The 576,716-nt window shown below is 40.5% G+C and overlaps 3 protein-coding genes and 1 pseudogene across 6 annotated transcripts; 2 read left to right on the top strand and 2 right to left on the bottom strand.

Moving 5' to 3' along the window:
• Window positions 1-69,303: 69,303 nt before the first annotated feature.
• LOC140728655 (U1 spliceosomal RNA) lies at window positions 69,304-69,449 on the top strand (annotated as a pseudogene).
• Window positions 69,450-145,694: 76,245 nt separating this feature from the next.
• Window positions 145,695-295,774, top strand: itga4 (integrin alpha 4). Its single transcript, XM_073047085.1, has 28 exons — window positions 145,695-145,956; window positions 146,235-146,356; window positions 156,374-156,474; window positions 156,577-156,703; window positions 161,081-161,145; window positions 161,233-161,362; window positions 168,605-168,690; window positions 171,061-171,123; window positions 171,212-171,349; window positions 171,426-171,531; window positions 174,890-174,984; window positions 176,382-176,472; window positions 181,648-181,693; window positions 192,558-192,712; window positions 214,872-215,014; window positions 228,594-228,746; window positions 229,400-229,476; window positions 241,563-241,713; window positions 257,347-257,442; window positions 261,018-261,094; window positions 261,433-261,522; window positions 272,204-272,315; window positions 278,125-278,241; window positions 282,681-282,797; window positions 287,491-287,610; window positions 290,737-290,829; window positions 292,750-292,869; window positions 293,989-295,774. The coding sequence occupies exons 1-28, from the start codon at window positions 145,775-145,777 to the stop codon at window positions 294,079-294,081; spliced, it is 3,066 nt and encodes a 1,021-aa protein (XP_072903186.1). The 5' UTR covers window positions 145,695-145,774; the 3' UTR covers window positions 294,082-295,774.
• Window positions 295,775-295,928: 154 nt separating this feature from the next.
• On the bottom strand, window positions 295,929-479,938 carry cerkl (CERK like autophagy regulator). Of its 3 annotated transcripts, none has more exons than XM_073047086.1 (13): window positions 479,604-479,938; window positions 428,466-428,708; window positions 386,153-386,287; window positions 383,280-383,343; window positions 363,075-363,217; window positions 316,692-316,766; window positions 311,778-311,955; window positions 311,495-311,563; window positions 301,800-301,834; window positions 301,577-301,685; window positions 300,809-300,905; window positions 296,817-297,016; window positions 295,929-296,565 (listed from the first exon to the last, which is right to left on the bottom strand). In XM_073047086.1, exons 1-13 carry the CDS (start codon window positions 479,869-479,871, stop codon window positions 296,484-296,486), a joined length of 1,698 nt encoding a protein of 565 aa, XP_072903187.1. In that variant the 5' UTR covers window positions 479,872-479,938; the 3' UTR covers window positions 295,929-296,483. The 3 variants fall into 3 exon arrangements, with proteins under 3 accessions (XP_072903187.1, XP_072903188.1, XP_072903189.1); XM_073047087.1 differs by having other exon boundaries at window positions 311,778-311,886; XM_073047088.1 differs by lacking the exon at window positions 386,153-386,287.
• A 14,901-nt stretch (window positions 479,939-494,839) lies between these two features.
• neurod1 (neuronal differentiation 1) lies at window positions 494,840-498,873 on the bottom strand. 2 transcript variants are annotated; one of them, XM_073047083.1, is made up of 2 exons: window positions 498,755-498,873; window positions 494,840-497,309 (listed from the first exon to the last, which is right to left on the bottom strand). In XM_073047083.1, the coding sequence occupies exon 2, from the start codon at window positions 497,297-497,299 to the stop codon at window positions 496,229-496,231; it is 1,071 nt and encodes a 356-aa protein (XP_072903184.1). In that variant the 5' UTR covers window positions 497,300-497,309; window positions 498,755-498,873; the 3' UTR covers window positions 494,840-496,228. The 2 variants fall into 2 exon arrangements, with proteins under 2 accessions (XP_072903184.1, XP_072903185.1); XM_073047084.1 differs by lacking the exon at window positions 498,755-498,873 and adding an exon at window positions 497,902-498,071.
• Between the last annotated feature and the right edge of the window lie 77,843 nt (window positions 498,874-576,716).

The raw sequence follows: 576,716 nt of genomic DNA, 5'->3' as shown, positions 1-576,716 counted from the left end.
ACAAACTGACAGAGCATGAGTCTTTTAGTAGTATATAGATTTATGCAGAAATAGAAAAAATTCTACAGGGTTCACAAACTTCCTAGCACCACTATACTTAAAGAATTACTGCAACTGTTACAGGAGATGGGTTTGAGGGTTAACCCTAAAAAGGCTCAAATCATGAGGCACTTGGAAGTGGTCATAACCCCTGGGAGATGAGAGACTGATAAACAGAGTGTGGATGGCATGGCAAAACCTTTTCCCACTGATGCAAGGGAATTGAGATCATTTCTCAGTTTAGTGGCATATTATAGAGACCACACAGGTGGCTTTGCTACCAAAGCTTATGGAAATGGAAACCAGGACACACTAAAATAGTATCAAATCTTATAACTAGCCTTGCAGGAGCATCTGCTCTTAAGACTCCAAATCCTTCCCAGCCATTCTCTTTGGAGTACGTGGCCACCACAATATCAGCTTTGTTACTCCATGGTCAACTGGAGCCAATGTTGTATGCGTCTCCAATGCTCACTACAGTAAAGCAAAGATATATAATGTGAATGTCATCTATTAGCAGTGTATTTCACTTAAATTGTGGGTTTTAATCCACTAACCAATTTAACAGAGATAACTCCAATTCAGCTTGGTCGTATCAAGGATGGAACAGTCAGTCAACTCAACTAGTCCAATAGACGTTGTTAATGCACGGTCCTAATGTCACAGTTACAAGAGTTAACAGTACAACTCAGCCCGTAGACAATTTAACCTATTGGAGTGAACCTCATGAGTGTCAAGTGACAGTAGTACATGGACGAAGTTCATTCCCATCGTAAAATCAGTAAAGGCAACTAAAATCATGCAATTGGAAAGTTCACACATGCAATGAACGTGTTGTGCAAACAAAAATAAATCGACTGCACAGGGAAGAGAAAAAGATAAGAAGTCAAGATGCGGTTTCAAAAAGAGCACTAATCTGTATGCTGATGATGTAAACATTGATAATAATTGATGCACCATCAGTAACTCACTCTGAGACGTAAGAAGCGAGATATCGGCTTTTATTGACTGGAAGAATGAACAACACTACATCCTGGAGAATGAGGCCGGGCTCAGGCCTCAATCGCCTTTATACAGGGGTCTGTGGGAGGAGCCACAGGAGCAGTCCAGACAGGTATATGTAGTTCACCACAATAATGAAAGTGACACAGGACTGATAGCTTTGAGATTTGCAATGCGAAGACTAACAATTGACAAGCAATGTGGCTTACAGTAGAAGTGAATGGCAAATTAATCAAGGTTCAAGGCTCATTTTATTGTCAAAGTATGCATGCACAATTCAACTCCGATATTTGTTTTCTCCAGAGAGCCATAAAATACACATGAAAAAGTAAAAGGAACAAAACTTGCAGACCCCAGAATCCCTCACCCTGTCCCTGCTGCAAAAACAGCGACAATAGCATTAAATTTCCACATCCTCTCTGCAGAAAAATAACAGTGATAATATCAATCCCTGTCCCACTCCCCCACAGGAAAAATAGCAATAAAATCCCTGATCCCCACTGCCACAGAAACTCAGCAACAATAACAAACCCCAACACCCTCCCCCACAGAAAAAAGCAACGACAATAACAATCCCTGACCCCCTCCTCTGCTGAAAAAACAGCAACAATAATAATCTCTGACCCCCTTCCCCGCAGAAAAAATCAATAACAATCTCTGACCCCCTCCCCCACAGAAAAAACAGCAACAATAACATACCTGTCCCACTCCCCTGCAGGAATAAAACAGCAACAGTACGATCCTTGGCCCCCTCCCACACAGAAAAAAATCCCAGAAAATCGACAACACTTTGGCCTCCGTTGGGAGTGATCACTGACTGGGTCCAAACGTCTTCACCTTAATGCTTCAGTCTTCCTAGCCACTTTGAGATGGAGTAGTTCATGATGCTAATCCCATCTCTGTTTTTTTTCCACGAGTCAGTCTGTGTCCTCGGTCCTTTTCAGATTCCCGTCTCCGATCTCCACACGGCAGCTCTCTGGACCTAGCGCTGGATCCTGCGATCAAGATCTAAATCGCACATCACGGGCACCAACAGTTTCCATAACACAAACAATACAAAAGGAACAAGCAGAAGGCAAAGAAAACATGAAATAATTTAAAAGATTTGCTGCCTGACAGATGACACCCAAGGAATCGTTGTTTGCTGGCACCATCTTGACCAGAATTAAAATCAAACTGGACACTGGCGAGATTGTTTCAGTCATTCCACTAAATGAGTTTGAACAACATTTCAAAGATACTGAACTGAAGCCTGCTGATATCCAACTAAGAACTTATATTGGAGAAAAGAAAATTCCTGTGGGAATGACAATTGGAACAGTGAAATACAACAAACAAGTCTGATATTTGAAACTTCTTCACATTTAGGTAATAGTCTGCAATATTGTTCCTTTCACCAAAATGCATTGTCATACAGTTCCCAACATTTCCATCTGCCACTTTTTTACCTAGTCTTCCAATTTGTCTAAGTCCTGCTGCAATCGCATTGCTTCCTCAGCACTACCTACCCCTCCACCTATCTTTGTGTCATCTGTAAACTTTGCCACAAAGCCATCAATACTATTATCCAAATCACTGGCAATGTGAAACAATGTGAAAAGTAGGAGTCCCAATACTGTGCCCAGAGGAACACCACTAGTCATTGGCAGCCAACCAGAAAAGACCCCTTCTATTCCCACTCGCTGCCTCCTGCCTGTCAGCCAGTCCTCTGTCCATGCCAGTATCTTTCCTGTAACACCATAGGGTTTTATTTTGTTAAGCAGCCTCATGTGTGGCACCTTATCAAATACCTTTTGAAAATCCAAGTAAAGGACGTCCACTGCCTTTCCTTTGTCCACCCTGCTTGTCACTTCCTCTAAAAACCCTAATAGATTTGTCAGGTAGGATTTCCCTTGACAGAAACCATGCTGACTTTGACTTATTTTATCATTAGTCTCCAAGTACCCCTAAACCTCATCTTTAATAATAGACTTCAACATTTTTCCAACCACTGAGGTTAGGCTAACTGACCTATAATTTATTTTCTTTTGCCTCTCTCCCTTCTTAAAGAGTGGTGACATTTGCAATCTTTCAGTCCTCGGAGACCATGCCAGAATCAATTGATTCTTGAAAGACCAGACTGATGCATCCATTATTTCTTCAGCAACCTCTCTCAGGACTGTAGGATGTCGTTTATCTGGTCCAGGTGACTTATCCACCTTAAATCCTTTGAGTTTGCCTGGCACTTTTTCCTTTGTAATAGCAATGGCACTCACACCTGCCCCCGACACTAATGGACCTCTGGCATACTGTTAGTATCTTCCACAATGAAGACAGATGCAAAGTATGCATTAAATTAATCTGCCAATTCTTCGTCCCCCATTACTATCTCACCAGCATCATTTTCAAGTGGTCCAATATCAACTTTCATCTCCCTTTTACTCTCTATATAACTGAAAAGGCTTTTGGTATCCTGCTTTATTTTATTGGCCAATTTGCCCTCATATTTCATCCTTTCCCTTCTTATAGCTTTTTTAGTTGCCTTTTGTTGGATTTTAAAAGCTTCCCAATCATCCAACTTCCCAGTCACTTTTGCTACCTTATATGCACTTTCCTTGGCTTTTATGCAGTCCTTATCTTTCCTTGTCAGCCATGGCTGCCTTCCCCTGCCATTTGAGAACAATGTCTTCTGTGGGACATATCTATCCTGTGCCTTATGAACTATTCCCAGAAACTTCAGCTGTCTCTGCTCTGCTGTCATCCCTGCCAGAATCCTCTTCCGATCCACCTGCGTAAGCTCCTCTCTCATGCATCTGTAATTCCCTTTATTCCATTGTGATATTCATACATGTGACTTGTGCTTTACCCTCTAAAAGTCCACTAAAAGTGAATTAAAAAAGGTACTGGATGATGCCACAGCAATGTTCAAGTATGACATTGGAAAACTCATACATATCAAGGGTAAAATAGTGTTAAATGAAAATGCCACATCCAAGTTTTACAAATCCTTCCTGGTTCCTTACACCAACCGTGATAAAGTAGCCAGTGAACTAGATCGCATGGAGGCAGAAGGAATTCTTTCCAAGGTTGAGTGGAGCCTATAGGCATGCCAGTGTTCCCAGTAGCCAAGTAGAAAGGGTCTTTCAGGAACTGTGGTGAATTTAAGGTCACCATTAACCTATTACTAAAAGTGGATCAATACCCTCCGCCCAGGACAGAAGGTATCTTTGCAAACCTTTCTGGAGGAAAACACTTCAGCAAAGCGAACTTAGCCGCGACCTACTGCACCTACAGATGGAGATGGAAGAAGAGTCCAAGGTGTTTCTCACCATAAACACTCACAAAGGACTTTATCACAATAATAGGCTTAATTTTGGAGTAGCATCTGCACCTGCACTCTGGCAGAAAGCTATGGACCAGGCACTGCAATGTTGTCCTGGACCACCTAATTTTTACTGATAAGGATGACAAGGAACATCTCCAAAATCTCAAGACTAAGTTGAAAAGATTAGAAGACTATGGGCTCAGAGTGTGGCATGACAAGTGTGAATTCATTAAACCAAGGAGTACACAAGTGTGCTGAGAAAATTCAAGCAGTGGTGGAAACACCAAGGTGAAAGGATGTGTCAGAGTTGTGGTCCTTTCTTGAGGTTGTCAATTACTATGACAAGTTGCTGCCAAACCTGGCTACTGTGCTCCTCCCCTTGAACTCATTAATACAGAGCGGGAAGAAATGCAAATGGACAAAGCAGTGTGAGGTGGCTTTCAAATAGGTAAAGGAAGTGGTGATATCAGACACTGTACTCACACATTATGATCCAGTGAAGCTTGCCTCTACTGCTTTGCTTAATGCGATAGCTGTAGTCGTATCACATGTTATGAGCGATGGAAGTGAACGCCCAATAGCTTTTACATCATGTTCCCTTACTGCCGCAGAGAAAAACTATGCACAAGTTGACAGCAAGGCTTTGCGTCTGGTTTGGGGTGTAAAACATTTTAATCAGTACTTGTATGGGAGAGAGATTACCCTTGTTACTGATCCTCAACCACTCGTGTCCATTTTCAATCCACAGAAGGGCGTTGTACTAACAGCAGCAGCATGAATGCAAAGATGGGCTGTGTTTCCTGGAGGCACAATTACAAATCGAATTCAAGAGAATGATTAATCACGGAAATGCCAATGGACTGTCCCTTTTATCCATGGAAAAGGAAATACCTGAAGAATTTACAAACAAGGATACTCCTCTTGATGTATTCTCCCTAATACGAATTGGAAGTTTCCCTATAACCGCAGAAATGATCCAAAGGGAAATCAGAAACGACCCCGCACTCTTTCAGGCCTACAATGTCAGCAAAAATGGCTGGAATGTTCAGCAGAAGTCCCAGTTTCCCCATTTTTACCAGTGCTGGGATGAACGTGCCCTGGATGGGGGTTGCCTTATGTGGGGACTGGGAGTTGTTGTACCATCCAAGTTGAGAGCTAAAGTGTTGGTCATCTTCTAGGCATGATCAAAATGAAAGTGTTGTCTCAAGGATTTATCTGGTGGCCTGGAATAGATTGGCAGTACAAGGAACTTGCCCGTTCAGAATGCCTGCATGTCTGGAGGAAGAGTGTCCAGAGCTGTCAGAGCCACTTCCTGCAGTTACAGGGTCACCACCTGTGGCTACCACGAGCAAGGCTCCTTGACCTGACATAACTTTCACAGGCACAGGTCTTACCTGCCAGGGAGAGTGGCCTCCCTTGTCGGGGGAGATGGTGTCCCACAGAGGTATGATGTCCTCCATAGCGATTGAACCTTTGGGCCTGAATAGGATGGCCTGGAGTTTGTTATCTGTGTATGTCTGTGTGAGGTTGCATTCTATGGTATACTGTATATATTAATACTCTATTTGTAAGTTGAAATTTATTCTACATTGAGTTGGAGTTTGTAGCTAAACAGGGAGAAGTGTTGTGTATTTAATATTTCAGTAATACTTGAGTAATACTGTAAATATAGTGTTTGATTAAGCAGAATTTCTGGTTTACATAATGCATTGCAGGTCGTATGTGAATGCTATACAGTATCACATCACCATGTCATCTGGTCTCGCTAAAGTAAAAAGAAAACTAGACAGCTCCATGTTTTTATTTCAATTAGTTTTATGTTTTGGAGCTACAAAATTATACAGAGGAAGATGCTTAAGTGCAATTAAGAGGCTTTTGAATAGGCAGGTGAACGTGTGGAAATGCAGCACTATAGAACATGTATAGGCAGAAGGGTTCATTTTACCTTGGTGTAGCCAGCATGGACTGAAGGGTTCTGCCCTTGTGGTGTGCTGCTCCATGAGTTGTAACTGTGAAACCTCACACTTATAATAAAATGAGTATCTGTCAAACAACACCCACTGCCGAAACAAAATTTGTTGACTGTTATTTCAAAGGGTGTGTATATACAACAAGGGTATGTCAATTATCTATAAAGTGTTAACCTCTGAGGATATCTATTTCCTATTTAACTCAGTGAGAACGAAAACAACAAAATCTTTTGTCTTCACCTAAGGAGAAGAAAATTGGCAATGCTATGTTATTTTACATTTCCAAATTATTGAATGGAAGGAATTATACTTTATTTATACCTATAGGTATTTTCTTTTAGAGCCCCTTGTCAAGACAATTTACTACCATCACATCTTTGGATTATAGTAGGAGTTTAAGCAGGAGGTATGGCATTGTTACAATCTGTTCCTTTGCATTGCTAAGACAATGGTGCGGTAGAGATGTAGTGGCTCATTGAGAAATTAATCTGCTGTCCTCTCTTGGATAGGAAATACCTTAGTTTTCCTCAGCCAACTCTCTCTGTCATCCTTCTTTTTATATATTTGTAAAAATGAGTCAAAATTGTATAACTGCAAATAAATCAAAACAGCCAAATACCCAAAATCTTATAGCCAAATACCCAAAATCTCTGAGTCAGATTATGGGGTTAAAGCTATTGTTGTTGACTCTGCAACATAAAACTGTGGCTGACACACCAGGACATTTTCAGCAAGATGTTATTCCACTCTCCCAGGTTGACGTTAACTAAGGTACTTACTTGAAGGAGAAAGTGAACCGACCTTCATCAATATCACTAATGTGATGTTCCCACATTATTTTCAGGGTATTTTAGTTTATATTATGATGTTGATACATGCACTACATAAAGATTACATTTCAGTAGCCTGGGTTACGACTGCCATTCTCAGCATCAGGATGGCTTCTCTGTCTACTGTAATGGAAACTGTGCCTTTCATCACCAGATGCTGCATGATGCATGGGCCTGCTAAAATCCCATTGAAAAATATAGACCCTGAATTCCATCATTAGGTTTCGACATGTTTCTTGATGTTGTTGCCAAGATTTCCAGCAAATTGCTAACAAATTTAGCATTTCAGAAATTAGCAGAGGAAATCATTGGCTGTCAGTGACCAACATTGCTAGGGCGAAGAAAAGAGCTGAGAAAATGACTGCTGACTTGACCCACCTTAAGTCACCTATTCACCAAATTGCCGTCAGGAAGACACTTCAAGTCCATCGCCACTAGGACACCCCATCTCCAAAGCTTCTTTCCTATAGCTATCCAGCTTCTGGACAAAACTCTTTCAGGTGTAATACCCTAACAGTCCCTGCACAACATCTGTTAAATGGCCTTTCCTGCCCTGTTGATAAATATTGAGTCTATTCATACATTCACATTTCTTCAAGTCTGACTATTGTATCTAACCATTCTGCTGACGGCTGTTTGCACTATTGTCTTGTAAATTGTTGGTTGCTGTTGTGTTGTCTGTTATGGTAATGTCCTGAGTTCTATGCTTGGCACTGAGCCACAATCGGCTCTAATATGTTTCACATACAGGCAATAAATGACTGATTCCGATTCAGTCTGATTCAATCTGCAATCTGCATTCTTCCTTCCTCTTCTGCCTGGTGAGATTGAATTTTCTTTGGTATCAGAAAAAAAATCCATAAGGATAAGGTTGTGTTACTTTGAAATGTAAATTCAAGTCATTAAGTAGAATTAGAATTAGGGGAAAAAAATCGATAGTAACCTTGAATCTACTGGACTGTCATGAAAACCTTATATGGCCCACAAGATACTTTAGGGAAGGAAAGCTGCCATCCTACCTCACCTCCCAGAACTGAGTCCAAACTCAGAGATGTGGTTGACTTCTCAATTCAGGAGTACTTGGCAATAGACAAAAAGTGTTGGCATTCCCATTAATGTCTGCAACATGTGAATGCACACTAATAGCCAAGCAGATTGCTAGGCCACTTCAGCCATGTTGTTTTGCACATATCATAATTATCCTTCCACATTTCATTTTTAAAAGACGTGTGAATCAGCTGTCCTTCGGTGGCTTCAGTGCTAAAAAATTGAGTCTCAGTCACCATGGGCTCAACCAGCTGAAAGACAATTATGTGCTACAGTACTTCTTACTTAAAGCATATAGAAAATACCTCCCATAGATTTCAATGTAGCAATATTTAGAAGAGTCCTTGTGGCAAAATCGTGTTTCTAATTCTGGTCACCAACAGTTTTGCTCTATTTGAAACACAAGGGCCCGTCATTCCTGGTTCCTTTGACTTTTCCTTAACAGTTCCTTGTGGTAAAAGAAAACAATACATGATTTTGTGAATCTTATCATTTCCAACCCAGCTTGGATTTAACTGGTTATGTTGCGGTCGGCTGCTTCCCAAACTTTTCAAACTGAACTGGAAAGGGTGTCTCAAACATCTTGAGAATTTTAAATGGCCACGTTTGCTGATATGTTATGTTGTCCAAATAAACACAACATCGGTAGTGTGATAGCCAAGAGAAAATAACCTCCAGGATTCACCACAACACGACTGGTAGACTGCTAACCTGTTCATCCTGGGTGAATGCTGGTTAGAATTTCTGGAAAAGTATTGAGTTCTGATTTCTTTTATTGATTTCTGATTTTTTAATTATTATTTTGGCCAGCATAATGTTTGGCAATTATTCTCAAAGCCAGAATCTCCCTTCACTGGACCAAATAATATACTTAAGAATAGGGTTTCTCTTTCAGTTTGCAAATCCATGTTAAACAATTACGCTCCTTACACATTCTATTTGGCCACGTTCTTGTTTGTTCAGCAGGAAATCAGATCTCTATGGAGCTTGAGTAATGGAAAGACTGCCTTTAATTATCATGGTATAGATTAATCTTAAAACAAAGAGCTTCACTCTGAGTTTTTTTCCTAGTTATGTCAAATATATCTTCATACCATCACAGCAATTGTTTCTATCCACATCATCCCTACACCTGCCCTTCTGTTCCACCAAATCTAAGCATCCTTCATGCAGCATTCCTCCTGGCACACTGTCGCATCGTCTTAAACTTGCTGAAAATCTCTTCCATGTCGCCTACTTTCCAAAAGCTTTCTCTAATCCTGCACACCAACATCATTTTGCCAACTATGTCTGTTTTCTTCTTTTGCCTATTTATGGCTCATGGTCTGTGAAACTTCTCTGTATGGGACGTATGTTGCTGCAGAAAGTATTGCACCCCAGGTGCTTGTGATAAATAAGCTAACAAACACATCTCAACTTCATTTCCCTTACTTGTGGTCAAACAATAATTTTGCCACTGGGAGGAAATGTGAACTTTATCTTTTAATTTGCTGCAGTAAACAGCACTAGCACTTTTCAGCAATGTTTCGTTTCATTTCCACTGTGAGAACAATGAAATAGAAGGACTTTCATTACTTCTGAAACTCATCATTCAGTACAACGTTTTGATCTTTTGATTTTGACATGATTGCACTGTCGTTATATTGAAAAAGTTTATTATTTATCCAGTTACTAATTTCCACTATTTTGTCAGAGAAAGGCCCACTTCAGGGATGTAGAATGCACAGAAAATACCATTACATGCATGGCAAATGGACAGTCCAACTTCTAGCTTCTCAGTACAAAGGCTTCCAAATATATCATGACAACCATCTTTAATTGTCAAACTAGCTTAACACTCTAGCGCAGGTAAAGCAACTTAATATTCCAATGGGTTGTAAAGAAAACACTTTTGCATAGACATTGGACCCCTTTGCTCATGTGCATAAAAAACATTTTATCCATGGAGTCAGAGAGTCGTGCAGCAAACAATCAGGCTCTTCAGTTCTGCAGCAAACAAGCACCAATTTACACCAATCCTACACCAATTCCATTTTATTTTCCCCCGATTCCTTTTGACTTCTCCCAGATACTAATACTAATCATCCACTCACTGAAGGGAAAATTACGGTGCTGAAGTAACTTATGAACGGACACGTCTTTGGGATGTGCGAGGAAGCTGGAGCTCACAGAAGAAACACACCTGGTCACAGCGAGAAGCTCCATGCATACAGCATCTGAACCCAGTTTGATGGAGTTGTGTTTGCAGCAGCATGACTATCTGCACTTTGCTACCCGTAAGCAATTTCTAGGAACCACTCCCAGGTCAATTAGTGACCTTTGGAAAATTCAAAGTGCATTTATTATCAATGAATGTATAAATTATACAACCTGGAGATTTGTTTGCTTAACAGGCAGTCGCAAAGCAAGGAACCCAAAAGAACCCAATTTAAAAAAATAAAACCAATGCCCCAGTGCCCACAGAGAAAGAGAGAGAAAAAAACCCAAAACAAATCATGCAAACAATAGAGGCGAGCAACAATAACAGCATTCCAAACCAAAATGAGTCCTTGGATCTAAATTCCCGGAACAGCTCGGAGTAGGCCTAAAGAGTATCCAGTTCATCATATTAGCGGGCAAATCGCTGCAAATTTCACAGACATGAAGCACAGCAGTCGGGGCCAGTCTCACAGCTTTAGCACTGTGGAGAGAGGTGGCCCTAGACTATTTGGGCCAGCATTTAAATTGTCCCAACCTCACACTAGGAACTGGGCCCCACCATGATGAATCATTCTGGGCCTAGATTTTGCTGTTGGAGAAGCCGTTTTCAAGCTCTCCAGTGTGGGTTGGTGCTTATAGTGATCCAGCCTCACCCAACTCTCGACACCCTGCCTTTCCAGTTTATCTGGGGCATTGTCCAAACGGTGTATTGTACCTCGCATTAGGACTGGGGCCTCACCGCAGTGAATCACTCCAGGTCTAGAATTCGCCACCCAGCGATTTGCTTCGGACCTAGGTTTCACTACCGTAGAGGATGTTACCAACCTCAGCAAGTCGGCTCAGCGCTTAGAGCGATCCACCCTTGCATCTGGATAAGTTCGACTGGCATCAGAATTTCTCCGTCCTGCCTTCTCCCCTCCGAATCGTCCACTCCAACCAGCACGGCTCCAACTCCAAATGTGTCAATTTTGCAGCACACCAGCAGGGCAATCTCTCCAGTTTGCTTTGTCATGACTCGCCCCTCTATTGTTTGCAGTGATAGTTTACCATAATTTACTTTAAAAAATGTTATAATGTTCTAAATCAAATTCCTTTGGTTTTGAATCACAGGTAGATTGGCCCAGCATTTAAGTTTGAAACACATTTTAGCCATCTGAGGTCTTTCTAGCATCAAAGAACAGAATACTGGAAGAATTCAGCTAGTCAAGCAGTATCTGTGGAAGCAAAAAAATTGTATGCTGAGATTTTGGGTCTCGGCAATGCAATAGTACCAAGATGGAAGAGGAAAGATTGCCATTACAGAGCAGCACAAGGTAGAAGTAGGTCAGAGGCTGGTAGATGATAGGTGGAACTGGATGGGGAGGGAATAATATACAGATGCAACCAAGTGGAGGAAGAGCACGGGAGAACAAAGGGAGAAGGAAACAGATGAGTGTGTGGGAGGAACACTAATAGTGATCATTACCTGAAACTGGAAAATTCAATGTTTTTAACCATTAAGTTGTAAGCTACCTGTTGGGAGTATTCTGGAATTATGTGAATATAGCAGATATTAATTCAAGCGAGAATCAGTCTACAATTTTTATTGTAAATTGCAAGCAGTAAATTGAAGTTAAAAGTGTAGGGTGGCCCACTGACTAAGAGATTACGTTATCATCAGCCAAACATTTAGACAATGGGGTTGTGTTAATTGCCCTGCATCTATCCAGTCAACTATGGGTATAAGGAATTTGCACCACAGTAAATAAGCTCATGGAAGTGTCCCAGCAAAGGAATTTGAACATTAAGAGATGTCTCCCACTGTAAGTATGCAATTCATAGGAAGCATTGTCAATGCTTCCTATGTCATTGTCAAGTATTGAAGGAAATGATGTCATTGTATGTAGCTACTGAAACTACATCGAATCATCTATTGATCTTGGAGGTATAAAATGTGATGTGCTTTTGAGTTTGGGAGACTCTACCAAGAGGGTTTCCAGAAGAATGACTGTTTGTTTCGATGAATAGAGACTTCTGTATCCCCAGCTTCAGTGTCTCTCTGGAGACTTTGATCGCAGTCACAGCATTTGGGGCTTGTCCAGGATAAGTTTGTGTCTCACCATGCCAGTGACTTAAGCAGTGTAAGAGGTGAGTGTTCTTCAGAGTAGCTCCGCACGCTTAGATCTGTTCAGGTCGATGACCATGGGATCACCAAGTATCAAAGAGCACAGTGGAGAGTTGAACTGGTAGATCTGAAAGTGTGTTATGTGTGTGTTTGTGATTTGTGTTTTTGTAAAGGGCTAGCTATCAGACAGTGTTAATCAGCTTGATGAGACAGGGCCACCAGTTGGGAGAGGTGGATACTGACCATTCAGGATGCCAGAGGGGTTCACGTATACTTGTTTGGGAGACTGGTTAGTAGTATATTTGCTTGTGAGTGTGTTTGTGTGTCTTAAGTTTGAAAGTTTTAAGGTCACAGACTTATATGAAAGCAAATACAACAGGCAACATGAGTTCAGTGACACATAAATGGAAGGTTGCAGAGTACATACTCTGTGGTTTTAAGAAGATACATGGAACATAGAAATTTACAGCACGTTACAGGCCCTTCGGCCCAAAATGTTGTGCCGACCATACAACCTACGCTATTTTTCTAAGGTCCATGTACCTATCTAAGAGGCTCTTAAAAGACCCCATTGTATCCACCTCCACCACTGTCGCTGGCAGTGCATTCCACGCACCCACCACTCTGTGTGAAAAACTTAACCCTGACATCCCCTCAGTACCTATTTCCAAGCACCTTAAAACTATACCTCCTCGTGTTAGCCCTAGGAAAGATCCTCTGGCTATCCACATGATCCGTGCCCCTCGTCATCTTATACACCTCTACCAGGTCACCTCTCATTCTCTGTCGCTCCAAGGCGAAAAGGCCAAGTATGCTCAACCTATTCTCATAGGGCATGCCCTCCAATCCAGGCAACATCCTTGTAAATTTCCTCTACATTCTCTCTACAGTATCCACATCCTTCCTGTGGTGAGGTGACCAGAACTGAACACAATACTCTAAGTGGGTTCTGACCAAGGTCTTATATAACTGTTACAATAGGTACTGTTTCATTGTTATCCATCCTTTATTTTTTGCTTAGTATGGGAATTAGTGTGGAAATATAACTGGGGAGATGTTATACCCAAGTATATCTGTCAGGGTGGCACCTACTGAGGTCGACAACAGCAGGTCGAGAAACCTGATGACCCCAGCCAGCCCTTGACACTGATTACTATCATCCATAGAACCTTCACCCCCAGGGAGAAGCTAGGTATTTTGTTTGAGCTGCCCTCACTTGAAGTTGCTTGTCGGAATTCAAAATTCTGACATAAGCGTGAAGAAATGATTGAAATTCACCAGAATATTCCTAACGAATATCTAGGTGTTGGTAAATGCGAAATGCCCGAGGAATATGTACGACAATATAGCCCATGGAGTGCGGGACACAGAGTGTGGGATGGCCCACGGAGTGCGGGACGGCCCACGGAGTGCGGGACACAGAGTGCGGGATGGCCTACGGAGTGCGGGACACAGAGTGTGGGATGGCCCACGGAGTGCGGGACGGCCCACGGAGTGCAGGACACAGAGTGCGGGACGGCCCACGGAGTGCGGGACGGCACATGGGCAATGATCGGAATGCCAGTAATGAAGAGAGATCTCACTGCTTTAAGAGGGAAGTGAGAGTAACTGGGGACTGATATTGTCAGCAGTTCAGAGAACCAATGAGCTTGCCTTGGATGATGCAGAATGTAAATATCAAGTGTATCAGGAATACTCAGGGTTGATAATCCAGAGGGATGATCCAGTCTTCCTGAAAATGCTGCTGGAAGGCCTGAGCTCAGCCTACCAGGAAATTTTAGATTTGGGGATCGACCTGCCTAGTGATAATATCATGAGTTGGTGAGATAGACAGGGCAGTGGGGGGTGGGGGTGGGGAAGGGAAGTGGCAAAATGGCTGTAGTGGACGTAGCTGCTGTGATATCACGGATAACTTGCTCTGTGTGCCAGCAACCAGGGCACCTAGCAAGGAAGAGCTGAAATAGACACAGAAGGGAAAAGGAGATGACTTGCTACAACTGTGGCCTCTTAGGATATAGTTGGAGGCAGTGTCCTGAAAAAAAGGTGTGAGAATCACTCACCAAACAGGCAGAAATGACAGATCCCTTTCTGATAGAGTTGACTGCCAGCCTGATCCTAGAATTGATGAGGACAGCATTGAGGTCTGACAAGTAGTGGTGGTCACTAACAGATATACACAGAAGGTTTACTCGGGGGCTGGCAATATGATATATTAGTGGACACGGTCATCAGTTTCGATAACCGATCTACCCTGATCTACCCACGACTGGAGAGGTGGCTTACATTGCGATTGCAGGCAATGAAACAATGACAGCAGTGAGAAGTGAGCCTCAGGCATTCGAGAGGGAGTGCAGCTTCCTGCGGACGAGGAGATTGTGCCGGGCATAGACACACCATGCAAGCCAGGTGCTATCATAGACTCTTTACAGAGAGAAATAACATGTGCAAGACAGAGACAGCAAACATGTACGTATAATCCACAGAGAGACAACAGTCCCAAGCAGGGACAGTGTATGTGAATCATGTAGGGTGGTTGCAAGTTAGGTGCCAAACACAGTCTAGAATTGTTAAAAGCAGTGCAGCTGCCCGCAATTAAAGTAAAGACACAGTAGGAAGGCGAGAGGAGGGAATGAGTGTGCAGATCATGGGGCAAAGTGAGAAGAGGAACATGAGTTGACAGAAGCTGAAAGTGCACAGGAAGGAATTACTCGAGCCAATTTAGGAAGATTATATGGAGATGTGAAGAATCACTGGAACCAGGTTAACATGTTGAGGGACAGAGTGAAATAGCGGCAACATATCGCAGACCAGCGAGCCAGAGGGAGAGAAGATAATCCTCACACAGCTGGGTGAACAAGTCCTGGTAAGGGAGCTGACGGAAAGGAAAGTGTTTGCTCCCAGGAAAGCCACGAACACCGTGTTAAAGTGGAATGGTAATGAAGCTGGTTCTGGAAGTTGGACGATTAGTTGTACAGATTAGAATAGAAAGGTATTGGGGAAAATAGATGGGAAAGGATCCAAGTTATGGCAGAGACATCAAGTTCCACAACCTTGATGGCAAGGCAGATCAAGAAAGAGAAGAGATAGAACACAGCAGCTGAAGTCAGCCACCCCCGCCTGGAATGGGAGTGCACACAAATGAGCAGAACCCTTTCAGTTGTTGGGCCAGGTATCTAAGGGTTAATCCTCCCACCAGGCTGATGTCCTTGCAGTCATTCAAATAGAGACCACCCCAAGCCCTCCTGTAGATCGATCAAAGGGACAAAGAGACTTGTCAGATTATTCACTGTCATGGCATGGAATATGAACTATTGCCGGTGAACCTGAAACAAAGTCATGTTGCTGTGCCCCTGCTCACACAGTAACAACTGTAAGCCATTGCTGACTTGTAACCATCAAATTTTGAAGGGTCAAAGATAAGGATATGTAAACTGAAATGGACCAGCAGGGAAGGATGGCAAAGTTACATTTTAAAAACAGTTGAAATCAAGAAGACAAAAGTATCCAAGAAGAATGTGATCAAATTTCAGTCATATTTTATTGCCATCTCTGCTGAGTCTTGTAGATAGTCAGTTCGGGATGATGATGTAGATGTAGATGCACATAGGGATGTGATAGATTAGTAATTGAGGAAGTTATCCAAAGTGACAGACAGTTTTGCTGCCCTACTTAATTAGATTCTTCTTAAGGTTTGGCCTTCCTGGGACATATTTGTGTCCAGGGGCCAGGAGAAGTGGGATATTAATTCAAGTGAGAACTGGTCTTCAGCTTTTTGCAAGCAGTAAGTTGAAGTTAAAAGTACAGGCTGGCCCACAGACTAAGAGATTACACATGCATCAGCCAAGGGTTAAGACAATGGGGTTCTGTTCATTACCCTGCATCTATCCAGGCAACTATGGGTTTAAGCAACACAAGCAAAATGCTGGAGGAACTCAGCAAGCCAGGCAGCATCTATGGAAAAGAGCAAACAGTCGACGTTTCAGGCCAAGACCCTTCATAGAACTGGAAAAAAGGATGAGAAGTCTGAGCAAGAAGGTGGGTGGAGTGGAGGAAGAAGTACTAGGTGGTGGGTGATAGGTGAACTGGGAGAGGAGGAGGGGTGAAGTAAAGAGCTGGAAAGTTGACTGGTGAAAGAGATAAAGGGCTGGAGAAGGAGAAATCTGATAGGAGAGGGTAGAAGATCATGGAAGAAGGGGGAGGACCACCAGAGGGAGGTGATGGGCAAGTAAGGAGATAAAGAGAGAGAGTGAAACAGAACTGGGGAATGGGGAATGGTGAAGGGAGGGGGACAATTTCTGGAAATTCAAGAAATCGATGTTCATGCCATCAGGTTGGAGGCTACCCAGATGGAATATAAGGTGTTGCTCCTCCAACCTGAGTGTGGCCTCATTGCAGCAGTACAGGAGGCCATGGACTGACATGTCAGAATTAGTAATTTGCACCAAGGTTCATACTGTACGTTCAGGGAAGTGGGCATTCAGAGATGTCTCCACTGTGGATATGCAATTCAAAAGAAAGCATTGTCAACCCAAAGAATTGAAGTAAATGATGTCATTGTCACTATTGAAACTGTATTGAAGCACCTATTGATCTTGGGAGTATGAAAATGTGATGTGCTTTTGAGTTTGCAAGACTCTGCCAAGAGAGTAGGCTGCTTTTTCAATGAAGAAAGACTTCTGTATCACCAGCTTCAGTGTCACAGCAGTGACTTCCATCACAATTACAACATTGAACGAAGGAGAAGAAAACAGATGAGTGTGTGGGAGGAAACACTAATGGTGTGGATTACCTGAAATTGGAAAATTCAATATTTTTACCATCTGGTTGTAAGCTACCCAAGCGGAATATAATAAACACGAGAAAATCTGCAGATGCTGGAAATCCAAAAGACTTAAACTTCTTCAGGGTAGGAATCCCTCAGTGATTCAGCAGTCATGAGGAAGGGTCTCGGCCTGAAATGTCGACTGTTTACTCTTTTCCATAGATGCTGCCAGGCCTGCTGAGTTCCTCCAGCATTTCATGTGTGTTGCAAGCGGATTATGAAATGCTTTTCTTCCAATTTGCACCTGTGGTCTCTGTAGCAAATAAAAAAGGCTGAAGACACTCAGGCCATGTCGAAATGCCAAGAGAAATATTAATAAAGGAGAGTTTAACAATTCTAGATGATGTGAGTTTTAGTGGAGTTCACATTTACAGAGTTTACATATGAAAGGTATAATTTAATGTCATTCATAACTCATTAAATATAGCAAACCCTGCAACAGAATGATAACAGACAACAGACATGATTTGAAGGGTTCCCACTATTCCATAATTGTATTCCTCCTTTAATATGTCAGCACTATTCATGAGCATCCTTCAAATATCATTTCAGAAATCCTGCTCAGAAACATGCTGTGATTTCTGCCAGCGTGCTGATACCAAACTCACCATGTGATGAGGTGACTCATGACACTGGACTTGATTTGTGTAGTTTGCAGAGGTGAATGTCTGGCTGTACATACAGGGGATGCCTGTCTCCTCACCTCCAGGGTAAGATTTCTCTAACTTCTCCAGAGCTGGCACAGTAAGAGCTTTAATAAAGCTCTGATGGTTATTCCCATTCGTAGTCCTAGCACGACGTACAATATCGCTTTTGCACACCAAAATTGGGAGAACTCAATTTTTAAGGAATCTAACATTGCTCATGTATGCAATAAAGGTTAGTAAATGCAACTGGGAGCTGGTGCCGTGGAGTGAAAGCCAGCCAATGGGAGAGAACTGCCGCATCCTTTATACGAGACTATCAGCGACTGGCACAGCAGAAGCGGATTTTGATCAGCTGGCAAATTAACCCTTCATGTTACATTCCACTCCTTGAAATAAACGACACCGTGATATTTGGCTAGTATATCAGGCTAGTATAACCCCTGTGAGTCCCCCAGTAAACTACCTATAAAACGCAAAACTACTATACCTGGTATTATAAGCCCAGTAGTCACCACTCTATGGCCACCAACCTCCTACCACTCCAAAAAGCCACCAGCTTCCCCCCCCCCCCCCACAAGAACATAATAGCTATGGAACTGGTCCCCCACTTCTTAAATCTTATCCACCAACTATTGATGTGATCAGTCAGGTGAGTGATGTTTCACGACTCACCAGGAATGTAGGTGCAGCGTTCTTGACCAATGACAGCACAAGTGCTACCTTTCTCTGCAAGCAGGTCGTCTAAGGCCATCTAGTTCTGCAAGGCAACTATTCAAGTAGCCATCGTTTCCGCTGATACTCAGGTCAGTGAATCCTCCATTGCTTGAACGCGAGAGATGTCTCATTAGCCAGGGTCTCCATCAGATAGGCCATTCATCTCAGTTCTTGGGGCAGTCTGGCTGTACCATGATGGGGAAAGGCTATATTCTAAAACTTTTCTGCCTCTTGTGAGAGCCCTTTTACTAGGCCGACCATTACGGTCCGGGTGCTCATCCAGGGCTCTGAAGTGGTTTATGTATGACACCACGTACCCTGAAGAGCAACAGCCGTGGCACCCCGTGGAGAGAGCTGTTCACCCAGTCAGTGTCCAGGGGCTGCCCACATTCACCGCATCCCGGGACACCCGGCCCTGCTCACACTTGCTCTGTCCCACTGACCGGTTGGATTTGTGGTTATCATACCACCTACACCAACGGTCCTTGTCAGCTGAGGTTTCATTCTCAGAGTTGGGACCTTTGGGTTAAACAAGTCATATGCAGGGGAATACCAGCCCTTAAAGCACTCACTTCATGCTGGGGGGTCACGATGCCTCAAGTTCTTTAAGGGCAAGGTTGGCTGGGGTGGATTACCGCCTCTCTGTTTCCCCCAAAACAGAATACCAAAATCAGTTTAGTTGCATAAACTCCACCTTTGGATTGGTATATATGGTATTCCTTCCAGAGCATGTGTGAGTCCTCATACATATCTAGCAATCTGGCATGTTGGTCCTCTTTGCATCTTCATACTCTCCATCCAACCAGATACACCGATTCCCCATTTACCTGTTGGGAGCATCTACCTGGTATATCAAGGCTCGGACCTTAACTCGATCCGTTTCCAATTAGCCCATTTGGTTGCCTGTCATTGCTGCACCTTTACAAGCCAACAAGCTACCTCCATGCCCTTGTCTTCTAGCTCTTTGGCCTGTATCTGTGCTGACTGGGTAGCTTTGCCATGGTGGTACAGCACCTCCACCTCAATCTTGAGACTTACGATCTCCTGCTCTTTCTGTGCCGTCGTCTTGTGCTGGTGATTTATGATGGCTGTCAGCTGTTTGTCTAGGAACCCTAACACAGACACAATGTGGTGTCCGATCTTGGGAGTTCAGCTTGTCTGACCAATCCATTGGTGTGCCGTGGCCTGCCAGTTGATTGGTGAGATTGCCAAATCCAGCACTGTTGTCGGTCCGCCCCAGGACTTGGCAATCTTCACTGAGGGGTTCCTGTGCTTGCTCTTACCCTTGAACATTTTAAACTCCTGTTGCAGTCACCAAATCCTGTCAACTACACCAAATATCACTCGGAAGCAGATTCGGTAAGTGGGATAGAAGATTGCAAGTAAGCATGTTAACTATTTATTTAGAAACAAATAGCTTCTAAGCCGAACAAATACTTACCTAAGCCTCTCTAAGTTACAAAACAACAACACTACACATTCAATAACATTTCTAACTCAAACAAATACTTGGTTAAGTCCTCCCATGTTACAGAACTAGAATACTAAATGTTCAACAAACAGGTACTTATCTAAGTGTGTGGACAGGCCCCCCTTTCAGCAGCACTCTTTCCCAAAGGTCCTTCAGACCTGGCCGTGACCCAGTCTGAAGAGGAGCCCCTACTGAGGCTCTCGTATGTGCTATTCTTATACTCTATGAATACATGTCTAGAGATTATAATTTGAATTTATAATATTTTATCATAAAAATATATTTTCAATTATTGACTCACAGCATGGTCTTAAAAATGTGCAATGTGTTACAAAGGATCTAACAGTGTATCTTTGACTCTCCACCAACGCTGCTTTTTAGTTAGATTACGTTTGTCAAAATGCAAAGACGTTGCCTCCAGGATGTGCCCTATATTTCAAAATGGTGTATTTGAAAATACATGTCACATTTGCCCTGATTTTCTCAATTGTCATCTTCCTAGAACAAAGAATTAAAAAGACTGAATGATCTTAATTTCCCTCAGCCAAAGTAATTAGCCTCTGATTGACCTCAGAATATACCAGGCATTTACAAACAGCTGTTAATGTAGAGACAGAAATTATCCTCTGCTGATCTGATGATGTGCTTATTTGTAACATGTCCCCACAGAGAATACACCTTGTGATCTTAAAAGGACAGTCAAGTCTAAGCACATCTGAGTAATGTTTCCTTTACACCTGTGAGGGAATTACCATGAAGATGTACAGTAAATATCATCCTGTGTTATTGTAACTATGTTTCTGTTGTAGAAGGACTGGATCTATCAGAGGTGGTGAATGGAGTAGTCAGGGATATTGACTCAGACCTGTAATTCTCAGATATAATTATGTCAGGCTGTTGTTTGATTGATCCACAGGACAGGCTCTCAATTCAGATATATCAATCCGGAGTTTCATCATAATGTGTCTGGGAGGTTGTCTGGGCTAAGTATATCTCTATGTGTGACTCTGATCAGTCAGGTTTTGGTGTGACTGAGTAGCTGTCATGGTCCCTGGCTATCTCAGGAATTGGGCCTCAATCACCTCGTTTAGTTCCAATCATTCCCAGGTCCCAGTAACGACAAACACCTGCTTTCCATCAGCAAAAGCAGTAGAAAAACCCTGTGAGCACAACAAGGAGCTGCCAGTTTGTTGGTTGACTCATGTATAAGTAACCTTGTTCCATGGTTTGTAGGACTATCAGTTCTAGGTCTAGCATCGTTCCTGAATTCTCTACTAAAACCAAGACTCTGGGTAAAGACTCCCTTGGCACCCATTCCACGCTCGCTACGACGGTAACGCCTCCCGACTTGGCCTCTGTGCCCGTGTTCAGCACTTGGGTTCGTTCCACCGCCACATCCTTGCAACAGTAGCTTGTGAGGCTATTTAATTGGGGAAAGAGTCTGCTATTGTGTTTTCTGGATTTGTATACTATATACTTGTATACACATAACTTTCCATGTAAAAAGTATCTGTGAATGAGATAAATTCTTAAAAAACAAGAATCCAGTGGTGTCATTATCACCATTACTTTTCATTCCAGATTATTTATTCCGGTTTCAGTTCAGCAAGAGCCTCTACGTTACTGTGCCCTGAGTAACTTGTGAGAGGATTCTGCAGCTGCAGTGAATGTGCTGTCATCGACTTGACTGATGGAGGATGATGAGAGGTGAGTGGTGGGCTGTGGCACATTGACCCATACCTGGGGCTTTGTGTGTGTGAGCCCATTGAACTTTCTGTGGTTCTTCATTCAGGTACTTGGGTTTTGATTCCTGGTATCAATCTGAGCTGTTCCCATCACTTTCTGAGTGTGTTTCTGAAGGACTTACTGCCACTCATGAATAATAGAGGCCACTTTCTGCTGAGCTGCAGTAACCTTTGGGATTTCCCAACTCTTGGGATGTTTGTCAACAACTGCTGAAGTCACAGTGGCACCTTTAATGAGATCAGCTTCAGCTGGAGCTAGCTCAAAATATTGGTTTGTACTGAAGCACCCAGCGAAAAGATGAGCTGAACAATCCTGTATGGATGCTGATATTACTATAATCAGCAGGTAGCTTGAAGTTGGCATGTTGCTTACACCCCACTGAACAAACATAGGCAAATCACACGTTACTGATCTGCACCTGTTTCCAGGAGCTAAAGAAGTTAGCTCCCATGTGAGTCTCCATTTTGTACGCTGTTTTCTTAAGCCTCCAATCTGTTGGGGGGGGAAAACTGTGAGATGGTTCCATGAGTTTATCCCTCTGAGATCACCTAACATTTTAGGATTGACAAGAATATGATTAAAGCTGTTGTCTACCACAAGCACAATAAATGCTTTTTCCAAACAAAACTGATTGAATTCTGCACCTTATTTCCCAACCCAATGCTGTTGATTTTCCCTTAACCCCTTACAAAATAAGGGGAAATAGAGTATTTTAAATAATTGTGGCTAAATAGAATTATTTTAAAGTGGGAGGGGGAATTCCTTTAACATGGGTCTAAAATATTAAAAATAATGTAGCTGCATGCAATTCCAGATACAATGCCCAATTCTGCCCATTCAGAGTTCCATTGTTTACTTTTAACCTTTCACAGCTTCACAGACAAATGACCACCTATCGATAGTCTATCTTTTGAATCTCCACTTTTTTTTGGCTGTGTTCTGCCTCATATTTATCACAATGGGTGGTAACAAACAGTCTTTCTGACAGTCTTCCCAGATGATGACATAGAAGTGAACTCAACATTTTGCACTCAAATGAGATTTGAACTGACAGTTTCTGAACCAAAGGCAAGATTATTGCTCACTGGGCTCCCCATATTATCAATCGAAAGATTTATGCTTAAAAAATTCACACTTAGTTGGTAGGGTTAAATGTCAGTGTTTTATATTCTTCCAAAATTCATTCCACTGACTTCAACTATATTGTGTATATCTTCTTCATCCTAAGACAGTCACTTGACTTTGAGGATGATTTGCTTTGACTCCAAATCTGTGGGTTATGAAGTTTTTTTAAATTAGTTTTTTTATACATTTTCTACATTGCTACAGATAAAAAAAACCCAGATCGAAATGAAGAACATTAATACAGTGCAAAAATAAACATACAATAATAATATAATACAAAAGAAGATAATTGAGAAAGCACCCAAATTGAAGATATGTAAAATTAGTATCCTCCCCAAGCCCCGCAACAAAAAAGAACTCCAGCCCAACCACAACACAATCTAGAGAGTATACATCAGGACATTCAAACCCCCAAAACTGTAAATACACTTAGCACCAGAAGTGGGTGGGGCAACATCCCTCCATCTAAGGAGGATTAAACGTCTAGCCAGGAGAGATGCAAAAGATAATATTCGACACTTAGTCGAACTCAGATGTAAATCTGTCTCACCCAAAAAACCGAACTAAGCAATTAAAGGGTTCGGTTCTAGGTGGTGATTCAGAATATAAGATAATGTTATGAAGACATCTTTCCAAAATTTCTCCAAGCTAGGACAAAACCAGTACATATGAATGAGAGAGGCCTCGCCCCTTTTGCATTTATCACAGAGAGGACTAATGTTAGGGTAAAATCGAGATAGTTTAGATTTAGACATATGGGCTCTATGAACAATCTTAAACTGTAAAAGGCAATGGCGAGCACAAAGAGAAGTTGAATTAACCGATTTGAGAATCGAGTCCCAAGTCTCATCAGATAAGGAGATATTTAAGTCATGCTCCCAAGCCATTCTAATTTTATCCACAGGGGCACACCGTAAGGATGCTAATTTATCGCGAATAAATGATATTAAACCTTTACCTAGTGGATTAATAGAAAGAAAGAAATCCATAACATTTTTCTCAGGTATTTCAGGGAAGTTAGGAATGAAAGGATTGATAAAGCGTCTAATTTGGAGATATCTAAAAAAATGAGCATTGGGCAGATTGAACTTAGCAGAGAGCTGTTGAAAAGATGCGGAGCGATTATCAATAAAAAGATCTTCAAAATGTCTAATGCCCTTCCTATACCAATCATGGAATGCTGAATCATACGTAGTAGGTAAAGGGCTATGAAGTTTCTAATAAAGCCGATGTTCTAACCACAATCTCTGCCACAGGTTGGGTAGGAGGAGTTTGGTGATGGGCGTATGCTTTGAAAGATGGTATATATCCTCTAGCATTCCTGCTGGGCTTCTGCATGCCCTGACACGTGGATGAGGCTTTCAGTGTTACCAAAAATTCTCCCAATGTTCACTGGCCAACAAATCCTGTGTATGGAATCATTATGTTTTTCGAGCATGCTTTGAATTTTGGGTCCTTTCCTCTATCTAGCCTGTTCTAGTCTATCTTCCCATTGCCACAATGGATTTTCTGAACAGAGTATCTATTGGAAGCCTGCTGTTGAGTTAGCTGCCCAGTAAAGTTGACTGAACTATTTTTAGTATCTATTAGGTTTCAGGATGGGGGTACTGTCACTGAAGTCAGCTACTTTTGTTCCATCACAAAATGCTGAGTGCCTTCTTCAACCTTTGCAGTCCTCCTGCTGAAGGTGCTGCCACAGTGAGTTCCTCAGTTTAGACCCACAACAACGAAGAGTCGGTGATGTATTTCTAAGTCATGAGTTCATAGGTTTGGGAGAAGCGGTGGGTATAGTTTGGGTGAGTAATCACAGTGCATTTTATTAACAAGAGAAAATCTGCAAATGCTGGAAATCTGAGCAACACTCACAAGCTGGTGGAACTCAGAAAGCCAGGCAGCATCTATGGGAAACATTACAGCTGAAATTACAGAAGCTCCAGGTGATAGCTGACACCTGGAGGGGGAGGGAGCTGGCAGTTGATTGATGAAAGAGACTGGCCATGGAAGAAAGAAAAAAGGGGGGCGAGGAGCACCAGAGGGAGGTGATGGGCCGGCAAGGAGATAAGGTGAGAGAGAGGAAAGGGGGTGGAGAATGGTGACAGGGGAGGGGTAGTGGGGTGGGGGGCAATACCAGAAGTCTGAGAAATCGCTGTTCATGTAATCAGGTTGGAGGCTAACCAAATGGAATATAAGGTGTTCCTCCTCCATCCGAAGTGTGGCCTCATCACAAGTGGAGGAGGCCGGACGGAGAAGGACATGTCGGAATGGGAAATGGAATTAAAATGGGTAGCCATTGGGAGATTCTGCTTGTTCTGGCAGACAGAGCGTAGATACCCAGTGAAGCAGTCTCCTGATCTACGTCAGGTCTTGCTGATATACAGGAGGCCACACCAGGAGCACCGAACACAGTAAATGACCCCAACAGACCCACAGGTGAAGGGTCGCCTCACCTGGAAGGACAGTTTAGGGGCCCTGAATAGTTGTGAGGGAGGAGGTGTAGAGGCAGGTGTAGCACTTGTTCCGTTTGCAAGGGTAAGTGCCAGATCAGTGGGGAGGGGAGTGCAAGGGGGTGGCGTAGGGAGCGATCCCTGCGGAAAGCAGAAAGTGGGGGAAGAAGGAAAAATGTGCTTGGTGGTGGGATCCCATTTGAGGTGGCAGAAGTTTCAGAGAATTATATGCTGGATGCAGAAGCTGGTGGGGTGGTAGCTGAGGACAAGAACCCTATCCCTGGTTGGGTGGTGGGAGAATAGGGTAAGAGCAGACATGTGAAATGGAAGAGATGCAGTGGAGGGCAGTGTTGATGGTGAAGGCAGGGAAACCCCTTTCTTTGAAAATGGAGGACACCTCCTTCTCCATTCCCAATCCCCACCTTCTTCATTTCCCATTCCCTTTCCCCACTCTAACCTACCTCCTTGCCTGCCCATCACCTCCTTCTGGTGCTCCTCCCTCCTTTTTCTTTCTTCCCCCATGGCCTTCTGTCTCTTTCAGTAATCAACTTCCCGGCTCTTCATCCCTCCCCCTGCAGGTTTCACCTGTCACCTGGTGTTTCTCTCTCCCCTCCCCCCACCTTTTAAATCTACTCCTCAGCTTTTTTTCTCCAGTCCTGCTGAAGGGTTTTGGCCTGAAACGTGAACTGTACTTCTTTCCACAGCTGCTGTCTGGCCTGCTGAATTTCTCCAGCATTTTGTGTGTGTTGCACAGTGAATTCTATAGAAGGTACATGGTGTAGCCACTTTGTTCTGGTGGAGGAAGGATTGAGTGCTTGGAGTGACTGCTTGTGGGCGGGAGGCATGTTAATATCGTCCCCTGAACCAACATCTTCAAGGCTTCACTATTCAGGATGTTGGCTTCGGGGCCAGTGCTGACCTTAGTTTGCCTGTCTTGTCAGACGATTTGGAGGATTTTGCAGAGACTGCATTGGTGGTATCTCTCTGATACTTTGAAGCAACTACTGTGTACACACATACAGAAGGGCAGTGATCATTACAGACTGGGAGATTATGAGCTTTGTGCTGCATTTGAGGTCTTGAGTTTCAAATGCTCTTTTCATCCAGTGACCAAATGATGTGGAGAATCTCTGAAGACAATGGTGGATTTTAACATCCGCATTTGCCTTCACTGAGATGTCACCCTCAGGGTGTGGAAAGGCAACATTGTCCGGAGCTTTCCATTGACCTTATGTCAGAATCAGATTTAATATCACTGGCATATCTTATGAAATTTGTTGTCTTGCGGCAGCAATAGAATGCCAGACATAATAATAATAATAAAACAATGAATTACAGAAATATATTTCAGAAATAAAATTAAATAAGTAGTGCAAGAAGAGTAAAAAAAATATTGAGGTAGTGTTCATAGATTCACTATCCAGTCAGAAATCTGATGGTGCAGGGGATATTGAATGTGTTATGATATGCACCCAACCGCGCCAACTTCTGGGGGGTTAAGATGCTCCAACTCTCGGGAATATGAATAGCTGGCGCCGTCCCTTTTCAGATTCAGGGCCGCCACGCTCATTAGCAGCCACGTTTTCGTGCCAGGATTTTCATACTTAAAGAACAACTGAATTGAGGTTCGGTGTTCAATTGTCAGCTCAACATTGGATTCTCGTCTAGCGTTTAGTTAAGAACCCTGTCTTCATTTCAGTTTTGTGTTGTGCCCCGATTCTAATCTTGGAAATTCCAGCACTTGGGTCCTAACCATCCTTGCCTAGGTTTCTCATCACAGAATCTGTGTCTTCAGGCTCTTTGATGGTAGCAATGAGAAGAAGGCATGTCCTGGGTAATGGGGGTCCTTCGTGAAGGATACTGTCTTTTTGAAGATGTCCTTGATACTGCGGAGGCTGGAGTCCATGATGGAGCTGGCTGAGTTTGCAACTTTCCACAGCTCCTCTGATCCTGTGCTGTGGTCCCTCCATACTAGATGGTGACAGAACCAGTTAGAATGCTCTCCACAGTACTTCTGTAGAATTTTGCCAGAACTTTTGGTGTCAAACTCCAGATGAAATATAGCTGCTGAGGTGCCTTCTTTGAAATTGCATTAATATGGATGATGGGGTGGTAAATTGGATTAGTAAGTATGCTGATGATACTAAGGTAGGAGGTGTTGTGGATAATGAGGTGGGTTTTCAAAGCTTGCAGGGAGATTTATGCCGGTTAGAAGAATGGGCTGAACGTTGGCAGATGGAGTTTAATGCTGAGAAGTGTGAGGTTCTACATTTTGGCAGGAATAATCCAAATAGAACATACAGGGTAAATGGTAGGGCATTGAGGAATGCAGTGGAACAGAGAGATCTAGGAATAACAGTGCATAGTTCCCTGAAGGTGGAGTCTCATGTAGATAGGGTGGTGAAGAAGGCTTTTGGAACGCTGGCCTTTATAAATCAGAGCATTGAGTACAGAAGTTGGGATGTAATGTTAAAATTGTACAAGGCATTGGTAAGGCCAAATTTGGAATATTGTGTACAGTTCTGGTCACCGAATTATAGGAAAGATATCAATAAATTAGAGAGAGTGCAGAGACGATTTACTAGGATGTTACCAGGGTTTCAGCACTTAAGTTACAGAGAAAGGTTGAACAAGTTAGGTCTCTATTCATTGGAGCGTAGAAGGTTGAGGGGGGATTTGATCGAGGTATTTAAAATGTTGAGAGGGATAGATAGAGTTGACGTGAATAGGCTGTTTCCATTGAGAGTAGGGGAGATTCAAACGAGAGGACATGATTTGAGAGTTAGGGGGCAAAAGTTTAAGGGAAACACGAGGGGGTATTTCTTTACTCAGAGAGTGATAGCTGTGTGGAATGAGCTTCCTGTAGAAGTAGTAGAGGCCAGATCAGTTGTGTCATTTAAGGTAAAATTGGATAGGTATATGGATAGGAAAGGAGTGGAGGGTTATGGGCTGAGTGCGGGTAGGTGGGACTAGGTGAGATTAAGAGTTCGGCACGGACTAGGAGGGCCGGAATGGCCTGTTTCCGTGCTGTGATTGTTATATGGTTATATGGTTATATGTTGGGCTCAGGATAGATCTTCAGAGATGTTGACATCCAGGAACTTGAAACTGCTCACCTATTCCACTGCTGATCCCTCAATGAGGACAGGCGTGTATTCCCTTGACTTCCCATTTCTGAAATCCACCATCAATTCCTCACTCTTACTGACGTTGAGTCAAGATTATTGTTGTGATACCACTCAACCAGATGATCTATCTCACTTCTGTATGACTCTTCATCACCATTTGAAATTATGCCAACGATCGTTGTGTAATCAGAAAATTTATAGATGGCATTTGAGGTGTGCTTAGCCACACTACTGTGGGTATGAAGAAAGCAGAACAGTGGCCTAAACATACATCCTTGAGGCGCACTGACAGTGGTCTCGATGTGGAATTCAAGGATCCAGTTGCAGCAGGAGGTACAGAGGCCCAGGTTTTGGAGGTTGTTGGTTAGTTTGGAGGGTCTGATGGTGTTAGATGCTGAGGTGTAGCACAAATAAAAATTCTCAGTTAAATTGATCAAAATCCCTGGTTGTAATACTCAATCCTATGTGAACAAAGGGATGGGGGCTGAACATAAACTGTATGTTACAAAACATTCAATTTCCCTTTCATAAACCCATATTCCAAATAAACATGCTTTCACAATAGCAGTCCATAACTAACTTCACAGTTCTAAAGGTCCAGTCTTTTGGTTAGCGCTCTGTTTCTTTCAGGGTAGTGGCTCTGGACCCGTGGATTGGTATCAGGTTTGGAAGGCGTCTTGTCCAAGACAATGTTCTCAGTTTCTGGTATCACATTGCTGACAGTGATGTCTTCAATGGTTGAGCATCCAGTATTTGGTTCTCATGACATCTCCACGTCTGATCTTCAACATCCACTGTGTACATCAGTGATCCAGTTCTTGTAGTTACCCTAATGAGTGTCCACTTGTCTTCTCAGTAATCACACACTAGGACTTCCTGTCCAATTGGGAAGCTCCTTGCTGCATCACTTGACAACTGGCTGAACAGTTTATTCTGTACATCCCTCCATTGATCTGGTTTCAGGAGGTCTGTGTGAGATCGCAGATTCCGGTTCATGAACAGCATTGCAGGTGTTTGATTTGTCATTGCATGAACAGAATTGTGATACACAAAGGAAGTTGTCCATCTTATGCTATAGAGAAATGCCCTCTTTGTCCAACACTTTAATGGACTTTCTGAAGGTTTGGATAAACCTTTCAGTTTACCCATTCATTGCTGGGTGGTGAGGAGCTGACTTGAAATGTCTCATGGCATTTTTCTTCATGAACAGTCGGAATTCTTCTGACATGTATTGTGGTCTGCTGTCACTCTTAATTTGTTCTGGTAAGCCATTTCTGGTGAAGATAGTCCTCAGAGCAGAGACAGTATTTGCTGATGTGGTTGGCTTCATTGGTATAACCTCCAGCCACTTTGAATGAGCATCCCCAGTAATCAGGAGCATGGAGTCCATGAATGGCCCAGCAATGTCAATGTGTACTCTTTGCCATGATGATGACGGCCACTCCCATGGGTGTAATGGTGTCTGTGCGGGTGCGTTTTGAACACTCTGGCATCCCAAACAGCTTTTGGCCAAGTCTTCAATCTACTTATCTATTCCCGGTCACCACACGTACTGTAGCTCCGGGTGAGACTCTTCATCCTGACTTTACCCAGGTGTCTTTCGTGCAGATTTTCTAACACTGTTAGTTAAGTTTTATTTCCACACCAGACTTAGACCCCGGTATTCAAGAGACTCTTTATTTTATGTGACACAGGGAGCCATCCCTTCTGAATGCAGTGACTGCCTTTAGTTACAGACAGTTCTTTTACATAACATATTGGACACGCAAGCAGTACGGTTGCACATTTTAACAAGAACCATCATTAGTGATCAAACAGGAACTTTGTCCCAGACATTGTTCAACTGAATACAAACGCATAATAATACTCAAGTCACACAGTGTTGTAATTTACGGCAGAGCCTTGTGACAGACACCAGTAGGCTAAAGGACAATTACCGATTTCTGCTGATCGATGAATCGCTCATCTGACAAAATTCCTCTACAGTCCCCTGCTTTTTGATCATTCTGATCAATCCTTTTCTTCAAAAAATGGGGTTTTCATTAAAAAAAAAAAATGGAAAAGGGTGCATGACCAGGCAGGCTCCTTTGTCATACTCAGGGTCGTTAGTTTCTCTTTTGTCCGGGGGTTCAGATCGTACAGTGGGAACATCGAGTGCTGGATAGCCATGTAAAGCAGGAGTCCAGGATAGATCCGGTACATTTTGATAAACCCATGACTACAATTATTGGGAGCAGTAGCAACCCATAAGGGGCAATCATTGCCCACCATCCTCCCAGGAGGTCATTAAAAGGCCACCACCCTCCTTTGTGATTGTAGTCATGGAGCTTCTGCTCCACCTTTCCGGTCTGATCGACATGTTGCTGAATATAGTTGGCCAAGTGGTAATGTTGTCAGACTCATCAGGAATGTAAGTGCAACACTCTTGCCCTATGATGACACAAGTTTCCCCCTTTTTCTGCCAGTATAAAAGCTAGAGCCATCCCGTTTTGTAAGGAACTGTTCTAATAGTGACTATTTCTGTGGTGAGTTCCCCCTATTTGCTGCTGTGACTCCTCTATAGCCAAGGCAGTAACATTGGCTATTTTTTCAAGGGCTGGGCCATCTTTACCAACTCTGTTGCTATTCTTCCCACCCTACACAAGGGGAACATAATCATCCAAAATCTTTCAGCCTGAGAAATGACTCTTTTGACCCACAAGTGGGGGAGAGTTCTGTCATCATGGTGTTCGTCATGTTCAAGGGTGGAGGCCAAACTTAAGTAGCGCACCACATATCCCAGGTAACAACATCCCTTTCATCCCCATGGGAGCCAGGGGTAGGCCCTGTTACCACACGTCCCATAGGTCAAGAGTATTGTGTAGCGCATTTGGATTGTCCTCTGCTCCTCGCTTCTCTTGTCCCTCCCCCGCCAGTCCCAGCAGAACAAGAAAAATAATTCATCTTTGCGAGGCGATGCTGGGTACAGTGGACGTATCAGTTTATACCTGCTGCTGGGAATCCAGTCGGACTTTCCTTCCAGTATGAGTGCTATGCTAGTGATGAACAGCACCAGGTACAGTCCTTTCCATCTAGGGAAAAGACAATCCTTCTTTAACATTTTTACATACCCCATGTCACCTGGCATAAAGGGGTGAGTGTTCCTGGCTAAGGTAGGGCTGTGTCTGCTTGTTTTCATTTTTGTGAATAGCCTTTCCTAAGACTTTTACTGCCTCAATGGTCTTTTCATCTCTCCAGATCAATGAGGTGCCATTTCCTCCCAGAGGGGGACAGGATCTGATAGGCATAGGGTGGCCCAAGGGGGGTTAATTCAGTAGTTCTATTAGCCTGAGTCAGGCAGAGATTTGGGCCATTTTAACCTAGTATCTTGACAGGTTTTAACCGACATATCATTTAAACTCTGTTTATCCATCCCACCAGCCTAGAGGATTAGATTGGTGATGCACCATAAATAACTCTGAGACGTGGGTTAAGGTAGGCTTTTATTGGCTGGAAGAAAGCACAAGCAGCAAGTGACCATTACACAACATCCTGGAGACTGAGGAAGGGTCTGTGCCTCCAATCGCCTTTATACCGGGATCCGTGGGAGGAGCCACAGGAGCAGTCAGCAGGGGGGGCGCGACCAGACAGGTATATGTAGTTCACCACAATTGGTAAGGGAGGTGGTATTCCCATCTGAAAACCAGAGCCTGACTCAATTCCTTAATCAATTTCCCAGTAATCTGGGTTCCTCTGTTACTACTGATTTGGTAAGGGACCCCAAAGCGGGGGATGATATTCCTCATAAGGGTCTTGACCACAATTCTGATATCATCTTTTTGGGTCAGAAATGCCTCCACCCACTTAGAAAACATATCAACTATCACCAATAAATATTTGACCCCTTCCCCCCTCCCTCAGCCGTCAGTCTATAGATTGGCGAAAGGGCCCTCTGCCAGGGGCCGATGATCAAACCTGGTGGGTGATTTCCTTCCGTTTGATGGATTTTGTAACTGTACAGTATACTGTTAAACCTGGTGCAAACAGTATAATTCCCCCTTTACCTACATGCCCCTTACCATGACTCAGGCGAACAAGGGCATGTAGGAAACTTTGGGGGAAAACTGGCCCCCATCGGGATGGTGCCATACTCTCGGGGGTCGGGGGCTCATTGAGCTTTGCTCCACCTAAGCTTTTTCTGCTGTGGAGCCAATCCCTGGGCCCCATGGGGGTAGGGAGCAGCTTTATGCACAGCCCGGATCAGCACCTGTAACACATCTCCCACAGCAGCCTGCTAAGCTGCCGGTTCTGCTGCAGTATCGCCCTTTGTTATGGGGTCTGTGGAGTCAGGGTGCACTTCGCATTTGATTATTGCTAAACTGCTTGGCAACTGTACTGCTTGTAACAGGTTAGTGATCAAATGGAAGTGTTCTGTAGGTTTTCCAGGCAAAGTAATAAAACCCGTTTCTCCGCATTGTCCCAAAGTCGCGCACTACCCCAAAGGCATAACGGGAATCAGAGTCGATATTAGCAATCTTCCCTGACGAAGGGTCTTGGCCCGAAACGTTGACTGCTTATTTCAATGGATGCTGCCCGACCTGCTGAGTTCGTCCAGCTTGTTTGTACGTGTTGAGCAATCTTCCCGACTGCAACATTGCATGCTCGCGTTAAAACAAACAGCTCAGCAGCCCAAGCCCATGTCCTGGGTGGAGGGTCACTTCTTCCAGTGTCTCGAAGGGTGTTACAGTGGTGTAGCCCGCCAGGGCGGTATGGTCATTAGGCTCTCAGGAGGAACTGTCGGTAAAAAGAATTAGATTGGGAGCGGTGGATTGGCTGGGTTGGGGTGAAGTAGCCATATTGACTACTTCTAGGCAGTCATGAGGGTCCAGAAGATCAGGAAGTGACACTAAATTCACAGGATTGAGGGGTGGTGCTGTTTAAAAAGCGAGGTTAGGTTTACTTTGGAGCATGACCTCAGCCTGTCCTGAGAGCTATTGCAAAACGCTGAGCAGCAGCAGCAGCAGCATTGTGTGGGAAGTCAGGATGGTTCAAGCATGACCCAAGACCAATGGGGTCGCCTCTTCTACCATTAGAGTGGTCGCAGCCACGGCATGGAGACAACTGGGCAACCCGCAGACTACAGCGGGTAATAGTAGGCCGCAGGTCTCCGGAGTCCACCATGCTTCTGAGTCAGGACAGCGCTAGCAAAGCCCTCGTTTTCATTCACATAGAGCTGGAAGAGCTTATTATAGTCCCGCAGCCTGAGTGCAGGAGCTTCCGTCAGGGCCTCTCTCAGGACGGTGAAGGCTTCCTCCATTTCCTTCGTCGGTGCTGTTTGTACCAAAGCCTCCCTAAGGGTCGCATCATATACTCAGGCACCCATTGCCGACAGTCGTAGGTCATGCCTAAAAAGGTCGTCATTTGCTTCTCAGGATTCCCCCTTGCAGTATGTACCCCAAGTTTGTAGCCGTTGCTTGGCTGGCAATACTGTAATTGGGTTAGAGAAGCTCGATGACCCTTAGCCACCAAATAGTTCGAAGGTGTGACACAGTCCTTTCTACAGGCAGTGAGAGTTTGAGAAGTGAGTAACAAGTCGTCAGTGAATTGTAATAGAGCACCCTCTTTGGAGAGGGGTATATCGGCCAGGTCTGCTCTGACTGTAGCGGCATAGACAGACGGGCTTTCTGGGTATCCCTGGAGAAGCCGAGTCCGTGTGTATTGTTGGCCATTGCAAGTGAAGGCAAATGGGTACTGGCTGCCTTTGTGCAGGGGAGTGGAAAAGGAGGCAGAGAATAAGTCGACTACAGTGTATCAGTGACTGTGGGAGGGAATGGAGGACAGTATGACATTGATGTCAGCACAACTGGCGAAATTGTGCATGATATGGTAAGAAATAGGTCCATACATTACAGTAGATGTGAAGCATGAATTGTGTTTCTGTTTGCACTGATGCTGCCTTACCTGCTCAATCTCATATTTCCAATATTTACAGTTTTCTTTATGTATATTTTGCATTTAACTGGCTAAAGCAAGCAGAAAGGCACGTTGATGGCAGGGGAATTACCTTGTCCTTCCTCTTTCCAGCATTGTTAAATAGCTAATGGCAAAGTTACCCAGTGCAAAATGCTGGCCTCTCTTTAAATATGCAAATCCGGTTCTGAAGATGTCACTGACACCCACCTTCCATTCTGATTGAGGCTGAATGAGTCTGAAAGGTGAGTTTAAAATGTTTTTAGCTCTTTATGGCTCTAGAAGAATAGAAAGGTCTCTGTCTAGTGTGCATTATAGTGGCAGAGTTGACATTTTACATCAAATTCCTGCCCTTTGTAGTTACCTCAGGCGTCAGAATGAGGTTGGGTGCTACATTAGGTAACATCAAGTGTTTTGTTCTGGACTCCTAGTACTACCTCCACTCCACCAACTTTCTCCAAGTGTTGTGATGGAAATAACTGGTTCTTTGAGTCTCAACAGTAGAGGCCTGGACACACACAGTTTTAATAATAAGGAGTTTATTTACAAGGGGACAATACAAGCAACTACAATACACAGAAAGCGGTGTGGGGACAGGGTACGGTTACACATACAAAGAACAAGGGAAAAGCACTACAACAGCTATCCCCCTTGACCTTGGATAGCTGTGGCTCCCTTACCAGGACAAACAATAGACCTTCCCAAGCATAAATCAATGCACTTACCTTCAATGAGGTGGTCTGTACGAGAGAGCGAGCCTGGCACATGTCTCATCTTTTATAGCATGGGGCTGGGTGAGATAATCCAATTAAGGTGACCAATAATTTAGGTGTGCATTGATTAGTTGGGAGGGACCAAATGTTGATTGGCATGTGGTGTGTCCTCTGACCAGCCAGGTGGCAGTGCGTCTGTCACGTGGCCGGTATCTCTGGATACACCAACTCAGGCATTTTATCCTTCATTGACTTGACAGAGTTCTTCCGTTGTTAAAAGACCTGTTTCTTTATATGAAACATTGAAATCTGTCATGGTTTGTACTTTTGGAGTGCCAACATACAGCTTTTTTTTGAAGTATTTGACAGACATACTTTATTGATCCTGAGGGAAATTGGGTTTCATTACAGCCGCACCAACCAAGAATAGTGAGGAAATATAGCAATATAAAACCATAAATAATTAAATAATAATAAGTTAATCATGCCAAGTGGAAATAAGTCCAGGACCAGCCTATTGGCTCAGGGTGTCTGCCACTCTGAGGGAGGAGTTGTAAAGTTTCAAACATTGAAACATTTAAACATTTTTCTGATAAAGCTTGACACGTTTGTGTTAAGAGGAACTGGGATGTTCTAAAAAGCTTCATGTGTGTTAAGTGAGGTTTCAGGGAAGTTTACTGAGGCATTTGCACCTTAAAGGCATTGTTGTTAATGGTAAGGAAAGTGCGAAATTTCAAAATGGTGGTGAAATCTTCATTGTTAGGTGAGTGTTGAGGAGGAATTTAGGTCAAGGAGATGAGGACAACCAAGATTTGGTCACAGGATGCGGTGAAAGGGCTACTGAATGCTTTAAGTTGGCAGACTGGGCCATGTTCAAGTCCTCGTCAGAGGACCTGAATGAGTATGCCACAGCTGTCACAGACTTTATAAAGACATATGTGGACGAGGGTATCTCCACAAAATCATGCAGAGTCTTCCCAAACCAGAAGCCCTGCCTAAACTAGGAGACTTAAAATCTGCTAAGGGCTAGGTCGGTGGCATTTAGAACTGCTGAAAGAAAATGCAAGAGGTCCAGGTATGATCTCCAGATAGTCATTTCATGTGAACAGTGGCCAATTCCGGAGTAAAGCTGAATTACAGATAAGCTCGACAGCATGGTAGGTCTTGAATGCCATCATCTCCTACAAAGCAAAACCAAGTAACATAAGTACCAACGAGGATTTGCTCCCAGATGAGGTCAATGCCTTTATACTTGGGTTGACTGACAGAACATGGAGACACTCTCACAGACCCCCACAACCCTTTGGTGACCCTGTGATCTCAGTCTCTGATGCATCCTTCAGGAGAATGAACACATGGAGAGCATCTGGCCCCTATGGTGTTCCAGGTCAACTACTGAGGACCTGTGCTCATCAACGGGTTGGAATGTTTACAGATGTCTCCAACCTATCACCTCAGCAGTCTGAGATACCCGTCTGTTCACAAAAGCTTCAGTCATACTGGTGTCCAAGAAAATTGTGGTAACCTGCCTCAATGACTATTGTCCAGCAGCACCTACATCCACTGTGATAACACACACAAAATACTGGTGGAACACAGCAGGCCAAGCAGCATCTATAGGAAGAAGCACTGTCGACGTTTCGGGCCGAGACCCTTCGTCAGGACTAACTGAAAGGAAAGATAGTAAGATATTTGAAAGTAGTGGGGGGAGGGGGAAATGTGAAATGTTAGGAGAAGACCGGAGGGGGTGGGATGAAGCCAAGAGCTGGAAAGGTGATTGGCGAAAGTGATACAGAGCTGGAGAAGGGAAAGGATCATGGGACGGGAGGCCTCAGGAGAAAGAAAGGTGGGGGGAGAAACACCAGAGGGAGATGGAGAACAGGCAAACAACTAAATATGTCAGTGGTAGGGTAAGAAGGGGACGAGGGGCATTAATGGAAGTTAGAGAAGTCAATGTTCATGCCGTCAGTTTGGAGGCTACTCAGCCGGTATATAAGGTGTTGTTCCTCCAACCTGAGTGTGGCTTCATCTTGACAGTAGAGGAGGCCATGGATGGACATATCAGAATGAGAATGGGATGTGGAATTAAAATGTGTTGCCACTTGGAGATCCTGCTTTCTCTGGCAGACCGAGCGTAGGTGTTCAGCGAAACGGTCTCCCAGTCTGTGTCAGGTCTCACCAATATATAAAAGGCCACACCGGGAGCACCGGACACAGTATACCACACCAGCCGACTCACAGGTGAAGTGTCGCCACACCTGGAAGGACTGTCTGGGGCCCTGAATGGTGGTGAGGGAGGAAGTGTAAGGGCAGGTGTAGCACTTGTTCCGCTTACAAGGATAAGTGCCAGGAGGGAGATCGGTGGGAAGGGATTGGGGGGGGTGGGGGGACGAGAGGACAAGGGAGTCGCGTAGGGAGCGATCCCTGTGGAAAGCAGAAAGGGGGGGGGAGGGAAAGGTGCGCTTGGTAGTGGGATCCCGTTGGAGGTGGCGGAAGTCAAGAATTATACGTTGGACCTGGAGGCTGGTGGGGTGGTAAGTGAGGACAAGGGGGACCCTATCCCAAGTGGGGTGGCAGGTGGATGGGGTGAGGGCAGATGTGCGGGAAATGGGAGAGATGCGTTTGAGAGCAGAGTTGATGGTGGAAGAAGGGAAGCCCCTTTGTTTAAAAAAGACATCTCCTTCGTCCTGGAATGAAAAGCCTCATCCTGAGAGCAGATGCGGTGGAGACGGAGGAATTGTGAGAAGGGGGATAGCATTTTTGCAAGAGACAGAGTGTGAAGAGGAATAGTCCAGGTAGCTGTGAGAGTCTGTAGGCTTATAGTAGATAGGCCATCTCCAGAGATGGAGACAGAAAGATCAAGAAAGGGGAGGGAGGTGTCAGAAATGGACCAGGTAAATTTGAAGTCAGGGTGAAAGTTGGAGGCAAAGTTAATGAAGTCAACGAGCTCAGCGGGTATTTTATTTTATCTAAATGCAGTGCTCAAAAAAGGAGTGTGGTAATTTTTGTGGCACATAAGTTGCTCAAGGATTAACTTTCATTTCCTTAAGTTGACATATTAAAAAAGTTGAGCTTGTACAGTTGTAATAAATAGTTCAGTGAATGCATTTTCTGTATTTTATTCAATACTGCCCATGTGCTGTATGTTCTAAGTAAATCCCTAAAAAGGACAGTGAGAACAGCTGAGAGGATAAAAAGGGGGGACATTGATCTGGAACACAGGGCCTTTAGTATTATTAAGGATCCTACCCATCCATCCAGCATCCTCTGACTTTCTACCATTAGGCAGGAGACTGATGCATTAAAAAATAAGGAATTGTCTGGATGGGAACAGTTTCTTCTCCCAGGCCATTAGGCTTCTGAACTCCCTGCCGCATTGTATTCGAAGTATCACTGTACCTTATTATATTTAATTTAATGTACTTTAGTTTGTTATTTGTGTGATTCCTCCATAGCTTTTATCCTTACTTTCACACATTATTGTGTTTTATGCGTACTACTGTGCTTTACACCATGGTTCGAAGAAACAATACATTCCTATATACATTATATAGCTGTATATGTTATGTACATGTATATAGTTAAATGGCAATAAACGTCTTAGTCTTGGACTTGGATATCAGAGGCAGATTGAAAATATGGCTGAATGGTGCCACAACAACTCCTCTCACTCAGTGTCAGCAAAACCAAGGGGCTGAGTATTGATGACAGGAGGAAGAATCTGAAGGTCCATAACTACCGGTAGTCCTCATCAAGAGAATAGAGGTGGAGAGGGTCAGTAATTTTATATTCCTTGGCATCAACACTTCAGGGGAACTGTTCCAGCAAATGAATGTCATCACAAGGAAGGTATGGCAGGGCCTCTACCACTTTAGAAGCTTATGTAGATTTGGCATGTCACCAAAAGCTTTGACAAACTTCTATAATGGACAGTGGAATGCATCCTAACCCATTGCATCACACCCTGGTATGGAAATACCAATGCCCAGGGATAGAAAAGGCTTCAGAAAGTGGAGGATTCAGCAAAGTCCTTCACAGGTAAAGCCAATCCCATCAATGAGTGTTTACATGGAGCATTGCCATAAGAGAGCAGAATCCATCATCAAAGATCCCCACACGTAGGCCATGCCCTCATCTTACTACCACCATTGGGCAGAAGATACAGAAACCTTAGGTCCCATACCACCAGGTTCAGGACCAGTTATCATCCTACAGCTATCAACCTCCTGAAACGGTGTTGCTAACTTCAATCACATTCAAGGACTCTTTACAACTCATGTTTTCAGCATTATTTTCTCTTCTTTTGCACATCGGTTGTTTGTCAGCCTTTGTTGCTTTATCAATCTTTTTATTAATTTAAAAAAAGTACATATAAGAGAATTATAAGTGCATATAAGTACATAAAAGAGAAATGTAAGAGAAGATAATTATCTCAAATATCTATCGATAACAATAAAAGGTAAAATAAACGTTATCAAGATCATACATGGTAGGTAGGCCTCCGTTAGTCTAGATAGACCATGGATTTGCACCTTTGAAAGTTTCCAGGGTGCAAGCCTGGGCAAGCTTTTTTTTTTAAAATGAAAGACCGGCAGTTGCCAAGCTGCAAGTCTCCCCTCTCCACACCACTGATGTTGTCTGAGGGAAGGGCATTAGGACCCATACAGCTTGGCACCGGTGTTGTAGCAGAGCAATGTGTGGTTAAGTGCCTTGCTCAAGGACAGACTCGCAGCCTCAGCCAAGGCTCGAACTAGCGACCTTCAGATCACTTGGCCACGTGTCAACACCATACATAGTATTAGTCTAATAGTATATCATAAAAAATAAGATAATCAATTCTCCTCTTATCATTCCATGAAAAGAAGAAAAAAGATAAAGAAACTTTCATAATTTTTATATACATAAAAAACCACTAAACAAACAATAAAAAGAGGAAAAAAAGGGACTGGGCAGCCCATACTGAGAGTAAAAGCAACAAAAAAAGAGACATTTTCTGATTAAATCCAAACTTACGAAAAGTAACTGGAAGAGCAATAAATCAAACTATTTGAAAATATTGGAAAAAAAGGTCACCAGGTTTCTTCAAATTTAAAGGATTTATCAAATGTCCGACTTCTTATTTTCTCTAAGCTTGGACAGGACATAATGGAGGTAAGCCAATAAAAACCAATAGGTGGATTAGAGTCCTTCCATTTAAGCAAAATGGCTCTCCTAGCCAATAAAGCTGTAAAAGCTATCATCCGTTGAGCGGAAACAGGAATATATCAAGGTAGTACATCAGGCACATATGTCATAAGATAAATTAGCCCGTATCTTTCCCAATATTAATCCTATTTGCGACAGATGTAATATTGAGGTGGCTACTTTAACTCATATGTTTTGGTCTTGTATTACGATAGACAATTTTTGGAAAGATGTCTTTAAAACTTTGTCAAAAGTCTTGAATTTGAACCTACAACCAAATTTATTTACTGCAGTTTTTGGGATCACTCCAGCCTTTGTCTGTTTATGTATAATTTTTGTCAAATTCTATTGTATTACTTTCTTATAAATGTCTGCATGAAAATGAATCTTAATGTTGTATGTAATAACATATATGTACTTTGATAATAAATCTCCTTTGATCTTTGAACACTTAAAGATGAAGATAAGAAATTTAAAAGTAGAAGACATAACTAATGCTGGAGATGCAGTGTGGTGAGGAACGGGTTAAGATATGGGTTACCATTCACTTTGCCCAGCCAAAATTTGGATGTTATTTTCGCTAAAGAGCTGTAGTTGTGGAGTTAGCATTGTTCTCCTGGATGAAAGGAAAGCTAAGAGGAGATTGGACAGAATGCACAAGGTCATAGCTTGTTTGGATAAGGTACATAGAAACAAGTTTTTGTTGCCATTATCAGATTTGTCAAGGGCAGCTTGAAAATTCTGGGCAACTTTAGCAATGCACTCAAAATGCTGGAAGAACTCAGCAGGTCAGACAGCATCCATGGAAATGAATAGAATGTCAACATTTCGGACCGAGAGCCTTCTACAAGAAAAGATACACTTTTCTTTAATCAGAGAGTGCTGTAATCTGATAGGAGTACTGGTGACAGAATCTATCAGAGATTTCAGGGTGGAATTGAATAGGTACTCATGAAAGAATAATTCGGAAGTACAATGGCAATTGAGATTGGTGGTATTGCTGTACTAGGAGCTGTCACAAACCGAATGAACATTACGGCACCTCTCTACTTTGATTCTGAGTTAAAGAAGTGGTTAGCTGATTGTGTATTGAAATAGTTAAAGAGAGATGGATAAATATTTTAAAGGAAAATGTGCAGGTATAGACCTCGTGAAGCCACAGATGTGGTAATACTTGGTCCTGTTTAAAAATATGATGATGTAGTCAGAAGTGTAGTACAGTGGCATGTGTGCACAGATAAATTGTGTTCGATGCAAGTAGGAACTGTGTGGCCTTTCAGTCAGATCTGAATGCAGCCTCGATTCTTGTGTTCCTGTTGATCGATGATAACCATTCACCCCCCACTGCTTACCTCTGCCTAAAATATACTGAAAGTCTCTAATTCCACTTTACAATGAGGAGGAGAGTTCCAAAGACTCATGGACCTTGAGCGAGAGAAATGTTTCTTCTCATAAATAGATGATGTTTTATTGAAATAAAACCGTGAGAAAAGTGCAGAAAATGCATTCACTGTACTATTATTACAACTGTACAAGCTCAACCTTTTTAATATGTCAACTTGAAGAAATGAAAGTAAATCCTTGAGCAACTTATGTGCCACAAAAAGTACCACACTCCTTTTTTGAGCACTGCATTTAGATAAAATAAGATCTTGAATACTTGCAAACAATGAAAAAACGAAGTTCCCATCCACCCCACCAAACTCAGTAGCCTTTAACTACTGATAATCTTCACCCTAGCAAGACACAAGATCACTTTAAAACATATCATTCAAGGGCAAGTTCAGACTGCTATGAAAACAATTACTTTTCAATTGATCACTTCTTGTTGGAAAATAGAAATGCTCTTCGATTCATTTCTGGAAAGCTATAGAGAAGCACAATCGTGTTTTTTTTAAAAAGGAAAGACTCTATCTCATTTCTGTTAGTGTCTGTTCGACTTGTAACTTCCCATTTCTGGTTTCTTATCCTCATTTCTCGAAAATGAGTTAAATGTTGCTATAAACACCTCCGGCTATTGCTCACCTCAAAATGTGGGCAGTTCATTTAATTTCTGTGGATCTGTTAGCTGAGAGACTAGATTGGTTAAGAATGCGAAACTTCCTTCCCAATGGTTCATCGAAACACACTTCTTGATGGCATGGTAGCTTCACAGTCCCCATTCCCAAAAATAATCAGGAATAGCTTGCCTATTTTGGAGTCTCTCCTGGCTGCTCCCTGCAATTCATAACACATGTAGCAAAAAGAAGCAACAAAGATTAGAAAAGCAATCATGCACGTATTAGACTGGCTAGAAACGTATAAAGAAGGCATCTGTACTCTTAAGTCAAATGCTCTCACTCTTGACCTTACAGTAGCAGAATGCTGAGCCTAACCATGATCCCACTCACCATATGCAGTACTGCCTGAGTTCCACTTAATGAAACCATGCAGTTCATATTTGGAACCCTGCATCCCACTGTTTATTTTGGTTCAAACATGAACCTGCAAAGGTCAGGCAGGAAGGCGTGTGTCACCGAACTTGGTAGGACATGGCTATTGATATCTGTCAGATTTCTTTCATCCTCTGATTAACATCCCACCATCTGGCTCTGCCCTTCTGCATAATTAATGAACTCTTTCCTCATTTTTCTTACTTTGTTGAGTTGCGATATGAATGAGTGTTCTTACACGGTTTCCATAACTGCACAACCAAGCAGGTCAAATGGGATGAAATGACAATCTTTGCACAAATGTACTATGATTCATCTGCTTCTCATACAGTCCAATATGTTCCCTCTCTTCAAGTCTGTGGCTGTGTCAATGCAACTAAATGTGTCTACTGCTGCATTTCCATAGCCTGGATGAGGCCAATGCACATGCTCTAGAAATGGTCCAGAATGAATTTGAAGTGGTCAGTTTCCATGGTGTAACTCATGCTTCCAGTTAATTAGTGCAGGTCTCAGGAGCATAACTACAGAGATCTTATCCCACAACTTTTTATTCTGCGCGTCACGTCCAGTAGGACATGACTGCCATTCTACTGCTACACTTGCACCCTAGTAATATATTTCTTCCTTGTTTTATGATGAGAAGTGACTTGATAGGGGTGTGCAAGATGAAAAGAAGTGGGGTGGATATCCAGAGACACTTTCTCAGGTGGAAATGACTAATAGGAGGGGGCATAATTTTCAGATGATTGAAGGAAAGTATCAAGGAAAGTCAAAAGTAAGTTCATTACACAGAGAGTGGTGGGTGCGTAGAACATGCTAGCAGATACATTAAGGGCATTTATGAGAATTTTATACATATATGACACATGAAAATTCATCATTTGTTCCCCATTTCTCAGTGGTGACATTGAGATATTTGTATTGAACTGCTGCGGTATGTGTAGGGAAGGTGTTCCCAACATGATATTATCCATAATTTCTAACCTAGGAAAAAGTACCAAGGAGAAAAAGTACAGTCAATGTTTCAGGCTAAGACCCTTTGGCAGGACTAAGCTGATTTACTTTTTTTCCATAGACGCTGCCTGGCCTGCTGAGTTCCTCCAGCATTTTGTGTGTGTTGCTTGGATTTTCAACATCCGCAGATTTTCTAATTTCCAAGGGATGTTCAGTGACTGGGAAATTTTCTTGTATCTGTCTCCTGACTTGTGCTTTTCAATAATCTTTTCACAGAGTTGCTCAGAGTGTTCATTTGTCTTTATGGTGTAGTTTTTGCCAGGATACTGACTCACCAGCAGTTGGACCTTTCAGATACTGATGTATTTTTACTACAATCAACTGAAACACCTTGACTGCACAGAGGTCTCCAAAAAGAGATTTCCATTTAACTAAAAGCCCAGTGATGATTTGGTGTGTCATATTAAAAGGTGGGGAGTGGGGGGGGGGGGGGGGGGGTGAATACTATGCAATCAATTGTTTTGTGTTTTATAATTGGAATTAATTTAGATCACTTTGTTAAATGTTGTCACTTTAACATGGAAGAGTCCTTTCCTGTTGATCATTTTCAAAAAAGCCAAATTAAATCCACTGTGATTCAATGTTGTAAACCAGTAAGACATGAAAACTTGCAAGTAGGGTGAATACTTTTTATAGGCACTGCTCTTCTCTGATGAGTGCTTTGCGTAATGAATCTTATCACTTTTTATCGTAAAACTGAAGAATACTCCTTGATCTTGTTTGTAGGGTTGTTCACCAAGCCTGGAGGTTATGTTGCAACTTTCATTTCACCAATCACATCATCAGCACGTAACTGAGCTTTGGTTCTGCCATGGGCTCGCATTTGTGTTGGTCCGATTCTTTGGCGCTGGCCACTAGTCTGTACCAATCAGAACAATTAAGTCAGACCAATCTAAGCATGAGCACTCAACAAAAACAACAGTTATGTGCTGATGATCTCACTTTGATGATGTGAGGAAACATTTGCGACCTAACGTTCAGGCTCAGCGAAAAGCCCTACAAACAAGCATCCAATCCAAGCTACTAATCTTCTCTTTCATTTCGCCCATTAACCTGATTTGTAGGCACATTATTAGTTTTGCAAGAAAGAAAGACAGGTTCAGGCAATTTTTAAGGTAGTGAAATACCTGCTTTACATTTCCTTTTTTCTCCACCATCTACTTGCTATCAATCTTCCACTCTTTCCAGACATGTGACTAAAAAGATACTGTTCAAATTGGCCTCCATTTGTCCTTAATGTTGTACTTAGTTGTGTTCACCATTGGTTAAATTGTCTTGAAAGTATGTACTGGTCCTCCAAGAGGACCACAACCTTATCATGGTTCGGAGACTTATGTGCCTCAGTGACCCAGAGAGCCATGATGGCTGGAGTCAGGGTTTTATGCTTTGGCCCTTGGTAGGGTCATCCATGTCAAACAGGTCAAAAGTTACAGGGTAGACTAAGAGTGGTCCACCAGATTCAGAGGTTCAGTTCAGGACCAACAACAATTGGTAAAACAAAATTGTTACAGAAACAGCAATAAAGAATCCTCCTTCTAGGTGCAACGTTATTCCTGAGGCTCCGCCCGGGACTTGCATGACTGACGGAAATGAAAATCAAGAGGAAGTTGCTGACACGATGAAGGAAGCCCTGAACACCAGCAGAGATGGAGGACCTTTGTTGCTGCCCTAAGCATCAGTGGCACAACAGGCAGGGAGTTAGTATGTACCGATAACATGGCAATTAAGGAAGAACATCTTCCCTTTCAACCTTCTTGACCAATTTGATTGGAAAGTTGTGAAGTTAACATTGGAAGGATGAAGGAAAAATTCCTTGCCAATCATGTTTAGAGAGTGAGAGATTGAATGATTAGGACATTTCACATTTCCAGACCTTCCAGAATTAACACCTGAATGACTGACACCTTGTCTATCCTAGCAAATTTTCTGTGTGAGGGAAGCTGTTTTTTGTCAACTAACATCTATCACGTTGATGGGAGTGTACTTTAAAGAAACCTGCAAGAATTTAATTTGGATCTACAATGCAAATACACAGCCCCTCCGCATTTGAATGTATTTTAATAGCGGGGCAGGCAGGAAGCACAGTTTACGTGAAGCTTACACTGAAGGGGCACGGCTTTCATATATCTTGAGATTAACCTCTTATTTCTTCTCTGGGCCCCTTGCCTGCAGCTGCTGTGACATTTCTGCATAAATAACGGGGATCATTGTTAGCCTTAATATTTTGGCACTCGTTCTGACCCAATAAATTTTTGATGGAAACTAATTTGCTCCAGATGCTGCAGTCAGAAATAGAATTGTGTATTGTGCCAGCATCCAGTTCTCAGCTTAAAAAGGTTACAGATAGATGCAATATAGTGACTTCACTGTCTCACAACCCTATTCTCACTGACTGAGATGCCTCCTGCTGTACTAGTGTGACATTCCTATTGCTCATATTCTTTAAACTTGCAGCCTCTCAGGAAGAAGATGCTTCCATACCATATGTTGTCACATTTGGGGAGCCTTAATCTAATTGAACACTATGATACGTTAGCAGAATGACAGCAGTATTTGAAATCGGCAAATGTGGAAAACAATTTTTCAATATTAAAAATAAGCCAATGGTACAATTGCATAACAAGTTTGCATATGTCTTTAAATAAGCTAACAAAATCTCTTCTAATAAAGGGCAGCATGTAATAAACATATTGGCTAAAAACAGGGGTTAATATATACATTAGAATATGCATTAGTAAAGTCTCCCATCAGTTTTACACTGACTGGAACTGACTCCTGGAATGGAGACTGTGGAAGCATGTTTTTATCTTTTACCTCACTGATATTTCTTTACATGGAATTGAATTTACTATTCATTTTAAATCCTGATGCAAAATCATGTGAATGTGAAGAACATTATCTAGGCTCGTGTTCAGCTTCACTATTGAGATCCTATTAAACTTGATAGCAAATACCATTTTCTGATTTAACTACCGGGTAGTCATATTTCACATTGTTGCTTCAATCAAAGTAGCTTGAATGTAACTTGTAAAAAAATTAAGATATTTAAAGTTATTACAGTATTGAAGTAGGGTTGCAGAAATATGCAAGCCACATTAGTTTATGGATTATCCATAAATGAAACAAAGTAAGTATAAAGTACATGTCCTGAAAAACCTTAAAATAAAGCTGACGAGAACTTAACCTCAGTTCCAGCCCTCATCCTCAACAATTATAGTCTTCCCTACGCAATTCACACAATATGCATGAATTAGTATTTGTTTCTCAGAAAGAAGTGCTTAAAACTGTGAATGCAAGCAATGCAATTCCTCTTAAAATATAGCATGTTCTTCAGAAATATGGCCTAATAACAAAACATGCTATGTGTTGTTTACATTTTCTGCCTTATTTCAGTTTCCCCAACAGTGAGCTTATTTCTGATAACCCGGTTGCCACATATCCTGGCAGTGCTGTTGAAATCTTTATTTTTATTGACTCTATAATTGAAAACTCACATTTAAATTAAATAATGTCGGGAAATGCTGCATATTTGGCATTGAACAGTGGACTACACATCTGCTTGACCTGAAGAGGTAAATGCATTTTTAAACAATGCAATCAGTCCTGAGTTGGTGGCAAGATGTAACTTCTGAGAGGAAAAAGTAACACACACAATCCCAAAAGTGGGACTTGAAACATATAATTTATACTGGCACGTGAATACAATATTGTGAGAATCCTGAAGTACTATTAAAAACACCCCACTGATTGACATTCCTGCAAATAGCACCAGGATATTTGATGATTTGGCATTTCTTATCCCTCAGCACCTTTGCAACTATATGTATATCTGGTCTGTTGATTTATTTTTTAGAAAATAAATACTAGGCACAGAAGTAAATGCATTCAGTCTGACAATAGACAATAGACAGTAGGCCATTTGGCACTTCTAGCCAGCACCGCCATTTACTGTGATCATGGCTGATCATACACAATCAGTACCCCGTTCCTGCCCTCTCCACATATCCCTTGACCCCGCTATCTATAAGAGCTCTATCTAACTCTCTCTTGAATGCATCCAGAGACTTGGCCTCCACAGCCTTCTGGGGCAGAGCATTCCACATATCCACCACTCTCTGGGTGAAAAAGTTTTTCCGCATCTCTGTTCGAAATGGCCTACCCCTTATTCTTAAACTGTGGCCTCTAGTTCTGGACTCACCCATCAGCGGGAACATGCTTCCTGCCTCCAGTGTGTCCAATCCCTTAATAATCTTATATGTTTCAATCAGATCCCCTCTCATCCTTCTAAATTCCAGTGTATACAAGCCCAGTCGCTCCAATCTTTCAACATATGACAGTCCCGCCATTTCGGGAATTAACCTTGTGAACCTACGCTGCACTCCCTCAATAGCAAGAATGTCCTTCCTCAAATTTGGAGACCAAAACTGCACACAATACTCCAGGTGGGGTCTCACCAGGGCCCTGTACAGCTGCAGAAGGACCTCTTTACTCCTATACTCAATTCCTCTTGTTATAAGGGCCAGCATGCCATTAGCTTTCTTCACTGCCTGCTGTACCTGCATGCATGCTTTCATTGACTGATGTACAAGAACACCTAGATCTCATTGTACTTCCCCTTTTCCTAACTTGACTCCATTTAGATAGTAATCTGCCTTCCTGTTCTTGCCACCAAAGTGGATAACCTCACATTTATCCACATTAAACTGCATCTGCCATACATTTGCCCACTCACCCAACCTGTCCAAGTGACTCTGCATTCTCATAACATCCTCCTGACATTTCACACTGCCACCCAGCTTTATGTCATCAGCAAATTTGCTAATGTTACTTTTAATCCCTTCACCTAAATCGTTAATGTATATTGTAAACAGCTGCGGTCCCAGCACCAAACCTTGTGGTACCCCATTGGTCACAGCCTGCCATTCCGAAAGGGACCCGTTAATCACTACTCTTTGTTTCCTGTCAGCCAGCCAATTTTCAATCCATGTCAGTACTCTGCCCCCAATAACATGTGCCCTAATTTTGCCCACTAATCTCCTATGTGGGACTTCATCAAAAGCTTTCTGAAAGTCCAGGTACACTACATCCACTGGCTCTCCCTCTCTGCTTCAATATTTAAAGAGTTCATGGCCAATCTTCTCAAGTAGTGAAGCAAGCTCAAACATTCAAAAATTTGCCAATGCTAATGGATGTTCAATTAGCTAAAGCTCTCAGAGGTGAAAGATTTCAAAGACCTGCATTAAAAAACATCTCCCCATCTTCAAAGTATTTCTACTAAGTAGTGGATTGTTCATTGAAGGGAAACAACTTTGCAGAATCTATTCCTCTCAGAATTTTTGCATGCCTATCCTAAATGACCTCAGTTTATTTTAACCTAAGATATTCCTGTGGTATTACAGTAATTGTAGTATATTGGTTCAGTGGTTGTGGAACACTTTAAGAATTAGGCTGCAGAAGAAGAAACACAAATAAACAGTTGCTTCTGGGAAAGGTAAGTGATCAGAATGTGTCTGGAAACCACTGAAACAAGAAATGTAGTGGAGTTTTTAACCAAGTGGTACTTGGGAGAGATGGATGAGCACCACGCATGTCTAATGATGAAAGGGGGACTGTAACTAGCTTGGGTCTGTTATCCACCTCCTTGAAATAGGCAGGCTCTGACAGATGAAAGCAGAATTTTGGGCTGTTGGAGGCTGCAGGCCAGCACTGTGATTGGCTTCTGAATAAGAAATGAACTCTGGGAAAGGGTTTCCAGAAGGTCTTACCAGACTGGAAGAGGATGATGCCAGGACATGAAGTCTATATTTTCCCATGGATCTATGCTCATTTCACGTGTCCATCTGCACTGGTTTCATCTGGTTGGTAATGATTAAATCTGTCCCTTGAAAGCAAGAAAAACGTAGAAAGGGAACAAAAATAATCTGTGCGCCTTCAATAAAGGAAGCTTGTCAAGGACAAAAAGGCAGTAAAAATATAACAAAATAATAAACCATGTCTTCTGAGTTTGTAGTAGGGAAAGTGAGAAACTGGATTCAGAACTATGCAAATTACAGAATTTGAGAGACAGTAAAAAGGAACTCGCAATCACTCTGTGATCTGACATTTCAAACTCCCAAGTGTGTGACCCGCAGTGCTGTCTGTTTACCACTGTTTAGCACCAGTCATAACACAGTGACTGAAGATCCCAGCTGCTGCTTCTGTGTCTGCCACAGATACAAGAGGCTACATTAGTGCCAGAATTGAGTAGCAAGAGTGCTGTGACCTCTTGAATTGCAAAGGGGCAGCCCTAATCGAAATAGCCTTTGCTTGGATGTACGTAGGTCTGAACTTCCGCAAATCAATACCCTCCTTTCAACAACCGCTCAGAACCTAGATACCTGTATGAACTAAAAAGGGAGGAGGGTAGTAACTGAACAAAGACTGGTGAAATGATTAGGTATATGTCAAATGAAAATTAATGCTGATAACTGAAGTGAAGCCTTTCAGTATGAAAAATGAAGATATGCAAGATGAATCTGTCATTTTAAGGGGTAGATGCAGGAATATAGAGACCGTGGGATTCAACTGGGTGCATTTTAAAGTAGATTGGTAACTTGATGCTTTTCTCAATACATGGAATTCTGGGCACCATAAATGGAGAAATGTAACACATGATCAAAGGAAGGTAAGCCAATTCTTTATAAATTAATGTCCAGGCTTCAGCTGGAACATGGTGTCCAATATGAGGCACTGCATAGCAGAAGTGAAGCCAAGACGTTGAAAAGAGTGCAGAGGGGATTTGTTGGAATTATACTAGGGATGAGGGGCTTCATCTGTGAAGCTGGATCTGTTTCCTCTGGAGCAGACATCACTAAAGTGCGATTTAGCAGAAATCTTCAAAGCTGTGCGGAGTGTTCAGACAGAAAATAGGAATCACTTCACACCGAATGAGTGTCAGTAACCAAAGATACTTTGGGTAGAATGTGAAAGGATGGATTTTTTTTTACACACAGTGTGTTGTTATGATCCAAAGTTATAGTAAAAGCTGAATCAAAAATATCTTTCAATAGGTATGAATACAGATGTATATGATTAAGAGCAGATTTTTTAGTTTGGATAGGATGGGCAGAATGAAGCCAATCAAAACCCTGCCACCAACCTTGAAATGGTTCCTGGACAGAAGTCGGGAAATCTTAAAAGATAAATAACCCCACATGTGGACACAGAAACTTTTCATTGTGGGGGGAAGAAATGGTGGCTGGTTGGCACTAGAACTGTGGTTAACCAATTACGACCTGAGGCAGGAAACAGAATGTGTTGGAAACCCTGTGTGTGTTAGCTGAATAAATGTATGTTCTTCTGTAGCGGGTGTACGTGATAAGGATTTCCTTAATAGTTACGGGATCTAAGTATTGCCCAACTGGCAAGTGGTGATCAAGTTTCACTGTCTGCTTTCTATGTGGTGTGCTGTGTTCAGGGGTTTCTGTTAAACCATAAACAATTTTTCAGTGCGATGACGCAAAACTTCTAAAAAAAAAATCCAAAGGAAATCAGAGCAAGTGAGTGCCAACAGCCTGTTGTAGCAGTCTTGAAGATCATGGTTGACGTTCCACATCAGTAGCCATTTGCCTGCAATGTTTCCTTTGATTTATTTAATCCTGAATGAACCCAACAACTGAGAATCCACAGCCCACCAGTGTTGGAATTCCAAAATGTTCATTGCCTTTCAAAATAACCTTATTTAAGTGCTAAGTGATCTACCCCTGCATTCTCACACTGTGCCTCCTCATCTAGGGAAATATCTTACCTGCATCCAGTCCCTTCATTTTTTAAAAAGTTTTGATGAGTTCTCCAATCATTCATCTAAACTCTACAGAATATAGTCACAGTTTACTTGATCTTTCCTTATACAGCAAACCCATCACCCCTGGAATCAGTCTGTAGAATCTTCATGGCATTTTTAAAATAGCAAGTACATCCTTTCTTCGGCATGGTAACTAAAACTGACCACCAAAACCTCATGTACATGACTTTCTTGTTCAAATTCTTGAAGATCATGCATATATTGACTAATACTTTATTCCCTTGGTTCACCAGTATGTTGGCTTCTATTCAGAAACAGTACAAGAGCATCAATAGTACTTCATCATTTAGCAAATAGTCAGCATTTCTGTTAAATGCATTAGACTGGATAGCAGCACATTTTTCCATGTTGTATTTTATCTATCTCATTCTAATCCGCTAGCACACACCTTGTCCATTTCTCCTTGGTATTTTATAACCTTCTCTGTAATTGTAATTGCATCTAGCTTAGTATTTGTATTTTCTCTCATCCATCCACTAAAAGCATGGATCATTGTAAAAGAGCGTGGAAACATGTCCATCATCCCAACTTGTTCATGTTGACCATCAAGCTCCTATCTACACTAATCCTATTTACCAGTACTTGGTCCAAAGCTTTTTATGCCTTGAACAGGTGTTCATCTAGACAATTCTTACATGTTATGAGAGTACCTGCTTCCTCCTCTCCAGATAAATTCCAAATTCCAACTATCTCCGGGTTTAAAAAGAAATCTCCTTGAATCCCCTCTGACTGTCTTGCCTGTTAACTTACAATAAACCCATGACCCCCCCCCCCAGCTTTAATATCTTGACTTACCCATTATATATTGTCCCTTATAATATTGTATACTTCAAGAATTCCCCCTTTAGCCTCTGCTCCAAGGAAACAAGTTGAGTCTACCAAGTTCTCTTCGCATAAAAGTCCAAGGAACATCCAAATGAGTCACCTCTACATCATCTTTAGTGCAATCACAATGCAGGCACCAGAAGTGCCCACAGCACACAGCTATCACCCAACCAATGTTTTATGAATTTGTTCCATAACATCTCTGCTTTTGTATTTTGTGCCCCAAGCAATGAGCCAGTTACCCCATGAGTCCTGCTGAAGGGTTGAGGCCTGAAACATCAACTGTACTCTTTTCCATGGATGCTGCCTGGCCTGCTGAGTTCCTCCGGCATTTTGTGTGTGTTGCTCAGATTTCCAGTATCTGCCGATTTTCTCTTGCTTGTAATTACCCATTTACCTCCTTTGCCACTTTATCAATATGCACTACACCTTTAGTAATCCTTTAATTTTGATGCTAATACTTCTCAGTGTTGTTTGGTGTCTATCCTTCATTATGTATGTTTTACCCTTATTAGTCCTCCGAAAGTGCATCACTTCATACCTACCAGGATTAAGTTCCACCTACTATGCCTCTGCCCATCTTACCAACTGATCAGTATCATCGAGTAGCCTCAGACTATCCTCCCCACAGCTATCTGTTAACTTACTAATTATACTGCCTATATTCATATCTAAATCATCAACGTATGTAATAAAAGGCAAAAGCAAATATGTTTTAGTGAATGGTCACAGGCTTCCAATCACAAAAACAACCCTTCACCATTAGAAACATAAAAAACCTACAGCACAATACAGGCCCTTTGGCCCACAAAGCTGTGCCGAACATGTCCTTACCTTAGAAATTACCTAGGGTTACACATAGCCCTCTATTTTTCTAAGCTCCATGTACCTATCCAGAAGTCTCTTAAAAGACCCTATCGTATCTGCCTCCACCACCGTTGCCGGCAGCCCATTCCATGCACTCACCACTCTCTGTGTAAAAAAAAAACACTTACTCCTGATATCTTCTCTGTACCTACTTCCAAGCACCTTAAAACTGTGCCCTCTCATGCTAGCCATTTCAGCCCTGGGAATAAAAGCCTCTGACTATCCACACAGTCAATGCTTCTCATCATCTTATACAGCTCTATCAGGTCACCTCTCATCCTCCGTCGCTCCAAGGAGAAAAGACCGAGTTCACTAAACCTATTCTCATAAGGCATGCTCCCCAATCCAGGCAACATCCTTGTAAATCTCCTCTGCACCCTTTCTATGGTTTCCACATCCTTCCAATAGTGAGGCAACCAGAAATGAGCACAGTACTCCAAGTACCTCTCGGTTTCTAAACTCAATCCCACAATTGATGAAGGCCAATGCACCGTATGCCTTCTTAACTACAGAGTCAACCTGCGCAGTAGATTTGAGTGTCCTATGGACTCAGACCCCAAGATCCCTTTGATCCTCTTCACTGCCAAGAGTCTTACCATTAATGCCATATTCTGCCATCATATTTGACCTACCAAAATGAACCACTTCACTCTTACCTGGCTTGAACTCCATCTGCCACTTCTCAACCCAGTTTTGCATCCTATCAATGTCCCGCTGTAACCTCTGACAGCCCTCCACTCTATCCACAACACCCCAAACCATTACTCTGAGTCTCCTCATTCCAAGCCAATTATAAATCCAATTTGCCAATGTGCATTAGATCCCATGGTAGTCTAGTTCCATCATTCACATATCAAAACCTTTTATTTGCCAAAAGATTTACATTAAAAATCCCACAATGGACCAATCATTGATGTGAAACCTATCTATGAGACCCTTCTATCAGGTGGGTACAACAGTATCAGTTTATTCAATGAATGATTAAAACAGTGACAATTGTATCATATTGTAGACATTTAGATTTTAATTCAGTATTTAATGCTTTAAATAAAAGCAACAAATACTAGAGCAAGAAAGACGCATCTTGGAGAAGTTAAAGCACAATGGGATTATTCACCTTGGGTTTTACTTCAAGTATTCGCAACTTGTGCATGTCTTCTATGTACTACAAAGGAATATCATCCCTAATTGTCAGTGCTGGGATTCCATTGGTTGCTTTGTATTTCTTGTGACAATGACAGCAATCCCATTGGCTGAAAATATGCTCTTTTTCCCCACTCTGCAGTTTTTCAACCAATACTATGTGAAGGAAAAGTCATGAGATTTTAAGCTCCAGGAGGTGAAAATTTGGAATGGCAAATGCAGAATATTTGACAGATGTGTTGTGCCTGACATTTTCTGACTGGGAAGTATCAAGGTCTCTGGAGGCTTCCAGCTTCAGAATGTGATGCGCTCCTTAAATAATACAAGATGGAAGAAGTTCACTTCGTGTCACTGGTTGTATTGAATTTGCCCAGAAATGCTATGGCACCTGGCAAGGTCTTCTTACTGTAGATATCCAAAGCATGATGTTAGTCGATTGATATTCTGTAAGCAGAATATGAATTTCATGGGATCGAGCCTAGTGGCCTTGAAGATAAGCTTTCGCTGCCTTCACTTGGTATTATTGTGGTTTGGTTCTTACATATGCAAGTACAAGTCAGTTCCAGCTCAGAGAGGCAGGACTGGATTCCTTCATGTATCTTGACATTGCACACAAGCACCATGCACATCAGACTTCTAGAGGCAGTTTCTTTGGAGCCCTCAGTCTGGGTATGGGCACCAGGGTGGGACCTTGCCCTGCCCCGATGACTCAACCTGTTCTAAAGTAATCTCTAAATTATGCATGGTGTCGGTATCTGAACTGGTGCCTGCGAATGTGAACTGAGAAATTACAGTCATGTAGCACTAAAACAGGCCCATCAGCTCATTACATCTGTGTTAACCTAATCATCTGTGCTAATCACATTTGACTACATCCCCCTATGCCTTGCCTATTTAAATGTTGTCCAGACACTAGAAATTGTTTGTTGCTCCAGATTCCAATATTTGCAATTTGCTGGAGTAACTCATCAGATTAAGCAGCATCTGGTCGGTGGGCGATAGGGGGTGTGCAGTGGGAAATTCAATAGACAATAGGTGCAGGAGTAGGCCATTCGGCCCTTTGAGCCAGCACCACCATTCAGCATCACCATTCATGGCTGATCACCCACAATGTACCCCGTTCCTGCCTTCTCCGCATATCCCTTGACGCCGCTATCTTTAAGAGCTCTATCTAACTCTTTCTTGAAAGCATCCAGAGAATTGGCCTCCACTGCCTTCTGAGGCAGAGCATTCCATAGATTGCTCTTGGAATTCCTTTTGGTTCCTCAAAAATTTCTTTTGGTTTGGAGAGTGGAGAGGAAAATATGTGTTATTAAGGGGAAAAAGGATGGAATGAGATAGGGGCCAAACAGATTATTGGTGAACTGAGGAGGGGTGAGGGATGATGGGCAAATGGAACAATTTTTTTGTAATATGAATACCATGAATATTCAAAATGAAAATTGAAATACTGACAATATAAATGTGTTGAATATTTGAAGGCTCTCTAGTCTTGGTCTGTAATTTTTATTATCCCCTTCTAGAATTTAGCTTTCCCTCCATTTTTTTGTGGAATGCCTTTTTCAATCCACTTACAGAATGGGGGCATTGTTAGTGAGGCAATCACTATGTGGCTGGCTGAGCAACATTGAATAAATATCTGTAAATACTAGAAAATTAAAGCAGAAACTGCTTTCATTCTTGTATTTCAAATATTCTGTTATTTGGAGCTTAGTAGCTGACTCTTCAAACTGAGACTAATGGGTTTGGTTTTAACAATTACTAACATTAATTTTATTAAGTTCATGTTCAAGTTTGTGTGTAGAGGTAGTAAACAACAATTAAGTTTCAAGGAAATAACTTTAAATGAGAATACGTCACATGTAGTTTACACAAGTTTTAAAGGCACCTAAGTTGCTATTGCATAAAATGAAAAGAAATATTCCAAAAAGAAGCTCCAATTCTTTACTACATATAAGATGATTATACCCTCTGTAAATACGAACATGGGTTTTCTTTCCATGTGAGATTTTAACATTTGTTAATGAGTTGCATTTTCATTTCCTTTTTTATTTATTCCATTGCATGTTTACTGGGAGAGTTGAAAGTAAGATAGATCACAAAGAAAGAAATAATTGTTAAGAAATAATTATCTGTTGGAAATCAAACTTATTACATCAAAAGAGTTGTTTGAAGATTTGCACCATATATGATTCTCTGCATACATTGCAATATTGTCAGATAAATCACCGATAACTATTCATCCTAACCTCATTTAAGAAATTCATATTTATTTTGTATTGGATCATAATGGTAGTATTCATGCAGTGGAAAGCAAAATGTATGGTACAATATTCTTCTAAATGTCTTCCAATCTTTAAGGTCAGTAGGCTCGTTGATTTCAAAATGTCATACTATCTAAAACATAGTCCCACACAGAGCATTTGAGATAGGAGGAGAATTAGTCCACCCAGCCCTCGCACTTACTCTACTCTTCATCCTAGTGCGCTATTTTAATATGTTTTGATTCCCTTAACATCTCAAAGTTCCTTGATTTCTGTTTTGAAAGAACTCTAACTGGGTTAGATAAACCCAATGATTCCCCATCCTTTGTTTAAAATTTATTCTGTTTGATCTGATGTAAATGGTTAGCTCTTAATGTGATACTGTGACCTCTAGTTCCAGACTGCTCAGGCAGGGAGAATATTCCCCATGCACTCAACCTTTAAGAATTCTGTAATTTTCAATGAGATCTACTCTCATTCTTCAATACTAGAGAATAAAGGCATTGCCCACTCAATTGTTCCTTGTTCAGCATACCCACCAACTCTGGACTGAATCTAGTGAATCTTTGCTATATTCTCTCTGAATACGATTAAAGATCTTCTCAAGATTAGCTTTACTTGTCACATGTATTCTACATTAAAACCTATGGTAAAATGGGTTGATGGCATCAATGATTGACACGGTCCCAGCTATGCTGGGAGGAGCACGCAAATGTTACAATGCTTCTAGTACCAACACAGCATGCCCACAAATTACTAACCCTAACCTGTACATCTTTGGAATGAGGGAGAAAACCAATGTAATCAAGGGGAAAACATTAAAATTTCCTAGAAGCCGAGGCAGGAATTGAACCTCAATCTTACAGCTGGAGCTGTAAAGTGTTACTAACTGATAAACTACCATCTCACCCTATGAAGTATATTCTTTATGAAGCAGACTTAAAATTACTTGTGATACTCCAGGTCTGTTCTCACTAAAGCCTTATATACTATAATTGCATTCAACCTGTTCTCCTCCTGTTTAAACTAAATCAGTACTTCTCAGTCCTGATCATTGTACAAAATTTGTAATTGTCTAATTTATTGCCCCAGCCCATTTCTTCTGAACAGAATTTTTAAGTTTTCCCTGGTTTTGAATGTTGTGCACAGAGTATATCAAGAAATTCCCCAAAGAGAGCAGCTGATAAATTATTTTAGAAACCAGTAATTACTGTTTTTTTCAGTCTTTTCCAAACTTTTCCTGAATGAACATATCTAGTTTCTATATTTTTGAATCTCGATGCAGAGACAGTACCTGTTAGTTAGACTATTTACAACATCTACATCAACCTCCAGGATAAAATAAGTCTGATTAGCATCTATCAGAAATTAAACTGTAACCCAAAAATGTTGGCAACTTGGAAAACGATCCGTAATACCATCACTTAATATGAACTCACCCTTAAATTCAACCATAACCAAGCTAGGGTTATAGTCAAAATTACCTTAAGTCTACAGAGGAAGCTGAGGCAAAATTTGGGGTATATTTTCTCTTGTGCAGACAACTGGCACAGCTATACCATGTACCTAAGTACTGTCAATTGATAAATCTAATAACTATCAGGAAAGCATATTTGTTACTGTCATGCCAATGCATGCTACTCTTCTGCAATTCACAATCCTCCAGTTCAGACTAATGCTTCTATTAATTTATCCTAACAATGCACTACTCTGCTTTGCTGTTGATGCTGCCATTCTGCAATTTTTCTCCTTTATATCAGCCCATCTCTTGCACCTGCTTAAAAGAATAGATGGGAAAAAGGATGATATGAAGGACAGAATTGCCAAGAGGTTGCATTACCCCAGTACAGCTCTCAATCAAACCTTCATATTCAGAACTCCAGAATTAAAATTGATTTTTTCTGACTTAGTCCTTGAGATGCTACCATTTTAATAAACTATTGGGGGTATTTATTACTTAAATGTTATGGGGGCGGGAGGGAGGAGTGAGACACCAAATTGACTCATAGAATTTAAAAGATTAGGATAATTGTGACAGAAATTAGGAACTCCGAAATAAAAGCAGAAGTATTTTGCACTCAAATCAAATAAACAGAAGTAGCCCGGGGTGAGATGAGGATGTATTCCAAAAGAAATTGCAGTTTGTATTTGTAGATATAAAAAAAAAGAGTTCCCATGCACTGTTTTTGTTAAGGAAAGGGCAGGAAATGAACTGTCCTTTTCTTGTTAGTTGATTGGTTGCCATTGGATTTCTAACTCCGGAAACTGTGTACAGCAAAAATTTGTACTACTTAGCTGCTTGCGATATAGCAGCACCGAATGCTCATAACAAGAATGTTATAATTAAAAGGAAACATTTCTGAGCCATTGAAAAAAGATACAGGGATCAAAAGCTTCATTAAATGGATTTAAAGGGTAAAGAGGTAATTTCAGAAGATAAAGCATCTGAAATGAAGTTTTCAACAATAAATGATATTTATATTTTGTGGTACAGATATTGCAAAGGTTAGTAGGCCTGGAGGAAGATCGTGTATAGCATGGGTTGAGGCATTAGGGAATTTGTTATGTGCTCACTGGATCTGACATCTAACATCATCTGGAGAGTTTCAAGAGGCTGGTAATGGCTCGCATCAACTCCAGCCTCCCAGGCAGTCTCAACCCACTCCAATTTGCCTGCCACGTGAATTGTGGACATCAGCCCTACATTCACTTCTGGATTATCAGGATAGTAAAGGCATCTGCGTCAGGCTACTCTTTACAAAATACAGCTCTGCCTTCAATAGCATAAGTCTAAGCAAACTCACGTCCGACTCCTTCAGCCTGGGTCTCAACACCTCTCTTTGCAAATGGACCCTTGACCTCCTGACCAACAAACCTCTATCAATAGGACAGGCAGCAGCAACTCTGCCACAATTACCTTCAACATTGGTGCTCTATACGGTTGCATCCTACTCTGCTCCTTATACACATGACTAAACGCCCAGATTCAGCTCCAGCTCCATCCACAAGTTCACAGATGGTATCGCCATAACGGGCGGAATCTCAAATAATGACAAGCTGGATAGTAAGCCTAGTGGCATGGTGACATGACAGCAACCTTTCTCTCAATAGCAGCAGAACAAAGCAGCTGATCATTGACTTTAGGGGGTGGGGGGCAGTGTACACCTGTTTACGTCAACAGGGCTGAGGTGGATATGGTTGACAGCTTCAGATTCCTGGGAGTGACCATATCTAATTGCCTGTTCTGGTCCAACAGTGAAAAAAACTGCAAGACAAGTTTTTCACTGTACCTTGGTACCCGTGACAATAATAAACCAATTTACGAATTTGTCATAGAACAAATGTGCATATATAATCTTGTATTTCTTCTAAATGAATTCTGGGAGCCTGCACCTGATTTTAATCCTTTCTCCAATAACCTCCAACCTGGCATACCACTGGCATGATGTGAATATGGTGAGGAAGTAATGGGAAGATATTTGCTGAAGGCTTCAGATCATACTTTCTCTGCTACTTCCCCCAGAAAATGTAGCCTGCACCAATCCTGTAGCTATTACTTCATAAGCCATACCACAATTGTCTCTTATTTGGATCAAAAGAGTGAAAGGGAAATAGTCAAATGGCAAAGCAACATGGTAAAGGTACACTTAGATATGTTTACAGCTGTAGGAAATCCACTCATTGTGCATTGATTGTTAATACTAACATTTTTGCTATAATTAATTCAGGAAAATCCACCAGTATGTGTCAACTGTTAGATGTAAACAATGAGTGGCTGCTGAACACTTTGGGAAGCAATGATTGAATTATTGTTGGTCAAAATGCAAATGTTCCTGATCAGAAGCTGCTAACATCCGTTTCGTACCATGTTACCATGAATGGGGTTCTCAGATATTTCGTGTGAGAAACAAATATGGATACTGGCTTGATCTGATTGTAAACCTATTAGGAGGTTTGGAAGAACATAAGGGCAAAAATCTCAGCCTAAAATTGAAATACAGGATAGCATTTGGAGGTAATTATTTCTGTGGCAGGAGGAGGATTTCTTAGTGACAGGATATATGATCATGTGAAAAGCAAGGACTGATTGTGGGTGTCAGTATGGTTTTCTGTGACATTATTTCTGCACCTCAGATCTAAAAATAAGGATTTGTATTTGAGTTGATGAAGACATGCGATGGATAGTCATTTCCTCGGCTGGGGCTCTCTTCTTTTTTGCCAAGCTTGGCTTTCTAAACACAACAGGACTGTTTTTGAATAAGATAAACTTCCAACTAATATTGTTTGTTTGGCTGCTGGTCATAAACGGGAGCCAGTACTCCGGTTTTATTATAATGAGGAAGCAACCAGTTTGAAGTTGAAACGACAGCTTTGCAAACAGATGCACTCTCTATAGAAAACAGGATGTTGGGTCACAGCACTTGCTCTGACTTCTCAAGAGGTGCATTATAAGACAATGGGTCTGTTAATTTGACTTGTTTCAAAACTAGAGAAGCTAGTTATTTAGTTCAAGGAAACTTGCAGACCAGATGGATAATATCACTTATTATATCAAATGGCTGAAGTGTTAATAACTAGGAAGGTTTATGTTCTCATGGAGTCAGCTTTGGCGCATTAATTGTGGGTAGCTGCGAATTGTCTCCAAGAAGCTTTTACACCATTTGTGTAAAAAGGGTATCTGAAGAAATGTCAAATCTGAGTGAAATTACTCAAGTGGCAGAAAGAATGTCTGTGTAGTTTGGACTTATTAGGAATGGTTAAAGAACAAGAGCATCAAGAAGAATGGCAGAAATATGAGATGAACTAGAATCCATTACTCTCGCTTTGATTTCTGTGATGGATGATTCATTTGTCTGCATAGTTGGTACGTCTTTTTAGCTTGCAGGAATTGTGCCTGTGTTTCAGAAGTTCATTGTGATTTAGAGATGATTAGTGATTTGGAAGTGCTTTGTAAGATAGAATTCCTCTGTGACTTTTAAATGTGTTTTGAGAAGGTTGTTTGGATTTAAACGTGCATCACTGAAAATAAGTGAATTGTGTTTAAACTACTTTGTTAGTTGGAAATACCTTCTCCTTGGTAGGGAGAGGGGACCCACCACTCAAATAGTGGGTATTGGCAGCTAAACTCGCCATGGAGAATAAACAGGGAAGAGAACTAGTCTTTGAAGACTGGGTAGTTACAGTAGAGCCTCCCTTTAGTGAGGATACTTGTAACTATCTATATCAGATAAGGCTTAAGGACTTTGTTTGAGTTTAGAACTCTTAGTCAGCAAACCCAGTACCATCACAATAAAACAGTGGCGGTGAGATACATAGACTTTTGCAAGTATTTTGACAAGGTCCTGCACAGAATGCAGGTCCAGAAAATTAGGGCACATGGGATCAAAGGTGTCTTGGTAAAACGGATTCAAAAATTTCTCGAGGATAGTCATGCAAGATTGGTCCATTAACTGGAAATCAAAAACTAGTGGCATTCAGCAGTAATTGGTCAGGGGCCCTTGTTGTTTGTCATTAACAGTGCTGTGCAAAAGCCTGAGGCACATATACTGTACCGTAGTAATTTTATGTATTGCAATGTATTGCTGCCACTGCTACAACAATAAACAAATTTCATGACATACGTGAGTGATGATAAACCTGATTCTGATGTGGGTCTCTATTGTGGGCTCAGAGTGAGAAGGGAGCAGAGAGAGGGGAAACATGATTGGGAAAAGGGGAAAGGAGAGCAGAGGGAGCAGGAAGCACCAGAGAGATATTCTGTAATGATCAATAAACCTGGTGTCTAAGGGCTGAGTGTGCCTGTACCCACTCCCCTGGCATTCATTCTCTGCCAGCTTCACCACACCCCTCCCATGGCACTCCACCATTGCCATTTCCAACATCCTTTGCTCCTGCTAGGTTTACAAACTTGCTCTCCACTCCACATTGACAAATGCAGCACTGTGCAACCATCTTAGACACCCTAGCTATATAAGGTATATGTATCTAAGTCTTTTGCACTGTACTGTATATTTATAACTTGGGTGAGAATGCCTGTGGTCTGATGAAGAAGTTAGCTGATGACATAAAAAAAGATTGGTGATGTTGTAGATAGCAAATATTTCTGCCTAAGGCCATCGAGAGATATAGATCAGCTTAAAAGTTGGTTGGAGTGGTACTACAAGGGTTTTAATACAGATAAGTGTGAAATAGTGAATTTGGGGTTTTTTAATGGTGGCCGAATTGTATAGTAAAGTTAAGAGACTGTAAATGTTGACTTACTGAGGGAGCTTGGAATGCAAGTTCATAGCTGCCTGAAAATGGTGACGTAGGTGGATAGCACAAGCGAAGAAGGTGGTTAGCTTGCTTGCCTTCATAAGGAGGGGCATCAACTATGAGAGCTGGGGCATCATCTTGCAATTGTGCAAGACATTGCTTAGGCCACACGTGGAAAATTATGTACAGTTCTGGTTGCCACACTATAGAAATGATGCAGTGGCATTAGAAAGAGTGCAGAAGAGATTAATCAGGATGTTGCCTAGAATGGAGGGCTTTAGGTACATGGCAAGTTTGGACAGGCTGGGATTGTTCTCACCGGACAGGAGCTTAAGGGGTTCCTTTTTAGAGGTTTATAAAATTGAGGGCCTTAGACAGATTAGATGCCACAGTCTTTAATCATAAGTAGGGGAGTTATAAACTAGAGGGCATTGGTTTAAGATGAGAGGGGAAGTATTGAAAGGAGATAAGAGAGGCAAGGTTTTTACACAGAAGGTGGTTTGCATATGAAATAAGTTGCTTGTGCATTTGGATAATGTTTGACTAGTGCTCAAAGACATGAATAAGAAAGGAATCGAAGTATATGAATGAAACGGAATTGGCGTAGATAAACATTTCAGTTGGGCCAAAGGACCAGTTTCCATGCAATTTCCCATTTTTGATAATGTTCTCTCGACTCTCTGTGTAAATGGTAACAGGCATAGAATGTATGAAACAGAAACAGGAGCAGGCTATTTTTCCAGATATTAAACACATTTATATTTCCTAGCTGTGCAGAATGACATGCAAGTACTTAAAAAAAAACTGCTAGACTGTTTAGTTGTGTGTGTTGGGGGCTGTGTTAAGAACCTTGCTGAAATTGCTGATGGTTGAAAACTGAGAAGGCAGACTTGTTATAACAAGGCACAACTCCAATGGGTATAGATGAATCGTGAATTTGACCTTGGGTGGGGATGGGTGAGCGAAGGAGGTGGTTAGTGATTCGGGGTAATATGATCAGAAATATTTCATAGTCCCACATGCTTCAAGCCCTCTGTTCTCTTGGCAACTATGCTTTTCTTCCCATTTATTTATTTCAAAAAGCAGCTAGACACAAATCTGAAGCCTGAGCATATTCATACTTATTGACAATACCATCAAACATTGTGTGTGTGAATTGGAGAATATCCAAGTTCTGGAAAAAAAAATACAGTAAATTCATCTATCCAGACAGTAATTCTGTCGACGGTAATGGTAATTCATTTTCTCCAGCTTTTCCTTTGCTTACTTTCATCTTTGTGTCTGCAACATATGTGGATATGGTGCACATTTACATTAAGCAGGCTTGGCATTCATCCTTCAAATGCGGACAAAAAAACTGCTTGGTATCAATGGTCTCCATAGCAGCTATAATCAGCATGATCATGTTGTTTATTAAGAAATTTATTTAAAGACAAAACTCTTCTGATAATACAGATACCTCTGCATGTTCTTTTAAATTCAAAGGAATAAATGTTAATAAACTACTTTTGTGCAGTTTTATTAAATAATACAACCAATGTGAAGTGCATTATTATGTAAATTGCATCCTCTGAACAGATTAGTTAATTGCAACTCATTTGCATAATTAATGAACTCTCAAATGAATAATGCCTTTGCAAATTTCTGCAGTATTGAAGAATAATACATACTTGTCACTGCACTATAAATCAGGAAGGTCAGTATTTCCTTTCTAACAAAAATTATATGAAAAATAATTCTAGTTATGAAATCCCCAGGGTGCAACTGTACTGGCATATGCTGATAAATGTTTAATCTACTTCTAGAGTATGATTATTGTGTTGTTATTAAAGTACCATTGAAAATGAATTTTGCTATTGTGTATGGGGTATTTGTAAGTAAATTGAGATTAATTCAGCATCTTTGTAACTGATCTCTAAAGTCCCAAAATATTTGATGCCATCAGAGTATGTGGAGCATATCACAGTGAATGTATTTATATCTGTCTCTGCAGGGTTTTCCCTGCTTTACCTGACCTTCCCCTAAATTATTGTATCATTAACTTGGTTACCTTATCATTATTTTAATTTTTCTTTGTCTGATGTGTAGTTTTGCAATGCCAACTACCAACAAACTCTGTTTCTCAAAATGGGGAAACTCCAATTTGGCTGCCAATTTCTTGAAGTTAAATGAAGCAAAGAAACGTGTACAGTTTGAATTTGCATAGTACCCTTAGGAATTGTACACACGTATTTTAAGATGAGGGCAGGGTGGAGGGGGCTGTCAATGCATGGCAATGGGAGGAGGGTGGGGATGATATGTGAAGATGCACCAAGTTGCCAACAGAAATGAGACCGGGAAAATGGAGAAAAGGAACCTGTGATTTACATTTTGGTGGTGCGTTTTGGGGGGCTATTGAGCAATCTGGTGCTCTGCTGTCTCCAAGGGAGTTCAGTGAGGTTTGAAGCAGAATGCGTGGCGTGGAGGTGGAGTGTAAGCACCCATGATCGACTCCATTGTTTCTCTTCAATTGAAGGTTGAAGTCGATGAGGATGAGGATGGACGACGGACTGGTGTTTGGCACCATTTGCATGTGCTTGGCTGGCCTTCCTCTCCTTCTCGCTAGCTGCATTGGCTCGTGGTATGGCACTGAACTGAACTAAACTGAATACTGCTGATTTGATGTTTGCTGTGCTTTTGTTTTTCACCGTTTGTGCAATTTGTTCTTTTTTTCGCACATTGGGTATTTAATGTTTTCTTGAACAGGTTCCATGGTGTTTCCTTGTTTCCTGTGCCCCTCCAGGAGGACAAATCTTGGAGTTGTATTCTGTATACGTACTTCAGTAATAAATATACTTTAAACCTTTGAGTTTAATGGTAAATCTGGTTCTCTAATCTCCCAGTAAGATGGCGGTGTGCTCGGGCACAGTGGCCTTTCTGTGTCCAACCAAAGATGTGCTGCTCGTCCTTTACATTTTTTTCATGATCACTAGACACAGCTGGATATTAAGTACTGCAGAACTCTCCTGCGAGCGAGTTGCTGAATAGCGGTGGAGCTGGACTCGACCAGGTTGCAGACTGTTTCAGCCACTCAGGAAAGAAGGCTTCCGTGGCAATGTGCGATCCAACAGACAGTGTGGGACGTTTTTGTTGCGATCATAAGCCCCTGTTGGACATTGATAATGTAGAATACCACACGTCCAATTCACTAGTGCATCGGCGACTCCAATGACACGGGAGCTGTGTGGCCTCAGTTGTGGCATGGGCCAGACCTCCTGTTGCCTCATTGCCTGTTGTGGCCGCTGAAGAAGGAGATGCCAGAGCTGGACTCTCCAGTCAGTGCTGCCCTCGAGTGTTCATTTGATGGGACACAAGCTGGATTGCCTTCGTCTGCAGCTGCACTGTGTGATATTAAGAACTGTTGCGACTGTTCATGCAGAAACATGGCTCCAGGACAACATCCATGCAGCATCAATCTACAGGCCATGACACTCAGGGACCTGGGTATACTTTTATTTTTTTAATTATCTTTGTAACTGTTTGTTTTTCTGCTATCATAATTATATGTGCTAGACGTGACTGTTGGGCCTGTGCTTTGCACCTTGGCCCCAGAGGAACGCCATTTTGTTTGGCTGTATTCATGTGTATGGCTGAATGACAATTAGAATTGAACCTGAATCTGAACATTGTATGGAATTTGACTCCAGCTCTGGGTTAAATAGACCTGTTCATTACTTTGTTCAGCCTGGAAAAGCTCTTAGAACTTTCGGCAGAGGCTACAATACTGATGCACCATCAATAACTCACTCTGAGACGCAAGAAGCGAGATATCGGCTTTTATTGACTGGAAGAATGAACAACACTACATCCTGGAGAATGAGGCCGGGCTCAGGCCTCAATCGCCTTTATTCAGGGGTCTGTGGGAGGAGCCACAGGAGCAGTCAGCAGGGGTCTGTGGGAGGAGCCACAGGAGCAGTCAGCAGGGGTCTGTGGGAGGAGCCACAGGAGCAGTCCAGACAGGTATATGTAGTTCACCACAAATACCTTCTGGTTTTCTTGAATCTCAGTTTGATGGAAATCTTTATTCACCTATAAATTGATGAATAGAAGTATTGTTGCAACTAAAGAATGATGGATGTCATTTGAGAAAATGTGAGTTGAGTATCAGCTGATGCATTTATTGCTGGAGATAGCTGGAAAAGACCCAAGCGCATTCCAAGGGAGCTGGTTAATGGAAGAGACCAACTGGAGGTTTGACCATATCATGGATATGAAGAAAGTAAATGAACAGGTAAAATTTCATGGGCAAGCAGGCACTGAGGATATTTTTTGGCCAGACAATTATGACATGATAGATGAAGTTGAGGATGACAAGAAGTAGATGGTGACAACAAATCATAAGAGATTGGATACAAATTCGAAGATGCTGTCAGAACAGAGACTCTTAAGATCTTGCGATAGTAAAGAAGGTCGACAATGAGAGATGGTTGCAACCATTTGGAGATCTCAGTAAAGCAAGTCATCTAGCAATGTTGGCTAATTTGGGATTAAGTTAGTTTGGATTGCCTTCCTCAAAACAAGAACTATTTTTCAGGACTTCTATGAAATCCACCATAGCATGCTACAATTGTACGTTTGAGAATGTGTTCAAACTTCAAAGCAAATTTATGAGCAAAGTACGTAAATGTCACCATGTACTTCCTTGAGATTCATCTTCTTCCAGGCATTCACTATAGAACAAGGGAATACAATAGAATCAATGAGAAGCTACACACAAAGAATGGCAAACTGCCAAAAGAAGACAAATTGGCAAATTAAAAAATTGATAGATAAAGGACAAACCCAAGAAATTTTGCATCTGCTGGAAATCTGAGGCAACAAACTCAAAATACGAAAGGAGCTCAGCAGGTCAGATAGCATCTATGGATGGGAATAAACAAGTGAAATTTTAGGCCGAGACCCTTCATCAGGACTTAGGTCCTCCAGCATTTTGTGCGTGCTGATGGATAAAGGAGCTGGGTGTCATGGAAAGGGTGAAAGGTATAAAAAGCAAATGGCAGAATAATAAAAGACTGCCACAATAGACAGTGCAAGCATTGGACACTGAGAATAAACAATACAGAGAATTTAGGCAATAAGATTGGAGATTGTATCTTTACTAATGTTGATTGAGCAATTAAACATTTCCCAAGACATTGATGGTAGCACTGTTGATGGTAAACCATTCCTTAAAATAGTGAAGTAGTACCTTTTATATCCACCTGAGATCGGATGGAATTTTGGTTAAATGTCTCATCCTGTAGTTCATAGATATGCTGAGTATAATTCATTATGGCAGTGGAGTGTCAGTCTAGAGTTCTGCACTTGAATCTCTGGAGTTAGACTTAAAATGTAGCTCTGCTGTAGAGGTAACACATTCTCAAACTTCAGCTCCTTGTGCAGACTGATTAGCTTTTTTTCATTCAGTACATGAGATGTGGGCATTGCTGGTTGGCATTTATTGCAGATTGCTAATTGTGAGTCGTACTCTTGAATTGCTGCACCTGATTTGTGGTTAAGCTACAAATTAAGTGGGGAATTCCAATCACTGTTCTTTCATTGCAACTGGCCCAATTTCCAAGTCAGGGTGGTGTGTAATTTTAGTTAATTAAAAGTAGTGACAACGTATATCTGCTGGCCTCATTTTCTTTCAGTAGCAGAGGTACCAGGTCTGAATGCAGTGTTGTTGACATGCTGCAGCTAATCCCAAGATGAATTAAACAGCTTGGTGCATTAGCTGTGTGTGCAGTGAGTGTTTAAAGAGGTGAGTGAGTTGCCAGTTTAGTTGTTTTGTATTGAATCGTGTCAGATTTGTTGAGTGATGGAGCTACTGCCTAGGCAAGTGAAATGTATCCCATTACATTCCAAATTGGCGCCCTACAGATTATGGTGGGGCTTTGAGTTAGAATATCGCAGTTTCTTTACTGGCAGCCACAGTATTTTTGTTGTTTGTCCAAGTAAGTTTCTGTCAATTCCATCACTGCCTTGGTTAATTTGGCAATAGTGACGCAACTGACTCCCGAGGAGAGGAGGTTAGACAGATTTGTTTAATGCAATAACCTAGTAGTATTTCTATGGCATAGTATTAATTGTCATTTTCAAATCTACACTTCAAGATTGTCTAGTTCTTGTTCCACTTCATTATCCGAGATGTTGCAAATTACAACTGCACACAGTGTTCATGATGTAAGAAAATGGAAAGTTATACTTACCTGGCAGGGGAGAGACCGTGATCATGAAGGCGGTTCTCCTAGGACGAGGCTATCCCACTGCACTTTGGGTGTGCTGACGCCTGCGATGTCCCCAAATGCGGGATACTCGACTGCAAAATTTGTGGCAGTGGGGGACTGTGTTAGCTAAAAAAGAAAAAAAAAAGAAAATGGAAAGTTGGTCAAAAGTTGTCATTCTGTGAGTATGAACTACATTGGGCCAATCCTGGAGTTGATTTGGGTACAAGTTTGGTGAAGCTATTGGAATGATTTAGGAGAAATCACTGTCTGAGATTTCTCCAAAAAAAATCTGTGTCTGCTGTGTTTAACTCCACTGATTAGAATGATTCTAAATGTTTGACCAGTAAATTATTATTACTGTTTACTTGTAATGGCTGAGTATATCTTACTTGGACATTTTGGTGCTGACTACAAGTTAACGTCATTGTTGCAGGTCTTGTTGCATTCTGGCCAGATTTGGTGAACAAGTTTTTGATTTACAGTGAACAAGTAAATCTTTTCTTTTAAGGGCACACGAGTTCAAATGTTAAGTCAAGTCTACTATACGAACATATGACTGTAGGAGTATATAACTGCTGAGTGATCTGTAACAAAACTCATTATATAAATAGTTAATGTGAGAAATAAGCAGTTATTCTGTCAAAATGAGCTACTTTTGTTCATGTGGTGAATGTGTGAACATTGATGGTTTTCTGCAGTTTTTAAATGCATGAGAAATGTAATTTAAGTAACTCCTAGAATTTTGACAGTGTTTCATGAAAATCTGTAATGTAATTGGGGCAGGTAAATGTTTGGCTAATCATCAGTGCCACCGTTTACCATAACCTTGATAGATTGCATATTTATGAATCTTAAGGCAGGTATTTTAATTACAGGGTCCCAGTCTGCACTCTTTATAAATTTACAATTCTCCTAATTAAATTCAATTGAAAATGTCACTTTTTCTGTCAGCTAGAGTAAATCTAGTCAGTAAGTAGAGGGTAAAACTAATTATTCAGGGATGACTACATGTAGTCAATAGACTTATTAACCCCTGCCAATAACTTTCAGAACATTGGATAACTGTGGTATTTCATAAACTGTTGGAATTAGAAATGTTGTTGAATTCATTTTGTTATATTCATATTTAAATGGAAATAATTATTTTGAATTTGAGGTTTTCAAAGATTTTTTTCCTAATTACTTTGATATAGTAAACTATTCTAAAATATACTCAACTCACTTTTCTTGATGCCTTTTAGCCCAGGGCTGAAATGGCTAGCACAAGAGGGCATAGTTTTAAGGTGCTTGGAAGTAGGTACAGAGGAGATGTCAGGGGTAAGGTTTTTTTTATGCAGAGAGTGGTGAGTGCGTGGAATGGGCTGGAGGTGGTGGAGGCAGAAATGATAGAGACTTTTAAAAGACTCCTGGATGGCTACATGGAGCTTAGAAAAATAGAGGGCTATGGGTAAAGCCAAGGTAGTTCTAAGGTAGGGACATGTTTGGCACAGTTTTGTGGGCCAAAGGGCCTGTATTGTGCTATATGTTTTCTATGTTTCTAAAACCAAATGGGAGTCTTTGCATGTAGAGACAAAAGGGTAATTATAGATTGAACAGACAATTATCTTGTATCCTTCAAAGTGGAATTCCTATAACTATTTTTCTGAAAAGTAATCAGAAGGCAAAACTCAATTGCCATTAATACTAGAGAAATAAATACAATCTAATATCTAGATAGTTGCACTTGCTATCTAATGTCTATTGGCAAAGTGGGTGAAATCATTTTGCTTTTTGGAATATCCAAAATGTTCTCATAATGGAAGATGTTAAAAGTGATGCTGCAATTGGTGAATGGTGAGATGGTGAAAATGCTATCGTCAGTAATGTAGCAAAAACATAAGAAATTGTAATGGTCTGAACTTTTCTCAAAGCAGCTTGCTGCTGTGAGCAAATCATAGTACTATTGCTGAAAACATTTGCAGTAGTCTAAGACCACAAGTCTTTAGCAAAATCCTATGTTCAAAATAGTTGTCAGCTCTGGGACTGATAATTTTCTGTAGTATATGGTGGCAAAGTACCTTGGTGAAGATGACCTGATCAGGGCATGGTTCTGCAGGTCAGCATTCAAATGTCCTTCTCTAAGGGTCACTGGTGGGAGTGGTCCTGAGCACTGAAAGGAACCAAAGACAAAATATGAAGCCAACCAAGAATATGGCCCAGCTCTAGGCACCCAATCACAGCCATCCCTTTAAAACAACTGAAGGAGGCCAACTTCATCTTGAAGGTGATGTGACCAAAGTTAAGTTGAGTATATCCTTGACCTCATGACTCTACCAACATACTGATGAATCAGTAACTGTTGCCTGGAATTCAAGGCTTGGTGGGGTTTGGAACAATCAAAATAGCTACTAATAACTTCATTACATCAAGGCCTCTACCACTACACTACATATAATACTCAAGAGTATTGCACTAAGGAGAGTCAAACACACTTAGAATTATCACTTAGTTTTGATCAACAAGCACTCTACCAAAAGAACTCAATGGGTCAAAAGGATTTGCAGGAGGAAAGGAATTGTTGATGCTCAGTCAAAACCCTGCATCGGGATACTCCAAATTCCAACATCTGTAATCTCGTCTCCTAATTATAAGGCTTTTCCCTTGTAATACAGTACACTTGGGAGTATAAGCATGGGGCAGATCAAGAAGGACAAATAATTGATGTCTGTCCTTCTGAGGGGGAAGTAGGAAAAATAGAAGAGTCCTCAGCAAGAGGTAGTTGAGGCAGTTGCCCCTCAAAGTGTTAAGGAAATAGTTCGACTGAAACTCAGCAAAGATCAACATGTGAGGTATTTGCATTCTAAGGATATTCTTGTGTTTCAAGTGGGCACGTCCAGTGTGGTAGTGTAGTGGGTAGTGCTTGTCACTCTCACTTTCAGCTTCCACCACTGGCTAGCAGTCTTGTGAAAAGGAGAGGTGAATGTGCAAGTCTCTCCCTGCCAGCACATCGCCCCTCCAACAGCAAGCCTCACGTAGTGTGCCTGCTTGTTGGCAACACATAGAAACTAAACTCCTTTCGGACTCGGGCTGAACCTCAGAGGACTGGGAGGAGATCTGGCCCCTGTACACGTAGCGTACCAGCCCAACGGTGTGTGGACACACCATGGTGCCCATGAACCAGAACCCCAACTATGGGTAAGTAGCCCCACTGCCTTGTAGGCAGCCTTGGGAGAGTCAATGGCTACAGGAGTAAACCCAAACAGGAAATCTGGAGCAGAGTCCCTAATGCAGCTATATTTCACTGAATATCCTTCCGGCAGCTTCTACAGCCAAGATGGTGACAAATATATTGCTTTATAAGCTTTCTTTTGGATTACACCGGTGAGGACGTGAGAGGGATCTTAACGACTGGGCATCCCAGGTCTCCATACCTACTGCCCAGGAGAGGTCACTCCAGTGCCAAAAAATACCCATTGCCCTTTGAGACAGACGGATGCCATCATCATCAAGGATCCCCTCTCGAGGTCTGTCAAATGTCCCGAAGAATGTTAAGATGACCATGGCAATGGACATGTATTTTTACACTTCTAGCTTGAGCTGTTTAACATATTTTGCCATCCACAGAGTGATGGAGATCACCAAACCCTTACTTAGCAAGAGAACTATTTCATTCCCTGTGCATGAATTCAGTAGGCGGATTGAACACATGGTGTCATGAGAATTGTTGGCTTCCATATGCGGGGTGTCAAAATCTTTAAGTGTCTCGTATTAATTTTCCCCTTTGCTGGAACCAAAAGGCTTTTAAAATTTTGTTTCCAGCATTTTCTGTATTTCTTCCAATCAGGAGCCTGGGCAGCAGTCAAGGAGAGTGAAACGGACACTCTTTCCAGTCAGACGAGAATGGATTAACATTTGTCTGCAGATGCCAAGAATTTTAGGTGTTAGCCACCTTGGTTATTATAATAATTGAAAAATTGTTGAACATTTTCCATAGCAAAGTTTATTATTGACATTTGCAGTGCTCCTGTTATCAGCATCGGCTACCTAAATAAATGTGAACTTGCTACATAAGTGCACAATGAGTTCAGTTGTTGTTGACTTACCCCTTTTTCTATAAATAACAAACAAGACAGATGCACAAAGCTGATCTTTTAAAAGATTAACAAAAAGGCGTAAACATTACAGTGAACATCTCCACAGTGCTTTATTATGGAAATAAAGTCAATCATTTTTTGGAGGTGGTTTTGCATTTCACCACTTTGTATTGAATATGCTGCACTACTGGGTTAGAGATGATTTGTTTCTTGGCTGTGTCTCAAATGCATTCAGAAATTCAAAATCTCTTGTCACAGCCATGCACAAGCAATGCAGAGATTTGTCAATTAGAAGGAAAACTGGATGTGAATTTATATCCTCTGATCTGAATTATCTTATATTCTTTAAAAAGTGTAGACTTCAGAATACAGCCGGGTATGAAATCTTCTGACCTTGGAAATGCAACCATTTTTAACTGTATCAGCTGGAGCTCCAAGATAAAGCAAAATCATTGGCATATTGCCAGTATTAGTTTTGTATAAGACCTTTTACAGGTGATGTGAATCAAAGATGAAAAATGCTCATTCAGTTTCACACATGAAACTGCATCGGGTCGAAGTAAGTTGCAGAAATTCGTAAAGCTAGTCAGCACCATCATGGGTACCAGCCTCTCTACTATCCAAGACTTCATGAAGGAGCGGTGCCTTGGCAAGGCGATGTCCATCATTGAGGACACCCAGCACCTAGGACAAGCCCTCTTTTCATTGTTACCATTGGGAGGGAGGTACAGAAGCCTAAAGGCACAAACTCAGCGATTCAGGAACAGCTTCTTCCCCTCTGCCATCCGATTTCTAAATGGACATTGAACCTTTGAACACTGTGTCACTAATGTTTCATTTCTGCTTTTTTTTTTAGCACCACTTATTTTAACTTGACTATTTAGTGTGTATGTATGCGTGTGTGTGTATATATGTGTGTGTGTGTACACATACTGTAATTCAATTTTTCTCTTTTTTCATATGTTTCATTGTGCTGCTGCCATACAGTAAACAAATTTCACAACATATTCTGGTGGTATTAAATCTGATTCTGAAATAATATTTCAAATCATCTTTGCAATCCCCCCAACTCAAGTTAACATCTTTCCTTTGCCTTTCTGTGATTTACGATATTTCTCATCATTGATGCTAATTTCATAGTTAGCAGGAAATAGAATTGTTACACAACTCACTAACGTCAATGGGACAGTAATAAAACAAAACATTTCTGTAATGTGGTACACAAATGGAAAAAGCTCTAATAGAAAATAGAGCTTTTTAAATAGGTCAAACTAATGAAACAGTCATTCAATATTCAGGAAATAAAGTTACTTTTAAATTTATACCATGAGCAGCACAATAAGATATAATTACTTTTTTAAAATTATGGTCACTATATTGTATGAATAAATATAAACACAAGCAATTTTTTGGGGGTGAACAAATAATCAGATGTTAGTTAGTTTTCGGGAAAAGCTTCCTATTTGATAGATGCCAGTGATGCCACAGTGGGTGTAGTTGTGGGGTTGCTGTTTCAGTGCTCCTGTTACCTGGGTCAAGTGCTGACTTTCTGTGATAGTGTTAGTACATTCTACCTTTGCATGATTTATATTCTGTTTCCTCTCATGTCCCATGGATGTGCTGGTTGCTACATTAATCTGCCCACTGTAAATTGCTGTGAGTATGCCGGTGAGTGGTGGAATCTGGTGGTGGGGGGAGGGGGGAGGGCTGGGGGCGGAAGGGAACAGCAGCTGATAGGAATGTGGGAGAGTACAATGGGATTAGTGCCAATGGGTGCTCAATGCTTGGCATGATTTAATGGCTGAAGAGCTTATTTCAGTGCGATGTGCCTGATTTTCTATTCCGTGTTTGCTCATATCTTAGACCATCTGTTGTTGAGTAAACTTGCCTAGATCAGTAGGAAAGGCAGAGAATGATGACCCATTGGACTCTTCTGGCAGGACTAATGACTGACAGAGCATTGCAAGCATCATCACTTTTTAAGGGGGAAAAATGAAATGGAACAGTTAGTAATTGTACCAGTGGCATTTGTGTCGCAATAATCGAGGTATAGCTGGCATTGACTGAGATTGCTGCAGTGGAGACGCATATTAAATTCCAACATAGGATTTACTTATTACCTTCAAAGTCAATTTTACTGATTTTTGGAGGTACTATAAATTCCTCTTGCCGTAACTTTTATTAGTTGCTATTTTAGGCGTACCTTAAATCCTTTGCAGACAGAATTTGCTTTATATTCTATTCAATATAACTCAAAGTGCAACAGCAGTATCTGTTCATGAGCTAAACTTGGAGTCTAAGGCAGGCAGTGGCATGGTTCCATTACAGAAAGCCTGTGGGTTAACTGTGTGGGTAGATGAAATCCAGACAGTGACTACGGCAAAAATGGGTGATGAATGTCCCTTTGTCTCCTTTCCCCCTTTAAAAAAGACAATTGCAAAATAACATCATTTCTAAATAGTATTGTTATTGTATTCTTACATTACATAAGAAATGTGAATATGAAATTATAAGCTTTGGTGCACATTCATAAAAAATCAAGGAAAGGAAAATAGACACATTTCACTCTCAGTGAGGCTTTTGCTGCTGCACTAACAATGACAAATACCTTGCTGTTTATCCAGCCTGTATTTGGTTATCTTGAGAGCAATGCACAGTGCTCTGGTTTCATCATCATATTCCTATAATTAGACTTGACCAAGATCATCATTGAAAAAAATGACTCGCATGAATATGTTGATGAAAATACTGTTAATATTGCCATTGTAAGATTTTACAGAAAGGCAAGATTTTCAAGAATGGAATTCTAGAGGTTAAGAACTTCATTTGATTTTATGCTTTGATTCTGTCACTGATCTCTTTCAAAAATATTTTAGTTCAGCTTTTAAGACACTGAATTTTTGCCTCCAAATTGAACTGCTTTGTAAATCAATCAATTGCATTTCAAAATGATCCAATTCAATCCAATGCAATGTTTCCAGATTAGTTTGCCTAACGTTATGCTGTCTGCATAATTTTGCAGTGTCATCAAGTTACCTGAACTTAGTGAATATTGAAGAAAGTTGTTCAGTAATTGAACCAATAATGCTTAAAATTGCACTTGAAGCCTCTAAATGTCTTTTCAGGAATTTCAAAATTTGTCTTTTTTTTAGGTTGGGAAATTTTTTTTAATGCCATTTTTGGCATTGCATTTAAATACTTCAATTTGATTTCAAAAACATTTATATTATCAAACATATCACGAGTTTTGCCAGATTCTTGAAATTTGGTGTTCAAGTCACTTACCTGTGTGGAGAAATCTGCAAAAAAAAAATCAATACACAGTATCGAATACAACAGTATACAGTACAGGATACAATATACAGTAAAAATCCAGGCATCACATAATGCTTGAAAAGAAAATATTTCATTCATCAAAAACAAAGTTAATTCAAACACTCAACAAACATTATTGTATGTAAGTAGTCCTGAATTTGTCAATTTTTTCAAAGATCAGGAAGAAATAAAATTAATTACCTTGGTTATTATTTTTTATCACTGTCAAATTGCTTAAGGCCAGTTTTTTTTGCATAAAGCCTCCTCAGGCTTTCTTTGTATAGTACATTTCAGTGGATGTCTAAAATATTTTGCAAACAGATTGACAAATCATAATGGGTGCTTCTTTACCAATCATACTGGGTGCTGTATACGGACACTATTCTTGTAAGGTTAACTTGTAAATCAGGTAATTCTTTTGCTTCCATCTTGTATATTCCAACACCTGTGGCATGTTTGGGTAACGTTACCAAGTCAACCAGTTCTTTCTTTTTAAAACTTTTCATCACCCCAACAAAATTGAACAATAATGGCTGGGCCAGCTGCTGATGTAAGTTCGGTGCACTCATCAAGACAAAAGTAAAGAAATTTGCATGAACTAATATCTTTTATTTGTTGTTCTGCTATGTTCTTTCCCACTGCAAATCCTAAATATGCTGATTTTTTTTCTTCTGGAAAACTATCAAAAAGGAAAGGAGCACACTCCAGCCATTATTCTGCAATGTGTTCCCTCCTTCAATAACTTCTTCTCATGTTGAGCAATAACCTTTGAAACCTGACAACTACTAGCATCTCAGCTGGAACTATCTGAAATAAATGATATCAAAATATTTGACTTCAATTTTTCGTTGCAAAATATTCTTTTTGTTCCTGCTTGCTTTAATCGCACAGCCATCTATGAACAGTTTCATAATGCTGCTTTACGGGGCAAGTCCTGCACTCTAATGTTTTAAAACATAAGATGGTTAATGCTTTATCACCCTTTTGAATCATGCCAAATCTTTCTCTGCACCACTCTTGGAAAATCTCTGCTACTTCTTCCATCATCTGAACGTTTTTGTTTCTCTGCAAGTTTATCTGACAGTCTGACCAAGCTGAAAAGGGTAAACACAATTTAAAAATCTCTCAATAACTTAAATAACAGTTTTAGTAATATAAATAAAATGTTTATTGTGAAAAGTAAATATTCATGGAGACATAGAACTACATAAAGTATTTACCATGATTATGAGATCATAAGACATAGGACTAGAATTAGACCATTCAGCCCATCAAGTTTGCTCATGGTTGATTTAATTATCCCTCTTAACTGCTTTCTTCTGCCTTTCCATAATCTTGAAATCTCTTACTAATCAAAAATCTATCAACTTCTCGTTCAAATGCACCCGTTGACTTGACTTCCACAGCCATCTGTGGCAATAAATTCCACAGATACACTACCCTCGGGCTAAAGAAATTTCTCCTCATCTCTATTTGAAAGGGCCATCTTTCATTCTGAGATTGTGCCCTCTGGTCCTAGACTCTCCCCCCCCCCCCCCCACCCACTACAAGAAACTTCCTCCCCATATCCACTCTATCTTGGCCTTTCAACACTTGATAGGTTTCAATGAGGTCCATTCTCACTCTTCTAAGCTCCAGTGAGATCACGTCAGAGCCATCAAATGATCCTCGTACGTTAATGCTTTCATGTCCAGGATCATTCTCATGAACCACCTCTGGACATTTTCCAATGCCAGCTCATCCTTTCTTACATAAGGGGTGCAAAACTGCTCACAATACTTCAAGTACAGTTTGACTAATGTCTTATAAAACCTCAGAATTACATGCTTCATGCTTGTTTTTGTATTACAGTTCTCTCAAAATGAATGCTAACATTGTATTTGCATTCCTTACCACCGACTCAACCTGCTCCTCTTTAGAACCCTGGGGTGTAGTCCATCTGGTCCAGGTGTCTTGTGTACCTTTAGGCCTTTCAGCTTCCCTAGAACCTTCTCCTTAGTAATTGCAACCATGCTCACTTCTGCTCCCTGATGCTCTTGAATTTCAGGCATATTGCTAGTGCTCTCCACAGTGAAGACTTTCAGAAGATACTTATTTAAGTTCCTCCGCCATTCCTTTGTCCCCCATTTCTATCTCTCCATCATCATTTCCCAGCAGTCCGATATCCACTCTCGCCTCTCTTTTACTCTTTATATATCTGAAAGAAACTATTTGTATCCTCCTTTTATAATATTCGCTAGCTTACCTTCATATTTGATCTTTTCTCTCCTTATTTCATTTTAGTTGCCTTTTGTTGGTTTTTAAAAGCTTTCCATTAATTATTGCTATGTTATATGGCCTCCCTGTCAATTTTATGCTGTCGTTGACTTCCCTTGTCAGCCTTAGTGCTTTATGATCACTGCCTCCAAAGTATTTCTTTACCTTGAGTTTACTAATCAAAACTAGATCATTACTCAATATCCACTCCAGAATTGCATTCCCCTCGTAAGCTCACCCACAAGCTGATCTAAAAAGTCATCTTGTAGGCATATGCAATTTTCCTCTCTTGGGATCCAGCACCAACCTAATTTTCCCGATCTACCTGCATTATAGAAATCCCCCAATACAATTGTAAGATTGCCCTCTTTACATGCCACTTCCATCTCTATATTTACCAACCAAATACTGACATGCAAGGACTTTCAAATGAGGCATCCAACATGTGTTCTCACAATTGTCTAGCTGTTGTGAGATGTTTCCTGTGAAAATATCTCACTGCTCATGCGTTGTAAAAATTCATTCACTGCTTATCTAATTGTAAACACAATATAATCATTATGTAGCTTTTTATTAGGGATGAGGATAAAAGAATTGAGGGTGGCACTATATGCTGAGTGCCATCAGTTTGCCACCCGTGCACCTGTCCGAGTTCTCTTAAATGTTTTAATTTTTCCTGTTTCAAGCATTTTCTCTGGCAACTCATTTCATAGGGTGACCACCACCTGGGTGAAACAGTTGTCTCTCAGTTTCCTGTTATCTTTTTCTGAAAGGTGACTGGTGAATTACCCCTGTTGTTGGAGGTTGCAAAATAACCAAAGAGGGCTTGATAGAAAATAAATTTAGAATTATGGGCAAATCAGAGGGGGAAATGAGATTGATACAATTGTTGTGCCAAGAGCCAGTGTGGATTCATTTGGCCAAATGGCCTCCATAAATATTATAATAAACATTTAGTTGGTTAATCCTTTAACTTGATCCTGACCTCAACCATCCTGCCCAACCACTTGCAGCTGATTGCAACACATTTGTTCTGCAAAATCTCTCTTTCACCCCCCCCCCCCACCCAACAACACCCAGCTGTACAGGTTGTGGGGACGAAGGAGACTGCCTTTCAAATGGTCTAATTAAATCTCTGCAAAGTCAGATTGAGAAAACAACTGGTAAGTTGAGGTCAAATTTTAATATTTAAATTGTTTCATTTACAGTAAGTTAGAGTAAGCTCACATAGCTCAATCAGGCCAACTCACAGTATAAAGATAAAGTAATGGGCTTGAATTGTATTGGTGGTGGTCTGTGTACTGTTATGGAGGTAGAAAGTACTGTCTCTTATGTATTTGTGGAGTTAAGTTGAGCATGTGTAAATTTTATTGAAGAATAAGGGTAGCTATCACATGCATGACATTATTATCTGAGATCCACATGATATTTGTATGTAAATACATCACTGCCTTCCCTTTGGGAATGTGTTTCATATAATGACAACAGTCACAAGTCTAGTCTGTTAAATTTAGTTCTTTAGTGATGGAATTAGTTGTTGATTTGAGGAATGTGTGATATCTTGATACATCTTGTTGGCCTCTTTAATAGTCAGTTCTATATCCACTCCTGGAATGAATGAGTCATCACTTATTCACTTACTTTAGTATAAGCAGTTGTCTAATCAAGAAAGAAAAGACAATCTGGGGTTTTATTTCTTGGAGTTCAGAAGAATGAGGAGTTCAGAACCTTACTAAAATATACAAGATCAGAAGGATAGCCACTGAGATGTCTCTGCCAGTGGGAGTGGCAGAGTTACAAACAATGGAACAGAGCGACTAAAAAGGACTGGGGTGCAAAAAATTTTTTCTAAGGGTAGTGAATTTCTGGGCTTCTCTTTCCCTGAGGGCAGTGGAGGCCAGATCATTGGATACATTTAGACTAGGCAAAGACAAGTTCAGTGGATTCCAGTTAATCAGGTCAGCTGCATATTTGTCACAATTTTTAATACAACAAAAATTAATCGAGAAAATAGCCAGGATTTCTTTCATTTATTTGGGACACTCTGCTGCGTAATTGGGACAGGGCACAGTTGCAGAACAGATTCTACCTAACTTCTGTCACTGATACTTCTGTGGCCGTTAGTCATTATGCTGTACTTGGAGTGAATAGTTTTTAAATAGAACAAGAGCACATGAGTTCAAAAAGCAGTGATTTTTTTTGTTACTAACAGTTATCAAAAAAATAAGCAGTAAGACAATTCAGATCTGTTTTGCTCAATACAGTTTCAAGCATTCAGGCTTAGAGATGTAACAAGAAAGCCAGAAATGATTATGAAACTTTAGCAGGTTAGCAACTATGAAGAATTTCAGTAGTAAGTGCTGCAGAAATTTCTGAAGAAATAAATTTAGTAGTAGAATCAGAATCAGGTTTATTATCACTGACATGTGTTGTGAAATTTGTTAACTTAGTAGCAACCTTTCAATGCAATTCATAATATAGAAGAAAAACAAAATAATAAAGAAATAGTCAATTACAGTATACATATATTGAACAGATTAAAAATCATGCAAAAAACAGAAATAATATATATTAAACAGTGAGTTAGTGTTCAAGGGTTCAATGTCCATTTAGGAATTGGATGGCAGATGGGAAGAAGCTGTTTCTGAATCACTGAGTGTGTCCCTTCAGGCTTCTGTACCTCCTACCTGATGGTAACAGTGAGAAAGGGGCATGCCCTGGGTGCTGGAGGTCCTTAATAATAGACACTGCCTTTCTGAGACGCTGTTCCTTGAAGATGTTGTGGGTACTTTGTAGACTAGTACCCAAAATGGAGCCAAATAAATTTATAACCCCCCCCCCCCATACTAGATAGTGATGCAGTCTGTCAGAATGCTGTCCACGGTACAACTATAGAAGCTTTTGAGTGTATTTATTGATGGGTAGTAAACTGTTGTCCAGTAGCACATACATCCACTGTGATGAAGTGTTTTGAGAGGTTGGTGATGAAACATGGAACTTCTCAGGCAGGAGTTAACTTATGTTCATTGCCAACCATCACAACAGGTCCGCAGCAGGTGCCATTTCATTGGCTCTTCACTCAACTCAGGAACATCTGGACTGTGAAGGTGCATACATCAGGATACTCTTAACTGGCAACAGCTCAGCATTCAATTCTATCATCTCCTCTAAGCTAATCAATAAACTTCAAGACCATGATCCCAATCCTTTCTGGTGAAATTGGATCCTCGATTTCCTCATTTGTAGACCCCAGTCGGTTCAGATTGGCATTGACATTCCCTCTGCAATCTCCATCAGCATAGGTGCACTGTGAAGCTCTGTGCTTACTCTCCTGCTCTACTCACTTTATGCTTATGAAAAATCTTACTTTTGTTTTTGTATCTGTAATTACTTGGGAGACGGGTACAGAGTCTATTGAAGTGAGGCAAAGCAACAGTAAGGACATACAGATGACAGCAAAGGAGAAGTTTGCTGCCTTGAGGCAAATTCGGGTGAATAGATTCCCAGGGCCTGACAAGGTGTTCCCTCAGACTCTGTGGGAGGCTAGTGTAGATATTCAAAGCATCCTTAGCCACACGTGAGGTGCTAGAAGATTGGAGGATAGCTAATGCTGTTCTGCTGTCCAGCAAAGGCTTAAAGAATAAACCAGGAAATTACAGGTCAGTAAGCCTGACATCAATAATGGGGAAAGTTATTGGAAGGTATTCTAAGGAACCAGATATATAAATATTTGGGTAGACATGGACTGATCAACGATCATCGGCACAGTAGGTCATGTCTAACCATTTTTATAGAGTCTTTTGATGACGTTACCAGGAAAGTTGATGAAGACAAGGCAGTGGATGTTATCTACATGGACCTTAGCAAAGTCTTAGACAAGGTCCCACATGGGAGGTTGGTCAGGAAGGTTCATTTGCTTGGCATCCAAGATGAGGTAGTAAATTGGATTAGACGTTGGCTCCGTGGGAGAAGCCAGTGAGCAGTAGGAGATGGTCGCCTCTCTGACTGGAGGCTGATGATTAGTGGTGCGTCACAGGGAGTGCTGCTGGGTCCGTTGTTGTTTGTCCTCTATATCAACAATCTGGATGATAATGTGCTTAATTGAATCGGCACATTTTTAGAATACAGAAAGATTGGGAGTGTAGTGGACAGCAAGGACGACTATAATGGCTTGCAGTGGTATCTGATGTAAGGTTGGTGTACTATGTGCAGTTTGTTCCACCTACTTACAGGAAAGATTTTACGATTGAAAGAGTGCAGAGAAAAAGATGCAACTTGAGAAGCTGAGTAACAGGGAAAGTTTGAATAGGTTAGGACTTTATTCCCTAGAGCGTAGAAGATTGAGGGGGAGATTTGATAGAGCTATATAAAATTATGAGCGGTTTAGATAGTATATATGTAAGCAGCCTTTTTCCACTGAGGTAGGGTGAGTCTACAATTAGACACAATGGGTTAAGACCAGAAGATATAGGAGCAGAATTAGGCCATTTGACCCTTTTCAGCATGACTGATCCATAACCCTCTCAACCACAATCTCCTGCCTTCTCCCTGTATCCCTTTATGCCCTGGGTTAGTAAATTTGCTGATGACACAAAGATTGGGGGTGTTGTGGATAGTGTGGAGGGCTGTCAGAGGTTACAGCAGGACATTGATAGGATGTAAAAATGGACTGAGAAGTGGCTGATGGTGTTCAGTCCAGTTAAGTGTGAGTTGGTTCATTTTGGTAGGTCAAATATGATGGCAGAATATAATATTAATGGTAAGACCCTTGGCAGTGTGGAGGATCAGAGGGATCTTGGGGTCTGAGTCCACAGGACACCTAAAGCTGCCGCGCAGGTTGACTCTGTGCTTAAGAAAGCATACAGTGCATTGGCCTTCATCAATTGTGGAATTGAGTTTAAGAGCCGAGAGGTAATGTTGCAGCTACATAGGACCCTGGTCAGACACCACTTGGAGTACTGTGCTCAGTTCTGGTTGCCTCACTACAGGAAGGATGTGGAAACCATAGAAAGGGTGCAGAGGAGGTTTACAAGGATGTTGCCTGTATTGGGGAGCATGCCTTATGAGAATAGGTTGAGTGAACTCAGCCTTTTTTCCTTGGAGCAATGGAGGATGAGAGGTGACCTGATAGAGTTGTATAAGATGATGAGAGGCATTGATCGTGTGGATAGTCAGAGGCTTTTTCCCAGGACTGAAATGGTTAGCACGAGAAGATACAGTTTTAAGGTGCTTGGAAGTAGGTACAGAGGAGATATCAGGAGTAAGTTTTTTTTTTACGCAGAGAGTGGTGAGTGCATGGAATGGGCTGCTGGCAACGGTGGTGGAGGCGGATACAATAGGGTCTTTAAAGAGACTTCTGGAAAGGTATATGGAGCCCAGAAAAATAGAGGGCTGTGGGTAACCCTGGGTAATTTCTCAGGTAAGGACATGTTCGGCACAGCTTTGTGGGCTGAAGGGCCTGTATTGTGCTGTGCGGTTTCTATGTTTCTATGACTAATCAGGAATTTATCAAAATCAGTCTTAAATATTCATGAGGACTTGTCCTCCACAGCAACCCATGGCAACAAATTCCACAGATTCACCTCTCTTTGGTGAAAGAAATTCCTCCTCATTTCCATTCTAAATGGACAACATTCTATTCTGGGGCTGTATCCTCTGATCTTAGACCCCTGCACATAGGAAACATCCTCTCCACATCTATTCTATTGAGACATTTCAACATTCAATAGGTTTCAATGACATTCCCCTCTCCAACCTTCATTCTTTTGAATTCCAGTGAGTACAGGCCCAAGAGCCATCAAACTCTCCTCATATGATAAGCCTTTCAATCTTTGGGATCATTTTCATGAACCTCCTTTGAATCTGCTCCAATGTCAGCATACCTTTCTTGATAAGGGGCACAAAACTGCTCACAGTGCTCCAAGTGAGGCCTCACCAGGCCTTATAAAGCCTCGATGTCGCATCCAAGAGAAAATCTGCAGATGCTGGAAATCCAAGCAACACACCCAAAATGCTGGAGGAACTCAGCAGGCCAGGCAGCATCTATGGAAAAGAGTACAGTCGACATTTTGATCTGAGACTCTTTGGCAGGACTGGCCTGAACGCTGACGGTATTCTTCTCCATCGATGATGCCTGATTTGTCGAGATCCTCCAGCATTTTGTATGTGTTGCTCAATATTACATCTTTGCTTTTTATATTCTAGTCCTCTTGAAATAAACGCTATATTTGCCTTCCTCACCACTGACACAACCTGCAAATTAACCTTGGGGGAATCCTGCATGAGGTTTCCCAATATCTCCTTCAGCTCCTCCCAATTCCTTCAAACAAAAGGTGTAGCCGTGGACACTTGTACGGGTCCCAGCTATGCCATGCCTTTTTGCTGGCTGTGTGGAACAGTCTACGTTCCAAGCTGACACTTATTCACTTCCCTACTTTTCCTATGTTACATTGATGACTGCATTGGTGCTGCTTCCTGCACCCATACAGAGCTTGTTGACTTCATCAACTTTGCCTCCAACTTCCACCCTGCCTTCAAATTTACCTAGTCCATTTCCAACACTTACTTCCCCTTTCTTGATCTCTCTGTCACTATCTCTGGAAATAGTTTATCTACTGTTGCCTTATAGAAACCCATTGACTCTCTCAGATACCTGGACTGTAACTCTTCACACTCTGTTACTTGTAAAAATGACACCCCCTTCTCTCAATTCCTCTGTCTCCACAGCATCTGCTCTCAGGATGAGGCTTTTCATTTCAGAATTAAGGAGATGTCCTTCTCCTTCAAAGAAAGGGTCCTCCCTTCCTCCGCCATCAACACTGCCCTCAACCTTATCTCTTCCATTTCGCTCATATCTGCCCTCATGCCAACCTCTCACTACCCCAAAAGGGACAGAGTTCCTCTTGCCCTTGCCTACTACCCCATCAGCCTTCACGTCAAGCACATAATTCTCCTTAACTTCAGCCAACTCCAACAGGATTCCACTACCAGGTATATCTTTCCCTCCCCCCACCCCTTTCTATTTTCCATGAGGATTGTTCCCAGGATGATTCCCTTGCTCAATTGTTCCTCCCCACTGATCTTTCTCTTGGTATTTATCCTTGTAAGTGGAACAAATGCTACACCTCCTCCCTATCTACCTTTCAGTCCCCAAACAGTCCTTCCAGGTGAGGCGACATTTCACCTGTGAGTCTGTTAGGGGACACCTACTGCATCCAGTGCTCCCGGTGTAGTCTCCAGTATATCGGAGAGACCAGATGTAGATTGGGAGACCGCTTCACCGAGCACCTTATGCTCCGTCTGCCAGAAAAAGTGGGATATCCCAGTGGCCACCCATTCTAATTCCACTTCCCATTCCCATTCTGACACGTCAATCCATGGCCTCCTCTACTGTTGTGATGAGGCCACAATCAGGTTGGAGGAGCAACACCTTATATTCCATCCAGGTAGCCTCCAACCTGATGGCAGGAACATTGATTTCTTGACCTTCCAGTAATGTTTCTCCCACCACCACCACTTCACCTTTCCCCATTCCCATTTCCTTCTCTCATCTTATCACCTTACCTGCGCATCACCTCTCTCTGGTGCTCCTCCCCCTTCCCTTTATTCCATGGCATTCTGTCCTCTCATCAGATTCCCCCTACTCGAACCCTTTATCCCTTTCACCAATCAACTTCCCAGCTCTTTACTTCACCCATCCTTCCCTTCACGGTTTCACCTATCACCTGGTAATTCTTCCTCCCTCCCCCCATCTTCTTACTCCGACCTCATCTTTATTTCCAGTCTTGATGAAGTGTCTCAGGCCAAAACATCGTTCATATACTCTTTTCCATGGATGCTGCCAGAGTCCCTCCAGCATTTTGTGTGTGTTGTAAGGACTTCCAAGTCCCTTTGCACCTCAGAGTTTGAATTTTCTCTCCATTTAGAAAATAGTCTATGCTTTTATTTCTTCTACTGAAGTGCACTTCCAGACACTATATTCCATCTGCCAGTTCTTTGCCCATTATCCTAATCTGACTAAGTCCTTCTGTAGCCTTTCTGCCTCCTCAACACTACCTGCCCCTCCACCTATCATCATATCATCTGCAAACCTGACCACAAAACTATCAATTTTGTCATCCAAATCATTGACCTATTGTTACATACCCACAGTTTGAACACAGGTGAGTGGGGTGATGTAATTGTCTCATGACCGTGGGGTGATGTTATGTCACATGATGGCATGTTCCAAACGATATTTAAACCAAGCCCCGGTTTGTGATGCAGTTCTCATTTTTATTTTTCAGCAACGTTGTTGTTGCTTGTCAGAGATGTGGTGGCTCCTCCGGTTTTGTTTGTTTTATTTTTCCCTCGCAGTCCAGTATCGGAAAGTGAAGGCATTACCAGAGTTATCCTAGTGCAAAGGATTGGAAAAAGTTAATGTCGTTCAGCGTTTTGGGGAATGGTTAACCTTTTTGAATCTTCATTCTGGAATTGTGGCAGGCACATTTGAGTTTAACCCCTGCAAAGTCGGGGAAGGTTTGTGCAGTGACCACCCTCCAGTCAAGAGGTCAGTTCCTTTTATTTCCTCGTGATTTCTTCGAGCAAGGCATCTCTCGGCTGGGGGTCAGCAGATCGTTGTTACTTCAGAGGAATCATTGTTTTGGGGAAGTCTCTCCTTAAAGACTGTATAAATCACATGGACTTTTGAATTTATCACTTTTAGTTTGTGCTTGGATGCGAACTCGTTAAGAGCAGTTTCTAAGTTTGACTGTTTGTTAGATATTGCCGCCTAACTGTTAACTTCCAGTTAAGGTAGTCATTTATTTACTTTTCTAAGTTTTGAGCAGAGGTTAATAATCTCTGGGTTTGTTTTAAACCCTGTCTCAGTTTCATATTCATTGCTGCTGCATTCGTAACACCTATAACGTAGAAAGACGTGGTCCCAACGGTAGCAGGCAACCAGGAAGGGCTCCCTTCATTCCCTCTCTTTGCCTCACAGCTATAACCTTCTTTTAGCCACCATTCAGTGATGCCCACAACGTCATACATTCCTATCTATGACTGTGCTACCAGTTCATCTACCATAATTCTGTACACTGTGTGCATTCAAATATAACATTTTTAGTACTGTATTTATTACCCTTTTTGATTTTGATGCCCTTTGATATTACAACTCATCCTGTTGACTGCAGTTTTGCAGTCTCACTACACATTGCCTCCATTTCTAAACCGACTATCTCATCCTTAGTCCTCTCACTCCAGTTCCCCTCCCCTTGACAAATTAGTTTGAACCTTCTCAAACAGCTCTTGCAAACCTACCCATGAGGATATTGCCTCCCACCTCAGGTTCAGGTGTAACCCATCCCTTTTGTACAGCTCATACCTTCCCTGGAAGAGATCCCAGTGATCTAGAAATCTGATCCCTTGCCCACTGTACCAGTTCCTTGGCCAAATTAAATTAATCGAAACTGGCGTGTGCCACAGGCAGCAATCCAGAGATTACTACCCTGGAGGTCCTGCTTTTCAGCTTTCTACATAGCTCTCTAAAATCTCTAAGGGTGGAAGGCAGAAGGTTTAAGCGGAACATGAGTGGGAACTTCATTCGGAGAGTGTGGAATGAGCTGCCAGTACACATGGTGGATGTGCATTTAATTTCAACATTGATGAGAAATTTGGATAGGTTCATTGATGGAAAGGGTTATGGAGGGCAATGGTGTGAGTGCAGGCCCAGGGAACTAGACGGAGTAATGATTTGGCATGGTTTAGATGAGCCCAAAGACTTGTTTCTGTGCTGTAGTGTACCATGACTATATTTCCATGAAACTCGGCTAATTAGGGCAGCTGATCATTTGGGCCAAAATGTTCTGGTTCCAGTGTGTCCCAATTAAAGGGAATCCCACTGTATTTGAAAGATAAAGGAATCTAGTACAGAAGAGCAGCTTGAAGCCAGCGCAGATCAACATTGATCATAGTGAACGGTGGACACACTTGAGGAGTTGAGTGTACTTGTGAATCTTCTGTTGTTAATTGTCCATACATCCACACTTGGCTGCTTATCTCAATTGTTGCAATCTTTTGAGAATTTTCTCAGGCTTATTTCAGCAATAACAATCTTATATTGGCAGCCTTGACAGGGCATTGGTTTGAAAAGTAAATGTATGTCAATGATTTGGACTATGGGATTAATGGATTTGTAGCTAAATTTGCCGATGATACAAAGATAGGTGGAGGAGTGGGTAGTGTTGAGGAAACAGAGAGCTTGCAGAGAGACTTAGATAGCTTAGGAGAATGGGCAAAGAAGTGACAGATGGAATACAGTGTTGGGAAGTCTATGGTCATGCATTTTGGTGGAACAAATAAACGGGCAGGCTATTATTTAGATGGGGAGAGAATTCAAAATGCAGAGATGCAAAGGGACGTGGGTATCCTTGTGCAGGATACCCTGAAGGTTAACCTCCAGGTTGAGTCAGTGGTGAAGAAGGCAAATGCAATGTTGGCATTCATTTCTAGAGGTATAGAATATAAGAGCAGGGATATGATGTTGAAGCTCTGTAAGGTACTCGTGAGACCACATGGAGTACTGTGTGCAGTTTTGGGCTCCTTATTTTAGAAAGGATATATTGACATTGGAGAGAGTTCAGAAAAGATTCATGAGAATGATTCCAAAATGAAAGGGTTACCATATGAGGGATGTCTGGCAGCTCTTGGTCTGTATTTCCTGGAGTTCAGGAGAATAAAGGGAACTCTCATTGAAACATTCTGAATGTTAAAAGGCCTGAACAGATTTGATATGGCAAAATTATTTCCCATGGTAGGGGAATCTAGGACAAGAGGGCATGACTTCAGGATTGAAGGATGCCCTTTTAGAACAGAGATGCAGAGAAATTACTTTAGTCAGAGTGTGGTAAATCTGTGGAATTTGTTGCCATGAGTGGCTGTGGAGGCCAAGTCATTGGGTGCATTTAAGGCAGAGATAGTTAGGTTCTTGATTAGCCAGGGCATCAAAGGCAATGGGGAGAAGGCAGGGGAGTGGGGATGACTGGAAGAATTGGATCAGCCCATGATTGAATGGCGAAGCAGACTTGATGGGCCAAATGGCCTACTTCTGCTCCTTTTTCTTATGGTTTTATCTGCTCAACTTGTGCTGCTGGACCTGCTGAGTTCCTCCAGCACTTAGTGTGTGTTGCTCAATTGACCTCCAATTTTCTTAATTAGTCTCTACCTTGTCATCAAAAGTTCAAAAACTGCACATGCTGGAAATCTGAAATTAAACAGAAAAATGGTGGAAATACTCAGCAGTTTGGGAGGCATGCATGGAAAGAGAAGCAGTTAATGTTTTGGATCCAATACCCTTCGCCAGAACTTGAAAAGTCAGAAAAGAAGTTAGTTTTAGGTTAGACATTGCATGGGAGTGGTATGGAGAATTAAAGTAACAAGCAAACGGAAGTTCAGGGTTACCCATGCAAACTTAATAGAGGTACTTTGAAAGTGGTCACCTAATCTGATTAAGGCTCTGATGTAGACAAGACTATGCTATGAACACTAATTGCAGTATTCTAGAGGTAATGTACCAGTAATTTGCTGCTTCACCTAGAAGAACTGTTTATGGTTAAGGTAAAACAGGAGCTATCTCAGCTTCTCCATTTGCATGGGAAAGTGTCATAAGAAACGGTGTTTGGTGGGTTTAGAAGATCAAACTGGGACTGCAAAAAGATTGGATCCTTTTGAACACTGAAATAAGATGATGGGGCAGTTGTGTCTGGTTGTGAAATCTTATTGAAGGTGGTAGAATTACAGAGAATGATTGAATGCTGAGGTTGGAGGGGCGAAAGCTGCGCAGGGAAACACTTTTACTTATTCTGTCCAGAAGAGGAGAGGGTGAGAGCAGAGGTCTGGGAAGTAGATATGCTGCTTAGAGCTCTGTAAGCTATGACAGAAGTGAAGCCTGGCAAGGAGAAAGGAAGAATCTGAGTCACTTGAGTGGAAAGTCTTATAATGCAGAGACAGAGGAATTGGAAGAATGAGAAAGAATGATTGCAAGATGCACAGAATGGTTGGAAGTATACATGATAGCTGTGGGAGCCTGGGGCTTGAAATGGATGTTTGTGATAGCTATCACCTGAGATAGAGATGGCAAGACCCAGAAAAGACAAAAAGGTATCAGAGCATAATTAGGCCATTCGGCTCATCGTGTTTGCCTTGTCTTTCGATTGTTGATTTATTTTCCCTCTCAAACCCATTCTCTTGCCTTCTCCCCATAATCTTTGACACCTTTTCATAACAGGAACCTATCAACCTCCTCTTTAAATATATCCAATGCCTTGGTCTCCGCAGTGGTATGTGGCAATGAATTCCACAGATTCACCACCCTCTAGCTAAAGAAATACCTCCTCGCCTCTTCTAAAGGGATGTCCTTCTGTTCTGAGGCTCCCTCCTCTGATCCTAGGCTCCCACTACTGGATGCACAATATCCACTCTATCTAGGCCTTTCATGATGAATCATGCAAAAGATTGTGTGAATATGCAGAAAAAGTAAAATTTTCAAGTGCTGTACAAGTATTGGAATATAGTTATCAATGTAGCAGGAAAAAGAACAATTCCCACCACTTAAATGGCCTTTTTGTTACGGTTTATTTCTGTGTGTTTTTATCAAGAGTGCAACATTTGCTATTTTCAGGTTCTTAGGCACCACACCTAAACCTATACTTATTTCCTGTTCTGAGTGCATTGATCTACATAGAATGACCTTTAGCATTATCTATTTTCATTTCAACCCACTGAGTGGAACACACAGTACTGTACCCCTTGATCTTGCTGCGTCCTGCCCTTTCCAGAATATGTCTAACATGATTTGACAATAGGGCATAGGAGCAGAATTAGTCCATTTGGCCCATCGAGTCTCCCCTGCCATTTCATCATGGCTGTTCCTTTCAGTCCCAATCACCTGTGTTCTCCTCATATCCTTTCATGCACTGACCAGTGAAGAATCCATCAACCTCTGCTTTAAATACACATAAAGACTGGCTCCACAGCTGCCTATGGCAAAGAATTCAACAGATTTACCACTCTCTGGCTAAACAAACTCCTCCTCATCTCCATTCTAAAAGGATGTCCCTCTATTCTGAGGCTGTGTCCTCTAGTCTTAGATTCTCCCATCATAAAAAAACATCTTTTCTACATCCACTCTATTAGGGCCTTCTGCCTTTCAATAGATTTCAATGAGGTCACTGCTCATTCTTCTGAATTCTAGTGAATACAGGCCCAGAGCCATCTAATGCTCTTCATATGACAAGCCATTCAATCCTGGAACCATTTTCATGAACTTCCTTTGAACCCTTTCCACTTCCATGCTTTCTAACATAAGGGGCCCAAAACTGCTCGCAATACTTCAAGTGATGCCTCATCGGTGCTTTATAAAGTCTCTTGCTTTCATATTCTAATTCTCTTGAAATGAATGCTAACATTGGATTTGCCTTCCTCACAGCAGACTCAACCTGGAAATGAACATTTAGGGAATCCTGAACAAGGACCCAAGGACCTCCCAAGTCCTTTTGTGCCTCCAGTATATTTTTTTGTACTTTCTTTAGAAAATAGTTACCCCTTCCATTTCTTCTCCCAAAGAGCATGACCTAGCACTTGCTGATAATGTATACCAAATGCATTTCTTTGCCCATTCTCCTAATCTAAGTCCTTCTGTAGCCTCTCTATTTCTTGCCCCTCCACCTATTTTCATATCTTCTGCAAACTTTGCAACAAAACCATTAATTCCATCATCCAAATCATTGACATATAACGTAAAAAGAATTGGTCCCAACACAAACCTTATGGAACACTAGTGGTCATTGGCAGCCTACCGGAAAAGACTCCCTCTATTCCCACTCTTTGCATCTTGTCATTCAGCCTCTGCTTTATCCATGCTAGAATCTTTCCTGTAATACTGTGGGCTCTTACCTTGTTCAGCTGTCTCATGTGTGGCACCTTGTCAAAGGCCTTCTGAAAATTAAAGTACACAACATCAACTGATTCTCCATTGTCCTTCCTGCTTATTTTTTTCTTCAAATAATTCCAACAGTTTTGTCAGGCAAGATTTTCCCTGAGGAAACCATGCTGACTACAGCCTATTTTATTATGCGCCTCCAAGTACTCTGAGACCTCCATCCTCAAAAATCAACTCTAAATTCTTCCTAGCCACAGAGATCATACTAACTGACCTATTGTTTCCTTTCTTCTACTTCCCTCCCTTCTTGAAGAGTGGAGTGACATTTACAATTTTGGATTCTTCCAGAACCATTCCAGAATTTAGTGATTCTTGAAAGATCATTACAAATGCCTCCACAATCTCTTCAGCCACCTCTTTCAGAACTCTGGGGTGTACACCATCTGATCCAGGTGACTTATCTACCTTCAGACCTTTCTGTTTCCCAAGAACCTTCTCTCTAGTAATGGTAACTTCACACACTTCATGACCCCTAAGACACCAAGAAATTCTACCATACTACAGTGAAGACTAATGCAAAGTACTCGCATTGTCTGCCATTTCCTGGTCCCCCATTACTTTTTCTCCAGCATCATTTTCCAGTGGTACATTATCCACTGACACCTCTTTTACACTTTATGAAGAAACTTTTGGTTTCCTCTTTAACATTAGTGGCTGGCTACCTTCGTATTCCATCTTTACCCTTTTAATGACTTCTTAGTTGCCTTCTGTGGGTTTTTAAAAGCTTCCCGATTGTCTAACTTCCCACTCATTTTTGTTCTGTTATAAGCTCTCTCTTTGGCTTTTATGTTGGCTTTGACTTTTCTTGTTAGCCGCAGTTGTGTCATCTTGCCTTTAGAATACTTCTTCCTCTGGGATGCACTGTACATATCCTGTGCTTTCCGAATTGCCTCCATAATTTCCAGCCATCATCTCTGCCAGTGTTCATTTCCAATCAATTCTGGCCAACTCCTCTCCCATGCCTCTGTAATTCCCTTCACTCCAGTGTAATACTAAGAGATCTGATTTCAGCTTCTCCTTCTAAAATTTCAGCATGAATTTGATCATATTATGATCACTTTCCCCTAAGGGATCTTTTACCTTAAGCACTTTAATCCATTCCAGTTCATTACACAACACCCAATCCAGAATAGCTGATCCCCTAGTGGGCTCAGCCACGAGCTGCACTAAACCTAATTTTCCTAATCTACCTGAATATTGAATTCCCCGATGACTATTGTAACATTGCCCTTTTGGCATGGATTTTATATAGGTCACATCCTTACCAGTATTTGTATACAACTCCCATCAAGGTTATTTTTTATCTTTTCAGTTTCTTAGCTCTATGCACAATGATTCAAGGCCTTCTGACCTGATGTCACCTCTTTCTAATGACTTGATTTCTTTTTTTTTAACCAACAGAGTCATGTCACCCCCTTCACCTACTTGCCTGTCCTTTTGATACAATGTGTATCCTTGGATGTTAAGCTCCAGGTTATAATCTTTCAGCCATGATTCAGTGATGCTCGTAACATCATACATGCCAATCTGCAACTGCCTTACAAGTTCATCTACCTTATTCTGTATACTGCATGCATTCAAATATATCATCTTCACTCCTGGATTCACCTGTTTCGATTTTGTCCACCTTTTACATTGCAACTCATCCTGTTGATTGCAATTTTGTCCTATCAACAGCCTTCTCTCACTATGCATTGCCTCTGTTTGTAAACCAGCTACTTCATCTTCAGCACTATCATCTGCCTCTCCTACGATACTGCTTGGATTGAAATATGGGCAGCACAGGACACTGGTTGCACCATGCTCAACCTTTTGATTCCTAGCTTTGACTGAGGTCCTAGCAACTTCTGTCTCCACAACTTCTCCATTGACTGTTCTGGCACTCTGGTTCCCATCCCCCTGCATCTCCAGTTTAAACCCCACCGTACAGCACTAACAAACCTTCTGGCCGCTTTCCCTATATATTTTGTTGAACAAATTCCATATCTGAAGGGGTTGCTCCAGTACTGATTAATTGATCGAGGTCTGGGGTTCCGTGCCGTTTCTATACAATTTCTCTTATGACTTGTAAAATGCATTGCTTCCTTAAAGGAACAGACCTGTGGTTTAAAGGCACACTTGGATCTGTAGCAAGCATTTTCATCACTTGTACCATTCTGAGGCTAATTGTGTTTCAGGAATGGCATTCTTGCTGCTGCCTTCTATATTTCAGCAAGTGACATTTTTTATTACTGGTAATGGGGAAAAAAAAACTCTTTGCAATGCATTTTCTGCTGCGTTTCCGAGAAGTATAATATTTTGCATGGGTTGTAAGCACGACTACGAGCTTCAAAATTCTGACTGAATATACTTGTTGTTTAAGCTGTATGCAAATTTCACTTGGACATGGTTTAAGATTTTTAATAACATGTTTTATTCTTTCAGTGTTTGAATATCATCCTGGATGTTTCCCTTGCTCTTTAATTTCTTGTACCAACCCTGAAACTTTCTGCATTTCTGTGAATTGAATTAACCCTTAAATTTCCACATTACTTGTCTGAATGCTCCACCTTTGTGAAACTTCTAGCTTAGTCACCATTCTGTTAGCCTCAGTCAATAGAGCCTCTTGCATGTTTATGGAAAGCATTCTCTGCCTGTTCATTTCCAATGTAATCCTCTCCTTCTAAAAAATCAGTAGCTGTTCAGGTTATTTTTGCCATTCTCTCCAGATCTGCTGAAAAGGTCTTGAATTAACATCTTCAAGCTAAGAGCCCCAGGGATGAAAGTAAATGTACCAAAGACTAAGATGATCAGCACCTGTGGGAATAAACACTGAATTTCTCTACACCACCTCTGTACTTGATGTGAGCACTTTCCTAGAACAGCATTCATATGCAGATCAGCCATGCCATTATTCAAGTCAAGACATGTCATTTCGATCATAAATTGCTGGTACAGTACACAGTAGAAACGAAACAATGTTCCTCCAGGACCATGGTGCTACATGAAACAACACAAAACTACACTAGACTACCTGAAACAACACAAAACTACTATGTGAGACAACTCAAGGCTGCACTAGACTACGTAAAACAACACAAAAACTACACAAGACTACAGACATACGCAGGACTACATAAAGTGCACAAAACAGTGCAGGGCAGTAGAATGATTAATAAATAAAAAAAAAACAAGACAGTAGGCATAGTAGAGGACATAATAAATGATGCAGATGTCAGTCTAGACTCTGGGTATTGAGGAGTCTGATGGCTTGGGGGAAGAAACTGTTGCACAGTCTGGTTGTGAGAGTCTGAATGCTTCAGTACCTTTTCCCAGACGGCAGGAGGGAGAGGAGTTTGTATGAGGGGTGCGTGGGGTCCTTCACAATGCTGTTAGTTTTGCAGGTGCAGCATGGGGTTTAAGTGTCTGTAATGACGGGAAGAGTGACCCTGGTGCAATTCCTAAACCAGGCAGTGATGCATCTGCTCAGGATGCTCTCGATTCATCCTCTGTAGAATGTGGTAAGGATGGAGCTCAGTGTTGAGGGACCAGGTGAGATTCTCCGCCAGGTGAACACCAAGAAATTTGGTGCTCTTAACGATCTCTACCGAGGAGCCATCGATGTTCAGCGGAGAGTGGTCGCTCCATGCTCTCCTGAAGTCAACAACCATCTCTTTTGTTTTGTTCACATTCAGAGACAGGTTGTTGGCTCTGCACCAATCCGTTAGCCGCTGCACCTCCTCCCTGTATGCTGACTCGTTGTTCTTGCTGATGAGACCCACCACAGTCGTGTCATCGGTGAACTTGATGATATGGTTCGAGCTGTGTGTTGCTGCACAGTTGTGGGTCAGCAGAGCAAACAGCAGTGGACTGAGCACGCAGCCCTGGGGAGCCCCCGTGCTCAGTGTGATGGTGCTGGAGATGCTGCTCCCGATCCGGACTGACTGAGGTCTCCCAGTCAGGAAGTCTAGGATCCATTTGCAGAGGGAGTTGTTCAGGCCCAATAGGCTCAGCTTTCCAATCAGTTTCTGAGGGATGATTGTGTTGAATGCTGAACTGAAGTCTATGAACAGCATTCGAGCGTACATGTTTTTATTGTCCAGGTGGGTTAGGGCCAGGTGGAGGGTGATGGCAATGGCGTCGTCTATTGACCAGTTGGGATGATACGCGAACTGCAGGGGGTCCAGTGAGGGGGGTAGCAATGTCTTGATGTGCCTCATGATGAGCCTCTCGAAACACTTCATGATGATGATGTAAGTGCAACAGAACGGGAGTCATTTAGGCAGGACACTGAAGACTTCTTTGGCACAGGGACGATGGTGGCGGCCATGAAGCACGTTGGAACGATGGCGCTGCTCAGGGAGATGTTGAAGATGTCAGTAAGAACATCTGCCAGCTGGTCTGCACGTCCTTTAAATACTCTATCAGGAATATTGTCTGGTCCAGCAGCCTTCTGTGGGTTGACCCTGCATAGAGTTTTCCTCACATCGGCCACGGTGAGACACAGCACCTGGTCATTGGGAGGAGGAGTGGTCTTCCTCGCCACCATGTCATCTTCCGCCTCGAAACGAGTGTAGAAGTTGTTCAGTGCATCTGGGAGGGAGGCATCAGCTGCACAGGCAGATGACGTTGTCCTGTAGTTGGTGATGTCCTGGATGCCCTTCCACATGTGCCACGTGTCACCACTGTCCTGGAAGTGGCTGTGGATTCGCTGGGCATCTGCATGGTTTGCCTCTCTGATGGCCTGGGACAGTTTGGCCCTTGCTGTTGTTAGGGCTGCCTTGTCCCCTGCTCTGAAGGCGGAATCTCGGGTCCTCAGCAGCACATGCACCTCCGCGGTCATCCATGGCTTATGGGTAGAGCGTGTAGTGATGGTCTTGGACACAGTGAAGTCATCAATGCACTTGCTGATGTAGCTAGTCACTGATGCCGTGTACTCCTCTAATTTGGTGCAGTTGTCATCGGTTGCAGCCTCCCTGAACATGTGCCAGTCAGTGTGCTCAAAGCAATCTTGAGGAGCAGAGATGGCTCCTGCTGGCCAGGTTTTCACCCACTTCAGAACTGGTCAGGAGCGCCTGACCAGTGGTCTGTATGCTGGGATTAGCATAACAGAGACGTGGTCTGAGTAACCGAGGTGGGGCCGAGGCTCCGCCCGGTACACGTCAGGGATGTTTGTGTAAACAAGGTCCAACAAGTTCACCCCTCTTGTTGCAAAGTCCACATACTGATGGAATTTGGGGAGCACTGACTTGAGGTTTGCGTGGTTAAAATCTCCAGCAACAATAAACAGTCCGTCAGGGTCTGATGACAAGAGATTGAAAAGGCACTAATGATAAAATCAAAAGGCCTCAGGAGCAGATGGTAACCTAGCTGGACCGTTAAAAGTTGGTGGTGAGCAGCTTCATTCATGAATCTGCAGCCTTGTTACATAAAACTGGGAAAAGGAGAACCTTGGGGATTGCACAATTGTGACTGTCCTTAAGAAAGGGGTTAAAACCTGCTGCAGTACTCAGGGGCCTCCCCGTAGTCTGCCATGAGGAAAATCATGGCTGAGCTCTCCTCCCAAGGGTAAGCCTGCTTCCTGAACTGCTCTTCGTCATGTGATAACTCCAGAAGGAATGCAGAGGTAACATCAGCCCCTCTACTTGGCCTCCCTCTCCACTCTGTAAGGCAGATCATGGATCAGCTTCCTCAAATTTGCCTTCCCACAGACAGGTGTCTCCATTTTACCTTTGCTTCATGATGCCCAGTGGTCCAACCAGTCTAGTGATTACCTCACCGCCTCAGAAACGTGGGTTCTATCTCAACCTTGGGTGTTGCCTGAGAAGATTTTTCCGTTTCCTCTCACATCCCAAAGGTGTGTGGATTGGTAGGTTAATTGGCCACTGCAGATTGCCCCTACGAGAACAGCGAGTGGCCAGATTCCATGCTATTGATGGATAGAATTCAAGTGGAGTCTAGAGTGAACCTCAAAATAAGCTTTCTCTATTACAAGGCAATATCAACAGGGGAGTTGCCCATCCTGGAATTATTCCTGCACTATCTCTGATCCACTGCTCCCCCAACCCACCATCACCTTATCTCTACCTTACATACAGAATGAAGTTACCATTTTGCAGTCTCAAGCTTCGGTGCCAAGTGTGCTACGTGAGCCGTGTGCCATGCTGTTATTGCCTTGTGAGCAGAGTGGTAAGCTCCCACCCTGGAGCTTATGGATTCCTGCATAGCCCGCTGTGCCAGTAACCAAACATGGGTTACCATCGTTCACTGTAGCCTTCAGCTTGTGGTTGTGGTCTGTTGGATTAGTTCCAACCAGCCCTGTCTACCTTTTGCCCTGTAGCCCCTCTCGTTATCGTCATGACTACCTTTCTTTGACTGTATGATGCAAGCTATCAAAGCAAGGCGTATGATCTCAATGTATATTTCAAACAAGATTGTGGTGTTGCTCTGTGACTTTCCTTGCTGCCACTATCGATAGTGCACAACGTTAAGCAATCCAGTGGAAGGCAGCTTGAGAGAACTGGTGAAATGAGAAAACAAGTCAGTCTTAAGTTGCATATGGTGGGAGGATGGACAGGACAAAATGAATACCCTTGATAGGATGGAGCAAGGGATGGTGTGGTGATTACCTGTTTATGAAGCTTCAGCACCTTGTTTTCACTTTCCATTTCAGATTAACATTTTTTGACCTAAAACATTTAACACTTTTAAAAAATTTCCGCAATTACTCGCTGTAACTACCTTCTGTCTGTGTCAGTGACCACTGAACAATTCAGGGCATCAAGCTAAAAAGTATTTGGTATCCTGGGTCGATAAGGTAAAATATTGCATTTTCCTCTCAATTAATTCTCCCCAGAATGGTGTGAAGACACTTCTCCCACTTTTTAAAAAAAAGACATCTATAATCGTAATCACACCATGTTCCAAGCCTTCCCTGCTTATACTCCCCAACCTTTTCTGTGCTACATTGATGACTACATTGGTGCTGTTTCCTGTGCCGAAGCTAAGCTCATTAATTTCATGAACTTTGCCCCTAACTTCCACCCTGCCCTTAAATACACTTAGTACATGCCTGACACCTCTCTCCCCTTTCTCGATCTCTGTCTGCATCTGGAGACAACTGTCTACCAGTTTCTTTTATAAACCTACCGATTCCCACAGCTAACTTGAATATACCTTTCCCCACCTTGCCTCATGTAAGAGTGACATTCCTGTTTCTTGGTTCCTTTGTCTCTGTCGCATCTGCTCCCAGGATGAGGCTTTACGTTCCAAGACATCAGAGGTGTCCACCTTCTTCAAAGAACAGGATTGATGCACCACTGATGCTGCCCTTACTGGCAACTCCTCCATTTCCTGGACATCTGCACTCACCCCATCTTCCCGCCACTTTAACAAGGATAGAGTTCCTCTTGTCCTCGCCTACAACCCCATGAGCCTCCACATCCAATACATTCTCTGCAACTTCTGCCATCTTCAACAGGACCTTACCACCAAAAAAATCTTTAACTCGCTCCCCTCCCACCACCAATTGTCTGCTTTCCACAGGGAGTGCACCCTTTGTGATTCCCTTGTCCTTTCATCACTCTGCACTCATCTCCTTCTTGCCACTTATCTGTGCAAGTGGAAGAAGCACTACACCCGTCAATTCACCTCTTCCCTCACTTCCATTCAAGGCCCCAAATAGTCCTTCCAGGTGGGGTAACTCTTGTGAATCTGGTGGGGTTGTCTAGTGTATCTGGTGCTCCTGATGCAGCCTCCTCTGTATTGGTGAGACCTGAAGTAGATTGTGATCGAACTCTTTTGAACTCCTTCATTCTATCCACAAAAAGATTTCTTGAGACCAACCATTTTAATTCCAAGCCCCATTCCCATTGTGACATGTTGGTCTATGGCCTCCACTTCTGCTGTGATGAAGCCACTTTCGGGTTAGAAGAGCAGCACTTCATATTTTGTTCCAACCTGATGGCATCAACATCAATTTCTCCAAATTCTGTTAATTATTTCCCCCTACCCCTTCCCTCTTCTTCAACTCCCCCTTCTGGCCTCTTGCCTCTTCTCACCTGCTTTTCATCTCTCCCTGGCCTTCTGGTGTCCCTCCTCCTTTCCTTTCTCCTATGGCCCACTCTCCTCACCTATCAGAATCCTCTTCTCCAGTTCTTTCACTCTTCCACCTATCAACTTTTTACTTCATTCCTCTTCCCCCCACCCCCACTCACATGACTTCACCTATCAGCTTCTAGTTAGTCCTCCTTCCCTTCCCCACCCCTCACTTTCTCATTCTAGCAATTTCCCCTTGTTGAAAGGGTCTGATGAAGGTTCTTGGCCTGAAAAGTCGACTGTGTGTTCATCTCCACGGATGCTGCCTGACCTCCTGAGTTTTTCCAGCATTTTATGTGTGTTGCTCTGGATTTCCAGCATCTGCAGAATCTCTTGTGTTTATTATAGTAATTACTTCCTTTATGGCTTTGAATAGTCCTATTACATAACTACTTTAAGATAACTTCTTCTATTCCCTGCGATATTTGTAATTTTTCACTGAAACTGTTACCAGCATAAGGAAAGATATCCGGCATCTAGTGCTGGCAATAGCTGAAACTGCAGCACAACACATTTGATGGAACAGAAGGTTTCCAGGAATGTGGGCAATGAATTGATTGCCCAAATCTTCAGGCCCCGAGAAGCTGATGCTGGTCCACCATTTTGAACTGTTTCAGTTTTTGTCATGGTGATAAATTTGTGATAATGCAAGGATTCAAAGATATATAAACTTATTGAGTCAAAGCTGATTAGGGTACTTAAAATAGTTTTGAAAAGGCAGAGGGAGCAATGATTTGAGAGAGGGTGTATGCTCTGATACTAACAATGGAATTAAATAGAATGAGGCAGGACTGGAGTGGGAACCACAGTGGGGTGCTGCTACTTCTAAATCCAGTGACCAAGGACCAATTCTGACCACAGGGCAATCTGTGTGGTATATGAACATTTCCTATTTGACCTCCTGGATCCCCTCCAGGAGTTCGGATCTCCTCCTGCATCCCAAAGATGCTCTGATTAATGGGTTAATTAGCTACAGTGTAGCATATCTCTGTGTATGTGGATGGTGGGACAATCAGTGGAGTTGATCCACTCATGTGATAGGATAACTTACAAGAAAATAAGTTGGGGGTTACGACTGATGAGGTGGGTCGGAGAGGGTTGAATGGTGTTCTGTGTCAGAAATATACAGATAGGAAAAGATGTTGGACGCTCAGTGGAGCTGAGTGAAGAGGATTGGGCTACATGAAAACAATGCAGGACTGAGGACAGATAATGGGCATGTACTTTATGAGAAACATAAGGTGGGCACCGCTGTCTGGGAAAATGTTCAAATTGGTGTAGCAATAACTAACAGCTTTATTTCCAGACAGTCTGTGTACTCTGCCAAAGAATAACAAAAGCACATTATAAAAGAATGTTGAAGTGTAATTCCTACAGTGCTAAAACTGATTGGACGGTGATCTGTGTTCATTTAGCTATATGCTAATATCACACATATCAATTTGCATAATCCATATGCGTTTTGTAGGTTGCCTGATGTGGCAGAAATCTCCCGGGGTGGCTGTATTAACCTTTATTTCTATGGGAAGTTGTGTCTCTGCTCCAGATGTTGTTCTGCAGGTCATTGTACAGCAGATGGTAACATTTTGTGACAGCCTGTCTTCTGAAGTGGAGGTGGTAATGACAGTTCTCCTCTGCCACACTCGTATGCATATGGAGAGGTCTATAAATGTAGGTCACAGGTTAATGATGGATGGAATTGAAACACCTTGAGTGTCACGGCACCTGTACTTGTTGTTCCTTCACAAAAATGTCGTCGTTTTCTGAGTCACATATGGCTATCTGAACCCTCAAAGGAATCCCCCCCCACCCCCACTGCAATGTTCTAATTTGCGATTTACATGGCAGCAGAAAGTTGAAAGAATGGAGCAGGGTATTTGCAGATTTTTTTAAAAAGCCAAAAAGTGCCAAAATGGTAGATTTCTAACTACAGACCATCTGCTGTATTACAAATGCTGATTTATGGACAGGTGTAGATGGGAGTGAGTTCAAAGTTCAAGGTTCATTGTATTGCCAAAGTGTGCATGTACAATACAACTCTTGATATTTGTCACATAACATTATTAAGAAGGCTGTTTATGTATATATGATCTTTAATGACAGAACTAGTTTTGCATTGCTCTTCATTTATAATAATTGTTTTAATTCAGCTTGTGTGTGTGTTTTTAATGCCATTCATTACAATATTGTGGTGGTATTTTTACGATATTGGCTGATTTTTATGTATTATCTTACTAATGTATAAAATTGACTAACGAATAGCTACAAAAAAAAGAACATAGATTCAGAGTTAAACAGCACAAAAGCAGACCTTTCAGCCCAATTTGCCCATCCTTACCCAAGATGTGTATGATAATCCTGTTTGCTTGTAGAGTTTAAGGTTAATGCAGCCCTCCCAGAGGATTTTGGCCACATCAAGTAGACTAAAGTATTCATTCATTACCTTAGGATAGCCTGTGTAAACAACTGAAGCATGTTAGAAAATAAATTTCTGCAGTGAGTTTTGCCATCAAATCTATTTATCAATACTGAAAAATAAAGGGATGACAACAAGTTAGGGGTGGGTGCAGGGTGTGGTTTCTGAGGAGCAGAGGAGAAAACACGTTTTTCCTGAAATGAATGGTACCCTTTGGGAACTTTCAAATATTATCGCAATATTTTTCTCAATTGCAATCCTTTCAATATTTATTGTTTATTTATTAAATAATAATTATTATTTCTTTTACTACTTTTGTATTTGCACAGTTTGTTGTCTTTTGCACATTGGTTGTTTTACTGTCCTGTAGGGCCTGGCCTTTCCTTGATTCTGTTCTCTTTCTTGGACTTACTGAGCAAGCCCACAAGAAAACAAACCTCAGGGTTTTATATGGTGATGTATATGTACTTTAATAATACATTTACTTTGAACTTTGACCTTTGACACAGGAGTTGACCCGCTCCCGAAATAGAATGATCTATTGCAAACTCTGTTTTTATTCAAACGCATTCTCCTTTTCTCTGGCTGAGAAGGGCTACAAAGAAATTCCTGCCCATTATATCACATGATATAGCATGCAATCTATTAACAATGCCAATAGTGAATGATAACTGAATAAATAGATTAATTGTGATTGCATGCAATTTTCGTACTTCCAATTCTGACTGGTTTATACTTGATGAGAAAATGTAAGCTATTGATTTGCTTGGCATTTTCCAGATGGTAAGAATGTTAATCGCTGCACACAAAATTACTGTAGATTAAAATCCTGAAAAAAAAAGTCCTTTCCACACACTAATAAAATGGAGTTCAGCTCCCAGCTACTCCTCAAGGAAATAAGTGATAGTAGATTTTAAAAAATACGCAAAACAATGCTACTTAATTACTGAGAATTTAATATTTTTATGAACCTAAATTTAAAAACTGGTCTCATCAAACAAAAAGCTCAATCCCTGGAAGTGCCTGTCAGAATGGTTTGGGAATATGGGTAGAGTGTGTGTGCTGTTTGTGGCTAAACGTGTTTGGGGTATATGATTAGCATGTTAGCATCTGCTGGCAAAGAATCTACATTGGCCATTCACATTTCCCTTAACGGTTACAGAAAAGGCAAAAATTTCCATAAGAACAAGAGCTCCCACCCACAGCATTCACTGGTTGAATTCTCTTCAAGTGCCAAAATGATGATACACAGAAGTACATGTATGCCAAGCAGGAGCAGCTGATCTCCATCACAACGGCGAGAATGCAACTTCCATATTTTTAATGCCTCTGGTGTAATACTTCCCAAGAGGATTATCAAAGCTTGGTCGGTGGAAAGTTTTAGAAGAAGAGACAGAAAATTCCTGAGTTTTGGACCTTGCAAGCTGAAGACATGCTGTTGAGGATGGAGCAAATAGAAGCAAAGGTAGCAAGAGGCTCTTGGATATGATGGGCTAGGGTGGAATTGAAAATTGGCGTGGTACGAAGAGGTTTGAAAATGTGGATGAGAATTTTAAATCTGAAGTATTGTATTCAAGATAGCTCAGTTAGTATAGGCTTCTTTGTGGCTTTTTGCAGCTCCTATATTCTTGTAGTTTATAGTAACACACACAAAATGCTGGAGGAACTCAGAAGGTCAGGAAGCATCCATGGAAATGAACAGACATCCAACGTTTCGGGCTGAGACTGGAAAGGAAGGAGGAAGATGCCAGAATAAAAAGGTGGGAGGAGGGGAAGGAGGATAGCGAGAAGGTGATAGGTGAAGCAGGTGGGTGTGAAAGGTCATGGGCTGGAGATGACGGAATCTGATAGGGGAGGAGAAAGGGAAGGAGGAGGGACATTGGGGGAGGTAATAAGCAGGTGAGAAGAGGTAATGGGCCAGAGTGGGGAATGGGAGAAGTGGGAAGGGGAGGGAATTTTTTTTTTACTGGAAGGAGGAATTGAGATTCATGCCATCAGGTTGGAGGCTACCCAGATGGAATATAAGGTGTTGCTCCTCCATCCTAAGTGGCACAAGAGGAGGCCAAGGGCTGACGTATCAGAACGGGAAACGGAAACAAAATGTTTGGCCATCAGGGAATTCCACTTTAGGCATATGGACCGGAGGTGTTTGATGAAGCAGTTCCCCAATTTACGGTGGGTCTCACCAATGTAGAGAAGGCTGCAACTGGTGCACCGGACACAATAGACGACCTCAGCAGATTCACTGTTGAAGTGTTGCCTATCCTGGGAGAACAGTTTGGGGCCCTAATTAGAGCTGAGTGCGGGGGTGTATGGGCGCATGTAGCACTTTGGCCACTTGCAGGGATAAGTGCTAGGAGGGGTTTTAGTGGGGAGGAATGAATGGAAAAGGGGATTGCAGAGGGGGGCGATCCCTGAAGAAAGAGTGGGTGGGGAATAAATATGTCTTTCCTGGTAGGATCCTTTTGGAGATGGTGGAAGTAGCGGAGAATGGCGTGTTGGATATGGAGACTCATGGGATGGTAAGTAAGGACAAGAGGAACTCTATCACTGTTATGGACTCAGAAAGATGGTGTGAGAGCTTTAAGGCCCCCTTGATGGGGGATTCTTGTAAGCTATGTTCTTTTATCTCTGTTCCCATTCTCTAACTACCCCCATTCACTCATGATCAGGAAATCTTGTTTTCAGCTTATCCCTTGGTCCATCTAGATATTACAGCATTGTATTTTACTGCAATTTAACAGGCTTGTTTTGTCTGCTATTAGCTTTGATTCAAGGTCTTTGTCCTGAAATTGGTTGATATTACCTGGTTGTTCAAACCACCTTGGTGGTCAAGAAAACACCGCAGCGTCTCCACTTCCTGAGGAGACTGAGGCGAGTGAGGCTCTATTTTAACCAGTTTTTACAGGAGCACCTTCAAGAGCATCCTGACCAGCTACATCACCGTTTGGAATGGGAATTGCCAAGCATTTGAGCGCTAGTCACTAAAAAGATTGCATGGAATGCTGAGATGCTGGGGTCTTTCTTCCACCCATTAGAGATATTAATCAGAAGGTTGCATAATTGTCATTAGGGCCCTTAACATTCTCAGTGATCCCTCCCAACCATTCAACAATCTTTTTGATCCCCTACCATCAGGCAGGGAATACTGTAGCATCAGGACTGGAAGTGTTAGTATGGGGAACAGCTTCTTCCCCCACGCCAAAAGACACTAAACTCGTTGCCACCACTTAGGTCTCATCACATACGAAGCTCCGATAGCATTACTGTTTACTTTTTAACTTGTGTCATATATGCACCTTATTATTTGTTAATTTATTTGTGTGTGTGTGTGTGTGTGTGTGTGTGTGTGTGTGTGTGTGTGTGTGTGTGTGTGTGTGTGTGTGTGTGTGTGTGTGTGTGTGTGTGTGTGTGTGTGTGTGTGTGTGTGTGTGTGTGTGTGTGTGTGTGTGTGTGTGTGCGTGCGCGTGTGCGTGCGTGTGTTATGTACTGTGTTGTGCACTTTGGTTCAGGAGAATGCTGTCATGTTTGGTAGTGCACATGTGTATGGTTGAATGACAATAAATCCACTTGAACTTGAAATGTTAGCTCAGTTTCTCTTCCCATAAATGCGACTGGGTATTTCCAACATTGTTCAAAGTTTAGATTTCCAGCATCTGCATTCCCTAAAATTTCTGTTGGCCAAGTAGATGTTATGCAAGTTAGGGCACTGCAGTAATGACTTAGATGCCTTCAAGTTGATGATAGGCCAGCTGAGGAATGAAGTCAAATCTTGAGGCTGCTGATGTGGGTAAACATTAACAAAGTCAGGTAATTGTAGACAGTAGGAAGTGGTAAAACTAAACGAGCCACAAGACTTCAGACGGTGGAATCTGCAGTAACTGCCGGAGGACCTCAGTGTGCTGGTAAATTGGTTTACTACTGTCATATGTACCAAGGTCCAGGAGCTGTCCAAGACCATCAAGTTGAGCCGCATTTGTGGAAGGATGGGAATTGATGATAATTCTTTTCCACTTCTCCTTCCTAATAACAGATACTAAGCTCGTCCAGCAGATTGCTTGTGGCTCCAAGTTGAGGGAGGAATAGGATGGCAGCCTCTAGCTTAAAACCATCAAATCCGCTGGAGAAACATGATGAAATTAGATGGATGTGGCTATTAGCTGGGCACGGCAATAGGAGTTGGAGGCTGTAAAGGAGAGAAGGTACTCATAGGGACAGTCATTATTATTGTGAGATGGGTATTAAAGAACGAGGATTTTAAAGGCGGGTTGGGATGGGTGGAGCAAAGTGAGACAATGAAATGTGGCACTGCCATAAGCGTAGAAGGGAAGACCAAAATTTGATCTGGTGATGAGAACCCTGCAGACACAACTGCAATGTGGCTCATCAAAATGGGGAAAATTTAGCAGAATGGGAAGTGGATCTAGATGAGATTCAATCCAATCTGCCACTTGTCAGATGGTTATGCCTGGGAATCTCCCTTCCCACCCGCTAGAACCCTCTGCAGGGCCCAACTGGGCATACGCAGGTCATGACTGGCCTCATTTCTATCCGTCGCAAATCATTAATATTCTGTGAAAAGCCAAAACATAAAACTCACTTCATTTGACTTTGTATTCTTAAGCTATTGGCATTCAACACAAATAATCATTAAAAAAAAACCTGAAGATTACAATTGATCAGAACATGTAAGAGGCGGACCTTAAAAGCTGTGTTGTGGTGTTATCTCACATTCTTACAATGCAGTAGCACAAATCATTGAAGTTCCTGGAGAATTTCACTCTCCATCTTTAATTATTCTGGTACATTTTCTTTGAACGGGGTGAAGAGTGCCCATTAAGCAATGCTGGCAGTGATATTTTCAAGAGCCATGTTAATCGGTTTATTGTTGTCACATGCACTGAGCCAACAGATGTTTTGCCTGCCATCCACACAGGTCATTTCACAACAGTACATTAAGGAGATAAGAAGGGAAAAGTGGTAACAGGATGTGATGTTACAGTTACAGAGAGAGTGCAATGCAAACAGACAATAAGGGGCAAGACAAGGTAGATTGTAAGCTCAAGCGTCTGTTATACAAGAGGTCTGTTCAATATTCCTGTAAAAGTGGGACAGAATCTGCCTCGGAGTCTGGTGTTAGTTTCATTTGCTTTTGTATCTTCTGCCTGATGGAAGGTGGGGGGTAGAAGTGTTATGCAGGCTGAGAGAGGCCTATGATTATGCTGGCTGCTTTTCTGAAGCATCAGAAAGTGTTGACCGAGTCCGTGGAAGGGAGGCCGGTTTTCACAATGTGCTGAGCTCTGTACACAACTCTCCATAGTTTCTTGCTGCCTATGTCAGAGCGGTTGCCCGACCAGGCTGTGATGCATCTAGATAGGATCTATTAAGCTTGCTGAGAGACAATGAGTTCATGTAGAATTTCCTGAACTTCCTGAGGGATAGAGGTGCTTTTGCACTTTCTTGACCATGGTGTCTATGTGGCTTGACCAGGACAAGCTTTTGGTGATGTTTGCCTCTAGGAACATGAAGCTCTGAACCATTCCCACTTCAGCATCATGTGCGCTCTCCTGCTCTCTGATGTTAGAAACCGTCTGTTTTGATTTGCTGACTTTGAGGGAAAGATTGCTGTTATCCATCACCTTCCTTTTCCTAGACTCATTGTTCCTTGAGATTCGGGCCATTATGGTGGTGTCATTTGCAAACTTGTAGAGTTTACCACACCGTGATGAGTGTATAAAGTGTAGAAGGCGGAGGACGTAGACTTATGAGGCACTCGTGTTGAGGATAATTGGGATGGCAGTATTGCTGCCTATTGTTACTGATTGGTCAAGAAGTCAAGGATCCATTTACAAAGGGAGAAGTTGAGTCCTAGGTTCAAGAGTTTGGTGGTGAGTTTGCTTGGAATGATAGTATTGAAGGTAGAATTGCAGGCAATAATCTATAGTGCAATGCAGGTGTCTTTACTGTCCAGATGCTTCAGAGATGAATGTAAGGCCAAGGAGGTGGTGTCTGCCACGGACCTATTTCAGCAGTAGGCAATCTGCAGTGGGTTAAGGACTTCTGGGAGGCTGGAGTTGATGTATGCTATGACAATCCTCGCAAAGTACTTCATGGTGATGGATATCAGATTCACCAAACAGTAGTCATAAATGCACGTTACCTTACTGTTCTTTGGGACTGGGAAAATAGTGGTCTTTTAAAGCAGGTGAGAACCTTGGATTGAACCAAGGTTTGATTAGAAATGTCTGCAAGTACCCTCAACAGCTGATTTGCGTAGGATCCAAGGACACAGCCAGGGACACCATGTCAACCAGAAACTTTTGGGATGTACTCTCTCTGGAAGACTGATCTGACATCTGCGACGGTGACTCTGGGTACTGGTACCTTGGAGGCTTTCGGGGCTGGTGGTGATATTTCAATTCTCTCTGTTCAAGAAATACATAGAATGCTTTAAGCACCTTGAGAAGGGATGTACTGTTGTCAGCAATACCTGCACAAAATGCTGGAGGAACTCAGCAGCCCAGGCAGCATCTATGGGAAAGAGTACAGTTGACATTTTGGGCCAGGACCCTTCATCAGGCCCAGAGGGAAAAAAGATGAGGATTCAGACTTTAAAAAAAAAAGTGGGGGGAGGAGAGGGAGAAACACAGGGTGATGGGTGAAAGTGGGAGGGAGGGAAGGGTGAAATAAAGAGCTGGGAAGTTGATAAGTGAAAGAGATGCAGGGCTGAAGAAGGGGGAATCTGATAGGTGGGGACAGAAGGCCACGGAAGAAAGAAAAGAGGGTGGAACATCAGTGTGAGGTGAAGATAAGGTGAGAGGGGGAAAATGGGAATGGGAAATGGTGAAGGGGAGCTGGGCAAGGGAGCATTACCGAAAATTCGAGAAATTGATGTCCATGTCATTGGGTTGGAGGCTACGCAGAAGGAATATAAGGTATTGCTCTTCCAACCTGAGTGTGGCCTCATCGCGACAATAGAGGAGGCCATGGACTGACATGTCAGAATGGGAATGAGAAGTGGAATTAAAAGGTGTGGCCACTGGGATATCCTGCTTTTTCTGGTGGATGGAGCGTAGGTACTCGGAGAAGCGGTCTCCCAATCTACGTCAGGTCTCACCGATATACAGGAGGCCACACCGGGAGCACAGGATACTGTAGATGACCACAACAGATTTGCAGGTGAAGTGTCGCCTCACCTGGAAGGACTGTCTGGGGCTCTGAACAGTAGTGAGGGAGGAGGTGTAGGGGCAGATGTAGCACTTGTTCTGCTTGCCAGGTTAAGTGCCAGGAGGGAGATCAGTGGAGAGGGACAAGTGGATAAGGGAGTCGCACAGGGAGTGATCCCCGCAGAAAGCGGGGGGAGGGAGCACATTTTCCTTCACCATTCCCCATTCCCATTTTTCCTCTCGTCTTATCTCCTTACCTGCCCATTACCTCCTGTTGGTGCTCCTCCCCCTTTCCTTTTTCTCTATGGCCTTTGGTCCTCTCCTATCAGATTCCCCCCTTCTCCAGCCGCGTATCTTTCACTTGTCAATTTCCCTGCTCTTTACTTCACCTCTCCCCCCTCCAGGTTTCACCTATCACCTTGTGCTTCTTCCTCCCCTCCCATCCCCCCCACCTTCTTGATCTGACACCTCATCTTTTTTCCTCCAGTCTTGAAGAAGGGTCTCGGACCGAAACGTCGTCTGTTTACTCTTTTCCGTAGACGCTGCCTAATCTGCTGAGTTCCTCCAGCGCTTTGTGTGTGTCGCTTGGATCTCCGGCATCTGCAGATTTTCTCTTGGCTGTGTCAGCAATGCCTCCTGACTTTGTTCTGTAGCACCTGCCACAACTGACAGCTGGTCTGGAGCTTGAAGTTGTCTATTGGCATCTCTGATGGCTTTACAAGGGTCGTACCTCGATTTCTTGTACAGGTCACGGACACCTGATTTGAATGCTGCAGACCCGGACTTCAGTAAGGAGCAAATCTCAAGGCTTTGATTTGGGAGCACCCAGATGGATGTCTTTGATACACAGTTCTCTACACACTTGCTGATATGACAGTGATGACATACTCATTAAGATTGGCTGCTAAGCCTAGACGTGAAAATGACTATCCAGCAGAGATAAAATGGCAGTAGAGTAAAGTTAACAGTGTATGTGATTGATTCAAGCTTTGTATTTCCTGAAGAAGGGTCTCAGCCTGGTACGTCAACTGTTTATTCATTTCCACAGATGCTGCTTGACCTGATGAATTCCTCCAGTATTTTGTTTGTGTGGCTTTGGATTTCCAGTGTCTAAGACTTTCTTGTGTTTAAGCTTTATGTATGCCTGGTTAAATATTGGGGGTCCTGGGGACCATTTTTGGATTGCTACAATAATCACAGGTACCAATAGCCCCACCTATTGTTGCCTTCAATAAACAAGAGTTGCTTTGCATTGTGTTTAACGAAGGAGGCCATTCAGTCAATTGGACCCATGCTGCTTAAGCTCAACCAAACTCATTGACCCTTCAGCCCTTCAACTTGTTCCCTGCCATGTGTCCATAAACTCCCTCTCACCAAAGGAGTAACAGAGACCAGCCAGTCAACCTGCTAGCGTGTGTCTTTGAGAGGAAACTGGAACCCAGCATTCAAGGTCTCTGATGCACTCTGCTACCTCCAATAGGTGACTAGCTGAAAATTGAGGAGGCAGTTTCATTCATTTACCTTCCATCCTCCCAAATACCTCAATCCTTTTCATGTTTAAACACCTCCTGAACGGGAAGTCCTCTCCTTCTCTGGACTCTCAATCAGTCGGTGATCCACGTCTACTGATAAATCTCAACCGACCCTGGCCAATGGATGTGATGGACACAGTTACTGTTACAGTCACAGTTACTGCCTCACAATTCCCAGAATCTGGATCTATTCTTTATTAAGACCATAAGATATAGGAGTAGAATTAGGCCATTTGGCCCATCGAGTCTGCCCTGCCATTTCATCATGACTGGTCCATTTCCCTCTCAGCCCCAATCTCCTGCTTTCTCCCCATATCCCTTCATGCCCTGATGAATCAAGAAACTTGACAGATCTGTGTGGAGTTAGCATTTTCTGCTGGGTGATCCAGTTTCCTTCTAATGATCCACTGTTGGGTTTCATCTCTTCTGTAAAGTACCCATTATTGTCGTTGAGGGACAATGGAATGAAGTTAATAGGTATGTGAGAGAGAATATGTTGTGGGGCTACAGAGAAGCAAGAAGGGAAATAGGACTGATCGTATTACTCTGTTAGAAACTAGCTGAATGGCTTTCTGTGTCACTGGCAGTGAAGGATGTCCCCTGATGCAAAGGCTGGAAGAGTGCGTGATTGGCTTTAATAATGAGCGGCTGGTTAGAGATTTGGCGGCCTTTCAACAGCTGCCAATCAGCAGGTCAAATGTCCTGGCCCATATTATCACTGTGTCAGCTAGTTTTCATTTGAGTCAGGATGACAATGCACAATAATCTCATGGAGTGAAATGTTTGCAACTGAATGTATGTTTTGGAAGGAGATGCAAAGGAGGGCAGTGACAGGTTTCTCATTGGCAAAGCCCAAGGGTCAACACTGGGTGAAATAAATTGGATGGGAATGAGATTGGCAAGTGTTTACTCCAGCTGGCACGTTGGATGAGAATGTGGTTGGGAGTGTAGGATGTACCAGTTGGTGTTGCAGTTGCAATGTCACATCCCTCGATGGGGCTGTCAGATGGATGCGGAAGGAAGCTATCAACATTTCTGGGCTGGGATCAAGCCTGGGACAGTGACTTGAGAGTAGGAAGTCTGAAGAATCCTGAAGAGATGGCTGTAGGATTTTATTGGCCTGGCAGCAGGAGAATGTCTTGGGGGAGGTAGAGATTGGAAGGCAAAATGAATTTAAAAACAAACTGGAAATGGAAGTTTTGGGATTAAATCCCATGAGGCAGTGAAAAGTTGCACACAAAAAGAAACTATTTACATTGGCCTGATTACATGGAGATTCAGATAAATGCTGTATATCCTTACAGTAATACCACGAGTGACCAGTGGTATTCCCTCGAAAGTTTTGCAGACAGACGTCTCTACCATTTCCATTAGAACACACACGATTCCCTCCAGCTGGCAAAACGTTGAAAATCTCCGTTAATTACAGTCCTTTTGAGAAAGCAAATTCTGGAGCAACTTCTTTCAATTGTGACACAGAACAGCAGTAAATTTAAAAACAATTGAAAATTTATCTTCTATCATTGCCACTTTTAATCTGCTTGTGAAGTTTACCACTAAAACCAATAGAGCTGCATTTTGAAAGTATCATTTACACACTCTGCTGAGTGCAAATGACTAAAAATAATCGAGAAATCAACACTGAGGTATGTTAATACATAACAGGCTGAAAGTGTTGTTTGGTATCATATATTAACCTTGGGATTAATTGAAGGCAATTTCTTGTTAAACGTTCATATGTAAGTGCCCCTATGACTTGCATAGCCCAACTGGGATGCTTTGGTAGGGATGAAGGAGTCGAGGCCAAGGGTTTGGAAGGTGCAATTGAAGAAGCATTGGATTCTGGTGCAATACATTTTGTAGATGATATATTCTGCACCCATGGTGCACTGATAGCGCAGAGACTGAATGTTTCAGATGGATGTTAACAAAGGAAACTACTTTTGTATTGGATAGTTTTGAGGCTCATGAGTGTTTTTGAAACTGATGCCCATTTCCAGCCACTTTGAAACAGTGACTCCACATTTGCTACCTAACCAGCCTGAATGTTTCCTACCATTTCAGATGTTCACACTGTGATGTTTTACTACATGAGTCTTTACAATATTTTTGCAGAGCATATTGAGATGAGATTACAAGGGCTTATTCACTCTCTTTTCATTTAGTTTTTTTTTTATCACTGCAGCAGTTGGTGGAGAATAAGAAATTTGTGCTCTGGAAATATAGGCACATGGCAGGAAGCTGCATTAACACATTGTGACAATGTATTACGTTATCCTCTCATTACCATATGTTCTATTTTATGCGGTTACTAAATATGCCTTTTTTCCAAAAGCCTTCCAGTGCAGTTATCTTGCTGTTTTGCATGTGTCATCAACTAAGCTCTGCCACCAGTTAAAAGTGCTTCTTCTTCACCTATTTTCACTATTGTCTACACACCAGACTGGTTTAATATTTCAATTTTATCGTCTCTTCATTGTGTGTGTGTATGGTCATGTTGAGAAGTAAAGCTAAGTATGAAGTAAAAGGAGTTAAATACTACAAAAAATAACATTACATTTTCCATTAGCTCTTAGACTTGCCTTTACCAGGATGTCTAAAGTTAAAACTGGATTGTTTAGTTCATTTTTCGAGAAATTAAATCCTGCTTCAATGTTTTGACCATGGGGAGAAATTGTATAGAACTCATTTAGTGACCGAGCCTACCTGTTTAAATCTTCCTTCTTGAGTTCATTAACTCTGTCCTTATCTTTCATCCTGAATTTGTCTATTTTCACTTCCTTGGCTTTGAGTCTTTCAATTCCTAGACTACTTGTCCCTTTGTTTTCAATGTCTGTATCTTTACAATATCACTCACTTCCTTTCATTGTTGCCTATTTTCTTTCACCTTTCTTTTCTCTAATATTTAAAAGAGCTACATTTTCCTTTCCAACAGTTATCCGCAGCCCAAAGAGCTTGTTACCATGGAGAACACTCAGAGCTGAGGAGAGCTGTGTAGCCAAGCAAAGAGATGGGGGAAATCAGTTTCCATCACATTCAATAGGAGGTGATGAGAGAGTCCTTAGGATTTGGGCAGTCTTCTAGCACATGGAACAGGTACTGCTGGTCTTCAGAAACGGTCTGAATTAACCACACTGGAAAAGCGAACAACTCTGAACCTCTCCCCATATCTCAGAACTGGAAAGTCAAACCACCTGCCCATCACACGCCCTCACCGGCTGCCTCTTCAGTTGTTCCACTTTCAAAAGGCATGCTAAGGTTAAGAAATCCAAAACCAGAATTGTTCCAGCCTCTCTCTAAGGTTCACAGCTTTGGAGGGTGGTTTGGCATCCATTTGCTAAACTTTCAATAATACAGACATTTGCTGTTAACTACAGATGTGTACATTTCAAAGAAGGGAAGATTTCTTTCTTTTACATCAATTAAATGGGTATACTCCAATGCAACAATGTTGATGATTAATACTTGATAATTTTCCAATCAGATCCTGGCTGCTAAGGGAAGATGAAGTCCTTTCATTCATAGAGGCCAGTTTTCCAGGTCACTGTTTGGAAATGAACTAGAAGATACAGTTCAGAAGAAGTAGAATATTGTTCAAAGGCAAGGCCTGAAGGTGCATAATTAAGCCTGAGGTATGGGCAATTATAGAGCCGGGATTCCCAACCTGGTGTCAATGGGCCCATCGGTTAATGGCAAGGCCCACTGCATTATATAAAGGGTTGGGAGCCCCTGATGTAGAGGTTAATGAATTGATATTTGGTTGGAATATCCAGATTATCCACTTCTCTGCTTGTAGCCAGGTTCTGATGAGCCAAAAATTCCAAGGTAGCTGTTTACATAATTGCTTCCTGTTATCTTGTTACTGTTGTTAGGTGAGTGATAATAAACTATTTTGTTATCTGGTCTTTGACTTACACACAGACCATTGCCTTGCAATGGTTTTTGATTTCCTGTTTTGAATTTCTTAACCTCCGCACACCTTTTGAAGATAGAGAAAAATATTTAAGACAGAAAGTTACGGCAGAAAATAATATGAAGGGTATTGACAAGGAAAGTCAAAATTGCAGATTAGGTGAGATGAGTGACTGTAACTGTAAAAATGGGAGCAATGTGTATTAATCTAACATAACACTTAAATTATGTAAAACAGTGGTGCTGAAGAATTTTGACACAGTAAGTGATATTTTAAAAAAACCTTTAAAACTTTGTAAAATACACCATAAGATCAAAGGCTCTGTAGATGTCTTTCAGCAGCTGACCAATGTTGGAGAATTGGTTCTTTTCCAGTGTGTTAGCAGCCTTGGCTAACCATGACTGTCATAATGTCCCACTCCTGTGAGCTACTTCCTGTGTAATTTATACATGGATTTTGCCACATTTGACAACTTTCAGTATATTAACATAAAATTAGACTGCAATGTTGAGCAAGAGGTGGCATTAAAATTAACTGCCACTGATCAAAGAGAACAGAGATGTCTCTTGGGTTTGAAAGAAAATGCTTAACAATTAGATAGAATACGAGAATAAGAAAACACGGAGCTTTTGAAAAGCCTTCAATACGTGGGAAATCATTTTAAATTCTTGATTATGATTACTATTTGCTTGCAAATTAGCACATCAGTTAATAAATTGCCTTTAATGGCAATGAAACTTACACTTGGAAAGTTACGCAGTGAAACGTGGATTTAAATTAGATCTGTAAGTTTGTCAGTGTCTGCTCCATACAGATAGCTCATTGAATGCCATTACAGGCTGCTTTGGAAATGATGTGCGCATTAATAAGCTGGGACATCTGGTTTCCAGGTTTTTTTCTGATTCATTAACTGACATTGTGGCTATGGCCAGAGGGGATCAGAGTAAACCCTGAGAGAATTCTGCTGCCCCAAGACAGACCCTGATGACTGTCTCAATCCTTTGACCTGACTAAACTTTCCAAATCTGTGCTAATGATTATTCTTGACATTCCCTCTTCTGAAATTTTATAATTTGCCACCTATCAGTATTTGTAATTGCGGCGCAGCCATGAAGCAGTTTTTAAACTTACCACATCTTGTGTGTCATTTAACATTTTCTTGCATCATTTCTGAGAATCATAATATCTTCAGCATTTTTCTGCAATGAATAGTTGCATCAAAGGGGGTCTGGTGCTTCAAGAGTTAAGGGAGAGCAGAAAATTATTAAAGGTTTAAGGAATTAATGATCTCTAAAGCTGGATCTGGCAAATGAAATCATCATGCAACCCCGTCAAGTGATGCTTTTGCACAGCTCAAACAAATGAAACAGTTCTAAATGCTCTAGAGAGAATGATTGAGCAAAAGAAATCTGACTTGATAGTACATGTTGAGGGATGAAATGGACAATGAAGTTTCCATATGTTGTTTTTACTCAGTAATTAGAAACTGTCACACACCGTTTCGTTTCTCAGTTTCCTTGAGCTTATTTGCATGTCAAGGCATCCTCAAAGTGGAAATCCGAGCAGCAAACTGGCACCCAGTTGGGATCTGAGCGAGTGACACATGCACTCCTTCCACCTCGCGGACAACTGGCCAACAGCAGGCACTGGCATCGTCCGGGCAACAAGCGAGTCACCCATGCTATACAGTAGGTCAGATGAACCGCCCTTCCCAGGTCCTAAAATGAGGTTTAGAATTATTTGTCCTCACCGTGAATCAGTCTAGACTGTAACTGCGTTCAACTCAGTTGATTGGCATTCAACTAATACTACAAAATGCAATTTCTTTTAGCATTAATTTGATAGCTAATGCTTGCTTTTTAAAAAAACTCTCGATGTTACAAAAATACAAAAAGCATTTCATACGTTAAATTTCTGGGGAAGAGCACAGAGAGAGGAGAAATATAAATAAGAGCTATCAACCTCTGGACTGAGTGGGTGTCCACAGGAGACAAAGCAGTGGGTTGTGGTGCTGGCAGGAATGTCATATTCACAGTGGCACAGCTGTTGGAAAAGGCTGTGTTGGTATCTGCAGCATGTTGAAGTGTGAAGAACAAAAATGAATCCTATTTCTCAGGAGAGTCCTGCATATGTCATGTATATTGTTCCATTAAGCCAATTCATTTATCAACCCACTGAATGCCAATTAAATTGCACAGGATGGTGCAGGTATATGGTGAGCTGTTGGTGCCAAACTTTATTACAGCTGAGGCATTCTGGCATAATATATTTTGCACATTTTTGAAGGTGATAGCTGAAGCTTAAAATAAAAAATAATTTGCTGCCAGTACAAATGGCCTTGGAATACAACTTGAAAGGACTGAGGTCCAAAAGTCAGAATGAACTTACAAATGCAGCACTATTACTGGTTAATACCACTGGAAGCTTTTGTAAGGTTTTTATTTCATTCAATTTATCCCAGATGAAGATGTCAGGGCACAAGTCCAAATGGTGCCAAATGTCCACACAGCGTGGAAATTAAATCAGTGTAATTTCATCAGGATGATTCCAGACTGCAGCTTTTTTTTTTGCTGGATTTACTGCTGTACTTCTGGCTCTGCTTGGCACAGCTGAGCCATTCCTCCCACTTCTCAGCAATACAGGACAAGAATTCACTGAATTCGCCATCTTTTCACAAGGCCACAGTTAACATGATACAAGTGTTATTATTTACAGACAGCATACCTTTATTCTCTGGGAACAAGAGGACCTGCATCTTTAGATGTGCTTTTCTATCACAAAGACAAGAAAATCTGCAGATGCTGGAAATCCAAAGCAGCACACACAAAATTCTGGAGTAACTCAGCAGGTCAGGCAGCATCTGTGGAATAGATCAGGTCAGGTCTGGCAGCACCTCAGTTCTGAAGAAGGGTCTTGGCCTGAAACGTTGACTGTTTACTCTTTTCCATAGGTACTGCCTGACTTACTTTTCTATTATTTTTGCATGTCCATGCCTGTGACTGACATTCTGAAAAATATAGAAAATATTAACTGTGGATCGCCTTTTACTTGGATGTTTTGAAAAGTGGATTTGTCGTAAGGTAGTCTGTATTACATGTGCCTGCTTTTGCAGCGTGGGTCATACTGACCACCATATTGAGAAGGGCAGTGATCGCAGGAAGTGACATCAGTGTATGATGCTTTTTTGATGTCAGTGCTGATCAACTGAATCTCAGCAATACAGCTTATGTAGTCTGTTCACCTGACACATAGACATCCCATTTAGTGACCATAACCATCCTTCACTCATAATTTCATCTGCACTCTGCAGAGGGGCCCTTGGTTGCTGTACGTTAGTTGCTGTTTGATTTGCACTGTTGTTTGAAATAGTGCTTTAGAGTTTTCCACATTTCAAATAAGCACAGAATAATCTGCAAATAATGCTATGGCAGTCATTTATGAATCCATGTAAAAGAAATGGTGGTAATCTGAATCCAGTCCTGAATGGTCTATGCTGACAAAATTTCTCCTGCCCAGTCCCAACATTGCAACTATATTCAAACAAGACATGGCACAACTCGTTTGGGAACTGGAAAATGCTGCACTTGTATGCTTTGCCTGTGGTTGTGGCTTATACGTGTTGTTGAGACAGATTGGAGGAGCTTGAATCTGTAGCTAACTATAGTGTGCTTGACCTGAGAATGATTGATGTTGACACTGGGTCCCAAAAAGGAAATGTGTTCCAAATCTGGCATTATAGCTCTTCCTTGGGTGAGCAAAAAGAAAAGAAAATGGTGTTTGCTCTTTTCAGGAAAAAAAATATAGTTTTCTCAAGTAACTACTAGCAACATACTGTTAGTGTGAGAGTATTGATTATACTTTTTGTGGTAAGGTTTATCTTGCTCTCTCTTGTCTGTGGACAGTTTTTTTCTCTCCTTTCCCTCTTTGTTGCTTCATTTCTTCTGCCTATTATATTATTTTACCTCTTTTGTCCAGATAAATTGTGATTAGAACAAGGTTCATCTATGCAAGAATATACATTCTGAGCTGCAATATAGATTATCAGTCTTGATCCAATTTTTTCCCAAAACTGAAGTTTAAAAGAAAAGCAGAAAATACTGGAGTTACTTAGGTCAGGCAGCAACTGCAGAGATAAGGTAAATAAATCCAGAATCAGCAGATTTTTTCTTTTGATTATTTTCCCTGATTTGTTTTGTATGTAAATATTGCAAAAAAGCTCAATGAAATACAGAGTTTAATTTTGCACAGTTCACATTTTGAATTTAGCATTTTTATAAACAAGGAAACTGACCAATCTTCGAGAAAACTAAAGAAATCTGTCTTATCTAAGTACATTTTTTAATGAAAATTTTTCGGCAGTTGATCAAGACTTTATGGTTTTTAAAAAAAAATTGTAGGTCACCATATGAACTTAAGAAATGAAAGAGATTAGATTAGCATTATTTGTAACACGTATACCAAAACATACAGTGAAATGCATTGTTTGTGTCAATGACCAACACAGCGCAGGATGTGCTGGGGGAGGCCTGCAAGTGTTTCCATGTTTCCAGCACCAACACAGCATGCCCACAACTTACAACCTTAACCCACGTGTCTTCAGAATATAGGAGGAAACGCGAGCACCTCGAGTAACCCCACACAGTCAGATGGAGAATTCTTCGAGTCAGTGGCAGGATAGTACCGTGATCTTCCAATCGCTGGTGCTGTGAAGTATTGTGCTAACCCTTGCACTACTGGTGTTGTTTTCTGCTGCATAAATTCAGTCAGCCAACTTAGGCTGATTCAAAAAAATACAGCTTAGTTCCTTCTAACTTACTCTTACGATTTGCTTCAGTGCATGAGCAATGAACAAGTAATGAACATTAACTGACAAATAAAAGAATAGCCAACCACCTTTTTTTAAAAGAAAAACGAACAGTTAAAAGGTTTATATATTATAGAGCAAAAATTATTAAGGTGACATTTTAAAAAAATAAAGTGCATGGCAGAAACTGAAAGAATAAAAACACAATTGATATCAAAGGAAATTGAATGTCAATTGATATTGCTAGAGTTATTTTTTCTATTTATTTAGATACAGCTTCTGGCCCTTCAGGCCATGCCATCCTAGCCATGACAAACCCGACTCACCCTTACTAATCACTGGACAATTTACAATTAACCTAATTGGTATGTCTTTGGACTGTGGAAGGAAACCAGAGGACCTGGAGTAAACCCACCCATTCCATGGGGAAGACTTAGAGACACTTTACAGAAGGTGCTGGAATTGAAATCCAGCCCTGACCGCTATGCTACCATGGCAAATTGATAGCTCCTCATCTGTTAATTCAATTGCTAAGCATTGAGCACTTTTTAAAGGTAATGATATATCCATTTGCACCTAAATAAGGTGTAAACAGCTTATAGTGATCTTGCATAACAAATGGAAGCTTCTTAAAGCGTGATTATAACCCAGAAAAGTAAATCACTAAATAAGCTCTATTAAAACACAAATTAAAAAAAAAATACAGATGTGAAATCTGGTTTCATGGTTTGCAACATTTTGCAGAACTTGCATTAAAATTTGAAGATGCAAAATAATATAAAGACACAAACATGAGGTAGTCTACCGATGCTGGAAATCCAAAGCACCACACACACAAAATGCTGGAAGAAATCAGCAGGTCAAGCAGCATCTATGGAAATAAATAGATCATTGACATTTTGGGCTGAGACTCTTCTTCAGGACTGAGAAGGAAGTGGGAAGATGCCAGAACAAAAAGATGAGGGGAGGGGGGAAATTAAACATGTTAGTACATATGAAGGAACAAATCAATGTCAGTTTGACAATCATAAAAGCTAAATGGCTGGATACTGAGGTGGGGACCATACCAGAAAACCTGATGGAAAGTCCCAATTCTATGATGCACCTAAAATGCTAAGCATATTCTAACACAAGTACAGAAATGTCGAACTGATTTTCTGAACTTCCATTTTTTTTTGTTTGGATGAAATGAGAATGTCCAGATTCTGATACAAAAACAATGCCCTGAGCACACCTGAAACTTATACGAACAGCTGATTTTGCATTTTCAACCAAGTTAATGTTTGTACAGGCTTTCCACAAAATCCATTTTTCAATTAGATAGATAGATAGATACTTTATTCATCCCCATGGGGAAATTCAACATTTTTTCCAATGTCCCATACACTTGTTGTAGCAAAACTAATTACATACAATACTTAACTCAGTAAAAATATGATATGCATCTAAATCACTCTCACAATTTAAAAAGTTCTTAAGTAGTTTACTTAAATACATTAAATACAATCAACCCCGGCACTTAACATATCTTACTCCTGGCGGTTGAATTGTAAAGCCTAATGGCATTGGGAGTATTGACCTCTTCATCCTGTCTGAGGAGCATTGCATCGATAGCAACCTGTCGCTGAAACTGCTTCTCTGTCTCTGGATGGTGCTATGTAGAGGATGTTCAGGGTTTTCCATAATTGACCGTAGCCTACTCAGCGCCCTTCGCTCAGCTACCGATGTTATACTCTCCAGTACTTTGCCCACGTCAGAGCCCGCCTTCCTTACCAGCTTATTAAGACGTGAGGCGTCCCTCTTCTTAATGCTGCCTCCCCAACAAGTCACCACAAAGAAGAGGACGCTCTCCACAACTGACCTATAGAACATCTTCAGCATCTCACTACAGACATTGAATGACGCCAACCTTCTAAGGAAGTACAGTCGACTCTGTGCCTTCCTGCACAAGGCATCTGTGTTGGCAGTCCAGTCTAGCTTCTCGTCTAACTGTACTCCCAGATACTTGTAGGTCTTAACCTGCTCCACACTTTCTCCATTAATGATCACTGGCTCCATATGAGGCCTAGATCTCCTAAAGTCCACCACCATCTCCTTGGTCTTGGTGATATTGAGACGCAGGTAGTTTGAGTTGCACCATATCACAAAGTCCTGTATCAGTTTCCTATACTCCTCCAACAGGTCTGAAGTCATTCAACTCCTTTGGTTGTGGTTTCTTCGGTACCGGGACAATACAGGATGTTTTCCACTGTCTGGGTACTCTTCTCTGCTCCAGGCTCATGTTGAAGATGCGCTGTAGTGGTTCTCCCACTACAAAGCCAAAGATAAGTTTGGATTTTTTTTTGTTTCAATGAAACGTGAAATGAAAGAGAGATAAAACTGGTAATGAGTGGGAGGTCAACATATTTCATGCACAGATGCCCATTCTGTTGCTGATAAGACCCCAAGACAGTGTGCTGAAAAAAGTAGGTTTTCCCAGAGAAAGAAGATCAAAGTGCATCTTTTTGATTTCTACTCCACTGCCTTGCAGTCAAGGTCATGATGAGAAGAGTGGTCTTGGGGACATGTCTGAGAGATGGTCCAATTGTGGTAACCTGAAGGCTATGTTTGGCACATTCATAACCTCAGAATCAGAATCTAGTTTAATATCACAATATATATTGTGAAATCTTAATTGTGAAATTAAGTAAGTTATGCAAAAACAGAAATTTTAAAAAAAGTATTGAGATATTGAATTGACTTTATTACATCCTTCATATACATGAGGAGTAAAAATCTTTACATTATTTCTCCGCCTAAATGTGCAATGTGCAATTTATAGTAAATTACAGTCAATATAACATAGAAATACAGTTGTGTCAGCAGGAATTGATCAGTCTGATGGCCTGGTAGAAGAATTCATGGTTTCAATGTCCATTTAGAAATCGAGGGAGGGGTAATTATATCTGAGGAAGAATGGACAACAATATGGAGGTATCAATGGAAGTGTACCAGTTCACAGAAATGGAAGGAGTTTGGATGGAAAAACTTGATAAGATATTTTATTACACCCTCTCAGAAATCCCATTATGATAGTAACCTTCCTGTTTGCTGGAGAAATTGTGGAAATCAAAATGCAAATCATTATCATATTTTTTGGGACTGCCCTGTTATCAAAAATATTGGAGGGGGATACACAATGCCCTACAAGTCATCTTTAAATGTGAAATACCCTTGGAGAGTAAGACCATATATTTTGGATATATACTTCAAGAATGGTTGAAAAGAGATAAATATTTAATGAATATACTGTTGGTGGCTGGTAAAAAGACTCTTACTAGGAAATGGTTATCACAGGAGAGCCCAACTTTAAATACATGGATGGAAATTACAATGGACATTTACAAAATGGAGAAGATAACAGCATCTGTTAATCATAAGCTGGAACAATTTGATTCATACTGGGAAAAATGGTTTAACTACATAATGCTTCATAGGCCTGATTCTATTCTCACAAATCAATGAATATGTTGTAAAAAAAAATCACTCCCTACTTGTACATAGTTCTTTCCTTTTGCTTGTTTTCTCTTGCCACTCTTTCTATAAGTGTATACCTCAGATAAATACTTTGTGGAGATTTGTGATATATATGATTATATGATACATATGTGCAATGTCTGAAATTCATCTTATGGAAATGTTTGATGAACTTCAATAAAAAAAATTACAAAAAAAAAGAAATTGAATGGCAGAGGGGAAGTGTGACAAGAGTCCTTGATGAGCAAGAATTAGTGGGAAGTTTGAAAACTGGGAGCTTTTATAAACCAACAGAAGGCAACTAAAGAGATATAAAGAAGGAAAAGATAGAATATGGTATCTAGCAAATAATGTTAAAGAGTATACCAAGAGTTTCTTCAGATATATAAAATGAAAAAGAGAGACAAGAATAGATATTAGACCACCAGAAAAGATGCTGGAGTGGTAGTAATGCGGACAAGGAAACTGAATAAATATTTTGCACATGATGAAATAGAATAGTACAGCACATTACAGGCCCTTCGGCCCACAATGTTGTGCTGACCCTCAAACCCTACCTCACATATAACCCCTCACCTTAAATTCCTCCATATACTTGTCTAATAGTCTCTTAAACTTCATTAGTGTGTCTGCCTCCACCACTGACTCAGGCAGTGCATTCCACGCACCAACCACTCTCTGAGTGAAAAACCTTCCTCTAATATCCCCCTTGAACTTCCCTCCCCTTACCTTAAAGCCATGTCCTCTTGTACTGAGCAGTGGTGCCCTGGGGAAGAGGCGCTGGCTGTCCACTCTGTCTATTCCTCTTAATATCTTGTACAGCTCTATCATGTCTCCTCTCATCCTCCTTCTCTCCAAAGAGTAAAGCCCTAGCTCCCTTAATCTCTGATCATAATCCATACTCTCTAAACCAGGCAGCATCCTGGTAAATCTCCTCTGTACCCTTTCCAATGCTTCCACATCCTTCCAATACTGAGGCAACCAGAACTGGACACAGTACTCCAAGTGTGGCCTAACTAGAGTTTTATAGAGCTGCATCGTTACATCGCGTCTCTTAAACTCTATCCCTCGACTTATGAAAGCTAACACCCCATAAGCTTTCTTAACTACCCTATCTACCTGTGAGACAACTTTCAGGGATCTGTGGACATGTACCCCCAGATCCTCCACACTACCAAGTATCCTGCCATTTACTCTGTACTCTGCCTTGGAGTTTGTCTTTCCAAAGTGTACCACCTCACACTTCTCCGGGTTGAACTCCATCTGCCACTGCTCAGCCCACTTCTGCATCCTATCAATGTCTCTCTGCAATCTTTGACAATCCTTTACACTATCTACAACACCACCAACCTTTGTGTCGTCTGCAAACTTGCCAACCCATCCTTCTACTCCCACATCCAGGTCGTTAATAAAAATCACGAAAAGTAGAGGTCCCAGAACAGATCCTTGTGGGACACCACTAGTCACAATCCTCCAATCTGAATGTACTCCATCCAACACAACCCTCTGCCTTCTGCAGGCAAGCCAATTCTGAATCCACCTGGCCAAACTTCCCTGGATCCCGTGCCTTCTGACTTTCTGAATAAGCCTACCATGTGGAACCTTGTCAAATGCCTTACTAAAATCCATGTAGATCACATCCACTGCACTGCCCTCATCTATATGCCTGGTCACCTCAAAGAACTCTATCAGGCTTGTTAGGCACAATCTGCCCTTCACAAAGCCATGCTGACTGTCCCTGATGAGAACATGATTCTCTAAATGCCATAGATTCTATCTCTAAGAATCTTTTCCAACAGCTTTCCCTCCACAGATGTAAGGCTCACTGGTCTATAATTACCCGGATCATCCCTATTACCTTTATTGAACAAGGGGACAACATTCGCCTCCCTCCAATCCTCCGGTACCATTTCTGTGGACAATGAGGACATAAAGATCCTAGCCAGAGGCTCAGCAATCTCTTCGCTCGCCTCGTGGAGCAACCTGGGGAATATTCCGTCAGGTCCCGGGGACTTATCTGTCCTAATGTATTTTAACAACTCCAACACCTCCTCAACCTTAATATCAACATGCTCCAGAACATCAACCTCACTCATATTGTCCTCACCGTCATCAAGTTCCCTCTCATTGGTGAATACCGAAGAGAAGTATTCATTGAGGACCTCGCTCACTTCCACAGCCTCCAGGCACATCTTCCCACTTTTATCTCTAATCGGTCCTACCTTTACTCCTGTCATAATTGAAGAATGCCTTGGGGTTTTCCTTTACCCTACTCGCCAAGGCCTTCTCATGCCCCCTTCTTGCTCTCCTCAGCCCCTTCTTAAGCTCTTTTCTTGCTACCCTATATTCCTCAATAGACCCATCTTATCCTTGCTTCCTAAGCCTCATGTATGCTGCCTTCTTCCACCTGACTAGATTTTCCACTTCACTTGTCACCCATGGTTCCTTCACCCTACCATTCTTTATCTTCCTCACCGGGACAAATTTATCCCTAACATCCTGCAAGATATCCCTAAAGATTGACCACATGTCCATAGTACATTTCCCTGCAAAAACATCATCCCAATCCACACCCGCAAGTTCTAGCCTTATAGCCTCATAATTTGCCCTTCCCCAATTAAAAATTTTCCTGTCCTCTCTGATTCTATCCTTTTCCATGATATTGCTAAAGGCCAGGAGCGGTGATCACTGTCCCCCAGATGCTCACCCACTGACAGATCTGTGACCTGACCAGGTTCGTTACCTAATACTAGATCTAGTATGGCATTCCCCCAGTTGGCCTGTCAACATACTGTGACAGGAATCCATCCTGGACACACTTAACAAACTCTGCCCCATTTAAACTCTTGGAACTAATCAAGTGCCAATCAATATTAGGGATGTTAAAGTCACCCATGATGATAACCCTGTTATTTTTGCACCTTTCCAAAATCTGCCTCCCAATCTGCTCCTCGGTATCTCTGCTGCTACCAGGGGGCCTATAGAATACCCCCAGTAGAGAAACTGCTCCCTTCCTGTTCCTGACTTCCACTCATACTGACTCAAAAGAGGATCCTGCTACATTACCCACCCTTTCTGCAGCTGTAATAGTATCCCTGACCAGTAATGCCACCCCTCCTCCCCTTTTCCCCCCCCTCTCTATCCCTTTTAAAGCACTGAAATCCAGGAATATTGAGAATCCATTCCTGCCCTGGTGCCAGCCAAGTCTCCGTAATGGCCACTACATTATAATTCCACGTATGTATCCAAGCTCTCAGTTCATCACCTTTGTTCCTGATGCTTCTTGCATTGAAGTACACACACTTTAGCCCTTCTACCTTACTACCTTTATACCCTTTATTCTGCTGCTCTTTCCTCAAAGCCTCTCGATATGTTAGATCTGGCTTTACTCCATGCACTTCTTTCACTGCTCTATCACTCCGGGTCCCATCCCCCTTGCAAATTAGTTTAAACCCTCCCGAACCATGCTAGCAAACATACCAGCAAGGATATTGCTCCCCCTCGAGTTCAGGTGCAACCCATCCAATCTGTATAGGTCCCACCTTCCCCAGAAGAGATCCCAATGGTCCAAAAATCTAAAACCCTGCTCCCTGCACCAACTCCTCAGCCACGTATTCAACTGCCATCTCCTCCAATTCTTACCATCACTATCATGTAGTACTGGCAGCAATCCTGAGAACGCCACCCTTGAGGTCCTGTTCTTCAGCCTTCTGCCTAGTTCCCGAAACTCACACTTCAGCACCTCATCTCTCTTCCTGCCAATGTCATTGCTCCCAACATGTATCACGACTTCTGGTTGCTTTCCCTCTCATACCAGGATGTCATGCACCCGGTCAGAGACATCCCGGACCCTGGCACCCGGGAGACAACCCGGGAGTTTCCTTCTCACGTCCACAAAATCTCCTGTCTGCTCCCCTGACTATAGAGTCTCCAATGATGATAGCTCTCCTCTTCTCTGTCCCATCTTTCTGCACCACAGGGTCAGACTCAGTGCCAGAGGCCCTGCCACCGTGGCTCACACCTGGTCAGTTGTCCTCACCAACAGCATCCAGGACGGTAAACTTATTATTCAGGGGAATGGCTACAGGGGTGCTCTGCACTACCTGTCTACTCTCCTTCACTTTCCCCCCTCGGACTGTCACCCAACGATCTGGTTCCGGCAGCCTAGGTGTGACTACCTCCCTGTAGCTCTCATCTATGGCTGCCTCATTCTCCATTATGAGTCGAAGGTCATCCAGTTGCTCCAGATTCCTCATGCGGTCTTCCAGATCGCCCAGCCGCAAGCACTTCTGGCAGATGTGACTCTGCGGGAGAGGGGAGTTCCCTCAACCATGCCACATCTCACAGGAGAGGCACGTCACCATCTCAGGAGGCATTGTAAAGACTAACTGGGAACAAGCTCGTCCCCCGCCTCTTCTCGTCGAAGCCTCTTGAGTCAAAACCTCAAATCTCCACTCCTTCACTGGCCCACTCACTCACTGGCTGCTTTCCACAAGAAAAAAAATAGGCCAAAGTCAGCATGGTTTCCTTATGGGAAAATCTTGTCTGAAAAATCTGTTGGAATTCTTTGTCTATTGCCTGTTATTTCTTCAAAGGAGAACTGGTGGATGTTGGGTACTTGGAATTTGACAATGAGCCACACATAAGGCTACTTATGTTGAGAGCCCATGGTATACTGGAAAGATACTACAATGGATAGAGCATTGGCTGATTGGCAGGAGACAAAGAGTGGGAAGAAAGGGAGCCTTTTCTGGTTGGCTGAATGTGACAAGTGGTGTTTCACAGGATTCTATATTGAGATTGCTTTTTACATTTTATGTCAATGATTTGGATGACAGAATTGATGGATTTGTGGCTAAGTTTGCAGATGATATGAAGTTAAGTGGAGGAGCAGATTGTGTTGAGAAAGCAGAAAGGTTACAGAAGGACTTGGATAGATCAGGAGAATGGACAAAGAAGTGGCAGATAGAATTCAGTGTCGGTAATGCATGGTCATGCACTTTGGGCATCTAATTGTAATTCAGAAGAATGAGGGGGGATCTCATTGAAACCTATCAAATGTTGAAAGGTCTTGATAGTGTGGAAGTGGACAGGATGTTTCCTATGGTGGGTGGTCAAAAACAAGAGGCCACATCTTAGAATAGAGTTATGTTCATTTAGAATAGATATGAGGAGAAATCTCTTTAGCTAGAGTGGACAGTAAATCTGTGGAGGCCAAGTCTTTGGATATATGTAAGGCAGAGGTTGATAGATTCTTGATTGGTCAGTGAATGAAGAGATACAGGGAGAAAGCAGGAGACAGGGGCTGAGAGAAAAATGGATCTCTCATGATGAAATGGCAGCGCAGACTCGATGGGCCAAATGACCTAATTCTGCTCCTGTATCTTATTGTCTTATAGTCTTTTCTTTGAAGGTCAAGTTTCATAAATTTCAGCCCTTGCTTCAGAGCTTTTTTCCCTTTCACACATCTATGAACACATCTTTCATTTCTTTCTCCCCACTATCCCCCAATCTCATGCTCTCTGCTGTTTTCTCCCTCCTTGTCTCTCTCTGAGTGTAGTGGACCTGCCGTTGGGTTACGAGCCTGGCCAAGTGACCAACCTTTCAGTGGTGAGCAGTTTGCAAACAATGACCAAAATTAAGTTTTATGGTGGCTATAGACAAGGATAAGTATGGACCTTGCGGGAGAGTATAAAATTGAGGTAGGACAAGTTATGAGAGCATTAGGCAGGAAGTAGGAAGAGTTAATTGGAAACCGTTGTTTTTGGGCAGGTCTCCATCTGACCTCCAAAAACAAGAGGCCACATCTTAGAATAGAGTTATGTTCATTTAGAATAGAAATGAGGAGAAATCTCTTTAGCTAGAGTGGACAGTAAATCTGTGGAGGCAGCTGTGGAGGCCAAGTCTTTGGATATATGCGGATGTGGAGGGTGTTTAAAGACCAACAGGACAGATGGAAGGACAAGGATGGCAAGGAAAGAGAGCCATAGATGTTGAGAGAAGAGATGATTTTAGTTGAGAGGATAAAGGAAATGTTTGTAAAGCTGAGCAACCTAGAACCAAACAGAGCCCTTGATGATTATAAAGAAGGCAGAAAATAGCTCAAAAACGGAATTAGGAAAGCCAGGAAATACCATGGAAAGTCCTTGGCAAAGAGGATTTAAGAGAATCCCAAGGCTCTCTATACATACTTCAAGAGCAATAGGTTGTGATTTGATCCTTCCACATATTGACTGGAACTCTCATACTGTAAAATGGCTGAATGGGAAAGAGTTAGTCAAATGTGTTCAGGAAATACATCGAATTCCCAACTAGAGAGTGTGTGTCAATAGATTTCCTGTTCCGGAATGAGACAGGGCAGTTTTTGTAGGGGAGATCTTTGCATCTAGTGATCATTATGCCATTAATTTCAGTGTTACTGTGGAAAAGGATAGGTCTGGTCTTTAGGTTGAGATTCTAAGTTGGAGAAAAGCCAATTTTGATGGTATCAGAATGGATCAGGCAGTATGGATTGGTACATGCTATTTTCTGGCAAATGTGGACTTGGTCGGTGAGAGGCCTTCAAGAGTGGAATTTTGAGACTGCAGAGTTTTTACACCATCTTCCTATCAGAATAAAAGGCAAGGATAACAGGTTTGGGGAACCTTAGTTTTCGAGAGATATTGAGGCCCCGGTTCAGAAAAAGTAGGAGGTGCATAGCAGGTATGGGCAGGTGCAAACAAATGAGGTAATTGAGGAGTTTAATATGTGCAAGAGAACTTTTAAGAAGGAAATGAGGAGGGATGAAAGAAATCGTTTGGATGATCAAAGTGGCAATATATGCATAAAAGAGGTGGGGGAGAACTTGAGTGGGTTTTTTGCATTGTATTTACTTTGGAGATGGACACAGAATCTGTATATGTGGGGCAATACAGCAGCAGGTAATGGACCCTATACAAATTACAGAACAGGAGGCATTTGCTGTCTTGAGGCAAATTAGGGTGGATAAACCCCTAGACCTCCAAGAAGACTACAACCTTGTCATCGGGTTTGGGAGCTTGTGTGCCTCAGTGATCCAGAGAGCTATGTTGGCTGGAGTCAGGGCCTTGTACTTTGGCTCTTGGTGGGGTCATCCACACCAAACTGGTCAAAGGGTAGAGGCCAGACTAAGAGTGGTCCACTGGTGCTCCAGGTTTGGAGGTTCAGCTCAGGACTAACACCCCTGGCTGGTCAAAAAACAATTGTTGCAGAAAAAACAATGAAGACAGAGGTGGAGGAACTTCATTGTTCCCCTAAACACCAGTAGTGTAATGGGCAATAATTAAGTTAGTAAATCCCCAGGGCCTGACACTAAACCCTCTGGGATGTTAGTGCAGAAATTTCAGGGGCCCTAGCAGAGATATTCACAAACATCCTTAGCTAACCTGAGGTGCTAGAGGATGGGAGGATAGCTACTGATGTTCCATTGTTTAAGAAAGTCTCTAAGAATAAGCCTATAATTTTTCAGGGAAGTTACCAAGAAAGTTGATGAAGGCGAGACAGTGGATGTTGCCTACATGGACTTTAGTAAGACCTTTGACAAGGTCCCATATGGGAGGCTGGTCAAGAAGGTTCACTCGCTTGGCATTCAAGATGAGGCAGTGAATTGGATTAGTCATTGGCCTTGCGCAAGAAGCCAGAGAGTTCTTGTAGATGACTGCCTCTCTGACTGGAAGCCTGTGACTGGTGAAGTATTGCAAGGATAAGTACTGGGGCTGTTGTGTCTGCAACCTATGTCAACGACCTGGATGATTTGTGGATGATACCAAGATTGGTGGTGTAGTGGACAGCGAGGAAGACTATCAAAGCTTGCAGCGGGACCTGGACCAGCTGGAAAATCGGCTGAAAATTGACAAATGGACTTCAGTGCAGATAAGTGTGAGGTGTTACACTTTGCAGTTTGGGAGGACCAGCCAGGATAGGTCTTACGCAGGGAGCAATAAGGCACTGAGGAGTCTGGTAGAACCGAGGGATCATGGAATATACTGTACTGGCATCACAGGTAGATAGTGTCGTAAAGAAAGCTTTTGGCACATTGGCCTTCATAAATCAATGTATTGAGTACAAGAGTTGGGATTCTATGTTGAAATTGTCTAAGACATTAGTGAAGTCTAATTTGGAGTACAAACAAGCTGGATGAACTCAGCAGGTCGGGCAGCATCCGTTGAAACGAGCAGTCAACGTTTTGGGCCGAGACCCTTCGTAAGGACTGAAGAAGGAGAGGGCAGGGGCCCTATAAAGAAGGTGGGGGGAGGGGGGAAGGGGCCAGGTGAAAAACCAATCAGAGGAAAGATCAAGGGGTGGGGGAGGGGAAGCAGGGAGGGGATAGGCAGGAAAGGTGAGGGAGGAATGTAAGGGGAAAGCACTATGGGTAGTAGAAGAAGGCAGAATCATGAAAGAGGTGATAGGCAGCTAGAAGAGGAGGCAGAGTGAAAGTGGGATGGGGGAAGCGAGAGGGAGGGAACTGCCGAAAGTTGGAGAATTCAATGTTCATACTAAGGGGCTGGAGACTACCCAGACGGTGTATGAGGTGTTGCTCCTCCAACCTGAGTTTGGCCTCATCAATGGCAGTAGAGGAGGCCATGTATGGACATATCCGAATGGGAATGTGAAGCAGAGTTGAAGTGGGTGGCAACCAGGAGGTCCTGTCTGTTGTGGCGGACGGAGTGGAGGTGCTCGACGAAGCGGTCTGCTTTGTGTTTTCTAATTTGGAGTATTGTGTCTAGTTTTGATCAGTTACCTTCAGGAAAGATATAAATAAGATTGAAAAAGTGCGGAGAAAATAAACAAGGATGTGGCAGTACTTGAGGACCTGAGTTATAGGGAAAGGTTCAATAGGTTCGAACTTCATTTTATGGAACATAGAAGATTGAGAGTAGGCTTGATAGAGGTATATAAAATTATAAGGGGTAGAGATAGGGTAATTGGAAGTAGGCTTTTTCCACTGAGGTTGAGTGAGATTACATGTATTAAGGATGTAAGGTTTAATATTTTTGAGGTGAACATGAGGGGGAACTTCTTCTCTCAGAGGGTGGTGAGTGTGGAACAAGTTGGCAGTGCAAGTGATGGATGCGGGGTCAATTTCAACACGAGAGAAATTCGGATAGGTAGATGGATGGTAAGGTTATGGAGAGCTATGTTCTGGATGCATTTTGATGGGACTAGGCAGATTAATGGTTCTGCACAGACTAAGTGGGCTGAATGGCCTATTTCTGTGCAGTAGTGTTCTATGATGCGATAATTCTATAACCAGGGAGAGGATAGTACCACTCAAGGATAAAGGGGGACATTTGCTTGAATGTGGAAGATGTGAGCGAGGTCCTTATAGAGTACTTTATATCAATGTTTACCAAGGGGAAAGATGTGGAAGATAGGCAGATCAGTGTTGTGTGTATTGATGTTTTGTGGTAAAGGAGGAGGTATTGTTGAATCTTTTAAAGAGCACTAAGATGGATGAGGCCTCAGGGTCTGATGGGATATACCTCATCTTATTGAGAGGGGCAATTGAAGCAATTGCTGGGCCTTGACCAATATCTGATTTGTGGTTTAAGATGGCACTGGTGAAGCACAGTGACAACTTCCTGGCAGCAACCAAAACTATTAATTATTTTATTAATTACACATGTTCTCAAAAACTATCTATGTAATCAATAGCCTGTAACTTCCCCTTTGGAGCTGAGCTTTTGAACGACCTGCAGCGACCTGGCATCTTTGTGATGTGAATTGAAGTCTCAAAGTTGCAGGACAGTTGTGGTGTGTATGGCCTGAATCGAGGTGGTGGGGCCCAGGCCCAAGAGCATGGAACGGCCAATGTTTGGCCGCTGCTGTTGTGGGCTTCGAGTAAATTTCAAGCAGCAGCAAGGTAGCAGGGCCTGGGCCGGAGAGCTCAGAACAAACGGATGGCTGAATGATTTAAGCACCGGGCTAGATTGGAAAGTTCGGGTTCCGGCCGAATCGAGCCAGCAGCTTCTTGGCCCAAGAACGAGGAACTACCTGCTGCTTGGCTGATTTAAGCGCTGGGCTAGATTGTAACGGTCAGGGTGTTGGGGCCGGAAGAGATGGACGAGCTGGTGTTCAGTTTGCTGCTCATAAGGTTTACTTGTCTCTGCATTGAACAGGGAAATGGAAGGATATTGACATCGTGTAGGTAGAAGAGATTAGTTTAGTTAGCCATTTATTGGTTCAGTATAACATAGTGGGCTGAAGGGCCTCTTCCTTTGCTGGGCCTTTCTGTGTTCTATGTTAAATTAATGACTTGAGCTGGAATCAATACCAGTGGTGCTGTAGGTCACAAGCACTGAACTTATAGACAATAGACAATAGGTGCAGAAGTAGACCATTCAGCCCTTCGAGCCTGCACCGCCATTTTGAGATCATGGCTGATCATCTACTATCAATACCTGGTTCCTGCCTTGTCCCCATATCCCTTGATTCCCCTATCCATAAGATACCTATCTAGCTCCTTCTTGAAAGCATCCAGAGAATTGGCCTCCACTGCCTTCCGAGGCAGTGCATTCCAGACCCCCACAACTCTCAGGGAGAAGAAGTTTTTCCTTAACTCTGTCCTAAATGACCTACCCCTTATTCTCAAACCATGCCCTCTGATACTGGACTCTCCCAGCATCTGGAACATATTTCCTGCCTCTATCTTGTCCAATCCCTTAATAATCTTATATGTTGCACTCAGATCCCCTCTCAAACTTCCAGCAACACAAGCAAAACTGAAGTATATACTTGTGCTGAAACTGTGCCTTTCATGACCTCATGACATTCCAAAGCCATTTTCAAGCCATGAAGGCCATTTGAGCTACAGCTGCTCATAATGTAGGAAGTCTGGCAAGGATACTTCAAAGAGCAATGTATTCATGATCTAAACATATATTTCAATAATGTTGGTTGAGGGATAAATATTGCTTATGGATAATTCTCCCTCCTATTTCAGTCCATAGGATCTTTTATGTCTACCTTTTTTAAGACAAAGGAGCAGAAGTCAGCCACTCGGCCCATCGAGTCTGTGCCGCCATTTTATCATGAGCTGATCCATTCTCCCATTTAGTCCCACTCCCCTGCCATCTCACCATAACTTTTGATGCCCTGACTACTCAGCTACCTATCAATCTCTGCCTTAAATATACCCAATGACTTGGCCTCCACTGCCACCCGTGGCAACAAATTCCACAGATTCACCACCCTCTGGCTTATGTTGGTTCTACTTTTAATGGATCCTTGGAAAAATGGCCAGGCTCCCTCAGCACTTCACTGGAGACCCATCCTTGGTCTTTGTGTGCAGTCGTAGGATTTGTCCTGACAATCATCTGACAGAGTTGAGAATTTGATCACTTTTGCAATAAAAAGAGAGATGCAAGAATTTGTCTGATCCATATGTCAATGCTTTATTGAGACCAATATGACAGCTGTGATTTTCTCATAGTCAAGGAGCTCAAAATTAACTTCTAATGTCTAATATAGTGCCAAAGAAGCTTAAATATTCACTTGTCATTCATTTCAAGTGTAAAACTAAATATACTTTGGCACGAATTTGACAATAACTTGTCAGCCTTATTTATAATGTCAGAAAAAAACAGTGTGAAGCAGATGCTCTTCTGATGTTCTTTGGGTGTATTTTAGGAACAATATAAAGAAAGCTTCATTGCACATTGGAAGTATTCATAGTTTCCAAACTTCAGAAGAGATTTTGACATTGCACCATTGATTCTACTTACAAGATATAGCCCAAAACACAGAGTATGTACTGTAGGTAATGCTTTACCTAAAAAACATAAGTTCCCTAGCACACTTGACCTACTTATTCTACTGTAAGATTTGTTTTCTGCTGGTATGGAAGATCAGTTTCAGTACGTTGTTTAATTTTATTTAGCAATGTCACATCATGATCTGAGTGAGTGAACTTTGTCAACTGTGAAGTTCAAAGGGGGAAAAATGTGGTTGTAAACGTAATTGCTTAAATTTGTGTGGTCTCTCAAAAGATACAAAAAACTTGCAGTATGCAAGGGCGTGGAGGAGGGTTGTAGTCAATATTTGCCTCCTGGGCTCCTCACAGAATATTCTGTTTTGTTTATGCCCACGGCATCATGTGCAATAGAATAAACTTTATACTGAAAATGTGTGCAGAGACTTCAGTACTAGGTGGGTTATGGATGTGGAGGGTTTTTGGTTGAGAGAGATCTCACCTGTGGTTTGGGTTATGGTTAGAGTGCTTGGGGTGAATCTAGAACTTATAGGCATTAGAAGAGGAGGTGATCAGACTCATTTGTGTGGGAGTATTCAGTGGAAAGATCCTGAAAAACATTTAGTTTCAGAGGGAGTATATGATAGTGGGTGGTTAAAGAGTTGCTGAATTAGGTAGAAACTAGGTCCTGTAATTTACCTTCTGGAGTTTGTACTGGGCTTTTCTGTGCTCACATTGCATCAGCTCGGGGCTCTGAGTTACATCTCAAATGTAATCTCACCTAATAATCTCTTGCTTCTGCAGGGCTTGCTATAGAGTGACTGTCTTTAGAACAGTGCTTGGCGTGTGAATGTCATAGCCTGTCTAACGGAGTTTCTTAAGTGTAATTAGGATGCCAATATTAAGAATATTCAGTTTTACCTATCAGGAGCTGGGACTTGGAGCAAGAATCAGGAGTTTTTAAAAGAGGTGAGTCTTCAGGTTTTCTGTTTTGAAGAGCCATTTCTTTACTCAGACGTTGGTGATATGGAATTCTTCACCCATGAAAACTAGAAGTCCTGCAGCAGGAGTTGTTTGGATTTCTATAAAACAAAAGACAGCATCGATTATGGGGTAAGAATGGGATTTGATATTCTCTTATTTCCTATGACAGAGAAATAGACCATTTTATTCATCAAAGCTCTTTCTTTTCCTGGGGGCAATCCCATTGTTCGTATTGTTTCCTGGTAACCTTTTCTCTCGCCCATCCGTTGCCTCTCACTGATTTCCTATGGCATGCCAACACTAGTCCTTAGTTACTTTGGCCATTGGCTACTTCAGGATCTGTGAGGAAAGCAGGGCACCTGGGGAAGCCTACGTGGTCAAAGGGAGAATGCACAGACTCTATACACACAACTCTGACAGTGAGGATTGACTGAGATTATTGGAGATGTGAGGCAACAGCAGAATCTGCCAAACCATGCAACTTTCTGTTGCTGGGATGGGGTCAAAACAAATGTCAAAACATCAAAAACAGATTTGTCATTAAGGAGGCCTTTGAAGTGTTCTTCCTAGTGGGTACTAAATACCTCTTGGTCCTTAATAAATCAACCCCATTCTTGGCTCTTGTTGAACACAACAAGGACATAACATTATTATTTCCCAGAGTATAATTATTTCAAACCCACAAAGGAAAGTCACAACACGTTTTCCTTCTTACCTGTCATTCTTGTTTCAGCAATCCTGTTTTTCTGTTGTTGTTTGTTTGAAAGTCCATGCTTTATAATAAGATTGCTGAATATTGAAGACACATATCAAAATATGTATTAATGCTATATTACAAGCAATTAGTGCTAATAATGGTTTCTTTTAAACCAGTTCAGAAAGCTGAGGAAAGAAGTGAGAATGGGAGTGTGAGAAGTTTAGTCACTCAACATTTTCTGTTTTAATTACTTGGCTATCGAAAGCCTTTCTGAAAAATGATCTGTGGCATTCTTTCTTGTTTATCCTCTTCATTCCAGAAACACCAACATAATTGACCCTGACCCCAAACGTCCCTTCAGTTGGCTTCTTATATGCTCCAGACAGGCATACTGCTTATAAGCTGCTCGATTGCAGATCATCACCATTTCAGGACAGTGATCATTGGGGAATAACTGCTGGATCTGCAAATACTAGGAACAATAACTTGTGGGAATAAAAGGCACTTAGTGACCACTTTATCAGGTACCTCTTGTACCTAATAAGGTAGCCACTGAGTGTATGTTTGCGGTCTTCTGCTGTTGTAGCCCATCAACTTCAAGGTTCGATGTATTGTGCATTCAGAGATGTTCTTCTGCACACCACTGTTGTATTACGTGGATATTTCAGTTACTGTCACCTTCCTGTCATCTTGAACCAGTTTTGCCATTTTCCTCTGACCTCGCTCCATAACAAAGCATTTTCACCCACAGAGCTTCAGCTGATTGGTTGTTTTCCACACCATTCTCTACAAACTCTGGAGACTGCCCTGCGTGAAAATCCTAGGAGATCATCAATTCCTGAGAAACTCAAACTACCATGTTTAGCACCAACAACAATTCCATGGTCATTTAGATTCCATTTCTTCCCCATTCTGATCTTTGGTCTGAACAACAACTGAACCTCTTGACCATGTTTTTACATGCTGCCTCATGATTGGCATTAATGAGCATGTGTACAGGCATGCCTGAGTGTACGTAGCTGCTTAAAATGCCCACAGCTACTTCCCCTGGGCAACCATAGAGACAATTGGATGCACAACAGCTGTAGCAGGGTTTGCTTGTCATTATGTCCAATAAGGCGAATCTAAACAGCATAAATAGCTGATGAATTCAACAACTTTTATACAAGCTTTGAAAAGGAGAATAACACTAGGTTTGTGCAAATCCCCCCCAAGGATCCAGTGAGCCTGTGATCTCTGTTTAGAAGCCACGCCAAAGCATCCTTCAAGAGGATGAACCCACACAAGGCGTTGGGCTTCTACAGTGTACTCGGCAGAGTATTGAAATCCTGTGCCGACTGACTGGCTGGAGAGTTCAAAGGTACCTTCCACCTCTGACTGCTGGAGTTGGAGGTTTGCCACTGTTTCAAAGGGGCAGCAATCATATCAGTGCACAAGAAGAACAGGATGATCACATTAGAAAAGCACTTTGAGAGTTGATCTGGCTAGAATTAACTCCTGCCTGAGCAAGGACCTGGACCTGCTACAATTTGCCAAATGCCACAACAAATCTACAGTAGGTGCCAACTCATTGGCCCTCCACTCAGCTTTGGAGCACCCTGACAACAGCAAAACATCCATCAGGTAGTTTATTAAATACAGCTCAGCACTCAATACTGTCATCCCTTTAGAAGTAATCAACAAGCTTCAAAAGTTGGGCCTCTGTACCTCCCTCTGCAACTGAACTGGATCCTTAACTTCCTCACTGGGAGACCACAGTCAGTGGAAATAACATCTCATCACTGACAATCAGCACTAGCATAACTCAGGGACTTGTGTGGTTAAACCCGAAGATGGGATTCTGAATACTAGGCCTTGAATGCCAATCGTGTGTGTCATGTGCCCAGGTGGTGACTGGTCCTCGTTCCTCCCTGTTCTGCTGGCATCCTACATGTCCATGTTACTCACCTTTGAATCTGGAGTGGAGGCTTAGATTTAGGCCTCTCCCTATTTCCCAACATCCCTGTCCCTGAACCTAAAACAACCTGAAAACAACTGAATCGGAGCTGCTTCTCAGTCTCTTAAATTCTAATGAATCAAGTCCCTATAGGTTAGTTGGCCACTGTAAATTGCCCCTGGTGTGTAAATGGATGGTAAATCTTAGGGGAAGATGTTAAAAATGTGAGAGCAATGGGTGCTTGGTGACTGTTATGGACAGTGGGCCCAATGGCCTTATCCTGTTTTCCTTGACTAGGTCATTGCTGAGTTGGCTCATGGATATCTGGGTTGATATCAGACAGCACTGACGTGGAGGAAAGAGAAAACAGTAGGTTTTCAGTCTGGAATGGAGGTTGTCTGTGGAGAAAAGCAGGAGTTTGGAGAGGAGCAAAGTTGGTCCAATAAGCCTGCTCAGTTCCTGGCTGGGGCTGGAAATTGTGCAGACATAGGCAGAGAAGAAGAGACTTCCATTTGTACAGTGCATTTCACAAGCTCCACACTCTGGTCAGCTGAGTTCCTGGCTGGGGCTGGAAATTGTGCAGACATAGGCAGAGAAGAAGGGACTTCCATTTGTACAGTGCATTTCACAAGCTCCACACTCTGGTCAGCTGAGTTCCTGGCTGGGGCCGGAAATTGTGCAGACATAGGCACAGAAGAAGGGACTTCCATTTGTACAGTGCATTTCACAAGCTCCACACTCTGGTCAGCTGAGTTCCTGGCTAGGGCTGGAAATTGTGCAGACATGGGCAGAGAAGAAGGGGCTTCCATTTGTACAGTGCATTTCACAAGCTCCACACTCTGGTCAGCTGAATTCCTGGCTGGGGCTGGAAATTGTGCAGACATAGGCACAGAAGAAAGCACTCTGGGTAATGTGGAATGAAAGCAAAAAGTAGTAAGGTGAAAAGTAAAAGTGGCAGGCAGGCAAATCCAGGGCAAAAAGCAAAAAGAGCCACTTTTCAACATAATTGTATAAGGGCTAAGAGTGTTGTAAAAACAAGCCTGAAGGCTTTGTGTGTCAATGCGAGGAGCATTCGTAACAAGGTGGATGAATTGAATGTGCAGATAGTTATTAATGAATATGATATAGTTGGGATCACAGAGACATGGCTCCAGGGTGACCAAGGATGGGAGCTCAACATCCAGAGATATTCAATATTCAGGAGGGATAGACAGGAAAGAAAAGGAGGTGGGGTAGCATTGCTGGTTAGAGAGGAGATTAACGCAATCGAAAGGAAGGACATTAGCCTGGAGGATGTGGAATCGATATGGGTAGAGCTGCATAACACTAAGGGGCAGAAAACGCTGGTGGGAGTTGTGTACAGGCCACCTAACAGTAGTAGTGAGGTTGGGGATGGCATTAAACAGGAAATTAGAAATGCGTGCAATAAAGGAACAGTAGTTATAATGGGTGACTTCAATCTACATATAGATTGGGTGAACCAAATTGGTAAGGGTGCTGAGGAAGAGGATTTCTTGGAATGTATGCAGGATGGTTTTCTGAACCAACATGTCGAGGAACCAACTAGAGAGCAGGCCATTCTAGATTGGGTATTGAGCAATGAGGAAGGGTTAGTTAGCAATCTTGTCGTGCGAGGCCCCTTGGGTAAGAGTGACCATAATATGGTGGAATTCTTCATTAAGATGGAGAGTGACATAGTTAATTCAGAAACAAAGGTTCTGGACTTAAAGAAGGGTAACTTTGAAGGTATGAGATGTGAATTCGCTAAGATAGACTGGCAAATGATACTTAAAGGGTTGACGGTGGATATGCAATGGCAGGCATTTAAAGATTGCATGGATGAACTACAAAAATTGTTCATCCCAGTTTAGCAAAAGAATAAACCAGGGAAGGTAGAGCACCAGTGGCTGACAGGGGAAATTAGGGATAGTATCAAGTCCAAAGAAGAAACATATAAATTAGCAAAAAAAAAAGTGGCACACCTGAGGACTGGGAGAAATTCAGAGACCAGCAGAGGAGGACAAAGGGCTTAATTAAGAAAGGGAAAAAAGATTATGAGAGAAAGCTGGCAGGGAACATAAAAACTGACTGTAAAAGCTTTTATAGATACGTGAAAAGAAAAAGATTGGTCAAGACAAATGTAGGTCCTTTACAGTCAGAAACAGGTGAATTGATCATAGGGAACAAAGACATGGCAGACCAATTGAATAACTACTTTGGTTCTGTCCTCACTAAGGAGGACATAAATAATCTTCCGGAAATATTAAGGGACTGAGGGTCTAGTGAGATGGAGGAACTGAGGGAAATACATGTTAGTAGGGAAGTGGTGTTAGGTAAATTGAAGGGATTAAAGGCAGATAAATCCCCAGGACCAGATGGTCTGCATCCCAGAGTGCTTAAGGAAGTAGCCCAAGAAATAGTGGATGCATTAGTGATAATTTTTCAAAACTCCTTAGATTCTGGATTAGTTCCTGAGGATTGGAGGGTGGCTAATGTAACTCCACTTTTTAAAAAAGGAGGGAGGAAGAAACCGGGGAATTATAGACCGGTTAGCCTGACATCAGTGGTGGGGAAAATGCTAGAGTCAGTTATCAAAGATGTGATAACAGCACATTTGGAAAGAGGTGAAATCATCGGACAAAGTCAACCTGGATTTGTGAAAGGAAAATCATGTCTGACGAATCTTATAGAATTTTTTGAAGATGTAACTAGTAGAGTGGATAGGGGAGAGCCAGTGGATGTGGTATATTCAGATTTTCAAAAGGCTTTTGACAAGGTCCCACACAGGAGATTAGTGTGCAAACTTAAAGCACACGGTATTGGGGGTATGGTATTGATGTGGATAGAGAATTGGTTGGCAGACAGGAAGCAAAGAATGGGAGTAAATGGGACCTTTTCAGAATGGCAGTCAGTGACTAGTGGGGTACCGCAAGGCTCAGTACTGGGACCCCAGTTGTTTACAATATATATTAATGATTTAGACGAGGGAATTAAATGCAGCATCTCCAAGTTTGCAGATAACACGAAGCTGGGTGGCGGTGTTAGCTGTGAGGAGGATGCTAAGAGGATGCAGGGTGACTTGGACAGGTTAGGTGAGTGGGTAAATTCATGGCAGATGCAATTTAATGTGGATAAATGTGAGGTTATCCACTTTGGTTGCAAGAACAGGAAAACAGATTATTATCTGAATGGTGGTCGATTAGGAAAAGGGGAGATGCAACGAGACCTGGGTGTCATTGTACACCAGTCATTGAAGGTGGGCATGCAGGTACAGCAGGCGGTGAAAAAGGCAAATGGTATTTTGGTATTCATAGCAAAAAGATTTGAGTACAGGAGCAGGGAGGTTCTACTGCAGTTGTACAAGGCCTTGGTGAGACCGCACCTAGAATATTGTGTGCAGTTTTGGTCCCCTAATCTGAGGAAAGACATTCTTGCCATAGAGGGAGTACAGAGAAGGTTCACCAGATTGATTCCTGGGATGGCAGGACTTTCTTATGAAGAAAGACTGGATCGACTAGGCTTATACTCACTGGAATTTAGAAGATTGAGGGGGGATCTTATTGAAACGTATAAAATTCTAAAGGGATTGGACAGGCTAGATGCAGGAAGATTGTTTCTGATGTTGGGGAGGTCCAGAACGAGGGGTCACAGTTTAAGGATAAAGGGGAAGCCTTTTAGGACCGAGATGAGGTAAAACTTCTTCACACAGAGAGTGGTGAATTTATGGAATTCTCTGCCACAGGAAACAGTTGAGGCCAGTTCATTGGCTATATTTAAAAGGAAGTTAGATATGGCCCTTGTGGCGAAAGGGATCGGGGGTATGGAGAGAAAGCAGGTACAGGGTTCTGAGTTGGATGATCAGCCATGATCATACTGAATGGCGGTGCAGGCTTGAAGAGCTGAATGGCCTACTCCTGCACCTATTTTCTATGTTTCTATGTTTCTAAACACAGCTTAAATGTCATTTGTAAGATGACAGAAAAACAGGTCAGCATGGATTACATGGGCCGAACAGCCTGCTTCTATGCTGTATGACTATAAATTGGCAGATGATACCACAGGTGTTGGTAAAATTTCAGACGGTAATGAGGGGGTGAACAGGAGTGAGATAGATCAGCTGGTTGAGTGAAGTTGTAACAACAGCCTTATACTCAACATCAGCAAGACTAAGGAACTGATCGTGCATTCCAGGAAGATGAAGTTAAAAGAACACACAAGAGACCTCACTGTGTCAGCAATGGAAAGGGCGAGCAGTTTTATCTTCCTCCATTTCAGCATCTTGGAGGATCTATTATGGGCCCAACACATTGATGCACTTGTGAAGGAGGCATGCCAGTGCCTCTAGTTCAGTTTCAGGAGGTTTGGTAATCACCGAAGACTTGTAAATTTCTGCAGGTATACAGCAGAGAGTATTCTGACTGTTTGCATCACCACCTGGTGTGGAGGCTCCAATGCACAAGATTGGAAGTAGCTGCAGAAGGTTGTAGATTCAGCCAGCTCTATCATGGGCACATTCTTTCCCACTATTGACAGTATCTTTAAGAGGCATTGCCTCAAGGCTGTCAAGAATGACCCTCAGTATCTGGGATATGCACTCTTCTCATTACTGCCATCAGTGAGGAGGTACAGAAGCCTGAAAATCCACACTTTAAGAATAGCTTCTTTTCCTCTGTCATCAGATTTCTGAACATTATCTCACTGTTCATTTTTGTTATTTATTGTACTTTTAATGAGTTGCATTATACTGTTGTTTCAAAAGACAACTTTCACAGCATAGTTCAGTGATAATAAACCTGATTCTAGTAACAATCCCAGCAGCATCTATAGTCAAGTAACCAAATCACATGCATATTTGTATTTTGAATTTATGACAAATGAACAAATGAAGCATATTGGATTGGGAACAGATTATGAGTTTACTATTCCTGTTTAGAAGTCAATTTACCAATTTCTGTTTAATTTTGGCATCTCCCCACTTCAATTTCAGTCCTGAAGAAGGGTCTTGGCCTGAAACATTTACTGTTTATTCATTCCATTGATGTTGTCTGACCAGCTGAGTTCCTCCAGTAGTGAGTGAGTGAGTGAGTGAGTGAGTGAGTGAGTGAGTGAGTGAGTGAGTGAGTGAGTGTGTGTGTGTGTGTGTGTGTGTGTGTGTGTGTGTGTGTGTGTGTGTGTGTGTGTGTGTGTGTGTTGTTTAATACATTCATTTTCTTAAAAAAAACTACTGAACTACAAATAAAGCTTAGCAACTATAGAAATTATACATTTCTGTGGCTTGTGAAGTGATTTTTGATTGCTAATGCAAATTTCTGTCTATCAAATACTTCATTAATTGATAAAGTCATTAATAGAGAAATCCTGATGCATGCTGGGTGAGCATTTCAAGAAATAGTATATCCCAAGCCTATGACTATCTTTTCTGCCGTTTTCGTAACTAAAAATTTTGCTTAGACGCTTGAAGGCAAATTAATATAAAGGCAAGAAACATGCAATTCTAGAAACTTTGGATTAACTTTAACGGGGGGAAGGGTAAATTTGGACCAGATTCTTATCACGCATGGGTGTCAAACCCTAAATCAATACTAGCAAATCTTTGTTATATTCTAAACATTATTCATCCCCTCCACAGCCTCTTCAATTCGTGGTGAAGGTCAGGAATTCCCCCTCAAAATATTGTATTCTTGTAATTTCTCACGCCCCTACACTTGCAGAGTCCTTCAATGAAGCACTCAAATTGTTACGAAAGAATTACAATAAAAGGGTATATGAGAAAATTGAGACTGTTCTTAGAAGAGTACAGATGTGTTTTGATCCCGAAGAGAGCACGGTAAGCAGACTGGAATCCGGAGGTCAGCGTGTGCCTGGACAGAAGGGACACCAGCGCCCCTTAGCGCGCATACTCGGCCAAAGTTGCCAATGCTGTTGAGAGGAGGAGGAGGGACGGGGCGGGGTCGGGGTCGGGGATGTGAACATTTTGTTATTAGTGTTATCTCGTGGTTTTAGACGCCTGGTTGAGCTCCAGAGTAAGTTTCAGGGAGCACGTATAGTTTTGACTCAATGAGCATTGAAATAAAATATGAGACTTGAAAAGTTTCCAATTGGCTGGAGAGACATCTGGGTAACGGTAGTGCTATATTATTTATTCAGAACGGTACACCTGTACAATCTGGATTTGAAAAATCCCATCCAGTTTAAAGGGACAGGAGGAACATATTTTGGTTATTCGGTAATATTGCACAGTAGTAAAGACAAAAAATGGTGAGTTTCAGTTTTGAAGTATGTTAAAATGAAGATTTTTAAAACAAGCCAAATTTGAGTAAATGTTGTGGAATTTATTATTGTAACTTTGAACAGTGTACTGCTCAAATTCATGCTGAATTTAGCAGAGAAAACATGATTTAGATAGTTTGCAGATTTAAAATATTCTACTTGGTAGAAAAGTTTTGGTAGCATTATTTTGCCAGTGCTTGGAAAGTTTGTAACTAATGGCTGTACGGATTTGTTTCCCCCCTTTACCTTACCATTTGCCACTGTAGGTTTGTGGTTGGGGCCCCAAAAGCAAATTCTTCCGTCGATAAAGTAACAGTAAATCCCGGAGTTATTTACAAATGTGCAATCGGCCAAAATCCTGACCAGGAGTGCGAAGAAATCGTTTTCGGTGAGTTACAATGGCATTATAGTTTTGTCTGTGATATTATGGTAAAGAGGAATGCTGAAACGCCAGTATGTAAATATCATATTCATGCTGAGTTGGATCCTTGTGTGGGAGAGCTCATCCGGGTGTTTTCCAGCGTTTTGCTGCCATTTTCATCTCCAACAAATAAGATTTTTTAAAAAAAAGCAGTTCCATGGGTGCTCTTTATTTGATAATGCCACTTGTGTGTAGATCATAACAATTTTGGATATGCAAGTGTAAAACATGCCCCAGATGCCATCACTTCCATTTCTTCTTATTAAAGAACATCCATGGGATATCTAGTTGAATTTCATCAGCCCCCATATGCCTCCCCCCAGCACTTCAACCTGAATCAGTCACTATGCAATCTTGATGCATTTGAAAGTGATGTTTGCTCAACTACATAATTAAACTGTTAACCATGAAGTATTGCAGAAGTATGGTTAAGTTGTGTGTCTCGCACAGTCATCGTGATGAAACTATCAGTAAAGGTAACAGCAAATTCAGTTTCCCCACATGTAAAATCTTGGAATCCTGAGGTTACAATCATCGGTTTGCATTCAACAGCAAACTGCAGTCCAATGAATTCCTGGTACAGTCCAGCCAGTGAACTGCATGCAACATAGGTAATATGAACAACACTTTAATTACAATAAATAAAAGTCAAACACTGAAGATGCTGGGAATCTGAAATCAAGACGTAAAGCACAGGAAATGCTCAGCAAATCGGACAGCATCTCTGGAAAGTTTAACAATTTATCGCCTCTCGGTCTTTTGGCTAAGATCAGGTGTAGTACCAATTTATGTTTCAGGTCAAACACTTCTCTGACAAAGCATCTTGATTCACTTTCTGTAGATGTTGTGTGGCTATTTAATGTTTCCAGTGTTTCCTGTTTCTAAGTTATCACCCTGCCACAGACACTGAGTGCTATGTTTTAAGAGACGTGGAGATTATTCTCCTGTTAACTTTAATGTGGAACAAAATGGTGCCAGTATAGTCGTTTTTTAAGAAAATGAGTATTTTAAACAAAAACTTGATGAATTGGTGTTGAATCACATTTTGGCTACATATCCAACACTAGTTCAAGGGACAGTCCTTTGTCATCCACCTGGGCACATTGCAGCTCTCAGGACCCTATGCTAATTTCAACAGTCAAAGAAAAATCAGCTTTTCCTGTTTACCTCTGACCTGGCTTTAAGTTTTTCAAGTGTGTTCTATTTTTATTGCAGATTTGCAGCATCTGCAGTTTTGTGATCGTGTGTTGTGCAGATGAAAATAACTTCTAATACTAGCCAGTAGAACACAAATGCAGCAACATGTTGTCATTAAGAGATAAAGTATACAGCTGTTGGCTACAAATTAGTACTAAAAGAGAACATTAGAAATCCCCAACAGATCAGGCATCATCTGTGGGGGGAGGGGGGAGAGAGAGTAAAATGAATTAATATTACAGGTGTATGACTTTGCCACACAAATGGCCAGATCAGGCCAGTGACAAATAGGCAAGGCTGATTTTTCTGGACTGTTGAAATTAGCATTGAGTCTTGTGGGTTGCAGGGTGCCCATGTAGATGACGAGGGTCTATCCCTTAAACTTGTATTGGACATGAAACCAAAGTCAGAAAGCTCACAGTGGGGTGGAGGATTAAAGCTTCAGGCAAATGGAAGCTCATGCTGACCATTGTGTACCAGATGACCAGCGGAACGTGTGGTAACATCTGCGAGCTGCCAGTTGTTGTCAGTGCAAGCTTGGCATTTCACTGCATGTTTCAAGTGATTAAAAAAATGAATCTGATCTGGAATCGTTCCGCAAAACTGGAAGCTCGTGTTCAACGTACGTTCCTTCTGATCTCCGACCGACTTCCAGCATTTAAAATGCACGTTTTCTCGCCTTTTCCAGTCTGAATGAAATGAGCTTTCTGTTTTTTTTTCACTAAGGCAGGGCTTCCCAACCTATTTTATCCCCTGGGGTTGGGAGCACTCCAAAGAGTATTTCCAGCATTTGTTACCTACTTTCCGTTTCTAGCATCTGCATTTCTTTTTGCTTATTGTTTGAAACTGATGGGGAGAACCACACCAGAGAGAGGATGTCAGTGAAGCTAACTTGCCAAGGTACAGAATTTGACTGAAGAAAAACAAGTGCATCATCAATGACACCGGAAGCAAGGAGCTGGAGAGGAAGTCGATTCCAATGTCCACGCAGCTCCTGAGCACCATAATTTGGACCTATTAACTTTGTAGTTTATCCTTATGCAGTTATGAGAGTGTGTGCCAAATAGCTAGTACAATTCTGGGATATCCAAAACATGAAAAAAATACTTCTCCATGTATTCTTACCTGTGTAAGTTAGAACTCAGATAGCTTGCACAATGGTTACAAATTTCAGGCCTACGTCAAATATTAATTTTGATCCAGCATTGTTGATAACTGTTGTTCGTGGACCCCATGTCTTGTGCACTGACAAACCCAAAGTAAGTGGTGCAAGATAGAGTTTTTGCTTTGCAGTTTGAGTTGGAAGCTAAGAGCAGACATTTCATAAAATATTCCAGCAGGTGTATAACTGCTGGGTTATGACAAGGTTGACTGAGGTTGCATCTTGCACTTCACTGCAGTGAATGAATTGAGTTGCTCGTGCACAGCTCATCTTCAGATGCAGCTTGCTTGTTGGTGGGCGTTGTGACAGTGAACAAAGTCACTGGAGAGAACTTGAAGCTGGTGATAGAGAAGTCTTTGTTCATCACCAAATGCAGGCACTTTCATGGAGACGCTCTTGGTAGAGGCTCATAAACCCAAAAGAATATAATATTTTCAATCCCCTTAACATCAAAGGGAACAGCAGTTGGTTCAATACTATTTGAATGGTTACAATGACGTCATTCACTTCAATATTGCGGGTTGACAGTACTTTCTTTTGAATTACGTATCTACAGTGGGAGATAATGTTCACAAAGAACATTGTGAATGATAACAAAATAACTCACTTTGCCACAAAGTAATTCACAAAAATAGTCTAAAAGTGTCTGATGACAGAACCAAGCAACCCAAAATTAATGCTGTCAGGGTTATCTGAGTATTCAAATATCCTGAGTACTGTACACAAAACACCATTGATTGCCTGCACCAGTGACCATGTTTGATATAAGACATAAAAGTAGAATTAAGGCCATTTGGCCCATCGAGTCTGCTCTGCCATTCAATCATGGCTGATTCCTTTTTTCCCTCCTCAGCCCCACTCCACAGCCTTCTCCCCATAACCTTTGATGCTCTGTCCAATCAAGAACGTATCAAGCTCTGACTTAAATACACCCAATGACTTAGCCTCCACAGCTGCCAGTGGTAATAAATTCCACAAATTCACCACCCTCTGGCTGAAGAAATTTCTCCACATCTCTATTTTAAATGGATGCCTCTCTATCCTGAGGCTGTGCCCTCTTGTCCTGGACTCCCTGCCATGGGAAACATCCTTTCTGTATCTACTCTGTCCAGGCCTTTCAACATTCAAAAGATTTCAATGAAATCCCCTTCATCCTTCTAAATTGAGTACAGACCCAGAGTGATCAAACATTCCTTCTGAACCTCTTTGCACCAATGCCAGCACTTCTTGGATGAGGAGCCCCAGAACTGTTCACAATACTCGAGGTGAGGCCTCAGCAGCGCCTTGTAAAGCCTCAGCATCACATCCCTGCTCTTGCATTCTAGACCTCTTGAAATGAATGCTAACATTGCATTTGCCTTCCTCACCACCTACTCTACCTGCAAGTTAGGGTGTTCTGCACAAGGACTCTCAAGTTCCATTGCATCTCAGATTTTTGGATTTTCTCCCCATTTAGAAAATAGTCCACAGGTTTATTTCTACTACCAAAATGCATGACCATGCATTTTCCAACATTATATTTTATTTACCATTTACTTGCCCATTCTCCTAATCTGTCTAAATAGTTCCATAGTCTTTCTGTTTCTTCAACACAACTTTCATATAATCGGTAAACTTGTCAACAAAGCCATCTATTCCATCATCTAAATCATTGATATAGAGCACAAAAAGGAATGGTCCCAACACTGACCCTTGCGGAACACCACTCGTCTCTGGCAGCCAACCAGAAAGAGCTCCTTTTATTCCCATTCGCTGCCTTCTATCAGTCAGCTAATGATCTAACCATGTTAAAAACTTCCCTGTAATACCATGGGCTCTTAATTTGATAAGCAATCTTACGTGTGTCACCTTGTCAAAGGCCTTCTGAAAGTCCAAATATACAACACCCACTGCTTCCCCTTTATTCTACTTGTAATCTCTTCAAGGAGTTCCAACAGCTTTGTCAGGCAGGATTTTCCCTGAAGGAAACCATACTGACTTTGTACTATTTTGTCCTGTGTAGCCAAGTACTCCATAACCTCATCCTTAACAATTGACTCCAACATCTTCAAACCACTGAGGTCTGGAAAACTGGTCTATAATTTCCTTTCTGCTGCCTTCCTCGTTTCATAAAGAGTGGAGTGACATTTGCATATGTTAAGTGACAACATCCTTCTGGTCTGCCAGCTTGAGTTCAAGTCACAATGATGCAAATAACATAACCCACAATGCCTGGTTTGATACAGGCCAATCAACACAACTGTCTTAGCCTCATGGTCACTATTTTGCAAACCATATTATTCAGTCTGTGAACCAGCTTGTTTATTTGTAAAGGTGTGTTTTTAAATTTAATTTACTGCTCTCAATTTACAATCCACATTAAGAACTGAAGACTAGTTCTTGTTTGAATTAATACCTGCTATAATCGCATAACTACAGAATACTTCCCTACATACCCTCCTCTTGATCCCTGGACAGAAATCTGTCCCAAGAAGGCCAAACTTAAATGGGAATCTAATTAAGTATGGCAGCAAAAATGCCCTTTACTTCAGATCTCTTCCCTGGTTACCAACCTATCATGTCCCTACGTGCATTTACTTTGACATCATTATCCCTAAATGGCTATATACAAGAGCAGAGACGGCAATCAAATGTTATTGAAAGTTGATTACACCCCCTTCTTGGCTACTTTTGTCTTCTCGATTTCAATAGTGTTTAAAATGTTGCTTTGTCATTCGTGTTCTTGTTGCCTCCTTCTCTGCTGGCCCTTTGCACTTTACATAGAAACATAGAAAATGTACAGCACAATACAGGCCCTTCAGCCCACAATGCTTTGCTGAACACGTATGTACTTTAGAAATTGCCAAGGGTTACCGAAAGCCCTCTATTTTTCTAAGCTCCATGTACCTATACAGGAGTCTCTTCAAAGATCCTATCGTATCTGCCTCCACCACTGTCGCCGGCAGCCCATTGCATGCACTTATCAATCTCTTTGTAAAAAAAAAACTTACCCCTGACATCTTCTCTGTACCTTCTTCCAAGCACCTTAAAACTGTGCCCTCTCGAGTTAGCCATTTGAGCCCTGGGAAAAAGCCTCTGACTATTCAGCAATCAATGCCTCTCATCACCTTAAACACCTCTATCAGGTCACCTCTCATCCTCCATCGCTCCAAGGAGAAAAGACCGAGTTCACTCAACCTATTCTTATAGGCATGCTCCCCAAACATACCTATGCAGAATGCCACGCAAATATCCCCTGAACATTTGCCACATTTCTGCTGTACATTTCCCTGAGAACATCTATTCTCAATTTATGCTTCCAAGTTCCTGCCTAATAGCTTCACATTTCCCCTTACTCCAATTAAACACTTCCCTAACTTGTCTGTTCCTATCCTCTCCAATGCTATGGTAAAGGAGATAGAATTGTGATTATTATCTCCAAAATGCTCTCCCACTGAGAGATCTGACACCTAAGCAGGTTCATTTCCCAATACCAGATCAAGTACAGCCTCTCCTCTTGTAGGCTTATCTACATATTGTGTCAGAAAAACTTCCTGAACACATCTAACAAACTCCATCCCATCTAAACCCTTTGCTCTAGGGAGATGCCAAACAATATTTGGGAAATTAAAATCTCATACCATGACAACCCCGTTATTATTACACCTTTCCAGAATCTGTCTCCCTAAATGCTCCTCGATGTCCCAGTCGAGTTATTGACCTCTTCCTGTTTCTAACTTCAATGACAAGAAACTCAGTAAACAATCCCTTCATGACTTCCTCCTTTTCTGCAACTGTGACACGATCTCTGATCAGCAGTGCCACTCCCGACCTCTTTATCCTCCCATCCTGTCCTTTCTGTAACATCTAAAGCCTGGCGCTCTTAAGTATCCATTCCTGCCCCTGAGCTAACAAGTCTCTGTAATGGCCACAATATCATAGCTCCAAGTACTGATGCATGCTTTAAGCTCATCTGCTTTGTTCATGATGCATCTTGCATTGAAATAGACACATCTCAAACCATCGGTGTGAGCAAGTCTCTTCTCTGTCACCTGCCTATCCTCCCTCTCGCACTGTCTCCAAGCTTTTTCTATTTGTGAGCCAACTGCCCCTTCCTCCATTTCTTCAGTTCAGTCCCCCCCCCCCCCCCAGCAATTCTAGTTTAAACTCTCACCAATAGCCTTAGCAAATCTCCCTGCCAGGATATTGGTCTCCCTCGGATTCAAATGCAACCCATCCTTTTTGTACAGGTCACGCCTGCCCCATAAAAGGTCCCAATGATCCAGAAATCTGAATCCCTGCCTCCTGCTCCAATCCCTCAGCCACGCATTCATCCTCCACCTTGCTCTATTCTTACCTATTCCTATACTCACTGTCACATGGCACAGGCAGTAATCCTGAGATTACTACCTTTTGAGGTCCTGCTTTTCAACTTCCTTTCTAACTTCCTGTAGTCTGTTTTCAGGCTCCCTTTTCCTACCTATGTCATCGGTACCAATATGTACCATGACCTCTGGCTGTTCACATTCCCACTTCAGGATATCATGGACGCGATCAGAAACATCCCGGGCCCTGGCACCTGGGAGGCAAACTACCATCAGTGTTTCTTTCCTGCATCCACAGAATCGCCTGTCTGACCCCCTGACTATAGACTCCCCTATCACTGCTGCCTTCCTCTTCCTTTCCTTACCCTTCTGAGCCACAGGGCCAGACTCTGCTGGAGGCGTGGCCACTATTGCTTCCCCCAGGTAGGCCATCCTCCCAACAGTACTCAAACAAGAGTACTTATTGCTAAGGGAAACAGCCACAGGGGTACTCTCTAGTATCTGACTCTTTCCCTTCCCTCTCCTGACTGTCACCCACTTAACTGTATCCTGAGGCCCCGGTGTGACTACCTGCCTATAGCTCCTCTCTATCACCTCCTCACTTTCCCTGACCAGATGAAGGTCATCGAGCTACATCTCCAGTTCCCTAAAGTGGTCCTTTAGGAACTGCAGCTCAACACACCTGGCGCAGTCTCCCGGACTTCCCTCATCTGATATCCTGTACAGAACACCAGTCTCACAGACATGCTTCCTGTTTCTATTCCTCACAGGTAACTTGACTCACCTCAACCCGATATCGCCGAAGCCCAAATGAGCCAAAGCCCTCCCACTCTGCCTCCGATCACTCCGTCGATGACAGCAGTATCTCCTTCTTATCCTTTTTAGTTGCATCCTTATCTTTGCCCCTTTTATTGTATGTTAGCTAAATTTCAGCAATGGCTATGAGTCGTCATAATGTGAGTAAGGGAACTGTATCAGGTTCACAGGCAATAGTTCACATTCACATTCTACACCATGACGATGGATTATCAGAGTAATCTGACAACAAGTGCTCCAGTTTCATTGATCGATGTACAGGAGGGTTTGGGGTGGTCTCTATTCAAGTAGCTGCAAGAAACTCAACCTAATTGCAGCACTTCCCACACTGTCCCTTTGATTACTGGCCCAAACACTGCTCATTTGTACCCACCCCCGTTTCAAGCTGGGCTGTCTGCCTTTAGATGCTGTGTGCAATTTCTTCTTTCTCAGTCTCCCTTGCCATCAAGATTATGGAAATTATTGTCTTCAGCATAACTTGGATCATTTCTCATCTATTTTCCCCAATATCTTTTTATTCTAATCTTATACAACTAGTCTAACTCCCAGAACCTAACTCTTCATTACCAAGTACCATTACTGTTTTACCGCAATGTGCTGTTGATGGCTCACTGATACACTGCCTCTGTGTCCTGTGCATTTGCATTCCTATTCTCTTTTATCTGCGCACCGTCTTCCATCGAGACAGGACAGATGTGATGCAACAGGCACTTAGCTTAGTTCACCATTTAGATTCTCTGTAATGACATTGATAGTGGGTAGAATTGTTCTGTCTGTGTGCGTGATATGAAGGTGAGTTGCACAGCTGAATGTGAGTCCAGTGTTTCCTCTGGCTGCCTCACTGGGTCTGCACACTAACACAAGTGTCAGTTATCAGAAGCACAAAAAGCTATTGATGTTTGATATGCTAAGTGACAACATTAGTCTGGTATGCCAACCTGAACTCAAGTCACAATGGTACAAATAACTTGGCCCATGTTGCCTGGTTTGATGCAGCCCAGTCAACACAAGTCCATTGTCTTCACATTTGCTGATGCACACACAAATGTCTCATGATTACCATTTTGCAAACTATATCTCTTATCTGTTTTTTTCAAAGGTGTACTTTTAACTTTACTGCTTGCACTTACCAATCCACATTAAGAACTGACAACCGTTTCTTGTCTCAATTTGTATCTGATATATTGACATACTGTAACTTCCGAATACTCCGTAACAGGCATAAAACTGGATTTATTGCCATAGCTTGATCAACAAATTTAAAGAGAGGAAACAAGAGAGTAGCAACCTCACACGAACTTCAGTGATTGCATTTTAATTTCTGTCATTAAAATAACTGTTGCCTTGCCCTTGTGTTCCACAAATCTAAGATCTAAATAGAATAATCGTAACAGGTGGATGCTGCAACTTTTTGGTTTCGCTTGAACAAATGGACCCAAACTCGGTAGTTCCTTCAAAACCCACTTTATTGTTAATACAGAGAAGAAAATACAGAGTTGCGAGAAATGTGTTGTACACTACCTACACCACTAATAGGTAGGGCTAACTTAAGCAAACCCCTATAGTCTACACTGCCGAATGCACTTAGCAACGTCTGCGTGGTGCCTGAAGCAGGCGATCGACCGTGGACTGGCTAGGGTGGAGGTCCTTGGGCCGGTTCAGCTGCTCGGCCCGAAGGTGGGACCCAGGTGAGTGGTCTGCCCAAGAAGGGACTTGCCCACCTTTATAGCACTTTCGCCACCTCCCAGTCCAGCTGGAAGGGGCCAGGCATCCAATTCGACACTTACATGGCCCCAGTTTAGCCAATCCAAGTCCCAGTCATGTGTTAAGCCAACATACATCCTCCATTCCTGCAAGTCCCACAACTGGGTGACCTTCAACAGTCGGCCTCTGCTTCTTCAGGGACAATGCATCCTATTAAGCTTACAATTTAAAAAACATTTTTAGAGACAAGGTAATTGATGGCTTTTATGCAAATCCACACTTTTGGCTTCTTCTTATCTGGTATACCAAGGTCATATATTGTCCTCCCATTATTTAGTATCAAGGGTCAATCTGCTCAACAACATAACAGGCCCAGAAGTTCCTAATTGTTAACCATTTCTTTACTGTATCTATTTTCATACCCACTCACTCTACCATACACTATACACTTATACACCTTGCTAAAACAAGTTGAACTATGATCCATCTTCTCCATGTGGTGAACTTTTAATGGAGAATGCAGGAGAGCTGAGGATGTTATTTGTTTACATTGAGGTGGATTAATTCCAAACGTTTCTTTTTCCATTATTTAGTTATGACATTAACATATGCCTGAATGAACACCTAAAGAATCCCTATGTTAAATTGTGACGTTTTTACTTAAATTGAGGTTATTATGTAATAAGTCAGGAAAGTAGGTCAAGCACAGTGTTACTTTTACTTAAGATGCATCTTTGTGTCTCTGTATTCATGAAAAAGTGTGAAATAATAGGGAAATGAATATTTGCTTTTTTTTTGCAGATAATGGGACCAAATGTGAGCCAGATTGTAAAGAAGAGAAAGATAACCAATGGCTTGGTGTTAGTTTGACAAGGCAACCAACTAAAGATGGTTACATACTGGTATATGAACATACTTAAGAATGCTTATGGAACAAATTCAATGAAATACTCAACTGCTCTGATACATTTTACATTAAGTGTTTTGTCTTAAATGTCTTAAAGGCTTGTGCACATCGCTGGAAAAATATATTCTACATACAAACTGAGAAAAGGCCACTTGGGTTGTGCTTTAAAATTGGAAATGACTTGCAGCCTTCTAAGGATTCACCACTGATACCATGTTTTAAAAGTAAAGTATTTTTTAAAATATTATTTCCTCTTAGTCATTCTTGAGAAAACAAGTCATAAGTCATTGTATAACTGGAATTATCCCGCATTCTTTGAACAACAACCAGATGGGGGATATCTTTGGATTTTTTACAGCTGAATGCAACTGGTAGTCTATATGTAACTACTGAAAGCAAAAAAAAACCCTTCTGGTATTGGAATTTGAAACAAAAACAGAAATGTTGAAGGAATTCAACCAGTCAAGCAGTGTATTTCCACAGTTGAGTTCTTCCAGAAGTTCTGCTTTCATTTATTAATGGAAAATCTGCTTAAAGCAAGTGGAAAGGTATCAGTTCTGTATCTCTGAGCTGACTATGTTTGGAACGGTTAATAAAAATAATGGTTGGACACAGTGGTGAATTTTTTTTTGAAGACATCAAGTTGTGTTGAGTTATCACAATGGAAAGAAAATTGTTAATGCAGCTGAAGGATATCCTGTGGCCAAGACTGAATTTGTACAGGAATAAAATGGTACAGCAGCAGTTGTTTGCTGAGAGCTATACCAGTCTTTGAAGTTGTGTGCTAATCTATGACTGTGTCTGTAGTGATCTATTGCTAGTGCATTGATTAGGGTGTCACAACCTCTGTAAGCCTTTTTCGTTCATTAAATAATCATTCAGCTTCTGATGCAGGGTCTCTGCCAGAAATGTTGATCATCTCTTTCTCCACACATGCTGCCTATCCCACTGACTTCTCTGGCAATTTGTTTTCTTTTTTGCTGCGGATTCATTGGTCTCCTTTGTTACAGTTAGATTGCTCCTTCTGCACACTGATGAGGGAGGCCTGATGCTCAGCTGCATCTTCACAGAAATGTGTTTTTGTGCGGTAGCGAAGATGATGATGCTTCAGCTTTTATTTGTTGCTCCACTTTGCACTGGAAGTCATGCTTGAAGGAGAAAATGGCCCAAGTATCCCTTAATGGAGACCAAACATCAGTAGTGTAGTGGTTAGCACAATGCTTTGTAGTACCAGTGACCCAGGTTCAATTCCTGCTGTGGTCTGGAAGGAGTTTGTATCTTCTCTCCATGGCTACATGGATCTCCTCCAGTGCTCCAGTTTCCTCTCATTGTCCAGAGACGTGCTGGTTGGTATGTTAGATGGTCATTGTAAATTGTCCTGCCATTAGGCTAGGTTTGAATTGTGGGATTGCTGGGCAGCTTGAAGGGCCGGATGGCCTGATTACATGCTGTATCTCAATAAATAAATGGTAAAAGAGGCCCATGAATCATAAATAAGCATCTTTCCATAGATGATCTACAGAACACTACCACAAAGAGTAATAGGATTGGATTCCAAGGAGGTCATTAAAAGGCTGCAGTTTTATCACTTTCTGAGAATAGAGTTTGAGGGGGAAGGTGATGAGCATCAGTCATGATGTAACAGCAGCTTCTAAGAAGTAGTCGATGATGCTCTTGGATTGTCATTGGCTCTGTTTGAAAGGGTTTTTTAAATCCTCCTTGTGTCACTGCACAGGTGAGAGAGAGAGTGAAGAAAAAAGAGAAAAAATGAACCTATGAATTAATTCTCAAGGGATTATGGTGCCTGTAAAATTTATACATATACACACGCACACACCTCCCCCCCCACCCCCGTAATTTTTCATGTTTTATTGTTTGACAACATTGAATCACAGTGGATTTAATTTGGCTTTTTTGACACTGATCAACACGTCAAAGTGCAAACAGATCTCTACAAAGTGATCTAAATTAGTTACAAACATAAAACACAAAATAATTGCATAAGTATTCACCCCCTTTAATATGGCACACCAAATCGTCACTGGTGCAGCCCATTGGTTTTAGAATCTGTGTAATTAGTTAAATGGAGATCACCTGTGTGCAGTCAAGGTGTTTCAGTTGATTGTAGTGAAAATACACCTGTTGGTGAGTCAGTATCCTGGCAAAAACTACACCATAAAGACAAAAGAACACTCTCAGCAACTCTGCAAAAAAGGTTGTTGTAAAGCACAAGCCAGGAGTTGGTTTCAAGAAAATTTTCAAGTCACTTGGAGTACAGTTAAGTCAAGCATCAAGAAAAGGAAAGAATGTGGCACAGCTGTTAGTCTGCCTAGAGCAGGTTGTCCTCAAAAACTGAGTGACCGTGCAAGAAGGGGACTTGTGAGGAAGGCCACTGAGACCTATGACAACCCTGGAGGAGTTAAAAGCCTGTGTGGATGAGATAGGAGAGACTGCACATGCAATAACTGTTACCTGGGTGCTTCACCAGCAGCCACTTTATGGGAGAGTGGCAAAGAGGAATCCACTGTTGAAAAAACTGACATGAAATCTTGACTAGAGTTTGCCAGAAGGTATGTTGGAGACTCTGAAGTCAGCTGGAAGAAGGTTCTATGGTCTGATGAAACCAAAATTGAGCTTTTTGGCTGGCAACTCAAAGCTATGTTTGGCTTAAACTAAACACCCCACATCAACAAAAAATACACCATCCCTACTGTGAATCATGGTGGTGGCTGCATCATGCTGAGGGGATGCTTCACTGCAGCATACCCTGGAAAGGTTGTGAAGGTAAAGCATAAAATGAATGCAGCAAAAGATAGGGAAATCCTGGAGGAAAACCTGATGTAGTCTGCAAGAGAACTGTGATTTGGGAGATTTGTTTTCCAGCAAGTCAATGATCGTAAATATAAAACCAAAGCTACACAGGAATGGCTTAAAAACAAGGTTAATATCCTGAAAGTGGCCAAGTCAGAGTGCAGACCTCAATCCAATTGGTAATTTGCAGCTGAACTTGAAAAGGGCTGTTCACTCACAATCCAACAGAGCTTGAGCAGTTTTGTAAAGAAGAATTGAGAAAAGTTGCAGTGTCCAGATTTGCAAAGCTAATAGAGACCTATCCACACATGCAAGGCTGTATTTGCTGCCTGGTGCATTTACTAAATACTGACTTGAAGGGGGTGAGTAATTATTTAGTGTTTAATAATTGTAATTAATTCTTGACCAATTTGTAAACATTTGTTTTCGTGTTGACTCAAGAGTCTTTTCTGTTGATCAGTGTGAAAAAAGCCAAATTAAATCCATTGTGATTCGATGGTGTAAGCCAATAAAACAGGAAAACTTCCAAGAGGATGAGTTTTTTACAGGTGTTGTGTATGAAGCGTTTTTGGCCATTTGTCCTTTCTATTCCTAAACAGTCCCTTTCTAGGAGATATTTGTATCCAGCCCTTTAATTAGATATTTCCTCTTCCTCCTGCCTGCTGCTACTGTTTCTTGTGCTGTATATGCTTCCTGGTGTGCCTCACAGAGTAAGTGCATCTGAACTTGTGTCTGACCGTGAGGCTTTCAGTTTTAGTGAAATGACCCAACTATTTACAGGCAAATCATTATGAGAGGTCCTGAGAGGAAGACAATGGTCATGTGACCAAGCCACTGATGGGCATCAAGAGTGTAGTGCCATTAACAAAATATGTTACTGGGAAGATGCTGCATTTTCAAGTCAAGTTTGTCTTTTGCACAAGTACATGTTTGCACAGATGCAAAGAAAAACTTAACTTGCACAGGATCCTCAAGTTGTTAATGAGAACACCTGCCAGTTATCAAATTATAAGTATTTTCCTGGCTGACATTTTTTTTTATTGCATTTTCCCTCAAATTGGAAGCTGCTGAGATCGATTTTGAATTTATTTTTCCCTGGGTCTGCTCCTCCTTCCCTTTCTCCCATGGTGCACTCTCCTCTCCTATCAGATTCCTTCCTCTCCAGCCCTTTTACCTTTCCCATCCGCCTGACTTCACTTATCACCTTCTAGTATCCTCCTTCCCCTCCCCTCATCCTTTTATTGGATATCTTCCCCCTTCCTTTTCAGCCCTGAAGAAGGTTTATTCATTTCAATAGATGCTGCCTGACCTGCTGAATTCCTCTAGCATTTTGTGTGTATTGCTTTGGATTTCTAGCACCTGCAGACTTTCTTGTGTTCATGATTGTGTTCACACAAGGATTAAAAATAGCCATTTTATCATTGTGAAGAACATTTCCGTATCCTATCATCTGGTCTTTGTTTCACTGGAATTGTTCTTTTGGTCTGATGATACTGAAAATGCATGTTTGGAGCTGCTGATGTGTGAGAAAGGAATGGCTATTGAGAATAACGATAGTGTTGTTGCAGTGTTTTGTAATGTTCCATGACTTGGATGAATTCTGTAATCTGGCATTCTGAAGAAGCACAGTGAAGTAATTGCAGGACTGTGACATCTAATGATGAAAACTCTATTTCCCATTGGAAGTGTGCAATCAGATGATGGAATATTTTCTGTTTGTTAGACTGGATTTTACGATTTCAGAATGCACATTGTTTGTAATTTGCAGACATTTTTTTTCCTTATCTCAGAACATCAACAGAACGCGAATTACGAAGCATTATGTCAGGCTGGAATATCCAGTTTAGTGACTGAGGTGAGTGGGAACTATTTCTTCAATAATATTTTTGGTTTTCTTGAAGCATTTATGTGCTATTTTAATGACACTGTTCACATGTTATAGGATTTGATTGTAATGGGAGCACCTGGATTTAATTTTTGGACTGGAACAATTTTCGTCAAAAACAAAGCGACGGATTCTTTCTTCTTTTTTAAAGATGATGATGCTGATGTTACTGGAGGAAGCTATCTTGGTATGTAACGCCTGACAGATAGTAAATTTGCTTTGTGGACTTGAGATCTGTAACACCATGGATTCTTCAAAAATACAGATTAGCTTAACATTTTTTTAAATAAAGGAATCTTCTGAGTGATGTATTTTTTGGTAGTATTCTCATATTGGTTGACACTGATTGGACCTTGCAAATTGAGAGGTGACTGTGTGCTTCCATCTACAAAAATCAAAAGCAGGCTAATGTACTGGAGGAGGTTGAAGTTAAGAAACAGGTAGTGTTGTAGCTTTTGGAAAAGATTAGTATGGATAAGTTCCTGGGGTCAGATGGGACATACCCCAGATTACTACAGGAAGGGAGGGAAGAGACTGCTGGGATTTTGACATTCTCACTGGGCATAGAAGCAATATCAAAGGGTTGGAGGGTAACAAATGTTGTTCCTTTGCTTAAGGAAGATAATAGAGATAACTAATGAGTCTTGTGTCAGTGGTGGGAAAACTAATGGAGAGTATTCTTCAGGACAGGAGTTTTGAGCATCTGTTGAAGCATGGTCTTATTAGGGGTAGACAGCATGGCTTTGAGAGTCGTAGTTCATGCTTCACATGCAGACTGAGGTTTTTCAAAGAAGAGGCAAAACAAGTTGATCCAGTTAAAACAGTGGATGTAGTGCAGATGGATGAAATACGTCCTTCATGACCTTTATTTTTCCCTGCGTCTCTGCTGCTGTGGCTGTGAGCATCGCTGAAGAAAGAGGAACATAATGGTTCACAAGCCATCAGGCACACGATTTCACTGCTTGCTCATGGGCATCAGAATGGGACAAAATGGTTTCTTCATCCAGCTTTGATTGTAGATCCTGGGAAATGCAGGATACTCATATTGGAAACATTGCCTTACATGTTACTGCTTTCAATATGACGGGAGAGGGGGGAAAGTTAATTAGTTTTTCAATTACATGCCACCTGGCTTACTAAGTTTTTGTTATCCTTGGGCTTATTAAAGCTGGCTGTGTATGAGGATGAGATCATGGGTTGAGCTTGGCAGCACTGGGCACCTTGAGCATTTATATCTTTCAGCTTGTTTGACCAGAGTTTGTTTTCTGTGCTTCCTTAAAACTTTTTTTTTACTGGAAAATGTCTTAAACTAATGTGTAATATGTGTGTCGCAGTAATGGAAGTAATGTCCAGTAGTCCCCAAAATCTGCCGGTCCAGCACCAAGAAAGTCACAAGGATGTTAGTTTATTAGAGTTTTACAGTTGGTCAACTTAACTGCAGAACTCTCTTCTCAATCAATACACAACTTATTTAGTGGCTGTTGGAAAGATTACAGAGATTGGTTCTTGGTTTCTTGATATTTGCTATAATTCATTTGCCTTTTATTGGACATCTACTTTTCCTTGTTGCAAGTCTGCTTTTTGATGCAACATCTTAAATCATAGTTTCTAACATTCCATACTAAAAGCCTGGCATCAAAAATGAGATTAGAATCTGGAAGTTGTTGATTCTGAAAGCAATGACTATGGAACTGATGAGGGTGTTGGGGCTTCTCTAATGAAGGACAAAGGAAGATGGTTGTAGCTGTTAGAGTCAGTCAGTGCCACCCCAGACATCAGGAGGAGAATCAGGTTTAATATCTCCAGCATATGTCGTGAAATTTGTTAACTTTATGCCAACAATACAATGCATTACGTGATAAATATAGAACAAAAGCCTGTGAATTACAGTAAGTATATGTAAAATAAGTAGTGCAAAAACATAAATAAAAAAATAGTGACCTAGTGTTCATGTGTTCAATGTCCATTCAGAAATTGGATGGCAGAGGGGAAGAAGCTGTTCCTGAGTCATTGTGTGTGTGCCTTCAGGCTTCTATACTTCCCTTGATGGAAGAGGGCATGTCCTGGGTAGCGGCAGCCCTTAATGATTGACGCTGACATTTTGAGCTGCCACTCCTTGAAGATGTTTTGAATACTATGGAGGCTAGTACCTATGATGGAGCTGACAAGTTTTATAACTCTCTGGAGCTTACTTCGATTCTGTGTAGTAGCCCCGCACCTCCCATAATAGACAGTGATATAGCCAATCAGTATGTTCTCCACGGTACATCTACAGAAATTTGGTAATATACCAAATCTCCTCAAATTCCTAATGGAAATATAGCTGCCATCTTGCCTTCTTTATAGCTGTAGTGATGAGTTGGGACCAGGTTAGCTTCTCAGAGATATTAACACCCAAGAACTTGAAATAGCTCACTTTCTCAACCTCTGATCCCTCTGAAGATTGGTGTGTCTCTGAAGACTTGCCTTGCCTGTTCTGAAGTCCACAACCAGCTCTTTGGTCTTACTGATGTTGAGTGCAAGGTTGGTGCTGTGATGCTGTCACTGTAGGGTATTATCCTGGGTCCATCATTTTCAGTTGCTTCATAAGTGACCTTCAATTATAATGTCAATATTGGAGATGTTTGTTCATGATTTCACAATGTTCAATTAAATTTGCAATTCTTAGTCAATGACATATGCAGCCAGAGCTGAGACAAAATAAAGGGACAAGTACCATTCATACAAGCAAACGACCATTTCCAAACACAGTTTAATCACCCACTCGTTACCTCAATGATATTTCTGTCACCGAGTTTTCCCACATTCCACATCTGGTGGGGGTAGGGACGATCACCATTGCTGGCCAATAGCTTGCTGACTCAGTCACAGAAACAACGTAGCTACAAGAATAGGTCAGAGGCTGGATAACCTTCCTGACTTGCCCCTTGATGCTCAAGTGTTTCCGACTTTGTGTTAAGTGGAACGTGAAGGAATATTCTGAAATGGCCTGGAGCAGTGCAGCTCCATAAAGCTCAATTATCCAAGACAATGCCATCCATTTGCCTGGCACCCCATTAGCTACTCAAAGTGTTCTCTTCACTGTTGGCGAACAGTGCCTCAGTGTGTGCCACCTGTAGTTACTCGCTTGATATAGTTACCTTCAGCGTGTGGACTCCTGGCCATTTTTGAAAGTACTGCTGAAGCCTATGTGAGAACCCCTGCTATGCATTACCTTCAAGTCGTGCACCATCCTGATTTGGAAGCAGAAACATCCAAAAGTTCACATGCTGAATGTCAAGGATGAAGGTAAATTTATCACGGACAAAAACCATAATCTCACATGGAGATTCACAAGCTATGTCCTTCTCATAATAACTGAATAAGGAATTTGCATCAATCTTCACTGTGGAAGACACTAGCAGTATGCCAGAAATTTGAATGTGTCAGCAGGCATAAGTGTGTAAAGTTGCCATTACCAGGGAGTAGGTTCTTGGGAAACTGAAAGGTCTGAAGGTAGATAAGTTACCTGGACCAGATGGTGTACGCCTAAGGGTTCTAAAATAGATAGCTGAAGAGATTGTGGAGGCATTAGTACTGAGCTTTCAAGAATCACTTGATTCTGGCATGGTTCCAGAGGACTGGAAAATTGCAAATGTCACTCTAAGAAGGGAGAGAGGCAGAAGAAAAGAAATTACAAGTCAATTAGTCTGACCTGAGTGGCTGGGAAGATGTTGGAGTCGATTGCTGAGGATGTGGTTTTGGCATACTTGATAAAATAGGCTGAAATCAGCATGATTTTCTTCAGGGAAAATCTTGCCTGACAAATCTATTGGAATTCTTAGAAGAAATAACAAGCAAGATAGACAAATGAGAATTGGTGAATGTTGTGTACTTAGATTTTCAGAAGGCCTTTGACAAGGTGCTACACATGAGGCTGCTTAACAAATTAAGAGACCGTGGTATTACAGGAAAGATACTAGTATGGATAAAATTCTGGCTGATTGGCAGGAGGCAAAGAGTGGGAATAAAAGGGACATTTTCTGTTTGGCTGCTGGTTACTACGGTGTTCCACAGGGGTCTCTGTTGGGACCACTTCCTTTCATATTACATATCAATGACTTGAATGATGGAATTGATGGCGTTGTGGCCAAGTTTGTGGATGACACAATGATAGGTGGAATGCCAGGTAGTTTTGAGGAAGTAGACAGGCTACCAAAGGGCTTGTACAGATTAGGAGAATGGTCAGAGAAGTGGCAGATGGAATACAGTGTTGGGAAGTGTATGGTCATACACTTTGGTAGAAGAAATAAAAGGGTAAATTTTCTAAATGGAGAGAAAATTCAAGAACCTGAGGTGGAAAGGGACTTGTGAATCCTTGTGCAGGATTCCCTAAAGGTTAATTTGCAGGTTGAATCTGTGGTGAGGAAGGCAAATGTGATGTTAGCATTCATTTCAAGAGGATTACAATATAAAAGTAAGGATGTAATGTTGAGGCTTTATAACGCACTGGTGAGGCCTCATTTGGAGCATGAAAAGCAGATTTAGGCCCTTTATCTAAGAAGGGATGTGCTGACATTGGAGAGGGTTCAAAGGAGGTTCACAAAAATGATTCTGGGATTGTAAAGTTTGTCGTATATTTGATTGCTCTGGGTCTCTACTCACTGGAATTTGGCAGAATGAGGGGTGACCTCATTAAAATCTGTCAAATGTTGAAAGGCTTCGATAAAGTAAATGTGGAAAGGATGTTTCCTAAGATTGAGGAGTCTAATAAGAGAGGGCCCAGCATCAGACTAGAGGGGCATCCCTTTAGAACAGAAATGAAGAGAGATTTCTTTGGCCAGAGAGTGGTGAATCTGTGGAATTCATTACCATAGTCAGCTGTGGAGGTCCAGTCTTTGGACATCTTTAAACTGAGGTTGATGGATTGTTGATTGGTCAGGGCATGAAGGGGTACGTGGAGAAAGCAGGAGATTGGAGCTGTGGAGGAAATTGAATGAGCCATGATGAAATGGCAGAGCAGACTCGATTGGCCAAATGGTCAAATTCTGCTCCTATATCTTATGGTCTTATAAGGAACATTTGATGTCCAAATCAACACTCTGTCTTGGCAAGAGGTTACCAGATGAATCGAGGAAATGAGTAAAGGATGTTATCAATTCTTATTTCCAAGACGATGTTGAGAATCCTTGGACCATGGTCATGCAAAATCGAGGAGAAGCTTTTGAGGTGGCACAAGAAACTCATCCACTCATTGGGTCCATACAGAAATACTGCATAAGCAGTTGAAGGAGTCGATCACTCCCTCATCTCTCTATCTAATTGTTTCATCAGGCACCTCTTCCCCATACTGTGGTAGACTCTGCAGATTTCACATTGTGACTCTTGCCCTTAGCAGAGCAGTCACAAACCAGGGGTGATGGATTTAAAGTAATTGGTCAAATGACTAGTGAAGAGAACTTTTACTTTTACTCAGAGACTGGGCAAATCTGGCACTCACTGCCTCAGGAATCTGCAGCGAATACAGGGATATAGTTGTAGTGTAAGTAGAAGGGATTAGTTTATTTCAGAATCGGGTTTATTATCACCGGCATGTGACATGAAGTTTATTAACTTAGTAGCAGCAGTTCAATGCAATACATAATCTAGCAGAGAGAAAAAATAATAATAAATAAAATAGAATAATAAATAAACAAATAAATCAATTACGTAAATTGAATAGATTTTTAAAAATGTACAAAAACAGAAATACTGTATATTTTAAAAAAGTGAAGTAGTGTTCAAAGCTTCAATGTCCAGTTAGGAATCAGATGGCCGAGGGGAAGAAGCTGTTCCTGAATCACTGAGTGTGTGCCTTCAGGCTTCTGTACCTTCTCCCTGATGGTAACAGTGAGAAAAGGGCATGCCCTGAGGGCTGGAGGTCCTTAATAATGGATGCTGCCTTTCTGAGACACTGCTCCTTGAAGATATCCTGGGTACTTTGTAGGCTAGTGCCTAAGATGGAGCTGACTGGGTTTACAACCCTCTGCAGCTTCTTTTGGTCCTGTGCAGTTGTCCCTCCATACCAGACAGTGATGCAGCCTGTCAGAATGGTACAATTATAGAAGTTATTGAGTGTATTTGTTGATATGCCAAGTCTCTTCAAACTCCTAATAAAGCATAGCTGCTGTCTTGCCTTCTTTATAACTACATCGATATGTTGGGACCAGGTTAGATCCTCAGAGATCTTGACACCCAGGAACTTGAAACTGCTCACTCTCTCCACTTCTGATCCCTCTATGAGGATTGGTATGTGTTCCTTCGTCTTGCCCTTCCTGAAGTCCACAATCAACTCTTTTGTCTTTCTGACATTGAGTGCCAGGTTGTTGATGCCGCACCATTCCACTAGTTGGCATATTTCACTCCCGTACGCCCTCTCGTCACCACCTGAGATTCTACCAACAATGGTTGTATCATCAGCAAATTTATAGATGGTATTTGAGCCATGCCTGGCCACACAGTCATGGGTACAGAGAGTAGAAGTGCGCCAGTGTTGATTGTCAGCGAGGAGGATATGTTATCACCAATCTACACAGATTGTTGTCTTCAATTGCAGAGGGAGGTACAGAGGCCCAGGTTCTGCAACTTCTCAATCAGAATAGTGGGAATGATTGTATTAAATGCTGAGCTGTAGTCAATGAACAGCAACCTGACGTAGGTGGTCTAAAGCTGTGTGGAGAGCCATTGAGATTGTGTCTGCCATTGACCTATTGTGGAGATAGGCAAATTGCAATTGGTCCAGGTCCTTGCTGAGGCAGGAGTTCAGTATAGTCATGACCAACCTCTCAAAGCATTTCATCACTGTCGGTGTGAGTGCTACTGGGTGATAGTAATTAAGGCAACCAACATTATTCTTCTTAGGCACTGGTATAATTGTTGCCTTTTTGAAGCAGGTGGGAGATTCTGCCCGTAGCAGAAAGAGGTTGAAAATGCCCTTGAATACTCCCCCTAGTTGGTTGGCACAGGTTTAGGCATATAATTACTAGTTTTATTAGTTTGGCACAGCATCATGGGGCAAATGATGTGATGGTGTGCTGTGCCATTCCGTGTAAACTCCCATTTAGACAGCACTTGGCTGTGTTTTAGAAGTAATATAGCCTGTTGAGTTTCAAACCTCATGCTGGGAAATGCAAACATGATGACCTGAATGGCCCAGTTGTGTGTTGTAAAATTTCCGTGATTCTCCAGAGGGTTTGGTTACTGAATGAGCGGTATGATACTTTGCTGTAAGAAACATCTGGAAAGATAGCTGAATATAGCAGGAGATTCCAGCATGAAAAGATGTATATTTAATTATGATCTTTTGTTTTGTGCTGCAATTTGATGCAAGATATAACCTATAGCAATGAAATCTGGTGTTCAAGCTGTGATGGAAGTGTTTTCAACTATAAATATTTTTTTTATTTCCCAGGTTATGCAGTTACTGCAGGACACTTTATTGATTCAACCAGCATGGAAATTGTAGGAGGGGCACCCCAACAAGAAATGATTGGCTATGTAAGAATTTTGCTTTTAAAAATGTTACTTTCTTTCCAATGTCTTCAATTGGGGAGATGGTTCAAAATGATATGGAAGGGCTGTTGTAACAGATTAGCAAAGTAACAACAGTGGATCTGATTAACTGGGCCACCAGTCAATTGGGGCAGCCGCTATTTGGGACAGATCTTAAAGAACAAAAACTTATCGAGAAAATAGTCAGGATTCCCTCTCTTTATTTGGGACACTATGCCTCTTAACTGGGGTTAAAATCTGTTGCTGAACAATTTCTAATTGGCGTCAGGTGCATGCAGTTGTGTGGCAATTTGACAACATATCAAGCTTGGAGCCAACAGTTTTTAAATAGCATCATTTGTATGTGTTTGTGTTCAAAAAGCAGTAATTTTTGTTTCTGATAGTTGGCAAGAACTAAGCAGTAAGTCAATTCGGAACTGTTTGACTTACTGCGTTTCAAGCATTCAGGCTTGAGTTGCCAGAAATGGCCAGGAGTGAAAATGAAACTATTTTAACAAATTAGGAACTGTGAAGAATTTGAAGGTATCAACAATCATCTTGAATGTTACAATGAAAATTTGGAGGATGTAATCACTGAGTGAGGGAAGTCCATTATCTGCACTAGGTGTTGGTGCTGATTTTGTTCATTTTGCAACCAAATCAAAAGAGCTCTTCCATGTAAACTGGGCAAATTCCTCCAACGTTAATTATTAGGAACTAATGCAGATTTATAGTACTGTAGTGGTATTGATAGTGTTCCAATTTGTTCTGTATTTCATTTAAATACATAATTTGTTAGTTAAATGGTAGTTTGTCTTTTTTAATATCTTTTTAGTTATTTCCACGAAAGTTTGGAATTGGTATCCCAGTTAACCCGAATCTCTTGTATTTCTGAGTATATGTAGCTGAGGCATCCAAGGCCAAAGTAATTTTATTATCAGAGTAAGTACCCTGTGAGTCATTTTCTTTCAGGCATTCACAGTAGAACAAAAAAAATTGGATCATAAGACCATAAGACAAAGGAACAGAAGTTGGCCATTTGGCCCATTGAGTCTGCTCCACTATTTTATCATGAGCTGATCCGTCCACACATTTAGTCCCACTCCCCAGCCTTCTCACCATAACCTTTGATTCCCTGGCTACTCAGATACCAATCAATCTCTGCCTTAAATACACTCAATGACTTGGCCTCCACTGCTGCCCGTGGCAACAAATTCCACAGATTCACCACTTTCTGGCTAAAAAATTTCTTCACATCTCTGTTCTGAATGGGCGCCCTTCAATCCTTAAGTCATGCCCTCCCGTACTAGACTCCCCCACCATGGGAAACAACTTTGCCACATCCACTCTGTCCATGCCTTTCAGCATTCGAAATGTTTCTGTGAGGTCCCCCATCATTCTTCTAAACTCCAAGGAGTACAGTCCAAGAGCGGTCAAACCGTCCTCATGTTAACCCTCTCATTCCCGGAATCATTCTAGTGAATCTTCTGTGAACCCGCTCCAACGTCAGCACATCCTTTCTTAAATAAGGAGCCCAAAACTGCACACAGTACTCCAAGTGAGGTCTTACCGGTGCCTCAGCATCAGTGAAAGTATACACAAAGACTGACAGGCAGCTAGTGCACAAAAGAAAACAAACTGTCAAATACAAAAAATAAAATAACAATAAATAATACTGAGAACATGAGTTTTAGAGTCCTTGAAAGTGCATATATAGGTTATGCAGCTTAAATAAGAAATAGAAACATGAGTAGGTCATTTGATTCCTCAATCCTGGCCTGCTATTCAATATTACCTTATTGGTTACTTAAATTCCTTATTCCTGATCTCTGCAGATCACTTTTAATACTATTAATGATTGCAAAACTATCGTGGCTATGAATATGCTTAAGGTTTCAGCCTCCCCGATTTTCTGCGGCAAATAATTGTGAAGATTTTTTGAACTTTTAAGAGAAGAACTTATTTATCTTGGTCATAAATGGACATTCTTTGGCCTCCCATCACATCCTGAGATTATATCATTTGGCCATCTTCAAAATCGTCAAAAAGATAGCTTCAAGAGATGATGCCTCAAGAAGCCCTCACCAGCTGGGACATGCCCTTCTCTCATTACTACCATTGGGGGGAGGAGGTATAGAAGTCTGAGGACCTACATTCAAAGTTTTAGGAGCAACTTCTTCCCCCTCCCCATCAGAACCATCTGAATGGTCCACAGACCCATAAGCACCGCCAAGTGCAAGAGTGGAATGAATAGCAAGGTAGTTTTCATGGGTTAGTGGATTCTTCAAAAATGTGTTCATCCATTGAAAATTGTCATCTTCAAAGTATGTGGAAAGTGTAATGGTATTTTTTAACCCAAGACCCTTTATTTGATAGGTTTACATCTTTAAACAAGATGGAAGGTCTTTGGAACCAATTTTCACGGCAAAGGGTAAACAGGTATGGCAATGGTTAGAGCTGGTCTTTAATTCTGAGATTCCAGAAGTTTTACAGTGCCTCATTTTGTTTTTGTTTCTTTGGCGTGTAGATTGCTACATACTTTGGCTCATCGCTTTGTGCGTTGGATCTCAATTCAGATGGCCTCTCGGATTTGTTAGTGGGAGCACCCTTGTTCAGTGATGTCAGAGAAGAAGGAAGGGTCTATGTTTATTTGAACAACGGATCAGTAAGTTTGTAGAATTTCTTTGAACTAATTTTCATTTTGCAATTATCACTATCTTATAAATTTTGTTCTTATAAAGGGCGAGATGGAGCTTCACACTGAGCTGGTTGGAGGAAATTCCTATGTGGCAAGATTTGGGGAAGCCATCGTGGATCTTGGAGACATGGATAATGATGGATATTCAGGTTTGGGATATTTAGGGTGTATGGCTTCTAAATTATTTCTTTCTGGAAGTGTCCAATTCATGCACTGTCTATTAGTGTGTTGGGATATTCTGTTAATTTATCACTGAAAGTTGCGGTTGTTGTAAGATGCTGTTGTATCAAAATATTAGCATCTCTTAGTGTGGAATTTCTATATTTTCCTGTACATACAGGGTGGGTAGGAGGAGGGTACAGGCTGGTAATTCCGTCTGAGGCAGGTGGTACAGCAACTCTGCAGAGCTGGTGGCAGAGGCATTTATTTTCTCCCATAGCTTTAGACTCAAATCACAAAGAATGCTTACTACAGATGTGAATTTCAGATAATGGAAAATTGAAGGCTATTTCCTATTACTAAAGGAACACACAATATCAGAACAGTTCAAGCTGACCAATGTCTAGCCCTCCTCTGTTGGTCTCACACAATCTATTTTCAGGGTCAGATCTATGTTGAGAAATGAGGCAAGATGCCACTACCAATTTGAGTTATTTGTTTGCAGCTGAGGTTATAAGAAGGGAAGGAAATTCATACAGTTCCTTGCTCCAGTGTAGATCATAAGACATAGCAGAATTAGGCCATTCAGCCCATCAAGTCTGCTCTGACATTCCATCATGGCTGATCCCGGATCCTACTCAGCTGCATACACCTGCCTTCTCGCCATGTCCTTTGATGTCCTGACCGATCAGGAAAAGATCAACTTTTGCCTTAAATATACCCATGGACTTTGCCTCCACGCAGTCTGTGACAGAGCAGCTATTAGATTAGCTATTTTCTGGTTAAAAAACATTCCTCCTTACCTCAGTTCTAAAGGGCTGCCCCTGAATTTTGAAACTGTGCCCTCTAGTTCTGGATACCCTACCACAGGAAACATCCTCTCTACATCCACCCTATCTAGTCCTTTTAACATTTGGTAGGTTTCAATGAGACACTCCTCCTCCCCCCCCCCCCCACATTCTTCTAAATTCCAGTGAGAACAGGCTTGAAGTTGCCAAACACTCTTTAAATGTTAACCCCTTAATTCCTGGAATCATCCTTGTGAACCTCCTCTGTACTCTCTCCAATGACAACACATTCTTTCTGAGATATGAGGCCCAAAACTATTTACAATACTCCATTTGATTTATAAGACTAGTGTCTTATAAATCCTCAACATTATCTCCTTGCTTTTATATTCTATTCCCCGTGAAATAAATGCCAACATTGCATTTGCCTTCTTTACCACAGACTTAACCTGTAAATTACAAAGTACACTGAAGATGCTGTTGTCGAATCAACACATACAAAAAAGCTGAATGAACTCAGCAGGTCGGGCAGCATCCATTGAAAGGAGCAGTCAATGGATGCTGCCCGACCTGCTGAGTTCATCCAGCTTGTTTGTACATGTTAACCTGTAAATTACCCTTCTGGGAGTCTTGCACAAGGACTCCTCAGTCACTCTGCACTTCTGATGTTTGAACCTTCTCCCCATTTAGATAATGGTCACCAAAATGCATTATCATACATTTCCCAACACTGTATTCCATCTGCCACTTTTTGGCCATTTTTCCAATTAGTCTAAGTCCTGCTGCAATCGCATTGCTTGAACACCACTAGTCACTGGCAGCCAACCAGAAACAGCCCTTTTTATTCCCAATCACTGCCTGCTGCCTGTCAACCATTCCTCTATCCATGCCAGTATCTTTCCTGTTAAGCAGCTTCATGTCTGGCACCTTATCAAATGCCTTCTGAAAATCCAAGTAACTGACATCCACGGCCTCTCCACTGCTTGTTACTTCTTCAAATTATTTGAGGGCAAGTCTGAGGGCCAGATTTGTCAGGCAAGATTTCCCTTTAAAGAAACATACTGACTTTGACTTATTTTTCTAATTAGTCTCCAAACCTCATCCTTAATGATAGACTCCAACACTTTCCCAGCCACTGAGCTTAGGCTAACTGGCTTATCATTTCCGTTCTTTTGCCTTCCTCCCTTCTTAAAGAGTGGAGTGTGGTGTGACACTTGCAATCTTCTAGTCCTCCAGGACTATTCCAGAACCAAGTGATTCTTGAAGGATCATGACCAATGCATCCATCATCTCTTCAGAAAACTTTCAAGTTGGCAGCAGAAACTGTGGTAACAGGTAGTCACTTCTGTGATTGGAACCCAAGCTGTATCTACCGAATCAGGCTTGTGATTGATCTTGAGCCTCTGATCCATTACCATGGACCACTGCCTATCACTATTTGCCTCAAGTCAAGTCACTTTTATTGCATTTCGACCATAACTGCTGGTACAGTACATAGTAAAAATGAGAACATTTTTCAGGACCATGGTGTTACATGACAGTACAAAAACAGGACTGAACTATGTAAAAAAACAACACAGGAAAAAAAAACTACATTAGACTACAGACCTACCCAGGACTGCATAAAGTGCACAAAACAGTGCAGGCATTACAGTAAATAATAAACAGGACAATAGGGCAAGGTGTCAGTCTAGGCTCTGGGTATTGAGGAGTCTGATAGCTTGGGGGAAGAAACTGTTACACAGTCTGGTCGTGAGAGCCCGAATGCTTTGGTGCCTTTTCCCAGACAGCAGGAGGGAGAAGAGTTTGTATGATGGTTTGTATGAGGAGTAAAGGAGATTTAACTTTCTGATGACTGAGTCAATAAATTTAATGGCGATGGGAAACAAATTGGCTAAAGCATCCAAACAGTATAAAACTGCTCATCTGACTTGTCATTAGATTACATTGATCATCTTGCATGGTTTTAAGCTTTGAAAGCAATAGTTTCTCTGAAGCAATCTGCCTAAATGATTTCTCACTAAATGAGGTGAGAAAACATATTGTAATTTTGCATATATTTTATTGATCCATGGTATTTTGTGAGGGTGCCTTCTGGAAGACTTTGTCACTAACTCCCTTTTATGCTATCATAGGAAATGGCATGCTGTTTGGAATGTATGCTCGTATGAAAGTAACAAATGCCACAATTGCTCAATACATTAATTCTGTAGCTTTTCCTGTGGGAAGTTTGAATTAACTGGGCATGGTGCAGACCCAGTGATAGATGATGTCATTGTTAGAGTGGACCTAACACAGTGCTACCACAAATAAAATTTCATTTCTAAAATGTGAAACAAAATTGTATGATGTGTTAAAATTGTTATAGCAGTTGCTTTTCCCATATTCTGGCCAGAGGAATATTAGTATATTTCAGTTCTTGGATGGTAAAGAAACTAGTTATGTTTTGAGCATAGTATATTTGTTGAAAGATAATAAAGGAGAAAATCAGCTGTGTACCACTGACCTTTAACAACACTGAACAAGAACGTACTAGATTCAGTATGTATTTCCATTACAGACGTAGCAATAGGTGCTCCCCTCGAGGATGATCAACGAGGAGCGATTTATATCTACAACGGCAGAGAGACAGGAATATCCATGACCTTTTCTCAAGTAAGGAATCGAAATTAAACATTATAAAATTTGACTTAATATGTATATTGTCTATGTAGTAAATAAATGAATCTTGTTACGGAGTCACTTCACGCATCTGGGACAAGAATGGACAATAACTACAGGGATGCAGTATTTCATGAACAGTTTAAAATACATGAAAGGATGTAACAAAAATAGAAAATAGTGGAGATGCTTAGCAGATCAACCAGCTTGTGAGGAAAGTCTAAATGTGGTAAAGTTTCAGGTCAGTGATTTTTTTCAGAAATTGAATGACAAAATGAAGCTGCTGGCTAAAGGAAGGTTGGCCATTAACAAAAGAAAATGTATAAATAGGAGAGGGGTGAAATCTTAAGAGAGAGGGGCAAAAGACTGGGTCTCCTGAAAATGAAGGTACAGAGCTGGAATGGATGATTATATGAAATAATTGAACATGGCGTTGTGTCCAGGATTGGATCAATTCTTAGCCAGTGGATGAGGTTCTCTTCCTGAATTGTACTTTGGACTTCGTGCAGGAGGCTGAAGAATGGGGTGTATTAATTAAATTAAATTAGAAGCCATCTGGAGGCTTGGGACCATGATCAAGAACTAAATGGCACATTCTGCAAAACAGTCACTCTGATCGGCTTTTCCAGTGTAGAAGTGACAACGTTGTGAGTACTAATGCTATATACAATGCAGGATAAAGAGCAAGGTAATTACTGCTTCAGTTAGGAATCTATTTAAAACCCTGGGAGGCGGGAAAGGAAGAGGTGAAAGTGTGGGAAGGTGGCATGACCAGCAGAGAGGCTATTGGTCGAGATGGAAGAACAAACATACAGTAAGTACATTCTTATGTAAATGTACAAAGGCCAGTGCAGAGGTGGATATGCCTGACGGTGGCACATTGAATATGATGCTGATGGGGTGGAAGGTGAGGTTGAACGATGTCTTTGTGTGATAGGCGGAAAGAAAATGAGAGCGATCGTGTGGAAAACTAAAATAACCTGGTTCAGAGCTCTACCATCTGTGGGGGGAAAACACATGATATCATAAGATGATATCATTAAAACAAATGCAATCGGAAAACTGAAGAATTGAATGGAGTTTTTCAGAATCATGGTTGGAAGAAGAGGTAGTCAGTGGTCTTGTGAAGACTACTACTTTGTCTTTTTGTCCATTAAGTACCATGAGAGTAGAGTGAAAAGAGATTGTTGAATGGAGTGACTTTTTTTTAATTTTCCAGTCATCTGGAACCATTCCAGAATCTAGTGATTCTTGAAAGATCCTTACTAATGCCTCCATAATCTCTTCAGCTATCTCTTAGGAATCCTTGAGTGTAGACCATAAGTTCTAGATGACTTAGTTACCTTCAGATGTTGAGGGATTCACTATTTTGTATTCGTTTTTTTTTACAGAGAATTCTTGGGCGACAGATAAGTAATGAATTACGTGCCTTTGGCCACTCTATATCTGGAGGCATTGATGTAGATGATAATGGTTACCCAGGTAATCTTCAGAATTTCTTGATTTCATTTATAAGTGAAAATAATGTTTATTTGAATTCAGCAATGTTATATTAAAGAAATTAAACAAAATTTATTGTATCAATTTAATGTAAGGAGCAAAGAAGCTTTTTGGCAATATATTACACATTTTTAAAATCAACTGAAGATCAATTGCATCTGGTAATGGAAACATCAAAAGCCAATTTTCTTTTGAGAAGTTGTTGGTTTCCAAGGGGAAAATCCATGTCACATGTCTTTTAGAAAGGAAGAATTAGCTGAATATAGTGCAGCAGTAGTTGTGAATACTCCTACCTTTGACAAGGTCCCGCATGGGAGGTTAGTTAGGAAGATTCAGTCGCTAGGTATACATGGAGAGGTAGTAAACTGGATTAGACATTGGCTCAATGGAAGAAGCCAGAGAGTGGTAGTGGAGGATTGCTACTCTGAGTGGAGGCCTGTGACTAGTGGTGTGCCACAGGGATCAGTGCTGGGTCCATTGTTATTTGTCATCTATATCAGTGATCTGGATGATAATGTGGCAAATTGGATCAGCAGATTTGCTGATGATACAAAGATTGGAGGTGTAGTGGACAGTGAGGAAGGTTTTCAAAGCTTGCAGAGGGATTTAGACCAGTTGGAGGAATGGGCTGAAAAATGGCGGATGGAGTTTAATGCGGACAAGTGTGAGGTATTGCACTTTGGAAGGTCAAACCAAGGTAGAACATACAAGGTAAATGGTGGGACACTGAGGAATGCAGTAGAACAGAGGGATCTGGGAGTACAGATACATAATTCCCTAAAAGTGATGTCACAAGTAGATAGGGTCGTAAAGAGAGCTTTTGGTACATTGGCCTTTATAAATCAAAATATTGAGTATAAGAGTTGGAATGTAATGGTGAGGTTGTATAAGACATTGGTGAGACCGAATTTGGAGTTTTGTGTGCAGTTTTGGTCACCTAGTTACAGGAAGGATATTAATAAGGTTGAAAGAGTGCAGAGAAGGTTTACAAGGATGTTGCCGGGACTTGAGAAACTGAGTTACAGAGAAAGGATGAATAGGTTAGACTTTATTCCCTGGAGCGGAGGAGAATGAGGGGTGATTTGATAGAGGTGTATAAAATTATGATGGATATAGATAGAGTGAATGCAAGCTGGCTTTTTCCACTGAGGCCAGGGGAGGAAAAAACCAGAGGTCATGGGTTAAGGGTGAAGGGGGAAAAGTTTAAAGGGAACATTAGGGGAGGGGGGGGCTTCTTCACGCAGAGAGTGGTGGGAGTGTGGAATGAGCTGCCAGATGAAGTGATGAATGCGGGCTCACTTTTGACACTTAAGAAAAACTTGGACAGGTATATGGATGAGAGGGGTTTGGAGGGATGTGGCCCAGGTGCAGGTCAGTGGGACTAGGCAGAAAAATGGTTCTGCACAGCCAAGAAGGGCCAAAAGGTCTATTTCTGTGCTGTAATGTTCTATGGTTCCTCTGTCCAGCCACAGGTAGGGGATGATTATGTATTATTACCACTACTTTTTATTGCCTCTCTCCAGTTCTGTATGTAATCTGTTAAACCACATTAATGAACACTTAATTTTCAACCATATTGCTGTTTCTAGAGTCACACTTAAGGTACATTCCATTAGGAATGGAAGATTTCATCTGCTGAAGAATATTCGTGATCCATATGCACTTTTATAGTCATCCCACCCTGCAAAAACTCATTTCAGGGAGGTAGCACCATCAATTTGCAGGAGACTCCCGGAACTTCCGGGAGAGGTGGGATGTCTGCAATAGAGAAGCTCTTTAGCAGCTAGCCAGCTAGTTTAAATAACGTTAGCTATGCTAATGAATGAATGGCACCTGTTAAACTCACCTCAACAGTGATTTAACCCACCGTGGGCCATAGAAAAGTCACTGTTGCAAACAGTGCAGTGATCAGCACTGTCATTATTTTTGATCCTTATTAGGCAGGGGTACACTTTAATGTAGTCTGGGGTGAAGTACGTTTTATATTTTCTTTTTTTGGAACACTCTGCCATGGCGCTCTTTCTTGCTCTCCCCCTCCTGCTCTGTCTTCCCCTCTCACTCTCTCTCAAAAAAATCAATTTCTGGGATATTGTATATAATTTGAAGGTGTCAGGGAGCCACTATCAATATGCGGGAGACTCCCGAACTTCCAGGAGAGGTGGGATGATTGCTTTTATACCAGTCATGGTACCTTATGAAAATGATATTCATCAGCTACTGTATTCAATGAAAGGGCTTTAAAATGTAATCCATAGTGATACCATGACATTTGTGGGGATCAAGCCATTGCTAAACCTGAGAGATCAGTCATTACTGCATTTCTCCTTGCTCTGTCCTGTCCAGCATTTTAATCATATTCACTTTTTTCACTTTAAAAAGAAAAATGGAAACACCAACTTTGTAACTGCATTATATTGACTTTTACTTTTGAGGCTGCATTCACAAATGTGCATACTTTAAAATAAAATTAAGCTTAAAGTTTAGCTGAGTCCTCCATACTTCAAAAAAAAAGCAGTAATTATAGTTACAAGATTGTGTTAGTCAGCATCCCTGAAAATGACCAGCAAATCTCCCAGATTCAATATTTTGAAATGAAGGCAGGTGATTAAACGTTAATGCCACAAACTCTTCCCAACCAGGAACAAAAGGATGGGCAAAGACTACATTTCTTTTTTTTTTTTTGGCAGCCCACTGTACAGATGCAGTGATTTCTTAATTGAGTTTGAACCTTATATTTGGAATGATGAAACACAGCACGTTTCAGTTTATAAAAAGCAGAGCATTGCAGGATGCTGTGTATGCCCATTGTCCACTTCAGTCCCACTGCTATTCCCAGCACTTGCTGGATGGGATGTGCTGGACACCTCCCTTTCATGGGATGCAGCAGCACTCAAAGGTGTCTTTCAGTTTGTTTGAATGTCTCTGAAGACCTTTTAAAGGCAGACAAAATAGCTTTTCATTTAATTAGTTAAATTAAAAATTAAACTATGATTTAATCAACAATTGAAATAATAAAAAGCAGACCACGTCTTTTTAATGTAGGCCATTCACGTTGGCAGTTGCTGGATGCTACATGAAGCTGAAGAACCAGGCACAAAGTGTATCTGAGCTCCTCAACCAATGCCCAGTTCTATCACTGGGCTCAAAGTTGAAGGAGATAGTGAATATTGCAGGGTTAATGCAATTTGTTCAAGCACGTAGCTTTCTGTAGATTTACTATTTTACTACTGGATTTGATTCAGTTATCTGATAATAAATTGTGATGGCTTGAGATTAGAGCCATTAAGCCATTCGGTACTGTCCATTGCATTGCAGTTGTGAGGGTCTTCCATCTCTGTGGTTTAGGGTCCTCATTTCTGCCTTTACTGTACGGCGCCAAGTCATCTTGTTCTCCCGCATTTCCTCTGCCCTTCAGGGGTTCAGTGAAGTGCTGTCTTGATCATGAAGTTGGCCTCTCTTCTCAACACATGGCCAATCCATCTCCAATGCGTCCTCGTGACGTTTGTGGCCATGTCCTGTACATGGCACCGAAGGAGTAAGGGGTTGGCTGGAAATCTTTCTTGACCAGAAGATGTGGAGGATACAATGGAGGCTCGAGGTGTGAAATGATGACAGCTTGGCAGAGTTGTTCACTGTCATGTGCCAGCACTCTGACCCATACAAGAACACAGCTCTGGTACAGCTTCACTTTGTCTTAGCTGCTGTACAGTTAAGCTGAGTGCTAAATCTGTATGGAAAAATAATGATATCTTATTGTAATTACAGTGGTGCTAGGAAGTTTGTGAACCCCGTAGAATTTTCTGTTTCTGTATAAATATGACCTAAAATGTGATCAGATCTTCACACAAGTCCTAAAACTAGATAAAGAGAACCTAATTAAATAACACCAAAAATGTTATTAACCTCATAACTAACATAACATTGCCCTTATTGACATGCTTTTTCTATATCCCACTGTAATTTGTAGACCACACCTTGGCTACTGTTCAGAGGCCTTTAAATGACTCCCATCGGTGTTTTTTTTTACCCTTGCAACTCTACCCACAATGATTCTATGCCTTCTGATCCTATTCCACCTCTTTTCAATGATTTGATTTCATGTTTTAACAACAGAGCCACCCTGTCCCCTTTGCCTACCTGTCCGTGTTTTCAATAGATTGTGTATCCTTGGATATTAAGCTCCCAGGTACAATCATCTTTTAGCCATGACTCCGTGAGACGCAATACATAATGCCTGACAATCTCTAACTGCACTACAATATCATCTACCTTATTTTATATACTGCATGCATTCAAATTTGACACTTTCAGTTCTGTATTTGTCACCTTTTTCCATTTTTGTCTCCCTTTTACACTGCAACCTATCCTGTTGGCTGCAATTTTGCCCTATCATCTGCCTGTCCTTTCTGACATTCTCATTATACACTACCTCTGCGTATAAATCAATGTCCCTATCCTCCAGTTCCCATCCCCTGACAAATTAGTTCAAACCCTCCCCGACAGCTCTAGCAAACCTGATACAGCTTATACATACGAACAAGTGTTTGAGAGATTAACAGTTTGGATTTGCAGGCTGCCGTAAAGCTGCGGACATCTTCTGCCCTGTGGGAACTTGGTTGCAATTTGTTCCCAGGAATGCCATAATCTGAGGATCAACTGTGTGCTGCTTATAGAGAGAGTGCTCTGGATATCCACTAGACTGGTTCTAGGGATGTCCATAAGAGTATGTTTGGAGGCTTACATTGCCTGAGTTTGAGTAGAATGAGAGGTGACCTCGCTGAAAAGACACAAAGCTCTTAAATGGCTTGCTAGGGTAGGTATGGTGAGGATCTGATCTCAAAATAGAAGTTCAATAGAAATTGCTTCACTTAAAGTAAAGTGAATCTTTGAAAATAATGACCCTAAGAGTCTGCAGAAGCTCTGTTATTGATTATATTCAAAGCTATGATCAATGGCGTTCTTGTTATTAGAAGAATTTGGGGATATGGGGATTAGGTCTGTGATGAAAGAGCAATATGCTCGCATTAAATGGTAGAGCTGGCATGAAAGGTCGCATGGCCTACTTTTGCCCTTGTTTCTTGTATTGTTAAAGGCAAACTGGCTTAAAAATTTGATTACTTAGAAATAATGATTTTATCAATTTGTTTTTCCTTGTAGATGTAGCAGTTGGTGCCTTTATGTCAGATACTGTGTTGTTGCTCAGGTGAGATTATTTCATTGCGTGTGGTCATTTTCAAAATGAAAAATAGTGGTACCTAATTAGCAAGTATAAAGCACTGATCTATATACTGTTTGGAGTTCAGAACTTAAACCCTTCTTCTTAGATGTACATAGTTTGCCGTAAGCAGTCAGTTGTATCACTGAGTTCATTTAACAATTATGTGAGTTTTAACACCTTTAAGAATATATCAATAAGCCTTTGTTTTTATTCCATTTGCAAAGTTTCCTAATGCTTTATTAATGCAAATTGTTCAGAACAGTTTCACAAAAAGTAGTCTTACCTGGCAAGTCATTTGTACTTTTTGAGAAAGTGAGAACTTAATTGGTTGGAGGGGAAACTGTAATAGAGCGTAAATGAGTGTAAATGTGAAAATACTCTAAAAAATCTTTCACGAAATGTCACCGCACCAGATTATAACGTAAGTAAAACTTGCAAGTATTGAAGGAATTATTGGATATATTCTTAACAAAGGCAAACAGGTAGTAGAAACATCAGCACATATTTATCTACAGTAAATGGCTCCAGCTCGACCTGAACGCATGTAACCAGCTCACCAATGTCACTTCTGATTCTGGGTGAACTGTTCGCATTGTACACTGGGAACGGAAGTTCTTTACGTACTCACATAATAACCCATCTTCCCCTTTTAAAGAAAAATAAACACAATAGTATGTTCACATCAACTAGGGGAGAAACAAATAATGCTTTCCAACAAAGATATTTACATGACTTCAATCCATCTCTGTGGTGGTTTAATAATCCTTCTTGGTCTGCTATTTGTTTCTGCAGATGCCTTGCTGCGTTAATATTAGTGCCATTTTGAGAACTCTGAACTACATGTTCATTTCTTTCACATCCTTATGCCAAGATCCTTTCTGTTCGTCTCCGTTCTTGTTCTTGCTGTGTGACCATAATTCGCTCCATGTACCTCATAATGGAACCCTGGACTACATCCATGTGATCAGTGAGTCCTTGCAGAAGTTCCAAATGATACTGTCTTAATTCACAGAGCTCCTTCTATTGGCTGTGTAGAAAGCAACTCTTCCTGTTAGCTTGTGTTGAACTGTTGCTTTTGTTCTGACCATTTGGGCCAGTGTGGTCTCCACATATTCCCTTTTTATTTTCCTCTTCAACTTCAGAGAAGATCATGGAGATATTTTTGATTTCCAGTCTTTAACTGGAAGACGATTAGAGATAGATTTTGAACCACAACTGCATGATGTGGAAGCAAGTCCGGTGACTTCTTCATCTTTATCATTCTGTTCAGCACTGGCATCCTGACTCATGCTGGTACAGCTGGTACAGATATCTATGCAAAGTGGAGTTCTTGTGCTTCTCTTGCATGGCCTCTCTGGAGCTCTCATCGATGCTGTTATGAGTTTCTTGAGTTTCATCAGGTAAGCATCCAATCCCCTCAAAGACATCTGCGTACAACCTCTGCATGCTCTTTGTTAAGTGTTGTATGGTCATCTTTGGAGTGTGAAGACTTAACGAAAACTCTTTCACCAGGTTGAGCTTTTCATATGCACTCAGACCTAAATTTGGTTGTAATCACTTTTCTATAATCAGTCATCTCTAAGTGCTCTCCGTTGTGCGTGGAGGTCATGATACAACTCCCTTTTACTGGAATGTTCTCTCCAGCATAGCCTGTCACTTTTAACTCCACTGGGTAAATCTTGCTCTTTACTTTGACAGTCTTGTAATTGTCAAAGAACAACAGATTCACCTAGCCTCTAGTGTCAAGTTTGAATGGAATTCATGTTTCATTCACAGTCACTAGAACAATCCATTCTGTCTTACCAGCACCAGTAATCTGTAGAGAATCTACAAAGATTTCCTCTGCAACTGCATGTTGGTAGCCCCCACTTTGCAAAGGTATTCTTCTTTCCACAATTATTGCAGTACTTTCCATATCTTTGGGATGTGTCTACATCCATATTTGCTGTTTGAGCCTACCACTTTGCTTTGCTGTTGCTTTTGGAAATGCCTTGATCTTTGCCCCTCTGATTTCACAGCTTGCCCTGTTGTTTCTGCCCTTGTGAGGACTAAACATGGAGAATAAATGTACCGCAATCAACTAAGAGACACCAGGTTCCACAATCTGGTTGTGATTGTGCCGCCTCCACTGCCCAACACGTATCCACAGCCTTTTCTGGCATCAAAGCTTTTTCATGGAGCAATCTTTCTCTGAACCCATTTACTTTAAGTTCTGTGAACTATGTTGTCTCTAACTGGTAAGTCTCTCAAATTTCCAAACTCACTGGATTTACTCAGTGTGTGAAGAACAACTAAGTATTGGTCAAAGCAAACACCTTGTTCCTGGTCATGGAGGGAAAAAGTATATCTTTCAAATGTGATGTTTTTACTTGGGGGGAAAAATATGCCTCAAGTTTTGTCATCAGTATGTCTAATGTAAACACTGCCTCATCATTCGAAAGGTGTTATGGATGTCTAACACAGCTTTGCCCATTACATGTAGAAAGTTAGACGTTTTCAGTTTTTCCCTTGCCCCTTCCGCTCTGCTCACTGCTAAATATATATTGAATCTCTGTTTAAGTGTTTCCAGTTATTAGTTAGATTGCTGGTAAACTGCATAGGTCAAAAAGATATCAAAAAATTCAGAAGTACATTTATTATCAAAGTATGTATAAATTATGCAACCTTGAGATTTGTCTGCTTCCTGGCAACCACAAAGCAAGAAACCCAAAAGAACCCAGTTTTATTTAAAAAAAAAGACCAACACCCATTGTGCAGCAAAAGAGGGGGAAAAAAAAACAAATCATGCAAACAATAGAAGCAAGCAACAGCATTCAGAACAAAATTGAGTCCATTGACCTGAATTCTCATGACAGGATTTTAGGTTCTCTCTCCTGAATCTTTCTTGGTGAATTTGGTGAACAGCAGCAGCTTCAGGAGACAACATGCTCTCTGGCCAGCAGCTTCTCTCCGTTGGAACCTGGTGTCTCTTAGTTGATTGCGGTACATTTATTCTTCGTGTTTAGTCCTCACACTGACTTCTGACATCATGTTACGTTTGTTCTTACTAAAGACAAACCGTGTGGGGGGGGGGAGGGGGAAACGCCAGCGCACATTTATTTACAGTAAATGGTTTCAGCGCAACCTGAGCGCATGCAACCAGCTCACCAATGTCACTTCTGGTTCCAGGTGAACTGCCCACATTGCACACTGGGAAATGAAGTTCTTTATTATGTGCACGCATATTAACAGTATTGAAAGGGAATTTGTTGAAGAGAGACATAGTTGATTTGTGGGATTTAGTTTTCAGTCTGAAGCTATTAAAGTCATCACTAGGGCTTGGGGATGGTGAAGCAGAAAACTCTAGAATCCAGTTGATAAACTCTTGAACCCCTGGTTAGTTTCTGGAGCTGTTAACTTGACTGTGCTTGTCATATGTGCAGACTGTATTTGCAGCATTTTGTCTGTGGCTATTTGCTGAGTCTGACATTTGAAGGTTAGGGAAACTTGTAAACCCTGGAGTTATTAACAAAGCTTAAAGTGCATTTTTTTTGGTTTTTGTTTTCACACTCCCTTGACCCGTTGTCACCAAGTCAAGTCAAGTTGCTTTTATTGTCAATTCAACCATAACTGCTGGTACAGTACACAGTAAAAACAAAACAACGTTCCTCCAGGACCATGGTGCTACATGAAACAACACAAAACTACATTAGACTTCAGACCTACACGGGACTACATGAAGTGCACAAAACAGTGCAAGACAATACAATAATTAATAAACAAGACAATAGGCACAGTAAAGGGCAAATTACAATATAATAAATGATGTAAATGTAAACAATGTTTTAGCAGGAATTAAGAAAGAAAAGAACAAAAATTGCAAAAGGAGTGGAGTGGTGTTCAGTTGAGTGAGTGTGTGTATGTGTATGTAGGTTGGTGTCAGACTAGACTCTGGGAATTGAGGAGTCTGATGGCTTGGGGGAAGAAACTGTTACACGGTCTGGTCGTAAGAGCCCAAATGCTTCGATACCTTTTACCAAGGAACAGTAAAAATTATTTGATCTTTTTTTCACACCTCCAACTCTTTGATGCACTTTGTTAGCTTCCTGTCACCTCCCTTTCTGAGAAAGATGGATGTGTTGGCATAAATTGCTTTTGTGCACTTCCTGTCTCTGTACATCTTGCCAGCAACCTGTACTGATCAACCAGTATCAATGGAACTTGAGGGTGTGGAAGAGAATAGACTGTGAATGATGCGTAAAATAAATTTTCTGTTGATGATTATTTTGAAGTAGAAAAGCATGATCACGATCCTGCCAGAGCGATGAAGGGATTACTGATGGGTGACACAGTTGCACAGTGAGTAAAGCTGTTGCCCACAGCTCCAGTGACCAATGTAGCTTCATTTCTTATTGTGTGTGGACTTGGCATGTTCTTCCTATGACTGTGAGGGTTTCTTCCCAAATAGTGTGACATGCAAGTAAACAGATTACCTGGCTCACCTAGCATGAGGATAGGTGGTGTTAGTTGAAGAGAAATGGAGAGGATAAAATGAGATTAGAGCAACTAGTGGGAGATGGTCAGTGGCCTGAGGGGTCTTTTTTCCATGCCCTACAGCTGTGCTGACCTTTGGAATGCAAATCCCTGTCACACGATGGCATTTCATCACAAGACTGTATGAAAACCCTGAACCATTCTGAGCAAAGTTGAATATCTCTAGGTGGTGAGCTGCCTATAAGTTTTGTTTTAAAAATCATGAAAGCTTTTTGGTAAGAGAAGCAGCCACTATTTCAGGAATTAAAGGAACTGTTTTACTTTTGAGATGTGGGGTTCAAAGCTACAGTCTTGGCTTTAGTAAAGAGGAGCATTGGAAATGGTAGCATATTTGAAAGCCATTGCTATTTTTGCACAGCCATTGAAAATTAGATATTTAGTTTACTAATCCTGACAAATTTTTGACTGCAGGTTTAAAATGTTCCTTCATTTTATGTTATTAATAAACAGTGCTGACTTACAAATTCTGCATGTGGTTTAATTATATATTCCCTTTCAGAGGGGTTGGGAGAATTACTATTTGTTTTAGCTGTTGGTAGCTATCAAACGTCCCAGTCACTGAGGCATTAAGATTGCTGTTCAAGGATAGCATTATGCCAGCATCATTCGGGGGACAAGGATGGATAAGGCTGCCAGGAATACAAATGGCACAAGAGACATGCTGTCTTAAGCTAGGCTTTGCATGCTGTTGTATCTAAATTCACTGGTGCAAGGGCTTGGCACTGGCAGTGGCGTGCTGCTTTTATTAGCTCAGGTTTAAAAAAGATGCAACAATGCAGCTACCTCAAGCAGGCATGCAGACAACATCATGTATTTAAAAAGCTGAACAATATCAGTTCAGTTCATATCATTTGACAAGCAATTAATACTTTTGGCATGCACTTGCAACTGCAATGTGGGGAAAAAGGCATTGCCAGCAAATTGTCTAGTTAAATTCCTCTTTTTTTTAAGACACTTTCTGGTCAAAATAGAGCAGCTATAGTACTCACAAGTACAATTTGATTGTCGATATAAAATTTAGCAGGACCACTAAAGTATTGTTATTCCTAGAAGCTGGAGATCAATATCTGTATTGCAATACCTATCCAGGCCTAAGAATATAAATGCAATAGAATGTAAAGCATAAGCCCAGACAACATGTCTCTTGTGCAACTCAGTGTTCCTTTCAGTTAACAGAGGTGTTGGGAGGATTACTATTTGTTTTAGCTGTTGGTAGCTATCAAACGTCCCAGTCACTGAAGCATAAAGACTGCTGTTCTCTGTTACTATTTATTTTTGTCCCCATTCTTATGCTGAAATTATGCCTCGTTACTACTGCAAGAACTATGATTCGGTGAGTGGGAAGTTTGATTCAATAATTAAGATAATTTTTCACAGGTACGTTTAATGTCAGGGTGATGTATACAATATACATTCTGAAATTCTTTTCTTTTTTGCAACCATTCATGAAAACAGAGGCGTGTCCCAAAGAATGAATGTTAGAACCCCAAAGCCCCCCATGAATAAGCAGCAGCAAAACAATGATCCCCCCCCTGCCTCCAGCAAAAAAGCATCGGCACCCTCCCCCCCCCCCCACCAAGCATTCAAGCGTGCAGCAAAGCATCAATAAAGACACAGATTTGCAGTACCCCAAAGACTACTTGTTCACTCAGGTCTCTGGGCACTCAGCCAGCGGCCAGCTCACTGCTTATGATCTTCCGTCTCCCATGACACATCAGTTTCCTGCGGAGGCGCCAACCACGAGTCCACCTGCCTACAGAGCCACGAAATCCCATAACCCTAAAGGCGCACTAGTCTTCTAGGCCGCGTCGTTGGTATATCAAATAGCAGCCAGTCGTGAGACCCCGAGAGCGGGTCCTGTTCCCGCAAAGAACCAAAGTCAGTGTGTAACTCCAGCGCATGCTCATATGGAAAATAAATGGTCAGGAAAAGACCAAGAAGTGTAATCAACCTGCCTCCTGCATCACAGTCAGACTCGTGTACCCAAGTTTGCATTGTCTGAGATCAGTCGTAATCATTTGGAGATGTAAAAAAAATCGACAAGTTCAATTCAGAATAAAGGAGTACAGCGAGATTTACCTCCAATTTCACTTGGTGGTTTTCAACTTGAGTGTAGTCATTGAGTTATTCAGGATAGGAGTGAGTCCCTCAGCCGAAATTGTTCATGCTGACCAAGGTGTCTTCCTAAACTAGTCCTATTTGCCTGTGCTTGGCCCTCTATACCTTTCCTATCCATATACAGTACTGTACCAAAAGTCTTTGGGACACGTATATAGCTAGGGTGCCAAAAACTCTTGCATAGTACTGTAATATTTTTATGGATCGCACAAAAAAAACTTGATTCTTATATGGGTGTCTATTGTGGACTGAGAGTGGAATCATGATTGGGAAGAGGGGAGGGAGCAGGAAGCACCAGAGAAACATTCTGTAATGATCATTAAACTAAGGAGGCACTCCTCTGTCTCCTGTCCCATGTCCTTTCTGTGGTACTCCAGCTTTGTCATTCCCAACATCTTTGCTCCCACCAGATTACAAACTCTTTGTCCTCTTCATGTTGACAAATGCAATACTATGCAAAGGTCTTGGGCACCTTTGCTATATATAAATACACACTCACACTCACACTCACACTCACACTCACACTCACACTCACACTCTCTCCCTCTCCCTCTCCCTCTCCCTCTCCCTCTCCCTCTCCCTCTCCCTCTCCCTCTCCCTCTCCCTCTCCCTCTCCCCCTCCCTCTCCCCCTCCCTCTCCCCCTCCCTCTCCCCCTCCCTCTCCCCCTCCCTCTCCCCCTCCCTCTCCCCCTCCCTCTCCCCCTCCCTCTCCCCCTCCCTCTCCCCCTCCCTCTCCCCCTCCCCCTCCCCCTCCCCCTCCCCCTCCCCCTCTCTCCATATATCCACCACCTTCTGTGTGTGGGGAAAAGTTGCATCTGGTCCCTTTTAAATCTTTCCCCTATCACCTGAAGCCTGTGTCCCTCCTACAGCAAAAAAAAAAGGCTGTAACAATCTGTTTTTAGCTCTGCCCTCATGATTTCATAAGCCTCTACTAGTTCAATCCTCAGACTTTTTCACTCTGGGGAAACAGTCCCAGCATCTCCAATCTCTTGTCTTAACTCAAGCCCTCCAGTCCCCGTGATATCCTTGTGATTTTGTTTTCCCCCCTGCACCCTGTCTAGCTTAACGACATCCTTCCTATAGAATGGTGACTAAAACTGCACACAGTATTCCAGGTGCAATGTCATGCACAACTGTAACATGATGTCCTAACTCTGGTACTCGGTGCTCTGTCCAGTGAAGGTAGGTGTTCCATATGCTAGCTTCATCATTCTGACCCATGTCACCACCTTTATGGAACCTTGTACTCACAGCCTTGGGTTTCTCTTTTCTCCAATACTACTCAGGACCCTGTCATTCACTGTACAGGGCTTAATTTCTCAAAACGCTTCACTTCACAATTGTCCAAGTTGAGTTCCATCTGCCTTCCCAGACTCATTTCTCCAGCTGGTTTAGATCCTTGGATGACCTTTCTCACTATTCACACCACCAAATTTGGTGTCATCTGTACACTTAACAGTAATGCCACCTAGACAAATAACAAATGATCCTGCACCAATTCTCGCAGTAAACTACTGGTCATTGGTCTCCAATCTGAGAAACAATGCTCTGTCTCCTTTTACCAAGCCAATTTTGTATCCAATTTTCCTGTTCACCCTGGATCCACGCAATCTAACAGAACGCAAAGACCATTTCCATGACATTAGCTCAAGATGATTTTACTGTGATCACAATAAGTGACTGTCAGCAAATGCATATTAATACCTATTTCCGTGTCATCTGCTGCAATGCCTTTCATTTAAAGGAATAGTTTATGCTGTCTCTATATTGAAGGGGTTGAAGAATGGAAAGCTAGATTTCTGGTTTATGCTTCCATTGCAAAACAAGTAGTTGTAACAAAATTTGTCAATGAGCTAACTATGGCCATTCGCAGGAATGTGTGGAGAGTTGCAGAGCAAGCCAATCTAGAATGTCCCGGATAATGCTGTCTGCTGTATTGTCCTTTCAATGTCCTGAAAGGAGGCTTCATCATACATGTTGCTGATGAATGGGGCAGAAAAGAACTTTATCAAGAGGATGGAGTGTTAGTCAGTAATTGGCACGTACCAATAATGTGGCAAGGTCAAAATGGCTATAAATGTGAGCCAGGGTATACGGTTGTATAAAGACTGAAACTATATCTGTGAATTAATTGTGCTCAGTCCTTAGGTCTGACATTCTCTTGACTATTGCAGTCTTCAATCTCATGTCTGTTATAATATAATCAACATAAAGAAATACTCTGCATAAAGCTCAAAGTGAATTGCCGGGCATTTGCGCTGTCTTGAATGAATGTTGACAGATTGAGTTGACATAATGTTGCCCCTAGATGCATGTATTTTGCTACTGATGTGTGACTCCTACCACACCACTCTCTCTAAGTAATGGCTTCATGGAAGGCCGGCGTATGAAAACAGCTGCAGGGTATACTAACAGGCTGCTGAGTTTCTAATGGCTTTGAACCTGCCTGTGTTGGGCAGTGCCAGGGGTCTGCAGGTAGGCCGCTCACATCTGAGACTGAAATGGCTGAGTGAAGTTGGCTGACTGAAGGTGACTGCCTCTTCGGCCTGGTAAACCAAGTGTTTCTGGGAAAGGAGCCATCTGTTCTTCAAAGTGTGGGCTGTTTCTCTCCAAGTTTCTGCAGAATGACTTTCACTCCCATGCCAAACAAATTGGCTTTTTCATCAGTAATGTCCAGATCTGCTGCAATGTGGTAAATGATCAATTAACTTTTGCTTTTAGCAGTACAATGTCAGGGGCTTACAAAGCTCTTGATTGCAACCCCCAGCGGATTTGGAGGCTTTCTTTGTCCAATCTGCTGGGCAGGCAGTATCCTTGCATCCCAGTTATGTTATCTAAAATAGTAAAGCATTGTGGCAAATCACAATGGGAAATCATTATGAAAATATTTCAGCAACAGTGTTGTAATCCACTGCCTTTATTAATTTATTCACTATTTTTAATAAATTGGGCAAGTTCAGTATTAATGGACAAAAATGTGACTTAGCAAAATAGGCTGGCAACAGCTACCTTTTAAGGTTAATAAATCTGCAAAGAATGGAAGGCATTTAACGATGAGACTTCAAAAGTTCAGTGTGATCATGTTCCCACGAAGAAGAGTGTGTGCCAAATCTAGAGACTGTTGGATAGCAAGAAGCATGGATGGTAAGATGAGACAAAAGTACAAGCCTATGCCAAATATAGAGCCTAGCACCTCAGAGTTTTGAAAGTATGGCAGAGGAATTTAAAAAAATGGAAACTGGACAAATAAAGGGAGGTTATGAAAAAATGCTAGCAAGTAAAAGAAAAGAAAATCTAAAATGGAATTTTAAAATTGGAATTTTAGAAAGAACAAGAAGACAACTGGGGAAATAGGCTTATTTGGGATCAACAAGACAACTGTTGTCCACTTTCAAAGATGTTGAATCTCTTGATACTTCCTTTCACAAACAAGAGAGAATCTGCAGGTGCTGGAAATCTAAGCAACACAAACAAAATGCTGGAGGAACTCAGCAGGCCAGGCAGCATTTATTTTTTTTAAAAGTACAATCGATGTTTCAGGCCAAACCATGTGTTTCTCTCTCCTGCCCCCCCACCTTTTAACTCTATTCCTCAGCTTTTTCTTTCTCCAGTCCTGCTGAAGGGTTTCAGCCCAAAATGTCAAGTGTACTTTCTTCTATGGGTGCTGCCTGGCCTTCTGAGCTCCTCCAGCATTTTGTGTGTGGTTCTCTTGATATTTCCTGTTCGGTTTATCTCAGCATATTTCTCTCTTTTGCTCCTTAATTGCAACTGCAGCATCATCTCCCTCCTGTGTGAATCCAAGCTTTTGGCAGTGTCCACAGGACTGGATAGTGTAAGAAGATGCAGGAGAGACTGACACCTTTGATCTGGAGAAGTTTGAGTGGAAAGAAAGGAAATTGTTGCTTGGTATTTTTATGATCGGAGGGCTGTCTGTCACTAGTGAGAACCCGCAGGGCCTGGTACTGAGAACTTGACTGAGAGAAACCCTACATAAATTATTTGGACTTTATATGGGGACCATGATAAAGATGATACAAAAATTGGCTTCTTGAACAGAAGCACGGCAGGGGGATGCATCTGGACAGAATAATGATGAATTAAATTTAATCTGGATACTATGAAGCATAAGAAGGGAGGGGAGCATGTGCTTGTGTTGATTCAGTATTTACTAATTTATTATATTCTCTGTGGATTACAGAAGTAGACCTGTGATGATTGTCGAAACCTTCCTCCAGTTGCCGCCTTCAATCAACCAGACACGGATGGACTGCTTGGAGGATTGGAAGCCTGTTGAGTGCATCAATGTTACTGTCTGCTTTCGTAATAAGGAAGAGAAGATTCGTGGTTATACAGGTAAGGAATCACACTTGCACACATGCAAGGTGGTTATTGAACTTGTTGGCAATGAATATTTCTTTGTTTCTGAGGCTCATTTGAAGGAAGTGCGTGAGATAGTTCCATATCCTGGGGACGGTTGTTGGGATTTGCTTATCAGATCATACAGCAGGGAAGTGCAGCCTTTGAAGTCGGTGCTTATTCTGATCCCATTTTATTCTCCCACGGTTTCAACAACTATTCTCAGATTCTTCCACTCACCTGCTCACTCAGGGCAAGTTACTGTGACCAGTTAGCCTGCAATTCATACACCTTTAAGGTGTCAGAGGAAACTGAAACAGCACTGGAAACTCGCTGAGCGAACATGCGAACTCCACACTGATGAGCACGTGGGATTAAACCTGCAAAGCAACAGGTCTAGCGCTCTGCCACTGTGCTGCCCTTGTTTTCGAAGGAGTTGTGATAAGAAGGCAGAAAATGGAGATCAGTTGGTTCCTGGATTCTGTTTAACCTGTAAATGGTATATTAAGGAACCATAAAGTCCTTGATTACTGATTACTGATAATGCTCCTAACTAAATAACAGAGATGCACTTCACTTCAGATCCATTGCTATTTGAAATCAATAACTTATTTTCATTTTACCATTCTGCTACATTTCCTGTAATTGTTTTGTAACATTAACAAATGCCAAGAAGCTATGATTCTGACAGGATAGAAACAGGCTCTCACCTACGTTAACCACAGAGTACCTAGCTATCCTATCCCATTTACCAGTATTTGGTCTGTGGCCCAGTTTTGTCTTGGCAATTCAATGCTTGTCCAGATGCTTATATTTTATGAGTGCACCTGACTTCACCACCCTGGAGAGTGCATTCCAGACTCGAACCACCCATGGCATGAAAGGATTCTTCCTTATTATCTCTTCTAAGCACCTTGCTTCTCTTGTTAACCCTATGCCTTCTGGTCTTGGCTACCCCTGCCATGGGGAGTAATGTCTTAGTACCTCAAGCAAAAAAACAAACAAACAGCTGGATGATTTCAACCAGTTGAAAGGCATCTGTTGGGGTGGGGTGAGGGAGGGGAGTGAACCATGCAAAAGAAGTGTAGCAAAGTGGTGTTCATGGATTCATACATTTGTTGGCAGAGGCGAAGAGCCTGTTCTCAAACACTGACTGCGTTTCAGGCTCATGTACCTTTTCCCCAATGATAGTAACACAAAGAAGGCATACGGGTGTCTTTAATGATAGATACTGTCACCTTCAGGTTCTACCCCTTGAAGATAACCTTGGTGGTGGTGAGTGTTGTGCTTGGTATTTATTTTAATTATCTTTTGCTGTATTTGAGTTAATCTTTCTGTTAAGTTGACCATACGGAGCGATGTGACTGTGTGGGCTAGAAATAAATGGATATAACAAATGTAAGTCTTGAATGCTTAATCTATAAGACCAAATAAGTTATTACAAGGAACAATGATTTGATAAATATCAACTTCACTGAATTCCCATGTAAGTCAGTGTTCAGGTGGAATATCCCAACTCATCAAATGGTAGATGCCTTGCATTTCTGAACCTGATACCTCTTGTGCACAACTGCTTGAGGTCATTGGCTTGTTAAGACCCCAGTAAGGGTGGTGTATCTGGTTCAGTATTAACTTTCCTGTAGTTTTGCTTTTAAAAAAAAAATGCACCATTTCTATAAGTACCTAGAAACTCCTTGATATAAATGCTTCTTAGTTTAAATTATTGAGCTTCTTTAAATAGACTTGCCAGACAAATTACTGTTATTGTGCTGTTTGGCAAGTTAACCCTGTTTGGTAAATTCTGCATGCTTTTCACGTTTTAAGTTAAGATCAGTCACACTTAAAGAAAAGTTGGGTGCTGCAGAATGTAAATTGTGGCTTAGAAAGATGTGATCCATTATAATATGAATCATAGCTAACGTACTGTACAATATGTTGAGTTGTAAGTTTGTTTGTGTTTGAACTCGTGGGATTAAAGTTCGGAAAGCATCATTAGTGCTCTTTCATTCTCTTTTCAATGGCCAAGAAAATAACCTAGTTCTTTACACAACTTTAGCAAAGTCCAAAGCACTTTAGAGTCAAATGCTCCAAATTGAAATTTGCAGCACCAAGCCAAGGAGACAAAATAATACAGGTAGTCCCTGAGTTACGAACGTTCGACTTACGGACAACTCGTACTTATGAACTGAGGAAGGAGGACACCGTCCGCCATCTTAAGTCGTTGCCGTTGACACTGTGTTGAGTGTTTAACTTTGTATTTGGCTTAAATTTTTCTTGGTAAGATTCACCCTGATCGCACCACTCTCCTCCCCCCGCCCCCCCCCCCCCCCCCCCGTTCCTGGTGGCTGGTGGTGCAATGAGATCGGTGCCGGGCTCGAGAACAGAGGTTTCCAAGTTTGATTTCATGACAGACCGCTCCTGTCTGGGTGGATGTCGATCCAGTGACTCCTGTACCATCCGTGCCAGGTTGATGTTGAGCTCGCAACTCGACCTCGTAAAAAAAAAAAAGAACCCTGTCACTTCCAGTTTAAATTCCCATGTGGAATATTGTGGAGGATCAAATACCCAAACCCAGCACAGCCCCCACTTGTCCCATTTAACTTGTCTCAGTGCGGTGGAGTTTAGGACCCGGGGAAATCAGTGCTATGGTCCTTAGGACCCAGTGGACCTTGGGAGCAGGCGGAGGTCGGGACCCGCCGCCCGCAGTGTTTCTGTTCCATTGATGGGAAGCGATCGTGATTGAAAATAAAGTGGAAATAATAAAAGTGTTTGGAAAGAGGTGAAACACCATCGGACATTGGAAAAGCGTTAGGCTACAGTCAGTCAACGATCGGAACAATTTTAAAGGATAACGGATAAAGTGAGAATAATGGAGCATGTGAAAGGCCCTGCCCCGATGAAAGCTACAATTATTACTAAGCAATGCAGGGGTTTAATTATTAGAATACATATGTTTCTTAAGTGTTTTATATGCATAGAAAGGTAAAATATATGCTATATACTAAGACAAACGTTTGACTGGCGCTAAATAATACCGGATGTACTTGTTCCGACTTATGTACAAATCCGACTTAAAGACGGACTCAAGAGCAGAACTCATACGTAACCCGGGGACTGCCTGTATAACTAATTGACTGTAAGCAGAGCCATTTGTTGAATTTTTATTTGTTTCATTTAATTGAATTCAGACTCATCATCATTATGCGCCATGTTGGTCCCATGATCGTGATTGTTCTTGGCAAATTTTTCTACAGAAGTGGTCTGACGTTGTCTTCTGGATGCAAGAGAGGTGACCCCAGCAATTACCAATACTCCTCAGAGATTGTCTTGTGTCAGTGGTTGCATAAACAGGGCTTGTGACCCACACCATTTGCTCATTTGATGGTCAACTTCTTGCCCCCTATGGTTTTACATGACCCTGATCGGTGGGCTAAGCGGGTGCTACACTTTAGTGGAGGGAAGGAGCACCTTACACCTCCTTTGCTAGAGATGTATCTCTACTCTGCCACCCGTGTACTCAGTCTAGCAGAGTTAATTCTATAATTTTAATCTTCTTTCTGATCACTTTCCTCACTTCTATCTACACGCACAAGATATCAGCATATGTGAAGGCAGGTCATGTGCTCCTCAGCGCATGTTGACAATGTACTGCATTCACCAAACAGACTGATTGCCCTACTCCCATTGGGAGGTGGGCAGGGCTAGTGAGGAAGCAGTACATGCCACTGCTATAAGTATGACCAAAGTTTTGTGAGGTTCAGCCCCGTGATCGTTTGGTAATTCTTGAGTTCAGAGAAAATGACATTGGATCTACTTGCAGATAGAAAATATTGAACAATATCTGAAACCCTGTTTTGCAAATTTGTGTACAATAAAAAAAGAGATCAAGTTATTCACACCTCTAAGCACATTTCTGAAAGTGACAGCTACTGGCTCAAACAAGGATAAAACCAAATATTGCTAATGAATACAACTGGTGGATATTTATTAAATTTCTTTGGACATCTAACTTAAAATATGATATTGTAACCCCCAGCTTGCCTCAGGCTCGCTCAGCTTGCTTCCGTCTGGGGGAGCAGCCTTCGGCCCCACCAAACTGGGTAATCAGCTTGTGTGGTTGCTGTGTGATGTCCCCACCTCGTCAAATAACACAGTACACCATATGCGATTAAATGATTACACTTTATAGAGATTACTAGAACTAAGTGATTAATAACGATACAGTATCTATGAAGGAAAAGAAAATAAAAGAAAGGCACTAAAACTTATCAAAGTCAACAGCCGTTCGTGCACAACCGTTGGAGCTCAATTAACAAAGTCTTCTGGCCACCATTCGATCCCCTCAAACCTCCTCAACTCGTAGCTCAGGACCACCCGAAGTGATCAACGAAGCACCCCCCGCACGTCTGTCTTCGTCTCCTCTCCTCTCCTCACTGAACCTCCTGGCCTCGGACCCCTGCTCGGGGTCCATTCCGTCGCCCAGCTTACAGCATCGCGTCCTCTCTCTCTCACCCCCTCGCACCGACTCCCCAAAAGCCCGCCAACGATAGCTTACAGACTCAGAAGAGAGAGAATAACATTAATCCCGATTGGTTAACAAATGAATACAATTCACGATCTCAGTAATTTTAATTTATTGAGGAAGAGACCTTTGGCTCTTCTCCCACTGAGTCAGGTGTAGTGGGGAGGGTTAGCTGTGGGCAGCAGGGGACTCAGAGTTGCAGTCGGGGCATGAGTGTGAGGTTGAGAGAGGAGTTGGCAAGTGGACCCGAGGTATTCCCAGTTGGGTCTGAGCCTGGAGGGTTTAGGTGAGGGGGTACGGAGGTCTCGGAGGTTTAGGGAACTCCCAGATAAGTAGACCTATGTAGCGCCTGGGGAACAGGGCGTGAGGTTTACTGTGTGGGGAGCCATGTCACTGTTTGTTCCTGGGTTAGAGTGTGTGTTGGCAGGAACGGAGGTGAGTTACTTAGTAGTCATGAGGACATGACTAAATTTAGTGGGGGGACAGTGTAAGGGAGTTTCTTATTTTGTGGGGGTTTTTGTGTCTTGGGCAGTGGTTCCCAACGTGGGGCGTACGCCCCACGGGGGTAATTTGATTTTTAAGGGGGGCAATTCGAGAATGAGTTATTAACAGTGAATTTTTTCTAGTAAGTCTGTGTGAGTATGAGTGTGTGTGCGAGTTAATACATATGTGTATATACAGTATGCATACATAAAAATACTTGTGTGTATGTACATGTGTAATTGCATATGTACTGTATACATAGTGTATCACCATCATTGCAACCATCAAATGGCTTTCATAATTAAATTAATGAATTGACTGATGTAGGAAGGAACGAATGAACAAGTCCAAACGCGTAAGAAACTCGTACGAGGTCGCGCCAATGCTGCTTTTTGCAGTAGCTTTCGGTTCTTGGTGGTGTGAAGGTGTGTACATTGTGTTATCTCTTTTAAACGGTGTATCTGTCTCTGTATGCTGTAGAAACGAATCGGCATTGTTTTATTTATTTATTATTATTATTTTAATATCAATTAAAGTTCTTTTTTTTTACAATTTCTTAGTAATTTCTTCCTCAGAACTTTAATAGTCCTTTGGTTCTTTTATTTTTCTCTTTCATGAATGCCATGTTCTTTGGAAGCTTGTTTAAACCAAGTTAATGGTCTTTCAGGCTTCCTCCAGGTGAATAGGAGTTCACTTTTTGAATAATATGAATTATATATCACCACAGGGGGCATCAGGATTTTAGAGGTGATTAGGTGGGGCATCAGGATTTTAGAGGTGATTAGGTGGGGCATCAGGATTTTAGAGGTGATTAGGTGGGGCATGGTCAAAAAAAGGTTGGGAACCACTGGTCCAGGGGGTTCTTTTGTTACTGCGTATGTTAATCAAAATGACTTCTTTGTTTTGTTAAAATTAGGAATGGTTCTTTGTTATGTTAAGTGCTTTCTGTAACCCCCCGGCTCGCCTCAGGCTCACTCAGCTCACTTCCATCTAGCGGGAGCAGCCTTCGGCCCCGCCAAACTGGGTAATCAGCTTGTGTGGATGCTGTGTGATGTCCCCACCTCGCCAAATAACACAGTACACCATATGCGATTAAATGATTACACTTTATAGAGAGTACTAGAACTAAGTGATTAATAATGATACAGTATCTATGAAGGAAAAGAAAATAAAAAGGCGCCAAAACTTATCAAAGTCCAAACCACTTTGTGCACAATCGTTGGAGCTCAATTAACAAAGTCTTCTCGCCACCATTCGATCCCCTCAAACCTCCTCGACTCGCAGCTCAGGACCACCTGAAGTGATTAATCAAGCACCCCCCCCCCCCTGCACGTCTGTCTTCGTCTCCTCTCCTCGCTGAACCTCCTGGCCTCAGACCCCTGCTCGGGGTCCATTCCATCGCCCAGCTTACTCCCCTCACGCCGACTCCCCAAAAGCCCGCCAACAATAGCTTACAGACTCAGAAGAGAGAGAATAACATTAATCCTGATTGGTTAACAAAATGAATACAATTCACGATATCAGTAATTTTAACCCAAACAAACTGCGAAGAGAAAGCACTTCTCATAACAAATAAGCATTCGTACTTTTAACAAAACAAAGAAGCCATTTTGATCAACATACGCAGTAACAAAAGAACCCCCTAGACACAAAAAAAACCACAAAAGAAGCAACCCCCTTACAGTATCAATTTCAATTCTGTGCAAAAGTCTTGGACACCCTAGATTATTTTATCTGGTTTCATATGGCATGGCCTCCATAAAGCCCAGATCTCAATAGCATTGATGCTGCCTGGCTGTCTCAGATTACCAAGAGAGACAGAAGCAAGCAAGATAGCTAAAGTTTGCAGAACTGTGGCAAGTTCTCCAAGATGCTTGGAATAACCTACCAGCCAAGTTTTCTTATAAAATTGCACTGCAGTGTACCTAAGTTTTAAAGGCAAAGGGAGGCCACACCAAATATTGATTTGATTGAGTTTTTTACTATTTTCTGCTGTTTATAATTTTTTTGATATTTAGAAACTTTATATTTCATTATTTTTGAAAGCGTCTTCGCTTTACAAGTTTTTTTTTACATGTGCCGAAGACTTTTGCACAGTACTGCACTTATGGAAAATGATTTAATTGGATGGTGAATAAAGGTAATCGGTTAAGAATTAGCTGTTTTGGATCAAGCAAGGTTAGTGAGGAGAGCATACTGTATTCTCGTTCATCAAGAAGATGAAGGCATATGTAAACTGTTTCATCACACAAACACACTCCATATCACATTGCACTTTGTTGTTTGAAGACACCTGGAAATGATGAGGAGAGCCAGCTACCAACATTGCAGGATGACATAGGTAGCTTAATTAAATGTACGAGCACAGTCAGATTGTGCTAAGAATGTAGTGGCAATCAGTACAGGCGAGATAATCTTACACAGACTGCTCGCGGCTATCCTGATTAAATTGCCCTGCCAGGTGCTCAGGTTTTTTTTTTATTGGAACACACAATCTTGGATTTGCAATACGCTAACTTGGCAAGAAAACTATCCTGTTATGATTGTTGTTTACTGACCCCGCCCCCCACCGCTGACGTTTATAATCTCATGAGCAGAAACTCATTGCAAAATAAACATTGCAATGTAGAATCCAAAAATTTACAGCACAATTGAATTCATCCATTGAGCTATACTTTGTGAATTTCAGAGCTTTCATTGGGATATTTACTTGATAGTTCTGACCTCTATTCCAAAACCTGGATTAGGTATTTCTACACATAGATATCGCACTAAGATTCATGCGGTAATGCTGTCTCAGCAAGAGTAACTAGGACACAGATTTAAGCAGCTTTATGGTGAAAATTCACTTCTCCAATGATTTCAAAATCATTTGTTCATGATAGCATTGATAGAAGTGGATGAAGACACTGTCAACCATCCAGATGAACAGTCTCGGCCTGAAACTGATTGGGGAGCATGCCTTATGAGAATAGGTTGAGTGAACTCGGCCTTTTTTCCTTGGAGCGATGGAGATTGAGAGGTGACCTGATAGAGGTGTACAAGATGATGAGAGGCATTGATTGTGTGGATAGTCAGAGGCTTTTTCCCAGGGCTGAAATGGTTGCCACAAGAGGACACAGGTTTAAGGTGCTGGGGAATAGATACAGAGGAGATGTCAGGGGTAAGTTTTTTACTCAGAGAGTGGTGAGTGCGTGGAATGGGCTACTAGCAATGGTGGTGGAGGTGGATACAATAGGGTCTTTTAAGAGACTTTTGGATAGGTACATGGAGCTTAGAAAAATAGAGGGCTATAGGTAAGCCTAGGAATTTCTGAGGTAGGGACATGTTCGGCACAACTTTGTGGACTGAAGGGCCTGTATTGAGCTGTAGGTTTACTATATTTCTATGAAATGTCAGCTATTTACTCATTTCCATAGATGCTGCCTGGCCTGCTGAGTTCCTCCGGTATTTTGTGTATATTACTTTGATTTCCAATTTCTGCATATTTTCTCTTGTTTGTGAAGATACTGTCCACCTCGCGTGACACCACACTTGTGCAAAATGGGTAAGACTAGGAAGAATAAATATGGTATCCCAACAGTGGGCACCTTAGAAGTAGGATTTTAACCTACTTGAAACCTGAAGTCCTGACGTATCATTCTGCCTTGAAGGTTAAGCCAGGTGATCAATCCTGATTTGATTACTAGTGTGGAGCATGGCAACTGAAATAGCAAACACTGCTTTCAATAGCTTGATAGTGGACCACCTGCCTGTGCATCAGATGACATTTTATCATGTGTGCAACACTTAGTCATCAATGATGGTGAGCAATCAGTTTACAATCAACAATTCTGGATCTGACACGTGAATCAAGAAGTGCTAAATGATGGAAAGTGGTATCGGGAGTGCTCTACACTCTCCACACCACATTTGTGTGGCTAGGCACAGCTCAAATGCAACCTATAAATTTGCTGATGATACAAGTATTTCTTTCTTTTCTTTTTCAATCTTTTTATTATTATTAATATCAACATAATAAGATTGATACATAGATAATGGGATTACAAACATACACATTTCAACAGAACATGAAAGAACACATAATCAATAGTTACAATATAAATGAGTCTTCCCAAATCATGGACGATACAAATAAACAAGGCAAGCCTAGGTATATCATAATATATATTAAAAAAAGGAAAAAGAAAAAAAAATTATGCAGGAAAAACTAATCTAACAATCTAATAACTAATAAGGAAAAAAAGGGAAAAAGAAAAAATGAAAAAAGGGCTGTTTATAATATCTAACAAAAATACAAAATCATCAGTGTCGTCAACTCCGATCCTCTCAACATATGTAAAATCGAAACTGGAAAAACAAATAGGCTTGGAACAGGGTCATATTACATCATATGAAAATATTGAATAAATGGTCTCCATATCTTTTCAAATTTAATAGAAGTATCAAATACAACACTTATAATTTTTTCTAAATTTAGACATAACATAGTTTGAGAAAACCAATGAAATACGGTAGGAGGATTAATTTCTTTCCAATTCAACAAAATAGATCTTCTAGCCATTAATGTAAGAAATGCAATCATTCGACAAGCAGAAGAGGATAAATGGACTGAGTCCATCATTGGTAAACCCGAAAATTACAGTAATAGGATGAGGTTGTAAATCAATGTTCAATACCGTGGAAATAATATCAAAAATGTCTTTCCAATATTTTTCAAAAGCGGACAAGACCAGAACATATGAGTTAAAGACGCTATCTCAGAATGACATCTGTCACAAATAGGATTTATATAGGAATAAAAATGAGCCAATTTATCCTTGGACATATGAGCCCTATGCACAACCTTAAACTGTATTAATGAATGTTTAGCACATATAGATGATGAATTAACTTATTGAAGAATAATTCTCAATAGGGATAGAAAGGTTAAGTTCTCTTTCCCAGTCCTTTTTAATCTTATAGAAGGGCTCTGAACGTATCTTCATAATTATATTGCAGAGTTTTGATATTAGCCCTTTCTGAAAAGGATTTAGTTCAAACAAATTCTCCAAAATACCTGAAGACACAAGATTTGGAAAGGTAGGAAGTACAGTATTTAAGAAATTCCTAATCTGTAAATATCTAAAAAAAAATTAAATCTAGGCAAATTATAATTATTAGATAATTGTTCAAAAGACATAAAACAATTATCCAAAAATAAATCAGAAAATCGTAGTAATCCTTTAGTCTTCCAAGCTGAATAAGCTTGGTCTATAACAGAAGGATAAAAAAAGCAATTGGATACAATAGGAAAATTTAAAACAAACTGAGTCAACCCAAAAAATTTCCAAAATTGAAACCATATACGTAAAGTATGTTTAACTATCGGATTGTCAGTTCGTTTCTGCAATTTAGAAAGAGCAAAGGGAAGAGAAGACCCTAAAATAGAACCCAGTGAAAATCCTTGTACAGATTTAATTTCCAGGTTCACACAATGAGGGCTTAACGATAAATCCCAATCCTTTAACCAACATATCAAATATCGGATATTGACTGCCAATAATAAAATCTAAAATTAGGCAATGCCAATCCACCTTCCTTCCTTGCCTTCTGTAAATATTTTTTACCTAATCTAGGATTTTTATTCTGCCATATATATGAGGAAAGTTTTGAATCAACATTAGCAAAAAAAGATTTCGGAATAAAAATTGGTACCGCTTGAAATAGATATAAAAACTTGGGTAAAATAACCATCTTAATAACATTAATCTGACCTATCAGAGATAAAGATACTGGTGACCATTTAGTAAACAAACATTTAATCTGATCGATTAGTGGTAAAAAATTAACCTTAAATAAATCCTTATAGTTTTTTGTGATTTTAATCCCTAAGTAAATAAGAGAGTCATTAACTAAATTAAAAGGTAAATTTCCATAAATTGGAACCTGTCTATTTGAAGGAAACAATTCACTCTTATTAAGATTTTATTTATACCCGGAAAAATTACTAAATTGAGCCAACAATGATATAACTGCAGGAATGGATTTCTCAGGATCAGAAATAAATAATAATAAATCATCTGCATATAATGAAAGCTTATGTATATCCGTCCCACAATTAATGCCAAAAATGTTTTGTGATTCTCTGATAGCAATTGCCAAGGGTTCTAAAGCAATATCAAATAATAATGGACTAAGAGGACAGCCTTGTCTAGTACCCTGAAATAAACGAAGAAAGGGAGATCTTTGATTGTTAGTAAGCACCGAGGCTACTGGAGTATGATATATCAGTTTAGTCCAAGAAATGAATGTCGGACTAAAATTAAACTTCTCAAGCACAGTAAATAAGTATTGCCATTCAACTCTATCAAATGCTTTCTCCGCATCTAATGAAATGACACATTCTGAAGTGCTATGTGAAGGAATATAAACAATATTCAATAATCTCCTAACATTGAAAAAAGAATAGCGATTTTTAATAAAACCAGTTTGACCTTCCGAGATAATTTGAGGTAATACCTTCTCCAGCCTGGATGCCAGTAACTTGGAAAAGATCTTGGAATCTACATTCAATAAAGATATTGGTCGATAGGATGTACAGTCAGTAGGGTCTTTATCTTTCTTCAATATTAAAGAAATGGAAGCTCTATAAAAAGATTGTGGCAGATTACCCAATCTAATTGCTTCTTCAAAAACCCTGCATAACCAAGGAGAAAGAGTAGCGGAAAAACATTTTAAAAATTCTACTGTATACCCATCTGGACCTGGTGCTTTCCCAGAATTCATAGAGGAAATAACCCCTTTAATTTCTGCATCCATAATAGGAGTTTCTAATATTGAAAGATCATCTGATGATAATTTTGGAAAATTCAATTTCCCAAGAAAATCACACATGGTATTATAATCATGAGCGAATTCAAAATGATACAGGGAGGTATAAAAATCTTGAAAAGATTTGTTTATCTCATCATGGTTAACTGTCAGATCCCCATTCTACTGACGAATCTTAGTAATTTGACGTTTAACCAAAGCATTCTTCAATTGACTAGCTAACAGTTTACCCAATTTATCACTATGTATATAAAAATCAGATCTGGTTTTCATTGATTTTCAATCGAAGATGTAAGTAATAAGCTATGTTCCATTTGAAGTTCAACCCTTTGTTTGTAAAGCTCCTTACTAGGAGTAGTTGAATATTTCTTGTCAATCTCTTTAATTTTATCAACCAATAAAAGAGTTTCCTTCTTAATGTGTTTTCTCAGACCAACGGAGTAGGAGATAATCTGTCCATGTATATATGCTTTAAAAGTGTCCCAAAGTGTTCTGCAAGAAATATCATCCATGGAATTAGTTGAAAAGAAGAAATCGATCTGTTCCTTCATAAATTTAATAAAATCCAGAACTTGCAGTAAGGTAGAATCAAATCACCATTGTCTAGCACTAGAAGCTGTATCTGTAAATTTAATAGAAAGTTTTAATGGAGCATGGTCAGAGATGGCTATAATATCATAATTATAACCAATTACTGATGGAATAAAACAAGAGTCAATAAAAAATAATCAATTCTCGAGTAAGAATGATAAACATGTGAGAAAAATGAAAACTCTTTGTCCTTAGAATGCAAAAATCTCCAAATATCAAAAATTCCATTATCAGTCAAAAAAGAGTTAATATAAGTGGCCGACTTATTAGGTAAAGTCTGAGTAGATATAGATCTGTCCAACAAAGGATTTAAACAACAATTAAAGTCACCACCCATTATTAACTTATATTCATTTAGATTAGGTAGAGAAGTAAATAAGGACTTAAAAAAATCGGGATAATCCACATTTGGAGCATAAACATTAACCATAGCAACCTTTTTGTTAAAAAGTAAGCCAGTAATTAACAAAAATCTACCATTCGGATCTGAAAAAATATCATGTTGGACAAATGCAATAGAGGAGTCAATAAAAATTGAAACTCCCTTTACTTTAGCATTCGAATTCGAATAGTACTGTTGATCCTTCCAAAACCTAAAAAAGCGATAACTATCCTCTTTCCTCACATGAGTTTCTTGTACAAAAATAATATGTGCATTCAGTCTTTGGAATACTTTGAAAATCTTTTTCCATTTAATCAGATGGTTTAAGCCATTAGTATTCCAAGAGACAAAATTAATGGTCTGAGCCATATTTCTAAAATCAACCCTTTGGTATATAAAGGGTTAACCAAATTATGAACTCATGCACCCGGAAGAGGAACAAAAATAAGGGGCAGACCCGGAAATGACGACATCGTGGACATTTTAGTAGTTTAAAATCAGCCCAAATAAAAAAACTAAAAAAAACTGATGTAAGGAATATAAGATTTAGAAAAAGACCCCCACCCCCCACCCAAGAGGAGCAAATTCCTCCCTAGCCAGGAAAAGGCTGGGAAGAAAGAGAAATGAAACTAAATCTACCCCCATATCAGCAGAAGGCAACTCCGTATATAAAGGTTAAAAAAGATCCACCCAAACTCTCAAGAAATAATAATCACTATACTAAAACCAAACTTCTTAATATAATTGCTAGTAAAAAAAAACCAAAAAGAATATAATCACTAGTAACTTATAAATCGGGTTAAAACCCAAGCAAACCAAAAAAATTTAAACTGTGATAAGAAATGCATTATAGGGAGAAGACAAGAGAAAAAAAATGGCAAAATAAAGAAAAGCCAAAAATATTTTAGAGAAGAAACCGCCATCTTAGTAAAAAAAAGTTTGCCTTCGAAGGATTAGTAATAATGACCAAAGATAAAGTACAGTGATTGAAGTAAGTAAAATAAAAAGATTAGTACATCAAAAAAAAACTTTAACTGGAGTATAAAATATAGAGTAAACCTACACCAATAGCCAGAAACAAAATCTGGTTTTGGAAACATAAACCATCTTGCAACGATCAAAATCACTCATTTATTAAAGATGAGAATCCGCAGCAGTAGGGAAGTTCTCATTCAGAAAGCTTCTAGCTTCAGATATAGAAAAGAAAACACGCCGAGATGCATTGGGAGGCGAAATTCTGAGCTTCGCAGGGTATAAGAGCGCAGGTTTTAGATATTTCTCATAACATTCGGACATCACAGGTTTAAAAAGAAGCCTTGCCTTCATTACTTCTGGACTGAAATCCTCCACTAATCGAAAATTGAATTCTTGGAATTTGACCATCCCTACACACCGAGCCACACGAATAAGTTGCTCTTTAACATGCACATAATGAAATCGGACAATTACAACAGGTGGTTTAGCTGAAGCACTTGGTGATCGATGCATAATTCTGTGAGCGCAATCGAGTAACGGAGGACTGGGAATACAGAAGGGAACGCATCCTTTAAAAGTTGAGCAAAATACTTCGAGGGATCCCTTTGTTCAATACCTTCCGGGAGACCAAGTATGCGTAAGTTCTGTCTTCTGGACCGATTCTCAAAGTTGATACTCTTGGCTTTAAGTGTTTCCACCTGTTTAATCGTCAAAGATAATTTCTGCTCCAGTTTTTCGATTATCAAGTCTCGCTTCCGAGCGTCCTCTTGCAAAGTTGCAATTAGAGCTTGCTGCTGGTTAACTACTGAATCAGTCTTATCCATATAATCCTGAAAGGCCTTTATATCTTGTTTGAAAATTTGTCATTGTTCTTCAAATTTTTCATTTCAAACCTCCAATAACATTTCATAAGTCAATTCAATGCGCTTAGGGTCGGTCTTTTTCTTCTTCCCGTTCCTGTTAGAATCTTTCCCAGATTCTCGCCCTTTAGATCTCAGAGCCATTTCTGTATTCATTTCTTCAAAATTCACAATAAACTCTTAAAGATAAGTCCAAAAAAGTAGCAAGAATCTTTTGGTGTAGGTAAAAGTAAGTTAAATAAGGGTGATCATAGGTTAAAAAAAGTAAAGGTTATGGAGCGAATCTGAAACAGTGCTCACTCCATGAGCGCCTCCTGCTGACCTCCGATGATACAAGTGTCATTGGCAGAATTTCAGAAGGTGACTCGGAGGCGTACAACAGTGAGGTAGATCAGCTGGTTGAGTGGTGTCGCAACAACAGCCTTTCACTCAATGTCAGTAAAACAAGGAACTGATTGTGGACTTCAGGAAGTGGAAGTCGAGGGAACACACACCAGTCCTTATCAAGGGATCAGAAGTGGAAAAGGTGAGCTGTTTTGAGTTCCTGGGCATCAACAGCTTTAAGAATCAATCCTGGCCCAATATATTGATGCAATTGCAAAGAAGGCACATCGGTGGCTATATTTTATTAGACTGAACTCCTGCCTCAGCAAGGACCTGGACCCAGTGCAATTTGCCTATCGCCACAATAAGTCAACGGCAGACACAATCTCAATGGCTCTCCACATGGCTTTAGACCACATAGACAACACACACACCTATGTCAGGATGCTGTTCATCGACTATAGCTCAGCATTTAATACCATTATTCCCACAATCCTGATTGAGAAGTTGCAGAACCTGGGCCATTGTACCTCCCTCTGCAATTGGATCCTCGACCTCCTAAATGGAAGACCACAATCTGTGTGGATTGGTGATAACATGTCCTCCTTGCTGATGATCAACACTGATCATCAAGGGTGTGTGCTTAGCCCACTGCTCTACTCTCTGTATACACGACTGTGTGGCTAGGCATAGCTCAAATACCATTTACAAATTTGCTGATGATACAACCATTGTTGGTAGAATCTCAGAGGTGACAAGAGGGCGTACAGGAGTGAGATATGCCAACCAGTGGAATGGTGTCACATCAACAACCTGGCACTTAATGTCAGTAGGACGAAAGATCTGATTGTGGACTTCAGGAAGGGTAAGACGAAGGAACTCATACCAATTCTCATAGAGGGATCAGAATTGAAGAGAGTGAGCAGCTTCAAGTTCCTGGGTGTCAAAATCTCTGAGGATCTAACTTGGTCCCAACATATCGATGTAGTCATAAAGAAGGCAAGACAGCGGCTATACTTTATTAGGAGTTTGAAGAGATTTGGCATGTCAACAAATACACTCAAAAACTTCTATAGATGTACTGTGGAGAGCATTCTGACAGGCTGCATCACTGTCTGGTATGGAGGGGTTACTGTACAGGACCAAAAGAAGATGCAGAAGGTTGTAAATCTAGTCAGTTCCATCTTCGGTACTAGCCTACAAAGTACGCAGGCCATCTTCAGGGAGTGGTGTCTCAAAAAGGCAGCGTCTATTATTAAGGACCTCCAGCACCCAGGGCATGCCCTTTTCACACTCAGCGATTCAGGAAGTTTCTACCCCTCTGCCATCTGATTCCTAAATGGACATTGAAGCTTTGGACACTCCCTCACTTTTTTTTTAATATACAGTATTTCTATTTTTGCACATTTAAAAAAAAACCTATGCAATATATATAATCGATTTACTTGTTTATTATTATGTTTTATTTCATTTATTATTATTTTTTCTCTCCTAGATTATATGTTATATTGAACTGCTGCTGCTAAATTAACAAATTTCACGTCACATTCCTGCGACAATAAACCTAATTCTGAGGATTGGTATATCACCAATCACAAATTTCTACAGATGTACTGTGGAAAGCATTTAACTGGTTGAATCATCGTCTGGTATGCCACTGCACAGGATCAGAAAAAGCTGCGGGAAGTTGTAATCTCAGCCAGCCCCATCGTGAGCACTAGTTTGTCCATCACGAAGGATCCCTATCGCCCAAGACATGTCTCTTCTCATTGCTACCATCAGCAAGGTGGTACAGGAGCCTGAAGTCACACACCTCAATGTTTCAGGAACAGCTTCTTCCCCTCCCCGTCAGATTTCTGAATGGACAATGATCCCATGAAGATGAACACTGCATACTGTGTATTCTCCCTTTCTTTGCACTACCTACTTAAAAAAAGAAAATTAAATTAAGTATATCTTATTTATAGTTATATATTGCAATGATGTACTGCTGCAAACCCAACAAATTTCACTACATATGCTAGTGATCCTGAAACATCAGTGGGGGAGCGTACATTCCAGCCCACAACAAAGAGTGCCTACAATGTTCAGCACATCAACACAGCAGCAACAAAAACAAAGCAAAACAAGCCCTTTTCTCTGTCACTCTTTTGACTCTTTCTCACTCTCTATACTCGCAGATATCAGGCCTCCAACTTGGGACTTCTTTGATCTGAGCATTGACCCCTGGACTCGCCAATCGCGGGTTTGATCTTCAGGCCTCGTCCCTCTGATACCAGTGACCTAGGAGAGTCACTGGCCTTCGTGACTCCTTCAGGCTTCTAAGTTCAGGCTCACCAACTTTGATCTTCGACCTCGGGCTTCTACGGCTGGAGTCACTGAGCTCCAGACTTGGCTGATGTCTGGATATAGAACCTTTGGGCCTCAACCCCAGGCCTCGCCAGTCACGGGATTAAGCTTCAGACCTTGACAGCCCTGGTGAGCTGGGGTGTTACTGTCCCTTGTGGGTCCCCAGGGCTCGCCAACTTGGGGATTACTGGTCTCCTCGGTGCTTGCCAACCTGGCATCCAAAATCGTTAACCTTCAATCACAGGTGCTCCAACCTGGACTCTGAATGCCAGCTTCTCCTAGACTCTCCATTTACTTCCCCTGACCTCTAACCCTCCCTCATTCCTGCCCCTGAATCCTGATCTGTCCTCTAACTCCGAGTGCTGTCCCCAAAGCCATCCCTACAAACCTAGAAAAGAACCCAACTGGGTCTGAGCCACATTAGCGGACTTCGACGTTCAGAGCCATGTAGCTACCTTCCTTTGACATTTAGTGGCATCACCATTGCAAATGACTTGGCCACATGCACTGGCTGCATGAGTCCACAATGACTGTATCTCAGTCCTGATAACCTTTCACCATTTGGAAGCTACCAGCAAAGAGCATGACAGCATGTTGTCAACGTGTCTGGCTGAGTGCATCTCCAACAGTGCATGTGAAGTTACACACATCAGGTCAAAGCAGCTCAGTTAATTGATTGCTCAAGTGTTCATTTGTTCCATCATTAACGTACAGTGTTTGATCTGCAAAACATAGTGTAATTACTAGGCTACTCGAGCAGCATCTCCCAAATAATACAAGGCTCTTAGCCACATAGGAACACAGTTCCCTTTAAGTCATACCTCACCCTGACTTGGAAATGTGCTCTGAGCGTCCATCATTAGGTACCTAGCAAAGTGGTCCGTGGTCTTCTGCTGTAGCCCACCGCTTCAAAGTTCAACATGTTGTCCATTCAGAGATGCTCTTCTGTGCACAACTGTAGTAATGCATGGATATTTGAGTTGCTGTTGCCTTCCTGTCAGCTTAAACCAGTCTGGCTGTTCTCCTCTGACCTCATTCATTAATAAGCCATTTCCTCCCACACAACTGTCACTCACTGGATGTTTTTTTCAAATTTTTTTTTTGCATGATTCGCTATAAACTTTAGAGACAGTTGTGCAGGAAAATCCCAGGAGTTCGGCAGTTTCTGAGATACTCAAACCATCCTGTCTGGCACCAGCAATTATTCCATAGTCAAAGTCAATTAGATCACATTTCTTCCCCATTCTGATGTTTGGTTTGAACAACAACTGAACCTCTTGACCATGTCTGTGGGCTTTTATGCACTGAGTTGCTGCCACTGATTGGCTGAATAGGTACTTACATTAATGAGGTATACTTTAAAAACAAAAGGAAGTGGACACTGAGTGTATCATTTATACTAGTTCAGATATTGAAGTTCCCTGCTCTATATTAAGCAGGAATACTGCAGCAATCCTGGAAGGCAGTTCATCTTCACCTTCTCAAGGGCAGTTATGGATGATTAATGCCAGCACCCTGATAAATTACTAAAATAAAAGGCAAAGACAGAAGGGAAGTAGGAAGTAAGACTGATTAGTTTGTGTTCAGAGTTGCAAAATTTAACGTGTAAGTTTTGTTTGAAATTTTGCTTTGTGGTTCTTTGAGTTGTGGCAAAGTAAATTCTATCATGGGTCTGTTTGGTGAGTGAGTTATTCAGTTTGTAAGGACTTTGCAATCTAAAGAGTTCTCTGTGGAACCTTCTGCTACATAGAAACACATCTCCCTTTAAATCATACATCACCCTAACTTGGAAATGTACATAACCTTCTGCTGTGCTCCTCATCTGCTTCTTGTCCTGCTCCTTGGTTGATCATCGTAAAGTGAATAGCAAAGCTAGGTAGCTTGCAAGAGATGCTTCAAAATTCAGCACCAAGTGCCTTATCACTGTACTGCTCATTATAGATAGCATTGTTTCAGCATGCTAATGGTTTGAACTATCCTATTTGATGTGGTAACATAGATTATTCTCCACACAGGCATTGTGGTTGTATGGTGGTATCATGTGGATAGCCAAACTTTCATAAACTGCAGTGGTGAAATGCAGATGTTACGCAGGTCCGTTGCTGAGTAAGGCCAAGCTGAATTCTGTCAGAATACTAGACATTGTGTTGCTGCTTTTTATTTGGCCATTGGTCTTGCATCAATTTGATTGTTAGAGAAAAGAGTTCCTCTTGGTTTCGTTAGAGGAAAGTTTATGTGGTACATAAACAAATTAATGCAAATACAGTTATTACTATTCTGGACCAGGAGGCACCATCTAAATCATCCATATTTGGGTACTCTCTCTGTCTGTTGCACTCTGGTAAGGAAATGTAGATGCCTTTGAATCTCATTGGCTTCTTTAATGAATTTCTAAATGTCAGGCTGCTTGATGTTTCAGTTCTCCAGCTCCAGCCTTCCAGCCTGGCAGCAGTCCTTAAATATAAGCTCATGGCTAAAGTCACCTTGACAGGCTGTCTCTGCATTGAGCTTGCATTAAGTGTTGGATTTCTGTGAGGTCAGCATTCCAGATGTACAGAGATTTTGCACTTTATCTCTTGCTGAGTTTGAGAACGAGATTGTTCCCCAAATGCTTTACCCTTCCCTTGCTGGTTGAAGGGAAAAAAATCTAGCAATTAGGGAAGCCATAATTGTCCCCATCTTCTCACACTACCAAATCTCTGATAACCTTTCTACAGTTATGTTAAACTCCAGATTAACCCATGACATAAGATAAAAACTCTATTGTTTTACAGGGCAACACCAAGATGGGCATTTCAGTCATACCACATTGATACAATCATGTTATGTTTCTGGACCAATGCTCTAGAAGACAGAGATAATTCATATCCCATTGTGCCATTAACTACATCATGAATCACCTTCATGGAATGCCCATAGTCAGAAACAGGGAGTCAATTGTAGTTGATAATCAGCACTTTGGCAATCTCACTCTTATTCCAAAAATGAATTGAAGTAATTACACAGCAAACTAACTAAACATATTGCAATTTGCTAAAATTAGCTAGGTAAGATGTCGAACAGTATGAAATATTATGCAGCAAGTGAACTGACAGGTTGCCTCACTTGCATCAGTGTTGTTATTTTGATTGTGCTTTTGTGGTTTCTTTAAATAACAATGGAGCTTTGATTTGGGAATGATTCTAATTCACAGGTTAATTATTGACAGGTTTTTTAAATTCAGGATTTTGCAGTGTTCTTCATTCAAGTTATTCTCCATAAATATTTGTAATTTGTTTGTGCTGGAGCATTTAAATCTACAAATTGATAGTGATTGTATGGAAACCAAGATTGCAATAGAATAATCTATATTTTGCGCATTTACACTACAGGGGTATGAAGTGGTATGAGAGAAAACATTGTTATTTGAAGAATTCCTATGTGTAAAATTGTATTTCTTGTGTTCGATTCATCTTGGTTGTTCTGGAAAGATAGTGTATGAATACTGATTTAAAATTAAAGAAACCGGCATACAGCGGTGGGATATCGTAGTTTGATTTTTCTTAGTTTGTTTTTAAGCTTGTAAATTGGGCCTTATTTTAGTCTACAAGCAATAAAGTAAAACTTAAAAGACTTAAACTGCAAAGTTATAATGAATATGTTCATTATTTCATGATTAGAATTACAGTAATATGAGACAGATGGTTATTTTGTCTGTTATGGAACAACAGTCCCGGAGTGGGCCTCTGAATTTATTCATCGTTAGGTCACATCTGGAATTTCCAGTTGGCGGACGATTTCCCTCCACGCCACTCTGTCCCGACACTTGTCCACAACATCCCTGGTCTTGTCCAGCTTGGTCCAATCCTTGATGTTACCCAGCCATGTCATTCTTCATCTTCCTCTTACTTTCTTTCCCTCCACCTTTCCGTGAAGCAAATCCGACAAGATGTCATCTCTCCGTGTAACGTGTCCACAATAAGTAACGTTTAACTTCATAATCTTCTCCAGCAATGTCCATGGTCTGTCCACTTTGGACAAAGCCCTCTCATTTGAAACTTTCTGTACCTCATTTATTATGAAACAAATAAATAAATTCCTCAGAAGAAGGTTTACCTTATGGTTTACAATGTTTTGCATATTTCAGAAAAAATAGGAAGTTAAAATGACCAAATGTATTATCTGTTTATGCCAAGATTGATGCTGACAGCTTTATATACTGTGCTGTAATTTTATAAATATGCAGCATCAACTTTGTCCATTATCCATGCACATAGAGAATTCTGGGATGGAGAGCATTCAGAGGATTTTCATCCAGAATGAATAATGAAATTCAAATCTGAACTATTATTTTCTGCAATGTCACCATGACACTCGGTGTAACATAAAGTTAACAGCATGTGCAAGTATTTTGATGTATTCTTCAGAATCTCCTGCCCTATTTTGTTGACAGTTTGTTTCATTTACTAAAGTGCAATCCTGTCAACATTTCTAGCGTAACATTTTGAGAACTTCAACTGTTAAAAGTATATAATTGAACTGATCAGAAATATGATGTGGTGACAGCGAAAGGAGCACAAGATCCTGAATGAGGGTAGTTTATTATTTTGCGCAGTTTATTTCTGGTGGTTAAGAGTCTGAGTCAACAAACTTCAACAGAATAAATTGTGCTGAAAAACCTGGGGATGCCAAAACCGGAGTTCAAGTTCCTGTTTCTTAATGAAGTGCCATCTTGTGGAAGTTGTTGTAACTCTTTTCTGAATGTCCTTGTTTAAACGCACTTCTTACTTTGGTGTTCAACTTAAATTAAAAGTTTAATTTAGGCCAAATTAAAATAACAGACTATTAACAAAAGTAATTTCTTTCTTTTCTTTTCAGTATTACTGTACAACATTAGTGCAGATGTCAGTAGAATGATTGGATTTCCTTCCAGATTTAACTTTCCACCTGACGGCAGTTCAGGGGAGATTATGCTTTATCATAATACTACTACGTGTAACACACATCAAGCATTTATGAGGGTAAGTGAATTATTTCTACTCAAACTTTTCTAGTAGTTATTTTATATGAATAAAGCATAACTGAAATTTAGAATTGCTTTTGCTCTTGTGCTTTGTATTGTATATTGCTTTATATTTACTTTCTATACAAGGAACTGAAAAGAAGCAGGGTTCAAGGCCATGGATAATTGTGCATTGTTGTGTTAAGTTATGATTTGCACTAAATATTTAATAATGAAGCTGACAACAAAATGGGAAACAGAGTTAAATAGAACACGGGAGTGGGAGAGCAGCCAGGAATTCCTGAACTGCTGCATCATTTTGATGAGCAAAAAAACAAATTGAAATGAGGAAGTAGAGTTGTGCTTAATTGGAAGTATTTCGGTATTAATCATAACTTGGGGTGGATTGCCTGGAGAGAGTTTTCTCTCTTCCTCTTTCCCATGGTTTTTGTTGAATATAAGTACACGTGCTCTGAGTCCTGCTGCTTGATGCTCCATCCATGAAGTTTCTGATTTAGATTATTCTCAATGCTGATTTTGTAGCTGTAAGTGCATGTTAAACTAAGCTAACTCTTCATTATTGTGCCTCAGTGCCTTCAAAGTTTTTATTGGCCTGGATTTTCCTGTGAAATAGTAGACGTTCTGTGTGAGACTATCATTGTTTCTCCATGTAATTGGCAAAAAAAGGCCTAGATTCCTGAGCAGACCTGCTTGGACACATAACTTCCAAACATCCTGAGAGATTTTCACCTGCCATTCCCTCTGTGCTCAGACATTCGCTCTTCATAGAATGCTGATGCAGATTTAGGAACACCATTCATTTCAATGTGGAGGAATAGTTGTGAGGCTGAGAACCATGTTTCAGACATTCCTTTAGGTTTACTCTGTTAACATTAATATATTTGATTTTCTTGTGTTTCTGATTGTTTCACTATTTTAAATTTTGAGTTGATAGTTGAGAGTATGATAAATATTTGGTGTTTTTTTAAGTATTTGTGTTGGGAATGTGACATACATGAATAGCAAATTGTTGTCAGTACTGACCGTCAATAAGCATGGGAGCAAGATGCAGCCTACTGCATGAAAATTATTGTGGGTTGGGCTTGCAATTTACCACCTGGGATTTCTGCACCTCCCAAACCCTTGCTTGCTCTTTAGCATTATCTTAATTATATACTTTCCTGCACAAAGGAAACAACATTCCAAGCAATGCTCCAAGCACATTGTCACCAAAACCATCCATGACTGTAACAGGGCATTCTTGATTGTGTAGTTGTATCATCTTACTGTGGAGATCAGCTGAACTTTTGCTGCTTAAACTGCTTCTTATACCTACACGATGCTTTCAGTGACTAGTACACACAAACATCCAAGTCTCTTTCTGCTCTAATACTTAGCTTTTTCTACTTGTGGATAACTTCATGTTTATTAACATTATTCGACACCTGCCAGTGTTGCTCATTCACTGATTGTTACCCTGAAGCCTCATTGCATCCTCCTCAATTTTGTGAGCTTTGTCAGTTTGGTGCTTTCAGCAGCAAACATCAAAACGTGACATCTCCTTATCTAAATCAATGATACATATTACACAAAGGCTCAGGAATTACTCATAAGGATGTAATTCATGAGTTACCTCATGCCCTCTCTAAGAAGAGTATTCTTTGATCTTTTTAATATATATTCCACACCAAAACATTACCCCTGTAGAACACTTTTCAGTTTTACGCTCTTGAATTGTGTGTGGGGGACTTCATCAAAAGGTTTTTCAAAATCAAGCACATCCTATCTATTGATTTACTCTCATCTCTTCTCTCTGTTACCTGGTCTCAAATATAAACCCTGCAGTAAGATTAAGCAACACACACAAAATGCTGGAGGAACTTTGAAGGCCAGGCAGCATCTATGGAGAAGAGTACAGTCAAAGTTTTGGGCCAAAACCCTTTGGCAGATTTCAGCCTGAAATGTTGACTGTACTCTTTTCCAAGATGCTGCCTGGCTTGCTGAGTTCCTCCAGCATTTTGTGTGTTGCTTGGATTTCCAGCCTCTGCAGATTTTCTCTTGTTTGTGATTGTACCTACAGTAAGTTTGTTTTCCCTTCTGGGGATCCACAATGACTTCTTCTGATCTACTCCAGATGCAAGTTATCAGTCCTTGTGGACTTATCAGCTTTTTTGGGATCACTGATTTTTCTTGCACTATTTTGTAATAAATTCTGAATTTCATTTAGTGTTTCACCCTCATGAGTTTCTTGGTCCCTAATGTTTCTTGGAAGTTCTTGTATCCTCATAAATGTAGATAAAATGATGTTTAATTGCTGTCATTTTTTTTTCTCTTTCTCATTATGAATTCTTTCTCTGATTGCAGGTATTCTACATTTGACTTCATTAATCTTTCCTTTTACTTAGTTGTAAAAGTGTTTACAGTCCACTTTTATGTTTTCTGCAAGTTTACCCTCATACTGCATTTAATCAATTACATTTTTTTTGGCTGAAACCTAAACTGCTCCCAATCCTCAGGTTTTCAACTTTATCGAGCAAATTTATGTGATAACTCTTGATGTAAAATTATCCTTCATTTCCTTGCTAGTCATGCTTGAGCTTTGTGTTTACATCAGGCAGAAAAGCATAGCTTATAGTTCTTGCATTCGGTCCCTAGAAGTTAGTAATTTCCTATTTGTATCTTGCCATTGCATGAAGCTTCTCAATCCTTTAATTTCCCCGTTCCTTCATTCTGATTTGGGATTCAAATACCTACTTAACCATCTTACTTTAATCTTAACGAATAATTTCATCTTCTGGTTGCTCTTTCCCAATGGACTTTACATAACATGATTTATAACAAACAATCTCTTTGCACAGTACCTAGACTACATAGTATTTTCCCTGATTGGCATCTCACCATCCTCAATCTGAACATAAGGCATTCTTCCTCCATAGTATAATTCGGTTTGGTTCATCGACATGTAGGTTAATGTAGTGCCCTTGTTGTATGCATGTTTAATTTCCTGTTTGATATGTCCTCTATATTACCACCATTGTTTGGGGAAAAACAGTTTATCCTGGACTATAATGCTTTGGGTAGGAAATTGTGGACTTGCTGGGTATCGTACTGCAAACTGAATGTTTGGTATTTGTTGGCATCGTATGTTGTAATGAATGTTTCTCTAAGTGCTGCTCTCATTGAAATCTTTTCTAACTTAATGTATGAATTCACAAAATGCAACATCTAGCTTTAAAAAGCTTTTTAAGAGCTGTGGCATCGAACATTCTCAATCCACATTATGGCCATGTACTTCATACTCCAAACAGAAATATACAAAGAGCACAGAAAATGTACAGAGAGCCGTGGTGTAATTATTTAATTGGCCACGCCTCCTCTAACCTAGTTCCATCATGAAAATACTGTACTTCTACATTACTGGGTAAACCCACTCTGTTGTGAGTGCATCGCTTTGGTGTATTCATACTGTGATATGTGCTTCTTACAGGCTAGGCTTTATACCAAGTTTATAAATAGTATTCCTTCCTCCCAGACCATCCACTTCCTGCATAACTCCTATGTTGAATAGAGCCTTACTGAAATTGTCTTGTAATTTAAAGAAAAATTGAACATTATAACTTTAACAATTCCTGCATTAAAACCGTTTGGATTACTCAGTAGTTTGATATCGTGGTGTGCTGCATTTCAACAATATGAACTGTGGGATCTCAAAGTGAAACAGTGACATTGTCAAATAATAATCGGTGGTATCAGTGCTTTGCATTAGTGCAAGATAGAAAGGGATCTACCTGTTGTCACTAAAATGAAACTTTGAGATGAATATTCACTAATCTCTCAAATAAAGTGATTACTCAAGTGCACTTAATTTATATTAATTCAGAACAATAATTAATTGGTGATTAGACATATTTAATATGTGGTAGTTATATAAGGGAACTTGAAAAGAATTAATTCAGATTAAATGACATTCAATTTAGACCAAGGCAAGCATCTAAGTATGAATGGATACACTGAGCAAGCGGAAGGACAATCATTGTATCTCTGGCACACAGACCTGGACAGTAATTTAATAAAGGCCAGTGTTGTAATAGTAACTGCTGAATGCTGCTAATACAGGTTTCCTCTGCTATCTGAAGGTAGAGCATTCCTATGAAATGGTTTGTAAGCCGGAATGTAGTAAAGTGAATAAGCAATTACCATTAATTTTTATGGGAAAAATTTGTGAGTGTTCCCAGACCCAAAAAATAACCTGCAAAATCATGCCAAATAACACCATAAAACCTAAAATAACAGAAACATATATTAAAAGCAGGAATGATCTGATAAATACACAGCCTATATAAAGCAGAAATATTTTTCTGCAATCATTGCAGCACTGTCCACCACAGCGAAAATCTCACGCAAGCACTCTCGGCAGAAGCACTCTCTCCAGTAACCTTTAAGCTATGAAGCTGCCAAATCATACCAAGTAACATATATAAAAATACACAGCCTATATAAAGTAGAAATAATGTATGTACAGTATACTTTCAGTTACCGAAACCGGGAAGACAGCGAGCACACTGATGATGGTGTGTTAGGATGAGTCGTCAGAGATTGGGGTTGTGGGAGGTAGAGGAGACTAGGGTGTCATCTCATCGTCGTCTGTTTCCATCAGGGCAGGCAGGTCATTAATGTCTTCTATGTCTGCCTGCCTCAATGTCGAAGGTAGAGGTTCATCGTCTGCTGTGGCTGATGTGGAAAGCTTGAAAAACGACAGTGTGCTTGACTGCTTAGCCTCACGCATTTTTCTATCATACAGTTCTTTGTAAGCACTCAAACCATCCTGCAAATATGCCCTAAACCTACGTACCCTTTAAAAATTAAAGTCATACTTTTCTGCAATCATTGCAGCATTGTCAATTGGAGCGAAAATCTCACGCAATTGCTTCAGATTCAGTTCCTGGACGACTTCAATTTCGGGCTGTCGCTACTGTGTTTGGCTTTGATTGTTAACCTTTCCTCTTGCAATTGTATCAGCTCTTCATCTATCAGTTCTTGGTCATGGGATGCCAAAACCTCTTCAACATCATCTTCATCAACTTCCACAAACCCAGCCTCCTTAGCCAAACTCACTTTGTCCTTACTTCGTTCACCACGATCGAAACGCTTAATTATGTCTAGTTTTACGCCAAGTGTAACACCCTTACCAGCTCTTTTATGCTTTTCCGATACCTTAGAACTCATCTTGTTAATGTATGCACAAAATAAATCGAGATAAAGCACAGATGCCCACAGGCATGTGTTTAAGCAATACCGGCTAGAATGCAGTTCCGGGGAGGTTCTGCCTTTTTTCGCGCGTTGCCTTTATTCGTAATAGTGAAAACACCTTCTGTTAGTGAAAGCATGTAACTGATGTAGGTCCTTCATAACAGCGAGGTGTCGTAAAGCGAACGTTCGAAAAGCAGGGGGCACCTGTATTACATAAAAAGCTGGGAATATTTTGCTCAGTCAATGGCTAGGAGTCATCTGAATTTCTTCTATTTGGTTTGGCTGCTTAAAAACAGTCCAGGTGAGATTTAGCAGTACAGGTGTCAGTTTACTTTGTGTATCTTCTACCATTGGTACATGAGCCTGAACAGTCAATTTTGACTACTTGTAGAGCTGTGGGTGGCATTGTCAGACCAGGATCACGTGAGGGTCTGGTATGAACTGACTGCTGGGCTGCCGCGGTGTACTGAAGGACAGGACTCACTGCAACTGGCTTCCCTGGGACGTTCACGTTGAATGTAATGCTCAGCCACTGCCTTGGGTGAGATTGATCTCTTGGAACAAGCTAAGAATTGAATCCATAGTTTTCTGGCTCTAGAAATTTAAAAATAGAAGGTCATCTTCCGGAAACTAAAAGGAAAAGTACAAAATCCATGAGAGAAAAGAAATCAGTCAGCAGATATAAACAGAAAGTCAGATCTAATGTTTTGTGTTTGGGGCTTTTACAATGTTTCTGATTTTCCTGTTCCCCTTGAATTTGATTCTAAACCAATGGTACTAAAATGATTTGAGGAAGATATACTCTGTTAATTATTGGAATCATTTGAGTTCATATCATTGCATGTTCTTTAATTCCAAATTTTACAATTCTGGCTTACTGGAACACTATACTATAATGAATGTGCTGACATTTTGTGATTAAAACATGCGATTAAAATTTATTGTCAGCAGTAGTGGCCATCATCTGATCTATTTCTTAAATGTTCTTTACCCTTTTCAGAGAAGTAGCACAATGGTTCAGCTGTTCCAGCTGCTGCTGCCTCACAGCCCCAGTGACCTGGGTTCACTTTCGACTTCCTCTGTTGTCTGAGATGTTCACGTGTTTTCCTTGTGGCTGTGTGGTTCCCCCCAGGTGCTCTCACTTCCTTCCATGTGTAAATAAGTGCGGATTTACTATCTCTTATTGTCAGTAGTGAGTAGTGAATGATAGAACTGGAGGTATGGGGGGGGGGGGGGAATTTTTGCTGGGAATGTGCAGAGAATATTAAAAAAATGAGATGACTGATGTAAATAAGTAATTTATAGTATGGATTTGGTGGGCTGAAGGGCCTGTTTCTGTGATGCATCTGTGATTTTTGTGACATTGAATTTCAATGTCTCGTTCAGCTTTAAGAGGTGTCACAGAGGATATTCCTTCCACAATCTTTCTCTCTACTGGGGTGACAAAGTGTTCCTCAAAAGATAAAATTGATTTCTTTCTCAGATGCCTATGCCTCCTACCTACACTACAAAGGTCGGTAGAGCCAATTAAAGTTTCTGGCTTCAAGTTGTACATTAACAAAATTCATATCTCCAATTGCTGTTCCATTCAAAAATTGTGCCTGAAGTTCCTCTGAGGATTTCAATATTAATTATGTTAACATCTGGAGAAATCTCATTGTCATGTTTTAAATAAGATTTTCTCTGTTAATTTGAATATTAAAATTCCACAATTCTGACTCTGCAGAGCAATTCCCAGACTCAAATACTCATAAAGTCTGTCCTTGTTGAAATGATTTTTAAACCAGTGTACCTGGTGTATCTGGGGGATAATGGTCAATGAAGAGTGGAGGGGCTAGATGTTTTTACAATGAATGCTGCACAGAAAGCAAAGCTATATTAGAATTCATATCAGCTGCAGACAGGACTTTTCCCTAGCAGAGGGAGAAAGAGGCATGGGTATATTAAGTCCAAAAGAGTGGTTAAGGAGCACATAGGCCACCTTGAAGTTTATCACGGCTCTCTGTGTGTGGATGTAAAAGAAATTAGAGGTCTTTGATAAATACTTCTCTCCTGTTTAAACTGTGGATTAAACAATGGAAGCTAAGGACATGAGGGGGAAAAAGTGCTGTTGTCTTGAATTACATGTGGATTAGGAGGGTGGAGGTGTAGAGGGAGGCCTTAAAGTGTATTACAGTGGATAAATTCCCAGGACCTGACTTGCAGTATTCTGGGATCTTCTGTGAAGCTAGAGAAGAAATTGCAGAGATTTTTGCCGGTGAAGTTCTAGGAGACTGGATAGTGGCTAATGCGGTACCACTGTTTAAAAAGGCAGCAAAAAAAAAAGCCAGCAAACTACATGCCAGTGAGTCTGACATCAGTGCTGGATAAATTGATGGAAAGGATTCTGAGGGACAGTATCTACAAACATCTGGAGAGAAGGGATCTGGTTCAGGACAGACAGATTTTTCTGTGGGAAGTTGTGTTTGAAAAATCTCTTGGAATTCTTCAAGGAGATGACCAAGAGGGTAGATGTTGTTGATATAGCAAGGTCTTTGACAAGTTCCCTCATGGCAGGCTACTGGGAAAGGTCCATGGGATTCAGGGAGGGATAACAGACTGGATTAACAATTAGCCTTGGGGTAAGAAGCAGAGGATGATCGTCAAGGGTCTTTTCTTGGACTGGAGACCTGTGTCTCGTATGACACAGAAGTCAGTACTGAGACCTTTGTTTGTAATTTATATTAAACAATTTGCATGTGAATGTGCAGAAGATGGTTAGTAAGTGTAGATGATACTGAAATAGGTGATGTTGTTGATAGTGTAGAAGTTTATGAAAAATTCCAGGATGATCTTGATCAGCTGTGGGCTGAGGAATGCAGATGCTTTTAATCCAAATAGATGTGTGGTATTGCATGTTGGGAGAACAAACCAGAGAACTCGTACAGTAAATGGTAGGTCTCTGGGAAGTGTTAATGGAACCCCGGGACCTGAGTGTAAATGCCTAGTTGCTGGAAGCAGGGTGGTGAAGATGGCACCTGGCACACTGCCCTTCATCAGACAGGGCATTGAGTATAGGATTTTGGAAGTTGGACTATAGTTATTGGTGAGATTGCGCTTGGAGTGTTATGTACAAATTGGGTCATCTAGGATTATAGGAAAGATTTATTAAACTGAAAGGATTACAGAAAAGATTTACCAGAAAGGGAGGTCTGAGTTACAAGGGGAAATTGTGCAGACTAGGACTATATTCCCTGGAACATAGGAGATTAAGTGTGGCCTGAGGAAGGTATTTAAGATTATGTGAGGCAAAGACAGGGTGAAAGCATAACTTTTCTTCCCCAGGGAGGGTTTGCTAAAAGCAAGGGGGCATAGATTTAAGATTAGAGACTAGAGATTGAAAAGGGACATCGGGGCAGCCTGTCCGTGTGGAGAGTGGTACATACTTGCAATAAACTGCCAGGGATGAGGTGGGCAGATTAGCCTCATTTAAAAGCCATCTAGACTTGTACATCGAAAGCAGAGGTTTAGAGGGTGTTGGGGTAAATGCAAGCAGATGGCCTTTGGTCACTGAACAGCAGAGTAAGCATGGACAAGTCGGGTTGAAGGACCTTTTCCCACGCTGGATAATTCTGAATTGTGAGTGAACAGCATTTGCTGTTTTACTTTTTCTAATCGACTGATATTCTTTGTTTCAAGATCCCCCCCCCACCCACTCAATTTACTCTTTCTAAATGCACTACCCACCACTTTACTGCTCATCGCTCCTCAACTTCCAGAAGCCTTGAGTCTTTATGATTGTGTTTCAACATTCCCTCAATCTTTTCCATCACTGTTGATACTTGCCTTGATCATAATGCAGTGGGTCACATCTGTCCATTGGATAAATACGTCATCATCAGTTTGTTGGCAGATTTGTCGTTGGGAGAAAGGGTTAAAGTACAAGGAAGGTGGTGAGCAACAACACGTAGTCCAGCCCCTGGAGAAGAGAACATCTTGTAGATTTGTGTTTCTCACAGTCAGAGGCAGAGAGGCAATGTTTTCAGCAGGCTGGTAATAAATAAGATGAATACTGACATATGCTGACTTTATCAGAAATTCAATTATGAGATATTACTATGACTGGGGTATCCCAGACATTTGTCTTTAAATGTTCTGCATGTAATATGTGTTGGAGTAAATGATTGGCATTGTTGTTTCTGCAAGCGTACAGCCACTGGGCTTACTGCCTTGCACTACAGCCAACGCCTTCGTTTTGGTGCTTCCACTTAGCAGCTTAGTAGCCACCTGCTCATTCACAGTCTGAGCAGGAGCTGGTACCAGTGGCGAGGAGTACTTGGGAGTCTTTGTAACGGGTACACAGCTGCTGAATTCTGAGGGCATGTGTAACAAAGAGAGAACATTCGGCAGCAAATAAGTCACATACTGCCTGGTTGGTCATTCATGTAATCTCCACAATTTAGAGCCCAATTTAGTTTTCAACCCTATCCTAAATGGCCAGCCCCATTCTTTGAATTCTTGGTGCTGAACACCTCTGCAATGGGAAACATTCAGCATTTATCCAGCAAGGTCTGGTAAGTATTTTGTATATTTCAATGGGACCATTTCTCATTCTTAAAGTCTACAGGGAATTGGCCTGTTCTTAATATCTTAAAGGATAAACCCACTATTGCAGTAATCAGTCTGGTGAACCTTTGTTGCTACTTCTTTCTTTAGGTAGGGAGACGGCAGTCTTACCTACCTATATAATTCCTGGAGGATGCCTTTGCTTTTTGCAGTCACTTTCATTTTCCCTCTGTAATGTGTCAATATACAGTTTGTATTTTAATTGCTTGTTGTGCAATGGGAGTTACCTTTTAATGATTCGTGTTTCAAATCACACAGGTCTTTCCATAGACCAACATCTTCCAATCTCTCTTCATCAAAAATCAACAGTTTTTCTGCCACTTCATATTTTAGCTCCATGTTCTTTCCAATGCATTGAACAAGTCTATGTCTCTGAAAGGCCTCTGTACATCCTCCTCCCAGCCTACATTGGCACTCAGCTTTGCATTATTAACCGACTCAGATATATTGCACTCAGTGGCATTATTGACATGATGAATGGTTCTGAGTCGCTGCCACCCGGCACTGTTCCTGTGGCACTCCACTTGTCAGAACCTCCAATGTGAAGAAAAGGATTAATTTATTCCTCTGGTTAATGTCCATTAACCACTCCTCAGTCCACATCACTACAGTATCCCATAATCCCATGTTGTCTTATCTCTTGTGTGGCATCTCCCTGAAGCTCTTCTGAGGGTCTAAATACTGTATATTCCTCGATCTATTCAGCTAAATAAAACCTTAAAAATTCCAGTAGATTTGCAAAGTATGATTTCCCCTTCATAAATTCATGTTGATTCTGCCCATTCATTTTATTATCGTCCAAGTGCCCTGCTGTCATTTCCTAAACAAAATCAACTGTCATTTTTCTACTACTAAAGTTGGATTAATTGGTCTGTAAGTACCCAATCCCTCTTTCTCACTCTTCTCTTAAATTGTGTGATTAAATTTGCTACCTCAAAGACAAAGACCCCTTGAAAGTGAGTTCATAGGTTGTGGGAACAATTCAGTGATGGGATGAGTGAAATTATAACCTCGGGTTCAAAAATTTTCTGTAGGAATTCCATGCGTAACCTGCATTTAATGGATGCTTTCAGTCTTCTACATCTTGACACCCTCGTTCAAGGCAACTCCCATTTGAATGTTATCATTTTGAACAGCTCCGAAGTTCAGAAAAGGCTTTATCAATATGAACAAAGGAACCAAGGTGCATTGGCTTTGCTTGAAATTGTAAGCCCAGTTAAATAAATGTTCAAGAATTGCCAATGCGCCTTAATTCTGAACTGAAGCTTGTTTTAGATTCAGTAACTCTGTTCAAGTTTCAGGAAACAGTGTTAGTGATGTTAAGTTTGTATGGAAGTAGCGTTTAATTGAGGGATATTGTATCAAATTTGACCCATAACTTATGGCCTGATTACAAAGTTAAAAGTAAACTTATTAACGAAGTACCATATTCAACCTTGCGATCTATTTTCTTGCGGACATGCACAACAAATGCACAAGAAACACAATGAAAAGACTGCCCCTGACTGGATGGACAAACAAGCAATGTGCAAAGGACAACATACTGTGCAAATGCAGAAAAAAAGTTTAAAAATAAGTAAATGAACAATAAATATCGAACATGAGACGAAGAGTCCTTGAAAGTGAGTCCATAGGTTGTGGGAGCAATTCAGTGATGGGATGAGTGAAATTATAACCTCGGGTTCAAAAACTTGATGGATGAGGAGTAATAACTGTCCCTGCCCTGTTGGTGTAGGACCTGAGGATCCTGTACCTACTTCCTGATGGCATCAGTGAGAAGAGAGCATGGCTTGGGTGGTGGGGGTCTCTGATGATGGATGCTGCTTTCCTGCAACAGTGCTCTTGTAGATGTGCTTAATAATGGGGAGGGCTTTACCAATGAAGGTCTGGCTGTATCCAGTATTTTTTTGTAGGATTTTTCCATTCAGGGGCATTGGTGTTTCTATACCAGGTTGTGATGCAACCAGTCAATATGCTCTCCACCACAAATCTATAGGGGTGTGTCAAACTTTTAGATGACATGCCGCAAATGTCTGAGAAACGGATGCGCTTTCTAACAATAATAAGGTCTCATTTGGAGGCACACTCCATGGTTGGTTCATTGCAACTGGCTGGCACTTGAGATCTCAGTTTAGCAATTTAACTTCCCACCAACCCTGAACCACCTGTTGGCTTTGCAATTCTCACAACCGTGGGCTGTTAACTTCACTTGCTGCTGTTGAAACCAAATCCCCACAGACACTCTATTGTGTGTAATGTAATAAATCTAACGCTTGGGTATAATTTGAGGAACACTTTCCCCCTGTTGCAGGGGTTCTCTAGATTCCTTCACCGATCACTGTATGAGCTCATTTCTGAATTTTGCAGCTAAAATTGAATTTTTTTGCATGCATTTTGCATCTAATATTATGATAAGGACATTCCATTTTCTGGCAACCTTGCATAATTCAATGAAAACTTGTAGTGTTCAGACATTTGTAATAGATCTTTTTGCTGATCAATTTGAATCCTTTGTTTTATGACTTGCTGCAAAAATAATTATTACTGTGTTTCATTTATTTACCAGGCCTAGATGCTTAGATTAGAAGGCATTTGCTGTAAGGAGAGGTTGGCTAAACTTGTGCTGTTTTCCTTAGAGCAACAGAGGCTGAGGGGAGATCTGAGGGAGGTTTTTATATCAAAATTAATCTCATTCATTATTTAAAAGAAGTTTTCAAGAATAAGCTATGCAATGGCTTTTCATTCTTGCATTCGCAGTCAATGTGTTAAGCAATGTTATGTTACATTACTTAAAACCATCAGAACTATTGTTACTCATTGGGGTGATAAACTACTGCAACAATTGGCTTCATCACTCAACCCAACACCTCCTTGTCCAGTAGCAAACCTACCCTATACTGTGGTCCTTCCCCACCGAGTCCCTGCAGTGCATCCCTCAGCATGTACTCTTGCTGCCAGGAATGTGGCAGCCAGCAGCATTCCTCCATGAATGTGCTCTCAATGTGCTGGCAGATCAACAAGTCTCGGGCAAATCAAAGGGCAAGCTGATGATCGTCCAGCTGCACCAGACAGAGATTTGATAGAGGTTTACTGTATTGAATGGCATAGATAGTCCAGACAGGTGTGATCTTCCCCAGGGTTGAAATGTCTGATACCAGAGGACATGCATTCAAGATGGAAGGGGTTAAATTCAAAGGAGATGAGCAGGGCAAGTTTTTTTTGCACAGAGGAGGGTGCCTAGAATATGCTGCATGGGGTGGCAGTGAAGTCAAATATAAAAGAGGCGTTGAAGACGCTGTTAGATAAGCCAATGAAAGTGCAGGAAGTGGAAGGATATGGATGTGATGGAGACCGAAGGGATTAGTTCAGTTGGGCATTTGACTAATAATTTGATTAGTTTAGTGCACCATTGTGGGCTGAAGTGCCTGTTTCTGTGCTCCACTGTCCTGTATTCTAATCTCTCTCTAGTATGAACATGTTATGGAAAATTAGTCGTCATTTAAACTTTTGTATATCTTGTTGACATCAGCTTGAATTTTCCAGGGAGTAATGAATAGAGAATGGGTCTTCCATTTCCCTCAAACTGTTAACTAGAATAAATTTTACAATTACTGTTGCATTTCCTGTAAAATTACCTGCAAATTTTGGTCGATAATTTATTCTCTAGAAATAATAAAACAATATGATTCAGACACTGTTTACAGATCGCTTTTTTTTAATGATGTGATTTCCTGTTTTAAAAGGAAAATATCCGAGATGTTATCACACCGGTGGAATTTGAGGTGACGTATTCCCTGGGTAATCACATTTTAAAGAATGAATCCACAGACACTTTCCCTCCACTTCAGCCTGTTTTGCAAAAGAATAAAAATGGAACTATTGGAGCCAAAAACAAGGTGTGAACATATATGTGTTTATATTTTATATTTCCTGTAGTGATAAAGTTTGAATCTTAAGTTTGCAGACTGATTTATTTGAGTATCTAGCTGGAAAATGTATGTTAGGGAGATCGTTGTGGACCCTATGCTTGATCTCCCTCCCTTCTCTTGGACATCTGCCAGGTACCAATTTGACAGGTGACTTCTGAGCTACGCTACTTAGGCTTAACATCTGTTTCAGGATTCCTGTGTTAAATTGAGCTAAAGCAGAATGAAGTGCACGCTGCCAGGTTTATGGCAACCTGACCAGTGTTCCTGCTGGAAACCACCAGAGAAGTTGGCTTACGAGCCTCTGTAGGGATCAAGGGGATCAGGAATGTTCCTCCTGTTCCACAGCATCCCATACTCCCATTCCTTTTCATCTCCAATCCCACCAACCGGCTTGAGGGCTGACCCATAACCCCTTCACTTAAATGCTAGGTCAGTATCGTAGGCACATGTCTGTGATTCCTTGTAATAGGAGATGCAGGTTACTCAAGAATTTATCTATCGAACAACCTCAGGAATATTGTGGCACTTGTAGCTTTGTGCTATGTTCTTTATCTGCTAAGATATACATTTTGTTTCTCTTTGGTTTTAATGCTTGCTTCTGGGTTTGCGTTTTTGGACAGACACATTTTGAACGGTTATGTGCTTTTAAAGACTGTGCTGCTGACCTGCAAGTGTCTGGAAAACTGATAATGGAAGGGTGAGTAACTTGTTCTACAGAGAGTGCATTCTGCCTTTAACCCACTAATCATTTGCTCAAAAGGTACCTGCATTAGCTAACTAAGCTAATGCTGTAAGCTAACAGGCAGGTACAGAGAGGCTTTATTGCAAGAAGATTCGCGTGCAAAAGTATAGATGTCTTATAGGGTCTTAATGACACTGAACCCTCAACATTGTCAGGCTTCTGTATCAATGGGAGGACACACCTGCCACGGGCAGGATTCTAGATATTAAAGAGGATTAGAGGGCTAGTGTAAGAAAGTAGCTCTGAAGTAAAAGATGAACTACAGGAAGGTCTGAATGTCACTCTTGTGCTTCTGTTGTGCTCTTATGATCACTTATTGAAAAGTATATCAAGTGAAGAAATGTATTACTGCATGAGGGACCAGGTGAGATTCTCTGCCAGGTGAACACCAAGAAATTTGGTGCTCTTAACGATCTCAATGGAGGAGCCGTCGACGTTCAGCGGAGAGTGGTCATTCCGTGCTCTCCTGTAGTCAACAACCATCTCTTTTGTTCACATTCAGAGACTTGTGATGCTCTACTGCCATCAAGTTTTCCACATAGTTATCACCTGGAAATGAAGCAGAGAGAGATTTGAATAATAGCTGTTCCAGCAGACCTGTAATACTGATGTCCATCTTCATTCTGAAAATTGATCTAATATACAGTATACATGAGGTGCCTTCATTTTATATTGAGCTAACTTTTACACCACTGTACTGTTAGGTTTTGTTCCTGTGCAGAGCTGATGACTATGTAGTTCGATGGCTTTCTTTCGGTACATCTCTGTTCTGATCCCTTCGTTGCTTTCAAGTATTTATATGAATTTATTTTGACCATAGGTCTTTGAGTTATCTGATTGTTATTCAAATTATTGTCTTTTGATTTATAACTTAAATATTTCTGAACTCTGAAGACGTTCTTTCCAAGTGGACTATTTACAATTTGTATGTTTTGCCTCAGTTGCCATGCCGACCGCACAGTTGCAGCGACCTCTCTGGGTCCAACCAAAGGTGCAACCGTTCATCCTTTATATCTGTATTACAATCGCAAGACCCCGCTGGTTATCAAGAACATCAGGTCTACTCATCAGTGAGTTTGTCAGTACAATGCAGCTATACTTGGTGTGGACTGTGTTACTGCCTGATACAGGAAGGTGTCAGAGTCTGCGCAGGAAAGTGGTGTACGGTCTAAAAAACGAAGCAAATGATTGTCCTGGACTATTTTGCTCTGAGCAAGACCCCGTTGACATTGGCAATGTGGAATACCGCAAATCCGGCTCACTTTTTTATTAGCAGGACCGATGCTAATTGCTTGGCCTCTGTTTTAGCTCAGACAAGGTGACGTGCCGAGGTGTCACCTGTTTTCAGCCCCTACTGGGAGAGGGGCATCATTCGGTGCCTGGAGGCAGTGTGGCACTGCTTCCATACTGGCATGGGTGCTGCTCTTCAGTGTTCACTCAGAGGAATGTGAGCTGGATTGCATCAAGCCATGTTGCAAGGGGCCGGGGAGAGATACTAAAAGTGGTGAGGGAGAAGGCAGAGGCACAGTGGGGGGCTGGAGTCTGTGCTGGCTCCTCCCGTTGGTGCTGCCCTCCAGTGTTCGTGCAGTGAAAGACAAGCTGGATTGTCTTTGTCTGTGGTCTGCTTTGGGCCTACTCTTGCTGATGATATCAATCTGCAGCACGTGACACTGAGAGACTTGGGCTACATTATAATTCTTTTGAGTGGCTATACTCGTACTGCTACTTTGTGCTATACAGTATGTGCCTTGCTTTCTGTATGACTATCGGTACTCTTAATCATAGGACTCTTCAGAGAGTTGTGTAGACAGAACAGCGCATCTGTAGTTGTGAAAAAGGGCCTGTAGGATCATTGGGGACTCAAGTCACCCCAACCACAATCTATTCCAGCTGCTGCCGTCCGGGAAGCAGTACCACAGCATAAAAACCAGGACCAACAGGCTCCAGGACAGCTTCCTCTACCAGGCCATCAGACTGATTAACTCACACTGACTTGACTGTGCTCTATATTACATTGACTGTTCTATTTATTATAAATTACTATGATTGCACATGGCACATTTAGATGGGAGATGTAATGTAAAGATTTTTACTCCTCATGTATCTTAAGGATGTAAGAAATAGTTAATTCAATTCAATTCATTGAGATATTATATGGAATAGGTCCATAGGTCCTGCTGACCCTATAAGCCATGGTGCCTGATGCACCATCAATAACTCTCTCTGAGACCTAAAGGCGAGATATCGGCTTTTATTGACTGGAAGAAAGAACAAGCAGTAGTTGACCACCATACTACATCCTGGAGACAGAGAGGCCGGGCTCAGGCCTCAATTGCCTTTATACAGGGGTCTGTGGGAGGAGCCACAGGAGCAGTCAGCAGGGGACGTGTCCAGACAGGTATATGTAGTTCACCACAGTGCCTAGCCTAATCTCAGGACAATTTATAATGACCACTTAACCTACTAACCAGTACGTTTGTTGGATTGTGGGAGGAAACCCATATAGTTCACAGAGGCCATGCAGATGACGTTGGAATTTAACTTCGAACTTCAATGTCCCAAACTGTAATAGTGTGTTGCTAACCGCTACGCTACTGTGGTGCCTGTTTTTCAACTTGGTCCCAGAGTAATGCCGTTTTGTTTGGTAGTATTCATGTATGGTTCAATGAGAATTAAACTCGACCTCGAGCATGTCTTAATTTTTCCCACTGGTAAAATCTATGCTTTTATTCTTTTAACCTCTACCTCGCATAGATTTTTCCTGCCACATATCCTTCAACTTTTCTTTGATCCTTCTGCTCTTACACAAAATCTAATTAGATTATGGATTGTTTCCCAAATACTCAGTCACCTTTAAATTGTTTATTTGCTCTGCATGATTACCTAGTTTTCTGGCTCATCGAATGGTGACACATTGACTGAGAAAACTCTCAGAACAATCTGTCTCTCCAACTACATCTTTCCCTTTTCATGGAGAAATAGTGCACATCTATTCAAACAAGATGTTAGCTTTACATAAAAATTCCTCCCTCCATTTCCCAACCACAGATTAGTGATCTACATTCCCAAAAAAATTGGCAAAATCTTTTTGTTCCTCGACAGAATCTTAAAGGATTTCCTTTGTAGCACGTATCTAGTGCTACTGTTGCGTAGTCCTCCCCTTCCATTAATACTGACAGCTAATTTGGTATTAGTACTTTACTTTTACACCATATGTTAATTGCCTGCTGCATTTTCTTCATTAATGTAAAGCCTCATTGGCTGTAAATCTCCTTGTGACATTGTTAATAAGTATGAGGGACATTACATGCATCTATTTCTGTCTAGTAATGGCATATAATCTTTTAATCTGATACAGGTCTTCAAATATAGTTCATGTGAAACAAATGCAAGTAATGTAGAAGCTTCAATTTCAATTTGATTTTAATTTTTTGTCGGATTGATGTGTATGAAGTTTTAATATTCACTCTGCTTGCTGGTGCTTCTTCTATCACTTTGTGTGATAAGAGCAGGTGGGAAAATTAGAAACTCCTGTCGTTTCTCAATGCTGCTGATGCCAGGTGAGACTCAGAGGAGCCTTGTTCTCGTTTCCGACTCCCAGTGGATGGCTGCTCTTCCCAAACCATAAACCCCACCACGTGGAAGCAGGGGCATTAGTTAAGCCGTGCTTGCAAAGCTGATCAATGATCATAATGGATAGCTAAATCACGGTCTGACCCACTCACCTGTCAGAAATGTGGCGGCAGAGATTGTCACACGTGGGACAGACTCAAATAAAATCCAAAATCATTGGTCAAGGACATGAAACGTTTGAACTAAAGCACGTAAAGATCACCTACAATATTGAAATAAACTCCAAAGATTACAAAAAAGATCTGGCAGACCATTCTCTCTGGAGCAGATCTGCATGCATTTGGTCTCACCTGGTGCAAGTTATTCAGTCCGGTTTGTCAGTGCCTATTTGTTGGCATTTACAGCACTTTTGGCGTAATCATTTGGCTCCATGTGGCAGAGTATAGTTGTGGATTCACCACTAGACAATGGGCAGGAGCTTGGGATTTGTGAATATTTGTGCTATAATCCAAACTTCCTGACAGCTACACAGAGAAAGGTAGGCAATTCCACACTGATCTTTTGAAATTTCCCTGCAAAACTGAACTTCCCAGGTATTTTACTTTTAGTCCATAAGTATGTTCTTTAAACAATTTAGTGGCTGTGTAAACTGTAGAGAACATTTCTAAAAGGGGGAAAAGGTGTATCTTGGGTCTGTGTCTTGGGCTGATTTGGAAGGTGGCTAAAATGCGTGTGAAATCCGAAGTGTTATAAATAACTGGAGAATTGGGCTCAGTCCATAGTGTGACACTTTAGGGAAGATGTGAAGGCTTTGGAGAAGGTGTATAAGAATTTTATTAAAATTGTTCCAAGAATGAGGGGCTTGAGGTATGGGAATTTATTGGCGAAGAAGAGATCACTCTCCTCAAAAGAGGATGTTACGAGAATATCTGTTGGAAGTACAAGATTTATATTCCCTAAGGGTATAGACAGTAATAGAAAAAAAAGTTCCCATTGGTGAAAGGCTCAGGAGCTGGGGGATACTAAATGAACATGAATGGCAGAAGATCCAGAAGTAACATAGGGATATATTTCATGCACCGAGTGATTAGACCAATGGTAATAGTGGAGGCACTACTAACTGCAGCATCTCGAAAGAGACCCAGTAAATGTCAAAAATGGAAGAATTTTCAGGGCTCTGGGGAAAGAGCCTAATTAGATTACTGGTGCATAACATTCATATAGGCTCTTGTCATGGAACAACTGCTTTCTATGCTGTAGTCTTTGTAGGAATGGAGTATGACGAACACTTTTATCTGTTCTGTCTGTTAAAGTAGATTGAATTTGTAATTCACCAGATATCTGTGCTCCCCTAATTGAATAACTTTTTTCACACTGTGTTACCCCTTTTACAGATGACAAATATTATTGTAAAAGATTTTTCCTCAAATTGCCAATCTGGGCCAAATGCACAATCTCAAGCTGACTGTTGTTGTTGTTCGTCCTTCGGAGTCGAAGATGACCACGACTGCTGTCAGGTGGAGGGTTTGTGACTGTGGGTCCAGAGGTGACTGGTGAGGCCAATCTGGGCCCTGAAAGCTCGCCCACATGTGGGACACTTGAGGGTAGGTGCTGCAGTGGAAGTGGAGGTAGCTCGAGCCTTGCGCGTGGCGCGTTTCCTCTGAGCCTCTGCAGTGCGTCTGATTTCTGCTGCATACGCTCCTTTAGTGGTCCTGCTCCACCAGGTTGGGCGGTCCAGAGCAAGCGGTTCCCAGCTACTGAGATTGACGTTGAGGTCTTTGAGGGACACTTTGAGGCAGTCTTTGAAACGTTTCTTCTGCCCTCCAATTGAGCGCTTGCCCTGGCTCAGCTCTCCATACAGCAGCTGTTTTGGTAGTCGACTGTCAGACATCCTGACGACACGGCCAGCCCATCTGGCTTAGGGTTTCTGTAGGAGAGTGTAGACGCTGTGGGTGCTAGCCCGCTCCAGGACCTCCGTGTCTGGGCCTTTGTCCTGCCATCATATGTGGAGAAGTCTGCGGAGGCAGCTCAAGTCGAAGTGGTTGAGCTGTTTAGCGGGTCTGCTGTAGACACTCCAGGTCTCGCTGGCATAGAGGAGGGTGGTGAGAACCACTGCTCGGTAGACCTTCAGCTTGGTGGTAAGGCTGAGTCCTCTCCGCTCCCATACATTCTCACGGAGTCTCCCAAAGGCGGCACTGGCTTTGGCAATTCTGTTGCTGATCTCTGCATCTATGTTCACCGCTCGTGATAGAGTACCGCCCAGATAAGTAAAGCTGTCGACTGCCAGTAGCTTCTGCCCCTTTACTGTGATTTGTGGTTCCTGGTAGGGCTTTCCGGGTGTGGGCTGTTACATAACTTTGGTCTTTTTGGTGCTGATTGTAAGTCCAAAGTTGTCACAGGCTCGTGAGAGGCAGTCCATTTCTCGCTGCATCTTCTGCTCTGTGCTGGCGTTGAGGGCGCAATCATCAGCGAATAAGAGGTCTCTGACGACGGTCTCCTTTACCTTTGTAACAGCCTGTAGATGCCGGAGGGTGAATAGCCCACCGCCAGTCCTGTATCTGACATGTATACCATCCTGACAATCGCGGAAGGCATCATTCAGCATAGCAGAGAAGACCATGCTAAAGAGTGTAGGGGCGAGAACGCATCCTTGCTTCACACCGTTCGTCACTGGGAAGGCTTCTGACTCGTCACCATCATCCAAAACTTTCACCATGCCATCGTGGAACTGCCAAACAATTGTGATGAACCTGCTAGGGCAGCCAAACTTCTCCATTATCTTCCATAAGCCATCTCTGCTGACCGTATCAAATGCCTTGGTCAGATCGATGAAGGTCATAAAGAGGTCGCTGTGCTGCTCTTGGCATTTTTCCTGGAGTTGGCATGCAGCAAATATCCTGTTGACAGTTCCACGCTCTGCACAGAAGCAACACTGGCTTTCTGGGAGGAGACCTTGCTCAAGGTGTTGGAGAAGGCGATTAAGCAGGACACGAGCTGAGATCTTCCCAGCTATGGACAGGAGGGAGATGCCTTGGTGATTGTTACAAGACTGGCGGTTGCCTTTCCTCTTGTAGGTGTGGACTATGCTGGCATCTTTCAACTGTTGCGGGACCTTTCCTTTGTTCCACATAGACTGGAAGAGCTCAGTCAGCTTCTGCATCATGAATGGGCCTCCTGCTTTGTAGACTTCAGCAGGGATTGCATCTGATCCTGGTGCTTTGCTACAAGAAAGTTGCCTGATGGCTTTTCTGACTTCTTCTGTGAGGAGGTTGTCAAGCTCCAGGTTGATCTCCACCTGAGGTAGGCAAGCAATGGCCTCATCATTGATTTCGGCAGAGCGGTTGAAGACCTGGTTGAAGTGTTCAGCCCATCTCTCCAAAATCTGCTTTTTCTCTGTCAGCAGCCGAGTCCCATCTGCACTGAGGAGGGGGGAAGGAGCCAGAGGACTGAGGTCCATACATAGCCTTCAAAGCGTTGTAGAAACGCTTGGTGTCGTGACTGTCTGCGTAGCCCTGGATCTCATCGGCCTTATTGCTGAACCAGACATCCTGCATCTCACAGAGTTTCTTCTGCACTTTCTGTCGTGCACTGGCAAAGGCATCTATCTTTGCTTGTGATGTAGAATCGTTCTCTGATAGTTGGTGCACTCTGAACAGTTGGTGTTTTTCTGACAACAGTGCCTGTATCTCCTCGTCGTTCTCAGTGAACCAGTCTTGATGTCTACGGATTGCTGTTCCGAGGTGTTTGAGAGCGGTAGAGTAGACTGCATCTCTGAAAGCCGTCCACTGCTCTTCAGTGCTGGTGTGGTCATCCTGGGGTGTGTCAAGCAGCCTGCTATCTAGGTCTTCATGAAATTCTTCTGCAACTACACTGCTCTTCAGCTTGGAGACATTGAGCCTCTTTGCAGTCTTCTGACCTTGGGGTCTTCTCACAGGCAGGATGCGAAGTTTAAACTTGGACACTATGAGTTGATGATCCGTCCAGCAGTCGGCACTGCACATGGCCTTTGTCACTCTCACGTCTTGCCAGTCCCTCTTTCTGGTGATGACATAGTCAATCAGATGCCAGTCCATAGAGCGTGGATGCATCCAAGGTGTCTTGTTATGGGTAGGGAGGTGGAATAGGGTGTTGGTGATGACAAGGTCATGTGTAGCGCATGTCTTGAGGAGCAGCAGGCCATTGCTGTTACACTTGCCAATACCATGTCTTCCAAGAATCCCTTCCCAGGTCTGGCGTTAAAGTCCCCAAGGCCAATAAGCTTCTCTGACTGTGGAACTGCTGCTATGAGGGCGTCAAGTTCTTCATAGAACTTATCTTTGATGTCATCTGGGTTAGTCATTGTTGGGGCATATGCGCTGATCAGCGTTGCACTCCTCTTATTGCCAAGTGGGAGCCGAAGCGTCATCAGGCGATCGTTGATGCCCTCTGGAAGCTTGGCAAGTTTACGAGCGAGGTGGGATCGGATGGCAAATCCAACGCCAGCCTCTCATCGTTCAGTGCTGCTGCGACCACTCCAGAAGAAGGTGTACCCACCACTACGTTCTGTAAGCTGGCCCTTGTCTGCTAGGCGTGTTTCGTTGAGTGCTGCAATGTCCATGCTATAGCGGGCTAGTTCTTTGGCGACCAGTGCTGTTCTTCTTTCTGGTCTGACAGCCTTGGTGGTGTCAAGCAGAGTTCGCATGTTCCACATGCTAAAGTTGAGCACCTTCACTTTCGACTTCTTTGTAGTTCGACCGCTGAGTGGGATCCCCGCCAGCCGCGGTGTGCTGGCCAGGGTAAGATGAAGCAGGCTATGTTTGAGGCATCTTTTCTAGCCCCTTCCTCCATGGAGGTGAGCAGAGCGATCCTAAAGAGGACTGCTCAGACACCCAGGGGGCTGCCGAGCTCCACTGCTGCTTCATTCCAGCGGAGAACGACCCAATGCCCTGGTCCGCCTGTGTGCAGGTTTGTGACTACAACTTCTAGTGTATCCACACCTGCTGCTTTGCCACTCGCCCATCGCCACAGGACTTGAAGTTTTTTAGCAGAATGGGTTTGGAGTCGTGACTTGCACTTGACTTGGATTAAAGTGAGGGAGAGTTGCGCAAATCATCAGCCTCACTCTCTTGTCCCGACCTATCTGTATCCAGTTGCAAGACGGAGTTGAGACGGCTGGAGATAAGTCGGGATGCAGTGGATGGCCAGCAGTGTCCTACGTGTCTCACTGTGCCCTGATTGCGCTCCACAACGCTTTGCTGGGTCCGCCTTTCTACTCGCTGGACCGCCAAGTGGTGGTCTCCTCCGCGTAGTCCGCCGAATTCAGTCTTCGCATGCGTAGGTAGACAAGCCCTTAACTCACCGAGGGTTTGAGGCCCATTGGCTACCCTCGCCAGGTTTTGCCGGCTAGTCGAAGCCGTTGGCCGGGGTGTGGCCGCTGTTGCATGCAAACTGACTGAATTGGTCAATGACTCCAAATGTAATGTCAATATTTATACATCCAGCTCTTTCTAACTATCTACTGTCATGGGTACAGAGTCAGTTTCTGATGGCCCCTTTGCATATTCATTCCTGGATGTTTTAACTGTATCATTTTTCCTTATTTTAGTTTATTATTTATTGAGATACAGTGCAGGTGAGGCACTTCTGGCTCTTTGAGTCACACTGCCCTGCATGTAATCACAGGACAATCTACAATGACCAATTAACCTACCAACGTAAAAACTCCTTACAGACAGTGGCAGGAATTGAACCTGGTTTGCCTGTACCATAAAGCATTGTTCTAAGCACTACTCTGCTGTGCTATTATCCTATCCTGTAGGGTCAGTTTGTTGGCTTCTGATGTGAACAGTTTGTCTTGAATGGCAAATTTATAAGTTCACTGTCTCCTCTGTATTATCAAGTCTTCAGTTATAGCACAAAACCAGACAGTACAAGGTTCTAGTATGGCTGTTTTACCCAACTGTATTTTTTTTTTACATTTTGCAAGGTTTTTCCTTCCTGTTTAGCTAATAAAGAGCCAGAAGGATACCTCACGCTTTCTTGATTCTGAGATAGCAATTTGATCTGTTTGAATCTATTGCATTTTGTCAATGGTCAATTTATTTCTGGTACTGTTAGATAAAAGATAAAGATTAGCTTTATTTGTCACATGTACATCAAAGCATACAGTGAAATGTGTTGTTTGTGTCAGTGAATATGTGTCGGATGTCCACAAGTGTTGCCACACTTCCAGCACCAACATAGCATGCTCACAACTTACTAACTATAACCTGCACATCTTTGGAATGTGGGAAGAAATGAGAAAACCTAGAGGAAACCAGTATGGTCATGATGAGAAAGTACAAATTCCTCACAAACATGCCACCAACAACCATATCTGATATAACGCTTACAATTGTTGACGTAGTGGTAAGTATAGCAACATGATGTTTGATGCATTACAGAAGAATGAAGTTAGACAGGACTGCGGTCAATGCCTTCCCAATATCTTGGTTTGGCTTATTTCGTAGAGTTAAATTAATTTATATTTGGAAGGCCAGAGCTGAGCGTATTTAAAACATTTAATGAGCTATTTGTTCTTGCTGAGTTAGGAATTGCTGCAGTGGTGCTGGATTATGTATTAAAAAATGAGGTTTAACATTTTCCTTAGCTGTAGTTTTAATTTGATTTTTCATATTTTGGTGGATGTATTATCCACACCAATTCATTTCTGGCAGGTTGGAGAGGTGCCAACAGAGTAGCCCGCTTCTGAATCCTTCCTCCTGGGTCATACTGATTACTGGCATAACAGAAGACATTTGATTCCAGAATGTCATGTTGCAGACGTGGCCTTCAGGTGATCGTATTTGTCTTAAATTAACCTGCATGAGAATTGACTCCTTACCTCTGTCATAAACTGAAGATGATGCATTAAGCGCAGTGGATTAAACTACTTGACTATCTGAATGGCTGTAGAACACAACAATTGGAAATTGTGAAAATAGACCTATTCGTGTAAATTGATGCAGTATGAAATTCTGATTTAGCTTAGGGTAAAGTGACTGCAACTACTGGATCGTTATTGATTCATTCACAAATGTCCGTCAGTGGAGGAATCAGAATTAGGATCAGATTTATTATCACTGGCAGATGTCGTAAAACTTGTTGTTGTGCAGCAGCAGTACATTACAACACATAATAAAAAATCTATAAATCACAATATATATGTATGTCCAGCCCAACAGTAACTTCAGCCCCAGGAAAGTGGTTAGCTATTAACTCCTCTCTGAAATGGCATGGAAAGCCACTCAGTTCAATCAGGAACGATTAGGGATGAGCAATAAATGCTGGTCTTGCCAGCAACATTCAAACCAAGTGAACTAATAACAAATAGGTTGCATTAAATTTCAGGGGTTTTATTTTTTTTTGGGGGGGGGCGGTTTGGGTTTCAATGAAAACCAGGAAATACTGTGATGATTATATTGAAATACTGGTTGTGGTATTTTGAAAGGGAGAAATAATTTATTATTTTGAATACAGTACTCTGCTTTGCCTTTTCTATGCAATTTGGAATTGCTGTAAATTATTTCAGCACATTTACTTGTTATTTTCAGTGCCAGTACTCTGCATTAGTGTCTGACTTTGTGTTATGCCAGACAATTTTATGGAGGGCAGAAAAAAGATTATTCATCAGCAGAAGTCTTTAGCGTACCTTTGTCACGCTCCTAGATGCGCACCTGGTGCTCTGCTGTACGCTCAGCACCAGGCTGGTGGGCATCTTATTGGCAGCACCATGGAAACCTCATCATGAGCCAGATAACACACTCTCAGGGATATAGTCAAAATGTTATTCGTTGCCAAAAAATATGCAAACATGTTGTTGAAAGTGCAAACTTGCCTTCCTATTCAGGTATAAGTATATTATTCGAATATACGATGTTTATCATTTGCCGTTACCCTAAAACCTAATAACCTGTGTTATTTTTTTTCACCTTCTGCTTCTTGTCTGTGTGCCAAATTTCTTCCCAAAGGTGTTCAATGACTAATGTGCTGGTTAAAAGCCAGAATATCTTATGAATGTCTTGTTTTTCTGCCACAAAAGAAGACAGTCAAGAGGCTGCAATCTATAAGCATGTAGAGAAATTAATGATTTTACTTTTACAACAATAAGATAAAGATTGAAGTACTGGAATTTAGATTATAAAAACATTACATCTGACTGCTTTTATGCAACTCGAATATCTGTTAATCTAGATGTGAATTGTTGGCACTTTGGGGACTGTAGATAGACTGAAAGACGTGACAAAGATAATAATTTGTGTTGTTCATCATTTCTCAACATTGTATAAAAATCTTTTGTAGCCAGCATATAAGGATAATTTTCCCACTTTATATTCCCAGCACGGACCCTTACTCGACAAGAGGTTGTATGCCTTGACCAGAATACTTACTGCAATATGATCCTCCTATAACAATGTAGTTTTAATGGGGATGATGCTTTTTTTTCCTAGGCACCATGCAAACAAATCTTACCTGGCAGTTAAGGAGGTGAAGAGAATCATTCTGAATATAGATCTGTTCAATGCAGGAGACAATGCATACTCAAGCACTCTTAACATTAAAATGCCCAAGGGTATAAGTTTTGTCAAAACAGTGGAAATGGTAAGTATAACATTCCAGTATGTGTATGCCATTTAATGTATCACTTTGCTTCATGGTGCCAGAAATAATATGGCATAATTTAATATGGCTCTTAATGGAGATCAAATGGTAATCAAGCAAAGCATAATTTGTATCATTGGAGATTGAAATACTTCTGTTTTTTTCCTGGAATCTGTCATCACAAATTAGTCATTTAAGGAAAAAAGCTATCGCAGTAATGTTCCATGTTTAGCTGCATCATGCCACAATGCATCGAATCCTAGAATTTACCGGGTACATATTAAAAGTGTTGTTTGGAATCAGTGGTAAAGTTGTAGTGTGTGGGATATTGCCTCACTTTGCTTTGAGACATAGATATGCCCAGCTGGTAGATTAGGTCTCGTATAAGAACACTCAAAGGCTTTTCAATGCAATACCCTTCCATTGTGAAGTGCATAGATTAAAGGAAATGTATTGGAGAACAGTTTGGAATGGAGATGGAAATAGGAGGAACCCTAGAAGTGAAGATCAAAGGTGGAAGAGATTTTGTGTATGCTGGAGGGTAGATTGGTGGGAAGATGGGTGATTGGGGTGATCTCTGTATGTGAATGGGTGGTGATTGGATGGGGGTTGGCTTGGCATTAGGAGGGAGAAGTATTTTATGAATGATGAAAATATAGATTAGAACATAACCTGCCAGAAGATGGATTGTCTGATTCCCAGTAAAAGTCAGGGGCTTTTATCTAATATCCACCTCCTTCCAGCTTTGTTTGAATCTAGGTTTTCACCATGAGTGAATGATTCCTCCCTGTTGATCTCATTGGATGGTCCTCAGTCATCCCAACCTTTGTTCAACCATCTCCTTGCCCCTCAAATGGAGCACATTTCATCTTCCCATCTAGTTGTGAGAAGCTTCATTGTTCTTGGTGTCTGCTTCTTAATGTCACCTCCTGCACCACTGATAAAGGAAAAGATTTAATTTGGCTTTTTTGACACTGATCAACAGAAAAAGATACGTAGCAAAGTGAAAGCAGATCTCTACAAAGTGACCTGCATTAATTACAAATATAAAACACAAAATAGTTGATTGCATTAGTATTCACTCCCTTCAAGTCAGTATTTAGTAGATGCACCTTTTACAGCAATTATAGCCTTGACTCTGTGGATAGAGACCTGAAATTTTCCCCAAATTCTTCTTTACAAAACTGCTCAAGCTCTGTCAGATTGCATGGGGATCATGAGTGAACAGTCATTTTCCAATACAGTCACAAATCCTCAATTGGATTCAGGTCTGGACTCTGACTTGGCCACTCCTGGACATTAGCTATTGTTATTTTTAAGCCATTTTGGTGTAGCTTGCTTGGATTGATTGTCTTGCTGGAAAACAAATCTTCTCCCAAGTCGCAGTCCTCTTGCAAGCTGCATCAGGTTTTCCTCCAGGATTTCCCTGTATTTTGCTGCATTCATTTTGCTCTTTACTTCCATAAGCCTTCCAGGAGACTGCACAGCAAGATGCAGCCACCACCATGCTTCACGTTAGGGATGGTGTGTTTTTGATGATGTGTGGTATTTAGCTTATGCTGAACATAGGGTTGAGTCTGATGGTCAAACAGCTCAGCTTGGTTTCATCAGAACATAGAATCTTCTTCCAGCTGACTTCAGAGTCTTCCTCATGACTTCTGGCATCTCTAGCCGAGATTTCATGTGTGTCTTTTTTTTTCCCTACAGTGGCCTTCTCTTTGCTGCTCTCCCATAAAGCCTTTATTTGAGAAACACCCAGGCAACAGTTGTTTGTATAGTCTCTCCCTTCTCTGTCACTGAAGCTTGTAACTCCTCCAAAGTTGTCATAGGTCTCTCACTTGTCCCCTTCTTGCACGGTCACTCAGTTTTTGAGGACAGCCTACTCTTGGCAGACTTACAGCTGTGCCACATTCTTTCCATTTCTTGATGATTGACTTAACTGTACTTCAAGGGATATTCAGTGACTTGGAAATTTTCTTGCATCCATCTCCTGACTTGTGCTTTTCAATAACCTTTTTACAGAGTAGCTTGGAGTGTTCTTTTGTCATCGTGGTTTAGGTTTTGCCAGGATACTGACTCACCAGCAGTTGGACCTTCCAGACGTAGGTGTATTTTTACTACAATCATTTGAAACACCTTGACTGCACACAGATCTCCAAAAACAGATCTCCATTTAACTAATTGTGTGACTTCTAAAACCAATTGACTGCACCAGTGATGATTTGGTGTGTCATATTAAAGGGGGTGAATACTTATGCAATCAGTTATTTAGTGTTTTATATTTGTAATTAATTTAGATTACTTTGTAGAGATCTGTTTTCACTCTGACATGAAAGAGTTTTTCTCTATTGATCACTGTCAAAAAAACCCTTAATTTTGTATACGTGTAGATCTTGTACAACATTTATTCTTGGAATGAGACATACAGTCCACAGTGAGGTAACAGTGGAATACAATTCACTTTTGAAAAGGCAACACGTTATTTAGGAGGCTTTTCCATTTTAATAACATTGATTTATGTAACAGTTTGAAGCTCTGGCAGAGATTTATGATAGCAAGTATTTTAAATTACTGACAGCCATTTAGGAACCTGGGCTCGTGATTTATCTTCCTACATCCACCTGGGCCATTTAAGTTTGGTTGATGAGTTGGGGAATAAAAGGCTGATACCAGTAAAGTTGACTGTGAAGCTAGTATAGAGCTAGAGCAAGAGCTTAGAGAAACTAACAATGTTATCACTTATTGAAAGGGGAATAACGTACAGAAATTGAGTGATTATAGTTCAATAATCAAGAGCATTGTTGAGACAGCATCTTGGAGACTGTGTACAATATTGATCTTACTTAAGAATGCTCATGCATCGAAATCACTTTAGAGAAGGTTTATAGGACCAACAATTGGAATGGAGAAGTTGCCTAAAGAGCAGAGCATGAGTGTGAGAACAGAGAGAAAACTTGACTAAAGCACATACATTATGATCCTGGGAGGTTGTACATTGTGGAGATAGAGCTGACATTTCCTCTAATGGAGGAATTTAGAACTAGGAATCACTGTTAAAAATAAGCACTTGCTTATTTAAGCCTGTGATAAAGATTTTTTTCTCTCTCTCTGAAGATTGACTCTCATTATCAAGTGGTAATATAACCAGCATATCTGAAGTTTTTTTTGAGCAAAAATAGGTAAATTCTTGGTTAGAAAAGGAGTCCACCGAGATGTAACACTGAGCGTCATAGGAAGTCATTCCTACCTGTGGCCATCAAACTTTACAACTCCTTCCTCGGAGTGTCAGACACCCTGAGCCAATAGGCTGGTCCTGGACTTATTTCCACTTGGCATGATTAACTTATTATTATTTAATTATTTATGGTTTTATATTGCTATATTTCTACACTATTCTTGGTTGGTGCAGCTGTAACGAAACCCAATTTCCCTTGGGATCAATAAAGTATGTCTGTCTGTCTGTTAATAATTGTTGGTATACAAAAATGCATAATTAAGGTTGGACAAACACGAGGAAATCTGCAGATGCTGGAAATTCAAGCAACACACACAAAATGCTGGTGGAACACAGCAGGCCAGGCAGCATCTATAGGGAGAAGCACTGTCGACATTTCGGGCAGAGACCCTTCGTCAGGACTAACTGAAAGGAAAGATAGTAAGAGATTTGAAAGTAGGGGGGGGGGAGAGGAAAATGCAAAATGATAGGAGAAGACCGGAGGGAGTGGGGTGAAGCTGAGAGCGGGAAAGGTGATTGGCAAAAGGGATACAGAGCTAGAGGAGGGAAAGGATCATGGGACAGGAGGCCTAGGGAGAAAGAAAGGGGGAGGGGAGCACCAGAGAGAGATGGAGAACAGGCAGAGTGATGGGCAGAGAGAGAAAGAAAAAAAGAGGGGGGAAAAACTAAATATATCAGGGATGGGGTAAGAAGGGGAGGAGGGGCATTAACGGAAGTTAGAGAAGTCAATGTTCATGCCATCAGGTTGGAGGCTACCCAGCCAATATATAAGGTGTTGTTCTTCCAATCTGAGTGTGGCTTCATCTTGACAATAGAGGAGGCCATGGATAGACATATTGGAATGGGAATGGGATGTGGAATTAAAATGTGTGGCCACTGGGACATCCTGGTTTGATTGAGGTTGGATTTGGGCTGATAATAATCTTGAATGTAATGGATGCGTTGTATAAGTCCAACTGATTCATTACATTTAGTGAAGGAAATTTGGCTTATTAGTGACTGCATAGCTGCATGGACATTGACTTTATATGGTAAGCCTGTTAAATAGCTTGGTTTTATTGAAAGACAGTTAGGTATTAAATGCTGACCTTGTCAGCATTGGCTGTATCCACAAGAGTCATGAGTTATAGAAAAGTACAAGGCAGAAACAAGCCCTTCAGACAATCTAGTCCATGCTGAACCATTTAAACTGCCTACTCCCATCGACCTGTATCTGGACCATAGCCCTTCATATCTTAACCATCCACATATCTATCAAAACTTCTCTTAAACATTGAAATCAAGCTCACATGTACCACTTGCGCTGGCAGCTCATTTCACACTCTCATGACCCTCTGAATGAAGAGTTTCCCCCTCATGTTCCCCTTAAACTTTTCACCTTTCTCCTGTAACCCATGACCTCTAGCTATAGTCCTACCCAACCTCTGGCAAAAGCCTGCTTGCATTTATGCTATCTATACCCCTCGTAATTTTATACACACTACCTGCGTCTCAATGTCACCAAGACCAAGGAGATGGTGGTGGACTTTAGGAGATCTAGGCCTCATATGGAGCCAGTGATCATTAATGGAGAATGTGTGGAGCAGGTTAAGACCTACAAGTATCTGGGAGTACAGTTGGACGAGAAGCTAGACTGGACTGCCAACACAGATGTCTTGTGCAGGAAGGCACAGAGTCGACTGTACTTCCTTAGAAGGTTGGCGTCATTCAATGTCTGCAGTGAGATGCTGATGATGTTCTATAGGTCAGTTGTTGAGAGCGCCCTCTTCTTTGTGGTGGCGTGTTGGGGAGGAAGCATTAAGAAGAAGGACGCCTCACGTCTTAATAAGCTGATAAGGAAGGCGGGCTCTGTCGTGGGCAAAGTACTGGAGAGTTTAACATCGGTAGCTGAGCGAAGGGCGCTGAGTAGGCTACGGTCAATTATGGAAAACCCTGAACATCCTCTACATAGCACCATCCAGAGACAGAGAAGCAGTTTCAGCGACAGGTTACTGTCGATGCAATGCTCCTCAGACAGGATGAAGAGGTCAATACTCCCCAATGCCATTAGGCTTTACAATTCAACTGCCAGGACTTAAGAACTTTTTTTTTTTTTAAAGCTATTATTAATGCTTTTTGAGTTAGTGATTTAGATGCATATCATATTATTACTGAGTTAAGTATTGTATGTAAGGAGTTTTTGCTACAACAAGTGTATGGGACATTGGAAAAAATGTTGAATTTCCCCATGGGGATGAATAAAGTATCTATCTATCTATCTATCTATCTATCTATCTTTCAACCTTACTTACATCTTTCCTGTAGGTAGGTGACCAAAACTGCACACGATACTCCAAATTGGGCCTCACCAACGTCTTCTCCAACTTCAACATATAACATCCTATCTTCTTTGATTCATGAAGGCTAATGTGCCAAAAGCTTTCTTTATGACCCTATCTACCTATGATGCCACTTTCAATGAATTATGGACCTGTATCCCCAGATAATTTTGTTCTACAAAACAACTCGGTAGCCGACGGTTCACTATGTAAGACTCTACCCTGCTTCGTTCTACTAAAGTGCAACACCTCATACTTGTCCTCATTAAATTCCAACTGCCATTTTTCAGCCCATTTTTCCAGCTAGTCCCAATCCTGCTGCAAGCCATAATAATCTTCCTTATTGTTCATTACACCCGCAATCTTGGTATCGTCTGCATACTTCCTGATCCTGTTAACCATCCAGATCATTGGTATTGAGGACAAACAATATTGGACCCAGCACCATTCCCTGCAGCACATTCAGTAATAGAGGGATTCAATTACTACCACTCTTTAGCCTTCCCACAAAGCCAATGTCTAATCCAATTTACTACTCCAACTTGAATGCCACGCGACTGAATCACCTTGATCAACCTCCCATGTGAGACCTTGTCAAATGCCTTGCTGATGAACAACATTCACTACCTCACCTTCATCAACTTTCCCGGTAACTTCCTCAAAAAACTATTAAGATTGGTTAGACACGACCTACTACACACAAAGTTGACTATCACTAATCAGTCCAAGTCTATCCAAATATTTGTATATCTGGTAGCTTGGAATACCTCCCAATAACCTTTTCCAGTCCTGATGTCAGGATCACCAGCTTGTAATTTCCTGGTTCATTCTGGGAGCCTTTCTAAACAACAGAACAACATTAGTTATCCTCCAATGCTTTGGTACCTTATCTGTCGCTAAGACTGATTTAAATATTTAAATATCTCTGAGAGCTCTGGCAATTTCATTTTCATTTTATAAAATCTTTTTATTGATACATAATCTTCTACAGCTATAAAATGATACAAGACTTCAACAAGCTGATATATATACAATTAATAAAGCTGAAGAAAAAATTATCAAAAAAGAATAATATATGATAATGAAAAAAATTATTTTATAAAGAAAAGAAGGAAAAAAGAGAACCCCAACTAACTAAAAAAAAAAGAAATTCCACTAACTACAAGAGAAGAAAAAAAAAACATACGTCTTACCATCATCTATATAAATAAAGAAGAATCATCAACCGCCAATTCACATTTATATAAAATAAAACTGGAAGGAAACCATGCAAAATTAATTCAAATTAAATGATAATTTTTGGCAAAAGAGCCTCATCTTCTCTCAAAATTGAATCGAAGATCAAAAGTTCTACTTCTAATTTTTTCCAAACTAAGACATAACATTACTTGAGAAAACCATTGAATTAATGTAGGGACAGAGGTATCTTTCCATTTCAATAATATAGCCCTTCTTGCCAACAATGTAACAAATGCAATTACGTTGGTCTGAAGATGAAATACCCTGAATATGATGCGGAACTATTCCAAATAGAACAGTCAAATTTACAATCTTTTAGGTTGTAAATTAATTTTCAGAGTTTTAGAAATTGTAGAAAATAAAGATTTCCAAAACGATTTTAATGAAGAACATGACCAAAACATATGTGACAAAGTGGCTACTTCAGTTTTACACCCATCACAATAATTGTCTATGTTAGGAAATATTTTGGATAGTCTCTCCTTTATTAAATAATAATGGTGAACAATTATAAATCGAATTAAACAGTGATTGGCACATATCGAAGAAGAATTGACAATTTTCAGAACTCGCAACCAATCTGCAATTGTCGCCCGCAGGGTCCGAGGGAACACCTTGTCAGGTCTTGGGGATTTATCCACCCTAATCTGCCTCAAATCCACAACTCCTCTGGAATCTGTATAGGGCCCATGAAGTTGTTGATGCTGCTTTGCCTCACTTCTGTAGACTCTGTGTCTGTCTCCTGTGTAAATACAGGTGCAAAAACATGAATTAAGATTCTCTCCCCCCCCCCCCCATCTCTTCTGGCTCCATGCATATGTTACCATTCTGATCTTCCAGATGGTGAACTTTGTCCCTTGCTTTTAACATATCTGTCGAAGTCTTTGGGATTCTCCTTGACCTTGTCTGTTAGGGTAACCTTTGCATTCTTTTAGCACTCCTGATTATTTTGTCAAGTATTCTTTTACATTTCTTATACTCCGTAAGTACCTCTTTCATCCCTACCTGCCCATACCTGCTATGCAACTCCTTTTTTCTTAACCAGGGCTTCAGTATCTCTTGAAAACCAGAGTTTCCCAAACCTGCTATCCTTGCCTTTTATTCTGACAGGCACTTACAAGCTTCTTTCTCTCGAAAATTCACTTTTGAAGGCTCCTCCCCACTTACCAAATACACCTTTGCTAGAAAACAACATGTGCCAATCCACATTTGCCAGATCCCTTCTGATACTATCAAAACCAGCTTTTCTCCAATTTAGAATCTGAACCTGTGGACCAGACCTATCTTTTTCCATATTTATTATTGAAACTAATGATTAAATATTCTACAACTATTCTGCAACAATGACACCATGAATTGGATTAGTTAATTTTAATTGGCTGAATGTAATCCTTTTGAATACACTCAAAATATTTACATAATTCTATCACCAAAATCCTATCTACCACCGATAATGGAATATCAAATAGTGATGTTGTTGAGGTGATGAATTTGTTCTATATTTACCAGTATAGATTGGGTGATGTAATTAGTTCACAAATAATTATCTACACTTCTTTATTTCTTCATTGGTTAAGTGACTGCTCATAAAAGGCCATCAAAAGTTCAAGTCAGAAGACTACTTTCCCACAAATATTGTATTTATTTTGCTTCAGTTATGCTTTGTGTTATTGGAGTACAAGATCATACATACAGACAACCCTCGCATTATGTGGGGGTGATGGGGTGGGTGGGGTGTTGATGCATTCCTAGAAAACCAGTCCATAATGGCATTTTTCCATAGAATGAAGCTAAGTCCCCTGTGCGTGCATCAGGAAACACAAGGTGGAAACAGAACTATTTATGTTTATTTGTTTACTATTTTTCACATAAATTCTGTGAATGTAAATTTTATTCTATATCTAAAATTCTTGGGCTTGTGAATTCTGTAAGGGTAAATTTTCATTACTCAAATGTCCAGGGGTTGCCTGTATTTCATATAATAAACATGCTGCTGATTATCAGAAGATTGAAATTGTAGTCTCTCCAAAGATACTTTTGCTTTATTATTTTAAATAAATATTGCTAATTGATTAATCAGATTTTTATCTATCTACAAGCATAAATATTCACTTGTAGATCAGTGCTTGCCTTATTTTCTCCCTAAGATGAAGGAAAATAAACTATACTTCAAACTCATAACAAATGTGCTTTATTAAGCAAAATTAAAAGTTGCATAGAGGCACAGCTTACTTCTACACGGGCAGATTTGTTCTTCCCTCTTTTGTACTTAAACATTTGTAGCATCAGCATAGCGAGCAGTTGGTGAAATGCCACAATGCACAGGACACATACTATATGCAGTATGATACATACCTCCTTTAATAATGTAAAAAAAAGAATGCAAATCCATCTAGTCTCTATGTAGCTTTCATTGGGACAAAGTCTTCCACATTTTTGTTGTCAACTAGCTCTCCTTTTGATCTGGTCCCAACTGGTTGCGCTCCTCCTTGGGCTGGTTGTCGAACTGCAATGTTTTTGCCTTGAAGAATTAGTAATGCAATCCACACCTTTGTATCTAACTTTATCATGTCAATCTCTTGGGTCTTCCTGAGACAACATTTGCTCTTCACTTTTGTATGGGTTCCATCCTCAGTGAATCTCAAAGTCTTGAGAGGCAAGGATTCTTTACCACTTCTCTTTCAATGTTGTGCATTTTCATAAGTCATCATCCCACTTCCGATTCCAGCCGATCCTCTGGGAGTGGACCTACCCTAAATTCCCTGCACTATCACTTGGAGTGGGGCGTGAAGAAAGCTAGTATGGTCAAAGTGGAGTTTGGAGGTGGTGATTAGTTTGCTGGAGTCCTCGGCCTTTCCATTACTGTGGGAAGTGATTTGGTAATCTTTGGTGATAAAACTGCTCCTCCTTTGATAGTCTCATAAATTTGACTTGTTTGAACTGTGGCCCATTATCTGTCTTCAGCACATCAGGGCTGTCATATCTGGCTTATGAATGACCATTGGGATGTTTACTGAGAAGTCTGGATTGTATCCTTCAGAGAAGGAAATCTTGTATATGAATTCTGGTCACCAGTTACATTTGCCCATCCAGATAAAATAGATCTGATGCTGCTTTTGCCCTATGTTAGTCTGGGATTTGATGAGAGAAACAATTTCTAAGGATCTACAAAGCTCTCAATTCTGCACACCGTTCCTGACCTATAGATACCCCTCAAGTCCTGTGGGGCAACTATTTGTTGCCAGTTGTAAAGCACAAATGCACTTGTTGAAGTTGAGGAACAAATTAACCTTTCACCTTTGAAGATTGGGTCAGCTTGAGTCAGTTCGATTCTTGCATGGGGTTTGGTTCAACTTCAAGCTGTGTCTGTTGATGGCCATTTCAGCTGCTTTGTCTCATCTTGTCTCAGCCAGGTTTGTTGGCTACATTTATGTCTTTGGCTGGATTGTACCAAATCTTTACTTTCTGTGCCTGAATTCATAACAAACCTTATGAACCTCAAAGCCTGCTGTGCCGTGTAAATTGATTGCAGCTCTTTGTCCATCTCAGCACAATCCCCATATCCCTTGACTGCCTTTATGCCCAAAAACCCATCCATCTCCATTTAGAAAGAACTGAGCTTCTGCAGCTTTCCAGGTACAGAATTCCAAATTCTCACCCCTCCGATTGGAGAGATCCCAAGTAGTCTGTGGTGGGTTTTAACAAGACTAATCTCAAGTGGCATTACAATCACATCTTGTCTTTAGTCTGACAGCAGTGTATACGGTAAAATCTGATAGTTCTGTTTTCACAGTTCATTAACTACATATCTAACTAAAATCTTGCCTTGTGTATAAAGGTGTGTTGGGAAGATGCCTTCCATGCACCTCAGATCCCTTTAAAATCTTTTGCCTCTCACTTTAAACCTACACCTATTAGTTTTAGACTCACTTTCCCTGGAAAAAGCCTGTGACTACTACCTTATCTATGCCATTCATGATTTTAAACCCCTACAAAGTCGTCCATCCCTTTCACTCCTAGAGGAGGGAAAAAACAGCCAAAGCAATCTATCCATAAAACTCAAGCCCTCCAGTCTTAGTGACATCTTTGAGAAAGTTTTCTGCACCCTTTCCACCTTAATGACAGCCTTCCTCTGGCCAGACAACTGGAACTGCTCACATTACTCCAAGTGCAGTATCAATATCTGGTAAAATGGGGTCCCAACTCTTATACTCGGTGTCCTCACAGATGAAGGCACAGTTGCTGAATGCCATCTTCACCATCTTGTGTTGTTACTTTCAGGGAAATGTATACATGTAGAATACTCCTAGGCCTCTCTCTCCAGCAACACTCCCCAGGACCCTGCCGTGGAGACTGTGTATGGGAATTTCTCTAATCATTCTAGAAAGAGGAAGTTTGACTAGTGCCAAAGTATAAACCTGATGGACAGGAAAAGCTCAGCTGAACCAACATGCCTGCCCCACACATCATGATCACTGTAATATCATGACCAAAATTTTCTCAATCTGCAGCCATGTATTCCCTTGATACAGTGAGGGAGAAAACACAAACGATAAATTAAACAATTCTTTCTGAAGCAACTGCTGTAGATTGTTGGTGTTAATGCTGGCATACTTTAGCGGAGCAAGTCTCCAGAAAAAGTCTCTTTAGCTAAGATGTATTTCCCTTCGGAGCGTAACAGTAGTTCACTTGAATGACAGATACACTATGTGAGGAGAGACTAAATAGACCAAGACTGTTTTCTTTGGAGTTCTCTGAAGAGAGATCACTTTGAAAATTACAAGATTCTCAGAGTTTGACAGTCAACATGTACAGATATTGTTTCTCCTGACTGTAGGAACAGTGGGTGTAATTTGAAAATACAGGCAGCCTACTTGGGATCTCTCCAATCGGAGGGGTGAGAATTTGGAATTCTGTACCTGGAAAGCTGCGGAAGCTCAGTTCTTTCTAAATGGAGATGGATGGGTTTTTGGGCATGAAGGCAGTCAAAGGATATGGGGATTGTGCTGAGATGGACAAAGAGCCACAATCAATTTACACGGCACAGCAGGCTTTGAGGACCATTTTTCCCAATCCTGCTCCTGTTGCCGATGTGTAATACAAATCTGACACCAGGAGCACTTGCTGTTATGAAGTAGAAATATCACAGTAATACCTGGTGTCCACAGCTTCATAGTTAAACAAAGAGATCAAGAAGCCACTGTTCAAATAGTCCTCCTCTTCCAAAGCTTTGTGATGATGGTATGTTGGCAAGAAATTCAGCACTCAAACCTGTAGAAAGAGATGAAGTTGTATGATAGATATACACTAACCTTGCCAGAAAAGGTTACTGTTTTCTGTTCAAGTGTAGGCAATTTTTTCTCAGCGTGCTAACGCTTAATTACCGCCAACCAATTTTCCTGGCACTGAAATTAAGCTTCTATTTGTTTGGAATCTCATTCCTACAGATTTTAATTATGCACGTCCTCATTATTCACAATGGGTATATTCCAGAAATGATTACAAGTAGCAAATTCTACAAATGGCAATTTTGGTCTAAATAAATCCACTATTTTAATGCCCATAGCAAAAAGTACCAGCAAAGTACAATAATAATAATAATGTGCTATGAAATGAACAATATCACAACATTAAAACAGACATCGTAGGTGGGCTGCAGGATTGAGAGATTATGTGGTATGTGTGCAGGTTCAGGAAGAACTGGTCAGGAAGTGGAATTTGCTTATCCTGGGCTGCAGACTTGCTTTATTAAGGACAGATGGAGTGCAGAATAAAATTAAACTCTTTGCTTACTCTCATTCACAGGCTCCTAGCCATCAAAATGATAAACTGAATAAGAAGGCCACAATAAAAAAAAAGTAAATCAAAGCTCCCAATGAGAAATCAGAAACTATTTCTGGGCACTTATGCCATCTTTTTGTATTTTGTGCTTTTCAGCAGCTGCTTGCTCTGTGTTCTCCTACTGAGAATGCAAAGGGAAAGCTACAGAGCAGGAGACACTGCCACTGTATGTTAATCCTAATCTTAGCAAAGCCTTTCTGCCTAATCTTGACACTTTATGATTATAACTGAAAGCTGAGGGAGAATAGGGTTGAGGTTGGTGAAGGAGTGGAGGGATAGGGTGTCCTAGGTTGGTGAAGGAGTGGAGAGATAGGGTGTCCTAGGTAAATTATATTTATCAGCAAATGATTTGCTTTAATGCAGTGCTTTATGAGTAAGTGGCATTCAAAGAATAAATTTGCTCCTTTTTTAAACAAAAAGCCATTTTCAAAAGCTCACAATTTCCCCCCCTTCACTTTCATTTCTTTATATCAGAGCTTAATCATTGGTGTCCTCGTTTTGTACCTCCTGCAGGTTTATCAATACTACTTCCATTAGATCAGGGGTTCCCAGTCTTTTTAATGTCATGGATTAATACCATTAGGCAAGGGGTCCGTGGACCCCAGGGTGGGGACCCCTGCATTAGATTATCAAATTCCACCTTTCCTGCTTCATGTGTCAGCTCCGCAATCTCCTTAACTTCACCACTCAGTGATCAAACCCCAGTGAAATCATTCACAGCTTCCTCCCACAGCCACCTCCACCACAATTTCTGGCTTCAAATCATCAAGTGACTCTTTGATATTTCTTTTGTAGTTGGGAATGTGGTAGTTTTTCCAACAATGATGAACATCAAGGTTTTTATCCATATCCTTTGTTTGAGCATCTTAGAGAAGACACAGCATGTGAGAAACAGCTTAAAGGATGGAGAGACTGCATTGGAGAAGCAGAGTTGGAGGGAATAAATACCACTTTGACATTAGGATGCACAAATTAAAATGTTAAATTAACCCACCAACCTATATGTCTCTAAGATGTGGTGTGGGGGGGGGGGGGGGTCAGACCCATGTAGTCACAGGGAGAACATACAGACAGCACCCCAGGTTGGGACTGAACCTGTGTTTCTGGTGCTGTGAGGTAGCACTTCTACCAGCTGCCCCAAAGTTTAATTAACCATTCCAATTATCGTGCAGTGAGTTAAACACTTTGGTTATTAATGACTTAATCTAAGCGATGTCAAGACATAGTTGCTGCCTATTCACAAAAATCCCAGATCTTCTGCAGAGGGCACCACACCATGATTGTTTTCTGAGCACAACAGACTTCAGTGAAAAGTCTTGTAGGAAATCCAAGAATGTTATGAATACTTGATGCTATTTCTTTGCTGCTGTCTATCTGTGGACTCACTTTCAGGGACTCTTCATCCCATGTTCTTGATATTTATTGCTTATTTACTTAATTTTTTTCTTGTGTATTTGCACAGTTTGTTGTCATTTGCACACTGCCTGTCTGCCCTGTTGGGTGGCATATTTCAGTGATTCTGTTATAGTTTTGGGAATTATTGAGTATGCCCACAGGAAAACAAATCTCAGGATTGAATGTGGTGACATATATGTACTTTGATTATAAACTTACTTTGAACATTTGATTTTGAACATAATCCCATTCAGTATGTTTGGTAAAATATAGATTTATGGGTAATACATTTTGAGGAAATAGTTCACAATCTCAATAATTTTTGTCACTCATGCTCAATACCTAAATGTGGAAGAGATGAGCTGATGCACAACATGGGACAGGAACCTTTACACTTCTTTATGTTGGTAAAACATTTACTCAGATTTGGTTTGAAATACAGCAGAAGAAAATCTGGGGGAAAGGCATTCTTAAATCTATCTCTTCTTTCAGTCAGTCCTGATGAAGGGTCTTGGCCAGAAATGTCGATTGTGCTTCTCCCTATAGATGCTGCCTGGCCTGCTGCGTTCCACCAGCATTTTGTGTGTGTTGCTTAAAAATGTCAAAGGACATACAAAATCTTTTTAAGAAACTTTCTTGTCATGTTTTAATAGAAGTTTACTTTTAGGATTATCCTTGGATTTGTTTCCATTGTATTTACTTGAAACATGATTGGGTACATAGGAACATGAGAAATAGGATTAGCGGTAGGCCATCTGGCCTGTTGAACCTGCTCCACCATTTATGGCTGACCTGGCCATGGAATCGTCTCCACCTACCTGCCTTTTTCCCCATAACCCTTAATTCCCCTACTATGCAAAAATCTATCCAACCTTGTTTTGAATATATTTACTAAGAGAGCCTCCACTGCTTCATTGGGCAGAGAATTCCACAGGTTCCCCACTCTCTGGGAAAAGCAGTTCCTCCTCATCTCCGTCCTAATTCTCTTCACCTGCAGATTTGCCCCTTAGACATTAATTCATATTTTCTGTCAGGGCAAACAATTTAAAATTAATTAATCTATTTAGGTATATTAAGACAAAGACTCAGCCTAGGTATTTTCTTGAAGAATTTCTGCCTATGACAGTACTTAAGTACATCAGAATTGCTGGTCAGTGGTAAATAATACTTTTCATTTACCTGTAGTTGCAAGTCATTATTCTTGCAGCTTTAAATCAGCACTCTACACCAGAGTATATTTTTTATTCCATACAACAGCGGCAACTCCATTCAGCAACGAACCAAAGTGGTGTAAGATGTAAAAAAGAAGCTAATCTTTTTGTATATGTCTTTTCCACAATAATGGCCACTGCAGGAAATTTCTGAATAGATATTTAATGGTTCAAACAAAATTAATTAATTTATTCATTACGTTCAAAAGCAGCCACATAGGTATGTCAAAATGCCTATCTTTAGCACTATTGGAATTCTTCATTTCATGAATTATAGGTGTATTCATCAATAGGTATGTAATACATTGCAAATGCATAGATACTGTAAGTATAATTACATGCTGGCATTGCTCAGTAAGACGTTTCTTTTATGTTTCCTACCTTTTGTTGACAGGTGGAGAAATATGTAATTTGTCATGTGACTGAAGAAGAAAATTCAAAGCTCCTGAAGTGCAGCGTTGGACATTTATATATGGACTCTCAATCAAAGGTACACATTATAATCATTCATTTCAGAAGGGAATGTATCTGATAATGGGAAGAATTCAAATCTTTCTCTCACTCTTCCCGTCCTAAACGGTCGCATTACAATTCTGTAGAGATCAGCAACCTAGCTGCATTACAGGCACCCAGCTTCAGGACCAGCATGAGCATTCTGCACCACTCAAATACAGAATACACCAGACCTTGCATTGTGCCCAGAACAGTCCACTGAGACAGTAATTTGCAGAGCTGAGCGGCCGGGTGCAGTTCACACCTTGCCCCTCGGTTTGACACTGATCCTGGTGTAGCCATATTCATTGTTGATTTTCATTAAAATCATAAATTTCTGCTAAAGTTTTGGCTTTCTGTGTATTTTTGTTTTGTTTGCAATTAACAATGGCTAAATGCTGATATTTTCTAATTATTTAAATGTTTCAATGCTTTGGCCTGTCCCTGTTCATCTGATAAATAGTGAAAGAGAGCTTTAACTGCATGAGCTAATGCAATAGCAGGGCATCAAATTGTTTTATCTCACAGCTCACTTCTCTTGCATAATTGAGGGCTCAACCACTGGGAAACAGGCATCCACTGGGCGAGTGTACATGCGGGTGGGGTTGTGCAGGGTTGCCAAGTCAGAAATCGTAAATAATCACCCTTATTTTCTTGAATAAAATGCGTCTAATTTACATTCTCTATTTTTCATAGTGTAAGCTGTGTATAATTGCATATCAGAATATTATGCAGGTGAACAAAAGATATTGATGTAAAAATGAAATATTCGCATTGATGCAACAGGATCTATTTAAATTAGAATACAGGCAAATGGCTGTTGACGTAAAAGGACCTTCATTTCACATTTGCTTGTGAACTGGGACCACTTGATTCTGGAAATATGTCGCAAAAGCAGTGCTGAACATTTTGCCTGGGAAAAAAAATTTGGAACAAGAAAAATGAATATTCAGGTTCATTATGACAAAAAATGCACTTGAGAAATACAACACTGAGTTTTAGCCAAACACTTTATTGGCTGCAAATAATGAAATCCCCATACAGGTTTAATATTGCCAGCTGTGATCGGATTTAAAATAGTCATTTGTCTGCCAATGTATAAAAATTGCAATCATGGTGTATACTTTCCACCACAGAATATTGTGCAGTTAGGAATATGCAGAGAGAGCAGGATGGTGTTTAAAAGAAACAATGCATATTTCTCCTTGGCTGAACCAAATCATTAAACACAAGACATGTTAGCTCTGGGTAGAGACTCCTGCCAGTTTGTTGCTGCTTCCTCAGTGTCCTGCAAATATATTTCCCGAAGAGCCTGTATTCAGTGACCTCTTAAAAGCCCTGATTGATTCTGTTTGTCTTCCTCAGATAGTGAGTGCCAAATCATAACTACCTTCTGCTTGAAGGAGCTTTTTTTCATGTACTGCTTTGCATCTTTTGCAAAATCTACGCCCTGTTCCTTAGATTGCCTGTTAATGATTCAGGTTTCAAGGATTCAACCTTTCAGGAATAGCTTCTTCCCCTGTGTCATCCAATTTCTGAGTTGACATTGAATCTGAGAACTCTATCTCACTACCTCAATACCTTTTATTTCCTCTTTTTGCACTACTTAATTTAACTTTTTAAAGATATATTTCCTGTATAATTTAATATATACATGATGTAATTTACTGTTTATTATTATTATGTATTGCAACGTACTGCTGCCACATAACAAATGCCAGTGATATTAAACCTGATTCTGATGAAACAACTAATTTGAGGCACCCATCTAAACCAGTGCTGATCTCGTATACCCTACAAACTTCCGCTCAATCTTTCTTGCTCCAGATGAACAGCTGAGCTCCTCCAGCCAAACCTTACTGTAGAATTCCTTTACGAGTGGACCATTGTTGATCAGCTTGTAAGCAGCCTTTCATAAACATCCATATCCTTCCTAGAATTGAACACAATATATCAATTGTTCCATAATAAGGTTTATATACATATGCAACATTTTTTCTGCTTTTATGCTTCTATTTATGAATTCTGGGATCTCCATATTCTTCATTAGCCACTCAGTATATTCTGCCACTTGAATTGACTTTGTTATTACATCCTTCATATGCATGAGTTAAAATCCTTACATTACGTTTCCATCTAAATGTGCAATGTGCAATTTATAGTCATTTATAATAAATAGTATGTACAACAGGACCGTCAATGTAACATGGAAGTACAATTGTATCAGTGTGAATTAATCAGTCTGACGGCCTGGTGGAAGAAGCTGTCTCGGAGCCTGTAGGTCCTGGCCTTTATGCTGCGGTACTGTTTCTCTGTTGGTAGCAGCTGGAATAGATTGTCGTTGGGGTGACTCGGGTCTCCAAATGATCCTTCGGGCCCTTTTTACACACCTGTCTTTGTAAATGTCCTGAATAGTGGGAAGTTCATATCTACGGAGTCCTGCAATTGAGGGAAGTACAGTTCCCATACCACGCAGTGATGCAGCCAGTCAGGATGCTCTCAATTGTGCCCCTTAGTATTTGGGGGGCCATACCAAACTTCCTCAACCAGCTGAGGTGAAAGAGGTACTGTTGTGACTCAGCTGGTGTGTACAGACCATGTGAGACCCTTGGTGATGTTTATGCCAAGGAATTTAAAGCTGCTCACCCTCTCAACCCCAAATCCATTGATGTCAATAGGGGTTAGCCTGTCTCCATTCCTCCTGTAGTCCACAACCAGCTCCTTTGTTAATATGTGACATTGAGGGAGAGGTTGTTTTCTTGACACCACAGTGTCAGGGTGGTGATTTCTTCTCTGTAGGCTGCCTCGTTATTATTTGAGATTAAGCCAATCAGTGTAGTGTCGTCGGCAAATTTAATTAGCAGATTGGAGGTGTGGGTGGTGACACAGTCATGGGTATACAGAGAGTAAAGGAGGGGCTTAGGACACAGCCCTGAGGGGCACCTGTGTTTTGGATCAGAGGGGCAGAGGTGAGGGAGCCCTCTCTTATCACCTGGTGGTGATCTGACAGGAAGTCCAAGATCCAGCTACACAAGGCAGAGTAAAAGCTGAGGTTTCTGAGCTTCTTGTTGAGCCTGGGGGGAATTATGGTGTTGAATTTGAACTTTAGTCTAAGAGCAACATTCTCAAATAAGCATCCCTCTTCTCCAGATGTGTAAGGATCGTGTTTAGAGCTGTGGCTATTGCGTCATCTGTCGATCAGTTGTGTCGGTAGGTGAATTGTAGGGGTCCAGTGTGGGTGGTAGCAAGCTGCAGATGTAGTCCTTGACGAGCCTCTCAAAGCATTTGCTTATTATTGAGATGAGTGTGACAGGTCACCAGCTGTTCAGACATGTTGCCTTGGACTCTTTAGGTACCCGGAACAAGGGTGGATGTTTTGCAGTAAGAGGGCACTCTTTCGAGGATTTACTCATAATGCACCCAGGTCTCTGTACCTGCACACCGTGTGGAATTGTGACATTTTGTTTAAAGTCGCTTTTTCTATTCTTGCATCTTACAGAAGTGCTGATTTTGGATGGCCTCTTCTTAAATTCAACTGTGTTAAATGCACTAAATATTGTATTTGCCACACAGATGGAATTACACTTTTTTCTTGATACCAGCAAGCTTACTGCAGAAGGAGACTTGATCATCACTATTAATACAACATGGTAAGCATTTTGTGAGTAACAAACTAGTGTTGCTTGCAGGAGATGTAATGTTTGGTGATATGTAGAGTTTAAGGTAGAATTCATTTGAGCCCCTGGGGAGAAGAACATTTATCACTTGACCTGTAGAGAAACAGTATAAACTGAGGGGATTAATGAAAAAAAATCACTGTTTACTGAGAATGAGCACATAGTCAGTATTCTTTTGCTGAAAACAAAACAATACAAATTATTTCAGCAGGGCACTCGGCATGTTTAAGCTAATTATAACTTGCTTTCCAGATAAACAGATTGCATTTCACACATCTAAGGTTATGTATTTCCTGTGTTTACTCCTGTAGTGAAAATGAGCAGAGTCTGGATTTACTTCATGATAATTTTGTCACTCTTACTTTGCCCTTAAAATATGAGGTTGATGTTACAGTAGAAGGGTAAGTAATCTATACTCCATCATAAAATAAAACGTTTGCAATAACGAGCTAATGCTGAAATGTGTGTGAGGTATCTGCTTTTTTTAAGCTCTACGAAACTGTAGAATTCAAACTGCTGTGCATTTACTTGAAATATCAATGGGAACTACCAGTATACAAATAAAATAGCTTATAACAACATCTGACTATTTTGGACCTTGATATAAACACCAACTCTGATATTTTAGACCATTGGACATAGCAGCAGAGTTAGGGCATCCAACCCATAGAGTCTGCTCTGCCAATCCATCATGGTTGATTATTATTCCTCCCAACCCCATCCTCCTGCCTCCTCCCATAAACTTCGACACTCAGACTAATCAAGAACCTATCAACCTCCACTTTAAATATACCCAATGTCTTAGCTGACACATCTGTGGTAATAAATTTCACAGATTTACCATCCTGTGACTGAAGAAATCTGCTTTATCTCTGTTCTAAATGAACGTTCCTCTATTCTGAGGTGGTGACCTCTGTTCCTAGACTCCCCCTCTATGAGAAACATCCTCTCCACATCCACTCTATCTAGGCCTTTCAATATTTGATTGGTTTCAATGAGATTCTCCTCTCAATCTTCTAAACCTCAGAGTACAGGCCCAGAGCTACCAAATGCTCTTCATACATGAACCCTCTCATATCCGGAATCTTCTTTGCACCTTCTCCAATGCCAACACATCTTTTCTTAGATAAGGGGCAAAAAACTCTTCACAATAGTCCAAGTACATTCTGACCAATGCCTAATAAAGCCTCAGCATTATATAGCAAACACGAGGAAATCTGCAGATGCTGGAAATTAAAACAACATTGCTTTTGTATTCTAATCCTCTTGAAGTGAATGCTATCGTTGCACATACCGGTACCTTCCTTACTGCTGACTCACTTTGCAAGTTAAACCTTTAGGAAATCTTACACAAGGACTCCCAAGTCCCTTTGCACCTATGATTTTAAAGTTTCTCCCCATTTCTAAAATAGTCTAGGCCTTTCTTCTTTCTACCAAAGTGCATGACCATACCCTTCCCTACACTACATTCCATCTGCCACTTCTTTCCCTATTTTCTCATTCTGTCCAAGTCCTTCTGCAAACTTTCTGCTTCCTGAATATACCTCCCCTCCACTGTCTTCGTACTATCTGCAAAGCTGGCTACAAAGCATCAATTCCATCATCTAAATCATTGACATACGTTGTGAAAAGAAGCAGTCCGAACACCAAACCCTGAAGAACACCACTAGTCACCTCAGGCAACCAGAAAATTTTCCCTTCATTCCCACTCTTTGCCTCATGCCAGTCAGCTGATCTTTGATCCATGCTAGTATCTTAACAGTAAGACCATAGGCTCTTATATTTTTAAGCTGTCTAATGCAGCACCTTGTCAAAGGCCTTCTGAAAATGAAAAAAGCAACAACCACTGACTCTCCTTTGTCTATCCTGCTTTTTATTTCCGCAAAGAATTTCAACAGATTTGTCAGTGAAGATTTCCTTTTAAGGAAACCATGCTGACTTTGGCCTATTTTATCATGTGCCTCGAAGTACCAAACACCTCATTCTTAATAATGGATTCCAACATTTTCCCAACCATTACAGTCAAGCTAATTGGTTTATAATTTCTTTTCTTCTGCCTCTCTCCCTTCTTAAAGAATGAAGTGATATTTGGAATTTTCCAGTCCTCCAGATCCATTCCAGAATCTAGTGATTCTTGAAAAAATTGTTAGAAATGCCTCCACTAGCTCTTTCAAAACACTGGGGTTTTAGTCCATCTGGTCCAGTTGACTTAACTACTTTCAGACCTCTTAGCTTCCCAAGCACCTTCTCCATCGTATGAGCACTTCTGTCCCCTGTCACTCTTGAATTTCTGGCATAGTGCTAGTGTTTTCCACAGTGAAGACTAAGTTTGTCCATTTCTTTGTCCCCCATTACTAACTCTCCAGCGCCATTTTGCAGTGGTCAGGTAATCTTTCCCCATCTCTCTTCTAATTTATATAACTGAAAAAAACTTCTGGTATCTTCTTTCATATTATTGGATAGCTTATCTTCATATTTTATATTTTCTCTTGTTATCATTTTTAGTTAACATAGAAACATAGAAAATAGGTGCAGGAGTAGGCCATTTGGCCCTTCGAGCCTGCACCACCATTCAGTATGATAATGGCTGATCATCCAACTCAGAACCCTGTACCTGCTTTCTCTCCATATCCCCTGATCCCTTTAGCCACAAGGGCCATATCTAACTTCCTTTTAAATATAGCCAATGAACTGGCCTCAACGGTTTCCTGTGGCAGAGAATTCCACAGATTCACCACTCTCTGTGTGAAGAAGTTTTTCCTCATCTCGGTCCTAAAAGGCTTCCCCTTTATCCTTAAACTGTGACCCCTCGTTCTGGACTTCCCCAACATCGGAAACAATCTTCCTGCATCTAGCCTGTCCAATCCCTTTAGAATTTTATACGTTTCAATAAGATCCCCCCTCAATCTTCTAAATTCCAGTGAGTATAAGCCTAGTCGATCCAGTTTTTCTTCATATGAAAGTCCTGCCATCCCAGGAATCAATCTGGTGAACCTTCTCTGTACTCCCTTTATGGCAAGAATGTCTTTCCTCAGATTAGGGGACCAAAACTGCACACAATATTCTAGGTGCGGTCTCACCAAGGCCTTGTACAACTGCAGTCGAACCTCCCTGCTCCTGTACTCAAATCCTTTTGCTATGAATGTCAACATAGCATTTGCCTTTTTCACCGCCTGCTGTACCTGCATACCCACCTTCAATGACTGGTGTACAATGACACCCAGGTCTCGTTGCATCTCCCCTTTTCCTAATCGGCCACCGTTCAGATAATAATCTGTTTTCCTGTTCTTGCAACCAAAGTGGATAACCTCACATTTATCCACATTAAATTGCATCTGCCATGAATTTGCCCACTCACCTAACCTATCCAAGTCACCCTGCATCCTCTTAGCATCCTCCTCACAGCTAACACCGCCGCCCAGCTTCATGTCATCCGCAAACTTGGAGATGCTGCATTTAATTCCCTCGTCTAAATATTAATATATATTGTAAACAACTGGGGTCCCCAGCACTGAGCCTTGCGGTACCCCACTAATCACTGCCTGCCATTCTGAAAAGGTCCCATTTACTCCCACTCTTTGCTTCCTGTCTGCTAACCAATTCTCTATCCACATCAATACCATACCCCCAATACCGTGTGCTTTAAATTTGCACACTAATCTCCTGTGTGGGACCTTGTCAAAAGCCTTTTGAAAATCTGAATATACCACATCCACTGGCTCTCCCCTATCCACTCTACTATCCTGTCGATCAATCCCTCAGCCTTTCAACTGTTCTGGATTTCATCCAATTCCTTAACACAGTCCCTAAGAAATTGTGGCTGGATCCACCACTTACTGGTGAAGTTGTCAGGGACACTGGAGGTTTCCCTGCCTACCTGCATCCTGCAAGAGGAGCATTCCGTTATCCTGCCTAGCATCCTCACCGTTCCAACTGTGTAAAACAAAAAATGAAATAAAAACATTTACCCACAGACTATCCAAAACCTGAGCTCCCATTCTAACACTGGCCCACTCACACAATGGCCACTCCACTTAAACCTAACTTCTTTATATTGGCTCTTGCCAAGTGCCTAATTATGCACAATCCAATGTTGCCACATAAACTATAGCGTGCAGATCTTGTCACTGTAGAGAAAATATGAAGAATGGGCACATTTTCAAGCTTTAAGTTATAAGCATAATATATTTAAAATGAATCACATGCGGGAATTAGACGTAGTTAAATGGCTTAAATAGTTTGGGCAGTTTCAAAGTGTTGCATTTTTGGGAAGTTAATCTAGTGTTGGATATAGTGAATGACAGAGGCTCGGGAACCTTGTAGAACAGAGAAACCCAAGGTATGGAAGTATGTGGTTCCCTGAAAGAGGTGACACAGGCAGACAAAGTGATTATGAAGGAATATGGTACATTTGCCTTTATTGGATGAGGCAGTAAGTGCAAGAATCTGAAACTAAAGGGAATCTGAGAGAAAGTGCTTTAAATGGGTACAATTATAACATTTTTAATAAAAACATTTGGACAGTTACATGGATAGGAAAGTTCTAAAAGGATTATAGGCCAAACACAGGCAAATGGGACCATCTGAGGAAGGCACTAAGGTCTGTTCCAGTCTTGTGTAATTCTGTGGTGTTCATACTGTGATCTATTAGCTATTATCAAAACATTACTTTTGGATTTGCCTTTTGGCTTGAATTCTTTACCATCTCAGTCAGAAACAACGATGTTTGTCATCAAGTCCTGCAAAACTTCTGATCTCCAAAAACTTTAGAGGAAGTTGAACCTACCTGGTGCTCCTAACTTAAGACTGAGTAACAAAAATCAACAACTTAGCTATGAAGGCTACCACAGACATCGCTCGACATTTCTTCTGATGTGCTTGACACTGTGGGCCTAGCCTTCATCAAAGTTTCCAACAAGTTGAAGTCTACTGTTTTTCCAGCTTATGTTGTTGCCAACTGCATTTAGAGCAATGAAGGGACATCTCCCAACCCTGGAAAATGCTTTAGGATCGTCTGTGAATGTTGCTGTTAGGCATCCTGCAGTGTTTACAAATATCTTCAATAGTTGACCTAAGTGTTTTGCAGAGTATATGCAGATAAATATATATACTGGGCTACAAATATATAGGATGTATTAAGGAAGAATATCATATTTTCATGGTTTCCTTGGTTAGATAAGCCTAGGGAAGACACTCTCCAGTCCCGCCAAACTCGTGAGATTGAGGCAGCTCTCCCACCCCAAACCCCAGTTTGTGTGGATGCTGTGTGATTTGCTATCCTTCTCAAATTAGTGCCATGAAATAACACAGTACACTGTACAGTATACAATTACAGGAATTATAATTGTGAATCTTAACTAAAGGGTTAATAAAGAAAAACTGAAAGAAAAGGGCCCATTTTAATTAAACAGTCAGATGTGCACAAGTTGGTGCTCAGTGTTTCACCATATTTACTAATCCTCAATCGATCTCAGCACCTGGTGTCATTGAATCATGGTCCCGCACTGGGTCAAATCCTATGATCTGTCCTCTCTGGTGTCTTCTCTCTTCATCTCCTGCCAAACCAAAGCCCCAAGCCCAACCTTAGTGTCCCTCACCAGAAAAACCTCCCCCCAGTTCCACTGTTCTAATTGGATGACACACATTCCTCATCATCCCTTATCTTCAGCAATAACCTCCACATGTTGAAAGCAGAACAGACTGCTCTTACAGAACCGTTGAATGAAATATCTACAGCGTAACAGTAAAAATGTGAATCAGGACGTTATATAAGCATAAAAATGTAAGAGGCCATAATTTGTTTGCAAAATGTTGTAGTCTTGGATCAGTGATGACTCAGAGGGTTGAAAATTTAAATTAAAATATTTAGAACAAAATGTGCAGTACTTGCTCCATAACCTAAATTGTTTGGAAGCTATGGGGGCAGAATTGATACTTGTACAGAGGATGGTGTATTTGTACATTTGTAATGCAAGTTATCCAAGTCCCATATTATTTTGGGCATGAATACATGTAATATCGCCAAGTACTTTTAGTATGTAGAATGTGACCAGGGTACCACAGAGATGTGATGTCAGTCCTGCCAGATAGGTCTAGAACAATGCAGTTAATTCCTTGCGTTCAATGTGCATGGAGGATTCAGTATTTAACAGCAGAAATGCATCTCTCCACCTCCACTAGGTGTACTATTTAAAGGACTTTGTGTCCTTTGTTTTGCATTATCCTAGCTTGGGACTGCTTTAGTTGTTGTTCCATATGGATGATAAAAAATTGTAGGGTAATGTAGGAAGGGAGGTTTTTCAGGTAGCTTAAAGAGTTGGCACAGCAACATGAGCTGCTGTGTTGATGTCCATGTCATACCTCAAGGTCTGTAGGAGTGCTGTGGTGGAAGTCAAATGATCCCAGAGATGAGCACTTTGTGTACCTTTCCTCGTGAGGCACTGCACATTAAAGAAAATGAGGTGGGGAAATAATCAGTGTGTCTGGCCAGCAGAGGTAGGAGTGGAAGAAAGGTTGCAGCAATGGTATTAAGAATGGAATTCACATGTATGTGAATGAGGAGAGGTGTGTGAGGTGACTGCTTCAGTAAGGAGTGCACATACAACATGGAGCAGTTGTGGAACAGGTACCACTTACAGGTAAATTCAAAGAAGTCATGGATAAGAGAAGGTTGCATGTAAGAGGAGGAAATGGAATGAACATTCTTTATTCTGAGCACTGTTTCTAAATGAGAGGAAATAGGAGAATTCTACTGGTGTTCACATCATTAATTACCTTTTAACCAATCTTCATCAAGCAATCCTTTGTTTTCTTTTTGAGACCTTGCTGCTTGCAAAATTGGCCATATTCTTTCTTGAATAACAAATGGTGACAACATAGGAGCATTCTTTCAACTGTAGAGCAATTAGGGTAAATGTGTTCTTCAAATGCGGTGGAGTCGGGTCTCCTCCTGATTGAAGCCTGGTGTAAATGCATTCCAGGGATGGGTGGGTTGTGGATGCCTGGTGGTTTTCCCTGCTCCGGCTAGTTTCTTTTGCCAGACCAAAGCTGAGTATTCTAATGCTTCAGATGGGTGAAAAAGTGCATTAGATGTGATTTGAACTAGAGAAGATAATTCTGGCATTATTATTTGTACTCTCATGAAGATTTTACATCTTACAAAGTCTTGAAAGCCATGGACATGAAATGCTCATGAATTATTTCAAAGGAGCAAAAACAGAAATTTCCTCAGTGAACTAATCTGATGGAATGTGAAGACTTACAATCCTGTAACCTGAGTTTCATGTTCAGCCCATTGAGCCTGAGCACCAATGGAGTGGATTCGAACCTGCATTTTGCCACCCTGCTGTTTACCATAAAGGAGTTTACACCCACTTTGGTCCCTATCATTTTATGGCTATAGAAAGAGTGCCACAATTTGGTTGTGCACCAAGCATGCTAGATACACATCCATTTTTACCTCCATGTCCCACCGTGTCTACCATGAAATTAACCCTTGGTTGAAAAACCTGACTTGCAATGGTTTTTTTTCATGATGCTTTCTTTTCAGTATTGAATTCAAAAAATTCAGATTTTACTCACTCCTCCCATTTTTCTTGTGCACACTGCCCATTGGTAAAGATTCTTCTCCAATTTCTTTTGAGCTCTTTCTACCTCTCAGCATTTTGCTGAGCCTGGAGCTGTTGAAAGTGTGCTGCATCTCGAACTTCTTCCGATTCTGACGGAAGGATGTTGTTTAGAAGCAAAATGCTTAAACATTGATTCATTTGTTCTCTGCAGATGCAGTTAGGCATGTTGATTACTTCCAGCGCTTTCTATTTTTATTTCAGATTTGCACAGTATTTTGCTTTTTATTTCTGACAGTTATTCCACCTTTCAGCTTCAGCTTTCTTCTTTTAAAGTCTGTTCATTTTCCACAATCAGACCACAGATTTCCGACACATAGATAGGGATATTTTGTTAACAAAATATTAAGATAGACAACCAGTGGCCCCACAGAAAGCCTTATAAATCCTTCAAGCTCTTATATAGGGGTGACGTTAATAACAATTAAGATGGACTAATATAAAGGCACAAGTTGACAGCTCTCTAAAATTTGCTTTATCTCATGTCTGTAGCTCCTCAAGTTAATAAAAGCTATTTTTTTTAAACTGTAACTTTTAAGGTGTTGAATATTTTTTTAAAAATGCAGAAATGGCTCATGCATAATGAAGAAATGAACCCCCAAATGAAAGGCTGCCAGGCAACTTTAGTTTGCATATATTGTCAGAGTTCAGTGCTTTGTCCTTGTGTTGATGAAAGGGCCATGTGTGTGTCTGAAGTGAAGAAAAATAAATTGCTGATCAGCATCCACTGCACCTGTGTTCCTTCTGGCATTAGTTGAAGGAATTTTAATGAACCAACACAAATTGGAAATTGGGGCTATAATATTATGCCCAATATCCAAACTGGGCTTGTACTGCAAAGCACCCCACTGACAACATGTCCTTTCTAAACTAGAACTCATTCTTATACTGATTATACAGTATATTGGGAGCATGTTCAGAAATATTAATAATCTTGATGCTATAGTAAAATGAATGACAGTTATAATCATTCTTGGTATCATTAACAGCAAATAAAACAAGTATATTTTATTAATGTTCAGTGGAAAGATTTTTAGTTACTCCGGAAGCCAAGTGTGTAAAACTGTTAAAAGCCTGGCAAGTAAAATGTATTGAAGATCAGCTAAAATGGTTGGAAGTGTATGACAAAATGTTAAGGGATAGGGTTCCCTTTGTCCTTGCCTACCATGAAGGTGATAAGGTTCCCCTTCTCCTTACTTACAACCCCATGAGCATCAGTCTTCAGCACAACACTCCATGTAGCTTCTGCCATCTCCAGTGGGATCCTAACACTAAGCACATCTTTTCCTACCCAGCCCTACCCTCTACTTTCCGCAGGGATCACTCTCTCTGTGACTCTCTTGTCCACTGATCTCCCTCCTGACACTTGTCACTGCAAGCGTGACAAGTGCTAAACCTGCTCCTACTTGGGGAGCCTAGCAGTCCTTCCAGGTGAGGCAACACTTCACCTGCAAAGCTGTTGGGGTCACCTATTGTATCTGCTGATCCTGGTGCAGTCTCCTCTACCTGATGCAGTTTGGGGGCCACTTTCTTGAGCACCGTCATCCTGTCCTTTGCAAAAGGCAGAATCACCCATTTCAATTCAACTTTTCATTCCTAGTCTGACATGTCTGTTAATGGCCTCTGCCATGATGAGACCAAACTCAGGTTGGAGGAGCAACACCTCATATTCTGCCTAGGTAGCCTCCAGCCTGATGGCATGGCCATCAATTTTTCCAACTTCTAGTGATTTTTCTCTCTCCTTTCAGCAAATTGTGTGTGTTGCTCCAGATTTCCAGTATCTTCAGAAACTTTTGTGTTTATGCCATAATGATGCAATATTTTGATTTTCTTTTCACTGGCAAAATTATTATCCAAAGCCTAAGAGTAGTAGTGATATCAGGATTAAAGCCCACCAGGCAGATTTCATGATGACCATCAAGTATGTTTTGTCTTTTTAAAGCTTAAGTAAATAGAAAAGGAAAGGAAGAGGCACTGAGTAATCTGTTTTCTTATGTTTTTATGTTCTTATGTGAATGAAAATTGCTGGAAATATTAACCAAACCAATCAAATAGAGATGTTAACATTTTGATCAATGAACTGGAAACACTGATGATATAGAAGATTTTAATCAAATCCATGAACACAGAACCTACAGCATACAAAACAAAAAGTAAAAGATGTGATCAGTTATTGGACAATGGACAGGAGAGATTAAATGTCAGAAGGCAGAATGGTCAGAGAAACTGATGTTTGGTTTTGAGCTATAAATGGCAATCACAGAACTGATACCACCAGCTGCAGTCTCTAAAGTGAAATGGAAACTGTGGTTATGATCTGAAGTTATTGAACATTTTATATTGAATCTGGATACCTGCACAGTAGTATCCGATCAGAAGTTGTGCTACTCTTTAACTCCCAGTAGGCTTTGTTGGGACAGTTTTAGAAATCAGCTTCTTAATGCTGGCACTGGCATAGCTGGGGGAGGGGAAGTACTGGGGATAAACTCTCAAGTGTCATGCATCTCAGATAGCCTCGGACAATCAAGTCGAGTTTCTGGCCTTCACGTGTGGCTTAGCTACTAAGCCTGGCAGAAACACTTCCACTGATAGAAGAAGCAAAGGTAGGTTACTGCTGCCTTAAAAACCGTCACTCCAGGGTAATCAGCCATGGCTGGTAGGTCACCTAAGAGGAGGAAAACTCTGATCTCCAACCTCCGCAGCCTTGCGGCTGTACCCACTCACGGGGAAGGCTTTGGGAGTAAACCCCAAGGAAAAATCTGGAGCTGGAATCTCTGAGGTAGTCTTACGTTGAGTTCAGTCCTGACTGGCAACTCCTGTGATACCACTGGTGCCAAACTGCATCGGTCTCTGCCCTTCCTTTGGATTCATCAGCTCTGTGAAATGGGGGAGTCTGCAGTGTGGGGAACAGCTTACTCTCCATATTGTACTGCCCTGGCTTGTGTACCAACTTTGACAGATAGGATGTAACATACATAGCCAACCCCAATCAATGAAGGGCCATTGATAGCATTAGAAATCACACAGGGAGGTCATAGTGGGAGTAAATTAGATAGTTGAATGCAAATCAAATGGAAGGCCAAACTGAAACAGATAAACAATCAATACCCAATCTGCATTTGGTAAATCCAATGCATAGAGGACCACAATGTATGTAATGAGTTTATCTTCTAACTTAAAGATATACATAAAGCACCTTTTCACCAGTTTGGCATACAACACTCATCTCTGCTCAATATAATGTTGCATTGATTTTGTATTTGCTTAATGATAAACTTAACTCCCAGATGAAGATTAAATATTATTTATTATACTGCTAAAATATGTAGATAATATTAATATGAACAGATGTTTAACTCTCAGTAAACACTTTTTGATTTGGCTGCATTAAAGGAGGAATTGACTGTTATTTCCTTAGGCTACCTAATGCAATTATTGTCCTCTGCTTTTGAAACAGGTCAGTGTTTCCTTCCCTATTTTCGTACGAGGGAACCGTAGGCGATGATATAGGAACACTTGCTTTCTTTGATTCACCTTGCGCATACAAGGATATCACATATTCATTTCATGTAAGTCTCTGTCTTTCAGTACAGATGTGTTCAATTGTTCGCACTGGGACTGAGTTTATAGATGGTTTAAATGTTTTTCAGCAGAGTATGTACTTAGGAGTAGCTGCTTGAATAAGTTTTTAGACTGCATAAAAGGCAAGTATTCTCACATAAAACAAAACATTTCTCTGTATTTTGATTCAGAATGCACAATCATGTAAGTTTTAGTCTTCCATGAACTATGCGTGATCATACTGGCACCTTGGTTTTATGGAGGCCTGGCCTTTCTTCTAATGTACTAACTTGGCTATGTATTACCTGAATTGCAGCCTCCATCATTAAATTGCCCCTTGGCCTGTCTTCCTATCTTTTTACTCAGTTGCTCTTTTTCAAGCATCTCACCATTCCTGCCACTTGCAGTGCTTGTAGCTGTCTACACAGGATCTCTAAAATGTATTCACCGCTTCCCAGCCTCAGGTTCTACATTTTCACATTCACAACAAATTCCCCACAACTTCTCGCTGTCTCACACAAATTCATTGCTTTCTTGGACTGTAGGATCATATGAAACAGCAGCAGACGTTGGCCAGTAAGATCAAGACTGCTTCTTGACCTTGTTATCAGTTTTCCATACAAACTCATATCCCTTGATTCCCCTAATATCTAAAAATCTATTGATGTCTAAGCTTGAATATACTTGATGGCTCCCCAAATTCCAGTGTGGATTCTGACCGGCTGAAGGCACAGTGGACAAAATCTCCTTTGTGCAACTACTCCCAGAAAACTGAAGAAAGCAGAACCCACCATCCCTGACCTCATTTTAAGTTTGACTCTGCCAGGCAGGAGGAACTGTGGAGTACTTTTGAATAGTATTACCTGCAGAAATGTGTTTTTGTTTTACATTTGCTCCACGATGGTATGCAATTTGTTAACCACACAATCATTCTATACCAAGGCCAATCACAGTGTAGACTGTTCCTGAATATATTTTTCAATCTTCCTTGCTCCCCCCTAACCAACTTCCCTCTGGTCTGGAATTAAGAGGACCCATGGAAAACCAAGTCACTGGGCTTCTGCAATCCAGAACCACGGTTATTGGAAGCTTGGTGGTCAATTTGCAATAGGCAGACAACACTAGTTTTTGCATGCATTTAGAAACCGTGCTCCAAATCATTAACAATTTGATCACGCAATGTCCACAAGGCAAAATTCCTCATCTACTTGCCTGCTCCTGCTGTGCATCACCACCCTCTACTGCTGAAGTCTCACGGGCAGACTCTCGGTAGTGTGGACCAGTTCCCATTTGTAAGAACCTCTTCTCAGTGAAAGTAGCCATCAACAATAAGATTCACTATCACATTTATTGCAATAGCACAACCTTTGGTAATTGATGGAAAGAATGACTGAAGATCAGGATTTCAAATCCAAAGCACAACTCACGATTTACTGAACACTGACCTCTGAGCTGCTGAATTTGGGCAGTCTTTAGCATAGCACTAGAGAGATGCTACCAATACCCTTAGCCCAGTGTTTCATTCTTACTGTCCTCTTTACTGTGTGGCTAGGCGCAGCTCAAATGCCATCTATAAATTCACCAAAGGCACAACTGTTGCTGGCAGAATCTCAGATGGTGATGAGCAGATGTATGAGAGAGGGTGAAGAGTGGGAGGGGTTGGCTGGCTGAATGGTGTCACAAAAACAACTTTGCACTTAATGTCAGTTAGACCAAGGAACTGATTCAGGACTGCAGGAAGGGGAAATCGGGAGAACAGATCGTAGTTCTCATTGAGGGGTCAGCAGTGGAAAGGGTGAGCAGCTTCCATTGGGGGGCAACATCTCTGAAGATCTCTCTTGGGCCCAGCATATTGATGTAATTATGAAGAAGGCACACTAGACTCTATATTTCATGAGTTTTAAGAAATTTGGTATGTTGCCAAAGACACTCACGATATATGTATGTTCGAGAAGTATTTTTGACTGGCTGCATCACCATCTGCACCAATGCACAAGATCAGAAGAGGGTGCAGAGGGTTGTAGACTTACTCAGCTCCATCATGGGTGCCAGCCTCCCATCATCAAGGATGTCTTCAAAAGGCGATGCATCAAGAAGGTGCCACCCATCATGAAGGACCCTCATCATCCATCCTTGCCCTTTACTCATTATTGCCATCAATGTGGAGATACAAGAGGCTGAAGATGTACTCCCATGTTTTAAAAACAGTTTCTTCCCAACTGCCATCAGAATTTTGAGTGGGTCATGAAGCTATAAACACTACGTCACTGTTTCGCACCAGTGTGTACTATCTACAAGATGCACTGCAACAACTCACCAAAGCTCGTAAGGCAGCACCTTCCAGACCCACGACCACAACCATCTAGAGCTGCAGATACGTGGGAACACCACCACTTGGAAAGGCCCCTCCATGTCACTCACCACCCTGACCTGAAAGCATATCACTGTTCCCTCATTGTCCCTGGGTCAAAATCATGGAACTCCCTCCCTGACAGCACTGTGGGTGTACCTACACCTCAGGGATTGCAGCAGTTCAATAAGGCAGCTAATCACCACCACTAATCAAGGGCAACTGGGGTGGGCAATAAATGTAAATGAATAAAAATAAAATTATTCATTCTTAGACCATAGGACATAGGAGCAGCATTAAGCTATTCGGCTCATCAAGTCTGCTCTACCATTTCCCTCTCAAACTCCATTTTTCTGCCTTCATAACCTTTCACGCCATGACATCAAGAGTCTATCAACCTCTGCTTTAAATACACCCAGTTACCTGGCCTCCTCACTACCCTCCAGCTTAAAAAGCATCTCCTTATCTGTGTTCTAAATGGACATCCCTCTATTCAGGTCTTAGACTCCTTCACTATAGGAAACATCCTGTCCACATCCCCTCTATCTAGGCCTTTCAACATTCAATAGGTTTCAATGAGAATCCAGTGAATATAAACCCAGAACCTTATATGATGAGTCTTTCACTCCTGGAATAATTTTCATAGACCTCCTTTGAGCCTTCTCTCATGTCAGCATGTTCTTTGGCAGATAAGGGGCCCACAACTGCTCACAATACTCCAAGTGAAGCCTCACCAGTGCCTTAAAGCCTCAGCATTACATCCTTGCTTTTAGTTCCAGACTTCTTGAAATGAATGCTAACATTGAATTTGCTTTCCTCGCCACCAACTCAACCAGCAAATTAACCATTTGGGAATCCTGCATGAGGATTTGAATTTTTTCCCCTTTTTAGAAAACAGTCTAAACTTTTATTCCTTCTACAAAACTGCATGACCACACACTTTCTGACACTATATTCCATCTGCCACTTCTTTGCCCATTCTCCGAATCTGTCTAAATCCTTCTGCAGCCCCTTTCCTTCCTCAACACTGCCTGCCCCTATACCTATCTTTGCATCGTCTGCAAACATGGTTACAAAGCCATTAATTCCGTCATCCAAACCATTGACATACAACGTAAAAATAAGTAGTCCCGACACCAACCCCTGCGGAATACCACTGATCACCAGAAGCCAGTCAGGGAAAGCTCCCTTTCTTCCCTCTCTTTGCCTTCTGCCAATCAGTCAGTGCTCTATCCATGCTAGCATCTTTCCTGTAACATCCTGGCTCTTGTATTGCTCAGCGGCCTCATGCAGCAGTTTGTCAAAGGCCTTCTGAGCATCCAAGTACACAACATCCATTTTTTTTCTTCTTGTAATATATTCTTCTTGTAATTTCTAGCAATTTTTATTTATTGCACTGTACTGCTGCTGCTGCAAAACAACAAATTTCACAACCTATGTCAGTGACAATAAACCTGATTCTGAAGCTGCTATGTCCTTCAAATCCAGAGGCAGGATAAGCAAATTGACATCAGAAAGTATCGCAGGCCCTGGGGCACCAGAACTGAGGGCTTACTGAGACTTGGTCAGCTGTTAAGCAAGCCACATTGTTGGCATGCTTGATGGTATTTCCAAAACAGACCTGTACATAATATTCCAATCTGTTGTAGATAATTAGAGTAAAATGCTGTATATCTATGGGATTCAGGCAGCATCTATGGAGAGGAAAAAGCAGTTGGAGATTTGGACTGAGATCTTTGCTGGATCTCCTGCATCTGTAGAATCTCTTCTAGCTAATCTTGTGTTCAAATTCGCTCACAGTAAAGACAACAGTTTGCCTTAATAATTGCTTGCTAAACTTGCATGTTAACTTTCAATGTCCAATCTCTATTTAAAAACATACCATTTGTAATTTTTTCCCCTTTCAAAGTGGAGAAACTCTCCATTATTGACATTATGGGTAGCCCGTGATAATTTCTAAAGTAAGTACATGTTTAGCACAGCACTGTGGGCCGAAGGGCCTGTATTGTGCTGTAGTTTTTCTATGTTCTATATTACATTCACCGTGTCCTTATCTCTATGTACCCTTGCCACAGCCCACCCTTCCAGCTCCCTCGTGTCATCAGCAGTCCCAGGCCCCTCATTTAAATCATTAATATTGAACACACCTTCTGACATAGCCTCTGATATCAAAAATAATCCATTTGTTCCCACTAAATTTTCAGTTTATTAACAAATCTTTCATCTATCCCTTGATTACTCCAATCTCATATTGTTGATATCCTCTTTTGTGACATGTTATCGAAGGCTGCTTGCAATCCAACTACATTACACTAAGCAGGTTCCCTTTGCCTGTTCAGTTAGTATCTAAAGAAAAGGATAATTTTCCATTCATAAACCCAAGTTGATGCTGCTAAGTTGTGCTCTGTTAATGACTACTGATAACGGGCTTCCTGTATATTGAACTTGTTTTCTGTCTCCTTCCTTTCTTCTCAAAGTGGTTGCATTTGTTACATTCCAATCTGAGGGAACCATTTTAGAATCTATGGATTTTGCAAGATGATGACCAATGGGTTCACTATCAACACAATGTTATCCTTCAAAATCCTAGAATGCAGGTCATCAGATCCTAGGGATTTATGCCTTTCAATCCCATTAATCTCTCCATTTTTTCACTCATTATTTTCCTTAAACTCTCAATTTGCTCTGGACATGTTATCCTTCACTATTATTGGGACAATTTCCAAGTTGTCTTCCATGAAGAGACCCCAAATATTTGCTTAATTTCTTTGCATTTTCTATATTTCACCAGATAAAATGTCCTGTTTGTCAGTGTCTACATTACCTTACAATGATTATTTTTTCTTCACGTACTTATAAATGTCTTGAAAATACGTTTTCTTTGCATTTCTTACTCCCTGCATCTCCCTCTACAAAGTGACTCTCCTATGCATGCCTAAGGCACTCTCTTTAATTGTCGTTTTTCAACTCGATTCCAAACTGATTATTTTCTGCCTACCCACAATCCACATTCCTCTTCAGTTATCACTTCCTTCACTGGAAGTAGGGGAGCATTTGAGGGAGTAAAGATAACTAATCAAATTCTTTTCCACTGTACTTTCAAATGACTAACTTTCTAATCAATGGCCACTATTCATTTTACCTTTACTGCAGATATCAGTGGACTGTATCACTGGGCCAGAATGTTATTCAGAATTCAGAACTAGTGTTCAGAGGGACGTCCATTTAGAAAGGAAATGGGGAGAAATGATGAACAATTTTTATAAAACTAATAGAACAGTTGCATTTCTGCTCCTAAAAGGTGCTTATGTAGTAATGCTAATGAAAAAATATTGGCAATAAAAGATAAAATGAAAGGCAGCAAAATTTTATTAGTTAATGTTTCTGTAATTTGCTGGCTATGTAAATCAATTTGTTGTTGTGTTGAGATTACTTATATTTAATCTATTCATATTGACAACTTCCAGGTAATCAACAGGGGGAGTTACATGGCTCCTGATATTGAGCTGAACATTACACAGCCTAATACATTGGAAGGAAATGACTTTGAGCTGTTTGAAATTCTTCACATAAAGGTGTTGGGTGTAAGTTGTTACTGTTTTAAAGACTCCTAATACCATATTGCCAATATGATCTCAAGATGTGATTAAGTTAAATATGAAGCATAATTAGCATATCTACATTTTTTAACCTCCAGTTAGTGTGGTTCCCCACTTGGGGCACTTAAATTAGATGTTAGTTATGCCTGTGGATTCTCCTTACAGTATGACTACTAAACAGATAACACTGTAGAAACACATGCAATAAAGCAATGTGAAACATATTTATTTAAAATAGCAGCACAATACTGGATGCTGAGAATCCAAAATTTAAAATAAAAAATCTGAAAATGTTGGAAATACAGGTTGCTGCTGTGAGAAGAGAGACAAATTATTTTGGTTTTATGACTTTACTTACGAAATGAAAAAATTAGCATTGAGAAATTCAGTGCAAGTAGTTTGGAAAAAGCGTTGGTAGAGATGAGAAAAGTAGGAAAGGGTCTAAGACTAAATTATTGAGGGAGTGACAGTACAAAATAAGATGCTTTTGACATTGTTAGTGGTTTTACTAACAATTGTAGAATCAGTTGTTGTGAGTAAGTAGTTGCACTGATCTGAAATTATTGAGTTTGTTATGTTGAGTCTTAACACTATAGGCAATGTGCTTAAAGGCAAATTGTACTTGTGTTATAGAGATCCTGAAGCTTGTCAGTGTAGATATTGGACTGTTTTCACACATGGGGGAATGGTGAACAAGGCAGCATAACTAAACATAAAGGAACTCGTCATTTAAAAGTGAGGTACATTGAAATTTCTTCTTGCAGAGGATTATGAATCTCTGGAATTCTGTCCTGTGGCTGATGATGAAAGCTTGAGTTTTGAAAGCATTTAAATGGCAGGTGGATAAATATTTGATAGAGGGTATATTGGCTAATAAGGATTAGCCTTGATCATATTAAATAGTGGGGCAATTTGGGTCTAATGACCCATATGAACAATGGAAGTGGATGAGGATAGAGATATCTGAAAATGGAGAATTTCAGAGAACAGCAACATTACTTAGTGTTACACTGTAACTGAATGGAGGTACACTGCAAAAGCAAAATCTCAGCCCCTCCTCTGCGGAGGGACCTTATTGTGAACAGCCAGTTCAGTATTGTGAATCTAAAAAACTTTGTCACTTATTTACTTTGTAATTTTTAAAGTGCTGCCAGGTGACAAAAAGAGGAAGTAATGTTCTGCATTACCTGCTCTGACAAAGTTTATTTTCTAAATAATTATAAGAAGTTCAAAGAAAATTTATTATCAAAGTACATATATGTCACCATATACAACATTGAGCTTTATTGTTTTGTTGGGATACTCAATAAACCCAATAACCATAATAGAAACAACAAAACAACAACAGGGCAGGCAATTAGTGTGCAAATGATGACAAACTGTGCAACTAGAAGAAGAAAGAAAAAATAAATGAGCAATAAATATCGAGAACGTGAAATGACGAGCCCTTGAAAGTGAACCCATAGGTTGTGGAAACAGTTCAGTGATGGGCGAGTGAAGTTATCTCCTCTGGTTCAAGAGCCTTATGGCTGAGGGATAATCACTATTCCTGAACCTGGTGGTGTGAGACCTGGTTCCTGAACCTTTTTCCTGATGACAGCAGCAAGAAGAGAGCATGATCTGGGGGTTCTTGATGATGGATGTTTCTTTCATGTGAAAGCACTCCATGTAGATGTGCTCTATGGTGGGGAGGGCTTTATCCATGATGGACTGATGGAAAACTGGGTTTTCTTGCTTCGATGGTGGTGTCATAATTGATTACTTCTCATTGTGCACTTGTCCTATTTAAATTACAATTTTGCTTTTCTTTTCTTGAGTGGAAGATGCTCTACCACATTACAGGTGAATAGTATACTAATGTATTGATAAATTTCAGCTTTTCCTTTGACTCCTACCCTTTTTGAATATCTTTAAATAATACCATCCAATTACCAACATTTAAAAAGTGAGGTCATTTAAGTAGATTCATAATACAAAACTTAGTTTGTATTGATGAGGGAAAGTAATGATGACGTAAGAATGAATGATTGGAGAAGAGGTGTAGTTTTGTGCAGATGTACTGACAAGGAAGATCTTTAGTATTTTGAAATTTTTAGAGCAGCAGAAAATTTTCTATAAAATTGAGCATGAATTTAAAATTCAATTAGCTAATATTAACTTGAATTTAAAAGATTGTAAACTAGAAGTGAGTAAGAACAATCTTTTTTTTGATGCACCTGCTAAATTTGTTTAAAACAAGAGTACTCATGGAAGTCCTCACTAGAAAGACCTGCATTTATATGGTAGATGATTATCTCTCCCAAAATTAATAAAATAAAGAACTGACAGTTTGTGTAGATCAAAGTTTAAAAGAGCCATAAGTTCTTTAATATCTCCCCAAACAGCAGGATTGCTTCAAGGAATTTCTTTTCTCTTCCAATTTTTCATACAAGAGATGGTGTTTCTGGAAATACTGGACTTCAGTAAAACGTAGGCTTCAAAATATTGTGGATTACACAAAGGTTGGGGCACATGTTCCTTTTTAGAATAAAAGGCAAGGCTAACAGTTTTAGTGGACCTTGGTTTTCGAGGGAGATTGAGGACCTTGTTAAGAAGTTGAAAATGCATAGCAGGTATAGGCAACAAGAAACAAATGAGATGCTTGAGTAATGTAAGAAATGCAAGAAAACACTTAAGAAGAAGATTAAGAAAGCTGAAAGAAGGCATGTGGTAAATGCGAGCAAGCTTTTCCACTGAGGTTGGGACTAAAACTAGAGGTTAAGGGTGAAAAGTGAATTATTTAAGGGGGAACCCAAGGAAGAATTTCTTCACTCAAAGGGTGGTGTGAGTGTGGAAAAAGCTGCCAGCAGATGTGGTAGATGCAGGTTCAATTCAAGATTGACGATTGTTTAATGACTTTTCCTGTATACATGTGTAAAGGAGAACAAAATAATTGTTACATTAGATCCAATACAGCACAGAAGAAAACACAAAGATAAAGAACACAATAATAATAACAAACACAATAAATATAAATACACCAGATAGCTTATGTACATTGAATCTATGTCCATAAAGTGATACTAATCTGTACATAAAGTGACTGCTAGGAAATAATCAAGTAGTGGTGGAGTTAGTGGGTGGAGGTTTTGATCAGTTTTACTGCCTGGGAAAACTAACAATTTGTGAGTCTGGTGATCTTGGCATGTATGCTACATTGCCTCCTCCCTGGTGGAAGTGGGACAAACAGTCCGTTTGCAGGGTAGTCCTTCATGATGTTACTGGCCCTTTTCTGGTAACTTTCTGTATCTATGCCCTTGATGGTGGGTGTGCAGGTGATGCACTGGGCAGCTTTGTAGAGTCTTCCTGTCCACCACAGTGCAGTTTCCATACTAAGCAGTGAAGCAGCTTGTTAGGATATTCTCAATTCTGCATGGGTAGAATGACGTGGGTATGGATGTGCAAGGCCCAGCTCTCTTCAACCTCCTCAGAAAACAGAGGCATTGGTGAGCTTTTTTGACTGCGTAGGATGAATTCTTGGACCATGAGAGGTTGTGCATGATATACACTCACAATAGCTTGAAACTACTTTCAATTTCCTCTACTATTCTGCCAATGTAAATGGCGATATGAATGATGCGAGTACTCCTTAAGTCGATAACTATCTCCTTTGTCTTATTGACATTTAAGTAAGAGGTTATTTGCCTGGCATCAGGCCTCAAGTTCCTCCACTTCCTCTTTGTGGGCCATCTCATTGCTGTTGGTGATGAGCCCCACCACTGTCGTACCATCTGCGAAAGTGACAATGTGATTATTTGGGTGTTTGATCATGCAGTCATGTGTGGGCTTAGCACACAGCCCGGGGTGGGGGGGCACTGGTGTTGAGGGTGATGGGGAGGGAGGAGCAGTTGTGCGTCCTGACTATCTGAGGTCTGTTCGTTATGAAGTCCAACACCCTCAGTTGTACAGTGGTACATTTAGGCTGAGGAGCAGGAGTTTATTCACCAAGGTCTGTGGGACAAGTGTTGAATGCTGCACTGAAATCTAGAAATAGCAATCTGACCCAAGTCTCCTTGTTTTCTAGATGTGTCAGGGCCAGGTGCATGACAGCATTTAAGAGAAGCTACATAGGTAGAAGTGTACAGGTCTACGGTTCAGGTGCAGGTGGATGGGACTAGGTAGAATAACAGTTTGGCATGAACTAAGTAGGCCACAGGGCCTGCTTTGTTTTTTATGACTGACTCTAAAAGTTTTGCATTGGATTTCACTCTTTTATCTCAACTACACTCTTACTGGTTGTTGCTTCACACCTCTCACATGAAAGGATTTATCAGACTATTGTTTTGCCATCTCACCCAATTGATATGTAGAAGTCAAATTGTTTCAGTTTGGTTGAATATTAGCATAATCTCATTTTGTTAAGGTTTTAATTTTTCTTTTTACAGCCTAACCATGGAGAGTGTTGGTTTGAGGAACATTTGAAAAACTGTACTAACCTGCCTGATGTATCACTACTTCATCAAATGTTTAACTTTGTCAACAAGTATGGAACCAAAGAATTGGTAAGCATCAATATAAAATTAATTGAGTTGAACCAGGTTTTAAATGATGAAACGGTAAAAAATGGATTCTTAGAATGATTTCAAACTGATCAGAGTAAAAATAAATCAGTACAAGAAAGCATCACCTGCATTTATACATTAAGATTTAAAACACAATAACAGGATTTTTTTTTTTGTAATGCTTCTGATGAAGTGTCAAGGGTTTTCAAAGGAGACTTATGAGGCAAAGTTAGTTTTCCGAGTCATATTTCAGCAGATAAAGCAGCAGTATGATTACAAATACAAGCAGTTAAATTTTGGATGAGAAGTTCATAGAAGCTGGAAGGCAGAAAACATGCCATGCATGGTGAAATAATTGAATGTAGAAATTCAACAACAAATATGTTGAGGCAGCACTGGGGCTGGGCATTGTTTTGATGGTGGAAGTTTGTAGTGGTCATACAGATAGGTGATTAAAAGGCCAACTTGGAGTCAAATATGACATGGTCATTCTGAACAGTGTGTCTCTGGGAAAGATTAACTGACTTTACTTTCCCATCTAATTACTATATTCCTTTTTTCACTTGGTGTTTGAAAGGATACTTAGTAACATGGACATCAAGGAACAGGGACATCAAGGAGCAGATAGGGAGGCAGATTCTAGAAAGGTGTAATAACAGGGTTGTCGTGGTGGGAGATCTTAATTTCCCAAATATTGATTTGCTGTAGGGAGATGCCAGGGTTTTAAATGGAGTGGAGTTGGTTAGGTGTGTTCAGCAAGGATTCCTGACACAATATGTAGATAAGCTTACAAGAGGAGTAGGCTGTACTTGATCTGGTATTGGGAAATAAACCTGGTCAGGTGTCAGGTCACTCAGTGAGAGCATTTTGGAGATGGTGATCACAATTCTATCTCCTTTACCATAGCATTAGAGAGGAATAGTACAGATAAGTTAGGAAAGCGTTAATTGGAGTAAAAGGAAATATGAAGCTATCAGGCAGGAATTTGGAAGCATAAATTGGGAACAGATATTCTCAGGGAAATGTACGGCAGAAATGTGGCAAATGTTCAGGGGATATTTGCGTAGTGTTCTGCATAGGAACGTTCCAATGAGACAGGGAAAGGATGGTAGGGTACAGGAACCGTGGCTTACAAAGTCTGTTGAAAATCTAGTCAAAAAGAAAAGAATAGCTTACGAAAGGCTCAAAAAACTAGGTAATGATAGAGATCTAGAAGATTATAAGGCTAGCAGGAAGGAGCTTAAGAATGAAATTAGGAGAGCCAGAAGGGGCCATGAGAAGGCCTTGGCAAGCAGGATTAAGAAAAACCCTAAGACATTCTACAATTATGTGAAGAGCAAGGGGATAAGATGTGAGAAAGTATGACAAATCAAGTGTGACAGTGGAAAAATGTGTATGGAACCAGAGGAGATAGCAGAGGTACTTAATGAATACTTTGCTTCATTATTCACTACTGAAAAGGATCTTGGTGATTGTAGGGATGACTTACAGTGGACTGAAAGGCTTGAGCATATAGACATTAAGAGGATGTGCTGGAGCTTTTGGAAAGCATCAAGTTGGGTAAATCTCTGGAACTGGATGAGATGTACCTCAGGCTACTGTGGGAGGCGAGGGAGCAGATTGCTGAGCCCCTGGTGATGATCTTTGCATCAGCAATGGGGATGGGGGGAGGTTCTGAAGGATTGGAGGGTTGCAGATGTTGTTCCCTTATTCAAGAAAGGCAGTAGAGATAGCCCAGGAAATTATAGACCAGTGAGTCTTACTTTAGTGGTTGGTAAGTTGATGGAAAAGATCCTGAGAGGAAGGATTTATGAACATTTGGAGAGGCATGATATGATTAGAAGTAGTCAGCATGGCTTTGTCAAAGGCAACTCATGCTTTATGAGCCTGATTGGATTTTTTGGAGGATGTGACTAAACACGTTGATGAAGAAAGAGCAGAAGACTAAGTATATATGGATTTCAGCAAAGCATTTGATAAGGTACCCCATGCAAGGCTTATTGAGAAAGTAAGGAGGCATGGGAACCAAGGGGACCTTGCTTTGTGGATCCAGAATTGACTTGCCCACAGAAGGCAAAGAGTGGTTGTAGACAGGTCATATTCTGTATAGAGGTTAATGACCAGTGGTCTGCCTCAGGGATCTGTTCTGGGACTCCTGCTGTTCGTGATTTCTATAACTGGTCTGTATGGGGAAGTGGAGGGATAGGTTAGTAAGTTTGCTGATGACACAAAGGTTGGGGATGTTGTGGATAGTGTGGAGGGCTGTCAGAGGTTACAGCTGGACATTGATAGGATGGAAAGCTGGGCTGAGAAGTGGCAGATGGAGTTCAACCCAAATAAGTGTGAGGTTGCTCATTTTGGTAGGTCAAATATGATGGCAGAATATAGTATTAATGGTAAGACTCTTGGCAGTGTGGAGGATCAGAGGGATCTTGGGGTCCGAGTCCATAGAACACTCAAAGCTGCTACGCAGGTTGACTCTGTGGTTAAGAAGGCATACGGTGCATTGGCCTTCATCAATTGTGGGATTGAGTTTAGGAGTAGAGAGGTAATGTTTCAGATATATATATATATATATATATATATATAGACCCTGGTCAGACCCCACTTGGAGTACTGTGCTCAGTTCTGGTGGCCTCACTGCAGGGAAGGATGTCAAAGCCATAGAAAGGGTGCAGAAATTTACAAGGATGTTACCTGGATTGGGGAGCATCCCTTACGAGAATAGGTTGAGTGAACTCGGCCTTTTCTCCTTAAAGCAACAGAGGATGAGAGGTAACATGATAGAGGTGTATAAGATGAAGAGAGGCATTGACTGTCTGGATAGTCAGAGGCTTTTTCCCAGGGCTGAAATGGCTATCACAAGAGGGCACAGTTTTATGGTGCTTGGAAGTAGGTACAGAGGAGGTATCAGGGGTAAGTTTTTTTATGCAGAGCGTGGTGAGTGTGTGGAGTGGGCTGCTGGTGGTGGTGGTGGAGGTGGATACAACCGGGTCTTTTAAGAGACTCCTGGATAGGTACGTGGAGCTTAGAAAAATAGAGGACTGTGGGTAGCCCTAAGGTAATTTCTAAAGTAAGTACATGTTCAGCACCCCATTGTGGGCCAAAGGACCTGTATTGTGCTGTAGTTTTTCTATGTTACTATGATACATCTGTCTCAGCTTTAATAGTTGATGACTTGGCATTCATTTCTCTGGGTAATCAATATCACAGATTTATAATCCCCAATTTCTGAGTTCTGACTGTAAATCTGAAACAATTTCAATTTATCTCAGTTCTTATCATGAAAATGCCGTGAGTTCCAGGCCCATGAGCATTAGAAGCATCTTAATCGGTATTTACTTTGTAAATTTTGCTTGTCCTCTCATTCCTCAAAACTTGAGTTTCTGCTTCCTTAAGCTTCTTAATTGCACATTTATTTTCTGGGACACTGTCCATCTGTACACTATATTTTACTAGTTTTCCATCAGTTTAAAAAATAACATGTACTTGGCTTTTGCACCCATTCCATGGATTTCATGCTTTCCTGGATCAGATTAGTAAAGCTGAGCTTGCTGACTCAGAGAATCTGCAATGCCCTACATTTGCACATAATTGGATCATGTAGACAGGCCAGAATAAGCCATGCTCATGAAACTCCTGAGAAAAAGTAATAAACAGCAAAGCATCATTTACAGCTTTGTTTTTTTTCAGTCAGAGCTTTCAGACATTTTGAATGCCACAAATCCTTGAGAGCATTACAAATAAAATAGAATTTAAAGCCATTAACTGTAAGTAAAAGCTTCTAAAACATTTAACTAATTAAGACATTTGCACCAAATAGTTTTTTAAAAAATGCAACTTGCCTTATTTGTGCCTAATTGTACATAGTCCAGTTATAAAATCTTCCCACATATTCACTGACTAATTTCTCTGGAGCTTCTGCATGTTAATGCATAAATTTTAAAGTCCTGAATTTCATTTATGGAGATTATCCTTGACATTAAGCTTAGAACTAATGGTATTTACCAACAAGATACAACCCAGTTTCTCTTAGCAGTGAATAGCTTGGATAAGAATTTCAGAGAATGATGCTTTCTCCATCTGCCACCTGCTCAATCAATTGATCAATCTATTTATATCCCTTTGTAGGATTTGGATCATCCTTACAGCTTTTTTTCATGAGTGGCTTTAACTAACTGCATGATATCTCAAAACCTTCAGACTGATTTTATAAATAATAGAACATAGAACAGTACAGGACAATACTTCACATTTGATTCAAAGATAGGAAAAAAAGCAATGAAAAACTAGAGTTGTTCTTTCTCTAAGCTTGTGGAAGTTTCTTGCTTTATTAGGTATATTTATCCTTTGTATCAGATATTACTTTATGTTAAACACAGCTAAATAGACTTGAGATCAGATTATTAGCTACTGACTGATGGTATCTATTCATTTATCATTTATCTAAACCACGATAATTTGTGTTGATTGATTGTAATTAATATTTGCTACCTGCTCTTGTGAATAGGTGAAACATTGGTTTTGGGCTTAGCTGTTCCCTGGACCCCTTTTTTAAAAACTGCTGTGTAAATTCAATCCTTCTCTTTCTTATGGATTCTTTGACCTTCTTTAAATAAGAACTGTCACTTTAAACAATCACTTTTGAATTTCAACTTTTTACTTATTAAGTTGAAATATTTTTTTTAAACAGTCGTGCTCCAGACATGGAATTTCCTGTGTAAACATTAGATGCCAGCTTGGAGATATTGAAAGTAGGGAACGTGTATCCATCCATATTGTTATGAGACTCCACTATGAACTTCTGGCGTCAGTAAGTATTTTGTGTTAGCATAGTTGACATCTTTTAAATATTGCTTTTATAAATTATGGTGAATATGGTGTATTTAATTAATGTTCAAAAGTATATTTAATATCAATGTATGTGCATATATATCACCGCTACTACCTTGAGATTCATTTTCTTGCAGGCATTTACAAGTAAAGAAACACAATAGAATGTACAAAATCTATACATAGACAAAGATTGACAAACAACCAATGTGCAAAAGACAAACTACAAATAATAAATAATATTGACAACACGAATTATAAATATGCAATTAAAGTTTTCTAAATATTAAGAATTAAGAGCGACGGTCAAAAATTATTTTGTCTCATTATATGAAAAAGGTCATAATTAGAACCATAGAACATTACAGCACAGAAACAGGCCTTTTGGCCCTTCTTGGCTGTGCCAAACCATTTTTCTGCCTAGTCCCCCTGACCTGCACCCGGGCCATATCCCTCCAAACCCCTCTCATCCATATACCTGTCCAAGTTTTTCTTAAATGTCAAAAGTGAGCCTGCATTCACCATTTCATCTGGCAGCTCATTCCACACTCCCACCACTCTCTGCGTGAAGAAGCCTCCCCTAATGTTCCCTTTAAACTTTTCCCCCTTCACCCTTAACCCATGACCTGTTTTTTTTCTCCCCTGGCCTCAGTGGAAAAAGCCTGCTTGCATTCACTCTATCTATACCCATCATAATTTTATACACCTCTGTCAAATCACTTACGCTCTATCACAGATCCTACGCTCTAGAGAATAAAGTCCTAACCTATTCAACCTTTCTCTGTAACTCAGTTTCTCAAGTCCCAGCAACATACTTGTAAACCTTCTCTGCACTCTTTCAACCTTATTAATATCCTTCCTGTAATTAGGTGACCAAAACTATACACAATACTCCAAATTTGGTCTCACCAATGTCTTATACAACCTCACCATTAAATTCCAACTCTTATACTCAATAATTTGATTTATAAAGGCCAATGTACCAAAAGCTCTCTTTACAACCCTATCTACTTGTGACGCCACTTTTAGGGAATTATGTATCTGTACTCCCAGATCCCTCTGTTCTACTGCACTCCTCAGTGCCCTACCATTTACCTTGTATGTTCTACCTTGGTTTGACCTTCCGAAGAGCAATACCTCACACTTGTCTGCATTAAACTTCATCTGCCATTTTTCTGCCCATTCCTCCAACTGGTCCAAATCCCTCTGCAAGCTTTGAAAACCTTCCTCACTGTCCACTACACCTCCAATCTTTGTATCATCAGCAAATTTGCTGATCCAATTTGCCACATTATCATCCAGATCACTGATATAGATGACAAATAACAATGGACCCAGCACTGATCCCTGTGGCACACCTCTAGTCACAGGCCTCCACTCAGAGTAGCAATCCTCCACTACCACTCTCTGGCTTCTTCCATTGAGCCAATGTCTAATCCAATTTACTACCTCTCCATGTATACCTGGCGACTGAATCTTCCTAACTAACCTCCCATGCGGGACCTTGTCAAAGGCCTTACTGAAGTCCATGTATATAACATCCACTGCCTTCCCTTCATCCACTTTCCTGGTATCTTCCTCAAAAAAACTCTAACAGATTGGTTAAACATGACCTACCACGCACAAAGCCACGCTGACTGTTTCTAATAAGTCCCTGTCTATCCAAATACCTGTAAATCTTATCTCTTAGTATTCCTTCCAATAATTTACCTACTACCAATGTCAAATTTACCGGCCTATAATTTCCCAGCTTACTTTTTGAGCCTTTTTTAAACAACGGAACTACATGAGCTATCCTCCAATCCTCTGGCACCTGACCCGTGGATATTGACATTTTAAATATTCCTGCCAGGGCCCCTGCAAATTAGGAAATGGTGTTTGCTGTCTTCAATCAACTTTATTGCTGATGGATGCATTAGACACTTGTTCATGATAGATTTGAGGTTATTTTTCTGTCTACTCCCTTCCTACTGTTGGATGATGTTTTAAATAAGTTACTCTGTAGAAATAGATCTTCTCAAATTTAAATTGCTGTCTGTGCTGGTATTTTTTTGTCTAATTTACTAAATTTGGATGAGACCACCACATAAATGATTGCGAGAATAAAGATGACATGGGAAGTTCTGCTCCCTGAAATGGAAATCTCATCAAATAACCAGGAAATTAGAAATTTAACCTAAAATTTCTTGTTTTTGGCTGAAGGAGAAAATGGTTGCTGGACAGAAAAGATGTGTCCTTAAAATGAAATAGAAACATAGAAAAACTACAGCACAGTACAGGCCCTTTGGCCCACAAAGCTGTGCTGAACATGTCCCTAACTTAGAACTACCTAGGTTTTAACCATAGCCCTCTATTTTTCTAAGCTCCATCCAGGAGTCTCTTAAAAGATCCTATCGTTTCTGCCTCCACCACCGCCGCTGGCAGCCCATTACCACTCTCTGTGTAAAAAAAAAACTTGCCCCTTACATCTCCTCTGTACCTACGTCCAAGCACCTTAAAACTATGCCCTCTCGTGCTAGCCATTTCAGCCCTGGGAAAAAGCCTCTGACTATCCACACGGTCAATGCCTCTCATTATCTTGTACACCTCTATCAGGTCACCTCTCATTCTCCGTTGCTCCAAGGAGAAAAGGCTGAGTTCAGTCAACCTATTCTCATAAGGCATGCTCCCCAATTCAGGCAAATCCTTGTAAATCTCCTCTGCACCCTTTCTATGGTTTCCATATCCTTCCTGTGGTGAGGCAACCAGAATTGAGCACAGTACTCCAAGTGGAGTCTGACCAGGGTCCTATATAGCTGTGACATTACCTTTCGGCTCTTAAAGTCAATCCCATAATTGATGAAGGCCAATGCACTGTATGCCTTTTTAACTACAAGACATATTTTTTAAAGTTAGGTTTTGTCAGTTCATTGATCTACAGGATTTGCAGCTGTAATGTGCTTTTGCTATTTCTTACATTTCAGCATCCATCACTTTCAAAAGAGGCAAATACAATTAATGACATTTAAGTATTTTATGGGGAAACTGGCATTACCAGAAATAAGCTTGATGCCGTAATTTTTTTTGTATTTGAACACAATATAAAATTCACACTTTATTTCAACAGGATACTGCTGCGTCAACTCTGTTTTTTACCACTGCTGTTGCATCATCAGGAAGCAATCTTGATATCATTCAAAAAGGAGATATTAAATCAACTGTAGGTATTTATTCATTATTGTAAAATCAGCAGAATTAACTTACTTTCCATATGTTCTTCTCCCTTCAACACCCTAGATTAATTTTTAGTCTTTCCCACTTAATGTGCCCTTGATGTGTCTTTGAGACCATGAGAGCAGAATTAGTCCATTCAATCATGGCTAATTTATTTCCCCTCTCAGCCCCATTCTCCTGGCTTCTTACAACCTTTGGCACCCTCACTAATTAAGAACATATCAACCTCCACTTTAGATATACCAAATGACTTGGCCTCTACAGCCATCTGTGGCAATGGGTTCCACAGATTCACTACCTCATCAGAAAATCCTCCTCATCTCTGTGGTAAAGGGATATTCTTGCATTCTGAGGCTGCACCCTCTAGTCCTAGAACTTTCCACAATTGGAAACATCCTTTTAATGTCCACTTTATCTAGTTGTCAAAGACCTTCTGAAAATCTAAGTAACCAACATCCACTGAATCTTCTTTGTCTATCCTGCCTGTTATTTCCTTGAAGAATTCCAACAGATTTGTCAGGCAAGACTTCCCCTTAAGGAAACCATGCTGGCTTTGGCTTACTTTTTCATCTGTCTCAAAGTGCCATATCCTTAATAATGGACTCCAACAGCTTACTAACCACTGAAGTCAGGCTATCTGCTTTATAATTTCCATTTTTCTTCCCTCCTTTCTTGAGGAGTGGACTTTTGCAGTTTTCCCGTCCTTCAAAACCACTCCAGAATCTTTGTTTTTTCAAAGATCATTACTAATGCCTCCACATTCTCTTCAGCTACCCTTTTCAGAACACTTGGGTATGGTCTTGTCTAGTCCAGGTGACTTATCTACCTATCAGCTTCCCAAGCACCACCTTCTTAGCAATAGCAATTACACTCACTTCTGCCCCTGGCACTCCCAAATTTCTGGTTACTTACTCATTTTGTCTTCCCTTTTTAACATGCTCTCTCTTTCTCATGTTGTAATTTTTACCCTGCATACTGGCAACTGTTGAGAGGTCTGTATATAAATATCATCAGGGTCTGTTTATCCTTTTTATTTGTTAGCCCTGTCTACAAGGATTCCGTATCTTCTGATCATATGACACTGCTTTCTAAGGATTTGATTTAATTTTTAACGAACAGAGCCAACCCACCCCCTTTGGCCGTATGCCTGTCCTTTTGATATGATTTGTAACTTTAAATGACAAATTCAGAACTGTGATCTTCTTTCAGCCTCTGTAATGCCCACAACATCATAACTGGGATGTTCTAACTGAATGACAAGATCTACCTTATTATGTATATTCAAAAATAACGCCTTCACCTCTGTATTCATGACTTTTCAATATTGTCTCCATGTTATCTCCAGTTAAATTCTTATCCCTTTCTAAAGTTGTCTTTTTTTTTTAATCCTGCTGAGTTCTGTAACCTCTCCTGCACTCTCCCTCCCTTTTACTATATCCATACTTTCCCCTCCCATTCAAAATTCCTGTGTAGGGCAGATGAGATGGCCTGAACCCAGACATCAGGCAGACAACATGGTCTTTGGCACAATAGAGAATGGAAGGACTATACTATCCTCAATTAGAAATACATATCTTCTCTCTCCCCCTCTTGACTGGCTCCCTAAACCACTGCACCATGATTTGGTACTCAACCTTCCTACAGCTGCAACTCAGGAAACAACAAATTGCTTGTTGGGCAAGCTTAAGGGCTAAGGACTGAGCTTCCTTCAGCTGAACCATCCTTTTTAGAACCTTTTCAAAATCCAGCTGTCCCAGATATTACATCTTCTCTTTCATAATTTATACAGGCAACCTGATGAGCCAAATTGTTTAAAACTTAAGAAATCAAAGTTGTGAAAATAGCTTTGCTTGTGTTACTCTTTGACTACAGTTCGTATTCAATTGAATTTACTGTTTTCTTCCAGGTTACGACGGAGGCATATTATAATTTTAAACCAAAAATTAAAGTATTAATGGGAATTATTACCAGCAGTTTCCTCTTGATAATGATTGCATTTCTTCATATCTTAGCCTTATTTTGGAAGGTGAGATTTATATTAACCCATTCCTTATAATTAAAAGCGGTATCTCTCTATCCTTAACATCAGCTGTCTGCAGCAAAGTGAAACTGAACTTAGAATTTCTGATAGCCGTGAGCTTAAATCATCCTACCTCTTGTCATAAGGTTATCTGCCTATTCCAGGTATTAGTCCAGGCAACCTGTTCTGAATATCTTATAGATTAACTCCCATCCTTAAATAAGGAAACCAATTCTGTACTCAGTTCTCAATACGTGATCTCTCCAATGCATTATATACAAAAAAGAACATTAGTTCCTCTAGAAGTTAGCTTTCTCAATTACTTGATGTATCTATAAATTTAAATTATACAGTAGGATACCTGGATCAGTCGATTTCATAGCTCTACCATTGCTTGCATTTTGACAGTATACTTTAAGTATTTTTATTATTTTTCTGCTGGTGGATAGTTTTACATTTTCCAATATGATGCTCTCTTTGCAGACCATTGTTCACTCATCTCAACGAACTATACACCTTTGTAGCTTCCTTATATTCCTTTTACAACTTACTTTTCCACTTGAATTTGTGTTGACTGCACATTTCATTCATGCCTTAATTCAGTTTATTGGCGCAAATTTTAAAAAACTTGAGGTTCAGCACTCATTTCTGAGCACACCACTTGTTATGTATTATCAACATTGCCTTCCTTTTCCTGTTAGCCAGTCAACCTCCCGTACACACGGAAGGTATCTTTAAAATGATGAAACTGATATATAATCCACGTTTTAACTTTTGATTTGCCTTTTTTGGGAATTTTCGATCTATTTGATTTTCAGAGGCGGGGGGCAAATGTTTCATTCTTGAGGATAAAAAAAGGTCAACATCATGAATCAAGTATTATGCAAACGAACACACAAAAAAAGCCACCTATGTCATCAGCGTTCAGTTCACCTTGACTGATAATGCTACTTTATCCATCTATTTGACACACTTGCAAAATAAAATCTTTTTAGCCAAACCTGGGACACTATGGCATATACAATTTAAGTGATCAAATTTCTACAAAATAATAATATGCTAAATAACAAGAAATTAATTTGTATTTTTGTGATTTCTTCATCTCCCTCCCCATCCTCTGTTTAGTGTGGATTCTTTAAAAGAAAACTGAATGATAGACTTGAAGATGAGAAAAGGAACCAGCAAGAAAATTGTAAACTGATTGAGTTAAGTGAATGACGACCTTCAAATAGAAGATGACTTTCAAAGAGACCAAGAATAATCTTTTATCATTTCTGATAATCTAAAATAACAGTACCCTTAAAAATCAGGTCAGCATACTGTTGAGGTTTTGCCTGCCAAATATCCTTAGAGGCTTTGATTATAAAGCAATGCTGGCAGTGGAGATTTGCGTGGTCTCAAAGTCTGTCTTTATGAAATGTCTGATATTCAGACTTTTAATTTGCTTACCTTTCCTATTCTCGAATCAAGAAATGAATGTGGTCTCTGATCATGTGAGTTCTGATCTGGAATAGTGTTGCAAAAGCAGATTCCCCTGTGTAATGGAATCTGAATAAGATCAAGCTCTATCGTGGACTCCATGCAGAATGCTAGGATGGATTAGAGTGACCACCACTGGTGGCCCTGTATAAGTACAAGACTGATTTGCACAAGAGCTAAATCCAGATAGTTGCCTTTGGAAATGTTGGTTTCAGCCAATTTAACTCAACCTCAGGCTTAGCTCTGGAACCAACTCCCTTATTTTACTTTTCCTAATGTAGTTGATGAGGGGTATTGAATCAGTTCTCATGGTAAAAATATTGATCAATTTATCCTGAGGACATTTTTACCAGGTATAAAGATACAACTTTTTCAAGAACATTGAGCATATCTGTAACAGTGAAATTGCATGGGCAGTTACCATGGATTGTAAATCAGTTACAGTTGGAGTACAGTGTTACTGTAATTACAAAATCAATGTTGTGTAGGCAATTTACATTTTAAATATAGAACATCCACATTTGTAGATGGTTGTTGGAAATCTAAAATATTTTAAAATGACTGGATAAGTCACAGAGTACAATTGTGATTATTAAACTTACTCTTTATACTTAGAACTTACTAGAACAAACTAAGTACTAGAGATTTCTTGTTAATTACAACTGCATGATGGCATTTACATGTCCTGTTCTTTAAATTCCCACCTAAGCCCTAATTTCTTATCCCTCCAAATGATGTTACATAACTTTACTGTTTATATGTAAAGATACCTTAATTGTTCTGGCTTCGTTCCCTCTATAAAATATTTCAGCCAACACACTTCCCAAATTACTGAGGCTCGTAACATGACAAAAGAAACACCTATCCACTCTAGCCTTTTTCCTTTGTCCTTGTTTCAACTCTGCAATCTTATTCCACGCAAGGCAAAAAAATACACTTAATCTCAACTCCAAAACATACAATTCCACTGAAGACAAATTATTGGAAAAAGGAAAGTGAATATAAGCATGACATAGCTGCTAGACTATTAGCTTAGGCTACTATTCTAACAAATATCACTAGTTGGCTGAAGGTAGAAAATGAGCATTTGCCAATAACACGACACATTGAAACTGATCAGTATTTCATTATATGTATTGTAATTATGAAGTAGGAATAGCTACAGAATTTAATTTCAAAAGAAAAAAATATTAAATACAAATTGTCAAATGAAGCAGTGAGGTTCTGGGCTTAGTCAAATCAGTGTTAACTTACCCAGCTTGAGTAGGCCATCAATATACGGAGACCAAGTTAATAGAAATGGCTGAGAACAAAAAACAAACTGACATTGTATATAATCAGAAAGGTTAACATGCCTAATCAGGTTAGAGAATTTCCTGACAGTGGAAGGAATAAAGTTAAAGTTTTAGAGAAACATTTTCATTTATACAAAAATTCAGTGGTTCATTGCAACTAGCCAATGAGTTGGGAGTACAGCGTATGTGCAATAATAAAATCATTTTGCACTGATAATTTACATTCTAAAAAGTTATATTGATGTATTTTGGAAATATACACAACTTTAAAATGACTGGAGTAGCTAGACAATGGAGAAGTAATATTTAATCCATAAATATGAAAGTGAACAGAATATGACAATATTATAAGAATATTATTACATTTAGATTTTATCTGTAAAGCTTCATTTTCAAAACTAAATCCTATATACAATAAAACCATCTGTTTTGCCAATTTATAAATAACCTCCTGTAAAATATACATTATTATGTCACTGAATTATATTAAATATAAATGGCTATACAGATTCTTGTCAAATGCAGCACAAAACTGCTTTATAATATTGTATAATGGGAGCCATTTTGCTTCTCTTTGTATGGCAATAAAAACATCTTGACAGCTTCGAGTAACACAATGCTCCCATGTACTTTTAAAATTTGTAATCAATGTGTATACAGTATTTTTATAAAGATGTTTTACTGAAAATAATTTCAGAACTATAGAAATTATTCTGTTGTATACTTGTGTAATATACTTATGAAAGTAGTTGAAAGGAGTTCTGGCACAGTTACAAGCTGGTACTGATTCATTGATCTCAGAATTTCTACAAACGAAAAACCACGAGAAATTTTTTGTTATCTTGGCTACAGGCAACCACATTTTACTGTAGGAATATCGCATTCTTCCATAGCTTTTCCGTACAGAGTAATTAGCTGTGAATGGATCCTGTGGAAGTAGGGGAAATTACAATCATTACACAATAGAGTAAGGGAATTAAACCAGTGTTTGAATACAATAACTGCATATATAATCAGTCTTGGATTGCAGACAAAAATTTGTAGTTTAACACTTGTTTGATATAAACAGAATTCTTGAAATTAGATCACAAAATAGAGACCAAGAGGACCAATTTCTTTTTACATTTTGAATTAAAACAATATTCTGTAAACATTTTACATACAACAGTCAATGCTTACTTTATATGAACTTCTGAAGATTCCTCCATTAAATCACCATCAATGTTCCATGGACAACTTCCATTTAAAGAAGTTACTGATGGGCAACGTGAACTAGAATCTGCTTTCTCTTCCGATGTCTCATCAACCCATCTGCTTTTAATCCTCAATTGTATCTTAACTTCCTGAACTGTATACGTCTCCACAAAGGGAAAGTTAAACTACAAATAACAAGACATATTAAAATAATGTACAATGTTTAGAAAAATTAAAATTGAAGAACATAATTTTGCTGTGAGAACTTTAGTCTACTAATTAATGGTGACTATAAAGCCATAAACTGAATATACCGAACTGGAGATGGTTACTGAAACATAACTAGTAACAATATGAATACCATAGGAGCAGAATTAGGCCTTTTGGCCCACCAAGTCTGCCCATCTTTCAGTCATGGGTAATCTGTTTCTCCCCTCCTCAGCCTCACTCCCTGGCCTTCTCCCCGTACACTTCGAAGCCATGTCCAATCAAGAGCCTATCAAGCTCTGCCTCCCAACGACCTGCCTCCACAAATAAGTCCCGTAAATTCAACATCCTCTAGCTACAGAAATTTCTCTGCATCTACATTTTAAATTAACACCCCTCTATCCAGAGGCTGTGCCCTCTTGTCTAAGCCTTTCAACATTCAAAAGGTTTCAATGAGGTCCCTGCACCCCCCACCCACCACATCCTTCTAAAATCCAGCAGGGACAAACCCAGAGCTATCAAGCGTTCCTTGTAAGATAACCCTTTTATTCCTGGAATCATTCTTTGAACCTCCTCTGACCCCTCACCAATGCCAGCACATTTTTCCCCAGATGAGGAGCCTAAAGCTGTTCTCAATACTGAAGGTGAGGCCTTGCCAGTGCCTGATAAAGCCTCAGCATCACATCCCTACTCTTGTATTCTCGACCTCTTGAAATGAATGCTAACATTGCATTTGTCTTCCTCACCACTGACTCTACCTGCAAGTTAACCTTTAGGATGTTCTGTATATGGACTCCCAAGTTCCTTGGAATCTCAGAGTTTTGGATTTTCTCCCCATTTAGAAAACAGTCTGCACATTTATTTCTACTACTAAAGTGCATGACCATGTATTTTCCAACATTGCATTTCATATCCCACTTCCTTGGTCATTCTCCTAATCTGTCTGAGTCCTTCTGCAGCCTACCTGTTTCCTCAACACTACCTGCACCTCCTTCAATCTTAGTATTATCTGCAAACTTGGCAACAAAGCCATATATCCATTATCTAAATCATTGATATACAGCATAAAAAAACATCCCAACACCAACCCCTGTGGAACACCACTAGTTACTGAAATCCAACAAAAACAGGATCCTTTTACTCCCACTCGGTGCCTCCTACCAAGCAGCCAATTCTTTAACCATGCCTGTAATACCAGAGGCTCTTAACTTGGTAACCAGCCTTATGTATATCAAAGGCCTTCTGGAAGTCCAAATATACAACATCCACTGCATCCCCTTTATCTATCCTACTTGTAATCTACCCAAAGAATACCAACAGGTTTGTCAGGCAGGATTTTCCATGAAGAAAACCATGCTGACTTTGTCCCATCTTGTCTTGTGTCACCACGTACTCCTTAAACTCATCCTTAACTACTGACTCCCAACATCTTCCCAACCACTGAGGTCAGGCTAACTGGTCTATATTTCCTTTTTGCTGCCTTCCTCCTTTCTCAAAGGTGGAGTGGCATTTGCACCATGCCAGAGTCCAATGCTCATTATTAATGCCTCCACAATCTCAACCTCTACCTCTTTCGGAACCCTAGGGTGACTTATGTACCTTTAGGTCTTTCAGCTTTTTGAGCACCTTCTCCCCTGTAATGTTAACTATACTCACTTCTCTTCCCCTTCAACATCTGGCACACTGTTAGTATCTTCCACAGTGAAGACTGATGCAAAATACTCATTTAGTTCATCAGCCTTGTCCCGTTATTATTTCTCCAGTCTCATTTTCTACCAGTCCTGTATCCGCTCTCATCTCTCTCATTTTTTTTACATACTTGAAAAAGCTTTTACTATCTTGTTTTCATATTTCAACTTCTCCCTCCTCATGATTCTTTTAGTTGCTCTCTGTAAGTTTCGAAAAGCTTCCCAATTCTCTGCCTTTCCACTAATTTTTGCTTTTACATCAGCTCTGACTTCCCTTGTCAGCCATGGTTGTTCTATTTTGCCATTTGAGTATTTCTTTGTTTTTGCAATACATCTATTCTGCATCTTCCTCATTTTCCCCCCCAGAAGCTCATGCCATTGCCACTCTGCTGTTAACCCTGTCAGCATCTCCTTCTAATTTACTTTGGCCAACTCCTCTCTCATACTACTGTAATTTCTGTTACTCCACTGAAATATTGCTATGTCAGACTTTACTTTCTCCCTATCAAATTTCAAGTTGAACTCAATCACATTGTGACCACTGCATCCTAAGGGTTCTTTTACCTTAAGCTCCCTAATCACCTCCGGTTCATTAGCTCACACCCAATCCAGTACAGCTGATCCCCTAGTAGACTCAACAACAAACTGCTCTAAAAAGCTATCTCACTGGCATTCAACAAACTCACTCTCAAGATCCATTAACAACCTGATTTTCCCCAATCGCCTGCATGCTGAAATCTCCAATTACTGTCATAACATTGCCCTTTAGACACACCTTTTCTATTTGCTGTTGTAATCAGTGGTCCAGATCCCAGCTACTGTGAGGAGCCTGTGTATAACTGCCATCAGGGTCCTTTTACACTTGCAGTTTCTTAACTCAACCCTCAAAGATTCAGTATCTGCTGATCCTATGTCACATATTTCCACTGATTTCATGTCATTCTTTACCAGCAGAGCCACACCACCTCTTCTGTCTATTTTCCTTTCCCTCTGATACAACGAGTAACCTTGGCCATTCAGCTCCCAACTCCAACCATCCTTCAGCCACGATTCAGTGATGGCCACAACATCATATGTAGCAATCTATAACAGTGCAACAAGATCATCCATCTTATTTCTTAAGCTCCGTGTATTGAGATATAACACTTTTGTGTACAGTATTTGCAACCTTTTTGGTTCTGCATCTCTAAGGCCCTGATACTCACCCTGCCAGCTGCAATTTTGTCCTATCACCTGCCTGCCCTTCCTGACAGTCTGACTGCATGCTATCTTTGCTTTTTTACCAACCGTCCTATCCCGAGTCCCTTCACTCCAGATTTCACACTCCTGCCAAATTAGTTTAAACCCTCCCCAACAGCTCTAACAATCCTGCCTGCGGGAATATTGTTCCCCAAAAGAGAAAATCTACAGATTCTAGAAATCCGGGCAACACACACGAAATGCTGGAGTAACTCAGCAGGCCAAGCAGCATCTATGGAAAAAAGTACAGTCGATGTTTCAGGCTGATAACGTTCAGCAGGACAGTCCACTGACTTAACCTGCAAGTTAACCTTTAGCAAATCCTGCATGAGAACTCCCATCTCCTTGCACCTCAAATTTTTGAATTTTTGCCCCATTGAGAAAACAGTCCAGAACTTTATTCCTTCTACCAAAGTGCATGACCATGCACCTTGCAGCACTATATTCCTACTGCCACTTATTTAACCATTCTCCCAATCTGTCTAGGTCCTTCTGCAAACACACTGCTTCCTCAACAATACTTGATGCTCCACCTATTTTCATATCATCTATCTATAAAGGCAGATGTAGTTGCTAATTATTAAAATAAAATCTCTACAAACAACTACAGATTGACAAAAGAGTGCACAACAAAATAAAATGAAGAAGGATATAAAGAGCTAATCTGGATTAGGCATTACCATATTTTACATTTGATAATAATCCATTGCAAATGTCTTGTGACAGCAAGCTAATTCTTATTATGACGACAGCTGTGCTAATGCTAACAGAGCCCATCAGATGTATTATAACAGAAGGAAACAAATTAACTGCATTTAAAGAACAAAAATTGCTTTAATTTACCTGATTCTTTGCACTACCATATCGCTTCAGGTGTTTTATAAAATCTGCTCGAATACAGTTTCGGACAGCAGTAAGTGACATGCTTCCATTATTCAACCTAAAACGGAACACTGAATATTCAGAGGCATATTTTGTTCAACTTAAGCAATGAAAAAATAAAAGTCGCTATTGTTGTTGCTTGAAACTAATACTCAAAAGGTGACAAATTGTTAAAAATATTAAACAGTATAAGGAAGAGTGTTTTCGAAGATATTTAGAGCCTGTAATAAATTATTATCAATAACAGTAAGACGTTTTAATACTACAGCTCTTAACAATTTTATGAGCAAGTATTTACTATAAAAAACATTTTTCTAAAATGTAAAAGAAAACTTGCACATCTGTTATATGAATGCAGGCTTAATAAGCAGAATCTATGTTTCCAGCATTCTGTTTGAATACAGTAGCGGGTCAACTGACATCCTTCTGCTTGTGCTTGGCAAAATATTATTTTACAGCTTTAGATAAATAATTTAAGTAAGTCTACATGCCCACAGTGTAATAGTACAGATGTGCTTTTCCAGAATCTCACATTTTACTTGACCAAATCAAGAACACCACTACATATTTATGTCAATCTTGACCTGAGCAGACAGAACATTTACAGCCATAAGTTTACAATATTAACTGCCATTTAATTTCCTCAAATGCTCATCAAAATATGTGAATGAAACCAAAATCTCAGCAAAAAGAAATTAGATGGCACTGGCCTATTCTAAATCTACTGACCTAGTATTAGGTGCAAGGCCTCTCGGTGCCATAGAACAGAGACAAGGAATAGCCATGACATTAATATTGAGGAAAGTTCCTTGCATGCTTCTCCATCTCTCCTCATCATCTGAAAAGCATCACAAATTGGTGTTAATATATCATGATACCACAAAAATAAAGTGACATTTCAAATTATTTTAAATTGATTCACTTATAATTGAAGTTAACATTCAGTACTCACTACATTGTTCCTCAGCATTTGTTCCATCTGTATTTCTAAAACATATCAGAAAATCATTTGCCAATATAAAATATCACAATTTTGATACAAAGTGGTCTGAAATTGCAAAATGACATTCAGTATTATAAGAAATCCGACAGCTAAACAACCTCTCAAGTACACATGAAAGGAAACGGAGAAGAAACACTCACAAAATGAACACTCCATTGTAATGTGGAATATCACAGCTTTTGCCTGTAGATGGGACTGAAGAGACCGCAAGATCATTAACACACTTTTGTCACTGCCTTCAAATTTCCTTTGGTTAATGGTGGAAATGGGTCTCTAAAGATTGAGATTTCAGACTAAGCACAAATTCATACCCTAGCTATCTTGCAGCATGACCTTTGGCCTCCAATTTGCACCTGAGATCTGGACTACCAACACCAGGCACCGTTCTCTGTGCAAAATCTTCCAAGTTCACCGGAAGGATAAAACAACCAATTTTGTGGTTGTGGATACTCTTAAGTCAGCCATATTGGGTAGGTCATGCCAATGGCATGCCTAAAACAGATGTGTCACTTTAATTTTCTTCACAAGAAGATAGTAGCAGGCCCAGAGTGGTAGAGATTCAAAGATTCACTCAAAGCCTCTGAAGTAACTATGACTATTCAAAGTCCTAAAGAACATTTAAAATGAGATTGAGAAATGCACAAATTCTGTCCAGTATATTGAAGTTTAAGTTCTGGGAAAGTACAGATTTATTGTACCAATGAGTAGTTACAGGCTGCAACGAAGCACTAAAATAACACTAATGTGCACTTGAGACTCCTAGGCAAAATCACTGCATAGCATCAACCTCAGCCAAGGCTACAGAGTTTCCTGACCTTGAAAGGTTACATAGCCAATTTTATCCACAGCAACAGAAAAAAAAATATTGCTGCTACTGGGAAAACTGAAATGAAATCTGAAAATGCTTGGCATCTGTGAAGGTGGAAAGAGAAAATTAATCTCTCATTACATCCTTCAGGATGCAAGATCAACTGGAAGCATGAATTGTTTTTTTGTCCATGGATGCCATTTAATGTACTGAGTTTTACCAGCATTTTCTCATTTTATCCCACTTTCTTAAAGGTTGTTCATAACTGTAATGTACCCAACCCATATTCAAGGAAGTTTAAGGACTCAGACCTTCCAGTTTCCATACAACAGGCACACTAAAGCTTGATTCTAGAGTTCCACGAGAGCTATGTATCAAATAAACAATTCATGGTAAATCAAAGCAGAATTACATTTCAGGAATTTTTTGCTTCCACAAAGCAAATTAATATACGAATGAGCATCACAAAAATCTGTAAACCTGCTTTGAACAGTCTGACAAAACTATAAATAATAACTAGAAATGGAGAATATGCATGACATCTTCAAGAATAAGAGTGGTTTAAATGTTTGCCAATTGCCACTGTTAATCTTGTAAAATTAATCTTACGTGCATGCAGCCTCATCTTAAATAATGTGGAATTTGTTGTTTTGTGGCAGCAGTGCAATACAAAAACATAAAATTATTATAAATTATGAAATAAACAAACAGTGCAAAACAAAAGGAATAACATGGTAGTTTTCATGGGTTCATGGGCCATTCAGAAATCTGATGACATAAGGGAAGAAGCTGTTCCTGAATCATTGAGTGTGGGTCCTCAAGCTCCTGTACCTCCTCCCTCATGGCACCATCGAGAAAATATCCCAAATGGTGAAAGTACATAAATTAGATGCTATCTTCTTGAGGCTGTTCTTCATGGTGGAATATACCCAAGATGGTGCTGGCTGAGTCTACAATGCTCTGCAGACTCTTGTGAATCTGTGCATTGGAGCTTCCATGCCAAGCTGTCATGCTACCAATCAGAATGCTCTCCATCATACATCTACAGAAATTGATGTCTTTGGTGACATACCAAATATTCTCGAACAGCCACTGGAACGCCTTCTTAATGATTGCATCAATATGTTGAGCCTAAGATGGATCCTTGGAGATGTTGACACTCAGGAACTTGAAGCTGCTCACCCTTTCCACTGTTGACCCATCAAGGAGTACTTTTTTATGCTTTACTTAATCTTTTTTGCACTATGTTTTGCTTTTCGATTCTGCATTTTTGGTGTCTAATTGGGTGAACGTACAAATTATGAAAAGAAGCCTGCTAAGAGGCAGTTCAGCTGGCAAACATGCAAGGTGGCTGTGGGAAGCTATCACAAAAGGAATAGTTCTGGTTTCTGTGTAGTGAGGTAATCAAACAGCACGGCACCTCAAACCCCTGTGAAATATGTCTGCTGTATTATGCAGAAACTTTGGCAAACTTCTTGTGTTCATAGGTGTGCAACTGGGTATCTTCTTGGCTTCTGGGTTTCTGAACTGAGTTTATGAAAGCAGCCCTCGTACAAAATTGAGTTTCACAGATAGCACGCTTTGGGAAGTGTCACCCTGCAGATCTAGGAAATGTATCAGAAGGGCTAGATGACTCCATGACAGATATTAAAGGAACATGCAGATAGTTCAGGTGATCCATGAAGAATCACCTGTAATTACCTGCAATAACTGTAGTTAATACATGGTTCTGCAGAATACAGATGGAGCCAAGATCATAGCACCAAGGGTGGCTTAGGTGTCCAGGAATGACCAAGAAAGATACAGTAATAGTTACAAGAGCTTTTATAGTTAATAGAGAAGACAAATATTCCTAAGATTTTTGGAAGGTTATTCCAGTATGTTGCCTCCCTGGTGCTGGGGCCAAGGAGATCTTTTATCCGCTGCAGTTTGTGGTTAATATAGGTACCAACATAGGTACAATAAATATGAGATAAATTTCTGCAGTCAAATTTTAAATATCTACAGAGATTAAGAAGTAGTAACCTCCAGATTTATCTTGGGCTCAGAAATCAATTCTAAGGAAGGTGGGACAAATTGCACCTCAAAAGAGCTGAGATCAACACCCACACATTTGCTAGTCCAGTTTGGCATAAAACTAACTAAGCAAATGGAAGGCAGAAAATTAGTGAAACAGTTGGAAACACCAAAGGAAAAAGGGAAGAAAATAAATTTTTAAAATATGTTTTGATTAATCTGTATATATTTCAAACACAGGGATTCCATAGGCAAGGAAGAGTAGCAAAGATTTTGATACACACATCAAATTATGATACTTTACTTAACTGAAACATTACAAGCTAGACACACAAGACTACACATGAGGATGAACCTAGTTTCATCTGTCCACCACCAACACTCCTGTATACATGGGCTTCTTCTCTCTTACATTATCGGTCTTATTACCCTCCCTTCCCCACCTGCCTAGTTCCATCGACCCACCATCCCTCTCTTACCTGATTCCAGTCATCTTCTAGCCTCGGTTGAAACCTTCCCTTCCTGTCCCATCCCTACCCCACTTTGCTCTCTGTGTCTAACCCCCTTTCTTTCCTCCCTCTGTTTCCACCTTTAACCCATCAGCCTCTATCTTTAAACTCATTCTCTCCCCCACCTGGATCCATCTGTCTATCATCCCTCCCTTATCTAGTTTGACACATCACCTACTGCCTTCATCACTACCTCCACAATCCCCTCTTTATTTAGGCTATCCTCCCTCTATGCCCTCAGTCTCAATCCAGGGTCTTGATCCAAAATGCCAACCATCCCTTTGCCTCCACAGATACCGCCTGACCTGCCAAGTTCCTCCAGCAGTCTGTTTATCCCCACCATTACAAACAGTAGTAGGACTGGAAGTTTAGTACTCCTGGTTAGATAAGATAAATAAGGGATTTTGAAAAGGCAAGTATGGGTAGCAACATGGGTTAAATAAATAATCAATGTGACGGATGTGTTCGAAAGTTACTAAAACTACTTAAGTAAAATGCAATTATAACATTGTTGGGAATATACTATAGGCATCCAAATATTCAGAGGGTAACAGAAGAACAAATACGTAGGCAAATTTCTGATAAATAAAAAGGTACAAGTGAAGAAATATGGGAAATTTCAATTATCTAAATACCAATCATAGCAAAAAGAATCGAGGACACCAAATTCATAAACTGCACACAGGTGAACAGTTTTAAGCAGTACATAGCAAATCATATAGATGGGAGAAAAGCTATTTATTTTTTATTAGTCCCTGAATTGGGAGTGCATTTTTGTGATACATGGAATACAGAACACTACAGCACAGAAAAAGGCCGTTCAGCCTAAGATGTCCACCATGATGCAAGATTAACTAATCCCATCTGTCTGTGCATGTGCTATGTCCCTGCATACCCTGCCTATACGTGTGCCTGTCTAAATGTCTCTTAAATGTTGCCATCTTTCCAAGCAGCAGATTCCAGGCACCTACCATTACCTGTGTAAAAAAACTTGCCTTTTAAATCTCCTTTAAACTTTTCCCCTCTCAATGTTCAGAGTAAATCTATTATCAAAGTACATACAAGTTCATCTTATTGCAATGAATCATGGTAAATATAAGAAACACAATAGAATCAATGAAACACCACGCCCAACAGGATGGATAACAAACAATGTGCAAAAATACCCAAACTGTGCAACTACATAAAGAAAGAGTAGAAAACAAATAAGAATAACAAATAAGCAATAAATATTGGGAACATGAGATGTAGAGTCCTTGAAAGTGAGTCCAGTTCAGTGGGAATGGTTTAGTGATTTGGCGAGGGAAGTTGTCCCACAGGTTCAAGAGACTGATAGTTGAGGCAGTGACTGTTCCTGAATCTGGTGGTGTACATATTGAGGCTCCTGTACCTTCTTTTTGATGGCAGCAGTGAGAAGAGAGCATGACCTGTATGGTGGGAGCCCTTGATACTGGATGCTGCATTCTTGCAACAGCACTCGATGTAGATGTACTCATTGATGGGAGAGCTTTACCCTTTATGGACTAGGCTATATTCACTACTTTCAGTAGGTCTGGTGTGTTACAAGGGCATTGGTGTTTCCATACCAGGACATGATGCAGCCAGGCAATATATTCTCCCTACACATCTACACAAGTTTGTCAAAGTTTTAGATGACATGCCAAATCTTTGCAAACTTCTGTGCAAGCAGAGGCACTGCCATACTTCCTTTGTAATGGCACTTATGTGCTGGACCCAAGGCAAATCCTTTGAAATAATAATTTAAAGTTGACCTCTGACCCCTGATGAGGACTGGCTCATGCACCTCCGGTTTCCTCCTCCTGAAGTCAAAAATTATCTGCTTTGTCTTGCTGACATTGAGTGAGACACTGGTGTTATGACACCACTCAGTCAGACTATCAATCTCCCAGCTATATGCTGATTCATCACTACCTTTGATTCAGCCAACGACAGTGGTGTCATCGGTGAACTTAAATATATTAAAGTTTTGTCATAAGTATAAACCTTAAAATTATACCATCTAGAACTTGACAAGGGAAGAAAGATTCTGACCATCTACCCTATTTATGCCTTCTATAAGTTTATAAGCTTCTCTCAGGTCACCCGTCAGCCTCTAACATTCTAGGGAAAACAATCCAAGATTGACCTCTCCTTATAGCTTTATATTCTTTAATCCAAGCATTCTAATTCTCTTCTGCAGCCTTCAGCTACCTTGTTCCTGAACCACCTTTCAAAACCTAAACACCACAGTTTACCAACACTAAACATTTTGCACTAAAACCAACTTCTTGTTTTTGTTCTATTTGCGTCCTTCCTTGTAAAAATTGTGTATAATTTATATTGCACACACAATACGATGGAAGATCTCAAGTCAGGCAGCATTGAATGAAAGGACTAAAGAGCTGACATTTCAGGCCGAGATCCTTCATCAGGTCACAGACCAAAATGTTGATTCGTTATTCCTTTCCATTAATGCTGTCTGACCTGCTGAGTTCCTCCAGTATTTCATATGTGTTGCTCTGGATTTTCAGTATCTACAGAATCTCTTGTATGTATAACTTGTGTTCATGTTATCCTTGTGAACGGTGCTTATATGATTATTATGTGCTTGTGATGCTACCGCAGGCACGTTTTTCGTTACACCTGTGTATACATGCACTCTTGCATATAACAGTAAACTTGACTTGAATTTGAACTTTGAAGAAGTTGTTGTCTGTAGGAATTTATATGTTCTCCCTGTGACCGTGTGGGTTTTGTCTGAGTGCTCCGGATTCCTACCACAGTCTAAAGACGCAGCAGTTGGTAGGTTAATTTTCATTGTAAATTGTCCCATGATTAGGCCAAGGTTAAGTTGCTAGGAAGCACAGTTTGAAGGACTGGAAAGGCCGGTTCCACGCTGCATCACAATCGATCAATCAACAAATAAGTCATTCCTGGGATGCGGTGACTAGAACTGCAAATAATACTCTAAATATGACCAAAAAAAAGTCTTATACAGCCAAAACATGATTTCCCAACTTTTTCACTCAGTGCCTGAACTAATAAAGCAAGCATGTTATGCCCATTATTTACAATCCTTTCTACTTCTGTTCCAACTTTCAGGGGCTATGGGCATGCAGTCCAAGATTTCTCTGTATATCAACACTTTTCAGTGTCCTGCCATTTAATATATACTTTCCTTTGCAAAGTTCTAAGGTGTCATCCCTCACACTTCTACAGAATAAACTCCATTTGCTATTTCTCCTCCCATATTTCCAATTGGACTATATCTAATTATAAACCCCATTTCCAGAAAAGTTGGGATATTTTCCAAAATGCATAAAAACAAAAATCTGTGATACGTTAATTCACGTGAACCCTTATTTAACTGACAAAAGTACAAAGAAAAGATTTTCAATAGTTTTACTGACCAACTTAATTGTATTTTGTAAATATACACAAATTTAGAATTTGATGGCTGCAACACACTCAACAAAAGTTGGGACAGAGGCATGTTTACCATTGTGTTACATCACCTTTCCTTTTAATAAAACTTTTTAATCGTTTTGGAACTGTGGATACTAATTGTAATAGATTTGCAATTGGAGATTTTGTCCATTCTTGCTTGATATAAGACTTCAGCTGCTCAACAGTCCGTGGTCTCCGTTGTCTGATTCTCCTCTTCATGATGCGCCATACATTTTCAATAGGAGATAGATCTGGACTGGCAGCAGGCCAGTCAAGCACACGCACTCTGTGTCTACAAAGCCACGCTGTTGTAGCCCGTGCAGAATGTGGTCTGGCATTGTCCTGCTGAAATAAGCATGGACATCCTGGGAAGAGACGTCGCCTTCATGGCAACATATGTCTCTCTAAAATCCTAATATACACCTCAGAGTCAATGGTACCTTCACATACATGCAACTCACCCATGCCTTGGGCACTGATACACCCCCATACCATCATAGATGCTGGCTTTTGCACTTTTCGCTGATAACAATCAGGATGGTCGTTTTCATCTTTGGCATGGAGAACTCAACGCCCGTTTTTTCCGAAAACTAGCTGAAATGTGGACTCATCTGACCACAGCACACGGTTCCACAGTCTTTCGGTCCATCTGAGATGAGCTCGGGCCCAGAGAACTCGCTGGCGTTTCTGCATAGATTTGATGTATGGCTTCCTCCTTGCGTAATACTGTTTCAAGTTGCATTTCTGGATGCAGTGATGGACTGTGTTAAGTGACCAGGGTTTTCCAAAGTACTCCCGAGCCCAGGTAGCTATAATTGTCACAGTAGCATGACGGTTTCTTAGGCAGTGCCGCCTGAGGGCTCGAAGATCACGCGCATTCAACAGTGGTTTCCGACCTTGCCCTTTACCCACTAAGATGTCTCTGAATTCTCTGAATCTTTTCACAATATTATGTACTGTAGATGCTGAAAGACCCAAATTCTCTGCAATCTTGCGTTGGGAAATGTTCCTTTTGAACTGACTAACAATTCTCTCACGAATTTTGGCACAAAGGGGTGAGCCACGACCCATCCTTGCTTGCAAAGACTGAGCCTTTGATGGACGCTACTTTTATACCCAGTCATGATACCTCATCTGCTACCAATTAGCCTGCTTAATGTGGAGTCTTCCGAACTGGTGTTACTTGAATATTCTGTGCACTTTTCAATCTTATTTTAACTCTGTTCCAACTTCTATTGAGTGTGTTGCAGCCATCAAATTCTAAATTTGTGTATGTTTACAAAAATACAATTAAGTTGGTCAGTAAAACTATTGAAAATCTTTTCTTTGTACTTTTGTCAGTTAAATAAAGGTTCACATGAATTAACAGATCACAGATTTTTGTTTTTATTGCATTTTGGAAAATAGTCCAACTTTTCTGGAAATGGGGTTTGTATATCCATTTACAACCTTCCTCACCATCCACTACTCTGCCAACTTTAGCATAGTCTGCAAACTTACTAAGTAGCTCACCTACACTTTTGTCACAATCATTTATGTATATCACAGACAACCAAGATTCCAGCACTGATTCCTACGGAACACCATAGATCATAGAAATACAGAAACATAAACACCCTTCCACCACAATACTCCGTCTTCTATGACCAAGCCAATTTTGAATCCAATTTATCAAGCCACCATGGATTACATATGCTTTAATCTTCTGGATCCAGCATACTAAGTATGACCTCATTTATTGCTTTACTAAAACTCTTATCGACAATATCCATAGCCCTACCCTCATCAATCATCTCCTGGGTTGAGCATATTTCAATCAAATTTAGCACTGTTATAGGAATTAACATAAAATTAGAGCATTGGTTTGGGATAAGACCAATTTCACTATACTGACAGACAGTAGTTGTCCAGAAAGAGTTACTTAAAAGAAAATTGAAATAATGGAAGTTATAAAGAGATTTAAAGGGTACAGATTAACATATTCCTACAAAAACTGAATTTGTAAATGCATATAAGGTTAGTGTTAAAGATTAAAATCAAACAATTTAAGAAATTATTTTTTTAAAAACCATTACATGTTGAAATACTTCTCTGAGGAAATTATAATCAACTTACAAAATGTTGGTTACTTTGGGCCAGTGAGTTTGCTAAACACCAAGAACACACTCACTCCCATGTGGGAAACCTTAATTTCAGGGTATTTTACCTAAGCTTTTGTGAATTCACCTTATTAAAAATCCAACTACCACATCTACCACAAGAGGACAACCTGGATCGACAACAACAAGTGGACCAGCCTCACCACCAGAGATGCAAGAGGTTTAACTGCCGACAGATTGCAGTGGAAGAAAGTGGTCGCCGAGGCTCTGGCAGAATTTGGCACATGATGATGATGATGATGATGATGATGATGATGATGATGATCACATCTTATGCATCAGGCATAAACACTAGGTGACATATTGGAAAATTGACTACTTACTCTCTCATAATACTCTATGTCTAACCAGCTGATAGATCCCAGGCTAGTTAAAAGTTTTTGACGAGGAAGTCCCTCCATCTTGTAACTGGGTAATCTAATTAAGGTGGATGATTATTAACCATATAACCATATAACAATTACAGCACGTTAGCAGGCCATCTCGGCCCTTCTAGTCCGTGCCGAACGCTTACTCTCCCCTAGTCCCACCTACCTGCACTCAGCCCATAACCCTCCATTCCTTTCCTGTCCATATACCTATCCTAACATGATTTTCTTTGTGTATGTTTTATATACATTTAGAGGAAATGCTATCTTAAAAATGTTGTTTGAAACTAAATTGTGGAGTTTAAAAAAAACCCAAACTGAATCACTTGCTACCAACCTAATGCCACCTTGTTCTTCCAAGTCGGTATTTTTTGATGGTAAAAATAATAATTCACAGTCTTCAGATCTAAAAATAAAAATGAAATGCCTTTATTATCACATCAAAGACTATTTTGCTGAATTCAAACTCTACAACAAGTTCAAAACCATGCTCAACTACTTTAATAATTTCTGTTAGAAGAACTAAATAATAAACTAAAGAAAATACAGCTATTATTTGTTGATGCTACACATAGAAAGTAGAGCTATTATTCTATTGGATGGCAAACAATTCATCTTACTTGAGATTTGCCAGGGTTCTGATGACAGCAAACTCCCTCCGCTCTTTGGGAGGCATCCAACGATACTTTTCTGCTAAGGCCAATGTCCTCCCTCCAAAGCCGAACATGCCTGAGAAACCAAATCGAAGTAGTCTGCCATGAGTACTAAAGGTGCAAACATCCACTTCTTGAAGATTGCCTATAGCAAAAGATGACACAACAAACAAAAGAGAGTGAAACAAACCCTTATAGATAAAATCACCGCTTGAGCTCCTGCAATATGAGATTTCACTGATAAACAGTATCTCATTCTATTAGAGAATTATTGGTAAAGAGGTAATTAAAAGAAAGGATGGGGGCCAATCAGGGACCAAAGAAGTTGTTTTGTTGTGGAGACAGAGGGCACACGTCCTCACTAGAGACAAAAGCCTTGTCAAAATTAGTTAAACATCAATTTGCAGAAATGCTTAACAGGATAAAAATGAGGAAATATTTTAAAAGTTTGATGCATTCAAAAGAAAGATATCAATGCAGTCTTCACTTGCTGAAGAGTGAAAATACAGCAGAAACTCCAGCCACAACTTTCAATACTCCTTAGATATGGGAGAATATAAATATACAATTTAGTTTCTTCTCTCATGTTACATATGATACATCTAAAATAACATTTTGGCCATCTCTGCATATTAAACATTCACATAAATCACTGCAAACAATGACTAATAGCAGACAAGTAGCTGCACAGTTCATTGATGATATATTTTAAGCTCCTGTTTCTCTTTATTGAAATCAAACTTTTTTTAACTGATCTTTTTTGTTTCATTTTTGCAAAAATGTTAATGCCAGAAGAAACATGAGACCGCACATTGACACTGGCATTCAAATGTATCAGGATTTTTTGTCCAGCTTTTCTTCTTGATGCACAAATGCCATATGCCCAATTTGTAGATCACATGACTAATGCACATTGTACATACTCATGCAAAATTTAATAAAATAATCACCTATTCAACACTGATGAATATGTGGGATTGGTGACGGGGTACATAGGAAAGTGCTTTCAGGACATAACTGCCATTAAACACTACACTGTCAGGGCAAACCAGACCCCATGGCTGACTCAAAGGTTTGTGTGCTCTTAGGGATTGGGACACCGTCTTTAAATCAGGGATGGAAGAACTCTAAAATCAGCAAGAGTTGCACTCTCCTATAACATCAGCAAGGCAAAGCATGATTACTCACAGAAAATCCACAAACACCTTTGTGACATCAGGGACACATGAGATACAGTATACAAAACATAACCAACTGCAACACCTCCCTTCCTGAAAGGCAGAATACTTTCTAGGTGTGATTTAAACAAATGAACGACGTGATATCAAGGAAAACCCCTCTCTGCTCCTGAGGGACAGGCCCACTGTTCGGCTGCAGCTAAGGTGAGAAGGACCCTGGCCAGGGTAAACTCACGCAAAACGTGAGGAAATGTGCGGCCCAGCTAACAGAGATCTTACAGACATTTTAATATCTCTCTCTGAAACAGTTTGTTGTCCTGCAGGCTTTAAGGCAGTCACATCATTTCAGTGCCCAAAAGAGTAATGGTACTGGGCTAAATGCATAGACTTTAACAATCATGAAGTGCTTTGAGTGACTGGTAATGAATCATATAAAAATTCCACCTTCCAGCTAATTTGGAGTGTTTTCAGTTTGCCTATCACTCAAGCCAGTGCTTAGCCCTTCACTCCATCCTGTCCCACCTAGAAAATGATGGCTCATATGCTAGGATGTTGTTCATCGACTTCAGCTCAACGTTTAACACGATTATCCCTCAGCGGCTGGTGGGTAAACTATCCTTGTTGGAACTCAACATCCTGTAACCAGATCTTGGACTTCTTGATGGGAAGACACCAGTCAGTTTGAGTTGGCAGCAACATCTCAAACTCCATTATGCTAAACTTCTCAAGGCTGTGTGCTCAGCCCACTGGTGAGTCATGAAGGCATTGCCAGATTCAGCTCAAACCACTTCATCAAGTTCACTGATGATACTACAGTGGCTAGCCTCATCAGCAACAAGGATACATTGGCATACAGAGAAAAGGTAAAAAGCCCATCAAATGATTTGAGAACAACCTGCGTCTCAACATGGACAAGACAAAAGAGATCATTGTGGACTTTAGGAAGGTACAGATCAACCACTCTCAATTGCACATCAATTTCTCTGTCATGGAGAGAATGAACAGCATAAAAATTCCTTGATGTGCACATAATGGACGATCTAACCCAGTCTCACAACACCTCCTCATTAGTCAGGAAGTCACAGCAGTTTCTACATTTTCTGAGAAGATTAAGGCCATGCATGGCTCTCTGCCCCCACTCTAACAACTTTTCCAGGAGCACCATTAAGAATGTCTTGTCTGCATGCATTGTTGTACGATACGGAAGCTGCAGAGCATCAAACCACAAGACCCGACAGAGAACAGTAAAAAATGGTAAAGGGACCTTTGGGGGTCTCCCACCTTTCTACTTGTGACATTTACTGGGAGCGTTGAAGACAAAGGGCTCAAAGCATTGTTGAGGATCCCACAATCTCTTCGACCTACAACCATCCGGAAGGAGGTACAGAAGCATCAGGACTAAGACTGTCAGACTGGGTCACAGCTTCTTCCCTCAGGCTGTGAGTAATGAACACACTGACACCACTGAGGTCTTGTCACCAGGACAGCGAGCTGTTCACCATACTGTTTATTGTTTACCTGTGCTATGCTTTTATACATGCACTTTGAATTGCAATTTTTAAAACTTATTTATGGTATAATATTTTGGTTTATGTGCTATGTGTGATATATGCTGTGTGGGTGCACTGTTGTTTCATTTAGTTGTGTATGTGTACAGTCAGATGACAATAAAATTTTTAATTTCATGATCATGGAATTATCTTCTAGATACTCCTGTACCTAGTTTCAAACTAATTACTTCAATTTCCTGAAAGCTTCAGTAAAAATGAAGAAAAAGAAACAAAATCATAGAGTGTTAAAATATTGACTGCTATTTAATCTGATGGAAAAGCTGGACCTGGAAATGTTTCTTTACTTACCAACATACAAACTAAATAGGTCAATCGATTCCAACGGCTTTAATTCTTATACCTAAGCTAGCGGCTCTTCTATTTTCAACATAAAGCAAAAGAGAAATAGTAGTGGAACAAAAACACATTGGCAGCATGATGTGATGTCAAGAAAACAGAATCAGAATTGGGTTTATTATCACCGGCATGTGTCGTGAAATTTGTTAACTTAGCAGCAGCAGTTCAATGCAATACATAATATAGAAGAAAAAACCCCAAAATAAAACATAATAATAATAATAAATAAACAAGTAAATCAATTATGTATATTGAATAGATTTAAAAAAACATACTAAAACAGAAATACTATATTAAAAAAGTGAGGTCGTGTCCAAAGCTTCAATGTCCATATAGGAATCGGATGGCAGAGGGGAAGAAGCTGTTCCTGAATCACTGAGTGTGTGCCTTCAGGCTTCTGTATCTCCTACCCGATGGTAACAATGAAAAAGGGGCATGCCCTGGGTGCTGGAGGTCCTTAGTAATGGACGCTACCTTTCTGAGATACATTCCTTGAAGATGGCCTGGGTACTTTGTAGGCTAGTACCCAAGATGAAGCTGACTAAATTTACAACCCTCTGCAGCTTCTCTTGGTCCTGTGCAGTAGCCGCCCCCCCCCCCCCCCATACCAGACAGTGATGCAGCCTGTCAGAATGCTCTCCATGGTACAGCTATAGAAGTTTTTGAGTATATTTGTTGACGTACCAAATCTCTTCAAACTCCTAATGAAGTATAGCCACTGTCTTGCTTTCTTTATAACTGCATTGATATGTTGGGACCAGATTAGACCCTCAGAGATCTTGACACCCAGGAACTTGAAACTGCTCAGTCTCTCCACTTCTGGTCCCTCTTCGACTTACCCTTCCCGAAGTCCACAATCAGCTTGTATGTCTTACTGACGCTGAGTGCCAGGTTGTTGCTGCGACACTACTCCACTAGTTGGCATATCTCGCTCCTGTAATCCCTGTCGTCACCATCTCAGATTCTACCAATAATGGCTGTATCGTCAGCAAATTTATAGATGGCATTTGAGCTATGCCGAGCCACACAGTCATGGGTATAGAGAGAAGAGCAGTGGGCTTGAGGTGCATCAGTGTTATTCGTCAGCGAGCAGGAGATGTTATCACCAGTGATGCATTTAATTAAAATGGCGAACTTGAAAACTTCTACAGATGTACTGTATGAACCTATGAATTCTGACAGGCTGCATCACCGTTTGATATGGAGGGGGTACTACACAGGACTGTAAAAAGCTCCAGAGAGTTGTAAAATTAGTCAGCTCCATCATGGGTTCTAGCCTCTGAAGTATCAGACATCTTCAAGAAGCGATGGCTCAGAAAGGTGGTGTCCATTATTAAGGATCCCCATCACCCAGGACACACCCTCTACTCCTTGTTTCCCTAAGGAAGCAGGTACAAAAGCCTGAAGGCACACACTCAGCGATTCAGGATCAGCTTCTTTCCCTCTGTCATCTGATTTCAAAGTGGGCATTGAACCTATGAATACGACCTCATTTGTTTTTATTATTTCTGTTTTTGCTCTACTATTTTAAATTTAACTAGTTACTATACATATGCCTGCTGCAATTCTTTTCTTTCTATATTTATCAAGTATTGTATTGTACTGCTGCCAATAAGTAACAAATTTCATGACATATGCCGGTGATATTAAATCTGATTCTGACTCTGATTCAAATGTTCCAGTAATCTGACTAAATCTTACTTGAACTACTATATGCTATCTGAGTACAATTTGGTATCTACTGTAAATGTACATTCATAAATATTGAAAGCAATGAAATTGTAAGGAATACATACCCATTATAATATGCATTGCTGCAGTACCTGGATGGTTAATTCCATGCACAGAATATGCTAAGACATTAGTGGAACCTGAAAAACATATTTATTAAAATATTTATAAATTATCATCTATATAATTACTCTTTCCACCTATTTCAGGAAGAGAAAGCCATGTAATTTATTTTTGCATATTAGCCCACAGAAGGCAACGAGTAGAGTTGGAAAGCTGTTATTCTGGCTGGATATTCATAACCCACGGTGTTCTGCAAGGATCAGTACTGGAACCTCTGGTGTTTGTGATACACTGTATATGAATATCTGGATGAATAAACAAGTTTGTGGATGGCACCATGGTTGTTGGAGATGTGGACAATGTAAAGAGCTATCAAAGAATAGAGTTGGATATAGATTAGATACAAAATGGAGCAGAGAGGTGGTAGATGAAGTTTAACCACAGCCAATATGAAATGTTGCACTTTAGAAGATCAAATGAAAGGAGAAAGTATATAGTTAATGGTGGGCCCCTTCATAAACTCAAAGAATTGAGAGATCTTGGGGTCAGAGTCCATAGTTCCCTGAAAGTGACTATAGAAGTCGAGAAGGTGAATGGCAGGCTTGCCTTCATTGGTAGAGTCTTGAGCATAAGATTAGGGAAGTCATGTTTCAGCTATATAAAATTTTAGTCAGATCACAATTGAAGTATTATGTGCAGCTCTTATCATCCCTTTATAGGAAGGATGTAAAGACTGTAAATCAGGTGCCGAAGACCTTTACCAGGATGCTGCCCGGATTTGAGAGTGTGAGTTATAAGGTTCAACAAACTTGGGTAGTCCTTCCTAGAGCGACAGAGGCTGAGAGGAGACCCGATAGAAGTTTATAAAATTGAGAGGCATAGATAGGCAGTCAGAATCTTTTTCCTAGGGTAGAAACATCAAATATCAGAGGAGCTACTTTTAAGGTTGGGGAGCGGGAAGTTGAAAGGGAACGTGAGGAACAATATTTTTTTTTAAACAGAGAGTGGTAGGTGTCTGGAATGGATTACTAGAAGTAGTGAAAGCAGGCAGTTTGGTTAGTTTGGTGAAGAGACATGAATAAGAGATAGACATGAATATAAAGGAAATGGAGGTACATGGATGATACACAGGAAGAGGGCATTTGTTATACATTGGCATCCAGAGGGGGCAATGTCATGGACCAGATGGTCTGACCAGTGCTCTATTGTTTTATATTCTACTAAAACCCACTGAACACTTTACTGGACAAATTCTATCTTTGATTCTTCCCAAATAGAGTGCCTGCTTAATACCAGAGATCCAGGACCAATAGCTTTGCTGACATCACTTCACTGCTGTTAATTTTAACTCTAAACAAGATGTTTTGAAGAATCTCAGCTTGCGGATTAAAAAAAATGAAATGCTTTCTTAATTAAGTCATTTTGATAGGTTTCATTCATTTACCACAGTTTTCTAATTTATGAAAAATATTGCTTTTTTGGATGTTCGATGCAAATTAGATCAGTAAAAATGCTTTTGATTTGGATTTTTTTCTCTGTTTCATTGATGGCTTTGGCTCAAAATGCCAACCTTTAATGTCCATCTCTAATAGCTCCTGAACTAAGAAGGCAATCAAGTGTTAACCATACTGGCCAGTCAGAACAAATAAGGATGGAAGATTTCCTTCGCTGGAGGACAGGGAAGGATTTCTTCCCTGAATTTCCCAACTGCTCTGATGAAATTCATATTCAAATTACTAGATGAATGAGAAAAAATATTTTGAAACAAAACTACCTTTTTTGATTTCCAAGTAAATACCTCTATTAGTCTACTTTGAGTGAAGCAATCATAGTATTAATTCAGGTATCTCATGAATTGTAATGATTGCCCTTTTGGTTTTAGAACAAAACATGAGCTCCATTGTTCAGACAATTAAGCACTAAATGGTTTGATAATCTCAGATATAAAGAAATCCCTGAAGGCCACAAGGCTATCTACTAAAGGTTACCTTGGTTTCTTCTTGGTTACATCAAATTTAAGAACAGAAATGTGCCAGGGAAAGGAAAATAATAATATGACATAGACAAATGACTTCATTTCAATGCAGTTATGCAGCAAAAAAACGATTTTGCATTAACAATGAATATATCAGTGTCCTTGAAGTGATGTCTGCTATGAGCTTTCCAGTTACATATTTTAGTTTTTATGCAAAACCAGAAGCGGCTATAATTAACGTCTCTGCTCAAAATACTAACGTTGAAGTCGTTAAGTGGTAACATTTGGACTGAGAAACTGCATAGAGACTTTAGGGATTAAATGCACAATTTTCTTCTGGTTTAAATGCAAGTAAACAAATAATGATGCCTAAAAGTACTGTGGGGAACAGTGTCCCAGTGAATAAAAGGAGTGTGGGTAAAAGAGTTCTGATAAGTTTGAACACGTGTTTGGATTAAATAATGAACCAGGGATAGAAAGAGAGACCCCAGAGACCATGGAAGCTGGAAGCCAGAACAAAGGGCAAAGTGCTGGAGGAACTCAGAGGATCAAGCAGCATCTGTGGATAAAGAAATCGGGGTAGGGAAAAAGAGATCGAGGATGATCTTGACCTGATGCGATAGCTGGTAAATGGACAATGAAAGTGGCAAGGCAGGCTAAAAAAAAAGTACAAAATACAAGCACAGGTTGAGGAAGTAACAGCAAATTTCATAACATTTGTCAGTGATAATAAACCTGATTCTGGTAACAATAAAACAGAGGTTCAGCCAGAAATCAAGTTTTGTATCAACTAGGGATGCCACTCCTTAGAAATGCTATGGGAGGGATTTGATGGCATGATGCTGGGGACACTGGTTACATGAATAGACTGGAGAATCTATGATTGTGCTCCTTCAAATAGTGAAAGTTGCGTGGGGATATGACAGTAATTTAAAATTGTACAGAGTAGACAGATACCTTCAGAGGAGAGATCAAGAACAAAGTGACACAGAAAAACATGATTGGCAACTGAACCAAACCCAACCAGAAGAAAAAACATCATATATATTGCCAGGTATAGCAATGGAGGCAGATTCAATTATACTGTTGAAAATATACTAGGATGGTGTATTTATAAGGAAAGAATTTCCAGACATTTGGAAGAGGGTGAAGGATTGGATTGACATACATTGTTTAGATTCAATGGGCTGAATGGCCTTATAAACAGCAACCAGTCTTTAACTCTTTGCTGTGCTTACTCTATTTTTCAGTCTTCTGGCCTTACTTTACATTTGAATATTTTATTGAAGCTACATTCCGGTGCTGAAAATCCTGTTCTTACCAGCATCTTTTTGGTTGTTTTTTATGTTTTACAGATAATAATAAATACTGAAGTAATATCACTTGAGGAATGCTACTTCTCCAAGTATCCAAAACAGGAACTCTGGTTAATGCATTTAGTACAAACTCTCACTGTCAATTCATCTCAGATCATTGAACCGAGCACAAAGCAGGGAGTGAACACGGCATTCCATTACACATCACATTCTGATTCATGATCATGTGGGTGCAACCACTAACTTAATTATTGAGAAAAACCTTGAGAGTTTCGCAGAAAATTCAATTTTATCACAGCAATACCAAGCTCAGAATTAAATACAAATAACTATGTGAAACTCAGATTAATTTTTACACATCATTGTACAGCCTAACCCGATGAACAAACTTATGATAAAACACTACACCATTCAAAACACCTATGACATAGAAATTAAGCTCAAAAATTGCAAATAATTAAGGAGGGTAAGGCACAGGTCACTCCTGCGTCCATCATATGCATAAACTCTGTATTTGGTTAATTAAAAATTGCTAATTATTTCAGATAGAAGCCAACCTTTGCTCCAAGTTATAGAAAGAAATACAGGAAGGACTCTAAAACAAAACAATCTAATTGTGAGAATGCACAAGAATAAAATCATTGTTGATAATTCTGAATATATTTAACAGCACCTATGTCAGGATGCTGTCCATCGACTATAGCTCAGCATTTAATACCATCATTCCCAAAATCCTGATTGAGAAGTTGCGGAACCTGGGCCTCTGTACCTCCCTCTGCAATTGGATCCTCGACTTCCTAACCTGAAGATCATAGTCTGTGTGGATTGGTGATAACATATTCCCCTCGCTGACAATCAACACTGGTGCACCTCAGGGGTGTGTGCTTAGCCCACTGCTTTACTCTCTATATACACATGACTGTGTGGCTAGGCATGGCTCAAATACCATCTATAAATTTGCTGACGATACAACCATTGTTGGTAGAATCTCAGGTGGTGACAAGGAGTGAGATATGCCAACTAGTGGAATGGTGCTGCAGCAACAACCTGGCACTCAGTGTCAGTAAGACGAAAGAGCTGATTGTGGACTTCAGGAAGGGTAAGACGAAGGAACACATACCAATTCTCACAGAGGGATCAGAAGTGGAGAGAATGAGCAGTTTCAAGTTCCTGGGGGGTCAAGATCTCTGGCGACCTAACTTGGTCTCAACATATCACTGCAATTATAAAGAAGGCAAGACAGTGGCTATACTTCATTAGGAGTTTGAAGAGATTTGGCATGTCAACAAATACACTCAAAAACTTCTATAGAGAGCATTCTGATAGTTTGTTATGAGGGAGCTACTGTACAGAACCAAAAGAAGCTGCAGAGGGTTGTAAATCTAGTCAGCTCCATCTTGGGTACTAGCCTACAGAGTACCCAGGACATCTTCAAGGAGCGGTGTCTCAGAAAGGCACCGTCCATTATTAAGGACCTTCGGCAGCCAGGGCATGCCCTTTTCTCACTGTTACCATCAGGTAGGAGATACAGAAGCCTGAAGGCACACACTCAGCGATTCAGTAACAGATTCTTTCCCCACCATTCGATTCCTAACTGGACATTGAACCCTTGGACACTACCTCACTTTTTTGAATGTACAGTATTTCTGTTCTTTGCACAATTTTTAATCTATTCATAACACATATACTGTAATTGATTTACTTATTTTTTTCCTTTTAATTATGTATTGCATTAAACTGCTGCTGCTAAATTAACAAATTTCATGTCACATGCCAGTAATAATAAACCTGATTCTGATTCTGAATAAGATTAAGTTTATTCATATTGGTAAGGCATACTTTATACTTATTTGCATTATTTGTCTCCAAGACCAAATTGCAACTAAATAAAAGCAAGTTGTCAAACCCCCTTTAATCTCAACCTATTTTGAGCATTTCTGCATAATGAAATGGATTAAGAATTTACCACAAGCCAAAGGAAACCCATAGCTACTCTTCCTCATACTTGACCTCTTGCACACTTCTCCATTTCATCTACTATAACAATGTCATCTTCCATGTGAGTGTTTCTAACGAGTCTTTTTTCTCACTTGAGGAATTCTTTCCAACATAGATGGCAGAGCACTGAAACACATCTCTTCCATCTTTTTCCTTTTCTCATTCTTCAGCATGACAAAACCATAAAGATGTTAGAGTTCAGAGCTGATTTTTAGCGCTATCTGTAAGGGGCTTATACGTTCTCCTCATGACCGCATGGGTTTCCTCCGGGTGCTCTGGCTTCCTCCCACAGTCCAAAGATGTACCTAGTAGGTTAATTGGTCATTGTAAATGGCCCTACGTTTAGGCTAGTGTTAAATAGTTGAGTTGCTGGGCAACGCGACTCAATAAGCCGGATTTGTGCTGTATCTATAAATAGATAAATTCTTACACCACACTATATTCACATTAATCAGACTGTACTGATTTCTATCATCAAACACATCTTTCTTTCCTCCACAGCATTCCTAATAGATCAAAACCTAAGGAACACATTAACTCATTTCCATTATTCCACTGTACCTCCACCCTCATCAGCTTCACCCTTGCATTAATCACTGAAGATCGAACACTTGCCTTTTCCATCCTGCACTGCTGAAAGTCTGATTTATTTGCACTTCTTAAGGTTAAGCATTTTATATTCAATGTTCTTGAATCTATCTCCAGTTTGCTTAAGATCACCCTTCAGTCTGCCAATATGACACCCTATTCTACATAGCAGATCCTTGGTTTCCTGACACACTTCACTGAACTTCAACATCAATTTAAGAGAAATCAGTTCATTTTTCCACCCACTGGTTTACATCTCTGTATTCAACAATGAATTCAACATTTTTGGGTAATGAGCAAGGACAGCATTTTCTGCTTTTATTTCAGATTTTTACCATCTTTATTTTTGTAATTTTAGAAGATGCTTCTTCCAGTTACACTTCCTCAGACTACTTTATTTCACTGATTTGTACTGCACTTAACTCCTTGGGTTTCTGCCATCATTAATGTAGTGTTTTAATTTGATCTACTCCTCACAGATGACAGCACTGCATTCAGAAAAGGTTATGGGCCAAAACAACATTCCGAATGTGGCTTTGAATAACAAACACCTGTTCTGCACTCGAGAACTTTCAATATTAAAGCAGCAGAAGGTGTTGCTGATAGCACTGGACAACAATTTTTTTTTCAAAAGCGCTGCTTCCTCAGAATTATTTTTGTTTATGATAGACCGCTTGAGGCTGAACACAAATATAATTTCAGACTACTTGTACCACGTAGGAATTTGGTGAAACAAGAAACTAACTTTTATTGTATATAATGTGTTTAACTGTATAATGGTGCTGATGCTTTGCAATAGATCAACTAAACTAAAAATGTTTTCTTGATGATTTTCATTTGTACTCTGTGCCTGTGACTTTTTACCTAAGTGTCCAACAATTATCAGCCAGCATTGATGGATTCCAGTTGCCCTGATACCGTTTCTCTATGACCGCAATGCCCTGGTGAATCCTTTCACCATGCTCGTTACTGACAGCACCAAGATTTGCAGGGAAGAAGTCTAAATGGGAATGCAGAAAACGAATCTTTAGTGATATGTTACACTTCATGACTGTGTATGCTTGAAGCATGTTGTCAACTGGCTGTATGTAGTTTTGGTGCTCTGTAGTTGCCAAGAACAATTTCAGCATTATCCTTGAATGCCTTCAATGTGCTTTTCACTAGAAGTTCTTCGAATTACCTGACATTTGTGGAACAACAAAAATGCCTTCCTTAATTTTGGCATCAGTTATACTAACATGAATTATGAATCAAAATAACAAATACAGGCAATTTAAAAATGGTGTGTGATGCGGACTGGTAGCAAAAATCCATAAAATACACCCGAAAGTAGTGGTCACCAACCTTTTTAAGCCCAAGATTGCCTACCTCGGCCTTAGTGAAAGGCAAGATCGACCCCAGATCAATTAGTTACACGCATGCGCACCGGGGCAGAAAAGACCGGAAGTAAAACCCCGCAACCCAGAAGTAGAAATAATGTATAAACACCAGGGGTACCCACCCTTTTTTGCACCACAGACCGGTTTAATATTGACATTATTCTTGTGGACCGGCCCACGGGGGGCAGGGAGGGGTGTTAAACATGATGGGAAGACAGCGATACTCAAAGCAGGTTCCTTATGTCCAGACTATTCCGCAATTTAGTTTTCGCTGCTCTCGGCACTTAGCTTCTGTCCAGCGCTGCTCATGTTTTTCCGCTGAAAAAGCTCAGCGGGTTTATCTTTAAGTGCAGGGTTCTTGGACTCAAGGTACCAAAGCAGTTTTGAGGGCTTCATTGCCCCATTAGACAGCCTCCCGGCCCGAACTCCAGCCTCTGCCCGCCCACCCGCCCCCAGGTGCTCTGGCCAGGTGCAACTGGTCGTGGGTGGTGTGAGAGGACAAGGTTAGGTCTGGAGGTTCCCGGGGCCGTGGCGGTCGCAGTCCGGAGAGAGTGACCAACCGAGCGAGGAGTGCGACAGGCTCACACCCACCCCCCTTGTAGGATCTTTTGGCCGACAAAAGTTTGGCTGGAGGGATGACTTTCAGTTTTTCGCAGCGAGGTAGCTGCTCCGCTACTTACGAAACCTTGAATTAGGTCGTCTGCGAATATTTTAGCGCCGGGTTCCCCACGAACATTTGCTGCGCTAAACAGGTTTAGAGGCAGCGCCCATCTGTCTGCGCTCCGGGCCAGTAGCATCAGCGGTTCTCGCCGGCCGCGCGAGGTGAACACTGGCATGAGGGTATCACTGCGTTTAGGTGACTGACGACCTCACGTGGGTTCAAGTTCAGCAGTGGCTGTGACAGGGAATGGGTAAAGGTGCAACTGACTCATATTGTTTCCTCACGGCCCGGGGGTTGGGGACTACTGAATTACACCGTGTAGTGCGGGGGAGCTATGCACATGCGCACTGGGCAGAAAGAACGGAACTAAAACCCTGCAACCCAGAAACAATCTCTCAACAGTATTTATGTATTTATTTTTCATTTTTTTCGGGATCTACTGGGAAAGTCTCAAAGATCAACCAGTCGATCGCGATCGACGGGTTGGCGACCACTACCCAAAAGTATTCAGGAAGCAAAATCTTTGTTGTCCAGTGTAGCTTGTAATACTGCAGATCACAGGAATCAAGAGAAAAACTGTCCACATAATGGAACCACACCCAGCAAAAAGGAAGAAGAGTGTGTTGGAAGTTAATCATCTCAGGCCCAAAAGATCACAGCAGAATCTTGTCTTAGACCTAGCCTCTTCAACTACTTCTTTCTTTCCGTCAGTGTGGTGCCTGGAGTGCAGCAGGAAGGCCAGACATACATGCACCGGAACTCCAGCACTTCCTGTACTTGTGTTGCAGTGTCCAATCTCATGTATGGAAGTCACAAGTGCACTGGGATCTACTGCAGTTTTCTGGCAGTTGTCTCAGAACAATTGGCTGGCTGCCAAAAGAACCCATTCCAATATCCCTTGATACACAAAGTTCAGGAGAGATAGGAAAGCGGAAATGGTAAGTGGTTGCAGTGATTAAAATATAGTACTGGATGGAAAGGTATTATTGAGATTGAATCCAAAACATATAATTACATTTAAGATGCAAGAGCAGAACTATCATGGTTCTGCAGACATTCTGGAGACCATCTCAACAATGAGAGGGTTATAGGCAGATAATCTGTCAGTCACTGATCTCGAAGAAGGACACATTTTGAATAGATCTTGATACATAACAGAGGTGAAGTGGACCAAGTATCAGTGGAAGAACACAGAAAGCAGAGATCATTGAATCAGCTGGCTTAAAATAATGATGGAGAAAGGCAAGGCAAATCTGAAAGTCGAATTTCTCAAATGAAGGAAGCTAAGGATAATGTGATATGGTGCATTATAAAGTCATAGACACATGTAGCATGGAAACAGGTCGTTCAGCCCACCAACTCTGGACTACCAGCAACCACCCATTTACACTAATACAACATTCATCTCATTTCTCTTATTTTCCCTCATATTTTCTCTCACTTGCACACACAAGCACACACACACACACGGCAATTTACAGTGGTGAATTAACCTATAAACCTGCAGATCTTTGTCATGTAGGAGGAGACCGAAACAATCACAGGGAAGACATATATACATAAATACACACAAAAAAATCATGGGATCTGGATTAAACCCACGTCTCTGAGAGACAGCAGCTCTACTAGCTAGGGTTTGGCCAGAATAAAACACAACCCAATATTCACAGCCAATCAAACGATTTTCAAAATGCAACTATTTCAGGCACAGGTGGGGGAACAAGAGTCATCAAAAACTGAGTGAAATAAACTGAGAGGGAAAGTAAAGAGAAAAATAGATCAAGCAAACAGAGAAACAAATCAAGTTCACTATCCTCTCCCATCAGATTCCTTCTTCTTTGCTTTAACTTTTCCACCTATCCTCTCCCAAACTTCATCCACCTTCTTCACCCACTTCCCCCCTCACCTGGTTTCTCCTTATCACCTGCCAGCTTGTACCCCTTCCCCTTCCCCCACCTTTTTATTCTGCTTTCTGCCTCCTTCTTCGAGTCCTGATGATTGTTTATTCCCCTCAGATTCTGACTGACTTACTGAGTTCTGCCAGCACTTTGTATATGTTCCAGCAAATATAACACTCTTGTTCAAGGTGGGATACAAGGACATGCCCAGCACCTGATGTCTGTCAATTTAGCCAGCAAAATACTTATTAAAGGCAATTCACGTTTAATGAACCTATTGGAACTCCTTTATGAGCTAGCAGAATAAGAGCTGATAAAGAAAATAGAGTAGATGCTATATTTTCACAAGGCATTCAAGTTACATACAAAAAGCAATGTTGCAACACTGAGACACACAATATCAAAGGGTCGTTAGCCGTATGGAAAGAAAACTGACTGAAAATATAAAGCAGTGCTAAACACTTGATATTTCAGCCTGTGGTCATAAATAGGAGCTTTCCAGGTTTTGTGCCTGGGTCATTCCCCTCACCCCACCTTATTCCGCCAGAGCCAGAATAAGGTGGTGGAAGGGGAAGGTGATAAGCAAGAGGGAGGAGGGAGAAGGTAGATGGACGGTTGGGAGAGGGGAAATAAAATAACAAACTGCGAAGACACAGGTAGAAGAATATAAGAGGGACAAGAAATAGGAATCTAATAGTGGAGACAGTGGACCACAGAAGAAAGGGAAGAAGGGGCAAGTGAGGAGAAGATAAGAGGTGAGAGGAGAAACAGAATAGGGAATGGAAAAGAGAGATGGAGGAGGGGGCAGAAATTACCAGGTTAGTGAAATTGATGCTCATGCCATCGAGTCAAGCTACATCAGTTCATTGATGTAGAGGCCATACCAGGAGCTCCAGATAAAATAGATGACTTTGACAGACTCATGCTGGAGTAATGGGTCAGTGTCACTTCTGCTACCTGATTTTGTCATGTAGGGCATTATATTATGCAAGCCCTGTCACAGCCGTCTCTCTTCTCTTATCACCTTTTTCTCTTGTTATTCTCTCCTTTTTCTACATTTTTAAACTTAACTATGCTTTAATGAAAGGTGACCAACCTAAAAGATTACTTCATTCTTCTCCACTGATACTGCCTGGCCTGCTGATATTTTTCAGCATTTTTTTTGTTTTATTTAAGAGTAAAACCTCAATATATTAGATGATTTTTTTCAAGAATTATTTACTTTACTCTGTAATGGTTAAACCTGTGGTTAGCAATTGGAAGGTCTGGTGCAAAACCAGCCCCATAAGGACAGCTATTGATCTATAGAACAGAGATTAAAATTTCATGCACGCACAAACCAGGCCTGGGGTAACATCAGGAATCACTTGCTAAGGCATGTCTCTCAATGGCAAGAACTGCAATTTGGAAGCATTCTTTAAGAGAATCTTTATAGATACAACAGACCGTCATACCATACCATCCAGCCTGAGACTGGGCACAAGGGACTGTCCTGGAAACAAGGCAGCATTAAACAGTTTACGATAAGCAGAACACAGAGTGTCATGAAATGAGGTTTTAAAAGAGCTCGTATGAAGAGCTGTTATGGAATGACGCAATGTAATTCTTAAAATTGCCATCCCTGCACAGGAGTCTTTCCCAAATTTGACTCCGGATGGTATTGCGACCTATACATGAACAAGAGATTACCAGATAGCATTTGTTGTGAAGGACAGTGGTTTCTGAGGGAGAAAATGACTATGCTGGAATGACTACCGACCTGTGGCTCTAACATCAATTGCTATGAAGTGCTTCGAGCGATTGGTTATGGCACACATCAACCATAACCTACCGGTCAACCTTGACGCTTTGCAATTCGCCTACCGGAGCAACAGGTCAACAGCAGATGCCATCTCTCTGGCACTACATTCCTCTTTAGAACACCTGGAGAATAAAGACGCATATGTAAGGCTCCTTTTCATCAACTATAGCTCTGCCTTTAATACCATCATTCCAAATAAACTGATTCCTAAGCTCCGGAACCTGGGTCTTAGCACTCAGATCTGCAGCTGGATCTTCAACTTCCTCACAGACAGGACCCAGGCTGTAAAAATAGGGGACAATCTCTCCTCTACAATCACTCTGAATACCGGTGCCCCACAAGGCTGTGTACTCAGCCCCCTACTGTACTCACTGTACACCCATGATTGTGTAGCCAAGTTTCCATTAAACTCAATATATTTAAGTTTGCTGATGACACCACAATTGTAGGCCGTATCTTGGGTAATGATGAGTCTGAGTACACAGAGGAAATTAAGAACCTGGTGGCATGGTGCAAAGACAATAACGTATCCCTCAATGTCAGCAAGACGAAGGAATTGGTTGTTGACTTCAGAAGGAGTAGCAGACCTAAGCTCCTCGGGTTGAATATCACAAATGATCTGACTTGGTCTAACCAAGCAGAGTCCACTGCCAAGAAGTCCCACCCGCGCCTTTACTTCCTGAGAAAGCTGAAGAAATTTGGCCTGTCCCCTAAAACCCTCACTAATTTTTATAGGTGCACCGTAGAAAACATTCTTCTAGGGTGCATCACAACCTGGTATGGAAGTTGTCCTGTCCAAGACCAGAAGAAGCTGCAGAAGATCGTAAACATAGCCCAGCACATCACACAAACCAATCTTCCATCCTTGGACTCACTTTACACCACACGCTGTCGGAGCAGTGCTGCCAGGATAATCAAGGACACGACCCACCCAGCCAACGCACTTTTTGTTCCACTTCCCTCTGGGAGAAAGTTCAGGAGCATGAAGATTCGTACTGCCAGATTTGGGAACAGCTTCTTTCCAACTGTGATAAGACTGCTGAACAGATCCTGACCTGGATCTGGGCCATACCTTCCAAATATCCGGACCTGACTTGTACTACTGTACTTTCCCTTTTCTATTTTCTAATTGTGATTTATAATTAAAATTTTTATTATATTTACTTTGATTTGTACTTCAGGGAGCACGAAACACAGAAACAAATATCACTGTGATGATTGTATGCTCTAGTATCAATTGTTTGGTGACAATAAAGTAAATAAAGTGAAGTAAATGTACCTACATTCCTGTAGGAGAGTAGGAGACATTTTCCCTGAAATTAAATAATAAATTGCTAACTTTTGGAAGTAAATGCCAAGCTTATACCTTTTCCCCCTATTTATCTGCTCTCTATTCTAATTCCAATACCTGAACTGAACCAGTATCTTTTCTTGTTCTTCCATGGATGATTCCTAACTTGCATAATATTCCTTACAGATCAGCAGAGTCATCTATGTCTTTAGCTACAGGTGGTTGGGATTTTTAACAATTATTTCTTCTTTTGTTCACTGAGTAGAAAATCATGGTCACTAAAGAGATAGCGGAGATGTTTTGGAGGATATTCATAGTCCCAGAAAGGAGGTATTTGCAGGCTTACAGTACAGAAAATGGATTAATCTCCAGGGCCAAACCAAGTGCATCCTTGGACATTGTGGGAGGCTCAAGAAGAAATTGTAGTGGCCCTTGGGTAGATTTTGCTTCATCATTAACTACTGGTGAAGTTTCCAAAGATTGGAATGCTGTTCCATTGTTTAAAATGGGTAATAATAACAAGCCAGGGAACTACAAGCTGGTCAGTCTGATATCAGTAATGGGGAAGTAACTGGAGAGACTTCGAAGGGACAGGATCTGCTAGCATTTGGATAGATAAAGCCTGATTAGGAGGGGTCAGCAATGCTTTGAGTGTGAAAAGTCATATTTCGTGAATTCATTAGTTTTTCTGAAGAAGTAGTCAAAAGGGTAGATGAGAGAATGGTAGTGAGTGTTGTTTATTTGAAATTTAGCAGGGCCTTTGACAAGGTACTACATGGAAGGTTGGTCTGGAAGGTTAGGTCCCATGGAATCTGAGTAAAGCTGGTTAGGTGGATCCAAAATTGACTTGGAGGTAGGAGGCCGAAGGTGTTGGTTGAACTTTATTTCTTAGAATTGAGGACAGTGACCAGTGGCTTGCCAAAGGGGACAGCTTTGAGACCCTAGTTATTCATTATTTATACAAATGATTAGGATTTAAATGCATAGGGCGTGATTAGTAAGTTTGCAAATGACAAAAGTGATGTTGATAATAATGAAGGTTTTTACAGATTACAGAGGGAGCTTGATCAGTTATGGAAGTGAGCTGAAGAGTAGCAAATTGATTTCCTGGTGGAGTTTTAAAAAATGAAAATGCATTAAAACATGAAAATCTGCAAAACAGCAACATGAATATGTGAACAACTACTGATTCACTTCAATTTGGGTGCTCACATTTGTATTTTCCAGTATTGTTTGACAGCTTGAGTGGCAGAAGCAGGCATCTCTGAGTATAAATCTGCTGTGTTGCTCAGATGATTAACAGATACTCCGGGTTCTAATAAAATGACCTATACAAATACTTGTCAGCTTCCTGATCCTCAGCATCTCCAGAGGTCTCAAGTGAAAACCTGGACAGATTGTGTAACTGTGAGCGAACAGCTTGGGAAGGGATGAAAATAGTGAATTTTCTAACCAAGTCACTGTTAACATTCTCAGTGCATCAAACTGACAGTGCTCACCATGAGTGCTGATAAATCAATAAACACTTTATAGAAAAAAAGATTACATAAAATTTACACAGGAGGAAGCAATTTATTTGGTATTCAGAATGAAAGATATAGTTCTATTCATTTTCTGCTTTTTGGTGGCAATCTATTCAACCTTAAACTATAACAAGATTGAACTGAAGACAGGGAGGGGGGGTTAATAGTTCAGGTAAAGCATGACTAATGGTTACATCAAACCAAAATCATTTTAAAAATTGTCCTTGAAAGTGTGAGCATTTCTGCACAACAATTAACTTAATTAACTAGACACATGAATATTCATAAAGCTGTTAATGTCTCCCCCGTTCAAACTGATAAATGTGATGTAATGACTTTCTATTCAAGCATATCTAAAATTCTTCGGAAAACTACCTTAACCTCAGCTGCTTGTTCTTGATTATTTCCTTTAACAATGTTGAAGTAAAACTAAATAATATTTTTGCCAAAAAAAAAATCATTGGGATATAAACAGTAATATAATGAGCTAACTATAACAAGACTTTGAAGCTTATATCCAAAGATACACAACCCACAGGCTGGATCTTTGTACTCTGTTTTAGAAACCCTTTAATTTGTTGTCAGCTTAAAGCATGATGCATCTTAATTATTCCTTCCTCATGTCCTTATGGTATCAGAACAGAAACGAAGTATTAGAAACATAGAAACCCTACAGCACAATAAAGGCTCTTCAGCCCACAATGCTGTGCTGAACATGTACTTAATTAGAAATTACCTAAGGTTACTCATAGCCCTCTATTTTTCTACACTTCATGTACCTATCCAGGGGTCTCTTAATAGACCCTATCGTATCCGGCTCCACCACCATCACCAGCAGCCCACTCTACGTACAAAAAGTTACCCCTGACATCTCCTCTGTACCTAATTCCAAGCACCTTAAGACTGTGCCCTCTCGTGTTAGCCACTTCAGCCCTGAGAGAAAGCCTCCGACTATTCACATAATCAATGTCTCTCATCATCTTATACGCTTCTATCAGGTCACCTCTCATCCTTCGGTGCTCCAAGGAGAAAAGGCCAAATTCACTCAACCTATTCTCATAAGGCATGATCGCCAATTCAGGCAACATTCTTGTAAATTTCCCCTGTACCCTTTCTATAGTTTCCACATCTTTCCTCTACTGAAGTGACCAGAACTGAGCACAGTACTCCAAGTGGGGCCTGACTAGGGTCGTATATAGTTGTAACATTACCTCTCAGCTCTTAAACTCAATCCCACGGTTGATGAAGGCCAATGCACCGTATGCCTTCTTAACCACAGAGTCAACCTGCGCAGCAGCTTTGAGTGTCCTATGGACTTGGATCCAAAGATCCTCCACACTGCCAAGAGTATTACCATTAATACTATATTCTGCCATCATATTTGACCTACCAAAATGAACCACCTCACACTTATCTGGGTTGAACTCCATCTGCCATTTCTCAGCCCAGCTTTGCATCCTATCAATGTCCCGTTGTAACCTCTGACAGCCCTCCACAGTATCCACAACACCCCCAACCTTTGTGTCATCAGCAAATTTACTAGCCGATCCCTCCACTTCCTCATCCAGGTCAATAATAAAAGTCACAGAGTAGGGGTCCCAGAACAACTTCCTGAGGCACACCACTGGTCACTGACCTCCATGCAGAATATGACCTGTCTACAACCACTCTTTGCCTTCTGTGGGCAAGCCAGTTCTGGATCCACAAAGTAAGGTCCCCTTAGATCCCATGCCTCCTTACTTTCTCAATAAGCTTTGCACAGGGTATTTTATAAAATGCCTTGCTGAAATACATATACACTACACCTACTGCTCTAGCTTTATCAACATGTTTAGTCACATCCTCAAAAAATTCAATCAGGCTCGGAAGGCATGAACAAAGCCATGCTGACTATTCCTAATCAAATTATGCCTCTCCAAATGTTTATAAATCCTGCCTCTCAGGATCTTTTCCATCAACCTAACTACCACTGAAGTAAGACTCACTAGTCTATAATTACCTGGGCTATCTCTACTGCCTTTCTGGAATAAGGGAACAACATCTGAAACTCTCCAATCCTCCGGAACCTCTCCCATCCCCACTGATGATGCAAAGATCATTGCCAGAGGCTCAGCCATCTCCTCCCTCAGCTCCCACAGTAGCTTTTTAATCCACTGTAAGTCATCCCCACAATCATCAAGATCCTTTTCCGTATTGAATAATGAAGCAAAGTATTCATTAAGTACCTTAGATAGATAGATAGATAGATACTTTATTCATCCCCATGGGGAAATTCAACTTTTTTTCCAATGTCCCATACACTTGTTGTAGCAAAACTAATTACATACAATACTTAACTCAGTAAAAAATATGATATGCATCTAAATCACTATCTCAAAAAGCATTAATAATAGCTTTTAAAAAGTTCTTAAGTCCTGGCGGTAGAATTGTAAAGCCTAATGGCATTGGGGAGTATTGACCTCTTCATCCTGTCTGAGGAGCATTGCATCGATAGTAACCTGTCGCTGAAACTGCTTCTCTGTCTCTGGATGGTGCTATGTAGAGGATGTTCAGAGTTATCTATAATTGACCGTAGCCTACTCAGCGCCCTTCGCTCAGCTACCGATGTTAAACTCTCGAGTACTTTGCCCACGACAGAGCCCGCCTTCCTTACCAGCTTATTAAGACATGAGGCGTCCCTCTTCTTAATGCTTCCTCCCCAACACGCCACCACAAAGAAGAGGGCGCTCTCCACAACTGACCTATAGAACATCTTCAGCATCTCACTACAGACATTGAATGACGCCAACCTTCTTAGGAAGTACAGTCGACTCTGTGCCTTCCTGCACAAGGCATCTGTGTTGGCAGTCCAGTCTAGCTTCTCGTCTAACTGTACTCCCAGATACTCCTTAGCTATCTCCTCCGGTTCCAAACACACTTTTCCACTGTCACACTTGATTGGTCCCATTCTCTCACATCTTATCCTCTTGCTCTTTACATACTTGTAGAATGCCTTGGGGTTTTCCTTAATCCTGTACACCAAGGCCTTCTCATGGCCCCTTCTGGCTCTCCTAATTTCATTCTTAAGCTCCTTCCTGCTAGCCTTATAACCTTCTAGATCTCTATCATTGCCTAGTTGTTTGAACCTTTCGTACACTTTTCTTTTCTTCTTGACTAGATTTTCACCCGCCTTTGTACACCACGGTTCCTGTACCTACCATCCTTTTCCTGTCTCTTTGGAACGTACCTATGCAGAACGCCACACAAATATGCCCTGAACATTTGCCACATTTCTGCTGTACATTTCCCTGAGAACATCTGTTCCCAATTTATGCTTCCAAGTTCCTGCCAGATAACTTCATATTTCCTCTTACTCCAATTAAACACTTCCCTAACTTGTCTGTTCCTATCCCTCTCCAATGCTTTGGTAAAGGAGACAGAATGACTCCATGACTTCCTCCTTTTCTGCAGCCATGACACTATCTCTGATCAGCAGTGCCACGCCCCCACCTCTTTTGCCTCCCTCTCTGTCCTTTCTGAAACATCTAAAGCCTGGCACTCTAAGTAACCATTCCTGCCCTTGAACCATCCAAGTCTCTGTAATGACCACAACATCATAGCTCCAAGTACTGATCTGCACTCTAAGCTCATCTGCTTTGTTCATGATGCTTCTTGCATTAAAATAGATACATCTCAATCCATTGATCTGAGTGTATCCCTTCTCTATCACCTGCCTATCCTCCCTGCCACACTGCCTTCAAGCTTTCTTTATTTGTGAGCCAACTTTCCCTTCCTCCATCTCTTCAATTTGATTCCCACCCCCCAGCAATTCTAGTTTAAACTCTGCCCAATAGCCTTAGCAGATCTCCCTGCTAGGATATTGGTCTCTGTTGGATTCAAGTGCAACCTGTCCTTTTTGTACAGGTCACTCCTGTCCCAAAAGAGCTCCCAATGATCTGAATCCCTTCCCCCGCTCCAATCCCTCAGCCACACAGTTATCCTCCTCACTCTATTGCTATACTCACTGCAATCCCGAGATGACTACCTTTGTGGTCCTGCTTCTCAAATTCCTTCCTAACTTCCTGGAGTCTGTTTTCAGGATCTCCTCCCTTTTCCTACCTATGTCTTTGGTACCCAATATGTACCACGACCTCTGCCTGTTCACCTTCCCATTTCAGTATATTGTGGATACGATCAGAAACATCCCAGATCGGCAAACTACCATCCACGTTTCTGTCCTTTGTCCACAGAATCGCCTGTCTGAACCTTACTACAGAGTCCCCTATTACTGCTGCCTTCTTCCTTTCCCTACCCTTCTGAGCCACAGGGCCAAACTCTGTGCCAGACTCTGTTGTTTCCCCCAGATAGACTGTTTCCCCCCCACCCCCCCAACAGTACTCAAACAGGAGTATTATTGTTAAGGGGGACAGCCACAAGGGTACTCTCTAGTATCTGCCTCTGTTAGGAGGGTCTGTTTTGCAGATCTCAAAAACATATTCAGTCTGAAGTATGATCTTAGTAAAACATATGGTTCACTTCATCTGATTTTCCTAAATATTATATTTTTAAAAATTATATCACTATTGACTAATTAATGTTGAAATGTTTCTGAAAGAGGGAGGCACATTTTGCAATTGACATCTCAGAAACTATGTTATCCTTTGAATTGCCATATAAGCTCTTATGGAATGACAAACGGTAATAGAAAATTAGCCAATGTGTAATTAAGTACCACTTCAATCCAACCAAAAATGCAATTGAAATCAAAAAACAAAAATTATAGTCCAAATTTAAGATCCACTAGAATTATCTACAGCCCCTTGTTTACAGGTTAATGTCACTTTGCAACCCAACTCCATCCTAAAGGATGGTCTTCTGCACCTTTGAACTGAAGAGTGGTGTTTATTTGTTTTTTTTTTGCATCCTCAAAATAAACTTTAAAAACTGAGATAGGATGTTTGCTACTACTTTTACTAAGTTCAATGTGAGGATCAACAACAACACATTCTAATTTTATGGAGCGAAAAAGGACATACAAAGACCATATAAGAAATTCTTTAAGACAGGCATGCTAAATATAGACATTTAATCAGCATGATGTATATAGAAAGTACTTGGTTTTCTTTGAATGCCTTTCCTCTGAAGCAGGCTTTTCCCCATAGACAATTAAGGAAAATGAGTCCTTAAGGGAGTTTATATCAATAGAAAAAAGTTTGCACCAGTCCAGTTACCATTGTTGTAAATGTCTTTGCAAGTTAACCCTTTTAGGCAATATCAGGTGATCTACACCACAGTTAGAATCTCCTTCCATTATCAAGAAACTCATTGAAACTTTCTTTAAGATGATTGAACAATTTATTTACTTCCTTGTTGAATAGGAAGAGTATTCAATTCTACAATAAAAATAAGAAATCCTGAAAGTACTCAGCATGCCAGGTAGTATTTTGCACAGGGAGAAACAACCATGGTTGACATGCTCGGTTAACACTATTGCAATGCCAGCAACCAAGTTCAATTCCCACCGCTGTCTGTGAGGAGTTTGTATGCTCTCCCTGTTACCATGTGAGTTTCCTCTAGGTATTCCAGTTTCCTCCCACATTCCAAAAGATGTACAGGTTACACACAGAAAACAGTGGAGGAACTCAACAGACCAGGTAGCATCTATGGAAAATAGTACAGATGATGTTTTGGACTGAGACCCTTCATCAGGACTGGAGAAAAATAAACGAGGAGTCAGAGTAAGAAGATGGGGGGAGCAGAGGAAGAAACACAAGGTGATAGGTGAATCTGGGAGGGGGAGGGGTGATATAAAGAGCTGGGAAGTTGATAGGTGTGCCCCTCCCCTTCCCTCCTGGTTTCACCTATCACCTTGTCTTTCTTACTCCCCTTCCACCACCTTCTAACTCTGACTCCTCATCTTTTTTAAATCCAGTCCTGATTAAGTGTCTTGGCCCAAAACATCAACTATATTCTTTTCCATAGATGCTGCCTGGCCTGCTAAGTTCCTCCAGCATCTTGTGTGCGTTGTATGGATTTCCAGCATCTGTAGATTTTCTCTTGCTTGTGAGATGTCCAGGTTAGTAGGTTAATTGGTCACGTGTGTAAATGGGCAGTGCAGGCTTATGGGCCATACTGTGCTGTATCTTTGCAATAAATTAAATAAATCTTTCATCAGGACAACTTCTGTTAGTTCTGTTTGTAACATGCTGTAAGGTTTCCCTGATAGTGTAATGGTTTCTCTGTAGCAGCAATGTTTAGGTTATGACTAGAGATAACGGGGTCTGGAATGCTGTTGTTCTTTCTTGTGAGTCTTTCTTGTGTTACGTACCCCGTAACTGGGTGTCTTACCAGCAAAGATAGAAGTGTCCGTTGGAGTCTGGTACTACTTTCCAAACAGTGTTTATTAGTAAAATATACAAATCAATATTAACAATGCAAATATACAGACAGTACACGTTAGCAACACTAAAACTAAAAGTGTGGGTATAATAATAATCAATAATAAACGAGCTCTATCGATGTCTAGGGGATAATGAACTATCATGGGAAAGTATAAAGTTCAGTTCAGTTCATACAGGCTGAGGTGTGTGTGAGTGTGAGTGTGAGTGTGAGTGTGAGTGTGAGTGTGAGTGTGAGAGAGAGAGAGAGAGAGAGAGAGAGAGAGAGAGAGAGAGAGATATCAACCAGTGACAGCCAGTCAAACCTTCCTTTACGTTCTTGATCCGTCGATGTGTTGTTGTGGCCATTCAGGTATGACCCCTCTGTCCTTTAGCTAGACTGTTCTTCTATGGTGGACTCGTCACCCAGGCAAGGGTGGACACACACACAAGCCCCCACCGGCCTCGCTATAAACACTGTGAGTTAAAATGGACCGAACCTTCGTTCGGTCTCCAATGCCCCACACTTTTCTCGTGGGTTCCAATACTTAAACAGTGCTCACTAGTGTGTCTCTTGGTGCGTCTCCTGGTGTGTCTCCCCAGACCTCACTTTTATCCCTACTCACAGGGTCTCAGGTGTCAATCAGTTTTGAATGGCTTAGCTCATCAAACCAGCCCACTCCGGCTGTCCACTGAGGAATTTTAGTGAACAGAATAGTACCAAGTAAACAGCCCTCTCCAAAAGACATAACAGTAAATCAATGGCTCCTCTCCTCTCTCTTATCAGCAGCAGATGTTCCAACTTGTTTTTTTCTTGATCTCTCTTTCTCTCTCATGAGCAGCGTGGTAACAGTAACAGTTTGTGATTCTCCCAGGGGAGGGGAAAACATGGGCAACTCTGTACCCTTCTGCCCATCAGAGTTGTTCATCCTTCATAACACTTGTGAGAGAGATTTCCGCGGTCTTTTGCCAGGGAGAGATGAGGAAAGAAGACACAAATGGAGAGAGTTGGTAGACCACCAGACAGGGTGGATTTGGAGCGAGGGTCCGAAGGCCAGCGATGATCAGAGGAGGTCAATAGTGGATGATCGGCTTATCAGTGAGCTCCAACATTGCACAATAGACTGTTTCTTAAGACCGGGCCCTTTTTCTTTCTTTTCATTTTCTTTACTAACCATATAGTCAAAGTAAGAATTATAAAGCTTAGTCGTTTAATCGCATATTGTGCACTGTTTGTTATTTCGGAGTACTGATTTGTAACCCTCTTGATGGGATTAATCCTAAAAATCAATTCCCTTCACCACTGGAACACAGCAACTGTGAGCACCTTCAAAGTGCAATGTAGCTGCTTACCTCCAAAAGCACAGCCTATATCACTGATGATCAAGTTTGTAGGTGCATGGGATCAGCAGCACAAGTGGCTGCCCTTCAAGTTGAGCTCTATTCCAAATTGTGAATTTATATCTAGTTCTTTGATATTGCTGGGTCTAAAATCTTGGAATATCATTGCAAATTACTGCAGGGGTACCTTCACTAAACAGATATAGTTGTTCAAGGAAGTCTGTCATGACCCTTTCAAGGGAAAATATGGACAGACAATGAGTACTGTCCTTGCGGGCAATGTTCACAGTGAGAAAAATAAACTAAACTAAAAAACACTTTGTACTCAGCTTGAACTTTCTAAAGAAGTCAAATTCTAAAAGTTTTAATCATTTAAAGCTGAATATATCATGTTTGCAAATTTTACCATTTATGGCGCATTTCTACAGAAAACCCCAAAGAAGCTAGCCATCTTGTTAGACCCTTGTAAAGGTCTAAGATTGCTTATTTACAAGTTAATTCCATTAAATATAGTTTTAGAAAATTTCTCTGAGTGCATGCTATGAATTAATTCTAATTTGATTTATCATTGCAGTAAGATTAATAACTCCATGGTCATTTTCGCTTTACCACAAGCTTATTTAATTTTTTCATTCAGTCTCATTTTATGTCTATAGGCTGTTAGGCCTATAAATGGATCCAACCAGTGACTTTTATCTCTTTGCTCCCCTACATAGAAATTTTTCTTCCAAATGTTCTGAGCCAAACCATTCTTTATTCTCAAGGGTATGCCACACCACTTTGCATTTTATCTGTCCTATCTATGTTCCACATACCTGTAATAACATCTCTGAGTGTATCTATTTGAATCAGAATCAGGTTTGATATCACTGGCATATGCCGTGGAGGTTGCCATTTTGTGAAGCTGCTCTGCAACCACCATTCTGTGAACTGATGTTACTTGGCTTGATCAGTTTTCTGAAGTCGATATATTGACATAATCTGCTAAACTATAGATAATTTCCAAATACGGAGTTATTTGTGAGGTTTTCTTTGATATAAGATGTAGTTTTGTGAATGTTGTGGTGTGTGTTTGTCCTGAGAGATTGACTTTTGTTTGACTGCTTGCAACCAGTCAGAGTCAAAGAGGACAAAGGGGCATACATTACCAGTTGTCACTTGTGGAAGAAGGGCAATAAGTAGATACTAGCTTGAATCAGAGCTAATAAGAAAGTGTTAAAGGTCAGTCATCTGATCAGAAACCAATAACACTGAAATGTAATGTTTGAATTTATTATGAATAATTATAAAAGCAGACACTTTGGGTGTGCTGGCAGCAATGATTTTCAAAGACCCACCATCATCAATGTGAAATGCATCATAGACATGTGGAGATTCAGAATGGGGCCTCAAGGAACACATGTCTGGCAGAGATTCCTTTTCTACTGCTATTAGTTTTTCTATTCTTTGCTTGTTCATAGAGAATTAGGAAAACTTAGAAAGCATGTACACCGGTATTTGATTGTATAAATTCACATGTTCTTCTGATTCCTCAATGAGGACTAGTGTGTATTCCCTTAACTTCCCCCTTTTGAAGGTCACATTCAATTCTTGATTTTATGACATAGTGCAAGCTTGTTGCTGCAACACCACTCAACTAGCTGATCCATGTCGCTCCCGTACACCTTCTTGTCACCATTCTACCAACAATAGTTGTGTCGTGAGCAAATTCATATATGGCACTTGAGCTGTGCCTAACCACACACTCATAGTGTAGAGAGAGTAGAGCATTGGGCTAAGCACGCATCCTTAAGGTGTGCGTCAATTATCTGTGAGGAGACGTTATTTCCGATCCTCACTATTGTCTCCTGGTGAGAAAGTCAAGGATCCAGTTGCAGGGGGAGGTACAGAGGCCTAGGTTTTGGAGCTTGTTGATTAGGATGGAGCTTATGATTGCGTTGAATGCTGAGCTGTTGTTAATAAAAGCAACCTGACTTGGGTATCACTATTGTCCATGTAATCCAAGGATGAGCCAGTGAGATTGTATGTGCTGTAGACCTATTGCAGTAATAGACAAATTGTAGCGGGTCCAAGTCCTTGCTGAGGCAGGAGTTGATTCTGGCCATGACCAACCTCTCAAAGCATTTCATCACAGTAGATATGAGTGCCACTGGGCGGTAGTCATTGAGACACCCCACCCTGCACTTCTTGGGCATTAGTAGGTCTGTTGTCCTTTTGAAGCAGATGAGAACCTCTGATTGTAGCAGTGAGAGAATGAAAATGTCCTTAAACACTCCTGCCAGCTGGTTGGCACAGCTTTGCACGGCTCTAACAGGTGCATCACCAGGACCTGGCGCTTTGCCTTTGTAATTCATACCTGGACTTCTTGTATAGTTATGGATCACTGGTCTTGAATTTCATAGATCTAGCTCTCAGCAGACGACAAATCTCCTGGTTCATCCATGGCTTTTGGCTTGAGTCTGCCTGTATGTTCTAGAGGACACACATTCATCTGCATAGGTCTTGGTGAAGTCAATGACAACTGTGACATATTCATTCAGACTCAAAGATGAATCTCTGAATATTGTGCAGTCCACCAACTCAAAGCTGTCCTGTCAGCACTCCTCCACCTCCCTTGACAATACCTTCTTGGTCCTCAATACCGGTACTGTGGTCTTTAGTCTTTGCCTATACACTGGGAGTAAAAGTACAGCCAGGTGATCGGACTTTCCAAAGTGTGGGCATGTGACAGGATGGTAGGCTTTGGTGATGGTGGTACAACGGTGGTCAAGTGTGTTGACTCCTCTGGTTCCGCAGGTAATATGTTGGTGGCAGTTGTGCAAAGATTTCTGCAAGCTAATTGGTAGAAATATCCCATAATGATAGGGAAGGCATCAGGGTGAACAGCTTTATGCCTGCTGATTATGTTGCTCAGCTCCCCCAGTGCCCTGCCACTGGCCTGAGATGAAATGAACACAGCTACCAGGATGATGGTGGAAATCTCCCCCAGCAGATAAAATGATAGATAGATAGATAGATAGATAGATAGATAGATACTTTATTCATCCCCATGGGGAAATTAAACTTTTTTCCAATGTCCCATACACTTGTTGTAGCAAAACTAATTACATACAATACTTAACTCAGTAAAAAATATGATATGCATCTAAATCACTATCTCAAAAAGCATTAATAATAGCTTTTAAAAAGTTCTTAAGTCCTGGCGGTTGAATTGTAAAGCCTAATGGCATTGGGGAGTATTGACCTCTTCATCCTGTCTGAGGAGCATTGCATCGATAGTAACCTGTCGCTGAAACTGCTTCTCTGTCTCTGGATGGTGCTATGTAGAGGATGTTCAGAGTTTTCCATAATTGACCGTAGCCTACTCTGTGCCCTTCGCTCAGCTACCGATGTTAAACTCTCCAGTACTTTGCCCATGACAGAGCCCGCCTTCCTTACCAGCTTATTAAGACGTGAGGCGTCCCTCTTCTTAATGCTTCCTCCCCAACACGCCACTACAAAGAAGAGGGCGCTCTCCACAGCTGACCTATAGAACATCTTCAGCATCTCACTACAGACATTGAATGACGCCAACCTTCTAAGGAAGTACAGTCGCCTCTGTGCCTTCTTGCACAAGGCATCTGTGTTGGCAGTCCAGTCTAGCTTCTCGTCTAACTGTACTCCCAGATACTTGTAGGTCTTAACCTGCTCCACACATTCTCCATTAATGATCACTGGCTCCATATGAGGCCTAGATCTCCTAAAGTCCACCACCATCTCCTTGGTCTTGGTGATATTGAGACGCAGGTAGTTTGAGTTGCACCATATCACAAAGTCCTGTATCAGTTTCCTATACTCCTCCTCCTGTCCATTCCTGACACACCCCACTATGGCCGTGTCATCAGCGAACTTCTGCACATGGCAGGACTCCGAGTTATATTGGAAGTCTGATGTGTACAGGGTGAACAGGACTGGAGAGAGTACGGTTCCCTGCGGCGCTCCTGTGCTGCTGACCACCGTGTCAGACCTACAGTCTCCCAACCGCACATTTGACTGCTAGATGTTCCAGGTTGGGTGAGCAGGACTGAGACAGAATCGCTACATTTGTGCACCAAAATGAGTTAATCATAAAGCATACTCCACTTCCTCTGCCTTAAAAAAAACTAAGCTGTCCTGTCTTTGCAGAGAAAGGTGAAGCCATTGAGCTGCAGCTCCGCATTCGAAGTGGCAGGGGATAGCCATGATTCAGTGCAGCAAAGTATACAGCTGTCTCTGATGACCCTCTGGTAAAGCAACCCTGCTCTGAGGTCTTCAGCAACACACACACACAATGCTGTAGGAACTCAGCAGGTCAGGCAGCATCTCAAGTCAAGTCACTTTTATTGTCATTTCGACCATAACTGCTGGAACAGTACATAGTGAAAATGAGACAATGTTTTTCAGGACCATGGTGCTACATAACACAGTACAAAAACTAGACTGAACTATGTAAAAAACAACACAGAGAAAACTACACTAGACTACAGACCTAGACAGGACTGCGTAAAGTACACAAAACAGTGCAGGCATTACAATAAATAATAAACAGGACAATGGGGCAACATGCCAGTCCAAGCTCTGGGTATTGAGGAGTCTGATAGCTTGGGGAAAGAAACTGTTACATAGTCTGGTCGTGAGAGCCCAAATGCTTTGGAGCCTTTTCCCAGATGGCAGGAGGGAGAAGAGATTGTATGAGGGGTGCATGGGGTCCTTCATAATGCTGTTTCCTTTGCAGATGCAGCGTGTAGTGTAAATGTCCGTGATGGCGGGAAGAGAGACCCCGATGATCTTCTCAGCTAACCTCACTATCCGCTGCAGGGTCTTGCGATCTGAGATGGTGCAATTTCTGAACCAGGCAGTGATGCAGCTGCTCAGGATGCTCTCAATACAACCCCTGTAGAATGTGATGAGGATGGGGGGTGGGAGATGGACTTTTCTCAGCCTTCGCAGAAAGTAGAGAAGCTGCTGGGCTTTCTTTGCTATGGAGCTGGTGTTGAGGGGCCAGGTGAGATTCTCCGCCAGGTGAACACCAAGAAATTTGGTGCTCTTTACGATCTCTACCGAGGAGCTGTCGATGTTCAGTGGGGATGGTCGCTCTGTGCCCTCCTGAAGTCAACAACCATCTCTTTTGTTTTGTTCACATTCAGAGACAGGCTGTTGGCTCTGCACCAGTCCGTTAGCCGCTGCACCTCCTCTCTGTAAGCTGACTCGTCGTTCTTACTGATGAGCCCCACCACGGTCGTGTCATCAGCGAACTTGATGATGTGGTTCGAGCTGTGTGTTGCGGCACAGTCGTGGGTCAGCAGAGTGAACAGCAGTGGACTGAGCACACAGCCCTGGGGGGACCCCGTGCTCAGTGTGATGGTGTTGGAGATGCTGCTCCCGATCTGGACTGACTGAGGTCTCCCAGTCAGGAAGTCTAGGATCCAGTTGCAGAGGGAGGTGTTCAGGCCCAATAGGCTCAGCGTTCCAATCAGTTTCTGAGGGATGATTGTGTTGAATGCTGAACTAAAGTCTATGAACAGCATTCGAGTGTACATGATTTTTTTTTGTCCAGGTGGGTTAGGGCCAGGTGGAGGGTGATGGGAATGGCATCGTCTGTTGAGCGGTTGGGACAGTACACGAACTGCAGAGGGTCCAGTGAGGGGGGTAGCAATGTCTTGATGTGCCTCATGACGAGCCTCTTGAAACACTTCATGATGATGGATGTGAGTGCAACGGGACGGTAGTCATTGAGGCAGGACACTGAAGACTTCTTTGGCACGGGGACGATGGTAGCAGCCTTGAAGCACGTTGGAACAATGGCGCTGTTCAGGGAGATGTTGAAGATGTCAGTGAGAACATCTGCTAGCTGGTCTGCACGTCCTCTGAGCACTCTACCAGGGATGCTGTCTGGTCCAGCAGCCTTCCGTGGGTTGACCCTGCACAGGGTTCTTCTCACATTGGCCACGGTGAGACACAGCACCTGGTCATTTGGAGGAGGGGTGGACTTCCTCGCCGCCATGTCGTTTCCCGCCTCAAAACGGGCGTAGAAGTTATTCAGCGCATCTGGGAGTGAGGCATCACCTGCACAGTCAGGTGATCTCCTGGATGCCCTTCCACATGCGCCGTGTGTTGCCACTGTCCTGGAGGTGACTGTGGATTAGCTGGGCGTGTGCACGCTTTGCCCCTCTAATGGCTCAGGACAGTTTGGCCCTTGCTGTTGTTAGGGTTGCCTTGTCGCCTGCTCTGAAGGCGGAGTCACGGGCCCTCAGCAGCGCACACACCTCCACTGTCATCCATGGCTTCTGGTTGGCACGTATAGTGATGGTCTTGGACAGAGTAACATCATCAATGCACTTGCTGATGTAGCTGGTCACTGATGCTGTGTACTCCTCTAAGTTGGTAGAGTCCCCATCGGTTGCAGCCTCCCTGAACATGTGCCAGTCAGTGTGCTCAAAGCAGTCTTGAAGAGCAGAGATGGCTCCTGCTGGCCAGGTTTTCACCTGCTTCTGAACTGGTCTGGAGTGCCTGACAAGAGGTCTGAATGCTGGGATTAGCATAACAGAGATGTGGTCTGAGTATCCGAGGTGGGGGCAGGGCTCTGCTCAGTACGCGTCGGGGATGTTTGTGTAAACAAGGTCCAACGCGTTCTCCCCCCTTGTTGCAAAGTCCACATACTGATGGAATTTGGGGAGCACTGACTTAAGGTTCGCGTGGTTAAAATCACCGGCGACAATAAACAGACCATCAGGATGTGCGTTCTGCAGTTCGCTAATAGCCCCGTACAGTTCACAGAGCGCCTCCTTAGCATTAGCGCTGGGGGGAATGTAGACACCGAATATAAGGACAGAGGTGAATTCCCGTGGCAAATAAAATGGTCTGCATGTAACAGCCACCAACTCCACTAGCGATGAGCAGTGTCTGGAAACCAGCACAGAGTTCTTACACCATTCCGTGTTGATGTAAATACACACACCACCACCGCGAGTCTTACCGGAGAGAGCTGCATTCCTGTCTGCTCGAAACAAAGCCAGCCCGTCTAGCTGAATGGCAGCATCCAAAATTCTATGGAAATCTATGGAAAAACTAGCCGACATTTCGCACCAAAGCCCTTTTGCAACACTGGAGAAAAGAAGCTGAGGAGTAGTTTTAAATGTTGGTGGGGGGGGGGGGGTGGGGGGGGGGGGAGAGAGACACACCAGTGATTGGTGAAACCTGGAGGGGAAGGATGAAGTAAAGAGCTGGGAAGTTGATTGGTGAAAGAGACAGAAGGCCATGGAAGAAAGAAAAAGGGGCGACGAACACAAGAGGGAGGCGATGGGCAGGCAAGGAGATGAGAGAGGGAAAAGGTAACGGAAAAACGTGAAGCGGGGGGGGGGGGGGGTTTGGGGTGCATTACCGCAAGGTAGAGAAATCGATGTTCATGCCATCAGGTTGGAGGCTACCCAAACAGAATATAAGGTGTTGTTCCTCCACATAAGTGTGGCCTCATCATGACAGTGGAGGCGGCCTGGATGGATATATCGGAATGGAAATGGGAAGTGGAATTAAAATGGGCAGCCACTGGGAGAACCTACTTGTTCTGGCAGACTTGTAGGTGCTCAGCGAAGTGGTCTCCCAATCTATGTCGGGTCTCACCGATATACAGGAGACCACACCAGGAGCACCGAGCACTGTAGATGACCCTAACAGATTCACAGGTGAAGTGTCGCCTCACCTGGAAGGACTGTTTAGAGCCCTGAATGGTAGTTAGGGAGCAGGTGTAGCACTTGTTCCGCTTACAAGGTTAATTCCACAAGGGAGATCAATGGACAAGGGAGTCGCGTAGGGTGATCACTGTGGAAAGCAGAGAAGTGGGGGTGGGTGTTGGGATCCCACTGGAGGTGGCAGAAGTTTCAGAGGATTATGTGCTGGATGCGCCCCTTCTGCCTAACATCCTATCCCTCTGATACAACATGCATCCCTCCAATTAACGGGGACAATGGGCAAAGGATTGGATAGGCAGGTAAAGAGGCTGAGGGGTGGTTTTACAGAGATTTAGAAAATTGTGAGCAGCATACTTTCAATAAGGTAGACAGTCAGTCTTTTCACCAGGGTAGGGAAGTCCAAAATTGGAGGGCACAAGTTTAACAAGAGAGAGGAAAGATTTGAAGAGCAAGTTATTGCAGATAAGGTGGTAGAGGCAGGTAAGATCATAGGAACAGAATCAGGTCATTCAGTCCATTAAGTTTGCTCCACCATTCCATCGTGGCTAATGCTGGATCCCACACAACCCCATACACCTACCTTCTTGCCATATCCTTTAATGCCCTGACCAATCACAAAATAATCAACTTCTGCCTTAAATATACGCACAGACTTGGCCTCTACAGCAGTCTGTGGCAGAGAATTCCACAGATTTACTGCTCTCTGGCTGTAAATATTCCTCCTTATCTCTTGTTCTAAAGGGTTGCCTCTCAATTTTGAAGCAGTGCCCTCTAGTTCTGGATACCCCCACTATAGGAAACATCCTCTCCACATCCACCCTATCTAGTCCTTTTAATATTAGGTAGGTTTCAATGAGATTCCACCCCCTCCCCCACATTCTCCTAAGTTCCAGTGATTCCACACTGGATTAGCTGAGATAGGTATCTTTGTTGATGTGGATGAACTGTAATTCATTCCATGACCCATTTCCTTGCTGTATATAAATCTATTTGTGAATTCTTGATCTAAGTATTTGTTCCATCACTATTCAGGCACAGTGCACATGACTTACTCCTCCACAACTATTATATCACAGCTGTAATGAGTATGGTCTGCAGAAATACTATCACTGTCACTCTATACGCAAAGCATTTTGAGATTTTTTTTGTCATTAATCATTAAGGTTTAAACTGAAGACCCGCCACAAACTTTAAATGACAATTTAAAGGCATAAATTTCAGCTTCATTAGAAAACACTTAATCTGACAATAAAAAAATAAGTACAAGGTTTTCAGTGAATTAGGAACTGCATTTGCAACCTTGGCATGAACCTATCTTTTTATTTTCCTACCAGCTATTAGATAATTGAACCAAAATTAAATTCCTAAGCCATACAAATGTTTTGGATTAAATTAATTATTATTCTTCAGTGCATTTTCAGTGTAGAAAGTCTCTTTAAAATTAAGTTTGGATAATAAGTTTGGAATGATAAGTTTCAAAATAAGAACCTCAAATAAAAGGATGGTCTGCACATGCAACATCATTCCTATATAAAACAAATAACACTGTTACTAATACTAGAGCAGTTAGAGAATACAGAATAGAAGAGAGATACAGCTGTGATGGAATTACAAAAAAAAAAATTAGAACACTTTATAAAGCATTATAAGGATTTGTTTATTCTATATCAAAATATTTCCAAAACATTGCATTTATTAGCACAGCTACAAAGGTAGTCCTTTGGGTATACTTCTCTTGTTGGTGCGATGAACAATTCTTTGTAAATGATCTCATAAGGCCATCCACTAATGAAGGGAACAAAGACTAAACATTTCCAATTTGCTTTGAGGGTTGGATTGGAGAACTTCCATCTACTCTGAATATAAGACTATTGATAGCCATGAGTCATTAATTGTCATCTTATATAAACTTTGTAATTAACTAATCTAATTCAAATAGAAAACATCATGTACTAAATAATATTCAATTAAGATTTGTTTAGATGTATAGAAGATTTCCTCAAGTAAATGCCGATAATATTGCTGCACTATAACAGCTTGGCTACACTACGGTACCGATTCTACTAGATCATAAGACATGAGCATCACAGCAGAATTATGAGGGATTCATATCCATATCTGAATACTGAGCCATTTCTTCAAATTACATGCAGTGGCCAAAACAGTTTTCTGGAGATTTGAAGAGATCGCCAAGATGGAGTCAGTATTAAGGATGAAGATGGGTGCCAGTTCTTTAGATTCATCTTCTGCAGATGTGGCCAAGCAGCTCATCAGAACAGGGAGCTCGAATTATGGGAAGTTTGGCCAAATTCTGCTTAGCCAAGTGGAAGAAACAATCCACAGAACCTGCTGGGCCGGACACTCAAAGGTTAATGATATTATGGCAAGAGTAGGCTTTGAAGTGACTAAACTGGCCAAGCCATCTTGCCATCAAACTAATCAAACCATGAGAAGTTTGCAGAAGGCTATAACAGAGGTATAATTACCCATCTGTACTCCCAACCTCTCACACCCCCCAAAAGGCAAGCAAAATCAGCAATAACTCTGCCCTGATGTTCAGCAGTGAAGTAGCTCAGTGGCAGCCTATAAAGACTAGAGACAGTGAAAGCTGTGAAGGGAGGGAAGACAGCACCAGCACCATCCAATGCAGGAGACCAATCTTTTTAAAGAGCAGATAATCCTTGAAGACACCTATGACCAAACATTCACTGTTGTTCACAACTAGATGTATCATGTGTGCAGAGTTTCAACCAATTTGTTGGCAATGGGATCAGTAAGGTGTATCTTTGCTGTTCAGCAAGCATATGGTCCTCTCTTCGAACTTCACCAGCTTGGCAATGCCTTTTACTGCTCAGGTTGTGCTTTTCTGCAGTGAACGAGGGCTGGTTTCCTGGTTTAACATGAGGAATATGCTTGGTCTTTAAGTTACATTGTCATGTAAAGAACTTTACTGCTGCTAAGACTTAACAGCATCTTAATGATACTTAGTTTGGACCTGTTTGCACTCTGAATCTGCTTCTTCTGCAGTCCCTGGGATCAGTATGACCTGTTTCCTTTTCCATTTTGCGAATTCTGAGACACCTAGCGGGGCTAATGAGTTCAAGACTTGATAACTTGCATCAGAGTATTGAAAGGGTGGCTTTAAAAGTAGATACTTTGTTTATCATCTTCTAAAAAGAGATTGGTTAATAGGGTTTAGAGTACATAGAATTTGAGGCAGCATACTGAAATGGACTAAAAATTGGTTATTTAGTAATGGAATGTAATATAAACGGATCTTATTCCGGTTGGCAGACTATGACTAATACATTACCCAGCTTGGGGATGACTTTTCTTGATTTCTAATTAATTATTTGGTTGAGGAAAGGAAATGTTTATGATACTGTATTTCACATGATATTTATGACACTTGCTTAAATGTCTATGATACTTGCTTACAATACTAAACTAAACTGGTTTACAAGTATAGAGGAGGATTTAACAAGGTTTCAAGGTACTAAAGACAAACTGGATGGGCTTAAACATGCAGCTGAAATACAATGTGCAAAAATGTGGCATTATCTGTTCTGCTTCATGTAATAGAAAGGTAAAGTAGGTGCTATGTAAAGAGAGCTTGGATGGTGCTGATGTTTAAAGAACGAAATGGAAACCAGTTGTTATTCTCTCCCAATATGCTCTGACATTGTTCAAGTTGCTTGATGCCTCATGCCATAAAGGCCAACATTCCATTGCCTTCCTAATTATTTGTTATTTACGAATGCTTCATGCACAAAAATCCCCACATTTCTTTTAACCAGAGGTTGAAGTAGAAATCTTCTTCAGCCATTTCCATAGCTTTAGACTTGTGGTGTAAGCGTGGACGGCCATAGCATGTTGGGTCAGCAATAGATTGAGCTAGAAAGTCACAAGATGTTCAAATTCCACAGGGGTTTTTGTTGAGATACCAGGATGATATATCATTGAGGGCATAGCTCATGCCATGAAGACAGTATTCCAATCCAATATGTCTTTACAGGTAAAGCTGTCCCCAACTGCTTTGTTCTTTGAGCTGGCCATGTTCTGTCCATCATGCCACATTCAGCACAGTAACATCAGAGTCTCTGAGACCCTTATCAGTTATCCTCACTGGCGTGGATAACTTCATTCACCAGCTCTCTGAACTGATTCCAAGACTTACAGTCTCAGTTTCTTTACAAGTCATGGTCTCAGTATTATTTTTAATTTGCACAGTCATGTCTTCTTTTGCACTTTGGTTGTTTATCATTCTTTGTCTATGAATTAAAATTGACTTTATTTCTTACATCCTTCACATCCATGAAGAGTAAAAATCTTTACCTTACATTATCTAAATGTGCAATCACAGTAAGTTTATAATAAATAGAACAGTCAATGTAAAATAGAAATACACTCAAATCAGCATGAGTTAATCAGAAGAAGCTGTCCCGGAGCCTGTTGGTCCTGGCTTTTTATGCTGTTGTACTGTTCCTTGGATGGCAGCAACTGGAATAGATTATGGTTGGGGTGACTCAGTCCACAAAGATCATTTGGGCCCTTTAGTCTTTGTAAACGTCCTGAATCCTAGGAAAGTTCACATCTACAGATGGGCTGGGCTGTCCACACCATTCTCTGCAGTATCCTGCGATTAAGGGAAGTACAGTTCCCATACCAGGCAGTGATGCAGAAGGTCAGGATGCTCTCAATTGTGACCCTGTATAAAGTTCTTAGGACTTGGGAGCCCATACCAAACTTTCTGTACCATCTGGGGTGAAAGAGGCGCTGTTGTGCCTTTTTCACCACACAGCTGGTGTGTACGGACCACATGAGGTCCTCAGTAATGTGGATGCCGAGGAACTTAAAGTTGTTCACCCTCGCAACCCCAGATCCATTGATGTCAATAGAGGTTAGCCCGTCTCCATTCCTCCTATAATCCACAACAAGCTCCTTTGTTTTTGTGACATTGAGGGAGAGGTTGTTTTCTTGACACCACTGTGTCAGAGAGATGACTTCTTCCCTGTAGGCCACCTCATTATTGTTTGAGATTAGGCCAATCAATGTGGTGTCGTCTGCAAATGTAATTATTAGAGGTGTGAGTGGTGACACAGTCATGGGTATACAGGGAGTAAAGGAAGGGACTTAGTACACAGCCCTGAGGGGCTCTTGTGTTGAGAGTCAGAGGGATGGAGGTGAGGGAGCCCACTCTTACCACCTGCTAGCGATATGACAGGAAGCTTTTTGTAAATTCTAGTGTGTTTCTTATTTTATTCTTGTAAATACCTGCAAGAAAATGAATTGCAAGGTAGTATTTGGTAACATATGTATACTTCGATTATAAATTTACCTTGAAATTTGATCTGCGATGCAAAACAACCTTTAGATCTGTTGTTGTTGTCATTGTCCATGAGGGTCCTGACATTAGAAGTTTCAAACTGTTTTCTGACTGTCCCACAAACAGATCAAGCAACTTGCTCATTAAATCAAGTGATGCTCCTCCTGTATGGATGAGATAATGGGGGGACGGGGGGTAGCAAATCCTTCTGCAGGTTCATCCCTCCAGTTTGTTGACCATAGCAGCATCTTGAGACTCGCCAAGATGGCACATGTAAGTAAGGCTTAACTCTTCCTAAGGTAACAACTTGAGTTATTAATCAGGGCTGTAGAATGAGTGACAGCATGGAAAGTCCTTCGATGGGAAAGTGAATGTAATATGCCAGGGGGATAGAGATGTAGATGTAGAGATGACAGAGGAGAGAGGGGGGTAGTGGTGTACACAGAACAATTAAAAAAGGGGAGCTAATCAGAAGGTACAACAGGCACTGCAAAAATGGCAAGGAGTGGATTGGAACAAGGGAAGTGTTTAGAGAATGTGAGGGACACTGGCAGAAAAGGACTACAGCAAGGAGAATGGACAGCAAGAGGGATTGGCAATGCAGGAACCTATGCCCACATGGGTGATCCTGTTATGTACATTTATCTATCCTTTTCAAAACTCATTACTATTATAATTTGCTTTGGACCAATAGTGCTTGTAAAACCAATTACAGTTGCGTACAGATAGTCCCCAAGTTAAGATCATCCAACTTACAGACAACTCGTACTTATGAGCCAAGGAAGGAGAAAGCCGTCTGCCATTTTAAGTTGGATCACGACACCGTCCGCCATTTTAAGTTGGTGCCGTTGACACTGTGTTGAGTGTGTAACTTTGTATTTGGCTTAAATTTTTCTTAGCAAGATTCACCCTGACCCCGGCCTCCCTGTTCCGGTCAGCTGGTGGCGCAGTGAGATCAGCGCCGGGCTGGAGAACGGAGTTTCTCGAGTTCGATCCAGTGACAGACCGCTCCCGTGCCGGGTTGATGTTGATCCAGTGACTCCGGTACCATTTGTGCCAGGTTAATGTCCAGCGCACAACTCAACCTCGTAAAAAAAAACACTGCCACGTCCAGTTTAAATTCCCACACGGAATATTGTGGAGGATCAAATACAGTACCCAAACCCAGCACAGCCCCCACTTGTCACATTTAACCTGCCTCAGTGTGGTGGACTTTCGGACCCGGGGAAATCAGGGCGGTGGACTTTCGGACCCGGGGAAATCAGGGCGGTGGACTTTCGGACCCGGGGAAATCAGGGCGGTGGACTTTCGGACCCGGGGAAATCAGGGGGTGGTCCTTGGGACCCGGGGAAATCAGGGCGGTGGTCCTTCGGACCCAATGGACCTCGGCAGCCGGCAGAGTGCTTCAGTTCTGTTGATGGGAAGCGATCGTGATTGAAAATAAAGTGGAAATAATAAAGAGTTTGGAAAGAGGTGAAACACCATCGGTCATTGGAAAAACATTAGGCTACAGTCAGTCAACAATCGGAACAATTGGATAAAGTGAGAATAATGGAGCATGTGAAAGGCCCTGCCCCGAAGAAAGCTACAATTATTACTAAGCAATGCAGTGGTTTAATCATTGGAATACATACGTTTCTTAAGTGTTTTATATGCATAGAAAGGTAAAATATATACTATATACTAAGACAAACATTTGACTAACTGACGCTAAATAATACCAGATGTACTTGTTCTGACTTACATACAAATCTGACTTAAAGACGGACTCAGGAACGGAACTCGTACGTAACCTGAGGACTGCCTGTAATCTCTTCCACCTCCAGTCTTATCACTCACTCTGCACTTAAGCATGTTATATCAACAACTTTTTGCAGTTTTGCAATATCATCTTTCTGCATCATTATCATTTATAAATCTACAAATGTTTGGATTTAATGATTTTTTAAACATTTCTGCTTTCATGACTAATATTTTAATATAATGCCAAACCACAATGTTCTAAGCATTAAGTTATTTAGTTCAATAATCTACCACCACCAAAGTACCAATCCTTATGCACCAAAATGCCTGATGTTAACTTTTAACAAAACAGTGACAGAACAAAGCAGAAACTGAAAGTTGTGATATACCTTTCTTTTATCACTTATCACAGTTTAGCTCACAACTAGAAATGTGTGTATAGCATCTATTTAGAAGTGTAAATTAAGAACTTTTAAAGACTATTCTTTAAAAAAAAATCTCAGAGGGGGGTTGGGAGAAAATACACATCCACCTCTATCAAGGGTGGAAGTCAAGTATTCCAAAAGGCCAAGCAGTAGATTACGTTTAAAAAAGAATATCCTTGCAAGATATTTTGCCATAACTTTGCACCTAGAAGTATTAGTTCAACTGAACCAAAATAATACCCAATTTCTCCAACTAATTTCCTGTTGACTCCAGAATGCAGTGAAGGAAATTAACAGTTTGACAAGTAACTGTCATCACCACAGGCATCAAATTACAATATCACTTCTTAAAATGTAATTAGAGCATTAGGAATGGTGGATGGTTCAAGCAGCTTTAATCAGCTGCTCTCAGTTCTTTAAAGACCAGATACATTAGTGATATGCTTGTTATGTTAGCAGTTATATCATTGCAATAGTAATCAGAGACCAGTTCTGATAGAACTCCAAATTTCCCCATTGATGTTAGTTACATAAATCTAGAATAACAATCTAGTACTGTATTGGCATTATCCTAGTGGATTGTTATTAAAATATATCTGGTTTACTGATGCTTTTTATGGAAGGAAAAATGCCATTCCAGCCCAGCCACATCGTACTTTTATCTGCCCAAGACACAAATCCTTAGGCCACTCAACTGTATGAAAATACTGCAGAAATACAATAACAACACATTTGCAAAGTCAATCTAGTAAGATTCTAAGTACTGGGTTTGGCAAAGGCACATCACCAATAATCCAGCTGACAATGTAAAGCTACTTTACTCTTACCTGGGAACTTGTGCCAAAATTGTTAGAGTGAAATTGCATGACAGTGCCTCATATTAGTTGAGCAACAGTAATGCTCATTAAATCATGCCTAACCAGCAATGCTCATGCATTCTTACCAATCACTGCCATTAGGTACAGCCTGTTCCACAGGCAGAAAAGATCCACAAAAAATAACTCCATAATAGTGTGCAATCAAGAAGTGGCCAATTGCCATCCATCACTTTCTCTCCTTCCCAAGATGAGTTAGCACTCCAGAATGAAGATAACAGAAGAAAACAGAACGGACAGCAGCAGCAACACACAATGTTCAGTGAGTGATCAACTTCAATATCTTTCATGATGAGTGACCAAGTCTGTATGACACCTCCCAGAGAAGCTGCCCAGAATGAAGTGTATAAAATTTATTTAAGCTCATCCTCACCCACCCTATCAGCTTATTGCGGCAATGTTGGTGTAAGAAAAAACAAAGTGATGTGGAGATAATGTCTTATCTTCAGATTGAGGACATGGAGTATCATGCTAAACAGGGTAGATTTTCAACAAATTTTTCAACTCAAAACTAGGTTTTTAAATAAGCTTGTGTGTGTCATGAAGCAGAACTGTTAGAGCTACTTACAAATGTAAGAGCAGCAATGTGAATCTACATCTCTGAAACACAAACAACAAGCTATACTAGATGGGGTCAAGTAATCCCATGGTTAGCAGCTCAGATCAATGCTCTGCAGTCCTACCCTGCCTCAGTCATTCACGAATGGCAATGGACTTGTAACAGCTAATAAGAAGAGACAGATCGCTAATCAGCTTGATCCTCAGTGATTGCAGAATATAGCCTATGACTACAAAAGGAAAGCTGAAATACAAGATTAAATTCACTGTGAAGCATTCGCAGCTTTCTTCTGTCAGTACTGTCAAGTGGATAATCAATTTTGGCCTCCTCCTGAGGACTCCACCAGCACAGAAACCATCTTCATCCAATTCTGTTCCCTCTATGTGGTATCAATAAACAGCTGAGTGCTCTGGATGCAGCAAGGCTTTAGAGTTTGAAAAAAAAATACGCACTGCAGTGTTAAAGACTGTGCTCCTGAACCAGCTGCACCTCCAACTAATTTATTCCAACATTCTAATTTGCTGCAACACTGGCATCCACAAAATAATGTGGAAAATTGCCCAGGTATGTCCTGGTTTCAAAGAAGAAAATCCAATCCAACTTATTATTGTCTCATCAATCTTTTCCAAATCAGTTGAAAAATGATAGAAACCATTGTGACAGTGTCATCAAGAGGTACTTACTCGTCAAATAACTGCTTATTCGTGTTCTGCTTCTTTAATACTACTCAGCTCCTGACAACATAAGTCTTATCCAAATAGAGTTTAGAATTCCAGAAATCAGGTGGAAGTGTTAAGATGGTATACCATTTAGTGTAATAACAAGGATATCATGTACAATTGAAGCTAATGGAAATCAGCCAGACAACTCTCTTCTGGGTTGAGACAATTGAGCAAGAGGAAGAATCCTTGCTAGAGTTAAAATAGTCAAGCTTAAGTCACGGTCATGATAAACTTGACCAGCAAAAGCTTTGGGGTGAAGTTTTCAAAATGCTCTCATCCTTGCTGACAACTTTTGGTCTAACGACAGTTAGATTAAATACTTGCACATCAGTGGTTCTGGTTAATATCAGAATGAAAGCTGAGGCTAATATGATCATTTTACATCACTTAATAAGCATGTTTTTCTGCCATTGCTATCATCAAATTCATAATTTCATTAAACTAACTTAATAAAACATCACCAGGAATGATAAACACAAGAGATGCTGTAAATCCTGAGTAGCATACACAGAATGCTTAAGGAATTTAGCAGGTCAGGCAACAACTATGGAAATGAATAAACAGTTGACATTTCAGGCCAAGACCAAACTGTTTATTCCTTCCCATAGTTGCTGCCTGACCTATTGACTTCCTCCAACATTTTGTATATGTTTCATCAGGAATTACTTTAATTTTAGCCTAATCTTTCAATTTCTGCCTAACTTCAAGTTTGACTTAGATATGTATCAAACGTTCAGTCAACTGCTCTTTACACAGTTGATATTAAAATTTCTAATTTATGATAATTATCTGTCGCACAATAAAGAAGAAATCAACATTAAATATTGGACAATGTATCAGTGCTGTAAACATTGGCATGGAACTTGAAGGTAAATGTCAGCATGCTATGGACTTGGACTCAAATGCAGCTCCAAATCTAGCTGAATTTATTCCCGGCACATATATCACTATGCTCCATCATTGGATGTAGAATTCAATATGAACATGGAATACAGAATGTACAACAGTACAGCAGAGTAAAAAGCCCTTCACATCTGTATCCATATGCTCCCTGCCTGTTCATGTATCTGTCTAAATTCCTCTTAAATATTGCCATTTCATCCACTTCCTCCTCTAAAAGTGCAATCCAGGTGCCTAACAATCTTCATGTATTAAAGGTGCCTCACTTAGCTCCTATAAACTTTTTCCATCTCACCTTAAACTATGCCCTGTGGTATTTGACACTGCCAGTCTGGGGGTAAAGAAGACTGGCTTTCCACCCTACCTATGCATCTCATAATTTTATATCCTTATATAAAGCTGCCCATCAGTCTCAGACTTAAAACAATCCAAGTTTGTGCAACTTCTTTTGTAATATTCTCTACCTCTAATGTGGGGAACATCCACATTTTGCACCCTTTTGCACCCTCTCCGAAGCTTTCACATCATTTCTGTGGTGAGCTGAATTGCACGCAATATTCCAGATGAGGCCTACACAAATTTTTGTACAGCTGCAACACAACTTCCCAATCTTTATACTCAGCGCCTCTACAGATAAATGCATGCATGCCACATGCCCTCTTTACAGCACTAACAACTTGCGTTACCTCTTTCAGGGGGCTTTTGTCCCATTATCTCTCTGTGCTCTTAAGGTACCTTTCTGGCATTTCCTTTCCACATATTTTTCTCTTGCATTTGACCTCCCAAAATGGAAGATCTCACATTTATCTGGATTAAACTCCATCTGCCATTTCTCTGCCCAAACTTCCAACTGATCTACATATGCTCTATTCTTTGATAACATTCCTCACTGTCCACAACTGCATTAATTTTGTCTCCTTTGCAAACTTACTAATCAGACCACCTATATTTTCATTCAGGTAATTTACATATATTCATATTACAAATAACAGAGATCCCGGCACTGATCCCACCATTGATCACAAACCTCATCTGTGAAACATTCCTTCACCACCACTCTTTGTCTATTATGACAGAGCCAGTTTTGTATCCATCTACCAAAATATTGTGGATTCCATGTGACTTAACCTTCTAGACCAGCCTACCACGGGGGGTGGGGGGGGGGGGGAGAACCTTGTCAAATACTTTACAAAAGTAAATGTAGATAACAATCACTGCTCTAATCATACTAATTATCATCATTATTTTCTTTAAAAACACAACCAAATTTGAGAGACAGGACTGCCCACAAAAAATCCATGCTGACTTTTCCTGATGTCTAGTTTTCACAAACAATAAATCCTATCTTAAGAATCTTCTCCAGTAATTTTCCTATCACTGATGTAAGGCTCACTAATTTCCCAGTTTGTCCCTTTTACCCTTCTTTAAACAAAGGGAAAAAATGGCTTACTTCCAAACTTCTAGGACCTTGTCTGCGGCTAAAGAGGATACACAGATCTCTGCTAAGGTGCAGGAAATCTCTTCCCTTGTACCCTGGGATAGATCCCATCTGGCCTTGCAACTTAGGCACCTTAATAATTTTCCAAAAGACCCAACACCACTTCCTCCTTTAAATCAATATGTCCTTCAACATCTAAATGCCCTGATGCAAAGTGCACATTGAAGACCTTGCCAACTTCCCCTGGCTCCAGGCATAGCATCCTTTATTTGTCCTGTATTTCCCCCGCTGCCCTTTTAATTCAAGTTCAAGTTTAATTGTCATTCAACCACACATGAATACCCATGAATACAGCCAAACAAAATAATGTTCCTCTGGGGCCAAGGTGCAAAATGCAATACCAACAGTCATGCACAGCATAAGGCACATATTGCACATATTAGACAGTACACACAAAATATATGCATGTCATGGACTTAATGACTCAGGCTATATGAGAAGCTAACACAATCCAGCTTGTCATCCTCTTAGTGAACACTGGAGGGTAGAACTGATGCCAGCAAGAACACAGTGCCACATTGCCTCCAGGTACAGACTGCGATGTCTCTCTCCTAGGTGGCAAACAACAGACACCATTATATGAGGCCTAGGTCTCGCTACAACCCAGGCCACGCAGCTCCCCTACCGTTGGACCCACCAATAAACCAGTGAACCAGACTTTTAGTATTCCCCATTAACAATGTCCAACAGGCTCTTGCAATCACAAGAAAAACAATGAAGCCAATCACTCGCTGTTAGACTGTACACTGCCTTCGTGTGCCGACTCCGATGCCTCTCTGTACCAGGCTGCAACACAGACCGCACCAAGGCCAGCTCCTCCGTTAACGAGCAACTCACTGATGGGGTAGACATGCAGTACTCGAAGTTCTTAATGCCCAGCAGTACATTGTGATCATAAAAAAAGACATTTAAAAAAGGCATTAACACCTTTGATTGCCCCATAGAGACCACTGCATCCAAGCACGCCACCACTTCTTACCAGACATTAATTTTAATGTACATTTCAAATGCTTTGGGATTCACATCACTTTCATTTTCCAAGGACACTTCATGCCCCCTTTTAGCCTCGCTAATTCCTTATTTAAGGTCTTTCCTGCTTCCTTCATATTCCTCAAGGACCTTATAATATGAAACCTTCTATATGTTTCCTTTTTTTTTGGCTAAGCTTGCAATATCATTGTCATTCAACAGTTCCAAAACTTGCCTTCTTATCTTATATCCTTAAAGGAAAACACTGGTCGTGAACTGTAACTGGTTGCCCTTTGAAGGACTCCCACACACCATGTGGATTCACCTTCAAGAGGCTGCTCTCTATTTCCTCTCCCCAGTTCCTGCTGTAAATTTTGTGGTAATTGCTTTTCCCCAATTTAGCACTTTCACCCAAGGACCCGACTGATCCTCATCGCTAACTGTAAACTGAGTTATGATCACCACTCCCGTGAGCTAATTCTCTTTAGGGGAATGGAGGTTGACAGGATCAGTGGCTTTGAATTTCTTGACATCAACACATCAGAGGATCTGTCCTGGTGCCAGCTCATGATTGTCATCACAAAGAAGCACAAAAGTGCCTCTACTTTCTTGGAACTTTACATGGATTCGGCATGTCACTAAAAACTTTGACAAACTTCTATACATGCACAGCGTGGAGAACCCAGCTGGTTGCATCACAGCCTGGTATGGAACTACCAATGCCCCGGAACAGTAAAGGCTACAGAAAGTGGGGGCCACTGTGCAGTATTTCACAGACAAAGCCCTCCCCACCATTGATTAAATGAATATAGAGAACTGCCACATTAAAGTAGCATCTATCAAAGATCCCCACCACCCAGGCCATGCCCTCTTCTCACTGCTACCATTGGGCAGGAGGTCCAGAAGGCTTAGATCACACACTACCTGGTTAAGGACTGACTCTGAATATATTATGTTCTTAATATTATTTTTAGTTACACATTTACCTTCTTTTGCGATTGGTGTTTGTCAGTCTTTGGCTGTTTCTGTGTAGTTTTTCATAAAATTCTATTGCATTTCTTCTTTCCTGAAAACGCCTGCAAGGGAGGGGGTATGGGAGCGTAGTAGTTAACACAATGCTTTACAGAGCAGGAGACCCAGGTTCCATTCCCACCGCTGCCTGTACGGAGTTTGTATGTTCGTGCGTTCTCTGTGAACGCACGGGTTTCTTCCGGGTACTCCAGTTTCCTTCCACAGTCCAAAGATGTACCAGTGGTAAAATGTCCTGTGATAAGACTTGGAATAAATTGGGAAACTCTGAGCGGCGCAGTTCCAAGGGCTGGAACTGCCTTTTCTGCACTGTACCCCATTAAATACATAAATAATGAATCTCAGGGCTGTATATGGTTAACATTTACATACTTTCATAATAAATTTACTTTGACCTTTGATATGGTGCTATCCTTAGGAGTTTGAAATGAAATAATCACTTCAAGGTTGCTGATTTTGCTTGCTAAATACTTTTGAGTGTATTTTATGAATTTTGGGCTGCTGATTATGAAAATCACCATGAAATTTCCCTATCACATACCATTTTTTCGGAAATCACCTGTGTTTGGTACTTCCATTTGTAATTCAAGTCAATTAAAATGTTGCCCTGAATGTAAGTTTTCTATCTTGTTCAGGTATGCCTGGGCATGCTTAGACAGGGTGAATGCCGCACGACAGGACAGGTTTTAGAAAATCTATAAAAGTGTCAGGCACATGTCTGTCATTCTATGCATTGTGCTTACATGCATATCAGTTTGAAACCACGCTGATGCGTATAGCATATTGTGTACACTCATAATAAAGTAATTGTATATTCGGAGTATTTGTGACAGCAAAATATCTTGCCAGTGTTGCAGCAACCTCAATACCTTCTGTTATATATGTGGCAAGTATATGCTTAAATCGCAAAGACAATGCATGACTCTTATTAAGAAAGCCTGTGAGCTCTACTTTGAATCTAAACTTGGCATCCAAGCCAAAGCCTAGTCTCCTCACATTTGGTGTGCAACACGCACTGTCAATCTTAGAGATTGGTTCAGAGGTACTCAAAAGTCAATGCCATTCACTGTCCTGAATGGTACGGCGAGAACAGAAGGATTATATGACAGACTGCTACTTCTGTCTGACCAGTGTGTCTGGTTTCTGTTAAAAACAGGAAATCCATTGAATACCACAGGACGATAGTCTTCCAGTACCAAAGCCATTAGATACATGGCGTCTAGAGAAGACAAAGAAGCCACGATGCACAAGCCAGGAATGGAAAACAACACTGATACAGAGTTAATCTGATTTAAATGATTTGATCGGAATCTTGGGTTTGTCAATGGCAAAAGCACAATTACTGGGTTCAAGACTGCAAGAATGGAGTCTGCTGTCACCTGACACAAAAATTTTTGTGAACAATTTTGATATTTGACATAGATATTTCCCAGAATAACTGATGCCAAGATTAAGGAAAGTAATTTTGTTGGTCCACAAATCAAACAGGTCATCAATGACAGGCAATTCAAAGAACTTCTAGTGCAACCGGAGAAAATCGTATTAATTCAAGGTTGTTGTTGAAAATTTTCTTGGCAACTGCAGAACACAGGTTACTTGCAGCTGGTTGACAACATGCTTCAAGCATACAAAATCATGAAGTGCAACATATCACTGAAGATTAACTTCCTCCATTCCCATTTAGACTTCTTCCCTGCAAATCCTGGTGCTGTTAGGATGAGCATGGTGAAAGATTTTACCAGGACATTGCGGTCACAGAGAAACAGTATCAAGACTACTGGAATCCATCAATGTTGGTTAATTTCTGTTGCATGCCTAAGCAAGGAGCCTCAGACACTGAGTACAAATAAAAATCATCAAAACATATTTAGCTTAGTTGAACTATTGCAAGGCATCAGCACCGTAATGGAATTAATTGCATTATATTCAAAAAAAGTTAATGTCTTGTCTCTACAAATTTTTACATGATACAAGTAGTCTGAAATTATACTTGCGCTCAGCTTCAAGTAGTTTATCATATTTCCAAAAATTTCTGAGGATGCAACATTTTCAAAAACAATTTGCTGTCCAGTGTACTTTATGCAGTCTGATTAGCTAATAAGATGGTTTCTACAATATAGCATGAAAAATAAAATCATGTTCTTATATTCTTCAAAGAGGCTCATAATAACAATGGAGTCTTTTTAGTTAATTGCCAGATATAGAACCTAACAATAACAAAGACAAACTGTGCTTTAAAAAAAGCTCTATTTATTTGCCATTCTACAATAATCAATATTTATTATAGATCTTATAGTCAATCATCTCCCAAAACATGCCTTTAATAACCTGTGCAACTGTATTCACAAACACACACATACACACGTGCACATGTGCAAACATACATGCATGTAAGCACTCACACCTCAATATAATAAATGTAGTCATTTAACTTAAATTATGAAAGGATGATAAACAGAATATGAACAGATGCATTTCCAGATGAGTCAGCACTTTGCAAGCCCACCTGCTGGTATTATGCCGAGAGGAAGTGGTGCTCTGACAGGCGTGAAGTTGGAATCCACGTCCTTCCCAGCATCAATCTGTGCTCGGAGCAGTAAGGCACGAGCAACCTCGCTGGCAGTTCCATCACCACCCACGCACACCACTCTGAAAAGCAACAAACAAACCGTAAGAAATTGTATTCGAGGAATTATTATATTTCAGTTGAATAAGAAAGATTACACTTACGTCTTTATAGAGGAATGCAACATGAGATATGATAATTTTATGCATATTTAAATGAAATTGTGCCCAAGCTTTCGGTTGCACGTTATCGTATTTTTCCGTCGCACTCCAGCTCTGACCTCTTGTGCTAAACTCCAATGTAAGGGAGGAATAACACATTTCTTGATTGGGTGCGCATATCTTATCTTTCCAGACTCACTGAATTCAACAATCCAGATAATCAGCATTCCTAGTCATTATCTCTCATATCAGCATTCAGTTTTCTGATAATTCCATATTACTTTTATTCCCCTTTTCACAGATTCTCCAAAATGATCTTTTGGTATTCATTAAAATCTTTCCAAACTTTCACTTGCCTTGTCACCTTTTTTTATTATTAAACTGATCCTATCACCCTAACGCTGAACTTGCTTACTGACCTCATTATCTCTCCCCCCTCTTTTATGCATTTTAGCTCCTTTCCCACCGAAAAATCATCTTTCCTTCCAGAGAGATGCTGTCTGCTTTGCAGCAAATATTCAGCACTTTCCATTTAATTTCAGACTTTTAACATCTGCAGCAATTGCATTTAAATCTCTCAACAACTTCTTCAGCTCCTCCCACTTCCTTTAAACCAAAGGTGTAGCCACCGGCACTCACATGGGCCCCAGCTATGCCTGCATTTTCATCAGCTACGTGGAACAGTCCCATGTTCCAAGCCTACACCGGCAATGTTCCCCAACTCTTCCTAGGCTACACTGACAACTACATCGATGCTGTTTCCTGCACCCATACTGAACTTGTTGATTTCACCAACTTGGCCTCCAACTTCCAACCAGCCCTTAAATTTACTCAGTCTAATTCTAAGACCTTTCTCCTCTTTCTCAATCTCTCTGGCTCCATCTCTGGAGATAGTCTATCTATTGATATCGTTTATAAATCCACTGACTATCTGAACTATGCCTCTTCCCAACAAATCACTTGAAAAAAAATGCCATTCCTTTCTCTGAGTTCCTCTGTCTCCGCCACATCTGCTCTCAGAATGAGGCTTTTCATTCTATAACAACTGAGATAGATAGATAGATAGATAGATAGATACTTTATTCATCCCCATGGGGAAATTCAACTTTTTTTCCAATGTCCCATACACTTGTTGTAGCAAAACTAATTACATACAATACTTAACTCAGTAAAAAATATGATATGCATCTAAATCACTATCTCAAAAAGCATTAATAATAGCTTTTAAAAAGTTCTTAAGTCCTGGCGGTAGAATTGTAAAGCCTAATGGCATTGGGGAGTATTGACCTCTTCATCCTGTCTGAGGAGCATTGCATCGATAGTAACCTGTCGCTGAAACTGCTTCTCTGTCTCTGGATGGTGCTATGTAGAGGATGTTCAGAGTTTTCCATAATTGACCGTAGCCTACTCAGCGCCCTTCGCTCAGCTACTGATGTTAAACTCTCCAGTACTTTGCCCACGACAGAGCCTGCCTTCCTTACCAGCTTATTAAGACGTGAGGTGTCCCTCTTCTTAATGCTTCCTCCCCAACACGCCACCACAAAGAAGAGGGCGCTCTCCACAACTGACCTATAGAACATCTTCAGCATCTCACTACAGACATTGAATGATGCCAACCTTCTAAGGAAGTACAGTCGACTCTGTGCCTTCCTGCACAAGGCATCTGTGTTGGCAGTCCAGTCTAGCTTCTCATCTAACTGTACTCCCAGATACTTGTAGGTCTTAACCTGCTCCACACATTCTCCATTAATGATCACTGGCTCCATATGAGGCCTAGATCTCCTAAAGTCCACCACCATCTCCTTGGTCTTGGTGATATTGAGACGCAGGTAGTTTGAGTTGCACCATATCACAAAGTCCTGTATCAGTTTCCTATACTCCTCCTCCTGTCCATTCCTGACACACCCCACTATGGCCGTGTCATCAGCGAACTTCTGCACATGGCAGGACTCCGAGTTATATTGGAAGTCTGATGTGTACAGGGTGAACAGGACCGGAGAGAGTACGGTTCCCTGCGGCGCTCCTGTGCTGCTGACCACTGTGTCAGACCTACAGTCTCCCAACCGCACATACTGAGGTCTATCTGTCAAGTAGTCCACTATCCAATCCACCATGTGAGAGTCTACTCCCATCTCCGTTAGTTTGTGCCTTAAGATCTTGGGCTGGATGGTGTTAAAGGCACTAGAGAAGTCAAGGAATGTAATCCTCACAGCACAACTGACCCCATCTAGGTGAGAGAGTGATTTGTGCAGCAAATACGTGATAGCATCCTCCACTCCCACCTTCTCCTTATACGCAAACTGAAGAGGATCCTGGGCGTGCCTGGTTTGTGGCCTCAGATTCTGTATTATCAGCCGCTCCATGGTCTTCATCACGTGCGACGTCAAGGCAACAGGTCTGAAGTCATTCAACTCCTTTGGTTGTGGTTTCTTCGGTACCGGGACAATACAGGATGTTTTCCACTGTCTGGGTACTCTTCTCTGCTCCAGGCTCATGTTGAAGATGCACTGTAGTGGTTCTCCCAGCTCAGTCGCACAGGCCCTCAGTAATCGTGGGGAAACTCCATCCGGTCCAGCCGCCTTGCTGGTACAGATCTTCCTCAGTTGACCTTCCACCTGTGCAGCCGTAATCCTGGGCGTGGGCAAGGTCTCCTATGAGTGGCTATTTTCCTGTGAGGGAAGTAAGCCTGGTGTGGATTTCTGCGGTGAGGATGAGATTGAGCTGTCGAACCTGTTGAAGAAGTTGTTCAGCTGGTTCGCTTTCTCCACATCTCCACTTATGTTCGCTCCCCACTTTGCACCGCATCCGGTGATGATCTTCATCCCATCCCACACCTCCTTCATGCTTTTTTTCTGCAGCTTTTGTTCTAGCTTCCTCCTATACTGCTCCTTTGCCCCCCTTATCTGTACTCTGAGTTCCTTCTGAACTCTTTTAAGCTCCAACCGATCACCATCTTTAAAGGCCCTCTTCTTCTGGTTTAGGAGGCCTTTGACGTGACTAGTGATCCAGGGCTTATTATTGGGATAGCAGCGAACAGTTCTAACAGGGACAACGGCATCCACACAAAAGTTAATATAGTCCGTTGTGCATTCAGTGACCTCCTCAACGCCCCCACAGAGCCCCCCTTGCAGTACATCCCAGTTAGTAGTACTGAAGCAGTCTCTCAGGGCCTGTTCAGCTTCAGGAGTCCACTTCCTAAAACAGCGTGTGGTAGTGGGATGCCTCATCACAATTGATTTATATCTGGGCTGTAACAAAACCAGGTTGTGATCAGCTTTCCCCAATGAAGGCAGTGGGGATGCACTATATGCCTCCTCTACGTTTGCATACAGTAGGTCAATAGTCCTATTACCCCTGGTGTAGCAATCCACGTACTGGGAGAAAGCAGGTAGTGTCTTATCCAAAGTCACATGGTTGAAGTCCCCTTCATTCTTCATTCTTCAAAGAAAGGGGCTTCCCTTCCTCACCATCAATGCTGCCCTCACCTGCGTCTCTTCCATTTTGTACATACCTGCCCTCAACCTCATCCTCTTGCTGACACACCAGGGATAGGGTTCTTCATGCCCTCTCCTACTATCCCACTTGCCCCTGCATCCAGGACATAATTCTCCATAACTTCTAACATCTCCAGTGGGATCCCACCACCAAGCACATCTTACCCTCCCCCCCAATTTCTGCTCTCCACAGGGATTGCTCCCTACGCAACTCCCTTGTCTACTTATCCCTCTCCAGTGATCTCACTTCTGGCGCAGCAAGTACAGGCCCAGAGCCATCAAACGCCCCAATACTTTAACCCTTTCATTCCCAGAATCATTTTCGTGGACCTCTTCTGGTCCCTCTCCAATTCCAGCACATCTTGTCTTGATGAGGCGCCCAAAATTGCTCACAATACCCCAAGTGCAGTCTGACCAATACCTCACAAATCACGCAAATTGTAAAAGTATCAATAAGATTAGTGTACTAAATGCGTGCTTCAAAGATTGGAGTGGGAAAAGTATTTAAATTTGTGGGGCACTGGCACCAGTTTTGGAGAAGGAAGGAGCTGTTCTGATGGGAAGTGCTCCACTGCAGCTAGGATGGGAGTAGGATCAGGGCAATTCTCATAACTAGAGCTGTGGATAGGGCTTTAACTCAAATAGTAGGGGTTGGGTTCAATAGATTGGAAAGGTACAGATAAAGTAGAAGGGAAGGAAATTCCTCTCCTTACAAAGAGGTTACTGACATATCCAGAATAAATAAAGATAGAGTTTACAGAGGGATGAGAACTTAACTTCAGGCAATATGGAGACAAATTTGAGAAGAGGGGCAGTGAGCACAGCGCTGAAGACGTATACTTGTATATACCAAGTCCTCTATCAGATGTTTATGCATCCAGGTAAACCACCAACTTGAGAAACGAACCATGTGCTGCCATATTAGGGTGAAAACAATTGCCCAAAGAACAGATAAAGCTTACTTTCAAGATGAAATTTACAATTAAAGCAAAACAGCTGGCTGTTCAAATCCCAGTCTCCAGAATTTTATTTAAAATTTATACTAAATGTCACAAATCAATCTGCAGCAATCTGAGGTAGGTTAACTTCAATATGCTATTTGTAGTTTGTTGATTTTCATTCCATGAGTGACTACTAATGAACCTTACAGCCACGTATCAACTGCGCATCCTTTTATTTTATCTTCAAAAACTATGCATTGAGGTTTCATTGGCAATTCTTGCAGGTTTAGCAGCCTTAAAAATGGGTGCTCTTCATGCTGTTACAATATTGTCAAATAAATCCTGGCTAAGTATTGAATAAACAGAGCTTTATTACCAACACTGATAAGAAATCAAAAGTGAAAAAATGTAATTTTTTTCTGTCCTCACAGGTATAATGTGGTGTATATCTACAAAGCTGGGTAAGATAAAAAATTTTAGTATTCTGGACCATATATATAGCAGTGCAACAAAAGTTCAAGTTTATTTATCAGTCAGCCATACATGAATATAGGCAAACGAAACAACATTCCTCTGGGGCCAAGGTGAAAAACACATTACCAAAAGCACATAGCACCAATAGCACATATGGTCATGATTTCAGATAAAACGGTCACAATTGATGGCAAGATATCTGGTCAACTTGTTCTTTCATCAAGCAAACACTGGCGGACAACGCCGAGCAGACATAGGCAAGCACTGCCTCAGCAACCCCTCCCCTCAGCGACTGCTCCCCTGCCATCCATCTCACCAGTGAAGCAGTGAACCAGGCTTGTGGTATTCTACTTTACCAATGACCAACATGGTCTTGTGATCGTAAAAAAGACTTACATGCACCTGTGATTGGATCCAGAGTGACCACCCATCCGAGCATCTTACCGGTAGGATTTCTTTTATATCTATTCTGATTCTAGTGTGTGGCATGAATTATTGTTTCTGACATTACTTCCTGTTTCTATAATTTAAGTAAAGAGATCTCAGTGTCATGTATTGGTATGATGCAGATTCTCAGGTTCGCCAGCACACCTGGTGAATAAAAGTAATTAATAGTAATACTAATTACTGGGTAGATCTCATCTGCCTAGTCTGCCAGAATTGACTTTGCATGCTAGGACAGGCACATCCCTATCTCACTAGCTAACCCCTTTTCTCAGTTCCTTTATTTCCACATCTGTTCGCATAATGAGGCTTTCCTTTCCAGGACATTGGAGATATACTCATTCTTTAATCTGTGGGGTTTCCCTTCCTCCACCACTGATGCTGCCCTCACCCACATCTCCTCTATTTCCTAAGCATACACACTCACCCCTATCTTCCTGCTGGCTTAACATGGATAGAGTTCCTCTTACCCTCACCTATCACCCCATGAGCCTACACATCTAATTCATCATTCTCAGCAACTTCTGTCTTCTTTAACTGGACCCTACCGCCAAACACATCTTCAGATCTCCCCCTCTTCCACCCATCCTCTACCTTCTGCAGGGATTGCTGCCTCTCTGATTCCCTTGTTCGTTCATTCCTCCCCACTGATCTCCCTCCTGACAATTATCCCTGCAGGAGGCAGAAGTGCTACTCCTGCCCATTCATCCCCTCTTCACCTCCATTCAGAGCCTCATACAGTCCTTCCAGGTGAGGCAACATTTCACATGCGAATCTGTTGAGGATCTTCTACTGTAACTGCTGCATCCAGTGCAACCTGCTGTACTGTGATGAGACCCGATGTAGATCACAGGTCTGCTTTGTCGAGCACCTCAGCTCCATTCACAAAATGCAGAATTTTCCAGTGTTTGGACTTTTCAATTCCTATCCCCATTCCTCTTCCAACATGCCAGTCCACGGTCTCCTCTTGTGCCACGATGAGGCCAGTCAGGTTAGAGAAACAACACGTCATCTTCCATCCAAGTATCCTCCAACTGATGGCATAAACATTGATCTCTCTGACTTCTAGAAATTTTTATTTGAACTCCCCCATCCCTCTTCTTCATTTCCGACTTTGGCCTCTGAGCTCTTCTCCTCACCTGCCAATCATCTGCCCCTGGTGACCCTCCTACTTCCCTTTCTCCCACTTTTCTCTGCTATCAGATTGCTCCTTCTCCAGCCCTTTCCCATTTATCAGCTCCTAGCTTCATCCCACACCCCCCACGGCTTCACCTATCACCTTCTAGCTTGTTCTCCTCCCCCTCCTTTCCAGTCCTGATAGAAACATAGAAAATAGGTGCAGGAGTAGGCCATTTGGCCCTTCGAGCCTGCACCACCATTCACTATGATCATGGCTGAACATCCAACTCAGAACTCCGTACCTGCTTTCTCTCCATACCCCCTGATCCCTTTAGCCACAAGGGCCATATCTAACTTCCTCTTAAATATAGCCAATGAACCAGCCTCAGCTGTTTCCTGTGGCAGAGAATTCCACAGATTCACCACTCTCTGTGTGAAGAAGTTTTTCCTCATCTCGGTCCTAAAAGGCTTCCCCTTTATCCTTAAACTGTGACCCCTCATTCTGGACTTCCCCAACATCGGAAACAATCTTCCTGCATCTAGCCTGTCCAATCCCTTTAAAATTTTATATGTTTCAATAAGATCCCCCCTCAGTCTTCTAAATTCCAGTGAGTATAAGCCTAGTCGATCCAGTCTTTCTTCATATGAAAGTCCTGCCATCCCAGGAATCAATCTGGTGAACCTTCTCTGTACTCCCTCTATGGCAAGAATGTCTTTCCTCAGATTAGGGCACCAAAACTGCACACAATATTCTAGGTGCCGTCTCACCAAGGCCTTGTACAACTGCAGTAGAACCTCCCTGCTCCTGTACTCAAATCCTTTTGCTACGAATGCCAACATACCATTTGCCTTTTTCACCGCCTGCTGTACCTGCATGCCCACCTTCAATGACTGGTGTACAATGACACCCAGGTCTCGTTGCACCTCCCCTTTTCCTAATCGGCCACTGTTCAGATAATCTGTTTTCCTGTTCTTGCAACCAAAGTGGATAACCTCACATTTATCCACATTAAATTGCATATGCCATGAATTTGCCCACTCACCTAACCTATCCAAGTCACCCTGCATCCTCTTAGCATCCTCCTCACAGCTAACACCGCTGCCCAGCTTCGTGTCATCCGCAAACTTGGAGATGCTGCATTTAATTCCCTCGTCTAAATCATTAATATATATTGTAAACAACTGGGGTCCCAGGACTGAGCCTTGCGGTAACCCACTAGTCACTGCTTGCCATTCTGAAAAGGTCCCATTTACTCCCACTCTTTGCTTCCTGTCAGCCAACCAATTCTCTATCCACATCAATACCATACCCCCAATACCGTGTGCTTTAAGTTTGCACACTAATCTCCTGTGTGGGACCTTGTCAAAAGCCTTTTGAAAATCTAAATATACCACATCCACTGGCTTTCCCCTATCCACTCTACTAGTTACATCTTCAAAAAATTCTATAAGATTCATCAGACATGATTTTCCTTTCACAATTCCATGCTGACTTTGTCCGATGATTTCACCTCTTTCCAAATATGCTGTTATCACATCTTTGATAACCGACTCTAGCATTTTCCCCACCACCGATGTCAGACTAACCGGTCTATAATTCCCCGGTTTCTTCCTCCCTCCTTTTTTTAAAAAGTGGGGTTACATTAGCCACCCTCCAATCCTCAGGAACTAATCCAGAATCTAAGGAATTTTGAAAAATTATCACTAATGCATCCACTATTTCTTGGGCTACTTCCTTAAGTACTCTGGGATGCAGACCATCTGGCCCTGGGGATTTATCTGCCTTTAATCCCTTCAATTTACCTAACACCACTTCCCTACTAACATGTATTTCCCTCAGTTCCTCCATCTCACTAGACCCTTGGTTCCTTACTATTTCCAGAAGATTATTTATGTCCTCCTTAGTGAAGACAGAACCAAAGTAGTTATTCAATTGGTCTGCCATGTCTTTGTTCCCTATGATCAATTCACCTGTTTCTGACTGTAAAGGACCTACATTTGTCTTGACCAATCTTTTTCTTTTCACGTATCTACAAAAGCTTTTACAGTCAGTTTTTATGTTCCCTGCCAGCTTTCTCTCATAATCTTTTTTCCCTTTCCTAATTAAGCCCTTTGTCCTCTTCTGCTGGTCTCTGAATTTCTCCCAGTCCTCTGGTGTGCCGCATTTTTTTGCTAATTTATATGTTTCTTCTTTGGACTTGATACTATCCCTAATTTCCCTTGTCAGCCACGGGTGCACTACCTTCCCTGGTTTATTCTTTTGCCAAACTGGGATGAACAATTGTTATAGTTCATCCATGCGATCTTTAAATGCTTGCCATTGCATATCCACCGTCAACCCTTTAAGTATCATTTGCCAGTCTATCTTAGCGAATTCACATCTCATACCTTCAAAGTTACCCTTCTTTAAGTTCAGAACCTTTGTTTCTGAATTAACTATGTCACTCTCCATCTTAATGAAGAATTCCACCATATTATGGTCACTCTTACCCAAGGGGCCTCGCACGACAAGATTGCTAACTAACCCTTCCTCATTGCTCAATACCCAATCTAGAATGGCCTGCTCTCTAGTTGGTTCCTCGACATGTTGGTTCAGAAAACCATCCTGCATACATTCCAAGAAATCCTCTTCCTCAGCACCCTTACCAATTTGGTTCACCCAATCTATATGTAGATTGAAGTCACCCATTATAATTACTGTTCCTTTATTGCACGCATTTCTAATTTCCTGTTTAATGCCATCCCCAACCTCACTACTGTTAGGTGGCCTGTACACAACTCCCACCAACATTTTCTGCCCCTTAGTGTTATGCGGCTCTACCCATATCGATTCCACATCCTCCAGGCTAATGTCTTTCCTTCCTATTACGTTAATTTCCTCTCTAACCAGCAATGCTACCCCACCTCCTTTTCTTTCCTGTCTATCCCTCCTGAATATTGAATATCCCTGGATGTTGAGCTCCCATCCTTGGTCACCTTGGAGCCATGTCTCTGTGATCCCAACTATATCATATTCATTAATAACTATCTGCACATTCAATTCATCCACCTTGTTACGAATGCTCCTCACATTGACACACAAAGCCTTCAGGCTTGTTTTTAAAACACTCCTAGCCCTTATACGATTATGTTGAAAAGTGGCTCTTTTTGCTTTTTGCCCTGGATTTGCCTGCCTGCCACTTTTACTTTTCACCTTACTACTTTTTGCTTCTACCCTCATTTTACACCTGTCTCTCTGCACTTGTTCCCATCCCCTGCCACATTAGTTTAAATCCTCCTGAACAGCAGTAGCAAATGCTCCCCCTAGGATATTGGTTCCAGTCCAGCCCAGGTGCAGACCGTCCTGTTTATACCGGTCCCACCTCCCCCAGATCTGGTTCCAATGCCCCAGAAACTTGAATCCCTCCCCCTTGCACTATTTTTCAAGCCACGTATTCATCTGAAATATCCTGCTATTTCTACTCTGATTAGCAAGTGGCACTGGTAGAAATCCAGAGATTATTACCTTTGTGGTCCTACTTTTTAGTTTATCTCCTAACTCCCTAAATTCACCTTGTAGGACCTCATCCTGTTTTTTACCTATATTGTTGGTACCTATGTGCACCACGACCACTGGCTGTTCACCCTCCCATTCCAGAATGTCTTGCAGCTGCTCAGAGACATCCTTGACCCTTGCACCAGGGAGGCAACATACCATCCTGGAGTCTCGTTTGCGGCCGCAGAAACACCTATCTATTCCCCTTACAATCGAATCCCCTATCACTATAGCTCTCCCACTCCTTTTCCTTCCCTCCTGTGCTGCAGAGCCACCCATGGTGCAATGAACTCGGCTGCTGCTGCCTTCCCCTGATGAGACATCTCCCCCAACAGTATCCAAAACAGTATATCTGTTTAGGAGGGAGATGACCTCAGGGAACTCCTGCACTACCTGCCTACTGCTACGCTATCTAGTGGCCACCCCTTCCCTTTCTGCCTGTGTAGCCTTTACCTGCTACAGTGTGGCCAACTCACTGAACGTGCTATTCACGACTTTCTCAGCATCGCGGATGCTCCAGTATGAATCCAATTGTAGCTCCAGACACTCAATGCGGTCTGCCAGAAGCTGCAGTTGGACACACTTCCTGCACACATAGTCGTCAGGGACACTGGAAGTATCCCTGATTTCCCACATGCTGCAGGATGAACAAACCACGGGGCCGATCTCAGCTGCCATGAGCTACCCAATACTTGCCTCAACTTTTGAAACTCCACTCCTCCACTGGCCCACTCACTCACTGGCCGCTTTCCACAGGCCGCTCCGCTTGAGGTAACTCTCTATTTATTTGTTTGAGCTTTTCAAACTGCTTGGTCACCTGACCTCGATTGCCCAATCAGCTGCTTTCTGCTGAGACTGAGCTATTCAAATCTTGATTGTCTAATCAACGGCTTTCTGCTGAGCTATTCAAATCTTGATTGACTTGATTGCACAGTCCAACTGCCAGAATCTCTCGAGTCAAAGCCTCAAATCTCCACTCCTTCACTGGCTGCTTTCCTGATGAAGGGTCCTGGCCCAAAACATCAACTGTTTATTCATTTTCATAGATGCTGCCTGAGCTGCTGCATTCCTCCAACATTTTGTGTGTGTTGCAGAGGCAGACATATAAGATCCATGCAATGCAAAACAGAGAGAGATGAAGCAATGTCTTGTTATTTTACAGTTGAAATTAAGACACCTGAAAAATGGTAAGTGCTTTAAATACGAAAAAAATCTTGTAAAAGAAGAATTTGCATTTCATAAAATTTTAGCATGATATAACCAATGGGACCACTCAGTCTGTTATGTTTTTGCCTGTTTTTTGAAACTGTTCAGTTAATCAGAATTGAAATTCAGCAGAGTTCCACTAATTTTACAAGTAAAGTTAACGTTGCAGGCCAAGACCACCTCCAATATGATCCCACCACCAAACACATCTTTCCCTCCCCCACACTTTCTGCTTTCCACAGGGATTGCTCCCCACTCGACTCTCTTATCCATTTATCCGTCCCCACTGATCTCCCTCCCATCACTTATCCTTGCCAGCAGAACAAGCGCTACACCAGTCAGGGCCCCAAACAGTCCTTCCAGGTGAGGCAACTTTTCACCTGTAAGTCTATTTGGGGTCATATACTGTGTCCAGTGCTTCTCGTGTGGCTTTATGTATTTCGGTGAGACTCGATGTAGATTGGGAGATGGTTTTGCTGAGCACCTACACTCTGTCCGCCAGAAAAAGTGGGATCTCCCAGTGGCCACACATCTTAATTCCACTTCCCATTCCAACATGTCAATCCAGGGCCTCCTCCACTGTTGAGATTAAGCCACATTCAGGTTGGAGGAACAACACCTTATATTCCGCCCAGGTAGCCTCCAACTTGATGGCATGAACATTGATTTCTCAAACTTCCAGTAATGCACCACCCCACCCCCACCACCATTCCCCATTCCCTTTTCCCTCTCTCACCTTATCTCCTTGCCCAACCATTGCCTCTATCTGGTGCTCCTCCTGCCTTTTCTTTCTTCTGTGGCCTTCTATCAGACTCCTCCAACCCTGTATCTCCTTCACCAATCAACTTCCCAGCTCCTTACTTCATCCCTCACCCTTCAGGTGTCACCTCTCACCTTGTGTTTCTCTCTCCCCTCCCCCACTTTTAAATTTACTCTTCAACTTTTTTTCTCCAGTCCTGCCAAAGGTTCTTGGTCCAAAACACTGACTGTGCTCTTTTCCATAGATATTGCCTGGCCTGCTGAGCTACCCCAGCATTTTGTGAGTGTTGCTTGGATTTCCAGCTTCTGCAGATTTTCTCTTGTTTGTCATTCCAAATTACAACATGTTCTATACATTATTCCTTGCATCTCCTTTGCCATTTTTTTTGAAAACTTTGTATTCAATGCTCGCCAACACTTCCTGCACTAAAAGCAGTGTTTCCCAATTCACACAAGTCATCAATCTAGCATCTATTTCATCATTTCTATCAGTCTCCTGTACTTAAAGCTCTGCTCTAGCTGTTCCATGTAACTAGCTATTCAATCAATTTATTAAGTCTCTTCAGTGACTTCCACAAGTTCTTGACATCTCTTTTACATTTTCACACTTGCAATTTCTATTTCCACGATCAAACTAACCCAAATCTTATAATCACTATTTTCCAAATGCTTCCCACATAAATTTAATGCTCATATTTATTTCCAGCAATGCTTCCTTTTTGGACACGAAACATTGAGGTGGAAAGGGTGAGCAGCTTCAAGTTCCTGGGTATCAACTTTCCAGAGGATCTATCTTGGGCCCAGCACATTGATGCAATCATAAAGAAGGAATGCCAGTGACTAAGTTACAAATTTAAGGAGCTTCTGAACGGTTACTCCACTCCCTGGAAACTCCAATGCACATGACTAAAAGACTCAAGCAGCTCCAACATGGGTACTACCCTCCAACCATCAAGGACATGTTCAAAAAGCAATGCCCCAAGAAGGTGGCATCCATCATGAAGGACCCTCACCATCCGGGACATGCCCTCTTCTCATTATTAATACTAGGGAGGAGGTACAGGGGCTTGAAGACCCAGACACAAAGTTTCAGGTTGGAAATGATTCCCTGAATACTATCTCATATTCATCTTTTGCACTATTTATTTATTGTTACTTAGTCATGTTTATGTCTTGCACTGTACTGCTCCCACAACAATTTTCACAATGTACAGTATATCATTGATGATAAATCTTATTCTGATGATTCTGATTCTGAGTATGGAGGCAGGAGTATGTTATCTGCCCATGAGGACCAGTTAATATGATTATGGCCAATCCTATAGCTGATTTCCACATTCCCATATGCTCTCTGAAATATTTAGATCAAAGTTCAAAATTTATTATCAGAGTACAGATATTACACCATATATAACTCTGAGATTCGTTTTCTTGAAGCATACGTAGTAAATCCAAGAAACACGATAGATTCAATGAAAGACTGCACCCAACAGGATGGACAAACACCAATGTCCAAAAGAAAACAACCAGTGCAAATAAAACAATTAATTAATTAATTAATTAATAAACAATAAATATTGAGAGCATGAGATGAAGTGTGTTGAAAGTGAGTTCATAGGTTGTGGGAATAGTTTGGTGATGGGGCAAGTGAAGTTATCCCCTCTGGTTCAGGAGCCTGATGGTTGAGAGATAATAACTGTTCCTGAACCTGGTGGTGTGGGTTCTGAGCCTCCTGTACCTTCTTCTTGATGGCAGCAGCAAGAAGGAAGCTGGTGGTGGGGGCTCCTTGATGATGGTTCCTGCTGTCCTACGACAGTGCTCTGTGTAAATGTGCTCAGTGGTGGGGAGGGTTTTACTCATGATGGACTGGGATTTTTCTTCTTCTAGTGTCCAGAAAAGGCATTCATAGATCCACAGCTGTATAAAACATGAGTTGCAAAGATTTACATCTTTTATGAAAAACCTCACTCTTAATTATCCACTGAAATAGCCTGAGACTACACCTCCTAGATCTAGTTTTGTGAGGTGAAGAAAACAGTTTTCACTCTATCAAAGGTTTCCTATCAGTGGATGAGGACATTTTGGCTAATTGAGACAATCATGGCTTACCAGGCTTTCCCATTCCATCACTACCCTATTCCACATTCCAAAAAATTCCCTCAGATTCTACCAAGCATGTACAATTTGAAGCAATTTACAGTGACTAGTCTTCACTTCCCTAGAATGAGGGAGGAAACCAGTACACCTGGTGGAAGTGTCATGTAGCCATAGGAAAATGTATGAATTTCACACGATGACAAGTTTGTCATATAGTACTCTAGGTCCAATGCTATTGAGAACAACAGCACTGCTGTGGCCAAATACATAATCAAATGAACCAAGACCAGTGTCATCAGCCATCTCGTATCCCAGCCAGAACTTCTGGAAAGCAACCTGGCAGTAGTGCATGGTGGTGCAGGGTTTGGGAAGAGGGGCTTGAAAAGCAACAGAGGGCCTAGAGAAACATTGGTGGAGGTAGGGGCATGCATGCAGAGGGGAAGAAGAATGCCAATGGAAATACATAGCAAAAATTGTAGGGGGGAGGAGGTATAAAGGTTGATGGGACAACTGGATGGAGGTTGTTGGGCCAAAGATACACTGAAGGCAAAAATGTTGTGAAGAACTGAGTCATCGCAAGGTGGTGGATGAACAAGGAGTGAACTGACAATGTGTGAGAATGCATACATATTCACAGGCACTGATGTGTGTCTCCTAATAAAATAAATGTTTCTCCAGTCATCTCAGATGACCTTGTCACTGAACCACAACTTGTTCCATCAAGCTCATATGCTAACTGGTAATGGAATAGCTACCCAAATTAAACAGCTAATTCCGCTCTTCCCAATAAGAGGTCATGACCAGCAATATCTGTACTCATTGCAGACAGCCTTTAGAGGACATCAGAACCCTATTCCACCATCAGAGACTGGGAACAGAAGCATTTTTAAGACACGATAGGCAGAAGTTGGCCAACTCAAAGAACATGAAGGACAAACCAGTAAAATAATGGTGCCTTCATGGAGTGGACTTTGCTGTCAAAAATGAGATGATTTAGTGTCTCGCTGACTCTTCCTGCAGGATAAGTAAAAGTACCAAAAGTCTCAAAAAGATTTTGGGATGACATTGAAATAGTAGAGTCTATTTGAAAGAACACACCCATCTCAATCTAGTCACCTATATCATCATACCCCTCTTGCCCCACCTGTGACAGATTCTTTAATTCACAGATTTCCCTCATTAGCTACCTTAAAGTCAGCTTCAATCCTGAGGCACTGCCTATGAAATGCAATTACAGGTGGTTTTTCCTTACTTCTGTAGTCTGTCTGCATGCAATATTAGCAATAAAACAAGCATTTATAATATTTAAAGAAACATTACCAAATTTGTAATTAACACAGTTTAAGTCAAAAAACTAGGAAATATGGTCCAGTGTAACCATAAGGAGAAGCTGGCGTATAAAGGGGGGAAAAATTACAATGTTGTCAAAAAAGTAACCCCAATAACTGAGAGATTTTCATTATTCAGCACAAGCAGAAACACTGATAAAAAAGGACAAACAAAATACAAACTATGAACAACTGAAAAGAACTATATTATTAGCATTGCATTAATTAATAGCTTTAAAGGCAACAAGCCCTAAAGTCTTGATAACCTGCATCTTAGAGAAAGCATGTAATTAGTGTAATACGTGCAGTGAAATATTTTCAGAAGATCTTGGAAAAGATGTTACAGGAGGGGTTATTTAGAGCATAATCATAATATACAGGCATGAATTGAAAGTTGATTCATAAACAGAAAACAAAGGGCAGAAATTAAACGTGGCATTTATAGGTTAGGAGAATAGAACTAGTGGGGTGCTGCTGGAAAGGATGCCAGGGCCTCAGCTGCTCGCATTCTATATCAATGGTTTCGAAGAGAGGATCAGATGTAATATATTCCAATTTGTTGATGAAACATAGCTGGATCGAATTATGAAATGTGAGGAAGATGCAAAGAACCCGCAAATGGGAGATGGACAGGTTAACTAGATGAAATATAACCAAAAGAAATGTGAGGTCATCCACTTTGCAATAAGAAAATAGAAAAGAAGATTCATTTTTTATGTTGAGAGATTTTGATTTTGATTTTCTTAGAGACATGGGTGTCCTTGTACAATAAAAGTTAACATTCAGGTAGAGAAGTAAATTAGAAAGGCAAACTATATGCTGGACTATATTACAAAAAGCTTTGTATATTAAGATGACTAACACTTAAACTTACTGAATTATATAGAGCCTTGCTGAGACCACACCTGGAATACTGGACACAATCATAGTCTCACAAGCACGAGTCATTTATCATCTGCCTACCTATGGCTGCAACATAGACAGTACATTTAAGATTGTAGAAGATTGATTCCTGTGATGAACAAGGCAGATGCACAGTCTGAAATTGATAATGAAGACTACACAGGATGCCACAACATTTCAAAAGTGAAAATAAGTAAATATGTAGATGAGAAGGCAAATGTCCAACTATCCAGCAGCAACCAGGTATTTCCACAAGTGACTGATAGATGGAGAGCTTCCTGTATATTATTGAAACACTCAAAGTTAATGAAACTCGAGGAAATCTGCAGATGCTGGAAATTCAAACAACAACACACACAAAATGCTGGTGGAACACAGCAGGCCAGGCAGCATCTATAGGGAGAAGCGCTGTTGACATTTCGGGCCGAGACCCTTCATCAGTTAATGAAACTGCTCAGCGACCGACAAGCTTGAAGAGGCATAGGAAGATTGTGCATGATTATGGGAGAGATTATGAGCATAGAAACAGAATTAGGAGGCAGTAATAATTCTCTTTCTAAACAAACTTGTACTGAACTCTATTTTGAGCATTCTCCGTGACTAAAGCTCTACAATCCTCATGTACAGAGAATTACAAAGATCCACAATGGCCAAGATCCTATTTTGTGACTGGGAAGTCATGTTCTGGATAACATAACTAAAGGAAAAATCATCCCCATATCTACCTTGTCAAGACCTTGAGAATTTTGCACAGTTCAATGAGATCTTTCGTGACTCTGTGTACTTAATTGCTCTGTACCAGATAAACTCCAAACACGAGTCAATCTGCTGAAACTTTCCTTCAATTTCCTTAATTTAAGTGATTCTTTTCTAATATTGGAAATAGCCTGTGACACCAAGTCCAGCTCTTGGCCTTCATGCGTGGCTTAGCTACTAAGCCTGCCAGAACTGCTTTTACTGACTGAAGAATGGGCAAAGTCAGGTTACTGGTGCCTTAAAATTGTCGCTCCTGGCAGATGGGGCTTGTCAACTGTGGATGGCAGCTCATCCAAGAGAAGGAAAACTCTGATCTCAAACATCCACTACCTTGCAGTTATACCCATTCATGGAAAAGGCTTTTAATGTAAACCCTAAAGTATCTGGAGTTGGAGTCCCTAAGGCAACCCTACATTGTGTTTTACACTGACTGGCAACTCCAACATCACTGCTGGTGTCAAACTGTATTGGTCTCTGTTGTTCAACTGGATTCATCAGCTGCATGTAAAAGGACAATTTCTTTTAGCTCCTCATTCACAAACCACTCTAAGTTCAACAGGTTCCATGATGACAGACAAAAACATATTCACTTATTTTCTCTGCCCTTTATTTACCAATTACTACTTTTCCCGTCTTGATATGTAATGCATATACACTAGCTTTTGTCATTCTTTTCTACAGGATTTGCAATCTGATTTTGGGTCTTTCTGAAGTTTATTCTTGCATTCTATTTTCACTTTCCTCATTCACATTCTGGTTGCCTTTTGTTGAAACCTGAAATTTTCCCATTAGTTAGGTCTAGAGCTACTTTTGACAACATTATAAGCCGATCTAATACAGCCTTTAATCCCTCTTGTTAGCCTTGACAGGACCAATCAAACTGTTCAGATATTTTGCCATATAAAGGGATATATATTTGCAGTAAATGAAACACATTCTTTAAATGTTATCTATTGCTTGTTTGCCATTGTAGCTTTTAATGTAGTTTCATGAATTTTCAAGACATAATGTACATTGCTTAGTCTCAGAACTGCAGCTTCAAATGGAAGAAATCACATTCAACCCTGATATAAATTTCCACCATATTAGTTTTCCTTAAAAGTGACTTTTAAAAACATATTGTTAATTAGTCTTTTTTCACTGAACCAAACCAGATCATTCTTGTACATCACACTTTTTCCAGAGTAATTTGTTTTTACAAACATAAATATTAGAAAAATATCTTAAAAGTAAAACAGAACAAAATCAAATTGTAATATGATGAACAGGAAGGAAAGAGAAATAGATGAGATCTAATGACATATACACAGTCATCAAGTTACAATATGGGTCCATTGCTACGTATGGTTTGTAAGTCAGAATTAAACGAAGTTGCATGGGAGGAGTTCAAAGAAGCAGTTGTGATGGGAGAGTGAGCAGACATGGAAAGAGCGGCTGTCATCCAGCCTCACGGACTCATTAAGCGATCAAGTCTGCTCAGTGCTCCCAGCTCTGCTCAGCTTGACCCAGTTCTCAATCTTACAGCTTGCAGGGGTGTGGTGGGGAGAGGAGAGAATGGAAATACCCTATTCTGTTACTGCCTGGCAAAAATGCCTACAGCACTGCAGCAGCTGGCAAATCCATCCCATCCATCCTACCAGTCTTCCGAATGCTATCTATTAGTCAGGCACCAACAAATTGGGGAAGACCTGTGTTCATTTTTGATAAAATCAGTACGAACTACAGGATAGCCCATTCCCTCATGGATTCTCCAGCACTAACGTATTTAATTCGTCATTTATAGAGTCCACAAAGTCATCATTCACATTACTATTGCAACTTTGTTTGCCGTGCTGAAGAGTAATTCAAGTGACCATTAATATTATATCAGCAATCTTGCATTATGGGGTGGTGGTGTTCCTTTCCTAGAATACAGTCCATATCTTGATTTGCCACAGCACAAAGCTATGAAAAGAATTTAAAGTTGTACATTTTTTTTAATTTTCCCCCTAAGATTAATTCCATTAGAGTGAATTTTATTCCGTATCTCAAGTTTTTAAGATAGTCATTTGTGAATTCCATAAGGACACATTTCTAATTCTTCAATGGCCATAATGCAGAGGTCACTTGTATTACCCTCAATACATGAATCTATAATTTCTTGATTTATACCATGCACTACATTACAATTACTGTTTGAAGGCCTGCAGGCAAATCCTACTGATGTCTTCTGCTCCTTGCTGTTTCTTTGCCTCACCCACAATGATTCAGCTTCATGATTTACAGAGCCAAGACCTTTTCTCTCAATTGCCTTCCTCTTATGATTTATCATCAAGAGACCATCCCCCTTTTCCATTTTGCCTACCTCGTCTAAAAGATGAAATATGTTATTCTCAAGAGTGAACAAAAACCATGTTAGCAGGGTCACAAAAAAGTTGACAATCTACAACTTAACATAATAAAAAAAATACACTAAATGGTCTTTATTAAACTTCGTTTCATCTGAAACTTGATGTTCTATTCACTACCAAGAAGACTGAATTTGATACAATCTATTTGGGACAAACTATTGGAAGAATACATTGAAGATGTAAGTACTGATACAGGTGAAAGTAGTTTTATCAATTTTTGTTTATTAACAGGTTAGGTGGTTTGCCTTGGCCTTGTATACAAGTTTCACCACTGTAAATAAGAACAGAAAAATATTACAACAATTGCAATGCTAAGCCTCCACACCAGAACAGGTAATTAAACTCATACCCACTGAGACATGAGAAATTCTTTGTCTAAAAGCCACATTACTCCAAACTGCAGGTGTCTGATTAATATCTGATGAACTATGTCTTGTTGATGAAAAAACTTTTGAAGTATTTATTTTCAGGGGTTACTTATCACAAATTGACAACATTCAAAAAATATATTGAGAATGACGTTTCAAGAAGAACATACCCATCAAATTCTTCAAATTTACACTCCTTGAGAATCAAGAATCCATGTCCTTGGTACTCTGTAACTACAAAAGAAAATCAGGCATACAAAAATTAAATTATCTAAAGATTTGAGAACACTTTTTAAAAAAATTTGGGACTGTTGAATGTGGTTGCCATATGTATGAACATATGGTAAGGCTATAAAAGGCAAATTTTACTAGAAAATCTATTTTATAATTAAGGGGAAAAAGCAATGAAAACATATAATTAGATGCCAAGGCAGTTTGTACTGATTTTACCAAAATTGAATACATCTGTATAGAATCTTCTAATAATTCATTTTTACATTTATCATGCCATGATTTAGTTCTGTTCAGGTTTACTTCTAAGTATGTAATCTTATAATTAAAGGAATAAAGAATCATTACTTTGAATGAAGAAGTATAAAGTACACGAAAACACCAGCAACATCATCAAATGAAAGTAGAGGGAAGGTGGCAAAAGCTACACACCAGAGTTTACAGTCTCCAGAGGGTCTGAATCTGTCATTCCATATTGTCATCTCTACTGCTTATGCCCTATGTGGCATTCTAAATGCCAATGAAGAAGGGATGAGCTGGCATGCTGCAGATGGCACTAAGCATCATAACTACATTTAGCATTTTCTAGAGCAGCTTTGCCAGAAGAGACGGCCCAGCTGTATCTACCCATCAAAGATTTCTGATGACTGACATGACACTTGCAGATGGATTTTTTGTGTAAGAATGTGCATCATTATCTGCAAGATTACATTAATCTTTCATGCTTGTCTGTTTCCCGGTACCAGTGTGCTCCTGGTCATAATTTCAGCAATGCACTACTTTAAAAAATGTATTAAATTTGTCCACGAGATTATGTGAAAGAACTACTTAAAAATTGCAAATATGGTTTATAATACTTCTCACTATTAGCACTCTTACAATTGCTTAATATATTGGACAATTATTTCACCTCTGCTTGAAACTGCAGCATCTAGGAATAGGAATAATTTTTATTTTAAGAATTAGCAATGAAAAAATAATTAACTGACAAACTCCATTTTGCATTTAATTGCCAGCAAGTCCTTCTGTATCACAAAATAAATGCAAAACACCCTAGTGTAAATTACTCAATGTAACTGTAGGGGGAGCAGTGAACGTTTAAATTTTTTTGGATTAAGTCACCTAAAAACAATGACATCCACTGCATTTGTGACACAGTAAATAAAACTGCTGAGCAGAATACTGACATATCTGACATTAGCCAGCTTCTCAGAAAAATTAAAATTCAAAACAAAATTTAAACAATATAGATTGTCCTTTTAATCAAAATATGTCATCTAAATCTGAAAAGTACTGTTCTGCAATCCATCTATTTTGTTCATTTAATAAATGGGAGGGAAGAGGAAAAAAATTACTTCATAATCTTTGTGGTATACCATTAAAATCTACCACACATATTTATGCATGCAGAGGAATAACCGAAAACTGCTTAAGTGAGAGAAAGCATGGAAGAAGTGTCAACTGCGTTTATAAAATCGTGGTGGCACTTTTCATGGGCATTTTATAGCACAAACACATAGGCTGAATTTTAAAAAAAATCACTAACACTATTTTAAGTCTCTATCAATTCCTCTCCGACCCACATAGCTTAAGGTAGAACAACTGCAACTACAAAAATGGCATGCTAAAACCATTAGGATTTAACACTGAATTCAACAATATCAGGCAAGTAGCTTTCTCAAATTGATTCAGAACTGATCACTTTGAAATTAAGCTCACAGGTTGATGGTATTTAATTATTTTTTCTCTCCATAAATGTTGCTGTAACTAATATTTCCAAATATCCTCTTATTTCACAAACTACAATGACTTGTAACCAACCCCAGTTCCAGTCTGACTTCCTTTTCTTCCCATTCATCTTCTACTACTAACATCTCCTTCAGACAGATCTGACCCATTAATGAAATTCACCACTCTTCCTGTTGGCACCATCTAATACTTGCATCATTCTGTTTCTCTTGGTTTAATGCAAACATTTCCTTTATACTTTCCACCCTCTCCATTCTCTGCAATTTAAATCATATTTGATTTCTAATTCTGAATCACACCTTCCAGCTGCATTGAACCCTTTCCAGTTTGCTTACAGCTCAAACCCATCCATTGATGATGTCATAGCCTCACCCCTCCACTCCACCAGTCCCACCTAGAAATCAATGCCTCATATGCAAGGATGATGTTCACTGACTTCAGCTCGGTGTTTAACACAATCATCATCCCACAGAAGCTAGTGGGTAAACTGTCCTCAGTGGGACTCAACATGCCTCTCTGTAACTGGATCTTGGACTTCTTGACAGGAAGACCCAGTGAGTCTGAGTTGGCAGCAACATCTCACGCTCCATCACTCTAAGAACTGATTCCTTTCCCACCGCCCTCCCCCACCTCCTCAGGGCTGTAAACTCAGTCCATTGTTGTTCACACTGCTGACTCATGACCACACTGTCAAATCCAGCTGAAATTGCATCATCTGAAATTGCAAGTTTGTTGATGATACAACAGTAGTTAGCCTCATCAACAACAATGATTAGTTGGCACTTAAAGGGGAGGTAGAGAGGCTTGTCAGATGCTGCGAGAACAACAACCAGAGTTTCAGCGTGGACAAGACAAAAGAGATGATTGTGGACTTCAGGAAGGCACAAGTTGACCACTCTCCAATGCACATCTCTGGTGTGGAGAGAGTGAAGAGCACCAAGTTCCTTGGTACACACATAACAGATCATCTATCCTGGACCATTCAGTTTACCTCATTGCATTAAATATGAAATACTTAAATGTCAGATGTGCAGATAAGCATATGAAAATCGGTTCAACTCACTGGTGATGTCTGTCTTGATATCAGCCAGCTTGAAAAGAGGTGCAACATGTTCATAGTAAACTTGTTTAGCTTCCTTTTTGTGACTATATGGGTTGATAATAACTTTCAGTGATCTCGGTCTCTTTGGAAAATATTCTGTAAAGTAAATAAAACAAAATAATTTTGCCATATTCCACCATGGCTTTCTTTATTGTCATTTTAACAAATTAGCATTTTCTTTGCAAGAACATAGAACATTACAGCACAGTACAAGCCCTTTGACCTACAATATTGTGTCAGCTTTTAAACCTACTCTAATATCAATCTAAGCCTTCCTCATACAAAGCTCTCTATTTTTCTATCAACTGTATGCTTATTTAAGAGTTTCTTAAATGCCCTTTAATTTATCTGTTTCTACCACCACCCCTAACAGGGTGCTCCACGCACAAACCACTCTCTGTGTAAAGAACTTAGCTCTAACATTCTCCCTATACTTCCTCCAATTACCTTTAAATTATGCTCCTCTCCCTCATATTAGCCAATTCTGCACTGGGAAAAAGTCTCTGGTTATCCATTCAATCAATGTCTCTTATAATCTTGTACACCTCTATCAAGTCACCTTTCATCCTCCTTCACTCCAAAAGAGCACTCAAAGTCCCTCAAACTATCCTCTTAAGACATGCTGTCTAGTCCAAACAGTATTCTGATAAATCTCCTTTGCACCCCCTAAAGCTTCCCCATCCTTGCTATAATGAAGAGATCAGAACTAAACAAAATATTCCAAGTGTGGTCTACCCAGGGTTTTTATAGAGCTGCAACATTGCCTCATGGCTTAAACACAATCCCACTGACTAATTAAGGCCAACACAGTTTATGCCCTCTTAACAATGCTATCTACTTGTGTGGTATACTGCGTCCAGTGCTCCCAGTGCAGCCTTCAATAGATTGGTGAGACCTGACGCAGACTAGGAGACCGGTTCGCTGAACACCTACGCTCTGTCCACCAGAGAAAGCAGGATCTCCCAGTGGCCACACATTTTAATTCCACATCCCGTTCACATTCTGATATGTCTATCCATGGCCTCCGCTACTGTCAAGATGAAGCCACACTCAGGTTGGAGGAACAACACCTTATATTCCATCTGGGTAGCCTCCAACCTGATGGCATGAACATTGATTTCTCTAACTTCCGTTAATGCCCCTCCTCCCCTTCTTACCCCATCCCTTATTTATTTATTTATTAATTATTCCCTTTCCCCCCCCCCTTTTCTCTCTCTGCCCCTCTCACAATCACTCCTTGCCTGTTCTCCATCTCCCTCTGGTACTCCCCTCCTCCTTTCTTTCTCCCCGGGTCTCCTGTTCCATGATCCTTTCCCTTCTCACCAATCACTTTTTCAGCTCTTAGCTTCATCCCTCCTCCTCCTGTCTTCTCCTATCATTTCGGATTCCCCCCCCCCCCCAACTCTCTTACTATCTTTTCTTTCAGTTAGTCCTGACGAAGGGTCTCGGCCCGAAACGTCAACTGTACTTCTTCCTATAGATGCTGCCTGGCCTGCTGTGTTCCACCAGCATTTTGTGTGTGTTGCTTGAATTTCCAGCATCTGCAGATTTCCTTGTGTTTGCTATCTACTTGTGCTGCAACTTTTGAGGGATCTATTGCTGTGAACCCCAAGATCCCTCTTTCCTCCACACTGTTAAGAATCCTGCCATTAACACTGTATGCTGCCTTCAAATTTGATCTTCTAAAGTGAATCACTTCACATTTTTACTCCATCTTCTACTTCTCAGCACAGCTCTACATACTGTTAATGTCCCATTGCAACCTATCACAATCCTCCACACTATTCTCAATTCCACCAACCTTTGTCTAGTCTTGAAATTTACTAAACCACTTCTTCATCCACGTCTTTTATAAAAATCACAAAGAGCAGAAGTCCTAGAACGGATCCCTGCAGAACATCACTGGTAGAGATCCTACATGCAACATTCACAATATACATATGCTACATTGCACACTTGTGTCGCTATAGTTAAAGGCAGATGAAAGCCTCATCTGATTTCTGGACACACAGCATCTCTCTAGTCTGGCCAAATTAAACATCTATTTGGAAAAGCAAAAAAATTAGCTTGCGGTAAGTTTCCTCTGTAAAGGCAGTATTAAACAAACAGCAAATTTGAACAGTAAAGTTTCTTTTAATTGCCAAGCACTGATTTTGTAGATCAATACCACTTGTTTAAAATCCATTAGGTGGTTAAGCTAAATCTTTAAAGTTAAAACGTTTCTCAATTAGACTGTGGATGTGAATTACTCCTGTGTGTATATCACCTTATTTTCAATTGCCTTTGAACTAAGAACAAGATGTGTTAATCATGCAGATGATCTAAACATTCTTCCTGCAGCCGGTGTACATCTTGTCTCAAAAATGCAGCTTGAATTTGAAACATAGAAAGTCTAAACTTAAACAACACAAGGCCTTTCCTCAAGCTTCAAGCTGATGTAGATCAGACAAATCACTATCAAGTTGTGGTAATTTTCCCCATGCCATTGTGCTATCCATGGGAAAATATCATATTGCCAAAAGTTTTCTGACTTGTGAATTCTCAACAAGTTACTTGTAGCAGTTACAATAACAAATCTCAGCACAATAACTCTACTACATGACCACAGTAGATTAATTGCCAAGTACAGTTCAACCTGCAAATTGACCATTGCAGTGCACTTATTCCTTAGTAGTCTTCAATGCAATAAAACTCTTTAATTCACAATGAAACAATTTCAAGCAGGTATGTCATTTAAAATCTCCTTCAAATAAATCCATTCTGCCATTGTCTAATCAAGTTGATATTTTCTAGGTGTCCTGTTACCACTTTCTTTATAAGCATTGCCCCATCACTGATATAATGAAACATGGTCACTAAGTATACTTTCTCTCCCTCTTATTTGAATAATGGGTTTATCTTTGTCATTCTCCTATTTGCAGGAACCATTCAATGTTCTATAAAATTCTGCAGTTTATCAATGCAATCACTAATTCCATGGCTACATTTTAGTATTCTGTGACCTACATTTGCAGGCCCTGAAAATTTATCAGTTTTCAGACCTATTCAAAACAATATTAGAAGAAACAGTATTTTACTAGTACTTATTTTCTTTAGTTTTGTTCCGATTAATTAGACTTTTCCTAGCATTTATATTACTAACCACATATCCTTCATTACTTAATAGAGAAACAGGCATATGGTTTTCTATTTTTCTACTTACTATTTTTTAACTGAGTTTAGCTCCTAAGGATTAAGAATTCAGTATCACTGTAACTGGGCAAGTTTTTAGCTCTGCTTTCTGTTCAAACAATGCAATGATGAGGAGATATACAGATAGTGGCCACTTTATTAGGCATTCCTGTACACTATCTAATCAGCCCATCACGTGGCAGCAACTCAAAGCATAAAAGCATGTTGACATGGTCAAGAGGTTCAGCCATTGTACTGACCACATGTCAAAATGAGGAAGAAATGTCTAAGTGGCTTTGCTGTGGAATGATTGATAATACCAGACAACGTGGTTAAAGTATCTCAGAAACTGCTGATCTGCGATTGATGAAGTATCTCAGTCTGAAATGTCGCCTGTTTACTCTTCTCCATAAATGCTGCCGCCAGCATTTTGTGTGAGTCACAGGAGCATGATCAGACTGGTTCAAGCTGACAGGAAGGTGACACAACTCAAATAAACAAATGTTACAGCTATTGTGTGCAGAATAACACCTCTGAATGCACACTATGTCAAACCTTGATGTACACTCAGTGGCCATTTTATTAGGTACAGGAGGTACCTAAAATGGCTGTTGAGTGTATATTCAACTAATTTTGCCAGTTCACATAAGTGCTCTGCCACCTGAATGACCCTCAAGCTACTTACAACTCGACCTATTAATGAGCAGGGTAAGACAGGAGAGATAAAATCACCCATTCCATAATTGTGTTTAGTATATGGTAGAGCATAGATATGTAAGCACTATGGGGGTCACGGTTCAGATTTGAAATTGAAGGGAAAAGTGAACAAATTCTGTTAATATTAGCCAACTTAGGTGCACCATCTTGGAGAGGGACGTCGATGCAATACTTACAGACTGGAAGTAATTTCTACATTTCAATGAGTACAATCAAAATACACTCCACATGAACATATTAATGGTAGCATCACACCCAAGGACAAAACAACACCATAGCTGACTGAAAAGAGCTGTTACAACAAGAAAAATGCTGTTCAATAAAATACAATGCATATGAACTGTGTTTTAGTAACTGGCATAAAGAATAGGACATTGGTCAGAAGCATGAATAAAATTAGTTTATATAAAAAGGAAAGATGATCCATGTGTTCATAAGAGACATAGAATTAATCAGATTCTGTTGAACTCTAATCATAAGTTCTTCAACCAACTACTGGTTTCATGCAAGGGGGCAATCATTCGATGTTATCCACCATCCCAGTCTACTACTTGTCATAAATGAATTTTCATAAGAGCTCCTGCAATTGCACCACAATAGTTCAGACATAAGGCTAAAACCAGAAGTATCATAAAAGGGCTAGGCAATAACCAACTCCAGAGTCTAATTGCCAACCATCAATAATTTATTGGGTTACTATCCTCAGATCACTATTAAAAATATTTAGCATGTTGCCATTAATCAGAAACTCATCCTATTCAGCCATTTAAGTGTAATGACTATCAGCAGATCTGAGGCTAATTGCCCAACAGCAAGTGACAAACATCCTGTCAACCCCAAAATCTACAAGACATATCAAGAGTACCTCCTACCTCATGGTAACAATGAGAAAAAGGCATGCCCAGGGTGCTGGAGGTCATTAATAATGGACACTGCCTTTCTGAGACACCGCTCTCTGAAGATGTCCTGGGTACTTTGTAGGCTAGTACCCAAGATGGAGCTGACTAGATTTACAACCTTCTGCAGCTTCTTTTGGTCCTGTGTAGTAGCCCTGCCATACCAGACAGTGATGCAGCCTGTCAGAATCCTCTCCACGGTACTACTATAGAAGTTTTTGAGTTTATTTGTTGACACTGGATTTTGTGCTTTGAGTGATAAAGGCAAAGATGGTATTTAATAACAAGTAGGAGCTAACAAGTTGAAAGCACATGAGGCAGGTGATTCATCATGAGCTCAGAACTGTCTCAGCTGGCAAGATTGGTTACACTGACAACACCTGGTAAGTTTAAAGCTTTAGAGAATGTGACCAGCAAATGTGTCCACAATTCACACAGTCAAATCAAATCCACTGATCTTTAGAATCAGCCTACTGTTGAAAGCATCAAGAAGTTTAGCATTCTGCTAAAATCTGTTTTTATCTTTTACTTCTAATATTTATTTCAAAGCTTCAGACAATAGATTTCATCACCTGAAGGCTAGTCGACAATAGTTGTGGTGAATCTTTTGAAAGCCCTTTTAGATGGGGTTTAATGCAGAATTGTTCTCTTCGTCTGTAACTAGACTCAGGAGGGCTCAGTCGTGCTGGGATTCCCCAGCACTATGCCAGAGCATCAGCACTCTGATCCCATGCCAGATCAGACCTGGCACAAAAACTGAAAAAGGATTGATTTCATTGGGGATTCTAAGCCTGTGGATTCAAAGGAAAAGAGGAAGCAAACTTCATTTGAATTATATTTTTACATTTAATATTTTTATTTACAGTTTAAAATTTATTTTCAAAATGTTCATTATTTTAATAATTTTCATCACTTGCATTTTTTAATGTCAGCAAATTCTAGAGATGTATAGAAATTGTAAACATCTTGGGAGCTTTGCCAGAAAATAAACCTCTGACCCAGCTTTGCCTTCATTCAAAGCCTTTCAAGGGCAACCCAGGATAACATCACCTGATGCCTTGTCACTAACAAGACTTGACTGCTAGTAATGGGGAAAAAGTGATCATTGCTTTCATATATATTTTTTAATCAATTACTCGTGAAATGTTTAAAATCAGTGTCCGGTAGCCATTTGTGCACATTCAAATCCCAAAAGCAAGAAATCTAGGGACCAATTAATTTGTTATTCTGGTGACTTTGGTTGAACGACAGATGTTGGTCAGATCAGTGGGAGAGCACTTTGTCAATGGATTTTTTTTTTTAAAGTCCACACAAACAGACTGTTTCAACATCTCATCTTAAAGACAGTGCCTCCAATAATGAAGTGTTCTCATACTGCAGAGATGGCATGCTATTCCCAGGTCAATAAGTCAGACATCAGATCAGCCTTGCTGAGAGTAAACCCTTGGAAAGCAAGTGGTCTCGATGGAGTACCCTGCCTACATCCTCAGATCCTGCTAGAGGAAGTAGTCATGGATATCTTGAACCCATCTCTACTCCAGTGATGCTCCCATCTGCCTTAGGACCACTATTATCCTAGTGCCAAAAATAAACAAGGTAATATACCTTGACAACTACTGCCAGTGATTCTGACATCCATCGTTATGAAGTCCTTTGAGAGGCTGGTCATGGCACATATCAACTCTATTCAGGACAAGTTTGATCAATTTCAATTTGCCTATTGCTGATAAAGGTCGAAATAACCAAATTTTACTCTGAAGTCTGCAGATGACACTGCCATAATGGGCCAGATCTCAAACCACAAGGTAAAGTACAGGAAAGATATAAAGAGCCTATTGGCATGGTGTCAAGATAACAATCTCCCCCTCAATGTCAGCAAAACAAAATCTTGTTTATAATTGAATTCCAGTTCTTACTTACAGCGAGACCTTCATCTTTGTTAAAAGTTCTTCTTCTCTAGTTTTATTTCAATGGCCTTCTTCACCAGAAAGTCCCAAAAACCATTGGTGTGGCACAGTATTTTTGTGCTGTCGATGACAATCCTATGGCTATTGTGAATGTAATGTTCTGCTACCCCAAATTTTTATGGGTAACCCAAATGGATACACCTCCTGTGCTCCTTGAAGTGGGTTTCCAACGTGCGCCTCATTTGGCTGATGTGAGTTGCTCTGCATTCACAGGGAATCCTGTAAGTGCCAGCCATCCTAAGTCCCAGTCATCTTTGACCCTCATAAGCTGTGACCTGAGCTTCCTTACGGGTTTGTGGATTTTCAGTTTCTGGGACGATCGCCAGGATCCTGAAAAAATACCAGATTAACACCATCCAGAAACACAAAGCACAGCTTATACATCACTACATGCAACCCTGAGATTCATTTTCTTGTGGGCATACTCATTAAAACTAAAGAATAATAACCAATAACAGAATCAATGAAAGACCACCCCCAACTAGGGCTTTAAACCAGTGTCCAGAAGACAACAAATGGTGCAAATAGAAAAAGAAGAAATAATAATAATAATAATAAATAAATAAGCAATAAATATTGAGAACATTAGATGAAGAGTTCCTGGTTGTAGGAACACCTCATTGATAGGGCAAGTGAAGTTGAGTGAAGTTATCCCATTTGGTTCAAGAGCCTGATGGTTGAAGGGTAGTAACTGTTCCTGAACCTGGTGGTGTGAATCCTGAGGCTCCTGTACTTTCTTCCTGATGGCAGCAGTGAAAAAAGAGCATGTCCTGTGGTGGTGGTGGGGGGAGGGGGGCGGTCCCTGATGATGGTGGTTCCTTTCCTGCAACAGCATTTCATGTAGGTGTGCTCAATGGTTGGGAAGGCTTTATCCGTGATTTGTAGGATTTTCCATTCAAGGGCATTCCATACCAGGCTGTGATGCAGCCAGTCAATATACTCTCCACTAAACATTAACATAAGCTTGTCCAGGTTTTAGATATCATGCCAAATTTCTACAAATGCATAAGGAGGTAGAGGCACTGCCATGCTTTCTTCATAATTGCACTTACGCACTGGGCCCAGGACAGGTCCTCCGAAATAATAACACTGAGGAATTTAAAGCTGATAACCCTCTTCACCTCTGATGAAGACAGGTTCATAGCCCTCTGGTTTCCTTCTCTGGAAGTCTATAATCAATTCCTTGCTCTTGCAGACATTGTATAAGAAGGTGCTGTTTTGGGACCACTCAGCCGATTTCCAATTTCCTTCCTATAATCCCGATCCATCACCACCTCTGAGTTGACCTACAACAGTGGTGTCATCAGCAAACTTGAATATGGCATTGGAGCGGTGCTTAGCCATGCACTCATAAGTGTAAAGCAAGTAGAGCAGGGGACTAAGTATGCAGCCTTGTGGTGCACCTGTGCTGATGGAGATCATGGAGAAGTTGTTGCCAATCCAAACTGACAGAGGTCTGCAAGCGAGGAATTCTAAGATCCAATTGCATGAGGAGGTATTAAGGACAAGGTCTTGGAGTTATTGATAAGTTTTGAGGGGATGATAGTATTGAATGTTGAGCAGTAGTTGATAAAGAGCATCCTGATGCATGCATCTTTGCTGTCCAGATGTTTCAGGGTTAAGTGAAGAGCCAATGAGATGATATCTGCTGTGGACCTGTTTCTCCGTAAGACAAATTGGAGCAGAACTAAGTTGCTTCACAGGCAGGAGTTGATATGTTTCATCACCAACCGCCCAAAACACTTCATCAGTATGCATACAAGTGCTACTGGTCAATAGTCAATGAGGCAGGTCACACTGCTCTTCTTGTGCTCCAGTATAATTGAAGCCTGCTTCTCAGTCATAGAGCAAAAAAGCATTAATACAGGCATTCCAGCCCACCATATCTATGCCAATCATGGTACCACATATTGGAGTATAAAAGTATAAACTTTAACTATGAAGTCAGTTATTTGCATATATTGGAGTATAAAAGTATAAACTTTAACTATGAAGTCAGTTATTTGCATATATTGGAGTATAAAAGTATAAACTTTAACTATGAAGTCAGTTATTTGCTATGCATATACTCAATTTAGTAGAATGAAATCTTAGGAATGTAGAGGTAGCTAAAGAGCTAAAGAAATGTAGATTAGAACATTGCTCAGTTCTGAGTTTATTATTTGCTATGCACAATGTACGTGCAGCACGTGTAAAATGCAACTAGAGATTGCTATAAAAACTGCTGTGTTCGAGGATCGGTGGGCAATCAGCGACTAGCTCAATGACTGTCTCAGCTTTGATTTGCAAGTTAAAGTTTAACCCTTCTTGAAGAATCTTCTGCGTCTCCTGGTCATTTGTACGGCACGAAAAACCACGACACACACAACTAGTCCCAATTTCCTGCAGCTAACCCACATTTCTTTAAGACCTGCTCTCAATGTACATAACCAAATTCTTCTTAAAATTAACTACTATACCCACCTCAACCACTTTCTCTGGCGGCTCATTCCATATACTCACCACCACTCAGGTCCCTTTTAAATGTTCCCCTCTCACTCTATGCCAGCTTTCCCCATACCCTGGGGAAAAGGCAGTTACAATCCACCTACGTACTGTACTCATGCATTCCTCTATTCCATTACACTGCCTGGAGTCCTGCCATTCATAGTACACATCCTACACTTGTCTGACTTCCCAGAATGCATCACCTCAGTCTTACCTGTATTAAAATCCAATTACTCTCCTTGGTCCACTTTCCAAACGGATTAATGCTTTTGGTTTTCTTCAAAAAAACTCAAGGTTCTTCAAGAACAACTTCCCATGCACAAAGCCATGCCAATTCCTCCTAATTAGACTCTAAATGCTGTAGATCAGCCCCTCAAAATTCCTTCCATCAATAGACAATGGACAATAGACAGTAGGTGCAGGAGTAGGCCATTCGGCCCTTCTAGCCAGCACCGCCATTCACTGTGATCATGGCTGATCATACACAATCAGTACCCCGTTCCTGCCCTCTCCCCATATCCCTTGACCCCACTATCTATAAGAGCTCTATCTAACTCTCTCTTGAATGCATCCAGAGTCTTGGCCTCCACTGCCTTCTGGGGCAGAGCATTCCACATATCCACCACTCTCTGGGTGAAAAAGTTTTTCTGCATCTCTGTTCTAAATGGCCTACCCCTTATTCTTAAACTGTGGCCTCTAGTTCTGGACTCACCCATCAGCGGGAACATGCTTCCTGCCTCCAGTGTGTCCAATCCCTTAATAATCTTATGTTTCAATCAGATCCCCTCTCATCCTTCTAAATTCCAGTGTATACAAGCCCAGTCGCTCCAATCTTTCAACATATGACAGTCCCACCATTCCGGGAATTAACCTTGTGAACCTACGCTGCACTCCCTCAATAGCAAGAATGTCCTTCCTCAAATTTGGAGACCAAAACTGCACACAATACTCCATGTGGGGTCTCACCAGGGCCCTGTACAGCTGCAGAAGGACCTCTTTACTCCTATACTCAATTCCTCTTGTTATAAGGGCCAGCATGCCATTAGCTTTCTTCTCTGCCTGTTGTACCTGCATGCTTGCTTTCATTGACTGATGTACAAGAACACCTAGATCTCGTTGTACTTCCCCTTTTCCTAACTTGACTCCATTTAGATAGTAATCTGCCTTCCTGTTCTTGCCACCAAAGTGGATAACCTCACATTTATCCACATTAAACTGCATCTGCCATATATTTGCCCACTCACCCAACCTGTCCAAGTCACCCTGCATTCTCATAACATCCTCCTGACATTTCACACTGCCACCCAGCTTTGTGTCATCAGCAAATTTGCTAATGTTACTTTTAATCCCTTCATCTAAATCGTTAATATATATTGTAAACAGCTGCGGTCCCAGCACCGAACCTTGTGGTACCCCACTGGTCACAGCCTGCCATTCCGAAAGGGACCCGTTAATCACTACTCTTTGTTTCCTGTCAGCCAGCCAATTTTCAATCCATGTCAGTACTCTGCCCCCAATACCATGTGCCCTAATTTTGCCCACTAATCTCCTATGTGGGACTTTATCAAAAGCTTTCTGGAAGTCCAGGTACACTACATCCACTGGCTCTCCCTTGTCCATTTCCATAGTTATATCCTCAAAACAACTTCAGAAGATTAGTCAAGCATGATTTTCCCTTCATAAATAAATCCATGCTGACTCAGACTGATCCTTCTACTGCTATCCAAATGTGTCGTAATTTCCTCTTTTATAATTGACTCCAGCATCTTTCCCACCACTGACGTCAGGCTAACCGGTCTATAATTCCCTGTTTTCTCTCTCCCTCCTTTCTTGAAAAGTGGGACAACATTAGCCACCCTCCAGTCAGCAGGAACTGTTCCTGAATCTATAGAACATTGGAAAATGATTACCAATGCATCCACGATTTCTATAGCCACCTCTTTAAGTACCCTGGGATGCAGACCATCAGGTCCCAGGGACTTATCAGCCTTCAGACTCAAAACAGTCTATCCAACACCGTTTCTTGCCTAATATAAATTTCCTTCAGTTCATCCTTTACCCTAGTTCCTTTGGCCAGTATTACATCTGGGAGATTGTTTGTGTCTTCCCTAGTGAAGACAGATCCAAAGTACCTGTTCAACTCATCTGCCATTTCCTTGTTCCCCATAATAAATTCACCCGTTTCTGTCTTCAATGGCCCAATTTTGGTCTTAACTATTTTTTTGCTATTCACATACCTAAAGAAGCTTTTACTATCCTCCTTTATATGCTTGGCTAGTTTACCTTCGTACCTCATTTTTTCTTGGCATATTGCCTTTTTTGTTATCTTCTGTTGCTCTTTAAAAGCTTCCCAGTCCTCTGGTTTCCCGCTCATCTTTGCTATGTTATACTTCTTCTCTTTTATTTTTATACTGTCCTTTACTCCCCTCATCAGCCACGGCCAACCCTTACTCCCCTTAGGATCTTTCTTCCTCTTTGGAATGAACAGATCCTGCACCTTCTGCATTATTCCCAGAAATACCTGCTATTTTTATTCCACTGTCTTCCCTGCTAGGGTATTGTTCCATTGAACTTTGGCCAGCTCCTCCCTCATAGCTCCATGAGGAGCTTTTAATCCAGTTTGTTAATTACAGTTTTAAATCCAGTTTTTAATTACAGTTTGTTCAACTGTAATACCGACACATCCGATTTTCCCTTCTCCTTCTCAAATTGTAAGTTAAAACACATCATACTATGGTCACTACCTCTTAATGGTTCCTTTACCTCGAGGTCCCTGATCAAATCTGGTTCATTGCACAACACTAAATCTAGAATTGCCTTCTCCCTGGTAGGCTCCAGTACAAGCTGTTCTAAGAATCCATCTCGGAGGCACTCCACAAACTCCCTTTCTTGGGGTCCAGTACCATTCTGATTCTCCCAGTCTACCTGCATGTTGAAATCCCCCATGACAACTGTATCATTACTTTTGCAACATGCCAATTTTAACTCTTCATTCAACTTACACCCTACATCCAGACTGCTGTTTGGGGGCCTGTAGGTAACTCCCATTAGGGTCTTTCTACCCTTAGAATTTCTCAGTTCTATCCATACTGACTCTACATCCCCAGATTCAATGTCCCCCCTCGCAAGGGACTGAATATCATTCCTCACCAACAGAGCCACCCCACCCCCTCTGCCAGTCAGTCTGTCCTTTCGATAAGATGTATATCCTTGAATATTCATTTCACAGGCCCTGTCCGCTTGAAGCCATGTCTCAGTTATTCCCACAACATCGTACTTGCCAATTTCCAACTGAGCCTCAAGCTCATCTACTTTATTCCTTATACTTCGTGCATTCATATATAATACTTTTAATTCAGTACTCCTCTCTCCTTTCATATCAATTCCTATTTCACTTGGCCATACTGTATGATCTCTTCTTGAGCTTTCTACTCCATTGATTCTGTTGTCCTTTTTAACTTTTCTTATTTTCACTTTCCCTTTAACTCCATCCTTATATTTCCAGTTCATCCCCTCCCCCCCACTACTTAGTTTAAACACATCCATGTTGCAGTGGCAAACCTGTCTGCCAGAATGCTGGTCCCCCACCTATTAAGGTGCAACCCGTCCCTTTTGTACAATTCATCCCTACCCCAAAACAGATCCCAGTGGTTCAAGAATGTAAATCCTTGCTTCCTGCACCAGTTCCTTAGCCACACATTCAGATCCATTATCTCCCTGTTCCTGCCCTCTCCAGCACGAGTAACTGGAAGCAAACCAGAGATAACCACCCTGGAAGTCCTGCTTTTCAGCCTTCTTCCGAGTTCTCTGAATTCACGCTGCAGAATGTCCTTCCTCTTCTTCCCGATATCATTTGTGCCGACATGCACTACCACTTCCGGCTGTTCACCTTCACCCTTGAGGATTCCCTGCAATCGGTCCGTGATGTCCTGGATCTTAGCACCAGGGAGGCAACACGCCATCCTTAAATCTCACCTGTTGCCGCAGAAACCCCTTTCCGTACCATTTACTATGGAGTCCCCTACTACCACGGCTCTTCCTGATGTCTGACTCCTCGGCTCTGCTTCTGCACAAATTTTCGGCTCGCAGACCTGTCCGCCTCTCAGACTGGCTGTGTCTTCTGTCCTGACAGCTTCCAAGAAGGTGAATCTGTTTACGGGAGGTACATCCCCTGGGGTCTCCTGTACTTCAAGCATCCTTTCCTTCCTCATCGTCGCCCCCTTTCTCTCTTCCGGTATCCTCGGTGTAACGACCTCACTGTAGGTCCTGTCTAGAAAACCCTCGTTTTCGCGGATAAACCTGAGGTCATCCAGTTCTTTCTTCAGTGCTGCAACATGCTCCTTCAGAAGCTGAATCTGGACACACTTTCCACAGCTGTAGCAGCCGGGGGCACCATCAGTGTCCCTGACCTCCCACATCATGCACGTAGCACACTGAATCAGCTTAGCGGTCATGTCTTCACCCTCTGCAATTGTGCCTGGCATAGTCTCCTCCCTCAGTCTCCTCACCGAAGACTCTCGAGCCAAAGACTAGCACTTTTCACACCAGGCACTTCCCTCGACCAGGCCACTTCCCGACACTCTGTCTCTGGTTATCCTGATTACTAGACATGCTCTTGCTGGCCACTACTTTTTTCCATGTACAACCTACGTAAATGTATAACACCCTGCTTACCATTTCCCTTTTCTGCAGGTGCTCAGAGACATCCTTTACCATGGCACACACGAGGCAGCACACCATCTTAGTGTCTGTTGTATGGCCACCTAATCCTCATCTTATATGCCAAAGATGAATTCTTGATCTCAAGATCTACCTCATCATGGTCCTTGCACTTTACTTGTTTACCAGCACTGCATTTTCTCTATAGCTGCAACACTTTATTCTAAATTCAGTTTTCTCTTTATTTCCTCAATATCATCTTGTATGGCATCTACCTAGAAGGCACATAAAAGTTTTTCACTGTTTTTTCCATATATTTGCCAATAAACCAATGTTAACCAATACCAGCATCAATGCCGGAACACATTATTGCTGATTGATAAGAAAAAAACAGGAGCAGTACTAGACCAGCTGACTCCTCAAGCATGTTTGCTATTCCATAGGAATATCGGTGATCCAATTTGATCCAGTGACTATCCAGTGGCCCAAACTGACACAAGCTAAAAGGAACACCGAGGCTGAGCACACTTTATCTGAAATGACTGGGGCAGGAGTGTTTCAGACTTCAGATTTTGTAATATTTGCATTTGTACAATGAGATACCTTGGGAAGGGGACCCAAGTCTAAATCCATTTACATTACATATACGACTTGTAGATATACCCTGAATGTAGTTTTATATAATACTATAATAATTTTGTGCATGGAACAATAATGTGTCCATTGAACTGTTTAGTTCAAAATTTAGTGCGCATCATTGGAGCTCAACCATCGAACCGTTCGACCCCTCTTCGCTCTCTTCCGACCTCCACGACCTCGCACCTGGGACCACCCGAAGTGCTCAACCAAGCAGTGCGGCACACGTCCAGCTTCTTCGGCGTCTTCTTCCCGACTCCCGAAAAGACCGCGAATTCCCAGCTCCCAGACCCACAAGAAAAAGAATGATGCGTTCTAGAATTAATAAAGTTTATCTCCAAAAATCTAAAAAAGAGGGTGGCATGGCCTTACCTAACTTTCGTTTATATTATTGGGCAGCCAATATACGTTGTGCTACCTTTTGGTCTTTTTTCCATGGTCAACCCAAGTGCCCTAATTGGGTGTCAATGGAGTTGAGTTCCACTAAAGATTTATCTATTATTGCACTTCTTGGCTCTGTACTCCCTAGTAGTTTGTCCAGATTAATTGTTAATCCTCTTGTTAGACACACTTTGCGAATATGGGCTCAGTTTAGGAAATTCTATGGTTTCTATGGTTTTTCCTTTTCTAGTCCTATCTTACATAATCACCTTTTTTTACCTACTATGTATGATTCAAAATTCCATGATTGGTATAGGAAGGGAATTTGACATTTTGAAGATCTTTTTATTGATAATCGCTTCGCATCTTTTCAAGAGCTCTCTGTTAAGTTCAATCTGCCTAATGCTCATTTTTTTAGATATCTCCAAATTAGACACTTTATTAATCCTTTAACTCCTAACCTCTCTGAAATGCCTGAGAAAAATGTTATGGATTTCTTTCTTTCTATTAATCCACTGGGTAAAGGTTTAATATCATTTATTCGTGATAAATTAGCATTCTTACGGCGTGCCCCTGTGGATAAAATTAGAATGGCTTGGGAGCATGATTTAAATATCTCTTTATCTGATGAGACTTGGGACTCGATTCTCAAATCAGTTAATTCAACCTCTCTTTGTGCTCGCCATTGTCTTTTACAGTTTAAGATTGTTCATAGAGCCCATATGTCTAAATCTAAATTATCTCGATTTTACCCTAATATTAGTCCTCTTTGTGATAAATGCAAAAGGGGCGAGGCCTCTCTTATTCATATGTACTGGTTCTGTCCTAGCTTGGAGAAATTTTGGAAAGATCTCTTCATAACTTTATCTTATATTCTGAATCACCACTTAGAACCTAACCCTTTAATTGCTTTGTTTGGTTTTTTGGGTGAGACAGATTTACGTTTGAGTTTGACTAAGTGTCGAATATTATCTTTTGCTTCTCTTCTGGCTAGACGTTTAATCCTCCTTAGATGGAGAGATGTTGCCCCGCCCACGCATGCTCAATGGCTTAATGATATTATGTCCTGCTTAGACCTTGAAAAAATTTATTATTCAGTTCTTAATTCAGATATAAAGTTCCATAAGGTCTGGAGACCTTTTATTGAGTACATTCATAACCTTCCTTTTAACTAAGCTTTTTTTTTCGGTCCCTTGCTTTCAGCTCTTTTTTTTGGTAGTAGGCATTATTATCTTCTGTTTTTAAGTGTATTTACAGTTTTGGGGGTTTGAATGTCCTGATTTATATTCTCTATACTGTGTTGTGGTTGGTCTGGAGTTTTTTTTTGTTGTGGGGCTTGGGGAGGATACCAATTTTATATGTCTTCAATTTGGGTGCTTTCTCAATTATCTTTTTTGTATTATATTATTATTGTATGTTTATTTTTGCACTGTATTAATTTTCTTCATTTTGATTTGGTTTTTTTTTATCTATAGCAATGTAGAAAATGCATTAAAAAACTAATATAAAAAAAGAAAAAGAATGACATCCAACCCCATTGGTTAACAAATGAATACAATCCCCGTTATCAGCAATTCTAAAGCTAAACAGGCTGCCAGACGCTTCAAGAATACTCTGCAAGACAACACTCTCAACAGTTAGCATAACAAAGAAGCAGTTTTACTTTTATCAAACAAAGAAGGCATTTTGATTAACATACGCAGTACAGAACCATCAGAAAAGTAAGCTATCACTGTCTCAGCTGCCCAGGTGGACAGTCAGAGGCTGTTTAGCATCAATATCATTTCTGACTCTGAATGTATGTGCTACTGGTAAGCAGTCTTTATCTTACACTTGTTCTTCACACATGTGTATTTATGCAGCCATTCAGCATTTTAGATTTTCATCAGCAATGATCTTGGCAAATTCATCAATGAATTTCTCTGCTGCTTTGTGATCAGCAGATGCTTTATCACCACAAATCTTTAAAAACTTAATGTGTACCTTTTATTAAATTTCTGCAACCAGCCTGCTGAATATTTATAACTACCTTCAATTTTCAATTTGTCATGATAGATCTTTGCTTGTTTCATGATCAGCATACCGTGAAGCAGCATATGTTCAGTCCGATGCTGATGAATCCATTCTTTGAATACACAATCGAGATCTTCATTTCTTGGTTTATGTGATGTTATTAAATTTTTCATTTACTTCTGGAATTTTCCTTTTGTGATGCCATGTCAACATTGAAAAAAATTCAGATTTCGCAGTTTTTTGAATTTTCAGATAAGGGGTACTCAACCTGTACTGTTAAAAGTTTTTAAGCCATTTTACATACTTCATGTTTATGTGCCAATACTGACCATAAAATATCTCTAATATGTACTTAAATAATTTATTTTCCCCATTTTTGCTTGTATGTTGCTTGTAACAATGAGAATACTGAAACTGCAACAGAAATCCACTTTGAAGGATATCTCTTCTGTGCCAAACGGTCTTAATGTCCAAGCAGCATGTCTTCTTGCTCCCCAAAACCCCTATTAAGAAAAATGACCTAAAAGGTATCCTTCACATTGATTTCCTTGGTTTCCATTAGAGTATTCTGTCAATAAGACATTTGTAAAGGTTTTGTTTCATGTAATAAAAAACCACAACTGAAAAGCATGCTATGGTACACATAAAATGAGATGTGTCCATTGGGAATTGTACAAGAAATACTGCAATACCCATCTGGAGCAGATTTTCCATGCCTCCCTCAAATATTTTAAAATGCACATTTGGTTTTTAAACATTAGCACTTTTAAACCCAGGATGAAATGAAGCAATGAGTGTTCAATTTTTCCAGCTTCAAATGTCCTTATACTTTGTTGCTCATATTTAACAGTCAAACTTTTAAAATTCTAAATACTATATTAACTGACGAATACTTCAGAATCACACAGGAGTATGGATTTTCCAATATACATTTTTGTAGAGAAGACATTTCAATGGGAAATATCAAAATTGGTGACAAATGCAAAGCATATAGTGGAACTATTTTACAGCGAGGTGGTTTGGACAATCTAAATACTTTATTCAAGGTGCTACATTTTGGTATATTGACATTAATTCCACTAATAAATAATTTAACTTTTGCTGTTTACTACTCTATATTGGGGAAGAAAAGCAGCCCATAACAAATGACCAACTGTTCCTCCAAGAGTTACAAATGCGTTAATACATACTAGTTTAAACTTGATCTATGAGAGAGCTATTGAACCATGAAGATGGAGGGTTAATCAGGGTGCCGGGAAACAAAGAGTGACAGACCAGCAGAGACGCTACTTTCAGCCTCACATCTGTGCCTCTCTTCACACCCTTTTCTCAATTGCCTTTGGTACCTGTAGACTAAAACTGAATTGGCAAGTGTGCATAAATCTTATATTTTCATATTTAGTCCAAGACTTTGTAAAATGTGATATCTTTAAATCAACAAAGCTAAGCCTCAATAAAATGTATCTAAGGATACGAAGAATGTCAGTTACCTTCTGTTAATATAAAACTGGCCAAAGTTAATATATAACATTCAAATGGAAGAGCGTGTATGACTACAATGAATACAGGCATTAGTCTCATGAGTGTTGTCTTCAAAATGCACTGCCATTGGCAAAAGGAATGAAAATGAAAAAATAACAAAAGGCAGAAAAAATGCATTGTGACTCGATAAACATTACAAAATATAGTGAAAAATATGGCTCCCATTGTCCACTTTTAAAAACATTCTAATTGTTGATCAACTCCAAAGGCCATTAAGTAAAATTTTAAAACCACTATAACTGTCATAACATACAACTAACATTACCTCTGTATCGTACTTAAGTATTTCCACAATTTTCACTAGAAGTTTTGAAGTATCAATATTTATATTACTGTGCTTTAGTTAATTACCTCAGCCCTATGACCTATGCACACCCGATTTAAATAATAACAAATCCATGACCTGCAAAAAGTATTTTCTCTATTATGACAAATACTGATAAATAAAATCAGTACTCATCATGTCATGGGTTAAGTGGCATATTATCTTGTGAATTAAGAATACTGTTCATCTTTGCACTTGAAATCTCTGATGACAAATTTGCATTAATTAGGAGACTTATTATTTCTGAAAAAGAATTATTAAGTGCCAATGCAGTTTTAATGTCATTTCAACTCAAGCAATTTAATTTTTGTACTTGTCTGCAACCAATTTATTTTATTATGGAAACCACATTTGTTTCTCCAATAATAGTTAAACCAAATCAACTAGTAAACCAAATTTCCAAAACACTTCCAACAATGAAAATCTCTCTCTTTTTTTGCCTACAGGGTAATAGTTTTATAGTAGATTTTGCTATCATTTAGATTAACTCTGCTGTTTTTATATACACTTAGTAGGCACTTTATTAGGTACACCTGCTCAATAATACAAATATCTAATGTGGCAGGAATTCAATGCATAAAAGCATTGTCAAGAGGTTCAGTTATTGTTCTGTTCAAACATCAAAATGGGGAAGAAATATGATCCAAGTGACTTTCACCATGGAATGATTGTTGGTGCCAAAGCTGTTTTTTCCATTTTACAACTGGTGCGCGTGCTATTAAATGTTTTGAAACATCATAATCAGAATTTGGGCATCACTGACAAGACCAACAATTAATGGCCATTCCTGTTGCCTGAGTGAATGTGCTAATGAGCCACTGTCCTTCAGACAGATATCCCATAGAGCACTCAGGTAAAGAATTCCTGGACTTAGACCCAGTAACAATGAAGGTACAAGAAAGGATTTGTGTGAATTAGAGGCAATCGGTAATCCTGCGTTCTTGAAACCCCTGTCTGAGAGATAGAGAATGAGAATTAAGGATATGATGTCAATTTCTAGATGTTACATAATGCAGCCATGCGTATTGGTACAATGGGAAATTAATAGCATCATGCTCTGCCATTGAATAACAAGGCTGGTCTTTTTTTCTGAATTTTAATTTCCTTTGCTAACACAATATCCCTTCATATTTTAAAATCTATGTCTGTTTCGAACATCTTCAGTAAGAATCTCCACAGTCCTCTATGGAGGGAGATGGAGGTACTGTGTGAATAAATTAGTTCTTGGACTTGAATGGCTGAACACTTATTTTGAGGCCATAACACTACCCTGATTCTAGGCACTCCAACCAGGGATCCCTATATACACCATCACGTTCCACGAGAAACTTTTATTTTTTTTAAACCCTAGAATAGAGGGTCAATCTGTTTATTTGTTCAAAGCAGTCATTCTTGGAAGCCAATTACATTTTTTGTATTTCTTCAATCACAAGATGACACCTCTTTAGATAAAGAATTCCTACTGGTACACAATTTTCTAGATGCAATCTCACAATGCCAAATCAAAATCAAAATCAAAACCAGAATCAAGTCTAATATCACTTGTAAATGTCATGAAATCTATTAACTTTGCTGCAGAAGTACATTGCAATATATGATAATATAGGGGGAAAACACTGAATTACAGTAAATTTATAAGTGTATATCAAATAGTTAAATTAAATAAGTAGTGCAAAAACATAAATAAAAAAAGTAGTGAGGGAATGTTCATTGTTTCAATGTCCTTTCAGAAATCAGATGGCAGAGGGAAAGAAGCTGTTCCTGAGTCACTGAGTGTGTGCCACCAGGCTTCAGTATCTCTAGGGCATATCCTCGGTTGTGAGGGTCCTTAATGATGGAAACTGCCTTTTGAGGCACCACACTTTGAAGATGTCTTGGAGACTATGGATGCTAGTGCCCATGATGGAGCTGACTAATTTTATCATTCTCTGCAGCTTACTTCAATCCTATGCAGTAGACTACCCACCCCCATACCAGACGGTGATGTGGCATCAGTATATCCTCCACAGTATATCTGTAGAAATTTGAGTGTTTTAGGTGGCATGCTAAATCTCATCAAACACTTAATGAAATATAGTTGCTGTTTTGCCCTCTTTATAGCTACATCAGCATGCTGGGACCAAGTTAGGTCCTCAGAGATATTAACACCCAGGAATTTAAAATTCCTCACTCTATAATGATTGGTGTGTGCTCCCTCATCTTACCCTTTCTGATGTCCACAGTCAGCTCTTTGGTCTTACTGACTGAGTGCAAGGTTGTTGCTGTGACACCACTCAACGAGCTGGTATATCTCACTCCTGTACACCCTCTCTTTATCATCTGAAACTCTGCTAACAATGTATAATTAGAACAAAATATGTTTACTCTTTTCTATTCAAATTCTCTTGCAATAAAGCCCAACTGACTGCTGTCTTCCTAATTGCTTGCTGTACCTCCATGGTAACTTCTAGTCATTCACATACATGATCAACTTAGTCCCTCTGAACACTGACATCTAATGTCTCACCATTTGAAATACTCTAGAATTCTATTTCCTCTAACAGAGTGGATTACTTCACAATTTTAACATGATACAGTGGTGCTTGACAGTTTCTGAAGCCTGTGGAATATTCTCTATTTCTGCATAAAGATGACCTAAAATGTGATCAGATCTTCACATAAGTCCTAAAACTATATGAAGGGAACCCATATAATAAATAACACAAAACACATTATACTTGTTCATTTATTTATTCAGAAAAGTGATCCAACATTACATGTATTTGTTGAAAAAAGTATGAGAACCTTTGCTTTCAGTAACTGGTGTGATCCCCTTGTACAGCAATAACTTCAACCAAACGTTTCTGGTAACTGTTGATCAGTCCTGCACATCAGCTTGGAGAAATTTTAGGCAATTCTCCTTGAAAAAATGCTTCATCTCTGGAATGTTGGTGGACTTCCTTGCATGAACTGCTCACTCCAGGTATCTTCCACAATATTTCTATAGGATTAAGGTCAGGACTTTGACCCGACCATTCCAAAACACAAATTTTCTCTTTTTAAACCATTCTGTTGTTGAATTATTCTTGTCTTTTGGATCATTGACTAGTTGCATTATCCAACTTCTATTAAGCTTCAGGTGACAGACTGCTACCCTGACATTCTCCTGTAAAATACCTTGATACAATTTTAAAATTATTCTTCCCTCAACGATTGCAAGCTGTCCAGACCCTGAGACAGCAAAGCAGCCCCAAACCATGATGCTCCTCCCACCATGATTCACAGTTGGGATGAGGTTTTGGTGTTGGGGTGCAGTGGACTTTTACCTCCAAACATAGCAATATGTATTTCTGCCAAAAAGTTCAACTTTTGTCTCGTCTGCCCACAGAACCTTATCCCAGAAGTGTTGTAGGACATCCAGGTGTTTTTTTTGCAAACGAGATATGCAGCAAATTTTTTTTGGAGAGCAGTAGGGGACTCCATGGTGTCCTTTCATGAACACCATTATTGTACAATGCTTTTCTTATAGTGGACACATGAACAGAGACTTTAGCAAGTTTAAGAGATCTCTGCAGGTCTTTTGTTGTTACTCATGGGTTCTTTTTCACCTCCTTCGGCATTGCATGTTGTGCCCTTGGTGCGATCTTTACAGGATGCTCACTCTCAGGGAGAGTAACAATAGTACTGAGTTTCCTCCATTTGTAGACAATTTTTCTTACTGTGGACTGATGAACACTCGGGTCTTTAGAAATGCTTTTGTAGCCCTTTTTAGCTTCATGCATCTCTACAATTCTTCTTCTAAGGTATTCTGAAAGTTGTTTTGATCAAGGCATGGTGCGCATAAACAGATCTTTCTTGAGAAGAGCATGCCACGTCAGTAACCTGACTTTGCGTGTCTTTTTTTTTTTAATATAGGGCAGGGCACCTCTATAACCCACACCTCCAATCTCATCTCATTGACTGGAACACCAGACTCCAAATAGTTTTTGTAGAAGGTTCACATAATTTTTCCAGCAAATACATGTGATAGTGGATCATTTTCCTCAATAAATAAATGAACAAGTACAATCTTTTTGTGTTGTTTATTTAATTGGTTTTGTTTTATCTAGTGTTAGGACTTACGTGAATATCTGATCACATTTTAGCTCATATTTATGCAGAAATAGAAAAAAATCTACAGGTTTTACAATCTTTCTAGCACCACTGTATTTCATTTGTCATTATTTGCCCATTCAATCAGTCTATTGGCCCCTGAAGCCACTCTGCATTATCTTCCAAGTTCACATTGCCACCAAGCTTTGTTGATTTAAAATATACAATATCTACAGATGTTGCAAATTTGAAATTAAAAGGAAAATACCTGAAGCACTCAATCAGTCAGGTTAGTCTTAGGTAACAGAAATGGTGGGGAAGGTATAGCAAAAGGAATATTTCTAATAGGTAACATCAGATAGCCTATGTGACTAGCTGAAGAGCAGCTAAAATTAGATTTAACTACTTGGATATATTATTGTTGGTCCCTTCATCCAAATTATTGGTATAAAATGTGAACAGCTGAGGGAACAGCACAGATCTCTATAGCACCCTATATAGACTCCCACCCAAAAAATAATCTGTTCATTCCAACTGTTTTTTTACTAAAAGTAAAAACTAATTTACTAACCAATCCTCAGTCCATGTTGACACAATATCATACATTCTAACTCTATATAATATTTTGCTGGCATCTTATTGAAGATCTCCCAAAAGTCCAAATAAATCACATTAACTGATTCCTCCTAATCACAACCTTAATCACTGTCACCATCGCAAATGGTCAACCAATTATTTTTGATCATGGCACCTAATTGCAGATAACCCCACAAAAAATGATCCTTTTCATATCCATCCTCAGGGTCTTGAGTATTTTAATCATGCACCATCTCACCCCTCTGAACAGTCTACCTGAAATATCAAGTGTTTATTCATTACCGTAGATGCTGCCTGATCTGCTGAGCTCCTCCAGTATTTTGTGTGTGTGTTGCTCTGGATTTCCAATATCTGCAGAATCTTTTATGTTTATTATCCTACTGAAGTATGGCAGATCAAATTGCAGCCTGACCAATCTTTCTTCATAAAAAAACTCACCTGTTCCAGGTATTAGTTTTGCAACTATTCCTTAAATTGCTCCTATGGCTGTTACATCCTAACTTAAATCAGAATACTAATCTCATACACAGTTGTCCAGGTATAGTCTTTCCTTGCGTAAAAATGATAGTTCTCACAACTATCTCCATCAAATCTTTAAAATGCAGGTCTTCAGTACTTGAGGATTTATTAGTGTTTCAGTCTGAAATGTTGACTGTACTTTTGCCATAGATGCTGCCTGGCCTGCTGAGTTCCTTCAGCATTTTGGGTATGTTGCTCAGATTTCCAGCATCTGCAGATTTTCACATTAATTTCACCATTGTATAATTTTATCAGTTTTGCATTTCTTTCAGTTGCTCATTGATTTACACTACACGCTGCATCCGCAAAACAAACAGCATTATGAAGGACCCCACACACCCCTCATACAAACCCTTCTCCCTCCTGTCGTCTGGGAAAAGGCACCGAAGCATTCGGGCTCTCACGACCAGACTATTTAACAGTTTCTTCCCCCAAGCTATCAGACTCCTCAATACCCAGACCCTGGACTGACATCTTACTGCCCTATTGTCCTGTTTATTATTTATTGTAATGCCTGCACTGTTTTGTGCACTTTATGCAGTCCTGGGTAGGTCTGTAGTCTAGTGTAGTTTTTTTTCTGTGTTGTTTTTTACGTAGTTCAGTCTAGTTTTTGTACTGTGTCCTGTAACACCATGGTCCTGAAAAAACGTTGTCTCATTTTTACTATGTACTGTACCAGCAGTTATGGTCGAAATGACAATAAAAAGTGAATTGACTTGACTTGATTTACTGTTTTCCTGTACTAACAGGCTTGCTGTATTTTCTACCACTATGGCAGACACAAAATATTTAATTCTCTGTCATTTCCTTTTTCAGCAATACATTTGTCCCCATCTCAATCTTTTAGGCACCCATGTTAATTTTTACTCAGTTTCTTTTTACATACAGTACATACCAAAACATTTGCAGTTTCTTTTTATGCACCTTTCTATGATAATATTGGCTGAATCTTCATGCTTCTTGTTCTTTTTATTGATATTGTAAGCTTATTCCTTTAAACTAATATCTTCTTAAAGCTAGCTTCATAGTCAAGGCTGGACTACTTTATCTGTCCCTTTGCTTTTACATAATTCTTTGAATGTTAACCATTTATTGTCACATGTTTTGGTAAAGCATTTTCACTATCTACCAAATCCAATTATCTGCTTCCCACTTCCTGCCTTTGCAGTTACCTCTATTCGGATTTACAACTTTATTGTGAGCAGTTAATTAGTTGACCACTGTAAATTGTCCTTGGTGCTGTGGGGGGGGGGGGGGTTGGGGAAAGAGGGGGACAGGGAGTGGGAGCTGATGGGAATGTGCGATCAGATAGAATACTACATTTATATAATATTTCTCATGTCTGTAAGATAATGTATGCTAAAATGTTTCACAGCCACTAAAATACAGCTTACACCTGATATAGCAGTGACACTAAATTTAGTGAATTTCCTTCTGTCTAATATTTAAAAGATAAATAATACATTTGAGATCAGAATCTCTAAATTGAACTAATTGATGGGAACAATATTATGCAAACTCAACATAAAAACAGCTAACAATTTAGACATATCAAATGATTACAGCAAATAGTTTCTCATATTGTCACTCCCTGCTTTCTAACTGCTTACAGCAGGCAGAAATTGACAATTATGGTCAACTGGTCCTGGGGCATTAGAGACCAGTACAAAAAAAAATTGTACAGTGAACTGTAAAAATATATTTCAATAAACATGGGCCTCTGGCCTTTTGAATAGAAATCCGATTTCACATATACTGCAAAGCAATAACTATTTTGCACTATGCTGGCATACATTTTGCATTGTGCAAAGCAATACAATTTATAATTAAGTGCAATTTAAATAAAAGGGTCAGACAGGACTCGAAACCACTCAACTGATTAAGTAAATAGTTAACAGCGGTTAATTGAACTTAATGAAGTGCAAAAGAAAACTTACTAAATTGCCTAATAAAGCTAGACTACTTAATGATCCAGATTTTGTGGCAATAACGGTAGGGCCATTAGTCCTTACTATGCAGCAGATAAGTCGGCTACTTCTAGCAATTACTGATGTATAAATACTGTAAGTGCAGAGATACTGTGCTCCTTCATGAGGTGTGCCACTATCAACAGCATTTAAATTTCAAGTAACTGTAACAGCATGAATTTACTGCATACACTCATATACCTGAAATCTAGTCTGAATGAACTTTCAAGAAGTTAGAAAATTATAATTCTACTGAAATCCTCTCTGGATTTGAAAAATTAACCATGTAGAAAGTCTTGTTAACTCTGAAAATTATGGGATTCTTTTAAAATAATACTCTTTCTGTCATTCAGATTCTTTATTTCTCTTAATTAATTTCTTATTTGCATCCTAATTTTTACTTTGCTTTATGGACATTATATGAATCCACTTTGATTTACCTGCTTTTTAACTTTCTAGTTGAGAAAATTTGCTCAGTGAGATTTTGCAATTTTGCTATTTCTTGTCAAATGTATCTGAAATGTATCTGAAATGTATCTGAAACTCACATTACACAAGTTAGAACAAACAAAATCTCAGAAGAAAAGCCCAATGTCTCAAGTTTACCATAACACGCACAAAATGCTGGAGGAACTCAACGGGCCAGGCAACATCTAAGGAAATGAATAAATGGTTAACATTTCAGGCCAAGACCCTTCTTCAGGTCTAGAAAGGAAGAAGGAAGATACCAGCAGATAAAGGTGGGCAAGAAGGATTAGCTAGAAAGTGATAAGTGAAGACAGATGGGTGGGATAGGTAAAGGGCTGGGAAAGAAGGACTTTGATAGGAGCGTGAACGATGGTAGAAGTATAAAAAGGAGGGGCATCAGGGGGAGGTGAACGGTAGGTGAGGAGCAGAAGTAGAAGCCAGAGTGAGGAATAAAAGAAGAGAGATGAAGGGAGCAAAAAAATTGACTGCAAGCAGAAATCAATGTCATGCCATTGGGTGAGAGGCTATCTAGATGGAATATGAAGAGTTGATCCTCCACCATAAGAGTGGCTTCATTGTGGCAAAAGAGGAGGCCAAGGACCAGCATGTTGGAATGGGAATAAAGATAGGAATTAAAATGCTCGGCCAGTGGGAAATACCAATTTTGGCAGATGGAGTGGAGGTACTAGATTATATTGTTATAATGGTATCTGCAATTGATTGCAATAGTCATTGTAAATTGTTGGTGCCACTTATGAAAAACACGGGTGCCAGGGATATGCATGAGTAGTGTAAGTGGTGAAGATTGTAGTTTTCAACTGCTGTCATGTAAGTAAATGTGACAGCCAATTTGCACACAGCAGGTTCCTCCAAGGCTTATTCAGACAAATGACCAGATGTTCACCTCCAGTGGTTACACTTGTTCACAAACTGGCCACAGTAAGAGGTAGAGGGAAAAACTAGAATACTCAATAACCAACTTGCATCACATCAAGGAATGTTGCCAATATCACAGAAAAATAGTAAAAGCAAGCACAATTGATATGCAAAAATAATCAAAGGGATTATTGGACATAGTATTGGAGAAGTTTTGGTTAATAAAGAGTCGGCACAAGTGTTGAATAAACGGGATTGAGGAGATATTGACCAAATGAAATTTTTTAGAAGGTGATTATAAAAAGTCCTACATAGAAGGCAAGGTAGCAAGATTATACCAATGGAATACAGGGATGCAGGTTTAGAAGGTAGAGGGGTCGTTTCTCAGACGGAAGATGGTAGGTAAGAATCACTGTTACAAAATAGAAAGTGCAGGGAACAATGAAGAATAATCAGCTGAGAGTTGGGAATCAGAGTTTATGGGGCTGAGGATGGGGCAGTTGGGATACAACTAGATAAAGAGTGTAGTGAAACTGTGAAGAAGGACAGGCAGATGATAGGACAAAATTGCAGTCAGTGGAATGAGTTTAAGTGTACAGGGGGCTAAAATCAAAAGGGGTGATGGATACAGGATAGAAGGTGATATATTTGAATGCACAAAATATATGTACTAAGGTAGATGATCTTGTAGCAAAGGTAGAGATTGGCAGGTGTGATGCAGACATCTCTAAGTTGTGGTTGAAAGAAGATCATAGTTGGGAGCTTAACATCCAAGGATATATATTGTATCAAAAGGACAGGCAGGTGGGCAGGGCTGCTCTGTTGGTAAAAAAAATGAAATGAAATCCTTAAAAAGAAGTGACATAAGAGCAGAACCTGTAGAATCCACGTGGGTAGAGTTTAGAAGCTGCAAGGTAAAAAGACACTGATGGGAATTATATACAGGCTTCCGAGCCAGGGTGTGGGGTATAAATTACAACAGAAGATAGAAAAGGAAAGTAAAAAGGGCAATATTACCATAGCCATGTGGATTTCAATACATAGGTAGTTTGTGAAAAATATGGTTGGTGCTGGATTTCATGAGAAAGAATTTGTAGAATGCCTGTAAGATGTCTTTTTGAGAGCAGCTTGTGGTTGAGCCCACTAAGGTATAGCAATTCTGCATTGGATGTTATGTTATGTCTCAGATTTGAATAGGGAACTTAAGGTAAAGGAACACTTAGGAGTCAATGATCATAATATGATAGAATTCAACCTACAATTAAAGAAGGAGAAGCTAAAATCAGATGTGTCACTATTTCAGTGGAGTAAAGGTAATTACAGAGGCACGAGAAAGGAGCTGGTCAAAGCTGATTAGAAGGGGTCATGAGTAGGGATAATGGCAAAACAGAAATTGCTGGTGATTCTGGTGGAAATTTGGAAGGTGCAGGAAAACTACATCCAAAAGATGAAACAGCATTATAAAAGGATTAAGCATTAAGCCAACGCTACACAGGAATGGCTTAAAAGCAAAGTTAATGTCCTGAAATGACTTGAAATGACAACCCCCATGCAATCTGACAGAGCTTGAACAGTTTTGTAAAGAAGAATGGGGAAAAATTGCAGTGTCCAGATGTGCAAAGCTAATAGAAACCTATCCACACAGACACAAGGCTGTATATGCTGCCAAAGGTGCATCTACTAAACCTTGATGTCAAGGGGGTACACAATTATGCAATCAATCGTTGTGTTTAATAATTGTAAAAAAATTTAGACCATTTTGCAGAAATTTGTTTTTACTTTGACACACAGAATCTTTTCTGCTGATCAGTGTCAAAACAGCCAAATTAAGTCCACTGTGATTCAATGTTGTAAAACAATAAAACATGAAAATTTCCAAGGGGGTTGAATACATTTTTTTTATATAGGCACTGTAATTTCTAGTCCTCTCAAAATGAATGCCAACATCACATTTGCCTTCCCCACCACAGACTCAACCTGCAATTTAACCTTTAGGGAATCCAGCATGTGGACTCCTAAGACCCACTGCACCTCGGATTTTTGAATTTTCTCACCATTTAGAAAATAGTCTACATTTTTATTTCTTCTACCAAAGTGCGTGACCATACACTTCCGAATACCGCATTCCATCTGCAACTTCTTTGCCCATTCTATTAAAATGTCTAAGTCCTTCTGTAGGATGAGGCAACCACAGCTGACGAGGAAAGTCAGAGACGGCATAAAAATTAAAGAGAGGGTATATAATATAGCAAAAATTAGTGGAAAGTCTGAAGAATAGGAAACTTGTAAAATCCAACAGAAGGCAACTAAAAACACCATGGGAGAAAAGATGAAAAATGAAAGTAAGCTAGCCACTACTATAAAAGACAATTCAAAAAGATTTTTTCAGATATATAGAGCAAAAAGGAGGCAAGAGTGGATATCAGACTCCTGGAAAATGACACTGGAAAGGTACTAATGGGTCAAAGAAATGGCAGAGGAAATGAGTAAGTATTTTGTGTCAGTCTCCAGTACAGAAGGCATTACAGAATGCCCGAAATGTGAGAGTGTCAGGGGGGAGAAGTAGGTGATGTTGCTATTACTAGGGCAAATGCGCTTGGGAAGCTGCTAAGTCACCTGGACCGAATGGACTACACCCCAAGACTCGGAAAGAGGTAGCTGAAGAGATTGTGGAGGCATTAGTTATGATCATTCAAGAATCACTAAATTCTGGAATGCTTCCTGAGGACCGGAAAATTGCAAATGTCACTCCACTCTTTAAGAAAGGAGGGAGGAAAAAGGAAGTAAATTATAGGCCAGTTAGCCTGATTTCAGTGGTTGGTAAAGTGTTGGAGTCCATCATTAAGGATGTGGTTTCGGGTACTTAGAGGCATATGATAAAGTAGGCCACAGTCAGCATGATTTTCCAAAGGGGAAATCTTGCCCCGACAAATCTGTTGGAGGAAATAACAGACAGATAGACAAAGGAGAGTCAGTAGATGTTGTTTATTTGGATTTTCAGAAAGCCCTTGATGAGGTGCCGCACATGAGACTACTTAACAAGATCCCATGCTATTACAGGAAAGGAAGGTATAAACACAGATAGAAGTTTGGCTGACTGGCAGGAGGCAAAGAGTGGGAATAATGCAGCCTTTCCTGGTTAGCTGCCAGTGGTGAGTGGGTGTGTCACAGAGGCCAGTGTTGAGATAGCTTCTTTCATGTTATACGTCAATGATTTGGATGAAGGAATTAATTATTTTGCGGCCATCTTTGTGGATGAAACAAAGACTGATGGAGGGGCAGGTAGTGTTGAGGAAACGGTGTCTGCAGAAGGACTTAGACAGATTGGGAGAATGGGCTAAGTAGTAACAAATGGAATATAGTTTATGGTAGTATATGGTCATGCACTTTGGTAGAAGAAATAAAAGCATAGAATTTTCTAAAGAGGGAGAAAATTCAAAAATCAGAGCTGCAAAGGGACCTGGGAGTGCTCGTGCAAGATTTCCTAAAGGTTAACTTGCAGGTTGGGTTGGTGAGGTAAGAAAGGAAAATGCAGTGTTAGCATTTGTTTTGAGAGGACTAGAATATAAAAAGAAGGATATAATGCTGGGGCTTTATAAGGCATTGGTTAGACCACGTGGAGTATTGTTAACAGTTTTGGGCCCCTTATCTAAGAAAAGATGTGCTGGCATTGAAGAGGCTCAGGAGCTTCATGAGAATAATCCCAGGAATGAATGGGTTAACATATGAGGAGCATTTTGTAGGCCCTGTGCCTGTACTCACTGGAGTTTAGAAGAATGAAAGGTGATTTCATTGAAACCTATCGAATATTGAAAGGACTATATAGAGTGAATGCAGAGAGGATGGATCTATAATGGGTGAGTCTAGGACCAGAGGACCCAGACTCAGAACTGATAAATGTTCATTCAGAACAGAGATGCGGAAAAATTTCTGCAGCCTGAGGGTGGCGAATCTGTGAAATTCATTGTCACAGGCGGCTATAGAGGCTAAGTCATTGGGTATATTTAAGGCGGAGGGGTGACAGGTTCTTGATTAATCAGGGCGTCAGAGGTTACAGGGGAAAGGCAAGAGAATGGGGTTGAGAATGGGGTTAAATCAGCTATGATGTAATAGCGGAGCAGGGTCAAGGAGCCAAATAGCCTAATTCTGCTCTAGTGTCTTTTGGAACACAGTAATGCTCACAGTACTTTGTGTAGTCTGACTAATGCCTTATAAAGCCTCAGCGTTACATCCTTGCTCTTATATCCTAGCTTTCTTGAAATGAATGCAGACTTTGCATTTGCCTTCAATATTACCAACTCAACCTGAAAGTTAACCTTTGGGGAATCCTGCATAAATACTCTCAAGTCCCTTTGTACCTCTGAATTTGCTTCCCATTTAGAAAATAGTCTAAACCTTTATTCTTTCTAACAAAGTGCATGACCATACACTTCCCTACACTGTATTCCATTTGCTACTTCTTTGCCATTCTCCTAATCTGTCTAAGTCCTTCTGCAGACGCCCTTGTACCCCTCCATCTATCTCTATATTGTTGGCTAATTATTTCACAAAACTATCATCCAAATCATGGACATATATGTGAAACATTCCATCTTCAAGGGTCTCCACCATCTAGGCCATGCTCTCTTCTCACTGTTGCCATCAGGAAGGAGGCACAGGAGCTCACTTCCTACACCAGCAGGTTCAAGAATAGTTATTACCCCTCACACATCATGCTCTTGAATTAGAGGGGATAAATTCACTCATCTTCACGCAACCCAGTACTAAACTGATTCCCCAAACTATGAACTCAATTTCAAAGACTCTACAACCCATGTTCTCAATACTTATTGCTTATTTATTATTTTTGTATTTGCCCAATTTGTTGTATTTTGCTCATTGGTTGTTTGTCTGCTGTGTGCAGCTTTACATTGATTCTATTAGGCTTCTTCATATTTACTGTAGTCCTTGTTTTGGGAAAATTGAGTATCTTCCAATTAAATGCAGGCCACATTACCAGTACAAGGAGTTTACTGTTAAGTTCTTCACTGCTGCCTACATCTCCACTAGCACAAATGCCAAAGACACATTGGGAGAGATTTACAATATCATCAGCTCTATGCAAAACAAGCTATAGGACCATAAAATACAGAAGCAGAATTAAGCCATTTGGCCCAGAGAGTCTGCTCCACCATTTCACCATGGCTAATCCATTCTCCTTCTCAGCACCAGTCTCCTGCCTTCTCCCCATATCCCTTCATGCCCAGACTAATTAAGAATCTATCAATCTCTGCCTTAAACATATCCATTGACTTGGCCTCCACAGCCACCTGTGGCAAGTAATTCCATAGATTCAGCACTCTCTGGCAAAAGAAATTTCTCCTCATCTCCATTGTAAAAGGACATCCTTCTATTCTGAGTTGGCGCTATCGTCTTATAATCCTCTACCATAGAAAATATCCTCTTCACATCCACTCTATCAAGGCCTTTCAACAATCCATCATTCTTCTGAATTCCAGTGAGTAGAGGCCCTAAGCCATCAAACGTTCCTCATATGACAAACCTTTCAATCCTAGAATAATTTTTGAGAGCCTGCTTTGAACTCTCTCCAATGCCAGCACTTCCTTTCTCAGATAAGGAGCCCGAAAACTGCTCACAATACTCCAAGTGAGACCTCAACAGTGCTTTATAAAGCCACAACATTACACCCTTGCTTCTACAGTGCCTAAAAAAGAATTCACCCCCTTGTCAGTTTTCATCTTTATTGTTTTACAATATTGAATCACAGTGTATTTAATTTGGGTTTTTTTGATACTGATCAACAGAAAAAGGCTCTTTCCTGTCAGCGTGATAACAAATCTCTACAAAGTCATCTAAATTAATTACAAATATAAAACACTAAATAATTGATTGCCTAAGTATTCACTCCCTTTAATATAATGCACCAAATCATCACCGGTTCAGCTAATTGATTTTATAGGTCACATAATTAGTTAAATTGAGATCTGTTATTGGAAACCTATATGTAGTCAAGGTGTTTCAATTGATTGTAGTAAAATTACACCTGTATCTGGAAGGTCAAACTGTTGGTGAGTCCGTATTCTGGCAAAAACTACATCATGAAGACAAAAGAGGATTCCAAACTACCCCACAAAAAGATTATTGAAAAGCACAGATTAGGAGCTAGATTCAAGAGAATTTACAAATCACTGAATATCCCTTAAAGTACAGTTAAGTCAAACATCAAGAAAAGGAAAGAACTGGCACACCTGTAAATCTGCCTAGATCAGGCCGTTCTGAAACACACCATCCCTTCTGTGATGCATGGAGGTGGTGGTAGCATCGTGCTGTGGGGATGCTTCACTGCTGCAGGCCCTTGAAGTCTTGTGAAGGTAGAGGGTAAAATGAATGCAGCAAAATACAGAGAAATCCTGGAGGAAAACCTGATGTAGTCTGCAAGAGAACTGCAAGTTGGAAGAAGATTTGTTTTCCAGCAAGACAATGACTCCAAGCATTAAGCCAAAGCTACACAGGAATGGCTTAAAAACAAAGTTAATGTCCTGGAGTGACCAAATCAGAGTCCAAACCTCAATCCAATTGACAATTTGGGGCTGGACTTGAAATCACAACCCCCATGTAATCTGACAGAGCTTGAACAGTTTTGTAAAGAAGAATGGGGAAAAATTGCAGTGTCCAGATGTGCAAAGCTAATAGAAACCTATCCACACAGACACAAGGCTGTATATGCTGCCAAAGGTGCATCTACTAAACCCTGACTTCAAGGGGGTACACAATTATGCAATCAATCATTGTGTTTAATAATTTTTAAAAAATTTAGACCATTTTGCAGAAATTTGGTTTTAATTTGACACACAGAATCTTTTCTGCTGATCAGTGTCAAAACAGCCAAATTAAGTCCACTGTGATTCAATGTTGTAAAACAATAAAACATGAAAATTTCCAAGGGAGTTGAATACTTTTTTTTAATATAGGCACTGTAATTTCTAGTCCTCTCAAAATGAATGCCAACATCACATTTGCCTTCCCCACCACAGACTCAACCTGCAATTTAACCTTTAGGGAATCCAGCATGTGGACTCCCAAGACCCACTGCACCTCGGATTTTTGAATTTTCTCACCATTTAGAAAATAGTCTACATTTTTATTTCTTCTACCAAAGTGCATAACCATACACTTCCGAATACCGTATTCCATCTGCCACTTCTTTGCCCATTCTATTAATATGTCTAAGTCCTTCTGTAGCCTCTCTACTTCCTCAAATCTACCTGCCCCTCCACCTATGTGTTGTTTGCAAATTTGCCCACAATGCCATTAATTCCATCATCCAAGTCATTGACGTATAATGTAAAAAGAAGTGATCACAACTCAGACCCCTATGGAACATCACTTGTCACTAACATACAACCAGAAAAGGTTCCTTTTATTCCCACTCTTTGCCTCCTGCCAATCAGGCAATGCTTTATCCATTCTAGTACCTTTCCTGAAGTGCCAAGAGCTCTTAGCTTGAGTTGAGTGACGTACAATGTGTATCCTTTGACATTGACCCCAGCTATAATCTTCTTTCAGCTATGATTCAGTGATGCCTGTGTCATGCATGTCAATCTATAACAGTACTATAAGTTCATCTACCTTATTCTGTACCACATTAAAATATAACACCTTCAGTCCTGTATTCATCCTTTTTCATTTTGTTCATCTTTTACATTGCAACTCATCTTGTTGACTGCAATTTTCCCCTATCATCAGCCTCTCCTTGCAAGCAGTCTCACTGCAGACTGCCTCAGTTTATTAACCAACTACCTCATCCGCAGCTCTATCACTCTGGTTCCCATCCCCCTGCCAAATGAATTTAAACCCTTCCAAACAGCTCTAGCAAAACTGCCATCAAGAATATTGGTTATTCTCAGGATCAGGTGTTTCCCGTCCATTTTGTACGTTGTTCCTTCCCAATGATGCAAAAATCTGAACCCCTGCCCCCTGCACCAGTTCCTCAGCCATGCACTCATCCACCAAATCATCCTACTCTTGCCCTCACTGGCCTGATTACTGACCTGGAGGTCCTGTTTTTCAGCTTTCTACCTAGTTCCCTAAAATCTCTCTTCAAGACCTCTTCATCTTTCCTACCTATGTCATTGGTGCCAATGTGTACCGAGACTTCTAGCTGCTCATGATGCTCCGTTAGAATGCTGTGGAGCTGTTTCAAGAGATCCCTGACCCTGGCACCTGGGAGGCAACATACCATCCAGGTGTCTCTATCACACTCACAGAATTTCATCTCTGTTCCTCTGACTATGGAATCTCCTATCATCACTACAGTCCTCTTCACCTTTCTCATTTTCTGAGCAAGGGCACTAGACTCAGCGCCAGAGACCCGGTCACTGCCACTCCCCCCCCCGTCCCCCCGAGTAGGTCGACACCCCTTAATAGTATATAAAGTGGTATGCTGATTATTGAGTGGAACAGCCACAGGGGTTCTCTGCACTGGCTGCCCATTTCCCTTCCGGCTCCTGTCAGTCACCCAGTAACCTACCTACTGCAACCTTTAACTCCTATCTATCACCTCCTCATTCTCCCGAATGAGATGAAGGTCATCAAGCTGCAACTCCAGTTCAGTGCACCTGATGCCAATGTGGATATCTGGGAGGCTGGAGGTTTCCCAGACTTCCCACATCTCACACACAGAACAAAACACTGCCCTTGAAGCCATTCTTACTGCACTAACTGTGCACCAACTGATGAGAAATGAAAAATTAAGGAAGAGAAAATCTTTTTCGTAATTTCACCCAAGTCTGATGAGTCAAAGCCACTCCAAACATTACCCTACTCACAACAATGGCCGCTCCACTTGTGCTTGCCTTATTTTCATTCGCCCTTTCTAATGAATCCTGTTCAGTGATTGGTCACAGCCTAACTCTGGAAAAACTTACGCAAAGTTCTACCTTTTTAATCCTGATTGCGAACAAGCATCCGGACAGTTTCTTCATAACTGCAGGAGACTTCAATCATGTTAACCTGCAGGGCATTCTACCGAAATTCCACCAACATGTCAACGTGGCCACTCGGGGAATAAACAGACTGGACGATTTCTATACAGACAGACACAGTACTTACAAACCCTTCCCATGCCCTCATTTTGATCTCTAGTGTTGACTGTATCTCCATAATGTTAATCCCGCTGCTGAAAATGTAGAAAACAATCAAGAGGGCCATCACTGCACGGCCTAATGAGGCTATCTCAACGCTTCAGGATTATATTCAAAGGACCATCTGGCAGATGTTCAAGGAGACTGCCACAAAGAGATTACACACAGACCTCAAGGAATATGGCTCATCTATCATCGGTTACATCAGTACCTAGACAACTTTGGTACCTCAATAACATTCATCTCATAGCCCAACCAGAAAACCTGGCTGAATGCAGCGGTGCACCACACTAAAAGCAGCTGGGCACTGCCTTCAAGACTGGTGACAGAATAGCCCTCAGAGGTAACAGCAACCTCATCTTAGGATTCAAGAGGGCAAAGACCACCTATGCACAAAAAATTCTGGAACACCTGTTTGATAACGATCCCCAGATAAATTGCTGGGCATCAAAGGCATTACTGACTACACAAGGAAAAACTGCATTGACTGTACCAGTGACACCCCCCTCCCTGATGCTCTAAACAACTTTTATGTAGGCTTCAAGGCATGCAACGCAACACTGGTCACAAAAGCTACCCCCCCCCGCCCCCCGCCAGTTGAACAGCCACTGGCTGTAACAGCAGCAGATGTGAGAAACACCCTCCATAAGGTAGCTAAGCCAGACAACATCCCAGGCCAAGTACTCCCCATGTGCACACCAGCTCACTGATGTCTTTACGGACATCTTGAACACTTCACTCATCCAGGCTGCTGTCCTCACATGCTTCAAATCAGCCACAATCATCCCTGTATTAAAACATTCTACACCATCAGAACTAAGCACCCAGTGCCCAGTAGCACTGACACAAATCTCCATGAAATGCTGTGAACAGCTGATAATGGCACATATCAAAAATTCATTCCTGCCACATTAGCACTCTCCAATATACTTATCACCAAAACAACTCTACCACAGATGCCATAGCATCTGTCATACACCTAATCTTGACACACCTGGAAAATAAGGACATCTACGTCAGAATATTGTTTTGGATTTCTGTTCAGCATTCAACACACTTGTCCCACAGATGTTGGTGAACAAGCTCCTACTCCTCAGTGTAACTAGGTTTTGGACTTCCTAATGAACAGATCTCAGACAGTCAGGATGTACATTTGATCCTCCCTTCCCATCATCCTCTAAAAAAGGTGTCCCCTAGAGCTCTGTGCTGCGCCCTTTGCTGTACCACTCTGCTCACACATAAGTGCACGGCCAAACATCTGAGCAATCACATCAAGTTCTCCAAGGACACGACGTGGTGGACCTCATCATCAGCAATGATGAAACGGCCTACAGCAAGGAGGTGGAAGAGCTCGAGGTCTGGTGTTGGGCAAATAACCTCTTCCTTAATGTTAACAAGACAAAGGAGATGGTTATCAACTTCAGAAGAGCTTGATCACTCATACTGCCTTTACATCAGTGACACAGCAGTGGAAACTGCAAGAAGCTTCAAACACCTGGAAGTGCATCATTGCTTGGTACCAAAGCAGCACTGTAGTGGACAGGAAGGCTCTACCAAGGATAATCAAAACTGCCCAATATATCACTGGCACCAGCCTACCCACTATCAAGGACATACATGTATAGAAAGGTGCTAGAAAAGGCCAGTAATATCCTCATGTATTCAACACATCTTGGTCATGGACTGTTTGTCCCACTCCCATCAGGGATGAAGCTACGAAGCATTCATGCCAGGGCAACCAGACTCAAAAACAGCTACTTGTCCCAAGCAACAAGATTGATCAACATCTCCACCCACTGACTCCACCATTACTTTTATTATTTAGCTTCAAACACCTTATGTACAGCCAGAGCCACTTTATGGACGTGCAGTCAATCTATGTATATAATCTATCTTTTATATTTATATTTAGTGTGTTTTTTTGTGTTCTTTTTCCTGTGTGTTTTCTTGTGCTGCACCGGACCCAAATTACAATTATTTCATTCTACTTACACATGTGCACAAGAAATAACATTAAGCAATTTAGAATCTTGAATATCCACAAAAAAAAATCTCAGGGTAGTATATGATGACCTATCTGTACTTTGATAATAAATTTATTGTGAATTTTGAAAGGAAGAGGTCCCAAAACCACCCTCCGTGGACCACTAGTTACTAGCAGCAAACTAGTAAAGGCTTCCTTATCCAATCTTTGCCTCCGGTCAGTCAGCCAGTCCATCCTTACTAGTATATTTTCTGTAGTATCATAGGCTCTTATCTTGTATGGCACTTTGTCAGAGGTCTTCAGAAAATCCAAATAAACAACATCCACTGACTCTCCTTTGTCTATTCTGCCTGTTACTTTGTCAGGCAAGATTTCCCCTTTAGGAAACTACATGGACTGTGACCTACTTTACCATGGCTTCTAAGTACCCAAAACCTTTTCCTTAAAAATGGACTCCAAACTCTGACTAACGATTGAAGTCAAGCTAACTGGTCTATAACTTTTCTTTTTCCTCCCTCTCTTCTTAATTTTCTAGTCCACCGGAACCATTCCATAATCTAGTGATTCTTGAGAGATCACTACTAATACTTTCACAATCTCTTCAGCGACCCTTTTAAGAACCCTGGGGTGTGGTCTAGGTGACTTATCTATCTTCAGACATTTCAACTTCTCAAGCAACTTCTCCCTTAGTAATAGTAACTATGCTCACACCTGCCCCCTGACATGCTCAAATTTCTAGTATACTACTAGCACTTACTACAATGAAGATGCAAAGTAGTTATTGAATTTGTCCGCCATTTCTTTGTCGCTCATTACTACCTCTGCAGCATCCCGATATCCACTCTTCCCTCTCTTTTACTCTTTATATATCTGAAAAATCTTTTGGTATCCTCTTTGATAGTAATGGCTAGTTGACCTACATATTTCATCTTTTCTCTCCTTAATTCTTTTTTAATTGCTTCTTTTCATTTTTAAATGTTTCCCAATCCTCAGACTTCCCACTATTTTTTGCTTTACTGTATGCCCTCTCTTTTGCTTTTATGCTGTTTTTGACTTCCCTTGTCAGCCACAGTTGCCTCATCCTCCCTTTAGAATATTTCTTATATTTTGGGAAAAATCTCACCTGTACCTTCTGAATTTCTCTCAAAAACTCCAGCATGCTATTTTGTCATTATCCCTTGCTATCGACTTTAAGCAGCTCCAATCTCATGCCTCCATATTCCTTTTACTCCACTGTAATACTGATACATCTGTCTTTAACTTTGCCTTCTCAAACTGCAGTATGAATTCTATCATATTATGATCACTGTCTCAAAAGGGTTCCTTTACCTTAAGCTCCTTAATCAAATCTGGTTTATTACACACACCCAATCCAGAACTTCCTTTCTCCAAGTGGGTTTAACTTCTCCAAGCTGCGGGACAGAGCACCAACCTGATTTTTATGGATGATGTACTTTTCGTTTGGAAGGTTCTGCTAACAGGGTCTCCAGGAGATTGCCTGCTTGTCATGATGAACAATGAATGTAAAGTATCACCAGCTTCAGGATCTCTCCAGTGACTCAGATGACAGTCACAACAACTGCTCCATAAAGAGCCACAGATTTGTGGGCTAAATCATCTCCTTCTGTGCCATAAACCATTCATAAATCCATGATATTGCAATTTTGAGAGAACTACCTTGCTTCTCTCCAAATAGGGACATGAGATCTCTTACATCCACCACAGAAGGATCGCAGATTAATGTTATCTTCTGGATGAGATATGTCTCACAGGAAAGCAAGCTTCAATATTTGTACCTATTTGTGTTTTAATTTCTGCTATACCACATACTAACAGTTCACAGATTAACCGACTCTATGTAAATACCATTTCTATTTGGAGTGTACTGTATATAAATAAAAAACTGGTGTCCTTCAAACTAATCAGATTTTAAAAACTCTTGCTGTAGATTAATTTTGAATGTTGTAACAATGCTGCCATTATTTGACATTTTACTCTGTTTTAGAAATACAGAAAAAGAAATTGCTGCTGGAAAAGGAGGAAATAAAATTTCCTAATGAACATTTAGACATCCAGAAAACTCCACAAAATTGTTTAACCCTGGTTAAACCAATTTTTGACAGCATTTTTTTTTGTTATTAGAACAAGTTTTCACCCACCTAGAGCAGTAGATTCAGAGCCCAGCATACATCTGCTATTGCAGCTCCCCTCTCCTCTACGGTCTGCACCTCTTTCCAGATCTTCTGCATTCCTACAATTCTGACCTTCTGCAAATCTCTGCTTTTAACTACATATTGGTAATGCATATGGAGCAAGTAAAAGCAGAAATATGCAAAAGGTCACAATTGCAGGGGTGCAGAAGAATCAAAAGGCAAAGTTGCCATTATAATAGAGGGCAATAGAAACAACAAACAGAACAAAATAGAGAAGTTCATTAAAATTGGCAACGCTTGCAATGGAAGTCATGAGGTCAGGTGAGAAGCACATTGTTACTGACCTGACAGCATGAACATTAATTTCTCCTTCCAGTAATTTTCCCCTCCCCCTTCCTTCTTCTGTTCTCCATTCTAGCCTCTTACTTCTTCTCCTCACCTGCCTATCAACTCTCCCTGGAGCTCTCTTCCTTTCCATACTCCCATGGTCCACCTTCTCTATCAGAGTGCTTCTTCTCCAGCCCTTTGCTGTACCAATTACCACTTCCCAGCTTCTTTCTTCATCCCCCTCCCCCTTTCACCTACCTTGCATCACCTATCAACTTCAAGCTAACCCTCCATCCCTTCCTCCCACGTTTTTATTCTGGTGTCCCTCCCCTTCCTTTCCAATCCTAAAGAAGGATCTCAGCCCAAAACATACACTGTTTATTCACTTCCATAGATGCTACCTGACCTGCTGATTTCCTCCAGCATTTTATGCGTGTTGCTATGGAGATGCATCGTTTCTGGGTACAAGTTTCCAATGAACTCTGAAGGTTAAAATTTAGATTGTATGTTAGTGGCTTAGAGGGAACGTGGAAGAGATTTATTGCATGACTTCAGTACTAATGAACATTAATTAAATGGAGAAGCAGTCACTGTTTTCCGCTTTCCCCAAGGCAAAGAAGGTTATGGAACTATTCAGCATCAAGAAATGGTTTAGATACATTAAATAAGGAGAAACAATTTCCAGTGGGAAAGTCAATAACCAAAGGATGTAGATTTAACATAATTGCATAAAAACTAGAGATGATGAGGATTTCTTAAACAGTGATCTAGAATCAAATGGCTGAAAAGACAGTTGAAGCCAATTAAAAATTAAAATGCAAAAGCAAATAAGATAAGTTTCAGAAAAGTATAAAGAAATTTAAGGCTAATAATTACTGAATAGTTTTGTTAAATAGTTTAGTACAAACACAAATAACTGAATGGCCACATTCTAGACCACAGCATTTTACTTTTCCATCAATAGAAGTTCCAATTTAAGTCTAACAGTATCTTTGTGTGAAGCCCAAGTAAAGAACAATAAATAATACAATAGCAGTGACCCAATCCACAGACTGCAATTTAATATTTTCGTGTGGTACATTTTGAACCTGGAATGTAAAAGCAGAATAGCAAAACATTTTTCTTACAGTCACAGCATGAGTCTTTCTTAGTTTCACAATAACTTTCATGAAGTTATACGTTATGAACAAACAGAAGGAAACATACTTAGATGACTATTAATTCTCTTCTGTTTTGGTGATATGTGAATATGGTATCCCACAGATATATTTAACCTTGCAACATTTTTTGCTGAGAAACAGGACCATTCCCTACCAAACTACACAATATATACAGTATTCTTAGGCATATCGTCACACTAAGCCTCAGTACTTACCATTCAGAATATCTTTCAGATATTTAAACCAAAGGTTGCAGTGGTCTTCACTTAAGTTGCTTAGATGAATAACACGGTGTTTGAGCTTATTTTGCCCTTTGCTAACACACACAAAAATGGCGATTCCTAACAGAGTTCCTCCTTTATACTGTTTCGCTGATCGTCGGCGTTTCATCTTCACAGCAAAAACTTCTTTTATTTCCACAAATTCTGCATGACGTTGGGAAATGATTGCATCATCACCTGCATCAAAAACATAGTATCAATCTGGAGATATTTTGCCATTTACAAATCAATTACTTACTCGTTCTGTTGTAAACACTAAGAAGTCTGCAGATGCTGAAGATACAAAGCAACAGATACAAAGTGCTGGAAGAACTCAGCAGGTCAGGCAGCATGTACGGAAATGAATGAACACTCGACGTTTCAGGCTGAGACCTTTCCTCACGACTGGAATGGAAGGGGGAAGGCGCCAGAATAAAAAGTTTTGGGGATGAGAATAAGGCTAGCTAAAAGGTGATCGGTGAAGAGAAGTAGGTGGGAAAGGTAAACAGCTGCAGAGGAGGGAATCTGAAAGGAGAGGAGAGTGGACCATAGGAGAAAGGGAAGGAGGGGGGGACCCGGGGGTAAATGATAGGCGATTGAGCAGAGGTAATAGAAGTGGGGGGGGGGAACTATTTAACAGAAGGAGAAATCAATAGTCATGCCATCGGGTTGGAGACTACCCAGATGGAATATAAGGTGTTGCTCCCCCACCCTGAAGATGGCCTGACATGTTGGAAAGGGAATGGGAATTGGCATTAAAATGTTTGGCCACCGGGAAGTTTCATTTTTGGCCAAAGCAGTGGAGGTACTTGATGAAGCAGACACTCAATTTATGACGGGTTTCACCAATGTAGAGGAGGCAGTACTAGAAGCACCAGATACAATAGATGACACCAGCAGATTCACAGGTGAAGCATAACCTCACATGAAAGTTCTGATTATCTTATTGCATAAGGGTTTGATCAAGAGTAATGTCTTCCTCCTAGCTTTCCCATTCACTTTTCCCCTAGTGTTTGATTCTTTGTTTCTTGAGCTTTCATTGTCTTTCACAAGCTCACATATTGTTTTACTGTAACTTTGTCCTTTTTTTAAAAAAAACTCATATTTTCTATACATCTGCTCAGTATTGTATTTTTCTTCTGGAAACACCTTACACAAGATGCTTTGTTTACGTAAGTTCAAAGTACATTTATTGTATTATCAAAGCATGTATACCATATACAACCTTGAGATTCATCTCCTTACATGTAGCCACAAAATAATAACATCCAATGGAAACCATTTTAAAAAAGACCATCAGACATTCAATGTGCAGAAAAAAGAAATCGTGCAAACAATAAAAGTAAGCAAATAACATTCATAAGTGAAGTTCACCAAAGTGAATCCACAGCCACAAAGATAGTAGTCATCATTACAGATGGTTCAGGAGTCCACTAATTGCAGGGCACAGCCTCAGTTCACCGCAGAAATGAGTTCAACTTACAGAGCAGCTAGCTGACCACCGTCCCTCACCTCTGGCCCCCGAATACCAAACCTCTTTCAATCTGGCCTGGCACTTAAATCGACCAAACCTCAGGTCCAAAAGGGAAATTACAGGCTATTGATTGCAGCCATCTTCTATTAAATTAGTTATATACTTAATTTTTTCAATTTTAAAACCTGAAACACACTGCAATATCTGTGATCATCATAGCATAATGTAAACAGCTAAATCATTCATAAATGAAATCACATTTCAGCTCAGAATGGAATGTTTCAATACAATGGGTAAACAATGAAATACTATTATGTTACAATTTGTACGCATCTACTGTTTAGTATATTCTATACAAAAGGTAGCTCTTTCTTAAATTGTGTTCCACATGTTAGATAGCTGCTAGATTGGATTTTGTGCATGACTACATTGCTGCAAATAATACACAAAATGATAAACATTGCAGTTGAACTTCAACTTTTCCCTGCACTATCTCCATATTCCCAGATTTCATTATTATCCAGAAATCTATGTCACCATTTTGAAAGAACTCAATGACCACACCACTGCAGACCCTGCAAGATTCATCACTGACTGAAAAATTTTCTTCTGGTCCTAAATGACTTAACCCTTATGATAGAGGGTGGCCATGGCAACCAGGATACAATTCTCCCTGCATCCACTGTCCAGCCTTGTTAGAATTTTATAAGTTTCACTGAGATCTCCTCTCATTCTTCAAAACCCTGGAAGGATACAGGCATAATGTATCAATCTTGCCTTGTACAGCATGGCATCTCAGGGCCTGATCCAGTGAATCTTTACTGCACTCCCTCTATGGCAAGCCTAATTGTTCAGTAAGGAGACCAAAGCTGCACACACCACTCCACGTGCTCTTTAAAATCTTACCTATTTTTATAGATGCACCTCTTATTGAGATGCATCTGAGCTGGGTTTAGCAAATAGTTTGCCCATGATTGCAAGGAATTGCAGAGCACCTCAGGGTGCAGAAGCAAAACCTTATATTCCAAATAGGTACCTTTCAACCTGATAGCATGAATATCAGTTTCTCCTTCTGGTGAACGAATTCACTCCTCCCATTTCCTACTATGGCTTTCCATTTATTCTCACCTGCCTATTACCTCCCCTGGGTCCCCTCCTCCTTTTCTTTTTCCTATTGTCTATTCTCCTCTCCTATCACATTCTTTCATACCCAGCCCTTGACCTTTCACACCCACCTGGCTTCACCTATCACCTTCCAGCTTGTCTCTTTCCCTCCCCCTCCCCCTTTGTTCAAGCATCTTCTCCCTTCCTTCTCAGACCTGAAGAAGGGTCTTTGCCTGAAACATTGACTGTTTTCCCTTTTCTACAGATGCTGCCTGACCTCTAGCATTTTGTGTGTGTTGCTCTGGATTTCAAGCATCTGCAGACCTTCTTGTGTTTGTAACATAATCAAGGATCACTTGCACCCTGGTCATTCTCTCTCCTCACCGCTCAGGCAAAAGGTAAAAAAGCCTGAGAGCACGAACCACCAGTCTCAAGGGCAGTTTCCATCCCACCATATCAAACTCATAAACAGACACTAAAAGATGAAGCCTTGAACTTCCAATCTACCTCATCATGGCCCTTGCACTTTATTTGTCTCCCTGCACGCACTTTCTCTGGACCTGCAACAATATTCCCCTTTCTTTTGTAAAGTAAGTGTAAATACACTTATTTTCTAAGGGATACAGCCCATGCCATCCAATTACACCCATGTGACCAATTAACCTACTAACCCATACATCTTTGGAATGCCGGAGGAAACTGGAGCACCTGGAGGAAACCCACATGGTCAAACGGAGAACATGCAAACTCCTTACAGACAGCAACACTATAGAACACAGATCTGTCTGGATGGCATGCAAAACCAAAGATTTTCACTGCATTTTGCTACATGTGGCAATACTAATACAATTACAGTAAAGTATCTTCACTCCTATACTCAAATCCTTTTATAATAAAATTTAACATAGTAGCATAGTGGTTACAGTGGTACCAGTAGTGGCACAGCACCGGCAACCCTGATTCAATCCTCATCACTGCCTGCAAGGAGTTTGTATGTTTTCCCTTTGACTGTGTGGGTTTCCTCTGGGCATTCCGGTTTCTTCCCACAGTTCAAAGACATACTGGTTGTTAGGTTAATTGGTCATAGTAAACAAAATTGTCCCGTGATTAGGCTAAGATAAATTGGGGGATTGCTGTCATCATGGCTCAAAGGGCCAGAAGGGCCGATTCTGTGTTGTATCTCAATAAAATGTTACTTGCTTTCTTAATAGCTTGTTACATCTGCATTATAGCTTTCACTAATTTATGTACAAGGACTGTTAAGTCCTTTTGAACATTAACTTGCTAATCTCTTACCATTCCAAAAATCTGTTTTGGGGGGACGTCACGTGATGACGTAGGATCGAAACGTGGAAATCCAGCTCTCCCGTAACAAACCAGTAAGATAATGTTTAAGTGAAGAAAAGTTAGTAAATACTTTTTAAAAATTACTTATAAGCTACTCAGGATTGTCTTAAGATATGTCTCCTAAACAGAAGCAGAAGAAAACTACTACTTTGAAGACTACACAAGTTGGAAAAGAAGACTGGCCGCCATGAAAGAGCCTCGGGCTCAAGTGCATTTTACCTTCAGCGATACAGAACAGGAAACTACGGCAACATCAACTGTTTCCAAAAATAAAGAGCAACAGGAATTGCGCATGTGTGAAGGAAGGGGCATGCGCAAACACGAGCAACCCAAACTACAAATCCCAGCTATGATCAGAACTGAAGGTGAAAGTGAATATGAGGTGGAATCAGATTATCTGGATAAATCAGACGAAGATGAAGAGACAAACAAAGAAGAGCAACAGGAAGAGGTTGGAGGTGATATTGGAGACTTAAAAAAATCTTTGGTGCAAATAATGCATGAATTAAAAGCATTAAAAGTAATAAAAAAGATATTAAAAATATGAAGATTATGTTTGATAAAATGATGAAAAGACAGGATAAAATGGACAAGAAAATTAAAAACAGAAGAAACAACAGGAGACACCATTGATAGAGTGAATAAAATGGAAGATAATATTTCTGCCTGGACATCAGAAAGAAAATGGTTGTTGGAAAAAGTGGATGTACTTGAAAATTTTAGCAGACGAAATAATATTAAGATTGTTGGACTTAAAGAAGGTATAGAGGGAGAGGATCCAATAAATTTTTTTCAAAAATGGATTCCGGAAATTTTGGAAATGGAAGAAGGAACCCAGTTAATTGAAATTGAAAGGGCTCACAGAGCCTTAAGATCAAGACCTCAAGTTGATCAAAACCCATGATCAATCTTGATAAAATGCTTAAGATATCAAGATAAAGAAAAGATCTTGAAGGCGGCTGCCCAATGTGCCAGAAAGAGAAACGGGCCATTGATGATAGAAGGGGAAACAGTTCTTTTCTACCCTGATATAAGTTATGACCTTTTGAAGAGAAAGAAGGAATTTAACCCAGCGAAAAAAGTTTTATGGGAAAAGGGTTATAAATTTATATTGCGCCACCCGGCAACCCTGATAATTTTTTTGGATGACGGAAAAAGAAGATCTTTTACTGATTATCAGGATGCGGAAGAATTTGCAGAAGAACTCCCAAATATTCGCTAACCACAGCCAAAGATTTAAAAGTGAAACGGATTAAAGATGAAGACAGGGACAGTGAATGGAGTTGATGGATGTTTGAGGACAGAAGAATATTTAAATATATTCTTAATTATATGATACAGGGGGAGAAAGGTAAAAATTTGAGAAAAATTAATCAAGAGTAGTGATATTATTTTTTCTTCTCTTATATATACTTTTATATGTTACGGGGGAGCTGGGGGAACTTCGGATCAATTGCTACGGGATTCACGTGTGTAATCATGGTGATTGCCATGACCCGTACAACGGAGGGGGGTAATGTGTTTTTTTTTCACAACATTAGTAGGGGGGTATTTTTTTTTTCTTTATAATCTATTTTTCTTTAATCTTTCTTTCTTTGCCTGGACAATCGGGGGGGGGGGGGGGGGGGAAGACACATAACAACATGGAGAATTTTAAAAAGATTCCCCAAGGTACTACGAAAGTTGAAAAGTTAGGTATTACTATAGACTGGAGTAACCCTGTTAAAAATAATGACTAATTCACTGAATTTTTAAAGTTTTAATGTTAATGGGCTTAATGGACAAGTGAAAAGAAAAAGAATTTTAACATACATTAAGAAAATGAAAATAGATATAGCTTTTAGCTGCATTCCATTTGAAAAAAATCCTTATAATTTTAGAGATAAATATGAAATATTTCTGAAAATTTGGCGCCCTTATTTACAAAAGATAGGATTAAATATATAGGTGCTCCAAAGATAAAATTATTGGTTATTTGGGGAAATAAATAAATATATATACTAAAGCTATTATGAACTCCATGGAGCATTTGGGGATCTTCCGATATCCAGGCATTCTTTCTTTCTTTCTTTCTTTCTTTTTTTTCTCTTTCTACAGGGATATGTTAGGAGGGAGGGGTTAAGGGGAGGGGGGAAGGGTTGATAATTTTTTTTGCTTCTGTAACCATTTGAAAATTCAATAAAAAAAATTTATTAAAAAAAACCAAAAATCTGTTTCGCGCACTGTAATGGATGACCTCACATTTTTTCAACATCAGCCTCCACTTATTATGTCCTTGACTATTCATTTAACTTGTCTGTAATACCTTGAAGCCTCTTTACAACCCATGCTCCACTCAGAATCCCATTTGGTTTTGTATCATTAGCAAACTTGGAAATATGACAACTGTCCTGTCAGCCAAATATTGATTATAAATGGCCGGGACCCAAGTACTCTTCCTAACAATACCCCACAGGTCACCACTGCCAATCCTAAAAGAGATCAATTTATTCCCATGCCTTTTTTTTCCCTTCACTTGATTTTATTCTTCGTTACAATTTTTTACCTAATAAACTAATTAACTTCAAAAATATGCATTAAATTTTCATTCAAATTTTTAAAATTTCTAAAAAGCAACTGATTTTAAAATTTTAAAGTATTGATATTCTCAGCTATCTGCTTTCTCATAAAAAGCTTTTTATAGCTCTTGCCTCTAAAGCAGAGGCTCTCAACCTTTTTTATAAGGACCCTTACCATTAACCAAGGGATCTGTGGACCCCAGGTTGGGAACTCCTGCTTTAAAATGTCTCAAACAGAAGAATGAATTATTCAAGGTGCAATTTTACCATGTAAGTGAACACCATACTTGCTGTGGATTACATAGTTGAATGAACTGAAAAAAACTATGACTATATTTTTATATAGAAATTATAAGTCAGTAACTGGGCAAGTGCATTTACTATACCACAAAAATATACTACACAAAGGGCCTTATAGAACTGTATAGAATGTTCATCATCTTCATTTTAGTATTAAAGATTAGTTCAACAAGCATTGGTCAGACAGGGCTTATTTTTAAAAAAGCAAGTAGAACATGAATGACATGAAAATCTATACTTCAAAATTAAGGTGAGAGAGCATTTATGCAGACAGGAACATAGTATCTGTGTTTCCAATTGATGAACCACTATTAGAATATTTCACAGTTGTGTGAATAAAATAAAAGTACTTATTTAGGGATTGCAGACATCAATTAATTAATTCAGAATCAGAATCAAAATCAAGTTTAGTATCTCCAGCGTATGTCATGAAATTTGTCAACTTTGTGGCAGCAGCAGTACAATGCAATATATAATAATAGAGAAAAATGTAAATGACTATATAAAATAGCTAAATTAAATTAGTGCAAAAAATTGGAATTAAAAGAAGTAGTGAGATGGTGTTCATGGATTCAGTGTCCATTCAGAAATTGGATGGAAGAGGGGAAGAAGCTCTTCCTGAATTATTGAATGCACACCTTCAGGCATCTGTCCCTCGTTCTTGATGATAGCAATAAGAAGAGGGTATGTCCTGAGTGATGGGGATCTTTACTGGCTTTTTGAAGTATCGCTCTTGAAGATATCCTGAATACTATGGAGGCTAGTGCCCATGATGGAGCTGACTAAGTTTACAACTCTCTGCAGCTTACTTCAATCCTGTGCAGTAGCAAACCGCAACCCCCCCCCCCCACCCCCATACTAGGAGGTGATGCAGTCAGTTAAAATGTTCTCTGCAGTAAATCTGTAGAAATCTGTAAGTGTTTTAGGTGACATACCAAATCTCTTCAAACTCCTAAAGAAATATAGCTGCTGCAGGCCTTCTCTGTAGCTGCATTGGTATGTTGGGTCCAAGTTAGACCCGAGAGATATTAACACCCAGGAACTTCAAATTGCTCACTCTTTGCACATCTGATCCCTCTAGGAGTACTGATGTGTGTTCCCATGTCTTACCGTTTGTGAAGTCCACAACTAGTTCTTTGGTCTTACTGAGAGTAAGGTTGTTCCTGTGACACCACTCAACTAGCTGGTATACCTCATTCCTATATGCCCTCTTGACATCATCTAAGGTTCTGCCAACAATGGTTATATCATCAGCAAATTTATAGAAAGATTTTCAACTGTACCTAGCCACACATTCATGGGTGTAGAGAGAGTAGAGCAGTGGGCAAAGCACAATTCCCTGAGGTGTTAAGCCATTGCGCATGAGTGGGCGGGGCAACATCTCTCCATCTAAGGAGGATCAAGCGTCTCGCCAGGAGAGAGGCAAAGGATAATATTCGGCATTTGGTCGGACCCAGACGTAAATCTGTCTCGCCCCAAAAACCGAACAAAGCAATTAAGGGGTTTGGTTCTAGGTGCTGATTCAGAATACACGATAACGTAGTGAAGACATCTTTCCAAAATTTCTCCAAGCTAGGACAGAACCAGTACATATGGATGAGAGAGGCCACGCCCCTCTTGCATTTATCACAAAATGATAAAGGGTAGAATCGAGATAGTTTAGATTTAGACATATGGGCTCTATGAACAATCTTAAACTGTAAGAGACAATGGTGAGCACAAAGAGAGGTTGAGTTAACCGATTTGAGAACTGAGTCCCAGCTCTCCTCGGATAAGGAGATAAGGAGATATTTAAATCCTGCTCCCAGGCCATTTTAATTTTATCCACAGGGGGGGATCAAGAATTTCTTTAGCACTACAAACCTACTCCTTCCCATCACCTGTTGAAATAATATCATTCTCACCTTAGAACTGCACTCATCTCAAACACCAAAGCGTATTTCTACCTAATCACACTATCAACAAATATCGTGAATTTTAGATTGAATAGACTTACCCACATTTCAATCTGCTCATTCTGGTTCAGGCTTCTCAGAGAACTTCTGTATAGCAAGATACAATGCTTGTAACCATTGTTCCCTATGAGCTGCGTGGGTGCATGGCCATGCAATAACTGAAATGCTCCGTGCACACAACCTTTGTTGACAGACAGCTGGAATTTTCTTCACATTTAAATATTTAATTTGCTGCACAATTTTCAGGCCATGGAAAAATTTCCTTCTCAGAGCAATGGTTGGTTCGCACCGTTGTTAAAAAAATAGAGGGAACGTTGCTTGTAACTTCAGCAAGTCATGTGGAAGTATATTAGGTATTATATAAAATAATACCCATAGTCAAATGATCTCAAGAAGCTTGAGCAGAGCTGCTGGACAGCAGTCTAGATCTTGGTACTATGAGCTGGTCAGCTTCTTTTCTAGTACAGAAAGCATTTACTGCCACTCACATGACGTTTCTAGAGCTCCTCAGCTGAGCCCTCTGTATTAGGCAAAACTATACGCAAAGCCTCCAATGACCAGCATAATAGGGTGCTCAATCTGAATGAAGCCATGATGGCTTAGGGAGAAACACTATGTCTCCTGGAAGGCATTCTTTTATTCCAGCTGAAGCAATTCCAGAAAAAGAGATGCAAGACAAGCAAAAGTAGCTGAATGATGACTCTATGCATCCAGGGTTCAAAGTTCAAAGTATAATTTTATTATCAGAGTACATACGTGTTAACGCATATAACCCTGACATTCTTTTCCTGTGGCATACTCAGCAAATCTACAAAAAAGTAACTGTAAACAATGACAACAAATTGTGCAAATGCAGATATACAGTAAATCTATCGTAACAAAAATTTGAGCATGAAATAACAAGAACGAATGAGGGAATTTTGAGAAAATTGTTCCATTCTAAACTAAATTATCTAAAAGTTTATTGGAACTGGGTTTATTTGTAATCTTCAAAGGAGAACTGGAAAAATGCGTGAAAGGAAAACAAGTGATGAGCCAACAAGAAAGGTGCAGTGGTTGAATGGCATTTAATGTAGTCAGAAATAGAGTCATGGAATGGGAGTTATATCACACAGAAATACTATCCTTTTTCCCCATCTATGTTAACACCATTCTCCATTATCCTTCTATACCTTGCCTATTTGAGTACCTATCAAAATTTCTCTTAAATATAACAATTGTATCTGACTCCATTACCTCCTCCAGAAAGTTCCCATCCTCCGTGTAAAAACACTTCCATGCAAATCTTCTTTAAGACTCCTCCTTTTCATCTTAAACCTTTACCTTCATGACTTTAATATCTCTGCTATAGAAAAAGATTCTGACAATTAAACCCATCTATATGCCTCTTATAATTCTATGTACCTAACAGGTCACCCTTCAGCCTGCTCAAAGGAAAACAAACCCCATCCAAAGCAACACACAAAATGCAGGAGGAATTCAGCAGGTCAGGCAACATCTATGGAAAGGAATGAACAGTCAAAGTTTCAGCCAAGACCCTTCTCTCTCCTACCTAAAGTCCTTCACTCCAGGCACATTTTTGGCCAATTTCCTTTACAATCACTCCATTCCAACCACATCTTCTCTACAGTGTGATGTTCAGAAGGGCACACAATATTTTAAATGTTTTGTAGACCTGTTACAAATTCTATATTCAATGCCTCAACCTACGAAGGCAAGCATGCTATGTACCTTCTTCACAACCTACCTATCTCTGTTGCCACTTTCAGGGAACTCTAGACTTAAACTCCAAGCCCTCAGTCCTTAGTGCCCTATCCAGTTTGATTTCCTAAAATGCATCACCTAACACTTTCCATCTGCCAGCACTCCACCCAATCTCCCAGAATATGCAGAAACATAATCCCTTACAATCAGATTGTTAATTCCCTGAGGGTATTGCTGAATTCCCCTAAGGGTGACAACGGAAGATCAGTAGAATACTCAATAGATTAATGATTTATTGTGACCAACAACAAAAAAAAAGGAGATCACAAAATTTCCTTCAGGATGCATCCTCTGTCAATGCCATCTGCCTGATTTCATGCTCTCTCTCTGCCAACAATCTCTATGGTAGCCTCTTCCATTGCTTTGCTTAACTGCTGGCCCTCCTACAGTTTCTGACATCTCCCTTCTGTTGTCTGCCAGCAAGAAAAGTCAGATTGTGTTAGTGTGTAGTTATTGACAGGTTGAAAAGATTCTGTGGTGCATGGTGAGAGCAGGCGATAACGTGTGCAGGAAAAGGGACTGTAATTGCAAGAGAACCATTATTGCTAAAGAGGTGATATGAAGGGTAAGGGTTCTGTGGTCTGGAGAGCCTAGTTGTTGTTAAACTATAATGGAGTTCTTCATAGCTGCATACAAGAAAAATAGCTGTTAGCATCTTCGATGAAATTTCTGTTTTAATTCTTGCACTGCTGGCAGGTTCTAGGAGTAGAACCTAAATTATTCACATGCCCTGCAATTGCTGGTCAAAGGGCGGGGTATATACATTTAAATGGGTGAATTCTCTAGTAAGATTTGCAAAACTACTTTGAAGAATCAAGAGGAGAAAAGAGGATTACTGGCAGAAGTTATTTTTCAGAAATCCAAAACAAAAGGCTGTGTTCCTGAAAGACATCCTCCTTTAAGTAGGATAGGCTACCTTAAATTGTGGAAGCTTCACTGGACTTCACCCCTATAGTCAAACTGACTAAAGAGTAGAACAGATATATTACCCTTCCTCTAATGAAACATTTATGTTTACATAATTTGTGTTTCATATCATCAGGCTTACACAAGCTAACTGGTTTCTTCAAGCCAATGTTACATTGGTAAAACATTAATGGATACCCAAGACAGAAAAGCATAACTATGATCCAAATCTCCAAACACCACAATTGATTCATCAGAATTTACTGGGCTCCAGTGTAATTTTCCCAGAATTTGGGATCTTATTGACTCCATTAAAAAAATTTGAGAATGGGCTTCTTTTAGACATTAGATAAATTACTAAAATTCAAATGAACTAAAGATGGAATGCCTTTTCCTGAAAGTAAGCACCTTAAGATTTGATGAAATTGACCACCAGACCAGAGACAGCATTAGGAAACATTATTTTATACAGCAAATTATTAAGTTCCTGAATACACTACCTGAAAGAACAATGAGAGAAAATTTAAAAACAAATTTGGAAAGAGAATTGAATAAATATTGGAAGGCTGGAAAGAGCAAGGAGTAGGTCCAGTTTATTGACTCTAAAATAGATACCACACAGATAAAACAAACCAAATGGGCCATCATTATTCTACTATTACAAAGCTACACAGGTACATAGACTAGATTAAATCAGTCTAATCATATGACTATTCTGTCCATTCAATACCAGAAATTTATTTATGAATCCAATAGCTAGTCCCGTTTCAGCTGGTATTTTCTCGCCATGTCTCCATCATCAGGGACTCCCCACCCCACACCCCAGTCATGTTCTCTTCTCACTGCTGCCATCAGAAAGAAGGTAAAGCAGCCATTAGACTCACACTACCAGGTTAAAGAACAGTTATTACCCCTCAACCATCAGGCTCTTTGAACAAGAGTAGATAATTTCACTCATCTTCACTCAGCCCATCACTGAACTGTTCTCACAACTTATGGACTCACCTTCAAGGACTCTTCATCTCATACTCTCGATACTTATTGCTTGTTTTCTTTCTTTTGTATTTGCACAGTTTATCATCTATTGCACACCGGCTCTCTGCCCTGTTAGGTGGTGTCTTTCATTGATTCTTTTATGGTTACTGGAATCTCAGGGTTGTGTATGGTGATATATCTGTACTTCAATAATAAATTCAAACATCAAAAATCAAACAAAATCTATTTCACAACAGCTGAGAGTTGGGGTAACATCAATACATCCTGTTTTGCATTATCACATTGTCACATGGAAATCTGTAAACATCCAGAAAAATTAAATTGTTTGTCCTTCTTGTGACTAATTATATTTGAATGAATAAATAACCACCAAAAGAGATACAAAATGAATAATTGAATTAAATTCTGCCCACTAAGGTTTAAAATAATCTACGCAATCGGAACCGATCTGGAAAGTATGCTGTTAATAAAAGTAATTCCAGATGGAAGATGATAGAGTATTAATAGGACAGATTAGATAAGAAGGTGCTTTAGTCTGGAAGAAATGGTGTACTTAAGACACATAAACAATTAATTTGTATAGTTAATTAATATCAGATATTTTAAAATTAGTTAAGTTCTTGCAGGTAACATGATAAAACTCTGACTGCTTTATAAATGTTACTTCATGTAAAAATCATATGATATTTTGTTAAGACTTTAAGAATGGATGGTGGGTTATTCACTACTAGGCTGCTGAACTTGCCTAAAATTAAGTGAGAGTGTTCCACAAGGAATTCATTGGTATGGTAAAAATCTAACGACTTGGCCTGATGGCATGTAGAGCCACATATATACAACGTTAGTCTTCTTATTTTTCTTTGACTAGACAACCAATAGTATTAATAAAAAACAAACTGAAAACATTCTGCAATCAACTGTCCAAAGGACAACAAATATTTGGAGTAGTCTGCAAACAGGGCTACTGAAACAATCATGGTACCCAAAAGGCAGCTTACTACTCTTACATGTAAGTTGGCATATTTTGAGAGTTCATGCGATCAAAAGCTCTCCACTCAAGTGCCTGCCCCAGTTATTTGGTAGCATCTGTTCCTGAAAATGATTTGGTACAACTATTAATGTCAGTTACGTAAGATTCTTTAGCAACTACTTACTTTTACTATTCCTTTAAAACAAGGTAATTTAATTACAAAGAATAACAAGTCTTATTAGCCCACTATTTATTGTAAATTTCAAAAATCATCTAGCTAAATTGAGCTACGACAGACATAACCGATGTGTATTAACAATGGCAGTAATATTACACAGACATTAAATGAAGGTACAACAGACTACTGCCGGTTTAAATATTACTAAGCTGAGGCCTCGTCTGATCCAATCTTGGCACATCTGTCCAATGCAGACCGTAAACAGGATTAGAGTCGGATTTATCCGCTTGATGCTAATTGTGTTTAGAGCTCTTGCACATGCCCAGATTTTGTTTAAAATGGCTCATAAATATATTTTGTACAGACCCCATTTTAAGCAGTTACAAAATACGTACATTGTCATCCCCTTCCAAATATTGTAATACTTTTAGAAGAGCCATTTACTGAATAACTGATTAAAAACTGAACCATCTGTTTGAAACAACCAAACACAGAATTAAGTAAAAGGGATGGAAAAAGTAACCTATTTTCAATGCAAATATTATCTCTATTCATACACCCTTGTATATCAATGTTAGTGACTTAAATATCAAGTTATTCACCTACTGGACCAGCTTTTCTGACAACTGGCAAGCCAGCTGAGCTTGCTGATCTCACACTACTGAGATCACGTTGTTTCTACCAGCACGCTGCCTGCTTTAACTCCTGACAGGTGGCAGACACCCAGAAAATTGATGAAACCATGTTCAGTACAAGACCGTTCAGACAGCAACAGGCTCCCCTTAAATATCAGTGCAGCCTCAATAGAACCAAAGTAGAATACTAAAAGACAAAGGGGTTGAAGGAAGCTGGGAGACTGGATAAATATCACAACAGGCAGAGGAGGTTGGAGATCCAGTGACTACTGGAAAATTATAATACTTTGGATTTCAGGATTATGATGAACATGATTAAAATAATAAAAGTGGAAAACGAGAGCGAGAGAGAATGAGAATAAAGAACAGAGGGAATCTCTCTGCTATGATGAATACAAGGTTAAAGTGACAGTCAAATGGAAATTACATTTCTTTGTTTCACACATAACAAAGCATGTGTTTCCAAGTATCACATTAACCCATTTGGTCTCACCCTATTAGGCATCCCTTTGTTCTACTCATCCTGCCCTCATGCTCTTGCCTTCCTTACTGCTGAAACTAACTTACAGAGTCATAGAAAAGTACCGCACAGAAGCAGGCACTTTGGCCCATCTAGTCTGTGCAGTACTATTTAAACTGACTACTCCCATCAACATGCACCCAGACCATTGCCCTCCATACACCTGCCAATTGTTTTCTTGTTTTCTCTTTTCCCCTTCAGGTCTTTGACCTGAAATGTACTGTGACTCACTTTTAATGCATTCATTTTGCCAGATTTTACAGCTTTTTGTTTTACTTTCATGTCTGAAATAATATTCACTTCCTTTTGCTAATGCACATCCACAGTCCAAACTATCACTCCAAGCAAACTGTAAAATTAATTACATTCACATTCATTTATTTATTATATACATGTAATGCCCTGGTTAAGATTTCTACTGCCACGCTGTGAGGTATTTTAATTTTAGCAGTTTTCTGCAAATGCAGTGTATCCTGCTAGTAAGCTTCATAGACTAGTGTTTTGGCTTTGGCTAAAGGTAAGGAGCATTTGCTCAACTTTCAGCCAGTCAGGTTTGTTTTGGTAATGTGTTAAAACTTTTTGCCCAGTGAGATACTATGGAAGTCTGGCTGAGGTCTTCTGGGGTCAGGAGCTGTGGAGTGGGGCACAGGGGAAAATGCTCGCAGAAAGCCACTCGAAGGGGAGACTTCATTGTAAGAAGTGCTTTGTGCAGACAAACAGTTCCAAGGAGGAACTGCCAATACTGCTAAGTTAGCCAGTTCATTCGAGAGGGTATTCAAGGGATGTTTGAACTGTGGTTGGTGTCTTTCATGCAGAACACGAGTTCAACACGTGATTAAAGCGATACACCCGACTACTCCAGAAATGAGCTCCAACATTTACGTGTATTGGGCCCCTTTATTTTTTCTTTTTCCGTTAACTGTTTGTTAAAGTTGAAATATTTGGTAAATATATTTCCTTTGTAATTTTATACCAGTGTATGATCTATAATTTTTCTGGTAGAATATAACTTTGCATGGGGCAGTACTTATACAGCATTCACCACGATTCACAACCCTCCACGGAACATTCCAACTTTCCTGTTTAGTTGAACCCAAATCATATTGACCTTCAGACTTATGGAAGGCGGCCTTCTCCCCACTGAGTCACGTGGCTGTTAGCAGAGTTAACTAACGAGCCAAGTTTTCATACAGGCCCCAGTGAGAAGGTTCATGTACAGTGAAACATACCATAAAATGTGTCATTTGCGTTAACAACCAACACCACCTAAGGATGTACTGGGGGTAGCCCACAAGTGTCATCATACATTTCAGCACCAACCCAGCATGTCCTCCATGTTTAGCAGAAGAATACAAACAACAAAACAAGAATATAACTAGAACAACAAAAAAAAAACCAACATCACAACAAGCCCCTTTCCCACTCACGCATACAGACAGGCCCCCAACCCCAGTCCAGACCACTTCCAGGCCTCTAGCATCCAATCCTTGACCCCAGGCTCTCAGACTTGCAGACTTCAAGCCTCCAATCTCCAGTCTCTGGTCCAGACTCACAGACACCCAGTCTCCAACTTCCATATACACTGACCCGGGGGCTTCAACCTTCAAACTTCACTGACCTCTGTGTATCAATCCCCAGACTCTGATTACAGGATCTGACCTCCAGCTCCCGACCTCTGGTTTCACACAGACCTCCAACACTGGGACTTGTTGACATGGGGGTGGGGGGGGGGGGGTCACCAGTTCTCATCCTTGGGGTCTGCCATCCTCTGTCAATGACTATGGGGATCACTGGTCTTCATCCTCAGCGTTTGCCGATCTGATGTTGGTTCACAGGGATCACTGGCCTTTGACCATCAGCTCCTGCCCATTTACTGACTGCCTGGAACCTCCAACTGTGCCTCCTCATTCCCGTTCCTAAACTCTAACCTATACCTTCACTGCCCCCAAACCCATCCCTACAAAAATAAAAAACAATTAACAGTAAACCACGACCTCTGTGGGCCTCACAGCCCGACGCCATCTTGACATTAATCTCAGTGCCTGCATTTCCTTATGCATGAACTGCAACTATTCAGAAGTGGTAGTCAACTTGACACTGGTGTTGCCCAGGATGCCGTTAGAACCACTACCTGCTGACACAAATCAAGAGATTCTGTAGACACACTGAGCTCCAAGACAATTTCCTGGGCCACTGTGCAGAGAAAGGTGGGAGACCCATGGAGGAGCAGACAATTTCTGATTTGAGAAAGCCATAACTGCCAGTGAGCTTTCATACAGCCCATAGCTGGAAACTAGTAGTTTAACTTTATGATATCAAGCTCACACCTATCAGTCAAGACTTAAAGCATAGCTTCAGGAAGGAATCCTGTACTATATCATTTATAACCAAACAGCCCTCAACTTCCTATAGCTGGCAAAATTTCTTAAGTCCAGAATTCCTGGTCAGTCAGGATTGAATTTCAAATGTTGATTAATAACAAAGCACAAAATCTCTTAATACTTAACTGGCCAATTTTCTACATTTAACTGTGCATGTGTTAATGTTGAAACTTGCTGCTCCCTTGACTTTTCAATAACTCTGGTCATTGATGGTGCTGCAAGTCAGAATCAGAAACGTTATCACTGGCATACGACGGGTAATTGATAAGTTTGTGGCTTAAGATAGAAGGAGTCTATTTTAGAAAACCTAGGACATTTATATTTCAACATAGTCCCCTCCTACATTTACACACTTAGTCCAGCGGTCATGGAGCATACGGATCTTGGACCTCCAGAAAGTGTCCACAGCAGGGGTGATTGATAAGTTTGTGGCCTAAGGTAGAAGGAGATGAGTTATACAGCTCTCGTTACATGCACATGCAGTTCAACTCTGATTATGCAGAAAGTTTGAAGTTAATAACTCATCTCTTTCCACCTTAGCCATGAACTTATCAATCACCCCAATGAGTTATTAACTTCAAACTTTCTGCATAATCAAAGAGTTGAACTGCATGTGCATGTAACGAGAGCTGTATAACTCATCTCCTTCTACCTTAGGCCACAAACTTATCAATCGCCCCTGCTGTGGACACTTTCTGGAGGTCCAAGATCCATATGCTCCACAACTGCTGGACTAAGTGTGTAAATGTAGGAGGGGACTATGTTGAAAAATAAATGTGCTAGGTTTTCTAAAATTGACTCCTTCTACCTTAGGCCACGAACTTATCTATCACACCTCGTATGTCATAAAATGCATTGCTTTGCAGCAGCAATATAGTGCAAGACAAAGATTACTACGTAACAAAAGCAAACAAATGATGCTAAAGAGGAATAAGGTAGTAGTGTTTCCGGCTTTTCAGATCATTCTGAAATCTTAAAAATTGACTAGCTTTAATTGTCACATTCACATTGAAACATACGAAGGTTCAAAGGTTCATTTATTATATCAAAGTATAAAACTCTGAAATGCTTCTTCTCTGGGTGGATAGCCATGAAACCAAGAAAGAAAAGAAAGGTAAATCAACCCCCAAATCCACCTCCCACCCCATCCCCCACCAAAAAAGAAAAAGATCAGGCTAAAGACACAGAATACAAAAAAACTGTAAGACCAAAAAAAACTCTGTAGTCCAAGTCCACATCCAAAATGCAGAAAACCTGGGTAACATTCTCTGGGCACAACAGCAGGCTCACTGCTCCCCTGTATCATAGCAGAGTGATCCTCAGCAATCAGAAGGTAGGCAGCGAGAGCACACCTTCTGCATTTGCCTTGATGTTTCTATCTCCCACGTTAATTTAATCAGCGAACAATGGAAGCATTAATCAGCAAAGTGGAGTTGAATATCAGCTTGTGCTGGATCCCATATGGCCTGCCCGTCAGGAGGTTCACACACTCTGCCTTCGCCTCCCTGGATCCTCTCAAAACTACAGGGCACTGGAACACCCAAACGATCTGCAAACAGCAAATCGTAGGCTGCAGAAGTTCCAAAATCACACCCAAGATGAAAAACAAATGTAAAAGACATAAGAAATATGATTTCATAATCTATCCAGAAGGAGCATTGTACACAGGTGCAATCTTGACTGGAAAGGTATACAGTGAAATGCATCATGTTGCATAAAATCAGCAAGGATTGTGCTGGGCAGCTTGCAAATGTTGCCATGTTTCTGGTACCAATATAGAATGCCCACAATTTACTAACCCTAAATTTGGAAGAAAACCACAGCACGCAGAGGAAACACACAGTTATGGAAGAATGTACAGCCTCCTTTCAGGCAACAGCAAGAAATGAACCCCTATCTGTAATTGCTGGCACTGTAAAGCAATGTGCTGACCACTGCGCTATCATGTCGCCCCTGATTTTGTGTGTCTGTGTAAAGAATGCTGAATGTGGAGCTTGAGGATCATTCTTCATGGTAGTAAGAAGAAGAGATCTTGTCCTAAATGGTGAAGGTCCTTAATAATCAATTAATCAATGTCACCTTCTCAGCCATTTTTTGGTAACTTGTTTCTTAACTGGATTCAACAATAATAATTACTAGATGTGCCAACTTAACTACAAATTGTATCACAAAGGAGTACAAGTGTATATCACCAATACGCTTCACCTGTTTTACATATATAATGGAAACTTTGAGTTTCCGTCAAACTATCTGAACGACGTATGGCAAAATATAAAGTTGCACTACCTATACTCTTTGATCAATCTGCAATAACTATTGCCAAATTGTCACATTTACACACCAATAACCAACCCAGTTAGAGTTTTACCAGGAACTAGACTTCATTGGTTCCGCCCTTGGTCCAAACATCGAAAACAAGCGAGATAAGTATCTGCCCTTTTATAGTCTTTGCCACAGTCTTCCTCTATCACCATCCAGGAACTCAACTGCATCAACTACCTAAAAAAGTTCAAAGTAATTTTATTAACAAAATATATATATGTTACTATATATATTCTTGTGATTCATTCACTTACAGGCATTTACAGGGAAAATGAAATACAATAGAATATGCAAAAAAACTGCATATAAACAACAAAGACTGATAAACAACTAAAGTGTAAATGACAACAAACTTCAAGTAATAAAAATACTGAGAACATGAGTTTTAAAGGGTGCTTGAAAGCGAGTGTGTAGTTTATAGAATCAGTTCAGAGTAAAGGTGACTGAAGTTGACCTCACCAGTTCAGGAGCCTGATGGTTGTGGGGTAACAACAGTCCTGAACATAGTGGGTTTTATTACTCAAGGCTTTTGTAACTCCTGCCCAATGGTAGTAGCAAAAAGGGGCCACGGCCTGGATGGTGGGAGTCTTTGATGATGGGTGCTGCTGTTGCAGCAGTGCTCTATGTAAATATATTCAGTAGTGGAGAAGGCTTTGCCTGTGATGACGAGGCTGTGTCTGTGACTTACTGTAATATTTTCTGTTCATGAGTATTGATGTTTCCATACCAGACTGCGATGCAACCAGTTAGGATACGCTCTATGTGCCGCTATAAAAGTTTCAAAAGTTTTTGAAAAGATGTAGAATCTAAGCAAACTTCCAAGAAAGTAGAGTCACTGTCAATGGCAATTAAAAATGTTGCTGGCAGTACACGGCAATATTTTATGAGCAATTCACAGAAATACCATGGTGACAAAGAGGTCAGGAATCAGGTATCTTGCAGCAAGTGATCCAACATCCTAAAGACTTTCCACCATCTACTAGGCACAAGTCAGGGAACTGCTGGAATACTTTTCACTTGCCTAGATGAATGAAACTCAATGCCATCTACAATACAGCACACTGCTTGATTAACACTCCAACAAATATCCTAAACACTCATGCTTTTCAACAGTGCACAGTGCTGCTACTATGCGTCAGTATCTGTAAAATGCATTGCAGTTACAGGGCATATACACGTTATGACATTCCGTTCCCGTGGAATGTGAGTCAGGGGTCAGTTTGCAAGTTGAAAGTGGGGCCAAAAAGATTTCCCATACAGCTGATGTGTGTAGCACCAGAGGACCCTGCAAACCCATCCCACCGATCTCCCAAATGTGTATTTTTCTCTGCAGTCTGTATAGAAGTCACGTGCTCATAAACTGGGGAGGACCTCATCCAGATTATTGTGACAGTTCCTCTCAAACATAGAAACATAGAAAATCTACAGCACAATACAGGCCCTTCGGCCCACAAAGTTGTACCAAACATGTCCCTACCTCAGAAGTTACTAGGCCTACCTACAGCCCTCTATTTTATTAAGTTCCATGTACCTATCTAAAAGCCTCTTAAAAGACCCTATCATATCCACCTCCACTACCATTGCCGGCAGCCCATTCCACACACTCACCACTCTCTGAGTAAAAAACTTACCCCTGACATCTCCTCTGTACCTACTCCCCAGCACCTTAAAGCTATGTCCTCTTGTGGCAACCATTTCAACCCTGGGAAAAAGCCTCTGACTATCCACACAATCAATGCCTCCCATCATCTTGTACACCTCTATCAGGTCACCTCTCATCCTCCTTCACTCCAAGGAGAAAAGGCAGAGTTCACTCAACCTATTCTCATAAGGCATGCTCCCCAATACAGGCAACATCCTTGTAAATCTTCTCTGCACCCTTTCTATGGCTTCCACATCCTTCCTGTAGTGAAGCAACCAGAACTGAGCACAGTACTCCAAGTGGGGTCTGACCAGGGTCCTATATAGCTGCCACATTACCTGTTGGCTCCTAAATTCAATTCAACGATTGATGAAGGCCAATACACTATACACATTCTTAACCACAGAGTCAACCTGCACAGCTGCTTTGAGTGTCCTACGGACTTGGACCCCAAGATCCCTCTGATCCTCCACACTGCCAAGAGTCTTACCATTAATACTATATTCTGCCATCATATTTGACCTACCAAAATGAACCATTTCACACTTATCTGGGTTGAACTCCATCTGCCACTTCTCAGCCCAGTTTGCATCCTATCAACGTCCCGCTGTAACCTCTGACAGCCCTCCACACTATCCATAACACCTCCAACCTTTGTGTCATCAGCAAACTTACTAACCCATGCCTCCACTTCCTCATCCAGGTCATTTATAAAAATCACGATGAGTAAGGGTCCCAGACAGATCCCGGAGGCACACCACTGGTGACCGACCTCCATACAGAATATGACCCATCTACAACCACTCTTTGCCTTCTGTGGGCAAGCCAGTTCTAGATTCACAAAGCAATGTCCCCTTGGATCCCATGCCTCCTAACTTTCTCAATAAGCCTTGAATGGGGTACCTTATCAAATGCTTTGCTAAAATCCATATACACTACATCTACTGCTCTTCCTTCATCAATGTGCTTAGTCACATCCTCAAAAAATTCAATCAGGCTCGTAAGGCATGACCTGCCCTTGACAAAAGCCATGCTGACTACACCTAATCATATTATACCTCTCCAAGTGTTCATAAATCCTGCCTCTTGTGATCTTCTCCATTAACTTACCAACCACTGAGGTAAGAATCACTGGTCTATAATTTCCTGGGCTATCTCTACTCCCTTTCTTGAATAAAGGAACAACATCCGCAACCCTCCAATCCTCCTGAACCTCTCCCATCCCCATTGATGATGCAAAGATCATCACCAGGGGCTCAGCAATCTCCTCCCTCGCCTCCCACAATAGCCTGGGGTACATCTCATCCGGTCCCGGCGACTTATCCAACTTGATGCTTTCAAAAAGCTCCAGTACATCCTCTTTCTTAATATCTACATGCTCAAGATTTTCAGTCTGCTGCAAGTCATTACAATCACTAAGATCCTTTTCCATACTGAATACTGAAGTAAAGTATTCATTAAGTACCTCTGCTATCTCCTCCGGTTCCAGAGTGACTTTCCCACTGTCACACTTGATAGGTCCTATTCTTTCATGGCTTATCCTCTTGCTCTTCACATACTTGTAGAATGCCTTGACCTCCATCACTATGATGAGCAAGGCCAGCAGTGCACTGGTTCTCCTTCCAGTCACATGCCATACTGACTTGAGTACATTGCCAGTTCTGGAATTTACATAATTGTTGGCTGTAAATTCCAACCCAACAGTGCTGAGAGAGCTCCTTCATCTGAATGACCACAGCAGTACAAGAAAAGGCAAAGGGCAATTAAGAATGGGCAATAAATGTTGGCTCCTCCAGCAATAAGGGCTTACAGAAGTAAAGGAATACTTGAAGTATTCAAGTTTAATGATTGAACATCTCTTTTGATTGTTACTGGTGATAAGCAATGACATTTGTCTAAATAGAGCAAAAGAGCATCATAGAAATTAAACCAGCTTAGAAAATGAAGGCAAGCATATTTTTCTCTTTACTAGATCAAGGAGGGGGTAAGTTGCAAGACGCAAATAGATAGCAATTCTATTTTAATGAAATTGTGGATAAACAAATTAACTGATAGTCTATCAGTGGAGTGAAGTGGGAAGAGTTAATCATAGCTCTCCCAAAGATCTCATGTAGTGTCAGCTAAAAAGTAGCTAGGGATGGTGGTAGTGGTAAGTATAATTATACATTTAAAAAGACACTTGGACAGATACATGGATAGGAAATTTTTAGAGGGATATGGGCCAGAAACAGGCAAATGTCATGAGCTCAAGAAGACCAAAATATTAATGTTTGGTTATCAGTTTCCTTAAAAATTAAATTATTGCCTATTTTATTAGAAGTATTATTCTTAGTGAAATTTTCACACTTTATAATGCAAACAATTTTATCTGCAAGGTTTTGTGATGCTTTTTTTTGTATTCTACAGATCGAACTGCTGAATGCTACTGACAAATTTATTTGCCTGGATTATATGACTGACAATTAGATGAATCTAGAAATTACAATGAACTGAGTTTCATCACACAATGCCACATCTTCCATTATTATTATCAATATGACTGATCATGTTTGGATCAGATCTTAATTTCAAACACAGTTAGACATTATAAGGTAAGCGCACAATCTCCAAACAAAGTTTCTCCTTCCAGATGGATATCGGCTTCATCAAATACTAATTATGTTACTGTATGCATGGAGTAACCAAGATTGTAATGCAAAAAATTGGCAAAATCTATTTGACACACGGCAACAACCGCTAGCCTAATTTACAAACACAGTGGCTGCTACTGTTTAATCATAACTGGATTTATCATGCCAAGAAGATGTCATGAAGACTTTACACTGGTTTTCCAAATATACCTGCACAGCAATTTAAATGTCTTGCTTTCGTAATAAAATGGTATAGTTAAATAAATCCATCCATTTTTGAAAGCCATTATGTTGCAAATATTTAATAATGTTTCACTTTAGAGAGAAACAAAGACAGGAAACACTTTCAAAATACATTGATGCTGCCATTTAATATGATTATAACTGATTACCTCAAGTTTCAACTCCTTTTGTCAGCCAATTCCCCATAGCCCTGATCTTATAAGAAAAAAACTACTTCCATTTTTTTTTTAAATACACCCAGTGATTTAACAAAAATTCACCACACTCTTCAGGAAGAAATTCTTATGAAATTCAATTTTTCTTGTAATCATGGCCTTTTTATTCATCATTCTCCCTCCTGTGGAAACAGTTGTACATCTACCCTGTCACTTATCCATTTAGGTTCTTATATACTTCAATTAAGATCACTCCTCATTCTGCTGAACTCCATCTTCAATCTAGCTGAAAACATTTTTCCCCATCTCTTTCTTGATTGGCCAATCCCCTAATTTTGAGACTCTGGCTCCTGATTCTACATTGCCCAGCCACAGAAAACATCATCCTTCTTTTACCCTGTCAAGACCCAGGAAGATTTTATTGAGATAACCAGACTATAAGCATAATTTGCCTAATTTCTTCTAATAAAATAAAAAAAAACAACCATGGCAAATCAAAATTCCACACGACAGGAATCAGTTTGGTGAATCATCAGTACTCTTGATTCAGAGTTAGAGAGAGCGCAAGTTTCTTTTAACAATAATCCCGAAGACATCAAATTCAGCAAAGACTGTTAAAATACATGTTGGTAATAAGCCTTGTGGTCATTTAAGTATTCTGGTGCAATGTGAAACAGCAATAATCAAGTTCTCTAATCAAAAATGTAAGAACAATGGACAGCATAGATATGCTCAACTGTCAGATAAGGCTTACTGTGAGTGCCATCTGTTTTATCTTCCCTTCAAATTTCAAAAAATACATCAGCTGTTTTTATATTGTTGATTTTATTGAATAAAACCTTAAGCATCCCTAATCTTTAAATAATATACCACACAAACTTATTACTTAATAATATAAACCATTAGATCCTAAGTTGGATTCCCATTTTTTATTTAATTAGTCAAATAACATTGAATAGTTGTTATTGCTGCCTATGTACTTGAGGGGACACCGAGTTATTACTCATATATCACATTGATTCCCTGTTGTGTCCTTCTGGATGCAAGGGAAGATAAGAATAGGTTTAGCTCATTGAATTGAAATTTCCTATTCTTGTTTAATGCAAGAGCACATTTATAAAAATAAACACGAGTAAAGTTGCAAAATACTGAATTGCTCCACTCTATCTATATGAACACCACCTTGATGAAAAAAATAAAAGCAACAACAACAAACTGTGGGCTCAGTTTTGCTCACAACCACCACAAATAAAAAGACGCATTTTTTTATTGTTATTTGTTTTGCAGTAATCAAACTCTTTTTGAAGTCATCATTTGATTATAGTTTCAACCATAAATCTCAAAATACAAATGTAAAGGTGGATTCTAATAAAGGTGGTGAAAGTAGATCTAGTTCTCACCTTTGAATCAATAAATGCTATATGATGAGTATTTATGCAACTTCATCTGTAGTTCAACAGTTCAAATGTTTCTGCACACATGGAATTTGTAGAGGTTTTTACCTTGACTCCACAAAAAGCTGCCTCAGCACCTAGATTCAATCTTCATTGATTTGAATTAACACTGGTTGTGAGCAGGAGCAAGAGGAACATATGTAACCATAAGATTATAAGACATAGGAGCAGAATTAGGCCATTCAGCCCATTGAGTCTGCTCTGCCAGTCGATCATGACAGATTTATTTCCCTTCTAAACAGCATTCTCTTCACTTCTCCCCATAACCTTTGATGCCCTTTCTAATCAAGAATCTACCAGCCTCCACTTTAAAAATACCCAATGACTTGCCCTCTAAAGCCACCTGAGACAATCAATTCCACAGATTCACCATGTTCTGGTTAAAGAAACTCCTTCTCATCTCTGTTCTAAAGGGACATCTTTCTGTTCTGAGGCAAAGTCCTCTGGTCCTAGACTCTCCCACTACTGGAAACAACTTCCCCACGCCCATGCAATATAAACCGATCAATGCTCCACTACCAGATGAACTCAACGCCTTCTACGCCTTTGAAAGGGAGAATATAACTACAGCTGTGAAGATCCCTGCTGCAGCTGATGACCCTGTGGTCTCTGTCTCAGAGGCCGATGTTAGGCTCTCTGTAAAGAGGGTGAACTCTTGCAAAGCGGAAGGTCCTGATGGAGTACCTGGTAAGCCTCTGAAAACCTGTGCCAATGAACTGGTGGGAGTATTCAAGGACATTTTCAACCTCTCAATGCTATGGGAAGAAGTTCCCACTTGCTTCAAAAAAGCAACAATTATACCAGTGCCTAAGAAAAATAATGTGAGCTTCCTTAATGACTATTGCCCAGTAGCACTCACAGCTACAGTGATAAAATGGTTTGAGAGGTTGGTCATGACTAGTTTGAAGTCCTACCTCAGCAAGGACCTGGACCCATTGCAGTTTGCCTGTCGCCACAATAGGTCAATGGCAGATGCAATCTCAATGGCTTTCCACACGGCTTTAGACCACCGAGACAACACAAACCCCTATGTCGGGATGCTGTTCATCGACTATAGCTCAGCATTTAATAACATCATTCCCACAATCCTGATTGAGAAGTTGCAGAACCTGGGCCTCTGTACCTCCCTCTGCAATTGGATCCTCGACTTCCTAACCGGAAGACCACAATCTGTGTAGATTGGTAATAACATCTCCTCCTCACTGACAATCAACACTGGTGCACCTCAGGGGTATGTGCTTAGCCCACTGCTCTGCACCCATGACTGTGTGGCTAGGCATAGCTCAAATACCAACTATAAATTTTCTAATGGTACAACCATTGTTGGTAACGAGAGGGCGTACAGGAGTGAGATATGCCAACTAGTGGAGTGGTGTTGCAGCAACAAACTGGCACTCAACATCAGTAGGACAAAAGAGCTGATTATGGATTTCAGGAAGGGTAAGATGAAGGGACACATACCAATCCTCAGAGGGATCAGAAGTGGAGAGAGTGAGTAGCTTCCAGTTCCTGGGGGTCAAGATCTCTGAGGATCTAACCTGGTCCCAATATATTGATGCAATTATAAAGAAGGCAAGACAGCAACTATACTTCATTAGGGGTTTGAAGAGATTTGGTATGTCAAGAAATACACTCAAGAACTTCTATAGATGTACCATGGAGAGCATTCTGACAAGCTACATTGTGGGGGGGGGGGGGGGGGGGGGGCTACTGCACAGGACCAGAATCAGCAGCAGAGGGTTGTAAATTCAGTCAGCTCCATCTTGGGTACTAGACTACAAAGTACCCAGGACATCTTCAAGGAGCGGTGTCTCAAAAAAGCAGTGTCCGTTATTAAGGACCTCCAGCACCCAGGACACGCCCTTTTCTCACTGTTACCATCAGGTAGGAGATACAGAAGCCTGAAGGCACACAGTCAGTGATTCAGGAACAGCTTCTTCCCCTCTGACATCCGATTCCTATATGGACATTGAAGCTTTGAACACTACCTCACTTGTTTAATGTATATTATTTGGTTCTTGCACAATTTTTAATTTATTCTATATATATATATATATATATATATATACACACACACACACGCACACACACTGTAAGTGATTTAATTATTTATTATTATTTTAAATCAAATGCTCCTTATACATTAATCCTTTCATTCTCAGGATTATTCTTGTAAACCTCCTCTAGACTGTCTCCAATGCCAGCATATCCTTCCTTAGATATGGGTCCCAAAACTGCTCACTATTCATTCTCAGTAAAGACAAAATAAAATATTTTGTTTTCAATAAACATGTATGTGAATCCATGAGTCCATTGGAGATTAGAGGGCCGCAATGGCCTATCCCGGGATTGGAGAGCTCTGTATGTGCATGGGCGCATGGGGGGGGGGAAGAAAGGGCCTTGTTTTGCTGATGTTGTTTTGTTGCTTGTTGTGGATGTGTTGTTTTGCATTGTGGACATGGTATACAGTTATAGAAAAGTACAGCATAGAAACTGGCCCTTTGGCCCATTTGGTCTGTGCCGAATCATTTAAACTGTGCCTACTCCCAACCTCCTGCACCAGGACCATGGCCGTCCATTCCCCTACCATCCATATACCTACCCAAACTTTGCTTAAATATTGAAATCTATCTCACATGCAGCACTTATACAGGCAGCCCATTCCACACTCTTAAGACCCTCTGAGTAAAGAAGTTTCCCCTAATATTTCCCTTAAACTTATCACCTTTTACCCTTAACCCATGACCTCTATAGCTGTAGTCCCACCCAACCTCAGTGGAAAAAGCCTGCTTGCACATACCCTATTTATACTCCTCAATTTTGTATCCCTCTAACAAATCTCCTCTCAATCCTCTACATTTTAAGGAATAAAGTCCTAACCTATTCAATCTTTGGCAATGAAACCTGTGGCAACACTTGTGGGCTGCCCCCAGCACAGCCTAAGGTTGCACTGGTTATCAACACAAACAACACTTTTCACCATATGTTTTAATGTACATTTGATAAATACATATATATGAATTGGCATGTACAGATACAGAAAAGAGCAGAAAGAGCACTGTTCTCCATTCTTCAATGCAGCATAGGAGGTGCATAGCAGGTCAATAGATAGATAGATAGATACTTTATTCATCCCCATGGGGAAATTCAACTTTTTTTCCAATGTCCCATACACTTGTTGTAGCAAAACTAATTACATACAATACTTAACTCAGTAAAAAAATATGATATGCATCTAAATCACTATCTCAAAAAGCATTAATAATAGCTTTTAGAAAGTTCTTAAGTCCTGGCGGTAGAATTGTAAAGCCTAATGGCATTGGGGAGTATTGACCTCTTCATCCTGTCTGAGGAGCATTGCATCGATAGTAACCTGTCACTGAAACTGCTTCTCTGTCTCTGGATGGTGCTATGTAGAGGATGTTCAGAGTTATCCATAATTGACCGTAGCCTACTCAGCGCCCTTCGCTCAGCTACCGATGTTAAACTCTCCAGTACTTTGCCCACGACAGAGCCCGCCTTCCTTACCAGCTTATTAAGACGTGAGGCGTCCCTCTTCTTAATGCTTCCTCCCCAACACGCCACCACAAAGAAGAGGGCGCTCTCCACAACTGACCTATAGAACATCTTCAGCATCTCACTACAGACATTGAATGACGCCAACCTTCTTAGGAAGTACATTCGACTCTGTGCCTTCCTGCACAAGGCATCTGTGTTGGCAGTCCAGTCAAGCTTCTCGTCTAACTGTACTCCCAGATACTTGTAGGTCTTAACCTGCTCCACACGTTCTCCATTAATGATCACTGGCTCCATATGGGGCCTAGATCTTCTAAAGTCCACCACCATCTCCTTGGTCTTGGTGATATTGAGACACAGGTAGTTTGAGTTGCACCATATCACAAAGTCCTGTATCAGTTTCCTATACTCCTCCTCCTGTCCATTCCTGACACACCCCACTATGGCCGTGTCATCAGCGAACTTCTGCACATGGCAGGACTCTGAGTTATATTGGAAGTCTGATGTGTACAGGGTGAACAGGACCGGACAGAGTACGGTTCCCTGCGGCGCCCCTGTGCTGCTGACCACCGTGTCAGACCTACAGTCTCCCAACCGCACATACTGAGGTCTATCTGTCAAGTAGTCCACTATCCAATCCATCATGTGAGAGTCTACTCCCATCTCCGTTAGTTTGTGCCTTAAGATCTTGGGCTGGATGGTGTTAAAGGCACTAGAGAAGTCAAGGAATGTAATCCTCACAGCACAACTGACCCCCTCATGATTAGCCTACCTCTATACACATTCTGTCTGGCTCTGCATTCTGTAACACAACCATTCAAATTTACTCAACTTCCAACACCTATTGCCCTACATATTCCACACACTTCTCAAAAATCCACATGAACATCAGTCACTTCCATTGATCTTTAATCAACAGGGTGAATGCCACTATGAATCACATTTACTAAATCTACTGCATTCATTGGCTGAACCAATAACATTCAATTTCTGTTGGTCTCTTCGTTCTCGCTTGAAGTCTGTGTAGAACTCAAGTAAAAGAATGAAATGGAATGAACCAGTCACAAAAACTTGAAGTTTACAGATTTAGAGGAAATAGACAAGAAGACAGGAGGATCTAGTCCTTTCTAGGGTGTACTATCTCAAGATAATCAGTTATGCACTAATACTTGTAATTCCTTTGGGCCCACTTCATATTCATTGGATTTTTAAAATATTCATTCCCAATATTTGGGCTTTGCCAATAGGGCACTGGCCTATCCCAAGTGCTATGAAAGCTAATAATGAACACCCATCTTGAACCATTCTAGGACTTCTGTTGCTGTTAGCAAGGCAGTTTGAAGATATAAATTGCAAATGAAGGCCAGTGGTTCATCTGCAAGTCAAGATGGTATATAATTGGTGAGAAAGCTGCATGTAGCAGTGTTCTCAAATGGTTGTTACTCCTGACCGTACTGGCAGTAGATGACTTTGGGGGTGTTACTGATGTAGTCCTCCTGAGGTTTGTGAATGCTACGTACTGGTACTAGCAGTGGGAGTAGCTAGTTCCCTTCAGTAATATAGCTAGAGAAATGTGTTGCTCACCCACACCTCCAATCGCCCACTTCCCAGCATCTCCTGAAAGGACAGCAATGAAGGCTGTCTAATACATCTCTGCTGAATGCACAAGGATTGGAACAAAAGGAAGCAGAAATTAACACAACTGTTTTGTACACACCAGAGGTATTCACAATGATTCAATAGCTTCCATAAACTATTGAAACACTATTTAAAAACAAATTTTCAAATTATACTTTTAAAAGTAAACTATTAGGTATATTGTACAATTAAAAATTTTATTGGAAGTGATTAAATTTAACTTATTTTTTGCTTTTCTAACCCGTTTGCTGGCAAACAACGATTTCTTGGGTGACATCTTCCAGATAGTCAATTATTTCAGCTTTTCTGCATCTTCTACTTATTCTTTTTATCTTAATTTTATTTTTGAAACTGTTGTAGCCTGTGTGTAGCTTGATCAAGTGAGCTAGTGCTCTGCTGGCCCCAAGGAAATTCCAGGAGAGAAGGGGGAGCACGAGCTACTACAAGGAGAAGCTCAGAGACGAGACATGGGGCCATGATCAATGACATTTCTCACCGATTAAAGCATCGAGGAAGACTGAAACATCAAGGCAAATGTACAGGACAGTGAGTGGTCACTACCCTTGGAGGGGCCGCTGGGTCTGTCACTCCCCTCAGAAAGGTCACTGACTTTGAGCAATTGCTCTTCTCAATGCTCTTGAAGATGTTATTGAAATTCTAAAATTCATAGATTAGACAGTGTTCATATTGACCTCTTTCAGTTCTGTGTTTTCTTTCATGTTCTTGCCCAATCTTTCTTTGTGCCAATTGACTGGCTGGGATTTGAGATTTGATGTTCTTACTGCTGTTTCATGTGGAGTATATATTAGTTTTTTTGTGTGAGAGAGGGGTTTGGTGTGTCATGTTCATGTTACTGCTCCTCTGTGTGGGCAATGTATTATTTTTCTTTATGTGAGGAAGGAGGATGGGAGTGTGGGATTTGATGTTATTGTCGCTGTTTCACTGTGTGGGTGATTTGTTTTTATGCGAGGGACGGGTTGGGAGGGGTTTAGTGTTTGTGAGCTTTTTGTTTCTCTTTCTCCTGTTTGGGCAGGGTTGATTCCTTTCAAATACTTATTTTTTTCTGTATTTTATGGCTATCTGGAGAAGATGAATCTCAGAGTTGAACTCTGCACATATACTTTGATAATAAAATGAACCTTCGAGCCACTTTAACCTATGGGCCAGCTAGACCTTTGCAGGTTTGGCACACAGGCTGGCAAATCTTTGGAAGTTTATGTTCTGCTCCACAAGCTCCACGAGCAGATAATGAAGCATGCAGTAATTCCACAAGTGGTCTTCACCTGTGTAGAGATTCTGCCTTCAATTGAGTGCCCTCAGTTTCCAAAAAACAAAACAAAATGCATTTTCTAACTGAAACATTGTGGTTTTAGTTGAAAATCCAGCTCAATTACTGTTTCCACCTTGGAAATCGACAATATTTCTAATGTTTACCAGTGACTTAATCAAGCCTGAAACTTGAGACAACATATGATATAAACAATTTGCAGGACTGCCAAAATGGTTTATCCAAAACTCCCGCAACTGAAAAGCCACAATGGTTGTGGAAGCAACAGATCTGATGTGCTTGGACACTAGTCCCAAGCTGGTTAAATGGAATCTGCCCCAGTGGAGTAGTTTTCTCTTCTAGTAGCAGTGGTAGTGACTTTTAAATCAACATCCTGACTCATGAAATATGCTACATAAAAGAAAGTTATTTTTTTCTTTTAAATTCAGTGGGTGCAGTTGTTCTTTGACAATGATATCATCAAAATGAAGAAAAACACATGCACCTCTGCATTGCAGCTTCCTGAAAAACTCTTGTGTGTGCAGAGCACAAACTCAAGTTCAACTCACTGTCCTAACTCAAGAGTAAAACGCAATATCCAATGCCAAATTTACAGAATTTAAAAATAACTTCAATGAAGAAATTAAATAGACAAAATTAAGGCATAAATTTAAATCAGCATATTGTTAAGTATGCACAATGTCGATTTGTTCTTTATCTCAGACAATGCTCATTTCCATTACAAAAGGAACATTGGCTAAACAAGTGAATATAAAACTAATTTCTGGAAGCTTTTGAATCATGTAGGGGAATCCAGTGGGCTAATTGGACAATTGCAGAGGGAAGTATACTATATACAGTAAATTCTGGTTTGTTGTTAATCGGTTAATCTGAGCAGCTGCTTATTTAGGACAACTCTTGAAGAACAAAAACAAAACAAGAAAATAGCTAGGATTCTCTACATTTGGGAACAATGCCACTTACTTTGAGCAGGACATTTTCTAACTAGTGTCACTTATGTGCATGTTGTGTGGCCATTAGGCATTGTACCTTGCTTAAAATGAACATTTTTTAAAAATAGTATCACTTACTTGTTTGTGTTCAAACAGCAATGATTTTTGTCACTAATAATTGGTGAGTAATAAACAATAAGACAATTCATCAGTTTCAATCATTCACGCTTGGCGATGCTAGAAATGGGCAGGAGTGAAAATGAAATGATTTTACTACTTCAAGTTAGAAAAAAAATGAAGAATTTGAAGGTATAACCTATCATCTTAATGTTACAGTTTAAATGAAGATTTGGAGGATGCGACCAACAAAAGCACTACTTGAAAGGAGTCCACTATCTGAACTAGGTGTCTGTGTTTAATTTTGTTAATTTACAGGCGATCTAAATAATACATCAGCATACACTGAATGCATTCCTCCATCGATAACTATTAAGAACTAACGCACTGTTTTATAACACCATAGTAGTTTTGGTAGCATTCTAATTTATTCTGTATTTCATTTAAATATATTATTTGTTACTCAGTTAAATGGTAGTTTCTCTTTTTTTATATCTTTTTCACTATTTTCATGAAACTTCAACTAATTGTGGCTTATTGAGCCAAAATGTACTGATCCCAATGTGTCCCAATTGACTGGAATGCTCTGCAATTTTTAAAAAATCAATTCAATTTCATCATACTTTACAAATAAGCTGTCATAGCACCATCTACAGGAATAGCATGAGCAAATTTTAAATAGAAGTCTAGCCCATTGAATGGATTAGTAAAATAGATTTGGAAATATTATTTTAAGATATTATATTCAGAAAACAAATATAATGAATATACTAAACAAATTAGTTAGCTTATTAAGTGGCTGTCAAAGCACAGAAACTGACAAGCCTCCAGTCCAGATCAACTATTTTGATCTGAAGTAAAAGCAGCGAAGTTGACATACTTTCCAGGTCAAGCAGCATTCAGAGGAAGGGAAACTGATTAGAAGTTTCAGATGATGATTTTCAATCATTATTTGAGCCTTTTCCAGTTTCTTTCTATTTTTATATCAGACATTCTAAATCCACAATTCTGTCTTAATACTTATGAATATATTGTATTTTATAAATATGTTCTATTTATGTCCTAGTTATAAAAGGTAATTTCATTTCCAATACACTTTAGTTTTAAATAAGTAATAAATAAGCTTTCTTCTTTAAGATTCCATTGATTATAATATAGCACTAATTAGCATATTTTAACTAAAATGAAACAAATAGGGCCCAATATTTTTGCTGTTGTTCATTTGTATATAAATCATTATTTCCTTATCACATTTCTCAACCCAAAAGTAATTGAGCCTTTATTGAGCATAATATATTTCCTCGTGTGTAACTAGTTTCCAAGTTTCTTAAATGAACTTCACAAAAGACTACAAATGCCACTGATGCAGATAAATTATTAAGTGACTGTCAGAAATGTTGAGTTTTGTTCCAAACATCATAATCTTCTCAAGTGGAAAAAAGAGAAATATTAGCTGCAACTTATGTTATAAGAACCATTCTTCTTTAATACCTTGGTTTGTACCACCATATGCCTGCTCTTGAAGGGGAAAGTGGTTAATGAGGTGGAAGTGAAAATGTCTGTTCCTGCTGACAATGATAATGAACCTTTTGAGGGCAAGCTAAAATGTTTCAGTTCCACTGATTTGATAGTAAATAAGATCTGGCTGCATCTTTGTCCTTTGTAGAATTACAACCTTTCTCTAATTCTGTCTTTTCCAACAATGATTATCTGGGAATGTTTGCCTAATTATTTTCAAAACTTGTATCCCCCATGACACATTTCCAGAACTTTTCACATTGCTGAGAGATATATTATTTGCGGCAATGAACAATCTATTTCTAAAGATCTGTAGGTTGGTACTCAAGCTCCATCTCTCCAGCATCACAAGTAGCCAATTGTCAATTTATTTTTAATAAATCAATTTGTTTCAATACACAATTCCATCCAACTGCCAAAGACAGTCATCTGTCTCTGATTATCCTTGATAACCAATGCAAATGCTAATCATATCCCTCAGTAATCTTACAGATGATGCAAATTTAGAGCACCCAGAGGCTGAGGAACAACTATACGGCTATTGTAATAGCAACAATGCCAGTCAACTTTACCTGCTGAAATAAAAATTATCTACGTTATACTAGAGATGCTAGAGAGGTCTGCAGGACAACAAACAGGGAGAGTTACAGCACATGAAGCATTGTGCCAAGGGGCAGATTTGTATCCTTCCTGTGCTATAGAGGACATAGTTGAAGACCTCAAGGACATATTCTTTATTTAAAGACTAATTCCTATACATGAGGACCTTCTAAATTACCCAGGACAGCTTGCCAGAGAATTTGCACACAATGGTAGTCAAAATGCAGCCATACCTTTAAGAAAGTGGAAGTCTTTTCATAACAAAATGTACCTGGTGATGATGATAGACAACAACTTACATGCAATGAGTTGTATGTGCCTGTGATGCTGTTACAAGTAACGTCTTTTACTTCACCACATATGACAATAAATACAACTGAGTTATTGAACCTAGTGATGTGGGAAAATCCAGCAGCTGGTTTACTGGATCAGCAGTCTGCTCACAGAGGATGATGTATTGAGGCCTCCTTTCAAACAAGTATGTCACTTGATTGTCACAAAGACCCAAGTGGAATAATTTTACTCCTGTTACCTTTCTCAACATGGAAAAGCCCTGTATTACAGAAATCCAGGTCACATTATACCAAAGCAGGCAAAGGCGGGGTTGCTTGTGCTATACTATTTGGTTCCAATTTGTAGATCAGCAAGCAAGATAAGCGAATAGCTAAATAATGTCTGTTGAAGGAAGCTTTCTCACTGCTCCTATATCACAAGGCTAAAACATCCCGTTTTGAAGCACTCCATTGCCGTGTGCCTTGCTTTACCTACTCTTTTGACACACCATGGTCCTGTGCTCTCAAGCTTGCTGCTGCAGCTATTACACAGCCTGCTACGGCAGCTTCAAAGGTAATCTAGTAACTTCTTTCTCTGCATTGTTGTAACATGGCAAATAACAGTGGAGTGAAGACAAATGACAATCAGTGACTACTTTGGTGCAATTTTTCACTGCAGATCAACTATCATTTCTATCTCCAGTACCTACCAAGAATTACCTTAAAGCATCATAAATTAGTCAAAAACATTATAAATACAAGGTTTTAGTGATGTTAACTATAATAGTGGACAACAACAATTTTGCTTCCCGAATACTCTTTGGGTGTATCGCATGGATTTTGGGCTGCAAATCATAAAATCACCTTGAAATTGCCCTTATCGCATACCTTTTTTTGGAATTGCCTAAATTTGTTATTTCGGTTTCCTCAGTCACTAACAACATACATTTGGATACATTAATGCTGTTGCAAAGCTATCTAATTCTGACTTGCAAAGTCTCAAGGTCTTCCTTTCCTTCTTTGAATAATAGGCAACAAAACTTCGATTCTCATAATCTTGTCTATAATAGCCATATACATTTTCTTTACAAAAATCAGCAAAATACTAAAATGCAAATAATGAGGAAACAGTAGCAGATGGGAGAAGGACTCTGCAGAGAGTCAACTCCATAATGCAGCCGGGCCAGATAACATCCCAGGCTGAGTGTGTACACCAGCTCACTGATGTCTTCATGGAGATCTTCAGCACTTCACTGTACTATACAGAATGGGAACAGTACCAAGAGAATAATTATCCTTAATTACAGAAAATCTATTCTTTGCTTTCCATCATGAATAATGGAAGTTTGTACACTTCAAAATCACAATCATTTTAGCTATAGAAAACTTAATTTCCTTACAACAAAGTTAAATCCATGAGTTAAGTCAATGAATTTTGCCAAATTTTGTTCTTTTACACAATTTGAAAGTCATAATTTAATCACAATAATAATCACAATTTATGTGCTGTAAGCCATAAAGTATTGTCTAGACAAAAACATCCAACAGGAATGGGTCATTTGGCTTCTTGAGATCATTACACCATTTAATGAGTTTGTGAGTGGCCAAGATCTAATTCTACATATCCACCATTGTTCCATGCCATACTATACACTTAATTCACAAAAATCAATTGATGTTTAAAATTGTGATCAACAATAATCACTATTTGCAAGAACTTAAAGATTCTATCTTAAAATGCTTCCTTACATACTCTGAAGAGATTAGTGTCGTTTTTAGGACTGTGTCCCATAGTTCAATATTTTCCACCCCAGTTGTATATAGCTTTTCAACAAAAGTAACTAAATTAAGGCAATGACAAAAGGCTTGACAGAGCAAATGTTGAGAGAATTATTCCCCTAGTCCAGGTACCTAGCAAAATTGGGCTTAGTTACAGAGCGAAGGGTCATGCACTTCAGAAGGAAAACGGGAGAAACCTCCCTCAGAGGCTATCAGCACATTCCTGCTCCCATTTCTTAAGCTCTTAAATATTTCCAGCATTATTTCAAAGGAGGAAAAAGAGATGAAAACACATAGGGAAGGAATCTAAACTCTGATTTGGAACTGAAAGGACAGTGTCCATGGCAACTGATAACAATGAAATACACTCAGTGGTCAATTAATTAGGTACAGGAGTGGAAACCAATGGGGTCTCCACTTTGAAGCTCCTCCACTTCAAAGTTCGATGCAAGGATATTTGAGCTACTGTAACCTTCCAATCAGCTTAAACCAGACCGGCCATTCTTGTTACGTTCTGTAACTTCAAAACATTAAACTAATTCAAGGGAAAACAAGAGACCCGAGAGATGAGTCTTAAATTTGTTCTTTACTTTAGCAAGCTGTCACGTATCATGTGGTAGCATCGTGAAGTATGATATTCATTTTTTTTTACATATAACTATAATGAATTATATAAACAATGCTTAATCAAACATTACATTTACAAGATTACTAAAATGTTACTGGAATGTTAAATACATAACACTCCTCCTGGCTTAGCTATAAACTCCAATAGAAAAGGTATCTCAACTGTATTCGCAGTATACTATATAATGCAACTACTATACAGACATTCACAAGAGAGTAATATTTTTAAATTGTCCCATTTGGGACTAAACATTTAATCACCATGCAGGCTTTCTTACTCTTGTGGGATAACGCCTTTCCTGACAAGAGGGACCACTCTTCTTCGCAAGTGAGACATGGCTGTAAAAACAATAGGTTCTGTGGCCTCCTGCATGGTGGTTGTAGGAATTGATTCTGAGACTGCAAGAAGTGGTTCTTACAGCTCTAGAGTCTGAACAACTTTGACTTCAAAGGGGTAGGTTTTTTGAGAGGCATTATGACAGTCAATTTGAAGGGGAGGAAAGTAACAGAGGGAATACTATGGAAAAAGACATTAGCAAATATGGAGACAGGAAAAGGAGACTGGGTGATCAACAGTTCAGAGAAAATGGGGTTGGAGAGACCAAAGGAGCAAAAATACAACAGTATAAAAATATGCTTCAGTTAAATTGGTGAGACCACATCTGGAGTACTGTGTGCTCCACTGGTCTCCACTTTTAATTTTTTTTAAAAAAGGCAACTAGATGAAAGCATCTAGTAAAAAGTTTACTAGATGAACTCCTGGAATGGGTGGCTGACTTATCAAGAAAGGTTTGACAGGTTTGTTCACTGGAGCTTAAAAGAATGACAAGAGAGTTGACGTGAAAATGCAAATTCCTAAGAAGTCTTGACAGAGTGGATACAAAAGAGGATGTTCCTCTCTTGGGAAAGATTTAAAATTAGGGGTCACCTATTAAGGCAGAAGTGAGGATTTTATTTTGCCTTTCAGAGACTCATGAGTCTTTTGAATTCTCTTCCTTAAAGGGTGGCAAAAACTGAGTGACTGTTGCAGATGCAGATAGATATTTAAAGTGGTACGGTGATGATAGTTTATTTTGAATAGATGGAAATATGGATTTCAGTTTACAATCAGCCAAATTGGTATTAAATGCTGAGGATGCTTGGGAGTGAAGGAGAAATGACTTTTCTTGCTTGTATGTTAAGTTCATATAAAGGAAAAAAATGTTTATGCTAAATGAAAGGAAAATAAGGATTCAACAGATACAGATGATCAGATTGTCTCAATCTTAACAAAATCATCCATGAACAGTATTGATATGGGAGAAGTTTCAAGTCACAGATTACAACAAGAACTAGAATTATTTTGGCATTCTGTGGCATTTCTGAGATAATGAAATCCGTTTGAAAGGCAAGATTGGGGTGCTGGCTATGACGTATACTCTGCCTAGCTTTGGAGACATTGGCAAATACAGTTCTTCTACCCTTGGTACTTAGAGAAGTGAAGATGAGTGGTATCATGGAATCCAATCATTATTAGGAAAGCAAAAACTTTAATAGGAACCATGGCATTAAATATGGAAGGCAAAGTTCTCTACAAGACATAATTTAAGAGTCAGGATTCAAGTATTATTATCAAAGAATATATAAATTATACAACCTTGAGATTTGCTTACTCACAGCTAGCCACAAAGCAAGAAACCTGTAAGAAGCCAATTTAAAGAAAAAAAAGTAATAGTAATAATAAAAGACGAATACCCGAAGCACAAGAGAAAGGAGAAAAAAAATACAAGTCATGCAAGCAGTTGAAGCAAATGACAGTCAGAACCAAAATTGAGTCCTCAGATCTATACCCTGGAGCAGCCCAGAGTAGGCCAAAAGCCTCACTTATCAGTTCATCTTTTAGCGGGCACAGAGCCCAGTAGCCAGGGCAGTGTTCATAGCCTCAGTGCCAGGGAGATGAACATCGATCACAGAGAATGTGCAAAATCAGCTCTCATCCCGACCAACACCCTGTCTTTTCAATCTATCTGGGACAGTGTCTAAACTGACCCAACAATGGAACAGCAAAAGGCTCCAGCACCTTGGAGAGAGGAGTGAAAATCATCGAGAGTTAGTGAAATCGGCTCTCCCCTCCAATATGGTCCGGCATTTAAATTCTCCAGACAGCATAAGGTACCTCACACTAGGACCCAGGCCTAGGCCACACCACCCAGTGACTCACTCCGGGCCCAGATTTCATCACCCAACCTGAAACCACTCTAAAGATCCTCAAATCAGCTGGGTGCCCAAAGCATCAAAATAGAGTCTCCTCTGCCCCACTTCACCTTACAGCACCCAGAGCAATCCAGCTTCGATCCCAAGCAGCTGTACGGACAGTGAAATTCCATCTGCAATGATTCATCCCCCGAACTCGACTTGCCATCACTCACCCCATCACTGTTTGCAGTGATAATTTAACACAATTTACCTCCAAAAAGGTATTTTTAATAATGTTTTCAGTTGGATTTCTTAGTTGTTTGACAACCAGAAAACTGTCACATACATTCTGAAACACCATCTTAACCTCTATCTTATAAAATCATAGAACATTATCCACCATACCTGTCTATATATATATGTCAACTAATTCTGTTGATATTGGATTGTTCTCCAGCAGTCCAATATCCATTCTCACCTCCCTTTTACAATTTATGTATCAGAAGAAACTTTTGGTATCCTCTTTAATAATATTGGTGAGCTTTCTTTCACATTCCATCTTTTCCTTCTTAATGACACTTTATTTGCCTTCTGTTGGTTATAACAGTTTCTAACTTCCCACTAATTTTTGCTCTATTATATGCCCTCTGTTTGGTTTTTATATTGGCTTTAACTTCTCCTGTTGGCCACAAGTGTTAACTTACCATTAGAATACTACTTCCTCTTTGGGATATATATATATATATATCTCCATCCTGTGGCTTTCAAATTGTTTCCAGAAATTCTTGAAAATCCCTCTTGGGATCCAGCACCAACTTGATTTTCTCAATCTACCTGCATATTGAAATCCCCCATGACTATTGTAACATTAGGCTTTTGGCATGCATTTTCTATCTCCCATTGTAATTTGTAGAGCACCTCCTTACTACTGTTTGGGGGTCTGTATATAACTCCCGTCAGGATCTTTTTACCTTTGTGGTTCTGTAGCTCTACCCACAGTGATTCAACAACTTCCAACCCTATGCTACCTTTTTTTAATGATTTGATTTCATTTTTTTTTAAACCAACAGAGCCACGTCACCCCCTTTGCCTACTTGCCTGTCCTTTTGATATAATGTGTATCCTTGGACGTTAAACACCCAGCTATGATCTTCTTTTAGCATGATTCAGTGATGCCCACAGCATCATATCTGCCAATCTATAACTGTGCTACAGAGTCATCTACCTTCTTACGTATACTACATGCATTCAGATACAACACCTTCAGTCCTGTACTTTTGTCTGCTTTTACATTGCAACTCATCGCGTTGACTGCAAATTTGCCCCATCTTCAGCCTCTCCTTGCTATAAGTCAAGTCAACTTTTACTGCCATTTCAACCATAACTGCTGGTACAGTGCATAGTAAAAATGAGACAACGTTTTTCAGGTCCATGGTGTTACATGACACAGTACAAAAAACTAGACTGAACTATGTAATAAAGAAAAACAGAGAAAGCTACACTAAATTACAGACCTACATTGGACTGCATAAAGTGCACTAAAACAGTGCAGGCATTACAATAAATAATAAACAGGACAGTAGGGCAAGTTGTCAGTCCAGGCTTCGGGTATTGAGGAGTCTGATAGCTTGGGGGAAGAAACTGTTACATAGTCTGGTCGTGAGAGCCCGAATGCTTTGGAGCCTTTTCCCAGATGGCAGGAGGGAGAACAGATTGTATGAGGGGTGCATGGGGTCCTTCATAATGCTGTTTCCTTTGCTGTTCATAAGTCTCAATACACACTGCCTTATTCTTGGCACTATCACTCTACTTCCAAGACACTGCCAAAAACCTTCCCAAATAACCATAGCAAACCAGCCCACAAAGATATTGGTCTCCCTTGGGTTCAGGTGTAACCTGTCCCTTTTGCACAGGTCGTACCTTTTCCAAAAGGGATCCCAATGATCCATAAATCTGAACCTCTACCCCTGTTCCTCAGACACCTATTCACCTGCCAAATCATCCTATTCTTATCCAATCTGACTTATAGCACAGGCAGCAATCCAGAGGTTACTACCCTGGAGGTGCTGTTTTCCAGTGTTCTAGCTTGCTCCCTAAAATCACTCTTCAGGACCTCCTCACTTTGTCTACCCATGTCATATAGGAGCTGAACGAGATCTTTTTGCCCATTGTGTCTGCTCCAACATTCAATCATGGCTGATTTTTTTTTCTACCCCATCCCCTAGCCTACTGCCCACAACTCTTAACCCCTTTACCAATCAAGAACCTATCAATCTCTGCTTAAATACACCCAATGATTTTGTCTCACAACCCTTCCATAAATTCACCAAAATTTGGCCTCAGAAATTCTTCCTCATCTTAGTTTTAAAGAATATCCCTTTGTTCTAAAGCTGTACTCTAGGATCCTAGATGCAATGCAGACTTGCTTAATTCTACGTCTATGTCTTATTCTCCAAAAAATGGAAACATCCTGTCCATTTCCACTCCATCTAGGTCTTCAATATCTGGTAAATTTCTGAACTTCCTCGAGTACAGGCTGAGACATCCTACCTACATCTGAGACACCTCACATACTCTCCATTATTTTAAAAGTTCCCAATTCCTTCATCCCCACCAGCTCATCTTTATGGTGGATGTCCTGTCCCCATATTCTTCCATTTCCCATTAGGAAAGCTTTGGGGCACTGTTTCTTCCTCAAAGAAAGATCCATCCAGCTCTTCTCCATCAGCACTCTTCTCCAAATGACAAAATTTGTGTTTACCCTGAACAAAATCTCTTTATTCTTCCCAATTTCTAAAAATCAAAAAGGTAGCCATGGGTACTCACATAAGCCCCAGCTATATTTGTCTTTTTTGTTGGCTACACATAAAAACTCCTGTTCCAAATCTACTCTGGCAACACTCTCATCAACTGCATTGGTGCTGCCTCCTGCACAAATGCAGCATTCGTCAATTTCATCACCTTGCTAAGTTCCACACTGCCCTGAAATTCATTTGGACCACTTCCAGAATCGGAATTATTATCAGTGACATATGACATGAAATTTGTTGTTTTGCAGCAACAGTAAACGGTGCAAAGACATAAAATTACAATATCAAAACAAACAGTGCAAAAAAAAATGAGGTAGTGTTCATAGGTTCAAGGACTGCGAAAAATCTGATGATGGAGAGGAAGAAGCTGTTCTTGAATGTGGGTCTTCAGGCTACTGCACTTCCTCCCTGACAGTTGTAACAAGAAGAGGGCATGGCCCAGATGGTGAAGATCCTTATATTCCACATTTCCCTTCCCTTCCTTGATCTTTTAGTCTCCATCTCGGGAGACAAACTATCTATTGATATTTACTACAAATTTACTGACACCCACAGCAACACAATCTACTTCTTCCCACTCCATCTCTTGCAATGACACCATTTCATTCTCTCCAATGTCAGAACAAGACCAAATGTAAACTAGAGGAACAGCATAGGTAGTCTAAAACCAGATGGCATGAGCACTGAATTCATTAATTTCAGGTAACCTTTTCCCCCTCTCCAGTTCAACCTACACTCACCCAACACCACCCCTAGCTCCTGATCATTCTGCTATTTCCATCTCCTCCACCTACTCCTTCTGTCCATCATGCACACACTCCACTTCCTGCATCCCCTCTCCCCACTGCTCCAATCTGCCTAGCCACCTGCCTTAGTTTCAGCTTACTTTCTTATCAGATTTTATCATCTGCATCCCTTTGTTACCTCCACTCATCACCTCCCAGCCTCTAACTACTTCCACCCTTTCCTCCCCCATGTGCCTACAAACCCTGCTTACCTGGATCCATCTATCGCTCACCAGCTCTTATAACCATATAACCAGATAACAATTACAGCACGGAAACAGGCCATCTCGGCCCTTCTAGTACTCTAATGCTTACTCTCACCTAGTCCCACCTACCTGCACTCAGCCCATAACCCTCCATTCCTTTCCTGTCCATATACCTATGCAATTTTACTTTAAATGACAATACCGAACCTGCCTCTACCACTTCTACTGGAAGCTCATTCCACACAGCTACCACTCTCTGAGTAAAGAAGTTCCCCCTCATGTTACCCCTAAACTTTTGCCCCCCTAACTCTCAACTCATGTCCTCTTGTTTGAATCTCCCCTATTCTCAACGGAAAAAGCCCATCCATGTCAACTCTATCTATTCCCCTCACAAATTTAAATACCTTTATCAAGTCCCCACTCAACCTTCTATGCTCCAAAGAATAAAGACATAACTTGTTCAACATTTCTCTGTAACTTAGGTGCTGAAACCCAGGTAACATTCTAGTAAATCTCCTCTGTACTCCCTCTATTTTGTTGACATCTTTCCTATAATTTGATGACCAGAACTGTACACAATACTCCAAATTTGGCCTCACCAATGCCTTGGACAATTTTACCATTCCATCCCAACTCCTATACTCAATGCTGATTTATAAAGGCCAACGTACCAAAGGCTTTCTTCATCACCCTATCCACATGAGATTCCATCTTCAGGGAACTATGCACCATTATTCCTAGATCACACTGTTCTACTGCATTCCTCAATGCCCTACCATTTACCATGTATGTCCTATTCTGATTAGTCCTACCAAAATGTAGCACCTCACACTTATCAGCATTAAACTCCATCTGCCAACTTTCAGCCCACTCTTCTAACTGGCCTAAATCTCTCTGCAAGCTTTGAAAACTTACTTCATTATCCACAATGCCACTTATCTTAGTATCATCTGCATACTTACTAATCCAATTTACCACCCCATCATCCAGAGCATTAATGTATATGACAAACAACATTGGACCCAGTACAGATCCCTGAGGCACACCACTAGTCACCGGCCTCCAACCTGACAAACAGTTATCCACAACTACTCTCTGGCATCTCCCATCCAGCCACTGTTGAATCCATTTTACTACTTCAATATTAATACCTAACGATTGAACCTTCCTAACTAACCTTCCGTGTGGAACCTTGTCAAAGGCCTTACTTAAAGTCCATATAGACAACATCCACTGCTTTACCCTCGTCAAATTTCCTAGTAACCTCTTCAAAAAATTCAATAAGATATGTCAAACATGTCCTTCCACGCACAAATCCATGTCGATTGCTCCTAATCAGACCCTGTCTATCCAGATAATTATATATACCATCTCTAAGAATACTTTCCATTTATTTACCCACCACTGATGTCAAAATTGCAGGCCGATAATTGCTAGGTTTACTCTCAGAACCCTTTTTAAACAACGGAACCACATGAGCAATATGCCAATCCTCCGGCACCATCCCCATTTCTAATGACATTTGAAATATTTCTGTCAGAGCCCCTGCTATTTCTACACTAACTTCCCTCAAGGTCCTAGGGAATATCCTGTCAGGACCCGGAGACTTATCCACTTTTATATTCTTTCTTTAATCATCATAGTTTCCATAGCTACCCTACTTGTTTCCCTTGCCTTACACAATTCAATATCCTTCTCCTTAGTGAATATCGATGAAAAGAAATTGTTCAAAATCTCCCCCATCTCTTTTGGCTCCACACATAGCTGTCCACTCTGATTTTCTAAGGGACCACCTTTCTCCTCACCTCTTGAAACTGGCCATCTTCCCTCTACGCTATTTTACAAATATTGGGACTTAACCACAAATGTTGACTGTCCTTTACCCTCCACAGATGTGTCCAACTGACAAAGTTTCTCTAGCAGTTTTTTTTTGGATCAAGATGGAACATTTCTGGCTGAACACAGTCATGAATGTTTTCTCTCATCTTTAGCAATGTATCCTGCCTTTGTTGAAAGATGTTGAAAGGTAGATTAATGGTTTAGCATAAACTAGATGGGCCAAAGGTTCTGGTTCTGTGCTGCAGTATTCTATGACTCTATGATGTTTTTATATCCCCTTCTTCCCATTAGCTGTACAATTGTTCACCTCTGGTCACAATGATGTATGAATGACAGCAGAACTTCAATCTTCTCCTTTTGACTGCGAGACTCAACACTTAGCTCCATCTTTATCATGCTGTTAAACCTGCCTATATTGAAGCTTCACTAGGTTGGCATCTCATTTTTCAATATGGGCGACGTTGCTCCAGGCATATACTTCTGAGCATCTTATTGAATTAAGTTGATCATCTGGCTTGGTTATCACAGTAAACTGCAGAATATGTCAGTTGATCTTAAGATGAGTTTGGAGTCACATGAAGTCCAGACCAGGCAAGGACAGACTGCTGTGAACTATCTGAGATTTTATAATAATCTGGTAGCTTTGCAGTCGTCATTTTTTTTTAATGAGCCTTAGACTATGTACTTACAACAAACACTTCAAAACACTGCAATACACAGGAACCCAGCATTAATGCCAAAAGAAATACATGGACTCCCAAATACCCACATCACCCCAATAAGTAACTACTACTCCAGCTATACCAGAGGCTGCAGATCACATTATGGCCTCATTTGCCACATTAAAACCCAGCCACCCTCGATCACAAGGGACTGCCCAAAAAGAGAATGAGTGATATGCCAGGCCACCATGTTACAGATGATGGCAGTATGTATTTGTTCCACTTCTGATGGTCCACCATGCAACATCAACATCTAATTTTCAGATGTCATATTCAATCGGTCTATTCCATGCCAGACAATACAAAAGAAGACAGCACTACACGGTGGCTACTCTTCATATACTATTATGGTCTCTGAGCACCGGCTTCAGTAAAGGATGGAATTTAATGAGGAAATAATATCCACATAGGGCTTACACTGAAACAAGGAGTCTGAACAGATGTGCACATCATTATAAGTGACAGATAAGGTAAGTAAAGAAGTGATCAAGTTAGCTAATAAAGCACAGACAAGACATGGATTTAAGGAGACAAGGGGCTGCAGACGTTACAATCTGAAGCATTTGATTCTACTGCAGAGTTTCAACCCAAAATTAGAAATGACTGAAAACTCTCTGCTTATGATGGAGATGAAAATAGAAACAATCAATATTGAGAACATATGGTAATAAGAATAGGTTAAATAAGGATGTGATAATTAATATAAAACAGACTTAAGATGAAAACCTTAGTGATCTGACACCAGAGTCTTAAAGTTAAATAAAGGAAACTCTGCAAACTTGAGTTGACTGCAGTAGACTAGGAAATTGCTTTAATGTCTATGTTTTTGATCCATCAATTAGCATTTAAGTAAAGGCAAAAAAAAATCCAACATGATCCAGCTGTAACTTTTGAGAGGCATTAAAGGAAACACACTGGTAATTCACTTCACACATTAAAGACAAACTCAGGAACAATAACGCAAGTCGAATCAGGACTCAAGGTGGAAGCCGGAATTAACCCTACTGCAGCTCTGAGAACCTGGGTGCAAACCCCAATTATCTGTGTTGCTGCATGCTGCTAGGCCAGGAACCTGGTGTGTATCTCTACCATTCACCACTATTCACACTGTAATAAATCACCCATGGGCTGATGTGAAGGGGCTGTTCTTGAGATCAAGTGTTGGGGTGGACTGGGGCAGGTTCCAGCACTGAGATGCCAGACTCAGGGCTGCACTTTGGCTGGTACAATGAGTTCAAAGCACTTCTGGGAACTGGCAGCAGCTATTCCACATGTTGGCAGACCGCCTGGATCATATGGTCTCTCTCACCACCTCTACTGGATACGACGGAGGCTGCCCACCATTGAGTTTGATAGCACTGAGAAATATCTGGGGTGGGGAGATCTGTGCAGCAAGTCAAAGAAGAAAATCAGCAGCTTCCATCACTTCAAGGAGGAGGTAATGAGGAAGTCTGCCAGATCTCTACAACCTGTCAAACACATGGAACAGATGTTGCCAGGCTGCCAATCCACAAAAGCCCCATGTCTCAGCTCAGGTTGGCTGCACCACATACTCCAACCTGTACAACACAAGCCCTCACAGGCGGCCTCTCTGCAGTGAGTTACGGTTGATTCTTTGTGACAGGAGCACCATAGGTGCTCATCCATGTTAGCATGAATGGCAGCGATGCTTCACTACCAGATGTGCTCACTGCCTTCTATGCCCACCTTGAGAGGGAGAATATAACTGCAGCTGTGAAGCTCCCTGCAGCACCCGGTGACCCTGTGATCTCTGTTATTGGAGGCCGATGTCAGACTGTCTTTAAGAAGGATGAACCCTCACAGGGTGGTAGGTCCAGATGGAGTACCTGGTAAGGCTCTGAAAACCTGTGCCAACCAACTGGCAGGAGTATTCAAGGATATTTTCAACCTCTCACTGCTACAGTCAGAAGTTCCCAACTACTTCAAAAAGACAACAATTATACCAGTGCCTAAGAAGAGTAGTGTGAGCTGCCTTAATGACTGTCACCCTGTAGCACTCACATCTACAGTGATGAAATGCTTTGAGAGGTTGGTCATGGCTAGAATGAACATCTGCCTCAGCTAAGACCTGGATTTACTGCAATATGCCTGTTGCCACAATGGGTCTATGGCAGACCCAATCTTAATGGCTCTTCACACTACAGAAGATCACCTGGACAATGCAAACACTTATATCAGGATGCTGTTCGTTGACTACAGCTCAACATTTAACACCATTATTCCCACAGTCCTGATCGATAAGCTACAGAACCTAGGCCTCTGTACCTCCCTCTGCAATTGGATCCTCTACTTCCTAAGCAGAAAACCACCATCTGTGCATATTGGTAATAATATCTCCTCCTCGCTGTCGATCAACACTGCCGCACCTGAGGGCGTGCACTTAGCCAACTGCTCTATTCCCTCTACAACCGTGACTATATGGCTAGGTGCAGTTCAAATACCATCTATAAATTTGCTAATGATACAATCATTGTTGGTAGAATCTCAGACAGAGATGAGAGGGCGTGCAGGATTGAGATATACCAGCTAGTTGAATGTTGTCACAGCAACAATTTTGCACTCAATGTCAGTAAGATGAAAGAGCTGATTGTGGACTTCAGGAAGGGTAAGACAGGGGAACACAAACCAATCCTCAAAGGGATCAGAAGAGGAGAGAGTGAGCAAGTTCAAGTTACTGAGTGTCAAGATCTCTGAAGATCTAACTTGGTCCCAACATATCGGTCGGTGCAGCTATAAAGAAGGTAAGACAGTGACTATATTTCATCAGGAGTTTGAAAAGATTTAGTATGTCACCTAAAACAGATCAGAGTGCTAAATGGGATCAAAGGAAATGGTTTATAAAAGTGTTGTCAAAAAATACAGTAGTAAACTTAGGGATTGGGAATACTTTAGAATGGGCAAAGGAGGACCAAGGCATTGATGAAGACAGCAAAAGTAGAACTCCAAAGACTGTAATCATTTCTGTGAATGTGTAAACTTAAAAATATTACCTCAAGTTACTGTGGATCCCTTTATAGACTTGACTGGAGATGGGAGACTGGAATGCATTGGAAAGAGCACTTTGAAAGTAATAATATTACTGAACTAATTCAATCTGGACTTCATTTTGACCAAATGCTGGAATTCTCTTGTGTATTAACTAGCAGAATAGATAAGGGATGAGGTGTGGGTGGGGATAGTGGGGGAGGGTGGGTGGGGATCCCAAGTGAATCCGACTATATTAGCAGAGATATCTTGCTCCAGCTATATAGGTATTGCTGGGTTAATTTCTGGAATATTGTGAATAGGCCCCATTTCCCTGTCCACAGAGGGCCATATTCACCATTAAGGAAGTGCAGCAAAGGTTAACAAGTCTAATTCCAGTAATACCAATTTTGTCATGTAAAGAGAGATTAACTTGTAACCTCGTGTCTTTGGAGTAGATCTCATTGTAATGTATAAAATTCTTACATTACTTGACAGGGTAGATGCTGATGCACCATCAATAACTCTCCGAGGCTTTTATCGGCTGGAAGAAAGAACAAGCAGCAATTGACCACCATACTACATCCTGGAGACTGAGGGCCGGCCCAGGCTCCAATCGCCTTTATACAGGGGTCTGTGGGAGGAGCCACAGGTGCAGTCAGCGGGGGGGGGGGGGGGGGGGGGGGGGGGGGGCGTGTCCAGACAGGTATATGTAGTTCACCACAGATGCAATGGTGATGTTTCCCTTAGTTGCATTTTTGAGAACCTGTTGCCATCTCAAAATAAAGAATGGAGGATCTCAGAGGGTCAGGCATAATCAAGTCTGGCTTCTTCCCCCTTCCTTTACAGTCCTGATGAAGGGTCTCCACCCAAAACATTGTTTATTCCTTTCCAGAGATGCTACCTGACCTGCTGAGTACCTCCAGCATTGTGTACCTGTTACTCTGGAGTTCCAGCATCTGCAGAATCTCTTGTGTTGAAAGTAAAGGATTGACCATTCAGCCTAAGACACACAACATAGTGAATCTGTGGAATTTTATTATTGGATAGCTTCAGTTACTGAATACTGATTTTGACATTTTTTTAGATATGACTGGAATCAAGAGAGATTACATTAGTACAGGGGAAGACTAACAAGGTAAAAGATGAGTCATCATATAATGGCTGAAGGCACTGGAGGTCAAATGGGCATCTCTTGCTCTTTTCTGTACTTATTTCAAAAAGAAATTGGCTGAAGACTAGAAAATAAACTTACAGGGCTACAGGGATTAAATTGGGAAATGGGGCTCACGGAGTTGCTCCACAGAGCAGGTGGGACTTGGATCGAAATTATGATATAGCGATATCGAATGTGCCATAGTGATCTGAAAAACTTGCGCAAATTTCTAACTTGCAGAAAGATCAATTAAAGAACGACTTGCATGGTACATTCCTGCATTATTCTTTGGCCTTTTCAATTATACTTTTGCTTCGAGTTGCAGATAATGTTACACGAAGCGCTTTATATCGCGGGAGCTGCATTGTTTCCACAACAAATACTTTTTAAAAATAGATTTTGGATACCTCGTAATTCTGGCTATCTGAAAATCCAAATCACAAGAACATCTAAGTTAGCTAGCTGCTCCAACTGTTGCACTGCTGCACCTGTGTGGCGGTGAGTGAGATCAAGGCGCCCACGTTAATTGCTGCCCCCTCGTCAGGTCCGAGTCGCTGGGCAATACCTGCCGCTGCAGACCCCATGGCCACGTACCTGTGGGTCTATCCGGTTCAATTGCCGTCCACTCCAACCTGCTGGGTGTCAGCACCACGTCGCAGCTCCTTTTCTCAATCTCGAATATACCCCTACAGATGGGTTCCTCCGGACCGCCAGAGTTCCTGTTGCCTTTCTGGGCCGTATCCTTCACCCCTCCGCGATCCTTCCTCCGGGCATCCAAGACCGGTCGCTGCTGGCTGAAACTATCGCCCGACTCAGACCACGCATCCACGGCGGGGGCTACTCTCCGCCGACCTTCAAACATCCTGGCCGCTCCACACCTTCCCCCCCAGTTAACTTCGCCACCCGACCTGTTTGTATGCGCTTACGGCCGTGGCAACACTTCCTGCTCGTGCCCGAGCAACCACGCGTGCGCGCGACACCCGCCTTTGGTCGCGAGCTCCGGGTGCTCCGCGCTCCCACCCCGATCCACCCTGCACCCGGCGAGGAGCAGTGTCAGGGACGAGGAAGGGGGTTGTTATCCTCAGGGTCAGGGCGAAGGGGGAATGTTACTGTCAGGGTTAGGGCAAGAGAGGAGTGTTACACTCAGAGCCGGGGCAAAGGGAATAGTGTTCTTCTCAGGGTCAGGGCAGAAGCGTGTGTGACTGAGGGTCTGGTCAAAGGAAGTTGTCACTCTCAAAGCAGGGCTGTTGCTACTGTCGGGGCCAGAGCAGGGGAATTGTTCCTCCCGGTTATGCTCTTTGCTCGTCATTAACTTAGGTGCTTAAATGTTGGCAGAACAGAGAGGGATGTGATGTCAAACTAATACAAATGAGATACAAGGCAAGATATAAACTTCAAAGCAAATTTGTTATCAAAGTACATATATGTCACCATATATAAGCCTGAGAATCGTTTTCTGGGGGACATACTTAATAAATCCAATGACCATAATAGAATCAATGAAAGACCACACCTAACAGGGCAGACTACCAGTGTGCAAAAGTCAACAAGCTGTACAAATACGAAGAAAAAAATAAACAATAAATATCAAGAACACGAGATGAAGAGTCCTTGAAAGTGAGTCCTTAGGTTGTGGGTACAGTTCAGTGATAGGGTGAGTGAAGTTGTCTCCATTGGTTCAAAAGCCTGTTGGTTGAGGGTAATAAATGTACCTGAACCTGGTGGTGTGGGTCCTTGGTGGTGGATGCATTAGAGATGCTTTCCTGAAGATGTGCTCAATGTTGGGGAAGTCTTTACCTGTGATGGACTGGGTGGTATCTGCTACTTTTTGTAGGATTTTCTGTTCAACAGCATTGGTGTTTCCATACTATGGCAGCCAGTCATTATACTTCTACTACACATCTATAGAAGTTTGGCAAATTTTAGATGACATACCAAATCTTTGCAAACTTCTAAGGAGGAAAGTACTGCCATGCTTTCTTCATAACTGTACTTGCATGCTGGGCACAGGACAGGTCCTCTAAAATGATGACACCAAAGAATTTAAAGTTGCTGAAACTCTCAACATCTGATCCCCTGATGAGAACTGATTTGTGGAACTTCTGAAATTAATAATCAGCTCCTTGGTCTTGCTGACATCAAGTGAGAGGTTGTCATGGCACCACTCGGCCAGATTTTCAATCTCCTTCCTGTATGCTGATTCGTCAGCACGTTTCATTCAATCTGTGACAGTGGTGTCACCAGCAAACTTACTGTAAATATGGCATTGGAGCTATGCTTAGCCACATAGTCATAAGTATAAAGCACATAGAGCAGGTGTCTAAGCACAGAGTCTTGTGGTGCACCTGTGTGATCGAGATTGTGGAGAAGATGTTGTTGCCAATCTGAACTGACTGGGGTCCACATGTGAGGAAATTGAGGATCCAATTGCACAAGGACATAATGAGGTCAATATCTTAAAGCCTATTGATTAGTTTTGAGGGTATGATAGTATTGTATGCCAAGCTGTAATCAATAAAGACTATCCTGATATATGTATCTTTGCTGTCCAGGGTTGATCTATCTTTGATTGTCTATCTTTGATTTTCCAGGGTTGAGTGAAGAGCCAATGAGATGTAATCTGCTATGGGCCTGTCGTACCAGTAGGCAAATTGAAGCAGATCCAAGTCACTTCTCAGGTAGGAGAGGATATGTTTCATGAACAAACTCTCAAAGCACTTCATCACCGTGAATGTACGGGCTACGAGATTATAGTCATTGAGGCAGGTTACCGCATTCTTCTGAGGGACCATTATAACTGAAGCCTCCTTGAAGCAGGTGGGTACCTTAGACTGCTGAAGCGGGAGGTTAAAGATCTCGGTGAACTCTTTAGTACCTGGTCAGATACCCCATCTGGGCTGGATGCTTTCCATGCTTTCACTCTCCTGAAGGATGCTCTCACGTTGGCTTAAGAGACTGAAATCACAGGATCATTGGGTGCTGTGGGAGTTCATGATGGTTCCTCCATGCTGTGATAGTGAAAGCGAGTATAGGAAGCATGAAGCTCATCTGGAGGTGAAGCCTTGTTATCACCTATGTTGTTTGATTTTATTTTATAAGAGGTGATAGCACTCAAGCCCTGGCACAACTGTTGAGCATCCTTTATTAATTCAAGTATAGTCCAAAGTTGCCACTTTGCCCATGAGATGGCATTCTGGAGATCATACCAGACTTGGATGCCTTTGATCTGGTCCTCAAAAGATTACAGTTCTCATAGTTCATCCAGGGCTTCTGGTTTAGGAAGACTGAATGATCTTGTGGGGACACCCTCATATTCCACGGTGTTTATAAAGTCCGTGACAACTGTGGTGCACTAAGATCATGATATCTACAGTTCATTAATGCAATTTAAAAGTACATTGCTTAAAGGGAAATTACATGCAGCAAGTTGCAGTGAGAGTAACTCAATTTTTTTGACTTCGGGAGGAGGAAACAAGAGGTCCATGATCCAGTCCCCTTCGGAGTTTCAGATGTGGAGAGGGTCAGCAATTTTAAAAGCCTCCGTGTTATTATTTCAGAGGATCTGTCCTGGGTCCAGCACATAAATCCCATTTCAAGGAAAGCACAGCAGTGCCTCTATTTCCTGAGAAGTTTGTGAAGATTAGGCATGACATCTAAAACTTTGTCAAACTTCTATAGGTATGTAGTGGAGAGTATATTGACTGGTTGCATCATGGTATGGTATGGAAACACAAAGCCCTTGAATGGAAGATCCTACAAAAAGTAGTGGATGCACCCCAGACCATCATGGGTAAAGCCCCCCCCACCATTGAGCACGTCTACATAGAACATTGTTGCAAGAATGCATCCACCATCAAGGACCCACACCAGCAGGATCAGGTATAGTTATTACCCCACAACCATTAGGTTCTTGAATCAGTGGTGATAATTTCACTCAGCTTCACACACCCCACCACTGTACTGTTCCAACAACCTCTGGACTCACTTTCAAGGACCCTTCATCTCTTGTTCTCGGTATCTATTTCTTATTTCTTATTATTTTTATCTTTTGTATTTTCACAGTTTGCTGCCGTTTGCACATTGATTCTTTGTACGCCCCGTTGGTGCAGTCTTCCATTGATTCTATTGTGTTTGTTGGATTTTCTGGGATCACTATTGACTGATAGACCATAAGTTCAGTGCTATGTCTGAGCCTGATCAATTAGTAATAAAGTAAATATAAATCTGAAGTTAACAAATTCCCCAATGACACCAGAGTTACTGGATGAATCACAGGTGGTGATGATTCACTGTACAGGAGTGAGATAGGATGCCAAGTTGAATGATGCCACAATATCAGCTCTTGCGCAGTGTCAGTAAAACTAAAGAGTTGATTGTAGGAGGGTGAAGATGCACCAATCTACATTTGGGGGGTTGGCAAAGGCCAAAGATGTAACTTTAAATTCCAGGTTATATTGGATAACCTGTCTTTGGCCTGGCATTAGATGCAATAGTAAGAAAGGAGTGGCATCTCTTTTTTATTTTCTTAGGAGGTTCAGCTTGTCACCAAATGCTCTAGCACATTTCTACCAATGTACTGTTGAAAATATCCTGACTGGTCGCATCCTGATCTGGAACGTAAGAAGTTGCAGTGAGTAGTGGGCTCAGCCTAATACATCATGGCACCACCCGTCCCACTGTCAATAGTATCTACAAGAGGTGCTGCTTCAAGAAGGCAACATCCATTATCAAAGATCCCCACCATCTGGGACCATGCATTTTCTCACAGTACTAACAAACAGAAGGTACTGAAGCCTGAAGTCCCACACTACAAGTTCCTAAACAGCTACTTCCCTTCAATTATCCAGTTCTTGAGTCTACTGGCATTAATCACTAATGCTTAGCCACACTATAACCATTTTTATCACTGAAATGGACTCTTTGTTGTAATTATGCTCTTGTAAGATTGTGTAATTTGTTTTTTTTTTCAAGTGAAAGCTATCTACATGATGCTTCTGATGCTGTTGTAAGTAAGATTTTTATTGCACCTGTGCAATGGATGTGACAATAAACCCAACTTTGACTGTGATTTATTGTGAGCCACTAATGGAAAAAACAATAATAGAACTGAACAAAGCCAATATGATGTTATACAATAAATGTTGTGTTTTGTTATCCTATTTCATAAAACAATCCATTCATTGCATTTTTTGACTTCCAGAAGACCTTCAATAAGTTTCCCCTCAAGAAATTATTGACAAAATTAATGTACATGTGATTAGGATTTATGATGACTAAGTATTAACTAAGTATTCATGGAAAGAAATAGAGGAGGAATAGGCAGGTCATTTTTTAGGCCAGAAATCTTTAACCAGTAAAGTGAAACAAGGATTAGTTTTGGAGATAAAATTGTTCACAATTTGCCTGTTTCATATATCCAAGTTTCCTGCTGATATAACCTGGGTCTGAGGAGAATACAAAGAGACACAAGAGTTATTACAAGAAGTTAAGTGCACAATCGAAGGCATGGCACATAGAGTTGAATATTGAAATACACGTTTTTCCAAATGATTTTTGTACAAATATTTTTTCAAAGTTTGAAAGATATTAATATTTGGGCAAATTTGTGCATCCCTGTACAAAAATCACCAATGGTTAATATTCAGACACATCAAGCAATTAGAAAGCAAACACATCATTTGAGTAATTTAAATGCCTTACTGAAATTACACAGGGTGCTGGTGAAAACTCAAGTGAAATTTTGTGCACAAACCTGACCTCCCTACATTTCAATTGAAAGAGGGCAACAATGGTTCATCAGATTGATGTTTGGAGTTTGGTGGTTGTCCTCTGACCTGTGTTTTCTAATCCGGTCATGCTTTCACTTTTTATGAACAGAACCAGTCTTCTTCATTAGAGAGACAAAGAATGGGATTAGTTTGATAACCCTTTTGTATTTGCCATACTGAGTCCTTTCTGAGCAAAATGAATCTGATCTTATGTACATTTCGATTAATTAAAAATCTGTAAATTGCATTGGTGTTTTCTTAAGCATTACAGAAAGGCATGTTCACATGTTCTTGCTTTTCTACAAAAAAAGTTTAAAGAATTTAGAACAATTTTTAAACAAGAAATTTATTTCTAATTGAAAGGCCAAATGGAGAGTTGTCTGAAGGAATGTTATATGTGGTGCAGAACAAACCATATTCCTTCCCTTCTCATTGGTACTGTGTTCACGCCATTAATGAGATCAGTCGGCATTAACACAATGAGTAATATTCTCATCAATTGTTTTATCTACCTTCTCCATGCTTAAATACTTAATGGATTACACAGTCAATACACATTGAACTCTCTTGGGTCAGATATGTAGGTTCTGATAACATAGTTGTATGTTTGAATAGGCATTTGAAAATCCTTTACTGTTTGCTTTTGTCTTTTTGACATTTCATAACTATCAGGCAGATCTTGTTTTAAGCACCTCTATTAAATTATGATTAATTCATTGTGATCAATACAGTGTATGAACAGAGAAATACTAATTTGTTCCTTTCATTCATATACACTTCTGAGTTTCAGTCCCATTTTTGTGACTGACTCTGTGACAATTTTTCATCAAAATAATGAGCAAGAAAGTTATTAATAAGATTTCCTTGTGCACTTTCAAGTGCAAACAATATCCTTTCTCCTGAACATAGTTGGTGAGTAACTGTTTAGACTTCAATGAACAAATAGGTGGAAGCTCAACTTGAATAGAAAGTGAGAGAGTGTGGAATGAGCTGCCAGCACAAGTGGTGCATGCAGCTTCAATGTCAGCATTTTAGAAAAGTTTAGGTAGATTCCTGGATTGTAGGGGTATGCAGGGCGATGGATCCAGTGCAGGGCGATGGGAGTAGGCAGTATAACTGGCTTCAGCATGGACTAGATGGGCTGATGGTCCTATTTCTGTGCTCTATGACTATGAAGAAAAAGATTGATTATAAATACAGTGGATTCCAGTTAATTGACCCATCAGATAATTGGAACAACCTCTTATTTGGGACAACTCTTAAAAAACAAAAGCTAATCGAGAAAATAGTCAGGGATCACTTTGTTTATTTGAGACACTACGCTGCTTAATTAAATCAGAGGACTGTTGCCGAACAGTTTCCAACTAACATCAATCGCATGCACTTGCGTGGCCTTTACACACTACACCGTGCTTAGAGCAAACAAGTTTTAAACAGCATCAGTTGTGTGTTAGTTGCTAAGAAATGAGCAGTAAGACAAATCAGAACTGTTTTGCTCACTGAGGTTTCAAGCATTCAGGCTTGGAGATGCCAGAAATGGCCACGAGTGAAAATGAAACAATTTTATTATTTCAACAGATTAGGGACTATGAAGAATTTGAAGGTATTGACAACCATCTTGAATGTTACAATGAAAATGAAGATATGGAGGCTGCAATTGTTGAAAGTATTGTAAGAAGGTAGTCCATTATCTCCACTGCTGTTCATTTATAGTCAATCAAAAGAACACAGGTGTACACTGGATAAATTCCTCCATTGATAAATATTAGAAACTAATACAGTTATATAGTGCTATAGTTATATCAGTAATATTCTAATTTGTTTTGTATTTTATTTAAATGCATAATTTGTTACTCAGTTAAACAGTAGCTTATCCTTTTTAATATCCTTTTAACTATTTCCATGGAACTCTGCTGATTGGGGCAACCATTCAATTCGGCCAAAATGGACTGATCCTGATATGTCGCAATTAACCAGAATCCATTGTATTAATACATGTATTTTCATGTGCAATTATTAAAGTACTTTTAAATTTAAAATATTTGAGTCATTGAATATGCAATTGAGTTATAACAATGCCAAAATAAGATCAAATTGCATCTAAACATTTTAATTTGTGATCATTGGTAACTAAAAAATGAAGAGCAGCAAAATTAAATATAACTAGATTCAAACTCTTGGAAAAATCAGTAAACAAATTTCCTGAATTTTCATGTTATTTTGTGCAACTAAGTCTTAGTAAGGCCATTTGAGAGCAATCTAGATGACTTGATTCAGTTTCTCCTTTACGTCATTGCTACTAAAGTTGAGTAGATTGGGATTTATGTCTCAGACATGAATGTTGATTTTTTTTTATTGGTAGTATTGCTAGGGGAGGCATAAAATGATGTTGACTGTATTCCCTGGTTCTCTCTGTACAATTTCAATTCCCCCAGTATTTTCAATCATTATCATGATAGGTATTAAAGTAGTTCAGTAAATTTGGTGATAAGTAATCTCCTGTCCTGCATTGGGAAGAATTGAGAGCTCAACATTACCATTCAAAGAGTGTTTGACCTCCATATCTTTATGTTATACTTTTAATGAAAGGACAAATCTGGTTTTTGGATTTTGAAGTTATTGCATCATCCTGAGCAGCTACCAAAGGGACTCTTTGGAAGCATAAGTTTTGATTCCAGTTAGAATCCCAGGAGCCAGCTATTAAATTCAATGTGTAAGAATGTTTACAAATTCGGACCTTGAATTTTCTACCATTCAGTATAATTAGCACACATTGAACATGTATCTGTTCACTTTACCAGACATAAATTGCAAAAGAGCACCGATAGTATCTAATCTATTATTTTTCTTTTGGTCTTGGGGTGTCCAAATGTACTGCTAGGATCCTTTTGTTATTGCGTAATTGGAATGCCACATATCCATTGGACACCTGGACATGTGAATAGGAAAAGCTGTTGCTTACTCAGCTGGAGCTGGCATGCTTTACAAGATCCCTTAGGACTAATTCACAACTTCTATCCCCTCAGCACAATTTTTGATCTTTACCTTGGTTCAATCTATAGTCAGCAAGTCATAGCACTAAGGCTCTTTGAGAATACTGCTTCCAGATGGGAGTACAAATATATTAGTGCCTCCATGTACAATTTCAGCTCCAAGCCAACACTTTAGATGAGAGTGGCAAGCTACCAGGTACACTGTGCCAGTTATAAGTATCACATTATGGGTAAGCTGTGGAAGATTGCCAATATAATCCATGTTGCTGCCAGAGAGGCTGTCCTCACTGTCATTGAGGAAAACAATCACAATGCCAAGATGCAGCCTCCAAGAGGCCTGTGGTGTTCTTAGATTGAAACCCAAACCACCATTGATCCAAGAGATGCCTGATGTAAGGTTTAAAAATCAGCTGATAGAACTAAATCACAATTTTGTTTTAAATGCTATCTTTTGATGAAAGAAACTTATCCAAAGTGCCTTGACTTCAAAGCGTGAATGAGTGGATATTTTCCCCATGAGATATTATATTAAAATAATAAATTGCTTGTCATTTTAAAGTACCTTTCACAAATTTTGAACATCACTTTACAGTAAGTCAATTATTTCTTAAGTACGGTCGCCAGTGGAGAGAATGAAGTGTTAAAATCTGTTAGAATTTCAAGTTGTCAACCTGATGCACAAAGCCAGAAAATTTAATTTTATATGCCAGCCATTTTAGTGTCCAAATATACTGCATCTTCAAAGCATTGTGAAATCTAGACATCCAAGTATATTGCTGAAAATTAAGAGTTAAAAATTATCTCTTTCCTCGCGATAATATTAGTTGTTTATTTAGTATCATTTGCCTTTTAAATACTTGAGTGCCTTAGTAAAGACATAAGAAAGAGGATTTTTCAGAAGGGCTCAAACTAACATAGAGCATATAATGATGCATGACTTTTATCCAGAATGGCAAAATATTTTACACATTAATTAACTAATCACAATTATAATACTGTATTAATAAAAATCTGTTTTGGCTACTGCCTATAATGAGTTTGTACACTCCTCCTGTGACCACATGGGTCTCTTCCCCTGTCCAAAGATGTACTAGTTGGTAGGTTAATTGGTCATTGTAAATTGTCCTGTGATTAGGCTAGGGTTAAATAAGGGGTTGATAAGCGGTGTGGCTTGAAGGGCTGGGAGGGCCTATTCCCCGTGTATCTGAAGAATTAAAGAAATATTTCCTTCATGCAAGAGAACATCCACTGCTCTAAATTGAACAACTTTTCCACTAAGTTTAACATGGGTCATCAGAAAAAAAAGTTGGTTTAACATGGACTTGACTATACCCAAGTTCAGTTGTATCATTAAAATAGAAGAAACACATACTCTGTGGAGTGATTAATTTTCTGTTGTTGTAGATGAAAATATAACATCACTTTCAATGAAAAGCATAGCATTGTAAAGAAGGGAAGAATCCATTAGCTGGTAGGGTGGTGGTTAGCACAACGAAGAACCAGCGACCTGGGTTCAATTCCTGCCACTGTCTGTAAGGAGTTTGGACGTTCGCCCTGTGACTGTGTGGATTTCCTCCGGGTGCTCCAGTTTCTTCCCACAGTCCATTGATGTACTGGATGGTAGGTTAATTGCTCATCATAAACTGTCCCATGATTAGACTAAGATTAAGTCGGAGGTTGCTGGGTGGTGAGACTCAAAGTGGTAGAAAGACCTATTCCACACTGTATCTAAATAAATAAACAAACACATATTCTAGCACACTGTATATAGTGAATCTAATAGTGAATAGTTAAAGTATTACATTCCTCCTGAATTGTTTGGTTATCAAATCTTATTGCACAGGACATGATTTTGTATCACCTCAAGAAGCATATTTTACATTTTCTTAATATAAATTATTAACACAAGTATTGAAATGCAGGCATAGCTATCTGTATTCTTCAATTTAATCAAAGGAATGCACAGAAATCAAAATTCAAAGATCAAATTTATTATCAGAATACATTCATGTCACCACATACAAACCCGATATTCTTTTTCCTGCGGGCATACGCAGCAAATCTATAGAACAGTAGCTGTAAACAGGATCAATGAACAACAGACTGTGCAAATGCAAATATAAATAAATAGCAATATAAATAGCAATAGAAATGATCACCTGAATGGTAAAAAAACTAGAAACTCTAATACACAAAAGGAATTTGAGGGAAAACCTGGCAAATTTTGAAATTTAGTTAAAGGAATCATAAAAAATACCAATAAAGTTGGATGGATCAAAATCAATGCAAGTTATGCTGGTGTTTAAAATAAAAAGAAAATTGTGGAAATATTCAGCAATTGGACAGCAGCAATGAAGAGAAAACAGTAAAGACTTTATGCTAATGATAAATGGGATTCCTTGCTAATGTTTGCATTGATCTGAATTCCACATTTATAAATCTGTTTATTGGTAAATCGGTTTATTATTGTTACATGTACTGAAGTACAGTGAAAATATTGTCCGTCTCACTGTTTCATAAATATCAAATTATTACAACAGTGCATCGAGGTAATACAAGGTAGAACAGTACTAGTGTGCAGAATAAAATGCTGCAGTTACAGAGAAATTGCAATGCAGATAGGCAATAAGGTGCATAATGAGGCAGATTCATTCAAGGACTCCAGATGCCATTTCACCTGTGGCCTGTAAAGTTGAAACACTTCACATGAACTTCTCAATATGGATTGATTGGAGCTGGGTCCAATTTGAATTTTTATAAATATTAAGCCCAACTTTTACTACTCTGCCCAAACCACATTGAATTACTGAATATTCTTTTTCAAATAGGGCAATATAAGTTTTAGATACATTTCCACCAGTGCCAGATACAGGTTTAAAATGACATCTTTAGATTTTTATGTTATAATCCCTCAACATTCATGCCAGCCTTTTACCTGAATAATTTTAATAGTCAGAAAGCATTATTCTCTTTTTAGTGAGTTGTTCATTGAAACATCACATTCTCTTTCCCTACAACAGTTCTTCAAGCACATTCCCATTTACTACATATTTGTCCATTTTATACGTCCTTCAATTTAATCTTATCTACCATTTAACCACCCATATATCAAGATCCATTTTGAATTTGATCACTGGTGATCACTGTCTGTACTACTGCTTTTCTGAAAAAAAAAGTACTTTGCTCTAAATTGTCTATGTGACCCAAAATTTAATCTTGTAGCACTCACCAGTAACCAAGTAGATGCTGATCAGACATTTATTTGAGTACAATGACTACTTGACAAGTATTGGCTTGGGATGTCCACTCCTAACTGTCCTATGAAATTGCATTACAACATAAGAAATATTAAGCACTTTTCAAATCTTTGTGCAAAGCTGGTCTGTGAAAAAAATAATTAATGACTTTGTCAAAGACCATCAGGCAAAGAGCAAAGGTTTAATTTTGAGTCATATCTCTGCTATTGTCACAGTTCCTGTTTATTAATACACAGCATTAACACTTATATATCAATTGTTCATAAATAAATGAGGTTTACATCTAAAATTGGAACTTTTTTGGTTTTTATGCTTCTCTCATTTTTTTCTCATTTTTTCAGAACCTTTGCATATATAAAGTTTAATCAGTTTAATATTTACTTTTCTACTGTAGCAACGCATTTAAGGATATTACACAATTTAAATGCCTTTCTCTTCACCTGATTTTTACTATACAATGAAAATTTGTTTGAGGTGATTGCATATCTTTGCAAAAAAATATATATACGCTTGGGCCATGCTATAACAATTTGAAGATAGGTGCTTGTCAAATCAATAGTTATTTCTCTAAGTACAAAACATGCATGTTGTGTTTCTCCTTGAGTATATTTTGTGTATAGTTATTCAGCTTAGATCAAAATAAAAAGTGCAGGTTTTTTAAAACAATCAAAATAATGTAGCTATACTATTTGTGTTATAATAAGAATGTCTCCAAATGAAGCCTGCTCCAAACGTTCGAATAAGGAAGAGTCGTGATATTTCTTTGAAGACAGAAATTCTGTTAGAGCTTCTTGATCCTACCCTAAGTTCCAACTCCACCAAATATTGATGAATATAATTTAGCTTTTAAAATTACCTGGTGCTTAAATGTTGAGTCACAAATACTTCTGCCTTTTTATTTGATCATTTGTTGGATTTTACTCAGCTAACATTTGGTCTATATTCAGAATATGTTCCATTTTCAGTGATTTAATTTGCTTTTGATTACATGTAAAATATATGATACACAACAGCAGTAAGTGTAGTCAATAGAAGCACAAATGCCAAAAGAATCAGATTGTTTGAAAAGGTTTGTTGTGGTTTGAAGATGCTTTCCAGATAGTCATTAAACATTTAAGCGAATAAATCTGCAGAATATGTTCCTGACTTTGGCACTGGTTCTGTGGTATTTCTCTGATCAGATGGAAGGACTGTGTGTTATGCATAGTGCATTCATGCATAAACAATATCATTTTCATAAATTAAAACCTCCCCTGCAGAAGCAGCATCTGTGCCTGCCTAGGTTTGAATAAAAGATGGTGGCATGTGAGTTGCCCCTCAACTGACTGAAAGAATCTTTATGCTTTGAAATCTAGGCATAACCAAAGGTCATTTATCCACTAATGTGATAGGGTTTCTTAAATTAGCCTTTTATAATATGCTAGATAGTAAAATTTTCCTTTTGTAGAAACTGATAGAATGCAAATCTATTATTTTTTCTTTTGCTTTTTATCATTTCTACATTTAGTGTTTATATGATGGATGCACTATTTTGAATTGTTATTGCTCTAGCTGCTCTTAAATCCTTTCTTTTTTACTAATTACTTTTTAAACATAATAATTCGGTCCAGATCGCTCAAAAAGTACGCTAATTCTAATTGTAGCTAACTCCTGTCTTTGTTCTCTTATGCTTAGGTGTTCATGAGTCTGTCAATAGACACAAGGGAATAGAGATGGAACAGGTCCAACTACAGCTGAATGAATTTGTGTTGCGACAGTGCATGTACTCAGCTAGCAATGAACTGTTTGCCTATGATGTGACAGTACTTGCATCAATTTGCAAATGGAAAACCTGATATTTCTCTCAGAAATTTGACTCTGACATTGGAACTTATTCTAAAGAGGCAGGGTAATTATACTGACCTCCGTTTAAATGTGGAGTCTTTCTTTCATGCAAGTTTTTTCTAATAATTTGCCACTTTGTACCACTTAGGTGTCAAAAGCTTCCATGGAAGGCATCAAGAACTAAATAAAAAATTAAAAGAAAGGACGTCCATGTGTATTTAAGATGAACATTGTATGTTGAGTACGTTGCAGTGGTTGCAGCGTCGTACTCTTAAATACACCATAATAGACACAGATGCTTTTAATGAGAACAGAAAGACCGCTGAGGGGCAAGAAAGTGAGAATGCTGCCAAGTACATATTCTCCAGACACCTAATTCGAGCCACTGCATATATGGCAAAGAAAAATGGCAAAATATTTTGGACAGGACAAGAGAGTTGTCCCTCGCTGAATTATGCTTTCCAGAGATAAAAAAACCAGATAGCATCTGTATGGAATGTCAGAATCAAGACTGAGAATTCTGGTTTTGGGCAAAGTAATATCATTTTGAAATCTGGACAAAAAAAAATCTGATAAAATTAAAACAGCCTGAGCATCTCAGACCAAACAGTTAACTAATATCCATGTAGCAGATAAACTATTATTTTATCAAATCACCTTTAATATTTAGTAGATATCATACATTGCATATTAAGCCTATGATATAATAATGAGATTATTTGAAATGTATGTATCTATTTTATAAATATCACTTTTCATTTTAAAAATCAACACTAAAGGTTACATTTCACTCCTGGCAATTGAAAAATACCTATTTAAAGCAATTAAATGCATACTTTCATATCTTGGTACATTCGGCTGGTTCATAGAAATAGCAGACTTTACCAGGCTCACAATCTTTCCCTACACCTGTTCTGGAGATGTGACATTCCTTGTTGGTGTAAAACAAATAGCTCGTCGATAATGATGTTAAGAATCCCACACATTAATTTTTTACTATATTTTTGTTTAAAAATAAACACACCCTGTGAACTTGAAGACACAAATTACTAATGTATCGTAATCTATTTATTCAAATGTTTTTAAATTCCATTGGAACATATATTCCAAGAAAAAGTAACATTTTTGCATTGGAATGTATTTAATTTGTAGTTTGAACCATTATACAGTAGAAGTCCTTTACAACATATTGGCTTGCTGTAAAATTTTCAATCCACTGAATTAAAAATCTCTAATTTATTTAAAAATTCCATCTTGTAATCTACATATGGTACGAAGAAAAATTGTTGAACAGAAATGTCGTTCTTAGCTCTTCAACATTGGAAAAAAAGTGATGACTAGCATTCAGTTTTAGCTTTTTTTGTAAAACAAAGTTCAAGGCATTAAGTATTTCTCTTCAATTGATGAGTTTAAACCTGGCTGCAGTTTGAAAGTTTGGCTACAAAAAATATTTTATTTCCTTGGATCAAACATTTATCAAATGTTAGACATATTCAAAACTGTTTAAAGGAATTTGCAGTGTTAATTATTTAAATTGCTTTGTAATATTACTGTGCATTATTTCTTGTATACAAGTGATTTGTTTTGTGTAAAATATATCATTAATACTGCAAGGGTTTCCCAGTAAATAGAAGTAACCTTAAATTGTTATTATTAAAAGTTTGAGGAAATGAACTTTGTTCCTCCCAGGTGCAGAGGGGTGGAGAGAATCTGAAGAAATGTGTAATTGTAATACATTGATAGTAGTTCATGATTGTAAGAAGATCTTATATTTTGTGTTGAAGAACAAAATTCTTTCAGACGAGCAAATCATGATTATTGACGCTACTCTCAAAGAAATGAGACACCGATTGGAATTCTGTGGGCAATATTATTCTTCAGGAAGTATTCATAATTTCATATTTATAAAGCCCAAGAAGTTAAAATATGATTGTTATCTTTGAATCTGATCTGCAAATTGAAAATAAAACAGACCAAGAAAGTAAATATTTGTTATAATCAGCTTTTATTCTACAAATAATAAATTTTGCACCTTTCATGATCTATCAAAATAAAACAATAATCCCATAGGAATTACATACACTAAGGAAAATCACATTTAATGAAAATGCAACATTTGACAAAGATGAGAGTACTATTTCAATAAAAGACTGGATGAATGTGATTTCAATTCCCAATGCGTTGTGGCATTACATCATAAAATACAGGATTACAAACAAAATTACAGTACCAATTTATTTCAGTTGAACCAGCATTACACTTTAAACAGCACTTCATCTGGACTGCATTGTACATGCAATATCTATTGTTCTAATTACTGAATAAATGTGAGATTTTTCAGCTACTGCACTAATTAACTAATATATAGCCCAACATTAATAAGCCTGATTATAGCTGTAGCTTTTAACTCTCATGATAAGATGCGGTGTTATGTGTGTATATCTACGTGTGCATTATGTCAAGTCAATTAGTTGATCCATGGAACAATTCCTTCGCTGGTTTTAGAGTCAAATTAGCCTCGCTGTTCTGATAATGTTTGATGGAGATGATTTAACGAAATGCAGTGCAAATGATTCGTGATAGTCAAGCAACCGTTTTAAGAAACTGAAATTGGTATTTGATAACATTATATACACATTTGTGCAACTGCCATATCATTTTGATATGATCTACGAAAGATATGTCATTTTAATTTGTTTTCGATTTGCATCCTGTTAGTTTCGTAGGTAAGGATCTAAGATTGAAGCGGGAAAAATAACTTGTTAGGATTGTGCAACCTTGCGTGATTTTATAGGTAGGAAGTGCTAAGGCAACAGAATATTATTCTAAGCACTTTTCTGCTGGTTAAAAATTAAATTACTTTTGTATAAATTATAGATAATCCTACTTTTGATATAAAACAGTGATGGAGCTGCATGGTTAAAATAGGAAATCGACCTTATAAAAATTTATTAAAAATTCTGTACAAAATCACAACAAAATAATTCAGCATGGGAAAGGTAACAGTAGTAAAATGTTGGTTGAAAAATATATTTTAAATTGGCCCATTATTAGTTTAAAAATTGCATAGATTCCTAATTATTGCTTGTGATTTTGTCGTGTGGATCGATAATTACCATTTTCTGAACAGGCGCTACATCGACTTCCTTATGTAGCCCACAAAGAGAAACGCTAATGTTGTTAAGAAGATAAACAGGAAGCTGTTTAATTCCCGTTCCTTCTAAAGGCAGTAACAATAATAATACAAGTACTAATTTAAGCGTGAAACATTCGCACTCCGCAGCAAGTGATACCAGTGCGCTGCCGTGCGTAAACAAGCTATTCGAGAAGTACATTTAAACCGTTTCGTTTACAATACATTGTTGCTGGTTTCCATGTTAATCGTGGAAGATGGCATTAAGCTGGGCACTCATAACTCGCTCGTGCTGCGAGTGGGCGTCGTATGGCATGATGTTGTCTATGGGGATTTCACACCGAGGGGTCGTGGCAGAAAACATGGAACTGTGTCCTTGGGGCCCGGCCAGCGTTGCTGCGGGGTAGTGCATGGTGAAAGTATAGTTCTTGTCAAACTCTTGAGAAGGCTCGTGCTTAAAAGTGAAATTCCCATTGATGCTTAAGGGTGGGCTTAACGGCCCGTCGAAGGACGGGCTAGTGCATTCAGTGAGAGTGCTTTCAAAGAAAGGTTCCAGTGCCCCTGCATAACTGTGCGGCTTGACGTGAAATATGTGGGAACTGTCCATGTTACCGTAGGGCGGGCTCGGAAGACCAGGGGACTGGTACGTGTATGGGTGTACGGAGAAGGAAGCACTGGCCGTTTGCATATGCGGCATGTCCTGGTTCTGCTCTGGAAGGAAAGTTCGCGGGTTCAGCTGAAGGCAGCCAGCGACTAGGTTTGTGGTGGGCTGGGATAACCCTTTGCAAAGCGTCTGGACGAACGATACAAGGTCTGGGCTCTTTCCTGAACGCAGGATCTCCGACAAAGCCCAGATATAGTTCTTTGCCAGCCTCAGAGTCTCGATCTTGGAGAGCTTTTGGGTTTTCGAGTAACAGGGCACGACTTTCCGCAGACTGTCCAATGCTGCGTTCAGCCCGTGCATGCGGTTCCTCTCTCTGGCGTTAGCTTTCATTCTCCTCATTTTAAACCTTTCCTGTCTGGCTTTAGTCATTTTCTTTTTCTTCGGCCCCCGCCGTTTCGGTTTCTGATCTTCATCCTCGTCCACTTCCTCCTCATCGCCGTCATCGTCTTCATCCTCCTCCTCGTCCTCGTCATCATCTTCCCCCATTTTATCAAGTTCTTCCCTCTCTTCCTTGAAGGTAAGACTCATGGCTTCGTTTTCATCGTCCTTTTTGTCGACTTCGTGCTCATCCTGGGAACTGAGGCAGTCATCAGTCCAACTGGGATTGCTCTGGGTCTCTGGCATCATGTTTTCTGTGTACGACTTGGTCATCGTTAAAATCCTAAACAATTAAAAGCACACAAAAGGAATATTCGTCAGCAGAATGGAAACTCCAGGTCATCAATTATATCATCCCCCAATGCGCAACTAAGTTAAAAAGTTTCATCCTTATCAAGTAAAACCGTAGGCACTTTTATTGTGTGCACTACGAACCTACAAGAGAATTTGGCAGTGTGAGGCGGATCAGCGCGGCGCAAATGTCAAAGCGTGCATATCAATGTGAGCAACAAGGAATCTTATAAAACCCTATTTATTGATGACAAGTGAAACTTCAAATGCACTTAAAATGAAATGGGATGTCTAAAAGGCATCGCCGGGTCGCCCCAACATCTGCTGTTGTCTCGCTGATAAATGACATGCCCCGCAGAATGTCAATAGGAAAATACGAGGGAACTCAAAAATAAATCACAATTTCGTAGGATCCGGATGAGATTGGAAGCATGCAACATTTCCACCCGTTTGTTATCGGAGAAAAAACGGAATCTAATTCTCAACCAGCACTTCTGTTAAGACGCGTACTCCTTTTCAACAAAATTGAATACTAGAGTGGACGCACTGTGCAGTTACGCGCGGAGAGTACGGTATTAATTTACCTTTATTTCGCTCAGTGATGTTTATGATCCTAACCACTGTTATATAAATCGATGATTTTGTTGACGTGTATAAGAAGATTAGGAACAATAAAATATGACTGACAGATCTAATCCGGTCATGTGTCTATCAGCGCAACTGTTATTTCAAAATCTCCAAAGCTGCGAGCCACAGCTGTTTCTAAAATAAAATGTTTTCAGTAGTAGAAAAATAAAATTGAACGATTTCTTAAAAGCCACCATGGAATCCGTGTAGAAGGATTTCTAGGATGGGTCTGCGGCGCAGAAACATCTCAGGAAATCCTAAATGTGTACGCAAGCGCTGTAATCCATTGGGATCAGGTGCACAATCGGCTCTTTAATAAACATCCCCATCCGCTGATTTTACTGCAGCAGCTTCAATGCCCAACTAAATCCTTGTTTAAAAATGCTACAGCTGGGCATCTTGGTTCGCGGCGACAGCTATATGTACTTATGCATTTCGGTCTGTGCACCAGCCAAGCAACAATTTCATTCATTGCTGCTAGCCCGCGCCGCCGTCTCCTGATACTGTAACAGGTAGCATATGTTCCTATCTTTCACGCCACTCTTCTCCACGTTGCACCCAAATTAATAATGTATACAGAGACATAGTTTGCGCAAATTGTTGCAGCATTCCATGTCATTCCTCACCGGCCACAGAAAGCAAACCAGCGAGGAGCCACGATTTAATTCGTAATTTCGCAACCTAGATAAAGCAAATTGAAAGCAAAATAGAGGCTAACAGTTTTTTTTGCTACATGGGAAGAAACTAAACATTTTCAAAGATCATAAATAATTTACTCTCTAAGGTTAAGACATGAAAAAGAGAGAATACCTTGCGAATTATAATGTCTAGAGTAGACTCATAGCCTGCGCAGGTCGAGCTTCTTTGCGGACTACCGCTGTCAGCAGCCCGCGCCGTTTTATAGGGGGAAGGTGCTAAAAATGCGTCTCTGCCCCATCGCCCGTCGCCAAGGTGGCACGCGTGCGCACTCGGGGCGCGGCGCCGAGGCGGACGCCCCCGCCCTCGCGCCATATGGTGCGCGGGACGTCACGCGAACGGCCCGCGTCACGTGGCCGGCGATTTGTATTCCGCCGGCGCGTGCGGCTCCCCATTGCCTTTTGTGGCCATCTGTCGCCCGCGAGAGGCTCTGTGGACCTGCTCACCCGCAGGAAACGGGCAGCCGCTCGCACCCATCGCAGCCCCCTTTATTTCCCCCTCCTTCCCAAACAGAAATAGGCATGAATGGAGACGGCTTTCCAACCCGCACATTGCCGTCTTCAATATTCCAGTTTTTTTCCTCTGCTTTGGTTGCTGCCCGCAGTTTTTCTTCGTTGAACACAATTTTTATTTAAAGCAATGCAGCTCATCCACTCAAAACATCAAGCAGTCTGCACATTATAATAGTTTGGAATTGAGTTGTAAACTTGGTAACAAAGGTCTTTGCTGTATATTTTGCTGACCCAAGATCTCCACAAATCTGTTGACCCATCGTATGGAGGGGCAGGTCATACCCTACAAGAAACGAGACTGCGTTTATATTTATTTATATATTTATATTTGAAGTTCTCAGTACAAGCAGAACAGTGGAAATGGTTTTTTTTTCGAACGAGCGAGTTAGTTTGGGGAAAGGATAAATGAAGTGATCGGAGAGACATTGATGCAAGAAAGTTTTTGGCTTTCCCCCTAATGAGCCGCTTTCTTCCCGGCACGCGAGCCGCACGCACACAAACAAAAGCCTTTTCACGGCTGGGCAAACAAATCCAACGTCCAAATATGCTCACTTCTGTTGGGATTTTAAATAATAATGCAAAGGTCGCCAAACTGACCGTTAGAAGGGGGAAATGTGAAAAAGGCATCCGTTTGATGGGAACAAAATACAATTGATTGCCTCTCCCATTATTATTCTAAGTACCAACTGTACCCTGCCTTAACCATCACCCCCACCTTCCCGCTCCAAAAAAAAAACGATTGAGCTTGTTCCCTAATTGGAAATAAATGATTTCCAAGAATTGGCCCAAACACACAATTTGTCCGAACAATTCGAAACTTGCTTGGATGTGTGCGGTGTGCATTTTGACTTCGTCAAACGATCAACGGCAAAGTGTTGTGCCAAAGTGTATTTCGTGGATGTTTTCTATTGTCTTTCATTATTATGTCGGTTTACAACTGGGCGGGAGTTCATAATTCTCTAACAGACTTGCCTGGATTTTTAAAACATGAATCGTTGCTACTGGGACAAACTGCGTTTTTAAAATGTCTGCATGCATATAAATGAATAAATATAAGAAACCAGATTTTTTTCAACTTTTCTCCTTCTGTGCCTCAACGACTGCTTCACTTGGAACAGATAGGAATCATATTAAAGATCCAATCCAGTTGTCCACCGTGCAAAATTCAGCCGATTTAAACCTCTTGGGTGCACGGCATTATCTTAATTAAGATAATTGATTCATATTGCACCTGCGAGAACGAAAAAATAGAATTTATCAAAAATGCTGTAAGCTATCGTGTACCAGAAAAATTGGCCCCAATTAGAAGTATTATCTCAGTAATTTAAATCATTATTGCGTTAATGTTCATCGCAGTTTCTGCCGTTTGGAAAGGTGCGCTAATTATATTTTCAAATCAAGTGTTATATTTGAATCGGTTTTTTTTACTTGTATAAGTTAATTACCAAATTTCCCGAGGATACAGTTAGAACATAGACTCAATACTAGATATTGCTCTAGTTTAATAGTATTTCAATCATTCAACGATCAAAGTAAACGAAATCACAAGTGCAGACATTTTCTAAAGGACAGAAAAGGAAACCCGCTCTGTGGTTTGTGTTGAGAGTTGATTTGCCCTGATTTAATATAAGCGGTGTGTCCCGTTTTACTATCAATTAACTATCTGCACTCGAAGCGTATTTCGGATCAATAAGGCACAGAGACAAGAAGTTCGAGGAGAAAAGCAGTAGCTTTATGCTGCTAGGGTTTAAATAACCTGGTACCCGCTAAGTGTTTTCACCAGATAAAGCGCATCGTAAGCAGTACTAATCCCTACCATATCATACTGATATCAGGAAGGAGGTTCTATTCTGACTACAGACCTCTTCAACGTCTCTTCCCATCTTGCCATTTATTTGGATTTAATTTTCCAAAGGTTTGGCGCTATCTGTACATAAAGAGGTATACGGAAATAGACAGTTGAACACACGCATACTACAACTCCCTCGCCGCCAACACACACACACACACACACACACACACACACACACACACACACACACACAAACACACACACACACACACACACACAAACACACACACACACACACACACACACACACGCGAATGCCACACACGTTCAAAAAAAGCACACAGTGACACGCATTTGCACATTCGCACATGAGGACATAGAAACATGGGAACACATGGACACATAAACATAGATAAACAGACGGGGAATAGACTCATGTCATAAACATACAGGAACATTAGCACAGGAGCACACGCACGATCACAGGCACAAACAGACTGAGAGAAATCCCATAAATAAAAGAGTTTGAACTGCAGCACCACAAACAGCTCCTGTTGACCAGAAACAGGAGGCGAGCAGCACGTGACGAGTTCCGTGTAACTTTAGAAGTTGGCGATATTTAATCCCAGCACCTGCAGCAGATTTACCATCCGATCGTGACTTAATATTGAACCCATTTTGTACGAGTGAAATTTACTTCGAATTGGAAAATGCAATAAACTGCTGGAGAAAAATATATAAATATAGCAACAAAACGGGTAGCCAAAGAAATCCAGGATGACGCTTATGCTAGCCCGATTTTTAGGGATTAGACTTTGTTAGAAACGGAGCAGAGGGATTTAGACTGCTACCTGCTTCAGCAATCTCCATATAAAGATAGAGAACCTGCATTTCCAATTTGCTGTGATTTCTTTTTCAGTGATGCTCAAAATATATTGCGGTCCCTTAAATATCCATGCAATATTTAGTAGTTTATGTCGTTTAAAAAACGAAAATGAAATAGAATATTACCACCGTTGTTCAAGGTAGCTTTCTGGTTGAGTGAGCATTTAAATGAAACGGGTGAATTTACTGCACCCTTCTCTAGTAATTGCTTATGCAAAACTGCAGATTTGTATTAATTAATTACTCTGGTGATTACTATTTTGGTATTTTTCTGCAATAAATCAAGCTGGAATAGAGAGACAGACGTGAGAATTTTTGGCACATCATTCAATGAAAACTCAACTGAGGTGGCTCTCTGCAGCAGCAATGATTCATTGAAAAGCCCAGGGTGAGCGTACTTTTTACTGCAGGTGTAGACACCTGCTGCAGACACCTGCCACTGCAACTTTCTTCCTTCGCAGGGCGGAAAAGATCCATATTTCTAGCTGGGGCTATTGTGAAAAATGAATCCTCTGGAGTCCAAAATGACAGAACCCTGCAAAGAAAAGGCTATGTGTAATTTAAGCCAGATCTGCGTGGCCCGGCGGATTTAAATCGATGTCTAATTATTATCTTGAACTCGAAGTGATTGCCTCCTTTTCCTCATTTCCTATCAATTTCAAAAGAACGCTTAAAATAACAATAACGGGATTCCCAAAACGCACGGAGCGACTATTGCTCTATATGAAATATTGATAATTTTCTCAATACTATTAAAATTGCAAACAGAAATATTGTTGCTTTCTAAATGAGGAAAACGCACGCTTAATTTATGTAAGTATATTCTTCTCCACGATATATGGCGGTTGTGAAATCTGTTGTTTGCTGCGCCGAAGTGCTTCTTTTTGGCGATCTTCCTTTCTAAAATCACAAAAGACCTGGATCAAAACTAAAAAGAAAAACCTTCCCTTACAAAGAGCGGTAATTTAAACAGACTTCCAGTCCTGGGCCCATTATTGCCCGTACGTCAACCAGACACTAGGACTCACGGTAACTACTTAGCTTGAACTTTAACCGCATGCAAAGACTGCGCGATTATCTCCCAAGTATTACAAACTTAACTGAGCGGAGACCGGGAATTCCCTTTTCTGAGACCGTTTACGTTAAGGCTAAATCATATTATAAGGCGGCCATGGTTACAGCTCGGTCCCCTTTAGTCCTCATACAATATCAAATCTGACGAAATCACTTCACTCGCCAAAACTCAAAGCGACTTGCGAAGCTCTGAGGTAACATCATGGAATTAGAACATTTCAAACAACCGATTTCTCGTCGCTTTGGTGTGACAGGACAAAAAAGGGCGAATTCAGTTGTGTTACATTCGGGTTGAGATGTGAGCTAAAGTTTAATTTCAACGTCTTGAAAGTTGAGTTCTGTCCCTTCACAAGATAGTTACATTTCTCAGTACTGAGAGATATCCAGGCAAGTTAAGAGATCATTAAAAAAAAACAGCTCGGTGAAGCTAGAAGCCGAAATTTATCGGCGGCCACTGTTTAAATGTAATCCTACAGAAGAGGTCATGGGCATGTTGCGCCAAGGCTGATATCGCAGCTCTGCATTTAATAACAAACTGCTGATCAGCCTCGTCTTTTTAATGCTTTTTCCCATCAAGTGATTTGTCATTGAAAGCTGTTTTCGAGTCAAATAATAATCCGTGAGAGGGTAATAAAGGCATCTATAAAACAGCTTCCTTACTAGCAGATTAACCGACATTACTGCGGCTGCATTTTCCCTGACAAAAAAAAAGCTGTATCTAAGTAACCAATGCATTACACTTCGATCAAGCAAGTACTGACAACACCACTGTAATTGGTGAACATATGGCATGCTGCACTGACACAGCACACACATAGTTTACTTTCGTCCTTTCATTAAATTGACTTCGATTCGGACAAAGTGCGTTATATTCTTTGCAGGAGATACAGCACTAAGGCTGCTACATTTTCCAATTGCAAATGCACGCTAGATTTCGACGGAGGAAAATAAATGAAAGTCACAGCAAATATCTTGCTACATGAGTTAATAGATGAATGACAATTGAAGGGGGTAAAGAACGTCCGCAATTGCATTGCGTCATCTAGTGGCTTCATCAGTCCGCTGCGCAAAGACTTCGAGTGAGCTGCACGCCATCTAGTGGTGAGTCTCAGGATGCTGGCTGTTCGTGGAAGGTCCGTGCTATCTTGAACATGTTGCTCGGTAAAACAACGCTTTGTATCTTGATCAACTGCCGCTTTCCTTCTAATGACTCCATTTCCCCATAAATAAGTCAATACTATTTATCTTAATCCTATGTTTTATTCTTGGTTCAACACAAAAAGTATAGATAACTTGGACACTATCACATGCCCTTTTATGGAAATTTGCTATGTGCAATTTGATGCCCCTGTTGCCCAAACTACATTGGTGACTAAAATTTATTTGTGCCCTTATAGGCTGCAAACCACTTTAAAAAGGCAGAGGCTGTAAAAACAAAATATTTCTTTTTTTTGCTAAATGTATGAAAATCTTGCATCTAAAGATCGTTAACCAATAGACAATAGACAATAGGTGCAGGAGTAGGCCATTCAGCCCTTCAAGCCAGCACCACCATTCAATGTGATCATGGCTGATCATCCACAATCAGTACCCCATTCCTGACTTCTCCCCATATCCCTTGACTCCACTATCTTTAAGAGCTCTATCTAACTCTTTCTTGAAAGCATCTGGAGAATTGGCCTCCACTGCCTTCTGAGGCAGAGCATTCCATAGATCCCCAACTCTGGGTGAAAAAGTTTTTCCTCAACTCTGTTCTAAATGGCCTATCCCTTATTCTTAAACTGTGGCCTCTGGTTCTGGACTCCCCCAACATCGGGCACATGTTTCCTGCCTCTAGCGTGTCCAATTCCTTAATAATCTTATATGTTTCAATCAGATCCCCTCTCATCCTTCTAAATTCCAGTGTATGCAAGCCCAGTTGCTCCAATATTTCAGCATATGACAGTCCCGCCATCCCGGGAATCAACCTTGTGAACCTATGCTTGTGAACACAATACTCCAGGTGTGGTCTCACCAGGGCCCTGTACAACTGCAGAAGGAACTCTTTGCTCCTATACTCAACTCCCCTTGTTATGAAGGCCAACATGCCATTAGCTTTCTTCATTGCCTGCTGTACCTGAATGCTTACTTTCAGTGACTGATGAACAAGAACACCTGGATCTCATTGTACTTCCCCATTTCCTAACTTGAAACCATTCAGATAGTAATCTGCCTTCCTGTTCTTGCCACCAAAGTGGATAACCTCACATTTATCCACATTAATCTGCATCTACACTCACCCAACCTGTCCAAGTCACTCTGCATTCTCCTAAAATCCTCCTCATATTTCACACTGCCACCCAGCTTTGAGTCATCTGCAATTTTTCTGATGTTACTTTTAATCCCTTCATCTAAATCATTAATGTATATTGTAAATAGCTGCGGTCCCAGCACACAGCCTTGTGGTACCCCACTAGTCACTGTCTGCCATTCTGAAAAGGACCCGTTAATCCCTACTCTTTGTTCCCTGTCTGCCAACCAATTTTCTATCCATGTTAGTACCCTACCCCCAATACCATGTGCTCTAATTTTGCCCACTAATCTCCTATGTGGGACCTTATCAAAGGCTTTCTGAAAGTCCAGGTACACTACATCCACTGGCTCTCCCTTGTCCATTTTCATAGTTACATCCTCAAAAAATTCCAGAAGATTAGTCAAGCATGATTTCCCCTTCATAAATCCATGCTGACTTGGACCGATCCTGTTACTGCTATCTCATCTTTTATAATTGACTCACATCTTCCCCACCACTGATGACCACAGAACCACGACCAAAGTAGTATACCTCATACTTACAAAGATAATGATCTAGCAATCATTTTCTTTACCACAGATTGCCATGCCTCCAGATATTCCAGAATTGAGAAAATATGAGGTAAGGAACTATATTCTGTCATTGATTTTCTTAGAGATTCTCAGAACTGTTTGTGCAAACAAACCAGAATAATCCTACCAAGGTGTTGAGAGTTTGGAGCAACAAAGTGCAAAGCAATGGATGATTTATAATCAAAAGTAGCATCTGTGGTGGCAGAAGCTAATGGACAAAATCCTGGATCCCATATTTAGTCCTGTGATAGGACTAGGACATGGGCCCTTATAATTTTGTACTTGTTTGGCTTATATGTGTTGGAAAGTGGTTGGAACTATGGAGCACAACAATGGAACTCCCTGGAGTTGTAAATTAAACAGTAAAGCAGACTCTGATGTTCCTAAAAGAGCAAAAGAGTCCATAGAATTTTTGATTTCAAGTAAAAATCCCAAAGCCCTTTTGTGGTCTAGTGTAGGTCAGTAAAAGATGGCACGTTTTGCATTTGAGCTTCTGTTTCTGAAAGGTTCGGAAAAGGGCGGCTAACAACAGAGCATTTTGCTTGAGCATATCTGATCCTGAAAGCTTTGAAAACAATGCACATGTTGATCTTTTGCACTTATGCAGGGCAGTAAAATGTAATTTCTTTAGCTCAGCTTTTCCAGGCATACGTTGAAATAATGCACTTTAAATCTGTGAAGCCGTTCTAGTCCTTGTATCCCATTGATAGCTATAATTTTGTAACACTCTGTAAACAAACCTCAGTCAATAAGCTAACCTTGAACTTCATTGTAAAACTTGCTGGGAGATGATGCCATGGTGTCTTCACATAAACACCACCAAGTTCAGGATTCCTATATTAGTGCTTGCTGGCTGTTTGCCAACTGTGTTCCAATGTTGAACCCTGCATGGAATATCCAAAAAAAAAAGGAACACAGAAGTGGTACAATTCCTGCACAGTTACTTTAGGGAAATGCACACTGAGCCTGCCTCAGGTTAGGTCAAGAGCAGGGATGTTCCTTCATTTCAATGGAGAGATGTGGTTGTGAGAAAAAATGATAAAATGATTTAAAAAATGAAAAATGATAAATATATTTTTAAAGAAATAATTGATTGACTTAAATACCTTGATTGGTAAAATAGTTTCAATGTTCTTTTTAATATTTAATAATATTTAATTTTAATTTACTTTAATTGTCTCTTTGGTTTTAATGGTTTTTGAATGTCAGGGAGATTCAGAGACACTCAAAGTCCTTGACAAGTTTTTCCTGCCAGTGACAATGGCTTATCTGATTGACAAAGTTTTTTTCAGCTCTTTCATGGTCCAGGCTAATTCTGGCCCATGTGATGGTTATTTATCACACAAGGCCCTGCGTCCATGCATAGCAACAGAATTTCGATTGAGATGGAACTTACCAGCAAGTTGACATTGATAGATTTGATAACAGTGTAAGTCATAACCACAACTAGAACACAATAAACAACGCATGCTGTCTTACATCATTCTAGACTGCAGTTATACCGGTGATTGCATTACTACTGAGGTGAATAACAAAGGAACGCGCTAGTCTGTTTGAATGCTTCCCCAGGTGATTAATCTTTCATGCTTGAAAACACAGATGGAAGTGCCTGCATTTTCATGAAAGAATAAGTTTATACATTTTTCAGGAGATCTAATGAAGCAGCAGGGGATTTCAAAAAATGTTGCTTCAGAGTGGTTGGCATTCTAATGCACCTGATGTGAAATCAAGTTGTAAAACTATATACTGAGGGGTGCTTTTGAACAAGTAACCTTTTGTGCAACAGGAATCAAATCAGGAGTTTATGGCAGTGGATTTTGTATGCTTAATTTCAATAAATTACTTAGTAAGTATGTAGATCTTATGGAACTAAAGTTTAGCTGAAAGGTGAACAAATAACTAATTGCAATCATGGAAATAGATGTTATCCTTAAAGATTGTAGGTTTCATGTGAAAATGCTTAAATTATGCTGCTTGACTTTATTACATAAGACATTTAAGCAGAATTATTAGGGTAGTATAAAACAGTAGGTTAAAAGTTGGTTTGGGAAAAACAGAAAAAAGACCTTTATTGTTGGAGTATTTGCCACAAAGATTTTCCATGGTGTACAGCTTTTGATGATTGTATAGAATTGAAACTTGGCAATCAAGAAATTTCAGTGAGGTGGAGGAGTGGTACTGTTAGGTACACTTAATCACTAACATAAATTTATAACTTAAGGTGGGGATCAAAAGGTTACAAAAAAGATAAGGAAGGTTTAATGAGGGGTGATTAATTGACAATAATATCTAAAAATGGAATGCAATTGCTAATAAATGGCCAAGGGAGACACTATGTGCAACCTCTGCACCATATGGAAATTTCAAGTCAAATTTATTGTCATATGCACAAGTACATCTATGCAAAGGCACAATGATAAACTTACTGCCAGCAGCATCACATTATACAAGATGATTTACAAGAAAGAAATAAAACATAAATATACAATTTTTTGCAAGAAAGAACAGAATTAGAACACAAAGAAGTCAATTTTATTTGAAACAAAAGTGTCAAATTTAGTGCGAAGGGACCCTTCATATGTTGAGTGAGATCATGTGTAGGAAGTGCCTCTGACTGACAGAGCATTTCCAAGATCATGGAGCTGATGCGTTCATTTGGTGTTTGGATCCACCATCCGTTTCAGAAGGTGAAAAGCTCAGGATCCAAGGACAAAGTGAGGCAGGAAGAACAGGAATCTTCAACATGTGCTCACTCTCAAACCAGCACTCAAAACTGGAGACAAGTGGAATTGATGGCACCCAGAATGAATGCAGTCCTGAGTATGGTACTATTGGGCAAATTACTACACAGAAGAACAGCATTATTTTGCAGGATTTATTATTTTTAAATCAGGAGTAGACGGCCATTCTTGCAATCTTAATATAGTGGCATAGAGTCATACAGCTTGGAAGCAGGGCCTTTGGCCTACCAAATCAGTCAGCTAGGGAATATATCAAATCCACACAGATAGCACCCAAGCTCAGGATTGAACTGTGGCACCAGCACTGTGAGGAATTGGCTCTACTGACTGGGTCATTGTGCTATGTTAATATGGTTCAGCACTATGTGCCTGGGCCAGATACATCACTGACAGGATGAAAAACATTTTTGGGAGGAAGGAGCAAGGCAGGAGTTATAATCTAGATGGTAAAGACTCGGCAAAGAAGGACTTCAACTGCAATTTTGAAAAATAAAACCCTATTCTGCATTCTAAAAGGAAATACAATGATTCTCTTGGGCAATTTCAACCCCAGGATGAGGGAGGTAGCAAAGGATGATGGAAAAGATAGGAGTGGGGAAGACTAACTCTGACAGGGTCAATCTTCTAACAAAATACTTGGAGTAGAGCCCCAGCATAACACACAGCTTGTTTGTCAGGCAGTAGCAAATCAAGGCAACTGGACTCGCCATGTTGTCTGGAAGACATTTCACCAAGAGGCTTCTTCAGTTCTGATCCAGAGTGGGTGGTTTTCCAGCTTATAAACTCTGCGAGTTGTTTAAAGGTATAGCAATCACATGGGGGTTGTAGAGGTAATGAGAGGGTTATTAGTCTTATCTTTTCATGAATGGAGGTGTGAACTGTTGTGGAGACGTAGGGGTAGAGATGTTCAGACTGCATTGTAAGTAACTGATAGGTGGTGTCGTACCTCACCCCTCTATTCATGGATGGGCTGTCCAGTTTGACAAAGATGGCTTCTTTAACCCCTCTTTCAAACCAACTGTCCTCGCTATCCAAAATGTGCACATTATTATCATCAAAGGAGTGTCCCTTGACCTTTAGGTGTAGATATACAGCTGAGTCATGAATTACATGGATAGTACGGACATGGATAGGAATATGGATTACATGGATAATAGTGATATGGATTACACAGATAGTAGGGATATGGCTAGGGATGTACATTACAAAGATAGTAGGGATATGGATAAGGATATAGATTACAAGGATGGTAGGGATATGGATTACATGGATAGTAGGGATATGGATAGGGATATGAATTACATGGATAGTAGAGATATGGGTAGGGATATAGATTAAATAGATAGAAGGGATATGGGGGGGGGGGGTCTCTGGTCCCGGTGTGGGTCAATGAACTAGGCAGTTCAAATAGTTTTGGCAAGGACTACATGGGCCGAAGGCCTGTTTCTGTGCTGTACTTCTCTATGACTCTATAATTGGTTTAATGAGAACAAGATGTATAATGACTTCTGGAATTGCCAGCAACACTTATATTCCACAGAGATTATTTTTAAAGCTGTTGATTATGATTAAGAAAAGTTAGAAGCAATGTTGAGTTCATGGTGTTTTAAAGGAATTTCTGGAAGTTTTTCTCTGAATGCATAGGTCACTGATTGTTTCTCTATTTAACATGCCCAAGAATAAAAAACAAGGAACGCTTCAGGCTACATCCACATTACGCCGGATAAATCCTAACCGAAGCTTTTTCTCTTCGTTTTTATCCTCCGTCCACACTAAAACGCTGTTTTCGTCCCCTGAAAACGGAGCTTTTCAGAAACGCTTTCCAGGGTGGGTTATTTTTGAAAACGCTGCTCGGGTAGATCAGTGTGGACAGCGTAACCGGAGACTTCTGAAAACGCTGTCAGACAGTAGCGCGCTATTTCATTGTTTTCTTGAACACAACCTAACAAGTTCAGAACAGACGGCAAAGAGACTGAAGCCAGCAGAGTTAGAAATGTACTCACCAAATACTTTGACCCATAACTTACTGAATAAATAAGTATACTGTACCCACTTTGCCCTGTTTTCTGTCCTTGCTCGTATGAAGGTGGTTTACCTATTTATGCAAGTACTTCTCTGACAATAGATGTGTAACAGCCTAATGTAACATTGCATGGAAATACAAGATAACACTGATGCAGATGAGTTTTATACATTTAACAGGGTGCTTTATTAATGTAATAGAGTTAGTCAGTTTTTCATTGTTCGTCGTTAGCCGGGTCAATCTGTCCGTGAAGTCCATCGGTTGCTGCCGTACGCTCCAGTATTTGTTTTTTTTAAATTTTAAGTTCTCCTGCGTGAGAGCCAACAGCTGTCCATCATTTTAAGTTTTTCTAGTCTGTAACTACACAAACGCGCACCTTTACGGTGAGATTCGACACCAAACATGTCGCTTGTTTTCGGTAGATGTGTCCTGCGTATGCGCAGGAGGAGGAGATTCGCCAAAATCTCCGTTTCAGTGTGGATAGAGATATTTTCAAAAACACATAGTGCGGATGCCTATCGTTTTTACTCGAAACCGACATTCTCAAAATTATCCGGTCTAGTGTGGATGTAGCCTCAGTTAATTGTGCACAAAGTTTTGATCTGTGGCATTGTTGGCATTTAATGGACTTTCATTATCAGGTTAATATATTTTTACACTACGATTATAATGTTTTGTAGTATGCCAATATCTGATATTTGCTGTGCCAGTATTTTAATCCCAAACTTGAACCATACTGGTTATTTCAGGCCACACTTAAATCTTCTGCAGGATTAGCTTATTTCCACTAAAGAGCTTTAAGGAAGGGATTCACCCATTTGTTTTCCAGAGTATTGATAATATCCATTCTAACATACAGGCAGAAAAAAATCACAGGCATACTAATAAAATTATGTGGTATAACATTACAGGAAAATATTACAGGAAACCCTAGATCTAGATTTGAAAGACCTCCAGCTAATCAGAAATCTGTACTGGGAACAAACTGCTGCTGTAAAAATAGATGGAGAAGTGAGTCAGTTAACGAAAATCAAGAGAGGCGTTAGACAAGGGTGTGTTTTCTCCACTGATTTGTTTAATGTGTACAGTGAAACAATATTACAAAAAATAAGAGACATCTTGGGAATCAAAGTTGGTGGTGAAAACATCAATAATTTCAGATATGTGGATGACACTTGTTAATTGCAAGTACGGAGGAAGAACTACGAAACTTAATTGATATAGTTGTTGAAGAAAGTGCAAAAATGGCTCTATCTATCAATTGCAAAAAGACAGAATGTATGGTGATATCCAATAGGAAGGAGAATCCTATCTGTAGGATGAGAATAAGTGGGGAAGACATAAAACAAGTACAGAACTTTTGCTACTTAGGAAGCAGGGTGATATCAGATGGCAGGTGCGATATGGACATCAAAAGAAGAATAGGGATGGTAAAAGACACCTTTACGAGAATGAAGAGTATACTGACCAACACTAGATAGATAGATAGATACTTTATTCATCCCCATGGGGAAATTCAACATTTTTTCCAATGTCCCATACACTTATTGTAGCAAAACTAATTACATACAATACTTAACTCAGTAAAAATATGATATGCATCTAAAATCACTAAACTAGACATGACAACTCGCCTCAGAGTACTGAAATGTTACATTTATCCAGTTATGTTATATGGATCAGAATGTTGGATAATATCTAGTAACATGAGGAAATGAATTGAAGCAGCAGAGATGTGGTTTTTGGGGAGGATGCAAAGAATATCATGGATGAAACGAATATCTAATGAGGATGTCATGAACAGAGCAAACACAAAAAGAGAAATAATATATGAGATCACGAAAAGGCAACGTAACTTCATTGGACATGTGATTAGGAAAGAGGAGTTAGAATGCACGGTGATTATGGGGAAGATTGAAGGGAAGGAAGCAAGAGGAAGGCAAAGACAAATGATAATGGAGACAGCAGACAGAGAACTGGAAATGAATATCAATAAATTGATCCACTTGACCGGAAACAGGAGTGTGTGGGCCATGGCAGTCAAAACTCAAACTGGGCATGGCACCTGGTGATGACGATGATGTATAACATTATGTAATTAGATAAATATAATCAATTAAACTAAGTAAGATTGGTTCTTTTGTACTATTTCCACTTGTGCAAATTCAAAATACTTTTAAGCAGTTTTGAAACTTGCCAATCAATACACCTACTGCAAGATTAACAGTAATGACTGCAATGGAAAACCTGTATTTAAATATATTTATGTATTTTGCAGTAATTAAAACAGAACATATTGAAAACACCCAGTATTCAGGCAGCATTTGTGGAAAATGAAACTGTTACCGCTTCAGATTGAAAACTGAAAAAGAAAGGAAACAAATTTTGTGGAACGAATTTGTGGTGACTATTTTGAAATTATTAGTTTAAATTACATGGTTGATCAGATATTATCCATGAGTAACAATAAAATTTAGTTCAAAATCTAATTTCAGCTGCAGATCAGTAGAACAATATATTTTATTAAAATGATGTCACTTTATCTGGAGGATCCTCAATAGAACCCCTTTATAGGAAAATATTGAAGAGACCCATAGGATATTGCATGAAGACTGAGATAGCCACTAGTGAACCATAGGCGTAGAGTATATTCTATACTGTGAATAAGTGGGTAGATATTTTTCATTAATGATGCTACAAACAGCTTTTTCTAGCATCACAGTGCTGCTAAGATACCATCTGAAAACACTATGGTATAAATTAGTCATACTAAATAAATTTTGTCCTTGGTACCAAGTCATTATGAAGAACCTTAAGAAGTGGATTTTCCAGGTTTTTTTCAGGGTATTGATATTGTCCATTTGAACAAATAAGATGAAAATGTAAGAAGTGCACAAGGAAAGTTACATTGTATTGTAATATGCATTCAACAAAACACAGCTGAAGTAGTTTGGTCTTGGTGCTTTCATATTGATGCACGACATTAAATTGAATCAGCAATGTATACCAATATATATTGGGTTATCCGTAGGTGGCAATACAAATTAATCCAAAATCTAATTTAAGATGATGAGCCATAGTTACTTTCGAAATTAAGATAATTAATCATTTCATTAGTTAATTGACTTTGCCTCCTAAATAGCTCAGATGATATGTTTTGTTCGCATTGTGTTACCAAAATAGAAAACACAAACTGGAAGAGCAGCCTTAACTGGATTACCATTTATCTTTGTCTTTGGATTTGGGCTGAATACCTTTGAAATTTTAGAATTGGAAAAACCTTAATTGAACTTAACTGTTTGGTAAGAGGTAAGTGATGTTCTGCATCAACTTCTTTTGCAGGTTATATTGAGTGCACCTTAAAGCAAGAGATTTAAGTTGCAGATTAGAATACTCCTTTGCCAGGCATATTCCTAAAACTAATAAATCTAGTTGCTGTTTTTGAATATACAATGTTAGTGATGTATTATCACAAAGTTAAAGGAAAAGAAATATGGAATCCTGAAAGTAAGTAAAACTAAATAAAACTCTTTTTGACAATTAGGCCAAGTCTACCAAATTTGTCTATGCGCTGTTTCCTTACTCCGGCCTCTGCCCCTTCTTTTCCTGTCCTGATGGAGGGTTGCAGCTCAAAATGTTGACTTTATTTTCCTTTACAGATGCTGCCTGACCTACTGAGTTCCTCCAATATTTTATGTGTTGATTCAGATTTTCAGCATCTGAATCTCTCTTGAGTCTACTGTAGGCCTTCCCTTTTTTGCTTTCAGTTTGTGTATTTGTATTTCACTCCTTTTAAAATTTATTTCTTCCTTACTCTTTGGTTTATTAGCTGATCCTACCCTTTCCTCATCTATATTCAGTTAAATATGTATTTCCTGATATGACACCCATTTTGATGTTACCTTTTAAAGTTACTACTGTCTAGACTGTCAAATATAAGTTGTTAAGAAAGCCTACTAATAAAAAGACAGTAGATAAAGAGAAAAATCTGTTTGTTAAGTACCTGGATCCAGATAAGATGAGGAAATCAAGTTCACTATTCCTATTCCCATGAAGTTCTTTAATTATACCTAACTTTACTCATCATTTCCACATTAAACTCTTTGAAAGTTGCTACATTACTGATATTTCCAATATAAAGTTATGGTTATACCAGAGTGATAAGATTCAAACCACTTAAATATCTTTAAGATTCTGATTCAGATTTATTTATCACATGTACAAACGTTTGTACATCAAAATATACAGTGAAATTGTCATTTGTGTTAACAACCAACAGGTTGTGCTGGGGCACCCTGCAAGTGTCTCCACATGTTCCGCTGCCAGCACAAGTCTTTCAAAAGATCCATGCCCTAATTTCTAACTCTTTCAATCATCAGATAGTAATCATCCAACTACGTGTGTCACATCTTCACTGTCTTCTGCTTCCAGGCTAGTGTTCACATTATATATAAGTGGAATATGTGATCTCATGAGTGTTAAGAAATCCAGTCACACTCAGCAGTTACAGTATGTCTGGGCCATTACTTTCCTGGACTTCACAAGAAACTTAATGTTGGCACACATTTTTAGTGAACAATTGATCTCCAACTTAATTTATATATGTGTAACTGTCCAATGTGAAAATCTTCTTGAAATTTACTAGGGAAAAGATATCAGAAGCAGTGTCCAGCTCACTACAGTCAGGAGTACTTTTCGTGATGAAAATAATGAAGATCTTCCTGCATCAGTGTACAAATCTTCCAGATATCTTTCTAATGAGCAATACTGTACCTGTTAATATTATAACCTCACCATAAAGTCACTAAAACATTTCTCTGTCCATTAAATGAGTGTGCATATGTCTGATTATATTTGACCTTCTGGCATCTGCAATGCCAGAAGTAGAGAAATTCCAAATGAAAACGCTAATTGCGGAAAAAAAATTCCTCTCAAGGAAAATAGAAATGATCAACAGCTAAAGCGAAAGAATGCCCCGCTTCCCAGCAGTTTTATATGTTTCAACAAAACAGGAAAAGCTGTAGTGAAGTGATTTCTAAGCAGTAGGCTGAGAAAATTAAAAAGAGCATCTCATTGAAACATATCCTAATGTCCTAGAATTCACTTCAAATGGGCTCAGTTTGCTTAACCTGGAACTACTAATGTAAGGTGAACAAATCATCTCAGATTTGTTTAATGATGTGCTTCCATTTTGAAAATATGTCTCGGAACATTTCACACACAAGAAAGTGAAAATCCTAGAGAATTGAATTAAATTCATTCAATTTAAAATTAACTGAATGATACCATTTCATGGAATAAGATTCTATGGTTGTATAACAAGGCTGGTTATGCTTTTTCTTGGGTTGTTGAGGTAGAAGATGATTTACCAAATTGAAACAGTAGAAACTGTGCCAGTTGACAATATTTCAGAGTTGTTTGACGATTCTGAAGTGACATCTCTTTGAGAGGAAGACAGTGAATATTTGCCAAAATGATTACTAGGACAACATGCATTTTATAAATGAGGACTGATGTCCTGGAAACATTTTCTGGAGCTTTATAAAGAAAATATAGAGAGAACGTTTCCTCTGGCGAGGCTGTCTAGAAACAGGGGTCATAGAATCAACTATGAAGTTGGCCATCCAGAAAGGAAGTATTTTCTTCACCTGGGGAGAAAGTGAATCTTTAGAATTCTCTAACTAAATGGACTGTGGAAGTTTGATCACTAATTGTCTTCAAGGCAGTGATAGACAAATATTTAGAAATGAAGGGAGTCAAGAAAGAGATATTGGGTTAGTGTAAAAAAAAAAAGTGGGGTTAGTGTAGAAAAATAGTTTTCATGTTAAAAAAAAATCAGCCATAATTTACAGAATGACAGAGAAGAGATAGGGGCAATGTCGTTAATCTTCCTTTATAAGTTTTGTGTGCATGTATTCTTTTGAGTCCATTCTGCTCCAGGATTGCTGGATCTGTGGCAAGAGTGATGCTTAACAGTTATCATGCAGCAGCAGGTGTAGAATGGGAATCAATTTTGTTGACAGGTATATTGGAAAAGGATCCTCCATTAGTCTACAGCCATATGGCATGAAATACTGAGTTTTACTATCTTATTGTGCATAACCCCGCCTCTTTTCTTTTTTCCCCCTTTTCCCCCACACCCCACTTCCTCATTCTCCTTCTGATCCTCTCACATTTTAGTCTCTACTTTTTGCCCTCTTCACTTATCCTTGTCCCTCTCCTGGCTCCGGCTGTTAACGATGGCCATGGTAGTGTAGCAGTTAGCATGATGCAATTATGGCTCGAGGCTTCGGAGATTGGAGTTCATATCCGGTGTCCTCTGTAAGGAATCTCTGTATGCCCTCCCTGGAGTGGATTGTGTGGGTTTTTTTCCAGAGTTTTCCTCCCAGAGTCCAAGGATGTAGCGGGTAGGTTAATCAGTTATTGTCCTGTGATTTGGTTAGGGTTAAATTGGGTTTGGAGGGAGTTGCTGGGTGATGAGCCTCAAGAAGCTGCAAGGGCCTATTCTGTGCTGTATCTCTAAATAAATAACCAAATACTTTTTGTTTGTTTTTTCTCCTAGTAGTGCAGCCAAAATAATGGGGCATCTATTTTTGCTCTTCAGCTGTAGGGAATTTCCAACATCTTTGCAGCTAAGGAACGAAGACAACATTTCCTGGCTACACTGAGCTGCTAAAGATCCTTCTAGATATCAAAGGCAATTGCTGAACTTCCTGGAGACGGTGACTAAGGTGATAATTTCTGATGCTCCTGAGGTTATAGTTTATGACTAGTTATCTGGAAATGCATGCAAATAAACAAATTCGAAGAACAAGGTTAGGCTAATGGTAACCAAGGCAATCAGATAGTCCTGTCTTTGCCTTTGAATTGCTGGAACAAGAATATCAGTTAAAAGAGACTTGTAATTTAGCTCATTTGTTATTCACATCTCCCTGAGATTTATGATATTCATTATACCAATACAATAATGTCTATAGTACCTCCCAGTCATGGAGCTTGAATATGTCATCAGTATCCCAGGCTGAGGCTCACCTGTTGAGCACAGCAAGCAAAGCTCTGGTGTGACCCTTGGCGCCAGCATGAATCTGCCATTTGCTGAGCACTGAGTCCAGGTGTAGCTGCAACTGCATCTCCCAAAGAGGCACTTCGAAAAATCCAAGTGTCAATGGGTATATTTAAAGTGCAGGTTGATGGGTTCTTGACTAGTTAGGATGTCAAATGTTATGGGAAGATGGTGGGAGAATGGGGTTGAGGAGGAAAACAAATCAGCTATAATCAAATAACAGAGCAGACTCAATGGGTTGAATGACCTAATTCTGCTCCTATGTCTTATGGTCTAACTGAAGTGATGCAAGTTTTCGCATGACTGGGAAAATAACTGCCCTGCGTTTTTCTGAAGAAATCAGCTTAATCAGGAAATGAAGGCAATAATAAGAGTCTTCCTGTTTCCCAAAGGCTACCATCATCGTCTCCCTGATAATATTGAATATAGGTATGTGGTAGAGAAGAACTGCAATGATCAGGAACAGGGAAGTCTCAATAGAAAATTAGGAGGCTCAAGAATTCCAGACCAGTTTATCTAGTTGATGTTGGAGCCTTTCAGTTTGCATAAGATTGTAAGATATAGGAGTGGAATTTGGCCATTTGGCCCATTGAGTCTGCTTTGCCATTTCATCATGGCTGATCCATTTCTCCTCTCAATTCTGATCTCCTGCCTTCTCCCCATATCCCTTCATGCTCTGACTAATCAAGAATCTATCAACCTCTATCTTAAATATACCCAATGACCTGGCCTCCACAGCCACCTGTGATAATGAATTCCACAGAATCACTACTCTCTGGCTAACAAAATTCCTCCTCATGAGGCTGTGTCCTGTGGTCTTATTCTTCCCACCATAAGAAATATCCGCTGCACATCCACTCTATCAAGGCCTTTCAACATTCATAGGTTTCAATGAGATCATCCCTCATTTTTTCAGAATTCCAGTCAGTAGAGGCCCAGAGCCATCAAACGCTTCTCATATGACAGACTTTCAATCCCAGAATTCTTGCATTATACTCCAATTACATGCCTAATTTCAGATTTACAGGAGAGAATACAGAGTTTTTTTAAGACTGTTCTGTTATGAAATTTGTAAATGCTCCCATTAAATCGAAACTATTTCTTACTTCAAAGGTAGCATAAGTAAAAGACACTAAATAAAAAATGCAGCATTCAGTTTTGGTTTTTGGCAGGGTTGGTTCAAACGGGATTATGACGTCCCTTCACATTTGAGTAGTCTACTACTGGGTATTTGTGCTCACTCATGAATAATGATAATTTGACCAAGTCCAGCCAACAATTAGAAAACTATATATCCCTGCAAGAATTAATGACTTCAAGACAGGCTCTGAATATTATTAGGACAAAACTGGAATATTTGTCCTTGCTTTTCCTACATATTTGCCATCGTTTAGAATCAAGCTTTTTGAAAGAGATAATACTCTTAAAAGACTTTCAATTATTGCAAGCTGGGAAACCAGTTGATATTCTTTGGGTGCCTCCAGACCATGTAAGAAATAAGCCAATCAAAATTTTGATTGTTCCAGGCTTAAAGGTTGCTTATTTCCCATGGATTATTACCTGAAAGGATTTTGAACATCCCACTGTCATATGCCTGTGAAGGAAGGACTGTGATTTACATTATTTTTTGGCTCAGATGTTTTGGTGGCACCTTAGGAGTGGACATCTCCAAGCAGAGCCCTTTGATTGAATTGGAAGTGAACCAGGAGTCATATTCCCAGCTTTGGAGGCTTCTGGCTACTGTAAGGAACTGCTTACAGTAGATCAGAGATTTACAGTGATTACTTGTGAAATTTCACTGCTAGATCTCTGTTTTGCTAACCCATGAATGGACTAAGAGGACAGCGAGTTGGATTTGTATGAATTATTCCCTTTGTTTCATTCAGAATGTATTGTAACCTAGCCAAAGGAAAATAATTATGATCAAAGTCGGCCAAAGTCAAAGTTGATCGTAGTCAAGTTTATTGCGATATGTTCAAGTACATGTGCACAGGTATAATGAGAAACATTCTTGCCGCAGCATCTCAGGCACATAGCATTAGACAATAGACAATAGGTGCAGGAATAGGCCATTCGGACCTTCGAGCCAGCACCGCCATTCAATGTGATCATGGCTGATCATCCACAATCAGTACCCCGTTCCTGCCTTCTCCCCGTATCCCTTGACTCTGCTATCTTTAAGAGCTCTATCTAACTCTTTCTTGAAAGCATCTGGAGAATTGGCCTCCACTGCCTTCTGAGGCAGAGCATTCCATAGATCCACAACTCTCTGGGTGAAAAAGTTTTTCCTCAACTCTGTTCTAAATGGCCTACCCCTTATTCTTAAACTGTGGCCTCTGGTGCTGGACTCCCCCAGCATCAGGAACATGTTTCCTGCCTTTAGTGTGTCCAATCCCTGAATAATCTTATATGTTTCAATCAGATCCCCTCTCATCCTTCTAAATTCCAGTGTATACAAGCCCAGTCGCTCCAACCTTTCAACATATGACAGTCCTGCCATCCAGGGAATCAACCTCATGAACCTACACTGCACTCCCTCAATAGCAAGAATGTCCTTCCTCAAATTTGGAGACCAAAACTGAACACAATACTCCAGGTGTGGTCTCACCAGGGCTCTGTACAACTGCAGAAGGAACTCTTTGCTCCTATACTCAACTCCCCTTGTTATGAAGGCCAACATGCCATTAGCTTTCTTCACTGCCTGCTGTACTTGCATGCTTACTTTCAGTGACTGATGAACAAGGACACCTGGATCTCATCGTACTTCCCCTTTTCCTAACTTGACACCATTCCGATAGTAATCTGCCTTGCTGTTCTTGCCTCACATTTATCCACATTAAACTGCACCTGCCATACAGCTGCTCACTCACCCAACCTGTCCAAGCCACCCTGCATTCTCCTAACATTCTCTTCATATTTCATACTGCCACCAAGCTTTGTGTTATCTGCAAATTTGCTAATGTCACTTTTCATCCCTTCATCTAAATCATTAATGTATATTGTAAATACCTGCGGTCCCAGCACCGAGCCTTGCGGTACCCCACTAGTCACTGTCTGCCATTCTGAAAAGGACCCATTAATCCCTACTCTTTGTTTCCTGTCTGCCAACCAATTTTCTATTCATGTTAGTACCCTACCCCCAATACCATGTGCTCTAATTTTGCCCACTAATCTCCTATGTGGGACCTTATCAAAGGCTTTCTGAAAGTCCAGGTACACTACATCCACTGGCTCTCCCTTGTCCATTTTCAATAGAAACTCAACATTCACAAGAAAAAGTGTAAATAAATTATACACAATTACAGGTATTGTATACAAGAAAGAGCAAATTAGAACAAAAAAAAGAGAAGTCCATTGTAGTGCAAAGTGGTCAAAGTGGTTATCATATTGCTGCTCTTGAGTAGTGATTAGAGTTGTTTCAAGAACTGAATCATCAATGAGAAGTTGCTGTTCTTGAACCTGGTGGTGTGGGACTTCAGGCTTCTTTGGTGGTTGTCCATTGTGTCCGACGGTGACAGGAAACCTGTGCGGGAGGTTATTTAAAGCTCTGGAGCATTTCCACTCTCTTGTCCTGTAAGTCTGGGTCCAGTGGCACAAACAATCATCACAGTGGGGTCTTTCAGTGCTTCGTCATGCCCTTTGCTCTCCATGTTACATTGCCGAACGGCCTTCCTGGCCATCGGATCTCACTGCAGATCTCACCTGCGCAGTCCAACGGAACTAACTTCACATGCCTGGACAGGCATGTTCCTATCTCACCAGGATAAGAGGCATCCGGATACCATTACGTGGTTTAGCTTGCCTGTTGCAGTGGTGTACCAGGATGCTGCTCATGCAAGCAGCTGAGTGTCTACTGGGTACCAAAGGTGAGCAAGCTGCCCCAAAATGGACATAACAAGCCCCTTCACCAGTGGTGCTACCTCTCCATGGACACCCCAATACACCCCTCAGGCTTCTGTCCCTCCTGTTTAATGGTAGCTACAATAAGATGATATGGCCCAGATGATAGGGATCTTTGATGATAGATATTGCCTTCTCGAGGAAGTGCCTCCTGTGGATATTTTTGATGGAGGGGAGGGATGTATCTGAGATGTATTGAGCTGAGTCTATTAGTCTTTGCAGGTTCTTGTATTAACCTGCATTTGCACTGCTGTACATAATGCAACCAGTCAGGAATGTAGTTTCAACAGCACATCTATAGAACTTTATTAGAGGGTTCCATAACATGCAAACCTCCTGAACCTTCTAAGAAAATAGAGGTGCTGACATGTTTTCCTTGTATCCATGTGCTGGGCCAGGAAAGTAAAGTTCCATCTCTGATCCACTAATGTAGACTGGCACATGTCCACCCACTTTTTCCTTAAAGTCAACAATCACTTTTTGTTAACTGTACTGACACTGAAAGGTTAATGTTATGGCAGCACTCTGTTGACCATGGGGGAGTTAAATATGGAAGAAAACATTGAACTTGAATGGGTTAAGACAGTGGAAGCCTACAAACCAATTGCCTTTGTTCTTGTCATAAGGTCAAAGCAATGGAGGCTGCCATTTTATGAAGCTGCTCTGCATCCTCCAGTTTGTGAACCGGAGTTGCTTGGCTTGATCAGTGTTTTAAAGTAGACATACTGATGCTCCAAGTAATTTGCTGGACTAGAGATTATTTCCAAATAAAAACTTATTTGTGAGGTGTTCTTTAGTTAGATATAACGTGCAGGGTTGGTGAATGGTGGAGGTCTATGTCTGCCCTGAGTGATTTGAGCTGATTTAAAACAATCGGCCATAAATTACCAATTGTCTCCTGCAGATGATGCAATAAATGGATGCTGGCTTGGACCAGAGTCAATAAGAAAGCGTTATAGGTCAGTCAGATGACCCATAGCCAATAACAATGAAATGCAACATTTAAACTGGTAAGGAGTGAATGGAAAAGCAGAGGCTTCAAATACAAAGTAGCAATAACTTTGAAGATTCACCATCAGAAGGAAGAACCTCCATGCCGGGGGCTGAGAGAAGAGGGATTTCGGTGTTATAAATTGGAAAAGTGGTCTGAGTGAGTATTGGCACAACAGTAGAATTCAGGTTCTAAGTTGTTGGCCTGGGTTCAACATAGGTAAGTTGGTGTTTGTGCAGAGACAATAAAGTTTGATTAATTAGAGTTGTGTAGTGATTTTCCTAATCTAGTTCCTTTGATGAATGGTCAACAACTCAACCAGTACTATCTTGCTGTCTCACCACCATCTGTGATTCATCCAACCACAGCAGCGTTGTTGGTGAAATTGAATATTGGAACTGTGCTTAACCATACAATCATGTGTGTCCAGAGTGCTAGGCATGCAGCCTTGAGGTGCAGCTGTGTTAATGATTGTTGAGGAGGAGATGTTGCTATGAAGCCTCACTTACTGAGGTCAGTCGATGAGGAAGTCAAGGATCTAGTTGCAGAGGGAGGTTCAGAGGCCTAGGTCGTGATGCTTGTTGATACATTTAGAAGGTATGATTGTGTTGAACACCAGGTTCTGGTGCAGAGCAGCCTGATGTACGTCTTCGTGTTGATCAAATGATCCAGAACAGAGTGAAGTGTCAGAAATCACATCCACTGTTTACCTGTGTGGCCGTAGGGAAATGGGAGAGGATCCAGGTCATCTCTGCGGTAGTAGTTGATTTGTGTCAAAGCCAACCTCTCAAAGCACTTTATTAGAGTTGATGTAAGTGATACTGGATGGCTGCATTCAAGGCATGCCACCATATAATGTCTGGGCAGCAGTACAAGGGACGGTTTTTAGAAGCAGGTGAGGACTTCAGAGGTTGAATATGTTTGTAAATACTCTAATCAGTAGGTCTGTCAGTCACCTCAGATTTGACATGTCACTGCAAGAGTTCCTTGTGGCCATATCTTGGGCCTTGTTAAATTCAGTCACTGAGAAGCTTCCAGTTTAAGATGGTGCAACTGAAGACGTACAATAGCTTAGTGGTAGTTCAAAAGCAAAGGAATTTGATTTAAACCATTAGTAATAACACTTTTTAAAAAGTAAATAGTGGTAAACTTCACCACAAGCAATGAGAAAACAGGTGAAGGATGTGCCCTGCTGGTGTGCTGCAAAATCAATGCACTTGGAGTTGGAGCCATGCTGGTTGGAGTGATCGATTCGGAGGGGAGAAGATGGGACAGAGAAGTTCTAATGCCCATCCAAATAACCTGGGTATGAACCAAATTGGAGAGGTTGAGAACAGCTTTTTTGGCAGTGAAATCCAGGTCCAACACGAATAGATGGGTGGGGTGTCTAGGCCCAGAGCACTTCACCAGCAGTGGTGCCCAGGTCCTAGTGCAAGGTTTGAACAATTTAAACACTGGCCCAGATAGTCTGGGGACTCCTCTCTCAGTGACACTAAGACTGTGAGACTGCCCACAGTTGCTGTGCTTCATGTTTGTGAACTTTGCGGTGATTTGCCCTGCTAATATGATGAATGGAATACTGAGGCTTTGGGCCTACTCCGGGCTGCTCTGGGGATTTGGATCCAAGGACTCAATTTGGTTCAGAATGATGTTGTTGCTCGCCTCTGTTGACACGATTTGTTGCATTTTTTTTTCTTTCTCTGTGGGCACTGGGGCATTGGTCTTTTTTTTTATTGGGTTCTTTGGGGTTCCTTGCTTTTTGACTGCCTGTAAGCAAACCAGTTTCAAAGTTGTATAATCCATACATTCTTTGAGTATGCATTTTGAAAATGATCCTGCCTTCAAGAGAAATTGTAATGATTGCATATAGTTCAGTTTCACTCATAGTTCTTTACACCACCAAGTATTTTTTTTTTGCAACAAAGCCTGCACAATACTCAAGGACAAGCTGACAAATAGGAAACATGCAATATGACTATCTACCAGATGTCACTCATCTGCAACAAAAGCCTAACCACACCATCCTGATATTCAATGGAATCACCACCAACAACTGTGGCTACAAAAGCAAAAGATATGTAATCTTGGCATCTGGCCCAAACTCTAACCAAGTGCCCACCCTCTCTGCCCTTAAAGCTGTTACTACCACTCATCAGGCACAACTTGGGAGGGTAATCAATGGGGTCAACTCCAATAATACTCAATATTCATGAAAAAACATTGTGTTTGATTGGCACCCTGTCCTCCATCCTAACATGCCAACCATCCATCAGTGCAGTGTTATGGTTACAGACTGTATGATTTACAAAATACATACTAATTTGCTGAGGCTTCATCAACAGCACTTTCTAGAACATGTAGAAGGACAAATTCAGCAGGCACAAGGGCAGACTCCTTACTTGGCAGGGCCCTGTCCAAATAACACAACTTTCTGACTTGGAATTGTGTCACTTATTCTTTATTATCTTCATGTTACATTTATGGAACTCCACAATCTGACGGCTCTGCAGGAGTCCCCTTCGGTAGTGGCTCAGGAAAGCAACTCAACTCAAGAACAATGAAGCACTGGCCTTGCTGTTGATGTCCATGTCATGCAAGTGAATAGAGAACCATAAAATGAGATAGGAAATACCAAAAAATGTGGAATCTCTTTTGGCTTGAGAGAATGGTGGATGGTTCAGACTGATTGATGAAATTAGTGATATTGTTGTTGTTGTTGTTATTATTAGTATTAGAAGAAAAAAAAGCAATTTGATTAGGCTGCAGTTTATCATTTCACTTGGTACTGATCAGATGACCTTGTTCATAGCTTATCACCACAGTAATGGTACCTATATCTTGTTTGAAGTATTCCCTTTGCCTCCCCTACCTTCTCTGCCACTTAAGCCAGCTTATTTTCTCACTTTGCAAATTCTGATGAAAACTTATTGACCTTAATGATTAACTCTGGTTCCCTTCATACAGAAACTCCTGATTTGTTGAGTGTTTCACTTGCCCCATTACTGATGTTACGTACCCCGTAACTGGGTCACTTACCAGCAAAGATAGAGAGGTCCATTGAAGTCTGATGGTACTATTGTTAAAAGTTTTTATTTATAAAGGGGCACAAAAGTAAGGTTAATACAAACATTCAGATAATATACATCGTCAATACTCAATCTAAAGCGCGGGTATAGTAATAATCATCAATAAGAAGTAGCTCTATTGTTTTGTCTAGGGGTAAAAATATTGTCCGATGGAAATATAAAAGTCTCTCAAGTTCATGCAGGCTTTAGCCTTTTGGGGACCGCTGGGTTTCACTTGTTGGAGAGAGAGAGAGAGAGGTTTTGTGAGAAAAGAAACTTGCCCAGTCTTTTAGGACGCAAAACTGTTGAATCGGGAACGTTGGTTCCCCGTTGTTAGTTCGAAGTCCTTTTCGGTGTTATCAGCCACCTGCTCCCCAGGCCAGGGGAAACGGAATGCACGTGGCTTCCGAATAGCTTCCCGTTATCACGGGAGCGATGAGCGATGGTGTCTCCTTCTGGTGTGTCTGAGGGGCCGTCTCTACAGCCCCTCTTTTTATCTGGACTCACGGGGTCTCAGATGTCAATCAGGTTGGGATGATGCAATCTCTCCTCATAGCCCAGCCCACGTTGCCCTGAGAGCTGACACATAGTATAGGATCACAATCCACAAAGGTGTCTCTAAGAAACAATGGCCAAATCCGTTGCTTTGTCTTGCTGAGGGGTCAGGACACATTCCAAAACCTTGAGGATTCTCTCTCATTTCCTGGGTCCAAGACCCGAATTAATAGCGATCTTGCGATTCTCAAGAAGGAGGGGGCTGGGATCATAACACTGAACTATCCCTGCAACCTATGGACTCTTTCAAGGACTCTTTATCTCATGTTCTGGATATTTATTGATTATTTAGTTGTTGTTATTATTATTTTTTTCACTCTTGTATTTGCACAGTTTGTTGTCTTTTGGACACTAGCTGTCCACTCTGTTGGATCTGGTCTTTTGTTGATTCTGTTATGGTTCTTGGATTTACTGAGTACGGCCCACAAGAAAATGAATCTCAGGTTGTATATGGAGACATATAGAGTCATAGAGAAACAGGCCTTTTGGCCCATCTAGTCCATGCCAAAAACATTTAAATTGCCTATGCCCACTGACCTGCAATGGACCATAGCCCTCCATATCCCTACTATCCATGTACCTATCCAAACTTCTCTTAAACGGTGAAATCAAGCTCGCATGCACCACTTATGCTGGCAGCTCACTCCATACTTTCACTCCTCTCTGAGTGAAGAGATTTCCCCTCATGTTTCCCTTAAACCTCTCACCTTTCACCCCTTAACCCATGACCTCTGGTTGTAGTCTCACCCAATCTCTGTGGAAAAAGCCTGCTTGCATTTGCCTTATCTATACCCCTCATAAATTTGTGTACCTGTATGTACCTTGATAATAAATTTACTTTGAACTTTGATAACCTTGCCCAAGTCTTGAGTGAGTCCTATGTGGGAGATTATTGTTTCCTTGTAATAATAAGCAAAGGCAACAATTTGCACGTACAAGAGGGAGAACTGATACTAGTTCATTTGAAAGTGGTGTCACAGGTAGACAGGGTGATGATAAAAGGCTTTTAGCTTGCTGGCTTTCATCAGTCATGCTGCTGAGTATAGGAAGGAGTTGGGACATTATGCTGAAGCTGTATAAGAGGTTGATGAGGCCAGACTTGGAGTTCTGTGTACAGTTTTAGCCATCATTACAGAAAAGATGTGGCTAAACTGGAAAGAATGCAGAAAGGATTTATGAGGTTGTTGTCACAACTTGAGGGCTTGAGTTATAGAGCGATCTTGGCCAGGCTACATCTTTATTCTTTGGAACGTAGGATAAGGAGGAATGGCCTTACAGAGTATTTAACATTATGAAAGGAATAGATAAGGTGGATGGTAACAATCTTTTCCTCGGAGTAGGGGTATCCAAAACTTGAGGGGGGGAATAATTTTAGGGTGAGTGGTGAAAGACTTAAAAGGAACCTGAAGAGCAACCTTTTTATGCAGATAGAATGAGCTGCCAGAGGAGGTGGCTGAGGCAGGTACAGTAGTATCAGTTAGGAAGCACTTGGATAGGTAAGTGATGGTCAGGGATTGGAGGGATATGGGCTGTACTTGGGAAATTGGGACTAGCTGGGTGGAGATCATTGTCGGCATGGACTGTTTGAGCCGATGAGCCTGTATATTGCTCTATGACTCTAACTTTAAGTAAGGGGAAGGCATTGAGAAGGTAACTAAACAAAGAGACAAATATTAGGAGATAGATAGATGGAGAGAGGGGGAATACAAAAATGAGAGACAGTTAATTACAGAAAGAGTGACAATTTCCATTAATTGACCCTTGTGCAAAATGATGGAAGTTAGATTCATTTTAACTGTGTCATTTACTCACTCGATTGTCTTCCTATATGCTACACTAGTTATTATTGGGAACAGGGAATTCTCTCTAGCTCCTTAAGTGTTATCCTTGAATAAAAGTATTTTCAGAGTTTTTCTATCAGTTCCATGAACCTGTGTCTCCCAATATTATTTGCATTTTCAGAACAGAACATTCATCCAAACCCAAATTCTCTTTTGAGTTAAGGTGTAGACTGTCCAAAAATGAAGGTGATTGGTACTGGAATGGAGTTTAATGCCCCCTTCAGTAATCAACTCCTTCTTGATTTGGCTCTGTTTTAATTATTTTGTATTTTTTTCACCTACAGTCAAATTACAGCCCAATAAAGGAACAATTATTTATTTTCCAGTAAATATTAACTTCAATATTAACTGTAAGTTTACATTTCAATTTGAGTATAATAAAGTGAAAAATTTCTCATATAAATCAAATGGAATATCATTTCATTTGAGTAAAATGCTTAACACTCATTTATTTCTATGGGGTACAATAAATGTAAAGAAAGCCAGATATTTTTCAAGTGCTATTATTGGAGTCAAAAACCTATTTCAAGTAAATTGGGATAGATACCAACTCAGAATTCTGTTTTTACATTTCAACAACGAAGGCTAGTTACACTTCTGTACCTTCTACAATTTAGTTGTAATTATAAATGAGTCTAACTCTAGTTTTTTTTCTGCTTTAGCGCGAGTGATTGATCAGGATTACTCCCTCCTCCCACATTTAGAATGCTTAGTTTGCTAGGTCATCCAGGAAATTCTACATTAGAAGACAGCTCAGGTTTTCAGGATTGTCTAAATGGTTGATAAATCAAATACCTCATTTTGAGACATTTAAATAGCTCTCCATTGTCTTTCTTATGCTTAGCACTAATTTGTATAAATAACTACATTGTTCTCCTCGAATATTTGTCTCTAATTTTATTGATTAAAATCAATTGATGAAGTTCAGTTCATTTAGTGTCCCTAACTTTATCTTTGAAGTGTCTCGCCTTATGCTTCATATTAGTGCATATGCAATATTGTGTTATTGCTGATAATTGCCTAAATGGAAAAGTTTACGGAGGAAATGAGTTGCAGCATCTTTCACTGTACCAAGGGTAGAATAACATATGCGTTCCAGATTATTGCCTGGCTATTTACAGAGAATAGATAATTAAATCTAAGGCTAAAATGTTCAATCTCCATGCCTATTGTGAGCTTTAAATTACCATATTATTAATATTTCATATACCAAATTGTATTGGAAAATACTATTTAATCAGACAATTTCTTTCCTATTTTGATCTAGTATGCATTTAGATATATAACACCTTACTAAAGCACTGGGGACAGATGAGTCCAGGGCTGGGCATCCTGCTCACATAAGGAAGGTGAAGCATCTCCCATGGACTCTCCTTTCCAGGTGTAGTGATCACCACAGGACCGCTGTTTGGCTTGCCATGCAGGCGGTAGCTCACATATGGCCTCTCCTACACTACAGTGCCCATAGCAACGCCTTCACGTGGCATCCCTGTTCTTACTGAGTTTGCTATGTTACGGCGTGACCAAGTGTTCAGCAATATAGCTGGGCGGGCAGGCTGGGCTCATGAGCCTTGGCTGGCAGCCAGACAGGAGAGGGACAACTCCAATTCCAAACCCAGGTAGGTAGGACTTGTTAGCCTTGCCAGGCAACTTGTCTTGGAGGAGGAAAACTCTCATCTACATCCTTGATACATTTAGCAGTCTTGTCCTTTTTCCCTAAATACTTTGAGAAGAATGAAATTAATTTGTTAACTTCATTCTATTTAGACCAATATGCTGTATGGTCAAGGATGTGAAGTTATTATCACATATATATGCATGAATGTCATGTGTATTAATATGTACATCAAAATCAGTTATATCAATGCTCTACCAATGCTCCTTTTTAAATATAAATACTCTTTCAATTCTATGCATGATTATAAATGAACCATGAATGGGAATAACATGCCACAGGAAACCTGCAGCAATACCTGTGCTTACACCCAACAGAGAAGGTAATGGTAAAGTATCTTCCTGAATATAAAATCTTTTTGCTATAATAGCGAGTTCTAGGACCTTTACCCAGCACTGATGAAGGAAACGTGTTAACTTTCCAAATGATAATGTGACCTGGCGGGAAACACGGAGATGGTGGAGTTTCAAATCACCCGTTTCTTTTGTTCTTCTGGAAAATGGAGATTGTGGGTTGGGAAGGTGTTACTGGAGAAACTTCAGCAAGCTGATGTGCAGGAAATGTCTTGAAGCTAATATACAGGCACCTTTGCTATCATCCTTGTCAACAGCAACCACTTCTGAAGATAAATGAGAAGAAGCAAAGTTGATATGGATTAGCACCTGGACTGATGCAAATCAGAGAAGCAAGTTGAGGCTTGGCCCCTTTGCCTAAACGTGCTTATAGATTTGTTCTCCAGTAAACACGGATATTTAAAAAGTTCATCATGTTAATTACTTAATTGAAAATATCTATTCATAGTTAGGTACCACATGACCACAGCTCAAATCCACTCTGCTGATTTTCCTGTTCTTCTTTTTTATTCAGTATCCTTTTCAGCTATACATTTTAAACCAGGTTTGACCATCTGTTTTGATGACACAGGAGGAGGAAGAAATACACTGAGCCATGAGGTGATAGCTTGTTGTATCACATGAAGTACAGAGGCACAAGTTTTGAGTTCTAAGATCTGTTTCTAGCATCGAGGTACTGACACAACATAGCTTTCCTCTATGAAAGCTGATGCAACTAGCTTCCAGGCAAATACTAATAACTACAAGCATAACAATTATACCCACAGAAGTGAAGTTAATGCAGTGGAATAATCTATAATACAAGTACTTAAGATATATTATTTGAGAGTTAGATCCACAATTAACTGTTTCTCTGATAAGGGCATGTGTTTATGCATATTTGAGGGCTATGGGGAATTGTCACAGAACAGGAGATTAAGCTCTGAGTGTTTTCTTTATTATGAAGTCCATCTTCTTCCATAATAAATTTTTTTGGGGGTGGTGTGGGGAAAGAACCAGGAAGGTTGAGGGAAACCTTCCAAAGCAGAACTCAAGACATGATCAAGTGTATTCTCACTAAGTGGGCAATTGTGTTATTAATTACTATTGCCATTTTGATTAAGCAGCATTAACTGCAGCCTTTCCCTAGATAGCATTTATTTGAGATACAGCTGTCGTTTCAATTAATTTTGCTCAGAAAAGAACCTTTAGTGACCAATATATGTGTCCATATCTTCACTTGCAATGTTTGAGATTCAGGTGAGAATCCCACATGTAATTAACAAGTAATTACACTCGTGGGGCATGCTGACTTACGCCCCACTGAAAGGTAGAAATCCCTAGGCACAACTTAAGTAATGTTTAAACTTCAATATCCCAGAGGAAACCTCATAAACTAATTAAACAAAACCTAAATAAAGTCAAAGGACTACTGCATCAAAAATAACACTAGAAATAATTTACTATTTCCTTTGACGTATTTATTCATTCACATTGATATGAACGTGGGTAGGAATCCCAGCATTATATCCTCTAAAGTGAGGTGGCAGTTAAGTATCAATCTTATTCATATGGTCAAAAGTAGGTCAGAATGACAATTTTCTTTCCCGGAAGAACAGTAATATATCAGATGGTAAATTGATAAATTAGCTTATTATTGCTACATGTACCAAGGTGTATTGGTTCCTTGTTATAGCCGGGAATGGTAATGGGAAAAGCTCCCTATACCAATTAAATGCTCCCAGTTAAATGCTCCTCAAACAGCCTCTGACAACCTAGTCCAGCTCCTGGCCTTCACGTGTGACTTAGCGACTAAGCCCGGTGGAACCGTTTCTACCGATGGGAGAAGGGGCAAAGTCAGGTTACTGGCACCTTAAAACCAGTCACTTCAGGCAGATGGGGCTTGTCAGCCGTGGTTGGCAGCTCATCTAGGAGAAGGAAAACTCTGATCTCAAACCTCAGGTGCCTTGCAGCTAAACCAACTCATCGGGTGTAAACCCAGAAGGGAAAATCCGGAATGGAGTCCCTAAGGCAGTCCTACGTTGAGTTCAGTGCTGAGTGGAAACTCCTGTGACACTACTGGTGCCAAACTATATCTGTCTTTGCTGTTCCTTTGAGCTTATCAGATGTGTGGACAGGGAGCTTGCTCTCCATATCGTACCGCTCTGGCTGGCATATATCTAGACAGCTAGGACACAACATCCATGGTCCACCCTGACTGATGGAGGCCTCATCATCTCACCAAGGTACAGATTTAAAAAAATTATTTTACATGCCATCCATACAGATCACTTCATCAGATAAATACAGAATGCAGAATAAAGTGTTCCAGGAAGTGTCAGAATGGAAGACAATAATGACACATCTGTAAGATTAATCCCCTTGTACTTCGACAAATGACCAAACAGGCATTAGCCTAAGAACAGGTCATGCCAAACTGAGCTCAGTAGCCAGAATACCTATCCTTGTGTCGCTGCGTTTAGCTGAGGGCCAATTTCACTGTAGTATATTACAGAGGTACCATACCATGAAATGCTGTTGACTGCAAGGCTGGAAGAGCAGCCTTATTTTTAATCAATGGTTTTGAAATATCACTGCCATTTCAAAATTTAATTCTAGAATTGAGGTAAGTAGTTAAAAAATAAAATTTATTAGAAGGCATTAATTGGAATAATAAACATTAATGCAATTTTAACTAACTTATTTTACCTCAAATTAGTGCCACTTTAGATGCTAATACATGATATTTGTAGGATCCCAATGATGATTTCAAATCCTGAGCAATCCAATTGATCCCAGTAGGCCTCATTTTGTTTTCAATGTGTAGTGAGGCAAACTGGCAAACTCAAATGCCCTCACCGCCACAAATCTGCAGTGATTTGAGACATCGCACCATTGTTGTCACACATTCTGGCATCATCATTGTATGCCCACAATGCTCAGCAGAACAAGACAGAACACAACAAGCCACAAAGCAGCAAAAGCAAAACAAGTCTCATTCCTCCCTCCCACACATCCACAGACATAAACAGTCCTCTAACCACAAGACTGTCCATATGCTTCAGCCTCCAGTCTCCAGCAGTCTCAGATTCCGACATGGACACACAGACATTGGGTCCAGTGGACTCACAGAGATTCGCAGATCTGGGCCTTGACTTCTGGATGTCCTAGACTCCTACTTCGTGCACCCTGTAGGTCCAGGACTTTCATTTAAAAGGCTGAACATCATTGGTTCTATTTGGAGCCACCAGCCACAGAGAACAGTATGATTCAGCCTAGCAACCTTGAAGTGTGCACTGGCTTAAAGAAAGCCTTGAATTCCTTCTTAAAATTAGTAAATTATAAGAAATTCTTTTAAGCCACAAAATAGATAACTGGGCATTAGTTTCTGCATAAATAAGCTTTCACAAAGTTTAAATAGTTTTTGAACCTCCATCATACAGTGTTGCATATTACAAAATGTTATGACTTTCAGATCGTGCTGTGGTGAAAAACTGGGATATTGTACTCTAATATATACAGCTTTCAGAGAATAGTATACAATCAATTAATACAGGCATGTCCCACTGGACTTAAACCTGCCAACATGTTATCTACTCTCAAGAAAGGTAATAAAAGAAACCCATTAGTTTTACATCAGTAGCTGTCAAAATAATGGAATGGATCATTAGGAAATATTGAAGAGTCTCTATTTGAAAAATAACCCATTAAGTAGCAGAAAACAAGGCCTCAGAGGACACAGACCTGGTTGACCTATGTCCTTGATTTTTTTCCAAGGAAGTGACATCCCATATGGACATGGAGGGCTCCATGATATAGAAGCCTAAACTAGTTGCAGTGACATAAATTAGCCAGCCAGTATGAGATCATTTACGTATATTGGAATTCAGCTACACTAAACATTCCTATTTGGAATGCAGTGTTATCTAGAGAAGGTTAGAAACATTGGCATTAAAACCCCCTGTCTATAATAGGCAGACATTTCAGTTAAACGTTGTTCTGGAGATGTAGTGTTGTTTGAGTTATTCCTCTCATTTGGCATGCAGGATATTATTTCCAAAGGATGCCCCCATGGAACTGTAATGCAGGATTGATACAGAATTAGCAATAGAAATTGTACATTGAAAGTGAAACTTGGGCCGGTTCTCACTTTTCTTAAGGTTTGCTTTAGTCTTTCAATGCTCAGTATGCTGGTTTGTTTATATTCAATTTGATATCAGCATGTTGTGGCCGGCAGGTGGTGTAATGGCATCTGCACTGGACCTTGAGGCGAGTGGTCCTGGGTTCGAATCCGGCTGGCTCCTTGGATCTCTGCTGGGCTGAGTGTTGAGCTAGCAACTCGGCCTCATTTTTTAAAAAAACAGACGGGCTAATGAAACGGCAAGGTTGCTGCCTGATGCGCCACAAGGCATGGAAAGCAACAGCAACATTGTGGGCAATGATGAGAATCTTCTGCCTAACACACTTTAGATCACGGGCAGCAATCATGGTAATGCCTATACTAGGGTATCGCTTGTGCCCCAATAACATCCATTTCAACTTTCCTGATAATCCACTTCTCATTGAAAACCTCGTTTTTCATTTCTACTCTGTTAAGTCTCTAGACAGCCTGACTTTAATGGAAGACAACTAATATAACCATCAAAAAATGCTGGTGGAATGCACCAGCAGCAAAACAAAGCAACAGATTGATGCACCATCAATAACTCTCTCTGAGACGTGAAGGCGAGATATCGGCTTTTATTGACTGGAAGAAAGAACAAGCAGTAGTTGACCACCATACTACATCCTGGACTGAGGGCCGGGCTCAGGCCTCAATCGCCTTTATACCGGGGTCTGTGGGAGGAGCCACAGGAGCAGTCAGCAGGGGGCGTGTCCAGACAGGGATATGTAGTTCACCACACAGATCCTTTCAAATCTCTTACTATCTTTCCTTTCAGTTAGTCCTGATGAAGGGTCTCGGCCCGAAACGTCGACAGTGCTTCTCCCTATAGATGCTGCCTGGCCTGTTGCATTCCACCAGCATTTTGTGTGTGTTGCTTGAATTTCCAGCATCTGCAGATTTCCTCATGTTTGCTAACTTAACCATTCATTGCCAAGTGAAATTGAACCTCAGTCATGCTTTGTTCTGTTCCAAAATATGATTTCATTCTGCCAGCATCACCCTGAAATGCAGAGAAATCCATTGTTTCTCTTTACCACCTCAAACTTGTTCATCCTTATGTTCTGATTCATTTATAAAGATGCCCAATAAGCATGGAGGTTTGTTAGGATTATCAAGATTCAGACATTTAGCTGCCTTTGCTTGTTTCACCACCCCTTTGCTTAGTGTACTTGGCCCTATTTTCCACAATCTAGTACTGAACTTGCATCTGTCTTGTTTCTTCTGTTACCTCCTCTGCTTTCCCAAACTTGCCAATTCCTAGAGACCCAGCTCCTCTGCTTTCTTTAGTCCTCCAAAACAATTGACATCCAAATTTCCTTTCAAGCACCAAGTTCATTAAGATTGTTAACCAGTTTTCTCTCCTTAGTTATTGTCCCCTTCCCTTGTCACACTGAGGCTGAGATAAATACATTTTTGGACAGTGGGGGAATCTGAGGGCTGATTATATGCTAAAGGACTCTTTCCAAATCATCAAGAAATATGGAAGATAATTTTTGGGCACAGAATTAGAGATGAGATAGAAGGACAGATAACCCACAATCCATTTGAATGTGGATACAGGTCAAGGGGATATAGAACCTACTGCTTTTAGTGCCTTTATTATGGTCTTCCATCAGCTATGGTCTCCATTCATGTATACATGGGGAGCAGTTTACAATGGCTGATTAAACAGTCAACTTACTCACCTTTGGGATGTGGTAAGAAGCCAGATTACCTACAGGAAATCTATGTGGTCATAGGGAGAATGTGTTAACTCCACACAGAAAACACGGGAGGTCAAAACTGAACCCAGTTCACGGAAGCCATGAGACAGTGACTCGACTGGATGTAGCACTTGGTACCCTCTTACACAGTGAGCCGGGCTTGAGGATGATTTGCCTGTGCCACGGTGGGAAGAGCAGACTTTTACACAGATGGGGCAGGGCAAGCAGCTGACGCGATAGGTGGGTAGTTTGGGAGATGACGTACTTCTTCAGTTGTTTCCACAGGGCCTCTGTGTTACCTCTGCATAACCATGAAGGATGCTCATGACCATCCAAAAGTTCCTGTTCCACAGGTCATGAGGCCGGGATTGCCAAGTAGGGAATCAGGTCGTTCTGTTGAACTACACCTTTTACTTTGAAAGAAATTCCTGAATTGAATGGCTTGTCACATGAACAGCATTTGATGGCTTTGAGCCTGTATTCACTAGAATTCAGAAGAATAAGGAGAGACGGGGGTTTTGGGGGGGGGGTAGGTGGGAGATTGGGGCTGAGAAAAAAATTATATCAGCCATGATGAAATGGTGGAGCAGGCTCGATGGGCCAAATGGTCTAATTCCGTTCCTATATTTTATGGTCTTATGGTCTAAATACTTGCATGTATAAATCATACTTTACAACCTCAGGACATCATAACCCACTTACTGTATAGTGCTTTAGTATCATTTTTTTTATTACTGTAGCTTTAAGTCTGTTACTTTGTTAAGCACAAGATCATATGATGGATAGCTCTTTGGGTTGTCATCTTTAGCAAAGCAACCAGTCTAGTGAGGTCTTTGGAATAAGTATGATGCTATTGTTAGAGCTATTGTATTTGTGAAGTTGTTTACCCACAAGGTTACACAAAGAACCTTAGACTTCTCACAGTACTTTTTGAAGTATGTTAACTCTTCGGATATTAAAAAATGTTTCAGCTCATTAACAAACTTAGTTTACCACAAAAGTCATGTGATAATCACCAGAGAGTCAGAGTAAGTGACTTTGATTAAATATTGGCCAGTATGAAAAAGGATCTAGTGCTTTCCCGGCATATGTGATGAATAATCTCTTCTCAGGCTTCCAGCCAGGTATACTGTGGGTATCGATTTTAACCAACAAATGGTAAGAGTTTGTCATCAAAATGTCAGTTAAAATCAATACCTGTACCCGGCTGGAAGCTCAAGTAGAGTGTATTCATTGGCCAGTATGAATGGTAGTTTATAGTCTGTAAAAGGATTACCACCAAAATTAGATTATCAATCTCATAATTTCTTAACAATCTTCCATTTGAGTTGTATTCATTAGAATTTGAAGAAAGAAGACATCCTCAGCAACTTGTGTACGACATAATTTTAGAGACCGTGTTAGCATTAGGAAAGTCACCTTCACCCTGTTCAGCTTGAGGACCTCATTTGGCGAAACCACAGAAATACAAGTAGAGAACAAATCAATGAATATTAATTTACTAACTTTTCACTGGCATCTTAAGGGGGGAAAAAAAAAGAAAATGATTTATAATCTGTAGAGTCTGGAAAAGAAACAGGAAACTAAAGCCAGAACTAATTACTTACTACTGTGGAATGATGCTGTAGAAATTGTGTGTTACTGATGGTACGTAAGTGAGAACCACTTTCTTTCTTACACTCAATATCAGTGCCATGGTTCTAAAAGGCCACAAAATATTTTAAGCTTACTTTATTGGACAAAGGCAGAAACACCACAATCCCACAGCAAAGATAATTAATATCTGTTATTATTTTCCCTTCATCAAGAAAATTCTGATACTTCCATTTTGCCCAAAAGGATATGATGCTTACAAACTCTTGTTAATATGTATGTTCTAGGAAATATTGCCATGAAATGCTAATTATATATGGCAATGTTCCAAATATTTTTAAATTTAATCTTCCCAAGGGAAGGCAAAAATATCAATGTTATGTTCCACTGAAAAATAAACTTTCCCATCTGCTTCTTCCTATGCAACATGAATTTTAATGAAAAATCCCCCAAGACCTTATGGAAAATAATGATAGTTCTCTCTCTCTTCTAGCTTCTATGCAAATCTTCTAAGTAGTATTTTCTTGCACAGAATAATTTTTAGATTTTTATTAGTGGGTGGCAAGTTTTCACAATGTAATTTATTAAAAATGGCAACAGCATAAAAAGAAATTGTTTTCCATCCATCATTGATCGCATTTTTGCACATTTGAATATATATATATATATATAAATAATTTACCTCTATGGTTAATCTTAAGCTTTGTATGCAGAATTGATGTATTACAGATATGCCCAGAGACAGATCAATATATTAGTAAATTCAAAAAAAAAGAATTATCTGGGAAGTGAGTAGCGATGTTTGCCTGTGGTCATTTAAACTGCTTAAAAATACAATAATGTTTGACAGTTTGTAATTCATGTTTTCTTATAAAGGGATAAGCTGATTTTTTAAAGCAAGTGCAAATACTCTAAATTTACATGTGACATTATTAAATTGCAGTATGAAGTTGGAATTTGTTCCTGTGATTCTCCACCTGGCAAGCTTTCACTTCAAGGCTGAATCGCCCACATACCTCTCAGGCGTCTTTTGATTACTGACTCAAAAGCTTGAAATAAATGAATCACCACCTTCTTCGCAAGGGGAACAAAATATGTCACAGAGGATCTAATGATGGGAAAATAATTTAAATTGAGGAAAATTAAAATAACTGGAAAAAATTCACACATTAACAAGTAATCAAACTGCAAATGGAATGGCATCAGCACTTTTTTCATATAAACACATTAAAAATATCATTGTTGTGGATAATTTTAGTCTGCAGAATATAGTATTCATATTTTTTGTATTTAGAGATGTGGTATGGTCCTAACAAACCAGTTCTGTCCAACTGCACCCACGTGACCAAATAGCCTACAAATTCACATGTCTTTGGAATGTGGGAGGAAACCAGAACACCCAGCGGAAACCCACGTGGTCACGGGGAGTATGTGCAAGCTCCTTGCAGAGAGTGATGGTATTGAACCTGGGTTGCTGACACTGTAAAAGCGTCTCACGAACTGCTATGCTACACTGTTGTCCTAATGAATACTTGTTCACTTTTTATCACAGTTAACAAGAATTCATTTCTATCAAGGCACTGTGAACAATAGTGCTCCTGCATCATTGTTCATCATAGTGGGGGGTTTCCATTAACAGGAATATGTCAATTCTGTAATCATACCGAATTGTACAAAGCCACAATGTATAAATGCCTGGTGTCTAAATCACCAATTACGCTAATTATTGCACAATAGATCTGATTTAAGTCAAGCTGACTTCTCTATATGCATCTGCTAAACTTCTATGCTCCAAGTCACAGTTAAAGTGAAGTAAGTATTAATTCCTGCTCTGTTAATCTGTCAATCAATCATTATATTTCTGTGAGAGATAAATTATTGGATTTACACAACTATCAGGGACCATTAGCATTTGCTGAGTTGCAATCACAGAGGATTATAAGGTTTTGAATACTTATTTTACCAAATCTCTCTATAATGTTTCCATTATTAAATGAAGCTGAATAGATTGATTCTGGCTTTATATATCTTGCAAGTATATTAAGTAAAATAGCCTCAAGGATCTGCTGGTTACATTTGTATCAGGACTAATGAAACTGTTCAACTTTGGCCATTCTGATACAAAGAAGAAGGATGTCTACTTGCAAAGAAAAGACTAAAGGAATGCCTAACTTTCATTTGGAATGACCTTCAAATTACTAGAAGAAATTGACTCTGGAGAAATAGCAGAGGATCTGTGGAGTGCAGGTTGTAATTCAGTTGTAGGTAAGCATAACTATGAGGTTAACATGAGAGGCAACTTGGATTATAAATATTCTATTTAGCTCCTTGTTCCTGTTCCACTATCTCATAGACTAAGCTGCCCATTGTGGTCAAAACCTAGACTGGGTCCATGGCATTCTAAAAGGGGAGGGTGAGCAGCCAGAAATCTTGGTACATATTGGCACCAATGACAGGTAGAAAAGGTGAAGTGATCTTAAACAGAGATTTAGGAAGCTGAAAAACACAATCTAGAGAGTAGTAATCTTTGGATTGCTGCCCATGCCATGCACCAGTGAGGGTAAGAACAGGGTGATTTGGCAGGTGAATGTATGGCTGAGGAACTGGTGCAGGAGGCAGAGGTTCAGATTTATGGATCACTGGGATCTCTTCTGGGGAAGGTTCAACCTGCACAAATGGGTTTAAATTAATTTAGCAAGGGGATGGGAACTGGAGTGGTAGTGCTGTGGATGAAGTAGTTGGGTTACAAACTCAGGCAGTGTAGTGAGACAGCTAGCAATGAAATGCTAATGATAGGGCAGAATTGCAGTCAGCAGGATAAGTTCAATGTAAAAGGCGGGCAAAATCAAAAAGCGTGAATTCAGGACTAAAGATGTTATATTTGAATGTGTGCGGTATATGGAATAAGGTAGATAAACTTGTAGCACAGTTACAGATTGGCATATATAATGTTGTTTTATTATAACAAAAAGATTATAGCTGGGAGCTTAACACCCAGGCATAGACATGGTATCAATAGGACAGGAAGATAGGCAGAAGAAGTGGTGTAGCCCTGTTGGTAAAAAATAAAATAAAATCATTAGAATGACGTGACATATGGTCAGAAGGTGTTAAGTCATTGTGGGTAGAGCTAAGGAAATGCGAGAGTAGAAAGACTCTGATGGGAGTTATATACAGATCCCCAAATAGTAGTAAGGAGGTGGTCTACAAGTTACAACGGGAAGTAGAAATTGCATGCCAAAAGGACAATGTTACAAAAGTTATGGAGGATTTCAATATGCAGGTAGATTGGGAAAATCAGGTTGATGCTGGATTCCAAGAGCAGGAATTTCTAGATTTCTAGCAGCTCACAGTTGAGTCCTCAAGGGGATCAACTATTCCGGATTGGGTGTTTTGCAATGAACTGGAATTGATTAGGAAGCATAAGGTAAGGAAATCCTTAGGGGCAAGTGATCATAATATGATCGAATTCACCCTGCTATTTGAAAAGGAGAAGCTGAAGTTAAATATATCAGTATTACAGTAGAGTAAAGAGAATTTCAAAGGCATGAAAAGAGCTAGCCAAAATTGATTGGAAAGGAACACTGGCAGGGATGACAGCAGGGCAGCAATGGCTGGAATTTATGGAAGAAATTCCGAAGGTACAGGATATTCCTAAGAGGAATTCTTAAGAGGTATTCTGAAGGCAAGTTGACAACCATGGCTAAAAAGAGAAGTCAAAGCCAACATAAAAGTCAAAAGGAAGGCATATAATAGAGAAAAAAATTAGTGGGAAGTTAGAGGATTGGGAAACTTTTAAAAACCAACAGAAGACAACTGGAAAAAGTCATTAACAAGGTATGGATGGAATACGAAGGTAGCTAGCCAGTAATATTGAAGACAATACCAGAAGTTTCTTCAGATATATAAAGTATAAAAGGGAGGTGAGAGCAGATATTGAACTGCTGGAAAAAGATGCTGGACAGGTAGTAATGGGGGACAAGGAAATGGCGGATGAATGGAATAGTATTTTGCATCTGTCTCACTGTGGAAGGCACTAGTAGTATGCTGGAAGTTCGAGAGTGTCAGGAGGCAGAAGTGTGAGAAGTTGTCATTAATCGGGAGAAGTTTCTTGGAAAACTGAAAGATCTGAAGGTACATAAGTCAATTGGACCAGATGGTATACACTCTAGGGTTCTGAAAGAGGTGGCTGAAAAGATCATGGAGGTACTAGTAATGACCTAGATTCTGGCATGGTTCATGAGGACTGGAAAATTGCAAATGTCACTCCACTCTTCAAGAAGGGAGAGAGGCAAAAGAAATGAAACTATAGGCCAGTTAATCTGACCTCAATGGTTGGGAAGATGTTGGAATTGATGAGGTCTCCAGGTACTTGGAGGCACATGATAAGATAGAACAAAGTCAGCATGACATTAATGGCTAGAAGGTCTATCCTATTGAACTGGAAAGAAATTAATCCTCCAATTATATTTCAGTGATTTTCTCAAACTATTTCTTGTTTGAGTTTAGAAAAAAATTAGAAGTGTTGTCTTTGACCCTTCAGTTAAATTTGAAGAAACTTGGAGACAATTTATTCAACATTTTCATATGAGCTAAACTGACTTTTCCTAAATCTTATTCTTATCATCCTTAATTATTTGGATGGAGGTGGGGAGTTATTGACGCTACTGTGTATATTTGATATAATGCAATGGCCCATGTCGGTTAGGTTTTTTTCTTTTTTTTGGGGGGTTCTTATTTTCTCCATATTTTGTAACCACTATGAGTTTGGGAGGTTATTATATATGGATTATCATCTATTTGTATTTATACCTTAACCTATTAATTATGTACTCTCAAGCTCTTTGTATTTATGTTTCATTTATGTTTGTTTAAAATCAATAAAAAGATTTAAAAAGAACAAAGTCAGCATGGTTTCCTCAAGGGAAAATCTTGCCTGACAAATCTGTTGGAATTCTTTGAAGAGGTAACAAGCAGGATAGACAAAGGAGAATTGTTGATGTTGTGTACTTGGATTTTCAGAAGGCCTTTGAAAAAGTGCCACACATGAGACTGTTTAATAAATTAAGAGCCCATGGTATTACAGAAAAGATATTAGCTTGGATAAACAGTGGTTAATTGGTTAAGTGTGGGAATAAAGGGAGCCTTTTCTTGTTGTCTGCCAGTGACTAATGGTGTCCAAAAGTTTGCTGTGTTGGATCCACTTCTTTTTATGTTATATGTCAATGATTTGGTGACGGAATTGATAGCTTTGTGGCCAAATTTACAGATGATATGAAAATAAGTGGAGGGGCAGGTAGTTTTGAGGAAGTAGAGAGGCTACAGAAGAATTAGACAGATTGAGAGAATGGGCAAAGAAGTGGCAGATGGAATTCAGTGTCAGGAGTGTATGGTCATGCCCTTAGGGAGAAGAAATAAAAGGGGATCCTATTTTTGAGATGGAGAGAAAATTCAAAAATGTGAGGTGAAAAGGGACTTAGACGTCTTCGTGCAGGATTCCCTAAAGGTTAATTTGCAGATTGGGTCAGTGGTGAGGAAAACAAATGTGATGTTAGCATTCATTTCAAGGGGACTAGAATATAAAAGCAGGGATGTAATGTTGAGGCTTTACAAAGCACTCGTGATGCCTCATTTGAAGTATTGTGAGCAGTTTTGGGCTCCTTATTTAAGGAAGGATGTGCTAACACTGGAGAAGGTTCAAAGGTCCTTCACAAAAATTATTCCGGGATTGAAAGGTTTGTCATATGAAGAGCATTTGATGGCTTTTGGTCTATACTTACTGGAATTCAGAGGAATTAGGGGTGATCTCATAGCAACCTTTCGAATGTTGAACAGTCTAGGTAGAGTGGACATGGAGAGGATGTTTACCATGTTGGGGAGTCTAAGACCAGAGAACACAGCCTCAGAATAGAGGGGCGTCTTTTCAGAATGGAGCTGGGGAGGAATTGCTTTCGCCAGAGGGTCATGTATTTGCCACAGCCGACTGTGGAGGCCATATCATTGGGTATATTTAAGGTGGGGGTTGATAGATTCTTGATTAGTCAGGGCATGAATGTATATGGGGAAATGCAGGAGATTGGAGCTGAGAGGGAAAATGGGTCAGCCATAATGAAATGGTGGCGCAGGCGTGATGGGCCAAATGGCCTAATTCTGCTCCTATATCTTATGGTCCTTAAAGTATAATGGAAGGTTGGGTTTGAACAGACAATGGCCAGCAGTATTGGAAAGAAGCGCCACTTCTTCAGCTTATTCTATTGCCCTGGTGATCCTTTGAATGTCTCCTGGTTAGCCAACAGCAAGTTTGAAAAATAATTTAGAACAAATTTTCTAGGAATGAAAGTAGACCATTCAAGCCAAACATGTAGGACCTACAGTATAAAAGCTACGTTAAATAAAGGTAGCATGCTAGCTGAGAATATTGATTTTCATTTGCCAAAACACTATTATAGTGGGCTTCCATAGAAATTTAATGAGATGGATTTTGTCGGAGCTGATGGAATGTACCACGTCCACTCACATCCTAACCTGATAATTACTTGTATGTGGCATATGGAACCAGCTGGGCTGGATTTATTGGGTTGGGTGGAGCAGGCTTTGAGCAGTGACTAGGCCTCAAGTGGCAGATTTTTGCAGCCCTGTCAAAGGTTTCTGAACAACTTCCAAAATGAAGCTGAATGTTTCCAATTATTTGATAGTCCTTTAGTATCTCTAATTAACAGAGATATTTAGAAACTATTCAAATATAATTATATAATATAGGAAAAAAGTCTTTACAAAAGAGGTTACTAATTAATCAAAATAATAACAAATAATTGGAAACAATAAAGGTAAAATAACTCAAGCACTAGTCCTTTTTCCACAAAATTGGCAGTCCCACTGAGAAGAATGAATCTTATTTGTATGCCAGCTCTCCCTAGCATAAAGCTGAGGGGTTGGATATGGTATCCAACATTTTCCACACCCCATTATGCCAGTGGACCTGACAGGAAACCCAGTGGGGAACTAACTGTTCAGAAGTAGCAACATCTGACTTTCAGGACATTTTGGAGCTTCTGATCTCAGCACACATGGATGAAATCCTAGACAACCTGGATATGGAGTGACTGACATCTGGTAAGCACCATTCAGCCTCACGTTTGATGCATTCAAAGTTCAAAGTAAGTTTATTATTGAAGTACATATATGTCACCATATATAACCCTGAGATTCATTATCTTGTGGGCATATGCAATAATTCATAATAGAAGGCAGATACAAATAGACAATGAATATTGTGTATTTTATACATATTATTAAGAGTCATGTTTTGCCAACCTATATGATATCACTAATACTTGTCCTCATTAATATATGATAGACTAATTTTATTTTAGGATCTACAGACAGCAGTGGGAAATGAACCTGGGTCACTGGTACTGTGAAGTATTGTGCTAGCCACTATGCTACTGTGATGCATAAAGTTAGTGTATCATTAATAAAATTGAAGGAGTCAGTAGCAGAGTTTCCACACTGTTAGGATTTGCTCAATTAAAGTTAAAGTAAGACCTCCAGAAGGAAAGGAATAACAACATAATTGGGCAACATATTTTTTTTCTAAAACAAACAGTCTAAATATTCTGACCACAGGTGGGTCTCATTGATGTGGAGATGCTCCAAAAAGCACCATTTGTAAATGCAGCATCTATTGAACCTGTAGGTTTTTCCCTTGGTTCTGCATTCCCAGTGTAGTCAGGTTGGCTGAAGGTAAACCCAGGACCTCAAGACAATTTTCTTAGCTTTTTCACTCATCCCCTGTGGCTACTAATCATAGTGCAACTTTTCGCTAGTTGTAGTACAGTCATAGTTCTATCCACAGCTGTCAGAACTGGATACAATTTGTATGGGAAAATAGACATTGGTAAACTCAAAAATCATTCTGAGCTATTGGAAAAAATGCAGAATTATCCATAAGAAGGAACACAGAAGTTATCTATCTATATCACAGACAGTTTAGTTACCGTAGATTCCGGATTTTAAGCCGCTACTTTTTTCCCACATTTTGAACAGCTTTGAACTTTGCGGCCTTTAATACGGAGCGGCTAATGCATTATTTTTTTTCATGCCGCCTCGTAAACATTTTGCCTCGTAACAGTAGACCAATAAAATTGATGAGTAGTTCACAGAGGTCCAATGAAATTGTACGATAAATCAAGCGCACTTTCACAATTAAATTATTGTAAATCAGTCATTTGTACTCACCCTCATCAACATGGAAAACACTCGAAGAAAAGCATTGTGCTGCCTTTATGGCAGTTATTTAGTTTATAATATTTTCGCTTAGTAATTCATTTTCTAGTTAAAGTTAGAAGAGTTTTAACTATATTTGTTTTCTGTACTACATCGTGGGATGCTATGATGTCACACCCGGTTTCGCCGCGTCTTGTGGGATACTGGTTTGCGATAAACGGGAAGGAGGGGGTCGAGCGGCGGAGCGAAAACGCTGCTTTTAAGTTAAAGGCGATCAATAACTTTTCCTGGTAGGCTGCAGTATATATATTTTTTACCAGTCGTTAGGAGATATTGGAATGTTGTTCAGTAAAGAAGTATACGCAACGTATATTTAAAAGTAGCCGCGTTACGGGCACGGTTCGAAAAAAAGCATTTGCAATATGTATTTGTTTTTGTTACCATATGGATTTAATTAAACGTTAAAAAATCCTCACGTGTAATATCTTTCTGTGTAAATATCTCATATTACAACGTGGGACACCTGCGGCCGAAAATCTGGTGCGGCCTAAAATCCGGTGCGGCCTGTACAAGTAAAAAATTGATTTTATTTCTAAAATTAGAGCCAGCGGCTTTTAATCAGGTGCGCTCTGTAGTCCGGAATCTACGGTAATTGGCTTTGTATTTTTAAGAGCATTTTCCTTGTTCTTTACAGTAAACGTGTTTCCTCAACACATTTCCTTATCTTCGTTTGCTGGAGAGTCAGACAAGGAAAGAGAAGAGCATTGGCCCAAATTAGTCAAAATTCCACAGCTGGGCCAGCCTTCAGTGGAGACCCAGAGGCATATGCTGCTGCCAAGAGCCACAGATGAAGAGGAGGCATGCCACAAAAACAGCCCTCAGGCCATGCAATGCGTACCACTGTTTAATGACAATAAACCTGAACCATTCCTGGGCGCAGTTCCAAATGAGTACTTTAAAAGGAAATGTGGAAGGTGCAAGGAGAATTGTATGCCCAAGCAGAATATCAAAAAATCAGAAGATGTGAAAGTTCTAGAAAGGTTAGACAGCTAAATCCACTGCTTGGGTTCAAGGGAGGTTGTAACCTTAATGCCTTAGCCTGCAAATATACTATTGGGTTTTGGTCTAAAATCTTCCAGAGAAGATTAATTTTTTCTATTAGTGACTCCCACAGACAAGCCTCTGTAGTCTGGTACCTTCAATAATTTTGAACACTATCTACTCACAATGTAAGGTCAGTTAACTGTTTTTTCTTGCTGTGATCAGACAGCACACAGTGCCAAACAATGAGGGACGCACTTTTGTTCAACAATAATCATCAATCTCTTGCACTCAATTGGAATTAAATAATGGATGTTGATTTTAATAGTTTACTTTGCCTGCTTTTGTTCATTACCTAACAATAATTAATGTTGCTTCTGATGAAAGGAAGCAATTGTCACAATTAATTTCAACTAAAGTACATTGAAGATCACGATTTTGAGCATTCAATGCCATGAATGGATAATTTTATGGATCCTTATTTGATCTTTTAAATCTCTGTATCACTTACATCCATTATTCAGAAAGGATCTATGAGTCCCTGGTTGAGATGGACTGCTGCTGAAACACGTCAGAATTAATACAACTATTCAGTTTCCTACTAGAGATGGTGGAGACAGTGAACAGCAGGATTGTGCATTCCTTTCCATCTCAAGTAACACAGGCCCCAAAAAACCTTGGGGACGCTTGCGGTTCTGATGAAGCTGAGATGAGGTTAAGATGTAGCACCACTTGGTCACAGAGTGAACAGTTAAGATTCTTCCTATTCTTCCTGCTATCAGAGCATCAGTAAATACCTCATCTTTGCAGCCGATGTCACAAGATATGAAACATTGGTCTAGTCTCTAGACTGAGGTGGAACTTACTGTTCTGATGTGTAGGTGGTTCTCAATTTATCACAACAGGGCCCGGAGAAAGTGGATGCAATCTTTATGAGGGCTCCAAGGCAGGTCAGCTATCTCCAAGTGAAGATTCTGCAGGATTTTAGAGACTGTCATCGTCAATAGGATTCCAAAGGATGCTTGTCAGTTTGAAAGAATATAAGATTAAATTATATTTATGGATTTAAGGATATTCCTTGTTCTAAGAGGCCAAGAGTCTCACTGGTTATTGGTAACCACTAACCTGTTGTCATTATTTTAAAAGATGGTGGTTGTTGACATGGGAAGCTGCTTCCTTCGCATTGATTTGATTCATTACAGAAAGAAAGTCTGGTATTTATTTAGCCGTTGGCTCTTTTCTCAACATACCAAGGCTCCAGACAATCATTGCAGTATTTTGAGTGTTTTCACCCAAAACATTGTAGTCTATTGTTTCTTTTTTTGCGTGCCATACTCTGCCAGAGCCTCAGTGACCAGTTATATTTTCAAGTGGTTGTCTTGGAGGAAAGATTCTGTGAGTGGTCCCCCACGTCCTTCTCACAGCGCAGTGTTTTTTTTTATGAGGCCGAGTTGTGAGCTCGACACTCAACCCGGCACGGATGGAAAGCGTGTCCGGGAGTGGCCCGACTGGATTCGAACTCGGGAACCTTCACTCCGGAGTCTGGCGCCGATGTCACTGCGCCACCTGCCAGCCGGTCTTTTGTAATTTATCTTATTAGGGATAGTCAGCATGGGAAAGTCATGACTCACAAACTTGATTATTTACAGGAGCTAACTAAAGTGATTGCTGAGGTAGTGCAAAGGATCTTGTCTGCAAGGACTTAAGTAAATCTTTTGTCGTGGTAGACTGATCCAGAAGATTAAGTTACATGGGATTCACGGTTAGTTGGAAGGTTGATTGAAAGATTGATTCTGACTGGGGTAGGGGGGGAATCTGTGACCAGTTGTGTCCTGCAAAGGTCGATCCTAGGATCTCTGTTGTATGTAATAGATATAAATGACTTGAGTAAAAATGTGAAGCGATACACACAGTGCTGGAGGAACTCAGCAGGTCAGGCAGCATCTATGGAAATGAATAGATAGTCGACGTTTCAGGCTGAGACCCTTCTTCAGGACTGAGAAGAAAGGGGGAAGATGTCGGAATAGAAAGGTTGGAAGAGGGGAAAGAGACTAGCTGGTGAAGCCCAATGGGTTTCATCAGCAACTTTCCATGAAGTTTGTCAAAGGGTACAGCATGATATTGGTTTATTATTGTCACATGCATAAGTTACAGTGAAAAGCTTGTTTTGTGTACTGTTTATACAGATCAAATCATTACACAGCGCATTGAGCTAGAATAAGGTAAAACAATAACAACGCAGAATATTGTGCAAATACTGCCAAAAAAAGTGCCGTGCAGGATCATAACGAATTAGTTTGTGAGGTCAAGAGTCCATCTTTTTTTTATACAAGTTGTCCATTCAAGAGTCTGATAACGTGGGACAGAGGCTGTCCTTGAGTCTGCTGGTACATGCTTTCAGGTTTTTGTACCTGAAGGAGAGAGGGGAGGTGATTTGTATTTTCCGCCCGAGGAGAGAGAGGAGAAGAGAGAATGACAGGGGTGGGTGGGGTCTTTGATTATGCTGGCTGCTTTACTGAGATGGCAAGAAGTATTGACAGAGTCATAGAGGGGAGGTTAGTTTCTGTGATGTGCTGAGCTTTGTCCAAAACTCTATAGATCAAACACAGCAATACAGGTACAATGTGCTTACTGTAGAGAAACATGAGGTTGGGCATTTTGAGAGGTCAAATGCAAGGGAAAAGTCTGCAGTAATTAGCAGGACCTTTAGGAGCAGTGATATACACTTCTATGTTCTATCTTCTGAAGTTGCACACATCAAGCTCCTGCAAAAGAAATCATGTGGTCCTTCCCAGATGTGTATATACAGTTAGTGGACAGCCCACTGATCCCAGGGGATCATGGGTTTGCGCCTCTGGTGGTCTGTGTCCTCTCCAGGGCTCAAGCCAGGGCGGGAAGATTTGAAGAACGGGCTGTTGCCCATGCAGCGGGTTCCCCCTCTCCACGTCACTGATGTAGTCCAAGGGAAGGGCAAGCGCTGATACAACTCGGCACCATTGTCGTCACAGAGGTTGTCAGAGTGAACTTGTAAATGGCATCAAACTGCCTTAGGGACCCCGGCTCCGGATTTCTTCCTCAGGATTTACTCCCGAAGCCTCTCTCATGGGTGGGTGTGGCCGCAAGGCAGCGGAGGTTTAAAATCAGAGATTTTCTTCTCTAGGCAGGCAAGCCCCACCTGCCCGAGGCAACTAGTTTTGAGGTCCACCTTTGCCCTTCCTTTTGCCACTTGAAACAGTTCTGCCAGGCCTAGTAACTAAGCCACACGTGAAGGCCAATAGTTGAACTGGTTTTCAGATGCTGTTAGAGTCGCACGCCATTTGGTGCACATTATAGGTAGTGGGAGCTTATCCCCATTACCACCCCGTCAATGACAACCTTAGGAACCATATATAGAGTATATACTACTAATACCTCTCAACCATCAGGCTCTTGCATCAAATGGGATAACTTCACTTGCCTGATCATTGAAATGTTCGCACAACCAGTGGATTCACTTTCAAGGACTCTTCATCTCATGTTTTCAATATTTATTGCTTATTTATTCATATTATTGTTTCTTCTTGCATTTGCATGGTTTGTTTTCTGCATTCTGGTTGAATGCCCCAGTTGGATGGTCTTTCATTGATTCTGACAGAAGCTATTTTTCTATAGATTTATTGAGTATGCCAAAAAGAAAGTGAATCTTTGGATTGTATATGGTGACATGTGTGTACTTTGATAATAAAATTTACTTTGAACATTATCATACAAGTTATCAGCATGAATTGTATTGAATTCAGTCTGCTAGTATGATCAGTTGTTTCCTTGAGCAGGAAGCAACTGCATATGGTATTTGCTGTAATCTCCATCCAAGTCTTGACCAAATCTGAATCTGTTGAGATAGGTACTCACAGAAAATACCATTAAACCCTGATCCATTGCTGAACACTAGCCAAACGGTTAGCTTTGAAATCTATTGAAAGGCCTAGATAGAGTGGATATGTTTCCAAAAGTGGGAGCATCTAGGAGCAGAGGGCACAGTCTCAGAATGGAAGGACATCCCTTCAGAACAGAGATGAGCAGCGATTTCTTTAGCCAGAGAGTGATTAACCTGTGGAATTCATTGCCACAGAAGGCTGTGGAGGCCAAGTCATAGGGTATATTTAAAACAGATATAGATAGATTTTTGATTAATCAGGGTGTCAAAGGTTACAGGGAGAAGGCAGGAGAATGGGGTTGAGAGGGAAAATAAATCAGCTATGATCGAATGACAGAACGGACTTGATGGGCCAAACACCCTAATTCTGCTCATGTGTGTTACTGCATGTTTTTAGTTCTCATTCATGTTATTGAAGAATAGGTGCTGACCAGGACCCTCTGCTGCTCTCCTTCACGGGATCTTTTACATTAACCAGAGATCTGCTTTATTTGTTATCTCTTCAGAAGGATAAGCACTTACGACAGTGCAGGATTCCCTCAGTCCTGCATCAAATTATCATTCTAAGTGTTTATGCTAAGCTCGAATCTCTGGAATGGAACCCGAATTGAGAACTTCTGTCATCCTGATTGTACTAAAGTGGAGTCTTCTGCACGTGACGGCTTTGAATCAAAGCTATCACATGCAGAGGACTCTGTTTTAGTAGAATCAGGATGCCAGAAAGCGCAGGGAAAGGATTCACCAATTCAGGGCCTGGGGACTTGGAGGGGGTCAATCTAAAAAGAGTTGTATAAGTTTACAGAAAGCAGGTACACCTTGTAGCCAGGACTTCATGTTGCACAATGGAAGTTTAAGTGGTTGGTACTAGCTTTGCTTTAAATATAGCAGGAGCTTAAGGACAACTATGAGCCATTCAGCGCTGAAGTTAACTGTGCCATTCAGTCTGATCAAGGGTAAACCAGAGTCTTCTGATGGCAAAATAAAGTGTATCACATGGGGGAGAATGCAGATAGGGGAAGGGGGAGTGTAGATGCAATACCTCTAGACAGGTAAGGCAAGTAAGTGAAATGTCGGCACCACTTTAATGGTAGTTGCTGAAATGAGACAAGGCACAAAACCCATGTGAAGTGATGGCAGAGAAGGGAGAGGAGACACGAACATATTGCTAAAGCATTAATGATTGGTTCACTAATATGCTGAGGCTGTTATAGCCAATGGAATATTTATCAAATGAAGATGATCTTATAGTCATATGCACTAGAACATGCATGCATAGACACAATGAAAAACTTACTGGTAGATGTATCATTTAAGTGCTAATACATGAAGATTTAAACATGACAGCTAAACAAGACCTTACCTTGTGTCACCCTTGACTTGAAACCCCTTGATCAGCTTGAAAATAATGACCAATAAGAAATCCACAAAGGTAAACTTTAGTACTTCAGTCCAGGTTGAGATGTCTCTCTGCCCACTGCTTAACTAACTGAGCTGATGTTGGCAAATTATCACACCAGTTTGTCTGAGGTTGTATTGTAATAATTATGGTAGCTGTCTATTATTTATTAACCAATATCCACATTATTCCACAGCTTCATCTAGGAAATCTGTGTGCATATAGATCTGGTGGCTTGTGTAAGAATTTATGGGAATCTCTTTCTTAATATTTTAGTTTGCAAAACCTCAAATATTGTGATGGATCCGCAATGTATCAAATATATAAAACTTCACTTGCCACATCACTGAAATTTCCCACAACCTGTGGACTCACCTTTAAGGATTCTTCATCTCATTTTTTGATACTTATTGCATAATTATTATTATTAATATTATTTCTATTTTTTTCTTTTTTTTATATTTCCATGATTTGTTGTCTTGTGCACATTGGTTGTCTGCCTTGTTGATGTGGTATTTCATTGATTCTATTCTGGTAATTGGATTTATTGAGTATGCCTGCAAAAATGAATTTCAGGATTGTATATTGTGATATATATATATATATATATATATACTTGGTGATAATAAATTTACTTTGAACTTTGATATATTGTCACTCAGATCCCAGACCAGGTTAAACCTGATATATTTTAATAAATCATTCATGGCAATGGGAATTCAAGGGCTGTGAGATAGTTAACTAATTTTATTAAAATAGTTTAAGGTTTTAAATAATTTTAAGTGATTTTGTGCATGTCAATAAACTTTATATTTTAAAATAATTAAAATTATTTACACCAATTTTAAGCCTCCTTAATATGAGAGACATTTAAAAATGGTCACATACTTTGACAGAAAATAATTTTGTCTGATTTGTTGATCTTTCAACAGGTTGGTTCTTATACTTTTTTTCACTTTTTTGATGAGTTTAACTCAGTTTTAATAAATTATGCTTCCTTGTTCTGAATTATGTGCTGGAAAATTTCAACACAAATTTTTCTATCAATCCTTATTTAAGGACTTTGAACAGAATGATCACTCCACAAGTTCAAGCAAACAAAAAATAATAAATCAGCTCATAAATTTCATGGTCTTAGCTCAGTAGCATTCTGGTGAATGTACTTCCTCTATGTCCCACCTGAGCAGCATTACCGAAAATTGGAATCCATTTGGGGGTCAGAGTGCTGAAGTGGTGACTGGATTGTGCTGGTCTGACTGGCACCTGGGAGCACTGTCTGCATTTTGCACAAACTGTACTTATCTGTGCTGTGGGTGCACAGGCTGTCCTTGAGGACTTGCCTTCAATGAAATGGTACGGACCTTGCATTGAATGGATTTGGAGCAGCCCTGTCAATATTGATCAAATCTGGAGATCAGAATTTCCTCTGCCAAAGCCCTCATTGCTTATAAGTTTTCTAATGATTCTTAAAAAATCAGAAGCATTGTAGTTATATTTCTCTAATCTTACAGTTTTAATATACCTGTCTCCTAATCTGCAGATGGGGAATGCCCAGTGCAATCAATAGAGTTTCTGATTTAGGCATAGGATGCTGACTTGCAGTTTATGTGATTACATGTGGGGCGGATTTCAGATTGAATGCTGAATGGTGGTGTTTGCCATTGTAACAGCTGTCTGTTATTCTCCTTTATATTCCACATGTGATTATAATGATTATTATTACAATATTTGATTCAGAATTGCTTAATGTTTGGGTCTGTTGTAAACAATAGGGAAGAGAAATGGGTTAATGACTTGACATTGAGTTTTGGAAAGGTGATGAATAGGCAGTGGTGCAGGGAATGAAATGGCAGCAGCCAGGCAGACAGAAGTGTGAAGTAAATCGATCTGGTAAGAAAAATGAAGAAGAGCCAATGTAAATTAAATGGAATTTTTCTGAAGCAGGTGCAGAAACATTGGGTGTAAGTACACAAATGCTACAATGTTCCAGGACAAGTTGAGGAACCTGTTAAAGTGCCACATCAGGGGTCTTCGCTTTCTAAGCAGAGGTATGAAGTCCAAAGTAAATATTTATAAAACTTTGTTATGCACATAGGGAATATTGTGGCTAGTTACTGGAACCAACCCATAAAAATCTCAGAAAGGGAAAAGGTAATATTTTAAATATTACCAGACATGAAGGTATTCTGTGACATGGAAAGAAGCTAAACTGTTCCACTTTTCTCCTGAGAGCAGGGGGTTGAAGAGATGTGTGAAAGGACGTTGAAAATTGACTTGGCGTACAGTATGTTAGGAGAAACTGTTCACAGTAGCAGAAAAGGTTGGTAATCAAAAGGATATAAATTTAATGTAATTGGCAAAAGAACCAGAATTGACATTAAAAAAACTTGTTTTTTTATGATCTTGAATACACCAGATGGATGAAGTTAAAACAACATAATTTCAAAAACTTGATTGTGATTTGACAACATGGAGGAAATTAGAATTAGTTGCAGGCATGATCTGCTTACTGCTGAGAATTGGAATCTTGTATCTCTGTTACAAGTTATTTCTGTTATCAAGTATATAAAAGTCTTACTATAAGAAATTTATGGCCTGCATTTCATTGAAGTATTAGCTACACTGTCGGACTTGTTGCTGTTATCCAATGAAACTGAGAGTAAGAGAGACATCCGCACACTTGTATGGGAAGTTACAGAACACTGATTTACTGTTATCAATTTGCCATCCGATATCAGTGTACACTGTGATGCTGGTTTTATCATAGAATAAAGGAAGGGCTTTGTTATTTGAGCCCTGGTTAGGAGTTTGTTAATTTAGAAAGATTAATAGATGGTATTTTTAAACTTCGAGAGGATGGTCATGGCCCACATCAGCTCCAGGCTCCCAGAAAACCTCAACACACTGCAACTCACCTCCTGCCAAAACAAGTCCAAAGCAGTTGCCATCTCCATGACCCTACACTTACCTCTGGAGAATGTGACAGTAAAGACACCTATTTCAGACTATTGCTTATTGACTACAGCTTGGCCTTCAATACTACTGTATATTTCCAAGCAACCTCCTGGACACATCACTCTGCAATGCTGGATGAACACGGAGGCCAGCCACTATCTATGGGGAAAAATGTACAGTCAATGTTTAGGGCCGAAACCCTTCAACAGGATTGGAGAAAAAAACCTGAGGAGTAGATTTAAAAGGTGAGGGAAGGGGAGAGAGAACCACCAGGTGATTGGTGAAAGCTGGAGGGGGAGGGATGAAGTAAAGAGCTGGGAAGTTGATTGGTGAGATGAGAGAGAAAGAGAAAAGGGGAAAAGGGGAGGGGAAATGCAGTGGGGGAGTGGCATTACTGGAAGTTTGAGATATCGATGCTCATGCCATCGGGTTGGAGGCTACCCAAACGGACTAAAAGGTGTTGTTCCTCCAACCTAAATGTGGCCTCATCACGGCAGTGGAGGAGGCCAAGGATGGACATACGGGAATGGGAAGCGGAATTAAAATGGGTGGCCACTGGGAGATCCTGCTTGTTGACGCTCGATGATGCGATGTCCCAGTCTACGTTGGGTCTCACCGAAGTACAGGACATCACACTGAGAGCACCTCCACCATGACTATCCTAAACTTTGGTGTCCCACAAGGCTGTATCTCAGCCCTCTACTTTACTCCCTGTGCTCTCACAACAATGTGACCAGGTTCTGTTCTCACTCTGTCTACACGTTTGTAGATGATACCATCGTAGTAGCCTGAATCTCAAGTAACAATGAGTCGGAGTATAGGAAGGAGATAGAGGGCTTAATGACATGGTGTCACGACAACAACCTGGCCCTCAATGTCATCAAAACAAACGAGCTGGCAATTTACCTCAGAAAGGGATCAGCCACACACTGCTGTTTGTCAATGGTGCCGAGGTTGAGAGGACTGACAGCTTCAAGTTCTTAGAAGTATCAATAGTAGATTTTCTTGGTCCCACCATGTAGACACCATGGCCAAGAAAGCACGTCAACACGTCTACTTTCTCAGGATGCTGTAGAAATTTTGGCATTGGCCCTCACCAATTTTCATCAATGCACCAACATAAGCATCTTATCCAGAAGCATCACGGCTCAGTATGGGAAGTGCTCTCCCGACACTGCAAGAAACTTCAGGGAATTTTGGACACATCAAGGAAACCAGCCTCCCATTCGTGAACTCTGCCTACACTTCTTGTTTCCTTGGTAAAGCTGCCAAGGTAATCAATGCCACCCACCTGAGGCATTCTCTCTTCTCCCTCCTCACACTGGGTAAAAGGTAAAAAGGCCTGAAAGCATATGCCACCAGGCCCAAGGACAGCATCTGAAATAAGACCATTAAGCTAGGAGAAGATGGACTCTTTATCTTTCAGTCTATCTCCTTATGGCCTTGCACCTTCTTGTCTGCCTGCACTGTGCTTTCTTTTTAACTGCAACACTTCTAACCTGCTTTATGTTATTGTTTCCCCTTGCACTACAACCTCAGTGCATTATTGCAATGAAGTGACCTGTATGGATGCCAAAAAAATGAAGTTTTTCCACTGTAACTCAGTGCATGTGACAATAATTTTCCAATATACCTACTAAAGCAAAATTCCTTTTGCTTTAAGCCTTAATTAACAAATCATTAGCTATTCTTAAGTGCTTAATAATACTTAATTGCTTGAAGGTGTATAAATATTTAGAAGGCTGGTAGAAAACCACAGTCTTTGTAAATACAGGTATTATGTACAAAAGCAAGGAAATGATAAATCAGTGCCTCAGCACTGGCTGGAGCGTGTTGTCCAAATCTGGGCAGGACAGTTATGGAAACATTTCAAATGCTTTCAGCAATGAAGAGTGATGCCCCTCATTTACGGGGGGGGCGGAGTAAAGGGTCTTCAGTTACTGCCCGCTGAGCAGGCCAGTTGAATTGGAAATGTTAATAGAGATGTTCAAATCACCAACATTTTTGATACAAAATTCAATAAAAAAACTGACACAGGAAATAAAATCTATAGATCGTTGTAACATACAGTAGATAGGTTTTTATTGTAAATTGACATTAGAAAGGTAGAAAAGAGAAAACCTGTGTTGAATAAAATATACTTGTTCTCAACATTTATTATCCTTTCTCTAAATGAATTCAAAGAATTAATGATTTATTTTTAAACCCAATTGTGATTGTTTCAAGACAGTAGTGCAGCAAATTTTGGGGGCACTATAAACAGACAACAGGTTTAAAACTAAGTTAGATTTTAAAGGTGTGTAATAGCCTAATTAGTATGCAGCTGGGTAATAGACACTCCAAATTTTTACCTTTTGCAAACATCATGGGCTGGAAAGTTTTACCATATTTATAAATTGCAGAGGTAATGAGATTAAAAACCATCTATCAGAGTTTGTTGAAAAAGATTGGTGGTGCGGTAAAAAGTAATAATGGATAATGGATTCATGAAAAAGCTGTGTATTTGAATTTCATTATAGGTAAATGTGGAATTATCTGCTTTAAACTGAAAAGCTATGTAACAATATACCTCGTACATGATGAAAAGGCAGATACTGCAGAAATCTATGTTTCATGGGTCAGTAAAATGTCACGGCAAAAAATGGAAAATATGAGAATGTATGGAATGCTTTACATGTAGAGAAGTGGAACACGAATGGGAGGCTGGTTTCCTTGATGTGCCCAAAATTCCCTGAAGTTTCTTGCAGTGTCGGGAGAGCACTTCCCACACTGAGCCGTTCTTTTACTGCTATACTGATTTCATTTCTGGAGCACTCTGAGAAGATCAGGGCACTATGCTTCAGGAGAATTATATTAACCATGAAAGGAATAAACTACATATTTGTCAGAGAGAATACACAAACCTCGGCTGCATTCCAGAAATGCTCAGAAGGTTATTAGCCAATTTCAAGTTATTAACAAGAAGCAATAATATAATAGGGAAACAAACGGTTGCATGAACATATACAGTCAAGTCAAATCACTTTTATTGTCATTTCAACCATAACTGCTGGTACAGTACATAGTAAAAAATGAGACAACACTTTTTCAGGACCGTGGTGTTACATGACACAGTACAAAAACTACACTGAACTATGTAAAATGCAACACAGAAAAAAACACTAGTCTACAGACCTATCCAGGACTGCATAAGTGCACAAAACAGTGCAGGCATTACAATAAATAATAAACAAGACAATAGGGTAGTAAGATGTCAGTCCAGGCTCTGGGTATTGAGGAGTCTAATAGCTTGGGGGAAGAATCTGTTACATAGTCTGGTTATGAGAGCCTGAATGCTTCAGTGCCTTTTCCCAGATGGCAGGAGGGAGAAGAGTGTATGAGGGGTGTGTGGGGTCCTTCATAATGCTGTTTGCTTTGCAGATGCAGCGTTTAGTGTAAATGTCCGTAATGGCGGGAAGAGACACCCCGATGATCTTCTCAGCTGACCTCACTATCCGCTGCAGGGTCTTGCAATCCGAGATAGTACAATTTTCGAACCAGGCAGTAATGCAGCTGCTCAGGATGTTCTCGATACAACCCTTGTAGAATGTGATGAGGATGGGGGGTGGGAGATGGACTTCCCTCAGCCTTCGCAGAAAGTAGAGATGCTGCTGGGCTTTCTTTGCTATGGAGCTGGTGTTGAGGGACCAGGTGAGATTCTCCACCAGGTGAACACCAAGAAATTTGGTGCAGTTTACGATCTCTACCGAGGAGCCGTCGATGTTCAGCGGGGAGTGGTTGCTCCATGCTCTCCTGAAGTCAACAACCATCTCTTTTGTTTTGTTCACGTTCAGAGACAGGCTGTTGGCTCTGCACTGTCCGTTAGCCGCTGCACCTCCTCTCTGTAAGCTGACTCGTCGTTCTTGCTGATGAGACCCACCATGGTCGTGTCATCGGCGAACTTGATGATGTGGTTCGAGCTGTGTGTTGCAGCACAGTCGTGGGTCAGCAGAGTGAACAGCAGTGGACTGAGCACACAGCCCTGGGGAGCCCCCGTGCTCAGTGTGATGGTGTTGGAGATACTGTTTCCGATCTGGACTGACTGAGGTCTCCCAGTCAGGAAGTCTAGTATCCAGTTACAGAGGGATGTGTTCAGGCCCAGTAGGCTCAGCTTTCCAGTCAGTTTATGAGGAGTGATTGTGTTGAATGCTGAACTGAAGTCTATGAACAGCATTTGAACGTACGTGTCTTTTTTGTCCAGGTGGGTTAGGGCCAGGTGGAGGGTGATGGCAACGGCGTCGTCTGTTGAGCTGAAGGGGGTCCAGTGAGGGGGGCAGCAGGGTCTTGATGTGCCTCATGACGAGCCTCTCGAAACACTTCATGATGATGGATGTGAGTGCAACGGGACGGTAGTCATTGAGGCAGGACACTGAAGACTTCTTCACAACAGGGATGATGGTGGTGGCCTTGAAGCATGTTGGAATGGTGGCGCTGCTCAGGGAGATGTTGAAGATGTCAGTGAGAACATCTGCTAGCTGGTCTGCACATCCTCTGAGCACTCTACCAGGAATGTTGTCTGGTCCAGCAGCCTTCCGTGGGTTGACCCTGCTCAGCACCTGGTCCAACAGCAACTGATGCTGTAGTTAATTTTAAATCTGAAACTGCTGAATTTTTGTTAACCAAATAAATGATGTGAGTGTGGTCACTGATTAGTCATTTTCTCATGAAACTAGTCTGAGGAGTAGATGGTTTATTCATGCTCCTGTGTTACTGCAATGCTCATTGTTAACTCAAATCACTCAGTTACCTGAGGTGGACGTTGAAAAGTTCAGCAAAAATCTCTTCCCATCAGCATTGCTTGACACTAAAGTAACTTATAAGAAATAGGTAAACTAATCATATATTCAGGAGTTTGTGAAGGCTCACTGTGGGCAAAATGGCCGTGCTATGTATGCCTTTGACTTTTGATCACTTTTGCAAAGTGGTCTGGAAAAGTGCAGAAATGATTCATGAAGATGTTACTTGGACTGGGGGGTGGCATAAATTTTAAAGAGAGGCTGGATATTATAAACAACACACACAAAATGCTGGTGGAACACAGCAGGCCAGGCAGCATCTATAGGGAGAAGCGCTGTCGACATTTCGGGCCGAGACCCTTCGTCAGGACTAACCGAAAGGAAAGATAGTAAGAGATTTGAAAGTAGTGGGGGGAGGGGGAAATGCGAAATGATAGGAGAAGACCGGTAAGACCAATCCCTGATATATTTAGTTGTTTGTTTTTTTTCTCTCTCTGCCCATCACCCTGCCTGTTTTCCATCTCCCTCTGGTGCTTCCCCCGCCCCCCTTTCTTTCTCCCGAGGCCTCCCGTCCCATGATCCTTTCCCTTCTCCAGCTCTGTATCACTTTCACCAATCACCTTTCCAGCTCTTAGCTTCATCCCACCCCCTCCGGTCTTCTCCTATCATTTCACATTTCCCCCTCCCCCCACTACTTTCAAATCTCTTATTATCTCTCCTTTCAGTTAGTCCTGACGAAGGGTCTCGGCCCGAAACGTCGACAGTGCTTCTTCCTATAGATGCTGCCTGGCCTGCTGTGTTCCACCAGCATTTTGTGTGTGTTGCTTCATAATCATTTTATTAAGTGCAAAGAGAACAAAGAGAAAATGTAGAGCTGCAAAAGTCTAGTAGCTAAGAACAGAGAACAGGAAGAACTAAAGAAAGGCGGTGGGGCTGGGTATACTGCCCTTCTTATACCCGAAAGATGAGAAACTTTCCACTCAAATTCATAGATAAGAGTTAACCAATCAGATAGCCCATGCTCAAATAATGCAACACCAGAGAAGCTTCCAGAACTTTCCAGGATGAAAGAGAATTGTAACCACTAGGGAACACACTGAACAATTGCATATACATACCATGTCTACTAAAAAACATACTAACCAGCTAAATGTATATAAGTAGTTACATAAAATTTAAAAAAGGTAATTATTAAGCTGCTGAGAAAATAACAATTACTAACTAGAGTACTGGGATAGTACTCCAGTATGCTAGAAGGTGCACAACAGGGGCATAGATAAGGTGAATAGCTATGTCTTTCCCTCAAGATAGGGGAGTCCAAAACTGTAGGACAAAAATTTAGGGTGTGAGAGGAAAAATTTTAAAAGGAGCTACGACGCTTATTTTTCACACGGAGGTTGGCGATATCTGGAACAACAGGACAGTTACATTGATAGGAAAGGTTTAGAGGGATAAAGGCCCATTGCAGGCAAACGGAACTAAATCCACAAGGCAGCTTGTTCACGTTCAGCACAGACAAGTGGGACCAAAGGGCTTGCTTCCATGTTGCATAGCTCCACGACTCTATGCCTATAACTCCATGGGTTGAAACAGGATAAAATGCTATGCATTTGACTCTTTGTATTTTAAGTCAAATCAACCATACAAATCCATCCTCTAGGTGTCATCCTGGTTCAGTTGGTAGCGCTCTTACCTTTGAATCACAAGATCTGCTGCAAGATTTGAGAGCATAACTGAGTCTGAGAAATCGCTGGAATATGGGAGAAGCTTTAGTGAGACATTAACTGTACATTGCATAGAAGGGGGAAATAAAGTTTACGTCAATATCTGTTGCATTTGCTGGAGTACGCCAAACATTTTTCTCTCAATCAACTATAGAATTACATTTCTTCTTTTTCAATATTTTATTAATTTCTACATAGAAGAATACAGAGTCCAAGAAAATACATATTATAAAACAAAAGAAAGATATAATAATACAAAATACATTATATTTGAATCATATTAAAAAACTCCTTACCCTATATTCATGTAGATTAGATTATTCATATGATGAGATATGAATAATTTTATTTCTATATATATATATACACACATAAAAAATCTATATCCTCTACCAAAGTCAAAGCTGTTTGGTAAAGGAAAAAAAGGGAAAAAAACCTTATCAGATAGTGAAATATGTTATTAACCAGCATCTGTACTTTAACGGGATGGAATAACTGATTATTGATGGTTTATGAAACACACCTGGGTACAAATTGTAAAAATAGTAGCTAAAGTTCAAAAGTAATTAATTGCTAGCTGAATTCTGAAGTTTCTTCTTGAAAGTAATGGCTCTTATAAAATTTAGCAATGGGGCATCTTCTTGTGACAACATATTGCAAATCAAATGTTAGACATTTAAACTGTTGTGTAGCTGGACATGGGCTCAGAACACAAAGTCAGTATTTCTTGTCATCAGACATGTAACGAAGTGCTGGTGATTTAAAGCTGTTAATTGTATCCCGACTGTGTACATTGGAACATTTCCTTATGTAATAAATTACTAATAATTTGAAATAATAAAATAAGCCATTGTCACAAGTCTCATAATCATCCACAAATAGTTGATACAAGAATGCAAAGGAAATGGATGAGTTAGATCGTCTGCAAATTAAAAGAGAAAGCAAAACGTGGATCTTCTGCAGTACTCCTGTGGAAGTGTATTTTCCCATTGCCAGTAGGTGGCGCCCTATCAATATTTCAATGCTGTTTTGGAATTAAAACACCAGATGATTTTATTGCAATCAGATCTAAAGTCCAACTCACTTCCTTAGGCATGCGTACACACACCCATGGATAAGCAATTACATTTTACCTTCCATTTGAGAAAGTGAAAATAGGGAAGGAGATACACCTGGTTCTCAACTGCTGAGAGTGTAGGTCCTGAAGGCTACGTTACCTGCCCAGGCAGTACTGGGTGCGGGACATCTCCACGGGGCTGGAGAAGAAGTTAGATTTCAAATGTCCACATTTGAAATGGCATTCTAAGTAGCAAGAAAACAGGAAATAACTGCTTGAAACTGAGGGATTGCAGTAATACTAGCAGACACTGGGATACACATGATCCTACTTGACAGGATGGTTGATGCATGATCTCTTCTCCACAACAGTAATGACCACACCCCGAGTGGGCAGAAGTGCGTAATCTCGGCATGTTTCCTTTTCCTTTGCATTCATTCTTGTGTGCTGAGTGAACCTTCCCGTGGGAGGACTCCTACTCTGGTGACTCGTACCTATCTTGTTAAGGTCAGTTTACTGGATGGGGCCATGTTTCTCAATTTAATGACTGTCTGCATTCTAATTTCAAACCAGCTTTTTATTCTCCCACAATTTTATCATCTCACTAAACTTCAGCTTTTGGCCCCAGCTTGTGTTTTCCCCTTGACCTCTACGTTCTTCACAAGCCTCTATCTTGAGTTTCTCCAATACTCTTGGGTTTCCTTATCAACCTGTCACACAGCAAACCTTGTTCCTTTCAGTATAATCATTAGTTTCAGGATTAGAATTTTTTAAATGGCTTGCAACAATTGCCGAGTCAGCAGTCAGCAATTTTAAAAATACCTCCTTGTAACTGTACACTGTCTCCCATCACCTCTCCCACGGCTTCCCAATATGTTGACTACAGCTGGAGAGCAAAGGCAATGTGAATCTGCCTGTTGGGCACGATCCAGGAATTTGAAAGGGTTTCCCATACAGCTTGTCATGGCTAATTCAACCCTCTGCTTTAAATTCTCATGGATCCTTTCTCACAGCTTGGTGTCACCAATTGACCCCATGCACATGTTAGGACGAAGTGCGAATATTAACAATCAATTTCTTTCTCCCTCATCATTTGCTGACAGAGTCTCTCCCTATCCTTTGACAGGTCCGTGCCATTGTTTTAATTTAATTGTGTTTTAAGTGATTAGTAAAGCTCACAAACTACAGACTTTGACCTCCCTCAGATAGTTGGAGAATGATACCGTACCTCCTGTATGGGAGGGAACCACAGGCAAGGCGGTGGTGTCCTGGCGTCAGACCTTTGCCCCCTTTTCCTATCCCACACTACGCTCTTGGGTGGGGGGGGGGGGGAGGTTGGTGGTGAAGTGGAACAGCCAGTAGAGTTGCTTCCTCAGAGCTGGGTGATCCAGGTTCAATCCTGATCTCAGGTGCCGTCCGCATGGAGTTTGCACGTTTGCCCTGTGATCATGTGCACGTCTTCTGGGTTCTCCTGTGTCCTCTCATGTCCCAGGCGAGATTAGTCGGTAAATTGGCAACTGTAAATTGTGTCTGCTGGAATCTGGAGGGAGTTGTCATATTTTGCATGATCAGCATAAACAGTTGAGTGAAGGTGGCTGACCGTCCTGCTTCCATAAGATCATATGACCATAAGACATAGGAGCAGATTTAGCCCATTTGGCCCAATGAATATGCTCTGCCATTCCATCATGGCTGATTTATTATCCCTCTCAACCCCATTCACCTGCCTTCTCTTTGTAACATTTGACACCCTGACTAAGCAAGAACCTATCAAATATAATACTCCTAACGACTTGGCCTCCACAACAGTCTATGGCAATAAATTCCACAAATTCATTACCCTCTGGCCAAAAAAAATCCTCCTAATCTCTGTTCTAAATGGAGCTCCTTCAATTCTGAGGCAGTACCCTTTGATCCTAGACTCTCCCACTATAGGAAACATCCTCTCAACACCCACACAATCTGGGCCTTTCAATATTCAATAGATTTCAATGGTATTCCCCCCGCCCCACCCCAGTCTACTAAACTCCAGTGACTACATGCAGAGAATCATCAGACAGCTTTTCACATATTAACCCCTTTCATTCCCATAATCATTCTCATGAACCTCCTTTGGACCCTCTCCAGCACAGGTTTTCTTAGATAATGAGCCCAAAACCACTCGCAATACTCCAAATGTGGTCTGACCAATGCCTTATAAAGCTTCAGCATTACATCCTTGCTTTTATATTTAAGTCCTCTTGAAATGAATGCTAACATTATATTTGCCTTCCTTACCATCTACTCAACCTGCAAGTTAACTTTTAAGGAAAACTACAGGAGGACTCCTGTCCATTTACCACATGATTTTTTGAATTTTCTCCTCACTTAGAAAATAGCCTATGACTTTACTCCTTCTCCCAAAGTGCATGTCCATACACTTCCCTACACTTTTTTCCATCTGCCACTTTTTTGCCCATTATTCCAATCTGCCTAAGTCTTTCTCCAGACTCCCTGCTTCCTCAACACTACCTAACCCTCCATCTAGCTTCAAATCATCCACAAAACTGGCCATAAAGCTATCAATTCTGTCATCTAAATTATTTACATATAACAAGAAAAGAAGCGGTCCCATCACCAAGCAGATCACCACTAGTCACCAGCAGTCAACCAGAAAAGGTCCCTTTAATCTCACTCTTTGGCTCCTGCCAGTCAGACAATCTTCTATCAATGTTAGTATCCTTCCTGTAATACAATGGGCTCTTGTTAATCAGTCTCATCTGCGGCACCTTGTCAAATGCTTTCTGAAAACCTAAGTTTAACCCTCTCACCATAGGCTCATAATGAGTTAACTATTACTGTGACTACAAGCTAAAACAACATAATTTGACAATGAATGTCCTTTTTACAGGCATTTTCTATCTCCTGTTGTATTTTGTTTCACCTCATCCTAGCTACTGGTCGGAGGCATGTATATAACTCTCATCAGGGTCTTTTTACCCTTGGAGTTTCTTAACTCTTCCCCACAAGGATTCTGCATCCTCTGACCCTATGTCACCTCTTACTAAGGATTGATTTCATCTTTACTGACAATTTCCATCCTGTTCTACCTTGCATTACCTTATGATTTGAAGCCTTTGAATCATATAATTTGGGTAGTGATCTTTTCCCTGATTCTCTGGTTGATTTCTTTCTGTTTATTTCTAATCTGAACATTTTGATTGGACGCATGCAACTTCTCGATGAACTTCTCAACTTCAGATCCATTTCCCTTTCAATGTTATAAACTTCCTCTATTTCTTCCTAGAATCTCCCCTCAGCCAATCATTTTCCACATCCTTCTACCGCTGTCTCCTGATCTTTCAACTTTTTGCAAGCACAGCAATCTGTCACTGTAGCTCGGCCGTTTCCTTAAGACATAATTAGGCCATTCAAGTCTGTTCTACCATTCGATCGTAGCTGATTTATTTTCCCTCTGAACCACATTTTCCTGTCTTCTCTCCATAACCTTTGACACCCTTACCAATCAAGAACCTATCAACATCCACTTTAAATATACCCAATGAATTGGCCACCACAGCTGACTGTGGCAACAAATTCCATCCTATAGCAAAAAAAGACTCACACATCTCTGTTCTAAAGAGACACCTTTGTATTCTGAGGCTGTCCCCTCTGTCCTAAACTCTCAGAATATTGGATACAACCTTTCCACATCCTTCTTTCTAGGCCTTTCAATATTCAGTAGGTTTCAATGAGATTCCCCCTTATAAGTCCAGCGACCATAGGCTCAGAGCCATCAAATGTGTCTCATACTTTCATTCCTTGGGTCATTGTTATAAACCTCCTCTGGACCCTCTCCAATGCCAGCATATCCTTTCTTAGATATGGGGCCCAAAACTTCTCACAATGCTCCAAATGTGGTCTGACCAACGCCTTACAAAGCTTCAGTATTACATCCTTGCTTTTATTTGAAAGTTTTTGACAAAAGCAGGCCATTTGGTCCAACAGAGCTTGCCAAATTCCTATTTACATAGTGTGTTGAAACAGCTAGCGAGCTTAGATTTGAAAGTCTCTAAGGTACTACTCTCAACTATTCTAGTCCTCTCAAAATGAATGCTAGCATTACATTTGCCTTTCCGCTATCCACCCGACCAGTAAGTTAACATTTAGGGAATCCTGCTCCAGAACTCCCAAGTCCATTTGCACCTCTGATTTCTGAATTTGCTCCCCATTTAGAAAAGAGTTTCCTTTTCTTCCCAGTCTCTTTGTGTTTGATATACTGAATGAATTGACCCACTGTTTTCTCCTGTGGAGATTTCAACATAAACGCCTTGTGTGTCTGACTCAACCTAATACTATGGATTATCCACCTCAAGGAAAATCCATTCTTGAGAGGTAATTGATTAGCATTTTCTGTACATCACCACCTAGTTGCCCAAAAGAACCACTGACTCATTATCTACCTGCCTGCTTCGAGATGGAGCATTAATTCTGCAGGACTGATATCTTCTACTGCCTACCTACATTTACCAAAGGCCACTAACTGGATTACCTCTGCCCACAAGATGCACCTGACTGGGGCGTTTTAAGTAAATGTCAATGCTTCTAATTGCTTATTCTGTGATGAAATACACTTGCTGGTGGGCGGGAGGTTACGGGTTTGGAGATTATGGTAATCCTAATGCAACCATAGACAAAAGGGTCCCTCTCCTTTTCTTTCTACCTCTATATGCTTTGTGACTGAGCAGGACTCCCCACATACTCCAAACCACCCTCAGGATGAGGCTGGGATGGGGGTGTGGTTGGTATGAGTCCACTGATGTTAAAAGGATATGCACAATGCACACTTCCCCTTTGTGGCTGAGAGTTTTTCTTTGTCAAACCCTGTCTGCCAGAAACAACTGTGTAGGAGCTTCCCCTTCCAGTTTACACTGAGTTTTGAGATCTTGTTATTTTCCATCACCCTCCCAGCACCCCCGCCATGAGCCTGAACAAACAGACCTAGCTCTCTTCCCCTTCTCCAGTCTTGTATCAGTGTCAGCTCTTCTGTTAACATAGTTTAAACGGTACTCCACTTCAGTAGGGCTACAAGTGGGAAAACAGTTTCAATGGGGTTATATATTCACAATGTGGTTACATGTGGATTGGGGGAAGTAAGATTCTTGACACCTGCTCTCAGTTCAAGCTAACGGCCCGCTCTCGTGAAATACCACGTGTAACACAAATAATCCTTCAGCACACTTTTTAAGGGCTTCTAACTGAGTTCATCATTCCTGATTCAATTAGAAGCCATTAAAAAGCCTGCAGAAGGATTCATAAAGGTTTCTGAAGACTAAAGTTGGATTTAAGAAGCCTATTTTCTAACATGATGGTGAACGTTATTGTTGTATGAACTGTCAAAAACCTCGGCAAATACATGTTTGCCTTCCTCTTTATGTCTGCTTGCCTCACTCTATAATGGTCACACTATCACTCAGTCCTCGCACTTTACACTCTTGTAGGAAATAATTCTCGAGGGCCACGCTGGGATATTGCATTTTTGATTACTTTCTGGATTTGACTTCACTGTATAAAGCTGCCCAGCCTTATTAACTTAGGTATAGTTAGTCATGCTTCCTTAATCTGTATTGATAATTAGAGCTGTGGTAATAGCAGACACAAGCAAATTAAAGATGTGTATAACATGTGTAAGACATGGGAGAGGATCATGGGACGGGAGGCCTAGGGAGAAAGAAAGGGGGAGGGGAGCACCAGAGGAAGATGGAGAGCAGGCAAGGAGTTATTGTGAAAGGGACAGAGAGAAAAAAGAGAGAGAGAAAAGAGGAAAAAGGAAATAAAAACAAACAAACAAATAAATAAATAAGGGATGAGGTAAGAAGGGGAGGGGGGCATTAATGGAAGTTAGAGAAATCAATGTTCATGCCATCAGGTTGGAGGCTAACTAGACGGAATATCAGGTGTTGTTCCTCCAACCTGAGTGTAGCTTCATCTTGACAGTGAAGGAGGCCACGGATAGACATATCAGAATGGGAATGGGACGTGGAATTAAAATGTGTGGCCACTGGGAGATCCTGCTTTCTCTGGCAGACAGAGCATAGGTGTTCAGCGAAAAAGTCTCCCAGTCTGCGTCAGGTCTCACCAACATATAGAAGGCCGCACCTGGAGCACTGGACGCAGTATATTTGTCTTCATTGAAGCTGACACAGAAAACCTGGAAATAACAGAAAATAATAGATCTAGAGTGAATGAGAAGCTCAAAGAAATGAGCATTAGTAATAAAAACAGGTAGTGGAGGAATTAATGAGATTAATAGAATGAAGTGTTGCTAAGTAAAAGATCAGTTATAATTTTGTTGAATGGCAGAGCAGGTAGAAGAGGCAAAATGGTCTTTTCCTGCTTAGGTTCTGAAATCACATCGCCCAATCTGGGAAATGCACAACTTTCCTTTCTATTTGCTTTATTAATTGTTTTCCAACATTATTCTCCCCACTTGAAAAAGATAATTGGTCTGACATTTCTCTTCACATTCTTATTGCATGGCTTGCTAAACATTTCGAGCATCTTCTGATTTTATTTCTCTTACTTGTTTTGTTCAACACTTTCTGTAATTTCTCCTTCAACTGTACATGACCTTTTTAGTTTCTTTGTGCATTACTGAATTTATTCAGAAACTAATGGTTGCAATACTGGACATCACTCACTCTGCCAACTGCCAGCTTTTTTTCCCAACTAAATTATTATCTACTCCTGCTGTATAACTTGGATTGACAACTCAACAAATGCAATTTATAAAGAAACACACACAAAATGCAAAGAGTAAACAAGACTGATGAAGGGTCTTGGCCCGAAACAACAACTGTTTACTTTTTTTAATAGATGTTGCCTAACCAGCTGAGTTCCTCCAGCACCTTGTGTCTATTGTTTTGGATTTCCAGCATCTGCAAATTTTCTCAAGTTTATAATTTATATGGATTTTTTTGTCCAGTACATTTGGGCAGCTTTTGCAGGATGTACTGTGTAGGGTATACTATTTGGGATATTCCATCCTTCTTCCAAGAAGTCCAAAAGCATTGGCAAGGAAATATCACTTCTTTTAGAATCCATTTTGATTTTTGCTGGATACATTGTTCTGCCAAAAATTTTCAAATGAATTCCTGTGTGTTACTTCAATCATTCAATATAGGGTTAAAATGAACCAAGTAGTCCAATAAATCTCTGTCCTTTGTCATCCATTGTGAATGCAGCCATGATGCTAAACTGCTTCTTATCTGTCAGATATCAATGAAGAAGTTATTGTTACTTCACAAAGAAGAGGTTTGCAATGTATCACTGTGATTATAAACAGGAAACTTGTCGATTGTGTTTGAATTTTACTTCTTATTTTGATATTCTTATATTACAAACGATTATGCTTTCTGCTTGCTGTTAGTTGGCAGAAGTAGGATGTGATGCATAACTGCACAATGCATTAAGCAATGCCATTGTAATGGACTTTATTAGCTTTTTATTATCATACATCAATGGTAGAATCACAGAATGGTGGATGAAGACAGGCTTGTGTCTATGATATCTATCAAGTATCTAACTATATTAAACCTAATTGCAAGCACTTGGCCCATAGCTTTCTATGGCAAGGTGCTTCAGGTGCTCATTTAAATTCTTCTTAAATGTTGTGGGATTCCTTGTCTTGACTGGGCCAATGGATTTCAGTCTTCCTCAGTGTAATATGATTCTTCTCAAAGCCTCTCAAAATCTCCTACTGCTCTCCTGTACTCCCTGGTTATGGGTGACCCTCCTAATGGGAAGCATTTCTCATGAGGATCTGCAGTCTACGGACTCCTTGCTTAATGGTAATGGTCCATGGCATGAAAAAGGTTGGAGACCCCTGATCTGCCCTACCTTTGCACATCATAATTTTGTACATATTTCTCAGTCAGGTTCCACCCTCACACATACCCATTTCAGCCTTCTTCACCCATGGAAAACTTTATAATTGAAATTCCTACCCAGGCAACACCCTGCTGAATCTCCATAACAATTTCTCACTCTTCATGTGTTCATAAACTTAGCATAAATTAATATCCCAGACAGAAGCAGATATAGTGCCATTCTCTTACTCTTTTACTATCTTTCCTTTCAGTTAGTCCTGATGAAGGGTCTCGGCCCGAAACGTCGACAGTGCTTCTCCTTATAGATGCTGCCTGGCCTGCTGTGTTCCACCAGCATTTTGTGTGTGTATGCCATTTGTTTCCTTTATCTTTCAAATAGGCTCCACTGAATTTCTTTACATTGTACAAGCCTGTGAAAATTAAAATTTTCCATTTCCTTATTCAAAGTAATCTCATGAAATTGCTGAATCACAATCAAATTACACAGTTTCAGTGTGTCACAAATCTTCCCTGTTTTAAAAAAAAACTTGCTGGATTTTAATAAGTGCGAGAAATGCTTCTCAACAATTTTTTGAGAATAAATTGAGGGAAACAAACTATATTAATCAGCCAGCATGATTTCAAAATCAAAACTTCAAAGCTTGTCAGAAATCCATAGTATCTGGAAGAAAGAAGTCTGTGGCACGAGCAGACTTGATACACAGAGTAGTGTAACTCTGCTCCGATGTCCTGTGGTTTCATTCAAGTCATGTGTTTAGCTTTTCCTTCCCACAGCCCAACAGAATGAAGAAGGGGCTGGTTATGCACCAACAGGCAGCCTGCCACTTTATATAACTGCCCAGGCAATGAGACATAAAATAAAACCACTCTCTGATTAAATCATTTTAAATCTTCTGGAAATGATCATATGTTTTCTGATTAGGAAATTCAGTTTCAGAAATGAATATTTGAATTACACGGGCCGACAGTCAACTTAGTCAAGTTCATTTTTGTCACCAGAACTTTAATTAGCAGAGAATGAATACATCAATTTCTCAGATGTTGTTTGCAAGTAATTACATAATTTTTGCTGAAATTCACACAGTTTCGTGAAAGTTCTGTCATTTTACATTGCTTCCTTTCTACACCTGCAGGAGCTAACTATTTAAGTTGCCGGATATTGACATGTCTGGTGGAAATTGGGTTAAGGAGCCAACTGAGACTTTCCAAACTATGAATAACATTTTGTATTTGTTTCTCTCCTGTTGTCATGGAGATCTATGAAGAATCTAGGAAGTGCCGTTCTGTCAGTTGTCTTTGAATGTGCACTCAGTGGCCACATTATTGGGAACCTCCTGTACCTAAGAATGTGACCACAGCATGTACGCTTCTGTCTCTGCATCCCATCCACGTCAAGGTAGGGCATGTTGTGCATTCAGAGATGCTGTTCCGCACACCACTGTTCTAAAGTGTGATTACTTGACTTACTGTCACCTTCCTGTCAGCTTGAACCAGTCCGGTCATTCTCCTCTGACCACTCTCATTAACGAGGCATTTTTGCCCACAGAACTGCTGCTCATTGGATTATTATTTTTTTAAGCTGTAGAGACTGTTGTGTGTGAAAATCCAAGGAGATCAGCAGTTTCTGAGGGACTCAAACTGTCCCGTCTGGCGCTAACAATCATTCTGTGGTCAAAGTCACTTAGATCACATTTCTTCACCATTCTAATGTTTGGTCTGAATAACAACTGAACCTCTTGTCCATGGAAATCCTTACCTGTCTTTTTCATGTAGTTGTGGGCAAGAAAGATAAGGATTTCCCATGCTGTTGGTAAGTTGGTAGGGAAGTAAGCAACAAGTGGCAGGCATGTGAAGATGCTGTGGGACTATTGGTCAGTGAGCAGCTGGAGAACGCGGTCAGTGAGGACGTTGTTGGGTGGATTGATTTGAACTGTCAAGGAGTCATAGAGAGATACAGCACTGAAACAGGCCCTTCCATTCAGCGAGTCCTCTTCAACTGTCAACCTAATTGACATTAATCCCATTTTTAAATTCTCCCCAGATTCTATCACTCATCTTCAAACAAGGAGCTATTCACAGTAGCCAACTTACCTGCCATGAGGTAGTTTTGGCCATGAGGAAGTGGAACCCATGTGGTTGCAGGAGAATGTGCAAACTCCACATAGATAGTACCCAGGGTTAGGTTTGAGCCTGGGTCACTGGCACAGTGAGGCACCAACTTCATTAACCAGGCCACCCAGAGTACTTGCACAGTAACCTAAGGGTATTTAACATTTAGACCTCCTCAGAGGTTGAGGCCAGTGGGCAATAGGAGTAAGCATATATTTTGCATCACAGCAGTAATCTGAAGGTAAGAAAATTGAGGAGATTGCTGGGCACTGCCTGGTTATTGATATTTACATATAACATAATGGAAATAGACATGCGGCAAACTCCCTGCAGGGAACTGAGGAAGAATCTGTAGCCATTCTGACCAACAATTGTTTCTTCTCTTGTGATACACCATGATTCCCTGGTTTGTGAACATTTAATTTGTTTTAACGTGGTATGGTTTTGAATATTCACTCAATGTCAGCAAAAGCAAAGAGCTGATTATTAACTATAGGAGGAGGAAACTAGAAACCCATGGACCAGTCCTTATCAGGGGATCAGAGGTGCAAAGTGTCAGCAACTTTAAATTACTTGGCGTTATCGTTTCAGAGGGTCTGTTCCTGGGTTCAGCATGTAACTGCCATTACAAAGAAGGCACAACAGCACCTCTTCTGTCCTAGAAGTTTGCAAGATTTGGCATGTCATCTAAAACTTTGACTAATTTCTATAGAGCACAGTGGCGAGTGTCCTGACTGGTTGCATCATGGCCTGGTATGGAAACACCAATGCTCTTGAGGGGAAAAGCCTACAAAGAATAATGGATACAGCCTAGTCCATCACAGGTAAAGTCCTCCCCACCATTGAGCATATCAACAAGGAGCACTATCACAGGAAAGTAGTATCCATCATCAAGGTCCCCCACCATCTGGACTATGCTCTCTTCTCACTGCCGCCATCAGCAAGGAAATAGAGGAGCCCCAGGAGTTACACCTCCAGGTTCAGGAACAGTTATTACCCCTCAGCCATAAGGCTCTTGAACCAGAGGAGGATAACTTCACTCAACTTCACTAACTCCAACACTGAGCTGATTCCACAACCTGTGGACTCACTTTCACAGTCATGTTCTCAATATTTATTGCTTATTGTTTAATTATTCTTTTGTTTTATTTTATCATTTGTGTTTGCACAGTTTGTTACCTTTTGCACAGTGGTTGTTTGTCTGTCTTGTTGTGTGCGGCTTTTCATTGATACTATCATGTTTCTTTGTATTCACCATGAATGCCCACAAGAAATGAATCTCAGGGTAGTATATGGTGGCATATATGTACTGTACTTTGATAATAAATTTACTTTGAACTTTGGACCTTAAGAAAAGATCGTATTTTTGTGATCAAATTTTAAAATGTATTCTTTGGTTCGTTTATGGGTTGTAGATAAAACCAGTATCCATTGATTTCCTAATGATTCTTGGGAAGGTAATGGTAAGACACGTTCTCAAACTGCTATACTGAATAAAGTTAAGGTACTTCCACAGTGCTAAAGGGTATGGAGGTTTGGATTGCAATCAGTGATGACTTTCTTTTGGGAGATTCAACAATGGTAATTTGGTCAAATTGAATTCAATTGATTTGAATTGACTTTATTACTTACATCCTTCACATACATGAGGAGTAAACATCTTTACATTACGTCTCCATCTAAATGTGCAATGTGCAATTTATAGTAATTTGTAATAAATAGTATGTAAACAGGACACTCAATGTAACATAGAAATACAATTGTACCAGCATGAATTAATCAGTCTGATGGCCTGGTGGAAGAAGCTGTCCTGGAGCCTGTTGGTCCTGGCTTTTATGCTGTGGTACCGTTTTCCAGATGGTAGCAGCTGGAACAGTTTGTGGTTGAGGTGACTCGGGTCCCCAATGATCCTTTGGGCCCTTTTTACACACCTGTCTTTGTAGATGTCCTGAATAGTGGGAAGTTCACATCTACATGGTGGATTGGATAGTGGACTACTTGACAGATAGACCTCAGTATGTGCGGTTGGGAGACTGTAGGTCTGACACAGTGGTCAGCAGCACAGGAGCGCCACAGGGAACCGTACTCTCTCCGGTCCTGTTCACCCTGTACACATCTGACTTCCAATATAACTCGGAGTCCTGCCATGTGCAGAAGTTCGCTGATGACACGGCCATAGTGGGGTGTGTCAGGAATGGACAGGAGGAGGAGTATAGGAAACTGATACAGGACTTTGTGATATGGTGCAACTCAAACTACCTGCGTCTCAATGTCACCAAGACCAAGGAGATGGTGGTGGACTTTAGGAGATCTAGGCCTCATATGGAGCCAGTGATCATTAATGGAGAATGTGTGGAGCAGGTTAAGACCTACAAGTATCTGGGAGTACAGTTGGACGAGAAGCTAGACTGGACTGCCAACACAGATGCCTTGTGCAGGAAGGCACAGAGTCGACTGTACTTCCTTAGAAGGTTGGCGTCATTCAATGTCTGCAGTGAGATGCTGAAGATGTTCTATAGGTCAGTTGTTGAGAGCGCCCTCTTCTTTGTGGTGGCGTGTTGGGGAGGAAGCATTAAGAAGAAGGACGCCTCACGTCTTAATAAGCTGATAAGGAAGGTGGGCTCTGTCGTGGGAAAAGTACTGGAGAGTTTAACATCGGTAGCTGAGCGAAGGGCGCTGAGTAGGCTACGGTCAATTATGGAAAACCCTGAACATCCTCTACATAGCACCATCCAGAGACAGAGAAGCAGTTTCAGCGACAGGTTACTGTCGATGCAATGCTCCTCAGACAGGATGAAGAGGTCAATACTCCCCAATGCCATTAGGCTTTACAATTCAACTGCCAGGACTTAAGAACTTTTTTTTTTTAAAGCTATTATTAATGCTTTTTGAGTTAGTGATTTAGATGCATATCATATTATTACTGAGTTAAGTATTGTATGTAATGAGTTTTTGCTACAACAAGTGTATGGGACATTGGAAAAAATGTTGAATTTCCCCATGGGGATGAATAAAGTATCTATCTATCTATCTATCTATCTACAGATGGGCTGGGCTGTCCGCATCACTCCCTGCAGGGTCCTGCAATTGAGTTCCCATACCAGGCAGTGATCCAGGCACTCGGGATGTTCTCAATTGTGCCCCTGTAGGAAGTTCTTGGGATTTGGGGGCCCATACCAAACTCCTTCAATCGTCTGAGGTGAAAGAGGTGCTGTTGTGCCTTTTTCACCACACAGCTGGTGTGTACAGACCATGTGAGATCCTCATTGATGTATATGCCAAAGAACTTAAATCTGTTCACCCTCTCAACCCCAGATCCATTGATGTCAATTGATGTCAATAGCCTGTTTCCATTCCTCCTGTAGCCCACAACCAGCTCCTTTGTTTTTTGTGACATTGAGGGAGAGGTTGTATTCTTGACACCACTTCTTCCCTGTAGGCTGCTTCATTATTATTTGAGGTTAGGGCAATCAAAGTAGTATCATCAGCAAATTTAATTAGCAGATTGGAGCTGTGGGTGGCGGCACAGTCAAGGGCATACAGAGAATAAGGGAGAGGGCTTAGGACACAGCCCTGAGGGGCACCTGTGTTGAGGGTCAGAGGGGCAGAGGTGAGGGAGCCTCCTCTTACCACCAAATATCAAAGGAAGTGTGTTGATTCCCTCTTATTAAATTTTGGCAGAAAATGGGGTGTCATGAATTGTGAGATGGTGGCAAAGAGACTTTGTTGAGTCATTGTCCTGGATAGTATGGAGAGCATACATCAGAGTCATGGGTGGGCAAATATTTAAGAAAGTGCATGGGAAACCAATTGAGATGGTTTGTTTTGCCCTATCTGATTTCAACATTCCTGAGTTTTGCAGCAGTCAGAAATTCACACATATGTTATACCACCATCACAATCTGATCTGATCACCAGTACTTTTATGTCATTTCTTCAACATTTCCCAATTGGATTGCAAATTCTTTCCCCAAAGGCAAAAATGAACATTTCAGTTCCCCAGTTGCTGAGAGCAAATGTGCAATAATGTGATGCTACATAAGATTTCAGTCTCTTGGCAATAAAGAACAAATTAGCTTAGTCAGGAAGAGGAATTGCTTTTCAATTCTCCTTAGTGTTCCCAGCTGGGCAGCTGCAAAGAAAGTAGTTTCTCACTTTGATTGCCCTCCACAAATCCTGCAGGAAATCTGTTTATGCAGAGGAGGAGCACTCCTGTTTTGCTGTCTCCTTAGTT

This window comes from Hemitrygon akajei, chromosome 5 (genome assembly GCF_048418815.1).
Source record: "Hemitrygon akajei chromosome 5, sHemAka1.3, whole genome shotgun sequence".
NCBI classification, from domain to species: domain Eukaryota; kingdom Metazoa; phylum Chordata; class Chondrichthyes; order Myliobatiformes; family Dasyatidae; genus Hemitrygon; species Hemitrygon akajei.
This window is presented reverse-complemented; position numbering and strand designations above follow the sequence as displayed.

Excerpts from the sequence above, each read along its gene's own strand:
- cerkl (XM_073047086.1), bottom strand. The coding sequence starts at position 479,871 with ATGTTTGAAGGTCGGCGGAGAGTAGCCCCCGCCGTGGATGCGTGGTCT. Across the intron at positions 301,835-311,494 it reads GAAGAACAAGGTGGCATTAG|AAATACAGATGGAACAAATG; the intron begins GTTGGTAGCAAG and ends GATATGTTTTAG. Across the intron at positions 301,686-301,799 it reads AAATGCTGAGGAACAATGTA|ATGATGAGGAGAGATGGAGA; the intron begins GTGAGTACTGAA and ends GATGCTTTTCAG.
- neurod1 (XM_073047083.1), bottom strand. The coding sequence starts at position 497,299 with ATGACCAAGTCGTACACAGAAAACATGATGCCAGAGACCCAGAGCAAT.
- itga4 (XM_073047085.1), top strand. The coding sequence starts at position 145,775 with ATGAGACTTGAAAAGTTTCCAATTGGCTGGAGAGACATCTGGGTAACG. Across the intron at positions 146,357-156,373 it reads GTGCGAAGAAATCGTTTTCG|ATAATGGGACCAAATGTGAG; the intron begins GTGAGTTACAAT and ends TTTTTTTTGCAG. Across the intron at positions 181,694-192,557 it reads GATACTGTGTTGTTGCTCAG|AAGTAGACCTGTGATGATTG; the intron begins GTGAGATTATTT and ends TGTGGATTACAG.